The following is a 406,733-nucleotide window of genomic DNA, read 5'->3' as shown; positions in this document are numbered from 1 at the left end:
TATGCAGAGGAAGCAAGTCCAGTCAGGTGTAAACCAAACCAAGTTCAGATCACAGGAAGCTTTGGACCTGAACAAGAAACCCCACTTGAGAATAACTATGCACTTTAAGTGAATACATATTGGCCCTAATTGCTTACTCTAACTTCTCTGGATGTCCCCCTAATGACAAGTCCCCTGTTTCAATTAAACCCGTTCTTAATATGAACATGTCAGTCAAGTGCATACCATAATTTTGAGAGGCCAGCCTTGCTGGCAAGGAACTGAACTGGGAAAACAAGCTACAGAAAACAAGGTTAGAGGAAACAGTCCCTCCTCCATGTCTCCTTTGTCCCTGGTTTCATAATAAGCAATGCCGCTCTGTTCAACTCTAGGTTTCTGCTCACTTGGCCTACAGTATTTTGGCAACTGCCATTCGGCTTAGATTTCACATCACTGGTTAATCTTCTCATTTCTTCCCTTCAGGAACCCTTCCTAGACGGCCTTCCAAGGCCCAGTGAATTGTAACAGTGCTATAACTGCACCATTCACAACCACACTTTCATCCCACACATCACCAGAATTCTTAAATCCTCATTTAAAATAGAAAATAAAGTAAAACACTGAATAATTTCTACAAGCCACTTTTCCCCTCAGCCTGTGGGGTCTAAGATTCCAAAGGATAAAGGTACTTGTGTAGCATGACCAGGGATGAGAGCAGCAGCTAGTTAAATTTTACCTGATTTTTGGTACACCATGGTTGCAGGATGTGCTGTTCTGGGTCACTCACAGCTGTACCAGCGAACAGATGATCGAGGAATGTTCTCTACTTCACAGCCAGTGCTCTAGCAGCAGCTCCTGGAGGTACAGAGAGGAAAATTAGAGGGTATTCAAACAGCCAGCTTGGAAGAGGTCCTTCCCAGCAAGGAATGTAGCTGGTGCTGAACACTCTAAATCTGATCAAAAGGATTTTCACCCTGGGTCAAGAGGCAGAAGGTCTGGGGGGTTTTGGTTGGGGTTTTTCTGTTTGTTTGATTTTAAAGAAGGTCCAGATTCTACAGCGCAGGAAAATCTCAAAACATAACCTAATTCTAAATATTTGATCAACTATTCTCCTTTAAATCGTGGTCCAGGCTGGGGAGCATCCTTTTCTATCTATTCAGTCCTTATGCAATCAGCATGGGAGGACAGGGTCTGCAGTGAAAGGGTAAGGCCAGCATGTGCAAAGGCCACTGTAGGTGTTTTGTTAACTTGCTTGTGGAAAATGTCCATTAATGATTGAAGGGGGAGCAAGGTGAGGAGAATAATCAGTAGTTTGACTGGAGTTTAATTTAAGCAGGCACATTAAATATTGATGCACTCACAGAGTCTAAAGGACGCTCATTTATCTCCAGCAGCTGCAGCAGACAACGCTTCCAAAGTTATAAATTAACCCTTCATGTGGGAGGTGAGAAGCATGAGGTTTGTCAAGTGCTATTTGACCACTTCAAGCAGGGTCATACACCTTCTCTCAGATCAGTGTGAAAGGCGACAAGACTGTTTCAGCTGCAAAGAATTACCCAGGAGATGCCAATAAAGTACCACAAAGCTCCCTGGTGCCATCACAGCTATGCTGACAGGGAATATTGCCTACTTTGTCTGGGAAGATGCAGATACAGTGGCAGAATTGTCCCTCCCACAGTCTGGCTGTCACTGATAACACTAAATCCAAGGTTTCCACACCACCATCCTCTGCAGAGCCCCTCTAACACGGGCAAGGCCTGAAGTGTGTGCTCAGATTGTGTCCCCAGTGTAACCATGTCTGACAAACCGGCCAGCAGCACGCAGGAGAGATGGACAGGGACTTTGTACAGGAGCATGTGGGGACAAGACAAGGGGGAATGACTTAAAACTGAAAGAGGGGAATAAATAATATCTATAATAAATAGATAATAGGGGAAAAGCCTTTACTGTGAGGGCGGTGAGGCCCTGGCACAGGTTGCCCTGGGAAGTTGTGGATGCTCATCCCTGGAAGTGTTCAAGGCCAGGCTGGATGGAGCCCTGAAAAGCCTGGTGTGGTGGAAGGCGTCCATGCCCATAGCAGCGGAGCTGGAACTAGATGATTTACAAGGTTGCTTCCAATCCAAACCAACCTATGATTCATTTGCTGCTTTGTAAATCAATGTCCCATGTTACAAGTCTACATATATGCAAAATAAACACCACATGCAAACCTGCAAAGCTTGTAACAAAAGAAAAGCAGCAGTCATCTAGCTTTAAAAAACTGTAGTCTATAATTTCTGTGCTGTTTCTTTACTTTTACATGACTGAATGGGTAAGGGGCTTTTCAGGTTCTTACACCACCCATGTAACGAGGACATCACCTGTATGTCCTCATGAGGGTATTACCAAATGAGGGAAAAGCTATTTAATCAAAGTAATTTTAACTTCCTTATCACTTCAATGCTCTTGCTACACAACACAACCAACCAATGCAGCTGCAAGGAGTGTTCTTTGAAGATGTCTGAGGTACAGTTTCTTAGTAAAAGTTCTTTGTAACAAACTAGAGAATTGTGACAATATTTACGCAACATAATCTTCTGAATCTGTTGCATATATTTGCATCCCCTAAACTGATAAAGGAACTATTTGAGTTTGGCAAATAATGAAGTTTTCCATATTTAGAACATTATTTTATTTATTATTTATTTTAAAGCTATTTTAAAAATCACATAGACTTCAACTAAAATACAAAAGTGCACCATGTAACGACAAGTAAGTGCTGACAGCATGAACCACATCTGCTCAGAATGTAAAATGGAAATAAATTTAGCCCTGTATCTCTAAGCAAAGGGATTTATCAGTTCTGTTTTCTTCCAGGAAATATCTAGCAGGATATTTTTATTATGGCAGAGGTCCCTCGTGACCTTCAGGTTTGCCATAAATTCACAAAGATAAATGCCAGTACAAACCACAAATGCTATTTCTACCGAGATACAAAGTTTGTGCTGTTCAACCCCAACTTCCCTTTCCTGATCCTGTTACATGCCCCTCACAGTAAAGCTAATCCCCATTTAGGGTGGTGCATTATCACACTGGGAGAGTTCAAGAAAGCATTCACTGTTTTAGTAAAAAGGTTCCATTTTCTTTAGAGATCAGAATATTCCTTACAGAGAAAGGCAAAAGTCAGAGCTGTCTCTTACAGCAGCAAATCTTGTATAGATGAGCATGTATGGTTACATTAGAGAATCAGATGCCAGTGAAAATACCAGGATATTAAAGAAATCACAATACATAAATAAATCACTTTTTCAGAAAACAACTCAGTAACTTATCCTTTGCACCCATCACTCTCCTTTCTGAGCTACTGTATTTAGGGCACATAAAGGGCTTGTTTAACTAGAGGGGGGCAGACTGGTTTATGCTATTTCTGCATTTTTGTTCTTAATCTGGAATATCAAATCTCCTTTCTAAATTCTATTTCTAGCTCCATGCTTTAATGGGCTAGAATGACCACCTCTATGGAAGAATATGATCCAAAATGGTTAAACATATTTTCACTTTCAGCAGTGGACGGACAGAAAATAGACAACTGGTCCTTAGCACTGCTGAAAAGCATTGTGATCAGGAACAAGGCAAATCCCAAATGTCCCAAACGCCAGTGAAGGCTGCAGTAATCAGAGCTGTGGCAGAGGGCACGGTGAGGTGGCTGAAAGGCATTAAAGAACATCCTAGAGGAAAATAATGACTCGTTTGTTCTGCACAGAATTTTCTGCAGGCTCTCCCTGTTGGCACATGGCAAGGAGGGGGCTGTTACCAACATCACACACTGCTGCTCCAGTGGGACTCAAACCATTCACTGCTCTGACAGTCAGGTGCTCCAGAAATCCTCAGTTCTCCCCCCATGGGTGGCTTTTACTCTTTGCAAAGACTGTACAAAAAAAGGCTTTGCCATCTTTTTGCTCTGGAGCTGAAGTAATCTGTTTGGCCCAGGTTTGCAACCTCAACGAATCAAAGGCAAGTGTTTCTGTTGAGGTGGTCACCAGGTAGAGCATCAGTCCTCGAGACGGCTCCTCAGAAGCAGTGTTTGCTCATTCCCTGTGGAAAATTCATCTGTTCTTGCCAAGAGAGGGTACTGAAGTTTAATGGCACACATTTACCAGGGCAGGAAGCAGCACAATGCATTCCTGTGACACTCTGCAGAGTACAGACATGCTCTTTTGATCTTGCTCGAGTACTAAGTTCATTTAATAGACCTGAGTTAGCTTTCCCCTCTCTTATTTAACCATACTAAAGTATCAAGGAAGGCTTTCATTTTCTGTCAATTAAATGGAGAGGATAATAGCAGCAGTATGAAACAGCCAGAAACCTAAATTCATTTCATTGCTATCTCTTTTCAATGCAAAGGCTCTCAGGTTTTTTTCTGCATAATGCAGTCCTGCTACTTCAGATGCAGCATTATTTCTAATGCTGCCCTTAGCCTAGCGTTGGGTCCTCACAGGCTGAGACCAGCATCCCAAATTACACTCAGTTTTTCTGGTTATGTTCATGCATTGATCTGTTGGCAATACACCACATGCTGAAATAGTTCACAATTAATCACTCCAAAAGTCTGTAAAAAGCTCTCAAAAAACCTCACATCCTTTAATTTTGATTGCCAAGACAAACTTGGTGAGTGCAGAGACCAAAGGGAAAGCAAGATCCCACAATAGGGGAAGGTTATTTTAAGCTTATGTCAAGCTGACACCCAGGGCTTGTCTAAATATAGATTTGTCCACTGTAAACACCCTTAGTCTGCATTTAGTGCAGACACAAGCAGAGTTACTCAGCAATGACAGACAAGATTTGCATCCACACCCAGGCCCACAAAAGCACTCAATCATAACCAAATAACCAATTCCTGAAAAATTAGAGTGAAAGTGGGTTTCTGCATCAAAAGAGAAGCATTAATCAAGAAAAGCTTATCTCCTGCTGTTGGCAGCACACTTTTGCCATCTAAGCTTTCAAGAAGAGAAGCAAGCTCACCAACGGGCTGCAGCTTTCAGGCTCAGCTCTTTTACTTACCATGGTTTGCTGTGCAGACACGTTCCCAGAGCCTCTGCAGTGGCTCACGTGTGACAATGTAGGAAACAGCCTGTGCTGGGCAGGTGTGGGGCATTGTTCTGCCACTCAGAAATCCTGGCTTCCACACCGTGGCTTCCTGCCTATTCCTGTCCTCCCCTTGCTCATGCTTGCTCTGCTTCTGAGCTGTCAGTCCTTTCATTCTGCAGCATAAACACTGTGCTGTGCTGGACCCTCTGTCCCAAGGTCTGGGAAGCTCACTGCATTTGCAAAGAGCTTGGACAACTTACAATCAATAAATTAGCTGAAAACCTGCTTGATCTGACAACTACAATGTAAACACAGCCAGTGTGTCCTGCCACTGCAATGTGATGCTCTCTCCAAGTTCATGTGAATCATATCCCCAGTGACTGTGAAGAGAACTGGAAACCATTGTCTGTTTACTGGTTATTGGAGCTTCCTTACCAAAAAAGTACAAACAAAAAAAATGTGTTTTCACTGAAACAACTTGGGAATTCCTCTGTAACTTTACTGTAAACCAGACATAAATGTTTAACTGTACCTGTGTTAAACTTTCTTTGGATTTTGGGCTCTCTACTTGAAGATCTTATGGCAAAGACTGACAGAAGAAAGGCTCAGAATGCTGTTTTACTTGGTTTGCAGCCCAAGTGTCTTTGCTGTGCTCCTGTGCTGGTCCAGAGGCAGAGCTGTGCAGGGTCAGCATCTGGGATGGTTCCAAATCTCAGGGTAATAGCTGAACCTAGAGGAGCTTTCAACTCTGACATACAGCCTCCACCAACTATCTTATGCAACAAGACCTATCTTCAAAACCCTTGAAATCTACTTCAAAATGAAGTATTCCAGCTTGTCCAATAATCATTATAACAAGTAATGGAACAACTAGAAAAATCAGAAAACCAAATGTTCAGTAGGTAAAGGTGTGTTACATCCCTGACCTGAAAACAGGACAAGGAATGTTCCTTATTCTCACATGACACTTCTAATGCCACATATCCACACAGCAGGTCATGCACAAGGCCCTGCAGAGCTCCTCTACCATTTTGTGAGCATCAGGATTTACTTTTGATTGCCACTGTCTGTGGCTTTTTCCCTATTTGAGGAAGACTCCAGAAACTTGTCACAAATAACACTCCTGACCCAACATGGCCACGGCATTTTAACAGTCTTGCAGAGCACAAATCAGGCATCAGGTGTATCCTGCTAGCAAAGCTAGAGTCATGCAGGAGCACCACGGTCATTAGCATGAATAGCTCCTCACAACTGCTGACAATATTCAGAAACATTAATTCAACATTTGAACAAGGCAGAAAGAGTTTCTGTACAGCATTTGAGCCTTGGACAGATGGTGTTATCCTTATTTCACAAGGGATGCTCATTACACTTCCCAGTACAACAGGCCAGAAAGATGTATAAGGCAAGGAGAACACTCCTCTTCTGCCAAGTGCATCTATTGTGCACTGGTTTCCTTTAACCCACAGAATTCCTGGGCTCAGAAACAGAGGATGAAAAGGTCTGTGCATCACAGATTCAAGCAAGACAGCAAATGGCAGATTCCTAGCAGTATGTTTCAGTCCATGCAATCCCACCTTGGAATCATGAAATCATTAAGGCTGGAAAAGACATCCACAGCTGAGTCCAAGCTTTGACCAAACAACACCATGTCAACTACAGCACAGCACTAAGTGCCACATCCAGTCATTTTTTGAGCACTCCCATGGATGGCAGCTCTAACACATCCCTGGTCAGCCCAGGGTTCCAATGCTTTACCATCATTTCAGTGTAGAAATCCCTCCTGATACTGAACCTGGATCGGCCCTGGCACAGTTTATGTTCTCTCATCCTATTGCTGGTTGGAGAAGGGGCTGATCCCCACCTGGCTACATCCTCCTTTCAGCACGTCAGAGCAATGAGGTCTTTCCCAAGCCTCCTTTTCTCCAGGCTAAAAAACACCCCATGACAGCAAGAGCAGGAGAGGCTGAACCACCAGCCCAGTGACTTCAGTCTGAAAAAACCCAGTGCTCTCTCACACATAAACAGAGCCCCAAGTGACTGATTTAGATGGCATCCAGTGTCACTGGAGAACTTGCAAGTGGCTCACTCTAATAGGCACAGACAGGTCTGCTTCAGAAATTTTGCAGCATGCTCATGTCCAGTCTAAACTCATTTGGACAGTTTCTAGCTAGGGGTTGCATCGATCTCTTGCCCCTTACAACAGCTGAACCTCAAAAACTTTTGCTTTTTGGTTAGCAATTTGCCCACTTACCACATCTAACGTAGAGTAAAGCCTTGTCCGTGGATTCACAAGGCTTTGGAGAAGCTACTGTTGTTATAGCTGCTTGCTTTGGTTCCTTCCCCAGGCTGACTCATGCATTAAAGACCGACCACTCTGAGCAGGAATACAGGGTGCTTCCTGAAAGGAAGCAGTCCTGCCTTGAACTGTGGGATTGCACAAGTCAGACAGTGACACGAGACCAAAGGCCAAGGCTCAGCAATGGAGTGGGATTTTCGGAGGGTAAAGGCAGGGCTTGGACTGAGCTTTTCAGATTCTTCTCCTAGGGATGAGCCTGCCCCAGAGAAAGGTTATTCCCTCACTGACTCATGGGGATTACTTTTGCGTAATGGAAAGTCCCTCAAATGAGGATTAGGATCTGCAAGGACATTAAAATGATCTGAGAGTCTTTGAGGCAAAGAAAACAATGTTCATTTAACCAAAAAAAGAGAGAACCTTCCTTACTTGATGATACTTACCTGCACATTTCATAAACAGTGAAACACTAGAGAAAGTTTGTTTTAAATATCTCTACACAGGCCTGCAATTTATTTTTAACACACAAAGCATTCCTATACAGTTAATACTTGTGTAAACTGACACCTTAATTTCCTCTTCCATTCTCTTATTGCTGTTTTCTCTTTTCCCACCTCCCCATATGGTCATTAAAGGAAGTCACTAGAATTTGACCAAGAATCCAACTGGCGCAAACTTCATATGCAGTAAGATGGCATCCTAAACATCAGGTTAAGGTTTCATAGTAAATGTCATTGCTTCAAGTTGCAGAAATATTTTTTCTTAAGTATTATTTTATATATCCACCACTAAGGAGAATAATCTTAGAAGAGATGTACCCCAGTTAACAGAGTTGAAGTAAAACAGATTTAAAAAGATGAATTGCAAATTTGAATATGTCAACAGTGAATTAAAGCTGCATTTGCAAAAGATAATTATTTTCCTCTAAGGAAAGTTTTCTTCTTTAGGCTGACAAACCACCTTAAGTTTCTACAGTGCAGAGATCCTTAAAACATCCTTAATGGCTTCCGCTAACCTATCTTTGAAATCGTGCAGTAATTATGTAACTGCTCTGGAAACAGGAGAGCAGCAGCCAGGAGCCCTGCCTCTGAGCAGAGCGCTTGGGAGGGGAAAAACAAACAACAGAAGTCTTTGCTGAGTCCTTGCTCTTTGTTGAGACTTCCCCCACCTCAGCCTTAGGCCAACTTGGATTACAAAGCTGTAGCAAGTGTCAGGCTTTCAGGGACTGTTCTATTTTTGGGGATTTGTTGTGGAAGAAGAAAGCGCAGCCTGAGCGCCATGTGAGCAACTTTAACGTGAGGGCATTAACTGCCAGGAAAAGTTCCCTGGCTCCTTCTGCCCCTCTGGGAATAAGGAGCTGTGCCTTTCATTGAACTCTGAGATCTGAGGCTTGGAGGAAGCATTCACTTTAGAAACCACTGTGACATTTTCAAAAAGGTGTGGATGCCATAGCTAATTTCACAGCCCACTCATCCATTTGGAATCTGCAGCCAAACTCAGTCCTCATTTCTGCCCTTCTAAGTCCAAAACAACTTCACTGCAGATATTTCATCCATGAGAACAAGAACAACAGCTGACCCACAATGTCTAGGTAAGTGCCAATTTCAGCCCTCAACAAATCCAAGTGTTTTTGGAAAACTTACCAAAGGCTGACTGATGTTTGCTGAATCACATCATAACAGATCCCTTGCAATAATAAATTTTAAGTAAGATCAGGTGACAATTCACAAATGCAAGTGGCAGTGCTGTTAAAAAATAAAAACATTACAAGGTTTGTTGGTTTGTTTTTTGTTTTTTTTTTTTTTTTTTCCCAGAACAGGTTTTAAACCAGGAATTTGGAAGAAAAGAAATAGTTGAAAATATGGAAGTTGTACTGTCAGCAGCAGATGACAGTAGAAGTTCATTATCATCTGTAAATTAGAGGATGTTTGTCCCATTGCAGTTAAAACTGTAAAATGTAGTTCTGCACTGGTGAAGGAAAGATTTAACAACATTGCTAAAATGCAGTAAGGACCAAAGAACAAGATTTGTAAGAGAAGCAAGTAGTAAGAAAATAAAACAGGCAGCACGTTAGCAAAAAACCCCAAACAACCAAAACCCACCAAAAAAAACCCCAGCTGCCCCGATGAAACATCCAAATTAAATAATGAAGGCAAGAGGATCAAATATATTTTCATGCCAGTGTAAACTGTTCAAGATGTGAATTCTGTAGCCTGAAAGACTATCTCAGTCATAACCAGTCCTAACAGTGTACTTTATTCAACATTTAATGACTTGACCTTGTAAATCTTTATCAAATCTTGAGCAAACATTTCACTATCATGACACACCCTGACTCTAATCAATTAAACATTAGCACTTTGGGGGGAAGAAACTGGTTTCCTCTAAAGCTGCCTCCCAAAAGGTAACCTGGGATAACAGAAACCTTTTTATGATTAACAGAAACACGAAACTGAGAAATAGATTCAGAATCAGGATGAGAGTTTTGTAATGACTGAGTAAAGTGAAAGTATTTGGAGAACCCCAAGCTCTGTAACTGCAGCAAAAGTTCTATGATCTGGCCCATTTTCTGTTAGAAAACAAGCTGAGTTTCCCTCTCACTCTAGGCCATGTAAAGACAAGTGTTCTGCCACTGTGTGTTCTCCTCACCCTTGTAATCCCTCTGGTGCACACCAACCGTCTTCACGTATTGCCATAACGATCCATTTCATTATTTGAATTAACTGATAGGACATTAATGGCATTTCTAACCCCATTGCACATGCATGTAGGTTTCCCTAGGGGGGAAAAAAATCCCTAGGAAAAAAAATAAGACTGTGCTCCAGACAAGCTTAGCAAGGTTATTGCTGTCAAGAGACTGTGTTCCCATGAATTTGGTAAGATTTGAGCTAGAATTATAGTTAGCATAAATGTTAATGCAAAGAGCCACCATTTCAGTTAGGTGGATTCCTAAAATACACCATAAAAGAGAAGCCAAAGCTTTATGGTGCAATCTTGATTCACACAAACTCGTCTTGCAATAAATTGTCCTTTAAATCAGGGAGACTGCTAGAAAAAGGGCACAGCATTCCTGGGAGTATCTCTGGAAAGTTCTTGGAATGTTTAATCTAAAATGATAGGTTCCCCCCTGAATTCAGACATTAATTTCAATTGCATGGTGTCTATATATATGTGTGTGTGTGTGTATATATGTATAATACATGGGATGCTTTAGTCCAGACAAAATTTTTGAAAATAAACTGTCTTTTTAAAATATAAAAGAGTTAACTTGAAACCCCTCAATTACCTTCACAAACTAACAGCATAAAAAATGTATTTAATGAATACTCAAGACAACAACCAGACTAATCTTAGAGTGCCTTAATAGTGTGAGGAATGCAGTAATTTTTAACAGGTTCAATTCACTGGTATGTTGTCACAGCTAACACTTGTTCTGGACAGAAAACCCAGGAAAATAACTTAAATAAAACTTGGGACTCTTGCTGGTTTCTAAGACTGCTGTATAAATACCTGTGTGCAGGAAAGGTGACCAAACAATTTAAAAATTATGCAGAACTATGTCCTGATGACCAAAAGCAACACAAAGTACATTAAGTTTAAAAGCCTTAATCCCTTTAATCATTCACCCACAGAAACTCCTTTTATCTACAGTTTCTGTGGAAATACAGATTTTTCAAATATATACCACTGCAGCTGGGGATTTCATCGTACTCAGGAACTTTAATTTCTCTTTCGCCAAGTCTGCTCCAGTTCCCACTTACCCCCACTCAGCACCAAGGGTGGATGGAGGAGGGCCCGATGACACAGCTCCCCCCAGATCCCACAGCCTGGGATCCATCAAGGGCCCAGGAGGCCCCGAGGGTTCCTGGGGGCACCTGAGCCTGGTGTCATCACCCAGGGCAGGCAGGTACCCTGGAAGGGCAACACCCAGGGGGCAGTTATTAAAAATACATAAATAAATTAGAATCACAGGATATTCTGAGTTGGGAGGGACCCACAAGCATCATCAAATCCAACTCCAAGCCCTGCAACCCAGAAATCACACCCTGTGCCTGAGAGGTGTCCAAATGCTCCTTGAGCTGTCAGCCTTGGGGCTGTGACCCCTGCCCTGTTCAGTGCCCAGCCACCCTGTGGATGAAGAGCCTTTTCCTGATATCCAGCCTAAACCTGCCCTGGCTCATCTCCAGGCCCCTCCCTTGGCTCCTGTCAGTGTCACACAGAGCAGAGATGAGTGCCTGCCCCTCCTCTGCCCCTCAGGAGGAAGCTGTGACTGCACTGAGGTCTGTCCTCAGCCTCCTCCTCTCCAGGCTGAGCTGACCAAGCAACGTGAGCCCTGCTCCTGGCACGGCCTCCCCTCTGGGACCACCTCCACATCCCTCTCTTGGACACTTTCCAATAGGTTTTGTGTCTTTCCAAAATCCATCCAATGTTTCTCATACCAAAACAACTGCAAAAATTCACATACAAGTGATCCAAAACAATCTGCCTAATTTGGTGATGCAGATGAGCAATCAGCATATTCCAAAGAAAGTCAGGTACCAATCCCAGCTGAACTGAAAACTGCTTCATGTTATTTGCCCTAATTCTTTCCCCTGCTAGAAAATAAGCAGAAGTAGGTAGCAGTGTTGAACAGGTACAGAAAAATCAGGTTGATTTTTAGGAAGTGTGGGGAAAAAAAAAAGCCACAGCAGATCTAAAATTCCCATCTCAAGGAGGAAAGATAGAAGCATTTATTCTTGACCTCTTCTACATTTATAATTTGCTGTTGACAGCAAAGATAGTGTTAAAATTCACTAGCAAAGTAGTGAATTTTACACCCTGTTTCATTCAGCACTGTCAAAAAGCACCCAGATGCAGCATGGCAAGAGCCCAGCTCACAACACTGCTTTTCACAGCAGCTCGAGGGGGCCCTCAGTGACAGGAGGGAGGGCAGTGTGCCTACAGGGACTGGGGGGAAAGGAGGCAGCAGTGTACAATTCTAAAGTTCAGCCCCAAAAATGCCAGATGGTCACACCACAGACACCTGAGACTCCCACAGATCACTGTTCTGGTTTCACTAAATTCACACACCAGGCTATGTTCAAGGCTTAAGAGAATAAAACTACAGGACATGGTGTAGAGCATTTTCACTGATACACAGAATTTGGAACACAGATGACTCTCATCAACAGCCCTGAGGCTCAAAAGCCTCAAGGTTCCCATCTCAGACCTTCCAATCGTACTTACTGTTTTCTGCATCCAAGTGAACCAATAGTCTTTAATAATCTTTATACATACCTTCAGTGTCCATCTGGGAAATGCAGGCCTGACCTCCACCTCTTCTTGCTGCTGTAGGATGGATGTGTGTGTACTTGGAGAGGTACAGAACAGTCTCAGAAGCACGTGAAACAGATTGATACCCAAGCCAGCACCTTTACATTCAGCAAGGATTAGGCTTATTAAAATTGCTTGCTGTGCAATGCATCATTCTTTCTGTCACTCTCAGCAGTTACCAGGATTTCTAAGTTAACCCCTGCAATGCTGGGAACTTGCTTTCCTTATAAAGGGGTACAAGCACTGGAAGAAATAAAAAGAACCATCTAAAGGGGTGATCACCTGGATGAGGCAACCTGAACTTAAACCAGCAACGTGTCATTTTTTTCTGCTGTTCTGAAAGTGCTCAAGTGGCTCATTTCTGTTCAGACAAATGCCAGAAAACAAAGAGAGCATCAGCCCATTCCCCCAGTCCCCAGACCCAGCAGCCATGGCAGTCAGGGACAGGCAGAACTGCTTGCTCAGCATGTGCAGCAGGGCCCTCAGGGGAATAAAGGCCTTTAAACACTGCCTGTGCTCCAAGGGTAGAGTAACACAGAACAGCCAGGTTAGCACTGGCTGAAATACACCCATGGCCTGGTGCCCAGCAACCTGCAGCCATCAGAACCCAAGGATTTCACTGGTCAGGATGAAGAGCACACTCCCATTGCAGGCACAGTGTGCTGACTTGAGCAGAGCAGCAGTCACAGAGAGGCCAGAGCAGCAGCTGAGCAGCACAGACACGAGTGGATTCAACCAACACGTTTAGCAACACTCAAGACACCGAACACAAGATAAGGTTAAGCACCTCTGAGACTTTCAGATCAAAACCCAGAATCTTGGCAATACACCCAGACACAGCAAGTAATACTTAGACAAGCTACTGAGCATGCCACAGATGACCTCTGTGCAAAGCTGACAAATGAATGCACACAATAAAAAAGAAACATCAGAAATATCAGAAATCAGAAACATCAAAAGAGATGGCACAACAAAGTACTCAGAGAATTTACACAAATACATACATTCTACGGTTTACACTGGCTCATGCTCTAAAATCATTAAATATAATAACTGATTAAGGTTTTAGTAAGAAAATACATCAAAACAGCAAAAATGATGGTGGATTCCTAGGACAGATCTCCATTAGAAAATAACTGAATCCATCAATCACAGAATGACTTAATTGAACAATCAAGTGTGACTACAAGACAATCAAGAAAAGCTGGAAGATAGCACCTGATACCATGACCTTTACCACAAAGCAATAGCAAAAGCACTCTTTTCTGAGCTACAGAACACACTGCACAACCCTAGCATAGGCAAGGAAACATTTCTTGCCTTCTCTCCTTCTCACAGTTGGTATCAGATTGATATTAGAGAAATAGCTGTCCTGCCATGTACAGCTTTTGACTCAGAGCATGGAAGATGTTCTTCTGTAACTTTGTACAAATATACTTCTCTGTTTCAATGAACTGAGAAAAAATGGTAAAATGAAACTAATATTTTCCTATTCCACTCCACCCTCCCAAGGAAAAGTACTCTCAAGGTAAGGAGGTCAACTAAGACCAAAAATACTGCAGCTTCTGCTGTGGCAAAAAATAGTCTGAACTACCATGGAAGGCAGCTGTGAGAAGTTAAACAGACATGTTTAATTCAGAAAGGTACTCTGGAATTTCCCCACAATAACAACTCAAGAAATACAGCTGCATTCTTTCAAGACAGAAGCAAAACTGATGGAGTCAAGCATGCTTTGTACTTTGAACATCCACCTAATGCAAAGTGAGGAGCACCTCCTATGCAAACTTTATTATGTGCACAGGTTATTCCCCAGGTTACACACTCAGACATTTAACACAAGGAATGGCCCAACTAGAATCAAAGACAGCAAAACCAAAGACAAACATGCAATTTTCTCTGACCCCTAGTTCTCATTTTTCTTCCTCTTTTTCCCAGTGATGACAAGCTGACAGAGAAGGAAATATACATCCACCCAGTAGTCTTCCATACAAGTAAATACAAAAAAATCAAGTGTTTATTGGAAGTCTGCATGAAGGCACAGATGAGCTTGGTTACAGACACATTGTAACAATTACAAGTATATGTAAACACCTTGAGATATACAAAAAAGCAATAATACAGCTAGTACAGGAACAGAATGTAACCTGCTAAAAAACCAAAACTTCTTTATATCTGAGGTTCTTACAATAAGCTCTGATCCACACCAACACAGTGAATGCTCTCCAAGTCACCACTTGGATTCAAGCTCAACAAATCTGCACTTTGGCCATTGTTTGATCCAAATTCCAACAGGCTTCCTTCACTGGGATCAGAAAAACATAGGAACAACCAGCTAGACACCCAACCAACCTATAATGAGGCTTCATTGATTCTCTAACTATACAAGAGCAATCACCAAGGTACTGAAATTAAATATAAGCTTCAGAAAAGCTCAAGGATGCTTGTTCCACTGGCATTTGAGGAAATTGCTGTATTTCTGCAGGAAAGGAACAGTCTACAGCTGTCAGGTGATTTTTTTCTTCCTCCACAGGAGGCTTAGATTTCATCTGAAACACCTGCCAAAACAAAAGTCAGCAATCACAAACTAAAGTGCCTTGGACAGCTTAGGTTTTACCACTAGAGTAAAACATCTCAGTTTATAGACACAGAATTATGTTTTATCATGAGAAAACCCACCTTTGCACACAGAAGACTACTTCCAATATTTCTGGGGAATTGATTTTTGTGATTTTTTTTTTGGTTGCTGTTTTTCAATTAGATACCGACACCATAAACTTGAAGAACTGCAACACAGAATTTTTTCAATGGAAATCACAAAAAATGCCCCCCACCCCCCAAAATAGTTTTAATATAGGCAATCTCCAGGCCTAGAAAAAGAGCACTCTGAGCAGCAATTTTACTACAGGGACACAATTTTCACAAAGTCAACCTTCAACCATCTGTCCTAACTCTTCACTCCTCCTCTGCAAAAGCTTCACAAGCTCTGGAGCCCCATTCCAGTGAGGAAAGACTCCCATCCAGGTAACACATGCAGAACAAAACCTAACAGAGCTGCAGCATTTCTGCTGGCCCTGTGGCCACATCATCCCAGCTGAAAGATGAGGTAGTACTTTTCTTTGGAGCCCAGCTAGCAGAACAGGCACAAGCACTCTTCTCCCTAAAGTAGCAGCAGCTGCCTGTAATGCAGTGCCCAACTCCACAGTTTATCTCCTCTTCAGAACACACCTAAAATCCAAAAGCAGTTGCTTAGAAAAATAAATCATTATATGAGCACACACTCCCACTTTTACTGCACCATGAAGGCCACGGTCTGCCATGTTCAGTGACTTCCTCCTGTCCACACAGAGGCATTGACTCAAACTCTGCTTGTACTGGGACTCGTGGTTGTTACCCACAATTAACATGGAGGTATCCTGAGTACTTATTATACTGAGACGTGGACCTTAAAATAATTTAAAATTCTAAGAACCATGATTCAAGTAAAAAAAAAAAAAAGGAAGGCTGGGAGAGGAATTCAGCTCCTCAGGGAATTGAGGAAATCAGATTGTCTCTATGCATACAGTCCATTTGGTATTCAGGGGCTCTGTTTGCTCTCTTCAGGAGGAGAGACCTTTCCTCTCAAGGAGGTTGTTGTAACATATGCATGTATTATAATTTTATAGCTTACACTCATAAACCTTCTGGTTTCTTATGAGATGGCTTGAACTGGAGAAATATGCTCTGCATAGTCCATGCTCTGTAGACTCCCAAGGATCAAAAAGAAATAGACTGCCATGACTGAAAAAAAGGAAATATCAGAAAGAGTTGAACAGTATTAGAATTTGTACTGCTTGTAAAACTAAGCATTAGGATCAGGAAAAACACTGTAAAGCTCAATCAAGGTCCCTGGCTGCATCCTCTTAGCAAAGCAATAACTGATACTGAGGATGAGAGACTGTGTTTCTTTGATTGATAAACAATTCAAGGTTCTTTTATTTGTCTCCATAATCAGTTTCCATTTTTATTTAACAGGGTCCATATACTCTCCTGTCAGCAGTGCAAAACTTGCACACATCCCAGGAATCTTTCTCATTTTCATTGCTTCCAAGACTGCATTTTTCATTCAGCTGAAGTGCACAGGGATTCCACCCAGGCAGCTGGATTCCTAAATGAAAACATTTTAACAGGAAAGGAATCCTGTTCTGCTCAGCTTCAGAACAGCAATTGCCAATAGAACACCACTAATACTTTCTGGAAAAAACTCTGGTGTACTTTCTGCCCTTGGGAATATGCTCTTAAAAGAGTACATGTAATTAAAACAGTCTTATCTGGCTTTTAGTTGAAGACTACCTCCAAACAGTCCCACCTCTTCTTCCAAAGAACTTCTGTGGAACAAATCGTGGATAAAATAAACTCTTAATGCTCTACAGAGCATCAGCTGCATTCCAGTGTCCAAGCCAGATCCCTTGAGAGAAAATACAAAAAGAATTGTATTGTATGCTTGATTGTCAGAGAGGAAAGCACTGCTGAAACAGCTGAAAAGTAGATTTTATTTTTTGCAATCTTTAGCTGTGAAGGGGTATGCTCACAAAATGCTCCACACAGCTAGAAATTGCTTCTGTGGACTTACACAGCTAGTGACAATGCAGTGTGCAACTGAGAGGCATTAGTGATGAAAAGAATGTCAGAAAATCACCCAGGTGCTTCTGAGAGAAACAAAGCACTTAAGCCCTCGTAGTGAGCTGGACCTCACTGTCAGGTGAGTTTCTCCAGTCTACAGATCTGATAAAATCACAGCTGCAGAATCATAATTCATGACTATAATTCACAAGGAAAACTGAAAATCCATTTACATTTATTAGGAGATGGTTGTGCACAATTTCTCATCTTATTCAAAAAGTCTACAAATAGAGTTTAACACTTCTGATTGCAAGCAAATGTTTGTTCAACGTTCTTAGTTCGATAAGGCCAATTTAGTGCCTTTTTACACTTTCAAGGTTTAGTATACATTTGTCAGTTCTTTACTTTCTTCTGGTAACAGTCCCACTGGAACAGTAAGGAAAGTTCACTAAGACACTTTATAACAGCAGCTGAACTTGGGTTACACCAATTCAGTTTTGGAATATGCTTCAAATGTAAATTATACGAGGCAATTTTCCATTTTGAGATCTTAAAACACCATCAAAGGCTCTTCCTTTTCCACCCACATTTGTGCTACCACCACCATGAGATTGCCCTCCACAGAGCCATACATCCAAGGATCTCAAAGCACTTCAGAAAGGAGGGCACCATTTCAAATTCTGGGATACTTGAGCTGGAATCCTACTTCATAAAGAGTATATTTTTTCTTCGTCTTATGTTTACAAAAGGACAAGCGTCAAACTAAGCTGATCCTGTCTTGACTTTAGTCCCACCTCTGACTATCTGTCACCTTCTCCCATTCAATCCTATCACTTATTCAGCTCTGATTAATTATAATGCTCAGAGCTGAGTTTCCTCTATGGAAAGCTGAGCATCTGCCATGGTCAATAATTTTCAGGTGGAAGCAGTGGTCAAATTTTAGGTCTGCCACAATCTTGAGAATTGTCTGACTGGAGAGTAACTACCATAATTAATGTAATGTAATTTGATAATGCACTTGATCCCATATTGGTTTAAGAAGTGTAATAGACTATATATGCGTTTCTCTAAATTCTCTCAGAGCTGAAACTACATAGCTACGGTGAAGAAATTCTAATTTTGCCTTAAGCGGAACATTTTACAACATTATTTTAACTTACAACTTTGATTTAGAGCACTATTCTCATAAGGATTTTCAGTTTGCAATTCTGACTGAAGAGGTGAGCGGCAAACATGACATTATATGTACAAGTGTTAGTATACTACCAGAATGCTGTACTTCCTTCTTAAAAATGTCCTTAATAAAGCATTAAGCATGTCAAACAAACTTTTGTAAACAAAAGATAAATTACTCATGTTCTGCTCTGATTATAGCCAGATACATATTCTCATAAAATAAACATTCTCTTGTCATTTTCCATGGCCCACATATCCATATATATGAGGTAAACCATTTAAAATTATCAATAATATATAAACCCCAGTACTCAACAGGAACCTCAGGAAAAATGTAACCGAGTAGGATGTCAATATCAAGAAGTGACACTTTGTTCCACTGCAAAGTGAAACCAATTTATTTGTGCTAAATGAATGGAAAGAATGTATTTGGAATACATTTCTTTGTACATTGTACCGGCTTAGGCGCTAAATAAGCATTCATTAGTGCCATGTTGTGCTACTTTCTTGTACTCTGTTTCTACCAAGCAATACAAAGTTTTGGCTGTTAAGCCAATATATTCCTCTATGATGATCTCGTTTTCTAACAGACTTTTGAACATTTAAAATACCTGTTCAACCTTTGCTTCAGGGGAATCACAATGACTATATTTTAACAAGAAATTATCATCAGCTGTTCTCTACAATCACATCGCCTTCTGCAGCAAAAAAAATCCAAGAGCACACACTTGAATCAGCTCTCAGTAACCTGCGGGCAGGACCACACTCCCCTGCAGTCACTGTGACAGGGCACACGGTATGGGCAGCTTACAGGTTAGCAGAAATGTCAAGTGACATCATCAACTCTTAAGGTCCACAAATTGTACATTCCACAGACTCCAACAAGTCAGTTCCCTCAGTGTAAAGGTCTGACTGTACCATGTGTTTGAGGTGCTTTTAAACAGGAGAAGGATGGATGTGTCCTCTGTGAATTAAGCTTATTTGCTAGGAAATACCAGAGAGCTTGTGTCTTGGGCACTGATTAGGGTGTCTGACTCACTTTTGCACTAGAAGCTGATAAATGACTGAAACATAGTGCTGATCTTCCATAAGCTTGGTAAACACTGTAATATTTCAGAATTTATCACGTAGCCCATCATGCCTTTCATTTTCTGCAAATTGTCATGAAAAAATATAAAAAGGTATCCCTTTAATTTTACAAACCTAAAAGCCAGGAAAATGAAGCTTTGGAGCCAAGCAAAACGACATAATGCCGTATTACCAAACAGAGTAGCAAATGTTCCAGCCAGAGAATGGACATACATGTAGTTCAAGTAAACACTGATGGAAAACTTTGTTAAGTTAGTGTTGTAGACCCACAACACTGGCTGCATTTTATACAAACGTTTACAACACAATTAACAGTGAAGCCTATATAACCTCAGTGCAAATAAGTCAAATCCAAATATGCCAAGTAAGCCTTTGGCTTTTAGTAAACTGCTCCGTGTTATGAGTCCACTTCTGACATAGAGACTGCAGAGCACATGCACTAAGGCTGAGAGGAGGGATGCACTGAATGCTGGAAATTGGCTGCCTGCGACGCCGCGCCCTGGCCCGGAGCTTGCACGGGAGGCGGAGGTGGAGGCGGAGGTGGCTGCACTGGGGTCTGCGTGTTTGGAGAAGGAGGAGGAGTGGGACGTTTAAATTTGTCGGGGCTGTTACTTCTTCGTGGTGAAGGCCTCTGCAGAACAAATATTGAAATCATGTTTAACACACTCCTGAGCAATGTTAGGTGCAAGTCCTCTAAGCTTGGCAAAGGAAAAAAAAAAAACAATCACACAAAGAAGTCTGAACAATTATGTGGGAAGAAGAAATTTCAAAACATTGCAGGAGTCACAATACAACTTTTACATAAAATAAATGTTCTTCTGAAAATGGAGTAGCAAAGGAAAGGGGAAGTACTCTTGACATCAAAGGGAACATGCATTTCTTCCTGTCAGCTTGCAGGAAATGAACCCAAGACATGTCCTGCAGATATGTTTGCCCATGATGACCAGCAACCTAAAAAGAAACAAGATGCTGCAGGCACAGCCCCTCCCAGCTGTGCCTGCCCGAGCAGCAGGTGCTGAGGAAGCCCTGACTTCATGCTGCTGGCACTGGGGTACCAGGATGTGGCACCTGAGCGTGGGTGGGAAAGCTCTGAGCAGCAGAGTCTGCCCACAATCTCCAGCTCTCTGAAAGACTCTCAGCCCACACAATGGAGCAAAACCAAAGCACAATACAAATTGCTTTTCGGAGAACAAAAAAATATTACAATGCCTTGAGCTGCAGGAGTGAAGCAGTTGTTAGAGAGACCCCCTCAACAGAAACCACAGATTTTCAACAAGTGGTACATTTAAACAAAGACTGAAACCCCACTTCATCTTTACAATCTGAGGGGCAGGAGAGAAAGGATAATCTTTAATGTCAGCAATGCAAAAATGTAAATTACACTCCACAACACTAACTTCTGCACTTTTGAAACAAAAATGCTCATTACTTACCAATCTGGTTAGCATTAATCAACAACGTCATTGCATGACAAACCACCTACCCATAATTACTAAACAACCACAGGTGGTCAGGTCTGGGGAGAAGCATGATTACAGGTCTATATCAAATGTATTACCAAATGTAAAGTCAAATTTATTTTGTAATGGAAATAAAAAAATGAAGAGTCAAGAATGAAACTGAAGTTTAGTCAAATCAAATATATTGTATCTATTTTTCTGCACAACTATGTACAATAGATTAAAATTATATGTGAAACCCAAGAGATTCTTGAAAACTGACTGATGCCTCTGAAACACTTAATATCATTTATTGCATTTGCATACATATAAGGGGATCTGGTATCAGTATTGAGACAAAGCCATGAGCTGTTTGTCAACACCTTTCTCTGAACAATTAGTATTTTGTCCTCAAGATGATCTTTCTCACAGTGACTCAATTCATTTAGAGTTTCAGAAAAAGTAGTATTTCAGAGACTGAACAGAGCAAGTTCCTTGACAAACTCATTTATAAAATTAGTTTCCATGTTTTCTAGAAGCATAAAGATCTTCCTGTGACTAACTCATAAGCCCCAACCAGAATTCTTCTTTCCTGCTGAGCTCCAGGTTCCTTTCTGTTCTACCTACCACTGCAGCATTCCCACCCACCTTAGCTCAGTGAAATTCTGACAATTACCTTTGCACACCCTCCTAAACCAGAAGCAGCCATATTTTAGCATTGTACTAAAAATTCTATTAAAATACGTTTTCACATCTGAGAATGACAAGTATAAGCAAAACCTTGATGAATATTTACATACTACCATACCTGCTGAGAAAAATCAAAGTGGTCTTGATACAACAACGAGAAGGTATTTTACCATATGGTTAATATTTAGGCTTTTTTTGCTCATTAAACTCCACAAATATTTAGAAGAAACACAATGAAGCAGAAATGCATCAAACATCGCAGGTAAAAAGGAAATAAATTCCGTTGAAAGATATGAGAAATTGCCCTAACAAATGTTTATATTAACTTTCTTCTTTGCCAGTGACAATAGAAAATAAGAGTTAACTGCCTGTTACAGTGACATGATGGTAGCATTGTGTGTCATCCTGAAGAAAACCTGAGCTTGAAGCAACCTCAGATGACTCATCCGTCAGATGGTGGAGACTAGGAGAAAAATGAAAGCAATGTTTTTACTTCCTGGGATAGGCTTAGTAGCTTAGAACATCACTTTTCACACCCTGCCTGCTGATCCATAAGATGATACCTATTACTGTCCTTAAGATGATAATATATCCTATTCTTTTGCAGAAAACAAGGTTCTCCAAAAAGAATCAGTTTCTGAGGGGTGAAGAGGAAAATCAGGGTTGAAGAAAGCAGCAATAAGTGTCTTGGAGTAAGGAGACAAAAACAAACATTTACAAAAATGTTTTGTAAAAAAGCTTAAGGACAACCAATCATAACTTCCAAAAACCAAACTATATTGGTAACAAGTATTTACTAATTTCAATACTTACTGTAATACCATGGGATGGTCCCATATGTTGCACATGAAGGCCTGGGGAATTGTAGTAAGACATTCCAGCTCTAGTCAGTGAAGTTGGTGGTGTGAAACCAACTGTGTGACTTGCATATGACAGACCTAAAATTGTTAAAACAAGGTAACATCAACATTCTTGTTTGATATTAAAAACTAAAGTGTAAGGGTTTTTTTAAATTTTTTGGTTTTGAATCAATTATAGCCTAAAAACTGTTAAGTGCTACAGATTAGCCATCTAGAAAACACTAATTGTACTGAGAAGTGTGATGCAAATTTATTTTCTTTTCCTGTAGCATACTATCACATGTTTCAAACATACACTATACAATGTTAAACATAACTTTTCACTTAAGATAAATGGTGTAAGACTCCCATAGTAACTTAGTTCTAGTCCCTAAGTATTTCCATTTTTCCATGGAGGAAATGGCTCCCTGAACAACATACAGGCTGAAGAAGCAGAAAGGTTGTGCCTGGAGAAGCCATCTAGCACTGGGTCACAATGAGGTTCCACAAAAAAACTGCATGTAGGTGGTTTCCCCAAGGCACATCAGATCTGCACTGAGGCTTCCTTCTCTTCTGCCTCAGCATTTTAAAGACCTTTGGGACAAGGAAATAAAAACATGCTGGGAAATGTTACTAGCTGGACTAGGCTAGCAACTGACATTTAAAATTGCAACTTGTTTTACCTACATTAAAGAAAGCCCAGTATCTAATTCTTTCATCCAAATATTTCCTTTTTGTGAGAACTCAATTATAAAAATGCAGAGTTCCTGTATAGGTCTATTTAACCAAGGGAAAACAGAAACAGCAACTGCCAAATGCTAGAAGTTCACACCTAAAAAGTTCTGAACAGCTTGAGTTTCTCAAAAGAGCACATTTTCCAAAACCTTTTGCTCCTTTCTGCTTTCTGACAAAAATATCATAAGGAAGGAGACAAGACTTTTCTCAGCTGTTTACAATTAGACTCAAACAACTGCTTTGGAGAATAATGACCAGAAAACATTTCTGAAGGCCTATTAAACTTTTATAACACCACACTGGATTTAACAGTTTTCACACTTCAACACTGAACCAATACACAACAATGTCCCTGCAGCAATACCCAGCACCATCCCTGTCTGCATGCACCTGTGTGTTTCTAACTACAAGAGATGAGGCAAAATCTGGATGAGAAAACAGAACAAGCCTCAGATCAATAATGAACTGCCTGTGCTTCCTTCAATTCTGTTTGATTCTGTTACATTGTCAATGTACGTCTGGTGCAAATTACAAATTACTCCCATGGAATCCCTGCCTCTACAGAGTAACAACAAAATTAATCTGCCTTTTCACTACAAAATCTGATTATCTGTAGAGCACATGTGTTATATTTAAGTGCTTTTGTAAGCAACAAGGATAGAAACAAGTCAATGTTCATGGAGGTGACAAGGCAGCCAGTCAGAGGTAAGAGGCCAGAAATAATGGGCAAAACAGAGCCACCTTTGTAACACTGCAATTCTGAACTGCTTTGGAATAATCCAGCTCCACAAGCTCGACAAATGCAAGTCTACATGGTAGCCAAAGAAACAAAACCAGAGCAGTGCACATACACTCAGCACAGTTCATCTCTGCAGCCCCACACATCTATCTAGCAGCAAAGCACAGAACAGTAACTACAATGAAGACTAACTGATAATTAGAACAACTAATCCCCAGCTGCCTAGGAACAGTAGTAATTACACTATCTTCTAAGTTCTAGAAGATTTCTAGCACATATCAAAGTGCTAGAAATCTCAGCAGTATCTCAGCTTCAAAGAGTTTTCAAAAGTAGTATCCCAAGCCATACAGGCTCAAAAGACTCTGGGATTCAGAAGCCAGAATGCAATCCATTCAATCAGCTATCCACATGAAATTACAGCATTTCTAACTGGTTACAAATTCTGCTTCCACATATTCAAGGCACGTCATTTCCCAAATGAAATATGCCAAGTCATACAAATACTTGATGCAACATACAGCTGCTTTATTATTCTGTGCTGATACTTCTGGCATCATCTTACTGTACTACTTTAGATAAAAAATACTCTCAAAACCCATTTGTTTTCATCCATTACTGCATTAATTTATCCCAGACAGCTCTACAAAATTCCCAATTGATCTCATTAGTTCTCTAACAAACTGCAGCTTCTATTTTTCTGAAGTCTGACACTTCCCAACTGCTGATATTAATTTATCAGATGAAAAGGAGATTAATGCAGCTGCCTGCGCAGACAAGCTGGCCTGGAACATTTACCACACCAAAATTTCCAAACTCCTAAACTCTGTTAGAAATAATAATTTTAGCTGTGCTTCAGAGTGTGTTTCAGCATCCTCTGTTTGTGGGATAAAATTTTCAGTCTTGTATCAACTACTGATGGGAAATCAAGTTCACAGGGAACAAGGAATGCACTTCAGTCTCAGTGTAGGAATAAACTGACAGAGTTCTCCTTCACTGACACATCAGCACTAAACAGGGAGCATTGCTAAATAATGTAAGTCAGCAGGTAATCTGTCCCAAACAGAGCTGTAATTTCTGTGTGACTGCAGATCCAACCTGCAGCTGGACACTACTGCTATAAATGCTGCACACAGAGATCCATGAATGGAGCTGTTCCTCCAGAGCAGCTGCTGGCACAACTACACTTCTGTACACCCAGTTACAGGAAAGGGGTAAGAAAACATGAATCATTTTCTTGGTAACACACCTTGACACCTTGGAAGTCAGGTCATTTGGCTCACTTCAGAAATGCAAAAACCTTCTGAAAACTCACAGTCACTGCTCATCTCTAACACCATAACATGGCTTACGGCCATAGCTGGTCTTCACACATGCAACACCTGGATGAAAACTATTTATAGTCCTTTGAGAAACCTTGAAAATTCAAGGATCTAAAGACATTTATATGTTCTAGCAGACCTGTGTAATAAAATGTCTCATTCCCATCCTGTGTCAACACAGAGCACATCCCATCTGCCTGGCAGGCTCTAGAGGTGAACGTGGGAAAGTCAGGCATGCAAATTCACTTCTTTATGTACAAGGTGTTTGTGAGCACCATGTAATACCCACTGCCAACAGCTTGTAATCAATGTCTAAGTGCAATTTTAAGGGATTTTAAATTTCAGTCAGTAAATGTATTAGTAACACATATGCATTTCACTTCACTTAAAATATATCCAGTAATTAGAAACTCATAAAATGTTTGTTTGCTTCAGTTATACAAAATATGTGAGATAGGAATTATTAATTTTACAGTTATTGTTTAATAACAGAAAATAGCAGAAGTACAAAAGCCATTTCTCTACTGAAGAGAAATGAAAATTGACTTTTTTTCCAACATGTTTAAAATTAAACTTCTCTAAGAAGTTCTGATTCAGAGCACAATATCAATCTCATTAGTAGTTCTTCATCAGACTCTAGAAATCCATTTGATTTATGTGTCCTGTTGAGCAACTTGTGTGGGAAGGGAGGAGGATTAAAAAGACAGCAAGAGAGAAAAAAAGAGCAAAAAAGAAATAAAGTTCAAGTGATAGCTACTTAACTGATTTTCATTATCTGTCCATAGATCTGAAATACAGAATATCTGGTCACCATCCAAGAACATGCTGTACTAGAAGACACCTAAGGCAAAACTATTCTTGCATTTATGATGCAGGATTTTTCTCCAAACTAGCTTTGAAAGGCTACTGACCTAAATATATTAATAGGGCACGTTACTATGTGATGCATACAATAATTTTAGAAACTGGGTTAAATATTTACCAGGTGATATAGGTCTGCTAGAACTTGGTGAGGGTGTATAAGGGATAGGACTGGACACAGTGCGAGGTCTTAATCCTTGTGCAGACATCTCATTAAAATATCTAACAAAAAAAGGCAAAGAATAATTAGATCAAACCTTTTCAAATGTGCCATGTTTTAAATGTTTCACTGTGATTTTTTCAATTCCCATAAGAATCACATTAGGAAGTCATGACAGGAACTCTTGTCATTGCTGACACTGGCTTAACTTTCCATGGAAACAGCTGGACTTCTCTTAGGCATTTGCAATTAAAACCATGTAAGTTGTATATGATTAAATAGTATCTATTAAGGTCAGAGATGTAAACCATGTCATCCAATCTGACCCATTCTACATTCTTGCACTTCACACATCATTTCTACATTGAACTCAAAAGCTTGGTTGGCTGGAGTGTATCTTCCAGAAAGGCATTCAGCACTAATCTGAAATTGTGAAAAAGGGTGAAGAAATCATTAAAGTACTAACAATTTATTCCAACAGCTGATCAGCCACAGCATTAAAAACATGTCCTGTTTCCTACTTGAATCCCTCTGGTCCCAACATTTAAACATTTGCTCATCCCATCTTCTGCCACTGGAGGACAGAGACACTTTGAACCCAGGACCATCCCACTAAAGGTACTTCCAGGCTGTGTTGCAAGACACATCCCACACTTAACTATGATAAACTGAACAGATCAGAATGTGAGAGGCAAGGCATTTTTTCCCAGCCGCAATAATTTTAGTGATAATCACTTGTCCTTTATTCACTGACTGCAGTGAAGTTTCTTCACAGATATCAAGTGCTATATGAAAGAATAAAAATAACACAAATTGCTCCTACTTGCGACTCACTGTTTTTACCTCAAGAGATTTTGTGGAGTTTACCTCCACAGCACTAGGCTGGCAGTCTCAGGTTGAGTTGCTTAGGCACTCTACACTTAGATTTTTCAGTCACTCTCTAGATTAGATGCCCCCCTGCTCACCTTCTCCAGGTGGATGTAAGTCAGTGCACATGGGATTCTATTACTAGATTCAGCTGTGCTTCTTTACTGGACACAGCAGAGCAGCAGGCCAAATTTGCTACCTAACAGCCCTTTGACTTACTTGTCCCCTCTTCCACCTGTGTGTTCTCAGGAATTCTTAGTAAATGCACTTATTTCTTCATCATAATAAAAAAAAAAACCAGTAACATGGAACAGCATTAAAATTACTCCTATTTGATGGAACTCACAATGACTACTCTGAGGTCTGTCCATAGACTATTAGAAACATATTTTGGTACTGCATCTTGCTGGTTTTTAACCAGGACATTCAGAGTTAACAAGCCACATGCCCTAGCACAGGCAGTACACTGTAGTGATACCAAAGTTGGTTTGAATTTGGGTAGACCTGGCAATAAAAGTAGCTGCAATAGAGAACAACAGAAAACTAACAAACTAATAAATGAGGGTTTAATTAAATATTCAAATTTTTAAAAGAGCTACTAGTAGCAAGGTCAGTGAAACGGAACTAAGCTACCTCTGCAACACACAGCAGGCTCCAATGCAGACCAGTGTGTGAGTTCCAGCAAGGCAGCATCTCTGATTTAATCCCCTAGCATTCTACACAAACAGAGTTTCCTCAAAGTCATCCCACTTCCTGCCTCAGGTGATGTGGAACAGCAGCAGCCCACTAACACGTCTCCTAGTTTCAGGTACTACCCTGCTACTCCAAAGAACAGGATGGAGGATTAAGACAAAGCTATTGCTGGTCTGGAGAACGAGGCTTTGGGAGAGCTGTGTCCTTTACATTCAGGAAAGGATCTCCATTTACAAGCAATAATGCTAATTACATCAGCTAATTATTAATGTTAATTACAAGCTAATTATCATCAGCTAACAGAATGCAACTGAAAGAGATGGATAGCTGACCCATCACCACCATCATTTTTAGGAAGATATAAACTGACAAAAACTGACATTTTAAAATCCTGATTGTACATAGTCCTGCAAGTATTTTGTCTTCTCAGGCTAACTACTAATGCCTGCTTTGTCCCTCACTTTGCTTTCTATTACTTACACTGCAAATACCAGATTTGGAGTTATTCTGTCAGGCCTTTGTAGTACCAAAAAAAATCAAACATGACAATTTCTTAAAAGCACAGAATAGTTAATCAAATTTGCCTGCATCTTCCTGGTTACCACTACTTACAAGTGGGCAATAAAAAAATTATTAGGTACTCTCCAATTTTGGATTAATCCTGGTAATTCTCATAGATTAAGATTTTGACTGTACTTCCATGACACTGTAAATAGTGGAAGAAAAGATAAGCCTAATAAGAAAAAATTCCAACATCAGAATCTCCTATTTCTAACAATTAAATTTATATAGCATTTGCTACATCTTAATACCAGATGCTAATGCAATATAGGTCAAGTTGCCTTGGTGTTTCATCAGAATGAACACACTACTTTGACCTTTAAGGGTACTCCTTACCACAAAATATCTGGTACTTTGTTTCTGATAAATTACGTCTTATAACAAATATATTAAGGACCCAAGAGGAAAAAGAAATCTCTCAGTATCAGAAAAAATACAAAGCACAAAGTAACTTTTAAATTTATTCTTAAGGACTACCATAAATCCAAAATAATATACAACAATACAACCAAATAATGAGCATTTGATAAGAACTGAGAATGTTTTATTCAAAATGTACTTAAAATCCTCTTTCAAGATATAACACTGTCATGTTTCTATGATATGAGAGAACACTAAAAAGCACAATATAAACCATGAAAGGTTCAAGACTATCTGTAAGGTCAAGGCAAGCAAAGCAGCTTGCAAAAAAGACAAAAAAATCAAGGATGTTATGGTTTGGACATCAAGGACAACCCAACAGTTCTGGAAATGCTTCCTCTCTCAAAGGTTTTAGACAGTATCCCTTTGTATTTGGCTGAGCACATTTCACTTTCTGCAAAGGACAAATCAGACCCCACTAAAGAAGCTGTCCCTACCTCACAGAACTCCTTGCAGTTACCAATCTGGGGGCAAAACAAAAGTGTTGTGATCAAATTATCCTGATTTTCAACTTCACAGCTGTATTTATTTCAATATATATTATCAAACCCCAAAACAATCTTCAGATATAAATATTTTCTTACTCACTGTTAAAACTAATGCAAATTCTGTACAACATTGATACAATTCCTGGACTATGCTGGAATTTGATATGCATATTAAACCCACATACAAGTTACTTCTAAAATTATTCCATAATATTCAAAAAGTAGTATAAATACTGATAAAGAAGTCCAACACATCTGGATGGCCAAAAGAACACAAACCTTTCATCATCCATTTCTAAGCTGGATTCACTTTCTGACAGTTGTCTGCAGAGAGCTTCCCTACGTTCCATTTCCCTCTGTAACTTTCTTTGAAGTCTCAAGTTTTCTTCTCTCATATGTCGCTCCTCTTCTAAGTATTGTGCCATCTTCTCTGAATCTGAAATTCATAATTTTGTCAAAAGTTTATTAAAATTCAATTTCTCAGGCAGCCAAGTATGTTGTGCCTAATTTTACTCCAACACTTCAAGATCAAGGTGTAGAAAATGCTCAGGATAGATCACTGAAAATTTTCACCTCTAAGTCATTAGTTCAAAGGCTAATTCAGAATAGTAACTATTAAAATAAACTATTGTTTGACATCAAGTTTGAAAATAAAATGTAAGAAAAACAAACAAAACTCACTACCATGAACCAAAAGTATTTTTTAAAATAAATTTGAAAAGAAAGAAAAATTCTATTAAGAAAACATAACTAAAACCATTAAGAAAAAATACTGATTCCTGCTCCATTAAAATAATGCTATTCCACATTTACCAAGATTTTCCTGCAACACACTGAAGAAATTATTTTGAAGGTATACTTTCATTTTGAAGGAGGAAGGACAACACAGGTTCTGAAACTCCAAACTCAAACTTGTATTAAAATTGCTACTTTATATATACTCTACAGCACTCTTTCAATTACACATCTTATCATAGAAACTCTCCAACAGAACATGTGCCAATATTAAAATACTACTAATAAAATTGTATTCAATTTTAATATTAAAAGCCAGCAAGAGGTCTACTTGGGGCAATTTGAGTTGTCAGTTCTAAACAAGTTCAGCAAACATCACTTAAATGGTCTGGTACCACAGATTATTTAAGGTGACAAAGTCAAATTATGAAAAGCTACAAAGCTTTGCAACAGATTACTTAAATAAAATGCAATATGTGATGAAGACTTCTGAGAAACACAATGTATTTTGTGAGATTGTGCAACATTTAAGCAAGCTTGCAGTTAAATCCCTGACATTAAGAAAACCCAAAACAACTCATCATGCTTTGTCATCACTCCTTTATGCAACAACCTTCAAGGTAAAGAATATTCCTCTTTTAGAGACCTGCTCCCAAACTATTAACAACATGTGATTTATCTCTCTTCTGTGGAAATATTGCCTTTAAGTGTCGCTTCCTGAACACTATTATCATACCACACCAGTTCCTAGAAGTGTTTCAGAAATAAAATATGTAATACAAGTATCAGAATTTCATCAGCAGATTTCATTAAGTACTTAAGAAGAATACTAGAGGTTCTCTAATGACCATGTATTACAGACACCAATCTGAAAACTGCATTTCAGTTTCATCTTCTGCTTGCAGGCTGGCACATCCACCATTCCTACCAGCTCTGCTATTTGCATTGCAGTTCTGTTTAACCTGTTCACAAAGGGAGAGAGTCCTTTTAAACCAAGCTCTTATTTTCAATGTAAATTTGACATTAATGCTTTCAATTTTTTACTCTAAATCACAGTAGTTGAAAAAGAAACCACTTAAAAAATAGAGGATACTTGAAATGAAATTAATTAGGCTGGATTTGCACAAAGAGTACTTTTAATCTAAGGCCTTGCTCTTGTTCTGAACTTCAGTCAGTGAAGGCTGCAGTGCAGAATTTGCAAGTACAAAGATTAGCTGTCCTCATCTTCTTTTAACAGCCACAAATTATTAATGCCACAAACTTGTGCACAAGGTCTCTGCAACAGAGCACTCTTGATCCATCATCACTGTCCTGAAGGAAGACCTCTGCCTTCAGTAATCTCCTTTTTTAAATGGAGGTCGAAATATTCCAGCTGGCCTGGTTGGCCAGAGAGGGCTGATCCTGACTTGTTCTGCATTTGCCCAGATTTTTCTGGCCATGTGCTGAGGTATCTCCCCACTCACCCATTGCACTGCAATGCCACTGACTCAGAACCAGGCAAAAGTGCTGCCTCCCAGACAGGAATTGCAGATTCAGCAGGAGGGAATGAAGGACTGGCACTGCAAAGTGCAAGGGAAGGTGCCAGCAGCCTCCTGGCAGCTGTGCTCAGTCCCCTCCTGGGCAAGCAGGGCAAAATGCAGCTCCCACTGCTGGCCAAGGGGCCCCAGCCTGCACCACAGGAACCTGTCACGGAACAGCTCTTTATGCTTCAGAGCCATCTCACACAGGAAAGGACACAGCAAACTAATGCTGCTATACTGTGCGACAGCTGCCTCAGGTTGCCACAATCATTAACAAGTGAAACTCTTACATACAGCTGACCTTTATTTCACTAGCTGTTAATTCTTTTGGGTAATTCTTAATTTGCAACATGACCCCTACAAAGTAGGCCATAAATATGTTTTGAAAAATTTGTATATTGAAATACTGCCAAGTTTCCAGAAAAAAAGATAGATATATATTTTTCTGGCACAAAATAGTCAAGGATTATTTTTTTATTCTTTCAGACATCCTTTTATCAAAGCTAAAGAACCCTCTAAACTACAGCATAAATACATCAACAAGCAATAACACTGCAATTACGAAAATGCTGTAATCTGAACCTGCCCCATGTTTTTCCACTTCTACCTTCAATTCAAACTTAAGAAAGTACACATAAAAATCTTACAATGCAAAAACTTGAGAAGATTTGAAACAAGCTGTTTACTCACGCTGTAACTGTGCAGCTCTCAGTTGTTTCTTTAACCTTTCCACTTCATTCTTTAAAAACCTGATATGTCTCATCATATTTTCAGGAGAGTCTATCTCCATTGATATGTCTCTGGGTGATGGTGGAGCAGATACTGGCTGGTCTAATTTCTCCTGCAAAATTCTGTATGAAAAAGAGTGCAAACTTTACCTTCCATTCTAATGAAAACCTCTTGTACCCCAGAAAGCCATTGCAAGGATTCTGAAAGGTATGCAGGGTTTATTTTAACTACTGTCTGAGGGGAGATACCTTGGGGAGGAGTTAGAAAGTTTAGTTTTTAACTCAAAATAAAAAAGGTAAAAAATATTGTCCTAATAAACTACAAAACCTGCAGTTCACTCAGGCTCAGGTGTTTTCTGAGGCCCCAGCCAAGATTTAGAGGGTCACATTAACATAACAATAGACACATAAAAATATCAGGTATTAATAACCATTAATCATTATTCTCTCCTATTTCCTCCTCAAACTGAGTTCTTGTTATTATAACATTTAAGAGAAGGTTGCTTTCATATGTAATTTTAATTTCAGCTGTTCCAATAATATAAAGAGTCACTGTCTTAATGTCTACTAAAGAAGCATTGGGAAGTCTCAATGGCATGAGTGCAAACCACTGAGAAAAAGATCAAGCTTTCTTTAAGCAGATAGGGAAAAAACAAGAGCTTCTCATATCACAACACAGCACAACACCATGAATTTAAAGCTGACTACAAACCAGAAGCTTTAAAAGGAGGCTATCAGCAGTAGGAAAAAAATCAATAAATTCCTTCAAGCTTTCCTAGGTAATTTCTTATACTAGTTAGTCTTATCTACTTTAAGCAATCAATAATGTGGCATCATGCTAACAAGGAACTTTTCAACTGCTTCATCTTCCAGATTTTCACAGATCAGACAACTCTTGTGGGACAGAGATGAACATATTTAATCCAGACACGATGTATTAAAAAGTATTGTATTTGCTGGGAATTCCCTGACAAAGGCAGGAATGATGCATCTGACTCCATGTTCTCAGAAGGCTAATTTATTAATTTATAATACTATATTATGCTAAAGAATACTATACTATACTAAAGAACACAGAAGGGATACTTACTAAATGCTGAAAAGGTAATAATGAAAACTCGTGACTCTCTCCAGAGTCTCAACACAGCTTGGCCAAACTGGCCAATGAGCCAAAACAACTCACAGAAGAATCCAATGAAACAATCACATGTGGGTAAACAATCTCCAAACACATTCCACATGTGAGCACAACAGAGGAGAGGCAAATGAGATAAGAACTGTTTTCCTTTTTCCCTGAGGCCTCTCAGCTTCCCAGGAGAAAAATCCTGGGCAAAAGGACTTTTTCAGAGAATATGAATGCCACAAAAATCCTCTCCCACAGTAACAAGAGCACTGTAACAACACAAACCGTTTTTCTGCTTCAAGCTTATCCATCCTCTTCCAGAGACGGTTCACTAGTGCTTCTTGTTCCTGCTCCAAAGTGTTCTCAAGGTCAATCTTCTCACGTCTTAGCTGCAGAGGAAAAACAATTACTGAAAATGATGGGCATGGATTTTTTGCAAGGAACTGCCATTAGGAAAGCTCCAACACCATTTTATGTAATGCTTCACAGGAGCAAGGAGAGGGGGAAGAGGAGACACAATTCAGGTACAATGCACTGGAAAAATCGAGATTGCACAGTTGTTATCTCCTTAACACAAGTTCTTCTCAGAAAACTTGTCCCTGGCCAATAAGCAAGAACATAAGCCCTGGATATGCAGGCACTGATGACTTATCAACCCTATTTAAAGACCTCTCCTATACCATGAATCTGTGAAATTCAAACTGAATTTACTGTTCAGTACAGCAATGTTTAATATTTTGAAAAGTTGTAGATGTTTTTCGTGGAAGAACCACAGTTAAGTAATCCAGAAATAGAAGAAAAGCCATGTTTGCCTTGTGCGCCTAGTGTTAGGTAAAGGACATAACAATATTGAAGAAAAATTACATGAGCTGCCTTAGGTGTTACTGTACCAATCCTTGCTAGCAAAACAAATGTAATTCTATCTAAGCAAAGGTTTTATAAAATTAAAAGCTTAACTTGACATTAATCACATTCACTTACTGTGTGAACAAGCATTCTTAATTCTACTACAAGTTAATAAAACATATAATGCAAAACCTTATACTCTGAAGTTAATTAAAGAAGATATAATGTAGACCCACACAAGATGATACCTATTATTAGTGTTTAAGTAGAAATACAATGCAAGTATTACTAAGAAGAGAATATTAAGAGGCACAGCTGATCTTACTCTGTAGCAATACAGCTGAACTCAAGAGGTTGTCAATAACAAATATTTGAGAACAGATCAACACCTTTACAGGTGGAAACCAGCATGGAAGCATTTTTCCAAGCCAAGCTTAGTTAACACCACTTTTCTGCTGGTCAAATTATCTTACATTAGAAAATGGAAAGACTGAAAACAGACATAAGCATTTGCCATTTATTACATCACTGGCTGAAGGGCTGTTGCAGCATCTAAATCTGCAAACTATTAGTGCTAACCACTAAATTAATGGTGAGAAACCCAAACAAAATATAAACTTACACACTTCAGGTACCAGTGCAAGTTTAATGAATGTACAACTTTCTCCTTTAAAGGTTAGAGGAATTAGTTACTGTGAGCAGAAGCAGACATAGGTTGATGAGTAATAGGGAACATACTTAGAAACACTGTCTGGCAAATCTTTCCATGTTTGAGTTTCCAGATGTACACTAACAGCTCAGGGAACGTACATCTCAATAAAAGAGAAGTCAGGAGCAACATGCCTCAGCCTCGCCACGAGGATGAGAATTTGGATCCTGAGCTACACTTTGTTCCCCACATGGCTGAGGTGGAGTGGTAGAAGAGCTAAGGGCTCAGCCCCAGGAGCACAGGGCACTCTGCCTCAGGGCTCCCCAGACAGTCTGGCCAATGCCTGGGGCTGGGAATGTGCAGAGGGAAGAAACTACACAAAATGTCCTGGCAATCTGCACACTGTGCTTCTACATTAGCAAAACCCAGATCTCCCCTACATTGCAGTTAGCTAGATAATCACATGATGAAAAAAGTGTTAGTGCATAATAATGTTATGATCTCTGCAGCAATGGCTTTTGCATTATTTCAATACAGCATGGCTTAGATTCACCTGCTCTTAGTCTTTTTACAACTATGTTTTGATCTAGCAACAAACAAACCCACAAGAACATACAGGTGAAAAGAAATCCGTATCTTTTAATGGTAGGAAGAAGAGCACACTGGAATTTAAAGACAGAGTGAATTATTTATAAGCCTGGATTTGAAAAATCTCAGATTACATTTAGTATTATAGCAACCATCACCAAGGCAGTGGAGTCCATTAATTATAAATCTGCTTGTAGGTGAGCGTGCACAATGGCAAAGTCGAACCATCAGCAACAATACCCAAATACGCCTTGTGTTGTGCTCTGAAGCTGCTCTGACAAAGCACCAAAGAAAGCAGGTGAAACAGGTCTAGAATATCCAGCAATATGAAAACACACTGGAAACAAGGACCATGACAACTGGCACAACACTTATGACAAGGAAAGTTTCTCCCACTGTCAGGATTTTAAAGTTTAGAGGAGGAACACCTTGAATGGCACCTACAACAGAAGCAAGTGGAGCATCTTGTTGAGAACTGGGAATTCAAAGAATTGGTGTATTTGGCTTGGTACTCAATAGTTTCAGGTGAACTTTGAAATGTACTCCAGTCAATGACTTTTTTAGCAATGTGGTAATATTCTGAAATAAAATGAGCAGGATGGGATTATGCTCAGGACTAAGTCAGTAGCTCTGTCATACTAGGGTCACTCTACAGAAGTTCAGTGCTAGATTCTAATCAAGCATCACCCGATTTTGATCACTGAAACAAAGAAGCATTGCTTGCTTTTCAGACCATCTCTTCAGAGGAAAAGTAAAATTCCTTTAAACCTTCCTCACCACCCACTTGTGTTTCTTCTTACTCTCTCTCTCACATGCACTTACTTTACTTCAAAATGCAGCTAAAATATCAATTTAATGTGTATTTCTGTATTATTGATTTGTCAACTGTCTTGCCAACTTATTAAAGAGCACAATTGTTCCCTCCTGAAATGAAGGTTTTCCAAATCAAAGTTGAATTTGCTCATCTCTGCCTAAGCCCACTATCCCAAATTTTACTTCTCTGCTTCTCATCTCCACCTTGCCCTTTGCAGCTTTAATTCTCTGCTGCTTTCCAAGAAAATATTTCCCCAAAATTTTTCCATCTCATGTTTCTTCTCCTTTCAAAGTAGACACAGGAGATAATTATTAGCAGTTTAGCTGTTATTTCTCATCTCCTAACTGCACCAATTCTAGTTTCTCACTGCACTGTATGAAATAGAAAAGCAATTAAAAATAGTAACAGCAAAGTACACACACTTGGCCTCTGTAGGGCAATCCTGACAGCTATTTATTTCCTATCAAACCACTGAACTGGAACACAGAACATTATTGCTCGTTTTAACTGAGTCATTCTGTTAATGAAATAGTCACATGCTGTAAATTTCTTCACCATTTGCCTTCAGAGAAGAATGCTCCGCTGACTTAAAGCTGACTTAAGAAATTATTTCAGGTCACATTTGAAACCTAAGATCCAATTTAGCTTTTATTAAGGAATACTGTTCTATGCAACCAGAAATCAGCTACCTCCTGATCACCTGTGGTATAAGCAGTTCAGATGAAAAAAAGGAAAGAAGAAGCAAAGAACACAAAGCACAGATAATTCACTCTCTCTATTTTAGAAACAACATTTTAGTGAACATATGCTGTAATTATCTGCTCACTGACTAGTGACAGATCTCAATGTAGCCCAGTTTAAAGCACTGGAGTTCTCCTTCCAAGCCCTGTTTAACAGGTGTTCTGATGGTTGTGCTGCAGATTGTCACAATCTCTCTTCCTTAATTCTCTCTATGTGCAATGAAGGCAACATGAGTCTCCTCACAATTTTGGGTTGTTTCTTGCTAGGTACAGCACATGCCCCAAGGCTGCTGCTTCAGCTGGTTAATTAGCACAATCAGCATTTTTAATTAGTGTGAGGAAAGAAAGGGTACTGAAGCCCTAACTAACCTGATATTTACTCTACCTTACTGTGAGGGAAAACAAAGGCATACAGTGAATTACACTAAATTCACATGGAATTTCTAAGCAAGACTGACAGGTAAATTTAACCATCTTCACAAAGTTTTCAAAGCCAGGTACTAAAGACCTTTGTGCATCTATGCTTTTTGAACAGTGTATCACTGACATTTAGATGCAGCAACAAGTTTCAAATTTTATGATTTCACAAGTCAGTCTGTCCAGAATGAGACAAAAATAATACCATGAAGATTTCACCTATGGCTCATGCTAACATTTCAAAGACTGCCACAGCTTAGTATGTTAAGCTTACTTTGCATTTTGATTAAGTGGCAGCCACCACCACCTTGTGGCTAAGAGAGTTATTTCAACCTCATGCTAATTTCCATGCTGGGTAAGGATTTGTTGGTAACTACATATTCCTACCTTTTATTTTTCAGTTTGTTCTATAGGTCTCTCCATATAAATGTTATCATGAGAATCAAGATCACTTGATCGTTTAGATAGCCATTAACTAATTTATCCATGCCAACAGAAAAAGGAGACTCATACAAAACTGGCAACAATTCAGATTACCAGCAACCAAAAAAGCTCCACAGCAGAAGAAATCACAGAGATAACACACTATATTTACATCATCTGAATTATTGGACCTGCACATGCCAGAAAATGTGGAGTCCTTTAACAAGCCTAAAGGTTTCACCAGCTTGCCATTTAAGTCAAAAGGTCTCCTACTGACACCACTGAGATGCTTTGATGCAGATGCCTAAAATCAGACATGAGCACTCCCAATGTCTAAACATCCTGTGAAAACACAGCCAAACAAGGGGTGTTTTATCTCTGCAATCTTCATGACTGCCTGGGGAGAAAGGGAGCTGGATGCAGTCTCACTTCAAGGCTTCTGAAGGATACACACAGCTGACAACTCACAGATAGCTGTGCTATCCAAGCTGCCACCAAAAGGTGACCTAGAGCACAGCCAGACCACAAACAGATCATTTACTACTGTGCTTAGCACCACCAGAAGTGACAGTCTTTTCTCACCAGCAGCATGAGTGGAAGATGATGAACAGCAACAGGCAACATTATTTACAAAACCGCTGCATTTGCAAAAGTCACTGCTGTCCAGCAGACATGAAGGCCCACACAAAGGCTACTGTAACAAATATACTATAGACACTCAGATATAATGGCCGTGAAAAAAACTAATCCAAGTTTCTCACAATAAACTATGTTACTTTTCTATTGCTTTGGAAGCTGAACTGACTTTTCTACATTCTCAATACTGCCCAGTTTCTTACATGCTTAAAACATTAAGTCAAATCTAAGACAAAAGAAAGACTCGGGGTTTTTTTCAGTCATATAATGGTGCAATGAAAGAGTTACCTGCTCCAGGGTGAGCTGCTTCGAAATTGTATCATTTTCCAGTTTTTTAATCTTCTTCATCAGTTTGTTCACTTGGAATTCCTGTTCCTGTTCTAAATGCTGCTCCAGTTCAGCTTTCTCATGTTGCAGCTAAAAATTCAGGAGACATGTAAATATTTTAAACAAATAAAAGCATGAACTTATGCACCTTTTATATATTTATTCACACATTTATTCCTGCTCCATGTTAAATTCTCTACTGATGCTTCTCAAAAAACTTCAAAATGCACAACCCACCTAACAGCTCTTCAAAAAAGGGCATTTTAAACTGTGCTGCATATTTACAATGCACAGAAAAGTAATTTCCAACTATTGAATCAGTGAAATTAAAATAGATTATTTTATATACTATATATAATGTATTATAGACATTTCCACAGTAAAAATCTATCATAATGTTCAGAAAAGCATTAATTTCAATCTAAATGCATCATCTCAAAAACACCCAAAGCACAAAATGCAGGTCTGAGCACTTCCTTCTCCAGGCAGCTGAAAGCTGAAAATTGTGACCAAAATCATACTAATGGAATTGCTGTGCAACTAGTTTACAAACCACAAAAAAAATTTCTAATTTATATTCCTATGCTATTAAAATCAAACTGTCCTGATGACATAAAATTACTGGTTATTTCAAATCAATGTTGTATGTTTTCTTAATATTGAAAGGGTTTTTTTCATTTAATATGTTCAATGGAGAAGAAAAATTTAACTCTCAAGCAGATGGAATCAAAAAATCCCCCTCATTTTAACATAAAGTACAGCTTGGAGTAGAGTGCCTCTGAGACAGGGATCCAAGTCTTCCTGTGGATAGAACAGTGTGACTGGCACCATGGCACAAACACGTGAACCTGCCTCAGGAAAAAGCAAATGTCACCAACACACAATGGTGTCACTACATTGTGCTCTGACCATCCACTGACAATTGCAAGCACCTTTTTCCACCTGCTTATTTTGTCTATGCCAGTTCTTCTGGCTAGCACATAACAACCTGTAAGATCACAGTGTTAAATGTGTGAGGAAAAGCTGAGGAAATGGAGACACCTTGGAGTCATGGACACAAATCAAGGTTGCTGGATAGACACAGGGAAGGAATAGACTTGGATTTTGAAACAAGCTAAAATTGCTCATTTGTTAATTCAGCTCCTTTTGCTCCTATTTAGAGACAAAATGGTCTGTGAAGTGCAGCCTGGCAGAGAGGTCAAGGCAAAAGGCACAGAGAGGAAGAAGAGCAACAGGCAGACAGCAACTACTTGGCAATATACATATGGGAAAAGTTTGGGGTTTGTGTTTTCAGGGCTTGTCAATGCTGAGATCTGTTTTTTCACAATTTAAAACAAATACCAGAACAGCAAACTCTTAATAGAACATATTTACTTCATTTTACAAGGAAAGAGAAAAATATTATTAACACTCCCAAAATATATGAGTGATGTCTGTCACTTACATAGGGTAAAATAATTTTTCCCTTTTATTTTCTTTGATGACAAAACCAAACCAAAACAATAAAAATTCAGTTATTGATGAAACCTTAATGCTGAAGAATAGAATTGCTAACAATAAGAAAATATTCCCTGGCACAATACAGGTGGATAGTTTCTATTTCACTTAGTAAAGTAAAAGAGTTTTTCCCAACTGCTTGGAATTATATGCAATTATAGTAACAATAGTCTACAGATAACACCTGCCAGCTATAGAGAAGGAAAAATGTATTACAAAGTGTCACCTTGATGCCAATGTCTTACAGACGTTGAATTGCATATGAAAACAGAAGGAGAATTTTCAGCTCTGTAAGATTAGAGATGGGTTTGGTGCAAGAGAGACAGTGACTAGTCTGAAGTGAGAATGGGGCTACCCAACACAAAGCTTAGCAGCAGGACTGTGTGCCTCAGCTCACTTAAGTTCTAAACAACTACAGCAATACTTTCTCTCTGCTGAAACAAGTGTCCTCATACAATGCAGGGCCATGTTTGCCTTCCTTCCTTCCTGTACTGGCTTACTTCTGGGATAGTGGGAAGTGTTTTTATGAAGTAATGGAGCCAATGGATGAAGTTCCCCTTAGAAAATGAACCCTCATTTATCCCCCAGACTATGACCTTGTACAATCTATTTTTAGGTAATCCAGGCTCTCAAAAGTTGTCCACTTCTTCCCTCACTGCATCCTGAAAGTCCTATTTATTAACAACTTAGTATCAGCAGTTTGCCTCCTCTTTATGTCCAGATGTTCATCAAATAATTGATAGATGAGCTGGCTCTGTTTATTCAGCACAATCCCATTAGCATCCTTGAGTTGATGCATGGTATTTTGGGAGCAGGAAGAGTAATAGCTTATGTTTACAGGCTCACAATTTTTTAAAGGATTGTCAAGAATCAGACTTACATAACAAACATTTCTGTACAGACATCCAATTACTTACCTTGCCTGACTACACATGCTGTTATCCTGGTATGTTTTAATATCTTACTTTCAAGGACAACTACTTGGACCAATCTGCACTTCAAAAATATAAGGGTGTTGAAAGAAAATCTGAATTTGATTTCGAAAAGGACTGGTCTCCAATTTAAAGCAACTGACTTGGTAAGATTAAACGATATTAAAAATAAATTCTTCTTTGGAGCAGCCTTGTTTCACAAGTGGTAAATTTTCAAGATTTACTACTTTAAGTTTCAAAACAGTAACTCAACAGGTCCATGTCCACCACTGCAAGAACTGAGCCTGCATCAAAACACTTCTCACGATATTCTGCAATATACTGCTACCATTCTATAACGACTAGCAATTGAGGATGCTATAAAAAACATTTTCCATGCTTTTTTAGAGACTTCATCAGGTAAACAAAAATATAACTACATGAAGTACATAGGAAAATATCATAAATATTTATAAGGCTTATAAGAACTTTATCAGGGATGCATGTGATAAAAATCTTCTGTTTACTCTAAGATCTCTGTTGAGATGCATGTGCTCCTTCATTTCTGCAACACTCAAACTAGACAATTAATAATTATTCAAAACAAAGGAAATCTATCTAATAAAATTGTACATTCATTCATTTGGCTTGTAGAGACAGTCAACGTTAGAGTTATAAGAAGATATTTTTAAGCAATGGCATGGCACCAGAAAGACAGTGTTATTCCAGTGGAAACACCTTCTTTTATGTGCTACCATGCCTGTTTAAATTCAGTCTAGCATATAGTAAAGGGTTTCAAAATTAATTTCTGATATTGCAAACCTGATGGCAGCCTGTGATTTATAACAGTGATGCACATGGGATTGGGGGGTTCTTGCTGGCTGTCAGGAGGAGCACTGCAGCTCTGGCAGGCAGCTCCCACATTCAAAATGTTTTAATGTTCTGGGAGCTAATTCCAGAGGCCAGGCCGAATGAGAGGCATAAACCCCTGCAACTGTGACAAACAAAGGTCTGACAAAGCAACAAATACACAGGCACTGTGAAAAAAAGTCCCTCTGCTAGGTGCCTTTCAACAGAGTAATACAGCAGTAATTTTGAAACAGGCACAGAGCTGCAAATACTTGAAAAAGAATACTCTCACTTGGGAGAGTGCAAATCATATGCAGTTTAGCAGAAGTACCTCTCCTCGGTTCCAAAATGCAAAGTTTTAGACAAAACAACACATTTATATGCAATTTTTTCCCTTACTCATACAAAAAGCAGGAAGCCATTTGATGTACAATGTCTGACAGCATGAATGCTCTAAGTCTAGTGCCAGGTCAGACCAACACTGCCTGGCAAACCCAGAGATTATGAGTTAATCCCAAAGAACAGTGGAGCAACCAACTGGAGACTCCTGTATTCCTGGGTTAGTCATTATTCAAAGTCTGCATCTAATTTAGCTAGAATTCCCTGCAGAGCAAAGATGCCAAAAATGGAAGTGGGCATTTATGAGTTCATTATTCTCCTAATAAGATAGAATTGCTACACTCTAGTGAGTAATGGTAAGTATTGGCACCCATACATTTCAGGAAATTAAAAAAAAAGGAAATTATAATTATCTTACCTTCCTGGTCTAAGAAATCATTAGTCAAGAATGTAGCCCTACATCTGTATGATGGGAAGACTATTCAATTACAGAAAAGATGCTCTAATAAACTCTAAACTGACCATGTGATATGTGCCAATAATACCCTCTTTGCAAACAATGAATTTGTTTAGCTTCTCTTCTCCAATTTTTAACCTGTTGTTCTATGTGGGTATAATTTCCAGGGTCCAACACTGAAGAATCAACAAATAATCTTCAGACAACAGATAATCTTTCAGAAAACAAAAAACATCAAGTACTATTTTCAGCTGTTTGCTGTTTAAAAAGTTGCCTGCAACTCATCAATATTCTAATGTCAATTTACTAAATCCATGATCTCTGAAGAATTGAAAAATTACTTTCATGGAAACAAACAGTAATATTGAAATGTTCCCTAATTCTACAGGTAAGCAAGCTCTTTAGTGGAAGGAACAATTTCTTCTGTATCATTTATAAGCTGCTAACCACATTACTGATGTTTAGGAGACTAGATTGATATCCTGGTTTTGTATTTCACAGCAATTTTATCACATCAAAGACATAATCAAGCCATGAAATGAGATCTGCATTCAGCATACACACAAACAGAAAAACAGCTTTAATATTAAACTGTTGGCTTTAAAACAAGTTCTCCACCTGTACTGCAAGTCTTGAGCCACTGTAAAGGTATGAAAAGTCATCCAGAAGTATGGAAAACAGAATCTGCTGACCAGTGAAGGGAAGGGTTAATAACACCTTAGCATATGCCATAAACAGAAACACACTGGTGCCTAGGCACAAGCCACAAAAGTTCCAGCTCTGGCCTTGTGGAGGAGCATTGATATAATCCTTATCTCCTCTGGGCACTGAAGTTTTCAGGTGAACCTCTAAGCAAGAAATTCCATGCCACTCACCCCTCACAGGCAAACCACCAACACCACCAGGATGCTGACACCTGCTCTCTTTTTCTCTTTTACCTGGATTATTATTCAGATAGGACAAACTCACAATTTACTCTCAAATATTGCTACCTAATGGTGCTGAGAGAAATCACATAGCTTCAGGATGAACAATTTGGAACACAGCTGCATTTATGAACTGCTGTATTTTGAAACCTTCTGGTTGACATAACCATATTTATCAAAGGCTTACAGCAAGGCCACATGGAATGAAATCCAAGGCTGCAGGTGGGGATCAGAATTTTACCTCCATACTCTTGTAGGTATGGCTATACAGCTTTTTCTTTCAGCACAAGCCTGCAGCTTGCCTGCTGAAAGCTGGGCAGTATCTGTGGGATGATGTTGAATCCACAACTGAGGATTTTCTCCAGATGCTGCACAAAAGGTGAGAATAACTCCAGCTTTATGTTTGCATTCTGTTTCAGATGCTTCTCTGCATCTTTCTCTCACCAATGAGAATGAAGTTGCACCCATTAAGGGTTTCCAACAGACAAACAGCACAATCCCCTTGCCTTGTTTCATACATAACAAGCCAAGCATCCCTTGGCCATTTTGAGAACAGTAGAATGTTTCCTTTTTCTTTAACTTGGGGCAAAAGTCAAAGGATAGTTTCTGAATGCCCGTAACAAAAAAAAAAAAAAAAGAAAAAAGAAAAAAAAAAGTACTTTTAGGTTGACAAGAAGTTTATATTTCTCTTTGCAAACCTATTTTGCATAATTTTAGCAATTTAAGAATGCTACTAAAGATAGTTTAAAAAAAAACTGTTAAAACAATCTCATTCTAGGGAAAAGGGTAAGCATATTTGAAGCAATTACTCGATACAACAATTTACTTGCTGTAGAACTTTGTGGCACAAATTTGTGTCCAAGGTCATGATATGACTTCAAAACCTTTCAAACAAATCAGGTGTAATCCATGCTTTTACATTTAAAGTAAGTTTTGGTTTCCTCTTTAAAATGTATACTACAGTCCCACATAACCTGGTTCTGTAACAGATTTCTACATCTCCCTTTCAATTAAACAACATTGTTCAGTGTACCATTTCTCCCTTTACTGCAAGAGACTTCAGTGGAAAGCTTTTTCTACAGTGATATCCACATCTTACTTCAATTAGAAAAGAACAGTTGATAGCCCTATTTTACTGCCATCTGCTTCTCTGTTTTTAAATGAAAATGTATGGCTTAGAAATCAAACATGTCTCTTACTCAGAAACATCCTTGTCACTCCTCAAGAACAGCAAGGGGAAATAGTAATACCAAGTAAGGGATATTTTATCCTGCTACTGAGCTTCCTGTGTGATAACAGGCACCAAAGAGACAAAGTGAGAGAAGGCCCAGTTTTCAGTGACAAAAGCACCAGATGGGATTAGCTCTGCTGGTGTTTCCAAATACTGCATTTCCTAACATGCCTTCAGTCTCCAGCTGCAGAACACAGCAATGCTTACAACATACAAATTAGCTCCTTTTGAAGTGCCTGGTTTTTCATGACAAAGCTTAGAACTGATGGCATGAAAAAAGCTCAGGCAGATCACATTAAACACTCCCCTAACTCAGCACCCTGTCTCCTACAGGAGCCAACAGCAGGTATTCAGGCAAGACTGTGAGAACAGAGCAACCATGTAGAACACTTCCAACAAATACCGAACCACTTTCTAAAAATTAGCAACTTGGGTAATGGAAAGAGGCTTCTCTGCCACAACTGGCCCAGCATCTTCAACTTTTTACTTTTACCATCAAACTGATGTGTTTTAATTCAATGGGAGCAAGGGTTTTGTTACAAGTACGGACAAATTTGCATTAAAAGTTCCCTTTGAGCATTGCTGCACATTCTTGTATATAAAATTTAATCTTTTAGGACTTGTGTTAAGAATCAAATACTCCAGAAAAGAAAGTGTCTTTCACTAACATTTTAAATTAATCAGTAACTCTTGTCTGGAAGGCAGATGACATTTACTGCAAGCTATACCTATTTTTGCATCATTATACAAACTTTCAGGTTCTCAAAGTTGAGTTCACAGACGCAAACTTCAAAGCAACACATTAAAAAGAAAGGTCACTCACTATACATCTTGTACTTTGCTTTTATCAAGTGTCAGCTTTCCAACCTGCCCACTTCCCTCAGAGTGCAGACACAAACACAAAAGTTCAGTCACCAGTCAGTCCTGAGGCTCCTGGAAAAAACATCAGTAAAGGCACCAATTACCTGCATCAGTTTTCTTGAGAGCTCATTAGTGAGAAATTCCTCTTCCTTTTCATAGTTTACTGCAAGTGTTTCTTTTTCTTTCTGCAGAGCTTGAATCTTCTTAAATAGAGTATTACTGATGAATTCTTCTTCCTGCTCTGCCCTTGCTTGCTGTGAAATAAAAACATAGTTTTGAGAAAAAAGGGAGCAAGTTTCCTTTCAAAACAGCTGCAATTATTCAATTTCCCTTTAAATGCCTATCATCCTAGAGGCCTGTAGGCTGGACCTAAGTGCTCTTACCAACCCCTTCTATAATGTTTAGCACCTTTTTTCATTTTTTGTTTTCAACCTTTTGACTTGAGAAACTGCACTGGTGCTTTAAAGTAGCCTCCTCCCAACCAAATGCACAAACTCCTCAACCTTACAAACTTTATAAAAGCATTACAGACTCAGACAACTATTTTTACCTACTCTATGCCTGAAAAGGAGCTCCTGCCTAAATGTTCTCCATTACAAGCACAGCTCAGACTGCTGCATGCATCACTGTGCCCCCTTTTCAGACCCCTTAGACTGAGCTCTGCTTTCCAAGAGTCAAATAATGCTCCTCTTCTTTCACCCCGATATGCAGAGCCAGAGGTAGCACAGCTCCTCTCACAGGAATTCCTACCCCACCACCAGGAAAACAGCTGTGATTCCTCCACTGCTAATCCAATACATACAACAGCAACTCACAAAAATGCTATGGGGCCTTAGCTTTACTCCAAGCTACTCTGGAAATCTTCTCCATGCATTATTACTACAAGTGACAATTTCCATTTCAGCTTACTGCACCCTGCACTGCTCCACAGAAAGCCAGCCTGGGACACTGCTCTCTTGCATTCCCTACAGTTCAGATGTTTGTATGGTTTTAAGCATAAAGGTGATAAATGGAACATAAAAAGGATCTTTTGAAAGCCTGCTCTGAAAGGCCATGAAGGGTACTTCAAATGGGCAAATGAATGATCACAGCTACAAATTGGTACAGCCAACTCTTAATGCCACAGTTCAAAGCCTAGAACAACCAAATGACAGAAATACTGCATTAAACCAATGAGGCAAGTTAGTGCTAGGAGTGATTTTATTCCCTGCAATAAAACCCATGACTTGAACTGCACATATGTGATTTGCCCTGATTCTAATAAAATTACACCAGCTTATAGCTTATGCAAACATTCTGCAAGCTTTATTTCAGCAAACTTAGACGAAAATTTAAGAACAGAAACAGACACATTACTGAAAGCTTATCTTCCATAATCCTCTGCCCAAAATGTGCCAAAATAACAATCTCTTTATACTTATTGCACACTGGAAAATGCTTGAAAGATTTCATTATGTCAGTGATCTTTTAACTGGAATGATACATTCCCTAGTGGTCCAAGAGCCAATTACTTAGACACCTTCAACATCTAGGAGAAAAGTTAATTAAAGAACATAACTGTCTTTCAATCTGGTGAAACAATATGACAATTACAAATTTTCCTCTTGGTATCACCAATATCATAAAATCTAAAGCAGTGGTTTGGAAACTTCCCAGTTGAGTCCTCATTCCATCAAGTCCTTCTCTTCACATCTTTGTCTGTGCTTTCTTGTGTCTTCTCCCATCTCTACTTCTTTCTTCACATGGCTCGTTCCTACAATCTATCTGCCACAGCTCCCTTCTCCCTGTCACCACCAGAGCTGGTACAAACCCAACCAGAAAAAAAAAAAACAAAAAAAGAAAGAAAAGCAAAAAAAAGCCAGGTCAGGTAGAGTTTGCTGGCTTAGCAGCTCAGGTCCTGCACAACACCTCCTCTCTTATGTACTGCATCTCCACAGCAGAGAACAGCTATTCCAGCATGTTCAGCAGTGGTATTACTGTCACATCAAGAAAATAGAGATTTGTCCAAGAGGTCTGAGGAAATGTTACATTGTCAGCTCACATCTCAATGGATTAAAACTCCTGGAATCAAACTGATCTGAATAACATCATCTATCAGCTTCTAAATGTGGCTTTACTTAGAGCTACTAACCATCTTATGTCTTCAGAGACATTCCAGAACAGAGTAAACAAGTCAAATTGCAAGGGCTCATTGTCCTCAAATCATTAAAATTCATGCATACTGTTCCAAAATCAACTCCTCCACTGCCTTCACTACATAGGATTTCTACTTGTGTCTGGTTTTCAATGCTTCAGACAACAGAAGACAGTAACACAGACCAAGCTTACCTAAAATTAAACTAGAAAGCACTTGGTTCTGAAAAACAAAAGAATGAGGGTGTTTCTGCTTTGATTTCTATTGTGTGTAACTTGCCCAGATTTGTTCTGTTCATGCTTTGCACCAGTCAAAAGCTCTAAAATCACATTATTACAGGACTGAGCCTGCACAAGACTCCCTGCCAGCTCCCGGTGTCGCATTAACGCTGATGCTCAGGCCAACAGGAGCACAAGCTGCCAAGCTCCCTGGCCTGGCCAATGCCCCTCTGGAGCTCAGGAGGCCAGGCAGCAGGCCAGCCAGGCTGAGGAGACACCCAGGAACCAGCCTTGCCCTCGCTCCCCTGTCCTTCCCTGCAGCTGCCTCCCCAGCTGGCGGGGCACACACAGCGCGGTGCTGGCACAACAGCAGCGAGAGCAGCCCTGTGCCCACAGCACGCAGGAGGCTCTGGGGAGGGCGGGCAGGGTAAATCTGCCTCCCTCACACAAAGAATTTCTCAACTGAACAGCACCAACCCCACACATCTGCACACAAACTGCACACTGAACACAATGAATGTCCAGTTAATTACCCAAGGTCAGCACTTTCAACACAAACATTTCAGCTGAAAAACATCAGACAGTTATTTAGACTAGGTACAAACCACATAACTCATAACCACATTTCTTCTCAATTTCATACTGAAACTTGCCCTTTATCTTGTTACTCATTAATTGGTGAGAGTTAAATTATCTCAAGTAATAGGATAATTCATGTTTACCTTAATATTGACTAAAGTCTTGAAATCTGTTACTCATTTAGCCAATAATCAAACTGATTTTTCTGGATGTGAATACAGTTTTTCCAAAGGGATAACCTGTCGTTTAATTAAGTATCTGTGTTCGAAAAGAGGTCTGATATCATCAGCAAAAAAAAAAAAAAAGAGAGAAACAAAATATAGAAATCAGAAATGCTAGGTCTTCCACAAGGGTATAGAATTCTTGGTTTTCCTCTATTATCATATCACACTCCACATACAAAAATACTAACAGCCATTTACTCTGTTCTGTGTATCATATTACAAAATAAATTGCTAAGGCACTGAGTGATACAAAATGATAACACCTGATCAGTCAGTCTCTGGAAACCTGAAACAAGCAATCTACTTTCACCACAGATTTTCTGCATAACAACAGACATATCCACCTGTCTCCCTCGTCTCAAAACTCCATGCACAGCTAAGCTGGAGCATTCCATAGATGCATCCTCTAAGGAAAATCTCTAATTACTGCGGTCAAGACTATAAATGCAAGGGCTATCATATTACTTTGCAGGAAATCAAGAATAAAGAGGGAGATAAAAAGCACCTCATGCATATAAACCACAAAAAAACCTCTTATACTTTTGAGGAAGAAAAATCCTATTATTTTTATTGCAGAAGCTTGTGAAATCCTGATCACTAGTAGAGCTGATGCACGAAGTGTCATAAAAATCTGTCCTTGTGAGCTCAAATTTAAAGTAATTTTAAAAGAACTAAGAAACATATTTTCCTAAACTTTACGTAGTAACCAAGTATCATATTAGGAAGTGATCTGCACTAAAGTTCTTTTTTCACATGCTGCATATACTACCATAAATTGGAAGGTTTGCCATTAAAATACTTTCCTTCTCTCAGTTCCTCTTGCAAATACACCTTTGGCAGGCCAGGTTCACACTGCTGAATTTCTTGGTTCTAGCACCAGCTTCTATTTCTGGTGGGATGCTCTTTCTGTATCACACTGACCACATCGCTCTAGTGGCACTGTATTCTATGAAGCAGCAAAATCCAGTACTTCTGATGAGGCATCAGCCTACACACAGTCACATAAAAAATAAACTTTAACAAAAGAACTTAAAAAAAAAAAATCTCTTCTCCCCCCCACCACTAGCTCTTCTAAAAGCCTCACAAGCCTTCCTGACTCTGCAGAGCAAGCAAGTTCAGCAATGCAATTAATACCTGCTCTGTAATCAGCATCAGCACATTATCAGTGACCTGACATGAACACGTTCTTGCGTTTTAGTGCCAGGTGTCATTTCAGACAATTTCAGCAGTAAACATTTCACAAACTGCCCCAGGCAGCCACACAAGGCAGATGCCAGGCATGCCCAGCCTGCAGGCTGTCTCCAGCAGCATCCTGGGTGAAGGTGACACAACATTTCAGGGGATCTTACTGGAAACAGCCTACCAAGCATTGTTTTGATCTAATCCACCCTTGGAGGTCTTTCATCTTCATGTCAAGGGCTACCATGACCTCTTTACCTCTCATCCAACTTTTCCTGGTGCAGTTGGTAACCCTGTAGATGGAGCTGAAGAGCAGTTTAATCTGCCACAAGAAATTCAATCTTTGCTACTGAATATAGACTGAAGGGTCGGGACAGCTTTGGGAAGAGATGATCTCAGTTGCTGCACATGTTACACTGAACTAAAGCTGGCACTGCAGAAAGCAGCCCTCCCAAAAGTTCTGCTTAATAGGATGAGGTAAACAGGGTGACAAGTGCAGGCTGCTACAATGACATGAATTTTGAATATGCAGTTCTTGCATAAAATAAAACCTAAGCTTCCCAAATCTCCTGAAGTACACACTCCTCCTCTCTCATTACTAACTCAAGTGACTGCTCTGGCCATACTTTCTGGCACCAGGTTAAAATGACACAGAAAACTACAAATGCAATAAACATTCCAGCGAGCTGATACTGTTCTCTTACAAAAGAAACTTTTACAATGCAGCTTTTTTTTTTTTTCCCTACAAACCTTCCAGCTGCATCTGAGATGACCACAGCGCATGCAATGTGCCTTACAGACAGTGAGAAACATGAACCACCACAAGAACAGAAGTCAACAGCAACTCAGAGAACTCCCACTACTGCCAAACTGCAGCGAGTGCCCAGCAGCACATTCCTGCCTGGAAGGGCTGAAGGACAAGGAATTCCCACCCAAGCCCAGAAATGCCATGGGCACAGCTTTCCCCTCACCCAGGGAAAGGTATTTCTTTCAGCTGGGTGGCCTGTCTGAGAGAAAAGAGTGAAGGCTCTTGTGGTTGAAGTGGTGAGCTGGAATTCAAGTTCTGGGGTCAATTTGTAGTGTGATTTCCTGTCTAATCTGTGACAAACCCCCAGGGTAATTTCCTCTGTTCTGACATAAAAGTACCTTTTTCTTTTTCTTCTCCCTTCTTTAAGGTGAGTTTTCAGGAGTAAGAGAGCAATAGAAAGAATCATGCATTTTTATCTTTGGGCATACAGTATTTCCTAGAAGCCCCAAACAAGCACTAATACCTTTGAATGGTTCATTCAGGACCCCAAGCTGCAGGGCTGATTTTTTTTTTAACACAGACCTGGTAGTGTAGGAGGAAAGCATTTTTTTTTTGGTTGGTTGGCTTCTAAAAACAAACAAATAAACAGACACCACCCTCCATCAGAAAAATCACAAACTTCCAGGCTCACCAAAAGTTATTTTCCAAATACACCAAGGAAGAAAGAAATTCATTATTGAAACTCATCCTGAGAACTTAAACTACTCTAAACATTGCCTATTGTGTAACATTAAAGCCACTGAAACAGAATTGCTTCAAAGCATAAGTCCTATTATATTACAGCTATTTAGTAGATGAGTTCTGCTGCAAGAGGAGACAAAAAATATATCTGTTTTTTATTATAATAATAATACAATTTATCATTGTAATACTAAAGGAATAACTCTGTGATAAGCTACCATTTAAAGTATTAAAATACAGCTCCTTCTAATCTCCATTTATAGTAGGAATTTCTCTGTCCCCTTCATCCTCCACCCCTCTCCTCTGTAAAAGGTCAATCAGGTTTTGGCCAGACATGTCAAACGCCTCTGTCACAGCCCTGCTGCTGCCAGCTCCAGGCACAGCAAGCTCTTCCCTCGATGCCCAGCAAGTGATCCAACACATGGCCACACAAATCCACAGCAGATGCACACTGAGTGGAGAAATGAGCTGACTCAAACTACATAAGAAATGCATTCTTCTCCCAAGTCAGTCTGAGCCACAGTCAAATGTTTTCAGCTCATGCAGCCTGGTGGGATCTTCTCTCAAAAACTCAGGTGCACACATCTTGTGGTTTGGGAGGAGCACTTAAGAACAACCCTCAGAAGCAACCAGCTTCCTAAACACAAAAGTCACTGGTACTCTTTCATGCTGAATAATCTCAGCATCAGCACTGAAGTAAATTGTTTGATGGTATGCAATCCCATTGCATACACTTCCTTCTCTGCATTTTGATGATGACCTGAAACCCTTGCACAACTGAAACACACAAGTGGTAAAAATGAAATAAGCAAGTTATGTAAACAAGCTCATTTGACAAGCATAAATATTTATAAAATGAATGCATTTGGCTAATTACAAACTAAGTGTAACAAGCTATATGAATTTCATAATTAATACAATCAATTCCTGAATTTACTTACATAATTGAAAAATAATTTAAACAGATTTCTTCAAAACAGAAAAAAATAGTATACTCCCTTCAAGAGCTTTTATTATTTCAAAATACTGGCAGATTAAGTAGTTAATAAAAATGCAGCACATGAAAAAGCCACACTCTTTGCGACTGACAAAATGTCAAGACAGAGCTTAGAAAAATGTATCAATAACTTTTACTGAGCACTTTAACCACGACCACATATTGCTATGCAATCTTAATGTAACTAAAGATTATATAGTAATAAGGCACCATAAAGGCAAAAGTATCAGGGTTGTACAAGCACATGCTAAACACTTCTTATTCTGAACACTCAACATGGCAACCTTAAGAATCTGACTGTTCATTAGACATATGCTTTATAGCTCTTATTTTTCATTCACTTAAACATCCTCATGTAGAACAAGCTCCCAGACTGTTATCAGGGCTGGAGTCTCTGCTTCCAGCACACAAGAGCTGTAACCTGAGCCAAGAGAAGTCACAGGCCAAGGCAGGAATGACCCAGCAGGAAAATTAAATCTAGCCTGCAGACCTTTCCAAATGGCTCTGTTTCATGAGGCCCTTGCTCGGTCCCACGGCTGCACAGGCAGCACACATTTCCTACACCTGCTGCACTCGCAGCAGCACTGGTTTCCAGAGCATGGGTTAAATAAGTATCATGAATATAAGCACAAAGAAACCACTGCCCCTAAGTCCTCAAGTTCATTGCTTACAAGCAAATACTACTTCAAAATGCACATGAAATGTTCCTCAGATGAGCTGTAATGCCTGCACATGCAATCACTGCCAGGAGGGCACCGAGAATGGGATCTGTGAGACACCTCCATCCGCCCAGCACAGGCAAGGGACCATTCCCAGCACAAAGCATCAGCAGCACACCCCTTCCAGAAGATGGTGCTTTGCCAGGGACCTCCCCATCTTTGCTAGCTTGCACCCAGCTGAAGACTTGCACTGACAAACTCAGCCAATATGGAAAATACAGCTACACTGCCATATCAAACTCTGAACCAAAGTCTGAAATACCTCTCTCTATTAATCCTTTACTGATGACTACTAGAAAGAAATTTTTGCTTTACTATTTGACTTCTAACTGCACAGCTGTTTTACTGCTGGATTTTTTGCACTGGAAAGTTTGCTAGTTAATTAATAGTGTAAAACAAATGGGAAACAAGTATGTAGAACAGGTTTTGCTTTTGCTCAACCTCAATATAAAAAATGCTGGAAAACATCACAAAGATGCACATGTACACAGCAAGGTTTGTACTTTTATGTTCAGTTTGTCTGAATTTTCAAATGCTCAGACTTGTCAATGTGAAAGAAAAAGGATCATTTTGTTCTAATCTTGTAGCATACACTGTTTTGGAGGTGGTGTGCATTAATAATTTTCCACAGCCTATGTGATCATTGGAATAACCACACATCTTAAAATGCTGTGGTTTATTTGACCTGCATCTACAATGCTCAAATTTAATGAAATCTGGTTAAGCTTCTAAGAAACTAGTAACAACAACTTAAATCTCAGTAACACCACCATTAGTGCTAGGACCTACAAGGAATGTAGCACCCCAGTACAAATTATTCTGATATCAGATGTCTAATGCATAAACACTTTTAAAATTAATATATTTTAAATGTTTTGTGGTTTATTTTCTGACCACTGATAAATCAACGTTTATCTTCAATGTAACCACACATTAACCAATTCATTTTGCTGAACTGACCAATTAGGAAACTCAAAACTGCCCACTCCCAACATTTCAGAGCAGGAACAGCAAAAGATTTAGCAGCAGAGTAGACTATTAGGTGACTAACTTAATGCCCAGCTTCTGTTCAGAGGTAAATTCAGCTAACAGGTACTGAGCTGCTCTAAAATAACACTTCTGCTCAAGATGCAACCACAGCAAACTCCTGTTACAAGCAGCTCTGCACCCACAGCTGTTTCTCTACTCAAAGGCAAAAGAGCACAAGGGAAAGCACTGAACAGAGATTTAACAGTCACCTCCCACAAATAACCTCCATGAAAATCCTACTTCACTTCACGTGTTCCAGGTAACTCACTGCAAGCATGTAAATATGAAAACCATGTTTTTCTTCATTGGAGTACATAATGAGAAACTGAAGTGTAATTCTATTATCCCCAGTTTTTTCCAGGTGCATGGCATGTGCCAAGGAGTGCCACCTGCATACCACAGGTATTAGCAGTGACTGTCCCTGCTCCCAGGCAGAAAATTGCACATTTTCTCACTTTGACTGGGTCCTGAGCACCCACTGCCTGTGTATTCACCATCCTTCCCTTCTAGGTAAAAGTGGCTTTCAGCACTTGTAGATCCTTCTTTCAAGTGTTTATAACCTCTGGTATATCTACATAATCAACCTGTTCTCCTTATCTAAAACTAAGGATAAAGACCACCAGATAAAGATCCATTTATGGGGCTTTCAAACTGTAGATGCTCACCATGTAATTTCTTAACTGTCTTTAAAACTCTTAAACCCTTTTTATTTGCTGGTGGAGAGGCAGGAAATGGGACTGTTGTTGGGATTTTGTTTGTTTGTTTTATATGACAAATTCAAAGACAGCTTAGGTAATCATTAGGGATGGCAATGTTTTTCCCCAAAGTAGCAAGGTGTCCTTAGCCACTCAACACAAACAACCTCTTAAGAGGGTTAAAATCTCTCCCAATTTCCTCTTACACAAACTGAATTTCCAGAGAAACACTTTCACAGTGATTAACAAGAGCTGGAGATGAAACTTGTTATTAATTATAATCATACCTTTTCCTAAACCAAACCAAGATATTCACAAAGTGAACACAACACTGTCCAACCCACTGTTAAGGCACATTAGCTCCAGCTCCATTACAGAAAAAGAAATGTTTCTACTTACCTCACCTAGGAGTCAATGAGTCGGTTTTTTTGGGTATTTTTACCTTCTCTACAGTTTGGATATCTTACAGTACCTATCACAGTATTCCAAAGAGCAATCTCTTTCCAGGCTTTTGAGGCAAGAAACAAGTATATCAATGTGTAGTGTATGAAAATATGATGAGGAATATGAAGAAATAAATCCTTGGCCTTTGTATTCTCTGTCTCTGGCCCCTACAAACAGAGATTTGCAGGATGTGGGGGAATGCAATCATCCTTGAATATTCCTCCTATAAAGAAGTGAGGAAGTAGGTCTGACACAGAGAAAGCCTTAGGAAATGCCTACCCACCTTTCCACTCACAGAGCAAGGACCATCCAGTTACATGTATCAATAATCAGAGAAAAGGGATTTTCTGCATTTCTAAATTTCAGGTTAAATTTACTCTGTGAAACTGACTTTGGGAGTGTCCCTCTTCTTGACCCAACCAGGATTTCATGGCCTGTGAGGACAGATTTTGCCTAGTTAATAATTCCTGGCAACACGAGCCATGACAAAATGTCTAGAGTTCATTTTTAACAGATATGAGAAACACATACCCTTTAAAGCTCCTGCAAACGTGGTGGCTGAAACCTTACATTTTGCAAATTTGGTAACAGTGGCTTTTGCTGTTTATTTGAAAATGAAGCAAAACAAAGTGGAAATCCCACCACCTGGTGAAAGTAGAAATTCAACCGTAAGTCACAGAAAGAAGCATAACTTCATATTGTGGCATGCTAAACATTGCTGGGTTTTATCATGTCTGACTTGTTAAGAAACATTTACACTTTCACTCAGGACCAAAGCATATCATGGTGGGAATTATTTATATATGTGGTAGGAGTTTTAAGTAAGATTAGCACCACCACCAAGGGAACTAAAAAGGCCTTAGCTTTACAGTAATAAGCAGAAACATCACATTTTAGGCAGTTTAAAAAATTAAAGCATCTGAGGAAAACTTTACAGACAGCTGGAACACTGCTAGGCTGTTTCCATCTACTGCAGGGCTGAACAGATGCTCATCCACCTCACTAGGCCCTCCCCAAACTAAGACCAGACTGCATGTAATAATAGAAATTTCAAACTTAGTAAAATTCAGAGGTGAGAGAGGAAGAGAAGCCTTATCTGAAGAGTTTCTCCATCAGTTAGACTATCAGCTGAGCAAATACCTACTTTTCCAGGAAAAAAACAGCTGCAAGGGAATGCATGAAGGGATAGAGCACTCTCAGGAGCTGAAAGGATCGTCCCCATAGACACCAATTAGCCTACAATGCCTGTATTTTAACTGAATAATTGAAATAATTACAACTCAAGTGCCAGGATTAGAAACTGCTTCAGTATTTCTATAAAAATTGCTTCAGTTTTTATCAAGTAACCCTTGCACCCCACAGAGAGAGATGTGAAATCCACATACCTGTAATTCAGAGTTCCCCACTTAAGATACATTTTTACTGTGGAATACTTCACCTCAGCTGTCTTGCCTGTCATTTTCACTTTGTTCTCCAGCCCATACATTGAAATGGGACACTAACAGACTACCTAATTAAAGGTCAAGACACATCTTCAGTCAGACAGAAGGACCTGAGTGGAGAACAGGAACTTGAGATGTTCCCTTCTGGCCATCCCCAGGCTGCTGCGTTGGAAGCAAGACATCACAAGAATATTTCCTGTTACACATCCAGGGGAGCTTGCTTTATACTGTATTTTTTGCCTCTCTTCTAGAGCATGTCTTTGTCTCTTTTCCATTCATTCTGTTTGAACCCCAAACCCTGTGCATAATTCAATTTGTACATTTTGTCCCTATTCTCCTACTTCATCTTCATCTGTTTTTTTTTTCTTTAAGAAGACTGAAAGAATTCACCTCTTGATCTCCTGCTAAATTCAGCAACTTCCTCCTACCCCCCTGCCCAAAAAAGAGCAGCAAAGCAACTGTTTCTCTCACTGTTTTTACAAGGCTATGCTGAGATACATGAGATGCCTACTGCTGACCATCCTCATTCCTGTGAAGGACAGCACTGTCTCATTTCTTCGTTTCAATCACATTTCAAGGTCTGTTTGTGAGACACTGGCATTCCATTGTCCTGCAGCACCCCACAAGCCCAGCTGCCTGATCATCTTGTTTGCAGCTGCCACAGAGTCACCATTTCAGTGGCTTGCAATGCTTCCAGTCCCCACCTGGGATCCCCCCAAGCACACTTTATGAGGGGCAGTGGGAAGAAAACCTTTTGTGAAGTCTCCAGCAGAAGCATAAGCTTGCTCACCACAGGTCAGTATTATTTGCTCAATTACTCCAAGGAGCTTTGGCACTAAGAGTGTGTAGCTGAAAATACACCCCATGTATACCAACACTCGAAACCAACAACTTGGAAAACAGCAGCTTCAACATTAAAGTCAGTATCAGCAGCAGGAGGAAACAAGCAATGAGAACAAGTAAATAGAATTAATAAGTGCAAGAAAACCACAGATGACCACCTACCTACCCTGGAAAAAAAAAGAGTTTAATAAAGTGAAATAATTTTCCTTCATCCTTTGAAATCAGTATTAAAATTCAAGCTCCATTCAAGTCAAAACCACAACTAAAATGAAATACAGAACTTCCAGGATTTGGAAGCTATGCTAAAATCTGGTCCATACTAGCTTTCTAATACTGGGATCAGCAACAGCACTAAAAGCCCTAAAAACCTCAATACTGATTACTAAAGCAGCTGATGGGAATAATGCAAAACCCAACAGTCAGTTGGGCAGGTGACTAAAAAGGAGGTTAAAAATGTCTGGCAGATATACAGCAGGAGCACATATGACTATTTTTTCTTCAACTGAAAGCAAGCCTGTTGTTAGGTGTAAAATACAGTAAAAATCAAAGCAACCTCTCCTTCAAAATGTTTTTAAGTCACTGGAGATACACCAAGGAAGAATGGGCCTTAGTAAATGTTCAAACCTGACAATAAAGACTATTCTTAAAATAAAAGCTGATTAGAAACCACAGAATTCTAACACAGAATTCATGATACAACCTCAGTGAGAAAGTTCATTAAGAAGTAAAATTACTTTCTATGCAGAATAGTAAGCCCACAGAAATACCAAGAACTTTGCCTTATTAAAATTTCCCAAATGCACTCTACAATTTCAGTTCTTTATTTCACTTTCATCCCCAAAGTAATTCAGAGCAATATACCAGTATGCCTACTGACTGAAGACATTCCACCATTATTAAATATGGGAACATCACATAAAGTAACTGATGAAAAAGTATAGTTGTTGTATAATATTTAAAGGCAAGCAAAACTAGGTGGTTATCAGAGTTTGGTATCAACCCAATGGCAATACTGCAAACAAATTAATTTACAGTATAAAGGACAGAAACATTAAACAGGTCATTCAGCATGGTTTTATAGAGAACAAGTTGTGGCAGATAAGCAAATCTTCATCTTTCAGCCAAGGACTATTTGTAATAAAGATAACCACAAAGGTGTAGGGTGTGTGTAAGACACCCATATGAGTTTTTGATTTAGTAATACATGCCAAACGTTATTTTAAACTGGCTATAAAATAAAGTATACATCAGGATTTCCAAAGTGGCTTGCTGACCTCAAAAATACTCATCAATGGGAAGTCCCATTTCACCACCATGTACTAAGCAGGATGTTGTTTAAAATATTCCCTACACAATTAATTAATTCTCTGCTCTAAACCAAGTACTTCTGGACAACCCAGCAGTACAAATCAGACCTGAACAAGGCACAGGTGTGCAACTCTATTTCTGCCACAATAGCCAAAGCACACAGCAGCAAGCTCATTAAAGAAAACTGACCACACTGGATGAGAAAAAACAAAATAAGTAAAGTTCCAAATGAAGATATCAGAAACATTTGTGGAAATCTGAAGCAGGAAAGGATGTTTGGACTAGACCAGTGCATCGTATATAATTCAACACTTTGGATTTCCAGCACCTCAGAGCCTGAGAGCTTAGCTTAGTTTGTCAATGTAAACTAAAGCTGCTTGTTACAGCCTGTATCTTCATAAGAAGAAAGCAGAGGATTCAGAACACTCATTAACCCAGCCAAAAGGCACAGCAGGGACCAACAGCTCAGCCTTGAAACTGATGGGAAGAACGGGAGGCAGGACACCAAAGCCTTTGCAAGCACAGTGATTCTTCAAGAGTCTTCAAATTAAAACTGGATACACTTCTCAAAGACACATTTCAAGGTTAGTTACAAGGTTCAGTGCGGAAAAACTCACAAAACCATGTGACAAAATTTTAAGCAGATGATTACATAAACCTCTGAAGCCTTAAACTCCCTTAAAGCACAAACATTCCTGTTGATTAATATTTGAATTAAGTTCAGAAACATGGACTTTTTCTGTGGGTTTTTTTTTGTATTTTAAACAGCATTGAGGAAGGCCTACAACACACCCCAGTGACATTCTGTTAATAGCACATGGGTGATGTTTTTGTCTGGGAACTGGATATGCCAGGGGCTGTGTGTAACTACCAAAGGGAAGCAGATGCTACTACACCTTCCTACTACAGGCTCTCCAGCCATGCAGCAAAAGCAGCAGGGCTCTGACCATGCCACCCCAAGGGCCAAGGCAGAAAACACCAAAGGGCATTACTAAACTTAATTTACAGACATTTGTAGAAGTTCAACAGAACCTTCTTGAGAATCAGAAGGGAATGTAAAGCTGAAATAGCAGACAGTCATTTCCTACATGCCTGCTCTTGGAAAAAACATGCCTGAAAAATTTCGGATGGACTTTCATGGTGGGCGGATTTGCTAATCTTAGCAAAAGCAGGTAAGCAAAGCATTTCTGAAATAAGTTATTTTTGAGCTACTTTCAGCTTAGTCCAGCTACAAACTGGAGTGATAAATGACACAGCAGGATACAAAAGCCCCAAGCAGGTTTCTTACACCTACAAAAGACATCACAGAACTGAGAGTATTTTTCACATGAGCAAGACCTACTTTAAAATCAAAAAGTAAATAACAGATTCACAGATACATTCTGTAAAAATATTTTTGCTTTCTTTGTTTGCTTTTAACCTCTCTCTACTACTAATTGATTTCGTGCCCTTATCAGCACCTTTTAAAGGTTCTTATTTCAGTTCAGATAGACTATCCTGCCCTTTTTCTTCTACTATTAAGAGACACATTCTGTACTGGAACAGGTGTTCTGCCTTGAAATTCTGGTGCAAACTCCAGAAAAGAAAAAAGCATTTTTGCAGGAGATTTTTGGCAAAACAGCACACCCATTCATTTCCCCAAACTATCTGTCTAGGCTGACATTTTTCATGAAGACCCACAATAGCAGATCTCATGCACACACACAGATCCCTCTGCACACTTCATTGAGAACAAAATGCAAAATTCTAATTATTTCCAGCATCCAAATCTGGTTGTCATTGGGAAAACTCTAACAGGTCACAATAGCACACAGGATTTTTCTGATCACAAAGCCTGTTTGCTTTCAGGAGATGGCTGTTATTGAAAGCAACAACTTTGTTCAGGATTTAAGTAGGGGGTGAGGAAATAGGAGCTGAGTAAGGCTTTTTTTTCTATTGTTCCTCTCAACAGGTGGGAGGCTGTTCACACAGCTCTGCAGAATGGCAGAGGAGGCCAAAAAGCCAGGAAATGCAACCGCCCTCTGCCAGCACTCCAGGAATGACAAGAGTTAAGCTGGGAGCCAAGGCGCAGAGCTCAGGTTTAGCTACAGGAACAAGGGCAGCAGAGGTCTCACAGTAAAATACCGCCACTCACAACCTGCAGCAGTCCCGTGCCCCAGTGCTCCCGGGCAGAAGGTGCTGCAAGAGGCACCACAGACAGTGAGAACTCACGGCAAGCTCACAAAAGCCAGCATATGCCATCAGCGCTTCAGGTCAGACTGCCCCATCCGAACCGATGATCCTGTTGGGGATCCACACAGCACCCCACAAATTCTAGGATAATTCTCATCCCTACACAGCAAAATCAGGGAAAATTAAAGAAATGTGTTCTTGTAAATTGTTAGAATGCACTAAAACTGCTACACGAGGCATTTTGGAGTGGGAACATTTTAAAATTAACGCTTCTCAAAGACTTTATCTTCACCTCAGTTAAAAAACTAAGTAACAGAATAAGGTTTACTATATTTTAATTTTCTAACTCCAAAGAAAATGTCTCAGTATAGTAGGTCAATTTACATGAGATAAATTACCAAATCTAACATTCTAGAGAAAGTATGTAGCAGTCGGGGACTAAAATTCCTCTTGTTCCTAGAAGCATTCCCTTCATATGATGCCTGCCAGTTCAAAGCAGTAAGAAAGAACACCAAAATGCTTCCAGTATCAGCTAAAGGTTACATGGCTTTCACTGATTTAGGATGGCTTGGTTACATTAAATACAGAAGAGCAGAAAAAAAGGAGCTAAAAATCCAAATTCTACCAACTTCAAAAGAAACTTCCTGACCAATACATACCTACCCTCAACTGAAGTATTTCAGCTTTTGTCACATGCAGCAATTCACTCTTTTGAAAAGCAGTCACCCCACCACCCAGGTTTGAAGGTACTCTTATTTAACTAGAGAAGTTGTGCTGTCCCAGGCTTAGCCCATTAAATATGACATTTCCTTGGCAGACCTTTTTCACCAAAGAACTAAGCAAATTCACACAGGAAATCCACTTCTGGTAGTGCACACTATAAGCAAAACTCACTGCTTCTCATCCCAAACACACAGCATCTCAGATCTTCAGGCGCCTGCTTCTTCCCAACCTAGGCACCAGCCGTTCCATTTCCTAAAAAAGACCTTGCAGAAATACACCATGAGATCATACAATTGAGGTTGCTAAATACATATAAATGAACCCTCTGCAAATGGCTCGAGTGATCTTAGTCATTTCTGCAATTTCTCCTTAATATCTGATCTGAAACTGCACCTTCTGATGTAATGCACTGCCAGAGAGCATTTGAAATACCCCCCAGCTTTCTCCCTGCTTTGCTCCCTCTCTCACCGTTTGTTACCAATAATAGCAGGTGAGATAAAGTTATCACATATATTTACTTACTTTCACAGTCTTGCACATGAACAGCAGCATAACTTCATTTGCATTTCAGGCTACTGGAAGCAGTACAGCTCGCACATATTTTTGGGTGTACGCTTAGTCCAAGCTGGCTTCACCAATTTCAGCTTGAAAGCAGCATTTGTTTTCACATGTTTTAGATGGGAGTGCATATGAAGCTAGTGAGCACACAAGCCTGCCAAGCCAACACCTTTCTCAGTCAGTTTTCCAAGTGCAACTACTTAATGTAGGTCTCCTGTGCTTAATTAACACTTTATTTTCAACCCTATGACACAAGGGTGAACTACAAATACAACTAATAAGATCCTATGTGGCAAGCAATTTAGGTAATTCCTAAACTGACTATATCCACGCTGACACCAGCAATACTGCAAGCACAGAGAGATGCCATATTAACACTTACACCAGCACGGACACAAGAGGTAGGAGGAAGACCATCACTGGCAAACTTTAAAGGGAAAATATTCAAAATCATTAGAGACAATGGTGGGAACTGCAGAAAGCAGAGTCGCTATGGCCTTGCACAAAAAACTCAAATAGCACCAGTGAAAGGTTTGCAGATGAAGAGCTGTGTGGTTCAAGGAGTCACCTTCACCTACAGCACACAGGTTTAGTCATTCACCTGCTATTTTGGCTACCTGTCAGGTCCATTTGTGCTTCACAGCTTGTCCTCAACTCTTGATAAAAATCAAAGCTGATCTGTGTCATTACAATGCCCGCAACAGGAAACACACAAAGCGCCCGTCTGTCAGCACAGCAACGCTGCGAGGAGCTGGAGGGTGGAGGAGCAAACTGAAAAGGGTTTAGAAGCACAGGGCAGACAATCAGAAAATTTTCTATTCCTCTGACATGTGAATGGCACATATTTCAACACTCCAATAAAGCTCATCTCCAGTCACCTACATGCTAGAGCCACACCACAACGTATTCTGACTGCAAATGTGTTTACATTATGGACTAAGTAAGTCACAGCACAAGGTCTCACTGGCCTGAAAAAAAGTTATGTTTTGCATTCATTTTTTCGCTGCTTGCTGAATTAGAAGTGGTTTACTCAGTCGTGTACACAGTTTAGCACACCAAAGCCACAGCATCAGCTAAAGATGTCGGTTTTCCAGACAGCCTACAGGTTGCCATTAAAGTATAACACCTCTCTCTTTATCCAAGATATCAAAAACAGGCAGAGTTTCAGATTTAAGGAAAATACCTCCTTTTTATAAATTAAAATCTGATGAAAATGTAAGCTGATCAGTCCCTAGAGACACTGCCAGAACTGTAATGCACACAAGCATTTTTTCCAAGTTGTTTACAAACAAAACACCTACCAGGGGTTCAGAAAGATGCTGTGCCTTCCTAACAGGCAGAGAGAAAATGTCTGACTGACAAGGCGCCTTAGCCCCTTTCAACATTAGAAGGCACTCCGCCGCTACCTAATTAAGGCACATTCTCTTCTCGTAAAGTATTAACAAAGCACACATTTCCCCGACTAGCACTATATTTGTCATCCTTGAATAAATTACTTCTGTATTGTATTTCATGCACTCTTCCGGCCCACATCCTGCTAGACACTGAACGCTTACTACTAGGAGCAGATGAGAGGTATGCCTAGGCAAGCTCCATTTCTTGGCTAGATGGACTGACAATGGAAAAGCTGAGCATCAATAAAACAGACATTAGGCTCAGAGCAAAGCATCCCCTGTGAAAAATCACGAGATGAGAGTGCACACACGCAGGTGGGATTGGCCCCGCCTAAAACATCTCCACCTGCACTGGCAAGGATGTTCGGGACAGTATCAGAGTTACCTTTAACAGGTCTTTGGTAAGTTACCTACTCTGCATGCGCGCCATGACCAACAATACCTAAACAACCCCTTTAGCCACTGAATAATCAAAAATTCCTAGAACTTAAACTCCTAACTCGCAATCTCATAGAGAAGAACAGAACAATATTTTTGTAGTGTTTTGATATGCGCTTTTCTGATGATTCCTGCCTAACAGCATCACATAAAATGGTGTTAAACTCCAAGCTATCCTCACAGTGCTCATAAACCAGGAGCTGAGCTCTTGCCGGGACAGAGTGCTGCTCTACTCGCACTGTTTTTAAGACTCTTATTTATATGAGTTTTCAAATACCCTGAAATACAGCACTTAACAAAACATTACAAACAAACCAAACACTTCCTCATGAGCAAGACGCTATTCCTGCAGCTCACCGCCTCTGCACAGTGGCCGAAGAGGTGACGGCTGAAGAGATAATCCGTAATCTCCGCAGATTACTTAAACTCCGTGGAAATCTCTACTTTGAGAAACTTCAGGGGAGCGGAGAGCATCGCCCTTCCCGTGCCCGGCCCCTCCCGAGCCGCGGCCGCTCGGACCCCGGGCAGGGCGGGCCGGCGGGGCCGCCTCCCCGCGGGGAGCCGGGCGGCCACGCGGGTCCGGCCGGGGGAACCGCCTCGGCTCCTCGCCGGTTCCGCCGCCGCTGCCCTCCCGGCGCCGGAGGGGGCGCGAAGGGCGCGGGGCGACCCCACCTGTGCGCGTCCCCCGCGGCCGGGCCGCGGTGACAGCCGGGCCCGCCCGGGGTGCCTGGTCCCGGCGAGCCGGCGGGCAGCCGGGGGCCGGCGGGGAGGCCGCGGCCGGGGCCGGGCCCGCCCTGCGCGGACACCCCGCGGCGGGGACACCCCCGCTCCCCGCCCGCCGGGCCCGGCGCGGCGCCGCCCGCACTCACGATGGTGACGCTGGCCTTGCGCAGGTCGCGGTTCTCCTCCTGCAGCGCCTTGCACTTGAGCTTGTAGGTCTCCAGCTCGATCTTCAGCACCTTGTTCTCCTGCTGCAGCGAGGCCAGGCGGTTCGTCAGCTCCTCCAGCCGGAACGGCGAGATCACGATCCCGCCCGCTTTGCCGCCCCCCGAGGAGCCGCCGCCGCCGCCCGCAGCGCCGCAGCCGGGCCCCGCGCCCGGGCCGCCCCCCGACAGCGGCCCCGCGGTGCCGCCGCTGCCGCCGCCGCCGTCGGTGTCGCTCTCGCTGGCGCTGTCCGCCATCGCCCCGCGCGCGCCGCCGCCGCCGCCGCCCGAGCAGGGGGCGGCGCCCGCCGCGCGCCGGCGCCGAGACGGGCCGCGCGCCCGCCCACAGCGCCGCCTGGCGGCCCGCGCCGGCACCGCGCCGGCCCGGACACAGCGGGAGCGGGGATCCGGGAGGCGCCGGGACACGGCGGGATGTACCGGGATCCGGGACACACCGGGGTGTGCCGGGAGCGGGGATCCGGGACACGGTGGGATGTACTGGGATCCGGGACACACCGGGGTGTGCCGGGAGCGGGGATCCGGGACACGGTGGGATGTACTGGGATCCGGGACACACCGGGGTGTGCCGGGAGCGGGGATCCGGGACACGGTGGGATGTGCCGGGATCCGGGACACACCGGGGTGTGCCGGGAGCGGGGATCCGGGACACATCGGGATGTGCCGGGATCCGGGACACACCGGGATGTGCCGGGAGCGGGGATCCGGGACACACCGGGACACACCGGCACATGCCGAGATCCGGGACACACTGGAACCCACTGGGATGTGCCAGGAGCGGGGATCCGGGACACTCCGAGCCCAGGACCGGAATGTGCCAGGATACGGGATCCCGGACACACAGAACTCGGGATATTCCCCGTGGGGAATCCCTACACACCGAATCCTGTTCCCGGGACGTGCCCGGAGGATCTCTCCCACACGGAGCCCGATATCGGGATGTGCCCGGGGGGATTTAATGCACACCGGGAGCTCCGGGCGAACAGCCCATTCGCGGGACTCACCTCATCGTACCGCTAAACCCGTGCGTGGCACCACACCACCCAAACTGCCCCAAACCTTGTTTTGTTTAAGGATTTTTGTACCAAAGCGGCTCACGGCGCTGCCCGGGCTGCACCCCCGGCCCGGGCCCTTTCCCCGGGGCAGCTCGGAGCAGAAGGAGCGGGGATCCCCATCCGCCGAGCCCCGGGATCGGGGGAACAGCCCCGGCCGCCAGCCCTGCTCCCCTCACAGCGCACAGACCAACTGGCATCTTAATGCAGCCCCCCAAACATCAGCAAAACCGCCTTGAATTGAGATATATGGACACCCATCTCTCATTGCTGATAGTGCATTTCCTGATTAATAAGTACATTAGTTTCTTTCATTTTTTCTTCTTTTTCTTTCTCTCTTTTTTTTTTACTATTTCTTTGCAGAGCAGCAGCGAGCTGTAGCAGAGAACTCGTGCCACTAATTCTATGGCAAAACATGGTCTGCATTGCTTCTGGATAAATTAGTCCCCAAGACTGTATAATTGGTTTCTCAATTATTTATGAAGGGGTCTTTAACAACAGTAATTCTTCCATTAGTGGCAAGCAAGGATTTCATTATCTCTAACTGCACTACCTTTTTGTTCCGTGCCATAGTAAATTTCAAATTTTACTCTTTTTAATGGCTCTAATATATGGAGGAATTCCATCTCTGTAAAGTAATTATTCTTTTCACCTGCCTGGGAATATAAGTGCAGGTCGTTTTATTTTTGGTCTCTTAATCACAAGAAAAGGGCTGTTCCTAGTTCTGGGCTTTGGAAACTGTTTCCTCTGATCTCCGTCCGTGTGTCTGTCCCTGGCACACAACGCTGCCCCAAACAGGGCTCAGAATGGAGAGGGGGGCAAGTGGGAGTCCCCATCCCAGCAGAGACCCAGAGCTCTTCCTCAGCCCCATCAGGAGGCATCAATTCAGGGCTTTTCAGGCTAGAAAAGGTCCTGCATCCCCTTGCCAGCCCTGTGGAAGCTGAGGCACACTCCAGCATTCCATTGCCTCCACACTGATCCTGGCGATGACATGTATTAATTATATTAACATGTATATTAACATGTAATAAAGCCACCAAGCAACCCTCATGACCACCCTGGCTGCCCCTCAGCTGGATTTCCCATCTCTGGGCTTAGTTAGGCTGGGATTTCTTCCAAACACAAGAGCATTGTCCTCAAGAGATGTTGCCACAGATGCACAGAGCAGCTGAGGATGTCTGTGAGGTCTCGTGAGACCTTTCTCAGTGCTGTCCTAAGATGTCCCTGCAGCAACCCTGGCTCTGCAGGGGCACACAAGCCTGACCACCTGGGCAGCTGCCACCTCCATGCCCAGGCTGAGCCTTTCCACCAGCAAGGGCTGTGGAATAAAACGCTTGAGGCATCAAAATAGGATCCAAAAAAATAGCAAGCGCTGTTTTGGACAGGTAGTTGCATTTCACCAGAATTGCTTTCAAATAGGTGTGCTGATATTTGGGAAGCTGGCTGGACACCACGGGGTCATGAGGAAATGTTACTTCATGCACAACCTCCACAGCATAGGCAAGAGCTGCAAAGCTGGTTTGTCTCTGTGCACATCCTCAAATGAAACTAATTTCTAAACTAGCAGGTTTATACCTCAATGTTCTCACTCCATCCTTCTGCCCAGCTCTGATCAGCCAGTTTTCTCCACTGCTTTCAGCAGGACTGCTCACATTTGAGCATTCAGTCTTGCTGAATCAAGGCCTAAATATTTTGAAGGCCTGAATCAGCAGAACACACATCTGCTCCAGGCTAATCTTACCCAGCAAGCCCCACAGCGTGCTTAACCTTAAGCCATTCTTCAGACCTATCCATGTTAATCTTAAGTGCTTTGCTGATTTGGAGCACTATAATTTTTCAGAGGACGTGTCCTCTGCTCCTTCAGACACTAAAATTAGCCTGAAAACAGACAGGGAGGTGCAGGCAGCATCCTCAGCCCAGCAGCTGGGCTGGATAGGCTCAGATAGGGGCTGCATCCCTGGGATCACACCAGGCAGACCTGGTGCAGAGCACTTCTGGGGTGCTGCAGACAGCAGCTACAGAGATGAGGGATCTTGAGGCAAAAGGGGAGCTTTCCTCCAGCCACTTTTGCTGTCCCTCTCTCTCTGCTGGGCTGGCATCAGAGGTCTCACTCCCAGCCAGCACGCTGACTTTCATAACAGTGAATGATAACTTGGCACTTCTGTGTCTCTCTCTAGTTCAAAGCCATGCTGAAACATTATCTAATTAATTCACACAATAGCCCTGGAAGGCAAGGAAGGGAGGTAGGAAGCTGAGTTACTTGCCCAATGACAAACACTGAGTCAGTGCAGGAGTGGGAGGAAAACTCAAGGGCCCTGGATGTTTAGATCTGAGATGGCATCCTTCTTGTTGCAACAGCAGTTCTGTCATTTAAAAAATAGCACCTGTATATTTAATTACAATTACAGCCAACTACTCCTAATTAATACATTAAACAGGGACAGAAAATGTTATCCTAATTAGCACCCCCCCAAAATTAAAAATCACATGCTTTTCACTTCTGTAGGATGTTAACCAAATCAATTAAAAAGTATAAATATGTGCTATGAGCAAAATTAGCCAAACCCCCTTTTGAAGACACGTACAGCAGAGGCTGCCCCACTGACAGGGCTGCTCAGGTGCCCCTGCTCCTGGTCCCCACTGCAGGCTGTGAGGGGCTTGGCATCACAGGAAAAGGCACCATAACCAGCCTGCCACCACCAGAGCACCTGCAGGACAAGGTCCCCACCCTCCTTGCCTCAGTACCTTTTTATTGCATAAAAAATAAACGCAGAACTGTAAGGGGGAAAGGAAAGGTGTTTGTAGAAATAAAGACTATGAAAATGTCACCAGCAGTGTTATAGCAGGAGAGCAGACCTATCAAGAAAAACAAATAATAAAACAGGGATTTATTCACAGAAACTATCCTTACAGAAGGTAATGGACAATTAGAAACAGTGTTCCATATACTCACATCAACAGTAGAAATATTGTATAAAACACATTTCTAGGTGTGAGAGGTTAGAAGAGGTATATTCAGAGATTTAATGTAATCCTTAATGTAATTCCAGAGGTCCATTAATCGGCTGGAAGACCTTCTATAGGAATACAATTTCATTAAAATATTCAGTAGTTATAGACTGAAGAGGAAAAGGCCAACTGCAGCTAATTAACCTAAGGAAAAAAAGTCTGCACCGTGCTCAGAGTACCTGACTGAAATGGGGGGGTGGAGGGGAAAGAGGGAATGGAAAGACAAAGTTGTAGAAAAATGCAATTAATGAAATATACTGCTAGGAAAATAAACTGAAGCAGCATTAAAAAGAACATGAACTGTACACAAGGGAATATTGAAAGGGGGAAATGGAGTGCATATGTGGAGAGGTTGTAGAAGGGGAGAAAGCTTGGTTTGAAAGATATTTATATGAGCAGAAAAACCCCAAATTGTGGATTAAGACATCTATTGATGCAAGTTAAAACATGTTTTCTAACAAGCAATTTAGATTAAAATAATGTCATGCTGCTTTGCTTTTCTGACCAGCAATTATTTAATCAGAAAGCTGTATTAGGAAAGAAGTCTCTTAGTAGGATGGAGTATCTGACTATGAAAATGTGCTGTGTGGTAGCCAGCCAGTAGCTAATGCATCTTCAGCTCTGGGGCTTTGATTTTGTATCCCTGTTCTCCCCAGGGAATTTGTTCAGAGTTCATACCAGGTTGGTTCTGTTGGTCTGGCCATGTGATGATGATACCCATCCCCTGGAAGCCTTCCAAGGAAGTTGGTGAACAGGGGATTGCTGTACTTTGCTGTTTTATAGCCCAAATGGCTCTCAATAATTGAACATTAGTGTGGTGGGAAAAGTACCAACAAAACTTTTATGATAAATCTTCACCATCGTCCAGGACTCCGGGTCAAATAAATAAGGACGTGCACAATTTGCATGCTGTTTTTAGCATCAGCAGTTATGAAAAATGTGGCACATACATAGATTTTCCCTGAGCAGCTCATTTTTCTGTCCTTTACTAACCTTTTCCTCTCCCAGTAATGGACTATTTTTTACATCAAGCATTTTGTAGCAGGCTGAGGCTAAAGGGTCCACATCTCCATCAGAAAACTGCTGTACTTTCAACCAAGCAAGAGTATTTTCTTGTGCACTAGGAGACCATTTTTCCCTCCCTTGCTCACCTTGCTCCCTTGGGGGTTGGAGGCAAGCTGAACCAGGAGCTCCTCCTCCTCCAGCCCCAGTTTGGCAGGATCTGCTCTGAAAACAGAGGTTCTGTTTGCACTCCCCACACACGACCCCGAGGCCAAGAATGCAATGGATCAGCGACAGCTTTTCCATACATCATGCACGTGGCTCGGACAACAACCAAGCCCTTTGCCAACACCCTGCCCAGCATCACTGAGCTTGTATAAAAATTTGATAAAATTGCCACTGATGGGCTTCATGGAGCTTCACCAAATGTTATCAACTTGGTCCTGCTAAACTCCTCCTCTAGAGGGCATGGAGAGGTTTTTGGGAGCATGTGCCCCACATCCCAGGCTGCAGTGGCCTCCCCAGCAGAGCACCTCGATTTCCTGCACAGTGTGTGCTACAGACAAAGCCAGTGTTAAACAACCCCTCAGGAAATTAGCATTAATTACCAGGGTGCTGCAATCCTGCAAGTGACTGCCACTTATCCCACTAATGTTGGCTCCACACTACGGGAGCTCTTAGAATTTCTGACATTAAAATTGTTACTGGCCACAAATAAAATGTAATTGATATTCTTTCAGAAATGGGAAAAGTACGGTAGGATACTCTGCAGCATTATTAATTAGTGCTAAATCAAATATCAAAGGATGAAAATAACACTCTATTTAGCAATCAAGTTTATTTTAATAGATGCAATCAGAGTCCCATGACTTACAATTTTGCCTCTAAGGGGAATGTTCCCACTGAGGAAAACATGAAGGAAAAAAAAAAAAAGACAAAAGTGCACATTTAGGTAGGGTCCCCTCTCACTCCAGAGCTGTCTGTGCCATTTGCTAGTTCTGGCAAGATTTCTATTTTCCTTCTCATATGACCACTTACACTTTAACCTTGTTTTTTCCCAAACATCCTGAGCTACTGTTGGAACCACTCAGTGCAAAACAAAACCAACACCCTGAAAATCCTGTTTGTGCAGCATTTAGTATGAAATTGTAAACTCTGTGAATTTAGCTGCAGATTTCCTGTTCTCTGTTGTCTCTTTGTATTTAAGGGAGAAGCAAACTGTGACACAGGTGTGCCCGTGCAGCAGCAGCTGGGGACTGGCACCTGCCAGCAGCGGGACCTGTCAGTGCTGGCCCAGGAGAGGCTGTTGTGGTCACAGCTTGCTCACTGTGACAGGGCTGGGCTGCAGGAGCACCCTCAGAGCCCTGAGCTGAGCCGGCAGCTCCTGAGTGTGCTGTGATGGGTGAGAGCACGGAGCTGCCACACAAAGCACGGGCAGGAGAGCTGTGAGACTCACCTGCACACTGCTACCTGCACAGGCAGCCTGGCTTCTCTGTCTGCACAAGGAGCTCCTCTGCCTGCCAGAGCTGCCATTCCGGGGACAGTCACAGCTTCTTTCCACACCAGCACCCGGCACTGACAGAGAACCAGGCAGAGGAAGAGATGAGTCAAACAAAACACTGCCTTTTGGATGCTGTCAGAGATTGGAGAGAGGCTCTTCTGCAGTACAGCTCCTGCCTTCCTGCTGGTTGTCACCACGGCCTTTACCTGTACAGTCACGGTATATTATATCTATACATTTCACAGCATTTCCTGAAAACACTCTTTCTCATTCAGCTGGTCAGGATGCTGGAGGGGAGGGAAGGAGGTGTCTGGATGGCGAGGCTGCAGGATGATCGCTGCTGTCGGACTGTGAACTGCAGGAAGATGCACTTGTTCTCCCGTGGCGTAAGTGGCATTTGTCCTCCAAACTTTGGCATAAGGACCTGAACCACCAGCACTGCACCAGCACCAGCAGTGTCCTGACCTAGGCAAAACATACATTGCAACACAGACTGGCTGCTCAAACGATGAAAACTTCATTTACCATCACTGCTTCAAAAGCCAGTGGCCCTAATAACTCAGAGACACTGAAAAACCAACCTGTTACATTCTCCAAGTGCTGCTGTTCATCACAGTCAGAAGAGCTTTGCTGACTGACCCAGGTGAGACCAGGTCCCTGTGGAGATCACCAGATAACAACAAGCAGACTGAGGTGGATCTGTAGAAGAGGAGCTTCCTCAGGTGCCAAAGCTGGGGTGAAGTACCTCATCTTCATGCTGCCTTAAAAGCCAGGTAAAACAGATCCTTGCATAATAAACTGTATTTACTGCACCGGAGCAGAAGCTTGCAGTTCAGAGCAGTGTGTGTACTGATGCTGCCTACAAATCTCTATTTTAGCCATTCTTTATACAGTGGTCTATCACCCATAACACACAGGAAGTGCATGCAATATACAGGAGATGCACATTTTAATGTCCTCATGGGCTGTGGGTCTGCTATTGATTTGACTGATACTGGGGAGAAAATTGCTTTTGGTAGTGCTTTTCCTGGTTCTTGACAGGGCAAAAGAATTCACAGGAGGTGCAGAGCTCGCATGTGCTGGAGAAAGGGCTGCACACACCCCTGCTGCACAGGCCCTTTCCCCAAATCTCCAGTGCAGGAGTGGGTTTTCCTTGGCCTTGCTGGGCGTGTGCTGCTGGCTGCTGTGTTTTCCTCCTGCTGCCCCGACCTGGGGAGAGCCTGCCAAGTGATGGCCTGTCACACTGGGAAGATGAAGAGGTGGATTAGACAAAAGAAACAGAGAGGAAAAGCAGCTGAAAGCCAGGGGCAGATATCTGCTGGCCTTGCGAAGCCTCACATCTGTGGGGTACAAGAACACTGCCAAATACACGTTATCCAAGAGTTTTAACACAATTTATTTTATGCTTAAATAATCAACTAGATCATCCAGTGTTTGTTGTTTTCATACATATGTAATTAGAGCTATTATCAATGAATGCTGTTTCCATATGAATATAATCAACAAATTAAAGTATTTCACCAAAAACCAAATAAAAATGCCCTTTAAAACACAGCAGCCTTAACAACCTAATATTACACTGCTAGGATGATTACAGATGATTGGCTTACTGAAAGATTCTACATCTTATAGCCAGTACACAATACAGTAATAATTTTACAGCGTGCTGCCAGTCTATTAGCTAATAATTTCTCTTCAGTTCATTTAAAAATATCCCAAACTTGTGCTCCTTAGAGCACCAACCCACTTCTAAAGCTGCAAGCATTACCCCCATTATAAAGCAAGAACAGATAGCACCCCCCTCCCCATAATGCAACTACTGTATATGTTATGGGTCTTAGGTAATTTCATTGAAAAATTGGCAACAGCAACAAATATTAGATGAAGGGCTTTGTGTTTACAGATAAAATCTTATTTTTCATGTTGCGGAATAGTGTTTGCAAAACTGGAAAAGATTTAATCAAAATAAGGTGAAACACATGCATCAAAATATTAGTACTCTGAAGAAAAATTTTCACAGAACTACAGAATTCCTCATTTTGGGAATCATTTAAATTTGCAGCAGATTTTAAAGATTTTTTTAAAATCAAGCTAGCGATTTTGCATATACAAACATTATAATTGCTAATATACAAGAATCTGTGAAGATACACCCAGAATATCCCTGTAGGTGCAGCCATTTGAGACACCTAGCCTGCTCAATGCATTTGCAATATTCTGTTTGTGATCGAAAAGGCAGTGCCTTATCAACACTTATTCTATTTTGTTAGAATTTATACAGTGTTATTTATTTACAGCAAAACTATTGATGTTTAAAAAAGAAACAAATAGTGTTTTATACCCTGACAGTTTGGGTCCAAGAAAAATAAGGCGAGCTGTTGTGGATTTTAGTATTTTTAGTGTCTTTCCATGGTTTAACCATTTCGTCTTCGCACATCCTCTCTGGCCACAGGAATTTATTTCTTTTGAGATGACATCAAACTGCTTGAGAGAAGCTGTTAACAGCATGGCATCTTGTATATACACTGCATTGGTAACTGAGCACCCTCCAATCTTGTGAATGAACGTGAATTTCCATGCTCTGTAAATTGGCTCATGCTAAATTAATTTTTTTGTTTGGGATTTTTTTTGTATGTTTTTTTTTTCTTTTTGCATAAAAACCATGCGGTTAATGTGGGGAAGCAGCAAACACACGCACACTTTTATAGGTGAATGTTTTAATTCCTGTTGATTTTTCTTCCGTGAGTGTCCCTCTAGAATACTGGCAGTAAAAGCACACTGTGGAGAGAAAACAAAGAACAAATCATTTCAGAAATATCTTGTTAGATTCAGTTTCATGCCTTTCCCTGACTAAACAGAAATGTAATTGGAATTCTGCAATAGGCTAAATCACACAGCTTCTAGGTAGGCAATGGCATTAGCTGAGCTCCAGCGTGAGGGGAAAATGCAGCTGCAGATGGATGTCCACACTGCTCATTAACTGATTTATAATTATGTTTGCAGCAGACTGCATTTCATCATCCCGGACATGCCACCAGCTCATCTGATCCGCTGATGACAAGGAATAGGTTCTTTTGTTGTGGAAGGAACAGCATCATCTCCAGACGGAAAGAGCTGCTGCTTCCACAGCACGTTTTGCTTCATTGTGTGCAAGCATCCCCACAGTGATGGAAAACCTGCTCTCCTTGCACATCCACCTCTGCCAGTTGCTCAGGGAACATTCCTGCAGAGGCAGGAATGCAGCACCCAGCCTTTAGGAGGCTTGGTGAAGGACAAAAGCAGGGACAAGGAGCAGCGCCATCCATCTCCCTCCCGCCTGGCTTGCATGAGCGGCACAAGGAGAGACAGTCCAGCTCCTGCTCTCTCACCCCTCCACCAGAGCCATGCACATAAGGACAGCAAGTTTGTGACATGTGTTGCACAACAGCAGCAGAGAGGGCAGGCAGCAGAAGCACAAACACAGCAGAGGGCAGGAGTGGAAGCCCTGCAGCTCTCGGGCACCTGGGCACAGCGCGGCCGGCAGGGCTCAGGCTGGCAGGGACATGCCTGCTCACTAATCAGGTCACAGGTCCACACACATCCCCCAGGAGTGCTCACAGTCTCCTACGCTACAGCAATCTGTCCTTGCCCACATCTACAGTTGCCATAAATCTGTCCTGCTGCTGAGAGCCGCCTGTTCCCACTGCAGCAGTCACGGCAGCTCACACCGCGCTGTCCTGCGGAACTGCACGCACGAGTTCCTGGCTTCTCCTTTCAACCTATGCCTCGCTGTGGGCTTATCTGCAGTGGTGACAGGGACATTTCCACAGCAAAACCTAGCTAACATCGTGATTATTTTCAAACACTTCACCTCTGCCTGCCCAACAGGATTTTTTTTGTCTTTTGTGATTACAAAACAAACAGTTTTTCTATAGAATCCCCTGCCTCTAAAAACACATCCACTTCTGCATCCAAATGAAATGTTTTTAATGGGCTCTTGACCAGACTCACAATTACGTAGTGCTCATTTGGCCATGCTTATCATATCAAAGTTTGGAGCACAGAGATTCATCTTACAGGACAAAGTTCCCCCCAGAGCAAAGGTTCATTATCTAAGGCAGACTCCCTGAGCTCCTCAGGGGCTCCAGCATGGAAGACCTGCCTACTGGAAATCACAGGAGAAATGCATCAGCAGTCATGGAAGCAGGTCTGATTCTGAGGAGCTCAGACTCTGGCCTCCTGAAGGTCACACTGTTTCATACATTAGGCAAAGACTGCCTAATTTATGTAATGTTATTTTAAAAATAAATGCTTATCCCTGGTGTCTTTTGCATCAAACTCGTACGCTGGCAGGCTCTTCAGCTGCATTGCTTATGGGGTTCAATGCTTGAATTTATGGGGTTCAATGGCCTTCAATGCCTGAATTTACACATTTCTGCTGCTCTGCCCCTGCAGATTGACAGTGGAAGCAGCACGGGACCCAACATGGGACACAATTTCATATAAACAGTGCCATTGCTTTGGCTTGCTTTGCTCCCACATGCTTGAGCTCCATAAAGGGGAAAGCTGTGTCAAAAGAATCACCTCCTCTTTCCAAACAATAAATATTTTATGAGTATGTTGAGCACCAAGTCACGAGAAGTTGTATTATTCTATCAGCACACACAGGAGGACTCTCAGTAAAAGCAGGAATTCAGGTAGATGCAGTAGGTGCTTACCAGATACTGAAATCACACCAGCCACCTCACAGAGCTTGCTCCTTGGGGCTTGATCCCCTAAATCCCTCAGCTAGATCCCACACACTGAGTGCTGTTTGTCCAAATGGCTCTGCTCACATGCACAGAGCACCTGTAGGGCCAGGGGGCTGTAGGGGCTACCTTACATTGCATCAGTTAGAAGGGACTGGTGACTCAAGAGAGACTCTGCGTCTGTCTGTCCTTGCCTCACTATCTGGTCTATTTGCCAGGTCCTGTTTATTCTGTTCTTACAGTCAATCCTATACCATATGTCCAGTAAAAGGATAATACACAGTCTTGCACTTCATAAACTCTTCCTCTGTCCAATTCCTGAAACCCAGCAAAGCCAAGAGAGAAGAGCAGAAAAAAGACACATCCATGCTAAACCTACACACTTGGAGCCACGACTGATGGACCAGCACTGAAAGACACACAGGCACATCTCTGTGTGCAGCTGTGTCAGTGAGACAAAGCAGCCTCTGGCTTCTTTTCTTCACATCTTTACAGAGTGCCCTGCTAGGGTGTCTCAGTCTGTGCATTTGGGTTTAGCTTGGGAAGCCCTTAAACCATCAGCTGCTGCCTTGCTACGATCGTTAAGGCTGGATCAATAAAATTCACAAGGAACAGTTGGTAGGGACTATTTGTTGGCAAATATTGAGACACTTCACTTACAAGGACTTTGACTTGCATAACTGCCCTCAGATCACATGTCTGACAGTGGAAGAAACATTTCATTCCTAGTTTATTTGTGTGCAGCTCCTTTACTATTTGTGTTTAAGTTTTTAGGGGTAGATAGTTCTATGTATTACAAACACTGTAAAATTCCGAGAAATCTTACACATGCCTGACTATTGCTTTGTTTTATTTTCCAAGAAGTGGGATATAGATATATAAAGATTAATTTTTATATGTGAACACAAGGTCGTTTTCTGCTTACAAGATCAAGGGCCAGCTATTCAGGTGTGCAGCTGGAAAGCAAAGTCAGGGCAGCAGAGGCAAGCCTTTGTGCAGCCCAGTGCTGTTCCCCATGCTGGCAAAAGCTTTCAACAAGGGAAGAAAATTGATCACACTCACCGTTCAGTGGTTGGCTTTCAGCTTTCATGAGTAACTCTTCTTCTCCACGTGTCTGACTTCTTTCTTTGTCTTAACCTTATAAGCTTCTCCCTGCTTTAAAGGAAAAGTATAAACATTAACACAGTCTGCAGAGAGCCCTCGTAATTGTAAACCAGCTTCCAAAAACAGGATACACATTTTGCTGTAACAGGATAAGTAAAAAGCAGTTAAATCACATTAACACTTCATTTCAAAGATACACACAATCTATTTACCCACTCTGCTGAGCTGCAAAAGCACAGGTCTGAAATATCATTTTCAAGTAGAAAACACAGCTCTACAGTTTCGGCCTGACCCCTGGGCTGGAGTGCCCGGCTGGCAGTGGGTCCTTGGCACAGCCCCTGCTGCCAACTGCACGGGGGCCAGTGCCACTGACAGGGAAAAATCCCCTTCCCAGCTGTCCTCCTGCTCAGCCAAGCTGGTGGGCACTCCCAACAGCAGAGCCTGTGCCTGCTCTTGTGATGTTTCACAACATCTGTGCTTCAAAGTGAGCAGGTTAGTAACACAATAAAGGGAAGAGGAAGAAAGCCAGCAAAAACCACCACTGAAGCAGCACAGAAGTAAAACCAATGACAGTGACAAGCAGAGCAGGTTTCAGAGTCTTTAAAACAGCAAACCCCAAAATAAAGTTCATCTTTGCTCATTAAAAGTAGCTCAATAATCATCTAAAAATAAATTCTCCAGTAATCACAAGCCTCATTCACATCAGAGAAAGGCATCTGTTTATGTGTGGCTATGGGCAGAATTTACCCCTCAGGTGATCTGCATTGATGTATTTGTAACTATTTGTAGTTTCCAACTAATCTAATCTAGTGCAGCAAATTGAAAATGTTTACCCCTTGCTGGGCAGGATTTTTTTTTCCTTCATGAACAACTAGGAAAGAGGGAATGAAAATAAGTTTGTTTCCATTCTCTTATTTCTGTGACTTTTTTCCTTTTTCTTTATTTTAATTGCCAGAAAAGAAAGGGTATTTGTTATCTTCCTTTCTGAATCTGTTTTCACTCAGGCAAGAATTTCATTAGCCCCAGTGACAGCTTTACTTGAGCAGAGATGTCTGAGTGCCATGTGCTGGGGAAGAAGGCAGGAGCTCCTCTGAAGCCATTTGTTTTCAGAGGCAGTGCCCATTCCCCCAAGGCCTCCAGGGGACAGATGACAGCTGAGGCACAGCCTGCCCACTGCTGCCCCTGTCACTGCAGCCCTTCCCAAGAGGGGCTGGGGTGTGCTGGCACACAATAGTCCTACTCTTCCCGCTGTCAGGGTGATAAAGCTGGGCATCGTCCAGGCCTGCAGAAGCCTTCCAATTTTGATCCCCAGGGACAAAATCCTGTCTTGGTGCTTGCTTGTGAAGATACCATTGCTTGGGTATGTTCTCATTGACCTGAATCCTGCAAACCTCAGTCACCAGCACCAGGGGTATCACACCAAGGTGAGCGAGAGGCCACTGGGATCAGACCTCAGCTCATTCCTCTGGGTCGGTGGAAAAGCCACACAATCCACCTACAGCTGCAAGGCACAGATTCTGCAAGGGCTGAACCAAACACACAGACACTGCTCAACCTGATGGCACAAAGCAGGCCCCAAACACACAGCTCAGACCTGCTGTCTGTTTTACAGAACAGACCTGGAAGCCCTGAGCTGACAGAATTCAGCCGGGCACCCCAATGCTGCCCCTGTCCCATGATCCCAACACACAACTTGCCAGTAACTGCAAGCACTGCACTTTTTGCCAAGGCTTCTTGTTAAATGCAAACCTCCAGCCCTTTAGCAGCACTTTCTAGCAGTCAACACAACCCTCTGAGCCTACTGTTACTTGCTGGTAGTCCCCGTGGCATTACCATTTCACCAACTTTCCTCTCATGGGGGATAACAACACGTCTCACCACCTTCCGGGTGATCTGTGGGAAGCAATACACGAAAAGCATCGATTTTTTTTTTTTCCTAGATTCTAAAGGGAAAAAGTATGTTAAAAGAAGTTACTTGAAAGCAAAGACTCAGAGCAGTGATGTAATTCATGATTACTTTTCTCGTGATGACGTTGCCTTCTTCATCGGTAAACTGTTCCTCTGTTACAGATTCACCAGGAATGTTTTTTGCTTCCTCACCCTAAAGAACGTGTTATAAGATTAGCAATAGAGCCTATATTCTGTCAAACCCACACAAATTTCCACACCAAACCAAGCAACAAGCACATGCTAGCTTCAACTTTATGTAACAGTTTGCTTTATGCCACACGAACTGTTGGAAAGCCTCGTTCATTTAGCAATGCCATACCTGTGCATTTGTCCTACAAGATGTTTCCTTAAAGCCTGTAGGGAGCTCCTAGCACACTATTTATTAACTAATTAACACACACTCTTATTAACTAATGCATGTCAGGAACTCTCTGGGTAACAAAATCGAGTGGTCAGTCTGAGCCCTGTGAGACACCCCTTAGCTTTTCACAGCTTCTCAGAGAAACTCAGCAGCGTTTCTGCTTTGGCACATGGAGAAACACGGTCTAACAAAGGGGAAATTTGGGATTTAAAAAGACAGCTCTGCCTCTAGCTTGCTAAACACGAGGTTTTAAACACAAACACAGAAGACAGACAGGGCTTCTCAGCACTTACACGATGAAGGAAGTTGTCTTACGTGACACTTTGCCCGGCACGGTGCCACCGTGGCGAGGCACCTGGGCAGCCCGGTCCATGACTTACTGAGATCAGCAGCACTCCAGCCATCGCTTCTTGTAGCACCAGCAATTTATAGCACCAGTGTAAATAAATGTAAAAGCAGTTTCCTAGCTGCTATGCCAGTGACTTAATTCCGCTTAAAGGAATTATTGCTTAAATCATAAATAAATGACATTAGTTTAGAGTCTGAGCCCAGCTGGCAGTCATGAACTTATGTTCCAAAAGAGCTTTGCTAACTTTACCTCACAAAGTCCTATTTCCAAACCTGGGTGCTTTTGATGCTTCAAAAATATCAATTTTTTGTGCTTATATCTTTCATATAAGAAAAGCAAACATAATGATACTGTAGCTGCCCTACATATGAAAAATGTCCACTTGTAAATTAATAACCCAAAAAACAATAAAAAATTCCTTAAAACTTTTCTTCTCCCCTCACTCTCAACCCACTATGGAAAAATTACAAGTAGAGGGAGGAAGCAGAAAGAAAACATGGCATAAAACTAATTATAACAATATTAACTACAAAACAATATTTGAAAGGAGACTATTACAGCTTTTGTAATGCTTCAATGTACTGAACAGCACAGGGCAAATATATTTTCTATTTACTATGGTCTATACACTACATAGTTGTCTGCATAAGCTCCTAGCACTGCTTTATAATAAACAAATACAGTGATGCCATGTGTATTTTTTAAAAACAGTATTCCCTACTAAAGCAGCTTTTTCAAGACGTACAATGTAACATTGGGATTGTATGCTATTTCTAAGCTCTAAGCAAAACAAACCTTTCCTTTTGTTTACAAGCCATTTGCAGTGTTTTCTAGCCAAGCTTTTCCATTTTCCTTGCCTGGGGACAATGGCAGCAGGCAGGAGCCAGGGGGGAGTACTGCAGAGCAGAGCCCCTGGCCATGCTTGCCCTGCTTCACAAGTACAGAATTTCTGCTGGTTTCGCATGAAAGCTGTACTGAATTCACTGCTTAAGCAAGGGAATTCAGATATTTTACACATCTTTTTCCCCAGGCTTTCACAGGCTGTTTAGCAAGCTGTACAACCTGCTGAACTTTGGTGCTTCAGGAAGCACTGCCAAGAGAAGGACAGGCTCCACAGCCAGGAGGATTCCAGTGCACAGGGACATAGGGATGAGGTCCTGGTGCTTCAGCAAGCACTGCCAATAGAAGGACAGGCTCCACAGCCAGGTGGATTTCAGTGCACAAGGACATAAGGATGAGGAGCTGTGCCTGAGAACACCTACATGTGGTGCCTGGGCCAGGGAATGCTGGCATCCCTAAAAAGCACACAACAAACAGCTACTGAAGCCTTCAGACGGAGCCTGAAAAACTCATTCCCCAGAAGAAGTGGCACAGGTGCCCAGGCAGGGCCCCAGGCTCTGTGCAGCAGGAGGAGGGAAGTGTGAGGCTGGTCCCTGGGCGAGCAGGGCCCCAGCGGCAGCCGGCCGCTTCCTTTCTCACCAGAGAGGGATGGACTGCTGCCAGGCAGGGCCAGCCACTGGGCAAAGGGTTTGGGAACTGAAACCTGCAGGCTTTCCTGCTCACAGAGACATGGCAAGGGGAAAGACTGATTCTGGAGGCTTCATACTCTAATCAGATGAGAGCAGATGGGGAACTGATGCACAGTTTCTTTCCTGGCCTTTCACGCATGGCTCCAACACAGTACCCCAAGGAGCAGGAGAGAACCCTGGCACAGACATCCCATGGAGCACAGAGGAATGGAAAGGTTCCCTCTCATGAGTAGGAACCAAAGCCACTACAATAAAACCCATGAAAATCAGAAATAAAACAGCATGGCCAGTAGCAAGACTGCTACTAGTCACCAGATTACTTGGCACACCAACACCACTTATAAGTACTGGTTCTTTCACTCCTTACTGAGTGAACAACCTTAAAACAACCTAGCAAGAATTACTGTGTTCTGCTTCAAATGAAGTGAAAAGTGTACTGCTGCACTGAAAGATGTCTCCTGGAAGAAAATGCAGTTTTAAAGGTGTGGTGAATCTTGGGTTTTAATTAGCTACATGCTCCTTTAAGCACAATTTAAGGATAAATGCTGTAAATACTCAGCAGTCAGTGTGCATGAAATCCAGCTTTCACAATTCTCTTGCTGGTGGGTAGTTAAACAAATTGCAGGAGAGCTCACAACTGAGCAGGAGGTAGATCTGACTTACTGACTTTTCTAATCCTATACAGTTAAAAAGATGGATGTTTGCTAGGGAAAAAAACCCCTACCCACTGGCAGTTTTAGTTGCAAGAGCTCAGACCAACATTGGGTTAGAATGGCACATTAGATGACCTTGTCAACAAAAGCTGTTTTTAAACACAAAGCTGGTGCATCTGCATCACAGCTAGAGAATAAAATTCTTTCCGCTGCATCATACTTATGTGGGCTTCATTTTACCCTTGACCAGTCAAAATCACTGTCACAATACCAAAAGCTTTAGAAAGGCAGGGAGAAAAGTTAATACCGTGATTACTGGAAGCCCAGTTATATCCCTGGGACTAAAGCATACAAAGGCTGCAGTCTGCAAGCCTCAGCTCCAGAACATGCCAGGAAGCTTTGCAAAGCAGAGTGCTTTAATGTCACCCTGCTCGCTGGAGTGTAGTCCTGCCAAAACCAGCTGGTATCCTCTCTCTGCTGCTCTCCAGGGCAGGAGAAGCAAAGAGCAGTTTCCTCAAAGTCTTCTGCCAGCTCCACTGATTTTCTTAACAGTTATTTGCAGATTATGGGTGTTCCCAGGGACCTTCAGATAAATGGAGTTATACAGTCAGTGCTGCAGTGTTGTGCCAAAGTTCACTGTAGATTTGTCAGAGCTCTGGTTTTCACTCATGTTTGTTACTAGAGGGATAATAGTCCCTTTTATTCCTCCCATACATCTAGTGTTGTTGAAACAGTGGAGAAAAAAGGTGCAGCTGGATGCATCTTGCCAACATGGATAAAAAGGAATTTAAAAGCAGGAGGAAATAAGCAAGATGGAAAGATCCTAAATATTTAATTTTGCCAAAGACCAGAGGCGATGCCGCAGTGGGAACAGAAGCTGCACAGAGCGCTCAGACCTCTTCCCTCAGTGGCCTAAGCCAGCATCAGGGCATAATCCCCTCAGTCCTGAGATCACATTCTTGTAATGCATGAGCAGCAGCTGTGCCTCCGTCTCCTTGGGGTCTCGAGCCTCTGTGGCAGCAGCAGGAGAAACAAACATCTTTCATTAAGGTCATTTTCATTACCGAGTTCTGCCTACTCAGGGAGACCTTGTTAATCAGATGCCACAACTCTCTGCCTGCGCCCATGCTGAGTCTGTAGTTGCTTGTTTGCAGATGTATTGCTAAAGGCACAGGAGGGGGAGAAAAATCCCAACTAAAAATCCCAGGCAAGGCAAGGAGACCTGAGAGCCAGGGGTGCTGCAAATGGGGCAGAGTGTAGCCCACTGCTGGGAGCTGAGGCACAGGTCTGGTGCATGTGCCATGGAGAACACATTTGCAGCATTTGCAGTCTGGGGTGTGATTTATTCCACGTTATCTTACTGAGGCCAGCAGCTCCAACTCCCATGGGGCAGGACAGGGAGAGGGCATTTACCTGCAGCTCTGCCAGCCAGCCAGAGACTGCACAGTGGAGACGCTGTGCCCAGCTGAATACACAAAAGGAAATGGTTCCCATTTTTCTCACTCAGGGCACAGGCACTTAATTCTTATCACCTACAGGATGGCCACATTTTATTTTCCATAAATAACTTCCCCTGAATAGCAAGACCATGGGAGCTGCTGGCTCTAGCTTTGGCTAACTGCTGCTCAGGCCACTTCTCCCATGCAGGCTGAACCAAGCCCTCCACAATCAGTAAAGGGTCATTTCAAGGGAAAAATGCACAGAAAGGGACAAATCTTCAATAAAAATTGTCAAGAAATAACAAAAGTACAAGACATTAAATTAACTCAGATTTTAATAACCACTGCTTAGAAAGATATTTTTCTTTCCATTACATTCTAACATAAACCTTTTGGCAAGAATCTTACTAAAACAGCTTTAGCCAAAAAATTGGTATCCATGAAAGATTTAACAATCTCTGAGAAAGCATGAAAAATTGGACACTGATTCCTGCCATGGCTGAATAACAGGACCTTTGGATCAGGCTCTGAATGTCCACATTGTGGCAGGCACTCTTATTTTCCCCTTGTGTGCTAATCGCTCGCATTCCTGCACTACCATAAACCCATTTCTTTTGCAATGCCCCATCCCATCAATCCACCATGTGAATACAAGAGGGAAAAGGAAGAAAAACAAAAACATCTGCACTACCTTGAGGTTAGAATAGGATCCTATTACATGTGGAAATGGGCATCAGTCCTTGCTTGTCTGGTTTTATGGGCTCAGCCCTCTGAAGTGCTAAATCCCATGGGAATGTGCTCTAGAGTACCGAGCACTTGACAGGACTCAGCTCCTGCACTGCTGGGAAAATACCTCCGTGGGAGAGAAAAGTCTTTCCCCATATTTGGGCCAGGACAGAGAATTGAGGTAGCAGTTAAAAGGAAGTAACAGTGTTAGCAATGCTGCAGGATGGCAAGGAAAGGAAAAACAAGTTGGGAAAGCAGAGCAAAGGTAATGAAGCAATTCAGCCCTGACTGTACCTGTGGTGGCCCATGGCAAAACCTTTTTTTCCACAGGACTCAATTTATCCACAAGGTCTCAGTTCTAGCAGACTTTATGCCTGCTGGCTGTGTGAGTACCTCTGTTGCTTTAAATACAACATGCAGGCAGTAATGAATACTAGGAAGAGCAATTAATATTAGGAAAAAATTCTTTAGTGTGAGAATGGTGAGACACTGGCACAGGTTGCCCAGAGAAGCTGTGGATGACCCACCTGTGGAATGTTCAAGGCCAGGCTGGAAGGGGCTCTGAGCATCCTGGTGAGTGTCCCTGCCCATGGCACGGGGTTAGAACTGGACAATCTTTAATGTCTCTTCCAACCCAAGCCATTCTATGATCCTGTTAATAAAGGCTACAGTAAAACAGCACAGTTCCCACATGTGGTTCTGCTCAGTGGAGGCTCCGAGCTCACCCTCATTCCCTGCCCACTGCTGCTGGACATGAGCTGGCTGTGGGCACAGCACCCACTGTGCCAGGCACTGAGGCACTGGCAGGGGAGAACCTGCTGTTCCTGGTCACTGCTCGGGCCCTGCAGCAGCAGAATGAGTTCTTTTCCCTCTGCAGGCTGTGAGCATTGCTCCTGGCCTCTGCGTCCTGAGAGCTCTTCCCTGAGGGAGGAGCTGTACCTCAGCTTGTGTGTGCTCTCACTGTGATTTCAGTTCACCCAAAGAGAACCTCTGCTCTTGGGAACATGCAGAAAAATGTCCAGGTCCCTAAAAATGTTAAATCTTGATTTTTCCATTTCATACCACCATTTCATCAACTTTACATGCCCAAAATGGTTGCTTCCACGACCAAATTCTTTCTCTAAATGGGCTGATGATTGTTGCTTTCAAACTTTCTCTTGTTCTCTTTTGAGCTTGTCTTAAGATGCAGAGTGGGGGATAAAAAAAGAAGCTATAAATGATCAGAAAATAACCAAAGAATCACATGTGTTTTCTAATCAAGAGACACAGGTACAGCTCCAATCCAGCTGAGATCAGACACGTTCCCAAGAGCCGCCTCCACTTGCCATGCACACCCTTCCCACCGGGTCTGCACCAGCTGAGATTCCAACACTAAATATGCTGCTTTGCCACGGCTCTGCTACAAGTTCTACCCCAAATTACACCACCACATTTAAAACCAATTTTCTGTGCCTTTTTCTGAACACAGGGGCTGTGAGAGAGAGAGAGAGAGCAAGAGAAAGCTGCCTTTGACACGCTTTCCTCTTTTCTACTCCAGCACTTCCTGACTGCAAACCAGCGGACACCAAAATAGTTCAGACATAAATTGGGTGGGGGCCCTTAGCCACAGGCCAACTATGCAGCCTTTGAATCTGCAGCACACTCACACTCTGTGTGTTAGCAGAGACTCCTGCAGCACTGGAGGGGCCTGCCCCGTTTGAAAACAGAAACCACATTCCTAACCCTCAGCAGCCAGGGCTTATCTGCAGGGGAATTATTGAGGAAGGGTTATACCCTGACAGGCTCAGGCCTTTCAGGTTCTGCCTGGGGAGATGGGGGATCAGACAAAACATTCATTTCTGCAGAGCTCAGTTCTGCCATTCCTGTCCTGTCCCAAACGGGTATACTGAAGGAATTCATGGTGAAGGCAGCCAGAAAAGTCACCCTTCCTCTTCCAAAAGCATCTGCACCTTGGACTCTTTGGCAGCTGTGCAGAGCAGCCTATCTGCCACCCACATTACACAAAAGGTGCAGTGCCTTTTGTGCTGTGCAGACTCCTCTTGACAAAGCATGCAAGCAACAGTGATATAGATATGTGCAATTGAAATGTCACAATTTATTCCTTCCACAATTTATTCCACGTAACAATTACAGCTTAGGCAAACTGCACTATGCTGTAACAGCACCAAAGTGCCCTGCTGTTTTTTGTCAGGGCTTGACTGCATGATTTTCTAATAAGAATCTAATAAATCCTGGAAGTTACTGAGGAATTACATAATGGTTTATGTTAGAGACTTATTTTCTCATGCTCTATGCTGCAGGAAAATGATGTCATACTGTATGACCACACAAAAAATATTATAAGGGCAAATACAATTACTTATATGATTATAGCATTGTTAACAGTGTGTATAGTATATTGTGCTGTAAGTAAAGGCTATCTGTAAATAAATATACTAAATGGAGTCTAGTGAAGGCAATGCTAGGACTTTTATTAACTTCAGTAGATTTAAAATCAGGATCATCTGCTGCAGTGAGAAAGTTTTCCAGAACACATTAAGCGCTTAGGACCACAAGTTTCAACCAGAGTACATGCCTCATACTGTCCTACATCCCACTCATATACTCCTGCAAATGTTCAACTTGTAACTCAGAACTTTTTAAAAACAATAGGAAAAAAAAAAGGAAAATATTGTTACCCATCTTTCTCAGTGGCTCATATTTGCTCTACAGAAGATCAACATGCTGCATCTAGCTGCAGCCTTTAAGATGCCATGCAGAGCAGTGGCAGTGAAGGACACAGCACTCCATGCAGCACAGCAGTTTTCCAACAGAAGACACCCACAACCCTGTGTTAAAAGCAAGGAAAGGCAACCTAGCACTGGGTTATCAATCCATACTGGCCATGGAAAGCACACTACCACAGGGGCTCCAGAATGCCAAAAGTGACATTCTGACATAGCAGACCAAACCCATGTTCATGCCAGCATCACCTCAAGAAAGCAAATCACAAAGTACCTTGAGAATCAACCGCCGCCGGTAAACCCTCGTGGTGATTCTCTGCTCTTCACCTGAGCTTGAGTCACTCTCAATCTCACTGTCACTGTCACTACATTCCTAATAAATGCAGGTTTAGTACATCTGAACAGCACGTTTGCAAGACAGAACATGCTGATCAGGACTAGGAGAAGAAAACAGAGGTTATCACGGACAGTGTTTTCCCTGTTATGTACATACTGACTCGCAGTTTCACTGCTGAGGTACATGATGGGAGGAGGCCTTTTTCCTCCTTGGCATGCTGTAACCTGCTAATTACACCAGCTATGGAATATCTCAGCAGCTCTCAAGTCTCAGAAAATGCTATTTGGAATGCATCTGACCTGTGAAATTTCAAAACCTTATGTAATTCTTTTAAATTTTATGTAAAAAACCCCATAACCTTGTCATAGCTCATCGATTTTTTTCTCCTAAAAATTATCCTTTCAAACAAGTTTTATGGATTCACAAGGTATGGGAAGTGACTTTCCTAATACAAAAAAAGAAGACAGTCATACAGAAAGATTCAGTGGAGCACTTCCACATAGAACATTACAAAAAGGCTTTCTGAAGAATTTCTCCATGTAAATGGCTTTCCTGCTCAGCATTTATCTGCTTTTATAAGGGGCAAAACTGCAGTGCGGAGCACAACCATCCTGCATTTTTCCAAGAAGGGGCTGTTAGAGCTCAGCTGGAGGGGCACAGCCCTGAGCTGGTCTCAGACAGGTATTGCAGCTACACCTGGGTGTTATTCTGTCCTGGCACCCTCTGCCAGCCCTGGTGCTTTCCCCTGCAAAAGGAAGGAGCTCAGCTTTGGGGCTGAGCAGCTCTGTGTGCACGTGCTGGACAAAGGGCTTCCCACCTCTGTGTGTGACAGACACAGGGCACAGACCCTCTTCCCATGATATTCAGCTGGACCAAGCCTTTCCTGAACAGAGAAATTTGAAATTTTCCTCTATGTTTTACTCAATGACAGCCCCAAACTGATTTTAGAATCATGGATAGTGGATATTGGGAACTGCATATCTATTTCTCCTTCTGAATCTGGCCCAAGACATCCTAAACAAGAAGCAAATCTCAGAAATTATGTGCAAAATAAGAGTGGGCATAGGTGGGTGGAGGAGAAAAATAACTATTTAACAAAAAGCATTTAGGGCAGGATGACAGAATTCATCTGCAGTCCTCTGGCACTAGTCAAATATAGATACAAAAAATTGTAAGCCAATCCTCTCCTGAAGAAGTAACAAGAAAGCAGAAGATTTCCAGAGGGCATGAAAGCTTTAGAGGAGGAGTTATTTTTAATAAACGGCTTTAAGTGGTTTATTTGTGATGGAATTCTGACACTGAGAGTCACCTTGACCATGTGCTGGACATCATCCTCTTTGGAACAACAGAGCAACTGTGCTGTGTTCTTCTCATTTAAAAAGATCACTGGAATCTGATGCTTGAGCATTTGTAGAGAATTATATGACCTACACCATTGTTGCAATGCTTTTGTAAATGTTTATGTGGACTTGGAATGAGGCCAAGGATTTGTTTCATCCACGTCACCAGGCGTCAGACCAGTACCAGTCTGAGTTCCATCTCCTGGTGCAAACTCTGTGCCAAAGCACTGCTGCAGCCCTTCTCCTGCAGATGGGTGACTATTGCTTCCTGCCTCTTTCCAAATGGGTCACAGACAAAAATATCTTACTTTGGCAAGTAGTTTTAGTTTGTTCCCACTTTCTCTCCACAGAAGTAAATCTGTTTCTTCCATACTTTTCTCTTTATGGAGCATTTCTGAAGAATGCCTTGCAGAAAGACATTAGAAATTTTCTGCAGTAGAAATTTTCTTTGTTTTCACGATAGCATGTGAAGCGTTTCACCATGACTTGGACTGCCTTAGTAATTAAACTTACTGAATTTAAATTAGATTGGAATGCATTATTGAAGAAATATCAACAAGATAATAGAAGCAGTTCATGTCATTCTAACAGATGCTAGTTTCTTACCCATTCAGGCTTTGTGAGAGACCCACATTTTGAAATGACATTATTTTCTGATACCAGTTTTTTCAAAGATCATGCCTATAAAAGGACTTGTTATTTAGTAAATAGGATTATCAGCCTTCACCAATAAAGCAAAGAGCATGCCTAGGAAAAGCATTTGCTTATTCTTCTCAATCCAGATGGGATATCCACCAGTAAAGAGCACACTAAAGTGGGTGACAACTTCTCTTCCCACTGATGGGAATGCAGAGGGGGAAGTGCAGCATGTCAGCACATTACAGCGTGCATCCACACTCACTCCTGCATTTAATCAGAGCACGGCACCACCAGCCTGAGCTCTGCCCCAAAGCCTACAGACACCGAGGAACGCTGCCATCTGCCTCTAGCTGCCTTTGCAGAAGGCAAAGGCTTTTACATTTTTAAAGTATTCCAGTAATTAGCAAACATTAGGAAAGATCTTACTGTGTCACGAACTAATAACAAGATAATAACAATCATATGCTGCATAACTGCTGAAACTGATTATGTTACCATCTAATAAAAGGATTCTTGGTTGTATAATCGAAAGAATAGCTTTAAACGAACTAATTTAAACCTGAGTGATTTACTGCAGCCCACCACAGCCAACATTTTTATTGTGCTACAATAAAAAAAAAAAATCTATATCATGTAGAAGTAATTCGACTGAAATATCTTGCTTCCAAAAGTTATAATCTCCTTCTGTATTATATGCAAGAAAAGACAATCTCAGTAGAAGAAACTCTGCAATTCCCCTTTTCAGCCTGGTTCCCTGCTGGCCCTGAGGTTTATTCTGTGGCAATCCTCCCACTGCTGGGGTGTGAGGTGCACGCAGCTACTGGACTACAAGCCATTCTTTGAGTCAACTTTCCTTCCAAGCTTCTGGTAAATAAATAGAAGCAAGTGAGAAAGCTATCAAAATCTTTATTTTCAGAAAATAACTTATAACAGGGGTTTTGCTTAACGGTGTACGAGTCAGGCAAAATAGAAAGGAAGGGGAGCCCCTCGGCAGCATTTTAAGGAGAAAGAATCACCACCTGGAAAAATGCTTTACACATTTAGAAATCTTTTGATCTGTCTTGGCTGGATGGACTCTGAAGCTGGGATGAAAAAGGCCATGAAAAAAGAAATATAAGGAGGAGATTACATATCACCCCAAATAAATTTTTTTGCAAATCAACAGAGTGAAAAAAAATGCAGGTAGTTTTGGGGAAAAAGAGCTGGACAGAGCCTGAAGGGTCCCTATATTTCTTTGCTCCTGTAATTTGCTTCAATGTCAATGTCACAGGAAGAGTGGGAAACCAGTGGCAACACCTCAGTGGGAGCAGATGGGGGACGGCTGAGCAGTTTGGCACTGCTTGCACAGGTGGTGTCATGGCAGGGAAGGGGCTGTTCCCCAGCCATGAGGGACAGTGCTCCCAGAAGCTGCTCCAGCCTCTTCCAGGGCTCAGGGCCAGGCAGGGAGGGGATCGTGCAGCCCTTCTTGGCTCCCCTGCCTATCCTGACTCCACCTCATTCTATTCACAACACAAATAAAAATTTCCAGTGTTTTTCCCAATTCCATTTTTCTCAATTCAGTAATAAACTGAAAAGGCATAAAAGAAGGATAAGGAAAAAAATCCCCTAACCCTGTCACGAACAACACTGCAAGTCGCACAAAAAAATTTGTCAACCAATATGTCAAGCAACAGGGACTCCTCACGCTGTTAATTATTACAGGACATACTGTACCTTCTGTTCAGACATTACTGCTCCCTCCTCCTCTTGGATGCTTGTTCTTGGCTTGCCATCCTCAGAAGTACTCCAGCCCATCTTCTTCACACTGACAGGCACAGATGTTTTGCTGCCTTCTGTTGCTGGCTTGCTGGTCTCTTCCAAAGATTTCTGATATGCTGCTGATGATAATGTCTGCTCATCAGTACCAGTTGAGATCTGGGACTTTGTTTTCAGGGTTTCTTTGTCACCGTGTTTTCCCACATCATTTAAAGCTTCCTGGATGTAGGATTTAGTTTTTGCCTCTGATGTGGACTCGGATAGGCTTCCATTTGTTTCTGGCTTCCCTGCTTCTCCTTTGACGTATGAGGTAACAGAATCCCGACATTGGTCCGAACTACAGGAAAAAGAGGAAGGAATAGACAGCTGTTCAGGGCTTAAATCACAGGCAGAAGGGCAAAGCACCAAGCCTCTTACTGAGCCTTCAGTCTGGGCCCATACATTTCACGCAGAGAAAAGTAAAATTTTCGATTCCACTTGCAGACATCAATCTATTTAACAACCTTGTCTTCCGCATCATGGCATCGTTTCAGAAGCAATGAAAATACTGTGGACACTGGAAACAAGGCCTAATGTTTTATGTTAATCTCCTTCCACTTGGTGGAGGGGAGTAAAAAGAGAAAAAAAATACACAAAACCTACCAGTTCTCTTGTATAATCATGAGCTAAAGCCTCAAGGCACTTATTTTTAAACCACTCTCTAATCAAAGAGGTGATGAAAGTATCTGGTACTAAGCAATTACCAGTTATTCTCCCCCAAAAGTACAATATCTGAACTCCAGATGGGTCTTGCCTTTTAAAAAATCTGCAAGTAAGACCTTAGATACTGCAGAGTCTCAATAATATGCAGAGACAAAGGCAAGGAAGATGACTAAAAGATAGAAAGCTGACCAGAATTTTGTGTCAGATTACCTATGGAGAGGTTTCACCTGCAGTTCTGATAAACAGCTTTATTTTCCTTTGTATTTTTGCTCACTTTATGTTAAAAACTACGACTGTGTAATGCTGACATCTGAAAATAGCCAGCTGTTTGCTGGCAAGACTCTTACAAAAGACAGCAAAGGGAATTCATCTAGCTAGAAATTTATATCTTCTTAAGGAAGCCCTTTTACTTCCAGAAGTGATCTATTTCTCTAATTTAACACAATATAAAATGCAGAAAAACAACACTTGCTTAACAACAGGAAGCGTATCAGTAGTAGTTCAAGTGCTTTACAGTATTGAAAGACAATGAATTTGCTGAAATCAATGACCAAATTCCCACTAGACTTGAAAAAAGATTATCTAATGCTACCTTGAACCTTAAAACATCCTGAGCCAAAGATGCAGAGGATGTAAACTGCTGGCAGAGAAATGATCACTGCGCAGATAATCATTCTGTGCTGATTTACAGCTCCTGCAGACCTGGCTCCTCAATTAGTGATCACAGGAACCCCTTCCCCAGTGGGCACCAGTAGGGCGGGACAGCACAACACACACTGTCAATGCTGAATGGGCAGGCTGGAAAAGCTCGTGCCAGGGAAATGCACTGAGGATAATTATACAGAAAGCATCCCTCTCAGCAGGTCATTATGCTAAAGACAAGTGAAGACTGGGAGAGTGCAGCACATACATCCCCTCTCCTTCCTCTGCAGCCACTGCTGGGACACATCACACAGGACTAGGTGGGTTTGGCACCACCATCCTTACCTTCTTATGCCTTGTATCTTTTAAGAAGTCTAGTAAATTTGCATGACATAATATGCGTGAAGCAAGGGCTATAAAAAGTGACAATTAAAAAATTAGCTTATGGGAAAAGTAACAATTATCTGAGGGAAAGCAAAGAGATGCAAATGGAAGGATGACTGCTATAAAGGTGCTCAAAAATAAGAGTAATGTAGTATCCTGATTTCAGATGTTTTTGATTTCAGCTACATCTATGCACCACTGATATGAATTAGAAATAGAAATACGCGAGATAAAGAACATGAAAAGAAATATTACCTGCCAAAGATAACACGAACTACTTCCCAAATGCCTATATCGAGAATGAAACCTGACTAATACACACTTTTAAAGCCAACTACACCTGAGGCCAAATCAAGTTTTTCTATTAAATGTATATATATACAAGCACACAGAGATGCTGTCAGGGAGCAGCAGCCCGTGCGGCGCTGCTGGTGGCAGGTGGGCAGTGCTGAAGGCTCGCTGCGGCTCGGGGGGCTCACCTCTCGTCCAGGCGATCCAGCAGGCTGCCGCCTATCCTGCGCCCCGACGTCGGCGCCTCGGAGACGCTGGAGGAGTCGGGCTGCCAACCTGCAATTGAAGACATTTCGCGTTCTGCTTGTTGAACACCTTTAAGAATTGACCATACTCTTTCTTCCGTCATCTCCTCAGACTCAGCTCCTTCTTCCAGATGAATGTCCTCAAACAGAGACTTAAACTTTTCTGCCGTCATCTCCTCATCAGTACCAGACTTTTCTCTCTCGGGCTGTTCAGTCCTCACTCCTCTTTCACTAGTCTCTTCACTCTGCCTTTGTTTAGCATCTTTGGATATCCCATAACTACCGAGATACCGCGGAAAATCTTTAAGGTCCACTTCCTCCAACTGGCTCTCGCCTAGGGAAATATCTTTAGGTGTTCCTTCTCTAGGCACTGAGAAATCAACTCTGCTGTCATCCAGTGACGTGTCCTCTTCAGTCACCACTGGCGGGGCTGCTGCTGTACCATCTACGTGTCCCTGGGAGGTCACTACCACGTCACTCAGCCTACTGGGAGTTCTAAGGGGTGACTCTAGGCTAGAGGTGTCGCTAAGGAAATCGTCCTGGTGCAAAGGGGTGGGCGGCACGAAGCGCAACCCAGTGGGAGTTTCCAGTTCCACTTGGATGGAGGGATAACCTAAGGAAGACAGCACATTTGGACTGACTGGGATGAAACGTGGAGCGACAAATAAGCAAATGCCAAATGATTCATGGGTTACATAAAGTATGAAACACACAAGGAGGTGCAGGTGTATAAGAACCAATGCAGTTCTGATAGGTTTTTGTTACTTTGTCCCAAAGAGATGGAACAAAGAATGAGTACTGCCAGAGAATTTTTACAGTGAAGCCGTACTTCTGACTATTTTTTTAATAGTCTGCAAAGTTTTCAGCAATTGCTTGTGCAGCCATTTTAAACATTTTCAAGCTATAGCAGATTGTCTTATGGGCATGCAATAAGTCAAATGTGGACAAGGGTGGTTGTCCCTTTACACACAAGACAATCCCTTGCAGTCATATTTTGTAAATCTTTATTTCCAAGATTTTATTTATTTATTTAAATTTGGTAGTTTAATGAACAGATTTTAAAGACAGCAGTAGATCAAAACATAGGACAGCCACATTTTTGTCAGTAGGTATTCTTTCTAAAACAGGTCCACATTTTTAATATGCTTTTATATAAAATACACAATACCAGAAATACAGTGTTACTAGCATATACCTCCAATTTAATCACAGTTACAAGAATGGACTAGTTGAGGAATGAAGAACAGAAATGGATCCTAATGAGGATACTAAAAGATAGTAGATCTAAATACACAGCAGGATAAAAAAACTAAAGCAAGGAAGTTAACAAGGGGATAAAAGAATAAACAAGGGAGAGCTATATGAATATTTCAGGTACAGTGAAGTTATTCGGGTGAGAGGACTGTGGTGAGTAAGGAGATCTTGGTGATCTTGAAGATTGAGGTGATCTTGGTGACATTGGTACAATCAGATACACTGATCAAATAAAGAGAAAAGAAAAATTGATGAAAACATAAAAAAGAAAAACCACACAAAAGGATTAAACTGAATATACACATAAAAAAATGGCAACAAAACCTTAAGTTCGCATTCTGGCAAATGAGGTTGGGCAACCTAGGAAAGGAAAAAACACATGCTGTGGGATTAACGGGCCATTGTGCTGCCTGCAAGGGGAGGTGCATCAACAGGGACTGGGGCTTTGTTTCCTGAACCAGCCGAGAGAAAGGCAAAGGAGGTCTGGTCCTGGTGAGGAAAGGAAGCTTGAGGAAGGTTCAGAGAAGAGGAGAGACACAAAGCAGCTGCAGAGAAGCGCTTTTTTCATAAAAACATTGATGCTACTATTAAAAGGCTCAAGCAACATTTCAAGAGAGACTTTCTTAAAATGTCAACAGAAAACTATTTCTGTAGTGCAATGATTCAATGACCAGCAATGCTGCTCAATAATGGAGGTACACTGAGCTCATATGCTCTGAAGAAAAAAAAAATCTTACTGAAATACAGAGAAAGCCAAAACATAATTGAACAAATTACAAAAACCAAAAGAAATGCTACTTACAAAAAAAAAAAAATCTTATTTAAGGAGCTATTTATAATACAAGCAAATAAAATCACAGTAATAATCCAGTGCCTGTTACCTAACATTTGAAACAAGAAAAAGTCAACATTTAGCATCTTCAATATACTGATAAACAAAAAGCACTTCCATGGAAATTTTGTTTTACAAGAAGAATTTCATTTTTGCTTTTAATTTGACACAAATTTAACCTGCACAGTTCTGCTATCATTTGATACAGCTTTCATGAGGAAATTATTACACAATTTTACCCATTAGCAGGCTGAAAAATATATTCAGTCATGCACTAAAAACCCAGTTTGTTATTTTTCTACTGCCATTGGAGAAATGGTCCAAGTGAAAATCATAAAGCAATCGATGTTCACAGGTCTCAAAAGGCTTGGTAGTAAATTGCACATTAATTTGTTCCATGCAAATACTATGCACTTTCCCCCCCTTCTTCTTCCTTTTTTGTTCTCCTTTAAGAACTTTTACTACTATATATCTAGACAAGAAGCCAAAGAATACACATATTTCCAGGTAAATTCTCAAGCATTAAATACCAAGTACGTAAAAAAAATAGACATGGGCAAGCCTCAAAGGCCAAGTGTTGCAGGAGAAAAGCTTGGTCTTGTCAAGTGACCCTGAGGCTGGTGGGAACCAGTGTTCACTCAGGCACACATCTCTGGGACTCCGCACTTAGTGTTTGAGATATTAATGTGCAAGCTGCATATCCCCAAAAAATCACGACCTGGATGCAGGACTTGAAGGTGTACTAAGGAAGTTTGCTGATGATAGGAAACTGGACACAATTTCCACAGTTTCCACAGCAGCTGTGGACGCCTCCAAGGCAGGGAGGGCTGGGCAGTCACCAGCCACACAAGTTTAACAAAAACAAGTGCTGGGTTCTGCACCTGGCATGGGCCAGCCCTGGCTGTGTGTACAGGCTGGAATGAGAGGCTGGAGAGCAGCCCCATGGAAAGGGACCTGGGGGCCCTGGCCAGTGGGAAGTTGACCATGAGCCAGCAGGAATCTGTGTCAGGGGAGGTTTAGGCTGGATGTTGGGAAGAGGATTTTCACCCAGAGGGTGGCCAGGCACTGGAACAGAGGAGTGGTCACAGCACCAAGCCAGCCAGAGTTCAATATGTGTTTGGACAACGCTCCCAGGCACACGGTGTGATTCTTGGGGCTGTCCTGTGCAGGGCCAGGAGCTGGACTTGATCTTCAGAGGTCCCTTCCAGATGAGGATATTCTATGATTCTAAACCCCTTTACACATTTTAAATTATTGTTCCTGTAGAACTTACAATCTTTCTTTAAAGTCTAGCTCATACAACATTACTGCATTATTGGACATGTCACTGAATTAAATATGACTACAGAATTCAATTACCATCAATGGGATCATGAAATACGTTATTTTCATCTGCAAAACTTCTGGTGCCTGAAATATTCCCATAATCAAATATTGGTCCTTCCAACAGGGTCACGATATCTATTCGATTAATTTTTGTCAATACAGAAGTTAAGGCATCAGCTGAAAAAAAGAAGTAAAACACATCAGAAAAAGGTTCAGCATTGCAGAACTGTGTGATCATTTTTCTCAATTACACTCACACTGCATTACTCACAAATTGCTGTCATGTCCCAATGCCTTTGGTTCTAGCAAAGCCCAGCATTTGTCTGAGCAGTCATTCAGCTGCCTACTTATTCAACATACACATCTATTATGAGTCCACACTTTCTCCAAGTATAATTACATTACAACACAAAAGGCACAAAGAATAAGGTCAGATAGCTCTTAAAGAATGCATTTACTTACTACTGACACAAAATATTCTTTTACTGGAGTGTAAAGGGAGAGTAAAAATCCTTTTACCATTCTGTTTCGAGGCAGAATATGCAGTCATGTAGGTAATAATGCATATAAGGCTATTCATGCAGTACATCATGAAATCTCATTTACAATAATCCTGTTGTGAGAACACAGTAATACTGGAAATCACTTCTACAGTGAAAGAGATCAAAGGAGACTCAAATGGTGTGTAGGAGTTGGTGGATCAGAGAAGGGTAACAAACACCATTCACACCTCACAAAAATCAACCTCTCTCTTTCAGTTTGAGCAATTCAAGTGAAATGTACAGATGATAAACTCATAATCATCAGCACAGAATCTGCGTCTCCATCACTCCTCAAAGGAAGAAGTTTAAGTCTTTTCCTATGACCTGCAAATTACTGAGACTACCTAATTTTTCCAGGCAGTCATTTCCATGTTTCACATTCCTTGCTATTGGAAAGTTTTGCCTTTTATTGTCTTTACTGGAGCTCAAGTTCATTACCTGTTCTATCAATTATGGATGTGGAGAACAGATCATTTCCTTCTGCATACATAGTGAATAAATATGACATATTTCTGACTCCTGGTAAAAATGTACCTGAAACTTATTTTTTCATTGATGGTTTGTGAAGGACACTGATAATGTTTTCTTCAACTTGGCAACAAATGAAACAGGCTATAACTTATAAACAACAAAAGTAACTACTTGAACTTACTTGTAGCATTTTTCCCATCTCTGGTAACCCATTTTTTTAATAACATGAAGCTTTGAGCAATAAGAGAATTCGGGTTTTCTACTCGGATTTGATTTATTTCATCCACAGAAAAATTCAGTTCTCTTGCCAGTTCTATAAAGACAAAAAAAAAGGAAGCGAGAAAAAAGAAAACAAACCCAAAAACACCAAAGAAAGAACAAATCCCTCAATTGTCTCGTCAAGCTTAAAAATACTAACTTTCATAAATCACAGAGACATCAACAAAACTCCCTGACACAAACTTTACAGATAACAATGAACACGGCATTATATCCCCACACTTTATTTTCCTAAGACATCATTTTGAATTTCAATCATCTCTGGGAGCGATTATCACACTTCTACTCAGTAAGCCACTTACACATGATGAAAAAGCCCTCCCCTGGAGATTGCCCCATCACTGCTAATTTATAAACTCTGTTAATTTCCTCTGATTGTTGCTCCCCTGGGAGCACCCTGTGCAGCCCAGCACTGGTGCTGGGGTCACGCGAGCCCTGGCAGAGCTGTGGGCACAGGAAGGGCAGCTCTGCCCACCAACACAGGGGGCCAAGGTGGGCAGAGCCTCCAGCAGAGACCTGCCTGGTTCTGGGCTCCCTGCAACCAGGGCTTGGGGAAAACTGCAATGCAGGGACAGGAGACAGCCCAGGAGCAGCGCTGAGCCCAGGCAGGGAGGGCCTCTCAGCTCCGTGGGAGAACATCCCGAGAGGAAAGCCATTCAGCTATTTTCTCTTTGATTTACTGAAAGATCAAGGAATAATTTCCTATTAGGCATCTTTGCCAAGCAACACACTGCACGTTTTGGGAAGCTGTGAATTTGGGAGAGCCTGATGCAGTCTTGCTGCATCTTTTGGTAAAAAAATACCTCAACATGCAATAGCAAAGACTGAGTGCAATATCAAAGCAGAAAAACTTACCTGTCCAGCTAAGTCCTAGGTGATCAGCTACAATTGCCATCCTTATATCTGTCCGTTCACATGGACTCTGTGGACCTGTGATTTACAATTTCTCAATTAAAAAGGTTTTGCACAGAAAACCACAATACCGGATAACAGTTTATTATAAATAATAGCTTTAATTGACTAAGTTGACAGTGCTTATATTGTTTACTAGAATGGTTGTGTGACCTAATAACCTACAAAACAAAATTTTTCACAGCTTTTATATTTTCACCTGTGTAAAGCCAAAATGTAAAACTACATGATGTCGTGTAATGAAACTGAACATGCTGACAATCTATCTGTTAGACTGTAGACAAGTTGTTCAATTACTGGTGAAAACCACCAAGGCCAGATTATTGTCTATTTTCTCTACTTTGACAGAACAAATATACTGTCACAAAAGACATCTTTCAATTGCTGAGTTACATCAATTTCTGAGTTACATGAATGTCTTTGGCATGCTTCACTAGCTTTCTACAGTACAGAATTTGTTTGAAGGAAGAAAAAAGAGAATAAGACAGCACATACAGATGACAATGACAGAATGAAAACTACAGTTAAGTCACTCCACAGGCAATCACAACAGTTCATGCACTAGGATCAACAAGTTGAAAGTTTTACAAACTAGGCTTGATCTCCACGAGGTGAGCCATGAGAGCTCCAGAAACCTGACTGCCTTCATTCTCACCAGTCCTCTTACTCCTCCTCCTCTCACTGTCGGCCTTTTCACTCTTTGATTTTATAGATGCTGCCTCTGTTCTCATGTCTCTAGCAGACTTCGGTGTAATGGAAGGCAGGTAAACTTGAGTAGCTTCTGATAAGGATGTGTTCCTTGATGTACTGTCTTCTTCATCATCAGAGACCTCTGACTGCATCTTTTTCTCTTCATCAGAAAGACGATCCACAAGCTTTAATGTCTCACCACTAATTCCCTTAAAATATTCAATAGAATGTTTACATACCTCCCTAAGCTGATTTTTCTTTACTTTAACTGTTGTCATGGTGACGGAGGTAGATCTTACCTTTACTGGTAATTTAGAAGGAAGTTGTTTTGGTTTTTCTTTCTCTACCTGCTCTTGTTTTGGCAGGGCTGGAGTTCTTCTAGCTAGATTACTCCTATGTGTGTTTTTTACAGGAATCCTAGACCTTGCTTCTAGACAGGGAGAAGAATTATTTTGCTTTGCTTTGTCAGGCTTACTAGCCTCTTTCGCTTTACTCCCTGTATTGCTTTGGAGATTATTTTGGGAAAAGACTTGTTTTACTGAGCTGGCCTTTACAGGAAGCTTTGATTTTCCTCTAGCTCCTACCAACTCTGTTGACTTTTGCTGCTCTCCGTGTGGCTTTTGCTTATCTCTTACTCTGTGTCCTTGTGTTGTCCCTGTACCTTTTCCTGAAGTGCTTTTCGCTTGATTAGCTTTCTGGAGGGAACATTTCGGTTCCAAATGTTCTTTTAGCACTACATTACAGGTAATATCATCTGTAGGGACAGCAGATGAATCCAAATTGTTGTTGTTATTAAAATTATCTTTTGGAAAATCAGTGTTTTCTGTTTGCCTACAGCTCGTCTGGCTAGAAGCTGAACTCGCAATCACTTCTACAGTTTCATTTTCTAATCCCTCACCACTTGGCATCACAGCTTCTATCTTATCTGTCACTTCTCCAGGGCCATCTTTCTTCAGAGTCATGGTGGAAGCAGAAATTCCCATTTTAATTGGTGTGCGCAATTTGGGATCAACTTTGGAAGCGTTTACTGCTGCCGATGATTTCTCCGGGGAGTTACTACCAAGTGTTTGTTCCATGCAATCTCCACTGGCCTGGATGCCGGGCATATTTTCAACTGCTGTTGTTTCTACTGGTCTCTCTAGGGTTGTTTCTACAGTGCTGTCCCCTGCCTGTGGCTGTGTGATGGCAGTGACTGTACTTTTATCCCCTTCCCCCTTGTCCCCTGACTTCCCTTCAGAAGTATGCTCACCAATCTGAAAAAATTGGAGTCTTTCTTCAACAAAATCCCTCTTGCTCATGTCAATTGCACCACTGCGAGTCATCTCAAACATCTTCCCCTCATGAAATGGGAAGGGGTTGGGCTCGCTAGTTGGCGTACTCTCATCTGTTGGAGTTCTGGCTGGTGTTGTGTCAGGTGTTGTTGCTTGAGATCTGTCTTCCACCGCCAGACCAAATGGCTTAGCCTCATCCTCCCTCGATTTAGTCTCAAACACTTCATCGTCACCTCGGTTATTCGACCACGGGTCAAAATCTAGACTCTTGGTGGCCACAGTTTTGAAAGGTGTTGCGAATTCTTCGTCTACTTTGTAACTGAAATACGAGTCGGGAAATACAGTCCTGTCAGGGTGTCTGCCTTCCAAAGAGAAAAACTGTGCCCCTGACTTCTTATCGCTCTTATCTCCAGCTTTGTCAGAAGATGGACCTTTGGAAGGTGTCTTGTCTTCTTCAGGGCCTACCTTGCCTTCCTCCTCAATGACTTCAAGCTTACTCTGGCTAAAGCAGCGATCAGTCTGCTTTAGAATGCCTTCTGTAGTCCATACGTCCTTTTTGGTTTCAACTGCCGGACCTGCAAGTTTAGAATCACTCTCAGTTAAACCATCATCTTCATCTTGCAAATCATAACCGTCCAGAGAGTCAATCTCTGTCGCATCGGTATCATGGGAGAATTCTGCAGTGGTTGCTATGGAACACTCTGTGACAGACTGGTCATTGTTACTCCCATTTTGCACTACATCATTCTGGGGTGACTCAACCCCATTGTCAAACTCATTGGGTTTCCCAGAAGTGGGATGTCCTAACTCTTTCTGTTTCTCAATCTTTTCAGGGGCTTTGGGTTTTGAGGTCTCTTTGTGGTCATCTTCCAGCTCTTTCAGTTTGAACGTATACTTTTTAAGCGGAACGGGCTGATAGAGGGATTCATCATCACTGGAGTCACTGACATCTGCTCCCGGTGGCACAGGAGAAGGTGGCTGCACTCTGATGACAGGTTCAGCCAGCTGGCACTTGTCGTGTTCATCTTGCAAGTTCACTTCAGTCATCTCCATCTCACTCTCAGTGGAATAATGAGGCTTCTTTTCTGATTCACCTTGATCTGCATCCAGTGGTGGAGGAGGAGGGAATTCAATATAGGCAACTCTGTTACCTTTGGGTCTTTTGTTAGAGTCCTTGTTTATAAGATTAGGTAATGTTTTGTCAATCTGTGGTTCCTCAACCTCTGCCTGTTTCACAGATGTTGTCTTAGCCTCTGCTTCCTCCTCTGACTCCTCAGACACCTCAGGTATAGGGCTGGGCTTGCCTGGGATATAAGCTATTAGTGAGTCAGGTGTTTTAGATGTAAACTCGTAACTCACTTCCTCTGAACTCGGTGTTTCTGGTGTTAAAGGGCTTTTACCAGAGCTGTCTATAAAGGACACTTGTTCTAGCGTGTCATCCTCTGGACTACCTTGTGGAGAAGGAGGCTGTTTCTGCTGCCTAGCTGTGTAAAATGTCCCCCTCGTCTCTTGTACCGTCTTACTTTCCTGACTGACAATTTTTTTTATACTACCTTGTTGCACCTCTTTCTCATATTGCTTTCCTACTTGAACAAAACTGACATAAACAGGTAAGGTCTTAATTTCTTTTACTCCCTCAGTGCTCACTAGCGGTGCAACTTTATTCAAGTAATCACTGGCACTGGGGTCAGCTATGTCACTTGAAGGAAATTCCTTTCCTGGGCTACATTCTAAAGAATCTGGTGATTTGCTAGGGGATAGCTCTGTTTCCTCAGCAGGAGGACTTAAACCTATTGAGCTCTGCTGCTTGGTAACCTTTCTGATTTCTGAATGCTTTATTTTTTCATCTTCCACATAATCAATCTGCCTTTCAACTTTCTCCTGAATCACAGCTGATTGGGATACTTTAGCTGAAAGTTCATAGACACCATCAAGCATGGCTCTCTTCTCCTCAACAATTCTGACTGGGATATGGGACACAGCAATTTCTTCTTTCCTTTTGGATACTTTATCAGCCACTTCACCATTACGCTCCCCCTCCCTGACAACAAATTCTCTGTATAAAACCCTTTTTGAGGGGGATTTTACAGTCAGTTCCTTCACTTCTTCCGAATGGATTCCATTTGAGGCCACTTTGTGCTCTGTCACAGTGATAAATTCACTTTTTTGGTCAGTTTTAGATTCAGCATGATCAACATGGTTTTCTTTTACTGTATCTGGAACCAGCACATGTGAAAGCTTTTCCTTCTGTGTTTTATGGTTAGAAGTTCCAGGACTTTCCCACGTCCTATAGATTTTTTTGTCCCAGTGTCCCTTCGCTGTTGAGTCTGAGCCATACGCCAGGTCTTTTGCCCGTGGTTCTGAAATGCATTCTGCCACGCCTTTCCTCATCTCAGTTCTTTGTGTGTCTGAAGCACGAGAGTCTTCCACAGCTTTCCCTTTACCTGGAACAAGGTCTTCCTGTATTTTCACCTCTTTCTGTAAAGCTGTGCTCCCATCAATGACCTCTATTTGCTTTGCGTGTTTCTCTCTTGAATAGGACTGATACACTGGTAACTTACTTTCTTGCAATTTTTTTACTGGAATTTTGGACTGACCATCCAGCTTTTTTTCTTCTTGAGTTACGTCCTTACTTCTGGGACTTATACCTTGCTCAAATTTAAGCCTAATGGAACTGAGCTTTGACTGCTTCAGCTGAAATCCAGTCTCAGGCACTCCAGTCTGCTGAGCGCTTCCTTTGTGTTCCATAGTTCGTTTAGAGTCCTCTGCAGGTTGCACATATATCCTTTTTTCAGGACTGCTGGGCAAACTGGATGCTTTCCTTTCATCCACCTTGGGAAAGCACTTCCCATCATGTGCATACTGCTTCACCTTACTCCAATCATCCCCAGATGATGGCAATTCAGAGAGCAGAACCTTCTCGGGGCTGCTGCTGGCAGAGCTCTGGCTAGAATGTATTTCCTTGCCATTTTTTTTATGCTGCTTTTTCTCTGGAGACTGTAGCTCATCATTCAACTTCTCTGTTTTATCCCGAAAAAACTGGGATACTTCAGTCAGTTTTTCTTCTGCCTCTTTAACAGTCCTGTCCACCCTGTCTTCATATATCAACTTTTCTCTACCTCTGTCTAATCTGTCCTCAGTAAAGCGCATCCACATTGCATGTTTGTGACTACTAACATCTCCAGTGTAGTGTAACACTGTCACTTTATCATAATGATCCTCCTTAGACATTTTACCTACACCATTTTCAGATACATCTTTATAGATTTTGGAGATAATCTCTTTTTTGGGGGCAGTAGCTACTTTTTCTCTGCATCGTTTATCAGTCCCCTGTAACTCTACACTAAGGGGTAGAGCATGGTCAGTAACTGACTCCTCAGTATCAGAATGAGACACATCTAGCTTTTCTGAAAGAAGCATTTTCTCAGCAAACCTGTAAGACTCCCCTCTTAGTTCTGACAACTCATCATCATGGTATTCTACTGAGTGCTGACTCAAAAGCTTCAGTGTTTTGTAAGAGTCATCAGACATGAGTTGAGCAGAACTAGGGCGACTGTCTTCTTCCTGGGACACGGGAGTGTTAACTCTAGAGGATTCCAGATAAGAAGGAAGTGACTCTTCGGCCGTGAGCTCCTCTTCTTCTTGCTGACCTTGTTCGTCTGAACAAGGAAAAGCATCATGTTTTTCCAACTCTTTTAAGTTAATATCTCCCCGAGGTAAGTCTTTCTGATATACATACATTTCTTTTTCTGGATGCTTTTTTGTTTCTCTAATAATGACTTCAGTAGGTTCAGCCTGATTACCTTGTTCAATATGGACCTCTATTATTCGCTCCAGTTTGGGTTTCATTTTGCTGTCCTTCTCTGCATGTTGTGGTGAAGTTTCAGCAGACTTGCTAACATCGGACGTTACTGATGATTTATGTTCAAACAGACCTGCCAGTTCTTTGGAAGGGTCACGTCCAGACTGAAAGGCTTTCATTATGTCATGAACAGACATTGTTTCCTCAATTCTTTCAGAGGTGCTTTCTGTGCACGGAGGTTTATGATAAACCATCCTAGTTGTTGTAGTGATATGAGTTTCTTCTTTTACTCGGACACCTTTACCAAGGACGCACTTATGGTCGTCCTCTTCACTGCCACTGGCTTTCATTTGAAAAGCTTTAACCTTCTCTTTAATGGACCCAGAAGGTTTTTGCTCCAGCTCCATAAATGTAGGGGAAGGTTTTGAGGCTGGTAGCTCCTCTGCCTTCTGCTCTGGAATATCTTCCGAAGATGGTTCGTAGCTGCGGATGACGTGAACTACTTCAGTTCTTGTTTCTGTAATGACAGGAGGGATGGGCACATCGTGGAAAAGTGGTTTTGGCCCTGTGCTTTCAGCACTTTGTGGGGCAGAAGGTGTCTTTTCGCTCCTCGTTTCAAAGCCACTGTCAGACAAGGGACTTTTATCTTGATCATGTTGAGAAAAGTCATCTGGAGACTCCAAAATAGTGTCTGTTCCAAAAAAGGAGTCTGCAATTTTACATAACTCCTTTTCCGATGTTGAAGGCCTCATGGAGGCTGGAGGCATTTTAAGTTTATGTTCCTGCAAAGCGATGGCTGGTTTTAAAATGCGCTTTTGTCTCTCTTCACCTTCTTTTTTCCCCTCTTCAAACTTGTACTTTATGTTTGTTAATGAACTGCTACCGATATCATTCGCTAAGTAATCAATAACTTTTGACAAGCTATAATCCTTTTCCGACATGGTTTTAGTTTTAATTTGGACCTTCTCTGGAACAGATATAGGAGGGCTTGTCAAAGCTTGCTGTCTCGCTTCATCAATCTCCTCTGTACTGAACTCTACCCAGTCATCCTCGGACAGGTGTCCTTGATCACTTTTGGGTACTTTAGCCGACCCTTTACTTTCTAAACACACATCCTTTTTCAGAATCTCACTAACTTTTACTAAGTCCTCTTTTACTTTCTCAACAATTTTAAAGGGCTCTTCATCATCAATTCTACCCTCTTTTGGTATGTCAGGTTGGAACGGCTTCTCCTCTGCGACATCTGTCTGCAATATCGCAGTCATTCTTATCAGATCCTCTTTCATTTCAGCAACATCTTTCAGTATCTCCTGACTGGAGGATAAGGAAGATGGTGTGGACAGTTTGAGAGCAGAGGGTGCTAAAAACAAGGATGATTTTATTGGAGATGAAGTTCGAGTAAAGGTAGGCTGCGTGCGCGCCTCTGTAGTCAATGTTTTAATAGGTGACAGTAATGCAGCGGCTGATTTTGTAAGCGAAGACGACTCTGGGAGCTTCTTTAATGCTGGTTCAGACAAAACATTGACTACAGAATATACCGGCACTGTTATTGTTGATGAAGTTACTGATGAGGTAGTTGCAGATATTGACCCAAGGGCTGTGTACAAAGCACCTGCAGGAGGAGTTCTCATTGACTGGAAAGCTGATGGTGCTGAAGACACAAATGACCTGAGTGGAGAAAATGACATTGTTGTAGCTGTTGAAAACACTCTCTCAGCCGTGTCAGCAACTGCGTTAGCAGCACAAGTTGCAGAATGTGCAGCTGCAGAGATCTTGTCTTGAAAAACACCTGCAGCTTTGGATCCGTTTATTAAGTTGGCAGAGGATGGGTATTTCAGAGGTGACACAGACCCATTGAGCAATGGTACATCTGTGTGCCCAGCTACATGTTTTGCTGGCGACGAGAGAGACGAGGCCATCATGACTTTAGTGGATGAAACAGCATCAACTGCTGACTTAGCAGGTGACACCACTGACTTTAGAGGGGACGATAAAAGTGAGGATGCTGATGTGATGACCGATTTAAGTGGCAAGCTCGAAGAGTACATGTTAATGTTGGATTTGGGGGATGCTGGAGGCGTCATGGTTATGGATGATCTCTCCAAGAGAGATCCTGCTGTAGTCACTGGAGATGTCCGAGAGGGGAATGTGGTAGTGGAGGCCAGCCCTTTGAGACTGGCAGCTTCTGTGACTGCGGGAGCTCTGATGAAAGAGCCTGAAGTGACCTGCATGTTGTAGGGAGGCTGCGAGACCACAGTTTTTATTGGCGAAGAGATTGTCCGAAACGATCTAATCGGAGATGCTACATCACTAACAGATTTAACTGAAGACGTGGTAGAAGCTCCTAACGTGGATTTGATTGGAGAAGTAGAAGAAACAGACCATATTGATTTTAATGGGGAAGCTGTAGGAGTGTTAGAGGAAGAGCTTGATAAGGAAGTGAAGCCTGATTTGGTTTGCCCAGGCACTGTAATTGGAGCTGTTGTCCATGACTGATATGGCCGTGTTGAAAAGAATGGCTTGTATGAGTAAGTAGCAGGTAGGGATCTTGTTGCTCCTGCACTCCGTTCAACTGTTTCTTAAATTGTTAAATTAAAATCAAACATAAAAATCAACAAAAATGGTTGAAAAACAGAGAGACCAGAGAAGAAAATTGGTCAGTAAACGTTGTAATATTACAAAAAGCAAGTACAATTGTTTGCATGAGTTGGGATGGAAGAGGCAAAAGAAGATTTAAAAAAGGAAAGAAAAAATTAGGAACGAGCCATATACTGATAACTGGTCCGAACCAAAAAGCAACATGAAATGGAAGACGGAAAGCACATAGCAACCAAATCTGCAAACAATGGAGAACAGAAAACACACAAAAGGAATCCATAAGGTAAAAATAAAGCCACATCAAAATTTCTTCTCTTACTTCCTATTGACTTTCTGATGTGCTACTTCTGAAATACTCATATCAGCTTTATTTTGCCTGTTTAGGTATGTCTCTGCTTTGTGCAACTATTAGAATTATCCATTTAATAATTTCTATTGTTGTTCTGTTCAGATTTGATCCTATACAAAAATATAAACTTGCGTAAAATGACATTATGTAGCTAAAATATTTTTTTAAACCACTTCAGAACTATTTCATGCAGAAACCAAAATTCCTTTAAGTGACAGGCAATTGATGTGCAAACTGTGAAGCAACTGGAATAAATTCAAATCTATATCTTCCATGCACAATTCGGATATGCTTCACACTCACAAAGCCAATAAGAGCAAGAGCTTTTCTGAGTCAATATTTAAAAAAAAAAAGAAAAAGAAAAAAGAAAGAAAGGAACATATGCATTTGTTTCTCATGCAATATTCCTTTTGTCTGGTAAAAACGAAAGTAAAACTTTTCATGAAATGATTTTAAGAAGCATATGTTGTAAATGAAATGTGGCAAGTATGATGTATGATAGTTGTGAGCAGGCAAAGCAACTGAATCAGTTTTTATTCATGCACAAATGTCATGTCAGAACGAGCACACAGATTAACCCATTTCGTATGGTGTATTAAGCACAAATACATAAACCTTACAAAATTTCACAAGAGGTCATTAAAGAAGAGTACACTTTTTCTACAAGATGTAGTGTCTTGGTACCTTTTGAGGAGATTTCTTGTATCAGCTCAAAGACAGACCTGTTCAACTTTACAGTTCTCAAAAGGTAACATTAGAAAAGCAGTCAAAGGAAAATAGATTATGAAATAAATTCCTAGCAAGGACAAACCTGTTAAATGTTATCATCCCCCAGAACTCTCAGCTTATTCATAGGCATTTAAACAGAATTATCATCAACCACATTTTGCATCACAGGAGGCACTCATGTCAGAAAGTATTTCTGGGAATTGCATTACACAAACATATCCTCTGATACAGCAATAACATTCAGAGAGTTGACACTGAAAGCAACTTTGAGGAATTTTTGTTTTCCTTTAAAGTTGGAATTAGAAATGGAGCTAAAATATGCAAAGAACTTATTCAACATACCTTTCTCTAAAGTTACACTAATAATTTGTCAAACCTGCTTGATCTGTCTTATAGACAGACAGTAACTCACAGTGAAAGAAGCTCAACAAGGCTAACACTGAACTGTTTCAGCACACACACTCCTATAGAATAGTGAATATTCAGTGCACCACAGGTCCATATCCTGCAAGGAGAAATGTGCTGGTCCTATAGAAGCCAATAAAAGCCCAGAAGTCAGTGTGGATGGCTGGTGATACTTCATAAAAACATTTATGTTGAAGAGAGCTTGAGTACTAGCCCTGACTGGCACAGACTGAATCAAGAAATGCCCACTCTTCGTACTACAATATTTTAAAGTGGAAATACACTTCTCTCTCCTCACCCGAACAAAAACCCCAAAATGTACTTAATCAAATCAACTATTATGAAACTATTATAAATACTATTATTTATTCTGAAGATTTAATTAGCAGTAGCTGCTGACATCCACCAGAAGTTCATAGAGTCTTGAGTTCAAGAAACAAGCTCCAAAATGATTCTGAAAAGAACTAATAACTTGTTCAGCAGTTAGTGTTAGGACGTGTCTTCACTGGAACCCCATTGCACCATCACGAGCTGGTCTGTCACAACTGACTAGGCTGTCAGGCTGCCCTCCTCACTCCTTTTTGCCTGTCAAATCACAGATTCAGAGACATTTAAGATGCCGCTTCTGTGCTCCTCTTTGCAGTTGAAGAGCAAAAACAATCTGACAATTTTTTGCGAATGAGACTTAATGGACCTTTGGTGAATAAATAAAACTTTTTTTCCCTCCCAGTGACGGGGGGGAAAAATTTATTGTGAATGATATACAGTCATCAAGCTTCTTTCCAGCAATTTCATTTTCCCCCTCTCTCAGTTCCAATCAAGCCTGTGACAATACCTTAACAGTCCATCAAGATGTCTCAGCAGATCTGAGAGCTTCTTCAGATGTTATATGCTTGGAGTCTTCTTCCCGGCCTGAGAAGTGCAACATATTCTGGAGCACATCTGATCCAAAGAAGCCACAGATCTTATAGGATAATTAAGCAGCAGCCATCCAGTGGGAACTCCCAAGACCCGATGAAGTTTGTCTATGGATTTTATGGAATTATATCAAAGGGTCTGTGGCAGGGTAGCAACTGAGAAGTCAAAAGTGGGGGGAAAAAAAGGCAAGAAAAAGCCTGGAAATGGGAAACAATAGCAGTTGACCTTATAGAGGAGAAGTGAGGAAGAAAAGCTAAGCCAAATACATTATTGTATTTAACTGGGGAGGAAGAGAATGCCACAGGTCTGGTCAAGGGGAACACATGTTTAGGAAGAAGCAATGTGTGGTGCCAGGGAATAAAAAGCATCTGCAGGGAACAGAGGAAAAAGGGAAGGGGAGGAGAAAGAAGAGGGAAAATATAAAATATGAGAGACTCTATTTTGGCTAAACATCTAAACATTTAAGTACTTATCTGAGTGGCTGAATTTTTGTGTAATATTCCGTTCTACAGCATCTTTCTCTAATGCTTCAAAGAGGAGATGAAAAGACACTTTTGGAAAGCAATTTGCAATCCTCTTCCTCTGGAACTACATTGAACTTTTCAAAACTATTATATTTTTACTTAACTAACACACATAATTTGCCAGTCAGGATTCCTCAAGCTCTCACAACACAAGAGTTCACAGTCCATCCAAGAGTTTTGTTTTAGACAGCTTTTTGTTTCCTTTTCTCCTTTTTTTTTTTTTTTAATTTTTTCCCCAGAATGACACCAAATACAACGTTTATAGAAAAAATGTCTCTTCTTATGAACAATCACATCTACACGGTTTAGTACTTTGGTAAGAGCAACTCACTCATTCCAGGCTCAGTCAGATAGCTGTAGCGCTTACGTAAAGCAAGGGAGACGAAGTTCTGGCGCCGGTCAGCCTTCTCCGTCTGCAACAAAACACAGCAGCACTTAGGGCTGGGGAACCACTGCTCCATCTGAACAGAGCAGCAGGATGGGCCGCTTTTCGTGGCACACAACCCCTCGGGGGAGAAAGGGTGCTTCCATTCAGCTTCAGGACGGCATGCTGAAGCCGAATTTGGGCGAGCAGGCAGGGAGGGGGCAGAGGCAGCCTCTGCTCCTGGGTGCTGTGAGATGAGTGCCAGGCAGGGAGCACAGAAACCTGCTGTGAGTGACCACCCTTCTGCAGCAAGCAGGGAGGGACTGCAACCCTACTGTGAGCCCTCAGGTTCATTCCTCTGCTCGTCAGGTAGAAGAGCTGAGACAGCAGAAGCAGCTCATTATCCTGCCTTAAAGCATCTCCGTACTGTCTCATTGCATTATCACTTAATAAACTGCTTCACGCTAATAGAAATGGCGTGATTTTGTTCATTCTCTGTAAAATAAACCACCTTTGGCTAGAAACAGGAGGTGAACACAAAAGACTACAGGTACAGACAAAACATTCATAAGAGTGAGTGACCGATTGAGTATTGCCCCCAGATTAGCTTGTCCCGAAAGCACACACACCACGATGTACAACTGGCTTTAAAGTGAATACATTAAGGACAAAAAAAGGCATGGGAGGGGATTTTTTAATATGCATGGGAGGGGATTTTTTAATATGCACAAAATGCAAAGATGTGGATTAGAAAGCAGACTCCTCTTGTTAACTAATAAATTGCCTCATAAGTTGCTGCGTTCAGCGGGATAGGTGCTAGTGTGGTGTCTTTAATATTAGTAGTCCTTCAGAGATAAACTCGAATATGTGGCTAAAAATACAATCTGTTTAGAAAGAGAACTATTATTATAGCCATATAATAGCTCATTGGGAACAAATTCTATGGAAGTAAAGTGATGTTTTTGCTATTATTATTTTTTAACATGTAAGGAATGCTTTGGGTTGCATTGTTTGGAGTTTTTTTAGCTACTCTAACCAGCAGGTGACAACTGCTATTTATTTGCCACCAGGAACAGAAAGAAATATTGCTGCTAGGCAAATTGGAAACACCTATGTTGTTTCTTCTACAAGATGATCTCATCTCTACCTACCTCTAATGAGTAAAACCCACTCAGTTTTCTGACAATCTAACATCGCAGTTTCCATGAAACAGTGCTGCAAATATCTGAGGTTGATTTGAAAATAGACTTGAACACAATATTTAGAAATTGCTCTTGGCTGGTTTGCTTTTTTAGAAAGAATCCAGTTTATTTACAGAGGTGAGATATTAAAAGCCACTATTGTGGCCTCAGCAGTATTTTTTTCCTTCTCAAAAATACAAGTTACCATAGCAGTGTCAGTGTTACTCCAAGAGGTAAAATATTATCCACTAAACTCCTCCTGAGTTTTTGCCAAAATTTGACTACTTCTGATAGTCATAAATATATCCCTTTTCAAAAGAAAATTAGTTGCTTTTGTTCAGTGCTTGGTTTAATTTCATAATTTATACTCATGGGGTATCCCATATTTGAGCAGCTCTACTGTTTTACAGCAGCCTATCAGAAGCTGAGGATGTGGTTATTTTTCTGTAGGTATCATCTCAACACCACCATTAAAAATAGTTGTTTGTTTTTTTCTATAACATACTACTTTTCTTCACTAAATCTGAAGGAAATAAAAACAGAAGACAGTGTGTATATTACCTCATCATCTTGATCTGACTCTGTTTCCTTTTGGTCCCAAGATGCATTGCAGAGACAAGGAATATTATAATGGACAGCAGGGAAAAGAATATCAGGATATGAAAAGGACCAAATTGGGAGCACAAAATGCAAGCTGATTTATAAGGCAAAGCAAATCCAAAATGCCAACACAAAAGAAAAGAAAAAAAATCTTACATCCAATGCAAATAAACACGTGACATTACTGAAAGCATAAACCTATGACTTGCAGGCTGAAGCATGAGCTGTAAACAGAACTGTAAAAATTACAGGAACTTGACACCACAGTAACAAGAGACTTTAAAAGCGTTCTACATACAAGAAACCAATAAAACATACATTTTCAAAGCCTTTGTCATATTCCAAAGCATTCTCATTACTGACAGTTCACAAGGTTTCTTTATGACTAGCAGGAAATAAAAAAAAAAAAAAAAAAAAAAAAAGAGAGAGACAAAAACCAAAGGAACAAAAACAAATCCAACCCAACCCTAAGAAAAATGTTTACTTTTCCAAACAAATACCTTTTTGTGTGCTGGCAGAGTGATATTCAAGTTGCAAACAGCTGTTTGTGGCAGTCCTTTTGTAGTCTTTGGTTCTTTCAAAAATGATAATCGACCACAGGGCTCCTGGCTGGTGTCTCTTACCTGGAAAAGAAATTTTGCTTTAGCATAGTAATATGTAGTAATTGAGGCATTAGTAAGATGTAGTAATAGTAATATAGTAGTAATAGTAATAAGTGGTAATTCAGAGTCCTAGAGGAGGTTTCTGGAACAGTTCTCAGAATTTCTTTCTACAAGGAGCTTTCTAGTGTGTAAACACTAATAATACCAAGCTGGAGCTCAGCCTGAGCTGCTGAAGGAGAAAATGTGTTACTGTGAAAGAGTTTTAGGTTAGCCTGAAGCTCCCTGATGGCAAATCCATGCAAGACAAGGTGCTGAGTGAGTCCAACCTGAGAGTTTCCTGCTGGGATGTTACTGACAGGCACTGTCAGCCCACTTCATTTCATTCTGCCATGTTTTGCCCTTGCGTTTACCAAGATGCTTAACAACCTCTCCAGCAGGGCAGCTGTGACAAGGCTAAGGAAAGTGAGCACCATTCCTGGCCTTTTAGAGATGAACAGTCTGCACACACCTTCTGCAGGCTGTTCTGAAGTACAGGATGTTATTGGATGCATCTCCTTTGCTTAAACCCTCAGAAATTGTCACCTACTGGTATATATGTGGGGACTCCAATTTGAGATATGGTTTTAGTAAAAGGCTGTCAATCCATATCATGGATATTCTGCTCCCAGATGTGCCAGCAGTTCTGCTGTGGCTTCAAGCAAAGTACCCTCTCCATGTTATTCACATATTAAAGAACTACAATCACACCCCAGGGGCAAGTTAGTCCTGTAGGGCTGAAAAGGGGAAGTGGGACTGTGGGAAGGGAGGAAAGCAACAGGATCGTTTATTTCGTTTGTTTTTCTTTTACCTTGATAGAGAATGGCAGTCTATTTTCTTTGAAAGCATAAAAATTAAAAACAAGCTGCTGTCCTCCTTTAGTCAAAGGGGCCAGATTTCCATAGCAATCAACATAAATAGGTTTTCCTTCAAGAACCTACCAAAGCAAGAACAAAATGTCAATAAAACCTCTTTTAATAGTAGATTCATATAAACATCATGATTTTCCCCAACATCATTCCTGAGTTTAACACAAGTCCCCACCTTGTTACATTCAACAACAAATTAGAATATCACTGTGCACTATGGCAAGGTGTTATGAGTACAGGCAGTTTGGAAAACCACAAGCCACCTGACTGGCTTTTCTAAAGTAACAGTGAGTAATTTACTTTGAGAAACAATAAGTTAGTGACTGTGATCTGACCACAAGCCAGTCCTACTCATGCCTGTGTGCCTGCAGGGCCAATGAGAAGGAATTCCCTCAGTCTGCAAAGCCCAGCCAGGGCTACCTGACAGCAGCGAGGGCAAATCCCACTGCAGACTGCACTGGGGCACCCACAAGTCCTCCTGCTCCTCCAGTCTCGCCCTGTTCTGTTCTTCCTTTGAGAATTCTCATGCCACAGCCTTGCTGTGAACCTTTGTTTAACAGGGCTTGTGTGGTTTTTGCAGGAGCTGCTGCTACTTGGGAAACACACAAGGAGGAAGCCAGCTGCAAGCAATGTACCTCAATGTCTTTGCTCCTGGCAACTTCCTCAAAGTTCTCTTGTTGCTCCAGGGTTTTGTCCACTTTGTCGTCAGTCATGCAGAAGCAGCGCAAATTGGATTCCACGGGGTCATTCATTTTGGCAAATATCACAAACTTTGCCATGTAAGGAACACATATTAATTCTCTGTAAAGCTGTGTTGCCAGCCCAACAGTCTCTAGTACTTGGTGGCAGTCTGCGAGCCAAAATCTGAGTGGGGAGAAGCAAACCATTCAATCAACTTTTCATTATGCTCCAACAATTCATTAAGGCTTAAAGAGAAACTGTGTTCTGTATCCTTGGTCATTTTGCATGTGTACTGTCCTTGCAGAATTGCCAGAGCTGTAATTATTCTTCTACTCTCAGCACAGCTTTAACCATCCAGAAATGGGAATACCTGTCAATGAAATGCTGACATACCTAGCTAACCCTTTTCAGACTGATAGCTCATAAAACTATCAATCTGCAGGCTCATTTGAGCCAAAGTGAGGAAATTGAATTTCATGTGACCTTTAATATCCTGTAATGTGCTGATGCTTCACTATACATTTGATTTGCTAAAACAAACACATTTATAACATACACAGCAAATTACATCTCCTATTCAGGCTGAACCAAATATGCCCATGGTGAAGTCGCCACAGACAGGTGCTACACTGTTATTTTCTCATCTTATGATTAAGAGTTTGAAGACAAGTATGATAAAAATAATTTATACCTTGTATCAGTCTTTCCTACAATATTTCAGCCCTGATCTATTTAGTTTTCCAGCAGTTTTCTCTCTTTTCATAAAAGTTTTTATAGTTGCAATGTCATTTACTGATTGATAAGCGCTCTACATTCTATGTCATGAATTCTCTTCACTAGGATTTGTACGAATCCTGGTAAATGCCTCCATTTAGCATGCAAGTCCATCAAGTCCATCAAGATTGATTTGAACTCACCATTTTTTGCAAAAGCTATTTTTGCAAGAGCAATTTAATATAATTTTCAACTAAAAAGCCCACAGCCAGAAATTAATAATCTTTAAATTTTTAAACAAATGCATTGTTATGATTCCCCACCACCTTTTTTTTTTTTAACGGGCTGAACATTTTGAGCTTTCTCTCTCTGTTGCCATTTACAGCAAAACCAAAGCCCTGTGAGGCATGGCAGCTTTCAGAGGAACAGGCTGTGTGCCAGCCAGAAGCCCCTGTCCCAACCAGGGCAGAGCTCTGGGTGCGTGGGACGCTGATGGGCAGGGACACAGCAGCATCTGGGCCATCACCGCTCCACCAGCCTTGTGAGAGGCTTCCAGCAAGCCAGAACACAACCTGCCATCCAGGTGCTGGCCAAGGGAAGGCACTCCCGAGGGGCAGCTGGCAGGGTCTGCTCCCATACCTGGCAGAAACGTTGGTGGTGAAGGAGACGCAGTCGTTGGAGAACGTCAGCGGCGTGGTGCCCGTGATGTCCTCCCACTGCGCCGGCGACGTGCCTCCTGTGCAAACACACACCAGGCAGGTTTCCTCTCAAACACTAGCCACACACAGACTGCACAAAGAACATCTCTATCTCCACACACTGAAAGAGAGCCTAGACATTAATGTTCTCCAGCAGCTGAGCTCCGCGTTATCATGGAGCATCAACAACGCTACATAGCATCACACGTCACACAACAAAAAACAAAGATGTAAGCAAGGAACAAGTCAACAGCAACCCCCTCTTGACATCAGCTAGGACAGAATTACTGCTGCAAGCTACTTTTACTGACAAGCACATTTAAAAGCCAAGACTGAAATTTAACACGTGCTGGGAGAGTTCTTTTAAAATGGGACCAGATAAAAAGCTCATGGAACCAGTGGGAGCCTTGGAAATAACCTCAGCTGGTTTTGCTCAGGAGAGCTGATCATGCAGGTGTGGTGAGAGTGGGCACAGAGCTGCTGCTGCCACAGCAGCCTTAGCAAAGAGCAGGGTTTTCTCTAACCTGTAATGCTACATAGGAGTCGAAGGCTGGGAGTCGTGTCTCCTTTGTACCCGTTGGTCACTCCTTCTCCTGATGGAGGTGGCACAGGAATTGTCATGGTTATTGGCTTATGGAACTTCCTTCTTCTTGGCTCCACAGTGACAATGGGACTGAATGTTGCTTTGTTTCCAAGGATTTTTTTGACAATCTCTTCTGGAACTGGTTGAGCCTGTCAACATGGGGAACATACATACTTAAACTAGAGCTACAAACTGTTTATAGAAATGCAGAATTATTTTCTAAATGACAATTCTATTTTCTTTTTATTTTCTGCAGATTTTTCCCCCGCCACGAAACCTTCTCAAGGTGATTACTAGTGAAATTCATGTTTAGTTTTTATTCAACAACTCACTCCTGAATTCCTAAAGGCTAAATGGTAGAGCTACACTATAAACCTCAGAAGGTTCCCTGCAGTATTTGCTGAGAGTTTTTCAGAGCATGTTTCGTTTTGCTCTTAGTGACATTACATACAATTTCAAAATGCAAAACCAGGCCTATTTTGCACTTGAGAAGTGAGGACTAGACACTGTCTCCTGGAGGTGACAGACAATTCTTACATCTCTGCCAAACACAGATTCATGCTCTTGAGGAACACTGCACCCCAAATGACCTCTGTACTCAGTGCTTTCTGTGATTATTAGAAAGAAATACTTGTTTGGGTCAAAATCACAAAGAATGCATGAAGTTACAAAAAACTTACAGGTAAATTTCACATTTTCTACAGTCAAAAGGGACAGACATGCTAATGGGAGTCTGCATCTATTTGCCTTTTAATTTTAGTTTTTTTAAACTTTCAAGGCTGTTTCAATCAGGCTGACCCATGACTTGCTATAATTCAAACTGCAGAGTGCACTGATATGCAGAGACCATGCAGTTACACTGCAGTCACAGCACTGCATACAGAGCTGTCATACTCCCCTCACACTGGGGAGCTCTGGCAAGGCAACTGCATAACCAGAACAGCACAACTTCCATTTTCTCAAGATTAACCATCTGGAGATGTGAAATATCTTTAACAGAAATGTTTCAGCGTGAATTTCAAGCACTGCAATTCAAATCAGCATCTCTTTTTCATGACTTGTCATACTATTAAGGGAATTCTAAGTGATAACTAACTGAACTCAAAGATGCCTCCCATTCCTATGGAATATTTCTCCACTTTCTGTGCAGTTAAAGTAGAATTTAAGCTACATGATCTTCCCAGATTTCACCCCTATATGAAGTCTTTTCAGATTCCACCCCTAGAAATGCCACTGGTGAATGTCCTAAGACACAGCAGATGTACATGGGAGGGTTTTGACCCAGTAGCAGCTGGCAAACAGCTGCATGTAATCCCCACCAAACCCATTCCCATGGCAGAGGGCAGCCCAGTGACCCTGCTCACAAGCTGCTGCTTTGCCACAGCAGACAGGGACTGCACAGGGGCTCTAGTGTTGACAGCTCCAGGTCTCTGCTTCCCTCTCTCCATTCCTGGGATGCTAAGCAATGACCACGGGGGCGATCCAAGGGCAGCTGGGCTTGTGCCACAGGGAGGAGAACTGTGCACCCCCCGTGCCTGAGGGACACTGAGCGTGCCCTGCAGACTTGTGCCAACTCAGAGCTCAGGTGCGAAGGAGCCCCACTGGCAGTGAGCAGTGTGAGCTCCGGGAAGCTCTGTGGTTTCCAGTCTCATGCACCCCGCCAGGTGCACTGAGAGAAGCTGAAGCTTTACCTGGAGCCCCACGCGGATCCTCTTGGTGAGAGCCCCCTCGGGGAAGGCGGCCTGCACCCGAGGCACTGTGGTGCTGCTCAGCACGCCGCCCTCGGGCCCGATCTGGTTGCTCTCCTGCTTGATGCGGGAAACCACGGCGAAGTACTGCGGGAAGTCCTTGGTGACGATCCGGCAGATCCGCTTCTTCTCCAGCTCCTCCGCGCTGTCCAGCTCTGCAGGCACAGACAGGCCAAACATTCAGGCATACCCTTCGTCCCACACACTTCTGGGCCTTTGAATAAGCCTTAAAATGCCCAAGAAGGTTGGGAGGTTTATAATTATTTATTTACTACAGCAGTAAAAAATAAGCCATTCAATGCTATCAGTTATCAAGCTTTGGTTTTTTTCTGTGAACTTTTGTATAAATCTTGATGATCAGGGCCAACAGCAATAGGCAAACGCACTTGCTAGGACACCTAAATAGTCAGGTATAGAATCCTTTGAACCCCTCAGGAAATCCCTAGATGTGACAGTCTCAGCAGCTGCCACAGAATGACAGGTTTGTCACGCGGCACAGAAGTCCAAGGAGGGCTGAAGGAGACAGTCAAGTTTCTTCTCTCTCTTATTTCTATCTGGTCTTCCAGAGCTTTATTCCCATCCTGTTTCCCCGTATAGTTCAGACATAAAGCAAACCACAGGAGACCACAGTCAGCCCATGGCCTATCTCCCTTCATGCCAGGTGTGCAATCCAGAGCTTGGCCACCTGAGCCACTTGAGACAGTTATTGCCCAGCCTGGCATCCAAAAAACCCCAACCAGACACCGAGCTCTCCATGAAACTGTGGGAGCAACAGAGCTGTCTCCCAGCACCACCAGTGAACCAAGAGCAAGCTTCCCTCCCCCATCAGCACTCCAGCCATTTGGTTATTTGTCCCAAAATAACTGCAGGGTGCTCCTCAGTTCCTAGAGAACCTTAGATATCCTCAGATACAACTGAAACAGTCAGGTCATTGACCATTAGTGCTCTCAGTCACATTGCCAGTTTGTAGGGTCACCAGGGCTCAGAAGGTGCATAGAGTACCTATTCCTGTCAATTAGTTCCGTGTTATTGCAGTTGTTCAGCACATGACATAGTTTTTCCCATATATGCACTGGGGAAAACTCTGATACAACAAAAATATAATGACTTTTGCAACTATGTGTGTGTGTGTGTGTATATATATATATCTATATTTGCATCGGCGTCCCAAATGCTGTGGTGAAATCCCTGTGATATAAACACCATAAACAAATGGAGATAATTATGTAACTGCCATGCATTTCTCCTTGTAACTTCTAGCACTTGGCCTTTTTATCTATTGTAATTGGATTTCATTGCAGCACTCCACAAATTTCAGCACTTATTTTCCTCCTTAAAAAGGGACTTTCTAAGCCAAAGTTTGTTCCTCAAAAGATTCAGCAAGAGAAAGTAGGAAGACCAGAAATAATACTAAGACAAAAGACACTTGTAAAATACTCTTTGTGACTGGGGTATTTTCCTCCTCTAAACATGTAAGCTCAATTACAATTCAAAAATAATTAGAATGCAAATTTGGTAAAATGTCAGTTTTCCATTTTAAAACATTCAGCAGATAGTTTGGATTAATCTCACAGTGTTGCTGTGGATCATATGTATCTACCAGAAGTGGATCATTTCTTATCATAATGTCAGCTTCCATTTACTTTGGCTCAGAGATTGATATCTGAAGCCCTCTAATGAATTAGTCACTCTGCCTGCAGCCTCTGGTAGCAATGGCTTGTGCAGGATACAAACTGGATTCCTAAACTCCCAGGCAGGTATCATCTTGACTGCTAAATCCTCATCATCTCCAGTTTGTTGCTAGAGAAAATACCCACTGCAAAATGCTCACAGAGGTGAAGGATAATTAAAATTCTCCTGAAGTGGAAAAACAAAAAGTGATTTGTACAGGAACATTTCAAAGTCCTTTGAACCTGGCAGGCTCTCTCCTTCAGAGGAGGAGGATGGGAAGATAAGAGTGGCAGAGCAACAGTGAGGCATGGAGAGGAGTTGGACTACACATAGGGAGGTTATGTTTGGATAATACATATGTGAGCTACTATATGAAGTTGCCCTCTAACAGAAAAAAAAAGTAAAAAAGGATGATGAGCAATCAAACCATCTCTCTCACTGCCCTGAGAAATGCAGTGTTAGCATGACAGAATTAATGAAACAGGGAAAACTAGTCCTGGGAGAGGTCACGTTTCCCAAACACACCTCATGCCTTTTACAGAGGGAGATATCATCATTACTACTTCCCTCAGCTGCTGACACTTCATTCCTGGGCAGAGTGTCTCAATGATAAATCATGAACCATTTTTTGGTTAGATGGTTGGGTTTTGGAGAGAAGGGGGTTTTAGCCACAGAGCAGTATGCTGTGCACCCATCATGGAGATAGAGAAAACTAAGCATGGAGAGGCAAAGCAGAAAGGTCAGCGGCAGAACTGGGAAGAATCTCCCAATGAAACTGTCTCCCAGGCTTGTGCTAACAGCCCAAGAACTCCTAGAGCCCCACTCAGCTTTAGTGAGTCAAGAGAAAGGTGCTGTGAATACCATGTGTGCAGAAGTCTTCTCCTGCCACCCATGTGTGGGGTACACTTATCCTGCAATGGTTTGGGGCCTGATCTTCCACAGGAGTGATGGAGGAGACAGGAGACGGACAGAGGGGAAGGAGGCAGGAAAAGAAGAACATCAGTGTGTGGTGCATGCTGCCACACAACCATTAAGGCTCCAGGACTGGAGGAGAGAAACCCAGCCATGTCCTCCAAGGTCAAGAGGGACAGGACAGGCTGTCTCAGGTCAAGGAAAGCAATCACACCAGTTCTCTCTGGTGAGAGGCAGCTGTGGATCAAGTTCATCCACATCTAATACCTTTCTTTTTTTACTGTCAGATAAGGTAACACAGGGCAAGAATCTTCTGACTCAAAATAGAACAAGACAAGTCACAGAACACCTGGCTGTTTCATGAGCTTCAAGGTGTCTTTGTGTGGATCTGGTTTCCCTTGCCAGGGCCTCAGAAGAATTTTGCTAGCACTGAAAAAGCAAATCTCACCTGACTGAACAGCTCTGTGAGCTGTACAACCCTGCCCCAGTCCTGGCTGGAGCAGAGCTGACCCTGTCACAGTGCCCAGACTGCAGGCTGGGGTGAGCACAGGGTCCCAGATCCCCCCACACAGAGCTGCGCCCACTCAGGAATTGCTGCACTCAAAGCACAGCATGCAGGAGGCAGCTTCCACACGGACAAAAATGCAGGAGGGGGATGGAGGCAGGGAGAGCACATGGCAAGGGCAAGGAGAAACTGAGGGCAGGAAGGTGCTGGTAACCAGACCCACCCTCCCACCCTCAGTGTTTCACACACACAGCCAGACACTCCCAGTGCCACAAAGATGCTTCGCCCTCAAAGAAGGCAAGGTCCTTTATGGCTATTTTTGTGTGGTCTTTTACCTTGCCATTCACAGCACACAGTTTAACAGCAATATGTTTAAAAACTTTTCTTGGAAAGGTGGCAAAATCACTGCAGAGTGATTTATGGTGGTATTTTAAACTTGAAGCATAAACAAGGTCACACTCTGGTTTGATCTGTCAATTCAGTTATGTAAAAACTCCTGCTTCCCATCTGAAACCACACTGTGCAGCTGCAAGCTTACTGCAGCCACAAGCATTTGCATTTCTTGGCTCACTCCCTAGTTTGCAAATAACTTTTAAAAGATTAGCTACCCCAGTGTGTGCATTTGTGCCCACAATTTGTCTCCAGGTACCTCTAAAGGGTGAAGGAATGTTAAAAGCAAACAGAAGTTATCTATAAAAGGAGCTTGTCTGAAAACATGATGTATTTGCCAATTACAAGGCAGACAGCTTCTTCCTAAAAAAAATACATATATTCCAAAAATACATACATTTTATTTGATTAAAGTATAAATAAATGTAATATGGCCAAGAGCTGTGAACTGCTACCCTTGTGTTTGGAGCCACACTCCTCCTACTCCTAAAAATGCCAAGTTCCCTGCATTTGCCTAAGTACAGCACCATCCTTAAAAATAAAACCTATTTAAGCAGAGACCTGACTGCACCAAAACCAACCGGGCTCTTTACATCATGGTTCACTGTTCTCTCATGCCAATAACCCAGAAGTCCTGCTGTTATTTGAAGGCGCACCAGCCCTGGAGCAATGCCTCCTGTCTGGGATTCTCTGGGGTCTAGGACGGGGTTTCCCAGCAGATGGTGCTGCTCCCAGCACAGAGCAGGCTTTTTGTGACTGAGGCACGTCCTTGCTCTCATCTCTGCATGCAGAATTATTTCCTAAATGATAATTTTATTTTCTTTATATTTTCTGTAGGATTCCCCCCCCCCCCCCCCCGCCCCCAGGAAACCTTCTCAAGGGTGATTACTGGCGAAATTCATGTTTAGTTTTTATTCAACAACTTACTCCTGATTACCTAAATGCTAAATGGTAGAGCTACACTATAAACCTCATAAGGTCCCCTGCAATATTTGCTGAGAGTTTTTCAGAGCATGTTTGGTTTTGATCTTAAGGGGGAGAGCAAAGCAGGAACCACCACAGAGAGCAGCAAACTGCACCACTAAAGCTCAGCCTGTTAAGGAGCTGCAATAAAGGTCTGATTGACCTCCTGCACTACAGGCTAGGAAAGGACTTGTGATCACAGCAGCTTTGACAGAAAAGCTGCCATTAACAGAAAATGGGCACTCCTGCAGCATCTCCTGGCTCCCAGAGATGATTATGCAGATGAGTTTTCTTGCAAAGACACACTAAATTTCTCTAAATGACTATGTGGCTGCTTTTTATTTAAATTAAAGCTTGCTTCTGCCTCCAGAGTTCATACCTGGAATAAAACTTCTCCCAAAGTTATGTCTTCTGAGATACAAGATACTCCCCCTGAGCGAAGTCTGACTTTGGTATTTTGTAACAAAACACCAAAACTCACTCAAGTCTACAAATTTGTAATTTTTTGGCCATTGCTTGGAAGACATTTTACATTGCAAAGGTGTCATTTAACTAGAGTGGAATTTTGTCAAAACCCTTGCACTATTTTAACGCATGGTGGGGTTTTCTTTTTTTTTAATATTTTGCTTTCCTAGCTAGAGAAGGATTGAGCTAAAACAAACGGAACAAATAATCACTACAGTGAATGTGTCTACAGTGTTTTTCTCCTTTTCCTCTCACAAAAGATTGCCTGGATTTGTAGAAGCCATTCCTGAGGTTTGGCTTTTAAGGTGTCAAATATTTTCACTCTAACAGAATAACGTCCATCATACTTTGTGTGATTATTTGGCTGCACTTACACCCACCAACCTCCAACAGCAGTTCCCCAGAAGGAAAGAGCCACCTGAAACCCTCAGTAGATCAGAAAGTTGTCCCGTGGCTCCATGTTGTGAAGTTTATTATTTTAGGCTCTAAGTACTGAGGGCTTCACGCTCACCTCTCTCAAAGTGTTTTTATTTGTTGAGCTCGTCTCTGTAAATTGTCAATTCATCCATGTGTGAGCTCCTCTGTAAGTCCTGCAAGCTGCAGCACTTCAGAACAACATTTCTGTGCCCAGATTTCCCATTTCCAAATCAAACTAAGCTCAGTTTGAGAAGCACATAAAGCAAATAAGCAAGCTGCTGATCAGTGCTGACCACCCCACCCCTGTCAAGGCACCACTGCTTCACCCAAACAGCAAATCATCACTTCTGATCCCATGCCAGTGTGCAGAGAAGGAGGGGCCGTGGTGAGATCTTTCTTTTTCAAGGGCTGAAACTACTGCATTCAATCCTGCAGCAATCATAATTCCCCAAGCCATACCATCCTGGACCATGTCTATCTCTTCCCTGTTCCACTGCTTTTAGGTACCCTTCACTGGTGAGGTTTAATTTATTTTTCCACATCCACTGGCAAAACATTTGCAGTGTTTCTGTCCTCCTGTCTGGTTGGTTCTATTACATTTATTTTGAAATAAATAGCTACAATAGATCCTCATGAAGCAAGCAGATCTTTGCTGTTGCTTTGTGTTTGTACAAGATCAGGTGCAGTTCAAATACTTCAAAGTGAAGCCTTTCCTGTTGCCCCCATTCCCAGAAGATCATGAAATTGATAAAAAATGCTGTATTTCAGATGCCCAGGGAGACCCTCACAGCAGCACAACTCCCACACTCCCAAGGCATGCCTTTTGCTGAGGCTCATCAAACAGGGAGAGGCCAAAATCAAAGGCAGAGCTGCCCCACAGATACTCCCAGAGCAGCCATCCATAGCCTCATCATTTCCTTCACCTGCTTGTGCTGATAATGAAAGGACTTTCCTGCAGCTTGTACCCACACTGTGACTTCCTGTAGGTTATCCAGGATAAACCCTTCCGCAAAACCAAAGCTCGCACCACAAACTGTTTCATCCACACTCAGATGCAAAGAGCTTGAGCAATGGTTTATCAGCACGAGTATTGAAAAATGATTGCTAGGAAAGGAAAGCAGTGGTGCCAAGGGATCACTGCAGCCCCACAGCCTGGCTTTGCCCATGATTTGTCTTCAGGGACCATCTCTGACAGCATCTTCTGATGGATTTGTACAGCTGGGTGCCCTCATCTTGAGGGACTCTCACACCAACAGCAATGCTCAAGCAAAACAAGGGAGCCAGACTCCCCAGATGGGCACCAGGAAGGCAGGCTGTGCACGTGTGGGAGGCAATCTCCAACACCACCATCTGAAATCAGAATGCTCTAGGGGCCAAGCTCTGCGTCCCTGGGAAGGCCCCACAGAGCTGCTATTTACACTTCATTGTTGGTTTGCAGTGACCTTCCCGTGGCCCTGCCTGAGCAGCACAGACACGTGTGCCTCCAGCTGGGTGCTATTCCCAAATTCATGCTGGAAAGCAACTGTGCAAACTCTGCTTAAGCTTGGCAGGACTTCAGACCAAAATTCACCACTCATTTCAGGATGTCTCCAGGCCACTGCAGAACAGCTTCTCCTTACACTCTTTCCATCGGTTTAATATGGAACACACACTGTATTCCCTGAAGTCAGACATCCCCTGCACTGTTTTATTTTAGTTTGCTTTAGTCAGCCCATGTTAGCAAGCCTTCACAAAGGCAAGGCCAAAGCTTTGAGAAAATATTTACCTTCATCCATGCCATTAAGTATTTCAGTTAAGTCTTCATGTTTGCTGTCATACTGGTGCTCCTTCCACGTTTCACCGTTCTCGCTCCGGAGGACGATCAGCTCTCGCTCCTTGCCTCGCATTGATCCAAAATGTGGGATTTCCACTATCACAGGGCTAGGGAAAAAGGAACCATGTTATTTGTAACCCTACATTACCTCACTGCCCTCAATTTCCTATGGGTCCTTAAGAAAACTACAGTCATTTTTAATAGTAAACACTGTTACGGTAAAAATGCTTTTAAAATTGCCAAAGCTGCACAATCCTTTATGATTTAAACTATATTAATGGATAAATCAAAAATACTAATATATAGCTTGGTTTTAGTGCAAATCTTTTGAAATATCTGCCTCCATGAGAAAAATAGTGACAACTTTTAGTAAGGAGAGTCCTCCTTGCTCATTTATCTGAGGGCGTAGGTGATGCAACCTGCCTCCAGCACACACAGCACTGCTGACTTTTAACTGGCATTAGCACAGTCAAAGTTTGGATTTGGCTCAGAGAGTTTGAAGGGACAAAGTCAGTTCAGAAGCAGTCTGTCTATCCCAGGGCATGCAACAGCCACTGACTGTAAGAGGAACCATGCATTTATGCAGATTTTGAACTTCAAACTAAGTCCCATAGTTTTCAAAGCTCTCCCTGGCTCTCTGTGGATGCAGCTCCTGTGAAATAAAAGAGACTGTTTTTCTTTAGCTCCACTTTCTGGTTCTCATGCCCAGCATCACAGCTGCAACCTCTGCACAGCAAACATCACAGGGGAATCGTTAGATCCTTTCAGAATGGACTTCTCTGGGTTGAACAACATCACAACCACATTGCTATTAGTTACTGTCAAACATTTTGGGGGGAAGGAAAGGGAATGAGAAGGTGGTTAATAATACACCTATGTCACCAGACAATGTACCTTCAACAGAGGACTGCAAGTGCATTACTGAACAGTTTGTATGAACAACCAACAGAAACCACCATTCACTTCATGTGCCATTCCTCAACAAAACAGACACTGTTGCCAAACACTTCACAGGCAGGATATGCATTTTAAAGTATGCTAAGACAAACCGACTGAAATCACACAGTAAGTGAACATTTATGGATTATGCAGCTTTAAGACATTTAAATAGACAGTATCATCATTTTCCTACAGAGGTTGTAAAGGGTTTAACTGCTTTGTAACAACTTGGTTAAAAGCAGCATCACATGATGGGAGAAGGGTGCAGCATTTCTGTGGTACTGTACATCTGCCACATGTTGGGTGCACTGACCAATCCATCACTTGAGCATGAAATCAGCCATCATGGGGAAAAAACAAACTAGCCTGAGGCCCAGTTTGCACATTAAATTCCCAGGGAGAAGAGTTAGTGTTTTTTTCCCCATGAAAATAATAAAAATAGTTTAATTAATATATATTTTAGATGCTTTTAGGAACGCCCAGTCTATTTTTCAACTCTCAAGTCCTTTAACAAAAAAAACAGGAATGTAGCTGCTCTCTCCCATTGTGCACAGTAAGAAAACACCAAAAATTCAAATACATTGCTTAAAATATTTACTGTCTAGTTCAAAAAGAGCACAAGCTGAAAACTAAGGCTGTAGTACAATCTTTGCAGGCTAATATTTCAGATACTGTCTCTGTAAATATTTAGAAACTACACAATTTTGTGCATGACATTTAACAAGAATACTCAGTGAGAAGGTATTGAACAGGTTTGGAACACCAAACACTCACCAATATTTTGAAAACCTAATGCAATAAATTTCACAATGTGGTTTGGAAACAACAGTCAAAAACATACGGAAACATCCTTACATGTTTAGACTATACACAGCAGTCCCTTTGGGTAGCATACTTGGCTTTGTAAATTTATTTTAAAAAGATGCCTCTTGCAGGTTGCAAAGATTAGTATTTCTCCAATCTTGCTGAATCAATTCATTCACTTGATAACATTTTTTTCTGAATAATCTTTCATAAGTAAAGGACTTTATGTGATCACATTTTACAAATGCTCTTCCCAAAACAGTCTCACTCGAGGCCTGTAAATACCTTCTCTACCACAGGGTTGAACTTAAAGGACTGCCACTGTGTATTAAAATGTATTTAATGCAGTAGAAACACTTCAAATTTAAAAAATTACAAAAGCACAGAAGTTATGAAAGCAGAATGCTGGCAGTGAATTTTACATGCCTATAAGCACAAGGTAGTAGCAGAGCTATATTAAATCAAGCCACTATGATTTTCTTTCAGTGACATAAATCAACTGAAAGTTTTAGGAAACTTAAAGAAAATAATGGGATTAACAAAAAATTGGAAACAAAAGAAAAACTGTAGACATTCTGTATCTTTTCCGTACATATCCTACCCAATAAATTTTGTTCCTTGTGGACCAAGCTGCAGGATTCGGCTAACCATGCTCTCACCCTCATTTAGAGGGGGAGGACTTTTAGGAAGATGCAGTTTACTGAATAACATCCATGCAGCAGGAAGAGAAACGAGAAGGGGAAATTAGGAACAAGCTGTCATTCCCGGCAGAACCAGCAGTTTATACCAGGGTGCCACTCACGGTAATGAACAAAATTTATAATTAGGAAAAAAATAGGCCACATCATAGTGGATTGTTTCCCCTGTTTTAAGCTTTAAAAACAGTCAGTTCCTAGCACTGGTACTACTTGTACCACCACTCCACAGCAGGTCACTCCAAGTGGTTTTGCTCCACAGGACGGAGACAGGCAGCTCCCAACAACTCCAGAGGGAGCCGTGCACAGGTTGGGAACAGAGCTCAGTATCTGGGTCCCTGTGGGTGTCTCCAGACAATTCTTTGTGGTAGTGCTGTTTCTCTAAGTACTCTACAAGCAAGAGGGTCAAAACCTGCTCTGGGTTTTCAGTGTGTGACTCCTCCTGACCTCCAAGGCAGGGTTGCATGAGTAGATGGCGGTGGGACCTGGCATTCCCATGGCTTTCCTTACCTTCACCTCCATCCTGCAGTCATCAAAGAGGCAAAATTCTCCTTAAAATGCAAGGGTTCTTTACAGGAGGAATGGCAGGTTGGCATTTTTTAATGTTTTCAGTTAAGCAGCCTGTGCTAGATGTTAAGATGAGGCAGAGTCAACATTTAACTACTTAGATCCACAGGATAAAGGGAACGAAAGGTGCGACATGAGCACAAACAATTAAACTCACAGAAGAACTCACCCTAAGAACTGTGCCCCTGCTGGCCCCATCTCTACAAGCCGACTTGCCAATCCTTCTCCTTCGACCATGGGCGGCGGGCTGGCCAGCTTGTGCCTCTTGACCAGGCGGCAGGTGATGCGCGTGGGCGCCGTGCACTTGCGCGGCGGGATGATGATCCGCATGCCATGGTGCCGGCTGCCCCTCATGGAGCCCCCGCGGGCATCCACCATGAAACTCACCAGGAAACTGCGCCAAAATAAAGCAAACTCTTCAGTGAAAGGCCTCTCGAAACAAGCACAAGGTCAGCAACAAGTCACAGACTTCAAAACGTTAGGAAAGTCATCCCGATCCCAGCTAAACTAAAAAGAACATGAAGATCCTTTTAAAACTTGTACTTGCATGTTAACTACTGGTTATCAAAAGCAGGGATTGCTAAAGCTCTAGCAACATCATGGTGAAATGACCATGTTCTACCAGGCAATTTGGATTAAAAGTGTACACAAGAAATGTATTAGTAGTGGTTTGTTAGAATTTTAAAACATCCCTTTGTTGCTGTTAGCTCTATTGTCCAGAAATGAGAGCAATTAGCCTCACATGCATAAAGCAACCAGACAGTGTAGAAAAAGGAGAATCAAAAATGCTTATTATTTTAGGAACCTCAGTCTTTAATGCCTTCCCACTGTCTCAGTATTTGCAAATATTCTTGATGGCTGCCAGAGCAAGTGCCAGCACCATGGGTGAGAGTCCAGGCTACCAAGGGCTTCCACTGATGGGGAGGATAAGTGATGACTACCAAGTACATAACCCTTCAGGCTGTTGGCTCCCTGGAGGAAATCATGCCATCACTTCTCTTTGAAGATAAGATTCATTAGCAAAAAAAAAGGGACATTAAAGAAAAATCGCACTTGCTAGTGTCATTCCAATGCATAATTTTCCATTTTTTCATAAGGCAGTAAGAAATTATATTTGTAAATGATGAGTGGTATATTTTTAAATAAAATTCTTTCTATTAGCATGGGAATAATTGAAATTAACAATTCATATTAGAATAGCTTCAGGTAGAAGATGCAATAACAGGCTGGTAACAAGAGGGATACAAGTTACCAGCTCAGTCTTGAAGTCAGTACAAATTTTGTTTTTTCCTTCTGTACGACAGACACTGACATAGCTGACACATCTGTCATGTGGCTTCACTATTTTCAAGGCTGTTGCCAAAACTTCCAGCTTTTAAGAACTGAACCTTCACATGACTAACAGGTGAATCCATTCAATTTCCTGGCTCCTGACAGCAAAGTGAACTAAGGGTGTCAGCCAGTAATCCAGGGGATTGTGATGGCTCTTGGAAAAAAGCCCCCAAGTGCTCTGAATTATGACTGGGAATTTGTGCAACACAGTTCCATTTGCTCTGAGACCAGCAGGATATCAACAGCAGCAGCTGACAGGCACTGCAAATAAACTGTATTCAGAAGTCTGGCCAACATGGGTGAGAAAATCCTGCACAAAAGCAGGAGAGAAGTCAGCATTTGGTATTTAGCGGTCTGCAGGAGAGAAGTGAGCAGGGACACAAGCTAGAAATAGTGGGAATATGGTGGAAATGTTGTCCAGCTGAATTCCAGATCAAGAAGTTGCTACATTGCTTTTCTTCAAATTAAAATCCATCAGTAAAGATGGGGAGGTAAAAACTGCTCCCTGAGATGACCCTAGCCCAAATTTACAATTTCTCATGTGCCAGCCTCTTTACAAAACTGAGGCATGATATTTCACAGTAGTTTTCATACAGAAAAACTGTATCTGCATTCCATGTTTCTCTCCTAGATAAATGCACTGCGCACTCCAACAAATCCAAATGTTGCCACTAGGGTATCCCAGCTCCTCACAAGAGGAATTGTTTCAGCAGGACAGGATCTTGGCTAACCAAACACCTTCCCTAAACATTGGGCCTGTGTCAGAACCAGTATGATCAATCTTTAAATTACAGAGTATAAAAGTGATTATAGTCTTATTATTGATGGATGCTTAGCTGGCCTTTTGGAAAGGGGCATGGTTTCTGTGTGCAGAGGAGCTGGGGCCCTTCCAGCCTGGCAGTTTGCAGGGCGCAGGGATGGATGCCCGGCTGGAGCATCCCCTGGGCTGAAGCTGCAGCAGCTCCAGGGAGGCACAGCTGGCCAGAGCACCGTGGAGGAGCCTCCTGGGGAGCCTGGCAAGGCTGGCTCGGCCTGAGGGCCCAGCACAAGGCAATGCTTTGGGGAGCTGCCTATCATGTACATGGTTACTGGCTTGTTAAGCCACCTCAGAATTCATAATGAAAAGGAGGCTTTCATCTCGTGCAAAAATGCCAAAACCTACACTCAAGTAAGATGCTGTCTTCTGTACCCAAACTATTTAAATGATGGAAAGAATGAAGTGCCAAAAATCTTCAGGCAACTAAACCAACGGTCTTAAATTCATAATTAAAAAAAAAAAATCAATAGAAGTTAAAACTAAGTACCTACAAAAATCAGTCCCTGAGTTACCAGGGATGTTTAGGCTGTAGATTTTAAGGTCAGTCCAGCCTCAGCAACCAGGAGCTTTGCACTGTGAATAACCCTGGGCAGGAGGCTGTGGCCCAGGGCAGGAACCAGCCCTTTCCAGCCTGGTGTCTGCACCAACTGCAGCCTCCAGCAGACCAGCCCTTGTGCACATTGCTCCAAGAAAAGGGCAATCACTGTCAGTAGCTTATTAATTAATTGTTTCCTTCATTAATTTTCTGGTTAGTAACTTACCGTGTAAAACAGTAACAACTCCAAACAGTATTTCATGCATTTTCTAGCTAAAAACATTAGTAGCTGATGCTTACCTAAATTAATGTTGCACTAATAATGGAAACTACAGTATGACCTCTAAAACACAATGCTAAAGGCTAATGAGCATTTCTACTTGGATACATGGAAGGGATGAGGATGTGGTTGGATGCACTACAAACATCTACACACACTCTGTGGGAAAAAAAGTTTAAAAAAACAAAATAAAATGAGGATTCACAGAAAGCACTGAGTTATCACCTTGAATCATACTGGGGGAGTGGAGAGGAATAGCTGCAAAATAATTTAGAAAGCAAATGGGAAAATTAATGTAAGATAATTAGAGGCAAGCAACAGAAAATATCAATAATAAGTGCAAAGAAAAAGTAACAATCAGAAAAATAACAAAAGCAACATATTTGAAGGCCAGCTTTAGAAATTATTTGGCTTTTGCTTCACATATTGTGACATATGTCATATAAAATATGATACACATGGGAAAAAAGTCTGAAAGGGAGGGTTCATTTAATTAGTCAGCACAACTCTAGAAGTTCTCTGGAAAATGCAGAAGCACAAGGAGAAAAGCATTTGCTGTTTACTCAGTCGGCAGAGAATTTATTGCAACACAATTTCTTCATTATATTCCAAAAACATGCTCCTGTGTGCCATGGAAAACCAGTTCTTGCACTTTCCTAAAGCAGTTTGTTTTCCAGAGCATAATGTGCAAACATATGTGTGGCAGGATGCTTGAAAGGATTATCAGCCCATGCCATCAATTGCACTGCTGTCAAAAATGAGTTCTGTGTGTACAGCAGGCTGCAGTAAACTATATACAGTTAATTTAATTTAAACTACATATAGTTAATATAATTTAAAATACAGAAAGCTATAAAGAATCTGATTTATTCCACTTTGCAAGACTGGATCCAGTATTTCTGAGTTTTTCACTATTGTTAGGTAATGTGGCACACTCATTTCTTTCAGCTAAGGAAATGAAGGAGTTAAAGGCAACACAAAGAGACAACACCCACATTTGACTTTGGGAAAGCTGCAGGAGTAAGCTCACATCTGACAGCTGAAGGTCATTTTGGTGAGGGTCTCTACCCTTCCAGAGGCCTCAAGATTCATGATGCATTTCAATGTACTGCTTACAATGGACCCTGTTCAAAACATATGCTGGCAAAACAACTTATCTGAACTCAAGAAGAAAAACATAAAACATTCTCTTGGCTTGAAAAAAGGAAAAACCAGAAGAGTTGAAATCACTGCCAACAATTTCTCCTCCTTTCACTGACACACTGCTGGATCTCCACATCCTGCTCCCAGCACTCCCCTTCTGCCTGGGTGAGGAAATGAGAGCAAACATTGATGCCTTCTCCTGGCAGTGGGGAAACGGGGAAAGAGTGACCTGAGGCAGCAGTGCTGCTCCTGGCACGGCACAAGGGGAGCCCTGGGATGGTGCAGATGGCCAAGAGCAGCGGGGTCAGAGCCTGGCCAAAGGGCCACCACAGCCCCTGCCCCAGCCACAGACAGAACTGGGGACAAGGACAGGGATGAAGCACAAAGCACCCCAAACAAGCAGGAAAGGATGGGCTGTTTAGGAACAGACTGGCAGAAGAGATGTGAAAAGTCATGGTGCTCTGCATATCAGATGTGTGCACTGGAAGATTAGAAGGGAACATCTGTTGATTGCCTCTAGGTGAAGATAACCAGGAAAATCAAGCAGGATATTATAATATGGGGCCACAACTGAAAAGCAAATAAGCAACGAGTGAGATTTGGAGTTTTTTTTCCTTGACAAAGGAACTGGATCCTCAGAGTATAATTTCTGATTGATGTTCTATGTCAAATAAGAAATGTAGCGGGCCAGAAAAGCCTTAAATGTTTGGAGAATATTTTGGTTTATTCCCATTTGGAGAGGTATACATGTTTGGAGGATATCTGTCCCTCTCCCTGCCACAGTTTGCTCCCCTCTGGGCAGCAGCTTTGCCACCTCTGCATTTGAGAGGGCCCATGAACCAAGGGAGCAGATCTCATGTGGAAGCCCCCATATCCACAGAACATATGTTTTGGAGGGCTGGAATCACTGGTGAACATGCTGAAGACCTAAGGGCAGGCAAGTACTGTCCCAGAGGACTGGCAGGATGAAAACATCAGACCTATCTTCTATCAGGATGAAAAGAAACCAGAAAATTTTTAGACCAATCAGCCTAACCCAAATCACCAGGAAATATTCAGGAATAAATTATTTAATAATCACTCTATAATGGCCTAAAGGATCAAGGTAATTAATCAAGCTATTACACCTTTCCTACCACCAGGCTCAAAATAAAAACAAACCAAAAATATAAGTGGCAAGAGCAATTAATGCCAAATGAATTTGGATTCCTTCTTTGATGTGTGGAAGTACTGCCTAGGTACCTCAGCAAGCAATGGAGGCACAGAACAGATAAGGTAAGTGCAGGATCACCTGAGCAGTTACCTCAAAAGAGATACCATCAGTGCTTTCCTGCTACACTGAAAGGCAACTTCAAGGGCATATCTCACTCTGCTGTCCGGGCACAGGTACCTGGCTAAACATCTTCACAATTTCAGCACAGAAAAAAGGTCTGAAAAGTCTTTGGAAAAGAGGATCAGAATTAAAAGCTCTCTTGCTAAAAAATGGAAAAAGGGGTTGGAACCAGCAAACTGAAATAACCATAGAGACAAATGCAAACAGAGGGGAGAAACCAAACACTTAAACACAACAACACCAGTAAAAATTAACCAAGCTTCAGGATTTCAAGAGAGAGCCAAGAAATTCTAGCAGATCACAAACATTCACCAACAGAAACTGGAATTACCAAAGGGATAACTCTCATTGTGGGACTGCTTAAGTGTGCTATGTGTCAGACCAAGGAGGTGGAGATCATGGCTTACAAACAGGCTCCCATCACAGAGGGAGAGCTGGGGCAGAGGCATGGGGAAAGCACCACCAAGGAGGGTCTGGGACATTTTGGTCTAAAATACAGGATTACATGTCTTCAGACGTAGAAAACAATTGCTGAGAGACCAGTAAGATCTTGTTCTCCATGCCCACTATGGACATGACAATGGATATCCAGCATGGGTAAGAAATAGGCTGAGTCTGCAGCAATGAAATGTTAAGCTGAGCATTAGGGGAAGTAATAGTAAAACAAAAGATAGTGGGCTCCTGAAGCTGGGGGCCTATAGAATCTCTTATTTTTAGCAATTATTAGGACATTAAGCGTCTTTCAGAAATAGCTTGGCTACATTTTATCCTACAGCAAAGGAAAGGGTTGGGCTACCAGCTCTCTGAAGACCTCTGCCAAAGCACCATTCCATGATAACCAACAGTCTTCAGCTTTTCATACTGCAATTCTTGACATTTTACATCTAGCACTGATCACGCGCAGCGTTTTATCAGCTTGGGACCTAAAAATCCACTGCGGCATAGATCTGTTCTGCAGATGCAGGTGCAGATGTGCATTGTGGGACTGTAGCTTTAGGTTTGTGGGGCTTGCTGTATTGGAAATGAAATATTTTGATATGTGCCACACTCATTTTTATGATAAGAATGTAATTAGTCACAAAATGGGGAAGTAAATTAAAGCGGATATGAGATTTTATGTCCTGATCTCAAAAATTAAACAAATATTTACACTAGACAATCTAATAATATGCAAAGATTACTTACACATTCATTTGCAAATTTTTACAATATGCATTCAGACATCACTACTACTGCATTTAAATCAAGTCTGTGTGGCACTGTCAAGAAGCACCTAAATTACAGTGATGACTCATGAGTAAACAAATAGCACCACCAAAATCAAACTACAGATATTGGAGACTAGGCAGGAGCATGAAGTATAAATAAAATAAGAGCCCAAATTAAAGCCCCCCCCCCCCGTTTTTTCCTCTATGAAAGAACAGAAAACATAACTGATTTCATAGTCCAAATAATTTAACACAATGCAAACAAAATAATTTATGACACTGAAAGCAAAGCATAAGCAACAGAAAAAGCAAAACAGGGCTCTTAAAGAGAAGCCTGCAGGATTACAGTGTTTAGGCATTTGGAAAATTAAGTTCAGAAGCACGTTTTTGGTTTGATATTCAGGAATTTAGACTGACTCCTGTTATTAAGCACCCTCCTTGAAGTGAGTGTGAATTTTGCCACTGGCTTCAAGTGGAGCAGGAACAGACATGTTACCAGCCATTACAGCAGGCTCTGTTCTGCAGCTAACAATACAGTTCCACATCTACAGATAAAAGAAAACTGCTAAGTGACCTACCCAGAGTGGATGGGACTGGAAACAAGGTTAACATTGTCCAAGGTGTCTGCAGCCCAGCTGTAGTGCCTGAGAGAATCAGAATCAAACTCCCTTTGAAACGTCAGGTGCTTCAAAACAAAACAGATACATCGAAAATTAAAATTAACATTAGAAACACTTGCCTTAAATACAAGCTTGTTAACATAATTATGTTAAATTCAGATCTGGTCCTTTCCATTTAACAGTGCTGATAATTACTGGAAATCCTGCAACAGAAACATGAAATACACACACAAACCCTTGTCTCTTCAAACATTCTTTTTGCCCACTTTTTGCACTTCCTCCAGTTTCAAGAATGTCTCTCCCCAGTCTTTACTTACTTTAGTGTGCCAGGTTAAAAAGATTGGAAAGGTTGGAAAAAAAAGGAATTACCATTTGTACTGCAGTCACACACCACACAGACAGGCAGTGTAACACCACCCCTCAGAGGGTGCCATTGGATAGATCCTTATTCAAGCAGAACCTGGGAATAACTTCCCTGGGAGTTTCAGCGGGGCTGTGAAGGCAGGAGGAGGTTGGTTTCACACAACCAACACGGGCACTGTTTCGTGGAGTGCCACTGCCCCTACTCATGTGGCCAGAAATAGCTTTAACCCTGTGGGGCTATAATTAACTCCCTGAGGTGTGACTTGTTCCTCCTGCTGCCCACGCACACGGGCACTCACACATCCTGTGCCCCACAGCATCCCCCACACTGCAAACCCTCCCACTGGGCACCAAAGCTATTCCAGCAAAACACTTGCCTCGCTTTGTCTTTCTTGTCTGAGGAAATTAAACCAACTAAACTTCAAATACTGCTTCCCCCTATTTCCAGGGTGATATCAAAGCCACTCCCCAGTTTAAGAAGCACCATCATAAATTACATTAATACAAGTAAGCGAAGAAGCAACACACAATCTCCCCCAAGATGGTGTTAAAAATGTACTGACATTTCCTCTAAGTTTTCTCTAAGTAGGTTGTTTGCTGCTTAGAGGCAAATGCAGCTAGAGAGAGCAGCCTGTTTGCACTGAAACCTCACGGGCTGCTTTCAAATCAATTTCAATGGGTTCAAGTCAAACCAGAGCCAAGCACACACAATAATAAAATCTTATTATTCCCACCTGGTTTTTTTTTTTGATATGTTGACACATGCTGGTAGTGGAAATTAATGATTTTGAATAGAAATATCAGCATTAGAAGTAAATCTGGCAAATTCAGTCATAAACACACAACAGTTCTTCTCTTGAGAAGCGTCCACAAGATAAGCAGGCAGATAGCTGCTGTGTTGCTGGCCAGAACATGCAACACTCCCATCACTCTGGGCTTTCCAAAAATCTGCACTCTTTAGGCATTTCTTTCATTAGAAATGAGGTTTTCTTCCTAGGTTTCCTTCCAAAAACTATTGATACTGTAATTTAGTGCTCTTTGACAGAAACCCCTGCAGAGTGCAGCTTTGCTCTGTCACTCCTGGCTCGGTGCCTCCTCCCTTTCCTAGCTCAATGTTTCTATGAAGGATCTTTTGTTAAACTCTGGGCTCTAACAGATGTACTTGAGGCCTCACAGTTCAAGCACAGACAACAACAATAGAGGGCAAACTTGCATATGCTAAACAGCATCAGACATAAAAGGTAAAATGAATGCTGTCAAAACAATGACAATTAAGCATCCAAAGCGGACTTAATTGGTGCCATTTGAAATATGTGTTGTAATTAAGTTTAATGAAGACAGTTTTCTTAGTCTTTCCAATAAGACACTAGGGATTCTCCAACATTTCCTGGAGAGCCTGTGGTTCAGGCAGGAAAGCCAACACTGTGAGTTTCTGCTGTTCCAAGTGATTTGTATGAGCTCACACTGAGCACATTATTACTTTTGATACCAAACAGTGCAAGATTCAGACAGGTTGTCTCAGGCACTGTAAAAATTCAGATAAACAAAAATAAATGTGCTGTTTTGCTCAGTGATAAACTTTATCATCAAAAATAGGTCAAAGTAAAGAAACACAAGAGATGGGCCAAAAGGAACAACAAAATTTGGTGTTGGTCCCTGAAAGGCCTGCTAAGCTGTACAGCATCACTGCACCGGGGTACAGGACACACATCAACAAATAAATGTGGGGTCAGGTGTCCTGTAAAAAGGATGATTTTTCACACAGATAAAAAATGCTTATGTTCCCTTAGCAGTGGGATATGGAAAACTAAACACAGAGCCATATAAATTCCAAGGAAATACCATCACTCCAAAATAATCAGAAGCACAGAGGTGCTTCTCCACCTGGATGTGCTCTAGGTTTGCCTCCACACCTGGATGGGTTCCTCAGTCCAGCTTCATGCCCTCAGACATGGTCTGTACACCAGGTGACTGGGTTTTTATAAAACATTCCTTTCTGACCAAGCGCAATCAAACAGATCTTTTGGACATGTGCAGAGCAAGCAAAAGCCCAAAGTCTGCAGCTAATAATTTTGGTGGAGAAAGGGGGTAGGAAAAGCTGATAGCTGGACCCACTCATCTTACACACAGCACACATCTGTGAATCTCATTTTTTCAGCCTGTTGAGGTGCTGGATTTTCCATGCAGGCAAAAAAAAATTTAAAAAAAAATCTTCCTGTGTAAGTTGCAATATAAGCAGTCCAGAAGATACTACAGTGTCAGTGACATTAAATCACAGGATCCATTCTGTGTTTGGTCAGGTCCCAGTGTTCCCTCCTTGGACTGAGGGAGATTAAAAATGCATTGCTAAAGGGTGTGGCAGCCTTAGATGCAAATGTGTGTATAAAAATACTGAGGGTTCTGCTGGCGAGGATCCTGCTGCTTGCATAACTGAATATCCAGGCTGTGTAATATCAAAGTTCAGCAAACAGAAAAAATTATGCTTCCTCCCAGATGAATTTATCCAGACTGAAGTGATTCAGCAAGCTGCTATTTAATGGACAGCCCGAGTCATCCTGCCTTTGGCTGATTAAATTCAGAGGTTGATGTAAATTATTCCATGGAGAAGTCATTTGGATTTAGTCTGAGTTGCTGCATCCAAGGGAACACGCCAGAACACAGAAATTTTAACTTTGCTCCAGCCAGGTTATGAGGTACAGTGTGGCCCGGATTCAGAGCTCCCTGTGAACAGGGTCAGCAATAAACCACCAAATGCAAACAATGGAGAATAACATGACTTCTAAAGAATTATTAGAAACTCTTCTCTAACACTCTGTGTGCTATGCTGGCAGTGAGGTTAAGTAAGAATGGTTTCAAATCTTCATTTGACTCTTTCCAGTCTCCCAAGTCTACCAGGGATCCCGGGGAAAGGTGATGGGACCTGCTGTCTTAACCAGACCAAGAGGCAGGCAAATGCTCCTTTCTCTTTTACATACTGATGTTTGTGATAAAATTAATTCCCAATAATTGTCTTTGCTGCTGCCATGAACTCCAGACAGGTCTGAGCCGTACAAAAGGAGAGGAAATGGCATACAGAGACAGGCAATGATCACTCTGTTTCAGAGCAGTGTGATTCCCAAAATAGCCTTAACTCCTCTCAGTTCCCAGACAGACTTTCAGAATATTGATTTCAAACCACAAAGATCCTTGCTCCTGTGAATCCCATTGGTGGAACACAAATTGGTGCTTTTTTTCCCCTGCTTTGTCCTGCCATAGCAGAGGTTATCTAGGAGCCCATCAATGTACAGAGGGATGAGAAAGAGGGGCAGGGTTATTCTCCATCTCCCAAACACACTTCTCCTGTTTCAGCCAAAAGCTAGGGCAGGGCTGGGCAGGAAGCCACAGGAATTCCAGAGGATGGATATATTTTTGTCAGGACACGGAGGTTTGGAGGAGTCCTGGCAGAAAGCTTTACCTGGTCTCCCATTCTCATGAAGATAGTTTGTTGCTCTCACGTTTGTTTTGCAGAGAATCATGGCTTCACTGACCTCTCAAGACAGGACTAATATTTTTTCCCAGTACCACATCCTTTGAGAGTTGTTAAGCACAGAGCTGGTTTTAAGCCTTGTTTTGTGCACCCTAGCTGCTCAATCCATGCCATCTGCTTTAATGGGAATCACAAACATGGCCAGAATCATAAAATGATGCAATATATTCTCAGACTGAAGAGTCTTCCTCTCCTCTGAAACTTCCGTTGTATCAAGAATGCTTAATGAAGTCTTACTATTAAAAGGCATCAAATCAGCTTTAGGTGCTCAGCCCTGATATAGAATTTCCAGCACCAGTAGCTGCAGATTTTGTTTTATGACTTCAAACCAAACAAAACCACAAAATCACTGCTATGCAAGCTTTAGAAACTCTCCTTAGAAGGCTGTTGCAAATTAAGGTTATTGGAGGTTTACAGCATTTCACTTAAAAGTAACAATCTAATGGTAAACATTCTGTTGCTAAAGAGAACCCAATTTCTGCCATTCTCATAACACTACCAGAACTGTGTAAAAGCTGTAGTAAAACTGGACAGCTTATCCCACAATAGAATTTACAGACTAATACAATCAAGGTTTAAAATGTACAAGTCCTGTTTTGTGAACCCTTTTCCCCATAAAAATATCCTCTGAGATCAATAACCCCCCACTGCAGGAATGCTCTGTGAAAACAGCAGCAGAAAAGCTCTGTTTCGTTACAATCCACCTTATACTCTTCCAGGGCATAAACAACAGTTCCACTCCACTCCAGTCCTTTCCAAGTAAGGATTTTAATGTGAATTTTCATCCAGCTTCCTAGCAGGTCTTTGACTTCTGTGTATCAAGAAACTCTTGAGTAATTCAGTTAGATTTGGAAATCTGAAGCAAGTCCACCAAGGAAAATGCTGGGGAACTCACAAACAAAGTATACTGTACTCAACCATCCCCAGCTTTTGGGAAGGCTTTCCCACGCTATCATCAGGTCAAAAGATGCTGCTTTTGTTGCATTAGTCATTGCACAAGTGTTTGGAAGATATATAAACTGAAGAGTCTACACTAGCTTAATCTTTACAAGGCCAAATTCTTCCCAGGAGTGAAAAAACAAGGACAGCAGTTGGGAGTCCCCTCCATGTGGACAGGGCAGGCAAAGCAATTCCCAGTGCGTGCAGTACAAAGGTTGCTCAGTGTCAAACTCATTGCTCCCAGCTTATCAAAGCACTCTGAAGACACACAGGAGCCTCACAGGAGCACCCATTGACCTCAGCCAATAACACTCAGAGACATAACTGGTCCCTTAAGACTCTTCTGGTTTGGGCCCCCCACCACCTGCCCCTTGCAGGATCAAACCCAGAGAATGGCAACCCCACCATCTCCCGTCCACAGCTCCTTTCCTGCCCCTCTTCCCAGCTGAGAGAGCAGCCAGAGCCTCTGGAAGCACGGCTGGGGCCTGCACACTGCACAAAGGAAGCACAGCTGCCCTGTGGCAGGGACACAGCACGTACCTGGTCCTTGGCTGGCACCAGCAGCTCCTCAATCATCATGCTGTCCCGGGCATAGGAGCTCCTGTTGAGCGTGTAGGACCTATCCGAACTGAAGGAGCGGAGGCTGTTGTATTTACCAGTTATCAGAGAAAGTGCGGGTGACAATGAGGTGAACAGAAAATAAAAACAAAAAAATTAATACATGCAACTTCCAGGGATAGCATCAAATGGCAAAATATAAACAATCTGTGAAATAAAAACAAGGAGGAAAATGGAATAAGAACTATTTGACTATAGTTAAATATTCCCTACGATATGCATAAGCAAAATCTCAGCAGATGCTGACTGCTTTGGCAGTAATGTTGTGGCTTTAGAATAAATCTAGAGAGGTGTATTCAAGTATTTAGATGAGCTTTGATAAGTATCTCCGTGCCCTAATCCTGAAGGGGACCCACGAGGGCAGGTCCCAGGGGAGCTGGGGGAAATCACAATGCCTGCCCACAGAGCTCAGGTTGCTGAGGCAGGTTTAACTCAGAGCAAGGTTACTGTGATGTCACTCTCTTCGTGGCTAAACCACTTCTGACATTGTTACAAACACTGTAGTTACCCCTGTAGTTAGAAAGGAAAGGGTAATAAGTTTGAAATGAAAGGAGAAATAAATTTGCTTAATGACAACTAAGTACTGATTCTGATGTTTGGGAATTATTTTGTGCATGTTAAACTATTCAGAAGTACTCTTAACGTGTTGCAATTAACCCAACGTAGGAGTGTTTTACATTTAGCCCTGGAAGGTACATTATGGTATGTGCTAAAAACATGCTGCAGGCCTAGACATGCTTGCTACGTGACAAAAAATAAAGTAGTAAAAAACGTGAATTAATACAAAGCAACATCCACCAACATACTACACTTTTGAACTAGCAACACTTTTCACACTCAGAACTCTACAAGGTGTTTCATGCATTTAGTAGCTGCTAATTGAATTTCTCTAATTCCTTAGCACACGGTTCCCTTCTTGTGCTGGAAGCAAAACTGGGATCTTAATTACACACTGTAGGCATATGTTAAGCAGAGTTTTACATGATAAAGGGCATAAAGAATTTAAGTTATATTTGTTATAACAGAGGGATACTCTCTAGGGCTAAACCCCCTGCTCCCCAAAATAAAAGCATGTCACTTTCCAATGCTAAATAAAATGAAGATGAGCAATGGCAGCAGCAGAAAGATGAGAGAGATGTAACACGATGCCATGCCTTCTTACCTGACTTTTGGACTAAAGCAATTTACATTGGAAAAGAAACAGGAGAAATAGAAAGCAAAGAATCAGACAAGAAAAGCAAGATGTTATGGCTGGATGGCTTATATATTTAATGTGTTCATTTCTTAATGTTACACTCAGAATCAGCAGTAAGATACATCCACAGAATATTTTTTTTTTTTTGCTAAATTAAATACTTCACAGAAATAAAACACTGTATTTGTCTCCTCTGAGCATAACATGGGCAACGCAAAAAATGAGCTAGGCAGCAACAAATAGTAATGGCACTGCTAAAACCAGAAGCATGGGAATATCAGATTCCTCTCAAAGAAAAGGTAACGTGGGGCTGAACCTCAGATCTCCCTAACAGATGGTGACTGTGCAATCTGCTCTCCCACCTGCACAGCCTGTGCAAGCAGAGAGCTGCGAGGGGTGAAAGGGCTCGGGTAAATCAGTGTGGGCTCTGCACACAGAGATGCTCCCTCTGCATCCCCAGTGCCCTGCTCCAGCCCTGGGCACAGTGGCAGGGCTCTGTGATCACCCTGCTCACACCAGACTGGAAAGCAGCATGTCAACTTTGCTAATTCACTTTACTATGACACGAGATTCTCCCTCCAGATCTGATTTGCTGATTTTCTGGCTAATGGACTACTTAAAGCATCTTGGCATTTCTCATGAATGTACTATCTCATAAATACTTATTAACTTCCCTAAAAATTGTAAATCAAGCACAACATGACCGGGGACTACTAAAGAGCAAATTTCCACTGCGTGCTTGCATTTTTAATGTGGCCATAAGAAACACAACTGAAGGGTAGACATCTAAGCTTCACCTTATGGGAGTTGCCATTTGCTGTTAGACAATGAACTCACTTTTTAAAACAGATCTTTAAACTACAGCATAGGAAAAAGCCCTCAGGGCTCCAGCTTATGAGGTTTAATTATTAGCTTCAGTACAATTCAACTGTCAGTAACTACACTGCAAATCCACAACTATGGAAGCAATCTCTGCTCACACAGTTTTAACTGTTTTGAGCAACGCACACTGAAGGCTCTAGCAACATTCAAAACTAAAATCTAAAATGTTGATCTGGAAATACCTGCATTGAAATTAACATGAGTCAGACAACACATTAAGTTACAATGTTTTATCAGGTTCACAGGAACTTTGGCCTGTTTTTAGCAACATGTAATCCATTCCCTGTCAAAATAAATCCGCCAACAAATTAAGGGGAAACTTGCCTTGCCCTTTTTTTCTTTTTTTTTAGGAGGGAGCAGCATTTTTTTTTAAATGTTGTCTTTCTCAGTTGGATTACTCACTAGCACCTTTAAAGAAATAAAAGCACCAAGTAGCAAAATGATTTGTCATTCAGTTTTTCTGGCATTTACATTCTTCAGCAAAACACACCCATTAAGGAGTCCTCTACTGTGAGCATCAGTCTGACCACTAGTAGCCTAAAGAAACCAGGCTGGATCAATTTCTAGAGCAGCTGCAGACTGCTAGCAAAGAGGTGCCTTGGAGATGTTCAGAGCAATGAACAGAGACCAGAAAAAGTGAATAGCTCAGTTTTATGTATCGCTGCCATAAGAAGCCAACATGAATAAAGAGTATGAAATAAAACTGCCATGAGCATATGCTTCAAAGGATGTACACCCCCTCTAGTTCACTTCAGAACAGACTGCAGAGCTGTGTGGAAGAGTAAAGACTCGCTCCTGGGGCGCACACGAACGCGAGAAGCAGCCAACACAGTACCTGGCGGAGCGCGCTCCCAGGCTGAAGCCCATGTATCCTTCAGCAGGCAGGGAATCATCTCCCAGCTCTTTCAGATCCTGGGGTCCGAGGTACTTGTCTGTGTCGCCTGTCATTGCATCCTCACCTGCCGGGACAAAAGCCAGGCTGGAATCAGAGCTACACGTAGGGCAGATGTTTGTGCGCTTACTAAGCCATAACGCCCTTCCCTGCTCGCCAATAAGGAATCAATCCAGTCACCCCCACTTTCCCTAAGGCTCTTTCCACGTTGGATGTTAATTATCCACCCTCTGAGTCTGCCTGAGAAAATAATTTTATTGGGGGACGAACGAAAGAAGCAAGATTCCACCTTGACGTAAGCCCAATAAAGTTATACGAGCGATGACTTTTGCCCAATCGTCTCAGCAAGCTAAAAGGCTCCTCTGTACTTTGCATCGTTGCGCTCACTTTTGCTTTCCTTATGAAAAAAAAGAAAACAACCCGAGCCGACAAAGTTGGATCACTCCGTGTGAAAGAAAAAAAAACCCAACAAAACAACAAACCAATCGACAAAACCAAACCAACCCCCAGCGTGTTTGCCACCAGTCCTGAAAAGTGCAGCAAGCTTGAATGGAGGCTGAGGAGGGGAGGAAGAGGCCCGCCTTCCACCTTGAGTATTTCTCAATGCCTTTTGCACGTTTGAATGCAAGACGTGACTTTTTAAAATTAATTGATTTATTTTTAAATGAAGCGCTCCTCGCTGCCAGGCCGGTGTGCGAAGGTGAGCGCTGCCCGCACCCCGCTCTGCCCCATTCGCAGCCCCATCCCCGCGGTGGGGACACAGCCGGCACACGTGGGACACGGCCATCCGCACGGAAGGAGGTGCTGAGCTGGTCTATCCAAAACAACCCCAAGAGGAAGCAAAGTTCGATGTAGGGAGCGGCGGGCAGGCGCCGCAAAGGGTTAACGGAGCAGCTGCCCGGCGGGGAGCATTTGCATGCCATTACATCACGCGAACCTACATTCCTGCACTGACAGAGCACGGCCAAAATATGCCTTTTGCCGTGTTGGGTCCCCCCGCCCCGCTCCCACAACAGCACGGAGCAGAGAGAGATCCCCGCCAACTCACGGCTTGCCGACATCCACTCTGCCCCTTTGTCGGGAACCCTTTCAGGAGCGTTGGGTTTAAACTGCACAGCAGAGAAGTTTAACAACAACGCGATCCCGAAGGTAAGCGACTCCCGAGCCCAGCCTCACGTTTCCCGCTTTCATTCAAGGAGTTTGGACTGGTTTCCATTCACCAAACTCAGGAAACCACAGGCGAGCTCCGGTTTTAAACTAACAATCAAGTCTAAAAATACCCCTTCAGCTACTGCTTCGCAAACGGCAAACAAACAGACCAACTTTCTCCTCCAGCCCAGCAACAACCAGCATTTTAAGCAGCAGATAAAAAGCTAAAAAGTCCACAATACACCGTAAAGCATTCAAAAACGCGAAAAAGAAACATGATACATCAAGCGAAACTTTAAAAAGTCTTACTGTTTTGGAAAGCCATTTTCACCAGCCTGGTCTATAAGATTTTTTTCCCCTGGTGTTTCCAAGAATTCCTATTAGTCCTATTAGTCCTTAAGCAGTGATTTAGGCTTAATCTCCAAACCAGCACAAGCAAACTAATCCCTGTGGGTCATATTCGCTTTCCACACAACAACTGAGATCTTCTTAACATCTTGATCTCTTCGCATGTATTTTAGGACATGTGCATCTTTGTCCTCTCAACTCAGATTAAAGTTCTTTGCAAATACGAAACAAAACGAAAAGTACTAAGTTTAAAAAAAATAAAATAAAAATCCCTTTTTAATCACTCTGCAGACATCCCTTTAAAGCTTCTGCTGATTGGATTACAGCCTCCCTTGGCAAGCCTCTCGAATGGTGACATAAATGCAGGCACTCCAGTTATTTGTATGTAAATAGGGGTGCTGCGAGGGTGTAGTTTTTCTGTAACCCGATGCCGGGGCTGCGGGGAAGGCGCTGCCTCCGCCCTCCCTCCCTCCATGGCCGGGGCCGGGGGAGGGAGCCCGGCCGGGCACACCCCGGGGCTGGGGGATGGAGCCCACCCTGGGCACATCCCCTCCCTCCGTCTGGGGCTGCTGGACACGGAGGGAACCGCACCGATGCTGGGAGGCGAGGAAGCGAGAGATCCGGGCGACTTTCAGCAACTACCAACTGAGCCACTAAATGTGGAAACTTCTGCCCCTGCAATACCTGGAGAAAAGCGCTACGCTACCGAGGAGGCATTTTCTTTAAGGGCATCGTTTGTCAAAGGCAGTGAGAACGAAGGCCCATTCAGTCGAGCCGTAAAACACATCAGATGCTATCCTGCTCCGCAGCTAATCCAGCCGGGGCAGGATTACTCTGATGAAATGCGCTCATCAAAGGAAAAGCTGCGCCTAGGAGTGGTGATTTCAAAGAATTCCACACATTGTTTGGTGATCGTGGGAGGCACACAGAATGGGTGGTGCACGTTTCAGCAATCCCACTCTGTTTAATTAGGTGCTGCAGCCTAATCCTCCGCGCTCCAGGTAACCCTGAGCGCCGTGTTTGCTCTCGGCACACGGAATTCCTGCGGAGAAGGTCCCAGGAAAGAGTGAACACAAAACTCCGAACGCAAACACAGAGAAATGCCCAACAATGAGGCACCGATGAAAAGACACCAACAATGGATGCGAAGACAGCACCGAGGATGGCAAACCGCACTGCTTTGCTGCCTTTGCCATCCTTCCCTTCCTAACAGGCCACACGTTGAGGAAAGGCGATGTCCCTGCTAATGGTTAAACACAGCTATCACAAGTAGAGGAAACAGCTCAAAGTCCAGGGAAAAACAGCAGCAGTAGTCAAAGCAAGGCCCATCAGTTCTAGTGCACCCTGTCTCAGACAGCAGCCACATCTCACAGCACAGCATGGGAACACGGACCAGCAGAAGTACTCCAGGACATTTTTCTAGCTGGCACTGGTTGGAGCACAGGTTTACAAAACCTGAAAGAGGGTTTGTATAGTCATGAACACGTTTTTGGGTGTTTTTTCCCCTTTTTAAATTCTTCCAGTCACACTTTGAACTCGTGTAGACGTTTTATGCTCCCCACACCAAGGACCCTTGCAAGAAGTCATAAAAGTCAACTACCTCCGGCAGGAGGAGCAGCCCTTTCAAGCTGGATCTGCCTCTTGTGGTTTCACTGATGGCCCATATTTTTAGACTTCTGGAGAGCAGCAAGCACTGCTGCTCACTTTGCCACCCATTTTATGTTCCAGCCTATCCCTCACTCAATTTGTTTGGTTTTATTTTCTGGGATAGAAGGTTTGGAGGTGTTTTTAGTCTTTTCTCCCCAAGAATATTTTTCTTACCTCTTATCATCTTTCTCATCCCAAGTTTTCCCTGTTTTCCTGGTCCCCCAGCATGTCTCCTACAGCTGGGAACTGCAGGAGCACAGGGTTAGGTGTTCTTTTTAGAGGCCAGTGAGAAACACAGGCTTCTCTGGCAGCAGGAGAGAAGGCATCATGTGGCTTGGGAAAAGTCCCAGACAAAATTTAATCATAGGCTGGGATCCAGATGAGCATTTGTCGCTTGGCTCTGCTAAAGATACCTGAGGATTTCGCCACTCCTTCATCACAGCCTGTCCAGAGCTGTCCTGATGGCAGCAGAGGCAGAGCCACAGGGAAAAGGAGGATGTTTCAAGTTGTAGCCAAGGTTTTGGTTTCACAAAGTATGGAGAAAGGCCAGTACCAAACCACTGAAACGTTTATGAACCTGTGAAATTTTATGGAGCCAAAGAAACTCTGAAAACTGAGCTTAAAAAATATAATAAATCAACCACACCCAAAACAACCAGTAACAGATTTTTCATGCATGGTGATGTTCTGACCTGTCTTACATGCACTCAAACTGCTGTATCCCAGCACCTACTCAGGGATCAGGCAGTGTGCATTCACGTTCTGTTAGGACATCTGTCTAATCTTCCAGGGATTGATTAGCATGATACTTATTATCACTGAGGCAGGCATCTCCATTAAATGGGTTTAAAACTGTGTCCTGGTTTACACACAAAAAGTTTGTTATCTCCTGAAGGCCAAATAAAAAATATAAATAAATTCAAAGCTCAAGAATAACTGGTTTTTCATAATGTCTAAACTCTCCACGCCTGATTAGGTTTATGGATGGAATTTTTTTTTTTTTTTTTTTTTTTTTTTTTGCAGTGTAGCAGTTTCCCAACACTTAACCTCACTTGGGCTGACTTGCCAGAACAGTCTAGGAAAAAGAATAAAAAAAAAAATCTCTTCTCAACCAGTTTGACTCCAAACCAAACTGTCCTCAGCAGGGAAGAGAAATTACACAATTCCCATGTAAATACTTATTTAGTGGGCACAGCAAGACATAAAACACAAGGAAATGGTTTCCTGACATTTGTCCCTGAGCTCTGAGTCTCTACTTTCCAAATTTCTCTTATGAGAGAAACCTTGAGGGTTGTGGCTCATTGAGAAGCCATTCAACAAGTCTGTCTCACTGAAGAGTTTTGGCTGATGATATGAACACCAGCCAAGCCAGGGAGAGCTTGGATTTGTTTGCTAAATTTGTGCCTTTCTCCTGCTTGGAAATCAGCTCCCTGGCTCAGAGACTTGTCAGAGTGCCTCAGCATCTTGAACAGATTTGTTTCGACTGGTGTGAGTGGATGCTCTGTATATAAATACCCCACTAACACTGAGTGATGGGCGTCACCGAGTTGTCTTTACAGATCTGCAAATCAGGGAAGAGACACAGGCCAGTGGTTATCGCCTCAAAGCCTGCAATTCATCACAAGCCTTGCAAAACCCTGTTATCTGATTTGTGAGCTCCCTTTCAGCCTGGGTTTGAAAAAGACCCTGTCACCTCAGCATCACAGGACAGCCTGGGTTGTGAGGAACCTTAAAGATCATCTTGTTCCAACTCTGCTGCCACGGACAGGGACACCTTCCACCCGACCAGGTTGCTCAAAGCCACGTCCAGCCTGGCCTTGGACACTTTCAGGGATGGAGCACCCAAATCTTCGCTGGGAAACCTGCTTTAGCTTCTCACCACCCTCAGAGTGAAAAATTTCTTCCTAATTTTGAATATAAACCTACCCTCTTTCAGCTTAAATCCAGGGAACCAATTGTATTCCCCTTAAGGTACCAAGTACAATTGCACCAATTGTACTTGGTACCTTAAATCCAAGGAATCAATTGTACTCCACTTGTCCTGTCAGAACATGCCCTTGTAAAAAGTCCCTCTCAAACTTCCCTATAGGTCCCATTTAGGTACTGGAAGGTGCTCTAAGGCCTCCCTGGAACCTTCTCCTGGATGAACAACCCCAAGTCCCTCAGCCTGGCTTCACAGGAGAGGTGCTCCAGCCCTCTGATCATCTTTGTGGCCTCTTCTGGACTTGCTCCAACAGCTCCATGTCCTTCTCACATTGGGAACCCAAAGCTGGATGCAGCAATCCGGGTGGGGTCTGCTGAGAGCTGCCCATGGTGCTCTGGATGCTGCCCAGGACACAGTTGGACATTTCTGGGCTGCAAGTGCACATTGCCAGGTCATGTTGAGCTTCTCTTTTACCAACAGCCTCAAGTTCTTCTCCTCAGGGCTGTTCCAAATCCATTCTCCACTCAGCCTGGATTTATGCTTGGGATTGCCCCCATCTGGATGCAGGACCTTGCACTTGGCCTTGCTGAGCACCATGAGTTTCACAGAGTGCCACCTCTCCAGCCTGTCCAGGTCCCTCTGGGTGGCATCCCTCCCCTCCAGCATGTCACCCACACCACAGAGCAAACCTGCAGAGGGTGCACTGATCCCACTGTCCACACTGCCAACAAAACTGAAATGGCACCAGCTCCAACACCAGTCCCTGAGGAATGGCACAGATCACTGGTCTCCCCTTGGACACTGAGCCTTTGAGCACAACTCTGAGTGCCCCATCCAGCCAATTCCTCAGCCCCAGAGCTGTCCATGCATCAGATCTCCCTCTCCAGTTTAGACACAAGGATGCAGAGCAGGACTGTTTTGTATAAATGACTCTCTCAGCTCCCCTGGCAACAACATGGGTGCAGAACACAGTCTGCAACATGCAAGGAACCAATTGTACTACCTGCTTTAGTCAGGGACGAGAATAAACCTCCCCAGACTTGGCTTTCAAAAGGATCCCCTAGGTTACAATTGACATTTTTAGCTCCAGCACCCAGGCTCCCCACAGGGTGTTTCTGGTCTGCACCTCTCTGTGCAGAGGGACACAGCAATTCCTGCCCTGCTCACCCACACTGCTATGCATCAGTGTTCCTGTCAGCTGGAACAATGCAGTGTTTGGAGCAGGACAATGGCCCAGGAGAGCTATTTGGGAAACATGTATGTATGGTAAGAACATGATCCTTTTGGAGCTGCACAATGACAGATGGGGAACAAACCAAAAGCCTCGATGCATGAATTAAACAAGAGCTGCACACAATGGACTGAAATATCTTTTACACCTTGCTGCTTGAATGCTATGAAAATTAGAAGTAAATACATCAATAGGGACGAGGAAAGAGAGGTTGACTAAAGGAAAACAAGAAAATGGAGCACAGTCATTTGTTTTTAAAAAAACCCAAGAACATTGTTGTTTCCACCATTACCTTCAACTATCAGCCATTTCTTCCAAAGTGTTTTGATATCTTACCCTCTTGTCCAGTATTTCATTTTTCAGTTCAAACAATAAAACATTTATTCACTTTAAAGAAGCATCAGCAAAATGATTATTCCAGGAAAGTGAAGGTAATTTGATCAAAAAATCATAAGAAATTCAGAAAAAAATGTTAGAGGATTATCAGCAATAGCTCCAAGAATTTTTGAAAGCACTCTTAATTGTAAAGCAGAAGTTATTGTTAGTGGGATAATAAGAAAATTATCCGAAAGGATTAGTTTTCAGATAGATGAAATAAAGGGAAGAGGATTAAGTTAAATATCAGTGCAATACAAAAATGCACAAATACCTTCTTCAACATCAGACAAATATTCAGCATCACTGAGTATTTCAGGGGCATTGGCTTTACGCACTGCATGATTTAAATAAACAAAACAATTAAAGAAAAGCACATACTATTGATGTGTCAACAAAAATCAATGTACAACAATAACAGATGTGCAATGACCATATCCAGCAAATAATGTGTGTTAGTCTGGGGTTTTTTAAACAGACATTTCTTACAACCACAAAGAGTGGAAAAAAAATTAAAGTTTTTAATACCTTCATCATCAGACATATCAAGAACTTCATTCATGGTTTCTGGTACATTCATTTTGTGCTTTTCTGTAACAGTCTGTAATAGAAAAAAGCAATTTTAGAGCATATTTTTTCTTAAAATTCTAGTTATTTTTAAAATTAAATGCAAGATAAGGTTTTTATCTGCAGTTAGAAAAACAACACATTTTTTAGCTTCCTAATCACTTTCTATTTTAAAGACACATTGAACTATAAATTAAAAAGACTACAGAAATAGGCAATATTATATTTGTTTTTTTAATGATGTTCATATTGTCGTAGCAGAAAAAGCTCAAGCAGTAAGCTTAGATGATGATATCAAAAGAAGAATCTAATATACTGAAATGAACTTCATTTTAGGGGGCTTAATAAGGACTCTAGGTAGTAATCTAAATTTTAAGAGAGTAGTATGTCATCTCTAATAAAACCAAACCTTCTGAGCAAAGTATTTCTCCTTGGACATCAGAAGAATTCCGCAATTTGGGAGCAGCTGAACCTATGTGAATTTTTTTCAGAGGTGCCTCAGCATGAATTGTGTGTTTTTCCCACAAATGAGAACAATTGTAACCACATGCAGGCTAAATGATACCCCTGAAGGGCTTCGTGCATGAAAGACATTCAGAAGTGGTTGCAGGGTTTTTATCCCTATGTTTATATTGATTCAGATTCAAAGACCAATATAAAGAAAAACAAAAGCAGAAAAGACAGTTCTGAATGCACCTGAAATCTGTTCCTAGAATACCTGTATCCTGAGAATGACGTGCACATGTACTTTTTACTTTTCCAGCACAACAACCATGGGTAGAGGTCTGGGTCAGACCAGAACTTCTGCAGAGGTATCATTCAAGGAGTGCAGTGGAATTAAAAACAAAACCAACCAAAATGAAACAAAACCACAAAAAACCAAAAAAAAAAAAAACAAAAAAAAAAAAAAAAACACCAAAAAACCCACCAAACCTAACCTCAAACAAAAACCCACTCCCATCTTTATGGGGATTTCAGATTGTATTTTTTTTAACCACCATTACTTCTCATGCTTCATAAGCAAATAAGAAATCATTAAGAAGTTGAGGATGGCAAAATAGCCTTTCCATTTTCACGTATTTTAAAAGATTTCAGTTTTTCTCTGGCCTTATGAGCACTCACTTGGCATTTCATGTTTCTTAGGCTACTGCCATCACTTGATATAGGCAGAAGAGCTCCTCCATGCTCAAACATTACAAAACCTACAGAAAATCCTAATGCAATTCATTTTGTGGGAATTGCAAAGATTTTAAAAACATTATTAAACCAGCAAAATCACAGGACTTTTTTCCAGGTCCTACTGGGTTTTTTTTTAAATTGGTGTTTGAGTATAACTTATAGTAAAATTAGCTACATTAATCCCTGATGCCTTTAAATTTAGCTTTGGGAGTTGTTTAGCCACAAGCCTCAAAATATAAGTCTCAGCAGACAAACTGAATTTTTAAAACCCTCAACTGTAAATCAGATTTCACATCTAGACTTCCAAGATCCAAAACTACACACTGATAAGCAGAATATTCTGATTTTAATGGAAATTATTTCTGGGCTTCTCTTTAGAGTAGGTATTTGAGGTTGTATAGGTCTTTGAGCATCTAACATTTCCTCCAGCACAATTCAGAGCCTGACCCACCATCTCTCTACTCTTCATGTACAGAAGATAAATGGTCAGTCACTTTATGAGGACAAACATTCCCAGCACCTTGGTTTTGAAAGCCAAGAACAGCCTTGTGATATTGAGAGATTTTAGCACAAATATGTGGTTTTCCTGCAGCTACCTAATTAAACAATAGGTAGTCATTCAAGTTTTGCTATCCTGTATAATATTCTCCAATCAAATTCTTCTGTGTGGAAAAATGTTTTGTAATCTTTCTAAAGAGAAATTTATTCCTGAGAAAACAGAGAGAAAATGCATAAGGAAAAAAAAATCAGCATTAATTTCTAGCATATTCCTTTATATTACCTTTTGTGTGGATTTTCTGTAAACTACTGAAACCATAGCCAGGAAGAAAAGGTTCATGCAGTAAGAGAACTAAAATCTGCCTGTCATCCCAAAAGCTCATCATATTGCAACCACCTGCTTGCACAGAGAGACCACACAAAGGGGCAATGGCAAAACATGGAACACACAAAGTAACTCTTTTCCACACCGGGTATGTCTAAAAACACATACATGTGCGTTTTATCTTTTTAATCAGAAAAAGGAAAATAGTTACTGAAAGCCAATATTCTGAATTTATGTTCTTCAGACCAAATTTGGGCTTTATTACTGTGGTAATGCATGGAGGTACCTTGCCTCAGAAAACTTCTTCAGAGAGCAATTTGGCAAAACAGTAGCGAACAAAAGATCCTTCTGAGACATATTCTGGATTCTGTGAGTGTTCCTGACAGCAGGTAATGTTTGACCACTGCTAGTCCCCTCAGTGTCTCCTGGCTAATGCTTCCTGAGAGGCAGGACACACAAGCTGGAGTTCTCATCCACATCAGGGAATGGGGATTTGGGGTTTCAGGGGCTGGCTGTGGCTGCTTGCAGAATACAGCCTCTCACCATCCCATGGAAGGGGCCAGAAACCACACAATGAGGAGCTTTCAAGCAAATTCCAACCATTTTTTAAATATTGGAATGGGTTCTCTTAGGTCAAATTCAAGCCATTAAGCATCAGATGGTCGGGAAATGCTCTCAAGCAGCTTCTGTTTACACAAGCCTGCAGGAGCATCTTTTCAGCAGCAAAATTGTTCCCTAAACAACAAGATGTGTGGACAAACATTGTACGGAGAAACGCTGCAGTTTTACCAGTCCTTTTTCTGCTCAGTTGGTGCTCTTTCTCTGCACATCCTCACAGTGCCTACTACCTTAAAAACAGACAGCTCATGTTTCACTTAATATCGACTTTATACTGCTAAAAAGAAATAGGTGACTGGAATCTTGGTAGTCATGTAACTACACAAAGTTTGGTCATAGTCATACTCTGGCTTTGGGAAAATTCTTCCATTCCCTGCTGAAGTGAGCTGTACTTACAATTGTAGTCATGGTCTCCTCTGTCACCACCTTCAGCGTGTCAACAACTGAAATGTAGCCAAGTCGCTTAGCAATGGCCAGGGCAGTGTTTCCATTCTAGCAATTGAAACATTCGTAACACAAGTTGAACGTTAGCAAGGGGAGGCGTAGGAAATGCTGGTTAATTAGGGAAGATTGTAAAATAAAATAAAAATTGTTTATGTTTTCTGATGGAAGTAAATATTTGGGTAGCAGGATATATAAGTGGGGTGAAATGGGATGAAAATGAAAAGGTTTTCAGATGTTTGTTCTCCCTCTCCCATCAAATCTCTGGGAGAGATGATGGAGCAGAGGATGTGGTGGTGATGGAAACAGGCTTCCCCTGCTCTTTTCCTGTCCCACCAGAGCCCTTTCCCAGGCCAGCACTTACCACAGTGAGCTCGTTGGGCGCGGCGCCGTGCTGGAGCAGGACGTTGATGATGTGCGTGTGCCCCTGCTGCGCCGCCTGGTGCAGCGGCGTGTACCCGTTCTGCAGGCACCAGGAGAGAAAGAAAGCAACCCTGAGGTGGGCACAGCACTCACACACAGCAGGGCAGCCCCCCCAGGGACAGCTGGGACACTCACCTTCGTTTTGGCGTTGACTTTTGCAGAATGCTGCAGGAGGAAGTTGACGATTTTTATGTTTCCGTAGTGGCAGCCAACGTGCAAAGGAGTGTATCCCATCTAGAATGAACAGCAGCAGTTAGTAGAGGGGGATATCACACACGTGCACTGATTTAAAACAAAAAAAAGTTAAAAAAAGCAAACAGGCATGAAACAGGAAAAATCCCATTAAGGTTTAGTTCTTTGGACTATGTGAAAAATCCTCCAGCCTTGAAAAAAACCACACTTCTCACGAAAGTCAATTAAAGTGCTCAGTGAGTAAGTCCACCAGCTCCCTCAGTGCCTTCAAGTGGATCCCATCTGAACCCATAGACATGTGTGTGTGTCTCTAGGTGGTGTTGCAGGTTGCTGACCACTTCCCTTGGACTATGGAGTGGTTCACACAAGGTTACCTAATTTCAGTTGTATTAACACAGGCTAGGAGATGGTAGCTGTGAAAGTTACTTTAAATTTGTGTGTGCCATTCATTTCCAGTTAATGATATACCCTTTGCCATCTAAAGAAACCACTAACTTTGACAACCAGGATGAGTTAATCAGTGCCAGAAACAGCACTGAACTGAAATTCCATTGGCATCAGCAGAATGAAACTTTCTGCTGACTTATGTGAACATTGGATCAGATGCCAAATGACTACAAGGAACTTTCCCTGCACAGAATAATGGCCCACAGTGGTAAGAACTGGAGCAGTAGCTTAAACGTCATCGTGAACTGTACACATGGAGCTCATCTTACAGATATTGTTAGTCTAAGGTTGGCCAAATGACTTCCTGTTCCTAGGAGAGCCTGGAGTCTGACTCTGACAGGGCTCCCTGGGCTGCCCAGAGCCTTGATTCCCCAGCAGAGTGATGACTCACAGTCATGTACCTCAAACACAGCTTCTACAGCCCCTGCCTCTACACGGGCCAAAGATAAACTCAGATTAAAGGATGGCCAAGCTATCCAAACAGTTCAAAAAGCAGAAAAAAAAAAAAAATAAGGCTGTGAGACCTTGTCCTACAAAATCTTAATTCCCTTCTCCCTCTTCAAAATACAGGCCTCTTAACATGACCAGCAAGGTCAAGAAAAAAAAAAAAGACAGCATAAAACCAACTGGAGAGATGAAATCCAAAGTCAAGGACCACCTGCCAAGAACCCCCTGTGAATAACCCCAAAACATTAAAATCTGGAGCATATCAGAGAGCCAAGACCAGCTGATCTCAGCTTTCCCTTTGAAGTGATCTGTAAAGGCTCCTCTCCAGCCTGTAACAATGAATGCTGAGAAAGGAGCTCTCAAACCCCCCATATTTACTGCAGTGCAATGACAGTTTCCTTCTAGAAATGGTACACACAGAGACGTACACATGGTGCCTACAGAAATGGCTGGAGGAGCAATTACTGATGCTCTCTGACAATCCTGACCAATCTGCTGTTTAAATCAGAGACTAAGTGAAACCTTTTGCACTGTTAATTGGGAGGAGAAGGAGGAAATCATGACATTTCCAGGGTCACAATCCAGCTGGATCTGGAGGAGGCTCCTCTGAGGCTCTGATGTTGTGTGTGGCAGCTGGAGGGGTGTGCACTGAAAGGCAGCTCCTGCCACGGGCACTGTACACGTCCCCAGCAGCCTTGTGGGCACCTGCTGAGCCTGCTGGCAAAGCACCAGTCCCCTGCCTGAGGTCCTTGGAGGGTCCTGGGAGCTCCTTTTTTAAGTTTGCTGTAGCCTGTGGTCCCCTTGTGTCAGGTCCTGTTTGGGCCTGCAGCCGCTGACAGCAGAGGGACAGAGATGTGACACAGTGCCACTGCTGGCTGGCCCTCAGCACAGGACATCTTCCTGCTCCCAGCCGCCAGTGAGGGCATGGCCAAAGTGAAACTGGTCAGCAAAATGCCCTCTCAGTGCCTGAAACCTGGGAGGACATCCCTGACTGCTCAGGTGCCTGCACTCAGCTCCTGCCAGCTCAGGAAGGCACAGTGATTGTACCCCAGGATCCCCAATGAACCAAGGTATTCTACTGACTGCTCTGAAACACTCCAGCTGGCTGATTCTGCAATTACACAATTAAATTAACAATAAAAGCAGCAATTCTCAAGGCTACTTGAGCTTGCTACTTTCTTTGTCTACAGAAAGGTGCCTGGGAGGCTAAAATATTTTGCTTCAAAAGATATTAATAATTAACCCACCCACAAACAGACAAAACCCCAAAACAACAAAAACCCCATTAAAATAACCCCAAAACCAAAAGCAGAAACAGAACAAAACCCAGCTCACAATTACATAAATTTCTGCACAGCCATTCAGGCTTAGTTTTAATTACTGGCAAAGCACTAAGGGATTTAGGAGGCACAATAATATTGAAAAAGTTACTTCCAAGAAAACCAGGGCTTTTGTTTAACACAGCTCTAACAGACATCACCTTCTGGCTGTCTTACAGAATGAGCAGCACCAGGGGAGTTAGCAGCTGGGAAGCTACAATAGGTGCCAAGAAAAAAGAAAATCAGAAATACTGAACTTTTCATTTCTAATGGAACACATAAAGAATTCCTTATTCTCTTGCCCTTCAATTTTTACTTTTGAGGGGAATTATCACAAGTCTTGTATATCACGTCAGTGAATTACTTTAATATCCTCCACTGGCAATAACCATAAATCTCAGCAGCTTGAATTACTGCATCTTTCTAGTCATGCTGACTCTCAAGCTGCTCAGTTTTTGTTTTTCTGCCGTAAATGTCAGACAATGAAGCTACAGCATTGTTGTTTACAGAGCTAGAAATTGCTTTAGATCCAAAGATCACAAAGGCCTGACTGAATGAAACAGGCCAACCTAAGTGTACACACACAGACACTTCCCTGCCTTGCTGAATCAGGACCTAACATGCTGCAATACCTTGCAAAGGTTCATTATTGCACATTATCAGGCTGGAAATTTTCATAGAAACTTCTTGCTAACAACTGAGCACATACAGAGAGCCAAGGAGAGAAAGATAATGCACCATGAAGATAAACTGAAGACCTGAATTTGAGTATTTGTGCTGTAGGAAAGCGATTTTCTCTCAATAGTACTTCCCTGCCTCCCTCCCACTCTCCCTGCCTTCTTCTTATCTCTTCCTGCATCTGAGAATTAGATATTCCACTGGAAAAGCTGGATCACTGTTATGATCTCAGGCTGCTATGGGGCTCCTGTCAGAACAAAGCAGGCAGACCTGAATAAATCTGAAATAAAAATCCTAGCTCAACCCGCAAAAGAACATCGTGACCTCTCAGCCACCACTGTCTCCTACCAAAACTACAGTTTTAGAAACAAAAGGCATTTTAATACAGGCTTTGTTTCCCAGACAGTCACCAGCCAGGGACTGGGAGACCATCAGTTCCCCCAGGGGAGCCCCAACACCAAGAGCAGTGTAGAGACTGACTAAAATAAAATCTCCAAACCCTGCTTTTCATCCTTGACTGAAGCTGCACTTTGCTCTCAGTCTGCCTTTGCCAGTCCATCACAGTACTGCTGTATCCCACAGCCACACTCTCCAATGGGATAAAAACAGTGGAAAAATGACATGTGGGGACCTGCTGAGCCATGAAACAATATTTACTCGTGCCAACTAGCAGCACAAAAGCCCTGAAACAAAAGCAACATCACATGTACCAGGACATCTTTTGACACTCAGCATGACCCCCAGAGAAGGGATATCTGCTCACAGCCATGGCTCCAGACTGATTTTCAACTCCCAATATTACTGTGAATGGATGAGCATGCCTTGTATTAAGCATGATACTGCACAGCACATTTTCAGCACCAAAAACTCATTTAGCATACCTAAATTCAGGCAAACAAATGCAATGTCAGAGTAGACAAGAGCTGCTGCCTTTGCTGCAGGACATAACATGCCTTCTGTGAACACCAAGTTCAAATATTAAATCTTTCTAAATTGAAACATGTCAATTTAGAAACATGTCAAACTTTACCACCTGAAGTGTGTTTTCTAACGTGGCTGAGTTTAAACTACTTAACAAAATTTCATTTTCAAGTTGCAGAAGCAGCCTTATGGCCTCTCAGGCACTGGTTCTGCCCTGCTGCACCAGTGTTGTTTACACTTCAGCATTGATTTAGACTCCTGCAGCTCTGGGATTAGAGGCTATTTAGTTAATTGATGCAGCAAAACCAGAAGGATCCCACAACACTATTAATAAATGCACTTCATAACCAGAAGCTATTCTTCCTTTCATGCTTTTTTCTACTACAAAGGTCAGGAAAAAAATTTCTTGGGAGGGAAACCACCCAAAGAGAGACCCACATATGCAACTGTTCACTTCTGAGAGCAATTCTGAAAATGCTCATAACAGGCAGAACTGATCCTAATAATACAGACTAATCCCCTGTACAAGTGATTTTCTGCAATACTGGATTTTTTTTTCTTCCCTGATACAGCTTCAAGATGCAAAATGTGTTTCTGCTCCATCTTCTCCTTTAACCACCTGAAAACCCCCCAGAGTGTGAGCAGGGTGAGAACCCCATGTGTCAGAACTGCAGACTCTAGATGTTTCCCCAGGGAGGGTAAGTTATATATAAATGGTGACTAAAGACAAGGAAGATGATAGTTCATTGGTCCCTACTCAAGAGTTCAATGACCTGGTGATATTAAATTAAATGACATGGAGTGTTCTCCTATTGACAGGTACTGGGCTGGAGTGACACAATCTGTGCTTGCTTATCCTGGGAAAATGAGAAATAGGATAAGGAGGGAGAATGAAGAAATAAACAACAAAAAAAGCACTGCTGGACAGTCATCCACACCCTGAAATCTGAGGTAAGAGAAGCACATGGATGTGAAATGGAGGGAAGAAAACAGAAGGTTAGTGGTGACACTGGTAGCAGAGATCCCCAACGTAATGTCACTCTGAGCTGTGCTGCTTCACTGATTCTAAGGCACGGATGGCCACATCTCTGCTGCTGTGTGTCCAAAGGAATGAATCCCAACTGGACATGCTGGACAGGATTGTGCAAACATGCAAGCATAGCAACAGTGCCTCCAAAGCCAACTCAGCTGTTGCTTATCTTGTCCCCCAATGCCTCTGGTTTTAGAGGCAGGACGTACAGTTAATCCATCTAAATGGGAGAGCTTGTAACTGCAGGGCTGCTATTTTACAGGGCAATCATGTAACCTTCACTGTATAGAACATGAGGTCAAAGTATGGCCTCGTGGAAAAATAACATTTTTCCTTCATGTAGAAATTCAGGGTTTTCCAGGAAGGAATTTGGGTGATCATCACTTTATCCAGAAACGATTCCCTGCTAAAACACCCGGTACTGCATTGGCCCTTTCCTTTATCCCAGGATATATCCCTGTATCAGGCAGACAGCTCCATGTGGCTGGCTCTGTGGAGCCTGCAGGGCTCACTGCTGCACAAACCCAGCAGATGGGACCCTTCAGAAGCTCGTGGAAAAGCACCAAGCCCATGCCAGTGCATGAGCATTGAGCTCATTCCACTCTAACAGAGCCCTGCCAGGCATGTGGGCACCCTCCTCCCACGGAGCACACAGTGCCCTACAGCAGGGAGGGCTAACTAGGAGGACTAACTAGTAGGGGGAACAGGAGGAGAAGATGTTGTGGATGCTCTTCCCCACAGAAGCCTACAGGAGGGAGAATTTCCCCAGACAGGCGACTTCTTATAGCCCAAAGCAATCCTGCTTAAATACAACATAACTTCACCTATGAGTCCCTGAGCTGCTTCCTGACAATTATGGGGCAGCAAACAAGAGTGTACTGGGAACCTATTCTTTATTCACACTAGTTACACATATAACTGAGGAATGAGGGTGAACAACAAGAGATTCACTTCTGTCTCCTTTAAAAGTATATGGCTATTACTGACCCTGTTGCACACAGTAAAATATGACTGCATGTTCTGAATCTGAGTGCAGAGCTCCTGCAGCTGCACCAGGCTGTCCCTGGGACATGCCCTGCCTGCCTCTCAGCTGTGACAGTAGCTCAGAGGTTTCCACCACCCTAATGTGACTAAAAGGCCACTGCAGCCCAGAATGGGATCCTGTTTGGACACTGGAGAGCCAGCAAAGCAAACACGTGTGCCTGCCTGCACCTGTCAGTATAAATGTCCCCTCAGACTGCTTGCTATTTGTGGGACAGCCAAGAGCACTGCACAGAGGGGCACAGGCAAACACACTCAGATGAGTTGTATGGCTTGGGAGGTGATTCAGCTCTGGCCAAGTCAAAAGAACAGGTTCTGCAATGTCCTGCTACTGAAACCAACACCAGGTAGAAATTACCTCTAGGAAGGCAACCACATTTACCTGAAGAAACTGCGCAAAGAATGAACCAGGGCAGATCTCATCTGCTACTGGGTGATCCGACAGATAAGAACCCTGACTGATTCTTCTTTAAAATACAGACTGAGGACATGTTACAAAAGTATAAACCTGGAGATGCTCCTGGGATTTTAACAAAACTCTTTCAGGTTTACGTCAGGATACGTCACTGAAATCAGCAGTTGGTACAGTTGGAATTACACTGTAGAGAAATCAGATAACAATGACTTTTCCCTCTGCCACAGATTATAATCAGCTGAGCTGCAGCCAGACATGATGATGGACTCAGCCCTTTCTGAGCTGTCAGTGCAATGAGATAATATTGCTGGGCAGTCTGACACACCTGGACATTCCTGGGATGCAAGCACAGCACCCAACTTGTGGCATACACCTGGCACAGAGCTGTGAAAGCTACTCCTCTGCAACAGAGTGCAGCTCACATTGTGAGACCTGCTTCATTTAGCTGATTTGATCCACTACAGCCCAAGTATTTGATCTGAACTCATTTCTTGCCCAGCTAAAGGAATGCCTCCAAGATCTAGACAATGCATGAGGAATGTAAGTGCACACTGAGATCATTATCATTAAATTCTGTGCACTGTACATCATTAGGGAGCATAAAACCTCTTCTGCAAAGGGTCTTTGCTTCAGGACACGGATCTTAAAAAGCAATACTGTGAAGTAGGAGGTGTCATTGCTGGAGGTCCCAAAAACCATCCCCAGGCACCTTGAAAATCCAGGTCTCTTACTTAGGAGTCCAAATATTTAAGCAAAACTATTTTTAGGCAAGTAAATTTGAAATGGACCACCACTGCACATATGTATTTCACATTAGATAAGAGTTTCCTTACTCAATAACTAGATCAATCCCACTTACCTTCAGTGAAGCACAATAACAGGATACAATCTAAACCTATATTGATCTAAATATTTGGCAAGAAATAAGCTCACTGCTCAAAGGCTGAGCTTGACATTAAACACCCAAGTTTATGTATCTTCCATTTCTAGGATATATTCCGGAATAATTTATTACGAGGAATGTTTCCCTGCTGTGATTTCAGTTTCACCCTGAAATCAATTCCTAGCCCTGTCTGGAGGCTCATGGCTCCCTGGAAGGAAATATTTCATGTGACAGTGGTGCTCATACCTTTGTCTGTGCATCGACAGCAGCTCCCTGGTTAACCAGCACCTCTGCTACATTGACCCTGTCCTCTTGGGCAGCCAGGTGGAGGGGCGTCAGTCCGCTCTGCAAACCAGAAACAACAAATAACAATCTCCAGAGGAGGCACATGACCGCTAAAATGCAAATTCAGGTATCAATAAAACTCTAAACATCCTTAAAGAAGTTACAAATTCCACTTTGTTATCACACTGTTGATCAGCAGGAAAGTACAATTCAAAAGCCAGGAAGATGAGGTTTCTTTAAGACAAGGAACATTTCTCCATGCAGTGTTACATGTGGGATAGCAAATTAGAGCACTTTAAGGAAAAGTCACACAGTATTTTTTCCCTCCTAATTTACTTCCCTACAATGAGTCAGACTTTAAGAGCAATATTGAATCATTGTTTACACTTCTGCAAGTGTTTTACAATTGCTCAGTTTTATCCTTACCTTTTACTCCTCTACTTGCTCATTTTCAGACACAAACACAAAAGAATAAAACTGCATTTCTCTGAGATCAGGCCCATTTCTCTCTGCTCAGGGAGTATATAGACTCAATAGAAAATGCATACTGATAGCAATTTTTCTTATTTAAAACTCAAGATCTAAATATCCTTAAAAACTCAGAAAACTATGCAACTTTCTGCCACATAAAAGGGGTAGAAAATAAACAAAGAAGGAGAGAGAATCTGCTGAGGAGATGTTGTTAGGAATGAGAAAGAATATCCTTTCCTTGCAAATTATGGTTAATTTTCTCTCCTGTTCCTACAGGAACAGCACCAAGGACAGAAGAGCAAGTGGTAGCAGTTGTTCACATCAGGCAGGAACACTCATTAGGTTTCCTACCCTTGAACCCAAACCCATATCCATGGTGCATGCCCTACCAAGACCAGTTATTCTGATAAGAAAGCTTAGGTGGGTCACTGACACAAATATGTGACAGTAACCAACTATAAACTACCTAATGGAGCCTGGATATTAATGGCCAAGCCTTCTAAAAAGATCAAGTGCTCAGTATGGGGGCTCTGAGTATGCAGCTCCAAACCATCCTGAAGAAATAAATGCTCTTTTTACTCCCATTACAAAGCTGCAAAACTCAGAAGTCAGTGGGCTTTAAACATCTGGCTTTGAGTGTAGAGGTGCTGTGCTCTGAGGAAATGTGCATCCCTGAGAGAGCACGGAGGGGAATTACTCCCCAAAGGTGGTGTTATCAGCACAATGAGAAACTGGAGATTACAACTGAACAGATTGCTGCATGCTGCAGGTAATTAACCTCTGGTGGCACTGAATCAATGTGCCAAGCACTTCAATCAGGCTCCCTGTATCAGCCTCAGCAGCAAAATGGGATAGCCAATGGATGCAGAACGTGTACATGGCAAATTTCCCTGTGGGGATACTGCATAAGCCCCCACACAAGTTGAGACTTGTGGAGGAAAAAAAAACACATCTGCAAGAGAAGCTTTCTGAAGGAGGACCCACAAATAATAAGATTGGAAAGTTAGAAGCAGGAAAACACAGCAGCCCTGTGCAGAACACCCACTGCCTCAGAGGACACTGACTCTTCCAACCTGCTGAGAATAAGAAACATTTTCCATGAATAAAAATTTCTATAGCCTAATCTAGCCAAACAAATCCATTCTGAAACTGCACTTGACAATGCCAAATAACAATGTCAAGTGGGGCATTTAAAGAATTAAGGCTGCACATTTGCTAGAAACATTAGAGCAGACTTAATGGCCTATGAATTCATACATAAACTAAAATACATCAACTTTCCTACCACCAGGAGAAATGACACCAAAAATCACTGTGGGCTAAGGAACATATCCTGGGGAGGAAGAACCACTTATATTAAGGAACAAAACCCCAGAAAAAGTTGCTGTTATTATCCCATTTAAAAAGTCACCATCCTGAACAAGTCAGCTGTTACCAGGAGGTTGTAATATTTGTTACCATTCGCTGTTACATGTTACATTTTTTGTTATAAAATATTATAGTGCTAAAAAAGTTACAAATAAAAAAATACAAAAAAAAAAAGGGAAATTACAATAAATTACAAATAGAAAAAGAAAAAAGAAAATTACAATTACATATGTAACACTTGAAAAATGGGCAGGCATATTCCTAGAGGCTGATAAATGACGGGTGCCAGCCCCACAGCTCCCCTGTGGGGAAGATATTTTCTCTCTGGCCGTGCTTTGGCAGACCAGCATAAATTAATGCTGGATTGATAAATTCCCCTGCAGCATGAGTTATCACCAAACCCTGGGTACTACACAGGCTCCTTCAGTGTGACATGGCACGCTGCTCTTTGCTAGCAGACTGTCACAGACAATTTTTATGAAAAATCCTTTCGTTAGGATTTTTCCTCCTGAGAAGCTGAGAGGCCTCAGGAACAAAATGTAAACAATGGTTATCTGCTGCTGTGGAATGCAACAGATGGGTCTGTGACTATTAATGGCCAATCACAGCCCAGCTGGCTCGGACAGAGAGCCCGAGTCCCAAACCTTTGCTATCATTCTTTGCTATTCTATTCTGAGCTAGCCTTCTGATGAAACCTTTTCTTCAATTCTTTTAGTATAGTCTTAATGTAATATATATCATAAAATAATAAAACAAGCCTTCTGAGACATGGAGTCAGATCCTCGTCTCTTCCCTCATCCAAGAACCCCCGTGAACACCATCACAAGAGACGACAATGCGCGTTCAGACACCTGCGGCGGCGTTCGGGGGCCAAAACGTCACTGCAGGGCCCTCTCCTCCCCATCCCACTTTTCACAGCCTCAGCCCCGGGCAGGGGCACACCCACCTTGTTGCTGAGGCTGACGTTGGCGCTCCTGGCGAGCAGCAGGGACACCATGTCCACGTGCCCGTCCTGCGAGGCGAGGTGCAGCGGGGCGATGCCCTGCCGCGTGACGGCGTTGGCGTCGGCGCCGTACTCCAGCAGCGTGGTGGCTATGTCCATCTGGTTCTTCTTGGCAGCTATGTGCAGGGGGGTGTAACCGTTCTGCCAACAGAGAGCGCTTCACTGAGAGCTGCTCATTCAACAGGGTGATAAAATCACTTTTCTCTACCTCCCCGACTCTGTGAGTAATTGTGCCATTAGTCCTAAAAATTCTGTCAAACTCAGTCAAATGCAATGTTAACAAGCTGCATGAACCAATGTATCTGACCTTTAGGCAATCTTTTTTTTTTTTTTAAGTACTGCTAAAAAGAAGAGGATTCTGAAGTAAATTTTCAAATTTGGGCAAAAATATCTTTTCAGGAAAAGACAATCTATAGAAATAGAAGTTTGAGTTTTGTTTCATGGACATTTGCTCCTTTTCCTTAAATGTGCATAAAATCTTCAACAAACAGAAGAGCAGGATGTGTGTTCATAACTCAGAACAGCTGTTATTGTTTGAGTTTTTTCCCATTTCCCAGTGTGAACTAAAGCATCATGCACATGAAATATGGCCTTTCTTGCAGCATTTACCCTAAACCTTACTGACAAGCTGATTTTTTCAGATCAAGGAAAAACTGAAGCATGTAACTTCAGAGTCATGCATTCCTTATCTTTTTATTCCTTCCAATATGGGTACCTAGGGAGCCCACTACTAAAAATAAAAATGCAGTATCTATTGCCTGGTAAAATTTTGTAACTCTAAAAAGAGATAGATAGGCAGAAAATAGATAAATGGATATAAAGAATAACTGATCAGCACACAAATACCAAAACTCTGATGGAGGTAGGACCAGTTTGTGGTACAAATTGCAATGACTGTTTAGTCAAGAACTTCCTGTCTTTCAGAAATTTATTAGCCCTCATTTTCAAGTAAATGACAAATGTGCACACTGCACTTGAATATGAGACAAAGTCAGGGGGGATGAGACCCAAGCTGCATATAAACCATTTTGTATTTCTGTATGGCATCATAAGGACCATCTGCCTCTCAAATTATCCAGCCCAATAAAATCTACCTAAAGGCACAAAGCATTCACCTGGCTGGGCTCCTCCCTGCACCCACAGGGCAGCAGGGCTGGTCTGAAAAGGAAGAGATGCACAGCAATGCAGGGATGAGCAGGGAATAAATACATGGGGGCTCACCAATGATTACAACAGAGCTTCAATAGGAACCTGGCAGCAAGAGATGCACAGCACTAGTTTCATGTGGAAAAGGTTCTGTAACTTGCAAAATTCAATTCAAATTCAGTTCAGATCTTGGATATTAAGGTATTTGAAAATGACACTCAGGAAACACAGTGCCACAATCAATAAAGGAAGCACATGGCCACTGAATTTTCACTTTGAAGATAAAGTGCTTCAGGAAAAACAAGCATAATCCTCTCCCTTAGACTTCCTGCATGATACTGCCATGGAAAACAATCACTGCCACACGAGCACCTAATAAATCCTAAATACTACATGCTAAATCCTGCATATCTGCTAAAAAAACTCCTTGAAATGAAGCTCATATTACATTATATAAAATAACAAATGCAGTTTCCAAATTTCTTTTCCTCAGAAATGGGCATATATTGCTTTCAGTGGAATGGACAGCAGCAGGTTGCCACAAGAAGACAAAAAGAGAGCTGAAGAATAAAAGCTGAAATTCAGCTCAGTCCCAGTCTGCATCTTCTCCTCATAAGGGCAGCACTCTGTCACAATGCATAGATGGAGAAGGGAACAGAGAAGTTCAGAAGGAAGGGTATTGGGTTATTCTGCTTGCCAGGGAAAAGAGCAGAAAAGGGGAAAATTGTTAAAGATGAAAGGACAGAGGAAAACTAAGGCTTTGGGGATGGCATGATGAGAAAGAAAGGCACTGTAAAGTGGATGCTAAATTCAAATTAGGGATAAGCCGCACATGAAATTAGGCACAATTTTTGCCTATGAAAGAGAAGAATGGATCATCAGGATAACTGTACCACAGCACTAGACTCTGACATGCTCATTTCCCATACCCTGTCACTTACCACTCTTCAAGGCAAATTTTGCTGGGCTTGGCTAATGAGCCACTCTTAAATTAAGATCAGTGTTAAAGACAGTAGTGCCACAGGAAAGGCAACCACTGATGGAACTAACTGTGGAGCCAGTGATGAGATATGACATAACATTTATTTACTGGACCACATTTACAAAAAGTACAGGAAATCATCTGCTGTTACCAACATCATCTTTTGGATGAGTGCACAGCGGGTGCCCGAAGCAACAAACATGCTATGGTTAATTTTATTTAGTATTGATGCTCTGCTGGCTGCTGCCGGCTCACTTGCTGCAGAGCACTAACAAATGCTTTCTTTTAGGCACACTTACAGCTGGCACTTGGAGGCCTGAAGTGGCAGCTGCAGAACTGCTCTGTTACAGATGGGGAGGCTGAGGCGACCTGACACGGGGGTTTGTGCCATGCTGTACCACAGTCTGCAGGGCTTCCACCTGGTTTGGACTTCCCAAGCCCTCGGCAGGGGCTGCTGCAATCCCTGCCCCTGCAGGATGCTCAGCTCCCACTGGCAGCTTCTTTCAGTGAAAACTGGGTCAGTGCCTTCTCATCCTCTCCAGAAGGCCCTTCCTTCCCCGCAGTGGCATTTGAGAGTGCTGTGCTGCCGCAGTGAAAGATCAGAGATGCTCTGGCTGCCCCCCGCCCTGGGGCACTGCTCTGGCAGATCGCTGCTATCGACAGCATTGATTGGAAGCTGTGCTGCTGGCAGCCCGTGTTTATTTAACTTCCCCCTCCTTGCACCACCAACTCTGGGACCCCCACTCCATCCCCCCCTGCAGCCATGCAGAAGGGCTCCAGTGTATGGCTGCACTCAGCCATGTGTGAGAGGAAGGCACTGCCCATCTAACTACAATACTGCCTTTTCCATTAGCTCTCCCTTCTCCACAGGACTTTTCTTTTGCAGATTTAAGGAAATTGTCTGGGTTGCTTCAAATGAGGTATTTACACTGCACTTAATCTGCTTTAAGCTACATATGTTTCCATCCTGCTTTACCTAATGTTCCTGCTCAAATATCGATTATACTCTGATTGATTATAGTATTTATCCATCCCACACTTAAAACTGGGATCCACAAAAGAAATAGTTTAAGCTCCTCTAAAGTCTCTTTGTTTTATGCACTACCAGAATAAATTTACATATTTATTCCTTCATATCTTCTGAAACCTTACACTAGGCATTGTCTTGCCTACAGTAAATTACAATCAAAGCGGGGCTGTGACTACTTTTATTTCTTGCCAGTCCATTTATGCTGGGCTAGAAATACTTTTGTTAAGCACATGAATAATTACACATATTGTGCTGAGAAACTTGTCTGGCCTCAAATGTCATCCTGTGGCACAAACAGAAGTACCCATGCATAGCTAGGCTTCAACCCCAAGCTTGCCCTGCAAAGCTGCCTAGCTTGGAGAAGTTACTGAAGAGACTGGACAAATGAAAGGAAGGCTCAGCATTTGCTGAGACTGAAACTGGTGATTTAAAGTGTTTCTGCATCCTTATTGCTTTTTTTTTTATTGCTGTTTTATTCACCTGCAGGACTATTCTTAGCAGCTTTATGTGAGACATTTATGTGGACGTGAGACATTAACAAACAAGGTCACTGAGCCTCCTGTAACTGCAAGCATACACAGCCTAGAAAGAACAGGGGTAGACAGGGAATAAAGTGACATAAAAAGCCTGGGTATTGCTCCCCAGAGTGGGCAGTACTTGTACCTTGGCAGAGGCGTGAGGTGAAGCTCCCTGGTCCAACAGGAGGAGTGCCACCTTTTGATTATCGTAGTGTGCAGCTACATGCAGTGGTGTTAAACCGCTCTAGAAACACATGCAGAACAAACAAGTGCTGTTACAGACCCTCCCCAGGGGAGACTCAGGGCTTTGGAAAATTCCAGTAGATAAGGTGAATAAACCACATTTGTTACTCATTCGTGTATCCAGAGTCTTTGGAAACTTTTAGAATCAAGAAATAAAACAAATTTGGAAATTCTTCCCGAGCTGTGAAAGCCCCATTTGCTTTTCCCAGAGAAGATGAACAGAGAAGCACAAATCTGTGTTGTGCCCAGGGTAAGGAGGTCACACCCGTGGCAATGTTTTCCTTTTACTGCAGTGAATAAGTAAACTGCCCCTTGGATCTGTAAAAATCCAAGCTGGGCTGGTTTAAAAAGCTTGAGGTCCTATTGGCCTTTGCCCCCTGCCCCATCATGAGAGCTGGGGAAGCAGAGGCAGCTACCCAAATACTGTGAGATAAGGACTGTAAATAGTCTGGGCAGGAACACAGGGGAATGGTCTGTCTCCGTTCCTCTGGATGTGAATACAGAGCACATCACTTTGTTGTCAATTAATGACAATAAAAGTCACTTTGTCGAGAGTTTGCTGGCTCTTGGCAGCCCCAGCAGGGACTGGAATGCCACATGAAACCAATTCCAGCTAAACCCAGGCTGTGGATACTAGTGTGATGGTAAGTAAGTAGGAGGACATTAATAAATTATTGTCTGGTTTGAGATATTTGCTGTGCAAGTGGCAGTGGTTTCTTCTGTCCTACCTTTCCAGAAGCATCAGGAGATGCATTCTTCTGAAGCAGGAGGTTGGCTACCTCGATTTTCCCGTACTTTGCAGCCACATGAAGTGGAGTGAATCCTTTCTGTAAGAGAAAGCAGGAATATAGCAGCCCTGGGCACTCCTTCTCAGGGCAAACCAGGTTTGTCTCTGATCTGCAAGGATGCAGCTGCTTCCATCCACCCTCTTACATAGTCCTGAGTACAGGCAGCAAGTCTGCAGATTCCCAGCTGCCCTGTGGGGTCTGGAGGCCCTTCCCTTGCAAGGCAAGTCACTATCTACTTTAAACAAGGGACGAGTCTGTTCCTTTCTTCACACTACCAAAGACCCAAGGGCAAGCCTATCAACACCCGCCCGGAATTTCTGCCCTGCATTCCTTCCATTCCAAGAAAAATGCACGTCTGCTCACTGGGATGTGTTAAACATCAGGTCCTGAGGTACAAGCATGAAGGTTTGTACCCTTTTAATAAACACAGCTCACATTTAGTCTGTATGTGCATATGGCTCCTGCAGCATTTAGTTCACAAGCAGCCCTTGCTGCAGGTGTGCTCTGTGACTCTGCCGCTCCTGCAGCTCGCTCACCTTGGTGATGATAGACAGAGATGCCCCATGGTCCAGAAGAACAGAAGCCACATCTTCGTGCCCTTCCCTTGCAGAGAGGTGCAGGGGGGTGTAGCCTGACGTGGTGGCTGCGTTGGGGGATGCTCCCTGCTGCAGCAGCTGCTGCACAATGTCTGCCTTGCCCAGGCGGGCAGAGATGTGCAGCGGGGTTTGGTCATCCTAAACACACAGGGAACAACACAGGCATGCTTGAGAAAACTGCCCCTCACACTGGGACAGCAGATATTTGCCCACACTTTTCAAAATTGCACACAATATTAATTCTGCTGAGGTCTCAGCTAGGGAATGTTGCACACTGGCTTCCTCTGTGTCATATCACAAAGATACCTTGCTCTCTGTTAGTGAACCACAAAATATTCCAGACAGTGACATAATCCATAATAGTTCATAAATTGATCAATTTTCTTCCTTATCTGCATTTGCCTCACTTTGCTTTGCAGGCCTTTCTGAAAACAAAGCTAGTGCATAATTCTGTTCCCTCATGGCTTGATCTCTTTTATACTTCACAGCAACATTTAATAGCTTAATCAATTATTGCCTGAAAACTTGCATAAAGTATAATAATTTTGGTGCTTCTTTAACTGGTGAATGATTGTTTGGAATTTTTGTAGTTAAATTTTCTGTAAGTGTAATTGATGATAGAACATGGTGTAGAAATTAATTGTCACTTTCTACTTCTCATTCAGAAGACAGTCTGAATAGTTTAAGTATGGTGTTGCCCTGTCATGAATCTCATGGTTTATTTCTTTTCCTTCACTGAAAATATGAGGGTGTTGTGACCTTGTTCTGAGTGTTTAAGAGGTAATTTCTCACCTCTTCATTATTTGGTTTTGTATTTTTGTCCTCCCCCTTTTCTGTTGTACAATCTTTGGAATAAGCACACTATCACAACAGTGTGGCCAAGCATCTTTCTCTCCCCATTTCCCTCTGCTGAATTTCCTACCTTTTAAGAACTGTCCTGCAGTTCTGGGCTGTTCTCTGCAAGGGAGACTTCTGCCCATGCCCATCCTACAAGAGTGATTTTACACCTCTGGATTTAGGATGGGAGCATGCCAGGATATAAATGCTGCTCCTCTGCAGGGCAATTCTCCCCTGAATGGGGGAGCCTCTTTGGGGTTCTTAAATTATTCCAGTTTGTGCCTCTTTCCCACAAATTTCTCACAGCTGATGTTAGCACTGGTGTATAATATAATGTGTGCATTTAGTTGTTATTTATGATAACAAACTGATCACAGGCAATGGCAGTTTGCACAAATTAAATCATTCTGTGAATTTACTCAGAAAATATTTGCATGACTGCTTCTGAGCACGAGCTGTTCATTTCAAGATTGTCTTTGGAGATTTACAAACCACATGAATCAGTTCTATTGTCAGGCTCCTTGCAGATATAATGTCTATCAGCTAGAAACATTTAGTCAGAGTTCCTTGTAAGTAGATAATCTCAACAGGAAACTTACTTGTGACCCAATTCACAGATACATTCACAATGAAAAATAGTTTGGGTTTTTTTAGGTTACATCCATTTTATGACCATTCAGGGGAAAAATATTTCCTGAGTTTACCTATTAAGACTGCTATTTATTGCACCCATTTATCTCCTTGCCCTGCCTGTTTCCTGGAACTCTTTGGTTTCCATAATTTTGCATGTTCCTTCATGCCTCTTGACCATCTCTTTTTCCTCCACCCTTACCTTCCTCAACTGCAATTGTTTCTATAGGATCTGTTCCTTCTTTCCAGCCCTCTGCTACATCTCCTCACTGTGCCTCCTTCTTTTAGGTGGTGCTCTTTAGAAGTCTAACTATATCTAAATACACAGAGGGTGTTGCTTTAGGTACGTGACAGGAGACACCAGAAGCCGAGGGTTCCAGCTCTGCTGAAATAACATCAGATTTGAGGAACTCCTCTCACTCCTCAAATCCTACTTCAAAACAGAACTCTTCAAACCCATGATAATTTATATTAAAAACTGGGATGGTATCAACCTGACATCTTCTGCCTTATCTCTTAGAGATAACTCATGGCTACAGTAAGAGGGTACATGACAAAATATCAGAAATATTCGTGAAGCCACAAAGGCTCGGCTTCACGAATGACACACCCAAGATGAATGTGAGTCCCTGCTTTGCCCAGCAGGGACCACGCAGGTCTGTTCCACCTGGGCCATGTCCTCACCTTGGCTTTGGCCTCCACCTGGGCTCCGTTCTGTACCAGGTACCTGACGACCTCGGTCTGACCAGCCCTGGCTGCCATGTGCAGCGCTGTCTCTCCTCTCTGCACACAGAGCAAAGACACAACAGAGTCAGACACATTGCAGGGAGAGCAAACACCAGCGTTCTTCATAAACACAGAAACACCAGGGACCCAGCTCAGAATCATCTCCACTAGAAAACTCTGCTGCAGCTGTCTGTAAGATGTACGATTAAATCAATATTCAACCTAACACTGTGTGATGCAAAGCAATTTATTGCAGGGTCAGTTTCCCAACTCAGAAGTGCCTTTGTCATTATTTTTTGCTCAAAAGAGACAGTGAAATTTTTATATTACTAGCATTTTATTTGCAATGTTAAAAATGATATCCTGAATTTAGTAAAAAATGTATTTCAAATTTTGTATACTCAGGCACACATACATATGGCTTTCTTTCTGTAATGCCTTATGCCCCTATTATAATTTGTTACCTGACAAACACTGAAGCAACTGAACAAGAAGGAAAAAAATCATTACTGAGTACATTCATCTAAGGCTTTATGGACTTAAAGAAAGACAAATCCAAGGAAGCCAGAACAATTCAGGAGGGAAAGTGGATTCTACCTTTTTGGGTATTAATGTGTTTATGGTACAAACATCTGCTAATTAACAAAAGGTGCTGCATTTTTACACAATTTAATAGAATCAGCAGGTGAAGACCTTTACAAAATATTGGCTTCTGGTTGCACCTGTGTATGCAAAGTGAAAAGGAGGCCAAACTGATAAAGAGGATCAACATGCTTCTGCTTCTCTCCCCTTTCCCAACTTCCACATACCCATCTAAGAGCAAGTTCAGTTTTTACACATGCCCTGGGAGCCCTGGGGCATGCAGCACAGCCAGCAGAGGAGGCTGGATGGACACAGGCAATATGTCCCCACAATCTGCTGCAAACTGTGGAATTTGCCTTAAATGGCAGACCCCCAGGGTCTTGGGAAAACAGTGCTCAACAGTCAAGCACAGATCCCAAAAATTACATTTGAGAAGCTATGGTATGTTCTCATTCTTTACTTCAGAAAAACCAAGAGATTAGAGCCTGCTTAGGGTCAAGCCCCTTTGGAAATTTCCTCAACCTGCCAAGGGTCTCCCGAGCAGGAGTCAGCAGGCTGCACTTTGCCATGACTCCAGCACGAGCCACAGGTGCTATGGAGGTGGGTGGTGGACAGCAGAATCAGGCACTCCATCCCAGAACTGCTCCCAGATATTATCACACATTCATTCCCAGTCCTGCCTTGCTGAAAGGAAACCCGTGGCTCACCACATTGGTAGTGTTGGGGGATGCTCCATGATGCATTAGCTGTGATACAATATTTACATGTCCCATGAAGGCAGCAACATGGATTGGAGTTAGGCCCGACTGAAAAACAGAACAAAGTTCAATTAAAATCCTTCTTTCCACATACCTTTACAAGGAAGTCATGGAAAGAACATAATTTTTTCTAAAGCGAGTAAACCCAGCTGCTTGCTCTTCTGAGAGGGTTTCATCTTCTTAAAACCATATACATGTGCTTAAATGAAAGGGCACACAGAACTGGGAACACCCATGAGTGTGATTAGTTAGCAAATATATAAATGTTCTAGGAATTCAGCAGTTCTTCATCAACAATATCAACCGTAGCTAAGCAAAATTAAGATTAGGCATTTGCTAAATATTGTCTTAGAACATGAAAAAATGTATACAGAAGTATGCCTGGTACAAAAGCAAGGCTTTCTGAAACAATCAGCTTGTGCTAAAAAAGATCACCATCATGAATTTGCATCACTGCTCTTACACAGGATAAGAGAGCCCAACTGGAGAGAAAGAGAGGGAGAGAGGAGGAGAGGGGGAAAAAGGGAGCAGTCATTCAGCAGAGCATGACCTCATGGATTTTGCTTAAAAAATGTAGTTAATATTTCCCCACGTGGAATCACCCTAAAGCCTCCTCACAGCTGCTCCTGCACAGCTGTACCAAGAGCCAGCCAGAGCCTCCAGAAGGGACTTTGGCCACCAAGAGCAGGAGAAACCTCAGGGCATCTCTGGAAATCCCATGATTTAGGCACCTTCCCTACAGATACATACAAATCTCAGAGGGCAGAAGTGAGGAAAGCACTTCTCTTCCCTTCTCATGCAGAACACCAAACATGAGCAGAAAGGCAGAATAACTGGCTGAAACAACTTAGTAAATGCTTTTAAGAGTTTTTAGATGCTAGTCTGGAGCTACATGAACTGTAGCCAGGGCAGACTCTTCTCTCTCAAGCAAGCCAGGAAGGGATCTGTATGGCTTGCTGCTGAATAATTAGAACAACCCCACACACATTAAAACAAACTCCATTTTGTGTAGATGAACTATTCCCCATTGCACCTTGCTTAATCCATGGAATTCCCTGTCATTTTCTTACATGGGCCATTCCACTGTGGTCACACATTCATAAATGTGATCTTTGCTCTCCTCCTAACTTGGTACAATATACATACATGGAGATAAAAATTCCCATAGGAATTAATCAATCTCAGAATTGTTCCAAGGACTGGGTGCAGACTATCTCATGCTGACTGAAGTGACAGCATATTGATTTCTGTCTAGATGATTTGTGATGTCCCATGACGGTGGGAGAACAGAACTGCTTTTTGGAAAGCCAAAAAAGGGTCTGAATTAAACCACCCTTTAAAACAGGACTTGAGTGAAGGATAGTCTTCACCTCAATGTCTGTAACAGAGCAAATTTCATCATTAAGGCCTTAAATTACAGAAGGAAAATTGGCAGAAATGGCAGATTTTAGGAAGTTCTTTTGTTACATTTCACTTGTTATTCTCACTGTAATCCCAACATATATCAGTTGTTTGTGATTTGTGATTTATTGTTCAGTTTTATTTCAGATTTATTGTTCAGTTTTGTACTATCTAGTTGAAAATAATTGTTGACTTAATTGGTAATGCTCTTTCAGGAATACTGAAATATTAATCAATACAGAGGTAATTAATTTTGTAAGAAAAGCAAAGACAAGCATGCAAAGACCATTTCTTACCTCAGTTACAGCTTGAATTGATGCACCGTGCTTTAGAAGAAGTTCCATTACTTTTATTCTGTTTTTCTTGCAGGCAATGTGAAGAGGTGTGAAACCATTCTGGAAATGAGAAAGGGGCATTAAAAAGTGTGTCCCATGGAATTAAAAAAATAGAACTGAGTAGGGAATTCACAAAATAGATTTTTCTGTTTTAAAGGAACAACTGCTGAATTTATCTTGGCATTACTACATTTTTCATGCAATAGAAAGTAAACATTTATAAGAAGATAAAGATCTATTTCATATATCCAGTTTTAATTCTGTAATATATTGCCTACTCCAATAATTAGTTAATTTTAAAAAAATCTCAATTCATGCAAAACTGTCAAACCCTTCTTTTTTGCTTACCATATTCACTTTTACCTGGCTAGGGTTTTCTGCTGGAGTTTTTGGGGAATTTGGGGTGGGTTTTTTGGAAACTTTTCTTTTGACCTTTTAGAGCTGCTGGTAAAAAAAGCACTTTACCTTTTACAGCTCTGGAATTTACATCTTCTAAACTATTTTTACTACTTGTTTTGTTTGTTTGTTTTTCCCATTAATTCCCTGTAAGCTTACTGCAACTAGAAGCATTTCACCCTTTCCTTTATCAAAGATGTGTGCAGTGGGGTGAACATTAGAACTATTGTCTTATTTAGTGTGAGATGATACCACTGAAAAAAGTAAATCAGGAAAATAGGCTGTCCAGAACACCCATGATTGGTACAGCAACATCAGAGCACTGAATGCTGCTCGGTACAAAAGAGCCTTTGCAGAACACTCTGAAAACAACTGGCAGAGCTGGTCCCTCAGATCTGATCAAAGTTATCCTTTTTTACCTGCCATCTGGTAAAGAGTACTGTATGTTTTCATGATGTGAGGTCCATGCCATTGTCTGTTCCAGTGTAGCAGCTCCCACCCCTCTCCTTGGCAGCGCACAATGCCCAGGGTGAGCTCAGCTGTGTTCCATATATCCTTGACCACAGCTTGACCACAGACACCTGAATGCAGCTGGTCTGCCACAAAAGGCACAGGGGCTGAGAGAAGGAAATCTGTGGAGCCTGTGCTGCCTCCAAGAGAGTCAATCCCACCTGGCTCCTGAGGGCTTCAGGAGCTCACAAAACATTTCAGGAGCTGAGTGCGTTAGCATCAGGCTGTGAGACCAATCAACCCAATTCATGTCAGAATGCAAATTTGTTTGGAACAGTTCTTGAAGCACAAATCAAAGAGACATTTTAAATAGAATGGACTGAGATTGCAATTTGAACAAAAGGCATTAATGTATTCTGTTTGTATGCAGTTTAACTGCACTAATGTATTTTGCTGCTGAAGTTGTTTCTAAAGTAGAAAGGCACATGACTCCATTGACATGGAATACCACAAATACTCATCATGTAACTCATTCCTACCTTTCACTGTTTCACATCACTGAGAACTCAGTGATGTTTTAGACGTCACTGATTATTTTCTGTGTACAAACACTTGGAAAACAAGGATTCCCTCCATACTAAAAACTACAGCAGTTGTGTCTGCAGCTGTTTCATCTACTCATAAAAACCTACCAGGAGGTAAAAGTGCTCTAGTTACAGCAGAAGTTCATAAATCACTGCTGGCTGTCTGCAAGCAAAGGTCTTCTCTGATTGCAGGGTACATTATCAACACTTTGAACCCCGAGCGTTTGTTCTTGGGCTGTGGCAATAACAGCCCATCCTCTCTGTCAGCCATCAACAGGCAGAAAACACCTCCCAGCACAACTTTGCAGGAATGTTTGGCTGTGAACAGTGCCCTGCTGTGTACTCACCAGTGCTTTGGCATTAGGATTGGCTTTCTTGTCCAAGAGAACCTTGGCGACTTTGTAGTGGCCGCAGTGGGCAGCGACATGCAGCGCAGTCAGGTAGTCATTGGTGACATCGTCCACAGGCACGTTGTGCTGGATCAGGAGCTGAACACAGTTTAGATGATCCCCTTGTGTTGCCATGTGCAATGGAGACAAACCATTCTGCAAACAGAGAGACCCAGCAGGACGGGTTAGAGGATGCTCAGAGAAGGGAAACTTCTCCGCGCCGTTCTTGGGAGTGTTTGTTGTATGAAGAGTTTTACAAGCCCAGAGAGAACCCAAAATAAACTTAACATGTTCAGTGTAAGGATGGGGGTTCTTACTGCAGAATTTGGAGTTTGTTTGGTAAGTTTGTAAGCAGCCCCACATTGAAAAACTGTCATAACATACCAGCCATGCTCTAAATGTAGCTGCCTTCCAGTCTCAGACAAGCTGCTCAATTTACATGAGTTACATGAGGAACAGCACTTTGTGACTTTTAACACTCCAGCCAGGGAATTTGCTGGTTTTTAAAGCTGAGTTAAACTCACCACTCTAAATGTGGCCTGTATAAACCAGGCATGGCAGCACAGGTCAGAGGATCACTCTGTGAACACTACAGCCTTCCTTCATCCCTCCACTCGTGTTTTCCTGAATGTGGGTTGTAAACATGCTTACACCACATTATCCAGCTCTGGAGACCACTCTGCCCAATCCTCATTGGTAAAGCACCAGAAGTTTCAACTGGGCTAAAAATCTCTGAATAAAACCTCCATGCTGTGACCAACCAGCAGCAGTGGTAAAGCTGTTCCACCAGGGAAACACCTGAGAGAGACTCATGCACCAGTGAATTGTGTTTTGCCATGTTTAAAATAGTGAACAAGCTGCCAAAATATATTATATTTCCAGAATAAAACCACGACAGAAAATTCTCAAAAACTGAAAGGACTGACACTATTTCATGATGAAAGGTTAAAAATACACACCAGAAGGAAAGAGCCTTTGTTAGCAGCGGTACACAGCTCCTCCTCCCAGCTGTAGGGGCTTTTTTTCACTCGATTCTTCTGATGCCAAATTTAGTTTTGAGTGCAGCATCTATTCTTGCAGCAGCACACAATGGTTTATAAGCTGTAAGTGACTGCCAGCACACTGTGTCTGGAAACTCAAACCTTTGCTCACAGGCGCAGTGCCCTCGTGTGACCGCAGCCAGCAAAGGCAAAACCAGCCGGGACCTCGGGCTCTGACACAGACCCTTCCCTCGGCCACATGGAAACAGCCACAACTCCAAAGGAAGGTGGAAATACACCATGGAACAATACTGTAAATCGAGATGGAAGCAGGATGGTGAAAGCAGACAGGTGAACGCTGTCAGAGCTGGGGAGCAGTTTACTGGCAGTGCTGAGACACAGGCACTCTCGGACACAGCAACATCTTTCAAGTAAGATTATCTCATGGACATCTCACTTGTGATTTATGTTGGCTTGGATAAGCCTCTCTCCCATTCCCAAAGGCTACTACAGCAATTATCTGCATGGAAGCTCCATACTAGCAAGGCATTTTAAATGTTTTCACTGTCTTCTAGTGTAGTTAACAGTAGAACAAAAAAAGATTAATTTCCCTTGGTCACCAAGTCCTCCTGGTAGCAGTTTATAACTGACGATGCTTTAGAGGTAAGAGTAAAAAATCATGAAACTTTAAACACCATCCTGCTCCATTTTTATAAGAAAGATCCTTTGGGTGAAAAGTGTCATTCTTCACAGCAATAGCCAATAAACCATAAACTCAATCTCTTACTCCATTAATTATTAATGGAGTAAGAGATTGAGAAGTTGATATGGGACTCCCTCATATACCAAAAATACTGACGTGGATGGAAAAGAAAGCAAGAAACAGAGCCAATTTGAAAAATCAGCAAAATACTTGATAAAAATCTGTCATGGACAAGAGAAGTACAGCAGCTAGCCAGACCTCATGCAGAAAAGAGAGAGACAAGACTAAATAAGATAAAAAAGACAAAAATAAAACTGGAAAATTGTCTTTTGCTATACCCTAAACCAGGCTTAGTTCTGTGGCAGTTGGTGATACTCTATAACCTTACACAAGTCAATATTTCAAAGCCACATTTAAAATAAAAATATTACATGTAAAGGTGTTCTCCAGGCCCAAGAGACAACCCAGCAATGACCTTAAGAAGTGATCTGGCACTTTAGGATGGAGCCACTTTATAAATACTCTTACATTACTGTTTTTTTTAAGATTTCCAAGAAAATATTAAAAGGGAAAGAAGTTCAAGATTAATCAAAGATACTGCCCACTAAGGACCATAAAGTCACACCATACCTTAAAACAACCAAATAAAAAAACCTCAGGACAAAACAGGACCATAGAGATGAAACAAAGAATCAGCTGTCTGACTAGATAAACATAACATTTCTGAGCTTATTTTGTAGCTGTGTGGCATTAACTTTAGGGCAATAAAAAAGAAGAAAAAAGAAGAAAAAAGACAAAGAGCCAAAGAAGTCTGGAAAACCAGTAATTAAAAAAAGATGGACAGCTACTGACAGGAATGTCATTTCTTACATCCAAAATCACTGGCATGTTCAGGATGAGAATTCCCTTTTCATTTTGCCTGTAGAAACCCCCTATAATCCATTAGATCACCATCTTCCCTGAAAATCAATCTAAGGTTCTTCCAGTGCAAAAAAGGGTCAGCGCTACACTAAACCATCTTTAGCAGGAAATAGCTATCAAACTGCAGCCTGGTTATTATTCTGAAAGAGTTTTATATAACATGAGAAAACTTTGTGAAGTTCAAATTCTTTCAAAGATGTGTCCTATTTCCAATAATATATGACTTAATTTGAAGAGAATGGAGCCACTTATTTCTGCAGAGGACAGTACTGCAGTTTAGTGCCAAATGAATGAATTCATTTATGCCGTTCAGAGGTACAGCTACTTCCGAGCTCACCTTCTGAAAGTGGCAAAATTAACACATCAGAAGGAAATGCAGGAAGCTCTGCACTTTCTTCTGTTCGCTTTTTAACATGTAACAGCTTTCCCTCTTCCAGAGGAGGCTCTTATTTTTCAGAAGTTGTTTATATAAGCCTCTGCAGATCAACATCCAGTCTGTCTCTCAGCCTTAGGCAATTTCTAACCCACTATCCCTTGTAATCTGCCTGATTTTGTCTAGTGAACTCTGGGCTAGGCTCTGTGAGTCTGCTCAGGAGGAGCCACAAATTCAAAACCTACAGTCCTGGAACAGCAGCTTAAGTTTAGGGGTAACACCTGAAAATACAACATCCACTCAACACAGAAATGTAATTCCTTAGGAGAGGTTTCCATTTACAATGGTGGAAATGGAAGAAATAGGGTGTATGTTTACGTGGGTGTCCTCTGGTTTGGTTTGTTGTTGTGGGGTTTTTTGTTTGGTTGGGGGCTTTGTGGTTTTGTTTTGGTGGTGTTTAGGTTTGTTTGTTTTCCTTTAAGTGATAAAAAAAAGCTTTCTGAGAGGGTGGAAGAGTTTTTCTCCTGGGAATATTAGTTCAAGGCCCCGAGAGTGGCAGGTGTGGCCCAAAGGGGTCCTAGACAGCCCCTTGTGGTTCTGCTCATGGAGTTTGCAAGCTATGGCTGTGGGAGCCCATGGAAATTCCACATGCAGAGGATGGGTGAAAAGTGTCTGTCAGATTACCCATGACAGCCCTCGCCAGTGACTCACTGAGCAGAGGAAAGCTGGTGCCAACCTCCCCAAACAAATGCTAAATATAATCCAGTAAAGGGGGAAAAAAGGAGGGAGGAGAAAAGCAGAATATATAGAAGGGTGCTGAGACAGAATAGGACAGGATGACAGAAAAGAAATAACAACAGAACAGGAATGTTGCTGCAACACACTGGTTACAGACTAAGGAAAAAAAAAACAAACAACCACATAGTGGAAGGTTATCTTTGCAAAGAACCTCAACAAAGTGCACAGCCCAAATGTCATCCCTGAACGGGGAAGCCTTGGATTGCAGTGGTGCAAAGCAGGCTGCTGCTCTGAGGTTGGAAATCAGCAGTAACAGCACAGCAGAGACCACTGCCTGCAGAGCTCTGGCAAGGGCTTCCTTTAATGCCAGCCCTTGGGTCTACACAATCTGTGCACCCTGGCACGGGTGATTTGAAATTACCAGGAAGAATTTTGCATGATAAACTGTAGAGGGACAGAAAGGAGAGAATCTGATAATCAGGCTAAGTCCTTAGGAAATATGAGCTGTCTCTGCAAAGGGACATTGCTCTATTTTTATCTCTTGTCTCTTCTCTAGCCTTAGGGTAAATTGGTACAAGCTGAAGATTTATTGTAATCACCGTGTATTTATTCCAGGATAGACACAGAGTTCTTCAGCTACTGAAATTCTGAGGGATAGGGTTGCCACACAAGCCTTTTTGGTTGGCACAGAAATCTTTTCTTGTATATCTGGATTTAACACATTTTACATATGCAGACGTGCTCTACATACGGCATTCACTTTGGAGAGCTCCCACACAGTTACTTTAAATAACCAAGAAATAGGAAAGTTATTGCCAAACCCTTAAATATATGAGACACACAGAATTACATCAGGAAAAAGAAAAAAAAAAAAGGTGCAAGGATTATCCCACCAGGAAAGAGGATCAGTTACCTTGGTTTTGGAAAGAATCGGGGCACCACGATCCAGCAGCATTTCTACAACCTGCTCATGGCCACTTCTTGCTCCACAGTGGAGGGGGGTCAGCCCATCCTGTGGGACACAGAGTTATAGCTCATTAGTGTCAGACATGCTGAAGTCCTGCACACTTCTGCAGAGGCCTGTGATGTCCCAGGAGGCTCATTAATTCCTGCAAGGCGCTGCTCTCCTGCAGATGAACACTTGAACCTGTTTGTTCAAACCAACAGAGCACACCCTGGCTCTGATTTTCTGAACGTGCAAATAGCCATATCACATTGGTGTTCGTGCAATGGGCTCCTTCCAGGCCCTCATTGCACATGCAAGGAAAAGATGAGATTGCACTTCAGGTGCTTTTTCCTGCATGCCTTGGAGAAAAGTGGGTCTCTCGTTTGTCAGTATGCATCGGAGTCAGTGGATAGCCAGTCAGTCTGAGAGGGAAAAAAATCCTCCTCAGACTTTTTTATTACACTGATTTTGACAAGTGTGCAGCAGATGAGAAAAGCATCTTAATCCCAGGTGATGGAAGTATGTTGGACTCACTTCTGCCTCTCTGTGCAGACTGTGCTTGTGTGACCCCAAGCTGAATGAGTGGCCTAGAGGAGTCAAGGCACACTGCCCACACCCCTTTTGGAATAGTTTGCTTAGTAATAATCAACATCCTATTGCTTGTTGCAAATGACGTCAAAGTTGTCAGAAACTTTGGTTTTTCCATTTACAAATCACAAAGGAAGGAGCTTTTCTCTGGTGTCTTCCACTGCTCTTAAAACACATATGTTGTATTGTCTAGGATATGTATGTAATTTCATTTTTATACAAGGGATTATCTAAAATTCCCTCTCACATACTCTCTTCACACACATGCACTCCCCCTCCATTTCTGTACGACAACAAGTATTATTAAGGTACCTCTTTAATAATACTTTTCATGTGGAATTATATTATTCTTCTTTGGTAATTCCTAAAACAAACTCTACTGGAACATCAGCTTAAGCCCTGCAAAGTGTGGAGGGCAGCCAGGGAGAGGGGGGACGTGGTTCAGACAGCCTTACATTCTCCTGCTTCTACATTTTTGCCTGCTCCAGATAAACCTATGGAAGATAACAGGTAGGAATGTTCATGATAAACTTTTCCTGCTACTTTCATTTAAAACTTGCATGGTTCTCATTGTGCCTGTTCTTTCACTTAAAGTAAGGAATGGATTTTTGACATAGATGAAAAAAATATTTTGGTTCAGACTTAACTCCCTTAGCTCAGGGAGTAATTTGTTCCCACAAGATGAATGCAGCTTGGCCCACAGTGTTCTTACTGACACCTCTCAAGGTGTAATTACAATAATTCTATTGTAATTTCTGCTTCTTCCTGCTATTTCAGCCCATAAAGTACTGGGAAGTGCATCTTGTTAAAATGATACTACGTAAATTCAAGATGTATTGCTCAAAACAAATAAAGACAGAGAAGATACCAAAATCCACAAATGATGCATTTTTTAAGCTGAGTTGCAAATGTTTTGCCATAGCTGCACAAGTGTTTAAAATGGGTAATGCATATTTCTTATACCAGTAGCTCCCACAGGTGAGGGCATTTCATGTACTGAGCAGACACAAACATTTGATATGAAAATATCACCTATAAAAAAAACTTTTATGGGAAGGAATATCAAACCCAGCAAGGCCAGGCAACTACAGACCTGTAGGCAACAGCTGGAGATCACCATGTACATTCGATTGTTCACTCTTTTTACTTGCTATAGCTATCACATTCTGCAGGTACCTCAAAGACAGATACTCAAGGAGATCAGGCACCAAACTTAGAGACCATTTTCCAGATTTAACATCTCCCCAAACCATTTCACCAACATACCATGGTTAGCTCATAGAGAATGAGACACATTTGATCATCCTGTACCACGCTAGACCCTTCCAGTGCTCCCAGAGCCCCACCCCTCTGTGGGTATTTCTGGCTGACAAGGTTTCTGGGCTCAGGAGGAGCAAGCAGCCAGGCTTGGCCAGCTGGACCTCATTCTGGGCCACACAGCAGTCACTACCAGCAGAGGCATCACTGGTGTGTGTCACTGGTGTGTGACACAACAGGACGATGCACATGGGTGTGTGTCGGGACAGCTGATCTACAGCTATTGTTCCTTCCCATGATGTCAGGTCTCCCTCTGCAAAGGGTAAATACACCCCAAGACAGATAATTTAGCAGCATAGATTTTTTCTTTGTACTTTCAAAAGACACTATTCACTGGTTTTGTTAATTGGCGCATGACACTGAGAGCAGGTAAAGAAATGTGCAGGGGTAATCTAAAATGCAGATAAGAAAGACTTCTCTTTTAAAAAGATATTCTAAGATTAAAACAGACTGCTATGAGCTCAGCAAGACTTCACTGACTTTGTCAGATCTTCCAGTTGCTTATTTACTGTTCACATAGACTATACCATGTGAAGCATAAAATATATTACATGTATTAGGAAGCAAACTTGCCTTAATATGAGTCTGCAATGGCTCAGAAAAACCATTACAAACGATTATGACAATAATCTGCAGATTAAGGACTCTGTAAGTATGCACTGACATGATAAATCATATCATCTGTATTATCTATCCCTCCAGAGAGCCTGAGAGCAGCTTCAGCAAAGCCAGGAGGACAATAGGAGGAGCTATGATTAGGTACAAGCTTCCCATTAGCATTGCACACCCATCTCTGGGGCTGCTGCCTGCTTTAGCTTTTCTATTAAACACACACAAATGAGACCTAAGCATTGTTTCTGGTCCCTGTTGACACTCAGGTACCTGTGTAGCTCTCTGATCTAGTTACACTAAACTGCCCTGAGACTGAGCCTTGCTGCTGCTGTGTGTTTCCTCACCACCACGATGGCTTTAAGGGACCCTGAGCAGTGTGGGGTCAGCACAGGGCAGCCTCCTTGTGCTCCCCAGCTACCAATTCCCTGTCAATGCTCCCCCAGGATTCTTTTTGCATTGTGGCATGGGGAATTTCCCAAAGATTCCAAAGGGCTCTGTCCCGCTCCAGCTCTCCTGAATTCTTCATTCCTTTGGCCAACTACTGCAAACTGCCCCTCCATATAAGAGGACAACAAACAAGTTTGCCCTCCCTGCTCATACAAAGCACACTCCGAATGCCAAGGCAATGCCACTGCAGTTATTTCATATCTTAATACATGTGGGTTTTCTGGAGCAGCTTATGCATGATCTGATGCATCTCCAAAGAGCATATCCCACATGTTTTCATGCAGATATGAGTGCTGGGCCTGTTGTTTAGCTGGAAAATCAGTAGAATGAAGATTATAAACACTTACTGTTAATCCAGGCTAAAACTTGCCTGCTGCCTCCTTCAGACACAAATTCACTTTGGCATATACAGTATTAGACAGCCAAAGCAAATCAAGTTAATTTAATCAACCTCTCTAATTAAATTTTACTTTTTAAAGTCTTTTCTGGAAGACAGAAAAACATAATTAGGGCAACATTCAGTAAACATGCTACATGAGGCATTAACAGGCCTTTGCCCAGAATCTTGGCTAAAAACCAGAATCATTAAAGCTGCCCTGGCAGCACACAGCTCTTGAGGGGTACCCTTAAGAATTCAGTACTCAGCCCCAAATACCAGTTGCTAGACATCTCACACACAAAAAGAAAACAGAGGGAAGATGAACAGCTGGTTAAAATAAACAATGCAACATAGCGTGAACTAAAATGGGAAAAAAAAAGGCTTGTCTGAGTCTCAAAATAGTTTTAACATATTTTGGGACATGTCTCACATGTTCTCTCAAGTCCCAGCTACAGTGTGCACGTGTGTAAGAGTATAATGGTGCTCATCAAATCCCAGTCCTAATGAATCCAGAGAAAGTGGGAGCTCCTGGATTACTTTTACAGTAATTTAAACAGGATAAGGATTTAGCCCTTCATGTTAACCTCTTGTACAGTACTTCAGCACTGCAGTTTCCTGGACCATCTGTCAGCAGCAAATGCAAATGCTCATGTTAATGACTAAGGAAAAGAGATCCTTACCTCAACTCACTTATTGCTCAGGAAAGGCTTTTCATTAATTTACCCATAAAACTATTTGTTTTGTGAACAATAAAAAAAAGTATTATGTGGAGAGTATTCCAGTATCCCATACAGAGGATGGATTGCAGGAACAGATCACAAAATGCCAGCTTGAATAGATAAATCTGTCCCATCTAAGAGTCAGAGTAGCAAATCCTGGCTCTGTTGGTCAACAACACAAAACAGTATGTTCTGCATTCTCATTTAAAGGTGGGATACAGACATGAAACAGGAGAAACAAAGGTCTGAGAGTTTCTCCCCCTGAGCAGTAAAGCTACAAATTTCAAGATTTTTTTTTAATCCTTTCATAAGGGTACAGAACCTTTGCCATTTACCTTTAAGGAGGTATTTTGTCTTCAATAATCAATCTTTGAATTAAACAATATCAAATGCCCAAGACAAAAAAACTATCCTAATAGAAAAAAAAATCTGCTTATCTCTTACATACAAAAATTCTGTAAATCTCTTAGAAAAAAAAACAGGAAAAATGAGAGGGGTCTCACATTTATAAATATGGCACTAGGAGACTCACTTGTTTTCACATGCAAATCCCACCTGTTATCAAGCTGTGTGTGCATTCAGCACCTGCCCCTCACAGAACACACAATGATGCTGGGCTCTGCCTGGGCATCCAGCTGATAAGCAGGGCTTGACACACGTATCAGAAAAAACAGTGAAAGACTCTTTGCCTTTCAATGCATCCAGCAGTAGTGATGCTGTGGTAAAGGACATGACCAGAGCCTTTGTCACCCTGTATTTTTGTAGGGCCATTCTATATCTGGGACATTGAAAAGAAAAATAGCGGATTAAAAAAAATAAAATAATAGCTACAAAGTTGACATATCTTAATTGGAAAGCAACATTGGGTCAGGTTGGAACAACGGGAGAGATTTAGCAGGAACACGTGTTGCGCCAGCTCGGAGCAATTCATCTTTGCTGTTGAATATGAGACCCAGGCAGGCTCTCCTGAAGCAATGCCCCGTTTCACCCAGCACCTCGCAGCCTTCTCTGGCTTTTGGCACTGATGCGTGGGCCCTGCTGGTGCTGCTCCCTTTGTGGGTCCTGCAGGGCGCGAGGCTCTGGGAGCCGCCCCAAGCGCAGCCTCACCCAGCCCCAAGTGCAGGACACGTTCCCTGCCAGTGCCAGCACCACAGCCCTGAGCGGCACACGAGCAGCAGGAGCTGGGCACAGGATGGGTGCCTGGGGAGCGGGCAGGCTCCGGGGGAGCCAGGAAAAACAAGGCAGCGCTTCGTGAGCCACGCTCATCATCGCTGCCTCTGCCTCGGTGGGAGGCTGTGCCAGCCCCAGGAGCTGTTAATGCTGCTGCCCCTCTTCCTAGATCCTGTTTCCGTCCCAGCCTGTATTTTTAGTTACATAAATTATCCCAGTGTCTGACCCCGAGCTTGTGACAGAGGAAATGAAGCAGAGCACGAATTTTCCTAACTGAAAGAACTAACTTGACTCCAGCTATTTAAAGTACTGGTCCCTAATGATTTGGACTGCAGTGGGCCATACAAATACTTGCAGAGGGAAGCAACTAATCCCCCACCAGGTCCCCTTCTCCCTGCTCTGACCAGATTACACACTACCAAGCAGTGTCCCTCCCCACCACAAGGCAGAAGCACACCCCTTACCCTGGTACCCCTATGTGATACAGAGGAGGCTGGAATTTCAGTGCAGGAACTATACCCACTGTCCACATTACCCATGAAAAGTCATTCATCTCTTCCATGTTATTGCCCAACTAGAAAAGAACTTAAAACAATTTAGAAATAAACCATCAGCTACTAAAGGTAAAATAAAAGCAATAAGGAAGAACATGTGGAGAGAAGGAAGAGATGACAAAATAAACTGACCCAGTTTCTGAATTTGACAGAGAACAAAAACACAAATGTGCCTAACAAGCACTGCAGGAAATCTCAGGGACTACAGTAACCAAACAAAAACCTGTGAATACAGGAACAACTGCAGAAAAACTATTCTTAGGTTTTACATTTCTTTTGCTTAGAATGATTCTGAATGGTAGAACATATATACAGATGAATTCAAAATGGAAAAGGTAGAGGTGATAAATTAATATGTCAAGAAAATTATAATTGTCAGAAAGTTACTGGGACAGCTCTTGAGTGTGTTGCAAAGACTGTCCTGACAGCCCACAGCACCACTAGTTCCAGATTTACTTCCAAACATTTGAACTTTTTCCTTCTCTCTCTTTTTTTATTTTATTTTTTTTTTTTTTTTTTTGCTGCTGTGTAAGTAAATAAAATATCTCTGGCTTGGTTGGGCTTTAACTACAGCAGTTAGACATAACCACATGCATTGAGTTTCTCAGTCACTCAGGGCAGTGAGTTAGGTGTCAGCCTGATGGAAACCATCCCTGTGCCTGCCCCGTGTGCTGACAAATCCCACACAGAGCCTGAGCTGCAGGAGAATCATCAGCCACAGCACACTCTGTGACACTGCCTGTGGATAGAGAAAGGCAAACACGCACTGCAGCTCAAAGTTACCCTGCTAGCATTCAAATTCTGAAATATCTGACTTGAATTCTCGTCTTTTAGCATGTTCCTGCACTTTCACCTCTACTCCCAAGTAGATAAAAGCAGCTCCTAATTAAACACTGGAAAGGGAACATGGAAAATGGTTGGCTCTGAGCTTTGCCATCCTTGGTGCTTCACACACTGCTGTAAGAGATGTAAAATGTTAGTATCCTGCTGCAATAATTTCATTAAAAATAAATGCAGTGCAGCTGCAGCAGCCTCCTGGGAAGATGAATGATTTAAGCTCTACAGCAACACTCAGGTCAGAGGCAGGCATTCCACACAGCCACTTACAGCACTCACACTTGAGCTTACCCTTGTTTTGGCATCAATTTTAGCTCCTCGATCCAGTAGGAGTTTGACCATATTTGCATTTCCCCTTTTTGATGCAACGTGCAACGGTGTGATATCATTCTGTGGAAGAAAACAACATGAAAATAAATATGCATATGTCTGTCTTTCATGAATTCCATTTTTGGTTTGCTCACAGAGTGGATTATGCCCAATTTGCTAAATCATAACACAGTTTGTTTCCCTGGGAGCATGAAAGCAAAAGCAAGCTGTGCTCAACCACACATGTGAATTACTGGCCTGGTATCTCAACATAAACACAGTGAAGACAAAAGTCAAATTGTTGTTAGGGTTATAAGATGGCATGATTGTGCCTCAGCTCACAACTTTTGCTTAAGGGTTGAACTTACACAATTTTACTGAATCTTAGTAATTTAATCCAGCTGTGGTTGTTTAGGAACCTGTAGTGATAAGGATTCATACCTCAACTTCATAAACCTTGTAGGATCCATAGAAAAATAAACAAAACCATTATATCTGCAGATCTCATACCACAACTATGAGAGGCCAGCATTACTTATGTCTGAACATTACCAGCAGACCCTGAAAGCCTGGCAAGCACCTTCACTTCAGTTCCACCATTAATTTTGCCTCCTCAATTTGCTCCTCTAATGGGTGCGACACCGTGCTGGAAGTGGGGCTGCAGAGGAGTGTGTGTGCCTCCCTGAGTGTGCCTGGCAGGCTGGCACAGGCAGGGATGAGATGCTGCACATCCAGGACAGTTACATAACCCACTGTGAGCACACACAGGCAGCCCTTCCCAACAAGATGCAGCCAGGACGTCTCTTCATGCTCTGCTGACTCCTTCATCTCGTGCCCTGTGAAGGCCACGTCCTGTGTGCATCTGATCATATGGAGCCAAGGAAAAATAAAGGGATCCAAGCAGAGCACGCAGCCAGGGTATGCAGGCACAGAGAATTGCAGAGGATGTGCTCCTGGGTGCAGCACACACAGCTGGCTGTGTAAGCCAGCAGCCCTGGCACCCAGCAGAAAGCAGCACACAGTGTCCTGTGGCCGGCTGCATCAAAGGCTCCCTGAGCAGCAGGGAGGGCATGGCTGGCTCACCTGGCCAACAGAGCCTTCAGCAGCACAGGTGAGTGCAGGGATGGAGAGCCAGCACCAAGACAAGATCCCCTCTCAGGTCTGACAAGCTGACTCACAGCCTAATCATAACACCAAGTACCTCATGCAGCCGCTACATTTACACAAAATTTCACTATGAAGCAAACTCACAGCTACTAGAAAGTACTAATTAATGTTATCTCAGAGGTAAAATACATGTTAGCAAGGTTAAATGACAGAGATCCTTTCTACAATATTCATGATCATTAGAGGATCAAAGTGATGACTGTGCCGGGTAGGTTCTCATTCCTTTAAAAAGCAAAGTAAAACAGGAAGATTAAACAGCACATTAAACAGAAAGTGCAGCATGTCTAGCCCTTTCAGGGAGGTAAAGCTATCACTTTAAGGTGATCACTTAAATTTTCTGTGAGATGGTTTTGAAAAAAAGAGTTAATTCTATTTGACTGGGAGCTGACATTGGATATAATATGGGGTCATTACATTACTGTACCAGTCACAAAAAGGAGCAGAAAAAAAAGGAGAAAAACAATTATGTGGAGATACTTTCTGCTTTTTTTCTCTTCCCAGGAGGAAAGATGTTACTGAGGTCAGAGGGAGCAAGAGATGAGTTCTACTTTCCCAAGAAAAAAATAGTAAAGGAAATAATTTTTGTGTCTTCAAGTAAAGAGTACTGCAGGTAATTTAGATTAAAGAAACACCTTTTTCTACATGCTGATGTTAAGGGGTAAAGAGGTTAACTCAGCCTAACAGATCCTACTGCCCTGTTAACACATCAAAATAATTTAGTACTAATAATTTACTGCCTCATACACAGACAAGAAGAAAAGCATTTTCCAAGCATCAAGAAAGAAATGGAGGAGGAAGGAACAGCATTACAAAATGCAAGACAAGCACCTGTTAGAAGTCTGGTACTCATTCATCTCAACACTAAGCTGAATCTAGTGCAGCACAAGGGAGGGCACAACCACACAAGAACGTGCACTTTGGATCTAATTATTTGCCAGTCAAAGCTGCTGCTGCCATGAATGAAGGAGAGCAGGTTATGGAATAGAAGGATGAGTGCTGGCAAACACACAGCTCAAAACTAAAAGAGATGACTTATAAGCAATTAAGATGACCCCTCAGCAATTAAGGGTTAGGTGACACTGTTTGCTTGCAACGATGAAAAAATGAAAAATATCCACTTTCATGTTCAAAACCAAGTCCTGTTCAAATGACATTCAGATTTCTGGATTGCTACCAAAGCTATTAGGACAGCATATTTCTCTCCCAGTTTCTGACAGGGGCAATCACGCTGGCTGGAAATGTGAGGAAATTCTCCAGCACCAAATGAGGGCTGAGCTTGAGAGCCAGCAATCCATCTTTGCTCTATGTGATCACCTGTCTTTACAAAAAACATTTAAATTCATTGTCTTTAGCATCTTGAAACCTGGAGTTACTTTTGGTTGAAAATAGGCAGCAAGTTCACATTACAAAGAGATGGATGGAGAAAGAATGTGACTGCACAAAAAAAAATATTTGTGAGGAAAACCAACTACACACAGCTTCCCAGAAATAATTAATGGAGCAGGAGGAATCAAGCAAATTAATCCCTGTATGTTCAGTGTAATATCTGTCCTTATGGATGACCAAAGAGCTTCTCTTTCCTAGGAAAGAGCACTCATTCCCTTGGAAGGCGTTTGCAGATTTTGTTGTACTCTACTAACCCGATCAGGCAGTTCATAAAAAAATTAAAGGAATGAATAATTAAAAACACTTTTAACCTTTTTCAACCTTAACATCTCAGGAAAACACTGTGAGGAAAAGAAGGGAGGAAAAAAGGGGGGGCAAGTCTCTATTAGAATTTAATTTTGCTGTTTAGCTATTTAAGCTTTTACTGGTAGCAAAGAATGCTAAGTAATAATTCAGCTGGCTGAGAGTTCTGACTCCAAACAGATGAAGGAAGAGATGCATTATCTGAATGCTTGAATAATTGCACACTGATGTTCAGGCCAAGAAACTTGGCTTTGGTCAATACTCTGTTGTACCAAGTCTTAAAGAATCACAGCTAGAAGTTTCATATGTATGGTCCTTTCCCATCTCTCATCTCACAATTAAGAACACAAACTGAGAAGTGAAAAAACCTCAGACAACACCATCATTAATTCTTCTGATGGCAAAATGTAAAGCAAGGAACTCAAAATGGAGTTATTTGCACTTGTCACAAGAAACAAGAGATAAAAAAAGCTTAATAATATATGCAACTTTGGTGTTGTTTATTAACACTAAAACTGTGGTATCAGCAAACAAAATAGCCACCAAATGTAAGGTTCTGAATTCTTCAGTGTATCAACAGCATCCGCTGTCTTTTCAGTCTATTTTTATCCGTTTGATCTTCTATAAATTTCTCCCTTTGTTCTTAAGATAGAATAGTAAATCAGGAAATTTTTGAAGATGTTTTCCCGCAGTAATAAAGCTGAAATGCCTTCCAAAAGCTGCCATTAAATTATGTGGTTCAGCTCCAGAGTTCCTGCTGGAGTGCTGCTTGCCCTTGCTGTTGAAATATCCAGCGTTGGGTAATGTCTCAGGCAGACCCCTTCACACTGAGGTCCAATTTGTGAGTATAAATTCAAAAGGGAATATGAAACATCATTGTGAGAAGAGCATGCTAAAACTGTGGAGAAAATGGCCATAGGATTATCAACTAGAATACAGCCTTTCCTCTCCTTCTTGGCAGATTTTTTTGGGACAAGTGACCTGTGTGCAAAGCAGATCTTCTATGGTTCCATTTTAATGCATTCAGAAAACGAGGAACTCCCCCTGGGTTTCTGGTGTGCTATGCTGTCCTACGAGATTGCCTCTTTCTCCCATCACAGCTGGAGTCTCACAAGCATAAGGATGCTAATAATCAAGAAAATCAAGTGTTTGCACTCACAGCTTCATATTGGGCTCTGAAATGCACCTTAAAGGAAGGCACGAAACAAAGGGAAAACATCTCCTAGTCATGTGCTGCATTGATTTAAATGCTGACTGAGCAGCTGATCACATCAGGACTCTGAAAACTCACTGCCAGTCACATGGACTTGGCATTTCTTCTTGCTGCCAGTGAGAGAACTTACCTCCACCTCTGAACTCTCCCAGCCTCTCAGTGGAGTGCAGTTTTAATTAGAAAAATTACACTATCTATCTGATTTCAAATTTCACTTCCTTGATTTAAAACAAACCAGAACAGTTTCTTACCAAAATGTTCAGATTAACCTGGAATTTAGTAAGACAGTTCTTCTCACTCCTCAACTAAGAGCAACCTCTAGGAAGGGCTTAATATTGACACAGAATGTGTGAGTAAGACAGAAGCTGGAAACAACCAGACTGCTATGACAGAAATATCTTATACAGTCTGGAAAATCCCTAAAGCATTAGAGGGAAGAGCATAATGGTGGTTTTTGCACGCTGGAATTGTCAGCAGCACCACTACATTGTTATCACCACTATTACCAGATCCTGGAGGTATGGGAAGTTTGTGGTGTGCATTTGAAGATTCTCATATGCAACTATGCACAAACACCAACATGTTAAATGTTAAAACACTTGACATTCTCCCCTGTATTTTCCTGCAGTTCAGAACTGGAGCTACAACACAGCAAAATTCCTGCAGAGAAAAGTCTTATATTCTAGAAGCAGTCACTGGGATCACTGAGGCTTGTATAGTGTTTCAGAAATTAAAGATAAAAATGCACAATTAGATGCTTTCCAGGAAACCCTCAACAGTACACAATTTTCCAGCTTTTTCCCTTCTCTTCTTAATGCCAGTAAGTTTTACATTGTGCTATTTCAGTTCTTGTGTGCTTATATACTTAAATTTCTTCAGGGTTGAGATGTATAAAATGAATCCTGGAAGAAAACAAGGAAGACTATAGAAACGGGCTCTTATGACAAACCACCACTGGGGAAACAAAGATGTTTTCCTCTTATGCCACTGTCACTTAGATATTGCCTGCCCTTTCTGATGGGCTAATGGTGTTCTGCTCCTCAGCCTCAGGGTCATCATTAATGCATGTTGTCCTCACACCACCCTCAAAATCACCAAATCCTTTCCTAACCTTCCAGTAAGCAAACTTTCTGCAGGCAAAGCCCACTCCCAGTGGAACTGAGATCTCCTCCAGGATGAGGAGTGCTGTGGATCAGGAAGGCTTCTCCAGGGCTGGGTGCAGTTTTATGGCACAGTGAGGAGCTCTCTCCTGTTTGCTTTGGCAAGAAAGATACAGGGAAAGGTCACCTTCACATAGAGGATTCCCTGGCTGCCTCCACCTTCTGACTTGCTCAAGCAAGAGTGGATGAGGGGGTCACAGAGGTTTCTCTCAGCCACTGCTCTGGAAGATGCAGAGAATTTCATCCTTCCTTCCTTTCTAAGCACTGTTTTCCTCAGAGACAGGTGCAGCTTCAAAGGCATTTCCTCACCTGGGCTAAGCAGATCTTTCCACTGGAAGATCATCTCAGACAGAAGAAGGCTATTTGAAGATTGTGTGAACCCCCGAAAGATAACTTTTACCTAAATAAAATGCCCAGTTTATTCCAAACACCTCCATTAAATCATTAACACTCTAGGTAACACCTCCATTAAATCATTAAAACTTCAGGTAAGACATCTGATACAGTTTGATTTAAAGGCACAAGTGGCTGATAAACAGTAGTTTTAAAATGACAGGAATTCGTTTTTCCTGTTGAAAAAATTGATAAAATAGATTCACTTAGAGGTATCTGGCTACCTTTCAGTTTGTAACTAGGATTCATCACACTGCCAGCTAAGAGAAGGGTGCCTGGAGGTGTTGTAATCCTTCAAAGTCCAAGTAGTGACTGCTTTAAAGTGTTAATCTGGCCAAGAAAGGAGTCAGACTTCACCCTCAGTTACCCTTTATTTTCCTCCTCCACTTCTTTAGTTTCTGTGTGATTGTCTCCCAGTTAAGCAAGAGGGAAATATGGCAATGCAATGAAGTATTTGAGGTATTTTGGAGGAGCTGGACACACAATAATGTACTACAGGAAAAGGATGATGAGTAGTCATAAAATGCCTGTTACCCTGCAATGCCTACCCTGCCAGTAACTGTGACAGGTTTTCTGTTGAGTTTGAGCCCAAGAAGTCGAGCAATTTGGAATGATTGTTTTTGCTTTGTTACCAAATGGCAAACATCCAGCTGAATAAGGAGATTTTGTTTCATTTGGAATGAGGTTAGGATGGCTCCCAGAGCTGCCTCCTTGTTTATAGGTGGAATAAAGGGCATCAGAAGCTGATTTACTGAAATTATTTCCATCCATCCCAATGGGGAGTTTGCTGTGCCACCCTCCCTGCACTTGCAGCAAGGCAAGAGGAGAAGGCAGACACAGAAGTGCTAATGCAGCTCATGGGAAGAGCTGACATGGCATCAGTCACTGGACTGCAGGAGTGCAAACCTGTAAAAGCAGGTACATTTCCAACCCCCAGCCTCTACAGTCAGCAGGTACACGGGCTGGCAGGCACTGGGACACCTGTAAGAGCCCCTGGAGCTGTGCCTGTCCCCTGGCTGCACTGAAAGAGGGGACCAAGGGAATATGTGACAGCTGAGAGCAGGCAGGTGCGTACCAGCGGGGCTGAGGGAGCAGCTGCTCCTGAATATCACTGGGGACATCATTTACTTACAGCACAGCACCACTGTGCTCCTGCCCACACACTGAGAGCCAGCAGCAAGCTCATCTCCTTCCTTGCCTTCCCTGCTGGAGCTTCTTCCTTCCCTCAGGGCTCTTGGAAACTGGCTGGGAACAGCAGCTGAGGAGATCTCCTCTGCCACAGGGCTGCCCTCCTTTTCCTCTCATCCTTTCACCACCCTTGCCCTTACAGCTCTGCCTTCATCCTACACACCCATTCACATTCCTCCACCTTTCCCCTCCCTGCCTACACTGATGGTGGCAGATGGCAGATAGCTATTTGTCACACATTTGTCTTCACATTACCCTGCTCACACAAGCTTCTTTTGTTGCCATAATCCTCTTCTCTTGTTCAAACCCCTCCCTGGAATTCGTACTTTCCTGGAGAGTCTATCTCTCAGTTTATGTTCAGACTAGTAGTGCTAACTTGTATTTATTTAGTAAGAATAAAGGAAAAATGCACAAAGTGCATTTGACACCCCCATCTTAAAAGTTTTCTCTTTGCACTTCTGAGAGCTACAGTACATATGGTAATATTTTATTTGGGTTACAGCCCTTCCATATTTTTGCTCTGTTGCTCATCTCACATTGTCAGCAACTCAAATGAGGGCCTTTCCTGCAGAGGGAGGACAGCAGACTAAGTGGATAGCACTTTCAGAAATTAAAACAAGAGGCCATGAGGTGGCAATGAGCAGGCTGTACCTGTGGGTCACTTTCAGTACTTGTTTTGCAATATGGGTAACCAAGGATCAAGAAAGGGCTCTGCTACTCGGTGCAGATAATTGGAAGTGCTCTGTTAGCCCACAAATCCACTGCTCTGCCAGAACCCAACCCATCCTCCTGTGCAGTGCTTTCATCCCCTGCAGCCGGATAAGCACTAAAGAACAGCATTCAGCTCCATATTACTGTTATTTATGCTACAATTCTTTCTGTCACAATGACTTTATCTAGATTTGCAACTGCCATGGAGTGGAGATGAGCTCTGTCTCTCTCTGGATGCCCCTGCCCTGTATCACAAGCACAAACAAGAGCTCAGTGCTCCCTGAGCCACATCTCAGCCCAGGCTGATGCCATTGCATCCCCACCTGCCCAGCCAGCCCACAACTCTGCCTGATGATGACAACCAATGGAGGCAGAATTCAGAATGCCCAGATCTTGAAAAGGAGGCAAGAATGACCTTTTCACTCTGGATGTGCTCTCCACAAGTGCCCTTAATCCAAAACAGAGCTGCTGAAGCCTAAGACTTATTATTCCATTAAAACAAGCATAGGCAGATGGTATTTAGTGCTCTGGCACTAAATGCTGCTAATTGCTAATGTAGTAGCATTGCTAATCCCTAATCTTGTTTCTGAGTGGGAAAGACTTGACCCAAGACCCCATTTGTCATCCCTGCTTCTGTGATTAGGGCTTATCAAACCCACAATGCCAAAGCTTGGGGTGGTATGAAATGCCTTAATGCTCTACTTGGGTCAGCTAAAGGACTTGGAAATCAGAGGTCAATGCTATCAATGAAAGCAGAGCAAGGGGTTTTGCAATGCTGGTCAGAAAAACTTTGCTGCACGTAAATATGCGTCTTAACTACAGAAGCATTCAAGTTTTTAGCCATACAAACTATCTAAAGTAGAATACTGCAAATTCACTTTTCCCTTTGGGTTAATTGCCTAAGCAGTGTTGTAGTACTTTTCCTCTTGCAAAAGTAATAAACATAACACACGATCAAAATCTCAGAAGAGGAGCTGCTGGATTATCCACATGAAATAATTCCCCTCATAAATATAATCTTGAATTTACATTGGATATTTTTTTACTTTTTCTAATTTAATTGAAAGAGTGCTCCAGAAACGCATTAGTCATATTTAACATTCATTATTAAGCCGTTATTAATTAAATAAAATTAATTAATAATATTTAATAGGAAATATCTAAATTTCTAGACAACATTTATTCATGGCCAATTTAGGCCTATTTACTCTTACATCAGCATTTGCCTTCACTTTGAAAGCCATGATTTTATCTCCCTATTTTCCTGGATCACATTTCTTCCCTGGCTTTGTTTGGGTGAGGTTTGGTGAGCCAAAGCCTTGCAGAGCCTCAGATTGTTTTGTTTTGGGGTTTATTTATCTGGTCTCATGCCCGGCACCACCATCTTTCCTTGCCCTTCATATTGTACCCCTATCCTTCCTGTTGTATCCCTATCCATATATGCTTGGGTTTTTCCCCTGCTCTTCCAACTCTAACTTCTATTTTTTCCTGTCTTCCTTCTGCTTACACTACGGACTCCACTCCTAGGTCTCACTTCATTCCCTACTCATCCAGGTCCCAGATTTCCTTTTATGAATTGCATGCAATGGAAGCACAGATGCTTTCCTCAGCACCACACCTGATGTTCACTGGAAGCAGCAGCAGGGTGAGGAGAACTCAGCAGGGACACGCCACCCCTGCCATATGTCACAGCTACAGGTGGAAGCATTCGTGCCCCTGGATCCCATCCCACCTTCTGCAGGGCTGGAGCCACGGCAACAGCAGCTCCTTTTGGTGACAGCAGAAGTTCTGGGAGGTGAGGTCTCGAGCTTGGGTTTGGTTCAGCAGCCCAGGGAAAGCATCTTTACACCAGGAGGTAACAGAACAGCTCAGCCAGTGTTCTGTGTGGCCCCTTGGCTGGGGAGGGAGAGGTGCCTCTCACACCCCTGTGCAGAAGCTGTGGCCGCAAAGCAAACTGAGCACGACTGGCTCCACACTCACCCGTGCAGTGAAGTCCACGGCAGCACCCCGATTCAACAGCAACGTGGCTACATTGATATTCCCATAGTGAGCAGCTATGTGCAGGGGAGTGAACCCACTCTGCAAAATAAACAAAACAAGACACAACCAATAGATACTTTAAAAAAAATATTGCATTGGCACTCCACAATTCATGGCACATCACTGACAAAAGCTAGTAACAGGAGCCTGCTGCAAGTCACCACTCCAATTCTGTACTAGTTTTCACTCACTGATGTTTATTTATAGTATTTCAGAGAATCTAAATAAAATCACATTGCTAGGCAGGAGGGAAAAAAATTAACATAATTATTCTAGAAGAAAAGAAGTTGAATAAAACTTTCAGTTATTCCAGGAAAACAGCAGCAAAACATTTGAGTATTAAAGCAATGATCTGACTTTTATGAGAAATTAGCTTCTAACTAGAAAAATATAGTTATTGGTATTATGTCAATCTTGCAAGTTAAATCTCTTAAAGATTCTTTGCAGAAGTTCAAATACAAGTCATTTAATGGTATTTGCTAACTGGTTTTTGTAAATTCAAAGTAGATGCAAATGAAAATAACATCAAAGACTATTTTAAATTATTAATATGGGTTTTTTTTTCCAAGGGTTAGCACCATAAGGACCAGTCTCCCACTGTGGGCAATCACACTGGGTTATGTTCAGACACCATGAGTTACCACCCTAATTAAAAGACGTCTTACTGATAAAATTACTTCAGCAACTGATTTTCATATTTAAGTAGTTTTACTTCCTTTTAAAATAATGCTAAAACATGCAGCAATTCCATCAGTCCTGCAAAGTATGAAACCTTATGGGAACTAGATGCATTTCTAAATTGTTAGCAAGCCATGCTAGCTGCCACCGCCTTGCTTGGGGAGTTTTGCAGCTGTAAAACCACTCTCAGATCATTCTATTTGCTGACACCATCAAGGTAAGTGTCATGCAGAAGCCTAGAATCAGACCTGGATGCACAACATGACAGGGTTGTCTGCAGCTCTGAGAACATCTGATAAACATATGCTCCATGAGAATCCCTGAAAACTCCATCTCTCGTAATACAGCCCTTTTATGATGGCAGTTAAGTTCCCAAGAATGCTTCACTCTTACTTTTAAGCTCTAGTTCCAGCTGCAGAGAGCCCTGGTCTCTAAACTACAGTCTTCTCTAGCACATGCTACTTCATTTCATCTAAAGCAGGTGTCTATCCTAAAATATGCGATGCAGACAGGAGGGAGAAATGATGCAGCAGCACTAAGTCATGGAGGAGTGATGATGCATAGATATATTTATATATACCTCTGTTGTTCTATTCACCATCATCTAGGTTAACACATTGGGAAGCAAAGAGGGGGAAAAAATGCACGGTTAGTCCACCACCGGTGACATGGGTGCGGAAAGCTTCATGATGGCTGTGGGGCACGGCAGCTCGGGGGGCAGCGCGCCCGGCACACACGGGAAGCTCCACAGGGTGGAAGCAGAACCAGCGAGTACTTTGAGTGCTAATTGTACTTTGAGTGCTAATTGTACTTTGAGTGCTAATTGTTACACGTTCACCCAGGTTCTCCAAGCAGCAATTGCACAGACAGCTGATCGAACGGCAACTGTGCAGTAGCTACGGCTCACCACCGCTTTCAGGAGTGGCTTTCATTCCCGAGAAAATAACTCAAATAATATTTTGCTTATTATTTTCCATTTGCAAGGTTTCTACAAGAGGAATTAACCCTGATTTAAACAGAAGGGGAACAGGGGGAGAAAGAGGCAAAGGAGGCAAATCAAACGTTATTCTTTATCGGGTGTTAGAGGAGAAAGTTCTGTGTAACTGCAGCCAAACAGATCACACCGAGGGAGATCTCCCCTGGCTGTGGCCAGCACCTGAGAGCACCACAGCCCCTTGCTTCTCCCAACTGACCTTTGACTCCACGTCGGCGTTGTGGTCGTTCTGCAGGAGCAGAGCCGCCGCCTTGGTGTCGTCCTTGCGCGCCGCGATGTGCAGGGCGGGCAGGCGGACCTTCCCCTTGGTGTCATTCTCCAGCAGCAGGGAAACCACCTGGTCATGGCCTTGCTGCAAAGCTACTGCCAGAGGCGTGAAACCATCCTGCAACACACAACGGGCACCGTCAGGGCGAGCTCCAAACCCTCCATGGGGCGGGAAGGGGGAGCCGAGAGATCTCAGCCTGACGAACAGAGATGGTCCAAATTCAACCCAGTGTAACATGGTGTAAAAGTACCCTGCCATGACCCTGAAATTGGAGTAAAGTGCTGGTGAACAAGGTTCCAAGTACCCAAAACACCTTTCTGGCACTCCAGACACAACACAAAATTGTAAGACACAAATGACTGAGAGTCGAGGATAAAAACTGTGAAATTACTCACAAATTTACAGTTAATTATACAGATACTTATTTATGTAAGTGCTTAATTATATAAAAAGGTATAAAAAGCTGGAATATTAAAATTGCAATTTCTAATGATGTCTCAATAGTAAATTATAATCAATTCCTGAAAGATTATAATCTACATTTTTATGATTATTTTAAAAAAGCCAAACAACTAAACAAACAAAAACAAACAAAAAAAGCTCTATCCTCTAACATAATATATATGTACATTTAAAATATAATAATTGATCAAGAATGCCACATTCTCTGAATGTAGTGATGTTCTACTACAATTTCCCTTTATGACAATTTATATAATTTGATAGACAATCCTGTTACAAAAAAAGTTATTTCTTTTCAGATTTGCTAATCACCAAAATAGCGTAGAATAAAAAACCTGAAAAACTGAAGGTTTTTGTTTAACAGATTTTAGAGCAGATTCCTCAAACACATAAATGTACAGTCTGGGATTTATAGCTTTATACATTAATTTGATGTTATGGATTCTTAGAAAACTAAAGAATGAAGGAGTTGTCTTTTACATTCTGCTCTGTCCCAAATATCTGTCATTGCAACCCAGGAGCACATCCAGCTTTGCCCAAGATAATACCCATAAATCACTCAAAAAATCACAAAGGCAAACTGCTTTGGATATTTACTTATTCAGTTTGTCTCCTGATGAATATATCCAAAACCTGTATTACCAAACCTCATTGCATCTTAGCAAGCAAACACATATTTTCACTTACCAACTACTGCTATCATGGTGAAACCGTGTAACTGTGAAATAAAAGTGCAGCAGTGACCGAGGAAGAGGTAGAACCTCACTCCATGTCAACAGTGCAGAGTTGAAGCGCTAACTTTTTAACTTTTGGAATGAAAAGTAAAGTTTTCAAAACGGAATTTCTCCCTCTAGCTTCAAAACCAAGAACACCTCAATCAAGGATGAGAAACAGGAGGGGTCTTGAAAAAGAGAGCTTTTTCAAAATTTTTGAGGGGAAGAAAATCCAAAAAAACCACTTATATTCCTGGAACCTAAAAAGCAATTTCCAGCACAGCCTCCCTGCCCCCCGAGGAGTTTCATTCATGCTCGTTTAACCAGGTTTCCCTGCTGCCTGCAGCTCCTCAAACTCCAGCAGCAGGGGCAGGCATGGGCTGCAGCGCTGGGGCCAAGCAGCCACAGGGCCACTGGGTGGGAAAGATGCTCTGCAGCCCCGAGGGCCAAAAACCCTCCCTGAGCATCCCCAGAGAGGGCTCTGGCAATACTGCTGTGCTTTATGTGCAGAAATGGGGGCTCTTGCCTGCAGAAACCCTGGAGGCCTTGGCTCCCTGCTCTATTTACAGATCCCAAAATTCACCCAGCGCACAGAAAAGTGGTGTAGACACCCACAACATCTTTTCTTCTAAAGAAATAGAACCAATTATTTCCTCTAATTAGATTAAACCACCAGGATTAAATACTTACTTTTAAAGAGTATTTAGCTAAGTGACAATCCTTTAGTTACAAAAGTTTTTGCACTTAAAATGATAGGGAGAAATCAGATTTTTAAGAAAACTTGGACCAAGAGAAAATAAAAAAGAACCCATAAGAGCAACTATCTCAAACAAGGAAGGCAATAAAGGTGTCATTGTTTTGTAGTCTGCTATCTTCAAAAGAATTCTCCATAGATAAAATTAGATTGCACCTTAAAATCAAGCTGAGATGGAAAAAAGCTCAACTTAAACTGACATACAGTGTTCAAAGGAAAAACAACACCAAACAAAAAATAGTCAAAAATCCCTCCAAAATTTTTTCTAAAATCTCTTCAGAAAATCATAACGTGGTAAGTGACAATTTTTGACTAATTGTTCAGATGTAACATATTTTATTTTAGTATTTCTTGACTCTCATATCCTTGAGCATTTCCAGGAAGTGGTTCTGATGCACACTTCAAGTCATAACTAACTTTAGTGATTTTGGAAACGCTGTTTTGATCCATTAGCAATTCATTTTTCACAGTGGAATAAGAAATAAGATTTCCTTTCTATACCATTATACAGTGATACTATCAGGTATAAGTGGCAATAAACTAATTGTGCATTTCATATTTTTCAAAAACTAGGCCTTTTCTAAATAAGTATTATTTCCTTCATGGAAGCAGTACTGGTAGAGCAATTAGAATTCAATAAATATTAAAGAAAGCACATACTGAAATACCTTTCTATGGTTTGGTAGCAAAATTTCAGTAATAAGACAACTGAAAATTCACCAGATTCAACACCTTTCTCAATGCCATACACTTACAACTATTAATATATTTGTTATTTATTTTCTTCACAGGTTGCCTTATTTTAGAATTAATTGTGCATTTGAGTTATAATTGCTTTTTAAGAAAGAAATACAAAAATGTTCTTTTAGAAAGATCACAGAACACTTTCAAGGATGGATCCTGAATCTTTCTGTCAGCTTGAAATTCTCCTTGCAGCACCAGTGGGGTAACTGGGTGCCACAGAGAGGGCACCAACATGGTAATGAGGCACTTCAGGAAATGCCCAAGCCCCAGATAACCCTGGGTTTTCTCTGATATTCCAGGGCTGGTCCAAAGCACAGGTGAACAGTTGTTCTTGTCTTATGGCTGCCACCCTTCTCATTGCTCACTTTTTTTAATAAAAGCACAGAGAACTTTTATATTATAGACACAGCTTCCCTATGTGAGCATTTAACCTGAAAGATTAGCAGTTATGACTAAGAACACATCTATATTTAGAACTGTCTCTAGTTAAAGTAATTTTTTTTTTATTTTAGAAATGGCAAGAGACAGTTTAAATTGCTGAAAAGCCCATAACTCTATTCATTAGCACACTTCACAGAGACAGCTTTTTATTCGTCTTTAATTTTGTATTTAAAAGACTAGTTTGATATAAGCTGGCAGAAATCACTGCTGAAACACATTTTGCTTTGTTCATAAAGTGTCAAATTCAAACTTTTACCTCTGTGGCAAGGCTTTGACTGGCACCATTGTCAAGAAGAAACTTAACAACCTCCAAGTGGTTTTCTTGGGCTGCCATGTACAATGGAGTGAAGCCATTCTGAAATACAAGAACAAGAGTGTAAACACCCCACAAACATTTTATACATGAAATAGATCTGCCAAATGAGGGAAGATTAGGTGAAAAGTGAAAAAACTCTTTGCTCACAGATGATTTAATGGCATGATCTACACTGGCTTAAGTGAAGATGGGAGAAGGGCAATATTATTTACAAGGACACAGAAGAATCTTTAGCTGACCAGATACAATTCCCACAGCTAAAGCAGAACAATTTCCTTCACATCTGTTGTGAAGTTAAGATAAAAATCAATCTGGACAGATGATTTGGTGGCAATGAGTTATGATTCCTGATAAATACAGCCACAGCACTGGAAATTCAAAACAGGACAGGGAAATACAATACAAGTCTGTGGCAAAAGCAAGAGCAGTGACTCCTCAGAGTAATTGTCATTTTTTTTCTCTTCTTTCCATTAGCTTTGACTTCCCTTTCACTTGTGCCAGCTACTTCTGCTTTCCATCTCCTCAAAGAGCTGCCTTCTGGGCACCCAGCTACTTCATATTTCAGGCACCAGGAGCTGTGAGGATCATTGGTGCTCAGCAGTTTGAGACAGAGGTCTATCAGTGTTTCTGAACACATTAGAGCATCTCTCAAATTATGCTTTAGTGACTGATTGCAATCAATGCAATACAAGTATCAGAGGCTGCAGAGCTTAACTCGTTCTTTGGTGAATGCCTTTGTCTTACAGCCAATGCTTTTGTCTTTGTCTTAACCATAAACAGCCTGTGAGAAACTGGATTTTTTGGGATTAATATGGAGGCAATGCATTTTTTACCTTTAGTTCTAAGAAATTCTGAAATCTCTCCTACAGTTACACAGGACACTGACCTAGATTTTGCAGAAAACCAATGGGGCTGAAAATAGATGAGCTGAGAGGAGTTTGCCCGTATGTTTATAACAAAGGAAAAACATCCACATTCTGCGCCCTGGGGAGATGCAGAGGGAGACCCATGGCAGTGAGACTGGGCTGAGCTGCAGGGGACCAGCTGAGGGACGCCTGATTGTCCCAGCAGTGGACAGAGGGGCAGGGCACACGTCCAGCACCCAGCACAGGTGACCTGAGGCCAAGCACGCGGCAGCAGGGACACACAGGAGGTCACAACAAAGGACATCTGGGGACAAAACGGATGCTGGACCCAAGAGGAACTTCAGCAGCATCAAGGCACCCAGCAGCTGTGAAGCCACATGTTTACAAGGCCTGCACAGGTGGCAGGGCCTGCTGCTGCTCCAGGATTTGATATTTTGGTGTCTGTGCAGGCAGGCAGGCACTGCTACGAGCACAGAGCAGGCACTGAAGGGCTCACACAGCCCAAGCACAAAGTTAGAGATGTGTTTAATGCACTCTCCTGAACAGCAGTTCAACAGTTCAGTCACCATGCAGTCAAAATTCTACTTAATTAAAAACCAGAGAAGCCAGGAAGCACTTGCTAAGGTACCTCATATGTCACACCACAAGTTATTGCAGTGAACAGCAGTTTGGTATTGAGTCTGGTATTCTATGATTTCATGCCATATTCCATATCTATTTACTAACTCAGCTGGAAACAAAGATTAATTTTTTAGTTTCAAACATTTGCAATTAGAAAGGAAGCAGGAAACACTACCTAACAGCTTGTTTCATGAAATAATTAATAGGCAAAAATTCTCAAAACCAAATATTATTAGCATTGGGAGGCAGAGCAGAACATTTTCTCCTATGTTAAGTTTTTGTAAGGTTTTAAATATCTTTCCACCCCACACTTTACACTTGTTTCTCTCTTTTAAAAGGGGGCTGGAACTGCCAGACAGCCAAAAGTCTGATAAAAACCATTTTGTCTTGAATAGTAATAAATAGCCCTTAGAAAAGGTGTTAAATTTTGCCCCAGCACAAATTTCTGGTTTGCTTTTTGGCTTTTTTACAGACAGCAAGATTTGGTTAGACAAGGCCTAACACTGAACTGTCAGCATGGGAGAGCTGTCACCTTCAAGGAAAGAGGAGACAAAGCTCAAGTGGAGCTCAGCACCACAAACCAAGCTGGTCCAGGGCAGTTTGGTGACAGAAACCACCAGTTTGGCACCAGGAACCTCCTCAAAAGCTGAATCCCAGCTGGGATTGGTGTGGAATGGCCAATAGAGGTGTTACATGGGTGTTCCAACTAAAGACTCCATAGTGGGGTGGGGGAGAAATAAACCTTTAATTCTGGCACGTTAGCAAAGTTAGACTAACATGTGGCAAAACCTTAGGGTGTATGGACAATGCAGTTATATAAGATGTTTACAATCTCAGATTATTTTTAGTTTCAGGGATGAATACACAAGTTCTCAAACCCAAGCTGAAAAGATCCTGTCAATCCCATCTTAAGTTCTTTAACAGGAAAACGATGGCAAATATTTCTGCTTTGTTTTACTTCTTAACAGCCATGGGAGATTTTACCTAAAAATACTTTGTTGTTGTTTTCTTTAAATTTAAGTTATATGGTTCCTGGAATAAAATAGTGCTTATTGAGCTAGTATAAAAGAGTAAGAAAGAAGATCTGAGTAACTTATTTCTTTTCCTCAGGTGAAAAAAACCATGAAATATAGACCACAAATAACGAACATTTTCCAAATAATCCTGTGAAGCATATTGCTCCTATTATTTGAAAGACCAATAAAACATCCCACCCTCCTTCCTTAATTTTTTTTTTAACAAATATTTATTTTCATGCCCACATTTTTATAATACAGCAAAATGGTAATCCTGGGCCAGATGAGAAGACTTTCTCTTCTCTGACACTGCCTGCCAGCCCCTGAGCAGGGAAAGCAGGAGTAGGGTGGTATGCAGGGCACTGCTGGCACAGCCACATGGCTTTCAACAATCTGTAGTTTATGCATTTTTCAAGCCAGAGTTTTTCTGTTTTGTTCTACTGCTTTGCTTGTAGCACCCAGTGCTGTTTTGTCTCATTTCAAATTCTCTATAATTGACCTAAACATTTATTCAAAGGACTTGAACCAGACTTAGAAACTCTGCATATGCCTGCAGTACCTCCCTCTACAAGGAAAAGGGATGGGCTCAACTGAGCCTGAGACAGTGAATGATGTGAAACAGGATCCCTCTGAACACATTCTCCTCCACTCTCCTGTTCAGCCTTGTCTCCTCCAGCTCTAACAAGGAGCAGCTCGTAGGGCACATCTGAGGTTGATCTCACTACCAACTCTATTTTCAAGAGCTAACATTAACACGTTATTTAGCAAATATATTTGCTAAAATCAGAGTTTCTAAGAGAAGAACGACCCTAGTGTCAGCAGAAGCAAACAGGGGCATGTGGCCTTACCTGAGACTGTGCGTTGACATTGGCCCGATTTGTAACCAGCACTTTGACAACTTCTGCTTGTCCGGCGAGGGATGCTATGTGCAGTGCTGTGTTTCCTTTCTGGAATTAGAGACAGGGACACTTGAAAAGAGTACAGAACCTGAGCCTGAATAACATAACAATACCATCAAGAACATCTTCCACTTCAGAATACAGTATTTCTTGCTGAATACTTCTAATGGGTGTGTTATTCTAGAAGACATGGCATGGACAGAAACCACAACAGGAATCTACAGCTTGTTCAGTAAATCTCCTCCCTAGCAATCTGTGACATTTATTATCATCTACTATAATTGTTTCTATTAAGCAATTATTGAGAGCCCCCCCTGCCCCAGCAGTGGAAAATGGGCAATTTCTGCTGCAGCAGTCTGCAATCACATGGCCAACACCTCGTGCCCAGGCCAGCAGTGTGAACAGGGAACAACCAGATAGGCTTGACTGACCTTTGTGGCTGCATCCACACTGGCACCTCGCTGGATCAGCTCAGAGACAACCTCTACGTGCCCTTCTTTGGAGGCAAGATGGAGAGCGTTCAACCCATTCTGGTTTCAGAAAAGGGAGGGGAAAAAGAAAAGCAATTAGAAGGATTACCAAGCGTTTTCCAGCTTACCAAGCATATGAGGAGACAAGTTATTACCATGCCACTGAGAGGACTGCTTACAAAAACTACACTTAGGTAAACTTCACAAGAATTAGATTATAAAGACAGAGAATGAATTAAATCAAGATATTCTGGCTCTGGGGTCTCAAATTCTGCGTGCTGTTCCATGATCTAATGCAATACAAATGGAATGAAAGATAAGGCAGCACATTCCCCAAGTGCAAGTGAAATGGTGTCTGGGTAAAGGGTTTAAAAACAAAAAAAAATTATTTAGATATGTAAACATGGTTCATCAAAAAACACGTAAATTATCTTTGACATGAAGTGCAAATATAATGAGAGATCTGAAAAACAGCAAGAAAGGTATTTATCCAGAAAATTTGACCAAAATAATCTTCAACCTGATTTGAGATGTTGATGTCCACTCCATTTTTTAGGTAGTCAAGAGCCTTTTCCAAGTTGCCAGCTCGAGCTGCTCTCAGGTAACTTGCATTTGTGTCAGACTGCAAGAAAAAAAGAAGAAGTCCCATGAGAAATCACGGCACGGTATAAAAACACATTTCAGCGGCAAAGAAATTATTAATGACACAGCACATTGTACATCCACTTAGCTGGACAGGAAAGGATCCCAAACCACCTTGCGAAATGTGGGTCAAACCCCGAGCAGGCAGCAGCAGGCTTGGCTCCACACATGACCATGAATTATGGAGCGGAGTCTCACACGCAAGGCCAGCAGCCAGGGGCGCATCTGGCACCCCGTGTGGCACACGGCCACGGGAAGCCAGCCTCAGGAATGGGCCGCAGGGGAGCCAACCATGCTGCTCTTCCCCAAGGCACCACACCGCTTCTAATGGCCAAGCTGAACAGACCCAACCAGTACTGGGAGAACTAATCTGAGAGATTAAAAAAAAAAAAAAAAACAAAATATTCAATCTTGAAGGATTGGATTGGTAGAATTAAAAAGCCCATGGTTCTACAAATGAATGTATTATAAAATTTCACATCTGCTAACATTTTGGTTTATTTTCTCTATTCTCCTTCATTTTATGGCACATTTTATTGACAATACCTGTTTACTTTCAGTGAAGAAGCCAGAAATTTCTAGGTACAGTGTCATTACACAAACTGCATTTTCCTTTGTTTCAGACTTTGCATTAAAGACAGTTACACAAATTTATTTTATGATGACTTCAGCTTGAATGTAAGGACAGCAGAAATGTTGGTTAAGTCATGACAGAATCACTGAGAGGAAGTCCCATCCCCAGAGGGTTTTAACAAGTTATGCAAATATCCAGGGAGGACAGTTTAGATAATGCTGATCCTGCCTTGGAGCAAATGCAACAAACTGGGTTAGCTTTCAAGAGGGACAAATCACACAATCTTTGATTTTATCCCTGCCACAGCTTTCCCTGGCAACTTGGGCAGTCAACATATTTTTTGTGCCCTCTTCTAGACTGGTAAAGCAGGAGTTGTCTGGGCTCTTTCCCTCTCAGCACCATTTCATCCCAGGCTTACATCACTGCAGCTATGAGTGCATTGAGATCTTTTCTGTTGCTCAAATAATTTCCTTTTTTTTTTTTAAATATCAAATTTCTGGATTTGCCATAGAGTTTTCTCCTCTCCTGTCAACACAGCCACTGCAAGCTGGATGTTGTGCTCAAGAATTGCTCCAAGCCCATCAGAAGCCTCCTTCACATGCAGGATGAAGCAGTATTGGCATAATGACAGCAAAATGATAAGAGGATAGGAAATCTGCTTTTCTCCTTGTACCCATACAAGCGACAAGACTATTTTACTGGTACAGCCAATAAAAAAAGCTCTCCTCTCTAAGGAGAAAGCCATTACTTATGAACTCCTCATTTTCTCCCGAGTTTTGCACACTTTGCATTCCACTTTGCAGTGATAAGTCACCAGCTTACAGCCTTCCCTGCTCTTTATCATTCTTTTCCAAGCATGCCACGCTGATCCTTACAAACCAGCTGCTGCAATGTCCTTCCAACAGAACAGCCCCCAAATACAGCCCCCAAATACTGGTGTTCAGTCAGGCTTTCTCAAAAATAAGGTGCTCCTGCAAAGTAAACAGTCAGAACTGTAAAGACCATGGGCAAGAAAAGCTGCCTTGAGAGCTGCTTTCATTCGGGAGATCATCTGAGTTGTGCAATGCAGATTATTACAGGAGACAGGTCATATTCTCAGTGCTTAGCAACAGCAGTCACTGGGGTAAAAAAACAGGTCAGCATTTTATCAGCATTACTAAAGGTAGGAGGGAGGACTCAATAGAGCGGGAGCCTCTTTGTCAGAGGGCAATGGCATCCCTGTTTGGCACAGTCAGCAGGGGGACCAGAATGAACATCAGCTGTTTACAGCTGCTCTGGGTGGGGAGGGGAAAATCAGATTCCAGCAGGCAGGCGCAGGAATACAGCCAGGCAAGGAGCACTGCTCCTCTGCAGGCACGTCCCAGCCTATTTGCTCAAACAAAATGGAGGGGGAGAGGCAGAAGCAGCAATAAATATTTGATAATCACATTAATCTCTAACTGCAATTTCACTGTGGAGGGAGAGCAATGCCTGTGTCTCTTACAGACTTGGGCATGACTTTTGGGCTTAGGGGTTCTGAAGACTTAACAGCTGCTACTAACACTAACAGGAGGAAGGATAAAGTTCAGGTCACAGTCCCAGCCTGAGGCCATACAAAAGTGTCTCAAACCAAACTATCTCAGGTGCTGCCCAAATCCACTCCTGGAATCCCTCAAGCCAACAGCACGTCCTCCTTTGCCAGTCATCCCTCAAAACTCACTCCATAGCAGCCACAAGCGTCCAGCCACACCAGCAGCCAGGCTGCCATCCCTCAGTGGGGCTGGTGAGGTGTTGGGCCCAGCATCCTGCTCACCTGTCAGCCTGCACCAGTAACCCAGCACTGGTTACTGGTTAACTGTTACTGGTTTCCAGGTGCCTGAACGTGACGTGAGCCAACATGTGCATGTGCACGGGCTGCCTCAGCACACAGGGTGGAACACGTCCCTGTGCTCTGAGAAAGGGGAAAACCTTTTCTGTCCGGCCTTGGCTGATGCTCCCAAGCCCATAGAGGGGGTTAGCTCACCCTTTCTGGGCCACCACGCACAGGAGCTCTGAGATTTGCACAGAGGGAGAACAGACTGAGGGTGTACCATTGTGCAAACAGGGTTTCTGGGAGTCCCTCCATCCATTTCCACCTCTACTGTCAGCAGAAACAAGCAGTAACATTAGACAGAAAACAGAGACAACCTTGTTGGAAACTAAAAGCAGTTTCAGCCTCCCTAAAAGCAGCATTGCCAGCTTCCACTTCCCCTATAACTAAGGCATTACTTCAGACCTACCCACACAGAGGAGAGACTTGCAAGCTTTTTTCTGTCTCACAAAATGTCTTGAGTATCCTTGTTAAGACATGTCATCCAAAACCACGAGAACCAATGAACACTCTCCATCCAAAATGTAAGGAATTGATCAAAAACATCAATCCTAAACTTCTACATTTCTGAACCCAAATTTTTCAAATTTTACATTTGTATTTTAAGACTAAATTTGTTGTTTTTCTTTTTTTAATACCTCAGTAGAGTATGAAAATGTTACTTCAATTGGCACTGTTTTGTTTAAAAAACAGCCTCTTGGAGTCCCTGCTGGAGCCTGTAAATTGCCTCAGTATTACCGACAGAAACAGCACCAGAGCCTAGGCTCAAACCAATGGAGGATTTTAAAGATCAAAGAAGTGCAATAATAATGTTAGTAATTATTTATCTGGATTGCCATCATTCCTGGAAGCCCACATCATAAATTGATAAAGGACTGATACATGAAATGCATTAAAACCACAGTGGGGGGAAGGGATCTTGGGTTTCCAACCATCACCCAGGACACCCATGTGCTCCTGCCTGTGGGCAATTCTTCTCCACGTGCCCATTCCCACCTTCCACACCAGCTGGCATCTGGAAATAAGAGTCCCACACAGATAGATAGACACTCTGTCTACAGGACATTCTGCCATCAGACCTAATAGATTTATCCTTCACTAATTAAACCTCAGCATCCTGAGAAGTGTTCTGAATGCTTGCAGCCAGTTCAGATCCCTTTGTCTTTTTCTGTAATCAATCCCATTATGAAACGAAGATGAAAATTTGCTTTTGATACTCCGAGGTCTGGACAAATATCATGAGAACAACAGGCAAGGGACACACATCAAAGCACCCTGAATCTGAGATGCCCTTGCAGTCAGCCACAAAGATTGCAGCCCTTCCTGTGGCAGCTCTTCCCTCCTGGGATTCCTGTGGCTGCTACCTTTTCAAACTCTACATGCAGACTAAAATTAAAAATCAAGATTTTTACAAGTGTTTTAATTCTTGGGGAGACAAACTTCAGGTGCTGTGCACAGCACTGAGCTCTGAAATGGCTATTCAGAGAATATTTAGTAAACAGTGGATTTATGGGAGTAGCAGTACTGGTGAATGCATAATACCAAGCTTTTTCTTCACAGATGGTATGACTTCTCTCCTCTCTCCCCATACTTTCTTGGAAGAAAAAGGGACTGTTTCTAGTTTTAAGAAATGTGCAAATATGCTCAGCTGGCTAATGAAGGGAGGTTTTATGCAATGTGTATTTCTTTTAGATTCGTGTATTTCCCTTTAAGGTACGCTGCTATAAAAACTCCCTCTCTAACGTACAGCAGGCTGATGAGCTTGCAGACTGCCTGTAGCACACAACAGGTTTTCCAGTCTGGAGCTCATTTTCATCCCAGGGACATCTCAGCAAAGGGCTGAGGCTGGATAAGCTGTGCTGGCAGCAGCACTCCATTTGCCAACCCTTCTTTACCTTGTGGTCCCCTAGTCCTGCCACAAGATGAAGGGACCTAAGAACTGCTTCCCCATTTTCAGGAAAAACTACATGAATTAAAAATATTTCTGTTACAGCAAAGACTAATGCCCAAGCTACTTGGATATTACCTTAAGCCTCCAGAAAATGCTGATGCTGACTCATGCTAGCAAATACATATTCACTCTTTTTCTTTAAGTGCTTCCAGCAAAGTAAGAGATTATTTATCATGGCTAAAGAGAAAAAACTATTAGCAAATTTTCACTGACTGTCAGTCCAGGGTCTGGCCTGGTTTTCCATGTCATTATAGAGGGTCACTTAAGAAAACAGGGAATCTGTATTATTGAGTGAACCCTCTAAAGTGCAAAGCCATTATTTTTAACATGCACAGGCCTCCTCCCATACTGGTGGTATTTTATTATGCTCATCTCTCTTTGCTTTGTGTTCTGCTTACAGTGGCCTCTTTTTCAGATTAAAAATCCAGTCTTTTTTCACATTGGGAGCAGGGTTTTGTTTTTCACTCCATCTTTAACAGTAGCTGTTGTGAAGGGAAACCCCCAGCAGGTTCCCATTGTGCCAGAGCAGGATGCATTCTGGCTTGAGTCCCAACAAAAAGATGCTAACCATGCCTAACATTTGTTGTGGGGAGAGGCAATGACCTCATTTTAAGGGATGAACTTATGTTACTTCCATTTGGAAATGTGCTCAACAAAGAGAGTCTTTGCAGCAGCATGAGGTGACCTGAGGAAATGGATGATAACATTTTTGCTTATTTTGATAAGGGTGGGCTTATTGCAGCCAGTGGCAATTTTTTTGCAGAAAGGCTTAACTCTGATGGGCACTAAGCATGATACCAGAAATGAGAGAACCTTGGCATTTCTTAGATTTTGCTCCTATGCTAATTTAGAATTTTCTTCCATGCAAATGTGTTACCCTCACTGGGTAAGCACTGAATTTCTATCCCAAATAAACTACAGTGGCCAATTTACAGCAGTGTCTGAGCCACGTGAAATAAACCACTGACATCACTGTCAAGGGGAGCCTCTTCATCATCCTCCAAGAGGCTCTAATCCCCTGTGTCTCTCTGCTGTTACCTTTTAACGATATCACTATTAAAATTTTTCAATTGTATCCTCTTTATTAGAAAGGGGGCTGATCGCACTGGATGAATGATGCTCTCAGTGCAAACAAGTACTCATACTTTGCATACCATGCTACCATATGTGTTTTCTTCTGATAAGGATGTACCAGCCTGGGGCCCACTGCTATCTGCAGTTGTGCTGTTAATTACCCTCCAGAGACTGCTTGTGGGATCACAGCTCTGAACACAACCTCAGGGCATCAGGAAAAGCTCCACTCCCAGTGCCTGGCAATTCAGAGGACACATCTTTTGGCTAGGGAAGGCCAGCTGTTTTGAATATGATTGCAAAAAGAGAAACAACGTAATTACTAATCAAAAAACCAAATTAATCCCTCTAATTGTTTGCCCTACCACACAGTTTAATCATCAACTTTCTTTGATCATATTATTGCATTGTGCATGATAAAGCAGCCAAAGATGTGATGCTATTTGCAATGTCCCCATAAAGGGCTCTATTCCAACTAGGTAACTACAGTATGTTTTCCACAGGTCAAAAACCACACTGGTATTAGGCTGTGTGAAACTTTCTTCTTGGTCACACTACTGGGGAGTAAACTTTTAATTTATTTTTTAATTTACATTTTATTTCTGAAAAATATGCATGTGAACGCATATTAAATCAGTAAACCAACTGGGTTTTCAAAAACTGAGGCTCCATCCCTGTAGAGTGCTCAATCTTATCATTCTTGTAGAGAAAAATGAAATATTTCCTGAAAAATCATACATCTAAGTTCAAAACAAAGTTCAAAAATCATACATCTGAGTTCAAAACAAAAGGGGAAAATGCACTTTAGATGCAGGTCGTTCTTTCTAGAAATTTTTGGCCAAACTAGGAAAACATTCATGCAAACAAGCCTCTTCGCTTACTAGACCACAGGAGAAAGAAAGTTCAGATTTAGTACAAACCATTCTCATGATGCCTTGGAGCTTTCTCAGTCTGTCTTGGCAAAATGCTGAATATGCACCCTGTTCCCATGAAAAACGAACCACTTGGAGTGGAAGGTGCTTCCAAAGGACCCAGAGCCTGAGATGTCACGGCTGGTACATCCAAGAACATTTCACAGCTTCCAATCAGTAAAAAAGGTGTTTGTGACTGCCCTGAACAGCACAGAGAGGTCTGGAGCACATTGTTTGCCAGCAGTGACAAACACCTGCTGTGGAGGTGTGATGCAGCCTTCTCACTGTGAAAGTTGTTTGGACTTTGTGCATGCAGCCTCCTTCACTCAATCCTGTGACTTGTGACACCACCAATCCCACCTGGCTGTCCTTAAATGCCTGAGTGCCTGCTTCCCAAGAAAGCTCAAGCACAACATAGGAAAAACAGTTGTTATTCCTTTGATTTTCTGCAAATAGCAAAGAGGGTTGTGATTTCCAAGGCACAAAAGACACAGTTATAGCAAATTCTTGCCTAACATCCACATGTAATATCTATAAAATCTTGATCATACCATCCAAGTTGAAAATGCCCCTTAAGATGTCATCTCCACATTATTTACTTGCCAACATAGATACTCAACAAACACAGAATAACTGAACTGCAATTCTGTACAAAATTATGATCTGACAACCCAACCAAAACCATCTGAACTGAGAACAGATCCCCACAGGGACAAAGTTCAGACAGGAGGTGAAGGTCTGCACTATTTCCATATGCTTTGCCAGTTTGCACAGACAAAGTTTTGAGATTTTGAAGCACAGGTTTGACGTGTCAGCTCCACCTGAAGAATTTATGAAAACTATTACTGGTATGAATGTAATAAATTAGTAACACCAAAAGCAAGATCAAGGACTACAAAAATCAATGTACATCTGCAAAATACACACAATCTTTCCAAATATGCAAGACCAACAAATTACAAGAATAATTTTAATGGGAAAACAACAACAAGAAGTCTATAAAAAGACCATAAAGGTCTTTAATAGTGAGTTTTCAGCTATCAGACTGCATGGATGAAAAGACAAATGACAAGGGAAATTGGGACACATTCTCTTCAAGACCCTAAGACTGGGATAGTCCCTGGTTTCACCAGTGAATTACTGTATTCCATTAAAAGTGACAACCAGTGTAAGAACCAGGCCCTTTGTGACCAACTCACACTTATAAGTAATGAAAAGGATCTGATGCATTAAAAGGCAAAAAGATTTTGGCATTTCAAATCCAAGATTCATCCTCCAGGCTGAAAGGTCTCAGCAGCTAGAAGATTATTTCAAATTCTGGGAAGAAACTCCTGAATCCATAATGACTCATCTCTCCCTCTCTTAAGTTTTCCTATCCTACATTTACAAGTGAAAAATAAATCACTGGCTTTCATAACTGCTACCACAGTCACAAAGAGCCAGAGAAGGGCTGGATGTGCTTCCAGGGCTTCCTCTCATGTTTATATTCACCTGAAGATAATAACTGTCTTATGTGTCAAGCTAGATGAGATGGCATTGATCTCTTCCCTGCTGTTTTCCTCTCAGGAGCTGACTATCCAAAGAGCAAGGAGATAATTTCAGCACATCTCAGGCCCAAGTTTAAAGCCACTTCCATGCTAAAGTCACTTTCTTCAGATCACTGCATGAATAACATCAGTGAGTCCTCCTCTTCTTCCCTTTGTGAATATCATTTTAGAATCAGGACCCAAAAAGAAGAGGAAAAGAGTTCTGCAACTCTTGTCAAAATATTCTGTACACTGCTTTTATTTGTCTATAATTTCAGAGGGTGGGGGGAGGGTTTACAAACCTAAATGAGATAATACCATTGATTTCAGGGGGAGAGATTTTATTGACTACAAAAACATCATGTAAATATGCTTCAATCAGATGTGGCAGTAAATGTGCTTCAATCAGTGGTAGTAACATGGAGAAAACTCCATGTCAGGGGAAGTGTGATGCACATAAATTTTCCCTAAAAATACTGTAGCAAATAAACTATAGAAATTACAGACAAGCTACATAATCTATTAAGAGCTTTCAGTGAATTCATAAGTTTTTACTTAATGCCTGCTTTTGAATTCAACTCTGATTTAAAACCAAATTGATTCTGCCTTGGAACTTTGAAATTCCAATTATCATTAAACAGAAAGATTTTGATGCTAACTGGTCAAGCCATTTCAGAGGTGGCAAAAATACATGCAGACACACACCAATTTACACTGCAAGCTTTGCAAACCCCACATATAAGTACAATTTATGCCTTTTTAGGTTTTAAAGGCATTTGAATAGGTAGTTGTAAAGCTATCTTCTAGAGGTTTAATTTTTTTGCGGGGGAAGAAGGGGCATATAGTTTAGTATTCTTACAAGAATTACAAACATTCATCAGTTTGTGAGTGCCAACGCATGGGTTTCCACAGCAGGGATTTTGACCCCTATCAGGAGCAAAAACCTCTTCCTTTTACACACTTGAACACTTTGTAGAAGGGTTTCTCTCTGGAGAACTCCACATGGCTGATGTGACAGACAGAGAACCTGAAGGGCCAGTGGAAATTACCTAAAGAGCTTCTGAGGACTCAAGATTTGCAGAACAGTCATGAACTTGCTACCAGTACGTTCTGCAGGGGCAGTGAGAGATGTCACATAAGTCCTGTCACAGCAGCTCACCTCAGGAGGGCTTGTGACATTGACAGAACCAGCTGTCCTGACACCTCCTTGTGAAACAGACAGACCCTGGTACAATGGCAGAGAATCAATGAAACCAAGAAACTAAAGTATTCAAACATCCTCCTGGAGCTAAAGACTGACTGAGGTAATTTGGTGGTTGAGGAGGAAAAACACCCACCCAGCACTTCCCAAACTCCTGCGGGCAGTTTCACACAGGAGAGTGAGCAGGCCCCCAGCGCAGGAGCTGAGCAACCTGCCAGGAAACAATTTGAATGTTGGCCTGGAGATGCATGAGACCTTCTGGGGAACACCATCAGGGATACTTCAGGCTGCGCTGGCTTAGCCACATCCTTCTACAGGAGCTGCAATTCCCTGCTACCCACAACCTGCTGTAGGTCATTTTCCATGTGAGTCTGCTGCTGTGGACCTGACCCAGTCCCTCCAGGCCCATTTGGTAACCCACCCCACCTCTGTAAACCACAAAGGCAATGCAGAGCAAGCCAAAGCAGGTGCTACACACACGGCAGCCTGTCGCTGCTGCAAACACAGGGGAGAATCCCTTCTCCCAGGTGTGGTGCCATGGGATGGGGTCTGCACGGAGCTGTGGGGCTGGGCACAGGAGAGCCACCTGCTCCCACCCCTCCCTTGTCACCCTTTCCCCTCCTCTGCCATGGTTAAACACTGGCATTCACTGCTGGGAATCTGTGCAGTGGCATGGAAAGCTCTGTCATAGCATTTGTTGGGGCTGTCTGGATGAAATGCACTCAGTGGCGTGCACAGCAAACATAAATTAGTTTACAAGTGTTTTGTTCCTCACTCCATGTGTTCTAGGTTTGAGGATGAGCTCAGATGTCAATAAGGAAAGTGCTTTTTCCAGCCCAAGCACCAAAATCTGTGACCAAAAATAAGAGGCTCTAATCTATTACCTAAATTGTAAACTCTAGTTTAAACTCTTAAATCCTGCATAAAAGATTCTGTTCTAAACAGAATGAGGAACCTAAATCCCTGTTGGGGTAAGGGCAGGACCAGCATTTACAGACACAAACAGGTTGAAGACAGTGACAGTGAGAACAGCCTTAGCTGTATGGGATCTTTGAGATCAATGCAGGCAGAAAGAAAACACAGAGTTCAGTTTCATTCTGAGAGAAAGTTAGCAAATGTACAGATAAATCACTGCAGATTGGGTGATGCCACTTGCTGACTTTTCAGTTACAAAGCTGAACTACTATTTTTCTGGTTTTCAAAGCCATTTTGCATTAGAGAGCCAGGATTTGGCTGAACCACTACGAGGAAATTAATATCTCAGGAGAGACTTCAATTTTTTTTAACAAAAAACAAACAGCAGAACTATTTTAATATTTTACATCACCTTAACTAGATTTGCTAATTTATTTAATCCAAAAGTTATCACTTCCTCTTAGCATCAGAATGAAGTATGTTTGAAAAGCACATCACAGTTTAATCAAATATAATGGTATAATACTAGTGAATTAAAACTTTCCAAACTGGCCAAAAAGACTTTACTCCTACTATATTTAACAGACACAGATTTAGAACTTGTTTTTAGTGCTACCATTAAAGTGAAAATCAGTTTACCACAGAAATAAGCTACAACAAACCATACCAGCCCTATACAGTGAATCTCCCCCAGCATTTGATGATAGAATGGGCCATTACTGTACAGTGCTGAAGTATCACTCCTGAATAGCAAATCTACAGAATAAACACACAGTGAAATAGAGCCTGTTTCTCTCTTTCCTCTCAAATATGCAGGGCAGCCTAACTAAGATTTACATAAGGGATGAAAACGAAACTTATCATAAAGGAAAAAAAAAAACTTATCAGCAAGGAAAATCTTAACACATAAATACTCCACCCTTTCTCCATTGCTAAACCCCATGTCGAGATCTGCTACATCTTCCCCAAACAACATCCAAATGAACAGAAACAACAGTTTCTATACAGCTGGTAACAAACCCCAGTAAAGCAAGAGAAAATACCATCCTGGTGCAGCAGAGAGGGGCAGAGCATCCTGCAGAGCAGCACATTGCCAACGCCAGGGCAGCTCGCTCTGCTGGCCCAGCTGTTGCACACAGGACCTGCAGGGGTCTGGGCTGCTGGGCTCATGTGGAGCATCAGCAAAGATGTTTATCACCATGAAAATGGACACCATTGTGCTACAAAAGGCAGGAGAGAGCAAATAAAGTTCTCAGGACTGAACAGCAGAGAGTTTAATCAAGTACCGTAAGATAGATGAATAATAAGAGCTTCCTCAAAAAATAACTTCACAAAAAAAATATCCCAGTAAATGTTTTCACAGTTTGGAAATTACTGGTGGAGATAAGCTTATGGAAAAACATCTTCTCTAGAAAACAACCAAAGTTTTCAAAAATGTTTTTTAGCAGAGAACAACATCCAGCCCTGTGCTGACAGCAAGTAAACAACAATATACACATTTTAGAGGACTCACTGCAGTATTTTTTTCAGAGCACAAAGCTATTGCTGACATGGAAATTAGCTAGTAAACAGCTCTGTTCTGGCATCAGTAGTATCTCTAGCTAAAAAAATATTGCCACTAATTGACATTTCCACAAAGGTTGGCACTCATCAGTACTAAAAACACAAATCCAGTTTCAAAACACAAATCCCGTTTCCTGGGAACCTGTTGGGTTTTTTAAATTCTGCAGTAGAGTAGCCTAGAGAACTGATCTGGCTTTGTGGTTTTTAAATGATGTAATCACCCAAGCTATTGAAGACCTTCTGAACCTGGTTCATGGAGTACAGGGATGTCCTTCCACAGCAGCTTCCTCACTTGAGGAATTTTTAAATCCCACAGGGAGCACCTTGAAGGTCGCTGGGACTCTCAGAGTAAGAGTGGTACGGGTGCCTCCTTACAGATCACTACTAGCACACTACCAGCACCACTGCTGGCTCCTCTGCAAGTTTAATTCACCTGTGGACTGTCAGGAGAAGAAGTGTGTTATTTGAAAATTACACCTTTAAAGTACAGATTTGAAACTTTTTTTCTAAATATGCAAGATTGGCTAAAAGACTTCAGTTGTTACAAATACCTGTATCACTTAAGGCCCTGATCACAGAGCACAATGTTACCAAATGTTTGTGCAATTTTAATCAGTCTTCCTTCTACAGAGTGTTCTGAACATAAAGTAGCCACTGGCAAGACAGAGAGAAGAAATAATTGCAATATTCTGACTGCCACCTCAGCCTATACCATAACCCAGCCATCAGAAAACAAAACACACCAAACAATCCAAAACGTACCTCTTCCTACATCCAGCTTTGCCTCAAACAATCAAAGACTTAAAACACCAACACAAGAAACTCGATATGCAGATTTCACTCATTTCAGAATCCACAAATGCTTACTTGTTCTGGAAAGCATTCTCCCTCTTCCACTGCCATTTTCTGTGGCCAGATATGAAACCTGATGACTCAATTAGTTAACACTTTGGACACTGCACCATTGCTAAAAATAGCAGCCTCAGGAAGTGCTTTTCTTTTTTTTCTTTTTTTTTTTCTTTTTTTTTTTTAAAGGAACTTAGCACGGTGTCACTTGTTGCACTTCCCTTGGCGATTGAAATGGCAGAGGACAAGGGAACACAAGACTGTTAAGTCAGTGACAGAGCGTGTCCCAGGATTCCTGGCTCACTTACCATATTTGCTGCCTCCAATCATTCCCCGTGTATGTAATCATGATCTGTGGAATACCCAAAATAGCTGCAGCATCAGCTGATCAGAAAACCACTGCTGCTTGGAATCACTCATGAAACAAGCTTTTGTCATTCTGCTTATCAGCTCTTTCTAATGCAGACTACTTTGAACTATTTCTAAAGGCAACAATAACATCATTTTACACTCCGTGTGTTTTGAATACCACATATGCCTGCCTCCCACTCCATGGTAATTTTATATTTATTCAGATTTTCTGATGACTAATTATGATAGGTTTGTACCGCTGGTTCTAGAGGCTATTTTCCTGAACTAAAAGCCTGTTCTCTATGTACTTCAAGTTCCTAAACTACAGAGATTAAAAGCAACACCAGGGCAAAATAATTTTGCTTCAGAGGGAAGCCCAGAGAGAGGTTCCTGATTTTAGTAAAGCAGACTTCTCCCTTTTCAGTGGAAGCTATCATCAGCAACAGGAATTTTCTTCGTGCTTCCCCACAGTTACTTACATGAGGAATGGCTTTAAAGAATGCCCATCTTCTGAGAAAGGGAATATTGGAATCTCTTCAATTCACCACAAGCTCCTGCACTGCACTTGCCTGCCACACATCTCACCTCACGCCCATGAGCTGGAAACAGAAATCCACTGGCACAGAAGAACAGCAAAGAAGAAGAGGAGGAAAATAATAATGGCCTTATATTTCGGTCAGACAAGATGTCAGGCCTAATGTCTCATTTGAGAAATGCTGATGACAGGAAATATGCTGTATGTAAAACACTATTGGGGTAATTTAAATTTTCCAGAAATATATCTCCATCAACTGGATCGCAGCCACAAGGGAGGAGCTTTGCACTCTTGAGCTTAAAAACCAAATTATTATCACAGCAGTTCTCTATGTAGACATCTCTGTATTCAGAAGGTGTGAAATTTGAGGCCCTGGTGCACCAGCCATGCACTCAGGTGGACCTGGCTGGAAAACACTTCATTAATGTCACTGATGATGCATTCTATTAACAGCTACCCTGTGTTCCTACACATTTTGCTGAGGGCATTTCGGATTCATGAGTAAGACCCTCTTCTGCCACTGACTAAATACAGAAAAGCCAATAGCTGTCTGCTGGTGGAAGAGCCTCCCACCTCAATTTAAGTACAAAAGGATGGCCAAGCCAGTTTAGATTAATTTACCTCACTGACATACCTGCACAGAGCTCCCTGTAGCAGAGAGTTCAGTCACTGCCCCACAGCTACCTCAGCAATGCTGTCACTGCAGGCCACCACACAAAACAAAGTATCCTGAATATTCAATTTCTATAACTGAATTTTGATTTAACATTATTGTTAATTTTGAGAGCTGAGAACTGTAGTTTCAAAACAATAAATGCAAACATACCAGTTCTAGAAAGCCAAGATCACAGGTTTACTAATCAGTGTCTGACTTTTTGTTTCTAACTGAAGAAAAGCTGGCTCTGAATAAAGCCCAGGTACCTAAATAGCTTTCTTCTGCCTTTGAAAAGGTGCTTGAGAACAAGGAGAAAGGAAATATGATAATTTCTGTAATAGGATTCAAGGGAGTCACGTGAAATTTAAAACTTGCCAAATAGGTCTCTTTTGTAGGTGAAGGGATTAAATGGGGCAGTTCCACAGAAAGTCCCAAGTCCCTGCAGAGGACCAAGGCCACTGTGGGGTGGTGCCCCACAGCCCTGTAGTGCAGCCTCCTGGCACGGGCTGGTGACACAGAATTTCTGGCAATCCCACAGCCAAGCTGGCAGAGGAGAAAGAACATTTTCAGGGACACGGATTCCTCAGAGTCTCTGCTGTTCTGCTGGCGGGCCGTGGCCCCTGTTCCTCAGCAGCCCAGGGCTGTGGGCAGTGCCAGCTGGGCCTGCGTGCCAGCCTGCCCCTCCAGCAGCCCCCTGACCCTGCTCTCCCCACACTCTGCCTGCTCCTTTCCCCTGCCACGGCTGCTCTGCCTTTCCAATCGCTGGCTCTTGGCTTCCTGAGCTCACATCACTGCGATGACACTAGTGGGTGACTGACCCAGGCCACTGCCATTAACCTCCACAACACCAGCCTGCTTTAGGCCGCGACATTCCCACAAGAGCAGTTGTCCAATTCTCTCTTCCATTAATTTTGAAAGAGCAATGATCAGAATTACAAAAGGAAAGCACAAAGAAAAATTAAAATCTGCCGGCACCAAAAATTCATCTCAGCACATTCACATCCATCAATTCAGCTCTGATTACTGACTGCCATAAATCAAAGTGACACTGTGTTTTCTTTTTTAACCTTGTGAATCCATTTTAGAGCATTCAGTATGATTTCTCAATGCATACTATTAACAAAGGGTAGTAACAGACATGCTCAATACTAATGGCAAAATCAATGTCTTATAGATTTTGGATAAAATTTCCAGGATCCTTTTATTCCTTTGCATCCTGAATTACATGGTCTGCAAATTCCTATAGTAATTCTTACCTTAGGAAAAAGAAAGGGCCTTGGATACAATCATGTAATTAGTAGATACACAAGATAAAAACCATCCCAACAATCAATCTCCTCCCCTCTAGAAAAAAAGCAACAAAACCCCTTTACAATCTCATTAAAATGGCAGATTTGGTACAGATGGAGAATTCTTTTAAACAGAATAGTGGAAATGTCCTTTTACATTATCACTACGCTGCTCCCCAGCCAGATGGAGTGCTTGTGATTACTGGCTTGGAAGTGACTTGCAAACAAAGCAACACATGGCAGAATTCAGCAGCAAGAAAAACATGGTTTGACATGAGATGCAAAACAATATAAATATCTCTCCAAGAAAGGGAAAGGCAGGCTGAAATAGTTTAAACCATAATCTGGAGTTACTGGTCCAGATTTTGCAAGGAGAAATTTTTTTCCCTGGAACTGTAGTGGATGACATTTCAGACAGTTCAGAAAGATGAAGAGTCAGCTGAAGCCCACCAGTGCAGGGGATTTCAGAAACCCTTTTCAGAGAGCAAATGGTTGACAAACAGGATCAGTACAGATGTGTGTTCATGCAGCTTACACCTATGAAGGGCCCTTAGTTTTATAACTTCTTATATCAGAGAAACCAATAGTAGTATCTGAGATATTTATTTATATAAAAATTCTTTTCTAGTCATGAAAATAATGGCAAATGTGTGCCCCAGATGAGACTTTTGAACAGGAGTTCAAGTGCCCACCTCACAGGCTTCTACAAGGGGCTACTATCAAGACAAAATTTGCTTACATTTACATTACATTTACTTATTTATACTGCTAACTGTTGAAATTGTGGCCACACAGAAGGTGCAGCCCCAGGAACAAAATTCAGAGTCATAAAATAAATGCCAAAAGGATCTGTGTGAATTGTGTATGACATTTTTTTAAAATGTCTGCTCAACCACCATCCATCGTGTAAATACTGTGTTTGCTATATTGCCATTTAAATTATGCCAGCTCAGATCATCTGCTAAAACATCCACAGAATTAGAATTTTATCACCAGAAGCATATGCTCTCTTTCATTAATGCAAAAAAATTTAAACATAAAATGAGGATAGGAAAACAATACTCCAAACATTAAATAAATTGAAGTCACCAAGCCCAACACTTCATCCCCAAAAAATCTGCCATATGCTCCTCTGTAGTCTATTGCTCTTGAATAGAAGGTATATAGCATTTCTGTAAATCCTTTAGTTAACTTTTTTCCTTTACTTTGACAAGGATATCAGCTATCACACAAAATTTAGAACAGCAAAGACAGAAGATAGTTAAAACTTCTCTTTAGAGGCTTTCCAAATGAGTGAACAGGAAGCCTGTGGTCCCATCCTATTCTTTGGCAGCACATAAGATCAAACCTCAAAGACTGAAATGCAACCACTATAAAAGGATAGCCTGCAGTAATTTTTCAGAAGTCTTCAAACCCTTCCAAAGAGCACAGCCCAAAGCTGTGACCTGTGAAATGCAGCCCTTTGCAGATATTCCAGAAGCCCGTGGAGGACACAGGGAGTCCTGCAGGGTTTGCTGTGCCAGGATCCCTGGCACTCCCCTCACCTCACCCCCAGCACTGCCCAGAGCGTGCCTGTGTTTTCAACAGCAAGGCAAAGGGCTCTTGGGATGAGGGACTAAAATAAATGATACGTGCAAGGTATGAGCGGTATGCCCACAGCATCTGATCCACAATTCCGCTCCAAGTTCCTTTTTTTAACCCTGCATTGTTCCCTTCAGATAGCAGAGTAGAATGTGTGTTTCCAGTGGGCCCTCATCAACTCCTGAAAGAGCACTTTTTGTTCCTTTTTTATTCATCAGCTACAGTTTTCATGCCCAAGTTCTAAAGCTCCTTTAACTTCCAGTGACCCTGGGACTAAAACATAGCCCTGGTCCCTTGGGAATAGGAAAAACTGTGGCCAGCTGGAATATAAACTGTTAGCTAAACCCCAAAAAAAGGGCCATAAGTCAGTCACAGCTTCCACCACTGACACTTCAGCAATTTCTCTTCCCCATCAATGCATTGACTCAACATGGAAAAGCATTTTCCACCTGCATTATGGAGAAGTGGGATTTTGCAAAACCCCTGCAACAGTATCACAGAAATCCCACAATTGCCGTGGTAAGTATTATCTTAACCTCTATTTTCACAAATGTGTGAAAATAGAGGTTAAGATAATACTTACCAAGGCAACTTCTTGCTGTCAAGATCACTCTACACCCTTCAGATCATAAAGAAATAAAAAGAGCAGCAGAGTTTCCTGTCGGAGAAGCAGCTTCAGTGAAGCCAACCAAAAGCCCTTGGCTTTATTAAGATTTCTTTCCCTCCCACTGATCACCCCAGAGGACACCCATGTCATTGATTTGCTCTGGAAGGCACCTCTGGAAAACACAGAGGTAATAAAGCTGCAAACTGGAGGAAGTGTTTACATAAGCATGGCGATATCACATGATTGAGTCCTGAGCAAATTGACTTGACACCATCATGCTTGAAAAATAACCAGTAAAAGCCAATTAGGAAGGCAGAAAACAAAAGGCAGAGACTCCAGGCAGGCCTGTGTTCAGTCAAACTACAAACCTCACATGAACTCTCCTGGAGATGAGGGGAAGAGCAAGGGCAAAGATCTATATATGGAAAGCACAAGGAGACACAGCATCAGATCTTCCTATATCATCTTGAAACACTGCTGATGTCTGCACTTTCTCTGCTGATTAATCAGATGGCTTGTTGCATGCCATGCATCTTGTTCCAAGTCCTGCTGAAAAATGGGATTTTGTACAAGTTGAATGCCGCAGCTGCCTTGCTCCTTCTCTGAGATACCTCACTGATGCACTGGACTCCACAAAGTAGAGATTCCTTGGGTATGAACAGCAGACCTCAGCATTTCCACTAAATATAGAACTTCTATTTGTTAACAGAATGCAATTCTGGTGCACTTGTGAAATTGGTGGCTGTTGATTGGTCTCCATGGGCATATGAACACATAGGCACATAAAAATCACAAATCTTATTATTTCACCACAGCACAGGAAAATAGTGAACAGCTCAAAAATAACTTTTTCATTTTTAAAGAATATATTAAAAAAAACCTAATTGAAAGTGTTAGAGGAAAGTTATATAAAATATACCATCCATTTGTATATGGCATCCATGTGACAAGAAGTTGGCCCAGGCTCACTCTTTGTCTGGATCGTATTTCTAGCAATTTTCAATATTCCATGACTGCCAGAAGCAAAGAATTAATCATTAAGATTCATGGTGACAACAGCAAAGTATTTCATCGTGAAGTTGAGTTAAGCACCAGAAATGTGACTGCTGCCAAATTAGCCCTTCCAAACACTCCCTCTCTCTGCTATCTTTTAGGCTTATTCAGAACATAACCATGATATGAAGCCACCAAACTGCCAGATGGCTTTAAAATGCTCAGACATGAGTTCTGCACAGAAAAAGAAATTTCTATCATGTAATATGTTCCAAAAGCAGTAGTTTTTGGGACAAATTGACTGCAAGACCTTGGCCAAAAAACCCCCAACCCACAATTAAGATATTTGACTACTCACCTTGATTCTGTTCCTTCAGAATCAAGGTGAATAGTCAAATATCCTAATTAATATCTTAATATCTGAATCTGGGGTCCTCAAGGACCCTTTAAAAGGAACAACTCAAATGAAAACAGAAGGAAGCTTTGTTAAAAGATAAATACAGTAAGAACAGACAAGTGTATCCACTCAGCACAGGCACATGAAGGTGTCCAATGCCCTGGGAAATGAGCACAGCTCTCATTTAGTGTCTAAGTTTCATTTCTAGATGGAGTAGGGCAGTACTCAATGAAAAGAAAAATGGAAACACTAAACTAACCATAACTAATCCCATGAGTCCATTCCCAAATGCAAAGGAGACAATTCAGTGGAGCAATATTATGACCAGGGCTTTTAAACAACATTTAGGCTGCAACTCCAATGAACAGACTATGGACAAATCATTACACAGTAAAAATGTGTGCAGACACAAGGTAAAACTTCCATGAGAAGACTAACATGAGAATAGCTTGCCCAGGATTTCTAATATGTGCAGAGTTAGATTAAAAAACAGAATAAAAATAAGAAATTGGTCAGAAGAGAACAAAGACAACTGTGGATGGAGGTAGACAAAGGGAGTTCTTGACACCACACCTACCCCTATTTCCAATATTTCTGTGACTTATTGGGGCATCAGAGCCCCTCTGCAGGCAAGCCACACTCAGGGGCAGTCACAGTGGGAGATGCCACTGAACACAAGTGCCTGGGCAGGTAAAATCCACGTCAGCCCTGCCACAGACACTGTATGGGAGAACCTGCTGCTCTCACAGTGCTGTTTGCCAGGACTCTGTCAGCACTGAGGGACCTCTCACTCTTTATCAGTCAGCATTTCAAAGTACTCTAAACTTTTCTCAAATTACACTTTGGAAGGACTTTCCAGGAAAAATGCAAGTTCAAAATTTTCATTTCTTGTAATCATTACAAAGATGCAACCCCAAGATGTTACAATGCAATGAGACCAAAGAAAGATAAATGACTGTAACTGTGGTTGATTTCAGCATCACTCAAAAGTTATCCCCAGTCTCAGCATGAACACAGCCCAGTTGCTAGGACACAAACTGGCCCCCAATAGCCAGGAGATTGCCAAAGAGTAACCACTCACAGTTACATGGTGCTGCTCCCAGTTAATAAATTAACCTGTATTTCTTCTGCAGAACGACTAAAATCTAATTTTAACTTAATCCAGTTAAGCTCTCCAGACAGTAGTTCCTCCCTATCAACTTCCTTTCCTAAGGCACCATCATTTTCAAAGAACAAAGGGGAAAGCTCCAGGAATTACACATTCTGAAGTGAACTGTTGCCCTTAAACACAGTCACAGCAAAATCTCAAATTATTTCCCCTTACTGAACCTTCACTCCAATGGCACAGAATCGAGGCATGGACAATTACAGAGCAATACATATATAAACTCATTGAATTTTCAGCTTCTTACAGGTTCAGTGTTCTGAGCTGGAACAAAACTATCTCTCAAGAAATTCCACACTGAAATGTCTGGGGAGCAAGCACAAGCAACTTCCAGAACCTTTTCCTCCCAAATATTAGATAGGGCAGTGACACTGGACTCATACTGCCTCAGCTTTGTGATTGCAACAGGGCTGACACTGTGAACAGAGCTTTCCAAGAACACTGGGAGCATTCAGATGTAACAACCTCAAGATGTCTTAGACCAGGAAGGAGTAAACATCCTTCTGCATTGGGGTGATGTAGGAATTTCCCTAAAACAGAGGAAAATTAGTAAAATGAATTTAAAAAAATGATCTCATCAAGATCAGTTCTGACACGCTGCTGGGGAATGAGGACAGCTGTGCAAACTGCATTCCAAACAGGACTTCTGTTTGTCAGCACAGATGTATAAAAACATCCCTCAGCTCTCACTGGAGTGCTGGCAGCTTGGCTAAATATTAATGCTGTCCCTGGAGCGCTGCTGCTGCTTCTGTGAGTCTCACACACACGAGAGGCTGGCCACAGCCAAGACAGATGCTTTCTGATGTTGCATTACAACTACAAAAGAACAGAAAATGGCAGCTTCAGAGGCTGCATCTGCCCTCATATGGCTCCCCAGGAATTAGGGATGGGAGGGCAAGAGGAAGCTGCAGAATGGGTAAGTACTGAAGTTAGGCTGAGCTTTCCAGATGCAGAGGAATTTGACACTGGTGTAGTGCAATACTGTCCAGCTACACAGCAGGTATTTCAAGCTACAAGGAGTTTCAAAAAAACCCCTTTAGCTTACAGTAAAGCAGTTCTAATTCATTAATGTAAGGTTCCTTTTCCTATCTGCATACAGAAATACAAGAGCCACAGCTATTAAATATCTTCATACAGGAGCTCTGTGTCTCTCTCTGCATCACACTCCATCACACCTGGCAGTCATGCTGCACTTGCCCAAATGCATTTCAACCTACATGAGGTCAGAATAACACTGGGCTCTTCTCAGTGCTACATCAGTGAAAGGGGCTCATGAAGATTTTGTCGCTTAATTTCACATCAAACGTTTTGAGCAGATCCAGAAATCCACCTTGGAATGACTGCATGAATAATGCAGTCAATTACAACAGCACACATGGCCATAATCTGTTTCTTGCTAACCTGCTTAGTTAGCACTGCATTTCTTTTCCTTGGGAGAACCTTTAAGCCTATAGCTATTATTGCAGCTAGCTCTCACGTTTCCTTTCTCTCTGTGAACTGTTTTTTTTTTTTTAATCTGATGTTAAATAGCTTTCAAAGGGCTTCTAAAATTACTGTATAGCAGTAGTATTTCTTATATCTGTATTATCTCCACAATGCTTGATGAAAAAGCAGTCCCTTGGCAGGACAAACTAGCTGCTGTTCACACTGCATAATGGAGGAGGCAGCAGCTGCTATTTTTAGGGTGCTGAATGCTATCCTCCATTGTAAATCTATTTATTTTACAGATATTTTACCGTTACAGCTATGCCTTCTTTGATTGATGAAAATCCTATTTATAAATCCTAGCTTCAATTAACAGCCCAATAAGTTGGCATTTTCCCTTAGTTACCTATTGGCCTAAAATAAAAACTCTATAGAGGAGCAGCCAGAGGAGCTGGTGCCTCACTGAACAGCATCCCTGGCTCGCTGTGCTGCGGATTCAAGAGGAGCCAGCAGAGGGAGGAGGGCAGCTTGCACCCTGCACAGACAAGAGCTTTCTCCTTTTCCATTAACCCCTTTCACTTCTGAACAAGACATGAACAATTAAAACTTCACTAATAACACAGAGAAGGCACTTCCTAACTCTCTTCCCCCAAGCAGGCACTGGTATTTAACATAAATTTAATATTCAGTATCTCACATTGCAGCCCAGAGCTCCCTCCAGGATTATTAATGCATCCAAATAGCATGCTGGATTTGCTAACTGAAAATGTAGCTATCACTCATGAACTGCCAGGACAAACCATCAATCCTGCATCTACACCTTCTGTGAATAATCCCAGACTCCACAAGTTTTTTGACTTTTCCCAACTTTTCTCCCTGGGCCAGTGGCTAATGACCTCTACTCTGAGGCCGTGTCAGATGAGCCAAGACTTTAATGTGCTTTTTAGAAGACATCTAAAGCACATTATAAATGTAACACTGATCCACTCTGGCTAAAGTAATCTCTCCAATAATTCACCTACATTTTTGTAACAGTAGGAAATGTGACAGATCTTTTCCAAGACTCATCTCCATGTTTAGACAAGCGATACTCTGCACACACACACACAGAATTTGTGGTTTTTATATACTCAGAAAAACATTCCCCAGTCCAACACATTTGAACATGCAGATGGCTGCTGAAAACCACAGAGAATGGTGTGATCCTGGTTGTAAAACAAAAGGAAGCCATGGACCTCATCAGCTGGATTTTACTGACTTTAGCAAAGAGGAAAATGCAAGTAACATGCTCCAGAGACTCCAAGCAGCATAACCACTCAGTAAAACCCATCTTTTTTCCCATTAATAATGAAAGACTGCTCAGATTTGCACATGTTCCACTCCTGCTCAAAGTTAGGACATGGCACTTCTGAATCTGAATTCAAAATTTGACCCAGCTCCCAAATAATTTATTAAGGAATCTCATTTTTAATTACTAGGCATCATAAATTGACTGTAGAAATTAAAGTGACAAACACCATGAAAAGGGTAAATGAATGCATCAGAAACTGTACTTTACTAATGTTCTTTAGTAGCTGTGCTTCAAATTCAATTGGATTTATTACGTACTGTCTAACAAATATGATGCAGTCTGGAGCATGCAAGTAGTCTCTACAGTAACAATGGATCTCATTTTGGATTTAACAGCAGAGAAGAGGAGGAGAAATACTTCCATTTTGTTTTGGATTGTAAGCACCATCTTGTGGAATGACAAAGCCTGCAGATCAGTAAAACTATTGGTCTATAAATTCCTCTCATGAACTGGCTGGGAATGCCACCTGGACATGACACAAAGAACAAACAAGAATAAAACTATTTCTCTCACCTCTTCCAGACCCACAATAAAAACAAAAAGCAGCTCTCCTCCAACCCAAAGCATTAAGGCAATCTTGTCCCCACCTTCATAAAGAACTGTAGATCAGAATTCCTGGGGTTGTAATGAGCAACTACAGCCCCTCCATAATGTAGAGTTCAGCTCCATTTCCCTCTCTTCCCTTGCCCTGTTACAAACTGTCATTTCTGATTTACAGAGCAAACCCTAGAAGAGGTGTTCATCACAAAAGCTCACACCCACAAAAGCACTCAGTAAAACATGACTCTGGTGAGGTGATCCTGCACTGTGGGTGCACAATGCTGGCCTTCCCCTGGGGATGATTGGTGTCTGGGCTCTGGAGGATGCCAATGCACAGGGGACGGGAGGGCTTTACCCATTCAGAACAAACAGCAATAAGCTTCTTGTACATTAAGGGAAAACACACAGCTGCAGGACCTAATAGAATAAGGCACATGCAAATTTCAGTGATTTACTTATTTCCTTACCACTACTAATGGTATTATTGGTATTAATATTACTGCATCCATCAGCATTCAGCAGACAATTCTCTTGCTCCCACACAATTCCATGGAATTATTTGAAATGCAAATAGAAAAAAAAAAGCAGAAAAGCTCTTCTAAAGGGGCTAGTTCATCTATGAATATTAAACTAAAATGAAGCCTCCTGAGAGCCCTGACAGACTGCTCCAGGATGGAAAACCATGTCATTACTGACATTAATCATATTTCCTAAAAATTAGTGGCAAAAGAGTGCTCTTTCAAATAAGCACCATGCACACATCTAATATCCCATCAGTATGTACGACTCGAGTAAAAATTCATTATTCTTGTCCTCATGATTAAGATTGTTAGCAGAGATCCATGTGGAACATAAATAACCAGTCTCCTGTATTTGTGTTATTGACTACATTAGTGCTTTGATCTAATCTTACCATATGCATGTAAAACTGAAAAGATTCATTTTAAAAGCTTACAACAGAAGCAAAAGAGGAAGGCAGCAGCCTTGCCTCTTGTGACAACAGTGATGGTGGATGTGCTGCTCCTGGTGCTCCTGGTGGTGTCCTCCTGCTCAATTCAGCCCATCATGTAAATCTGTGCTGTGAGAGAGCACTGTGATAGCTGGAAAATATCACTGGACTGTGATAAAGTGATGAAAAGACAAAAGGGGGGAGCACTAGGATGAAACATCAGCAAGACTTGGGAGTTAAGTGTGTATTTATTTGGAAAAAACTCACTGGGCAGGGCTACACAGAGCACATGGCTCTCACTCTATCACAGAGTGGTTTGGGTTGGAAAGGATCTCAGATCCTCAAGCCCAGCATTAACCCAGCACTGCCAAGGCCCCCACTAAACCATGCCCCTGGGTGATACACCTGCACATCTTTAAACACCTCCAAGGATGGTGACTCCACTGCTTCCCTGGGCAGCCTGTTCCAGTGCTCACACACCCGCACAACTGCATAAATTTACATCAAAAAGCTCCCCATGTCTTTACACTGCTATAGTTCACTTATTTATTACCATTCAGAGCTTGGATGAAGCACAGTCCCCCTCTGAAGTGTACAGTCTGCAAAGATCCCAGGGTGCCTTCTGCAAAATTATAGGTAAATGGATATCATGACAAAATTTCAGCTCAGGGAATTAAGTTGTCCCCAGCCCAGCTCCCAGAGCAGTGGCAATTACCCACATTAGGAGCTTTTATCTGCTGACCTCAGCTCCTGGCTGCGTTTCCTACATTTTCAATGCCAACATTGGAGGTTTCTTACACTACTTTTTTCCCCCCTCTTACTTTTCACACACAGAAACAGATTGGATACACAAAAAAATATGAATTATTCAGTTTTCAAAGCCATTCAGGATTCTTAAAATTAAAATAAATGGTTTTTTTCATTAAAAATACAATATAATAGATAATGATAAAAACCACAAAGGAGACATGCAAATAATGGCAATAGGTCAATGCCACTGAACACTCAGCCTCAGGTATGTCTGCAAAATTAATTCAAACAGCCCCAGCTTGACTAACCTTTTCCACTGCTTTTCCAACTTACCAGGCACTCAGCCTGTCTTGACTACATCCAGTATTCCCAGAAATGATGGCTGTGCAATTTCAGTTACAACAATTAGCTAGTAAATGAGATACTAACCCTAAATGGCTTAGATTTCTAGCAACAGGGAACAATGTACTCAATATTTTTTGAAAGACACCTTTAAAGCTATGTAATATATAGAGGCCAAGGGAGAATATGGATAACCTGCGAGGATTAAATACAAATATAGTGTTCCTTCTTCTTTTGGGACAGTTTTATTAATGAGGTCTCAAGAACCGCAGAGTAAAATACAGGTTAGTAAGAGATATTCAGTTTCTTCAGACATACTCTGCAGCAAGTGCAAACTGGAAATTCCAGCTTGTATTTATGTAGATATTTCATTGAGTTAGTTTAAATACAGTCAGCTGACATCAGTTTAAAGAGCACCCCTGCCAAGCAGAATTCAGAGCCCTCCTGCACAGGTGTTCACTTCCGTTACACCCAACAACAAACTCACAGCCGTAAATCACAACACTGATAAGCTCCCTCTTAGGCCAGCAAGGCCATAAAATACCCACTGGCAGGCAGGATTTGACCTCATGGGTATGAGCTGGCACAGCTTGGGCACGGGGAAGTTGAACACCAACACAAAAGAACAAGGGCTGGCCCAGGCAGACAGAGCCAAGCTCGCCCTGGCTGGCCTCGGGTGTCCAGGCAGGGTCACAGGCACGGAGAGAGATTGTCTGAACCTCTCTAAAGCACTGCCCTGCCTCTTCCCATGGACTACTGAGGCATGAGGGTCCTCACTCAGGTGTCATCAACCTGATCCCAGTGACAGCTGAAAGCTGGGACAACCTTCTCACTTTCAACACTAAGATGTTCAAAACAGCCTCTTTCCTCATTTATTTCATGTGCATGTCATGGGCATCTGATCTGAGCTCTCTCTCCATTTATGTTTTACCACCACCATAAGAACAGCAAATAACAAGTGCTGAACTGAAATATCTCATAGGGATTTACCCATTACATTTAACAGTAGCTTTTAACTGTTAAATAACTAATGGGTTAATTCCCACTTTGGCACAAAGTCTTCACTCAGGGAGTATGTGAGCCTTTGCAAGCTGTTTTCAACAAAAACATATGGGAAATAGTAAACTCATCCAGGTTAAGTTTAAAATAGGATATTCTGTTGGAGTAATATTTTATATAGGCCCTTTAGAAAAGAAAAATCAATCATGATGGGTTTTAATGTTCCATTGTGGACAGCAGCTGCGCACATAGGACAATAATTCTCTTTCCTTTTCACTTAATCCTGCTGCCTTCCCAACCACTGAATCATTGCTCTGCCTCGTTACTAAAATGCATAACTGAGATGCTGATTAGAGTCCCAGATGCTTGATAACAGAGACAGTAATCAATACCACTTCTTTAATCTGTCTGTGGAGGACGTTTTGTCCCCTTGCTTTTGGACAGAGGCTCTGTTACCGTGATCCAAGCTTTAATATCGCCTCCAGATTGGATTAGTGCAGGCACTCTTCTTTAGCTGCTCCTTATCTTCCCTCGAAACAGAACATCAGTGTGCCACAGCTGCTGCCTGCTTGCTGAGTTTGAAAGCTTTCAAAAGCCAAAGCTCTGAGCAGTTTTGGATCACTCTGCCCGACAGGCTTGTGCAGCCACCCCACACACTACAGAGAGCGAGCAGAGCTGCAGCTCTCTACAGCCAAGCTCATGGACAGGAGCCACTGACACTCAACTTCCTCAGCTGCTCGGGAGTTTTGGACTTATTTATTTATTTATTTTTAGAGCCAGAGTAGAAAAATACTTCCTTTCAGCAAATGCAGTGCTGCAGCTGGACTTCCCCTTGGGCAACTGCAATATGGATTTTGTCCTGAGTTTCGCCAAAAGACAGGAGCCGTCTCTCTCTGAAGATAAACAGACAAATGCATGCACAATTCCTATAATTTCCTTCCCAGATGCTCATTTGAAACATGTTATTTTGTATGTGCTCTGCAAAAAAAATCCATGTCTCTTTAAAAATATCTTTTGTGTACCTTTTAAAAAAAAATATACTGCACAGTGATATCACAATGTGACTACAGCTAAATATATCACCTACATTGCAGCTTTTACTGCACTATAAGGCAGCCCATTTTAAGACAATATCAATAATTTAGAAACTCGGCTATGTGCAGCTGCTTAATTGGATTATCTTTGCTTGGCAATTTTTTCAGTATGATATTAGCTTTTACAGGAATTCATTGATGGAGATCTTTCAGCAAACTCGTGTAACACACAATCAATAGACATAAAGCCACATGCAATTATAAAACATTTTTTCACCAAGTACTTTCCATCTTCTCGCAGGTTTGGCAAGAGGAATATGCTGTTCAGAATTAAGCTAATAGCATAAATCAGGTTTTGACACAAAGCATCTCTGGAGACTGAGATTCAGAGAGCCTTCTCTAGAGCAGCACAGCAGCTGCCACAGCCACCACCTGCAGACACCAGAGAGCTGCCAGGACCTGGTTTCCCATTTCTGTGGTAGCACTTCCTCACAATGCTTCCCTCCAGGAAAATGCACTTTTACATCCAGCTGGCTGAAACTCCCTTTCAACTGTGAGCAACTGGGCAAGAACAAAGGTAAAAACCATTTCTTCCCATGCCACATTTTGTATGCTCTAAGGAATAGAAGCAACATGACTTCAGCCTGAGGTCACTCCTTGGTGATTCCACAAAAGGTACAAGAGGCAGTAAGTCCCTGCCCCTTTTTTATTTGCCCAGAGCAAATATCAGGATCAGAGATTTAGGTGGGATACCTACTGCCCAAATAGAGCTCAAAGTAGCCAAGAGGATCTTCTGCCCATAGAAAAGATGCGTGCAGGTTTAGGGAGTTTTTCTTTGCTTACTTTTTGCTTTGGTTTTGGGTTTTAATTTTTTTTTTTTGTTTATCTGGTTTGGGGTTTTTTGTGATTTACAGCTATGACCATATCTCAAGTGCCTCTGAAAAATTCAGTTCAACCAGTCAAAGCATTTTTGAGGCCAAGGTATCTATACCAAGACTTTAAACAAAAATCATACTAAAAAAAAAAAGAACTACCCAAAACCCAACCAACACACAAACAAATCCAAAACAGGCTCAAAAATTCGTACCTTAAAACCAAGTTGTCCTTTACATAGGGCCCAGAAAAGGACAGATACCAGGCTGAGATGGTTATATGTGTGCCCAAACACTACTGCCCTATCCTGCTATCGTTGCTGACATTTTCATCTGATGGGAACTGCGCCGTGCAGAAAGGATCACCACCATCACTGTGTGAGTCCACACTGTCTGTCCACCTGGGTCACTTCTTCTTCAGATGGGAGGTGACCCACTCCACAGTCCCTACATGTTCTGTATTCCTTAAAGAAAACCATCAGATCCAAGGATTATCCCACCAGGCTGACCTGACTCCCTCCAGAGCCAAGGACACACCCTGCTCGTGCCCGCAGCAAGCCAAACACATTTTCCACGCCGGGGGCATGAAGCTGTGTTTTTCTGGGAGCTGGCACTCACTTCAGCAGGGACAGGGGGGGAATGCACACAGTCCCTGTGTTGCCTGAATCCAGAAGGGATTATTTAGGCTGAGGACTTTAATTACAGCTGACAGTGCTGGCGTCCTGCTGATGGCAGCCATTTTACCGATGTCACAGCGTTGTCCCCAGTGACACCAGCAGGAAGGAAGAGATGCCAAGTGACCCACATTTGTAGGCAGGACCTACTGACCTGAGGGAGACTGCTCAAGGCCACCATCAACTGAGGCAAGCTACTTCCAAAGAGCCACTGTGGAGTGGGGGACTCCAGTGAACGTGCTGTCCCACCTGTGTCCCACAGCTCCCAGCACAGGTGGGAGGATCAATAGTGGCTGCTGCTGCACAGAGCAGCAGGTTGGGAGCCTGGCAAGGGAACCACTCGTGCTGCCAGGTCTGCATTTCCACAGCCCACGTGTCTGGGGCTGAATGGAGCTTTCAGCAAGGCCTGGCTTCCAACACAGGGCACAATCTGCCTGCATCCCTGTGCAATCCATCCTTTTCAAGCTCACTGCCATACAATGGCAATCCCTCACTTGAAACAATATTGTGGACCCTCTTTCCTTTCATTGCTCAGATATTCCTTATCTTCCTGTGTGTGTGATCCAGCTCACTCTACAAATACTCCCAGACATCAGGTATTTTGCACTTATTTTCTTTTAAAGAAGCAACAGAAGGGGAAGATCGCCTCAGCAGCAAATACTCTGTGGGCCTCTAATGGGTCACAGATGAGTGAGTGAGAGCCATGAACCCACAGACTCAGACTGAATTCTGGGGAATGGCAGGGAGGCCTCAGTAGAAGTTTCCACTGTGGATTATTTGCAGACTTGGCCTTGAGACTCGGACTCGTGAGACTGCAGAGAAATGAAAGGAGGGAGTTCATGTGACACGAAAAAGCCTGGTTGTGACAGACGCACAGCCAGCACACAAAGATGTGTCTCTCTCAACAGCAGACTCCTACCTTACAAAATGCCCTGAGGTGCACACGCTACACACACTTTGCTACTCTAAACCCTGTGAAGTACTCTGCAGTGTCCTCTCTGAGTGCCTCCCTCAAGCTTAGGGGCTCACGTGGAAGCTGGTACAAAAGCAGAGTTACCAGAAATGCCTAAAGACCCACGAGCAGAGAAAGGAGTCTTTTTTGGGTCCACTTCCACCCACATTTTTTTTAAAGCAATTAATCTATTTTTAGGAACGTGGTTCACTTTGAAAGGCTGCATCTCAATGCTGTTTTGTTGCACAAAAGGTAACAGAGAAGCGTGTACCCAAGAGCTACATGTTACTGCTATGTCTGTTGTCTTGCATCAAACCCTAATGGCCCCTTAGAAAATTTAAGATATTTCTTGGAAAGAAACAGCAGAGGAAAATTATCACAAATGACATTCACAACCACGCTGTAGATTAACAAGCCCCAAGACATTTTTGAAGACTGGAAATTAATTCATATTCAAAATGACAAACTCTATTATGACTAGTAGAATATTTGTAGTTAAGCTGTTTAGAGGGGAAATTAGAGGGTGGTTGGTTTTTTTTTTTTAATAGTATTGTTTTAAAAACAAAATTAAGCCAAAACCATCTTCAAAAACATTCAACTAGTGATGACACCAAAGCTCACAACTATCACAAAGATAAGAAGCAATCAGTACAGAAGTGGAATGCTTTTATCTGTGGTTTTAAGCTTTCAGTCCCTTGCTAAGCATTTTCTTTTGGCCTCACCTCAATATGGAAAACACCAATGACATATCAAGTGTGACAGCCTACCACAAAAACAGGTATGTTCTCATAAGCCTATTAGAAGTGCTTTTCTATGAGTATTTGACTTGGCACATATTTTACTCTATGTCTTTAACTGTTGTAGTTCACATATAAAATACAGCAAGTGTGTAGAGGGAATAAGATCATGCACAGCTAAAGAAATTACCCCAGTATTTGCTTTCCCATTAAAGATGAATACAGTCCATGAACAGAAGTGGATACTCAAACCCTGTCTCTGACATTGCCTCCCAAGGAAGTCAGAGGGATTCAATTCCAATGCCATAAAGATTCACAATTGAAATACTAACACATGGAGCAAAATGCTCCATATCATTAAGAACATGCTCTTCCCTAGACTAAGTCCATATTAAAATTGAATCTCTATAAATTTCAGCAAGAGGAAATTCTAAGCCCAAAGACATTCATGCCTTATTGCATGTTTAATGGCCTGAAATCATCCCTCTTTTCACCTCAGGCACGGAGGCAAAAAAACCACAAATCCAAATGCCATGCTTTTGGCCTGTCCTAATTACAACTGGAAATCTCCTTCTCAGAAGAAAGCCATTAAGGGGAGGGAAAAAAAAAAAAAAAAAAAAGAAACAATGGAAGAGAGGAGGAATAAGAAGTATAAGCAGAAGGAAGAGAGTATCAAATACACCCCATACCAGGACAAGTTTTGGATGAAAGAAACCAAAAGAAATCTAGATAAATAACATCTTGTCACTGAGGTCAAAAATCCTCAAGATGAGCATAAAGCGGGTGTTTCTCCCCATTTTATTACCACTTAGTTTTGAAATCAGGAATAATTTCACACTTACATTTGCAAAACAGCAAAAATCAGCAAGGGTTCCACTACATCCCAGAGCTTTTTTTTTATTTTTTTACCCTCCCCAAAATTTCAGGGGGAGCTGTAATTTGTTGGTGCCTGCCAGGTGAGCTGAGGCCCCGCACCAGCCCAGGAGAGCAGGTGCATTAAGGGCACATGGGAATTGTGCCTGGCTCCACTACAAACCTTGGTTTATTCATGTAGGTTACAGAAAATCTCCAGGCATCAGACAGATCCAATTTCACTTCTCAACTACTCTAAAAATTCTCTCTAACTTTTAGTCACAGTCAACCAGTAAGAATAACAAGCTAAGAATCATTTTCCAGGATTTCTTATTTTTCTTTGAATAAATAAGAGGCTGCTGCCCTAAGTGGTTTCAGATACAAATCTCCAAGAAGCAGGGCCTGCAGGATATTCTACAAGTCTATTGCTTTGGAAGACAACTAAATATTTGAGAGATGTCAAGGGTTGTTTCTAACATGGCAAATCTGATGAAGGAATGGTGTGGAGCACCTTAGAAATTAAATTAAAATTAGGAAGAACAGGCAGCATCTTTCCTTTTTCCCTTCCAGTCCAGTATTTTCAGTAACTAGTAAATAAATTCCCAGATGCACTAATGGCTGCCATCCAGGAAATGCATCTGCTGTATTTATGAGATCTGCAGTTAATAAATAATTGCCAAATATAGAATTATTCACTTCAGTGCTATCAGGGGTTATTTTATAAGAAGAGAGAACATACCGGAATCACACTTACAAGGTAGGTCAGTCAGATTGATTTAGAATTCACGTGCATGAGTGCCAAAGCTCAGCTCTTGTGGAAGAAGACCATTTACAATTTTTGCATGTGCTGGTAACTGAAGGTTTCTGAGCCTGCCATGCTGCCATTGGTACCCCTTGTGTAGCTGGGTCTGTGTGGGTGCTCTTTAGTCCCTCAGGATGAAAACCCTGACTGCATTTTGTTTCTAACTGCATTTTTGATTTCTCTACATCCATGTGCTGTATAACAAAGGAGCCATTTCCAGGCTGTATGTGCCAAACACCACACAGCCTCTTCATGGCTCCAGACAGAGGGCTAAGGCTCCATCAGCCCCTGACAGCCTGAACTGAGAACCATCCACTGAGGAAAGTGCAAAAACCCCACTGGATGATACCTGAACTGATCCAGGAATGCAAAGGTATAGTTGGTTGTACAAAGCTCCAATATTTAAATAAGAAAGAAATTTTCCCAGCTATGATCAACTTTTGTAAGTTAAATTTTAGTTATAATTTTTAGTGCTTTTATAAGCACTAAAAAGGATAATGCTGAACAAAAACGACAATGAATGCACATCTGTACAAGAAAGACAGCTGAGAGAAAAAGATTTAAATGTTTTTTAACTGAGGACTCTGTCCCTGATTTCTTTTGAACTGAGCTCATGTCACACTTGCAGTAAGCTGGCAATGGCAGAGTGGGCAGTCCTCTGCCAATAAACCTATCCTCACCTTTGGTTCTGACAGGTTGGACCTGAATAAACTCTGCTGTGAAGGCCACCTCAACTCTCTGGGTGCTGCTGTGCTCCTAGAATGGCTCTCCACCTTAACTCCACCATTATTTTAGAGACACAGAGTCTGCCCAGATAAAAGTCCACAAAGATATAGTCTAAAATACAGACAGAAAGCTTGAGTAAAGGCTTCCCATGGAAACAAATCAAGTTCTAGACACACGGGCAGCAGTAGATGCAGTCTCAATGCATTTTTTTACTAAAGGGTTGGCTGGGAAAAGAGCTGTAACAAGTTCCCACACACGTGTGGGGAGCTGACTCTTTGCAGAGGGCTGAGTATTTCCAAATGTCTTCATCAGCCTGGACACCTCAACACGACATGCACAGGAGCTCCCAGCTGTGTCTGGCCTGTGAGCCACCGGTCCCTGGTTCCTTGCAGGGTACCAGGAAAAAGCAAAGCTCCCCAGCTACCAGGCACTGGGATGCAGAGGAACATTTAAACCAAGAGGCCAACAGGGGTCAGCCCTGCCTAGCACAGAGGCTGTGACACACCACTGCCATCTCCACTGCCCCTCCTGTGACAGGGACAAAAGCCACACTTCAAAAGCACACAAGGCTTGAATAATTACTGTTACAGACTATCTCCATCCATGAAAAAGCAATTAAACATTTGGCAGCTGGAACCTTCCAAAGGAAGCTTCTCAGCACCCTGACATTAGCCCAAATTAATCTCGGTTCTGGAATTTTGTACATGAAAGAAGCACAGAAGAGATCTGATAGGCTCAGCTCCCTTCTCCTACGCCCACAGACATTCAGAAGCAGAATGAAGCTCTGTTCTGAGGTCACATCTAGTGGCTCCAGCACCACCTGGGCATGGGAGCTCTGGTACCTGCTGGCCACCCAGGGATGGTCCTCCCAACAAAGGTCTGGTGTGAACAGTGCAAGCTGCACCTTCACCAGCTGTAAGCCATCATACCATGAAAAGAAGGAAATCCCTCTTGGATAGGTAATGGATATGTCTAATACCATCCTCAGGCATCCTGGAAAGCATAAACGATGCACAGACACCCCATGCAAGGACTCTGTGCAGGCCACAAAAATGGGAAGGAGAGGCTCAGCCACCACTAAAGCTAACATTGCAACCAGCTGAATGTACAAGCAGCCAAGAAGTGGCTGTGCTTGGCCTGAATGTCCCCATTGCCCAGCTGATGTCACTGATGGAATGGGGCGAGTGTTTCAGCAGGCACGCACAGCTCCCTGGCTGTGCAGGAGCTGCACGGGCAAGCTGGGGAGGAGAGAGGAGCCCTTTGTGTCCCACCAAACACTGCGGCAGCCACCAGATGATCTACTTTTTAGTCACACTTTATCTCATGATCAGCTGGGCTGGAATACTGAATGCATTGTCAATTGTTTAATGATGGACAAATAAAGCTGCAGGCTGCAGTTGATGTTTACTGAGGTGTTGATGAGCTATTCATTCTATCAGGGCAGGAATCACTGCAGAAAAAATGCTCGGAAATTTAATCTAGTGCTGAAAAATATTTAATATTCCTTCTGTGTCATGGTGGCTGTGTCGTTTCATTGGCATTCTGCAGTAACTATAGAGGGTACCCAATAACTTCAGAGTGTGCACACACACGTACATGTAAACTCAGACAAGTTATGATGGACATTTGTGCATGAAAAACATTTACCATTTCAAAAAATCTGGCTAAAGCTAACTCTCAAAAGGAGTATAAATATTATGGCTTGCCTTAGACTTACAATGCTTATTGAGATATTGAGAACTGAATATTGCACTAACATAAAGGTGAAAAGTAAGACTCAACCTTGTAAAGAAAAGTTCTACTAATTTAGTTTTAAAAAAAAACCCAAGCTGAACAAACAAACAATGAACAGCCACAACACTGGCAATGTGCTGAATTTCACAACAGTTCTGCAGCCAGAGTGGTCTCCCAAGACGTGCTACTTATTCCTACTTTCTGCTCAGTCTCCTGAGAAGCCACAGGCAACAAATAACACATTATCTGTGCAATGCACATCAGGCAATAATTCAAAATCCTCCTCTTTCATTCTAAAATGAATAAACCAACAAAGAAACCAAAGCAAAAAAAACCCAGAAATCATTCTTTCCTCTAATTACTGTGAAGACCTGGGGCCAGATCAGGAGCAGAGCAGAAAGGTTTCTAGATTAATTTGCTGCTTTCATTTTCAGTTTCTGTAGTCTTTAGGAGTTTATATTTGCTCACCCACAGGAATGTCTCTGCTTTTACTGCTATGCTATATATACACTCAAAAGCTTCCATTTGAAGGGTGCTTTCTTATGATACTGCAAGAAAACCCCACCTACACAATTTTCTTCTTTGAGGAACCCTGGAATTACTTGTTCCCTTGGAGAAATGTTAGTGTGCATTATCAAAAGAGGATGCAACTGAAATTAAATTGTATTGATTCTTTTTCATACGCAGACTTCTGTCTGCAAGCAACTAACATATCTTCTCTATAAGCAAAATATATGTGTTCAAAGAAATCATTCCAATTGATTGTAAATAATGACAAGAAATCTTTGTGTCCAGCTATTCTGATTCTTCCTGCCCATGGGTATGCTTGCTGCTAGATTTAAATGGAAAGCTCTTAACTCCTCCTCCTTGAAACATTAAATGGGATAAACCTGCTCACTAGGGTCTGTTTCTCTTAGACATGGAACTATTTGCTTCTGAACCAAAAGAGGTGAGAGATTAACCATTAACAGAGCTGAATCTTGTAGCACTCCTTTCAAACCAACAGGTCAACACACGCATAAGATCCAACATAAAAACAAATTAAGCCTAAACTCTCCTCTTCTTTAATAGAAATTACCTGAGCTAGGGGGGAATTTTTGAACCACTGCTCATGATTGTTTCTTTTCTTGTGCCACTGTTAAGAAACCTCAGGGCCTCCTTCTTCAAATCTCTGCTTATGTTAAAACATCATTAAAGGATAATAGCATTAGTGTACCTGTCAATTTGCCACAGCAGAGCATTTTCTGGCACTCTGAAAGCCATTCCTAGAGGACTTGTTCAGCATATGGCCAACTCTTACATAGAAAGGTACCCAACATATGTTCAGTGTGATGGAGGAAAGAAGGAGGAAAGTGGAGAGCATTGGTAAAAGTCAGCCTCTGGTAGCATTCACTTTGCTCTCCATGAAATGTGAAATCCTAAGCTTCTATGCCTGCCTTCAGCCCTGCTGCACTTGCCAGTACTGCTGGGAGAGGTTTCATCTATAGCTGCAGCTTTCTCTGGAGGTCAAACCTCCTGGTTAGTCAGCCCACCCCATCCAGCCAGGGAACAGGCAGATCACACCTGCCTTTGCTCCCTCCCAGGCACTCCATTGGTACCTTAGCACACACACTTGGATGTTGCTGATGCTGTGACTCATTATTTGTGTGCAGCAAAAGCTTCACCAACCAGCTCTTCTTCAGTTTCTTCTTGAGAGGAAGTTAAAATATTTTAATGCTAAAGCTCAGAGACTTGACAGCAACATGACTTTTAGGGTCAGATTTTGAAACTCACAGGTCTGTTTCACAATTACTTTTGGGGCCAAAATTGCAATCAAGTTTGTGGAAACAAAGATGACTGAGCTTTAAAGTTCTGATGCCTGCATGATCCACCACAGAAACAAGAGAACAGTAGTGAACTCTAAAGCTAAAAGCAAATCACTGCCAAGCCATTAAGCTCTGGAACTCCAGACACCAACGAGGATAAGCCTTCCATCCCTGAGTGTTAAACTCTCAAATCTCACTGCCTTGGAACTCCCTGATACTGTGAGATGGGAGAACAAAATCTCACTGTCACTCCTACTGAAGGTAAAAAAAATCCTTTCTAATGGCAACTTCTGACATCGACAACCACTGTCAGAAACTGTAAATCTGCTCAAGGCGGGGCAGCCAACAGCCAAGCAGCTCTAAAAGTGAGCAGGTGGGAGGGGATATTCCAGGCCCAGGGAGCTGCTCTTCTCCAGTCTGGGGAAAGCTGAAAGAGCCAAGAAGGACAAAGCCTGCACAAAAGCCAAGAAGGACAAACCTGCTATCTCCTGTACATATATACTCTTGCTCTCCCCTGGACCTCCATCTCAGCCTGTTACACTTTTTCCCTCCTGCTTGAACACAGAGAGCCAGGCACCCCCACAGCTCTCTGCAGCTGATCTGCAGTGTTCCCTTCGTGATGTCCAGCTGAGGACTGTGACCTGCAAACAGGACCACAGTCCCACTTCACACTCACTGCCAGTCTCTGGTTGAAGGCTCTGCATCTCCAGCCGCAGAACTGCTGAGAGCCTGCACAAATGCACACAGATTTAACACCCTCCACATTCACCCTTGCAAAGGGGACTCACCAAAGCCTGCAGTACAACAGTCCATGTCATGAATTCTGAGGGTTTTGCTAAAAGCCCTCCAGAGCAGTTATTTACTGTTTGGCAGGTAGCCCCCATCAGCACAGAATGCTACTGGTGGAGAACACTCAAAAAGCATATCAGGCATATGAAAAGCACCATTTGAACACATCTTTGTTTAATTCAAACCAACCATTCCCCCACTTACAGTGCTGCACCTGACTGACCTGTTCCTACTTCAGAAACAACTTTTTATCCCTTGAAAACAAATTATTCAGATAATAATGGTCTCTGACTAAAGAACTCTTCTTTAAGTTACTGTTTAAGCATCCCTGAAGCATACATATTTTGAGAAGCACAGATACACACAGAGTACACGTGTAAAACTCCACCTCTCCTTATGTAATGGAAACTTTGCATGCCTGCTTCCTGCAAGTGAAATTTCCCAGTTTTAAATGCATTGCACCCTTGAGGGTATCGAGTATTGTGATGGACTAATGAAGGGTTTCTGCTCCTACAGTGAAGGTCAGCATACAGTGGGCCACTTCTTTTGTCTCACTTTTCAGGATGATCAGAGCAGTGAGGCGACAAGAGGGAAGCCAGTGCCTTTGTGTGATGCAAAATCATCAAGCTGTGTGTCCAGTCATTGCCTGCTGCTGCACTGCAGCTCCTGAAACAAATCCTCGCCTGTCCCCAATGACATTAGGGAAGCCCAGGGCCTGCTTCTATTTTAAAATGCCAGAAGCACCTTCTCTTTAAGGTTAAAAATACTCACAATCACAGTATCTGACATGATGGTTTTGAAAGCATCCTAGTTTCTAACGGTATTCTCTTATTAAACATCTACATGTGGAGGTTAAATAAAGAGAGAGGGAAGAAGTGTAAATAGCACGCAAGGAGCCCACTGTGAATTCAGATGGAGTTTATACAGTTCACCTGACTCTCGTCTGACTTAATGAAGACAGTAAATTGCACAGTGCAGTTACTGCATTCCATGCTGCACTCACCACTATGCAGCTGCAGCTACTGGGGACAGACACTCCCTTTCTTCCAGCTTTGAAGATAATACTCTGATTTATCACGTGAAAATACTCTGATTTATCACATGTGGGATATTGGTCTCCAGGTTATAGGAGGAAGTCAATAACTGCAGCATATTAGACAAATGGATATGAGGAAAACACATTATTTTCCTCTCCCCTACCCTCCCCACACATAGTAAGTTGAAGATGAGATTAATTCTTTGTTTGGTTGCCATGAAAACTAAGAGATGTAGCCTTACCTCAGAGGAAATGATGTTATGCTCACACAATGAATAAGAAATGAGAGCTGTGTGGTCCTATCTCAGCAACACAAAGCAGAGTCAAAAAAGAGTCTTTCTAAAGCCCAGGCATGTGTGGATTCTAATCAGCTCTGTTTATAACGTATGATCATAGTTAATTGTTCATTAATTCCACCATGTCATTTGTTCAGAGATTATACCCTCCACATAATGAATGTTTTGGGGTACACTCCAGCAGAGAAAATTAAAATAGATAATAGCTGTGATTTTAAACAGTCTTCTTCGCCATCTTAAGTTTGATTCCATTGACCTCAATCAGTGTCTAAAAGGTTTCAAAGCACAAAAAAAAAAAATGTGTCTATTATCTTGAAATAAGGGAAACACACAAATGTAAATCAACCTGCCTGCAGAACTGATGTGTTTTTCTGCACCCTTGGCCTCTCCTTGACATCCACCTCTGTACAAAGCCTCCCCCTCAGGGGCTGGAAAGGTGAAGGACCTTGAACCTGCAGATGCATAATTCACCCCAGTTCAGCAGGCAGCCCAGATTTCAGTGACTTGTAATTAGTGAGTGCTGAATGGAACGGTGGCTGGAGGAGCACACAGCGTGAAATGCCTGTATTAATGATAATGGAGATGTTCATGGTTCACCCCTGGATTTGGGAAAACACTTTGGAAAATTAATTTGCTTTACAAGACGAGCTCTACTTGTGCAATGTCACCAAGAACACACTCTTCTAAATATCACTGGTACTTAACCATTTTACTGCTTTTTGAGTCTCCAGAACACAGATGCGACAAGAATGACAGCACATGCTTAATGCAATCACCTTGGGCTCAGGTTTCATTTCACTTGCAGACTTAGGGTAAGTTGATCCTTAATACTTTGCACAAGGCTGATTTTGCTATCAGGTCATGATGTATTTGAAGGGCTGTCACAAAGAGAGCAGCATGAGTGATTGAAAAGGCTCCCTTTGCTCACAGCAATAAAAAAAAAAAATCTGGGAAAAAACCCCACTAGATTACACAGAAATTATTTCAGCAACCCTTCTCTGAATTTAAATGACATGTAATCAAAATTTTCACTTGCAAAGAAATTTCAAAAAAGAAAAAAATTAACAAACAAAAAATCCTATGGTTCAATAAGTCAAAAGAAAGCTGTTAAGTGATGAAACTTTTAGTTTTCAGAACTTAATCAGCATTTTATGGGGTGTTTAGTTTGGTGTTCATTTCTTCATACTTTTCCAGAATATGTTCATCTTGTTATTGACTTAAATGCTTTGTTGAGCCTAAATTTGTGACTTTGAGGATGTTAAACTCTATATTTTTCAAATTAAGAATCTCTTAGCTGAAAAAATCAGCCTGAATTAGCTGCTAGGCATTGGCCAGTATCTTCCAAATTTACAGCTGTATGTGGCATACAAACTAACTACTAAACTACTACTATTTACTTAACTACCCAAAGGAGAATTTATACACTTACACTTTACAAATAGGATTAATACCTCTGTAACACTATCCATATAATGAGTTAATTACCCGCTTAATAAGCATGATTAAATCAATAAAAAGAATGAAATTTTCAACTGTGACTTAGTGCCAGGTGGCCTTCCATGCCATATATAATGGACTTATCACTGTTTTTGTCTTCAGGGTTTTCTCACAGTGTTTGACCACCAATGTAACACCGATTTTCAAAACATGTATATGAAGAAAATAATGTCTTTGAAATACCAAGTTTTTGAATTTATCATATTTCCATCTACTAGTCAAGGTAAATGATGTCAACTCCAGCTCTTGGGTGCTCACACACATCCTTCAGAGCTGGGATACCCAGAGCATTTCAGGATGGACCTTTCCTCCTGACAACTCCCTCTTCTGATAAGGTAATCAAACATCACTCCAGACTGGTCTCAGCTTTAAGTACTCAGTGCTGCCTCTGTACTCACCCCAATTACAAATGGGCTTGAGTGCAGGCTTAGGAACTTGGCTGGATTAGAGCCAGAATATTTGGCACTTTTGACTAACCAGACCCATGACAACAAAAGCAAAGACAGAATGCACTTTGCTTAGTCATTTGTGAGCTCTGAGAAACAACAGTGCACCTTTCCACCAGCTGCTTTTCTGTCTGAAAGTAGAAAAACGAAATATTTCAAAACCAGAAGCTGCCCAAAGCTTTTCTTTGCTGTCAACTAAACACATAAAGCTGATCAATCTATCTAGTTGCAAAATGATTTTTTTCTAAAACCCAAAACCTATGCCTAGCACACAGCATCATTTTCTCCCATGCACTTCAACTGCAATAGCACAAATATCTTCAGCAGCTAGAGGGTTTTAAAAGCAAAGAGAAGTTTTCCTTGCTCTAATAGAGGGTTTTCTAGAGGGAAAGATTTAAGTCCTCCCTTTCTGATGAGAATTCCCCTCATTTTGCAGGCTGTGCTGCCAGTGTGGACTCCCATGTGCACTCCCACTGCCTTTGCCAGCATCACCCAGGAAAGGCAACAATACCCTGGCTCATGGCTCTCAGGTTTTTGAAAATTCCAAGTGCAATGTAACCAGACTAAGGAGGCCTGCAGCACCTTTTAAAGTGAAGCCCTGATGTTCTTAATATAATCAGAAGTGAAGAAAACCTTTCTCTAACATATCAGCAGTACATGAACAGTGCAAGGCTGAAGGAGCAGGCTTGCTCCCCTGACTGCACTGCTGGCATCCAATACCAGCAGAGTCTCCCTGAAAACAACTCATCCCTTTCTCAGCACAGAGGGCAGTCCAAAATCCTACATAATTATTTGTCAGCTACTAAACATTGTGGTGTGCCCTTTCCAACACGTGTATCTTGTCATCCTGAGGCTGGTTAATGCAAACCCCCCCATTTCCCTCTGACCTTGTCCTCTCCTGCCACCACCCTTCCCCTGAGCAGCCACCAAGGTCTCCTCACCAAACAGCAGGACGTACTCCAAATAAGGTCACTACATGTGAAACCTAAATTTTACTGCTAGAAAATGCTCCCTAAAGCTATGCATCCCTAATCTGTAATTATCAAACATAAGAGCCACAGACAATGGCATTTATTGAATCACAGTAGCTGGCTACCATTGAAATAAAACCATTTCCTGGCAGCCCTTGTGTTAGTAAGGCTTCATATATTTAATTTATGTTTGCATTAGTAAAACTATCCAAGGCATGGGACTGAATGATCTGATCAATAAATGCACAAAATAACTGATATTAACCAAATCAACTACCACTACAAAGCACACATGTTTATGAAAAAATGGTATTTTGAATAACTAAAACAGACCAAACTGAATGAACCGGAGGACCCAATGCATTGCAAAGTTCCAGTCAGAAGCCTCCAGAAGCTCTGGCAGGGATTTTGCTGGCTAGCTTTGCCCCATCTCCTCCTGCTTCCCTCCTTCATGCTTTATTTTTCCTTTTTGCGTATTTCCTCAATCTTTCCTTAAGATATTATTAAGTTTGAAAATTAATATAATCTGTGACCTAATTTTCCTTTTTGGGGCATGACCTTTGCTCCTTTCTGAGAAAACTCATTTGGACAACTATTTTCTAGGAAATAGAAAGGCACAGAGAGCATTTCTTACAAAAACTAGGACAGAGATTTTGACTTGTCAAGAAAATGTGAGAAAATTTTACTGCAAATGAAAAAGAAACACACAGAAAGACATTAAGCTGAATTTCATTTTCACCCTAAGAAGAATTAAAAAGAATATATTTTGGTTAGCAGACTACAATTTTAGGGAACAATTGCTATTTTGTGGGCGTACATTAACTGTTCAACACTGTACCAGAAATATCTTAAACCTGACAAGCCCTGATTAATTTGTGGTTAACTCTTTGTATGTGCACCTTGACAAAGCACAATGCTCTACACCCCTGTATAAATTCATGCAACCAGGTAACAGATATTATCTTTTCAAGGACTTAATCAGATGCAACCGCTTGGATGCCACCCAAACAATTAAATCTCTCACCCTGCCATCCACAGTTAGAGGGTTTTTGTCATTTTGCCCACCTTGAGGGCTGACTCCCTCCCCCAGCCAGGGCAGGGGGGCTCACAAGCAGCACTGCAGTGCCCCTGCAGCCATGCACTGAGAGCAGCAGCCCTGCAATGCTCATGTGCAGTACAGAGGATGCTCTCACGGAACAGAGATGTCCCTTTGGCCACCCTAGCAGGCAAGGATCACCCCTGAGAGATGCTGGCACTGTCCTGAGAGGAGCTGCAGCCCTCCCTGGACTCAGCAGGGCTGGGAGCCCAGGCCCCAGCAGAGGGTGAATTGTTGCTGACTTTGTCCTTCCTATTCTCCTTCCTTCTCTCCCAGGTTTCACCCACTGACTTGGCATTGGGAAAACATTTTGAGTTAATGAGGAGCTCCTCGGAATGAGGAGTGCATCTTCCAGCACCTAGTTACAGCCAAAATAAACCCAAACTTCTGGGTCAGCTGCCTCAGTCATTCCTCCCCTCTCTGCCATTGCTGCTCCCATCCAAATGCTGCTCCCATTTCAACATCAAGGCTCTTCCTAACCCCTTCACTCCTTTTTTCTCATCTTCCCTCAGACTGACTAGTTTTAAAAGTGCACCAGCGCAGTTTGCTCATGTGCATTTGGTAGTAAACAAGGAGAAAGGGGCAGCCTTGCTGCTGGGAACAAAGGGCCAAAACTGTGAGCAGCTTCCCTGCGGATCTTGTTTGGTCACAGCGGCTCTTGGCTTTCCAACCCAAGGCAGATTGTGCATGTGGCCTTTCAAGCTGAATTTATTGCATATGTTCAGTGGTTCTGCTAATTGGACCTCTGAGTTGCCCACAATTCAGTGAGTTTAGCTTCAAGGATAACAAGCTCCTAGGCCAACAAGGAGATACATACAACATTATAAAATACACTGTATTTGGCTGTTTTAGATTAAACACATGCACTTCTAAAACCAGGATTTGGATAACTTCTCTGTATACTGGGTGGGGGACAGAAAAAATTCCAAAGAGTTTTACAAAATCTTCATAAACAATATGGGTTTCTATCTGCAACTTACCTAATATGATCAGTCCTTCTAAAACAGCCTTTAATCAAAAGCTTGGTATAATTAAAAACAGTAAATTGGATATTTATGCTCAATACCAGGAGCCATAATTAGAACTGTTATCATGCATGCTTCCTCTCCACCACAAGCTTTTCAAAAAGCACACAATTCTTTAAAAAAATGTATTTCTCCTCCAGAATTATGCTAAAGCACCAGCAAAAATGCTCCTGATAGCTGTGGACAAAGCCAATAGATCACACACCAGGACAGCACTCAGCTCCTCAAAGGTCATTAAAATATTCTAAATCCTGCACAGGGTTTTGTATTTTGTAGCCATGAACCTTATGCAAGACACACAAAATATATTCTATATCAAGAACAGAAAAACAGCCAGCGCCTGACATTTGAAAAGAGATCCTTAAAATGCACAAAAACATGGAGATATTTTATGGACAAAAAGCCCAGCAATGAAATAAACTGTTTAAGATGAAACTGGAAGAGTCAGTGGTGAACCCCCTACTCTATGTTTGTTGCTTGGATGACTTGGAAGTTGGCATACTTTTCCTCTTTTATGTGGGCAGTGTATGCTGAGTGTGCAAAACATTTATTAAGGCTTCTTTGAGCATAAACAGACAGCCTGATAGTACAAAAAAAAGGTAGAAAGATATCAGATAGGAACATCAAAAAACATACACTTTACCATAACTGTTAAAAAGCGTTGGCTGCTCCTCAGGCTGCCCTACTTAGAAACTTTGATTGTGCACCCACTGTCATGAGACATGTTTTCCTCTCAACATCTTTTTAATCTTTTCAGGCTGGTAGAAAAACAGCAGTCTTTAGTTATCAGAATTTTGATGTTTAACAGCTTCAAAGTGGTGGTGGTTTCATATTAAATCAAGTGGCAGGAAAAACTAGGACTGCAGGTATCCAGCGCCTTCACCAATTCTCCTTGAAGATGTTTTTTCTGCTTAAATGGTAAAAATGTAATAGAGGAAACCTTTGCCACCCACTTCTCAGCAATATTTCACTATGCAATGCTTCAACTTTTCAGAGTTTTGTTTTGTAGAAGCCACCCTCCAGAACATACCGTCTGCTACTGCCTGGCCAAAAAAAAGGGCCTGTTTTGAGAGAGGCCTGTCAGCCCTTCAGGAAAAATGCTGCATTTACTCACTTACAGATTGAGCCTCTTTTCTGCACCACGAGGAGCTTGGTGCACATCTCTGTCCCCTGGGAGATCCATCCCCTTGGGCACAGCGAGCCCAGCGTGGCTCCCCCACCTGCTCTAGCCAGCAATCTGTCTGTGAAAAATATCTGCATTCACTCTTCCTACAGTCTGAGCATGAAAACACCGGCCTCAGCACCAGGGGTGATCGCCACATTCACACAAATCCAAAGGGAGCAGGAGAACAGGTCACTGAGAGCACTTTTTCCTCATGGGCCAATGGTACATTCAGCTGTGGGGATGGCTGCAAACGCTCACCATTCAGCCAGTGACTAATGAAAGGGAAATGACTGCAATTTCAGAGATGCCCCAGTAGGGTCCAGAAAGAGTGGTAATGCAATTATGGGAGAAAGAAAAAAAAAAAAAAAAAGCTGTGTGGGAGAAAATAAAATTATTCAACCTATGAAGGAATTTCATCTAAAGCCCTGAATGCCTGTATTTATAAGACACTCTGATTCAATGCTGGAAAAGTGACTGTAGCTAACCACAGTCAGTGCCTCAGTTCCACCTCTGCCTTTTGTTAGCAAAATGCTCCATAAATTCATGCTGGGGAGCAGAAGGAGCACCTATCCAATGGATATTGCACAGCTCTGCTTTTCTGCAAGTTCCCAGAGAAGGCCAGGGAGCCCATCCTCAAATTCACCCATCTGGAGAGAACACGGGGAGGGACAACACAGTTAGCCCAGCTAACTGTGAAAATCTTGTTTAACTAAGGGAAGTCAATGATGGAGTTATTCTGCAGCCTGACATTTACAATTCACCAGAAGATAAACCAATGTGCTGAACACAAAGTGAGTTCCATAACTGTGTCTTCTAACAGCAAGAAACAGGGCAGGTAAAAGTAGCATTTATTAGAGGGTACATGCAGGGTAGTGTCAGATGGTTTCTATTTATTATACTGCCTTTAAGGAATGCTCTTTAGAATATGCAAACAAGGGTGCTCTAACTGAAAGGTTAGATATCATCAACCACACTGACTTGTGAATTGTTCTGAGCTTTGTGAACTAAAAATGTGATGCAGAAACTGCTGGTGATACTTTTATTTGAAGAATTTTAAAGGAAAAGAGACAAGTTCAAAAAGACCATTAAACTTTTCACTTTAACAACTTGTTCTTTTCAAATTGTCCATTCATTAAAAACAGGATTCATAATTCTTTTTGCAATCAATGACAGCAATGGAACAGAATCACTGTAAATTACAGAAATGAAGAAACAAGATATTCACACAGACACTGCACTTCTGAAAACACGGTTAACAACTCTGTGGACAGCTTGTCCCTAAGGACCCAGCAGTTCTGGCACTGGGCTGAGCCAGGCTTTCCTGGAGCCACTGCAAAGGGAACACAGCTCCTCTGGATTGAAACCCCTGCAGCCCCACGCCACCTCTCCCAGGGAAGGTGGTCCCAAAGAGAGAAGGAGGCTCCCTGTGGGAAGCAGGGACACTCTGGGGGTGCCCAGCTCAGGGCTATGGATGCACTGGTGCAGAACACACAAATGGGGAGTCCCAGGCAAGGCCCTGACCCCAGCTCCCCTCAGCACACACACAAACCCACGCCAAATGTGCATTAAAGGAGCTTTGCTGTGTGTAAATCCTGCACTTGCAGAGGGCAGCAGCACTGAGGAGCGCACAAGGATGCCACACAAGCAGCTGTGTGCCACAGCACCATCCCAGCCTGACAGGCCACAGCACCATCAGTGCAGAGGGGTATTTGTGCTACACCCTGTGGTTTCTCTTCACCGTTGGGGAACCCTGCAAGTCCTTGGATTTGTATCAGCTACCAGCTGCCCACAGTCCACCAGAGTTCAAGGATCTGCTCTGAAAACACAATGATGCAAGAACAGCCTCTTCAGCAGCTGCAGGAAATCCTTTCCTGGCACTCACAACCCAACTACCTGTCTCTTCCTCTGACTCCTCTTTTCCTCCAGCAGAGCCTGGGTACTTAAAAGCATCTCAGTTCAAGAGGCAGTGGCTGGAGGGTTAAGGACAGGCCTGTAGCTCAGAGCTGAGCTGGCAGCATTTCACAGAACAACCACATATACCCCAGTGCTTTCAAAAACACAAACAATTGTATCTCAAAAACACAAACAACTGACACATCACACCTTTATCTCATCTATGCATTTGCACTTACAGGGGTATTACAAATGAGTGTGGAATACATGAATGTAATCCATAGAATCACAGAATGGCTTGGGTTGGAAATATAATAAATATCAGCCAGTTCTAACCACCCTGATGTGGGCAGGGACACCTCCCACCAGACCAAGTGTCCCTTTCTTCACAAGGGAAGCAAGTGACAAGATCACAGAGGGGTTTGTCTTTATAATTTAAATTATGAATTTAACAGGTGAAGCACCAGGCACCCCTGGGAGCCTGACTGGCTCCTGGTGGAGATGGGGTGACCAGAGACATCAGCCTTAATGGCACTGGTGGAGATGTTGCTGAGGCAGCTCCAGCAGGCTCTGTGAAATACAACACAGCACCCATGAATTAAATGGAGACCTTGGGTCTGGATACCTTGCCATGATGTGGCATTCCTGTTAAGGTACATACCTTCATTTCCTGCTTGCACTCATCAGTGTGCTATCATAGGACATGGATACACCACTTTTACCAAGATGTAACTTCTTTCATAAAACCCCACTGATTTCAATTGGATAAATATGGACTGCAGTATCAGAAACATAAGTGAACTCTTCTACCTTGTACATTCTAATTCTGTATGATTGTTCAATGAAAAAAATAAAAGATGCTGAAATGACTTCTCAAACTGAGATTTAAAAATTATAAATAAACTGTGATACACAGCATTTGGCTGCCCAATAAGGTGAAATCCAAAACTGTGAATAGAATACTGCTGAACAAACAAAATGTTGGGTAAAATACATAATTCAGGTTTTTAAAACAAAATCATAAGTTGTCTAAAGTTTTCAGATGAAGGCAGCTATGAAATAGATCATGTCCTCTATCTTTCTGCAACTAAAAAAGCAAAACAAAGTTTTAGTTTTGGTACACAATACAAAGGCAACTGCTTGTGTAAATCTCAGTACAATAAATCCTATGTGACAAATTCATATTACTAAATTGTCATAGCTTTCAGCTTATTGGCAAAATTATGATTTATAAAAAAATAAAATACATCCCAGAGTGAATTTTCTTTTCAATTAACAAGACAATCTTCTTATTTCAATCTAGTTCTCCTTTCCACGTTAGTTTTGAATAAATACTAAAGAAATATCATGCTGAATTTCCCTTCTAAGTTACCACACAGTGATCTCTCAAAAAAATAAGAGAAGCTGATCTCTTCCATGGTGGTCAGAAATTTATCACCCTGTAGAGCACTAACGAAGCAGAACTCCACCAAAATACCACACCAGGCAACACATACAATAAAAAAAATAAATTAAGTGTTATATGAGCCCAAAAATCCACTAGAGATAGCAGAGCCTGATATGCAACATGGCCAAAGCTGAAGCTGCAAGGGTGGAGAACACTCAATACCTTGAAAACAGGGGCATTCCTTTAACTTGCCCCACACACGCTGAATTATCCTCTGAAGGCACCTGGAGTTTTGGCTTTAAGGTACAGGGGTATAGCCTGGGTTAGGTAACACCCAGTGAGGAACAAGCTGGGGCAGCTGTGCCAGATGTTGAGCTCATCACCTGCAGTGCCCCCCAGCACGTCCCAGTCCAACAGGAAGGGATCAAGGGATCATTTTACAGAGTGCTGAAAGGCCTCCAGAGGTTTCCAGCTGGACAGGAGCACAGGGGCCCATCAAAGCCTGGAGGCTCCATGCTCTGCCCTCACAAGGCAGCAGCTCTGTGCCAGTCCCACTCCTCAGCCACAAAATCCCTGGTACGACTCTAACAATGGCCTGCACCAACTTCTGAGCAGCAGCAAATCCAGCCTTCTATTGTCTGGACTTCAGGCAAATCACTGTGAGAATACATCAGGCCTTGTCTGAGAAGAAATTTTTCTTTTTAATTTACAACTCACACTTTATTTTTTTCTCTGTTTGTCTCCTCTGTCCATGTATGCTCCATCACATCCACCAACAGCCCAATTCTCAACCCACCTCCTCCCCTCAGCTCCCTGTTCCAGGCAAACCAGGTCTGAATGAGTCTAACACTCAATTTTAGCAGGTAGCTCAGTCAATTCCACTAGTTGACAAGTATTTTGGCTCACAGTAACAAATATTTAGTGAATGCCCAAGGGGAATAGCATCAAAGTATGCAACATTTATCCTGAAGCCATCAATTCAGGCAAGTTAAGAGCTTGAAATTAGCAGAGTTTTGACTTTTGGCACAGGGTTGAATATTCATACACTCAGTCATATAAGAATATTTTTTCTTCTTAAATCATTGTTCACTAACTATCTTTGCACTTCATTTTGCTTTCAAGAACATCCCATTTTCCCCTTCCCTCAACTCTCAATTAAAAAAAAAACACCCCAAAACACAAAGCCCACCAAAAATCCAACCCAGCCTGGGCAGAAAAACCAGAAGGATAAAAGACTGTGTGCTAACACCAAGCAGGCAGCAGCAGCAGTATTGATTTACACTGCCTGAGAGTCCAGCTGTAAATCCAGCTGTGCAGCCACCTCCCCCTAACAGTGAGGCTGCCCATGGTTGGTCCTCCCTGCTCTTGCCCATCCCCTCCCACCACAAGCTGGAAGCATTAGGCACAACACAGGTTTTAACCCAAACTGACACTTGCACAGTGACTAATGGCCATCCCTTGTGACAGCACAACCCCGAGGCACCAGGAAGGTGAAAAGGAAAAGGTAAATGTTCTAAACCCCGCTAAATAAAAATGTAACGGCGCAAAATTTTTTCTGGGTTTATAAACAACGGAGTAACGCTGAGCAGTGCCCACTCCAAATGATGCTGTAGTGCTCCCCACACAAAACAATGGAATAGTTTCATTCCTTTAGGGGTCATCTTCAAAGAGGGAATTGTTTTTCCAGCTGAATAGAAGGACTCTTTCACCACCAAGCTCCATGCTGTAAGAATTCAGCATTGTTGGTAGATATCCCATCCACCAGTGCCCCCAATCCTCTATCAGAAATACCCTTCTATTTCATTAGATTTGCCTCTGACAGAGCATCATGTCCAAAATCAAGGATATGACTGAAATTTTTCTCACACTTAGATCACTGACTTAGCAATTTTTCTTTCAGACCCTTAATCTACACAATCTTTTCCCTTACTATAGGTCACGTTCTCAGATGTTAAAACAACATCTGCCTGGTTTGTGCTTTAACACAAATGAAAGAACAATCACTTATTCTCAGCGTATCTAGATCCTACAACATTCAAGTCCAGCTGTTCAGAAGCCAGGAAACAGATCTCTGACAGAGATTTATTTAAAAATAATGAAATTACTTGAAATAAAAAAAGAATGGGGATTTTCACTTATTATCTGAGTTTAAAGCTTTACCTGGTAACTGGCAGACTTGTTTGCACATGAAAATTGCCATTTGTATTAAAACCTTCACATGGCAGAGATCTGTAAAACGTTTGACAGCCCCAGGAGCGCGGAGGGGAAAGGATAAAGTGGGATTCCCCCAGTGGGATATGAGGATGCCCTCCCTGGTCCTGCTGCCCCTGGGAAGAGCTCCCAGCTCTGCAGGGCTGGGCAGCCCAAGCCATCTCTCCCAGGCCCTTGGAGCTGGCAGCAGAGCCCAGCCCAGAGGATGCACAAGCTCCTCAAAGCAGCTGCAACACCTACAGGCTGATCATTCCTGACACAGCATTTCCACTCATTTCCATTAGGAAACTGCAAGGCAATTTTTGCAGCATACCTGAGAGTTTGGTAAAACCTTCCAACACCGTGAGCCTTATGATGAAATTAGCAGGATTTGTGACATTCTCATGGATTACTTTCCCTGCTGCCCACAAGTTTGCAGCAGCAGAGGCTGTGACAGCAACAGCCTTTAACATCTCAGGGACAGCAGCAGCCAGGCTTTGCATTATGATAAAATTATTCTGTGCTCCCAAAGAACACAAGTGCTCCTGAGCACTACACGTAAATGGAAATCACTTCAGTCCTACTAAATATTGTATGAAACATAAATCATTAACTGTGTGCCAAGACCTGTCCTTCTCTTCTGATATGTACCCAACAGAGCACACAAAAAACCCTTCAGAGGTTTCACCTTTATTTTAGGAAAGGCACTGACTAAGCAACCAATTTCTGTCCAGACATTATTATAGGATAAACATTTTCTAGTTTTCACAAACAAAACTACACATGACAGAGCTGCACTGACAAGTATCAAGCAAGCTATCCTATCAATCTTATTTTTAAGAGTGGCTTGCCTTGTTCTGTGATGCCACTAAAGGCTCAGGTCTGCCCTTGGATGTACTCAAACTATTTTCAGTGCAGGACACTGCACAACCATCCAGAGGCAGAGCTGTATGAAGCTGTAATATGAACTTGAACAGAATAAATGGGAAACCTGTACAATGCAGATCCTTCATTTGCTGGCCCTCTCCCTTTCTCTTGCCTGAGTTAAGCCAGGTAAGCTCTGAGCCTTTGAGAACCTTCAGCAAAGGCCTGCAATGTCCTGAATGCAAGGAAACGGGAGTGTGCTGGGGCCATAGGGCACAGAAGCACAGCCTCTCCACAGAGCTAAGAGGGGCAATTTGAAAAGATCTCACCTTGAAATTAAATGGGATGGGACAAAACGCAGGTTGTTGTTCTGTGTGTGTTTTTAAAAGGTCATTTCTCTCATCCAAGTCTCAAAGCAAGCCTTCACAGGAATGTTACTGCACTGTAAATTGCTTAAGCAGTCAAAAGCAGTGAAATATTCCCCTCAGACTGCCATCCTCCAACTAAACAGGAACATAAATCAGCATGACTGTTGCTAGTATCACACAGGACTAAGACACTGGCTGATCCCACCAGCCTTACTTTCTAATCATTGGTTGCCTTGGGCTCTTTACTGTATAAATTATCCAGAAACATTAGCATTCTTTGTTGTTCCAAAGTGATTGGAAGGCTCTAAAGGATATTTCTGCATGCTGCTTAAGCAAAGGGTAAGCTTTGTGCAGTATCATGTGATCAACAAAAAAATCCCCGAGTACTGCCTGCTTGTGGGTGGTGCAGAGGAACAAGAAGTGACTCACTACTCATAGTGGAAAATTTGGGGGGAAAATGTTTTAAATAGCCAGGAAAGCACAAAATGGCAAACCAAATTATTGGACTTCCTACGCCCTATGTACTGGGTAACAAAACCATGGCTTTGACATGACAATGATGCCCAAATATATGAGAGTTAAGTGAAGCAATTGCTGGGTTTTGCTCTGTTCTCCTACTAGAGAGGGCCTCTACCTGTCCTGAATCTGCAGAGTCCTAAGGAAACTCAGAAAGAAACTGGAATAAGCTACCAAATTCCATAGGGAGGGAGAACAAAAAAAATAAAAAAAAGCATTTGGTGGAGCAAAAGCTCTCTATTCTCTCTTATTCTTAAGATGCAGAAATAAAACACTGAGGGAAATCCATATATTTGAGATTAACAGGCAGATATTTATCCATGTGCCACTCTGGCTGCTGAGAGATTTCCTCTCTACAGCAGTGTTGTATAAACAATAAAGCATTTTTGTCCACAAAGCAATTGTCTCACCTCACTGAATCAAGAGCCTCTCACTGCCATATCCCTTCTATATTGTTCTAATTCCGAGCTGTGAGGAAGCTCCCTTACACAAAGACAGTGCATGGATCCGGTTGGGCATGCTATTGTTAAACTTGAGCACATCAAGAACAACGTGGGCTCCCTGCAGCATGAGTGGATTCCGCTGAGAGACTTTACATTTTAGCTCACAAGCCATAGGTAAATATGGGCTGAGGGGACAGCTCCTACAATTAATTCCTAACTGCTGTGGCTGTTTTCAGCTGGGGGCAAACCCATCCTGACAGCAGCGTTACAAACCTGCACATAACCTAAACAGCAGCCAAGAAAAACATCACTATTTCAGGCTGCTTTCAAACAGCAGCACCTCAAAATTCACCTCAAAGACAGAGACTTATCTTCATACTGCCCTTTATCCTGGAAGATGATTCAGAAGAGCCTATACATTGACACAGAGAAAATGCCTCCAGTGTTGTAGCTGGCTGCAGCAAATGTACTGCAGCATGTTAAGAGTCTCCCAACGTGCAGGCTGGAACAGAAGGCAGTGGGTTTCTCAGTGCCTTTCATTAGGTGTAGGACTGCCACAGCAGAGGGAAAAGAGAAAAGGGCAGGGAAATGCTGACTCTCGCCCAAGCAAAAGATGCACATATGTTAGAGGAAATCTACATGTCATTTAGGAAGCACATGCACCGCTTCTCTGAGCATATGAAGATTACCCAGTCCCCCCCTTAGGGGGATTTCACAAAGGCACACAGAAATACTACATGCCCAGGTTTCTCTAAAGGCAGCCGGCTCCTTGATATGTTCTTGAAAAAAATTATCATGAAATGCAGCCAAAGACAAGAAATTGTGGCAGGGCCTTATTTCCATGGAGCAGAGTACAAGGTGTCATTTATAAGGACACAGCCTCAGAGCTGCCAAAGTAGCTGGCCTCTTTATCTGTCATTATGCCACAAACCATAACTATTTTGCTTTATACCTTAGAGAGAAACAGTAAGCCTGGAATCACACAGAGGCTCCTGACCTGAACAATGAGCAATGCAGTGCCTACTGAATTTTTCAGATCCTAGTTTGCTGAAGGGTTTTCTGCAGCTAAGACAAATCTACAGCAGTGAAAAACCAGGCTCTGTAATCTCAGCCACGTATTTTTCTAACAAAAGAAAGTTGCTAGTACCAGACTGTTACAGCTCAATTCCGTTAAACAGCTCACCGTTAAGGAAAAAACAGAAACACTGAAACACCTTATTTCTGTAACATTATCCCAAAAATGGATGTTTCAGAAGCCAAACATGTGACACAGTCCTAACACAAAGAAAAAAAAATCTGCCTCTACACACATTCCTTTTAAGTAACCTGCATGTAAGACTAAACTATTATGCTATGCTTTGCTATAAAACCTACGAGAAAGCTCAGCATTAAACCCCACATGATGGTTACAAACTATTTTCAACTCACAGACAGTTTTCATATCACAGTAACATAAGTGGGAAACGAATGCACACCTTCTGCATCCTCACTGCAATCAACTAATATCCAATTAAACATTCAATTGCTTTGCAAACCCACAGCCGTGGTTACAAATGACATTTTACAATGTTAGCAAATTACTCCCACAGCTACCAAGTTACAGGCAAGAACAAGCTTTTAATACTTCAATTGCAAGGTAAGAAAATTAAAACAAAAGAACCCCTGTTCAGAATTTGGCACAGATCTAGATACCTTTTTCTTCCGATCCCGGGATCTTTTCCTGTGTTTTCTTTTTTTCTCAGTTTCTTCCTCAGCATTTATTTCTAAATCCCTGTTTTTCTTTAACTGTGATGCTGCGTGAGCCATAATGCATTAAAAATCCTTTACAACAATGCTCCCTTGTAAAAGGTGATTTCCTCGGGCACCTTTAGCCAGCCCTTACAGCAAATGTTCCAGTGATTGGAAGGAGATCTGTGACCAGAGCCAGGAACACATTCAGGATTCAGAGATCTCGCAGGAGCTTGCAGTCACTACAAAAACACATAGTTGCAGATTTCTTCCTATACCTTCCTGCACCTGAGCCTTTGTAAAGCAGTGCAGCCATCGTAATGCATTTAACGTAATGAAAAAGACAGCTGGGACAGAGAAAGCTGTATTATGGCTGTATCCCCTGCCACCAGCTGGAAGTGTCTAAGTGACTCCACTGAAGGGGGAATGCTGAAAAGGAGCGCTTTCTATTAAAAAAAATTCCAGAACAATAACATATGCTGCATTGTTTTTTCTTCACTGATCTTCGAGCATGTTTAAAAGCTACTAAAAAAATGCAGTGTTAGCGCTGTACGTCTCTCAGCTAGTTTTGTGTAGTAAGCCATTTAACCTATAATGAAATGGAGCAGCTCCTACTTTAGGTTAACTGCTGATGGTGACAAAAAAAATAAAATAAAAATTTCTTTTTACCATGGAGACTCTGACTGCATTATGTAGAAAACAATGCATGCATTGCCATATCTTAACAGTGTGTCCTTTATACCGATTTTTCAATTCCAATACATTTTGTGACAGAGGATTACAGAAAGCCCTGTTGTATTTTTTCCCTTTTTTTTTTTTTTTTTTCAAACATACTTATTACAACACATCATACAGAGAGAAAGATGCAATCACACTGGTGTGTGAAACAGGCATTTAATTCATGGGAGATTTTCTGGCACTGTTCATTTACGTGGTCAGAAAGGGAAATCGGCATTATTGCCATGTAGTTGGAAATGTACTTTTAGGCTTTTGTGTCAAGGCTTGCTTCAATCATCTTACTATTTTTGCCACCTGAGTCCTCAATGACTGCAGCTTTTGAATATTCATTAGGGGAGGTAAAATAGCAGCAGTATTAAGGCCTGCAGGAGGATCTTTTACTAGGATGAGCACAGAGCAAGCATCTAGTAAATAAGGAACCATATTTTCTCTGCACAAATATGAACAATCAGCAGCTTGCCTCAAGACTGCTGTTTTTAACCTTTCCCAGTATTCCTAGCAGCATGCTTCACTGTAATGAAGATCAGTGTTTTAAGGGAGTCTGATTTCTTTCAGATAAAACCCAAAAGTCTCTCCAAGCAAAACCAGTGTATTTAACATGGTACTAGCATTTCTTTCTAGAAAGAAAAAAACCCAGAATCTGTTGTAAAAATTAAGTTAAAATTGAATTTGAAGTGCAATTAGCCAAATCAGGCTGAATCTTCTCAGGGCAACATAAAATCCAGAGATGTCTCACACATTTGTAAATATTCTTCCCCCAGACTTGAAAGACATTTTTTGAATTCTGGTTACTGAGGCCCTGCAAGCAACATGCTTTAGTTTTCACATAACATGGCTAAAACAAAAATAATCTTTTAAGTCTCCAAAACAGAAACTACTTTGAACATATCCTATGTTGTCCAAAGGGCAGCACACAGTGCACTGTTTGTCTCCTGCTCACAAGCTAACAAACCAGGTTTAAGAAGCTGTTTGTTCTGGAGTGGTTTTTAAGAAATGCTCAAGGATGGAGGCCACAGTTGTGTGACCTTAGGGATTTTTCTTGCTGGTGCAGTAAAACCAGGGTTTCTGAGTGCATGCAAAGCTCCTGTACCCATACACCGCCGTGTGACTCTCCACACTCCCCCTCCACGACTGAAAGGTTCTGAAAAAGCTTCTACTGCCTCTGGAAAGCTGTGGGAAGAGGAATGCTGCACTTGGGCAATGCCTAGATTTGAACCAGAAGCAGTCAGCTCCCACTTCTCTGTGTTCTACAGAGACCTGAATAAACACATTTCTAAAGATGCCAGGAGTACACCCCAAGGATGCCCCAAGCATGCTTTGAACTGCAGGGCATCACTGCAGGCTGTCAAAGGCCATGCCCAGGCAGGCACCTGATTTTGGCCCAGCTCTTTAAGGAAACTCAGGGCAGCAATGAGGAGATTCTGCTCTAGCACCACCAGAGCCCTGCCAGAGAGAGGAGCTGGCCAGGCTGCTCATTCATGGGGGCTGAAGAAGGCACCTCGGGAAGGACAGTGATCCCAAGTTTTTGTGCCTATTAAAAAAATTAAAAAGGCAAAGAAATGGCACCCAAAGCTTTACTTTCTAGTCTACAAGCTGCCTGCATGACCTTGGCAGTTATCCTCTTGGAAGTTCAGATCTTTGTAAAATAAAGTTGACATTAGTTCACCTGTCTTATCACGGAAGTGCTAAGGAAATACAGCAGAACCAGAACTGAAAGTGGATTCAACAAAATTCAATAGAACTGGATCCCTCTTATTCCCAGCACATTTCCATCTGGATTTGAAAGACTCATGAGTCTTTGCCTTAGGAAACCAACTTTATTTGAGCCAGAGCTGAAGTGAATGCTGCTGTCATTCACCGCTTGCTGGCTAATCCTGTGACGTCCTATAAGCCTTTGAACCATACAAGCCTGTAATTTATGCCTAAATAACCTCATTAAATGAAAATACAAATAATGCATTATCAAGTGGTAGGTGTTTGAAATACTTCAAGCATACTTTTAAAAATGCTGGCACAGGGACTAACATGCACGTATCCAGCTTAAACGCCCAAGTGCCACCCTATGCACAGGTTGTATTCTGTGCAGGTAGAAAGCAGCCCAAGCTTTTATTAATGAGGAAAATGCTAAGAAATGAGGATAATAAGTGAACTCACCCAATCCCTTGAGATATGCATAAATTGGAGGGTTTTATCTGTCAGCCAAGACTGCTTCATCCCAAGGATCTTTTCAGCTAATTAATCAATTGGACATAACATGCAGATGTTTTTATTATGTGGATTACAATCCATGCTTGAACTACAGAGTCCAAACTCCTCCAGAATTAGATTTCAGAAAGAGAAAAATGCCTTTTCAAGCTATGGTTCTGAGAAATTATCTTTTAGCTGTGATTAAAAAAAAAAAAATCAACGTAAGAAAAGAAAAACCCCTTATAGCTCGTAGGCTGGGATAGTCTCCAACAGAAAAGAGGTTACAAGAAAAGTGTGAGTAAAAGATTCAGACTCCTGTGGAAAAGCAACTGTACATGTACAATTCCTGCTTTTGGGGAAATGGTGAAGTGGCACCATTCACTGGAAGGTGATAGGGCACTGCCTGATGAAAGCTGGGTGAAGTGTGAAGGTTTTCATGCCAGATGTGTCATAACTCACTGCAAGGGAATTGGGTACTGGAAATCTTCATTAAGTGCTTCTTTTCAGACTTCAGTAAAATAATTAAGCTATTTGATTTCACCCTTAATTACAGAGTTAATGAAATGCCAATGAGTGTTTCAGCACAATCCATGGGGTCCTGATAAAGAATGATAAACTGTATCTTACTTGAACAATGGGAAATTTACACTTTCTGTTAGCACAAGGATAATGTCTACTTAGCTTCAGCTACTCACAAAGTCACAATAATAATGTCAGGAAGTGATTTTATCAGCTTGAAAGTGTGTCATTTGCTTTAGGTTAAGATGCTAGTCCCACTGTTAGATGCAAGAGACTGCAAAACAGGATTAGCATATAACATTGAGATGGATTTGGAAAAAAACATGAAAAGTTATAGGAGGAAAAGGTGTTCACAATCTAATTACTTGTGTTAATTCATCAATTGGTCAGCAGCTTACAGAGTGAAGATAGCACTGACACTTTTACAGTTTTTTAAAACAAATTATATAGCACTAGAAAAAAAAAATGAGATAATAATGAAAATATTAGCTTACTAAGAAAACGCCAAAAAATAGATTTATGAAAATCTGAGGGGTTTTAGGTAAGATAGAACACCACAGAAACATTCAACATTCACACTTCTCAGATCACTATGGATTCAGAAAGGCTTCTAATCACACACAGTGCTAGAAGGTCACTCTGAAAACTTTTACTGGTAAACAAAGTATGTTAAATTTTCCCAAAGATGAAAAGTACATTATAGGTAGACTAGAAATAGCAGAGAGCAAAGGAAAGGAAAACACATGGAAAGAAGTAAACCCAATTCTTATAAGGCTACTCTTATATTCTTAATTTCTGAGTTTTCTGGTACAGAACAAATGCCATTATTGCCCTGTTTTGGATTATGTTGAGTAAAGCAATGGAAATGAGAGGGGAAAAAATAGAAGAATAAGACTTATTAGATATAAGACAAAAATTAATGAAAATTACATCTGGGGAGAAGACTAGGCAGAAGAAATTTTAAAAAAATATATGTTAAAATGGGTTAACCATAAAAAAACTTTCTCATGAGTCTTTTAAGATTCACTTGCTCCTTAGTTAGGCTAGCAGGCCTTGTGTCTCAAAATCAAACAAACAAATCCAAACAAGACTAAAAGCCTATTTAGCATCTAGTTATACCTTTCAGCTCCTCTTCACACATTTGATGTCCAGGATAGGATGGACCCATCTCCAAACATGCAGAAGATCAAGACCACTAAGCAGCAAATGAATGGAAAATAAGAAAGGCTAAGGCTTGTTTGGCTCTTTTGTGCTACTGCATTGAGTTTCTCCCACCACCTGCTCCTTCTAGCAGAATTCTATTTTGGCAATAACAGTCCCAAAAAAAACCTGGGAAAACATGACAGTCAGAAAGGGATGTATGCACTACACTAAAAAGCAGGAAAATACTTAAACTGCATTTTGTACACCACTTTTCTAGTGCTAACCCTTTACCTCCTTTGAATTTACAGTATAAAACTTGGAATGGTACTGAATTATGTTCTGTTTCTTATTTGACTTCTTTGGGGCACAAGAACTTAAAAGTGCTTTGGAAATGACACAAATTCAGGGATGCAGTGATAAAGGCCAGAGGCTTAAATGACCCTTCTTAAATTTCCTTTTGGAAACTTAAGTAGAAATTATAACAATTGTAAAAACAAAAACAAGCAAAAAAAAAAACCAGAAGCCAACGGCCAAACAAACCACCACAACAAAAACCAAAACTAAACCAAGCCACCACAAAAACCCTCAAAAAGCCACCCCAAAACACCCACAGAGAAAACAATCATGGAGTATGCTTTTCACTAAGCCCTCCCCAGACACTTCACCTGCCTTCTGAGCTGATACAAGATCAAAGCAGCAGCCACTGTTAAGCTCGTAGAATGAAGTGCAAAATTACTATTTCTCTGTGCAAGGATGACACATTTTGGCATAACTGATGAAATTACACCTCCTGTGGTCCAGCTTACTCAAGAGAATGCGGATGGCTGACACGTTTGTGAATTTTAACTCCAGGCTGGAGGCATGACTTTTAAAGAAAACTACTACAGGCTCTTGTGTGCCCTGAAGACTTGCACATCTGGTAAATCTGGACAGTTCAAAAGCTGACTCAAGGCTCACTCAGCCCATGGGGTCAGGGCAAGGGAAATGGGAAAATAAACCTTCAGCTGTCCCAGGCCACCACACAAGCATGGTAAATCCTCCTGCCAACAAACTGGGAGAGGGAAGCATTGTGCTCATGCAGCAGCAGAGGAGAAAGGACTTGAGAAGACTGCAGAGCAACCAGGACTGGAGATCACCAACCCTGACTTTCAAAACAGGGTGATGTTGTTTGAGGCCTACACAGAGAAAGGGAGCTCACAGTGACAAATTAATATTAACTCTTCTGAGAAGATGGAGTAAAGAGTTTCATCTCTGACTCATGACCAACTAAGGAAAAGGTACTGATGTATCTTATTTATAGATAGAGGCACACTAATTGCAAGATAGATTTTGTGGGGCTTTGTGGATGGGACTGCCGAGCAGCCCAGGAAATTTATCCAATGCAAGAAACACTGGTAAGAGTTCTATACTTTGTATACAATCACTAAATGGTTGCAGAACAAACACACCAAAAACTTTCTTCCATTTGTCTTCTGCCAAGAATAATATTGCTAAAACCCTATATTTATTGGGAACCACTGCAAGTGCAACAAACATGCACTTTAAAAAACAATTTTTCTACCTTTTTCCCCTGCAATTCAAACACCAGACTACAGCCTGGCCTGAAACTCTCATGTAGAATGTCTGTGTCTTAGGGATGCTGACAAAGACCACTAGGAAATGGCATTAAACTGGTTTCACACATCCTAAGGGGAAGAATTTATATCCCAAACTGACCCTAGATCACAGTGACATAGTTTTCAACCCTCACATGGAACTGCTCAACTGTGTTCTGAAACTGTATCTTCAGAATATTAACTCAGAATATTAACCTCAGAATATTAACCTCCGACTTTCATCATTTCTCTCTGCCTAGTTCACCATGGTCTCCTAGCTACTGCAAGCCACAGCAGGGTGACCAGGAGGTCAGCGGAACCAAACTGAGTTTTGATCTGGAAATTTAGTTAGATATGTCTGCAAATGTCACTAACAGAGACAGGAAAAGTTACCCCTGTGTATAGAGGAATAAGTGAAAAAGCAGGTTTGCTATCAGTTTTGCACTCCCACACGCAGAATTTGAACGCTGTCTGTGATATGATAGGAGGATCAATCCCATCCTGGAGAGCTTCAAAAAAAGAAACACAAAATGCCATTCATCAGGATTTTATGATTCAGCTACAAACTTCACCCCGAGTGGTCAATTAATCACTGCTGCATCTGTCCACTTCTGCTCCAACACATGAAGGCAACCTGCTCACACATCCAGTGAACACCGAGCCCGAGCTGGGGTTCCCCCAAAATAAGGAGAGCAGGTATCAAGGAGGTGGCTCTCAGAAGCTCCTCTGCCAGGTCATCCAGTCCCCAAACAGACACAAGATGAGTTATTCCCTGCTCATCTCAGATGGAAAACTCCCTGTCTCAGAGTGGTTTAAAAATAACCCAAAACAGCAGCAGAAAATGTCTTTGTGGTATTTCAAGTTTCTCAGCATCAAGTCCCCCCGCCTGCTGTCTCTTTTCTGGAGCAGTAGCAGTCTCATGATAATAAAAGCTACACAAAAAGCTTTTATTAAAAACCACTGCAGAACCTGCAAAGGTGCCAGGAAGTGAATGTGCTTCGGCAAATGAAGCTACCAAACAGAGTGGGATGGCATCAGTCACAAACAAATGCAACACCTTTGCTGTAGTTAGTAGATGATTTTCCAGTACTCATTAATTAATATTCTTTGATATTTGTTATGTTTGAGTCAGAAATAAACACTTTGGGCTAGAAGGCATTTTGACCAAGGGAGTCTTTCCATAACTGCACAATGTGTCTCCAGGGTAGAGGCCTCTGTGCTTTAGCAAGAAACTGCAATCATGAAAATATCACTTAACCTTCCCTACCACGACACAGCCCCAAAAGGAAAACTACTTTTAACTTTGGACAAAGGCAGCCCTTTATCACCTTGTGAAATGGCTTATTCCCCCCACCCACTGCCAGCAGTAGGGAGTGCACTGAGTGACCCAGGGCCCGCACATTTTCCTGTTGTCACAGCTCTGCACATTATGAGCATCTTAGTTGTTTTATTTTGAAATAAGAAGTTGCTGAGCAAATGTTACAAAGGACCCATCTGCAAAGGTCACAAGAAAGGCTCTTTGAAGTTGCCAGCATTTCCCAGTTGCCCCAAGACTTCCCGCTGAATAAGTTTTTTTGTTGATCTTATGTGTTGCAAAAATGCAGAAATTATAAGAAAGGAAGAAAAAAGGCTCTTTGGCTTGTTTGTAGGTTTGGTTTTGTTTTTTTTTTTCATTTTAAATTTCCCTGAACTACTTGGATACACAAAAAAAAAAATCTACTGCTAACATGCAGTATTCCCAAGACAAGGAAAGCAGGTTCACATGTGAGCCAAGGAGGAGAGCTGCAGTTTCTCCCTGATCAGTGCCGCATTTTGTGCAGCACCAAGGCTCCCTCAGCAAGTACATATTTACTCACTCTTTTGTTGCAGACTTCCCACTTTAGCCAAACTAAGTGCAGAATTTTCAGTGAAGACACTAGTCCCCGCCCAGTATACACAAAATTTCTTAATCTTTAAGGAAACATTTGAAACGAAAATATGAAAGCAAAAAAGAAACCTCCCACTCACTCCAGCATAAGAAACTCATTTAATTAGATTCTTTAATTATTCATTATTCCTTTTCCTATGTTGAAATGACCATCTTTGCCTCATTCCCAGAGGATGGTCTCCATAATTAAGTCATGGAATCATTAAAATCTCAACATGCTGCCCGAGTGAGATTTTAGTGTTTTAAGTGTTCTGCACGCTCCATGCAGCAGTAAGCTGAATTTTGTAGGGGAAAAAGGTGCAAAAAAGCAGAATAATTAGCAATCAGTAACAAGTAGCAGAAAGGTATCAAATGCATGTTTTTCACGTGACATTTTTCTCACTTTCTGTTAAGTAAATTCATATACCAGTCATAAAATCTACAAGGTTACGCTTGAAGCAGTTGTACGTGAAAATTCTCAGTTTCCTTAAAAAAACAACCAGTATCATAAAAACCCTTTCAGGGTAATTAACAGAGATGAATATTTTACCTCAAAAAAAAAAAAAAAAAAACAACCACCCAATCAAAACCTAAAAACACCAAACCAAACAACAAAGTCCAGCTATTAGTACCTTGATACTAAAATCCTGTCGGAAGAAACCACTGGAGCAAGAAAGGTAACTACAAAAGTTTCATTAATAAAAATATAAATCACTGCCTCTAAAAAAATTCAGATATTTGGTGTTTTGTTTCCTCGTAAATTTCACATAAGCTATTAATATTCATAGGATACCAAGTTCTTTCTTGGCCTAGCAAGAGCAAGTGGGCATAAGAAAAAATCCACTTACCTGTATAACAATTATCATTATCACAGCATAGGAGCCTTGATGTGATGCCTGAAAGCCCAGGTAATGTAAGTGCCCTATTCAGACCAACAAAATGTGGCAATTCCTGCCCAGATCTGCCTGTGAGCTGAGCAAACACAGCAGAGGATGAAGTTAGAGGGGAGTTGTTTAGGTTGTATGGCATGGAAAAGAATGTACATCAACACAAGTTTATGCAATGGGGATGTAAACACAAAAGTAACAGCCTGGAAGACACAGGAAGGAAATCTCTCTCTCCCTTCCTCAGCTCTGCTTGGGTCCCATCTGGAACACTCTGTCCTATTTCGGGCACTAAATTTCTAGGAAAAAGTTGTCAGCTGGAGATGAGAAGAATTTATTGCTTTAACTCTGAATTTGCTCTTCTTCAGAAAACAACCCTGAATCTGTGGTTAGCAATAAATAGCTCTGGACTTGCATATCCATACACTCAAAGCAAAGACAAATAGCAGCCAGCACTGAACCTTGCTCATTTGCCTCTCTCCCCTCACAGCCCTCTTGGCTTTTCCTTCTTCCCCCCAAATTAGGCAAATCCAGATGATTGCAGGCAAACCAACATAAAAACTAAAGATTACTCTTTTTCAGTTTTTTAGAATTTTTAAATTTCTGTTTCTGTGATTTGTTTTATTTTAAATCAGTTTGTGGAGGGGTTGAGAAGGAAGAATGTTGCATGGAAATTCTGTTCAGGGATAAAGGCACTGTTCCCCTTTTAAAGATAGAATAAATTCTGGCTAAAATGTTTAATGAACCTAAAATTTAAATAATCAATACTTCACACAGCAGAAGAGAAAAAAACATAAAAAGAACTGTTGCCCAGAACAGGGACATGGGAATTATACAGGCTTAAGACAGAATTCCAGCCACTACAGTTTTGTTATGTTCTGGGTGTGGTTTTGGGTTTTTGGGGTTTTTTGTTTTGTTTTGTTTGTTTGGGGTTTTTTGTTGTTGCTTGTTTGGGTTTTTGGTTGGTTGGTTTTGGTTTTTTGGGGTTTTTTTGAGACTTCCTGGAAAACAGGCAGGATAGCAAAACACTGTTGAAGACCAAATTAGTACTAAACTTGAAAGAACAGAGTGGGGAAAGAAAACTCAAAATACCAGGAGATAATAAATTTGTACACTGGTCTGCTCAAACTTCCAGTCCTAGAGATCTCCTGTGCCTGAATCTGTCACCATCTGGAAGTTATTGGGAGGAACTGCAGTCAATCTGGATTTGTCAAGAGGAAACTGTGTACAATGAATTTAATTTTATTTCATGTAAAGGTGACAGGCATTGGAGACTGGAGAAGAGCAATATTTGTACCTGGCATTCTCATAAGCAAGGCAAGGAACGTGGTGTTGATGAAAAGATTGTTGGATTAATCCAAGAGGGATCTGGTAACTGAACTCAGGAACAAGACATTAACATTCATTGTCAGAAAGGATGGATGTTCTGCAAGAGTCTGTCCTGGATTTGCTTCTCTCCGGTGTTTTATTAATGATTTGGGCAATAAGAAAAGTTTATTAGTGATGCAAACGTGAAACTACAAGAAGCATGTGCATGCTGAAGAGTGAAACTTTAGACCAAAATAAGTAAGACCAGAGAAATTGTGTGGGGAAAAAAACACCCAACCAAAACAGATGAATTTCAGTGAAAATAACGAGATTTTTTTTCACAGGCCAGACAAGTAAGGACTTTTCTGCAGCATTGTCTGCAGGGTATAAAACCTTGCAGGCTCAAGACAGGACAACAGAGAAGCAGCAGAGTGCAGAAGGGACAGGCTGCACAGTGAAATCACCTTTCTCCTCCATTCAGTATTTGCAAAGCCACAGGTGTACCGTGGCTGACTTCTGCTGTCCTGATGCCAGGAAAACATGGATATTTGGGAAACAGCAAGAGCAATCAGAAGCCTGTAAAACACATCCTCTTTTTTCCTGAAGAGAAGATGGCTGATGGAACATGGCAACAGTCCTCAAGTCCATCAAAACCTGACAAAACAGAAGAAAATTGTCTGTTCTCCACCATTACTATGGATAGTAGGAGGAGTAGAAAGTTTCAATTGCAGCAGCCAGATTTGGGTGAGATATTATGAGAATTTTTTACACTAAGGGAACTCTGCAACAGCAAGCGAGGGACCAGAATGGAAACTTTGTAACTCTCCTTTTAAAAACATTTGTTAGGATCCACTTGGTCATTCTTACATCTGTGGTGCTTGTGAGCACCCTATGAGCACTGTACCAAGCTTCCAAAAGTCTGTTCTTAATTCAAACTTACTGGGACAATACAAAACTATTTCATTGATTTCAGTGTTGTATACTGATTCAGTAAGGTTGATAGTAAGAAATATATTTTCTTAATGTAAAAACCTATGACCATTAGCTGCTTCACGTCATCAGAAGCAGAGCTCCAAATGAAGATCCAAATCAAAAGACAAGAGTGATGTGTTTGAATTATTCTGGCCACTTTGAAAGTCTTAAAAAGGTGTTTCTCCATGTATCAAAAATAGAATTTTAGAAATCTACTTTTATTCCATAAGTCTAAAAATAAAGAGGAATTAAACAAAATAAACCATATAGAACCACAGAGTATGCTGAGAAGTCTGCTCTAAATTACAGGCACATAAATGAACTCTAAAGAAAATGCAGCTGAAGATCTTTATGGCAGTGAGGATGAGCACAGCAAGCTTTGGAGAGCAGGCTTTGGCCTCTTCAGGGACCTGCCTGGTGGGATGAAGCCTCCAGAGGGAAGAAGGACCCAGGAAAGCTGGTGGATAGTCAAGGATCGTCTCCTCCAAGCTCACATGTGATGCATCCCAACAAGAGGGAGCCAGGCAAAACCAGCAGGAGTTCTGAGTGGATGAACAAGGAGTTCCTGGATCAACTCAAACACAAAAACGAAATCTAGAGAGGGTGGAAGCATGGGCCATCAGAGGGACCTGAAGGTGCACAGGTCCATGGGACATGATGAGGTGCAACTGCAGGTCCTGAGGGAATGGGCAGCTCAAGTTCCTAAGCCATTATCCACCATGTTCCAGAACTGGTGGCTGTCTGGTGAAGCTCCCACTGACTGGAAAAAGGGAAGCATAACCCCCATTTCTTGAAAGGAAAACCCAGGGAACTACAAGGAACCCATCAGCCTCGTATCACTGCCTGCCAGGAGGAAGGGTCAGAGCAAGATGATCTTTAAGGTCCATTCCAGCCCCAGCCAAAGCATTTTATAACCACATGGAATCCTAGGCACCATTTTTTCCTTACTCATTAAGATGCTCTGTTTTACAGCACACACAAAATCAAGACTTTATATGGACTCTTTAGAGAAATTGCCACATTTTTGGCATTAACTTGCAAAACCACTACATAAAATTACAGCTATTTAGAGAAATCAGAGTAATTGATAGTGCATCTCTTCTAAATATATATTACATAGCTTATAAAAGCAGCAAAAAAAAAAAAAAGTTTGATTTTTAGCCCTAGAGCTGCTTTCTGAAGTTACAGTGTACATTCTGAAGGGTATTCACAGACTGTATAAAGACAGACTAACAAATATTTAAGTTATAGAGGCCACAATCCAGCACAACTGCAGTTTGAGTAGCTGTGGAGTTTGGCAGAGGCGACAGACACAGCAATAATGAAAATCAAATTTCGGACTGCATCACAAGAACTGTGTTTATGAATAGCAAATGGAAAACTTACACACTATCCAGAAAAAAAAAAAAAAAGAAAAAAAAAAAAAAAGAGAAGCACTAATCAGAATCAGCCAGTTCTCACAGGCTCCCACTGCGTAGGCTGAACAATTGTCTCATCATGATAACAGCCTTTGTGATAACCATGATCTCACCAGTGCACTCAAAGATCCAAAGTGCTGCTGGTACTCTCACACCCACAACAGGCACACTTGCTCCTTGCACCTGAAGGAAATCCTACTCTGCAGCTCCAGCCCTGGGCTGTTAATGCAGGCAGGGTGTAATCTTGTTATTTTCTATGCCTCTGCTTGCAAGCCACTAAACCTATGGATTTCCTTTGCAGACAGACTAGCACAGACAGGAATTCCCATTGTTATGAAGACATCTCCCACTCTGCCCTTAATGCAAAACTAATAGCAGAGTTATCAGCAGTAATAAAAACTAGCAGTACGCATCTGATAAATAAAATAGAATAAAAATTGAGATGCAACTTTATGTTCTGTAGCTCATTTTCTCCATTTAATTTCTGCTTCACAAAGGTAGCAGGTTACAGTCTATTTTGCACTAAGACCAGGGCATAAAACATGCCTTTTGCCACCACTGCCCCTTCCCTCCTCTTTTACTGGAGCCTGGTGCCATCTGTTTTTAACCAGTTATATTGTTTTCTTTGAGGTAACAAAGCAGTGGAAATTAGCACCAGCCACAGGTCTGGTTAAGCATGTCAGCTCTGGTAAAAAGGAAAACATTGATCAGTGTTCCACCAACAACACCCATGGAGAAACCTGAGGTACAAACAAGAGCACCAGATGAGAGATTTCCATTCCTGATGGACAGGCAGGAAGAGCCCCCTCACTGCAGGGTGTTCTGAGCTGTCACTGCCTTTTCTGCAAAGGGCACAAACTTCTGTCCCATGACATGGGCACTACAGGCAGCCCGCCCACAGACCTGGAGCATCTCTCTGTCTGCCTTGGTAAGATATTAATGCATTTTGTGGTGGAGTGACACACACAAGGATAGGTTAAGGGAAAGAGAAGCCCTTGCAACAACTTAAAAGTGCCAGCCAAGATTTATCATCAGTACAAACTGGTGTCAGGGATGGCTGTGGACTGCTTCCAGCTGGATTTCCACCCTACAGACTCCTCCAGTCTCCTTCCCAGACACAGAGTGTCACCCTCCAGAATGTCACAAAAGTGTGTCCATCCTTTTCAGCTCTCACAGCACATGAGGTCTCGGCAGCCCAGCCTCAGAGCAAAGAGAACAGCTGGCACAGCATCAGTGTGTGCCAGTTCCTGGAATGCTGCTGGAGCCAGCTCCAGGACAGCGCAGCCTGGCTACTGCTGCACATGGGGAAGGAGAAAAGCTCTCTGGCAGTTTGTTGTCATGCTGCCTGGAGTAGGGGCTGTCCTGCCAAGACATGAGAGATATGAACAGAAATCTCCCTGAAGGACACACTTTTATTCCTAAGAAAAAATAAATCATTGCGCCATGAGTGGCACACTCAGTCTGATGTGCACGGGGATTTATTCCATTTGTACCACAGGTAAACTGTCCAAAATCCCAGACAAAGTCTCCAATTTAACCAAGCTGCTCCCTGAGATCAGAGCTGATGAAGTCTGATTTTCCACATCCCTGTGGGTGAGGTGTCTCCACAGCACACCAGCTTTGGGTGCCCACTGCTCCCTTCAGGCTCCTGCCCCTGCTCCCCTTCCAGCCCTTCCCTACACCACTGAACCACCACAGCGTCCTGTCCTCTTACACATTCCCCATGGCTCTCAAAATGCCCTTTATGATTGCACAGCCTTGCATTTCCTCAGGAAACCAGAGTTAAACTGCACACACACGCTAACTGAAGAGCAGAACCACTGTGGAAAACTGTAGGTATTTTCTTACAAAAGGTAGGAAGAACAGGCTTTTGTCTGTACTCAATATCTCCCTACCACAAAGAAAGCAAATCAGAGAGAGTTTGTGGAATAATGGCTCCCTGCACTTTTAAAATTTTACTTAAAATTAATTAGCCCAGCAATAGGTAAACAGGAAGATGAATTTTCAATTTCGTGCTTGGGTAATCTTCAAGGCATCTAGAAAAGATCACAGTGAGTAAGGCTGAAGCCCTCAATGTTCTCCTTCAGTTGGCAGATTTTTGGACAGATCTTTATTCTCTCAGTGGGACAACTTCTGGTACTTGAGGCTTTTAAAAATCAAAAAAAACTTACATGATGACAGAACTGCAAAGGCCCAAAGGGGATTTTGAAGTCAAAACTTATGGAGATTCAGCATAACACAATCTGTCTTGTACAGGAAAAACCCAATTTACTGATACAGTCAATATTAACTGATAATACAAAGAACCTGATAAGAAAAATTAAGTCTACCTACAAAGGGCACTCCCTCCATGTTCTACTGCTCTCCGAATGGAAGTAGTGGAGCCAGAGATAATTACTGCCTAAAGTACATCAGCAAAAAGTGCAACAAATTACGTCAAATGAAGCAAGGATTTATCAACCAGAACCAGCAAGACATCTCTGCCTGCCTGACCCACAAGAGGAAAATAATACAAGATTTCTACATTCCTTATTGTGATGGTTTTTTATGGGACGTTTTGACAAGAAAGAACAAAAGAAAAATTATATACCAGAGACCCCTTTCTGAAAAGATATCCTATGTAAAGAATCTTTAAAGCTGCACAGTGGGGTACTGAATAAGTTTTAATTTTTTTCCCTTTTTTAAGCTCCAAGTACAAATCAGAGATGTTCTTCACCTTTGTTATCAAATCTGCTGAGGAAAAGATCAGACTCATAGACCCAGAGGTGGTGAGTAGCACCCAAGTGTATTGATCAGATTATTAAATTTAGCTGCTTTTAAAATTATAGATGAGGACAGAGTTTATTACTACAACAATCTGACCCAGCAGCATAAGGCTAAAATTCTCCAGAACTTTCAATTCCAAAGCACCAAAATATTTCTGTTTCTTTCACATTTCTTAGCATTAAAAAGAATTTGTTAAGGAAAAACATATTTCCCAAAGCCGTGCTCCTCTAGACAGTTCTTGTAAGCTTATGCAAAAATCTGGGGACCAAAAGAATTGGGCTTTCAGAGAACAATTTAAAAACTTGGACAATTAACATTATCAACATCACAAACAAAAAAGACATTAGCTGAATTATATCCTTTTTACAATGAATGGTTTTGATGAGCAGCAAATTTTGAGGCCCGGGCTATCTCTTAGTGCATAAGTTAGACCCTTAAATGAAGGGAGAGCAAGAAACAACTAGATAGCACTTTTGTCCAAAATTCCTTTCCAAGAAAGGAAATAGGAGCCAAGTTCACGTGGTTTAAATTCCATCTACATGCCTGTAACTAGTGTGTGCTTCCCTTCAGAAAGGCCTGGCCAGGAGGCCCCACTATGTTCAGGGACTTGAAACAGAATTCTACATCTCTGAAAATTACCTTTGAAGTGGAAATTACCATTTCTACTTAACCTGAAGTGTATAAGCTACAATAAAGGCAAAAAGAATTGGGGTGGGGTTTTGTCTTTACTGGAGAGAACCCAGCAAGACCAGGGTTGAAGACCATGAAGCCAGAAAACACAAACCTGCTGCCACCTGGCAGGTCTGAGATTAGGACCAGAGGTAATAAAGATAAGCTTCTCTAGGATTCCATTGCAGGAAAAATTGAGAAGGACCACCATGGGTACTCGTATTTTACTCTCCATTTGTCTAGAAGGGATGGCAGCCTCCATCACTGTGCAGGGAAAGGCAGCCTGATGCTGATGCTTCGGCTCAGGTGGCTGAGAAGCTCTTTCAAGGTCCGTGTTTGTGAAGGGTTGAGTGAACTGACACCTGGTGACAGATGTGGCTATACAGAGATAAGCAGGTGATAAGGCTGGGAGCACAGACACCTTCTGCATTCACACCCAAACAGCAGAAAACTCCACAATCCAACTGTACCTTGCACATGGACATGCTGTTTCCTTTAAGCTGTATAAAACCACCAGTGATTCATTCCTGCTCATTTTTTCCACGTCAGGCACAATTTTATTCACCTTTACCTACTCCCATTTATTCATTCTTCTTCAAGCTGTACAGATCTACTCTATTTAATCTCCCCTCACACAAGAAGTGATTCTTTTGCTACTCTTTAGACCCATTCTCATTTTACATTCTTTTAATAAGTAGGACATGGGGTAGTGGAGACACAGAAGCTCTTCTCAATTCAAGAGTCAACAAAGGAATAAAACTTTGTTTTGTCTTCTTCCAAACTATTCCCAGTGTTATTTACTCACCTTTCTTGTCATACTACTGGGCTGTGAGCAGATTAAGAAAATACCTGCATGTTCTAAACTATTGCTATTAAACAAAGAAGTAAAGAAATCCAGAAGACCAAGGCTCTGTTCAAATACTGAAACGCACCAGATGAACTAAGACAGGTGTTAATCTTTTCCAGTTTGCCTTCCAGGAAAGAAGAGTTAAATATGTTTACACTTCATCTGTTTCATCCAATTCTGATTTAACTGACTGATTTTCATCTTTTCCCCAAGAGTACAATGTATTTCTCAGTAGCAGTCAAACTTCACAAAGGATTTGAAATCACTGGAAAATGCTTTTATGGACAAAGGACACAATTCTGATCTAACTCTATGGGTGCACAAATCAGGAGTCATTCCGCTGAGGCAAATGAAGCAATAGATGAGTAACTGAGACAAATAAGGCAGGGCAAGCCTAAAAGCACGTTCCCAGAAATGCCACCAAGACAAGAAAGCCATTTGCAAATGGCATTACAGAAGAAAGGGTGAGCAACAGACAAATGAATGCTCACTTATTTCAGGACAAAACTGAGTTAGAGTTTCTGGAAATGACGTAACAGGAGCTAGTAAGAGCTTGGCAGAGGCAAGAGCAACAAGATATTCCCTCATCCAGAGGTCTGGCAGCATCCCAGTAAGGGGCTGAAACTTGCCTGTATTGTTAAAACCATCAGTTAAATACAACCCAGATGGAAAGTCACCTGAAGTTTAAAAGCCTTTCCCAATGATCTGCTCAAAGAGGCAGCAGGGTACAACATGTCTAAAAGAAAGGGAATTTAAGCATTTCCAAAGGTAAAGTGATGAATTTTGGCCCCTATTCCACAAACAATCTCCTCGCTTCACAGTGATCTGATTTCTGGATGATAGAGCATAAAATCATTCTGAGCTGCTTCCAGAGACTTGTGGTAAGGTGCTGCAGCTTTTTAATAATGACCAGCCACTCTCTTGAAGTTTGAGACTTGTCCTTTCATAATTGCAAAAGCTACCTAACACCAAATAAAAAAGCCCAAATCAACAAAAAACAAGTGTGAAAACAGAAGTGGGCTGTAACTAATTACTAGAAAACTACAGACCAGCATAACTGAGTCGATTACTGCTGAGATTACACCTTAGATCTTTCCTCAGGTGCAAAAGGGAACCCTGCAATTCCACTCCAATCTGTTTAAACCCTTGTGCTTCACTTCAGCCTGCTCCAGTATGAATCCTTCCCACAAGCCCAACTTCAGCCATTGCGGATCACGAGACACAGCAAACTTCAGCTCTGTATTTAGAATTAATAAATCCAACTCAGGATTTATTTGCTTCATCAAAGCAAGAAATAAAGTTCTTTTCATCACTGGGATTTCAAACTCTTTTCATAAAAGAGCACTGTAGCAATACGTGAATAAATCCAGTTCTCTTCAGCTCAAATTTCAGTGCAATATATTTGGTGGGGTTTTTTGCTTTATTATTAAAACAAACTCACCCAACTTGGATGAGCAACAGCTTCATGTTTTACTCATATTTTAAATCTTTCTCAAGGAAGTTGTGAATAACCCAAAGCATCATTTATCATCTGCTTTTTGGCAGGGGATAAAGTTATAGCACAAGCACAAATCCATGCAGAAGACACATTAATAAATGCAGGCAGCCCAGTGATCACCACTGTGTTTTATGCATATGATAATGAGAAAAGCTGACTTCACCCAGTCCTAGGGGGTATTTGAATTTCCAGGTCACCTGTTCACCATGCAGATGAAAATACAGCTCCTAGGATGAGAAGGCAAGCACTGGACCCCTTGAAATAAGTAAATGAATAAATGAATTAAATTAATAAAAGTGAGGCAAAAATCTCCAAAAAACAAAAGGTCTTCAGTCAAGAACATACTGAATGCTTCTGCAAAACCACTGTGAGAGCAGAGACTGGATTTCAGCAAAGCCACTGAAAACCTGGCCCCAAGCAGAACATTTGCTCCCCTCTTGGATCCTGCTGCTTTTAGGACATGCTGTTCACACTGGGAGCTGCAAAGGGTTGTGTCATACCTGGCACAGATGAAGCCATAGGCAAACAGTCAGGGCCAGGCAAGAGGAGGCAGCAAAGGGAGTCAAGCATGTCAAAATGCACCTCAGGGGCAGGCTCTCTGAACAACAACATGAGCAAAATATAGTTGGCACTGTAAATTAACCAAAAGTAAGGAATGCCACCCAGTTTAGGAGCAAAGCTCATTAAAAAAAAAAATTCCCAACAAAACCAAGCTGGTTTTACCACAGTCTTCAAAAAGGATTTGGTGAAGTTGCACATCATACCAACTACCTCCTGTCAATACTGATTTTAAGATACCTGTGAAAAATGGCTTTTCACTTTGATGGTTCACATTACTGTGACATCTGGCTGGAAGGGCTAGAGTTAAGTGTCTGTTGCTATTTTCATTAAAGACCATTTTATGCTTCAATTGCTGGAAAAAAAAGATTTTACTCTAAAACTAAACTTGGCAGGCAAATGCTGTGGCCAAACTTGGTTTAATAGATTTGTCAAAGTGAAAAACATCTAACAAACAAAAAAGAAATGTAAGGAAGCTTGCACGGTATCTGACACCTGACACTAACCTGATCCACAAAGTTGACATTAAATCCGCCTATCACCTATTTAGAGAGACACAAACTGGTATTTATTAACCAGCTATGTTATCCATCAGCCATCTCCTGATTTTTCCTTAGAATTATCAACATTCTGGCAGGTTTAGAAATCAGCATTCTTCTTCATGTAGTAGTATGTGCACTCATTACATCCTTCCAACAGCACGTCCACAGGCTTTGGGATCACTAAGATTCATCTCCCCAAACCTGCAACTCCAGCACTTCAGAGACTTAAAGACAGCCTAAAGCATAATCACCAACCAGTGACACATGCATGGATCTTTATTCATTTATTCTTGCACTAAGGGATCAGTAAACCAGGGCAGCACAATTACAGCAGCCAGAACTGGGCATGGGACAGCCAGAGCACCAATGAAAAACCTTGGCTGACTTCACTGGAATCACATCAGAAAGCCACAATCAGCTGAAGCAGCCACAGTAATGAAAGTGTAGAAGAACAAGAGAAAGCAGAGGGGTTTACATCTATCCATTCCTTCCATCCCAGAAAAACAATTTCTAGGAAACTAAGCACACACAGTGATCAATAGTGTTTCCCCAAAAAGTGGAAGCTGCAGTCAACAGAAATTAGCAAAGTTATTCTCTATGAAATTTTTCATACCCATCACAGTATCAGGGAATTTTCAATATTTTGAAAATTAATACTTTTGATGAACATTAAAAGAAATCAATTAAAAATATTATCAACCCAAATATTTACTGATTAAATTCTGACACACAGAGTGTGCAAGAGTGAGAAAAGTGAAATTAGGCAGTAAATACTCAAAGTCCCATCAGGTGCCTGAAGCTTAATTCTTAGCTCTAAGCTTTTCTCCCAAAGGCATAGAATAGAAATCCATCTCAGAGATCACAGAGCCCTTTGAATTGATGTATTTAACGGCGTGACAAGCACTAATAGGAGCTACCCAGATAAATTCCAGTATCTCTACTTTCAAAATATATTACTAAACCCAGCTGAACCCACAATCTATTTTTTTGTGTGCTGAATTGAAAGTGAACTGGTATGAGTTTTAGATAAAATTTTTATGCAGCATGATATATAGAGACATGACTTTGGTGCACTACCATCTTGTGGACTATCTAGGAAAAACAGTAAGTGGAGTCTTATATATATACAACTAGAGTCTATACAATAATTTGTGAAAAGAGCCCCAAAACTGCATGGGGTAAACATTACACAGAACGAGGAATGCTTCTTTTATTTCTTAGGGCTTGGCAGACTGCATCAAACTTCTTTTTGACAGCTTAGCACCAAGGTGTGGTGGCACCAGCCTTTCCTGGGAGAAGGCTCTCACCACAAATGCGAGCAGAAAATGAAGTCAAATCCTCTGCTGCACAATTTCAGGCTCTCGCCTGCCCAGGTGAGGGAGTTTCTTCTGCAGATGCAGCTGCACTTTGTGGCCTGAAGAATAAAACCACAGCCTGATAATCAATGCCAGTGTTGGGAGTTTCCTTAAGCTGGTTAAGTTAGCAATGTTTTACCACACATTCTGGTGTATAAACATGTGAATGTATACATGTTATATTTATGAAAACGCATTTTAAGACATTATTTACATGTGTGTGTATATAGACAAATGTTGTGTGTGTGTTTACACACATATTGTAACATATTGTAAACACTTAAAATATGGTAAGTTGCCTTCTGGAACTCATTATTGTGGGTGTTACTTCTCTGCAATACAGTCAAACCTCCATGATGATTCATTCTTCTGCATCTCTCTCTCACATAAGATATTTCTTGTGAGCATCCAGAAATATGCTAACAAATTTTAAACTGTGAAGAATGACATGATCTAAGAACTTAAGTCGGTGTAATGAAATAAGTATAAAAAGAACAAAAGCCCACATCAGCCTTTTGGTTCATTGCCTGGTTATATTCACTACCAACAGGTTGCTCCCAACTCAGCAGCCTTAACAGCCAGTATCACATGCAGGGATATAACAGAGACAGCACCATTTCTTTCCCCAGTATGAGGGTGATACCCTAATCCTTTATCCCTGCATGATAATTCCCTAATCCAAAACTCTCTCACCATTCCAAGTATCTCTGTTGAGAGTGTTGTCAATTTTTAAGCAATACTCTGGCTTCCCTCTCACTTTATTTCTACAAAGCCCATTGCCAGTGCTCCCTCATCCAACTTGCCACAATCACATTGTTCCCTGGAACCCACAACCAGCCCTCCCTCTCTGCCAAGCAGGGGAAAAGGACACACGCCTTGAAAATAGGCAAAACCTTCAAACTGTTGACCTACTTAGTTTACATTAATCAATAAAGTACAACAGAGCTTTCATTTCAAGTTTTATAAAGCTGGTGATGAGCAGACCTTAACCTATAGCTACAGGAACACCCAGAATTGGTGCATACACTAAAAACAAAACAAAACCCAACCCAAAATGTTCTCCTTCAAAAATCCCATCACCTGTTGCAGTAGCGCCAGTTTCCTGCAGCTTTCAGGCAGATCCCCTTAATCTAAATCTAACCCTCTGAATCACTTCAAAGAGAACAAGTTCTGATTAGGAGTCCCTGAGCAGAAAGTGTGAGGGGGAGGCGTAGCACCACCTCTCTCTGCGAGAAGAGCTTTCCTAGACTTGCATCCCTTCAGATTATCTAAAAAGAAAATCATAAATAGCATAGTTTAGACAGAAAGAAATGAGCATTAACTAGAGTTGAAGTCATCAGAAAAAAGAAGTTAAAACACTTACAAAGAAACATGATACTGCATCAACATAATGTGCCCACCAAAAATAAGGAAAAAATTTATTTCAGAGAAAATGCAGTTTCTCCCAAAATTACATTTAAACCACATTGTAGAAATGTTTCTCAAGGCCAGGAATTAAAACCATACCTGGCAGCTCTTCCACAGCAAGCAAAAATTCTTCTAGGATTAGCATGGGTAATGAGCCATCTGACAAGCCCAACCACTGATCAAATGGTTACAGGGGTCACCAGCTGTCACTAAGGTACTGCTGCAGATGATATTTATGAGAGTCACCATTTCTGATTAAGGTACTGCTACAAAGATTAACACACAAATGTGGCTTTCTGCTTTTAGTGATGTGCTGGGCACCAATCATTGCTGAAGGCCAGGCTGAAATCACAGATCAAAACTTTAAACTACCCTGTTGGTTTTTCACTTTCTTTGCAGGGAAATATAGCAAAAATTCAAAATACAACCACCACCAGAACAATCAACTCTGCTGTAAATTAGAAGAGGCTTCAATTGTTTAAATTTTTTTGGAAGAGGAAACCTTTAAAAATACTAAGATATGAATATTCTTAAGGGAAAAAATACAACTTCACTCTGAAAATTTACCCAAGCCAGAAAAAACAATGGTAACCAACACACATTAACACTTGACTAAAGATATTAAAGGAGAGGGGGTGGGGGGAGCTCAAATCCACCTCTTAATGAAGGAGTGCCAACAGCACTTAGATAAAGACCAGAAAAGATAAACTGCTGTCCAGATTGAAAATCACAGACATGAAGACAACAGAAAGAGCCTGACTAATCTGGTCAGCTTGGTTTTCATCCAAAGTGAAATGAAATTACAGTTCTTGTTGGCAGTTTTACACCTGATCCAAAGAGGGATTTGGGCCTATGAGTTAGCAGGGAATGGAAGGTGCTGGGCAGCCCATGGGAGCCTTCAGTGCTGCTGGATGTCCTGGACCAGCTCCATGAATCAGCACAGCAGGACAAGCCAATCCCAAACCTTGGTCTGCTCTTGCCCATATTTACAGCACCACTGACTGAGAACATTTCATGGCATTTCATAAACCCACCCCCTTATGGGGGTTTCTGTCACGGATGTGGGTGGTTAAAAAATACCCTCCTTTGAAAGCAGCTTCACAGCTCAGTCATTAATGCAGAGTTGACAACACGCCTGCTCTATGAAATGGTGTCTGAATTTATAAAAATGAGGGTTGCTTAAGGGCACCCTGAACTATCCATGACACGAGTTACTGCAGTGGAAGTGATGGCCTGCCCTTTAGCAAACTGTGTTACAGCCAGTGACCAATGTGAGAGTGCTCCTTCTAATTTCAGATGCCTGCAGTCACTAAATGTGATTTAGCTGCAGAGATGGTGGGAAATGCCACTAGAATTTATATTTGTACCTAATGAGAAAATTACATGCAAACTTTAGTTTGGGATTTGAACCAGTGTCTTGATCTGATTTCAGATTTTGATGCTGTTCCACTGAGCTCTGTTAATAGGAACACCCTTGAACAACAGAAACAAGTAACTGAAGTAGAATACATCCATCTCAGTAGCTAATCCAATGCCTTGTATACTGACAGAGCAATTCCAACATGTCCCATACAGCGGGAAGCCTTGGAATTTTCTTGACAATAAGATTTTTTTGTAAAGAATAAATATTCCTTCCATGAAAATATTTTATGTAGAAATGCCCATAAACTAAACCACAAGAAGTTCCACCTCAACAGGAGGAAGAACTTCTTTCCATTTCTTTCCTGTGTCACCTGCCCAGGTGAGCCTGCCTGGCAGCCAGGCTGGACTAGATTATCTCCAGAGGTCCCTTCCAACCCTAAATATTCTGTGACTCTGTAAAAAAAACAACAACAACAAAAAAAACTCAATTTTTTTTTTGTTTAGAGATTATTTTTTAAGCACTGCTTAAATTTGCCATTTGCAATATCCTGCTTTTTGCAAAACATAATTGATGAATCAAATATGTTCTCTTAAAGATTTTTTTAAAATTTACTCTATTTTAAATATATAGAAATTCAACTGGCAGGGAGATCTTCCACCGCAGAGTTTACAGTAAGTATTATCTAATGATATTTACAGCAAAGAAAACTTTCAAGTATGAAAATTCACACATGTACCCTTTGTGCATCCATACTTAATAGAGGGTATCAGTACTGTGAGCTCCAGAGCACAGACATTTGTCACCATTAACTGGAGGCAAATATAGATGTGAAGACATTTAACAGTTTTCAAAGAGCTCAGCTCCTTTGGTGTTCTGACATGCAAACAAAATGGCTGAAGTTTATATTTAGAGTTGATGCATATTTCTAATGGTTTCCTTTTAGGAATATTTTTAAAACATACCTGTGAGAGTTTAAATACTTGGACTTTTAAGGGGTTTAGGCATGAATATATCACAATATCAATATTTAGTTAAGACATACAATAATGCATTTCCATAATTTTTATGCAATATCTGTCTTTAGAAAGGGAACAGTAACTGCTGGCACTTGACTAGTGCAAGCAACAGTAACTTAATACCCCCAAAAGGAAAGGGCTTGTTAGTAGACAACAACAACAACAAAAAAGGAAATAACTTTCATGTGAAAATAATTTTTATGGTGATATTATCTCACTGCTGAAAACCACAAAATGTCCCATTGCCAATTATGGGGCTACTTCCAAACCCAGTCCAACAACAAGCAGGAAGATCCCAGAAGTGCACGTGGCAAACACATCCTGACATCCGAGAGTCCCCCGAGCCAGCACAACACAAACCCTCGGTCCCTGATGAAAACACAGCTCCCGTTTCCCAGGAGAATCTGCTCTCAGGGGTGGTTTCCAGAGGGAAAGCAGTGGCCCCATCAGGGGTGGCAGGAGGTGACAGCACTGAATCAGCAGGTGACAAGCAAAGCAGCATCAATGCACCAACAGCAGCGCTTCCAAGAAAAACCAAACTCACTTGGGGAGGAGAGAAGAGTGCAGCTAAAACCTACATCCTACCTGAACACCTAAAGCCAAAATACTGGCAGATTCAAAGCTGCTTTGAATGCAGCTACTAGCAGTGTTTACTCTGCTTTGGCTTTAGCTACATATTTTAACAATATTCTTGTCTGTCAACACATGAATTTCAACTTTCCCCCTATAAGCCCTACCAGCAACTACATTTCACTAACTACTGACTGCTTGGGAGCATTCCAGTGAAACCTTCCCTGTGGCAGCACTACAGCAGCAGGCTCCCAGAGAGCACAGGTTCAGAGAGGAAAGTGCATTTCTGATGCATGCTAATAACCCAAAGATGGCTTGTTTCTCTACAGGAAAAACCTCTGTTGCTTACAGAACACTTGACACACTGTCACATTACACCACTCAGACATCCAGGGGGTTATTAATGATATTCCTAACAAGAGGTAAGCTCTTTTAAGCAGTAACCAAAAGCATGACATGACACATTGACAAGTAATGTGACAGCTCCTTTCTAATCAAATGTACTCAAGGTAAATAGCAATTCATGGTCTGACACACAGTGACAAGCTAAGCCGTCCACAAAAGCAAAAGGAGTGCTCTGAGAAGCTCATCAATGCACTTAAAAAAATAACTAATGCTCTTTTTCCATCAAAGGTGGTCTGTTCTGCGAGGTGAAATCTCTATTTCTCTGGTGCCACGCCGCAGAGCAAAGGCTGCTTTGATCCCCGGTGCGGCTCCGTCTGTCACTAGAGGGTGCAGTTGTTCTGTCTTAAACCGAAATTACTGATAACATTTCTGAATAACAAAACGCTCCTGTATGACTCAACTATTTCAATGATTCTGTTGAGCCACATATGTACGGCATTTTTAATTTACATTCAGGGGGATAATTTCCCTTCAAGCTCTCCAAATAACTAAGCTGGCAGACAGTGTGCATTCTCTAGAGCAAGGGACACTCTCTTGGTTTAGACTCCAGCTGGTTTCAATACTTTTGACTCTGTATAGAGTGGCAGCTGAATATTTGCAAAAGTCCAAGTTCCATCGCAGGATTTACCAAGTTATCCAGGCCCAACCATGAGGTTGTTGCTGTTTGCAGTCTTGTTTTTACAGCAGTTATATGACTGACTTTCTACCACTTCCATTCTTTTTGGTTCAAAAAAACATGATGTTCTAACAGCAGCCTGGGATCTGAAAATCAAAGTGAACATCAGAACAGGCAGTAAATATGGATAACAGTTCAGGAGAGCTCTCCAGGCAGAGATACATCCCCTCGGAGGCTGAGGAACAGGCTAAAGAAGCTCTTTACAAATTTCCCACTCTTTTTTTTCAGTGGAACTATGCTAAGATTTCATACAGGAGCAGCACTTACAGAGGATCACACAGGCTATGTCATAGATTACACAGAGTCAAGTCAAAATTGCCTCTCAAAATACAGGCATTTTCCTCACCAATAAAACCTTCTCTGAGAACTGACACACTATTCCCAGCCTTCTACAGCCAGGTTTAGGTTCAGGTTTGGCTCCTGAGAACAAAATCATGTAAGAAAAACAGTGAGGGGGGGCTCAGGAGCAGCCAAATGCCAGCAAGGGCTGTGACTGGCATTATTGCACAAGGTGACAGATGTGCCAAGGCAAAGGGTGAGGCAAGGCAGCTTCCACTGTGAGGACAGCACGGTATACCCCCCAAAATTATAACTATTTCCTTCTGAGCCTCATTTCCCTCAGGTGCAGTTAGGATGGACATGTGGCCTATTGAAACAGGAGCTAAATTCAGCTAAATTTACACTGCTGGGAAGGTGAGTGATACCTGAGCAGCCCCAACAGCACCCCACAGCTACAGCAACAAGGGAGAGCTCCCAGCTGCAAGTTCTGGCAAACTCAGCAGCAGCAAAGGCAGACTGGCATGTGGGGCTTCCAGCAGACCCACAGCGCTGCAAAGATTGGGGCATCTGAAGTTCACGAGGTGCAAGTATTTCAGAAAAGTTTAATCCACAAAATCATCTCCGTATTCAACAAGATTTAAACAAAATCCACGGTAAGACTGTACTGCAGCTTTACAAGCAAGACTTTTTAGAAGGGTCTCTTGTGGTAGGAGAAAAGGTGACTGTTTCAAACTAAAAGAAGTCAGATTTAGATTAGATACAAGGAAGAGTTTTTTGCAATGAGGGTGGTGAAACACCAGCAGGTTGTCCAGAGAGGGGGGGGATGCTCCATCCCTGGAAGCATTCAGGGACAGGGCCCTGAGCAGCCTGGTCGAGTTGCAAATGTCCCTGCTCACTGCAAGGGGTTGGACTGATGACTTTAAGGGTCCCTGTTAAATCAAACCCTTCCATGGTAGCACAGTCCTGAAAGGTGAGGAGAGCTCCTAAGAACACAGCCTTGGTGGATGCAGTACCCAAAAAGAGCGCAGCATAACCCCATGGAGCAGGGATTAGGAAGAAGGAGGAAAATGCTGAGTCATTTTGGGGCAGCAAATTGAAAAAAAATCCCAGAAAAACTGTCATTTAAAATTGAAGTAGACTCCCCAAACCAGAAAGCTGAGGGGCCCTGAGAGAAGAACCAACCCTCTGTTATGAAGATGGGTAAAATGCAAGTGGGTATTTTTGTGTTTGTTCCTGAGCCTGGTTAACATTTGCTTTACCACTTCACCAAACTGCTGCACTCAACCATGTTATTTTCCACCATTTATTCAGCCAAATGTTTTGAGATACATTTGCAGCATCTGAGCCCAATGTGAAGGCGTGAGAACCTGTTAAGGGGATGCATCAGGTAGCAACAATAAACAGCAACATTCAGGGTGTTTGGTTTGAACTGCATTTAAAAAAGAGAGAATCTTGCACTGTTATTTCTAGAGAGAATTAAAATTAGGTAAAAAAGGCATCTAACACATTGGAGAGGAAGAAAGGAGAGAAGAAAAACTAACCTCCACTTTGTTTCCATACATATATATATATATATATAACACAAAACCCAGCATGAATAAAGAATAATTAATGGGAATATTTCCAGTAAGAACATTTTTGAGCTCTGGGCAAACTATTCACGTATAGAATTATTAGAGTTGTCTGGAATAACAAACTGGTTTTTTTACCAGCATTATTTAATACTCAATGTAATCCATAAAAGTTGTTATTAACAGAGGAAAGTGGCAATCCACTGAGATTTCATGACAAGCCTCATTAACCTGTAAACACCTGGGTATTAAGGCACATTCATTTGGTGTGGGCTTTTTTTCCACAGAACTGTCACTGGCTTCTGCTGAAACAGCTATTGAGAAAAATATGTGGCAATGCAAAATGAGAACCCAATCAACTTTTATTTTTTAACTTGTCCTGGATGTGAATGTATTTTTGAATCTTGTATGAATGAAGCAATCTAGGCTTGCAAATTATACCTGACATTTTTCAAAAATGCTAAAAGGGCAGCTGTAGAAGCCACTGTCATTAGCTAAAATGTCTGTAAAACCTATCAGAACTTTAATTTTTTTAATGTTATAAGCCACATATGTATTTTAAATACATCTCAGGGAGAAAAGGAAGTGAACTGAGAAAAATCTGGAAGCCAGTTCCAAAAACTGGCATAGATGAAATTGACTATTTTTATCATGTTCAAGCTCATTTAATAATTCTTTCTACAAAAGAGCAGAGATTAAAGCAGTTGATCAATAAGAAATAATCAGCATTTGAATGAGCACAGCTAAATGAAATTTTGAGAAAACAAGAAACTCAGTAGACTGAAACATGGAAAACATTGTTAGTTAAATATAAATATTGTCAAGGGCTGCTAAGAAGCAAGACAGAAGTGATTCATGTTCATCTACCAAAAAAAAGAAAAAAGTGAAAAGCCAGTTTCTACTGCCTTATTTTCTTTTTAAAGGCTGGCTAGGCTGCAATGAAAACTTTCTGTTTTTTCATTAAAGCATCAGAGGGGAAGCTGAGTGCAATGATCAGGTTCACAAGATGTTAGTGGCATGGTTTGTGCCTTCAGAGCACAGACAGAAGGGCTGGCCTGTGGCCTCCTGGGCTTTGCTGTAGTGCTGGAGCCAAATGTTTGTGGGGGCAGGTGGCAAGAGGAATTAACACTTGCTTCATTCAAGAGCAAAGTCTATTTATCTGCCTTCCAAGCTGCACTGTTGACGAATAAGAATCTAAGCCACTAGCATAACTGAAAGACAACATATTTAAATTTAAGGTTATATTTTAAAAATTAAACTGTCTCCCTCACAAAATAAATCACTTCATTAAAACAAAACAAAAAAAAATCCAAAACCCAACTGCACTATTTGATGTGTTGTTTCAAAAGTACGTCACTCCAAACACTGAAAGTAAAAAAAATAAACAAACACATGGGGAAAACAAGAGGGGAGCATGGATAAATCAGTGCCAACATTAAATACAAGACAGCTTGCAGAACATGAGAAATTACAAAGAAAAGGTCAAAAAAATCCAGGGTGAAGGGTATCATTTCTACAATCACAAACAATATAATAGTTGCACATTTTTAGAATCTTTAACTACAAATGGCAGAAAGATGCTGAAAACCCACCTTCACATTCTTCTTGGGTAATTTTAACAAATTTTGTCTCGATATTTATATCCATAAATATGTTCAACTTTATACTGAGCAGAATTTAAACAAAAATGTCATTTCACACCCCTGCCTCTCAAGAAAGGCATTGCAAGCTTACAATAGCAACCAGAAGAAGTTTCAGAGATTCTAAACAGATTAAGCATCTGAAACCCTACAGCCAGAGTCGACAAGAAAATCTATTCTGAACTTATAAATGAGAAAGGGGAGAGAGCAAAGCTTGGCACCTAAGGGCAACAGATAAACAGCAGAGAGATTCAGCTGAATTTATTCATTCCTTTCCAAACAGCAAGGTCACAGGCTAAGCTGAGAAAAGGAAAAAAGCTACAAAATGGATGACTGAATGCAATCATGGGCTTTCACTGAAAATTGAAGATCTAGATTGCTATACCCTCTCTCTGAGTGCAGAGCAGGCTGTTCATTGCCTTGGAGTGGTGAGAAACTAGGGGAAAAATGCAAGACAAACCAGATAAATGGAGAACTTGCATCCATTTCTAGAGGGACTCACTTTCTCTGCAAGTACCTCAAAACAAAATAAGCACACTTGAAGCCTACTACTTTGCTGTACTTGGGATTCATGAGAATGAAATACTGAAAAAAAAAAATGAACTGAACTTTCCAGAGGGAGTTGATTACCTGAAGGATTGTATGTTTATTTTGTGCACCTTTGCACATAAGGCCAGATCTTAATGTTGATCACACAAAAGGTTTTGTTTTGAACAGTAAGGGCCAGTATGTATGAAAAATTAAAAACCTCACTAAAATAGTAGATTTAATCCCTCAGTAATAGTTTATAACTTCCACATTATTTTTCCGTGTTTCTGTGAACTACCTGTTAACTGCAGCTACAGGTAGCCAGACAAAACATCTAAAGGTTTCTCACTGTTACAGAGCACATAGATGGCACAGGGGAACAGAGGTGATGTGCACGGATTGCCTTAAAATGATGCTGTCACTGCTCACCTCTGTCTGCTGACAGATATTTCAGCTGCCAACAGCTTTCTGCATGGTATTTTTTCTGTAATAACAAAGAACTTTCCTTTAGTATTATTAGAAAACAATCCCTTTGATAAATGACATGACTGTTTGCTGCACAGACACCAGACTGCGTGCTGCAACCAGCCGTGCTGTTGATGTCTTCACCGGAGAGGAGTGGCTGCAGGACCTGACATGACTGCCAGACTTGCTGATGTCCGGACAGGAATAAAGCATCACAGCAACAAAAACTGCCTGAACAACAGCTTGACAAGCGAAGTACATCTGACAGTCACTCTGGGACAGCGTGACATGGGAAGCAGAGCAGTGGCCATGCTCACCAGCTGGGCTGCTGTAACCCAGAGCATGCTGAGACTCTCAGCGGGCACCCTGAGCTGGGTGCAGCCTTTTGGGGCACCACCAGCACCAAATGGCAGCATCAGAACACCCGAATCTGCTCTGGAGAAACACATCACACATTTCTCACTGCCACATCATTCTGCTTCTGCTGAACTCTCCTGAGCACTGGTTCATGCAGCTTCTTGGGTGAGACACTGCACAAGAATGCCTTCAGTCCTGAGCTGAGTGGAGCTAAACAATTCCCAGCATCTCAGGAGCACACCCATGGGCTCATCTGTTCTTTTGTGGTTCTGACTGCCTGTGAGGAGGGGACTTCTTGATCCAGCTGGAACACTTGGTGCTGGTCCCATTTTGAAGGCTGGTTGGGTTTTTTTTTTTTACCCTGAAAATCTAACCCTCCTCAAGTTGCTTGCAAGCCAGTTCCACCAGCTGGGGCTGCCTGCTAGGGCTTAAGCTCCAGGGTCCCAGAGGAATAGAGACATTTCCCTTTGAGCTCTGCTTTTGCATTTTAAATTTCTGCTGCATTTCTCATCCCCACCTCAGCCCCCCAGTTCCCAAACTGCTTGTGGGAAAGAAATCCTGGCTGATCTAAACATCCCATGCAAAACGGGCATGTGTCCTACATTTTGTGCTCTGGCTAGGACTACAACCGAAGCTACATTTGTAATTGTAAATTCTAGCTGGTTGTTAAAAAATATCATTCAGATTGTTAAAACAAATATCATTCTCACCACTATCCCTCTTTGTATTGCAAATATTAAAAAGACAAAAAGCAAAAGAGCTGAACTGGAGATGCTGTCTGGCACAACACATTTTCCCACTTTATTTTAATTCTGTTTTCATCTGTATACTGGCCCAGAGCTACAGTTTTTCCTTTTCTTCCTACTAGCCATAAGTCACCATCCCAAGACAAGTGGCATTGCTCACACAGCATGTTTCATTCTACCTTCATGGGAATGGATCATGCACAATAGGGAAGCAGAAAGCAAAAATCAAAAAGAATGGCCAGCAGCACTTCCATTTCAGGAGATACTGACACACTTGTTGTGATACAGCAACAGCAGAGGTCAAAATTTGAACAGTGCATGGAAAGAACTTGAACAATCTTTGGTTTATTATGGGAATATACATAATTATCACAGTGAAGTATTAAACACCTACCCAAAACTACAAGAATGACTATAATCATCAAGCTTGCAAGCACTAAATTTAACAGATTGAGACAAGCTGGATGCAGCTTTAACTGCACTCACCTCGTTGGTAACTGAACAGGGCTCTTCCCTTCAAACCTGCTGATGCTGTCAAGAAGTTTAAGTAGATCAATACTGATAAATGAAATAACCCTAAATGCATGATTTTCTCACCATTCAGATTGGGCTGAGAGAATATATACCTCAAATACCATCCACCCAAACTTCAGTATTCTAAACACCCTTATAAATAAACAGGAATTACATCAGAAAATAAAAGCAACATTTCCCCAGAACCCCTGCTTCACTGTCCCTGACTTTTGTCACAGTTCTTCCACACTTCAGAAAGACAACAAACAAAAGCAGGATGCATCTTTGCTTTCTTAGCCAAGCTCTCTTTGCTTTCATCCAAGACACAGAACTCTGATTCTATTTGGTGATGATTATAAGAAAAAACCAGAGGCATCTGTCAGGACAAAATTTGCAACAACACTCCTCTGTCAGTTTGAGAACAACTCTGTAGAGGGACAGCAATCCAATGATTGGCTAAGAATGGACAACATTCCGAAAAAATAAAAATTTTGTTGCTGTGGCAGGGGTCTGGAGAGAAGGCAGGAATGTGTCAATGCAGAAACATGTGTACAACATGCAATGCTTTAAGATTTCTGAACCTCAAGCCCAATCACCACCTTCATATTTGTATCATGCCCACAAAGCCAGGCAGACAGCTGACATTTCCTCAGATGTGCCAACACCCACTGGAACTCCCTGCAGATGTATGGGAAAGAGGAGAACCAATACTCCAGCAAAGCCTCGTCTCAGAGGTTTGCCAGAGCAGCGTACAATAGAAACCCCCAACTGCAAACTCAAACGGTGTGTAAGGTACTGCACAGCCTGTGGTTCAGAATTTGTGCACATGACTCGCATTTTCAGTGATTTCAGCCTCTCCTGGGTTTTAGAAAAATAAGGAAAACCGGGCTCCACATTTTGTGTCCACGGGGGGGCAGAGAGGGGCCGCTCTCGCCAAACCCTTCCCAGCCGAACAGGTTTGTCACCCCTTGTTCTGTTTCTTTACTTCTAATCAGGAGAATATATTATCCAATTTTGCAAATTACCCTTAGCTCTTTAATATTACATATAACAATCTGATCGCATTCGCATCAAGCCACTTTAATTCAAGTGTTCCTTTTCTTTACCCCTCACAATGCCAAATCTTCCCCTTTTGCTTGTTTCTGTAAGTTCTGTGAATTAATGGTACATGGAAAAAGAGCAAAAATGGTTTCCTCAAATTGCCTGTGAAGTGTTTCAACAACAAAATCTGTTTATGGAAGGCTTTAATTACCCAGCAAGAGTACAACACAACCTAAACTTACACATGATTTTCTGGCATAGCTTACAGAAATACACTGGACTTACCTTATCCTGTAATCCAGTTCAATAATTTCCACAATATGTTTACAGAGTTTAAAGATTAAGAATACTTTTCCCTGAGTGTTTACTTTCAGGAGAACTTTTTTTTAAGCTTCTTCCAGGTTTAATCATGCATGTACAGCTGCACATAAAAGAGAACAGTTTGTCTCCTAGCTATCTAGGAGTTAGAAACTGATCTACTGGCCTTCCTGATTACTCTCAACTCATAGATATGAAAGAAGCTTCTTGAGAACATATTTACTAAGCATTCCTGACAAGTGAGTAAAAATCTGCTGTTGATGCTAAGATAGGGAACCAAAAGTTGGCTGAATTTCAAGACACTCGTGTTTTTCACTGCACACTGATACCTGAGGCTCACTCTGTACTACACAGCACTGGGTACAATGTGGTAACAGTTCACAAAGCTGTGGCCTCTAGCGAAGGATGCTGCCCAAGCATCCCAAAGCATGAAGCACGCTGAAAAGTAAAAATAAGGGCAGAAAAATCCTAATTAGACAAACAGCAGTTTGCCTATTCACAGGTGGAAATTTCAGTGCACTGAAAGTCACTAGCTGAAAAGAAAACAGTCAAGTTAAGACAAAGAGAAAAGCATAATTCCAGTCTCTTCCCACAGGACTGTACTTTTCAGTTCAGGAAAGGAACATGACAGCCAGAAGTGAACTTGTTTGCAAGCTGGGACCTATTTAACAGCAGGTGTTGTCACACTAGGAGACTAAAGGTGCTCTGTTCATGACTGGTTAGAGAATTACAGCAGAGCAATCTGAATAAAGAAAAGAAAACACTCCTTTCTCCCAAGACAGTGACCTCAGCACGCAAAGCCCTTATCACTTGTCAAAGGCTGCACCAGCTGCTTGACCACTCCACCAGGTGCTAACCTGGTGTCCAGCCCAAAAGTTGAGCAATGGCCCTAAAATTAGACACTGCTCTGCAGTGGAAGCACGAAGACCGGAATTCAAACTCCAAAACAGCTGAATTGCCATCCTGCCACGAGCCCTTATCCCCACACAGAGCCAACCTGTGCCATCAACAACTGTCTGCAAGCAAAAAGCCCTTCCTCTAACTGACCCTGGCCTCTCTCTGGACAAATAAATCCTTCTGGGTTGACACCACCTACATTTCCTGGGATATTTGTGGAGCTACCAGAAATTCAGCAGCAAGGACTAAGATAAAACTATCCCCATCCAAGCCCACAGATGCCCATCATAAAGGCCAGGCCAGGTGATAGACACCACAGTGCTCTCTGGTGGTACTGAAATGCTAAACAAGAATTGAGGTGGTTTTTTGTAAGACTGAGTTTTAAACATATCTGCAGTCACCATTAACGCAGCCAGCAATATTTCATTGTGCTGTGGCTCACAATGAAACATGAAGATGTATTATCCTAATCATCATCTCAGTAAACTACCAGGCTACACTGATGCATCTTGTCAATTCACATCATTTTCACTGACATTTCTGGTTAGCAAAAAGAAGTCTTCAGGCAAAAAAAGCACACTCACAGACACATCAGTTATAACAGTCTTTTTCCCTGAAGACCCAGCACTATGTAACCATTGTATTTCCATGTTCAAGGCATCTTTTCCCTGAACTTGCTTCAAGAAAAAAAGCTTGATCTTCATAGTGACTTCCCCGATCAAGTTGCATCTAGATCACTTTCGCATGATGTGCAACAATTAATTTTACTGGATTATTCAATATCTATTTTCAGCAAATTTCTCTGTACACAGAAGAAATGAACTTAGCTGAGACATTTCCAAGAGCATTTTGATTGTTGATTAGTGAGATTTAGCACTAGTAGAATAACAACTCTTCAGCTGTGAGTCTCAAAGCAAACACAACTGAGACATCAAGATGAGACTAAGCTCACCTCAAGGATGCAGGCTCTGTCAATTCCCTTACTGACATTTTGAAGTACAACTGAAAAGAAGCGCTTAAGCCTGCAAGTCTAGAGCAAATCTCAAGTCTCAATCAGATCTCAAGTCTAGATCTTCTCTGCCACAGAAGAGTAGCAGCTGTTCTGCAGAACCTAGTCCTGTAAAGAGTGACTCACAAAAAGCATTTCATGTGGAATTGCTGCACTTGGAAATCAGTGGGACTTCCACATCCTCTTAGATCTTCATAGGAGTGAGATCTACAGGGAATATAAAGTGTGTTTCCCAAGAAACAGATCTGCCAAAGCACAGGGATCCACCACCAGACTTGTTCAGGCTTCCTCCTCTTTGCTATAAAAACCTTGTCTTTGGCTTTTGGTTCTCTTAAAAAGTATGACATGTACTCTTTTCCCAGAACAATTTGTGACTGAAACATTTTAAATGCTCTTCTGCTAAGTGAGCTAAGGCACCGCTGCACACCAAAACCACACTGCACTCCAGTGGCTTGCCTTTGCCAAGCTGCCTTTGCTGATTTTCGCTCCTGAGCAAATCAGGGTTGAGAATGTTTTCCTCATTTCCTAAGAGTGAAGGAATTACTCTTGTTTTGTACCTCCACTCTACATCTAGCACACAAGCCATTAACTCTTAGTTTGCATCACAGCACTGCACAATTAACTGGATCCTAAAGTCAGATTAAACTGTGTAGCTGTGGCACTAGCAAAGCTACATAATATTCATTACATCATTTGGACTAATCCTTCCTCAAAATGGTATTCCCTAGTCTATATTGGATAGCAATAAAACACATCTGAGCAAAACAATTCTCGAGTTGCCCCTTGGCTGAATCTTTGTCAATACTTCTCATCTCTCACATTAATATGGTACCTAAAAAATTGGATGATATCTCAAAGAGTAAAACCTTCTATGCCATTTGGATTCCTTCTCCAACACAGGCTATACATACTGATAACAGCTAGTCCAAGGGCTAGAAGTCCTATCAGTCTAAGCAGGACAGGTGGTGGCCTGAAAAAAGTATTTTGATAGGAGGAGAGGACAGAAGCATGGAGCCTGACCCCCACAGTTAGAGTTTCCCTTTGCAAATCACATTTCAGTTTCAGAGCAGCAGCTCAGTCATGTCTAAACATCCCTGGTCTTGGAAAACAAAGTGCAATATAGAGAGATGAAGGTTTCCTTAAGAAAGAAGCCAAATACAGAAAAACTCAGCAGGAAGCTGAGCCTTACAAATACAAAGAGCAAGACAATACAAAGGCACCCTGTTGAACCTCTTACCCATGTCTATTTTTATTTTCCTTCCATAAAATACATCAATATTTTCCTAAACAAGGCATGAAATTAGTTTTCTATCTTTCACCCAAAGAGATTTCTTTGCTTAACCAAGGCCACTGGTAGAGTGGAAAAATCATGCTTGAGGCCACTACAGTACCCTGGGTTTGTTTGTTCACTCTCCGTGCAAATGCTGAAATATATCAATTTGGGGAACATTTTACCCCTTGGAGAGAGCAAATTAAAGCAGTAAATTACAGAAATAGCATCCGAACACCTGTACATTCTGCAGATGTCCAGATCCCCATCCAACTTGGTGCCCACTGGTTCTTTCACTTAAAGGCACTGTGGGATGTGTCATGGAAAACACCAGGCGTGAAGACCAAAGCAGATTCAAGCTCCAATCTTTTCCCAGCAGCCATTAATTTTGCCAGCATCATTTTCCAGGTGACATTTACATTTCCGCTGGAGTTTCCACAGAAGAAATGAATGGGGGTAAGGATGAAACACCTGCATTTGTAGGTGTAAAGGAAGCTGGGTTTGTCTTGGCCACCCAAATGAGCTTTCAGTGCCATGTTCCAGGGATGGAAGCAGGGGTGCAGAGGGTTTATCTCAGCAGCCTGATGGAGAACACACAGCACAGGTAATGGGCTCAATCAGCTGCACACTGGACAGAGGGGACCACCAGCACTGATGAGATTTCAAGTTGAGCTCTCTCCAAGTTGCTGACTAAACTATGACTTTATCAAACCATTTCCATGTTATGGCCACCTCACAGGTGAAGCCTTGCTGTGAATACACCTGCTCAGTGGAAAGCCAACATTTAAAAAGAAAAACAAAACACTGAACAGTAATGCTCAAAACCTGCTCACAAAAATTAATGCCTCAACTCACATTTTTGTAATAATCAAAACTCACATTTTGTAATAATCACAAACCGGCAGAAGGGGATCATTAAATGTATTTTTGCTTTAGTCTTTTCTAATGTAAACGCAGTTCAGAAATACTTAAAAACAATTTGTACGTTAGCCATTTTGAAGCAGATTATTCAAATATCATTAAACAGATTTAGGCTAGGTATGTTAACAAATACTGCTTTTGTGTAATTTATTAAGTGAAGCTACGAGCAAAAATAAAAATTAGAAATTTAAAAGGCAGAAATGAACTACCCTGTATTGGAAAAATAAAGCATTTTCAGCAGCCTCTCTAAAAGAAGAATTTTTAAAAAATGTGCCCATTTTACAGTCACTAGCTCTTTTACATACACAAGTAGCTCTTGGAGACGGGGCATTTACTAAATAGATACATAATGGAAGCCACACATCACATATGACAGTGAATCTACTAACCTTAACTCACAGATAATGGTATATACTGCATCATAGCTGACGCCTCTTTGATAGTTACTGGCCTGCAATACTTCTTTTATATTGTTGTGGCTTATCTTATTATTCAGAATATATAAATGTGAAGGGTACAAAAAACTTAATCTATGAGCTTCAGACATTTTTTGTTATTAATGCTATTTTATATTGGGTTGGGTGCTACTAAATTGCTGGATTACTTGAGACAGTGATAACAGCTATCCTTTTTGCAGGAGAAAGAAGAGCACCAGGATGTTTCTACTGCCTTTGATCGGGGTAGACCCAGAAATCCTCTATCATGTCCAACAAGCTTTTTGAAGCAAACAGTTCTGGGTCTGATACATTGCATGTATCACCAACCATGTCAAACTGCCTGTGGTGTTAAGCTGTCACTTAGGAAGCTCTGGAGGAAAAACACCAAAAGAAACCCACATAATTTCACCATCAGGAAAGAAGAACGAACAGCGTGTGTTAGTTTGGCACAGCCTGGGTTTTGGCAGTGGGGGCCTGCAGGGTCAGCTTCTGTGAGAAGGTGCTAGAAGGTCCCACCATGTCAGACAGAGCCAATCTGTGATGGCTCTGCAGGCAGAGACACTGCTGGCCCAGGCAGAGAGGCTGGTCATGGCCCTGCCTTGACATATTGAAAAAAGAAAATCAAACTCAGTCTCTTGCCCAGGGGTGGGGAGGCACTGTGGCCATTACGATGATCAGAACAACAAACTGATCAAAATTAAGCAGGGAGGTAATCTTTCTGCCTGATCATGTCCTTCCTGATAAGCCAAACAACACAAACAGTGATAACACAGCATAAGGAAGGCAGGAGTGAGGGACCAGAGAGTGGAAGAGGAATAAGGGCAGAACTGCTGTTATCCACAGTAGCCAAATCTCACAAAAATGGTGCTGAAACTCCAACCTGAGCACATCTGAAGGCAGAACAAGGTTCTGTACCTGGGACAGCTGCAAGGAAGGAATGCACAGTCACGGGGAGCTACAGGAGACACTTCTCCTCTGTGGGGATGTGCCGATCTCAGCTATGGCCTCTTTCCCCCTCCCTGAGCCTTCAGGATTAACAGTGGCAATCACTGAGTGTATCTCACAGTCCCGCCTCCAGAAGCTGAGTGTCATTCACAAAACCTAGAGGCAAAGCATAATATTCCCTTGGCAGATGTCAAACAGTACCTCCCACAATATCCCACATACATCAGCTCCTCTACACTCTAAAGCCTATTACCCAGTAGGCTTCAACACACACAACACCCAGAAACTGCTTAATCATTGACTGAGAAACTTCATTTTATGACCTTCTCCACGGCCAAATTATTAGGCAAAGATCAATTTAAATCTTCACTTGACAATATTGTTTCAGTCAAGCACTCTTCACCATTTAAGATGTTCTAAGTGCTTGCTAGCACAAACTCAACTCTCCCAAAAGACATGCTCATATAACACAAAGTGTTTTCTTTAAGTTACTGGACTGGGCCAGACAAACAGAATATATGATTTTATGAGCTGTAAGAATCATCATGGGGAAGGTGAAGGTGGGTTACCTAGTACTGAAGAACACAAAAACATATGACAACCTATCTTTGTATTATTTAAAATTTTGACTTATCTTTCCCTTTTTCAGGAAATTTTAACAAATTCTCACCCAAATTAATATCAAAACCCTTCTATTTGATTTGCACAATCACTCAGAGTGCAGATCCACAAAGATTCCTAAGCCTTGAGTCGTTTTCAAAGAAGAAAAACATTTACCAGCCCCTGAAAATCATTTTTCCAACTCAGTCACTGCAGAAGAGAAAGCACTTCTATTACAAGCAGAGGCTCAGAAACCCCCAGATAAAAGAGCTAGAAAAAGGCAAACAGAAGGCATAAAACACATGATGTGCATTTCTGAAAACAACTCTGATGTAGAACACTGGACATCTGGGAAATAAACCTTGATAAAGAAGGGGACAAAGAGGAAAGACAAATACTGCAAAGAAGGAGAAAGAAGAGCTGAGGGATTTGCATCTAGAAAGGAGCACAAGAGAGAAGCCTGAGGCTACTGCAAAACAGAGAGAAAGCAGGGTGGGGGGGCTTGCCTAAACCACAGCCAGGAAGAGAAGATAATTCCATTTAAGCAGAAAGGGGGGGAAAAAAATATCCACCATGCCTTCCAAAGCAGACCTGGATTTTATGGGACACAGACAAGAAAGAAGAGAACCCTAAGCATGTGATATGGGAGGATTTTCCAAAAGTGAAGATAAATTAGGATCAAAGGGAGACAGGCAGGGCAAGTGGTCAGCACTGAAGCATGAGACAAGAAATGGGCACCCAGGAAATACTTCGTGCTTTAGGGATATAATCTTTTCTTACTGAACACACCACATACTTCAAGATTCCACATATTAATCTCCCCATATATATCCCTGCTGTGTCCTCCATTATGAAGCTATCTATTATATTGTCCCTTCACTCATATTTAATTCACTTTGCCAAATTAATCATGAAAAGCATAATCTTCTTACATATTTTATATTCTGTTATACAATCTTAAAGTATCAATCATCACTATACAGATATAAATAAAAACTACAAATTCTATAATGAGAACTTGAATCTTTTCCTTTGAGTTGGAGACATCTGATTTGTCCTGCCCTTCTGTTGCACTAAATAACTTGTATGCACTTTGGTTTATTTTTTGTTTACTTCAAAAGCAAATGTTTTCTTGTGAAAAGGACACGCTACATGCCAGTGGTTCAGGGAATGCAAATTTTGTGTGGGGTGGGTGTTTTTAGATCTTTCACTGAGTCCTGTAAGTTTATTTTCACCAGACATGCTCTGGTTTTCTGATTACCACATTCAGCAGAGAAGAATTTCCACAGAGCTAGAATATTTCACCACTCTTCCACATATTTCATCTGCAGCTCCTCTATTTGCAGATTTAGTAACTGCAACTATCTGAAGTTGCCTAAAATTAACTAAGATTTACTTGTTTAACACATAATAATAATCTAGAAGATTTGGAATTATCAGTGCGATCTAAACAGTGTCTTTTGGGTGTCACTTGGAAAGATAAAATTTCCTGCAGGTAGCCAACAGCAGTTTTTCATGTCTGGCAATCAGTCACCATCAGCTGCTATTCCCATGAAGCTTTCCCTACAGCATTACTCACAAAAACTCCCAAGGCAGTGTTTGATGAACTGGTTGCAATGTAGTTTCTCTGATTTTTGAAGACTCCTTGAGGAAGGCCAAGGAACAACATTGATTTGATAACTGTTTGGCTGGTCATGGCAAGCTGATGTTGCAACATGCCCAAACTCACCGGCCAGCCTCCTGCCCAATTTTTGGTGCTCGGTGTCACTGTCTGACAATGCTTCCCAGAAGTGCCTCTGAGTGAGTCACACTGCTCCCACAGGCTCAGCTCGGGCCACGTGAAGAGAAGCACTTGGCCCCCTCAGCTTTCGGGGGCACAAACAGCAGCCCCAGTTCAGCTTTTCTCTCCTCCTCTCTGGCAGAATCGCCGTCCTTGATTTTCAGGCCAGGCGCCACTTTCAGCTCAGAGGTGCCCCTGTTCTACTGCTGTGCCAGGACCCTCAGCACTGCTCCCAGCCACTGCCTCAGCAGAAGGAAGCCACCACACCTTTAACTGGTCTGATTTCACTTGCAATTTTGCCTTCTTTCCCAGCCCACTGCTGAAGAAGACTTTGTAACACGGCACAGTCACGGATGCCCTTGCACATCTTTGGCATTCAATTTCCTGTTTGCTTGCGTGTCACTGACTTGTCACTGCATCTGATGCTAATCTGAACTTGACAAGTAATTTAATTTCGCTGTTTTGAACTGCTTTCATGTCACATATATGCTATCTCATCCTCATGAGTCACCACTGCCTGCCTCCTGAAAATAATGCACTTCTCAGTGTAATGATTTCTTCTACAATTACTCTGCTACTCTAAGAGCTATCTTCAATTATGTTGTTTTTTCTCCTCTGGACCCAGGTTCCAACTTTAATGCATTCTTTGTCTGTTTTGCCCTGTACTTGTACTTCTACAAAGAAAATAAATCCTGCAGCAGCATTTTCGTCCTCATCCTGCAGCATCTTGTGAAATTCCTGCCTGCCACAGATACCTCATGCTTGCTGTCCCCATTGTCTTTGGCTACAGCTTTCCTCTGGAGTTTCTCAGGACCTTTAGCACTATTTTTGCTTGCTTTCTCAGCCATGTTTGAATTTTTCATCCTTGTTACAACTTTCCATGAAGATATAATTGCCTAAAGCAGCTACTCAGAGTAGGGAGCAGTACTCTATTTCTTATTTGTGGATTACAACAGTTCAAAAGGTGCCTTCTTGGATACATTTACATAGGAGCGCATATTTTGTTCCAATTTTTCTACTATGAGCCTTTTGGAACATAATATCTTTCTAATATTTAGATATTTGCAGAAAGCTTCCTGAATTTTGTAAAGCTTTTCCCAGCTTACTGCTTGTGAATTGTGTGCTGACTTTAATCCACCTCAACTAACTGTTCTTATTCTTTCTACTTCTCCCAATCCACCAGCAGTTTGTAGTTCTTAAGGTTTGTATTTCTCATTCTCATAGCTATCTGGGTGTGACCTACAAAATGGTGACCATAACAATTTCACTGATAAGTTTTGCCCCGTTATAATTTTTAAATTCACAGGCCTCTTTTGGGAGCCAAATCCCAGCTAAAAAGAGCATTTGCTGTGCTGTAGCAGAAAGTTAGTTACAAGAAAGGTTTTCAGCATTATTTCAAAGAATGCTTTGCCTTTCTTCTGCTGTTTGTTATAAAATCCCCCAAAGTGGCAAAAACTGCAAGAGTATTAGCACGCAAGTATAAATTCAGATGCTTTCAAATCGCAGCCAAAGCAACATTACTGTAAATTTGAGCAGTTGCACCCCTAATCCACATAATGCTCCTAAGCAAACAATTGCCACTGCTGAACTGCAAGGTATTTAAAGATTATAAACTGCAATTTGAGGGAGTTGGTCCTGCAGTGGGCAGGCGCCCTGTGGGCGATGTGGCACCCCTGTGCCAGCCCTGCTCGAGCGGCCACCGCAGGGACAGCGCCGGGAGCCAGCAGGATCCCTCACCACCCACGCCAGGCAAGCCTCTCATTCACACTCACCATCCACCCCTGCAGCACAGCCCAGGCACTCGTGGGGATAAACAGAAATGTATTCTTAGCTCCACACAAACCAGCCCGACGTTACAGAGATTTCAGGGGTTAGGAATGCCCGCCTCGTCTCTGCACCCCTCAAAGTTCACCGGGATGCTGGAAGTGTGAATGAAAGCAGAAACACATCAAGCAGGGAGGAGGATTAATCTAAAATGTGCATAAATCTTCAGGGAATAAGCATTTGATAATTAAGACTATGGCAGTGAACCAGCACAAAATTTGAGCTATAATACTGTTTGTGGTGCCTTTTCAATTCCCCCTCCCCAAATTATATTAGCCTGTGACTCAGATTCAAGGAGGTAACAGACACATCTTAACACAAAAGGAGATGGCCTAAACCCCATGTAGCAGTACTTGAGAAAATCCCACACCATTTACCCTCTACAGACTAATGGAGACATGAAGACATAAATCAGGACCTATTTTAAAGAAGCAAATGTGCCACACTGATAAGCACATTCACTGACTATAATCCTTATCACCCAAATACATATGGTGTGAGCTGAGACAAGACCACTCTTCTGCACTTGTGTATAATTTCATGTTGAAAAAAATAAAATCACATCACACGGTAGCCATGGTTACCCACAGAAGATAAGAGCAGCGTTTTTCATCCAACAATGTCAGAAATGTGCATAAATTCAGGATCTGCACTTGATGTTTTTTCAGGCCTCCCCATCTGCACATTTATTTTATGCTGCCTGTATATATCCTTTGACATACTAGGATTCTGGGTATTTCAAGGAAGAATTCTTTTCTGCTCTCCTTAATCTAAAAAGCAGTTTTCATTTACCCCTAAAGCACAAATTAATTCAAATCTATTCTGAAAATCAGAATCTAAGGCTTACAGAAAACCTTTTAAAACAATTACCATGCTGATAGTAAGTGTCAAATGTTAAACGGAGCCAGATATTTACTGAACAAAAGTCTACTGTCACCTTATCAACTGGTATAACACTGCTTTCTCTTGTCTTCACATTATTTTAAAAAAACCAAACCCAAAACAACAAAACAAAGAGCATACCTAAAAAAATCCCCAATCCCACAAACAGTGCTAAAAGAAGACATTAACTTATTTCTTCTATCATGTTCTGTTTCATGCTATTTAGTAAAGCTCCATATTGTTTCATGGCCTAGCTCTCCATAAAAGTAAAACAAACAAACAAAAAAAGTGAGATATTAAAACCAGATTAGCCTGCTGCAAATTTTACAAAAACAAAAAGTGTGATTATCTATTCCAAGCAGTGCTGCCTTAATTTTGAGTGCCATTTGCAAACCTGGGACACAGGTCATATTCTTCTCATGCATTTGTTCTGTAGGGCTCTTTCCTTTAAAACAAAATCTAATTCACCAAAAGCAGAAACATCCTGCAGAAATGGACAAGATGCAATTACCGTTCTAAGGACACACAGGCTGGAGAGTTTGTACCAAAGAAATGTTAAATAAGACTTTGTAAAAGGTTAGAAACCTCACCTGTCAGGGAGATCCTCTACCAGCTCACCCCAACCAGCTCTCCAGTTAAGTTACTGAGATCGCCACATTCAAATTCAGCTCTCAGCATTTCTAAGGATTTCTCATGAAAACAGGATTCTCAGGATTTTAAAAAACCAAACCAAACCAGGCAGCCCAGTACTCAGTGGCCATCTGGAAGATACTGGCAGTCCTATCCCCACATGCATTGATGTACCAGGGACACACACAGAGCTGGCCATGAGAGGGATACAAAAACACAGAATAAACTTCCCTGCCAATAGCAGCAAGAACCCCCTGCTCCCCATTTCAGGGGGAAGAACCCCCTGCTCCCCATTTCAGGGGGAAGAATCCCCTGCTCCCCATTTCAGGCTGGCTGTGTACTGTCAAGAGATCCCTGGTGACAATTAACATAATATATTTAGCAGTGTAGTAACAAGCAGCTCAACAAGTTAAAGGTATCTGAAAGACTTGGTAATTTAAATCCAAACAATTCAGCTTCAAGGGGATCCTTATTATATGCAGAGGATCCCATGTCCAGATCAGACAGCAGCAGCAGAGAAGCAAAGCCAGCCTTCACCTGAATGGAGAATCCTAGGAGTGAAAAAGCAGCTAATTTCATATCTTATCTAAACTTGACTAAATGATTATCAGCATTGATGGGGTTTAGAAGGAAAGAAATCCCATACATTTAAAGCAAAGCTGTTTCATTGAGATATATGGACATAAACCAGAAGCTGGTTTGGCCCAGGGCAGCAGGGTGCAATGAAGAGAAAAAGCCTACAGCCAGTATTATTTGCCAAAGAAAAAGAGACCCATAGGAGCAGCAAAATGTCTCAGTGAGCCCAGCATGTAAGGGTGCCTCAAAGGACTTCCCACTGCCACAGTTTACAAAGGAAAAGGATGCTGTTCTCGCTTGTGTAGGGCTGAAGATGCAAGCTGTGGATGTTCTGGAAGCCAGAGACTGAAATGCTGGCTTGGATAAGATTTCACTTCAGAGTTTTACCTCCAGAAAAGGAATGATGGCTGTAGCACAATGCTGCTCCCATAGATGCGGTGGTATTTTCACAAAATATTAATTTCTACATCCTTTTGTGTGGCTTTCTGTTGGTAAAAGATCCTGAATTCTTCCTACACTAACATTCAAGTACATATTGTTTTATTAGGCCTACTAAATAAAAAGACTTTTTTTTTAAGAAGTCAAAATAAAGAATATCACAATAGAAATAATTTCCATATTTTAGACGTGCTGCAAAAAAGTGTGTGTTTTAAGGATACCTACTTAAGTTTTAAACTGGAGTCATCATTGCTGGAAGAGAAATCCATTGGACTAGTAACAATTCCTGCACAACATTCATTCTCCATCTCACAACTGTGAAAGTGAAGCTCACTCATCCTATAGCATTTGTTTTAACTGAGCAGATTTTGGTGAGAGACAAAGCTTTGTAATTTTTTTTTTTTAAATCAAGATATTCATAGTCTAAGCTTAAATTCAGACACAGTGGCATTCATCTCTATCAACTAATGAGATGCAGATAAAGATGAGAGGGATAAATATGAGTGTTAACACACCTATTTCAAATGGCTAGTCATACATTTTCTGTGCAACAGAAATCAGAACAGGAAACAATTTATGTAGCGATTGCTACATGAAATAGCTTGATGTTAAAGATGATGTCAGAAGGAGGAACAAAGTGTTCACAATAATTTCTCATAAACATTACCAATTGCCTCAGTCTCTCTCTAGCTCTCATTGAGAACATTCTCCATTTTTTAAAATATCAACATAATGCCTGCAAAGATCTCCTGTCTACTTAAAGACATCAGATAGCTTTAATTTAATTTGCATTGCGGGATTTTTTCCCTCCATTGATAAGACTTTTAAAATATTGTTTATATATATTTACACTTTGAATATTTGGGAAAATTATTATTTGTATTGTGCTGATCTGTACATTGCTATCTATGACATGGAAATCGTGTAGAGACAGAAAAGCAGCACTTATTGAGGTGGTGGCAGACCAGGAGTCTTTAAGCCCAAGCACTCCTGTGTAAGATGCCAGAGGGATAAGAACCAAAACCATTTGTACTTCTTGAAAGCTGACTAATGGTATTTATTATTGTAACAATGGCTTTATGCTACTGAAATCTAACAAAGGGTCTGCAAAGTGAAACAATGGTAAAACAAATGTTACTATTCTTTCAGATGTAGCTCTCTAAGGGATGAGTCAAATAATTACCTGGTCTGTTTTTTGGAGAACAAAAGGCTCTTTTTACTGACTCCCCTTAGAAGCTGCTGCCCAAATCTCAGTGGTGTACACACACAGCAAGGAGGGCTGGAACAGCTGCCAGAGGCTTTGACACAATACACTGCAGAGTACAATTTCTAAATCTAGAACAATACCTTAACATGATCCTCCCCGAAAGTACATTGAGTGAGCTGAACAAGCAACTTCCGTAAGGCAGTAGTGTACAGCAACTGGAGAGCAGCAAAAACACCATCAGAACTGTCTGCTCCACAGCCAATTCCTGCTGACTGGAGGGGGAGAGGAAGAACTTCTGAAACCCCACTATAATGAACATACTTCCTTTAGTTTTGTCCTGGAGAAAATTTGAGCAAAACAGCTCTATAACTGAAGTAGTCTGAAGCTACTGTCCCTGCTACAAAGCACATTAGCCAGCATTACAGCCCTGAAAACAGATCTTCAGGAGCCTTTATCAAAACACATGCAGTAATAATTATAGTTATTATAGTAACACTGGCCTCCAAAAATACAACTCACAAGAGTTTCTTTAAATCAGTGTCCCCAACCCTGCAGTTTTCAGACATGTATTGAAAGCATCAGGTGCTTCAGCTGTGACTCATTGCTATACATCAGGGTTTACAGCTTGTCAAACTCTATTTGTCAGAATCTGCAAATACAAGAGCCACAGCACAAGCAAAATGTTAAGCAGGAATGAGTCATGATAATGTCAGAGAGTGACCTCAGGTTTTTTTTCTCTTCAACAGGTCATACATATGGCGAGTCTGGGTTTTATAATGAAAAATTATTTCAGAATAATTTGTTCATTCAGAAATAGCATCCAGAATGGCTGAATTTGGAATGGAATGGCTGAAGATTTAAGACACAGCAGTACTTGAATGGCAGAAATAACGATTGTTCAAACATGCTCAGCAGCACAGTGCTGTGTGCTGTGATCCCGTTCCCCCTGCAGGGTTTGCTGGGCTGGTTCTTGGGAGTGGCCTGGAGGAACACCTGGACACTGAGGAGAACAGAGCAGGTCGGTGCTGAAGCAATCCCTCAGTGCAATGTCAGCACAGCCACCCTGCTGCAGCTGTAAATTAAACACACCACAAGGTCCTGACCATCTGTGATCCCACACTACCTGAATGCCAGTTTCAGCAGCCAAGATGAATTCCAGCTTTGGAAAATCCAACTTATTTTTACACAGCTTCACCAAAGTTCCATTAAAGCATGATAATCTTCTCCCCTCCTTGTTGAGGTTAACATGTTCGGCGCCACACAGAGTAACAGCAGTTGGCACATTTTTGTGGTGAGTGAGGTCACTGCTATACATAGCTCCCATCAGGATGCACAGCACCCAGCCCCAGGATAATACAAGTACAAGGTGTTACAATAATTCCATTTTCAGAGGAGTGCTACAGGAAACTAGCACGACAATGATTTAGTGATTTTTTTCGTGACTCTATTCGTCACAGGAGAATCATTCCATAATTGCATTATTAAGATTTGCAGATCTCTGCCGACGTTTTTCTAGGACTTTTTTTTAAACTGGACACCTACAAATAAAATGTCAGAAACCACCCTCTCTCTCAACACCATGCAGAAGTAATCAACTATAGGACAGTTTGCAGAGAATTAAAAAGATAGAAATGCAGCATAGCAATTACATACAGAACTCTCCACAATAAACTTACAGGGAGCAACTAGGAACTCAGAAATCCACTTTTTTTTTTTCTTCTAAGAACCACGGTGTTTTTCTGCTGCATCAAGAGGTGATAAATGCCCCAGGGCTCAGAAATACACAGGGTTACAAGACAAAAGAGAAAGCTGAAAGGTTGCCAAAGGTTTTATAGATCAAGAGCAAGAACACCTCGAAGCCACTCAGACCAAGCCTTGCTGGCAAAGAACTGGAGTCACCCAGTTCCAGTTGGCACAAAGACATCAGAGTTCAGCATTTATAAATTGCCAGACTGGATTGAGGGTAGTGGGAAATTACAATGAAAGCAAAAACTCTAAATCAGATCACAGCAAAACACAAATCAAATACACATACAGAAATATCTGCTTTCACATCAACCTACAAATAAAGCACAGATCTCTGTGCATTAAAATGCCCTGCCTTAAATGAAGAATATGATTCAGCCCATCTCACAACTCCAGGACACTGTGGGGAAAAAGAACACTAAACTGAATAGGTTTTTAATGTATAGCCCAAAATGTTTGCACCTAATTGCCTACATTAAATTTATAGCCAAACAATTTGTACTTTCAAAGGGAGGTAATCAGCGAAATGTTGTTTCACTGCCTCGATTAAATAACCCAGACAGGCCACATTCACATGCTCTAACAAATATTGCTTTGTTGATTCTTTTCAGTTTATTTATCTGCAATAATTAAGGTGCTTTGTCTAAGCCACTCAGCCCAGGAGTTACACGGAGTTATGTTCTATAGGCTAAATAAAGGACATTGCCTCTGATCTGCTGGCAAATTTTAAGAGTGGATCATCCTGACCCAATTAACTTGTCCTGTTAGACTGATTGTTTTTGCTGAGAGATGCAGACAAGAATAGCTTAAGGCCAGGCTGCACAAAGCAACATGTGCTGGCATCCTTAGCAGCAAGGATTAAGAAGAAATGCAGAAATCTTTGTGTATTCTATATATCCCTTAAGGTCACGAAGGCAATGCCCCACTCAGCCACCTAAAAGGCAGAAATTACAATAGGCAAAGCCCAGGCTGCATTTAGTTTTGGAGCTCCACAGCAAATGAGCTTGTCCATCTTCCTTCTGCCAATATCAAGTGGGTGAGTCACACACAGCAGATTTGTGAGATAGAGAGCAGAGACAGATGTGACAAACGGAGGCAGCTACACAGCCTATTGTGCGCAGCACAGCACCCTGAAGTTACAGCTGAAACACGTACACAGGATTATATACATATATAGTGGAGATATTTGAAATATACATATGCCTGGACAGACAAACAGAGCATCTGCACCCAGGGCTGGCAGCAGAGCCTCTGTGAGGAGAAGCAAGCACTGCCTCAGGTGGGCATGGATATTCCGGGCGGTTCCAGCAGGTTCCCAACCCCTCAGCCCCCCCAAAACCCTGACAACAACATGGGAGGTGACTCAGGGGAGCAGAGGCAGAGGAGAGAAAAGCCCAGCAGCAGCAGGGAACAAAGGAGGGAGGCCAAGGTGGGGAAAAGGGGCATTGCCCACCCACTCCTGCCATTCAGGTACTGCTGGGAGAGCCATTACGGATGGGTGAGAGTAATTTCTGCCTCTATCCATTCTGAATCCACGCTTTCTCAAAGGCAAGCAGCATATGCCATTTGTACCTCGGATTTTTCACATCTTTTCCGAGCACAAATGGAGCACAATGGCATCTCTGAGGGAGGAATTCTGCTTTCTGAAATAGAAGACTGAAATCATGCTTGCAGAGGAGACCTGAAGCTCTAGAGAATGAAAATAATAAAGTCAAATCCTGCCAATAAACATACCTTCTTCAGCATGATAAAAACAGGGAAGGAATTAGCTGAATATTTAAAGCAAAAGCAGATATTTGAGTAAGACAATACCTCTGAGGTGGTGAACATTAAAATTTCCCTTGTTCTTTTTTCCCTGAAGAGCAACCTTTCCAACACAGACACATCTTTTGTTTCCAGACTAATGAAGCACAGAAGATAGTCAAAAGCCTTTGGATAATTTCCATTAATGATACACCTTGTTCATGTCTCAATTCAGATCATACATACCTGGCAAAACTATAACAGCAAGGGTATTTCTTTGACAAAATGGTTTCCCAAACCATGCAGTGAACTCTGCCACTTGAAATTTCAAATGAAAGTTAAGATTCTTTAAGAATTGTCTTGCCATTTGACCAGCCTTATGTACAACTGCTACTTTCTACTTTGTAGAGAAATCAAGACAGGTTTAATGCAACAATCTTTGGTTTTCTTCATCTCATGTAAAAATGCTGCACCTCTTTTCCAACATGAGGTGCTAAAATACAGATTTTGCAATGATAACAGATGGCCCTTTTACTCTTGCCTTCCTTCTCACTTTCTGCTCTGAACCACTGCCCACCTGGTTTTCAACCTCAGACATCTTTCCATGGCAGGTTTAAGAGTTCAGTGGCCTTCCCCCATCACAGGAAAGCTGCAGAACATAAGTTGAAAAGCAAAAATCAAGTTCTCCACACCTTGGGAAGCCCAGCAGTATTCTTGTGGGAGGATTTCACAACCATTGATCCCTTCAGTAAAGATTCATTGCACTGCACCTTCTTGGCAAAAGGGCTATTTTCACATCCACTGCATTTGCACCTCTTTGAGAACGAACCTTTTCAAGTATTTATAACCCATTCCCAAAGCTGAGGAAATTTCAGAAAACACGATGTTCCTTCCAGCTTTGCATAAACCTTCTGTCCTGTGTGAGAGCCCTCCAAGCCTCACTGCACGTCTTGTCCACCACAACTTCAGTAGCAGCACCAACACTGGCACATCTGAACATCATCTGCTTCTTTCTCCAGTGTTCCCCCCTGTCTGACCAGGAGATTCTTTTAGTAGCCCAAAACCATAGCCAACAAGAGGAATATTTTCAGCATCTTCTTGTAAAGGACTTAGTCTTGGCAAGAAGTCAGTAAAGCTAGTTATGCCTCTTCCATTGATTTTGATTCCCATGTTTTGATTCCCATGTTTTGCTGCTCTTACTTTCTAGCAAAAATTAAGAATTAGTGCTGTTGTGAAAACAGTTCCTTAAAGGAACACTTCCTTGGACTTATATTTTCCTAGCTAAGCTAAAGCATATTACTGGAATAACAGTAACACATACAAACCACTGCAATACTAAAAATAAAACATCTGTAAGGATATGCCTCCTCCACCTAATTGCAAACAAGATTAGACAGTGTATGATCAATATAAAATTGTGTTAGCTGCAGAGGCTGTTTTCTCCCAATATTACCTAAATGCAAATGCACATTTCATTTTAAAATCATTGTGGTTTTATGTCACCACCATGGAAATTGCTATGCCATCATCATAAAATTAAATTCTTCTCACATCTAGAAATGATGGAAGAAAAGACAAAACCAGTTGCAGCCTGTAGTCAAGCTAATTAAAAATCAGTCCATTGCCAGTGTCTTGCACCAAGTTAAATCTCCAAGTTAAGATGGTGTGATATGGTAGCGAGACAAGAACTGCATTAATTAAAAAGTTAAAGGTGAGGCAAAATTCCACAAAAACAGGGTGAGAGCCATGACTGTCTCCAGTACTGGAGCTGAAGGCTCTTCACACATTCAACATGAATTGAAAATTGATTTTCTAAAGCTCTGAGAGGGATCCCTTTCCTCTGTGGGGATCACCAGGGCACCTCCTGAGTGCACACCTGGGGACAGAGCTGCAGCCCAGAGCAGTGAGCACGACAGAGCACAAGCACAGATAATGCACTGCCCCTCCTGCTAAAAGCAAGGATTGAGTGTTAATTCTCCTGCCCTGAAAAGCATTTTCAGTCCCACTTGTCCTTACAGCAAGGAAGCCATTAACACTGTGCCTCGGGAATGAGGGGTAAAACTTAAATAAGACAGAGTCTCAGGGGTGAAAATCAGATTAATGCATCTTGCCCTGAACATCACCCCAGTCCCCAACCTGCACAGTGAAGTGCTCACCTTATCCACCCCCAATCTCACAGGGCTAAAGGGTAAGGCTGGAGGGGTTTTGCCACTTGGGTGGATAAAGGCAGGCCTACCTCTAAAAAAATAATGTACTTTTTTTTTAGATCTACTTTTCTATTTTTATAATTATCGCCCAAATAAGCAGAACACACACACAGAAGTTGCTGAGAATATACAAGTCATATAATCATTATGTTAAGTTTATAGCTGAGATTTTCCCACCTCAACAACTTTAGCAAACACCCACAGGATTCCCAAACAAGGATTTGCCAGTATTTTTACTGAAGGCTAGAAGTTTACTGGAAAACCTCCTGAATTGGCTACCTCCTGCTTTTACCCCACAGAAAACAAGAGGATAGGGGGCCAATTTTTAGTATGGGCATCCCTCTAATGAAATAGCAAGGAAATATAAACTGATAGCTATGATGTGATCATAAATAATGGTGATTTTTGTGTATGCAAATACCATTCACATAGTGGAAAAGAATCATGAAGTAACCAACTGCAGAGACACTTTCAAAAATAAGATTAGAGTGAAATTCAGCTAAATGGAACACTTGCAAATTACCTAACCAGCCATTTACACCTAGAGAGAGCTGGGTGTTATTTTTCTAGAATGAAATTCAACTACTGATTTATTCATTTATCCTTGAAAGATCAGCATCTGTGGGGTCTGGTTCTCAGTCTGACAATTTTGTTCTGGAGCTCCAAACTGAAAATAGCAAAAGAGAAAAATAATGAGTCACATAAAATCTCAGCCTAGCCTTAAAGGGCATGCATGACCACATAGCCACAGTAATTCACAAGCTACAGCACCAAAAATCTCAGCTAGGAAACAGGAGACCTCAGTGAAGTTTCCACTCCCGGGGCAGACAGGGGTGACACTCAACAACAATCAAAAGAACATTTCACCATCAAACAACCTTTCCATTTTCACTGGCAATTAGCTATGGAGTTTATAGAACACATAATATAAATAGCCAAATTTGACTTTTTTTTTGCAGGGGGTGGGAACCAACCAACCAAAAATCCCAACCACAAATCAAGATAATACAATGGCAATTTTTACAATTTATTGATGACAGCTTCTCAGGGTTTTATTCTACCAACAACTGCAAAGTCTGTGTGTATGTGCATGTTACCAGATAAGTATCCTTAAAAAAAGAGATTCCCAAATAAATCTGTCAGTCACTTCCAATGCACTTAATGGGTATCCAAGTACACAGTTATCAGTCATTCACAAATAGAACTCTGCACACATAGGAACAGAAAATGGACAGAGATAAAGAGCAGGCAGAGCCTCAAAAATAAGTGCTCATTTACAATTCTTAATGCAAATAGTTGTTTCTACTAAACTCATGCTACTTAGTAAAAATTAATGCTAAGCCAATAAATTAATACTTTTTACAAGCACAAAACAAGCCAAAGAGGATGAATATAGGCTAATTTCCAACCTAAATAATCTGCTTGATTATACATTTAATACTGAAAAGATGTGTTTCAAGTGCATTTACATATATAGTCATAAAGCAAAGCTGTATGCTAAATGACCATGACCAGAGCAAATCATCAGAAGACTTATTCCCAGAATTGTGAACCGTGTTCTAGAGGTAATCAATGAATAAATGCAGAAAATACTCAATATGTTTATCAATTTTAGTTCCAGGGATTTGCTGCTTTGCCATGTCCTTGTAAGAAAAGCAGGGAGCAGTTCAGACTGGTGACAACCTGAATGTCTACGGTGACAGCTGGGCAGGTGAGCCAGAGATGCTCACCAGTGCAAGTTACTGAAACACAAATACCAAAGTACAAATCTCTGTGAAACAGCCACATCAGCTCGGCCAGACAGACTCTGCTGGTGGAGCCCAAAAACAAAAGTGCCCTGTGAGACTCACCACAGCTCCACCATCTCCTTCACTTGCTCCTGTCCCTTTTTTCTGTACCTCCTCAGTCATGCTCCTGTGGATGAAGCCAGCTAGTTTTCTTCCCCCACACACCCTCTAATTGCTTTACTCCATCAAGTGTTTCCAGCTGGATGTCACACCTGTCAGCCTCACAGCCCATGTTTCATTACGAACCCTTCCCTTGGCATGATGAGAACATCACAGCACAACCTCACAACTTCCTGACGTATTACAGGACAGGGCAGGAGACTAACTGCCCCTAGCTATATTTGGGACTTCTTGTTCCTTTCACTCACTCTCAAAATATTAAAAAATTGAGAACAATCCAAGCTCCATGAAAAAAAACAAAATCAAGGTAGCTGTACATAAGTGACAAAATCAACCTTTACAAGCAATCTCTAAATCTTAACTGTTCTCATAATCCTGCCACAGGCATGACTTGTGCACGTACTAAAAACAAAGCCCTAAACATTTTATAGCATTTTATGACTCATACGAGTTTTAAACAAGGAGAGATTATAATAGCAAGTAGCAAAGCCTTTCACATAATGTAAACCACTTATTCAACAGATGCAGATGATATGATTAAATATTCCAAAACTATAAATATTATTTCCTTTATATCCCAGAGGATTGATTAAAATCTACATTAGTACAGAAAATACTATATTATGCAAATACATTCACACATTTTATATATGTGTATTGACAATAGAAAAAACATTCTGTAAAAAAAAAAAAAGGCTCATGAACCATAAAAATTGCAGTAAGAATTATTACCCCATAATAATTGCGATAAGGCATTCAGGGACAATGAACCCAGGTATTTATTTCCTCTACTTTTCCCTTTACAGATCTATTTCATATTGTATTTGATACTCTGGTATTTTATGTCCCATAATGACTCTGCAAAATGGTTATGTAAGTAGCTTTAACTAATGTTGTAAACAGGTTTTCAACTATTTCACCATATGTTAAAGATGACAGAAGATGTTACAACAAGTGATGAAATTCATTCACAAAGAATTCATAGGGTTTTATGCTCTAAGGGAAGGAAATCATTTTGGCTGTCTCCCAGGATGAACTGTTTAATCGGAAAACAGTTGCACTGAATTAACTAGCAGCTCCATCCAGCACAACTCACTGACTCTTCCCATCATCAAAATTTTCATTCAGGAGATAAATCTCTTCTCAGTTAATTGGTAGAAATAAGGGTTTGTGCAGTTGGGACTGCTGGGGCTACACAATATTGTGACAGACACTGATGTATCAGCATCGCAGGAGTTCCTTTTAACCTCCTCAAGATCCCAGGAAAACTCCCCATTTGCCACTGCCACTAGACTGTGGAGGAAGCATCACAGCAGTGGGCAGACTGGCCTCTGCAAGTGTGAAAGGCAAAGAGGAACTAGGAATTTTTATCCCAAGAGGAGGAGGAGGAGTAATTTGTCCCTCTGAAAGCATAAACTCCTTAGAATCCCTCTGAGCAAAACAGGGACCTTTAAAGGGGACATGGCTTTTAAAGGCACTCACTCAATATTACTGCTTCCAGAGATCCTTAATGTAAAACACAGCATTTAAAAAGCCATCCTGGTAACAGCCCTCATTTATAAGGATTTAAGCAGACCTGCTCAAAGGCATTCACATGTCAGGCTATGAATAGGTGCTGCTGTAGATAGCAAAATACATGATTGCCTTCTCTGAAATGCAGCAAAATACTGGGCTCACTTGGAACTCCATCTGCCTTAACACTGAGGTGAACAGTGTCATTCTTTTATTTTTCCTTTAAATACCAGTTGACATTGGTACATTTTCCATTCCATCAAAAATCTCCCTGGTGTTTTGCATCTCCTCAAGCACAGTTAAAGTATACCCGTAAAACCTGACTAATTTCCAATTTATAAAAAGTAATGCAATTATCTTGTTCAAATTAGATTTAATTACAAAGCCTCTGAGCAGTCTAAGAATATTTTTTGATACACGCTCAGCTGAAAACTGCCATCACTTTCAGCAGGGAACACAACGTCCATTTCTGGTTGTGTCTCTCCCCTTCCAGTTTGATCGCGTCTGGTTAATTACACCACTCTGGCACATCTCCTCAAATGGTATCTGGTTTCCAAGCTGAAACATCCAAACCCAAAGGAAAATGCTAATAACCTTTCAGAGACAGTACATCCAAACCCCCTGCGATCAAGGAAAAAAACAAATCCACAGGAAACTGGTATCCACCCATCCAACAAAACATCTCCTATTTTTTTCCTCCTTCCAGCAACGCCACAGAGAGCTGGTTTCCAAGAGCACAACAGGCTGCTGCTACGTGTCAGCAGCAAATAATCAAAAATGCTATCAGGATGTAGGTGAAGATGGAAAACATCCCACTTACCATCTCTCTCAGAATACACACTCCAACAGCATCCACAGTACCTGCATGTCAGTATTCTCCAACTGCCTCTGTTGTTTTCACCCCATAAATTGGCATCAGAAATAAGAGCCAAAGAAAGTGATAATAATGTAGATAGGGATGCTGAATGCCACATTCACTTACCTGCAAAAGGAAAAGGACAGGGTTTGAGCTCACTAATCACACTACTTGGCTAATCTTATTAGATGGCTGCTAATTATCTCTGACAGAAAGAAGGATTACACGAGGCAGGCAGAGAAATAGGGTTTTTTTAATAGATATAGAAATGTTTTTAATGGACATTGATTGGTTATATTGGGAAAAGAAACAAATAATATATTCATCCAGAGATCATAAACATTTCCCTTTCTGTTTGCTGAAGAGCAGATGTGACAATGGAACAGGTGGTGGAAATATAAACCCTCCTAAAGCCTCCAGGGTGTTTTCTCAGGAAGTGTCTAATGATTGTCACTGGATCTGTTGCAGCGCTTGCTTTATAGGCTAACGTGGTGCAGGGAGTTGCTGGGGTTTTGCCAGTGATCTCCTTGGCAACTGGCTGCTCAAAGGAGCCACAAATAGAAGCAGTAAACCCCACTCCCGATTCCAGGCTCACAGCAGTTTGCACTTCTAACGCTCACCGAGCAAGAAAATCTACATCCTACAGAGGCAGGGTGCTCAGAAGAGCATGCATTCCCTCCCTTAACATACTACAGCCAGAGATGGGGGAACAGCAACCTGATTTGTGCACCAGTTATGTTATTATAACAAAATTATTATGTTATTATGACAAAATAACGGAATAAATGATTTTTAAAAGGTTTCCAAGATGATCCATTTTACAAGGAAAATCTTAATTAACAAGAGCGCAGTGTTCACACAGATTTCTCAGTAATTCAAGGTACTACTCATTTGGGCTCCTCAAGCATCAGAGAAAATGAGAATTTATTCTCGTCTATTTTAAAGATTTACTATAGTGACTTAATATGATTACTTATTTCTGCTTTAGCCTACAATACAAGCATAAATTTATTAAATGTAGGTCACCCGTGTATTTTATGTAGACAATAAACAGCAAACAAAAACCTAGAAAGAGTAATTTGCTGTCAGCTGTTCTGAATAACCACTTCATATATTATTTAACTGCATCACTCCAAGAATAGCAATTCATCATTCATGCTCATTAAATATAAGTTTTATTTTCTTCTGCTTTTTTATTGTTCCTCATTGGTAAAAAAAAAAAAAAAAAGGTTTTTTTTCTTTAATAAAAAAGTATGACTATTACAAAAGAATTATTATCTTTTATCTACATAGCAGGTTTATTTATACAAATACATTGGAAACTAAGATATAACTTCATAATATTTTACAGATAAAACTAATCATCTTCTAGGAAGGATTTCTAGAAAAGAATTAAGATCAATCCTGACAAATCAAATGGATTTTAAAACATCTTTCAATATAAAATGTGGATGCTTTCAGGGAAAGGTATTCCCTGAGTTACTCAAACACAGAGTTCATGTGTTAGATAACACCATGCACAGATTCCCCAACAAAGTAAGCACAACCAAAATATAAGAATATTGCATGCCACTAACTAATATCAATGTCATAATCAAGGTCAAAATTAATTTAAAAGCCTCTTGCAATCTTTTAACAAAGAAAATACCAAAGAAATGCATAAGTAAACATCAGAAATATAGACACCTTCATAAAGAGAAACAAAGTACGTGCTATGTTCAAGATAGGTTATGATCTACATAATTAATTTCACATTTGTACACAATTAAAAGTTTTTACTTGAATAAATACATAGTTCAATTTTAAAATCTGAAGCAGCTTTTCAAGTCTGTAAAGATTTCACGATACAAAAAAAATCTCTTACACTGTCTTGTTTAAGCTAGTACAGTTACGGCAGAACTTGGACCTTATTATCTCTTCAATTAGAATTAAACAAAGATGTGTGGTTCAAAAGGGACTCATTATATGCACTTGACATGATGAAGATAGAAATAAAGGGGTACATGAGCTGGCCCAAGTGTCAGACACAGCACAGGGACATCACTCAAACCCAAGCTCAGTCCCATCTACTTTTCAGCAGCAATGCTCCTGAGATAACTTGCAGAGATCTTTCTGATGTGCGTGCACAATGTTGTCCTGAGTCACACAGAAAAAGTGATCCAGTGTCACACAGAAAAAGTGATCACAGCCAAAGTGATCCATGGGATTCTCTCGTTCAGCCTCTACCAACACAAGGTGCACAGCCTGAAGAGGGGCAGTGTATTTGGAATTAAGCTGCCTTATAATGCTCAGCTGCCAAGCTGAGGGGATCCAGTCTGATTAGGTACACCCTGTATTTTGACTGTTTACTCTGTCTTTTGACTGCTCTTCCAATGGAAGTGCTGAGCATTTGGAAGCTCATCTTTGTATGAGCAAATGAGTTACGCATCTCAGTGAACAAGCATCTCATGAGGCAACTTCCTCCCTTTCCATGAAAACTTCCTTCCGTTTGTAGTCTGGGGTCAACACACCCGAGTTAATCCCTGTTTAACATCTCATCTGAAAGCTTCCTCAGCTGCTGATCACATGAAGGACCTGGGCAGGTTGAAAGGAATGAGAGCAGCGAGTGCCCACTGACTTTAAAGAGATCACACCAAAGGTCTCAGTTTGACAAAAGCAACGACTAAAGGATTTAAAAATTTGGCCTCAGGTGCACAAAGTGGTTGATAGCAGTTTTATAGGTACTTCTGTAGAAGAGTAACAGATTTGATGCAAGCCCTTACAATCAGGAGCAATCACTGAGAAAAGGACAAGGTGTGCATATATTCCCCTTTACCTCTTTGAGGAGGAATGCCAGCAAGGAACAAAACAATCTTTGCAATGTGTTGCTGGACTGGAGAGAAGACCAGCTACCAAAAAAAAAATCACAGCACAGCATTTCTGCAGTGTTCAAGGCCAAGTGTCTGTGACAAGCCCACAAATGGTTAGGAATGGGAAGTTGTTCTTTGCTACCAAATTTCTGCTAACTGAAGAAATCAGAGCATTATTTCGCTAAAAAAAACCTCCACAAACCTAACATGCAGAGATATAGACCACTGTAAAAAAATGTTCTAAATGACAGAATAAAATGTACTCATTGATTCAAGGAGAAATTTATGAACAGACATTTCTCATTAAAGGCACTAGCAATTAAGTTATTTACAACTGTTGCAATTCCAAGGCTTCATTTCTTGAAGGGAATTATAAAAACCAAGGGCTCAGGTTATTTTCTTCGGCTGCAAACAAGTTACCATGGGATAAATGAGCAGACTTGCCACAAGAAACAACCTAAGAATTTTTATTTGCTTTTCAATGCCCAATTTTCCTTAGCAAGAAGACAGTGAAAAATTACTCCAAGCTTGTCATATGCTTCCACCAGCCTGAATGTGTTCTGTAAAGGAGATGAGAGAACCACCAGAAGAGCTGGCCCCTGTTCTGAACTACAGCCAGGCAAGATTAAGAGGAAAAGAAGCAAAACCAAATCAGCTAAAAAATTATGCAGGAGATCTGCGCTAAAATCGCTGAAGGTGTGAAAAGCAGAATAAAAGATACTGCCTCATCTGAAAAGACAGAGAATGGGATGGAAGCAGCACCTGAGCTGGCCGAAAGTCTTAGAAATCACAACATAGAATATTAAGTTCATATGGAAAGACAGAGATTAAAAGAGCAGCATGACAAAAACACATGCCAAACACACACAAGTCTGAGGGAAATAAGGTAGTCAGAGCTGACAGAAGAGGGATGAGCTCTGAACAAACCCAGCCAAGAGAAAACCATGGCAGAAGCCAACTTTACATCAGGGGAAGTGAACAGAGAGCGACAGATTTTAGAGCTCCGCAGTACGAGAAGCCAAGCCAAGAGACTCAAGGTTAGCAGAGGATCAGTGTGAAGTAGGAAGGCATTATTCTTTTCCCTTCCACTTCAGTGCAACCCGCTATTTTATAGCGAGGTGATATTAAGAAGGCAAGAAAACCTACACCTGCATAAGGTAAACCCAGTTATTTAAGGAGTAGAAATAAGAAAAGCACCAGTCATAATACAGGTAAGGGGGAAAAAAAGCACCAAAATAGGAGGAAATCTAGGAGAACAAGTATGAACGCAAACCAAATACAAGATTTGAACCTATAGTAAACAATTTCCATAGACTAGGGTATGAGGTAGGAAGGATGCAATTGAGGAAGATTTAGAATAGAATGTAAAGGCAGCATGAACAAGTCTGGTCAAGTGACAAAGCGTCCTATCAAAGTTGAGTGAAGGACCAGCACAACTTCCAGCTCCATTTACGTGTGGTTGGCACTCAAAAGTCAAAATGATGCCAATGGCATGGTACCTTCTCTAAAAGTATGCAGGATTCTGAAAATTGGGACTTTTGTCAAGATAAATAGATGCTGGCAAAGACAGATGTGATATTCTCTGCAACAAGAAAAAAGATCCAATACAGCAAAATAAAACCTGATACACTTTAAGGAAACTCATCATTAGTCCCCAGTCCACACATGAGCAGTCAAATTTTGCATGGGTTTTACTCAAATCTAACATTGTAACCCTGTTTTCCAGGTGATATTGTTACTCTCTGTTCCTAAAAGGTTATCTTTATTTTAAAAAATAAATAAAATTCCCTTGTATAAATAAATAAATAAATAAATAAATATGACATCAACACAGTATGATTCCAGTTTTTACTGTCTGCAGTCAGTCAAGAAACAAATCTGGGAAGGTTTTGTCTATACAAAAGTGAATACTAACATTGTGAAGTGTCCCTTTGCTCCATTTGTATTTCAAAATTTATAAAAGGATCTATTGCACCTTTCAGGCACCATTTTCCATGCTCTGCAATTCACTGTTAACAAAGGCTGTTGAGAAAAAAAGGGATATCCAGAAGACTTCAAGACACAACCCCTCCAGACTTTTAAGGTTTAAAATGGTCCATGACATTTTTTGAAACTATTTCTGTCAGCAGAGGAAGACTTGCATTTGCTTGAAAAGAAAAATCCATTATTCTTTAAGGAGCAGGGTTTTCTAGAGAACATGAGCACTGTTCACCTCATCAAAGTAACTTGGGGGTCACGAAAGTCACTCCTGACCACAACTGCTGGAAGCAAAACCAAAAAGAATCTCTGAACCATTGCGTTGCAGTCAGATACAAGCAACTAAACTGAAAATGCCCAAGGCAGCTGTTTTAATAAAACATTCCATCCACAATTCACTGGTCTCATGCTGTTTAACACCTAAGATAAGCTGCAGTTAAAGCACATATCCACTGTACATATTATTTTCAATCACGCATGAACACGCTCACATAGAGACAAGAAAAAAACTCAAAGGCTGCATTAACAAAACCTGACATGATACTTCATCCTCCTAGAAGAGGGACTGGTAGATCATGAGTGCTGTAATCATGGTACAGGCAAAAAAACTCAAAAACACCCAACAGAAAAACCCTAACAACAAGAAAGCAAAGAACCCAAACCCAACAGAACCAGAGAAAACCCTGAATAATTCCTGAAAACAGAAACTCACTCCATATATATAACTCCATTAGCAGGGAAAAATATAAAGTCAGCAAATGCTTTTCTAGAGGAAAATGCTCTCATTCCAATTCACAATAAGCAGTAAGGGCAGGAAAGTGCATCTCCTTACTCTTTGGCTAAAATGAAATAGTTTTTCTGCCCCAAATCCCATGAATGCACACCACATAAACAGATGTATAAACAAAACCAATGTAGTGTTTATGTCCTGGAGTTTTAATCTTTCAGCAATTACAAATGGTTTCAGCTTTAGTTTATGCAAGGTTGTGACAAGCTGAAATGATGAGAAATTGGGAAAAAAACCCCAGCTTATTTCACAGTGAAATCTCTGACACAGTGAGCATTAATTTGCATTTCAGCAGAAATTAATCATCTGACCATATCACAGATATCCCCCACGCACAGTCTCTCTCTTCCTTTTACTCTTGGCTGGGTATCTTTAGGTCAGAATTTTGGAAAAAAAAATAAATTAAAAGGCGCCGGTTGCAAGGGTTGTATCAAATGGAGAGTGAAGAGAAAGCTGTGGCTGGAATCAGATTTTTCCACGTGATTCCTGCATATATGTCCTGAATCCCAAAAGGTCCCTGCGGAAACCTGATGTCTTTTCAACTCCAAGGTATAGTTTTAAACACGAAGACTGAAAACACAGTGCAAGGATTATCAAGGGCCTCCAAAAATCACAGGCAAGTGCTGCACACACTGACAGCAACACTTACCTGAGAAGGCTGATAGAAAACACAGCCCAAAATTTGATGAAAAGAACACATTTTGCACATTTGTCAAAGTTTTCCCTCCTACACTTTCTCTCTTATTTGTTTTGTCAGAAAAACAGTGAGTAGCTTTAGAGTAGTTTTAATGCTTTCTTCACTAAAATAATTCCTATTGCTTTTGGTACAGTTCCAGCACATTCCACAGCTGAGGAAAAAAATGAAAATCAAAGAGATGGCTTTTGATCCAATATTTATTTCATGAAAGGAAATACCCTGTCATCACAACACAGACATTGTTTTCTGTGTATCTTATTTGGCATCCAGTCAACTCTTGGCACTTTATCCAGAAATACCAAATTTCACCTCATGGAACTGGCATTCACAAGTGTTATATATCCCACAATTATTTCAAGTCAACCTCATTAAACACCAAACATAAGCACATCATAATGAACACTCCAGTAATGCCAGAACACAAAAATGTGTCCATTGGGGGTGGGGTTAAGGGCATTATTTGGTAGAAGAGACTGATTAAAAAAATATAAGACTTTCAGAATTTAAAAAGCAAAATCAGCCACCCTTCTAGAAGAAACATGATTCTGTTGAACTACAAATTATGGAGCTGACTAAAGAAATCAGAGTGCAATTCTCTGCCTCATGCTATGGAAGAGTTTAATCACCACGTTTTTTCCTAGCTCTGTGTGCTATGAATTTATGAATTTCAGGTAAGTTAAGCATGCTTTTCATACCCTGGAACAGCCTGAGATGTTTGCCAGGTATTATCCCTAATATCTGAAACCAGCTGGAGCCCAGGCAGTTCCTGTACCCATCTGAGAAATTCCAAACACAAAGGAGTCAGACACAAAGAGAGGGCTGAATTCAGGTGGACAGCAATCTAAGAATCCTGCAAAATCACACCTGGACATCTCTGTACCTGACTCTGCAAGAAGCCTCCTGCTAAATGTTCCCCAAAAGGTGAATTCAGCTCTGAACATTTATTCACATCAACAGTCCTGCTGAGATGTTATGAAGTAATAAAGCAGTTGTGCTTTTGTGCTATTGTCAGATGCACAAAGGCAATTGTGCAGCACACTCAGAGCAGGGCCACTCATTTATTGACTGCATTTTGCCATGGTTACCTGGATTCATGAGCTACAGGAAAGCAAGGATTTATGTTGATGCTGTAGGAAACCCAGGAGGGTGATATGCAATATTGATGAACTAGACTAATAAGAGTATTACATGAGGACACTGGAAGTTGCTTTGGGAAAATATGTGGGGAAATAACACAAAACCAAGCCTGCTGAATAGTTTTTCAAAGAACTAACCTTTACTATTAATAAAAGCAGAACACACAGCAATGAAAAATGCAATTCTGGAAAAGCTCTGCAATTTACAAGGATTTTAATTTCTGTCACTTGGAGCACCTTTACCATAACTTTGCCAGAAAAGTCCTTTAAAAATAAACTAGTTTGCAATCTACTGTGAAAAACAACTTATCTAGGGCTCCTATTTTCAAGTATGATGTACATTCCCACAGGTGAGAAAGGCACTGTGGATTCTTTTTGTATCAGTTTGCTATTATTGGTTCTGTGCAGGTTAACACATTTCCATCTCTCAGTTCTCAGATTATCTAGTTTATTTCTCCAAGTTATTCAGACTGTTACACATTCTTTTTCATACAATTTTTTTTTCATACAAGAGCAGCAAGCAATTCAAGTCCAGCAATACAAACACTGTGCAGGTGAGATTCATATTATTGGCACCATTAGTAAAAGGTGACACATTACACATGACAGTGCAGTGCCACTGGCAAATACATTTTATTTGAGTGAGTCAGTGAAGAGCTCTGCACAAATCAAGTGATCTCTACCTGAAGAAAGGGCACATCACCTTCATCTACCAGGCAGCTTTGAGAAAGAATTTTGCCAAAAGCATGGTTTGAAGGCAGTGCTAGAAGGTGTGGTGGAACAGAAAGTTACAGTTCAAAGTCACACAAAGTTTCCAGGTGTAGCACTTCACCAACACAGCTGCAGAGGTTCCAGACTACAACTTCAGCATCCAGGTCAGACTGAACAGAGCTGCCTATCCCACTCTGTGCAGACACACACACACACAGAGAATCCCAAAAAATGAGTTATTTCAGAGTAGAAGAACAGGAAGACAGTGAAGGTTGGGAGAGATCATTAAGCCACACAGATTCCCCAATGTCACGCTGTTCTTTGGAAAGCTGCAAAGACTATTTGGGGAGCTCCACAGCATGTTCAGAAAGTATGGCTGTACGTGTCAAACCCAGGCTGTGCTGCCTCTAGAGAGGCCTGGCAAAAGGCTTGCACAGAAACACCAACACCAGGGCACCACTGCAGCGGTCAGCCCCAATTATTTACAGGAAAGAAGAAAGTGTCACTGCTTTAAGAACTTACTTCCATTCTCCTAATAGCCACTGGTTCAGTGATCACAGCTTGTGAAACAGCTTGCTTTTCAGCTCACAGCCAGAATGCAATTCAACTAGGGGCAATGCAAGATTTCATATGAAAAGCTACAGCAATGACAATATGGGCAAAGTTTCTGTCTCCCGTTTATTTCCTCCCTCACTGCTGACAGGGAGGTTAGAGCTTCCCCAGGGGCTCTGGGCATCAGGTCAAGGTCTGCTGGGTAAGCAAGCAGGAGCACACATTTGCCTAGAAACTGAATAACAGAGCAGGAGAAACACGAAAATATCTAGCGAGCCTCTTCATCCTCCGGATTCCCTTCAAAGACCCTGAGCCCTTTGGAGGAAACAGAAGTGTCCTCAGCCTTTCAGAACACCAGGACAGCACCAGAGAAACTACCATGCTCAGTTTATGCTGAGCTCCAAGCCCTTCCAGCAGCTGGCTGGCCATTTGCTCCTCCTGACCCCTGGGAGCTCCACACACACACAGGTTTTCTTTCTGTTACTATTATTACTGCCTCCACCCTAACCGGCCTTCCAAATTTGTGCCTCCTGTGCCAAAGACAAATATTTAAACAATAAAATTTAGAGACAAAATGGAACCATTGTGGTTATGTTCTCCTTTAACACATGATTTTCTCCCCAGTTCCTTATCATTTAGATGGTAAAAAGGTTGAAGACAAGGACCAGGTCCTTACCTCATGCAGAATGCAGCATAAAAGGCCTCTGAGGGTAACTGTGAATTCTTTACTACTATTAAAAAACAACTTTCAATTTATCTTTACTATATAGGAATTTCTCAGCTCGTGCTCTTCAGCATCTCAAAACAGCAACTGAAACGGAAGGCTGTTATTTTTCAGACTATCTTTCCTTTCTTGACTGCTTTCTCACTATAAGCACACCATCCTCTCCTCCCAAAGGCATCCTACAATCATCCTGCATTGACATTCAATATTTCATTATGACTGTCCAGTGAGTGGCATGCATGCAGAAGATAACCAAAACAACAAATAATTAGCAGGTTTTGGCTGGCTGAATGCTTCCTGCAAAGAAAACAGCAATTCATCTCCTCACAAGAGGCAAAGGAAGGAGCTCCAAGACATCTTGCATTAAGCCATCATATTCCTTCCCTACAGTGTAATTGCTTACTTAAACACATTAAGAGAACTAAGAGTTTCTGTGCAGTAAACAGAGACAGTGCCCCACGCCTCCTCCCTTTTCACTCAGCTTTAAAATCAACTGAAATAATGTAAAAGTAATTGGAGTGATAAGTCAGAGCTATGTTTTATTTCTTTTTTTCAAATTAAACAGTTTCAGCTTTAACTGGTGACAAAAACTGAATTGGATTTTTCAATTTCCTAGATTGTCATCAATTGCTTTTTCACTGTTGTACCTTCTTTGGGCTTCCTTCATTTTGTCTGGACATGATTGAAAATTAACTGGAACATAAAATGGAAATATTGCTCCTCTCTATTAGGAACATTTGCCAGTGTTAGCTGGAACTCTGCATTCCCTCTCTGGCTGTCATCCCCTCATACTGAAAGTGGAGGCAAAAATGCTTTTATTTCTATCTCAGGCAGGAACACAGCCCCCTTCTATGTGGTGCAAATCCCTCATCTCCCCTCACCACACAGCACAGATGGAGAAACCAATTCCCAAATCCTAGTGGAACCAACAGAGGGAGGACATTTGTGAGTTAAACCGACCTTTTACAAACCCATGTCAGAAATACCAGCAGAGAGCCATGTAACTGAACAAATACCACAGGATCTCCCATCTTCTTCCCACTCTGGAGCTCCAAACCCAGTGGGATAGAGCTGGGGGAAGTGGATCTCTTAACACTGAACATTCCTGAAATTCTGCCTGCACTGCCCAGCTCAGCTTATGGAATAAGTGTCTGCAAACAGCTGGGCCCTTCCAGAGCTATCCAGCACGAGAGCAGGAGGCTGTTCCTGCTGACAGGAACTGCACTGAAAAACAGTACCTTTGCATTGAAGGAAGAGAGGTGTTACATTAAGACTTTGTTGAAATTGTGTGCAATACTGGAGAGCAATGAATGGAGAAAGTGAGGCAGAGGAGTGAGAGGATGGGCAAATTGTTACTGAATACATAAACACTGCCAAGTATTAATCAAGTGTTTCTCCCTATATCAAGTTCATGGCATCCAGAACAACATAATGTGAAGATTTTCACCCTAATTTCTCTTCATATCAAGAGAGCAGCAGATTGTCCTTCCAGTGAGCAGGGTCTTCTTTGAAGCCTTTGCACATGACAAATTATCAATCCGAGAGAATCAAATTACTTCCCATCCTCTCTCATATTTCCACACTTACACATCACCACATTTCCAAAGTGTTTCCAGTGTTAATATACCCAATTCTTTTAAATAAGAAAATACATATGTATTAGCCACATAAAAAGCTTCAAAACCATACATAAAAATCTGCAAAATCTACAGCAACCCATGCTTATTAGCACATCTGTGCCAGTTAAAGTGGATGCCATTGATTCAGCTCATCAGATAAACGTGTTTACCATCAGCTATGCCTCTCCCATACTCCCAGTATAAAACTCAATGACAGATACACGATGCAGACTCTTAAAAAGGACAAAACAAGCAATGATGACTTGTCATCAGTGATTTCATGCAGAAGCTTCCAGTCCTAAGTCCCTATTTGCATAAATTCGAACTCATGAATAAAGGAGTTCTAAGAGTAACTACCTCAATAATCAGTTTTTCCACCACTGCCATTTTTCAGCAGCAAAATAGAAAACCCGGTCCTGAGGAAAATGTGCTCAGTGTCATATGCATCTGAGGAGGTAAGCACAAATTATCCTGAAGTTGGTTTAAATAGCTTATTTTTCCCCTTAAAAATTCCACTAAAAGTGAAAGAGAAAATGCAAAGGGAAGGAGTGTGCTGAAGAAACTGATGAGTTTCACATTTTTCATTTTTTCTTCCCCTCTGCAAAGATCACCCTGTAGCATTTCCAGATTGATTTTTGAGACGCCAGTGAGGGTAGATAACTTACATCCAGGCTTTAATCCCACCAGTGCTACTGTCTACAAATGGTGGAACCCACAAGAGAAGCCAACAAAGGCAAATCCAGGTAGTATGAATTCAACCTGCCATAGCAGGGATATAGCTAAGTAACTAAATACACCCAGAGCAAAAGCAGCGGCTTTTTTTGGCTGCTAATCCTGAGATGGCGTCAGTTTTTGATAGCTCATGCTATGAAACACATCAGTGCTTGAAGTGTCCTCCTGGCTGGGCCCAGTCTGTGTTGCTGCGGTTAGATGACAGCCAGAAATCCCCCTGACCAGCTTTCTTTCCACTCTGTTACACTTTCACCTACCCAGCTCAGCCTGTTTATTGCAGACTTCACTGGATCAAAACTGTGACATCGATATTAGAAGGGGATTGCTCCTGCTAAAATTGTATTCTTGCTGGGGTACAAACACACAATCAACTGCTTACAGAGTGAGTAAGTAGTGCAACCCTATTAAAGACTAACCACTTTGGAAAAATGTTTTACATTTCACCACCTTACCTTCAGGTCAGTAAACTGCATTAAAAACATTGGACCGAGACCTCCAGTACAGCAAACAGCTTCCCTACAAGCTCTGAAATACATCACCCACAATATTGTGTGCTGCCAATCACAAAGCATTGCTGCTGGTTGGTTATACTGTGTATGAAAGTGGTTCAGAAGTTACAGCACAAGACTACAAATTGATCCTTCCTGGGTTTCTTCCCAGCCCTATTTGTGATTTGCAGTGAAACAAAGAGTACTACAGCAACTCCAAACTACCTGAGGCTTTGAGGACACAGACAAAGCAAGGTGCTCAAAACTGTGGAGCACTGGAATTGCAGAAAAACACCCTGATTTTAGTTTGGCTATTAGCTACTGTGTTATTTCATAAGTCAAATACATGGAAACCCACCCTTTGCTGCAGCAGTACAGGGACATTTATCAAAGGCCCCTTTACAAGACTCTGGTGTCCAACCAGTAAATCCTGTGTATGATATGTTCTACTCAGTAAGGTAGCAAGCAGCACCCTGTATTTCACATTAAGCCAGACAGGATGAAAATTAGTTAATAATCCATAAATCTTGGCTGGTGTTGCCCGCTGCTTTGCCTCTCTGTCTTGATTGCAAACTGGACAGTTTTTATTGCTGCCACATCATCTCTAAGCTTCCTCTTGCTGATCAGAGCCCTCTTGTCACTCCTGTATTCCCCTGATTCTCCAACTCTGTCTATGCCCTGCTACTTTAGATTTCCTGTGTTCTGTTCTGTTGTCACTTTTCCTTCCTCTGTTCTCCTAGGAAATCTGCCATATTTCCATTTCTGTGCCCTATCACCTCTATCTGACAGTCCAATCTTGCAAACACAGATTTGTGCTGGGAGACTCAAGATGGCAAGTTAGCTTATTCAAATCTGATATTTAAGCTTTTATTCAACAAATAACCAAGTCACTTCTTTTTCACTTTGGTGTTAGCTGCTTTTGCTATCATTTGCATTTGGCAACTAAAATAAAAAGCTCCTTTGGTGAATTTGCTAAAAAATATAATGAAGAAAATAGTGCCATGGAAGCATTCAGAAGGTCAGATTTCAATAACATTAATTCAGTAATACTAAATATACTTATTTCCACAGAGGCAAGAACATATATACCATGGCATCAGAAATAATTTATGCAAATATTTATCCAATATACAGCAACTTTATTTGAAAAGGCTGTTTCAGCCTGATCACAGGTGCATTTCAAATTTGACAAGTAATTCAGCTGGAAAAATAATCATCATGCTATACTGACATGCTCCTCTTGCCTTGTCAGCCGTTGGCCTCACAGCTCCACATCCTACTTGTGCAGATTTGACAAAGACAAGTACTCATTTTCCTCTCCATGAAGGGATGTGAACCCCCACATCTCCCAGCCACAAGTTTCAAACCTCTGTCCTGAATCAGCAGGATTGTGGATTAAGAAGAAAATTTCAACACAGTCTTGAGGTGGGTTCCCTTTGAGATCTGTTGTGAGGATTATTCTGTTTTGAGAAAAACATTTCAGCATGGCGGGGGGAAGGATTGGGGGGGGAGATGACATTTGACTTAGGGAACCCAGAATAGAATGGAGAACCCCTATCACGTAATGTGGAAGGAATTATCATGTGCTCATACCAATAGGCCACCAAACATCGATGAATATGCGCTCAGCTTTTTTTTTTTTTTCCTTTTTTTTGTCCTATGCGTGTTTCTGTGGTCATTCTCCCAGAGAAGCGAATGTCCCTCAGCAGATTTATGGCAGCCCAGTCGCGCCCTGCACTGGCATCTCTGGAGGCAGAGGATCAGCTCTGCTTCCTGCCTGCAGCACATGAGCTCATCCTCCCCTGCTCCCAGCCACACGGGGCACACGGACAGGCAGCAAGGAGGGCAAAGCTGCTCTCCTCCAGCCAATCCATACTAAGGGGCTTACACTGCAAAGCAAAGGAAGTGCTGAAAGAGGATACAAATAGATTAATATTACAGCTCGTAAGCAATCCCAGGAAATTAAAAACAGCCTGCCTGAACAACACAGAGGCTGGTGTGCTACAGGCATCCTCCCCAGCTCTCACCATAGTAACCAGGACAGCCAAACTGTCTGTGCCTGGCAGCTCAGGCATTTATAGCTGAGAATGTTTTCCTCCATTTCTGTAACATAATGCGTAATTGAGCAAAAAACTTCAATCAAACAGCTGAAAAATAATAATCAAAACCTAAAGGAAATGTCCTTTTTAAAAAAATGTATTCACAGAGCAAAGGGAGAGAGAAAGCTAAGAGTTGTTTAACATGGGTTCCTCACACAAAGCCTTTTCATTACAGAGATATCTTAATAAACAAGATATATATATACACACACACACTCTGAACATGATCGATCTTGCATCCCATCACACATCACAGATATTTTGTATTTGTGTGCAATGAGATCCTTTATTTTGGTAGCTACCAATTCTAGCAAAAACACTTGTCTATATTTAGGTGTTATACTGAAATAGTATTTCCCCAAAGTTCTTCTGCTTGAAATGTACATAAGTAATCAACAGCTAGTAGCCAAAATAAACAAACATAAATTACGATGAATACACTTTTTTTTTTTAAATTGTTCTTTTCAAGCTTTATGGTAAGCTTTCAATAGAGAGCAAGTGGAGCAGATGAGAATGGTAACTGCTGTGTTTGTGCTCTGTGGTGAGCACACTCCTTTAAGCTCACCCTGGAAGGTCAGGCTTCAATCACACCCTCCAGCTTGCATCTTTCCGGCAGCTCACATGGATTGTTTTGCTGATACCACCATGTCAAAGCGACCAGCCTTCCATCTGTACATTCCCCTAATATACTTCAAATTCCTAAAAAAAAAACCACCCTGCTCTATATTTTATTTGCAGTTCTTCAGCTGTACTAAAGTTAGCCAACGTGAGGACACAGACACACAGAATAGCTGTGCAACAATCCCCTGCTACAAAGCACAGAAAAGATCATTCAGGATCATCCTCTCAGGGTCGTGTCAGAGGAGGGAAACAAACCCCAGGGAGCCACCATCAGACCTCCTGGCTGATCCAGGAGATGAGAACATCTGCATGCTACAAATCCCATGCTGAGGCCTCAGACTAACGCCAAGCCCCTCTGGCCACACCTGCCTCCAGCACCACGGCCTTACATTTACATAAGGGATTTCTAAGGTCCAGCTATAAATTCCACAGTTAAAGACTTTTTATATACCTAGGGCTTGATTCCTACATTTGAACTCAAATAGAATGTACTTTTCTTCCTTCTCCGTGAACACACAGACCTCATTTCTCACAACGTAATTCATCACAAAAAAGGCTGCCAGCACTGCCATTTTGTGCTGCCTGCCACACAAGATTTTGCTGAGATAGCCATTAGTGCTAATGCTTGTCCTGGCAATGGATCACCCTGCTGAATAGATCTGCTTGATGCAATTATTTGAATTACTTAAAATTAGTGAAGTGCCAATCATTTGTTCAGCAGGGAGGAGATGCATACATTTTCTAGCAATAGTCAACACAAAGCTGTCACAGTCAACCAAAATGGATTCCTGTCCTTAAATTCCTCTTAGGGTTACAAAACACTTTAAATTAAAAGCCACTTGGGGCTTAGTTAAGTAGTGATTTAAGAAAAGTTATGAAGAACTCTAAAGAGACAGAATGAACATACAGCAATTCTAAGCACGGACGTGCAAGTACTCGACTCACATAATTCCCCAAAACTACCACAAGTCACTAAGCACTACTTAGGAATTCCACAAGCCAATGGAATATACTAAAAATATAACACCTGGGAAGAGCAACTGAGTTGTGCACTTTGGATACCACCTCTGCCTGGAGCTGCAGTGCCTCGGATGCACACCCCTGTCCCCGGCAGGCAACGGAAGTGCTGGAGATCAGTCAAAAATGTAAATCCTCCCCGGATGAGCCACCAGCTGAGAGCAAACTCACTGCTGTTAGGCACCCTCATATCATGTTTACAAGTCATAAGAGGTCCTGGCTATCAGCAAGCAAATTTTCTGGGGGTTTAGAGAACCAGAGAGCTGCACGGGAAACCGCACGGGTTTCTCAGCACACAGTGAGTGGCTGTTCTCTATTTATGGCTGAATATTCCCTTTTAACTTCAACAGACAATTCAGATATGAAGGTACATAAATACTGCAGCAAAATAGTTGTAAAGAATTTTACTGCCCCTATTAATTTCCACAGAACACAACTATAAAAAGGAAATGGAAGCAAAATTACAGTGATTGTTGACTATCCCCTCCACATATATTTTAACTTCCAGATATTTTTACTTTACAAACAATTACAGCTTGCCTTGAAATGCTGTGCCCTCTCAGGACCTTGCCCCTGCTTTTTTCCTGATAGCCCCATCATCAGGGCAGCAAACACCAGTACTGACGTGCCAACCCTTGTGTGCCTGGTAGGTTTGGTCACAGTTTATACCCATTCAGAACGAGTACAAAGGAAATGAATGGCAAATTTGGGTTTGGAAGCAGCATGTATCCACTTTTCACTGCAATAAATATAGATGACAGAGAGACAACGGCATGTCTGGTATAGATGATAACCCACTTTCGAGGCAGATGCCCCAAATCTCCTTTTTTGCCCTTCCCTTCTGTTCCCGCCCCAAGTCACTGACAACATTCTCGTCAACGTTGATTTTTTGCAAGGACAGACTTGTAACAGCTTCTGTTCAATTTAGGTGAAGTGTGAAGGTCCCACAAAACCTAAAACCCCCCAAAACAGCAAAAGCCTCAAATACTAACAAACGCTGAAGCTGGAAGAGAAAACACAAAATGCTTTACTTTAGGTTACATTTCATACATGCTACCCAAAGCATATTTTATTTTTGCCTGAGTGGCACAAACTAAAAGCTATTATAGATAATAATAATTTAAGCTCATTCTGTGAACTGAGGATGTTGCATTCATTTCCCTGCTGGAATGGCAGTCACATTCCTGCCATGGGAGTATGGCAGCTGCCTGAGGTTTGGATTTGGTAATGTTTTCATACAGGGAACAATGCAATCAGATGCAGATAAAGACTCAGCTCTTCTGTACTTTCCTCACAATCCCATGACTTCCATGAACAATATCCTTCTGAAGCAAAGTTTGAAACCCAGATGCCTACTTCATCCAATCCTTGCCCTGAGTTTTTTTGGGAGGGGGTGTTAAGCTTGATTTTGACTTTTTTTTTTCCAAGAAAGCAAAACAAGGACAGATTGCCTATACATCCTGCTGAGTCACAGAATAACAGCTCAGGATTTCTTTTATTCCTGATGGTGTTATATGCTAGACGTGTTCCTGGTTAGAGATAAAGACTCATTTTTCCTTTGATAAAGGACTAAGAATGATGTGTTTATTTGCATCATACTACCATTATATGGAAACCTGATCTTAGAAGAAATGAATAACAATATTGAGTAAGATGACATTTCTTTTTTGGACCACTTCAATTTTGGCTTTACTGACTAAATCCAAGCAGTGCACAATATGAATCAAGATATGATTAATTCTGACATGAATTAATATGCATTAACTTAATGAAAAAAACCAAAGGTTATTTTAAAATCCCACCAGGGTGTTCATTTTCCAAGGATAAAATTAATCAGACTACATAAAATTTCAAGACAGTCTCAATCCTTTAGCAATTGTTTTCATCTCCTCATGGATTTAGCTCAGACACAAGGGTTGAGGGCCTGGTACCACTTCACATGGCTATTCTGCACATTGGCTGTAATGAAACAGGAATTCTGACCAGGAAAAAAAAAAAATCAGGATTTCTCTATATGATGCCCTTAAGGGATCTCCACAAGGCCCAGAGTTGCCCTGTAGAGTCCCTCCTGCTCCACTACCTCAGCCTCAAAAGCAATGGAAAATCTCAAACCTTCTGACATGGCATCACTTTTATACTTTGACAACTGTAACTAACTCAGCACAAGGTGCCATCACTTTAAATATTGGGGTAAAGACCACAGTGCATTAAAGGTTCAACTTGCACTCTCCTAAACACTGACAGCCCTCATCACCCCCAGGATAAACCACACACTCATATGCAGTTGGCACTAATGCAGCATCAGGAAGTTATTTACTTAAGAAACATACAAAAATAATACAAAAAGCCTCTCACTTCTGAACAGTCCTAAAATGAAGTGGGCACTTGCATTCTTGGCCCCTCATTAGCCCACAGAACCAGCTGGGTTTTCTTCTCTACAGTTTCATCTCATTATTCATTCAGCACCATGATTATAAAGAGGGAACAGTCCAGATATGCAATACTTGGGGTAGATTTTTTAAAATACACTTTTTCTACTAAATATCCAAGTACTTGGGGTAGATTTTTTAAAATACACTTTTTCTACTAAATATCCAAGTCTCTGAGGCACTATTCCTTTCTGGTGAAATGCACACCCCAGTGATGAGATGAACTGTAAAACACTTATAAAACCTCATGCAACAGTGGTGAAATACTAAAAAAAAATTTGCTAAAATTTCTGAAGAGCAAAAACAAGCCAACACTGTGACTGATTATTTCAGCCTCTACCCTGTGCATGACCAGCTCTTAACTGCAACAGAGTCCTAGATTCAGTTCATCAGAGTATGACTGCCACAACCAAGTAAGGGAAGAGCTACTCCTGGGATGGAAGCTGCTGTGAGGAGAGGATTTGTCAGAACATTCCATCATTCTCTTCCCAACTGACTGAGCACAGATACTGCTTAGCTCCAGATGGACATATCACACATTTTCAGAAATAAAGACAAAGCGAAAATATGTTCCAAATAACTTTCTCTCCCCTTCCCCCCCCTCTCTAATTATAAACCTGTCCCTAGTTTTGTGGGGTTTATCTCAGCATGCACCCTGCAGTATGTCTCTCATTATGAATGGCAAGGAATTGCATAATGGCATTGTTAATAGTCATTCACAGAAGTGTGCTGTAATGCATTTAAAAAAACCTCACAGGCTAAGTCGGGCCAAACAAGTAGCCTGATTTTAAAACTGCTGAACAGACAAGCAACTCCCACTCTTCAGTGAAGCTGCTGAGTGCTCAACACTTGGGAACTGGAGCGCTCTCTCATCTCTGCTCCTCGTTTGCCTTCTGAAAATTCTGGCTTGAGACAAAAAGTCTAGTCAGTATTAATCCTTGCTACAGGAGTGAAATAAAGTCAGGACTACTCCTGGGCTAATTCTGGAGCTTTGACAGGAAATGTGCTGGCAGGTGCAAGGGACAAAGATTTGGGTGCTCACTTTCAACAACCTGTATTACAGAGCTGGATTTTGCCCAGATCTGGATGTTTTCTTTCATTGCATTAAGGTAACCTTCAGAAAAATTATTCCATAACCTTCTTTCATCAGACCTCTAAACTGTCATCCCTTTAGAGTTCCAAATCTTAAACAGTAGTTAATAGTCTTTTTTGACATTTTGCACTACAATCCAGCCCTGCATAGATTAACATTTTGTTTCCTATTTTAGAACTAGTCCTGTCCCTCACAGCTGTGGAATAGCTTCAAGCACAAGTAACAAACATCAGAAGACAGAACAGTAACTGCATTTGACAAAGCCCTCAAACTATATTTTACAATCTCACAGGCAAAGTGTTGTTGTGTGTTTATTGTGTGGATTTGCAATTAAAGAGATTATATTCTGGATAACATTAGGAAAATGCCTAAGTTCAAGTACTATGGGGTTTTCCCCCTAATATTTTCAGCACTCCTCGTTAGACTGACTTTACAAACACCCCAAAGTATTTTTTTGCACCTATATAAATCCTTTTTCTTGTTTCCAAACTTAGGACTTCTGAAAAAATGAACAAAAATTCCATGCTCCTGCTTAGTTCCTGTTTCAGAAAGGAGCATGAACTCCTGTTTTGTGAACTTTGCTCAATAAAAATCAGTATTCCTGTCAAGACTGAAAAAAAAAAAAGTCTACCACCCCAAAATAAATCTCAAATGACTACAAAAGTAACGCTGACTTTAGTAACTCAACATACTCCTGCTGTTTGCTGAAATTTGCTGGCTTTTCAGGGTGCCCTACAGAGACTTGAACACAACGAAAAAAAGGACACTATTTCAGGACCACTAAGATGGGGATCAATGGTGACCTTGTCATTTTGATTTCTCAGTTTGCTCACAGTAAATTTAAAAGGTGAGAAGAAGACCTGGGATGTGATACATAAATTTATTCCTAAGCTTGCTGTAAGCAATCTTACTATACATTTTATATATACTTTAAACCTCTGACAAGCTCATCCAGCAGTATCTGAAATCTATTGGTGTCTAAGATACAAGTGAGGAAAAATCTATAAGAGATATGCTGACCATTCTTTAGCCACACTATCTACAAGCAGATTTCCCCTTCTATTTCGGAGTACACTACAAAACAAATGATAGAACTTAAAAGTATGTGCAAGACCCAAAGAAGAGAAAGCAAACCAGAAGAAGTGAGGGGAGCACTATAAGAACAGACGGCTCTTGGCCATCTGCCCCATCCCACCACCAAACTGCTCTTGGTCATTTTAATAAGTGACAAAGACCTCAGAAGACCCAAGGAGTAGTAGTAGGTGGCCAGTGCCTGTTCCTCCTTTTCCCCAGTGCCCTCAACAGCAGCTGGAGGCACGGCCAGCAGCTTCACAGGTCAGGAAAGCACCGCATGACCTGCCAAAAAACACAGCAGCCGATCTCTTTAAAGGCAGCCAGCTTGCCTGCCTCACACTCAAACTTTGCTAGATTGTTAACCTCCTTTTCCTTACTGCTACTGAGGTTGGCTGGTATGCTCTGGAAGCAACCTACCAAGTATCAAGTAGATAGGTTCCTTGCATTAAGTGTAATTTCCAGAAAATGAGCCACGCTTAGCCCGGGTTTACAATCAGGTGTAAATACCAGGCTCTGCAATCTGAGGATAAAAACACCCACTCCAGAAATTAGGCAGAATCTGTGCTACTTTCTGCTCACTCAGAGTTTCCAGTACAGGGAGGAGTGGGATGCTGCAGCCCACGGGAGCTCTCTGCCTCTCAAGGTCATTGCAAAGGGCTGCCCCTCCAAACTGGCCCTGCCTGCTTTGCATTTCATTTGACATTAGGGTCAGTTCTGCCACAACGGAGCTTCCTTTAAAATACATATGTATGCGTAGAGAAGTGAAAAACAAAGTGATGAGCGGCCACATCTTAATTTTGTTTTCAAGATCTTACTGCAGCCAACACCTAAAAGCAAAATTATGAGTGAATACCGAAATCAAAGGCTGGCTGTACAGCTCAGAGTGAAATATTCCATTGTAAAGGCATCTTTTCATTTAACACAGCTATAGGTTTTCATAAATGAAAAGGCTGAGACATGACAAGGAGTAGGAAGGACACCATTCTCAGCTAAATACGTGCGTGTGTGTGTGTGTGTGTTAGAAAGAAAAGGAGAAGTCAAGGAGAGAGACAGGAAATCCTTGCATTAGGAAGTCAAGCCATGGCTGTAACAAAGATACCTGGAAATGATAAGTAGAATATTTGTAGTTGTGGGCACCTACTTTACATCCAAGCAAACAGGGAACAGAGGCACGCAGTTGAGCTCATTACATAACAGACACGCATCAAGAATAAGAGGTTTGGTGCAGCAAGAGAAAATATGAATGTGGAAGCAAATAACCCTTCAGTTTTGTTGCATTTGGGGTTTTTTGGGTTCTTTTGGTGTCTGTTTTAAAGGCAACGCTAGAGGGCAATGCAGAACGGACCTGCATCCTACATGTAATGCCCAGCTGGGGCTGCTCCAGAGTCTTCGCACAGCACCTGTGGGCTCCTATTCCTGGGGCTTGGAACTTCTTAAAGAAAATGTCAAATCTCTCTCCCGAAAGATAATTTTTCCAGATATTTCACTTGATTTTTATTCTTTGCAATACTAAGTTGCGAACAATGTGGTAATGTTACCAGGCTCAGCACAAATCTGGGCACACCACCACTTTTGTGGCTGCTCAAACTGGCACATCTGAGGGCTGGATAAAAAAAAAAGTTGCAGTTCTTGACTATAACTGTACTCCTAAATTCAATAAAAGAAGTTATGCTCCTGTTTAAGAGTTACTCTGAAAGTCTGCCTTGGATTTTCTCTTCAATTTCTCTTTAAGGGCATCATGAATTAGGATGTTTCAGGCCACTATTTCACTTTCAAAAGCTCAGCTTTCAGACAAATCACCTACAGCCCTTACTGCAAATATGATGCTTCAATATTCCTGACAGTTTCATCTATACCTGTGGATGAACAGACATCCTCTGGTTTTATTTTAACTGCCAGCAGTTGATCTTCAAATACTTTCATTTACTGAGTTACTTAGTTGCTAAATTTAGTGCATCAGTTATGAGGTTCCAAAACAAAATTTTATATATTTTTTAAAACCCCTCATAATATTCACATTTTTAGAATATTTGTCCCATACTGTATACAAAAAAATTTGCTGAAATCTGCTTGGAGAGCAAAACTGTGAAAACCCTATAAACCATATTTAACACAAGATTGCTGTATCTACTTGGGAACCTCTTCTCTCAAATAGTTTGCTAGTAGGTGATTACAATATTGTAAGCACCACCCTTTTATTCTCATGTAAAATAAGCAGGATTGAATCACCTAACTCAAGCTGTACTTTGATTCAGATCCCTCGCTATACACATTACCTGCCTGTTTTCTGTTACTTAAAACTATCATTACACTTATGCTCTCAATACTTCTTTCTTTAAAAAAAGGTCAACAATATCCTTGTATGCTCCAGGGATCCATTCTAAAATAATATATAGCTGGGACTGAATGATGAATGATAGAATGACTCTTCAGGCTACAAAAGCAAAGCTATTTACGCATTTCACCTGCCTAAAAAATACCTTTTCCTATTTCTGCCTTCCAAAACTATTTCAGCTGATGTTCCTAATGACAGAAAATTGTTTCTTACCAAGTGGCAAGGAATGCCAGGACTTTGCATGTGACTGGTGTGGAAGGAGCTCTAACAAGAGACACAGGGCAGGATTGGTAGTAATAAAAGCAAGCAGGTTAAATGCTTCCATTGTCACCCATACTCTTTAGTTCATTTCTTCTTTTGAAGGAGCTGCACAAGATTTATGCAATGAACACACACGAAGAGCAAGAAATGCTGTAAATGAAACTTGTTTAAAGCTGAATTTAGACAAGGAAAGTGATTGAGAAACCACTCTGTACCAAACAGGCTTAAATTTGTGGTGCCTGAATGACTGAAATAGCTGAACCTCACCGTGGTTTAGAATTGACTGACATCCTCACATTCTGGTTTTCTAAAATAAAAGGAGTGTTAAATAAAACCTCTCTCTGGGATGTGTCCTTCAGAGTCAATAGAATGTGAGTGGAACCAGCTGCCAGAATTACACAGACCATCTTTGATAACGACTTTTCAGCTGGAAAACTGTTCCAGGTGACATCACTCCATTAGCTAAGGCTTTCCCCTGTGTTAACGCCACGCTGGCGTTCTACCAATATTAATTACTAATTAGCAGTGATACTGCCTCCCAAGCAAACACACACAACAGTAATTAAGTAAATGAAATTACAGGTCTGTTTAGGGGAGCAGGGAAAAGGGGAGAGCCCTCTGCATCATCTGCACAGCATTAACCCCATCTGAGGAGAGTACCTGCACATCCCAAGGGCTCATTCACATCCTGCACACCTGGCTGAGATTTTGCCTGGAGAGAGCCATCTCCACCAGGATGAATTTCATCCCCATCACATACAGCAGCTCCTGGTTTGGAGTGCTTTAGCAAGCCCCATTTATTCTCACAGGCTGCAAGGCCAGTATATCTGTATCTCTCAGGAGGCACCACCCAGCCAAAGGAAAAGGCTGGAAACGAGCACAGGAGGGTGAGTGTCCTCTCCCTGCTGCTGCCCCAGGAAATGCCACCACGGATGGACCTTCTGCTTCCACTTCCACCACCTCCCTCATTTCCCAGATTCTCCCATTCACCCCTCTGACACAAATTCCAAGATAATTAGCAACTCCCAGCACGCTAGAACCACACAGATTAAAAGGGTCTTATCAACATGTTCAAGAGCTTTTCAGAAAGATTCTTGCTTTCTAGTTTAGAAACTGACTGACAGAAATTACTGACGGGACCTTGCTTAAAAAAGCATCAGCCACTCCTTGGCTAAGGAATGACTTAAAAACACCATGACTAAGGAATGACTTAAAAACATCACACAAATATCAGGCAGTTCAACTAAACCATACTGTTGGTGTTCTTTTTACCTTTTGGGTTTCATGTAATTTCATTAAGACCAAAATTTATAAAATTGTTCACTACAGATTATTTCACAAATGACACACCCAAAAGCAGGAAGAACACAGCTTGCAGTGATCTGTTTGACACAAATATAAACTTACATCCAACTAGAAGAAGACTACACACACCTCAGTAATACATAATGGTTATATAGCCATTATTACCCTAAAAGGCATTATTCCCATCAAGCAGCAGTTTTAAACAAAGCCATGAAAACAGATTTAATTATGAAGAACCAAATTTCTTTATATTATTCTCTTTGTCAATGAAAGATGCTTTAAAAAAATTATTCGGGTACTTTTTAAAATTGCTAATGCACCATAGAGAATTCCCAGCATACAGAATCTGAGCAAAAACCTGAAATAAGTCTCTGATGGTAACACCTTAAGTGTCTTAAACATACTTAGCTATGCATTTAATTTAGGCATAGTAAAACATGGAGTGTCTTACATCACAAAGAAATGCTAAATGAAATATACATGTGTAGTTTTACCCTACCTAGCCAATTAATTCCTCATGCTAAGGGAAAAATGCCAAGTTTGCCCAGTGCTGGTATGGGAAAGAAAGGATAGCAAAGTTCATGCCTGTTGCCATTTATCCAGAAAATACCTTCAATTAACTGAGGCAGCAGCTGGCAGCCAATGGAATGCAACAACCTGCACCTCCACTAGAAAGTGACAAAATAACTGGGAGACATTGTGGCGATTACTGTTTCTGTAAAAATTCGTTACTATTACACATCCTCCAAACTTCAAGTCTGAGGTCCTTAGAAGAGTGATCAATGAGAATTCATTACATTATTGGCTTGATCAGATACCAAAAAGCTTCATCACTTGAAATCAGGACCTAACACCAATTTAATAAAATGTTTTTGTAGCGCATTAGGATTTAAATCCTGAAGGTGAACCTTTCTGACAAGGGAAAGATCCAACTGCCAGGCACGGCATCCTGTTTTCAGCATGTGAAGTTAATAGGGACCCTCAGCAACATCTACTTTTTCAGCTTAAACTCCTTAATTGCCTACTTCTGTAATTACCTCTTCCCTGCTAAGCTACCTTGCTGTTTTGAACAGAAGGAAGGGACAGAAGCAGCTCCCTCCTAGCAGGGTGTTGGCTCTCTACACCCTAGAACTCAGCACAGCACCATCCCCTACTCTACCTGGAGTCAGCCAGAGGTGAAGGAAAGCTGCAGGTTCCAACACCACCTCCACAAGAAGCTGGAAACGAGGTGAGGAGGCTGAGGAACAAGCCCATGCTCAGTCAGGGTTATGCAGATATACAGGCTCTTGTTAGGAATTCAAAGGGGGATGCCCAGATGTAGTTAGTTTTCTCAATCTGTGACTGACAGATTGATCAAAGTATTTTTAGCTCAAGTGACAACCATTACATAACTGTGATAAGCACCTCAACACCTACCAGACCTACCTAGGCACTATCACTGAGACCTGCTGAATTCTGTGGCTGCATCAGTCACGGGGTTTGGAAAAAGGAGACAGAACAGAGACCACTAAGGTTCTAAGGAAAGGTCTCCATATGACCCAAACTAAGTTGAAGTTTACAGAGGGGTTTAATAAAGGCTGTTACAAAAACTTTGCTATTGGTCCCTGTCGCACTGATGACTGCAGAACTGCAGGATGGAGCTGGAGCTGATCCACCGTGCCTCTCGCAGCCCAAACCCACTTTCAGTAATCAAATCTAATTGTAACCTAATTGTACTTAAAACAATTTACTGCAAAGGAGACAACCTGGCCTGGACACTAAGTGCCCAGCTTATGGAGCAGGAGACACTGGAAGCCCTCCAGCAACCAACCAAGTCATGCTGGAACACTTCCCACTGCGCTCCTGCTCTGCCATCCTGCACCACCAGGGAAAGGGACTGCTCATGGGACCTCAGTCCTGTGTTTCACACCCTCTGCCAGTCCTGACAGAGTGTGTGAAACACACAGGCTCCATTCTGGAGAGGGAAAACCCTCTATAAAGGGGCAATGCAACATGAGGGAAGTGCTGAGAAAACAGAAGGTTCAACCCACAGCTGGACTCGAGGCCATCACCTTCCTGATGGCGGACATGCACTGACAGGGTCATTCAAGGGAAGGAATAGCTCAGAAACCCAGTGAGGACACGCTGAAAGAGAATTTTAAAAACAAAAAGGGAGAAGACAGCCCGACTCTCAGAAAGAAGGCAGCACGAGGAAGTACGTGGTCCTGCAGCAGCTCGAAGTGGCTCATTGAAACAAGGGGGAGATCACCAAATTCTGCCCCTCTTGTGGCAAAGAGGAGAAAAAAATAAATCAGCCGAAGCACTTTTCCACAGTTATGCTTCAACTTCTTAGACCTATCCATCAGAAAGACAAGAACTGTTCACACATGAATTTTCTGGGAGAAGTTCAAATCTGTAGGATGAACTTGTGTCACACGATCCTCGGGTTTCATGTTCTCTTGCAAACTGCAAGATTCCTCTGTTAAAAAAAAAGAATGTTAAAAAAAACCATTGTTTTTTCAGCAGGAGTGGTAATTGAGCAGCAAGAAGGAAGGACTGTCACTCAAGTTACAAGTTGTGTCACTTACCCAGAGAGAATTATGTTAAAAACATGAGTAACATAACACACCATGCTGTTTCATTTCATATAGACTGCAACAGCCTCTCCCTACAATTTCTGAACCATACATGCCCAAGGGCCAGGAGCTGCTGACTAATACTACCAGAGCTGAATAATGTCAATTTGAGTATTTTCTCCAGGGAAAAGGGACATTTGAAATGGGTACTTTCAAAACAGGAAGATTTTTACCTTCCCATCCCATACGCTTTCTTTTGTTCCAGTATGATAAAAGACTAAGATATCACATGTACCAAAGTGACTTCAGTCAGAGTGACAGGAATCAATACATTTTAATTTTTCTGTGTCAGTTCAGAAAACTGAGATGGCAAGAAAATGTAAATGTGTTTGAATCTGGGGAAAACTTTTTTAAATGCTAAAGTTTCAGAAAACAATTAGGTTTAAGAATAGTCATAATGATTGAAAACCACCCCATTCCACTCTTCCTGGGCATTTACTATTTGGATATGCAAATGAGGAGTATCTTCTAGAAGTTCCAGGGTCTCTTTGTTTCCTCTTTAATATATGTGTTTTGTTTCCTCTTTAATATATCTGCTGAAAATGTGAGGTTAAAAATCTATAACATCAATAAAATGGATGCTAAAGCTGAACAAGTAGAAATTTGCAAGCAAGGCCAACCCAAACCTATTTATCATGCACCAAATTCAATTTTCAGCATAGGTTGTATTGACATACTAAGGATTAAGACTATCACCGTATAATTAAATTTAAATCTATAAGAACCATTTCTCATCCACAGAAACTTGAAATTAACAACATAGTACAAACTTTATTTACCAAGACAAGAATAGATATGGTTTCCTTATAGAGTCTAATTGCATCTTGTTTCACAAATCTAAGCAGATTTTAATTTCTCAGCTTGTCAGGAAAAACCCAAATTTAGAAATCAATTTACACTCCACATAATAATTTTATGAATAAATTAAAAGCTACAAAACTCTTCAGAAAAGTCTACCATGAGCATTTGCTTTACCATTAGCAATGAGCTCTTCTCCCGCGGGAGCAAACAGCAGCGAACGCTCTCCCCCAAAAACAATAACATGCATGGGAACTGAAGCAAACACATTAGTAAACCTGGTGGTAAAAGGCAGCTTGGAAAGAGGTGCAGCACCACCACAAATCTCAGAAACAGAGCAGGACCTCTCATCTCGTCATGACAAAAGCTGGTGCTCACAGGTGCTGAATTTACAAGCACCAGAAGATGCATACACACAGAGAGGAATCATTTGACCAAGTAACAATGAAATGCCAAGAGACCAAGCCTCCTGATATCGGCTCCACGGAAATCAGAGCTGCTCTTTCAGGAGAGACAGGCCTTGCTTGTAAAGGACCTGCTCCAGCTCCACCAGAGCCATGGACAGCTCTCCTTCCACACCACTACTGACCTTGCAGTGGGGAACAGCTCATCACACCCAGGAGCCTCTCATCTCTCAGCACCTGTCCCCACACAAATTGAAGTCTCTGCCCCTTGAAATTTCTCGTGCAAAGACACAGTGCTGACCAGACTTTCAGCAGTGTGCCACAACGGAAGAGTCCCCTCTGGAGACTGCCACTAATGCTGCTGAGTCAAACCTTGGAGCCACGACAGAGCGAATGTCCCTGGCAGAGACTGCAAAGTGTGTTCCCAGTGCAGCGAGCCCAGGGCGTTGGCTCCAGAAAAGTGGATTGAGCTAAACTGCCTGTTAGTCCAAAAAACAATGCTGGCTGCCCCAAGCAGCCTGACCCCAAGCACTGGTTTTTCACCTGCTGCATAAACAGCTGGCTCTTCCCTGCACAAGGCATTCAAGTTTGATAGAAAGCAATGGAGCACAATGCTGAAATCATGATACAGTGATCAATTAAGCAAGGCAGGTGAATTAATAAACAGATTAGAATGACCTTAAGAGGTCAGCATGAGCTCTCTCCTGTGTACTTTTAAGAAGAAACTCTATTTACACATTTTTCTTAGGAGTTTCCATCACTGATTTATGCAATACGTACACTGAGAGACATCAACAACAGTAATTGTGCAGGTTTGCTAAAGATCTTGGAGGAGGCAGAGGAAGAAGGGGAAACAAAAGATCCCTCAAAACAAAAAATATGCATTTTCAGCAAAGCTCCTGGTACAAGAGTTTAATGTGAAATTTCCCACTTCTGAGAAGTGACTGATGCCCAGCAAATAACCATGAAATGAAGTGGAAAAAAAATACTACAGAAGTTTTGAGCTGGTCTAATTTTGTTTTTTAATTCCTACACTTCTGATTATCTTCTAAAGCTTCAGAGGATCAAGGAATTTTCATGGCTAATTTCATTCTTGCAGTTTGAAGGGGAAGAGGAAAGAATACTCTTTTGTTAAAAGGCAAAGCACATCTCACATCTCTGATGACAGCTGACTTCAGCGCTGTCCTATAAATGAGATTCCAAAATTTACTGGAAAGTGATGACACAAACATCCAGGATAAAGCCCCTCCACAACACCTGGGGATTCAACTTGGCTGTTCCAAAACACTGACACTGAAAAAGTGTGGCTGGAAATTGCAGGACAACCGAAGCTCAGGCACAAGAGGCACAGGCTGCTGGTAGGGAGGAACCCTGAAGGATGAAGCAGAGGAACTAATTAGGCTTCCTATTCCATCAGAGCTAATCCTGCCCAGTGTAGCCTCAGCAATAAATATTGATGTGATACTTTCATCATCCTTTGAAAGCTGTATCCCCACTGAATACCACAGTGCTAAAACAAAGCGTTGTTCTGCTTTCATCTAAATTGTCCATCCTTCATAACAAATCTCAGTGACACCTCCTGGGTGGTTTCTTATCTTTATCCTCCCCACCACGCTTTTTTTTTTCAGCATACTTGCTGAAAAATCTATTCCTTGGGCCAATCTGTTCTAAATGCAGAGCTACTGCATGTCTTTATGCTCACAAGTGAGACCCTGTTTGCCAGGTGAAGGCTAATTTTTGAGGTGCAACCTAATCACACAGCTCTGGAGGACCTGAACACACACTGCTGCTTGCGTTTTCCCTGCAGCAAATGGTGTGACCTTCCCCTTGCTGCCCCTGCTGCATATTTATTTCAGAAATTGTGCAAGAACAGGAAAACCAAGAGTGGATGAAGCGGGAATGGGATATGAACAGCAGTCAAAGAGCAGAAGGAAGACTTGCCACCACTCAACTCTAGAGATAAACGAGACAGAAGGCAAGGGAAAGGCTAAATATGGAGAAAGCACAGCTGCCAGGAAAGGAAGTGTCTAAAGAGAACAGGAAGGCAGGAAATACCCATTTCAGGAGGCCTTCTTTAGGATGGACAGGTGGCATAACTCTCTGGAACCACAGACCCAGTTAAGTTTTCACCTGGTTCATGGGTTCACAGCCAAACACCATTTGTTTATCTAACTCCTCTTGGTTATCTCAGCAGTGCTCTTCAAGTACACCATCACTGGCCATTCAGGGGCTCATCTTCTGAATCAAAACAATAAATTTAAAACCTTCCCCCAAACACGCTGTGAAAAGAAGGATAAATGATTGCTGCCTGTTTAAAACAGAGTAGTTCCCTTCCCACCAGGCCATCCTGGGTCAAGCCCATGTCTAACACTGACATGGAAGCAGCCTTAACATGCAGCTAGTCACGAGAGACGTGCTCCAGCCCACCACAGCACATCCCAGCTGCCTCCAGGATTCCAGCTGCACGAAGGAAGCACCAGACTGAGGAGGGGGGCATGGCCTGCTGCGGGTTTGAGCAGCTGCAGGCACCCCATGCTGAAAGGCAGAGGGCTGCAGTCACACCCTGGCGCGGCTGCAGCTCGTGCGGCGAGGGCTCGAGGCACCAAGGGCAGCCCTTCCATCACCTCACAGGACACGGAGCACTGGGGCTGTGTCCTTGGCTCACACAGGAGCTCACATATGTAAACCTGTCCCCTCGCTTCCTCCAGCCACCCCCCAGAGACCAGTGACACCACTCCAGTCACCAGAGGGGGGATTTGGGCAGGGCAGCTGTGCCACAGAAGCATCACCTCTTCTAGGTGACAACACAAGCAAACCAGCCACGAACAGCAGGTCAGATCCCAAAGTTTGCTTAATCCTAAACCCCCTGGGCTGCTCTGTCTTGTTGGCAGTTGGGTTGGTCCTCCAGAATACACGGATCATCTGTAGGAGCTTCAGCCATAGAAACTGGCGTGCGCTATAAAACTGTAACTACATTGTTGGACACCATAAAAGCAATTTCTATCACAGGGTAAAATATTAACAATTTCGATAACATGGTAAAATATTAACAATCAAACCTCTAAAACCACCCCAGAATTTAGGTGTAAATGCACCTCCTAGTCCTGAGGCAACCTATCATCCCTGACAGAAACATATGTCAGGAAGGTATCCTAATTTACCATCAAAAGTGATTTCAATTATATCTTTCCATGCCTCCTTCCAAAGCTGCTCTTTGCAATTCTGGGAGAATAGAAGGGCCAATATGGTTTAATTTGCTTTTTCAACAATCTCTACTGAATCCTTCACCAAGGAAATGGATTAACTATGAGGCTGTCATACACTTTCACACGGTAGGAAGGCAAACACATGCTCAGAAAATAAAGGGTGGGAGTCTGAATATATTCTCTGCAACAATGATAAACCTTTCAGATGTCTTTTTCTACAGCAGTCAAGGGAATTCACATTATAAATTAAGATAGCAAGTTAATATTTAAAACAAGTTAGAAAAAGCTGAAGAAGTGTACTTCCTAGATTTAGCCATCTGTTTTTTGAGTACAAACACATGAAAATCATCCATTTCCAAGTGGGAGGTAGAAATTACATGGGTATCAGGAAAACAAAAAAAATGCAACATAGAAGGTAATCATCAAATTTGTCTCTTAAGCACAGTTTCAGGCAAAAGGCTTACGCCATAAGAGAAATCAGTCTCACTGAAACTGGAATCTTATTCCAGAATTTAATTGACCACAATATTTTCAAGCCCCCAAAATATATAAGATTAATCAAAGTGACACACAGCAAAAAACATGAAAAACAGCTTCTATAAGATTAATGCTTTTTGTAAACTTGTTTTTCTTAGCCATGTCCAGAATATTCATTTACATGAGCACATGTTGATTATCAGGCTCTCCTTTGAAAAAGGCTTCGTTCAGATACCTGTTTATTTGTAATCCTGTGTTTGCAATACACTGTGAAAACTATAATCATATTGAAATTCTGTAACTAACATATATTTAAAGCCAGGAATACTAAAATAATGCAAAACAACTGAGTTGCAATGGTAATACTGATTCCAGCAAAGAACACACCCATCAGCATCTAGCACAAACAGAACCATCCTGATTCTACCACCATCCTTATTCAAAACAAATTATCAAACCAAAGCCACTCCACACCCAGAAGCAAATAGGTCGAACACAAAACGAGTCAAAAAACACAATCACAGCAGCCTGTCTGTACAGGGAGTTACCTTTTTTCCTTTCTTTTTCCTGTGAGCTGGCTTAGTATTTTTCTCCTTTGCTTCCTCACTCATTTTTTCAGCAGGTGAATGTACAGGGGGGGAAAGGGGGAATAAAAGAGATCACTGCTTGTATTCCAACATGCAAAGCCACTCAAGTATTGGCGGCGCCGAAGCCAAAGTCCATCTGCTGACGCCTCTCAGAGCGAGCAGGCACGGAATAGCCGCTCGAAAGGCAGGCAAGCCCCTGCTCCGCCGGGAATCGCTCTGCGAGGCACGGCTGCTCTCACATCAGTCCGAAAGCGAAGGCGCTCTCCTCTGCCGTCCTCAGGCAGTCCTTAGCCCCGAGGGAAGATCTCGCCCGGGTTTCCCCTGGCTCTGGAAGGGCGCTGGTGAGGCGGGCAGCGCTCGGCTCCAGCGGGGCTCCCTCCCTCTGCCTCAGCGCAGGGTGATTCTCCTGCCCTCGCCGGCACGGAGAGCCAGCCCCGACCGCTCCGGCTGCCGCTCGCCTACAATGCCGACATGTGTTGAATGCATCAGGGCGCACCAGAAAAGGAAGCCTCCAAGAGTGATAAAAGATCAGGTTACTGGATCTTAAAGCCACTCCCAGGCGGATTCGAACAATAAAAGGCACAACGCGCTGCCGGAGAAATTGCTAGATGAGATGTTTGCGTTTCCAACAGCTCTAGATGCCCGTCCAGAAGGACCCGAAAATTGCCACTCTGAACAATAAGCTTTGCGATATTAATTATTCATCTCATAAAAGCAGCAGCGACGGCGTTTCAGCAAAACACACGTTTACAACTCTGGCTGCCTGTGCGAGCTCGCTCCTCCCTGGTTCGCCTGTTCCTGTGACAGCATTCGCAGGGTCCCTGCACAGGCAGCTCGCCCTCCCTTCTCCCTCCCTCACACAAGTGTTACGTGCCTCATGTATGTGTGCACCACGGGCAAGTCACAGATCATGTTTCCACATGCTGCCACCTACTCCGCTGAATGCTTCGGCTACTTCCCTGCAAGTCTCATGGAAAAATAAATAAATAAATAAGGAGCGCAGGAGAGGCCAGAGATTCGGAGCAGCGATTCTCTCCCCTCCGTGCCCATTAAGACACATGAGACGCAGCCCACAGGTTACCAACAGCCATGACAGCAGCCATCCAACACGTCTGAATGATGTCATCCCCACATTTCAGGCTGTGCACCTCTTGAGGCACAGCCACACATCCCTGCAGTGCCCCTCAGGATCCCCTCCAGGCGAGGTGAGAGGGTGGAACAGGTACCACACACCCTGCAACAGCCCCATCCTCTTGTGCTCGTACTGCAAAACGCTCATGTGCCCATTTCTGGGGTGAAATCAGTCACACCAGGGGCTGTTGACAGAAGTGACAACGAGAGGGTTTGCTGTGTTGTTGTTTTGCTGGGGGGTTAGGGGGTGGGGGTGATGTTTGGCTTTCTATTTGTTTGCATGTTGAGGTTTTCCTTGAACAGGCAAGGACCAATTAATACATGCATTTCGGGGGTGGCTGAGGTTCATATCAGGATCCTCCTGCCTTGCCTCTTCCAGATCTTCTCGCCCTTCACCCTCCTTTCAGCAGCATTTCACTCACGACAAACAGCGTGCGTACCACAGACTAAGAAAAGAAGAAGATGTAATGCACTGATTCATGATGCTATTTGCCTGAAAGCTTTCTCCTTGGATCATTCCCTTCAAGAGAATTTCAGCGAGCCACCACAACAGCACCATCAGATGGAGGCTGTTTTCCCTGTGCTGGCAACAAGTCCCCGTGCTCGCCGTCTCCATGGGCTGGAAACAAACTGGCACCACCTGACCCTGGGGCTCCAAACTGGGCATTTGATTCCCCACATCAGCCTGGCAAGGCTGGTATTCCGAGGAACTGCGCCTCATACAGCGCACAGTTTAAATAAACACTGCCAAAACACTACCCAAAATTAACCTTGGATCTTCGTTCAAGTTACTGACACACAATGGAATTCATACTTACAGACAATATTTTGGTACAAAACACAAACACTGTCAATAATGCACAGGAATTACATTTTCACAGGCAGTTTGTTTTTAATGGCCATCTCGGAGAACGAAAAAGCACCCCCAGCCTTCACCAATTTCACTTTTTCTATAGGTTATGTTACAAACTAAACTGCTCTCTGCTGGTTAACAGTGGGTAAAACAATGCTTAAACAACCAAAATAACATCCCATCCTTAATGCACGTACGAAGCAAACCTCCTGCCTTCAAGACAATTTTCTACGATGTGTGCATCTACCCGGACAACACATTGTTTTCTGAATTAAGTCCATATAGGTAGAGTTCAAGTACAATTAACTGTGTGTTCTTAAAAGTAAGTTCAGGGTTGGATCCCTTACACTAGCTAGCTAGAAGAAAGCCTCTAATTTGTGCCATGCTTAGCTAATTGTATGCATGGAAAGCAATTTTGTATTACTTTTTAAATTAAAATGTTACAAACAGCCATGCTTCTTCAGGAATAAAAAAAGGAAAAAACAGCCTCTTCCCAGAGCAACTTGTTGGCTGTTAGATGCTGACACATTCAGACCATTCCCTGATCTCAGGCAGCCAATGGAGGAGTATCACACTGAACTTTGGTTATTCCAATGGGTGCCTCCAAGTCCAGCCCATGAGGTGGAAACTGTTTTTAGGAGGTTTTTTTTGTACATTACATCCTGATCTTAACTCAGGTAGCACTGAAGATATTGAATTATCAGTGCCCTACTTCAGAACCCCTTTAATTTTTCATGTTTTCTCTCCCATTTTAACAAAAATGAGTAATCTCCTGAGAAATGGTATATTTAGAATGTGAAGGAAAAATCTAGATAAGCAAAAGAAGAATTTTATAGTCACAAGATGCTCAGAGAGGTAGGAAAAGCTCTCACACTCCTCTCCTCCCATATTGCTCAGCTAACCATAGCAACCCTGCTGAAAAGAAATGTAATGAATCTCTCTTCTACCACTTGAAATAATCATTCATCTGTCAACATTTAGACACTTTTATGAGGTCTTGTTTTTCATTTGCTCCTTACCTCAAAAAATTTGTCAAGCTCTTATACTCTAGGTAAGGAGATAGAAGAGGCAGCTAAGTACTAGATGCTAGACTACTTATTAGAAACACACAACAGATTTCTTAGGAAAGACTTTAAGAAGGGGAAAAAAAAGAATAAATTATTTTTCCTTCTTCAAATCATGCCTTTCAACTTTATTCCTCTGCAGAGCCACCAATTAACTTTGATAGTAAAACTACTATCAAGTGACTGCTGACATCAGTCCGTCTCTAAATTGCACTATGGAAATTATTCAGATTATCCTTCTATCCCTAGGCTCTTGGCATGCTCAGTGTAACTCTGTGCATTTAGATGCCTAAGGCAACTGAAATGGAAGAAGAAATGCCAAACAAGACTGCCTGGAAAAATTAAGATTTTCAGAAGTCTCTGATGCACATTAAAGTGTGTCACAAGCAAAAAACCTAAACTTAAAAATACTCTGCATTTTTAACAAACAACAGAAGACAAGGAAAATTTAAAGTTTTAGAAGTTAGCTTAAAGGAAAAAAAAAACCAAACAAAACTAAGAGCAAATACCAGGGCAGAATTACCTTAAAATATGCTAAGGAAGCATTGGCATTCAGACAGAACATATGCTTAAAGACACTGCAGTAATGCTATGATCAAAGCAGCAGTCCAATAAATTACAAATTACAGCTCCTATCTACTGTCTAGGTAAGCCTTGCCCACAGAAGCATTTCCATATTTCCAACATTCACAACATTTCCTTCTTTGTGGAGGTGCACACGCTTTGGTGTGTTTTGTGTGATTTGGTAAGCTACAGCAAAAGAATCACATGCAGAAATCTAACCTAATCTAACCCCAAGAAAACACACAGCAGCTTGGAGAAGTGAAGCTCATGCTCCTGAGCTTAGAAATGTTTTGATTAGTGATGAGGGCACACACACTGCTCCCTGTAACTCGCTGCTTAATCCCAGCAGTGTCTACAAGTGAACTTTGCCAACCTCCTCGATCCGTATCAGTTCTAGGACAGTTCTATTTTTACATCAAAATAACTCGCATAAGAGGACAGGAGGGTGGGCCAGGTTCTGTCTATCAGGGCAGTTCTATTTATAAGTTAGAGTGACTTGCATGCAAGCAGTGAGGGGGACACAACTTGTTTTTGGGAACCTGTTTTGTAAGCGCCTGCAATGGGAATTTAAAGGAATGGCTATGGTAGTTCTTGGCTTTAGCAGAGCACCACCCAAATCCCAACAGCCAAGCAATTCCAAAGCCTACCTACAGCACTCAGAGCAGGGAGAAAGCAGGCCAGACAAAAAACCAGCTTGCTCCCAATACATGTAGAAATCCACAAGCTTAATTTAACAAAAAACTTATGGCATTCAGCATTAGCTGAGGATCACTTTGCAGATGGACTGCTTAGTGTTTCCTTGAGCAATATCCTACACTAAAAGCAGCCAAAACTCAAGGTTAAACCAAGTATTACCCGGACAGGAATGGAATTTGTGCTGAGAGTATGGAAGGCAAATTAACTTGACTCCTCTTTCTCTTACAAAATTAAAACTAAAAGTTAATGTACAACATCTACTTTCCTTTCAAATATTAAAGGAAATATTTTATGAAAGCATTAAAAGCTATGAAAAATGTTTTCAGCTCAGTCTAGATTGCTTTTCCAAATCCATAATTTGAGCAAAACAGCAGTTTAAGAAAATTACAATTTAAATATTGGTATTACTCACTTCATTAACTTACACTAGACACCTAACACTGCCTATTTACCAATCTGCTCTTGTTTGCAAAGCTGCACGTGTGAAAGAGTCCATTATCCCAAGTCAACATAAAAACATTCCAAAACTCCCTTATCTCCAGGCTAAGATTGTGAGAACAGAGTGGTGGTTACCACTCAGACACCATGCCCATCTGCTGGCACAGCCCACTATAGTCTCAACTACCAACCTGAAGATTTTCTTGGCCTAAAATTCCATGCTGTAGGTTAGATCTGCCCCACTATCTTCTCCCTCCCTCTAAATGGCAGTCCTGGAACAATATTCCAGGGCAGAAGAGGAAATCAGCTAAAGAAATAAAAGCCCTCTGACCAAACTTTTGATGACGAGAGCGGCACTCTCCTCTGAAAGGAAAGAAGCAGGAAAGAAGTTATTACAACTCCTTCAGGAGGACAGATACTGATATTAGATAAAAGATTAATTCTCACCTTTAAAAAGCTCACTGAGAGTTAAATACAAGCAATGGCAAACTTGTTAACTCAGGTTAACAAGATAAAATTAACTTTCGTATTTAGTCTAGGGATGAACAAGAGACGCTAACATGAATCAAAACCAAGCTGTCTTGCCTTCACGATTACTTTAACATATGTTAGCTGACTGAATTGAAGAGCCTCGAGGACAAACATCCCTTGAGGACAGAACTGAAGGGAGTCTGGGAGTGAAGCCCAGAGTGGCTGGGAAGTTACTCTCAGGGAGAAAGCAAGCTAAGAGATGAAATTCCTTCCCTCACTCCCTTCAGGGGGTAAATTAGCTTGCCTAAAAACATCCTTCGGTAGCTGAAATTTGCAAGAACTCTAGCCCATTAACAAGGGAATACCAAACCAAAAATTAGGTAAGGAAAAAAGAACCATATCGCAGAAGTCCTGCAAAATTTGTTAGCACAGTAATTACCTGCTGACTGCATTTGAAAACATAATTATAAAGAGAACATACTTTATATCCAAGCTCTATAAATTATTATTTACCAGTGGAGATACTTGGTGAAAGATTCTGGTTTTGATTTTGATTTCACTCTTGTAGTGTTTCCCAAAATCTTTTTTTTAAAACCTTCTTTTTTTAGAAGTGTCCTTTTAAGTGTAAGCCTAGGAAAACAGACCATTTTGCTAAGCTAAGAGATCAGGTTTTACACTAAGCACACATCTTGCTGTCAGGAAAGTCTTGCAGAGAAAGGATGGGAGTGAGAGCAGCCCACTTTGGACAAAGCTCCACAGGGCCACCACAGTGTGGGGCAGCCAAGCCCCACGCTACAAAGCAATATTCCAGACAAGGTATTTAAATGTCCCTTTCCTTCAGCACCTTGGCAGCACTTGGGGTGCTTCCCAGCACGCAGAGTTTACATTTGGGATGCAGGAGGACACCACCCAGGGCTGGTTTCCGTGGGCTGTGTGGCAGCTGCATGGCCAGGGGCAGGTGCGCGTCACCTCGCCGCGGTGCCACCACGCTGGCTGGCCAGGGCTGCTGCCATCGCAGGGCTCCACCAGGCTGTTTGTCACACGGCAGGGCCCCACCACAGCCCATCTGTGGGCAGAGCCTCTCAAAGCCAGCCTCACAGCATCCCCATTGACACAGGGACGTGGGCAGGGAGCAGATCCACGCACAGGGGTGGCGCAGCCTCTGCTCCCCAGCACCGCGCTCATTGTGACGAGCGCTGTGAGGAGGACAGGGCCTTCACAAGCCAGGCAAATGGTACAAGACTTCATGGCACATTATTCACAAATCCACTGAACTAGGAAGTGCTGAACAGCCCAAATTTAGCTTTGATTCCAAGGCCCCAGGCTGCAAGATTTTTTTTTAAGCCAGACGCTCCTCCGAGTTTCACTGATGAAATCACAGCAGCAAGAAAAGCTGTTCCTTTAAACACGGGGGGAAAAGTAATGCTGGAGCAACTCTGCTTTGGGAGCACATTTGGAGCATAACAGCACAGTAAGCTATCTAGCGGCTTTTTGCCTAATTAGAGAGGAAAAATGGGCCTCGTGACATTTTGGTTAGGTGACAGTTTCTTCATTTCTTACCTTTTAATTTCAGCCATAGTATCACAAATATCCACTGTAAATATAAATTTAAAACTGCAAGAGAAGCACTAAGTCACAGCACTAACTGAAAAATGCTTAACATTAAATCCTGAAGTCTCCACTGAGGGATAGAGAACAAAAATTATTTCTAGTTTCATGACTATTATAGCCCAAGAGTTCCTTAAGTGTGCATAGGTTCTGTTTAACAGTCATTTGCCCAAGTGCCTTTTAAAGACAAAACCCTGAAATTTGATACCCCAGTCTACACTGTTAAGTTATTGCAGTATTATCTACAGAAATCTGTTTATATTTGCACATAAACAGCTATGCTGCAATATAGCCCTGAGGTAAATAAGCTTATATAAACTATCAAATTAGATTTTTGCCCTCCAGAGATTAAATTTTCTTCTTTTTTTGTTTTTTTTTTGTTATTTTGCATTCTGACAAAAAACACAACCAAGGAAAACACATTTGGGGGCAAGGGAAGGAAAAAGAGGGTTGGCTGCACTCCTGCCTCTGATACAATATCTTTCTCCTGCTCCATGCTTTAGGAAGGAAAAGGTGCCAAAAAATTAGGCTGTTTTCATGAAAAACTAATAAGTGGTTTGGGGGTTTTGGTTGTTGTTGGGTTTTTTTTTAATCAACAACTAAAGCAGTAGTTTTTTTGGTCAAGCTACAACACATACAAAAACAGGTGAAATGATGGGCATAATTGTTTCACAGAGCACCAGCTGATGGGTCACGGCCTATTCACATTCCAGGCTGCATGCTGGCCATGATTAGATTTCTCTCATTAGAAGATCCGTGGATGGGAATAAATTCACAGATAATGAAGAGACGAGAGAGACTCAACTGGAGGGAGAGTGTGGGAGGTCAAACAGCAAAATGCATTAAATGCCATCACTCAGTAACATAAAGAGAGACACTGATACATTTACTTTCTCCCTCACCCTGTGCCCATAATTTGTGATGTCCTAGAGAATTTCAACATCTCATAGTAACAAATGTTTTTAGCTTTGGTGTGGTTTTTTTTTTTCTTAAATCTCATGTAAAGAGCAAAAGTAGTTTGAGGTTTCATCTCTTCCTAACATGAAAATAAGTAAGATTTTTCTTTTCAAAAAACAACAATCAATCCATCATATGAGGATGCCCTGGGTCTGTGCCTGTCATAAAAAATACACACTTTTAATTAAAATTATGAAGTTAATTTACACACAGCTCAAAAGGAACAACTTCCACCTATCAAGATCTGTCAAATATTTGCTTCGAGAGACCAAATTAAGAGTTTCTTCCTACAATCTGTTGATTTACAGCACTATAATGATGCACAGCTTTGTGCCTAACACGCATTACAAATATTTAAAACAAACACCATCAATAAATTCAATTTTTCTACATCTAAAGAACTTCAAAGGACCTTTTCAAACCTGGAATTAGACAAAAAGAGTCTTTATTAAAATGTACAAATTAAAAAAAAAAAAATAACAACCAAACCATGGAGAAGCACAACCTAAAACTGCCTCTCCTTTAAGCTCAGACTATGGAATAAAGTCCACCAAAAATATCAGTGAAACACTTGGTGAGGTGGGGGGGGAAGGCAGGTGTGCATGACTCTATCCTTACCTGGTTTCTGCAATAAAAACATCAAACTGGTCATAATACACATTTTTCCATCTTAACAAGAAAACAATCCTTCCCAACTCGAGTTTTTGCCCATGATGGTAATTGGCAAGTGATCTCCCTGCCCTGACCTCCATCCACAAACTTTTCCCTCTTAGTTCCTCCCACTCTGCTGCTGAGGAGGGGCTGGGTGGGCATCTGGAGAACACCAACCAAGGGCAGTCCCTGCTGTCTGGAACCAGGGCACGGGGCTCGTGGTCAAAGCCAGATACTTATGGTCTGCAGAGCTGAGCATGGGGGAGGACTGACATTCTAAAATCTTTATCATGAGGATTAAATGGTTTTTAAAATCAGGAAATCTAAGGAAACAGAAAAAAAAAAATTAAAGAGATTTGGAGGAATCAAAAAAATTGAAAGGAAAAACGCCAGTGCAAAATGGCCCTAACCAGCCTGTTTGCTTTATCCCCAATATATTTCTCAATTCCTCTTATCAGCCGGAAGGCAAGTGGGAGAAAGAAAACATTTTAGCTGCTCAAGAAGAGGCAAGATGCACTTTGTCATTATGGCATGCACATCTTTGCATGCAGGAGCAATATCAATGTGCACTTAAGGCCCAGAGCTCCACATCTGCAGCTTCCACAGTGGTGCTGCTGCAGAACTGCTGAAGTGAAGGAAAGCAGCAGGAAGGGAAAAGAATTTTGTCTGAGAGCAGAGAACACAACAGGACTGTCATAATCCGCACCATGCTTGAGGTGCAGCTGTGACAGCAGCCACGCAGCTTGGAAGGGACACTGAGGGTGGAGATGGAAATGAGTTTGTGTGCTGCCCTTGTAATGTACAGCCTCACCCTCTCCCAGAACTGCTGGCTTTCAAGTACTCCAATAATCTGCTGAACAGCCCTGCAAGGAAAGAAATTGTGCAGCACGACATTGCAGAAGGTGGTCCCTGGGGGAAAAGGGCTCTCCTCTCATTATTCACACTAAACAAATAACCCTTGTTGCTGCTCAACAGCTCTTTGTAATAATTCCAGCTCGTTTTCACTTCGGATTAATCTTTACTGTTACAAATATGAAAAATACAGTAACTCTAATGTAGAAGAACACTTAAAAATCTATAAATGAGCTTCACAGGAGTCAAAGAACCTTGTGAACGATGGCAGAGAATTAAAACAGAAATGAAAGCATGTTCCCTGAATCCAAAAGTCCAATAGTTACAACTCAGATCTCTCCAAGAAGCTGGGATGAGGAGAATGAGGTTTATTTTAAAAGCACCCTTCATGATAGTGTATTATTTAACTGGCAGCAATCAAAACTCACAACAAGTAATATTGATGCCATTACATGCAGAAACCTCAGTGCTGGGATTCCAGACTCTCCACAGACTCTGAAAAGAGTCCAACACTCCTTTTAGGAAATACCTGAAAGGATACAGTACCTCAGCCAAAATTTGAGATAGGAAAAGATCATTACACCAGACCTTACAATCCCACTGCCAACTCACTGTCCTATTAAGGGATAATAACCTCCAGTTTCACCAGGTTAGCAGGGCTAAAGAAAACTTGGCTATTTCTGCTGCAAATACCAGGTAACACCAGACATTTAGCGGATATAGAAAAGTTTTCAGCCCCTCCAAGGCACAAAAATGTTAAAGGGAAGCCCTTCTGGTCAAAAATTTAAACTTAAAAACTGTTTATTTTCTCAAATACCAATCCACTGCTACAATCTCATTCAACCATTCTTCTCTAGGGCTCTAAACAGTATTTTACTTTGCTGTACAAATACTCTTCAGTGGTCGCTAATTATCTATGTCATAATGGATAATCTATGATATAGATAATTATTGACCACTGGAGAATATTTGTACATAGAATATCTATGGATAATCCCCTATTATTTATGGACATAAAGCTCTCTTGGGCATTTTTTGCAGAGCCCATCCTAAATTCCCATGAGGAGTCTCAGCCATTGTACTGGCCTAAGTATCTACTGGAAGATGCTTTTTTTGCAAGGCTTTTTGCAGAAAAAAAAAAAAAAAAAGAAAAGTTGACATAAGGACAACAAGCATCATCCAAGCTCTTCAATGTGCCAGTGGAAGTCAAGGGTTTGCTGAAGAGGAGTATGACAGCAACAGCACAGCAACCTCTGGCTCCCAGATAACTTCAACTGACTGGAGAGGTAAACAATGGTCTGAAAATCTCTTTCCTTCTCCCCAGCTCGGGATCCTTATCTTGATCCACCTCTCCAAGGGCTTTCCATCATCTCATTTCTATATGGAGAGCTGCTAAGCATCACCTGCATCTCCTCAGTCACAACAAACAAGATTCACACAAGGAATATTTGGAAATATCAACTCATCAGGTCTCCAAAGAGCATTTAACCACAACATTTGGTAGCATTTTCCATGGCAAATAAAAGTCACAGTGTTGTCTGGAGCATATGAGAGTATAATTTGCTGCTTTCTAGCCAAAGCTGTTAAAAACCTGTAATCAACAGGTTCAAGTAATCCATATGGTGGCCTGAGTAAGAACAGTGGCATTGGCTTCAACACCATCAGCATAGATTGAGTCTGAAAAACTAAAACACTTATAAACTTTTAGGGTTGCCCAATCTTTCCTTATTAATTCAAACCTGAATGCTCACGTCCTACTACTATAACAAGGAGCCTCCTTCCCTAATGACTTTTAGGATCACAAGTTGATATTTGGTCAACTTTTACTTTCCTGTGTAACCTCCTCAAAACAAACACTGCTTTTCTAAAACTTTACACACAAGAAATTAGCATGAAGTTTTTTTCAAGCTCAAAATAGATGAATTACTACAGCCATGAAAGCACCTTAGAAAAAAGAAACCTCTCGACATTCATCAACAAGTGAAACTGACCTAGAGCATTAAAGGATACAATTTTTATTATAACAACTATGAACTAAGTTTAGATTTGTCTCCCTATTTTTCTCATTTCTGCTCACTGTTTTGAACTTCACTGTCATTAATCTTGAAGTTCTCAAAAGAAGCAGACCCTAAACAGTAAATTTGACTGTAAAAGAAAAAAAAAGGCGCCAGAAATTTCTTTTAAATGTTTGGTTTAAATACACATTTCTGTTCTAAGCAGGAGAAACAACAGCAAGAAAAGACTGGAAGCTCTGACATTGTGACATTGACCTTGAAACAATTTGCTTCAGTATTACTTTTCACTTACCTCACTAGTTAAGCCCTAACAATGCAGTGGATCATTACCAGGAGGAAAAATATTCCCACTTTCTTCATATTTTGCTGGGCCACATGAACTAGCATTCCTGTTTACAGGACCTTTTCAACTGTCTGGTTTTTCCTCATGACAAAATCTTACACATTGTCCACATGCCATTTCCACATTGTTTATACAGCCACACTCACAGGATCTCCTTGCTGCAGGAAGGACCTCAAGTGCCTTCAACACCAAAAACTGTGTTCTGATAACAGGAGGCAATACCAGGAACAGCTTCTCATAAGTTGCGTCAGTAAGGTTCATATTTCACCATCTGCCTGTGGCCTTGTGCTTCAGAGCAATTTCATACATTATATTTATACAATTAGGTTTACTGTATTTATACGATTTTGTTGCCAGGAAGGCAGTTGAACTTACATCAAAATTCCCAATGACCATTAGCCAGAAATGTTATGCTTAAGATGCTCATTTTCAAAACCTTTACAAAATCAGTGAGTGATTTGATAAACTCCACCTGATTCTAAAAATCCAAGGGAGGTCATAAATGCTTCTGGGCTACATCATTATTATTAACATACGTAGAGAAAAGTGTAAGTTTTTAGCATATGCTGTGTATCCAACACCTTTGAAGCACTGAAACAGTTCCAATTTACATAACTATTTCGTTTCAAGCTGCAAGAATTTGCTAGCAAAAACTGTTTCAAGTTGTCAGTATTTTTAACAAATTCAAAATGGACTGCATTGATCACTTTTTGTAACAGCTTATCACATGGCTGATTGATTGTAATCAGGCTGAACACAGACAATGGAATTTCTCTAGAAGTACAATTCCATCTTTCCCTTTGTACAAGTACCCAATTACATTATATGCATAAAGGAGAGTTGCCATCATATTTTTCTAGTCCCATAAAGGGATCTATTGTGTCCCTGACATTCCTGCTCCTAGCCAGTTCAGCCCCTTCTGCAGCAGGACTTTCTTGCCCCCCATGATAGATCACTTCTTGGTCACAAACTACCACTGCAGAGCAGTTACTGACTGAATTTCCTCCTCACAGGCTCCAAATCTTTGGGTTCATCCTCTCTTAAAAACCTCTCTGGAACAATATTTTTTCAATTTCTCACACTTTTTGGATTAGCAGCAATCTCATTGCTCAGCTTTGTCTCAAGGGATAATAGGAAGGAATGAAACCCTTTCATGATTCTGACCTGACTGAAAAAAATTGCAATGAAAGTTACACAGCTTCCCTCCCAGTTTTTGACAGAAGATGTTCCCAGTCTCCCACTCCAAGAAAGCCAGGCAGTTCTGCTGCTGACAGGATGTGAGAATTCAGGGTAGTTTCTGTTCATAAGAACTACAAAGTCATCTGCTTGTCTAAAGAAGGCTGCCCCAAAGTGACTGGCACCCCTGAATCTTCATGCAAACTTCACCAGTTCCTTCTTTTGAGAGATCTCTTGATGCTGTGCTAGAGACCAGGTTTGTTACAGGGCTGCCCCTGTCCTTGGGGATTGTTTCTGTGAGCAGCCACTGCTTGCACTTTCAATTTCCCTTATTACCTCTCCTCCAACAGGTGCTGCAGCTGGAGCAAAGTGAGCACATAATGGAAGTTTGGAGGCCAGCCCAGAGGCTTTGCCATCATCTGCTGGGGCATCACTCTGCCCTTGCTTCAGAAGCCAGGAAAGTATGTTGGGATACAAACCTCCTGCCCAGCACTTTGCATGTGAAATGGCTGCATTAGGAAATAAAAAACACTTACTTGTAATTAGAGGAGGAAAAATCAAAATGGTAATCCGTTTGAAAGAACGGCAGAAAGTGCTAACAATTGCTACTGGGTTGGGGTACCATCCCTACTTAAAAAAAAAAAACCATGCAGGAATACAGAAACAACCAATAGAAAACACTTAATTTTAAATGGTCAAATAAGTTAAAACCTCCCAAACCACAGGTCATTGATACTAGGATAAAATAAATGGTAGGAATCTGCTGATTTATGATGTTATTGATGGCCACTACAACATTTCCATGATAATTACCAAGGGGCTTGGCAATTTTTTTTTCCTATTTACTATTTGATTGTCTGATTGCATGGAGTAATACAACTCAGATCTAACTAAAACTTAAAAGAACAGCCTGTCTTGCTGAGGACCATTAATTTATGATTTATGTATTTATGAAAATGTTCTGAAAGGAATAGTGTACAGTAAGTTCCCAGCTAAAGCAATATTCAACTGTCAGAAAGAGCTGTGCTAGCTCACTGGTTTATACTCATGAATACTGAAAAAAAATTAACTTCCTTCCCCCCCCATGGTTAGGAGTTTTCACATTTGCACAGCAGACAAAACTTAAATTGGAACTCTCAGTTATGATAATGCTTTTAAACACTCACAACAGTGGAACATTTCTCTGCTTTACCACCTAGCAAATGCCATTTAATTACTGCACCTGTCCCAATTCTCACATATGATTTACATACAATTTTGTAATATTTTTAAGTAAATTGTCCTTTTTACATCAAGTGAGGCCCAGATATTTAAAACTAAATCCCTAACATTGCCCCTACTCTACCTGCAAATCAGTACATCTCTGTCTGAGTGCAGTGCTCTGAGTAGAACTTTACACTTTACAAAATAAATGTTTAATTTACAACTGGAAGTCTTAGTTGTAGCATTTAAGAACATGAACATGCAAATACCCTCTGTGTTAATAACAGCCTCCTCTGGGACTTCTAATAACCATAAGCACAAAAAAAAAACCCAGCACAAAACACATTCATTTGCTATGCAGTTGCATTATATTTTTATCTTCATAAAGGAGCTCAAAAGACCTCTGATGCACGTCCAAGCAAAGTATGAACACAGATAAAAAGGCAATACAAAGTGCACACTGCCAGAAGCAGTTTTACTGTCAGCTGGAGAACCAATGCTGACACTGAATTTCTCTTCTTTCCACTGGTTGACAATAAAACTTAATTAATTTTGGAGGAGGGACCATCTATTGCCCAGGCACAGATCATAGCTATAACACATTAAATGGGAAAACTGTAAGAAAATACTATGTTTTTAAAGTCATCATATTTTTCTGAAAACTATTTTGGTGGGCTTTTTTTTAATGCCACAGATTCCTGCAAAGAGATTCCGCAAGGCTCTTCAGTTACTCTTACAACTGCTGGGTTCAAGGTTAAAAAAAAAACCCAAAAAACTACAAAACAACTTTTGCATTTCCCAAATTCCTGGACCTGGCAGTGCATGTACCTGGATCAGCAAGCACCATGCAAAGGTTAACAGAGCCCAGCCATTCCACAGGGTTTCTGCAAGGCCCATTTACTCTCCATGGCCCTGGACACACCACGCCGAGCACCGCTGCCCAAATGCCACCTCATGCCTCTGTCATCCAACTCTCACAGCCTTGCAGTTTGGCTTTTTCCAGCCCTCACTTCTGGCTATTTCTATTAACTCAATTTAGCTTTAAACAGAGAGGCCTACAGATGCCAACTCTAATTTCCAAGCCCTTATATCACAGCCTTGACCAGACAGATAACTGGCACAAAAGACTGAAGTGGTGAACTACGTTTCTAAAATGCTGCCATCTGATTCTCATCCCACACAAATATGTAATTTAAGTAATGAAAAAAAAGCTCTCATCTCAAACATTAGCTTGTTCAAAGCTCTTGAAATAAGTAAAATGCAGGAATTTGCATTGAGTCATGACAAGATAGAGGTATAAAAGTAAGAGATAACTTTATGAACAACAATAAAAGGAACACCCTTAATGTCAGGCAAAGAGAAAGCAATTACACTTTTAAAGACTGTCAGTTTTAAAATATACAGTTTAAAGAACAATATTTTGTGATATCTTTATATTTTTAAAGTTTTGCCTTATTTATAAAATGTTTTACATTCCACTTTAATTTCCTCACAAGAAAACTGAAACTAACTCATTAACAAACTTCTGCCAGTGAAATGTAAAGGAAAACGTATTTTCCTCAGCTATTAAGACATACAGTAATTCACATACTGGATTATTTCTACTCTAAGCCCTCAAGGGAACAAGAATAGGAACTGAATATTTCAGCAGAACTCGGGACAAACGCAGGCCTCATGCATGGTGACAGTGTGGGCACAAGGCTTGGGAAGAAATCCTGGCCAGTGATTGTTGTCACCTTACTGCAGGGGTTCCATACAGCTGCCTCCTTATCACAAAAGTTCCATACCTGCTTGGTGTTTCTCGTGGACAGCTCCTCAGAGCACTGATTCCTTCTTCACAAAGCAACCAACTGACTCCAGTTCCCTTTTAACACCACCCCACTCTTTTACAGCATCTTCTTCATTGGTTACAGCTGTGGCCTGTTAAAGTCAGGCCTGCTCCTAATCTCTGATAATTGGCCCAGCTGCAACTCCTTAGGGGTGAGATTACTTTCTACACTGTCTTTATTTTCTTATATTCTATCCCCCTACAAGTGATGGCTATGTAACTTGGAGATTCCCACTATAAGCAGTTCCCAGTCAGTTGTCCCCCAGTCAGTGCTACAAGGGGACAAGCAGAAAACAAAAGAAGATAAATGATTGCTAAGCAGGAGCGTTTCTGGCTGTTTGCTGGACAATCCTTCCTTTGCTCCCTCAGTTCAGGCAATGCAAGGCTCAGTTTCAGGTTGAGTGTGAACACAACAGGGAAGCGGCAGCACGACTTCACTACACAGCTCTGCAGCAGGTGCAAGGCCAGCACCCAGATTCAGCTTCCTCAATTCAAAAGTTTTGTTGCACAGAATCCAGCAATTATACAATCAACCTTGGCAGACAAACAAACAAACCAACCAACAAAACAACCCAAACACATCAAAGAAACAAAGCAAGTTATAAACAGGCTTTCCTCTTTCTTCCCTCCTTTCTCATGGGAAGTGGATTACCAGAGCATTCAAAGGGGCTTCCAGTCCCCAAGAAGATTAAAAACAAGAGCCATGCTTCTTCCATTACACGCATTTAGCTCAGCAGAAGGCATCTGAGATTGTCCCAGTTAGAACATGGAAAAGGATTAAAGGGAAATAGAGCCAGCTTCAGCCATGTACTGCCTCCAATTCCTTTCCAGTTCACACTGTAATATTCCTGCCTTATTTAAATTTATGACATTTTTGAAGTTCTAACAGGGTTGCCAAGAGACTTTTGTACCAGTTCATGTGACAGTGTCAGTGTGAGAGCTGAGTGCAGCTGCTCGGGAGGTTTGGAAATGATCAAGAACATTTCTTCTCTGCTGAGATGGTGGCAGCTGCAGGACTGGTCTTCATCCTTCTCAGCCGAATCAGAGTAGTTTGGATGACCACATACAATGTTTGTAACAGAAAAACTCAGAGCACTTTTAAACATTCATGCTTAAAACACAAAATAAAAACACAGCATGGAAAACTGCGTGACAGACTTGTCTACTGAAGCCTGTTGAACTGCTTGATACTTTATAAACATGTCACTATGTCCAGCAAATCTGAAGCATAAGTAGGAGACAAACGGTTTTATTGAAGAAGAGCAATGCATCAATACAACAAAAGGCATTTATTCTATTAAACAATTTCCCCACCCAGGGAGGGGAATGGCAAAGCTGAGATATGCAATCAGCATAAGCACCTGAGCAGATGATGGTGCAAGCCTGTGAACATCTGACTCCCACAGCCCCAGTGCTCACACTGGCTTCTGTGGAGGACAGTGATAACCAGGAGGAACAACTTATGTCCACTCGCAGTACAAAACCAGGGAAATATACCTTGAAGTATGCCTCATTCTCCTTCTTGCCTTTTAATATGCCAAGGAACACAACTAAGAAAAATGCTACCCAGGTGTGGGATCTCAGCACCTCAGGACAGAGGTGCAGAGTGGCCGAGACCACCCTTGGGGGGCTCGGGAGTCCTGGAATGTTGCCAGAAGTGTCTGGTGGCTGGACTTTGATCCTACATGGGAGACGACACCTGTATGAGGATGGGAGGATTTCACTGGGTGAATGGTGAAGGGATAAGTTAATTAGAGTGTAAGACACAGGGTTTAGGATTTCTGTACAGGGGGTCTAAAGAAGTAAGATGGAGGAATTGGGGCGTGTCCTGTCCTTCTTCTTCTTCTTCTTGGCCTCCATCTTCTGTGGTGATGGTGGCACTTTGGGATTGGTTATTACTAAAAGTGCACTGGTCAATAAGGGTGAAAGGCATTGGGGAAAATAGGTAAATATTGTATACGTAATTTCGAGTATAAAGATAAGTGACCGCCCTGGGGGCTCTCAGTGTGCTCATGGCTGGCTGCTGTGCAGACCTCTGTTGGGCCAAGGGAAAATCTTTTAGATAAACAATTAATAAACACCGAGAAAAGATCTGAAGTCTCTCCTCGTCCTTTGGAGCGCGGGCTGCCCAAGGCCACCCCGGGCCTTTCCAGGCCATAAAACAGCCGAGAAACCGACACCCAGGCAGAAGGGAAAAAAAGAAACCCCAAACAAACAGATGAGGGATAAGAAAATGAGAGAGGTAGCAAATCAATTGCTGTCCAAAACATCCTGGAATCTGGTGATTTTGTTCACCTCATTCAAACCTGACATAACAAAGTGGTGTCTACCAGAAGATTACTGGACTAAACCCAAGGGAATAAGGAGGGAGTTGCACATTTGCCAACTGTAAGTTTCTCACACATTTTCCAGGTGGTATTTTAGAGGGAAAGGGAATAATTATTCAAATGCCAACACTCGGCATAAGAGTATAACACACCTTTATTTGCCTTCAAAGGGATGAATAGTTGCACATTCAACTGATAAGGACATGGCTGAACACTAAGATAAAACTGTATAATTGCTATTTTCCAAGCATGGACATGGAGCAAAACTGCTTTCAGCCACAGGTGAGCACAGCTCAAAGAACTGACAGAGGATTTTTGTTTAAGAATAAGCAAACTCTGTGGCAAGTGGTGTTTAGTCAGGAGGTTCTTGTTATATCAAAGGTGTGTAAAGCAGCTCTCCTAAACAAGAGTGTCTTCCATGTGGTTCATGTGAAGAGCTGCTGCTTATTTATTCATATAAACAAAGCAACATCTATCATGTGGGACACAGCAGCAACATAGGTTAATTAGAAAAGGCTCCAAAATAGTGAGGCCAAAAGTATAAGACTGGAGATAAAGACATTCTCTACAAGTACTCAAAAAGATCAGGCAGCCCCAAAAATTTTACTGTGTAGCATTCTGTGTTTTCCAGTGGTAAGCTCAGCATTATAACAGTACATTGAGGATAAAACCTAAACAAACACTGCTTAAACATTGAGAACCCAGGGAATGAGCAAAAGTGGGATTTTTAATGTTTACCTTTCTAGGGCTTCCTGGAGGGTAGAATTTGTGGTATATCTAAAAATAAAGAAATTAGATTGAAGAGTTAAAACTGGTAGACAGAACAATCTCTGTATTAGTACAAAAGCACAGTGCTTAAATGCAAAGATAACATCAGTAGGGTCTCCTGTGGAGCAGTCCAAAGGCCATGAGCACTCTGCAGCAAAGATCCCAGGAATGCACTCACTACACCTTACAGAAAATACAGAGTGGAGCATCACTCTCTGAGCTATGAAGGCACAAATGTACAAATTTCAGCTGACTAATGACACCATAAATGTTTCACATCCCATCGAATGATGTCTCATTGTGTCACACAGATATTGCATAAACCAAGGTCTTACATGAAAAAAAAACCCTAAATCTGTGTGTCCTGTAAATCTGTTCACCCAGTTTTTCTGAGGAGATCCACACACTGTCATAGGGCAAAAGATTAAGTCCCTCAAAAAGGAAAAGAAAAAATAAAGGGTGTGAAATATTGAGATGCCAGGCAGAAGGAAATGCCTGCACAGCACCAGAGAGAGCATGACATCCCTGCAGCTCTGCCAAAACCTACAGAGAGACAGAGATACAAGATGAAGTCTATAGAAAAAAAATAAAAAGGGGGAAAAAAACCCACAACAGTCTAGAGACAGACCCATGGTCTGCAGCATACTCTCCTTTTAAGCATCTCTGTGCTCTGCACTTGAGCACTGACAGTGCTTGACCAAATGCTTTCCAACAAGGAGATACGAATGCATAAACAACTTCTTGGCAGGGGTTGGGAAGGAGGCCAGGCAGATATCATGGAGCTAGGACACAAGCCCCAGAACCATTCTTGGATCTCTACAGAGTGAGGACTATCCAACTGCTCAGCTCCTCAGGTGAAAAAGCAGGAAGTTGAACTTGCCAATCTAATGAAGCACTGGCTTTTTATGGAAGTCCATCTGTTCCAACTCCCCGGCTCAAAATACAAGGAATGTAAGAATCAAAAAAGAATGCCAACACAATTCCAGCAATGAGCATTATTCTACTTGCTCTCCTAAACCTATTTGAAATATACAGAGATTATTTGATCAGCCCAGCTGTTAAGACAAAAAGCAAAGGGGTTTTTGGTGGGTTTTTTTTTTTCATTTCTGGAGTTTATGGTCGGGTTTTTGCTTGGGTTGGATTTTTTAAAATAGTATTTATGCATTCCCACAGTATAGCTGCTCACTGTGAGGTGTTTAATTTCCATATCCACTACAAAACACTTAGCCAAACTTTAAATTCCAGACACATCTCTGCTTTCATTGTGAAAAAAGCATGCAATGTGGCAAAATTTAGTTGGAATAAGAATGTGCTCTACTGTCACTGATTGGCCAGACTGAATATCATCTGAGCAAAAACCCCAACTTTATTATAGAAACAGTCTCACAGAGAATGCTGCCTAGGACTGCTCATTTTCTACTACTCTTCTACAAGTTACTTAAAACTCCTTTAAGAAACTAAGCTCAACATTTGCTTTAGTTTTTGTCACAGTAGGAACATAGCAATTATCTTGAAATGGTGGAAATTCAGAATGTACTTACTTTTAGCACAATCTATCTAAAGATCAGCTAATTCTCTGCATTCATTTGAAAATACAAGTAGCTCAGGGTATTCCCTTTCACAAACAAATGTCTTACATACAATAACCTCAGTAATGAAAAATAATTTTTTTTCATATCATGTCTTGAGTTTTTAAATCTTGGGATAAAGATTTCATTTGAATACAAAATGCTTTATTAATAACCAGTAAAAAAACAGAAGTCAAACAGCATTGTTGAACAACTCATTACAATTTTCTCACTACAAAGACAAACAAGAAACCCTTTCAGCAATTATTTGGCTATAATTCTAAACAAACAATAGGTTCTGTTTCTACAAACATTGACCTGGCTCTAATTTATTAGTTATGCAAAATATTACACAGATCACTCAACAATCCATCTTTAATGTACCTGAAGAGGTCTTTACAATCCCTAGTGAATAATGCATGTTTCCATCTTGCCATTCTCCTAGAGCATAAAAGGAGCACCATTAATTCAGCTCTGACTTTGAGATCTGAGCACCACCAAAGACCAGTCAAAAAGCTTTAGGAGAAATTGCTTTATGACTCCAATCTACTTCCCAAATGGAAGAACTAAAGAGTCCTAAATATATTTGAAATAAAGCAGCATCTGAAGAGACTGGCCATATGCTAAACTGTCACTCTCCCATAGTGAGTGATGAATTAAGCTGGTTGTGTAGCTGGCTGCTCACTACAATACTGTTCATGTCACTCACATATGCTGCTTTGGCAGTTATTACAGCTCTCTGTAAACCAAGCTGCACATTAGATTGGAGAAGAAATTACAGAGCAGCTAAAAGCACTGAACTCCTGACTGATTCCCAAAGAACTGTAAGAAACACAACAAAAGACTGGAAAGGTACAAAGAGAAATGGCAGTACCTTTGAAACCTGCATTATTAAAAGCATTAGAAAACTCCAGGTAGCTAGACAAGAGTCCAGTATTCAGTGTTTGCTGGGATCTGTGCAGTTTTCTGTCAGCTGGGAAACTGCAAAGTCTGGTAAAGAGAATGCACAGAGGAAGGGAGGAGTACACTCATCCACAGCACCTGGGAAATATATACCAGGAATTTAACTAGCTGGTTTAGAGGTACAGAGGTTAAAGAATCCTTAGGTCAGTGGCCTAATAGCCAAGAGACTGCACAGTAAAATATGCAAAGAAGCAGTGAAATGCTTCTAGTAGGTATGTCTGAATCCCTAGATTCTGGTTTCAGACAAAATTCTGGTTACTCAAGAGTTGCAGCACAACAAAACCAAGCAAATCAATCCTTGGAGCATTGGTATCAGAGGAGCAACCCTTCACAGAGTGTCTGTCTCAAAAGGAACAAGAACTCAGCTCTTTACTGTGTTTCTTACATTCCCCAGGAATGTCAGTTTCCATATTACCCAGAATTCGCATTAGGGAAAAAAGTGTTATTTTGACAGCTTTATAATCGAGTTTCCCAGCATTATCACATTATCTATAAAATCTCTTCTGATAAATTAGAAGCTGAGGGATTTGGGTTGCAGATTTGTGGTGAGGGGAAAAGTGGAATACACCTTTACTTTCTGCAAACACAAAAGTACTTCTAAAGTACAGAGTCCTCTGAATTATGACATTTTTCATAAGCTGGACTCATCTTGCTCTCGATTCATTATCTCCTCATTTACTTTGAGGCTACACTGAAGCTTCTGTAAATGACAGAACTACAACACTGCTGCCTGTGTGCCTTGTCTGGTAGACAAGCAGTGTTTGACAGAGCACAGATGTAGGGATCCATGGGGGCAGCCCACAGTGCAGGTAAAGCACCCAGTGCAAATCCATGCCCATGGTTACCCTGCTGAGTAGTGCTGAAATAGCCAGGCCTAAATGCAGTGTGAAATGTAGAGATGCACACAGCTGTGAATGGTGCTTTGTGAAATACTGGTTTTGTCTGGAAACCCAGGAACAGGCACCTCTAAGCCTGACCTAACACCTTCAGTGTTGCCTGCTATACCACTTTTTCAGGTAGTGGAGATAGCATTTTTGAGGAAAGAAATTTAATCACTTTCCAACTGTAAAGAGCTTGGCTCCAGGATCAGCATCCCAGACAAGGTCTACCCTGTTATTTGCTCCATGGTCAGAAGGAATTTGAAATATCCAAAGTTTCCCATTACCTGGAACAGTCACTACATGCCAACCAGTACCAGTTACACTGAAATACCCACTGTCACACATAAAAGCTTCACCAACCCAATAATGAGAAGACAAATTAAATAACAGTAAGGCTTCACCTTTTTAAGATACAGACAAGAAAAATATCCATCTATTTCAACAGCAATTCCAATTAAACAAAATATTTAACTGTACCATTGGTAGAACTCCAGAATTTTTACACTAGGGTAAAAGTTTTAGACAATCATTTATTTCAGTTACTGCTTTTATGTTTCAACTGCTTGTTATGTTTCAGTTACTGCTTTTATGTTTTATGATAATAAAAGCGAAACATTTTTGGGAGAAGTTTTAAGAGTTCTTTCCCTAGGGCCTTTTCTGTCCCATACTCCCTCTCACACCCCTCAGTCTTTGTTCTGAAATGACATGGGGGCTCAGGTTAGTCCCATTACTCACTAACACAAGTAGCCAGAGAAAACAGACATATTAGCAAATCTTCCTGAAAATCTCTGCATATTCTGCAAAAGATTACTACTTCCCCTCTAGGTTAGCAGCAGCTAACCTTCAGCTGATGAATGAATTTTGAAGAGCTCTTTCTCACTCAGAACTGGTACATTTTAGATGTTGAAATGATGTCCCTGGTCCCATTTCAACACAGGCTTTTGCAGCATTTTAATGTCTTTCAGTTTAGTAGCTGGGATCCAGCAAAGGGGATACGAGTGCTATTACTGGTAGCTAATGGATATTCTTCTTGAATTCAATTGCTGAACTACATTTTGAATAAAGGGCTCAGTTCCCAGAGGGAGCAATCTCCTCTCATGATTGCCCAATGCTTAGACTGAAGGCGAATCCTCTGCAAGTATTAAGTAGGGGAAATGCTCATATTCCTATTTCTAGGTTCCCACACAGATTGCATTGCACAATAGTCAGTGAATGCAGGTCACAGCCAATACCATAGGTTCTATAGCTGGACATTTTCATAGCACAGTCCTTTCTTAATCCTATTTTAAAATGGCTTTTTATTCAGAGCATTCTTCTGGATAAAAACAGACTTAAAGAGTATGCAGTAACAGCAAAAACCTCTACTTTTTTATCTGTGCCACCCAAGATGTGCCACTAGCTGCCAGCTGTCACAGAGTTTATGTCCCCCCTGGTCAGCTGTGCTGCATTCACACTGCTCTGAGCCACCACAGCACATGCTACCAGACAGAAAGTTTCAGGTTTCAGGGTTCCCTCAGCAACAAAAGCCACCCTCGCCTGATTATACTCTTCACTGATGGAGAGACACCCCCACAGTTCAGCTCAGCCCTGCTTTAAAGCAGCACTCCTGCAAGATTACCACTGCTTCCAGTTTATCTCTGCATCCACACCTGCCACACAAAGGGGTTCAAGCCCCAGTCCTGGCAGGGGCATCCTGCAGCTCCACTGGCTGGAATGGGAGAGGGCAGCCCCACCAAGGCTGCCCTTGGCACAGGAGTCCTGGGCACCAGCTTCAAAGCCACACGTCTGCAGCTGCTGCCACAACTGCAGAGTGAGAGCGTTCTCACTCTACCACCACTGGTGAGCACACTGCTGCTGCAGATACAGAGCAGAGTTGGGAAAGTGAGTCACCTGTTTTTGGAATTCTCTCTAGATAACTGCACAATAACTAATGGCAGATCCCCTCAGCACTTCCCTCCGTGCCCTTTCTGTTCCTCCATATACATGCAGTACAACACTCCACAGGAGTCAGAGCCTGAAGTCCAAGTCTTTGAAATTCCTTTATGGCTTTTTTAACTCCAGTGCAAGCCACACTTTTAATCTCACCCCAGGCAGGACTAAATGAGAATTTGGTTTGCTCAGGCCACACATTCAGGGAAAACCATTTTCTGTCTCAGGAGTGCTCAGCTGGTTGAGCCCCTAGAGACACCCATATACTTGCCAAGGACTTAAGAGTTGTTGACACCCAATTCTTACTTGCTTTTCAAAACATGATTAATATTTTAAGACTGTTGATGACATGGCATTATCATCTAGCAAAAAGGATTTTCTCTTAAAAATATTATGAAGACAAAGAGCAACTTCTTTTATAATATCATAATAATAAATGCACAAAATGCTTCTTATTTAACATAAAACATGACTACACTTCTAGAATGTCATATGATTTAAACTGTCTGGGTTGTTGGGCTTGGATTTAATTGCTCAGCCAAAAAAGAAAAATTTCTTTAAAGATTGAAGCTGCTGCCTTCCTTTGTATTAATAACTTGTACAGAAGTGCTGTGTGCATAGGCAATCTGCATGTTTGCTCAGTTACAGACCTGAAAGCAGGCTTAGCCTCCAGTTTAACATTTCACTGCAACCTAATGGCATGCTAATTAATAGCTAATAAGTTCCTCGTAAGTATACCAGATATTTACATTCAGACTCACTGTTTTTAAAAGCTAATGATTTACAGCACTTAGAACGGTGAAAATAAATCTAAGTCATCCCATGCCACACAATTTACATCCAATATTTTTCAGAAAAGAGTCATTAACTTCTACTCAAAATGCACTTGTTTGAGAGTATCATCAATATCAGGACAGCAAAAATAATGGCAAACATGAAATTCCATGGGTATCATTGCATAAGATTTATTTTACCAAATCACTTCCCCCTCTCCCATGCAAAATTAACATTTATATTAAAAGAAACAGCTGACATAGCACTTTAACAGACTATGTCAAATGTCATGCAATTAACCCTCTGCTCTAATCAACAGGAATATCTATTTGGATATATATATTAAAAGAATATATATATTAGAAGATGTATATATATATATATATATTAGAAGAATAAAGCCCATGGTTCATTCATTGGTGAGGAGAAAGAAGAAAAAAGAATAGGAAAAGCCAAACTAAAACCAGAAAATGGCTTAGCAAACCAACACACCAAGCTGAATGCCAAGGCCTCCTGTCAAGGTGCCCTGCTCACACACAATTTTCAGCTGCACCCATGATTTATTTACCTAGAGACTTCCAAGTTCAAACCATGGAAGTGACAGCTCTGCCCCTTCCCTCTCTTCCAGAGTAACCTTGACAGGCACACTCTGGACTCTGCTGTCCCCAAACAGGCCAGGAGAGACTCACTGATCTCACCTGTTGTTCCACCAACACTCAGCACACTTACAGTTCTGTTAAACTTTGACTGATGAAGAAATGCCACAATTGATCCACTTGGCAGTAAGACTCCTGCCCATACTGGAAGTGGATAAACAGTGCATGGGAAGTGTTCTGCACTTGTATTTTATTTGTTATTGACAGGTTTTATTTGGCATTCGCTGGTACCTTCCCAGCTGATCGGTACCAACAGACATCTGCAACAACAACCAAAGTTATCACGAGAGACCATTCAAAAAGTGCAAGTTATGTAACTCAAACTTAACTTCTCATGTGAATGTTTAAGGGTTATATTCCTCCTGGTAGAGAATGGGATCATTCCCTGAGAGCTGCTCATGCTCTGAGTGAGCACTTCAAATCAAATGCATACGAACCACCTACAGACTAACACTATTTCAAGACTGATTTTTTTTCAATATATTTTTTTCAGTCCATCAGAAGAAAACAAAACTCAAAATTTCAAGTTACCAGGCAATAGCTTAGGCTATCTAATTGTGCAGTAGTTATGGTTCTGTGTAAAAGATCACAAACAATGAATTTTCAAGTAGCCAAGCATCAGCTCTGCTTGCAAGGTTAGGTTAAGGGCACAAGAATGCATAAGTTGAAGCACAACTCATTCTTGTTATCATGTCAGATATTTTGAACTCTCTTTCTTTAGCACATTAATTCCAGTGCTTCAGGGAAAGGCTCCACAGGCAGAGCCTGAGCATACCTCTGGTGTTTCTGACAGAAAACAAAAACATGCTGAAGCTCTCTTCAGGAAAAATCTAAGATGAAAACACTGCTCGAGCTTACAGACAACAAACATCAAATCTGCAGGCAGTGACAAGTGTCTCTTGGGCTTTGTGTTTCTATACCCATGAGGATGACTGAGCAGCTTTATACTCTCCTCCTGTATCCTCCCTCTTCTTAATCTAGTTGGGAATAAAGTATAGAAAGAAACACAGAAATGCCCCACACAGCCAGCATCAGCAAGGTGCAGAGGTAGAGCAGAATTGTTACAGCAGGTGATGCCAGTCAAAAATTCCCACAACCCCAGTGCAATTCTGGCCATATATTCCACAGCCTTAATTCCTTTAAAAGTGTTGTTTCCTGATTTCCAGCAGCTATTCTGCATTTCTTTAAACTAGTTTGCCAGGCACTGGAAAGGAGGAAAGGAGGGGAAGTGACAGACAGAAAAGAAGATATATAAAAATGAGCTTCCCATCACTTTTTACTGATCAGTTCTAGATATTTATATATATATATCTATCTAAATCTAAAGAAGCTTAAATGTCTGCTCATGTTAGCACAGCTCTCCACTGTGCAGATTATTCATACTCCACTTCCTGCCTTTTAATATACATCAGTGTTTTAAAATCTTTTTCTGTTTATTAGGAAAAAACATCCTAGCTAGAAGAAAAAAAAAGGATTCCACAAAGAATCAATGGCAATCAGGACAAAAGCAAAGCCTGACCTGGTCATTGCCCATCTTCATTGATTCAAAGGAGCCATGTGTTTTAACTGCTGCTACACCCACATACAAATTACAATTATTAAACAAAGACAGCAGCTGCTTATCACAAGAGAATCTCAATCCGCTGCAAACAAAACTTCAAGCTGAAGATACTTTTTAAATGGATTAGCATATTTATAAAATACAAGTACATTCTCTTGCCCCTCTCACAGTGGTTTGTTTATTTTTAACCAAGCACTTAAAGCATGCTGCTCTTAATCAAGTTTGAGGGCACTGTGAGATTGCGTTTTCAGGAGGCCTGGTGCGATTCAGGCCATGCTGTCTGGCTCAGCTGGAAGCCAAACCCAATCTGAAGAAACACAGGAAACACAAAAAGCCTTGGCCTGCCTGGCTCTCAGCTTTTAGCGTGTTACAAGACAGCCTTGCTTGAAAACAAACTCAGCAATTTGATTATCAATTCACATTTAATTTCATGGTGTTCTCTAAGCAAGGGTACAAAAAAAAAAAGTCTTTTTCAGCACAGACACTTGAAAAGTGAAACAGCTTACAGAAAAGACTCCAGGAAACGTCTGAAATTCTAAATTCAGTTAGGAAAGAGGCCAAGGGATCTGTACAAACCCACTCTACCGAATTAAAGAAAAAAAGGAATATAACTTGATGAAGTAATTTTGAGTGCTTAAATCTTCAAAGAATTTGGTTCAACTTAAAGATCTTTAAGTCACCATTTTTATTAGCTAAACACAACAAATACAGGACCAGAACCATGACAGAATTAAGTCTCTCTAGGGCTCCAGGAGCCTTGTGCTCTGTGGCAATAGAGAATGAAATCCTCCCAGATGTGTCACATCACCACTTCTCAGGACACTGCATTATCAGTTTTTGATATTTGATTTTTCAAATTGGACAGCGTTTTACATCCCATCCAACTTTGTATTTTTCTATGACTGAAAGCAGAAGCTGGATGGACATCTCCTTAGCTGTCCCATCTAAAGAGGCTCCACAGGCATATTCCCCTTCCAAATGTACAGCACTCCACATCTTTCGCAGCATTTAAAAGACCCCCAGATTTTTCACCGGTTCCTTGACTGTGTACATTACATAAACCAAGAAATGTACTAATGGAGAACAAAATTTGAGACAAGTAAACAGCCTGTCATTAGCAGGGAACTGACAGATGTTAATTTGTCTGTCACTTCTCTAAACAAATTCCAACATCAGAACAGATTCTCCATCAGTGGCTAGAAAACTTCCCTGATCCAAAGCTAACCACCTGCAGTGTTGTTCCACACCACCAGTCCCACCTTGGTCCCTTAAAAAACCACAGCAAGCTGTGTGCCAGAGGGTAATTTGATTTTTCTTCCCAATAAGAAAAAAAAAATTGCGTTCAAAGAGCCCAATTCTCAGATGCGCCGCGATGTATGTACACAGGAATGTGGTTACTGCTCAAGGTCACTCCAGGAAAAAGCTGCAAGCTCAAACCCAGACACATGCAGGAACATGTGAGAAATGTAAACAGCCTCAACACCAGGATTTTGTTTTAACCTCTTTAGAGGTCAAGTTATCCCTCGGTGCTGCTTTTTGAAAACAACCCTCGTGCAGGCTGACACTGTGCTGTGCTATACTGACCCAACACACCAAACACATCTGCACTGAGAATCGCCTCGGCACAGGGCGGCAGTGTTATTTAAAACATTAATGCTACCCCGAGATCTCTCAGATTTACCCAAACAGATTTGCCAGCAGATCTGCTCAAGGTACCTAATGGTGGAGGTTGCCATGGGAACACAGTACAACCACACACTTTGCCATGGCAACCAGGCCTCCCTGGAATACTAATGAGTGCCCATGGCAACGGGAAGCTAAAGACAAGATGTCTGGAGACCAAATATTTCATGTATCATTTATAACAAAAGCTATAAATATATTTGTACGCTTCCTATGCGAGATTGGATGGGTTTTGATACCCTGCAAAACGCCACATATGGGGCAGTGTCTCAAAGTGTAAAAATTATGTGGCTGCAGCAAAAATGGAAAAATCCTATTTCAAGGCAAGGCTGCGGCTGAAGTTCAATCCCACAAACAACAACAGAAATATCTGTGTCAGCACACCCCACGTGTGCATCACCCTGCACATGAACACTACTGCCAGCCCATGATGGAGCAGTTACCTGCACACAATGCTTGGTCTGGGCTGGCTCCACCAAAAGATGCTTCCTACCCAGTGCAGAACCCTGCACCGAGCATGGATCTGCTCTCCAGATGGCACCAACTGCAGCTCGTGTTGTGCAGGCAGCAGAAAGCACTGCCTTGGTATTTCAGAAAAGAGATGCTTGTTTCTTCATAGGAATGTTCCAGCAACTCAACCCATGAGCAGTGTTTTTGTATTTATTTGTTTACAGGAAAAATGATGCACTACAGCAAGTTACACATCAGAACAAAATGTTGGCATTGAAAGTGAAAAAATCATCAGTTAAGTGACATCTGGTGCCTTTTTTTTTTTTAAGTGCTCTCTCTACAGATGAATTTCAGAACACTTTCTAGATATTTTACACAGATTATCAAAGTCTAAGATATTTTCAGGCATCCTGCCAGAAACCTCCTATCATTTAAAAAAGAGGCAGCACCAGCTGGAAAGCCAGTGCAGCTTGTCCCAAAAACACTCTGCGTGATAAGTCACACCCAGAGACAGCAAAATTTTAGGTCTCAGGGTTCACAAGTGCCAGGGTTCTGCTCACACCAGCAGTGCAGGAACCAAAGGTAATAAATCCCTTCTAAGTTTTTTTTCCTCATGTCTTATTATTTGGTTTTATTAGGCTATGAAAGTTTATTAGGCTGTAAGTCTCCTTGCATGAGCTCCTCCTCAAAAAATACAAAAAAAAAATCAGGAAAGCATTAATAAGCATAAAATTTATTTTCTTCTCTCCCTCAACATCCATGATCTGTGTAATAAATACATGTTTATTAGCCATCTTCCAGGTGTAAACTGCTGCAATTCCTCAGTGACAGAGCACAGGGGTCGGCACTAAGGGATAAAGAACTGTTTGGGACAGAGTTTGGTGATGGACTTGATGATCTTAAGGATCTTTTCCAGCTTAAATTATTCTATGACTACATCTGAGGCCAAAGTGTTACAGAACAAGTATCTCAGCAGCAGTACAGCCTAGCCTGGACTAATCAGTGGCAAATCCCTCTTCTGCTTCCAAATGCTGCTGGCTGAGGCCACAATGTTCTGAACGCACACATACAAACACAATATTAAACCAGCACCATCACATTCAGAGTTATCAGACCAGCAAGCACTGGCCATGATCACATTTAGACTTTTCAGTGAATTGCAATTCAGTGTCAATGGGCATGTTTGGAGAGACCTGAGGAAAAGGTGTGGAATGAAACAGCAACACAAAACGCAGGCTGTGGCCTTGGCACTGAATTTAAGATCTAGTCTCTTTAATGAGTATCCAAGGACAAAAAAAAACTTCTTATCAGGATAAATTATCACTTTTGTTTCATAAACTTCAATTGATACAGATTAAGTCCTGAACAATAAGAGAAAAAAAAAGGCAAGCTGCTTTTTTAAGTGCTCTAACACAGTGCAGATTAACACATTCAACAAACAAACTCAGCCCATAGTGGACCTTCAAACAACAAAGTTTCTCAAAGAGAAGCAGAACTTGCTTTACTTTTGTGACAAAACACATCATTTACTCTTAGTATTTTTCATCTTGAATCTAATCTTTTTGCACAGGACTGATTCCAATTATTAATTTCCAGCTATTTTAATTCCTTTAAATACCACAGAGCCCAACACACAGCCCAGCATTTCTTCTGCCAGCACAGAAAGACAGTTTTAACAGGAGCTGACTACAAAGACAGGAAAAGCACATTTGCATTAAATTTCAAGATTACACAACAGCCTATCTAAGCATGCATGGCAAAGACTAATTATTTATTCTAATCCTATTTTTCCATTAGTATTTTGGGTTGTTATTTATTGGTTTGGGATTTTTACCCCAAGCTGGTATTTTTCACTCTCTCTCTTGCACTCTTCTTTCTTTGGGACTATTTTATATTATGTCAGGGGACATGACAGGTGGTTCAATAGTATCTCCTACCAAGAAAAATACAGAATTTAATTGATCTGTGGCCGGCAGGGGCAATTACTACTTAGAAAAAAAGAATGCTGGGAGATAGGTACAAGTGACGAACACTGGATAAGCTGTCCCAAGACAAAACAATAATTTCAGCATGACTGGGGCTGGAGAGCTGCTTGCATATCTGCATTTTATTTCCTCCCAACAGCAAATGCAGCAATATGCACACAGAAAACCAGAGTTTCATATGTGGAATGCACTTGCACTGTGACAGTGATGCGATGACATCTCTGCAGCACTGTGAAAAATGCAAGGACCCATCTTGTTCAGGAGGGACTGGCAGCACTGCAATGATGGCAGCAAGGCAAGTTAAGAACACCAACAAGATGCCATTTGCCAAATAAACCAAATGAACTCCTCCCTACATGACTGACAATTAAAAAGGTTTAATCTCCTGGAAAATATGGGAAGTCCCATAAGTCCTACCTAAGAAATACACATTAAGATCCACTCCAGTCAGTTTGGGTTATTAGAGCCTTAAATCCTCTTAATCCTTCCCATGCTATTACTTTGTGTTTCCCTGTGAAAAAAAAAAATCAACACCTTTCTGCATGGCTTTTTTTCTAAATCCCTTTTCTCAGTTAATATACTTAGCTGGCAATAACCTCTCACTTCCCCCCTCAGCCCCCCACATACAGATATTGAATAGCTGCGTTGCTTCAGAGAACAGTCATAAACGTGAATGATGGCACTTGAACCTGCTAAACTGATTAAATGCTGAAAGGAAGGATCAATTACCAGAGAAAGGCAAGCTGGGGAGCCATACATAACACTGCAGACAGAACAAAGAGCTCCTACTGCCCTGACTCTGCACAATCTGTAGAGCCAAAATGAAAGGAAAAGCATTTAGAAGGGCTTTCTTCATTGCAGCTTAGGGTATCCACCTTCCACCAAGACAGGCAAGAGCAACACTCGCAAATTGAAACTTCTCAGAGGAAAGAGGGAGAGAAAGGAGCTGCATCCTTGGGCAGAGGCAGACGTGCTTTGCTGTCTCCAGTGTTTCACTCAGCATCTATCTATCTACTATGACATGAAAAGTCTGTTAGTTCTGCATTTCAGATAAAAAGCATTCATTTCCAGGAGTCCTTGTTTAAATGCATGCAAAGGAAAGCACAGGAGATAACACAGAGCTACCACCACTCTGAGCACAGAGTTATCCCGTTCAGCAAAGCACTGCCAGATTATGCATGGAAATAGCCCCCAGGAGAAAGGCTTTCAACCACAACAGCAATCTCGTCACTTTTTTGAGATGATGCTCTGTAAAACAACAGCCAGTATAGAAGCATAATTTTTTTTTTTTTTTTTGAGCAGGGTCAAAAAAACCCCACACATCCACAGGGGGAAAAGAGAGAAAGAAAGGGGAAACACGGAAAGGGGAAACACGGAAAGGGGAAACACGGAAAGGGGAAACACGGAAAGGGGAAACACGGAAAGGGGAAACACGGTCACAACCCAAAGGGACTTTCCTGTGTAATAACACTGATGTGACTCAATCACTCTTAGGAACAAAACTGTGCCTCCCTGAACCCCTTGGTATAACACTTCAAACACACTCGTTTAACCGAGCGCGCATCTCAGACACCGGGGAGTGTCCGGAATGGGATCAATCCCGCATTGGGAGCGCACTCTCCCGCAGCCTGAGGAGTGTCCGGAATGGGATCAATCCCGCATTGGGAGCGCACTCTCCCGCAGCCCGGGGAGTGTCCGGAATGGGATCAATCCCGCATCGGGAGCGCACTCTCCCGCAGCCCGGGGAGTGTCCGGAATGGGATCAATCCCGCATCGGGAGCACACCCTCCCGCAGCCCGAGGAGTGTCCGGAATGGGATCAATCCCGCATCGGGAGCGCACTCTCCCGCAGCCCGAGGAGTGTCCGGAACGGGATCAATCCCGCGTTGGGAGCGCACTCTCCCGCAGCCCGAGGAGTGTCCGGAATGGGATCAATCCCGCATTGGGAGCGCACTCTCCCGCAGCCAGAGGAGTGTCCGGAATGGGATCAATCCCGCATCGGAATGGGATCAATCCCGCATCGGGAGCGCACTCTCCCGCAGCCCGAGGAGTGTCCGAAATGGGATCAATCCCGCATTGGGAGCGCACTCTCCCGCAGCCCGGGGAGTGTCCGGAATGGGATCAATCCCGCATCGGGAGCGCACTCTCCCGCAGCCCGGGGAGTGTCCGGAATGGGATCAATCCCGCATTGGGAGCGCACTCTCCCGCAGCCCGAGGAGTGTCCGGAATGGATCAATCCCGCATTGGGAGCACACCCTCCCGCAAGTTCGGCGCGCTCCGGTGGCCACAAGCGCGGGGCCCCGGCGCCACCTGGCGGCCACAGGCGGGGGCTCGGTGCCCGCTGGCGGTGCCGCTCCGGTGCCGCGGCTGCTGCCGGCCCTGGGCCGCTGCCCAGGAGCTGAGAAGGCGCCGGGCAGGGCAAGCACCGCCTGCTCACACCAACGGGGACCTCTCTGCCACCTCTGTGCTCTGCCCAAGCGTGGGACAAAATCTCATTGCTCACTTCGGTGCCTGCTGTTTGCACTGTGTCACTGAATGAATTCTTCTTTCCCCTACGCTTCTCATTCACTTCCCTGCTGTACCAGCCTCGCAGCCATTATGTAGCTAATGTTAAGAGGTGTTATCTTTTATTAAACTGACTGATAAAGGTGGGAGAAGAGAAAAGGAGAAAGTCGTTTCACACAATAAAAACCCTGTGCAGTTTCCTCTCCTCCTGACAGATTATAAAAGCCAAAGGTTATGCAAGTTTATATGAGACCTTTTCTTTTTATATCTTCAAATTACTACTGCTAAAACACTTCCACTAGAATTACTAACACCACCCACCTACAACAGCTCCAGGACTCTGGCTTCTTTTGCTTCCTCTTAGCATATGTCACCCAGCTCCAGGATGTTTGAGGTGAGCGTCTAAACTTGCCATCATACAGAGATAAAAATCTGCTGTGCAGCATCCCCTAAAATGAGTGGCATTTAACAAAATATTACAGCTGTCCCCAACGCTCTGAGAGCAATGCCATGTCATTTGTAACACTTGGGCACAGACTCCAGGGAGTGGGAAGCAAGCACTGGCAACTACAATTCAGAGCCTTGCAGGGAGGCACAGAGGTGGATCTTCTGTAACATGACTAAGAATGGAAGGGGTTTGTGGCACATGCTGCATATGCTTGATGAATAAGTTGTAAAATAGTCCCAGGCAGAGGGAGAAGGATAAATTTGAAGTTGGTCACTCCTGTTTCCAGTTTTTTCTTCAGATCCACCAAATACTGACAAAGGTGATGAGTCATGCATGAGTTTTGATCTCTCAGTAAACTATTCACAGAAAGATGGATGTCTTGCAGGAAAAAATAATGCTAGAATGCTTGGAATAAAGCAATAAGTGTAACTAATAAGTGGGACACAGTGCCCAGACTGTATTCCAGTATTTGTCTGGGAACAGATATACATCTCTGTAGCCACACTGCGTGACCTGAATCAGTGAAACGTGGCACAATTATACCATACAGTGATTGCTGGGAAGAGTGATAGAATGGGTGATTGCTTCTAGCAAATATGCAGGAAATTAAAAGTACCTTCCTTCCTCCACTCCCAAAAATGGTCTGAGTACATGGAGCAAGATTTAGAGGAAGAACTTAAGCAGCAACAATGGTAACAGGACACTGATACTGACAGCAGGCATAGAGAGAAACAGAGGTGAAAGTGTTGTGAAGGAATAAAACAAGGAACAAGTTTGATTTCTGGCAAGTAAGTGGGGAGTTACCAATATAATTCAAAAAAGAAAATTCAGAGCTCTACATTAAAAAAAACCCAAAACAAACAAAAAACCTAGCCACACCTTTATTAAAATAATTAAGGGGTAAAAAAATAGTATGGTAAAAAAAGCCAAAAATAGTATGGCAAAAAATGCCAAAAACAGTATGGTAAAAAATGCAAAAAATAATATGGTAAAAAATGGTAAATAATAGCATGCTAAAAAAATAGATGTGCTTATGGTAAGCATATCTTGCTGTCCTACATGGCTCTGGCAATGCAGGGCAGCACAAAGCTTTAAGAGTAGCCCAGCTGGACATGTTCTCCCTACCTGGTCTGTGCTCTGCAGAAAGCATCAGGCCTACAGCATAAACTGAAAGCTTCCCAAATTGTGCTGAAATCTGTAATTTTGGTTTGCACCAAGCCTTACTGCACACTGGCAGAAAGGTGAATGAACATAAGCACTCCAAATCTGCTGCTGCCTAGAAGCACTGATTTAACACACAAAACATCTGTAACTACAAACATCCATGTTTCTTCATGGAAAGTAGTGCTCCACACATTCTCCTGCCAGAGGGCAAAGCCACACACATGGCACAAGAGCCATCACATCCAGCAGCTGTTGGATGTTCCCCAGCTCTGTTCCCTGGTTCTGACGTGGCTTAGAGCCTGCTAAGCCATTTAAAGCTCTTGGTCATCATCAGAAGTTTTACAAGCCTATCCACAGACCTTCCCGTGGCTTTGAGAAAACATCTTCCAACTAAAAAATGGCACCGAAGACTAGAGTCAAGACGTTTTAACTACACCATTAAAAGGCTACAAATGAACCATCCTCTCTCTGATCACGTTTGCTGTTTCCACTCCCACACCCCACCCCCAATAAAGGCAATGGCAAATCACCATTGGGAAATGGAGTAAACAAGTAAATTTACTAACTTAGTCAGGTCACCTAGGGAGGGCTGACTGACTGCTTTCCATGAAGGTTAAAAATACAGCACCCAGGGTGATTATGCACTCAGCTTTGCTGCTGTGATCATGCAGCACATACCAGACAGAGGGCTGAGTGTCTGAAAGCACAAGGACAGGTGATGAACATTAATACCTTAGACTCAATTCCACATCCCTGCCTCTGCAAAAGTGTTCTGCTGGTTGTCATTCCCCAAGACCCTTCTCATTTCTAAGTCCCATGGTATAAGACTATGCTCTGCCACATAATTATTCTCTCAAATATGTTTTTAAACTACAAACCCCATTCAGTACAGACCACTACAAGTTGGTGTGATGACCCTTGAAGTACTAATTCTGAAGTATTATGAAGCCTAAACCCAAAATGTTCTGCCTTGATAACTCATGGTTTACCAAATAAACATCATGTTACTGCACATGGAGAACACTGTACTTGCTATTGGTGCTGTGCAATCACAGTTGGAAGCATCAAAATATAAGTTTAGCAGGACAGCAACCTTTTCCTACTGCTGACATTAGTATTGCCCCTAGTAACAAGTATTAGAGATGCCAAGTTTTTCATTTAGTAATTGAGTTGTATATTTTCTTCATATTTTATCAGTGGGCAGAGATCCTGGAAGACCTAATGAGAAATTTCCTCTTCTAGGAAAAAACCTCTAGTGAAGTTTCCATGCATTTAGGAATGTCCTTCTCTCTAAGAGAAAAAAAGTGTCAATCACCACATGAACAAATTTCCTGCAGAGTACTGATATCATCTGTGGTGATGATGTACAAGCAAATGTTTATGAGTATTTGCAAAATAATTTCAAAATGCACAAGTTAAATACTACTTCTAGCAAAACAAAGTTCTCTGAATAATAACAATATCATTGATGCAATTCGTGGCCCTTACAAGAGAGGAATATGGGTTTGGGTATATGAATTGACATATATTGCACATACCAGGACTGAGGTAAGTCATGACCGTTATGAAAAGTGATTTTTTTCTTATTTCACAATTCTAAGAGCTTTCTTATACTAAACCGAAAAACTTCTGTTTTGCAATAGCATTGCAAAACAACAACAGCTAAACTCCAGGCTAATAAACGAGACACTGAAGGATCATTGACATTTGGAGTTTTGGGAAGCTGGAAGACCTTCAGCAGCTCCATGAAGAAATGCTGTCAGAATTGAGAGCACCATAGAAGCCACCACCACCAGATATTCATGCAGTCAACTCTCTAAACAAATTCCTTAGCATGTTTGAACAATAAAAACCAATTCCACAAAATAGTTATATTTGGGAACTAGATTAAGATCTAAATATATCCCTAAATCCATAGCTCAGGTTTCAAATACAAGTTATGAGTTAAGGACAAAGAGTGATTTATTTATTAATTTTCTGTTTATAAAAAGTAACACACAAAGCAGAGAACACAGGCCGCAAATCTATCAGTTCAGATCCTACCAAAAAGTGGCACAGAAAAATGATCATTCCTTACTTTCATATCATACATATTAACAACTGAAATACTTTAAAACTGTACATAACATGATATGTAAACACATATGTTAGGAAATATGGCATATAATTAGCCTGAGTGTCTGCAGCCACCATCCTTACATGCTCTTGTCTATGCAGAGACACAGTTCTGCACACCACAGTATTCTGATCCAATACTACAGTTTTAATACATCACTTACTTAGAACTTACTGTAAAAGAAAAGTGTTTTTCTTCCTCGTTCTTTCCTGAATGGGCTTCACATGCCCTTTATACATTCAAAACCATGTTTATTTTAAGGACAAATAATGCAAAACCACCCTTCTTCCCTATGTACTTGCCCAGGGAGCTCAGGTTCAGACTCAATGAAAGCAAACTCTCTGCCACACCCACTGCTTCAGCACTAGGCTATTATTATTTTTTTTTTTTAGGACTGAACTCAGAAATTGTAAATAAAAGTTAAAATCCAAAGTACCCACTCTGTGTTTTTCTACTGTATAGCTTTTTCCAAGTGGTTGCAAAGATGACAAAGGAAATTGCAATGAAGATGGTGCCTAGAGAGTCTGTAAGGCTACAGAGAACTAAAACCCAGGCTATGGGCAAAGTTAGTGAACTTTTAAAGATATTAGATGAGAATTTGAAGAATACTTAATGAGTACAGAAGTGTCCATTCAATGGAAAGCTATCAGTACCATTTAAAATGATCTCTTAACCAAGTAACTAAATTTTGGCATCATCTTGACCTGCCAGGTAGATCTAGCATGGACTGGCCTTGTGCAAATTGGTCACTTCAGTTTGTAAAAAGTAAACAGCTGGGACACTGAACAATTGAATGGAACTGGAATTGCCCAAGGCAGAAACTCTTACCATAAGTTGTAAGTTACAACAGGAATGCACACCTAAAAGGCAAGAAGTCTTGTCCTTTCTAAAACTGTATGCAGAAAACAACAAATGCCTTTTTATGAAAATATCTTTGGTTACAGATCATTCTTCTGGTTAATTTAGCCTTCTCCTTGACAAACAGACACATATCATAATCAAAATATCACAAAGAAATGAAGAAAAAGAGAGAGCAGGCAGAAAGTGGCAGGGAAATGCAACCATAAGAAAGACCCAAGATCCCATGATTTTGTTTTTTTAAACTTTTTAGGACTGCCTGCCTATGACACAACCCTATTTTGTAAGGATGAGAAATGCATACCCATTTGGGCACATGGTCTTACAAAGTATATAACATAAAGGGAACAAAAACCCTCTTTGGTTTTTTAAACACGTTCCACATCATTGAACAGTCTCCAAACTGGATCTCAGTTTCATTTTTGGTAAACTTTAACAAAGGTTGGTGGCAAAGCTGTTTAATGGGCATGTGACACAATTAAGCAAGTCATTTTGTAAGCACTGGAACTTACCCTGCCTGCTTCCCAGCTCAGATTCTTTGCTGTGTGGTAACACAGCTAAGCCCACACTACAGTGCATGAACTGGGAATTTGTCTGTGCACCTATTTTCAAGAAGCTTGTGGAAAACTAGCTTTGAACTACTTCTGCTCCGTCAAATTTAATCAGCAGCAGCCAAGAAGTTCAAAATGTCTTGAGAGTCAGTAGAGAGATACTGACAGAAAGGATTACCAGCGCAGGAAAACCCAGATGAAAAGTACATTCTCTCACCAAAAACATTCTGTCAGCTCATTGCAGAGTTATGTATTTAATAGGTCATACAGTAACACACTTGACAGATGAAAATATGTAAATTATTTGCCTGGGATCTTTGTCTTCCCAACCAGCTATCCCCAGATGATTACATTCTGCTAGCAGAGCCACCATGGGCAGCTTCAGGACTCAGACTTCTTCCCACACTTGGCTCTGCTCACAACTTCTGCCTTACTTCTTGCAGCTGTCAGCTCCTGCTGGAGCTCCTAGCAGCCAGCAGAGGCTGTGGAAATGAGAAATAGGACAGCAGGTCACAGTAACTCAGCATTGTGTGCCCTCCTCTCTCAGCAGAGGCGCCTCTGTCCGCGCCCGCTGCCTTCCCAGCCCAGCTGGTGACAGCAGCCAGATGAACTGGAGGGAACAGCAAATCAGCTGGGCACAGCCAACAGGAATGGAATGGAAGCACACACCAGGGAGGCTCACAGCCTTCCCTCATGGACCTCCCTGCATGTGAGCTGTGTTGTCACCAAAGCTCCCCAAGCCTGTAAAGCTTCGGCCCCTGTGGGGCACTGGGCAAGTGAAAGAGCTTTGCATATCAGATCCCATGCACTGATGCTAAACCCAGGCAGACTGATCTAATCTTGGAGCTAAATCAATTAAATGCAAGTGAAAATGAAATAATAGCTCCCCTTTGACTAAATGCAGAATTTAAATAGCTGCAAATCACACCCTTCCTCCAATACCTTCCCTGCTTTCCCAAAACATTCCAACAGCATAAACTGTTTATACTTCAGAGGCAAGTGCATACAATAGGCATAGAGCTTGTTTCCAACACATCAGAGAAATAATTACACTGAACTTTTTACCTCCCACCTGCAATTCCTCCCCAAAAGAAACAATTGCAAGGCTAAACAATGATTTAGCTGAATGTTGACACTGTGGTTCAACAGCCTCCATAGAGCTCACATGAAACAATTTTTATGCATCCCCAATAACCAACAAAACCCACAGCAGCAAGAAACAATAAAAGGAATATGCAATTTCCTAATCCTGAAGCTGTTAAACCTTTGAAAGTATGTGTGCTTTCTGGGGAAAAGAGGCAAGTTCTTTTTTTTTCATCCTCCAATGGAGAGATTCTCATTCTAAAAAAGAATTTTTCACACCTAAAATACTCAGCTGAGCCAAGCTTCCTTACAATAACTGATTTACAGATCTATTTTTACCAAGTGAACCCAACACAAGATTCGTGTTTTAGTTTCTGCTTTAAGGCTTCAGTTTAGTTTTCTCCATCTTGCACTGAGTCTTCCAGGAAGATTGACTTATTCACAAGAGTGCTACTGATTTCTGCCTCTCATGCAGGACTACATGCCTGCTCTGAACAATAATTCATCACGTGCTACAGTCCAGTAGAAAGCATAAATACACCCAGGAGTTGTCTTGAAATACAGCCAAAAGCAAGAAAAACAGCACAATATTAGTATAAATTGGGCAGAAATTATTTTACTCCCCTTTTTTGCTGGGGATTAAACAAAAACGTTGCACTGAAGGGCACTGCAGTGGAAGGGTAGAAAGTCATCCAGACTTCATTAATTTCAGTGTAAAATTAAACATCCAGTCCTGACTCTGCATAGCCATTCAGGAAGCAAAGCAGTAAACTTGGATCACAAAATCAGGTTAATAAAAGAAGCACCAGCTCCGAGGGGACAGTTATCCTGTAATTTTTCGTGGTTTTCCCTAAAGACTCAGTCCTGCAAAATGCTTGTGGCTCTGTAGTTGATATTCCATAATTGATTTCTTATAGACAAGAAATCACGATCATTGAATTTGTATATGAAAATATAGCCCAACTCCCCAGAACAAATTACCCTGCAAATAAAACTGAAAAGAAAAATACAGCGTAAAGAATTTTCTTAGCTCAGGTTTTCAGTGTACAGAACTGTTCACACAGCTCCTGAAATAACTTAGTCCATCCCCCACCCTCAGAGACCTCACAGTTCTGCAAGACACAATTTCAGTCCACAGTTTATTAATATTATGAACTGACCAGCACAGAATATGCTTCTCAAATCTGTCTGCTTGCTTACTTTCTCAAAACAATGGGCCCCAAAATCTTGTGACTAAAAGGCATCAGATTATCCCAAATAAAATAGTGGGGAGGTGGGAATTGTTGGCGAGTATAGAAATGCACATATTTTATATTTTTCTTCCATAAAAGCTAATTCTTGGAAGTCTGACTTGACAAAGGTACACATGCTATTTATTCATTTGTATCACTTGTGATTCCCAAAATGCTCTTTTGTGCAGCTGTTGGAGGGAACTCTAAGCACTATTTGTAAGTAGATTAAATGCAATGAAAAACAAACCAGATCTAATTTGGGAAGATCCACAGTCAAACATCTTAAGGCCGAACTATTAAATTTAAGATAAAGCAGCTGTTACCATCTTTGCTGTTCTTATGCCAAAATACTCCCCATTTCTCAATTAAGGAACTTTCACTTTATAAATAAGTATTTCACTTTTCAGATTCTGTGGCCTCTGGAGCAAGACAACTTCCAGTTTTCTTTTATTCTTGGCGTGGCAAAAACTCCTTTTACAGAAAAATACAAAACTAAAAAAACCCTACACCAGATCTAAAGAAAAAAAGGCCTCATTTATCCTCTCACTTTAAGATATACACTACAAATTGAGTATAACCACTTACATCAAAACTTAGGGATTACAGCCCCTTCTTTAGCAAGTTGTTTGCATAAAATATTTTTAGCTTTTTTTTTTTCTTTAAGTTGGCATATAACAGTGAACGTGCCGAGTTGTTTTTCTCACTAATTCAAACAATCACACTCTCCATTCACTGCAGAAACGTGCAAGTCTTTCTTCAGGTTCTCCTTCCACAGTTATTCCTTGTCTATTCATTCACCAAGAAAATTCTTGAGAGTTGCCAATACCAACATAACTAATGTTCTTCTGCCTGGTAACACTTCAGAAATATTAAGATGATACAAGGAAACATTTATTTTGTCTTTCTTGTCTTTATGGCATAGAGTAAAACCACTTATTTTGAGCAAAGGACACAGTTTTGGATACACACTGGGGAGAAATGCTGTGCAAAATTACAGCACACTGAAAACAACTCAATTGCTATTTCCACCATTGCACAGAGATCCAAACTACAGAAGAAACTCCCTCACACACACAACAGTAAATAAATGCATTTCTAACTATGCTACAATAAGAGTGTGAAGGGCAAGAAGTCTTGGAAAAAAAAAGCTTAAATTATTTAGGCATGCATACAGGAGAAGGTCAGTTTGTGAAACGAAGTAAAATCTGCTTACCCAGGGATATCAAGAACCATGGGGCAAAGAGGCAAAGGAGGGAATTCCCATCACAGGACATGATCCCACACCCTACCCTGTATCAGGTCCTGAACCAGGGAGGCTCTCAGTACACAGCAGAATTCTTTTCTCTGCTTGTTCTCTGATGGTTCACTTCAGATTGCCTAAATTCAAACTTACTGTTGAGAGGGAGAAGGAAAGATGCAAGCCTCCACCCCAATCCCTATGCACAATTTAAAATATAAAAGTACTCAAAAAACCTCATTTCAATAAAAACATATCACAACGAAGATATCTACAGTAGAAGAACATGAAGTTAAATCTCATGCACATGTTGATACTACTTTAAATGACAGGCCTTCAGTTACAGAAATCAGCAGAATGCAGAAACCCATAGATTGTCCCTCAGAGCCCTTGAGAAGTGTTGCTGCCTCTATGACAGTGCAGAATACCCACTGTTGAGTCGATTTGAAACTGATCTCTTCCTAAAAGCCATGTTTAAGACAACCCCTGATCACAGGAATTCTCATAAACCACCTGAGCTCATTCATCTCTCAAGCCAGGCAGCAGAGCTCAGCACTGAGAGTAAGGCCTGCACTAACCACAGTCATCATCAACATCCTCCTGAGGAATAGAACAAAAATACACAACCTAAACATAAGCAACAAGCAGCCCAGTCTGCCCTGCCATCATCCAGAGTGAACTTGAGAGGATGAACCTGAGCTGTTTGTGACCATGAGCACCATTTTCTGCTGGCTGGGGTAATTTGTGCCCTTAAACACCCTGAAGTCATTTGTTTAGAACATATAACTGATGCTCATGTCCTAAGAGCAGCGGAAAAGCTGTCAAAATTAGCAGAGTCCTGGAGAGTTTATAATTCCTACCAAAACTAGGTAGGAATTGATAATTCCTACCAAAACGAGAGATCTGAAAGGACTGGGAAAACATATAACATGCTAAAGGCATTTGTTCACATCTGATACTCACCAGTAAGTATTGGGGTGGAAGGAGATAAGCAATGAGAACAGAAAGAATACCTAAGATATTTGAAGTTTATATAGTTTAAAGAGTTCCAGACAAGAAGCTGAGCACAAGTCCCCAAACATTATATATGTTCTGAATGTCAAGACTTATTTTCACTTGTTCACTTAAGCACAGGAGAAAAACCATCTGTATACAAGTGCAAATTAAAGAACTTTCTGCCAGCCCTAACACACCATGAAGTAAGTTTCTTCCATTCCAAACCATTTTACTACAATTTAGGGAAGATTATTATTACAATGTTACTCTCTTTAATTTCTTTTTTTCTACTGAGTTTGCAGTTTTCTACTTGGCTAATCACGTAGATGTGATTATGAAACAAAAATATACACTTCACTGAGTCTGAGCAGGGAGCTCATTTATTAGAAGTTAGCCATGTCAAAGAAATGAAAGCGGATAAATGGAGTTTTACTGCTGACTAGCATCAAAACATCATCAGTTTTCACACAGGGATTTTTCCCCCCCAAGCTGTGGCAGGGGAGAGGGAAATAAGAAAAATTATTGCAGCACTGTATTTATTTAACAAATGTTATTTAGATTAATGGTTGTTTATGGCAATCATTAGTTAAAGATAAACTACAGTATTTCATAATGAATGAATGAGTTTGAATACAGATTAAAATATCCTTATACCACATTAGGATATATATTGAAAAAGATTAAGCAATTGCTACCCAATTTCTTTTCTCTTAATTGATTTAACTGATAATAAAATGAAACAAATCTCTGGATCCATTTTCACATTAAACTAATTTTTTACAACTAGCAGTTGCAAAAGTGGCCTTTCCATCTTTAACAAAAGCATTTGCCCATGATTAGATATTCCAGTGAGTTCTGCACACTTGGCACCCTCCACTCACTGCACCCAGAGATGTGCTGTGCATTTCTTTATATTAAATTCTACATCCTCACATCAGGTTGGGCTGCCTGACTGGTTACACAGGGCACAGTGCTAAAAACCCAAAATTGCAGTGACAGCATTTGTGCTGACAAGTGCCAAGAGAGAAATAATCACAGTCAAAAACAGACAAGAAGAAATAAATTTCAGATGAGTGGTTGACAGCATTAGTGCAAATCCCCAAGAGCAGAAAATGTTTTTTCACCACAGATTTTTAGGAAAAAAATTTAGGCTTTAGGGGAAATTCAATATCAATGCTGAGGATGATTCTCCCTGGTTTAGCAGTCAGAACAAGACTTCAGAGCATCCAGCAGTCCCAGAAAGCAGACAGCTCACTCACAGTAGGATTCAAGAGCTCCCCGTTGCACTAATGGGGAAAATGATCGAGATCTCAGAACAAAAATGAAACATTGATTTCCACTGGTGTTTGGGGTTTTGTTTGGGTTTTTTGGTTGTTTTTTTTTTTTCTCCTTGGAAGACAATTCAATGAGCTTGGAATACAGCTTGTTCCACTACAACAAAAGTACTACGTTTCACTAGAAACTGGAGGATTCTGAGTAAAATAAATTCTTGGATAGTCATTCTCTAGTATTAATGATAACCTTTTATGAACAGATATTTGAACACCACAAAATCAGTTTTCAAATGTGCTTCTAGTCAAGTAGAGAACAACAAGCACTGCAAGTTTTACCATCATCTACCTAATCACAATGAAAAAGAACAATCAATTGATGCTGAAGCAGAGAAGGTTACTGTAATGTCAGCTGCAGAGAGAGCCACTCCTGCACCCATAATCAGCTTCAGGGTTTCCATCCATGTCAGCAGGATTCTGAGCCCCAGCTTTGCTTGGCATGGTTCATTAAATCAGAGGCTGTTTGGCAATGTCCAGTTTTCTGGTCCAGATTCGTTGCCACCACACACAAACACATTTACACACACAGGGAGAACACCTGCATCACACACAGCAGGAGTGATCAATAGATCTTCCACACAGCATTTGTAGGGGATGGACCTTGACAAAGGCAGCAACTGAGCACCTGGCCCTGACAGAAGTGCTGGCAGAGGGTGTACCCAAAACTGCTGAATGTGGTCACATAGCAGCAGTGACACATTTTCTCTTCATCCTTCATGACAGTCATAGGCACATCAATTACCATTTCTTAACTGTCCCACCGTTGTTATTTTAATATATTTGCTAGGAGAAAAATCAATATAATGCATGGATACATTTCCAGGAAGGTCAAACTTGTTTCTACATAATACTTTAAAATACACAATTTATATCAGTGCTTTCCAAGTTGCTTAAAGAGTTGTGCTGAACAGTACTGTATATAATTTTAACTGATCAAAACCCTAGCAAGGGCACTCAGCAACTACTGCAGCTGGATGTGCAACACTGACATAAACAAGAACTGATATAAACAAGAACAAAGGGGTTTTACATAATAAAACACAATGTTTGAGTATTTATTTACACTACTATTGGAGTGGTTTTCAGATACTAGTTCTTCATGCAGAAGGCTTACCATGGTTATCATACTGAACTACCAAAATCCCCTGCAGTATTTGGAATTGGCACCAAAATAAGGAGGCGACAAAATTACAGGTGTCCAAGACCATTATCTCTCTTAATTGATTTAAGTGGTAGTAAAATGAAACAAATCTCTGGATTCACTTTCAAATTAAACTAATTTTTTACAGCTAGCAGTTGCAAAAGTGTCCTTTCCATCTTTAAGAAAAGCATTTGCTCCTGATTAGATATTCCAGTGAGTTTTACTCATCTGGGCCCATCCATTTACTGCACCCAGAGATGGAGCAATCTGAATGACACCAGTTTTTGTTCCTAAATGTCACAGTCCAGTTACACATACCATGTGCCTGACTAAACAAAATTATCCTACTTTGGCCTCTTTCATTACACTACACTGTGTTTTATTGTAGGGAAAACAGGGCAGAAAAGAAACATTAAACACAGAACTTGCTCTTACTTAGGAGTATCTTTTTACACATACTCATCTTCAGTAAAGATTATTTATAGTGGGGAAATAAAAATGTTTCTGTTTCTAAACTTCTTTCTCCCTAACAATACATTTTTGTAATAACCATATTTGGAATATCCCCTCCCAGCAGGGAATAGATCTGAGCTCAGTGTGAGGTTAATGATCTTTGTGCATTCCCTTTTCAAGCTGTAGATCACTACTGAGAATTGTATTTTCCTTTGCTCCAGAGTTTGATCAAGGGAACATTGTTTGACAACTCCACATTCTTTGACAAGTTCTTTAGGAAGATGGACACATTAAAGACAAGAGAAAGAGACTGGAAGAAAGAGACATGCACTTCATTAGAGTTATGATGGTTGGAACAAATGTAACACAAAATGAAAAGCCTTTAATGGCTTCAGAGCCATGTTGTTACCTACTTGCATCACTGTAATGAGTCATTCTAAACTCCCTATAACAGCCCAGTGGAATTCGTTTCCAGAACAAAGTACACATCACTTGGAAAGCAGTTCAAATTCAGCCAAAAAATACAGTTGTTTCTATCCTGTAAAACCACACTGTAGTAGAATCACAGCAAATACAGCACCACTATTAAAGTGGAGAGAAAGAGCCACATACACAATAGCATTCAAGGCGCCAGCCAGGGACAAGACAGCTCTTAGAGGGCAGTAACAGAGAACACTACCTCAAATCATGATTTCTTGGACAAAAGCTGTTTGTTTAGCTTTTCTTATATCATAGACATCCTGATGGGCACATGAATGCAAATAAAATATGAAAATACTAGTATGCCAGCAGAGCAATTACTAAATCAATCACAACTCATAATAATCATCCAAAACTGGGAGCTGGGTTATTGCCCAGATAAGAGACAGACAGATATTTGGAAGAGCAGTTAGAAGCAGCACAGAATTCCCCTGTCCTCTCCCACACGAGCCCAAAGGACTGACATCCACTGAGAGCTGCTGATGGTGATGGAGAGGGGCAGGAGGAATGTTAACAATCTTCCCCTTTTGACCCACATCAGGCTGAGATCACAAAGCAGCTTTGCAGGGATGGAGCCCGTGAAAAGAAACGCAGGCCACCCACAGGAAGGTATGCTGATCTGACACAGACTGATGCATCTGCATTCTTCTCTCTCTTTTGTTTCCTAGACCTGTTTGATTTATGATTCAATTAGAACAGCAGACTGTATACCTTATCTTGATATTGAAACATTGCTGTTACCCATGAGACTTGATAAAAGTAGCCTCATTTGGGACTTACCGACCTCCTTATTGCTAGTCCCAGGCTTTTCCAACCACTAAACCAGGTGCAGGTGAACATGTCACAATTTATCATTCCCCTCCAGAAAGATGTTCCTTCCAATGAGTTTCCCTAGAATGCAGGATTAGCTCCTACAGGAGGACTGCTGGAAAATTGTATCACCCTTCAGACTCGTCCCATTGTTTCTCAATGTGTTTGGCTTGCTGCCTCTGACACCTGGGTTCCCAACACCACGGTGCTTATTTATGAAACATTACATCACAGAAATCAGAGGCAAGGCTCAGCCTGTTTACATAACACCTTGTGCAGCAGTGAAACCAGGTAGCAAACACCTGCCCTGCTCCCTGCCACAACCATCCTACAGCCCCTCTCTCCCCAGCTACAGCAACAAAACACTTCCCAGAAATGTGTTGTGAGCTGCACCACTAAAATGACTAAAGGCTGCAAAGTTCAGCCTGCATCAATTGAAGGATAAAGCAAAAACTCCAAGAGCAAGAGTACCTTACTGAATTAAAATCTTCACAAAGTGATTAACAGAGGGATGGAGGAAAATAAACAGGGGTTTTTGCAGAGGATTGCAAGGATCAACAGAGTTCAGCAGGCGATTTGATGCACCAAGGGAGAGAGGGGGGAAAATTAAAAAAAAAACAAAAAAACAAACAACAAACCAACTAAACAAACAACATGGAAGAGAAAGCTCTCTGCTGTGTAAAGAGTGTTCAGAACTAAGGCACCTGAATGGGATGTTGAAGGCACAAGTTGAATTCCCAGCTGAGGACATAAGCACCAAGTCCAAGACCTAGCAAGCCCCAAGATCTGCCTTGTGAGCTACAGATGAGCCCAGCTGTAAAAGCTGAGCCCCTGCCCTGCTTGCTGCTGTTTTGCATGGCAAATGTTTATGAGGTGGATGCCTTTTAGGAGGCTCTGCCCTTTTCCCTCTTCACTGTCACTAGTTCCCACCAAAGGCTCCTAGCACAGAGCAAGGCTGCCTCATGCATTTGCAAAGTCATGACCTGTGAAATTATTTGCCTTCTCAGACAAATGCATATGTGCTCTCTCTGCAATATTCTTTGAACAGGAGCAAGCAGAATCCAGATATAGAGAGGAATATGAAAGGAAATTGGTTCTGCTATTGGAGATTTAAAGCACTGAATCACACTTATAGGTCCTTCACCTGCACAATGGGGTCGTGTCTGTGGCACAACAAGTCATTGCTTTCACTAATGTAAAGCCCAGTTAAATTTGAACACAATCTCCAACAGCTTCAAGAGAGCAAGCCTAGGTGTATGTAATGTTCTCACATAAGTGCTGTAAGAGGCTGTTAAGAACATATTCCATCTTTGTCTTCCTTTATCTTACCACACTATAAAGACAATTTGCTCCACAGTTCTGGGTGATACATGTACCAGTTTGTGTAGCTGGGATGTTGCACCATGCAGTCATATGAGTAAAGATAGGCATAACAACACAATTACTGTGCCTGAACTCTAATCTCTGCTGATCTTGACTTACAGAAGTGGCCTAGGATATCTACAAAAACTAAACCCACCAAAATACAACACAATGCAATTTATCTGTTTGAATAAAATACAAAAATACTCGTACAGAGTCCCCCTCTTTTTATTTTTAGGATTGTCAATAAGCTGTTTGCCTTTACAGAACAGCACTGTGGTCACTGGAGGGGAAGTAATGAATCATTTTGAAGTTTTGAGAAAGTTACCAAATTTATTCATTCCCCTAGTATTCCCTTGAAAGATTATCATAAAGTCAGTACTACTCCTCGTTTGGCCAAGTTAATTAACCTCTCCCTTAAAACCCATAACATGATAACTAGTATATGTTACTTTTTAATATAATAGCATACACACACTATAATTAGATGTCTTTTTGCTCTCCCTGAATGCAGTATTGATTGTCAGAACAGAAGACCAGCTGACTCACCCCTTGTGCTCAGTTTCCAGCGTTCTATTCCACCACAAAGATACAATTTAAAGAGCACCCTGGCGTCACACAACCTTGCACACGAATAATGCTTTCCCTCCTCACCCAACATCACACATCCACCCCTAAAACACCTCCATGAAAGGGTCAGTCCTGCAGAGCAGAAGGAATCAGTTTCTTGGGGTTCCTCCACAACACAAACAGAAACCTCCCAAAGAGGAGATTTGTAAAGAAACAAGGAAGCTCCTAATGGCTTAAATGAACTCTCCTCAATAATCAACACCTGCATTCCCAGGTGCACCTGACTTTTGTGCTTTTAAAATCACCTGTGGGTTCCCATATAGATCAGATTATCTCAGTGAGAAAAGGGTAACTACTAATGATCATTTTTCAGCATTTCCCTTCTGTGCTGTGACTGGGAGCTCTTTGCTCAGCTAAGTTCAGCAACCTCAAGATGAGTTTTTTTGACCTAAAGCTGAACAGATTCTCTGAGGAAAGTGAATCTGCACAGAAACCACTATGTTGGGCAAGGCAAACTATTAAATGGACAGAAACAAGTCTGGAATTACAGGATGGAAAGGAGACCTTAAATAAAATCATCCCCATGCACACCCATACCCTCCCCCTGCTCCCCCCTCCAAAAAAAAAAAAAAATAGGGCAAGAAACAGAAAAGCAGATAATCTTCTAAGAGTGAGACACATGCAACAAAAATCTACAGATTAGTAAACTGGGTCAAAACCAAGTTAGAGCTGTTTGCATAACATTTCTTTGAAAATGGAGGTTTCCCACCACAGATGACTTCAGACTTCTAAATTTTAAATTCAGAAGAAAAACAGAGACAGCTGCTTGAACATCTTCCTAGTGCTAAGGAATTCCTCACAAACTACATCATCAGCACCCTCCATACAGGAACAGGCAGGAATTGTGAACCCACAGAAATGAAAGCAGAGGAACTCCTGCTGGTTATGAGGCCAGGGTGTGGTCATTCATAATCTTGTTAATTTCTGCTTTTAATAGAGCAAACTAATTGTCATAGAAGCTAGAAATTCCATATTCTTTTCTTTAAAAGGCACATATGCTTAAATTATGGTACTAGGAACAACAGCATGCAAAGATCATAAAACTAGCTCCCACCTGTTGTGTGCATGTCATCTGCAAATTACCTTTATTAAAATTCATTTAAAAGTATTTTCCAAAACAGATGGAAAATACCATTGAGGTTTTAAAACCTAAAAAAGCCAGCCTCCATGAAGTCTCTGGTAAGAAACCAGCTCTCCTACAACATTCACATGCCATCAGCTCCTCTGTCATTGCAGAATGTTACTCCAGATTCTGCTATTAAAAGGAGCTGTCATCACAGCCTGCTTTCAGCAATAACAGCAGGTCAGCGCAGCAGCTCAGCCAGGCCTTGCTTCAGCAGGGGAACACAGGGCAAAAGGAAACACTCGTGGTTTTGCCATGCAGGACTCCTTTCATTAGCTCACAGCTTTTTCCAGGTCATGATCAGATAGGATCAATAAGGCCTCCTGATAAAGGCACGATGCATACCCCAGATATTATATGGAAAGTTTGAAGAATTTCTCCTCTGAAGGGCACCAAGCTCAGAATGCCCTTGGAGGAAAACAACTTCCTGGAATTTTAAAGAGTGACTGAAGTATGGTGCCCTTTCCTCTCCAAAGAGTCAGTGGGAACTGAAGCTTTAAATGCATTCAAGAGAAGAAATTACTGTAAAATCAAGCAGCTAATAGTAGATTCACTTTTGTGGGATATCCCAGGGGAGTAGAGAAGAAAGAACAGCCACTGCTCCAAGACTAAACAGGGTGGGTTCTGCCCAAGAGGAGGATACTAAAGCTGGGCAAGACTCTAGGAGTGCACAACCATCACATGAGCAATGACTGACACAAGCAGAGCCAGGCTTCTCACAATGTCACAATCACACTAATAAATACTTTATTGAAGCAATTTTCTTTGCTTCATCCTCCTCAGGGTTACACAGCCTGTCAAGCATCCCCATGGCAAGGGCAGCAAACACACACAGTGCAAGCAATATTATTTTCTGTGTGTTTTATGTGCACTCTGATGTAATTCAACAGCTGAGAGGGCAAAAGTGACCAGAAGCAACCAGCAGGCAGCACATGCAAGTCATCAAAAGAGTAGCAAAGTTCTGGCACTTAGTAACCACAGAATATGAGAGCAACAGTTCCTGCTACTTTTCCCCCTCCTCCCTAACCTGAAAAAAAAAAAAAAAAAACAACATTTCCTTTCACATTTTTGTCCAATTACAAAAATTTTTCAGAGAAGAAAATAATGGAATCTGAACTAGCTTTACCAAATTAAAGAAAAAAATATGCTTTAAACTATTTTGAAGGATTTGTTTCGGAAAATTCAAACTTCAAAACTCTCCTTCTTAGGCATGTCAGCATCACAAATAGCTATTTAACGCCTCATATCAGAAGTCAAGAACAAAACCCACAGAAATAGAAAATATTACCCTCATGCCTCTAATTCCTCATCACATCATGCCTCTGGAAAAAGCTAACAAGTGCCACCAGCTGTTAAAAAAAAAAATAAATCTTCCTTAGGCCACGAGTGAAACTCCCTCACAGAGCTAATGAAACTTTGCCTGATTAAAGATTGCAAAACCATGCTTTCCTCAGAATTAATGCAACATGCCAGGTCTTATTTTGTCATACCAAGAGCCATGCCAGCAGAGCACAAGTACCACTGTCAACAACTTATCACAAACCCTAATGTATATGGGAAATATTCCCACTCCAGACAACAGAGAGTGGCAAAAATAACTTTTAATAGGTAATCATCGACTGGATTAGTATGTCAATAGTTTTTACATGGTGTCAAGAGCACTGAATTTTGAGAAACAGAGTATGTAAGAACAGAACTCCGAGAGTTTGGAGTGGAGGAAAAAAAAAATCAAAAAATAAGCTGATAAAATGTAGAATAAAACCAGAGCAAACCGCAAGAACAGGAATTTGCCTGTATTGAACAACTGTCTGGAACTGAGGCTCATGTGGTCTGATCTGTATGCTACAAAGGGACGGGTTTGGGAGGATTGTTTAGTTGGGTGGTTTTTTTTTGTTTGTTTTTTTTTTTTTTTTTTTTTTTTTTTTACTGCTAAACTGCCATTTCCCCCAGAGTTTTCAATGACTGAATAACATTTGCATGTATTATTGCTTTTCAGGGCAGCTATGATTGGACTTGCAGTCTCACAGACCACACTTAAAAGATTACTCTGTGAAATAAACTTCCCACTTTAGCAGTAAATTATTTATTTTTATTGCCATCGTTTATGTGATAACAACAAGGCTATTGTATTTGAACTGCATTTGGGTTTTTTCCTCCCCTTGCCCAACAACTTGACCACTGTCTCCTCTCTTCCCACAAACACCCCAGTTTTTAGCTAAGTGGCAAAAAGTACAAAAGTTTTTCACTGGTGAAGTTCAAAGATCGCTTTCAAGCCCTAGACAATCCCCAAATTTTCAGCACCTTAAATATACCAAATAGAAAAACCTTGGAACAAAGCACAGCACTCTAGGTGACCTACAAGCATAATTAACTTCTAGGCATTGACTCGAGGAGTGCCCACGGTGCTGAGGCCAAG

At 41.7% G+C, this 406,733-nt stretch overlaps 2 protein-coding genes across 17 annotated transcripts; both read right to left on the bottom strand.

The window, feature by feature from the left end:
- Window positions 1–17,468: 17,468 nt before the first annotated feature.
- Window positions 17,469–65,713, bottom strand: CCDC6 (coiled-coil domain containing 6). The gene is made up of 9 exons (XM_058029106.1): window positions 65,402–65,713; window positions 46,052–46,201; window positions 38,838–38,966; window positions 33,722–33,825; window positions 32,276–32,436; window positions 29,610–29,766; window positions 26,263–26,363; window positions 22,462–22,586; window positions 17,469–20,150 (listed from the first exon to the last, which is right to left on the bottom strand). The coding sequence occupies exons 1-9, from the start codon at window positions 65,711–65,713 to the stop codon at window positions 19,959–19,961; spliced, it is 1,431 nt and encodes a 476-aa protein (XP_057885089.1). The 3' UTR covers window positions 17,469–19,958.
- A 7,702-nt stretch (window positions 65,714–73,415) lies between these two features.
- Window positions 73,416–354,195, bottom strand: ANK3 (ankyrin 3). Of its 16 annotated transcripts, XM_058028753.1 has the most exons (46): window positions 263,588–264,003; window positions 209,268–209,369; window positions 208,709–208,807; window positions 208,227–208,325; window positions 204,816–204,914; window positions 201,377–201,562; window positions 199,446–199,544; window positions 189,927–190,025; window positions 182,980–183,078; window positions 178,310–178,507; window positions 176,494–176,592; window positions 174,746–174,844; window positions 173,415–173,513; window positions 171,204–171,401; window positions 170,608–170,706; window positions 169,782–169,880; window positions 165,904–166,101; window positions 163,080–163,178; window positions 155,596–155,694; window positions 155,402–155,500; window positions 154,993–155,088; window positions 151,938–152,010; window positions 144,679–144,802; window positions 141,689–141,791; window positions 136,279–136,385; window positions 129,222–129,446; window positions 126,000–126,154; window positions 118,855–119,066; window positions 117,105–117,312; window positions 116,522–116,618; window positions 115,123–115,351; window positions 114,430–114,555; window positions 113,481–113,603; window positions 112,942–112,968; window positions 111,167–111,248; window positions 100,205–107,890; window positions 99,493–99,567; window positions 98,540–98,671; window positions 97,379–97,522; window positions 93,877–93,964; window positions 91,628–92,006; window positions 87,873–87,971; window positions 79,886–79,969; window positions 79,702–79,761; window positions 77,827–77,919; window positions 73,416–74,815 (listed from the first exon to the last, which is right to left on the bottom strand). In XM_058028753.1, exons 1-45 carry the CDS (start codon window positions 263,699–263,701, stop codon window positions 77,851–77,853), a joined length of 13,185 nt encoding a protein of 4,394 aa, XP_057884736.1. In that variant the 5' UTR covers window positions 263,702–264,003; the 3' UTR covers window positions 73,416–74,815; window positions 77,827–77,850. The 16 variants fall into 16 exon arrangements, with proteins under 16 accessions (XP_057884736.1, XP_057884731.1, XP_057884724.1 ...); XM_058028748.1 differs by lacking the exons at window positions 79,702–79,761; window positions 79,886–79,969; window positions 87,873–87,971 and adding an exon at window positions 128,392–128,490 and having other exon boundaries at window positions 101,489–102,085; window positions 105,314–107,890; XM_058028741.1 differs by lacking the exons at window positions 79,702–79,761; window positions 79,886–79,969; window positions 87,873–87,971; window positions 263,588–264,003 and adding exons at window positions 128,392–128,490; window positions 353,365–354,195.
- Between the last annotated feature and the right edge of the window lie 52,538 nt (window positions 354,196–406,733).

This window comes from Melospiza georgiana, chromosome 8 (assembly GCF_028018845.1).
Source record: "Melospiza georgiana isolate bMelGeo1 chromosome 8, bMelGeo1.pri, whole genome shotgun sequence".
Taxonomy (NCBI): domain Eukaryota; kingdom Metazoa; phylum Chordata; class Aves; order Passeriformes; family Passerellidae; genus Melospiza; species Melospiza georgiana.
Note: the sequence above shows the minus strand (reverse complement) of the source record. Positions and strands in the feature narration are given on the sequence as shown.

What these genes read in the sequence shown, in the direction of transcription:
- CCDC6 (XM_058029106.1), bottom strand. Translation starts at nt 65,713, where the DNA reads ATGGCGGACAGCGCCAGCGAGAGCGACACCGACGGCGGCGGCGGCAGC. An exon ending in AGCAGCTCACCCTGGAGCAG is followed by an intron (nt 33,826 to 38,837) that starts GTAACTCTTTCA and finishes TTTCCTCTGCAG; the next exon opens with CTAAGACGTGAGAAGATTGA. An exon ending in TAGCAGACCTATATCACCTG is followed by an intron (nt 22,587 to 26,262) that starts GTAAATATTTAA and finishes TAACAATTTTAG; the next exon opens with GTCTGTCATATGCAAGTCAC.
- ANK3 (XM_058028753.1), bottom strand. Translation starts at nt 263,701, where the DNA reads ATGGCTCACGCAGCATCACAGTTAAAGAAAAACAGGGATTTAGAAATA. An exon ending in CTCTGCCAGCACACAAAAAG is followed by an intron (nt 112,969 to 113,480) that starts GTATTTGTTTGG and finishes TGGGACCAAAAG; the next exon opens with GAAACAGAGTCAGATCAAGA. An exon ending in GGCGGCGGTTGATTCTCAAG is followed by an intron (nt 79,970 to 87,872) that starts GTACTTTGTGAT and finishes CACGTTCTTTAG; the next exon opens with GGTGAGGAAGCAAAAAACAT.